At 38.4% G+C, this 576716-nt stretch overlaps 4 protein-coding genes and 1 long non-coding RNA gene across 16 annotated transcripts; 3 read left to right on the forward strand and 2 right to left on the reverse strand.

Moving 5' to 3' along the window:
- The first annotated feature begins 7221 nt into the window (after positions 1 to 7221).
- LOC309825059 lies at positions 7222 to 14417 on the forward strand. The gene is made up of 3 exons (XR_014296992.1): positions 7222 to 7312; positions 10313 to 10355; positions 14204 to 14417. It is a non-coding gene; the product is annotated as an uncharacterized lncRNA (long non-coding RNA).
- On the forward strand, positions 7504 to 9501 carry IFT70B (intraflagellar transport 70B; the record flags this gene model as incomplete). The annotated part of the gene is made up of 1 exon (XM_082658654.1): positions 7504 to 9501. The coding sequence occupies one exon, from the start codon at positions 7504 to 7506 to the stop codon at positions 9499 to 9501; it is 1998 nt and encodes a 665-aa protein (XP_082514780.1).
- A 4073-nt stretch (positions 14418 to 18490) lies between the features above and the next one.
- AGPS (alkylglycerone phosphate synthase) lies at positions 18491 to 156127 on the reverse strand. The gene is made up of 20 exons (XM_082658479.1): positions 155781 to 156127; positions 120103 to 120192; positions 111266 to 111356; positions 109310 to 109430; positions 109140 to 109214; positions 104730 to 104801; positions 103151 to 103230; positions 101878 to 101958; positions 92650 to 92775; positions 90025 to 90133; positions 77369 to 77496; positions 67794 to 67845; positions 63379 to 63455; positions 61174 to 61286; positions 55317 to 55386; positions 54405 to 54466; positions 50553 to 50642; positions 40424 to 40523; positions 38104 to 38161; positions 18491 to 22295 (listed from the first exon to the last, which is right to left on the reverse strand). Exons 1-20 carry the CDS (start codon positions 156110 to 156112, stop codon positions 22174 to 22176), a joined length of 2049 nt encoding a protein of 682 aa, XP_082514605.1. The 5' UTR covers positions 156113 to 156127; the 3' UTR covers positions 18491 to 22173.
- A 25-nt stretch (positions 156128 to 156152) lies between these two features.
- NFE2L2 (NFE2 like bZIP transcription factor 2) lies at positions 156153 to 339986 on the forward strand. Of its 6 annotated transcripts, XM_082658473.1 has the most exons (8): positions 156153 to 156253; positions 203062 to 203124; positions 227613 to 227741; positions 263828 to 263951; positions 335891 to 336157; positions 336755 to 336844; positions 337524 to 337715; positions 338133 to 339986. In XM_082658473.1, exons 4-8 carry the CDS (start codon positions 263865 to 263867, stop codon positions 339363 to 339365), a joined length of 1869 nt encoding a protein of 622 aa, XP_082514599.1. In that variant the 5' UTR covers positions 156153 to 156253; positions 203062 to 203124; positions 227613 to 227741; positions 263828 to 263864; the 3' UTR covers positions 339366 to 339986. The 6 variants fall into 6 exon arrangements, with proteins under 6 accessions (XP_082514599.1, XP_082514603.1, XP_082514604.1 ...); XM_082658477.1 differs by lacking the exons at positions 156153 to 156253; positions 203062 to 203124; positions 227613 to 227741 and adding an exon at positions 277192 to 277247 and having other exon boundaries at positions 263844 to 263951; XM_082658478.1 differs by lacking the exons at positions 156153 to 156253; positions 203062 to 203124; positions 227613 to 227741; positions 263828 to 263951 and adding an exon at positions 304031 to 304160.
- A 2894-nt stretch (positions 339987 to 342880) lies between these two features.
- On the reverse strand, positions 342881 to 354016 carry HNRNPA3 (heterogeneous nuclear ribonucleoprotein A3). Of its 7 annotated transcripts, none has more exons than XR_014297035.1 (13): positions 353898 to 354016; positions 351830 to 351952; positions 351594 to 351740; positions 351293 to 351503; positions 350867 to 350956; positions 350688 to 350783; positions 350513 to 350593; positions 349876 to 350016; positions 348876 to 348998; positions 348718 to 348787; positions 345841 to 345914; positions 344948 to 344991; positions 342881 to 343381 (listed from the first exon to the last, which is right to left on the reverse strand). XR_014297035.1 is itself a non-coding variant. In XM_082659031.1 (11 exons), the coding sequence occupies exons 1-10, from the start codon at positions 353967 to 353969 to the stop codon at positions 348735 to 348737; spliced, it is 1137 nt and encodes a 378-aa protein (XP_082515157.1). In that variant the 5' UTR covers positions 353970 to 354016; the 3' UTR covers positions 347102 to 348625; positions 348718 to 348734. The 7 variants fall into 7 exon arrangements, 3 of the variants coding, with proteins under 3 accessions (XP_082515157.1, XP_082515158.1, XP_082515159.1); XR_014297036.1 differs by having other exon boundaries at positions 342887 to 343381; positions 344187 to 344991; XR_014297034.1 differs by lacking the exon at positions 344948 to 344991.
- Between the last annotated feature and the right edge of the window lie 222700 nt (positions 354017 to 576716).

Raw genomic sequence — 576716 nt, forward strand, 5'->3', positions numbered from 1 at the left:
TATATTATAGAAGAGGCATGTCAAACTGAGGTGGACTGAGAGACTGTTCAATAAATGGACCTGAGAAAAAAGGGTTATCCATTTTGGAAAAAAATCAAATTGCATCTCTTCCTCACATCATATACAGAATGATGTATTAAATGATGTATACTCCAGATGTATTAAAAATTTAAGTGCAGGGGCTTCCCTGGTGGCACAGTGGTTGAGAGTCCACCTGCCGATGCAGGGGACACGGGTTTGTGCCCCAGTCCGGGAGGATCCCACATGCCGCGGAGCGGATGGGCCCGTGGGCCATGGCCGCTGAGCTTGCGTGTCCGGAGGCTGTGCTCCGCAACAGGAGAGGCCACAACAGTGAGAGGCCCGCGTACCGCAAAAAAAAAAAAAAAAAAATTTAAGCGCAGAAACAAAACTTAAAAAAATATGTGAATAGAATTTAGCCATGGAGTAAGGAGAAGTTTTTAAAACAAAAATAAAAAGCATTGACTGCAAAAGGAAAAATTAATAAATTTGACTACATTAAACTTAAGTACTTTATCTTAAAGAAAGTGAAACATTACAAACTGGAAGATGTTTGCAATTCACGTAACTGATAAAGGATTAGTATCATGAGTATATAAAGAGCTCCTAAATATCAATTTTAAAAAACACACACTAACAACCTAGTAGAAAAATGAGCAAAAGACAAGACCAGGCTTTTCACAAGAGAAACTACATATGGCCAATAAACATGAATTCTAACAATATGAAGTATTAGAGATAATATGAATTTATAGAATCTTTTATACACTTCTGGTGGGAATTAAATTAGAGCAACTATTGTGGAAAACTACTAAAGTTTTATCTACTAAAGTTAAACATGCCAATACCCTAATGACACAATAATTATTCCACCTCTAGGTTTATATACAGGAAAACTCCTGACATGTATACCAAGAGGCATGTACAGAAATGTCCATACCAGCACTTTTCAAACAGTAACTATTTAGAAACAACCCAAATGCCCATCAACAGAAGAGTGAGTAAATCATGGAATATTCACACAATGTTATACAGTAGAGCAGTTAAAACCACTGAACCACACTGCCACATGTAACGATATGGATTAATCTCAGAATTACAACAGTAACTGAAAAGAGTATATGCTCTGTGAACTTTTTTCATAAGGCTAAAACAGTTAAAATAAAAATATGTTCAAAAAACGCATACAGGTTCAATGAAATTATGTAAAAAGGGAAGCAAGACAATGACCAATATGGAATTCAGGGTAACGGCTACCCAGGACAAGGGACACAGAAGGATTGTTCAGGAGCCATCTGTATCTCCAGAGTCAGATGCAGGTTATGGTAAAGGTCCTATCTTTTCTGTTGGGGGGCGGTTTCACTGGTAATTATTACATTATTTAAAATAACTAGCTAAAGAAATAGAAGACTAGAAGGGGACCATACATGATCACTAATGGAGAGTGTGTCAACGATCAAGGATTATGATTAGTCAGCTCATGCATCTACAGTTTAAAAGAAAGATGAAAGAAGTAAAGAAAAATGAGGACAAAAGAGAAAACAAATTATGTGTGCAGGATGTTATATATTATAGATGTTATATATTATATATAAACTTCATTTCAAAATAGTAAAGAGGGCTTTGGAAGATATTTGTTATAAAAGGGAGGAGCAAGGTACCTGATAGGGTTGCAAAACACTGCTCTAGCCAAATGAGGGTTCACTTTTATTATAAATTCTGACCCTCCATGTCATGTTGTATCACTCTTAAGGCACTGCGTATATCGCCTGGGTTGTGATTTTTTTTTAATGTATTTGTAGTATCTCCCCTGGACTGTATGTATGTTTCTTGAAGGTTCTGAATTCTCCACAATGTACAGTGCCTTGGGTAGAGTAAGCACTCATTAATTTGTCGAAATAATAAAATACACTATTTAACTTGGTACTTTAATTTCCTGAAGAATCAGGTTTAATGAAGACACTAATTTATGTCAGATAACTGCCCTCCACGTTCCGGAGTTTATCAGGCACTCAGGAATACAACATCTGAAGTATCAGGAGAACGTCTACTCCTGGATGGCAGATGTTTAACTCGGTAATTTTGGTCCATACTTGTTTAAGCCTAAAATACTCTAATTTAAAGATTCCCAAGGAATCTCAATAGCTCCATTTACGTAATAATAATAGATAAAGTATATTAAGTATTTACTATGGGCCAGATGCTTTGTATTATCTTGAACAAAGAAATTATTTTGGTCTCTTTTACCCATAAGGGAACCATGATTCAGTGAGGTTAAGAAACTTTTCCATGTTGTTGGTGATGGCAGAACAGTGATTTGACTTCAGGTGGTTTTATACCAAATTAGCCTCTTTCAAATATGTTATGCCACCTGGGGACATTTTCACGTCTTGATCAATTTTTTGTTTACTTCTTTGTTTTTTGTTTTTATAGGTCCTTTACATATAGAAGGCAAGGTTGCAGGGTTCCATTTACCAAGGCCAGAGAAGGACAAAACCTAAAAGTTAAAGGCTTAATGAGGTCCCCACAGTAAAACTCTGAAATAAGAAGGGAGATAAAATGCCTTGAAATCTTTGGAAGAGTTCTAGGAAGAGATGAGGGAAAGCCATTTAGGAGAAGTGTTGCAGATCCAGGAGAGAGATGGTGGTGGCAGAAACCAGAGCAATGGTAGTAGAAATTGGAGAGAAGTATAGAGAGTTGAGATATTTTCAGAAGCAGAATTGTCAGAACTTGATTCTTTGGACCAGGGGAATGTGGGAGCAGGAGGCTTGAAGAACAGGTTTGGTTTCTGAGTTGGTCTCTTAGTCCACCAGCACAGGCCCTGGGTGTGTGTTCCATAACTCTCCACGGAGAAAGCCTTGAAAACTAGTACACTACTTTTCAGACAATTGGATAGCTGGCTATCAACACCATCATGGATGGCTCTCTGATGGAAAAACATTTTGGAGGCTTTGCAAGCCAGAAAATGTGTTCAGAGGCTGACGACATTCTTCTTTTAGGAATATCATCTTCTGACCACAGATTCAAAGACCTTCCCCGTCCATAGCTGTACTGCAGAAATGAAAACAAGCATAGACAGAATATATCTGACTATGAAAGGTACCAGTCTTGGAAGAAAGAAGTGATATTACAAATCATTTCTTGCCTCTTGGAAATGAGAGCAATGAAAAATGCTCAAATTATCTGATTTAGGTAACAGTGCATTCCACAGCACACTCCAACTGCAAGGAATGAATTTTTCAATGGCAGTACCCAAAATTGTGTGTTCTCTGCTAATTCCTTTTTACAAATCATAATGTTATTGTGTTCTGCCTAATAAATTAGTTTGGATAATAACACCATAAGCCTTGAAATAGAAACCCATTTGATCAAAAGCAAGATAAATCAAGAAGGAAATATATTACCATCTAAAATATTAATAGAGCTGGAACTATCAGAGAAAAAAGATTAAGCTCTCAATGAGGTTAAATTTCTCACCATCTGAGCATAAACGTTCCCAAGTGTTGATTCAGCATACAGTCTTTTCCAAAAGTCTTAAAAGATTGAACAGATGCTCCTAAAGGTCAGTAAACCACATTACACATTTGGCACTAATTTATTCTTTTCTTCCCTGATTATAGGGTGGGGGGGGGGATGAGAGGTGAGAGGTGGTGGAAGAAGGGTCGGTTTTATCATCATCAATGGACACACGGAGACAAAAAATAAAGCTGGACTCCAGAGGAAGCAAGGAAGCTGAGCCTCTCAATCTGCCATCCTGTACAGAATGGCCCGAAATGAATAGAAGACAGAAATAACAACTTGGAAAATGATTCTGCAGAAGGCCTTCCTTTATCATAGAAGATGTTTAACCACAGCTGTGGTTGAAACACTCATAGAAAAACAATGTCAAAAAGATATGGCTATTTTTACAAGATACATAAAACAATCATTTCCAATTAGTTTTAAAAGAGAATGCCAAATAGAATATACATGGGATTTGATCATCTCACACTTTGATAGGCAGAAACACAAGCATGTTAAAAACCAAACATCATGCTTTTAGCCCCTATACATTTTGCCCAAATGGAACTCCCCTACATGGTAAACATGTCTCCCGTTATGCAGCAAAATCCACCTGAGCCCAACACCATTTTTCTAAAGTCTAATTTCTTTCAGTAGGCACTAAATCTTTTTACTGCAACCACCAAATGCTTTCTTATTGCTAGAAATGGTACAATACACTAACTTTTTGATATATACTCTAGCTTTTCAAGATTCTGTTAGAAACAAAATGATCCTTTATGACATTTAAAAATATTCCACCTCATTTATTACTTTCCTGAATTACCATCATTAATTGAAGGACCTTCTTTTACGGCTCCCCCACCCTCCCCCCCAAAGCTAATCTATTCCCCAACTGCCTGCCATAGACTAAATAAAAGTCAGTCTATCACAGCAGCAGGGATGGTCATGCCAATTCCACAGCGTGATTTGTGCGCTCATTTTATTTTGCAAATGACCCTGCCCTCCATCTGTCTAAGCCGAATGTCCTGCTTTTTCCAAGCCAGGCCTCAGGAACAGCAGCACATGAAATAAGGAGGAAGGCACAGAACGTCTCCCTCCTGCCCGCTTCAGCAGCCACACAAAATCAGAGAAATCTGGGGGAGAGCAGAATCCTTCTATATTGCTTATATCCCCAAGAAGCATTTGAAGGTGAATGCTTTCATGATGCAAACACAACTCTGAAAATCAGACTGATAGACTAAACATATAAAAGGCAATTTCCAGTTTTCATGTTCTGTCTTCTTATCTTGATTTAATAACAACTTACCCAAAGTAACATCTCAATATAAAAAAACCTAAAATACGTAAGAATTTTAAAAGATTGAGCCTTTTAGATAATTTTTTCCCCTAGAGCTAAGTGTCAATCAGGCAAGCATAAAGGAGAAGACACCCTATTCCTTGATCATTCAGCAGCACTCGGTGCATCCCTCAAACCATGTACCTCTTTTAGGTTGAAGACCAGAAAGAACTGCAGCCAGAGAATAAGAAGCCTCGGAGTCAGATTACAGCGGTCTTCCTTACCTGTTTTCTCTGGGAATCTTGGGTGGCCCACTCAACCCCTTTGGAATGGGTGCAGTTTGTCCCTTTCTTGGTATTCATGCAGTGGAAGGTTCCTTGTCCAGTCTCAGAATTCAGAAAAACACAGCTTTGGCAACCTTGGCAGCAAGGGAGAAGAATGTATGAGTACATGAAGTCAATCGCTTGACAGTGTAGCATTCAGATGCCCTATTGAAGTCTCTTTTTAGCTCTAACAGGTGACTAGGAATTTCACCACCTCCCACTTATCACTTCCTAACATCTGCTCACAGTTGCAACTCAGGGAAGGAAGTTCAAATTCTGCTACCCTAACCCAGTTGCTTGATTTGTTTTAACGGGAAAATAACAACCAAGAAAGCAAGACACTAGTGTTCCCTCAAAGCCGGGCCCTTATGTGATATATAGATTGAATTAATTCATCAGTCACTATCTCCTAATGAACTTAGCTTTTGGATTTCATGGTTTAGCTGCTTCTTTTCTCCATCTGTGATATGTAGAATACGGGCTGATTATTAAGATTAGAGATAATATGTGTAAATAGTCTAATAGAGTGTCGTGCAATAAATATGGTTGATGTTGGCTCCAAAATACATATACAGAAAAGATTTATAGGTAGCAATACTATTAAGGAGGCAGATAATGGATTTGCATTGAAGTCTTTAATTATATAGCAAAGACATGCTTTTAGTTGAACTATGTTTATCCTGGGTGGTAGCAAGGCCAATGGAAATCACAGAAGACTATGAAAGAAAACCCCCTCACATCAGGCCACCAGCGGAAGAACTGCATATGACAAATATTCATATATTACATATATTTATATATGTAATATTTATATATGTAATAATATTACATATATTTATAATCTTGAAAACTGCACACATACTACTACCTCACTGGGATAAGCCAGTTTTGTCTTTTGCTATCTTGTCTGCTTCTCTAATTCTTGACTGAAAAATTGTATTCATTTCCCCCAAATTCTGTAGTCTCCAGATCAGTCTAAACAATGGGTATTTTTTCTAATTAGTGATCCAATATAATTTTGTAGGATAATTAAGTCCCTAGTTTTTCACTGCCCCATAATGGGCACTATTAAATTCAAAAGAATTTATACAAAAATAGCCCCCAAGGTAGTACCATGGAATCTAGAGCATCTATTCCAAATACATGACAAAGGAACAAAAGAAAATCCAGAATGGTTTCTTGTACAGTCCAGCAAATTTCCACAGAGATCTTCAAACTAAGAATCTGAAGGGAAAAAAAATTAAAGTGTAGGAAAAGTTTCTTTTTATTTTAACTGAAGGGAAAGCCACTGTTTATCAGCATAACGATATCCAAAAACATTATTAAAGCCTGACAAGTACAGGCTGGATGTCTGTCTCTCTCTCTCTCACACACACACACACACACACATCAGAGACTAAGTAGGTTGGAGAGGTAAAAGAGTAACAGTACATAGAAAAAGGAACACTTTGGGTCGTGCTTCCTCCTCCCCTCCACCCTTCTTGGAAAACACGAGGTCATGGATTTCTCCAATGTTTCTACCTCGTAGTGAAACTTGGAGGATCAAGGCAGTATGTAGGGCCAAGTTTAAACGCTAATATGAACTCAGTAATATTTGTAGTTTTGGAAAATGGCGGTACGGTGAGATGCAGAGGCGCTTGGAACTAAAGCCAAACCTCTCCAAATACCAGATAAAATCCAAAGCACTCTTTCCTGCTGTCAATTGGAAACGACAGAATAAGAACTCCTGGTCGCTGTACTATTTTGTTCTTAGAAAGTGTGCCCTTGGAGCGGCTCAAAGAAGCTCTACTCTAATTCTGGGAGAATACGAAGCTGACATTCATTCCTCTTTACCCATTCCCGTCTCTTTCACTAAAATAACGTGGAACGACAATATCTGTATGCATTGCACAGTGCATAAGGCTCAAAAACGGAAGGGACTTCGGACCATAAACCTTCCTCCCCAGCGCCAGGGAACGAGGTGACACAACAATCCTTATTTACCATACGAAGGGAAGGCGACGGCGCGACCTCACCCGAAGGTCCGTGCGGCAGAGACTACGCCTCCCAGCATGCAGCACGGCCACGTCCTGACGCCGGCGCCATCGGACCGGTGCATGCCGGGAAGTAGAGTTTTTCCGTCTCTGAACGGCCCAGAGACGTTTCCTCTCCCCTCTAACGCCGCTCACACTCTGCAGTCTTCAGAGGCCAGGTCAGTAATAGGCACACTCATATTCGTGATTGTTTTAAATCCCAGGTTGGTCGTTCTGCTGCAAAGTAACTTTGGGAGCACGCAAAAAAAAAAAAGAAAAGGCCCACAAAACCCTCAACATTCTTTGCAGACCTACGTTTCCGGTTGGCTTGTTGCCGTGGTAACGAGCACGCACAACCACGGCAGCGGTTATGGCACGGCTGGGCGGTGCGCAGATCCCCGACGGGGAGTTCACCGCGGTCGTGTACCGGCTCATCCGGGATGCCCGCTACGCCGAGGCCGTGCAGCTGCTGGGCGGAGAGCTCCAGCGGAGCCCGAGAAGCCGCGCCGGCCTGTCGCTGCTGGGCTACTGCTACTACCGCCTGCAGGAGTTCGCGCTGGCCGCCGAGTGCTATGAGCAGCTGGGTCAGCTGCACCCGGAGCTGGAGCAGTACCGCCTGTACCAGGCCCAGGCCCTGTACAAGGCCTGCCTTTACCCAGAGGCCACCCGCGTCGCCTTCCTCCTCCTGGACAACCCCGCCTACCACCACGGGGTCCTCCGTCTCCAAGCCGCGATCAAGTACAGCGAGGGCGATCTGCCCGGGGCCAGGAGCCTGGTGGAGCAGCTACTGAGTGAGGAAGGAGGAGAAGACATCGGTGGCGAGAACGAGCTCGATGGCCAGGTCAACCTGGGCTGTTTGCTCTACAAGGAGGGACATTATGAAGCTGCGTGTTCCAAGTTCTCTGCTGCCTTGCAGGCTTCGGGCTACCGGCCTGACCTTTCCTACAACCTGGCTTTGGCCTATTACAGCAGCCGGCACTACGCCCCAGCGCTGAAGCATATCGCCGACATTATTGAGCGTGGCATCCGCCAGCACCCAGAGCTGGGTGTGGGCATGACCACTGAGGGCATTGATGTTCGAAGTGTTGGCAACACCTTAGTCCTTCACCAGACTGCTCTGGTGGAAGCCTTCAACCTCAAGGCCGCCATAGAATACCAACTGAGAAACTATGAGGCGGCCCAGGAAGCCCTCACGGATATGCCTCCAAGGGCAGAGGAAGAGTTAGACCCTGTGACCCTGCACAACCAGGCGCTAATGAACATGGATGCCAGGCCTACAGAAGGGTTTGAGAGGCTACAGTTTTTGCTCCAACAGAATCCCTTTCCCCCAGAGACCTTTGGCAACCTGTTGCTGCTCTACTGTAAATATGAGTATTTTGACCTGGCAGCAGATGTCCTGGCAGAGAATGCCCATTTGACTTACAAGTTCCTCACACCCTATCTCTATGACTTCTTGGATGCCACGATCACTTGCCAGACAGCTCCTGAAGAGGCTTTCATTAAGCTTGATGGGCTAGCAGGGATGCTGACTGAACAGCTCCGGAGACTCACCATACAAGTGCAGGAAGCAAGACACAACAGAGATGATGAAGCTGTCAAAAAGGCAGTGAATGAATATGATGACACCCTTGAGAAGTATATTCCTGTGCTGATGGCCCAGGCCAAAATCTACTGGAACCTTGAAAATTATCCAATGGTGGAAAAGATCTTCCGCAAATCTGTGGAATTCTGTAATGATCATGATGTGTGGAAGCTGAATGTGGCTCATGTTCTGTTCATGCAGGAAAACAAATACACAGAAGCCATAGGTTTTTATGAGCCCATAGTCAAGAAGCATTATGACAACATCCTGAATGTCAGTGCTATTGTGCTGGCTAACCTGTGTGTTTCATATATTATGACAAGTCAAAACGAAGAAGCCGAGGAGTTGATGAGGAAGATTGAAAAGGAGGAAGAGCAGCTCTCCTATGAGGACCCAGATAAGAAAATCTACCATCTCTGCATTGTGAATTTGGTGATAGGGACGCTCTATTGTGCCAAAGGAAATTATGACTTTGGTATTTCTCGGGTTATCAAAAGCTTGGAACCTTATAATAAAAAACTGGGAACTGATACCTGGTATTACGCCAAAAGATGCTTCCTGTCATTACTAGAAAACATGTCAAAACACACCATCATGCTTCGTGACAGTGTTATTCAAGAATGTGTCCAGTTTCTAGAACACTGTGAACTTTATGGCAGGAACATACCTGCTGTTATTGAACAACCCCTGGAAGAAGAAAGAATGCATATTGGAAAGAATACAGTCACTTATGAATCCAGACAACTAAAAGCTTTGATTTATGAGATTATAGGTTGGAATATGTAGTAATGTCTGACAGTGGCCTTATCATAATGGCTTTACATCTGTTTTTCACTCTTTTATCTGTATTTAGCTATTGGCCTCTTTAGATTTATTACATGTTGAACTTCGTACACTTTAAAATTATAAAAATAACTAATATTTTGTTTTTAAAATCTTCACAAAGTGAAATATAAGAACTTTGACACCTAGAAAGACTTATGGAAAATTCAAAACTGCATGGGGACACTATTTCTATTAGAAATTGTTAGCACCTATGTTCCATCTCCTTTGTTATCATTTGTACTTTGTGCATTTTGAAAGTCCCCTGCACAAGGATTATGTTATCCAGGGACTTGGCACTATCAGGCCCAGAACTCAGTAGTTAAGGTATAGGATTTCTAGGCTTTTAATAAGAACCTCAGGGATTGTGTCCTATTCTCACAGCCTACCCTCATTATTATATTAATTTTAATGCATACATATTAGATAGCCCTTAGGGTGTTTTGTTAGGGTTTTTCCATATAAATGTAATGCTTTATGTAACCAAAATACGTTATAAATGTTTGGTGTTTTTTTTTTTTTTCAAACATTCAAGAGTCACTGGGAGATCTTATACCCTTAACAAAATTATGGTGCTGTGGTTTAGAGACAATAAACAATTGTCAAAGCAAGAATTTTACATGGTTTTCTTTGGTTCCGTTTGTTAATAATTTGAATACATGAACAAGATATATTTACTGTTTTTTCATAACTGTGCTCTTATTTAACAATGAGGAATAGCAGAGGTATCGTGAGAACTGTTTTCTTAATTCCTACCTTTGTGTTTGCAATTTAGGATATGTTAATGCTGGAGTTGTTCCTGTGTGGTGGCCTCTCAGGTAAGGAAAAATCTAGACTATTTCCATGATCCCACCAAACTTCTCTCCCACCTCCATCACAGATGAAAAGGTCGATTCTGAAACCTCATCTGGTAGATTCATAACGCTAGGCCATGCCCACAACCCTTCCAATGAAAACCCCACTCATTCTGCTTAGGCATTTTTATTTTCTGAACCATACAAGAGCTTTACTATTTGTTTCCCCACCCCTTTTCTCTCCATAAATCAACCCCAACTCGACCTGACTTAGAGAAAAACAAAGCAGCTTGAATTATATGAAATTGCTGATTTTGGAAGTGTTTGAACTACAAAACTAGCATTTTTTTATGGTTCAATCTAATAGCATTCTACTGAAAGATAGTGAACCCCTGCCATGATGAGATGATGATTTCTTTCCTTCAAGGAGAAATCACTTAGCCACATAGGTACCCAGACAGGGACTCACATAGGTACTCAGCATAAATCCTCTGTAGCATGACCTCCTGGGTGCTCAAATTCTATTAGATCTATCAGAAAATGTGGCTTATTATGAAGTCCAATGGTTTTGAATTTATAGCACTTTTCATCTAATTATGTAAGCTGATACCATTTACCGCTGACGTTTGAGCCCACACTGGGAGGACAATCAGTGTTTAATGACCTCTTCAGTGCATCCCTTAGCACAATTCCATCACTGGGAAATGTTCTTTAACAACTTTTGTACTAAAAGTGTTGCTGCTGCTTTGTGCAGTAGCTCTGTTCACTCTCAATCTTCATCCCCTTAAGATTTGGAAAGTAAATGAACTGAAATCTTATTTTTTAACAGCCATGTTAAAAAAAAGTTTTTTGCACATTTCCTCTTTTTTTCTTTAAAAAAAAAAGCATAAAATGTAAGTAATGTTAACCACCCAAAAGCAAATGTTTTCCAGATTCCCTTTTGCCAATAGCCCAGCCTTTATTCAACCACACTTTATTTACCCAGGTGCTGTGTGTTTGTGGTTTGCATGTATGTGTAATTTAGCTTTTCAGAATATAAAAAGCTTTTCAGAACAGTTTTTAACCCCTTGCTGCTGGGCAGTTGGGATTTCCTGGTTAGTAATGCATCAGGAAATCCTGACTGCTCCTACCACTGAGTAAAGGAATAAAGGTCAATCGTGGTGGCATTTGTCCCCTTCCTTACACTGGCTCTCCAGAGAGGCACCCACCAGGATTTATAGATTGCTGCCTGGCAACAGCAAAGACTCATGAACCAAGCCTACAAAACTGGCCAGCCATCAGAGCCCTGGAGGAGACTGGGGAAGGGTCTAACTCCCCAGGCACTTATTGTTCTTTATTTTTAGGATATACTTCTTTTAAACTCACCTTCAAAGTACTCACCTCTGCTTATTGATACTAATAGGCAAGTGACTTTATGATGACTCCACATTGCCATTTGAATGAAGGCTTTCATCCCTAAAGCTCTGATGAAAAGCTTTGTTCTATGCTCCTAGAACTTCATGTACTCAGTGCTAAAAGCACTTTTCTTGACAAAAAAAGATTTCCCTATATTTCTCAAGCCTTTGCTCCTTCAAGATTTCTTCATAATATCTGCAGAGTGTATTTTAAAAAGATCAAATATTAAATCCATTATTCCATAACCTTAGTCAACCCATCTCCACACAAATGTTCAGAATATACCCATGTGTTTGTTGTACCCAAGTAGTTATTTCCATTTTCTCAAACATAAACAAAAACTTATTCTGTGCAGAACCACCAAGCAGACTCATTTGATCAGTGACATGACATGCCTACAAAAGGATTCATATTTCTCATGGCAGCCCCTCTTTGAATTTGCCCTCAGCTGTGGCACGGATATTGACACTAATGTCATCTGTGAAGGTCAGGTGTAGAGTGGCTAACTCTGACCCATTCATGAGAAGCAGACAACTGGGAACTGGGAAAACTGTGGGGATGGCAGAGATCATCGAGCAATGAGACAGCTGTAATCATAGAAGATGACACTCCCTCCCAAAGGGGTGATAGAGGAACATAGAGGTATGGCCTCTCAGACCTCAGAGGAGCACCTCAGGTGGAATCCAAACAGAATTGTCAGTGATAGGTTTGGCCTGAGGTTAGAACAATTTGTGTGTTTGTTGAGGGCTATGGGGTAGATGCCCAAGTAAATAAGCTTCTAGTGAGATAAGAAAGGGCAAATGAGAAAAAAAATTTTTTTTTTAAAGAAAGGGCAAATGGCTTGGAGGGGAAGTGTTAAGAGAGTAACTTTCTGACCCTTCTGCCCTATAATCCTTGCTTGGGCTCATTTCCACACTGGCATTCGGAGGGTTAGCAGTGCTGGAAGCCTGTTCAGGTAAGCAGAATATGGCTATCTATACTAACTGATTTTAAAAGGATAACATCACCAAAGACAAACCTTTCATTTCTGGTGAACATCAGCATTTTTAAATACAATCTTTGGTCTTATGTTCCTTTGTCTTTTTTTTTTTTTTTAATGACTATTGGTGATCTGGAAACATCTGGGAGGTTGTGCTTTCCTGAGGGTATTCTCTGCCACACTGAGCAGCTTCCTACCAATGGTGTGACTTGCAGCTCACTATCCACCATTCACTAACTGCCTCTTATCCCCTGCTGACCTACCACTGGGACTAATGTGACATTTGGGGGTTTCGTTTCCACTTATTGGGCTATATACCCTTAGTATTAGTTAAACAGCACATTTTGTAATGTGCCAGTAACTCTGGGTTCTTGGTTGTCCAACCACATAATCACCATGACTGTAACCATCAAGCTCTATACTTATACCTTCATTCTAATTATAAAATATATGCAACTTTTTGAGTACCCTAATCCTTCAGCAGCAACCTTAATTCTTAAATTAGCAGTTTTAAGGAACTGTGACTTTCCAAAGAACCTAGATTGGTCTTAGATTATAATAAAACATTTCTTTAATCTTAAATAGTCTTCAGTTTCTAGTCTCTCTACAGGAATATGTATAACTTATAGTAACAGGTTACTCTTACATTTTTAAGTACAGCTCAAAGGAATACAATATTAAAGTTATAAAAATGCAAAGTTATTAAGTCCATCAAACACAGCACTTCCTTTCATGAGTTTCATATTAAATCTATGAAGGCATCAATGCAGGGATTACACATTTACAGAGCACGACAGCATCTGGGACAGAAGGCTTCCTGGTATTTCTATGGCATGTAGTCATGAAGACAGCTGTTTCCCCTCTGTACTTGTGCCCTTCTGTGGAGGGCAATGACTAACAATCTACTTTAAAAAGCAGAAATTCTGTATACATCAGACTTACTACCCAGCACAAGCAGCCTAGAGCAGTGAAGCAGCCAGCACAGAGACTGGATTTTGTCAGACCTGGCTCCATCTCCTGGCAATGCCACTTCCCAGCTACTAGCAGTGTGTGTTATTCAACGTTGCTAAATCTCAGTTATTTCACCGGAAAAAAGGGGACGATACCATACATTTCACAGGGTTGTTGTGATAACAATTAGAACTTCTTGTCGAGGGTTAAGTGCCCAGCAGTGTCTGGCTAATAATGGTTAAATTAAAAAATAAATTATTAATGCTATAATCAATTCTAGGGTAGTGTTTGGCAAAAATACAGAGACTCATCAGAATCACTGAGACTGACTTAGAAGGGAGCTCAGAGTTATTCATTTTACAAAAGATATTAGGCCCAAATAGGAAAAGTGACTAGTAGTTTGGTAGAGAAAAATGGAGCACCTGCAAAATTTCCAGAATAGAACCATTTTCACTGTGTTCTTAGACTCAGAACTCCACCTTCTCCTAAGTTATTTCACAGCTTTACAGTGACAAATTTCAGTCATTTAAAAAAATTATCTTTCCAGATCTAATGTGGACACAATGAAGTACAAAGGACGTGACAGAACTATGCAAGAATGGATTTAGAGGTTGTCCATCAGTCAATACTACGCCCAGTCAACAGATCACATCAGAAAATGCAGCACAAGATGAGTTTACGAGTATATTGAAAAAGAAAGAGACATGCCCCTGAAGGCAAACACAGGCAAAAGTAAATGTGATGGCAGTTAAAGACTTCATTTGTTTTTCTCATAGGGTAGCACAGGAAATCGGAGCAGCAAGCTTTAGCAAAGGATTTCAGTCTGGCAGCTGCGATGTTAAATCCAAGTAGATGTCATTTGTATGTTTAATGTTTGTCTGGCATAAACGCTGATTCATTGAAAAAAGGCCTATTTGTTGACAAAATGTAAAAATATGAGGTGAACACAAGAGCATGTCAAGTGGAAATGTGCGCTAGCTGAACCCTGAATGCTCTTTCCTGGATGTGTTATTAGGCAGGCCCTTGTTGTGTGTTGCAGATGCCTGCCATTACTTGGTTGAGAATCCAGACAGTACATGTCTCAATTCTATTGATGTCCCAAATCTGGATGGGACAAAAAATACTCTGGGTAAGAGTCAAGATTCTAAAATTTTGAAAATCTGGAACTAAATACAGTAAGATACACATTTTAGTAAGAATAAATATAAGTAATGAGGCTTTAAAAAAGTCAGCCTCAGGGATTAATCTCCAAAATATACAAAATAGCTCATGCAGCTCAATATCAAAAAACAAATAACCCAGTCAAAAAATGGGGGGGAAGATCCAAATAGACATTTCTCCAAAGAAGACCTACAGATGGCCAAAAAACACATTAAAGATGCTCAACATCACTAATTATCAGAGAAATGCAAATCAAAACTACAATGAGGTATCACCTCACACTGGTCAGAATGGCTATCATCAAAAAATCTACAAACAATAAACGCTGGACAGGGTGTAGAGAAAAGGGAACCCTCTTGCACTGTTGGTGGGAATGTAAATTGATACAGCCACTATGGAGAACAGCATGGAGGTCCCTTAAAAAACTAAAAACAGAACTACCGTATGACCCAGCAATCCCACTCCTGGGCATATACCCAGAGAAAACCATAATTCAAAAAGATACATGCAACCCAATGTTCATTGAAGGACTATTTACAAGAGCCAGGACATGGAAGCAACCTAAATGTCCATCCACAGAGGAATGGATAAAGAAGATGTGGTACGTACATACAATGGAATATTACTCAGCCATAAAAAGGAACAAAACAGTGCAATTTGCAGAGACGTGGATAGACCCAGAAACTGTCATACAGAGTGAAGAAAGAGAAAAACAAATATCGTATAATATCGCTTATATGTGGAATCTAGAGAAATGGTACAGATGAACTTATTTGCAAAGCAGAAATAGAGACACAGATGTAGAGAACAGATTTATGAATACTGAGGCGAGGGGGGAAGCTGGGGGTGGGATGAATTGGGAGACTGGGATTGACATATATACCTACTATGTATAAAATAGATAACTAATGAGAACCTACTGTTTAGCACAGGGAACTCTACTCAATGCTTTGTGGTGACCTAAATGGGAAGGAAATCTAAAAAACAGGGGATATATGTATATGTATAACTGATTCACCTTGCTGTACAACAGAAACTAATACAACATTGTAAAGCAACTATACTCCAATAAAAATATAAAATAAAAAATCAGCCTCCATGGAGATGTGGACAAAGTGGCACATGCAGAAAAGACAAACTATTAAATTCAAGTTCAGTGTGAGATGACAGTGCAATGTCCACTGTCCACCAAAAATGCAAGAGTGACTAAAGAATATTGGAATAAGGAATAAGGGAATCATTGGTCCTATTCTGGAACATTCAGAACTCGACACCTCACTTTAAGAACATCAAAAGGGCACATATGGAGAGAGATTAGGATGATGAAGGGTCTAGAACTGACAGGAGCAAGAGGTGACTGAAGAAGATCTGGGGGAATGTGAGCTGTCTTTAAATGCCTGCAGAGCTGCCCTTCAACAGAGCAACTGGGCAATTCTTCATGACTACACAAGACAGAAGTTACGTTAATGGATAGAAGGGGGAAACAGATTTCAGTCTTATAAGTAAAAACCTCTTAATACTGGAAGATTTCAGAAACTGGGAAAAGGCTTGCTGGAAAAGCAGTAAATTCCCATGTGGTCACAGCACATGTTCAGAAAAACTGGTGATCTATTTGTGGTCTGAGGGGTAGGATGGTCAGATACCAATTGTGTTTGGGAAAAAGATGAGATGATTTCTAAGGTTCATTCAGTCTGAGCCTTATATGAGCCCAGCAGAAAACTGCTTTCTTTAACTAACTATAACTAACTTATTATATAAGAGCTAAACTCTTAGTATGGCAAGTTATTATTTAAACGTGTCAAGTAAGACTGTGTTCGACAGGTCCAATCTTCAGTTATTTCAGAGCCCAGACAACTACAACCTTCCCTCCAGTGTGGGAGCCACAGGCAGGGACAAAATCAGTATCTGTGCACTTGTCATTCACTACTAGAGAGGCTACTTACGGGAACAGACTGTAAAGATTAGATGGAATCAACATGAAAAAATGCAACAATTTCCGTAACAATGAATGGTTTTGGTATTGTTTTATTTTTTTCCCAGCACATCTTAAAAATCACACATGGGCATTTGCTTATAGAACAGTACATTCTAGGAAAAGCAGTAAAAGGAGATCCAAACATACACTGAAAGCACAGTATATAGACTATGTGTTGAGCCCTTTGGAAAACAGTATGGCTCAGTCTGAACTGACAAAGCTATGCTGGACTCCCTTAAGAATTTTCCTTCCCACTACATATCCACTTTTAAGACTATTAATGTAAAGAGAAGAATTGTTTGTATGCATTAGTTACAGCAGTATAATGGCTTACATACAAGTGCTTACCCACATGTAGTTCCCAAAAGATGACTACAGTACTGGCAGGAATATGCACTGCCTTAGAGGAAGACTCAGGATAAGATATTATTCAAGTCAAGTTGTATCAGAGCCAAAGTATTTCACAGGCTTAGCGAAAAAGGACAAAAATTTAAAAATATAACCTACATATATTTCTCAGAAGATTTATCATTGTTCAGAAACAGAAATATTCATTATTCTGAAGGCACCATCACACACAAAAAGGACTGACCCCCAACATAAGGAATAGGAACCCACCCCCCTCCCCTCCTCCAGGCTCTGCTCCTCAGGGAGCTGTGTGAGCAAACACCCAAAACATGTAGGGGGTGTCTCCAGGACCGAGTATGCCACATCCACCAACCCACACCTTAGGGCTACTAAGTTGGGACACAAGGAATGAAAATGCAAGAAAGAAAGTACATGTAAATCCCACTGACTGAATAGGTGTATGTGAGAGTACAGGTCCACCACACAATTAGTTAAATATGCTAGAATAGGTGATTGAAACCAACACTGTGGAAAGGATCTTTTGTGTTTCCACACACAACTACTTCATTCCTGACGCGTTCTTGAAGAGGAATAGCCTTGAACTGCTACACAAGCTCTGGCCTTAAAGACTTATCCTCTCCCACTCATTTTAAATAATGGCTATTTCATGGAAAAAAAAATCCCAACAAGGCACTGTGAGCTTTTGGGGACATTCTTTAAATAGCTCAAAAAATAATTATTTAGAGAAACTTTATACCAGCACAAGCATTTCATGTCCTTTTTGGATATGTGAACAAGATTGCTTTAGGGGTTAAACAACAAGTTTCATAGGGTGCTTACAAAAAACACTGCCAACAATAAGATGCCTTAAAAACATGTATATATGCTGCTTAGAAATCCACACTAAAATATTTTTTTTCCTTCTCTCTCTCTCTCTCTCTTTCTGATTTGGAAGTTCAGAGTCTTTGAAAAATGCTCTTAATGATATTTAATGTGTTATTTTTGTCCCCTGTGGAAAAAAAAAGTATAAAATAATCTCCTTTGGGAACCAAAAAAGAAACCTTTTCATGTTCACAGAACTAAAGTTACTTAATTCTGTGATGGTTCTTTGGCTTCAGTGGTCCTTACTCACGTTTGTTAAGGAATTCTTGTGGTTAGGAGAGCACAAGAGCGCTCATTCTTTGAGGATCTTCCAAGGTTCAAATGGGAATGCTTCAGGTTCACAGGAGACTAAACACCTCCTAGGAATATAACATTGATTTAAAATAATTAGAGAGTAATAAAACCTAGCCAACAATATATTCATCTATAAATCCAAAAGGATTTAGTTATATTTAGGTTGTACTTGATAATGCTTCATCAATAAAATTATAAAAATTAATTTTGTTTTCAAATCAGAGGAAATATGAAGATGAAAAACTAAAATCGAAAGACAAACCCAGACGCAAACAGAAGAATGAACAGCTTCACACCCCCTCTGAAGAAAAAAATCTCTTAAACCCAGGTCCATTTTATTAATAATATAAGTTTCTATAATCTGTTGACATTACAGGTAGTTTTTACAGTTAAATTTCACACTAAAGACAAACACTGTTTGCTTTAGGGAGCAGAAAGCTGAGTAACTTACATCCTTCATGTTACACATTGTATTCCAATAGTTTAAAACAATCTTTTACACCTTCTGGATTTCCGCATCAATGTACTATATGAAATTAATGAGGATTAAATGTATATATTGACAGGTGGCTCATTTGGGAACGTGAAGCCTTGAGCAAAGGCAAGCTTTCATAAAGCCAAAGGTGATTCTGGATTCTTCAATCCTATCCTGGCACTTGTTATTTTCGGCTTTTCTCCCACCACGAGCTAAACCCTAATTAAAATCGAAATCGCCAAAGATTAAGTGGTAGCAAAAAGCTATTAAAGCTGTCCTTAACTCCTGTCCCAGTGCTTCTTAAAATGTAGATATGCTTTCCACAGAATTCCACCTTGGCTGCTTCAAGCACCAGCATGTGCAGTTTGTGCATCAATGCATAATAAATGTTTGTGTTCTACATTTACATAAAATAGATGTTCGACCAAACTCAGCCCATTTGAACAGCCAAGGTTACAGACTTCAGCTTGGTACCACAGGGCTTGTCTGATCAGCTATAGTTAAGAAGTTGCAGCTATAAAAGAATATGACAATGGAAAACCTCTGAAGCCAACATGCAAAAGTCATTTTCAAAACTGCAAGCTAGGACTCAGCTGTTACTAAGAGAATATTCTGAGAAAGAGGTTTTCTTGCAACCATCTGTATCTGGTTTAATACACACACTGATGGAAGTTCATCCTTCACTGCGTTTTTGTTTTCCAAAATACATCAACACAGCTCAGTATACTAGAATGCTTCCAGCTTCATAAACAGCTTTTAAGTAACAGTACTATAGTATGTAAGCATTTAGGAAGAAAACTCCCAATTCCTCAAGAGGGGAAAGAATGTAATCCTCTTTCTTTGTGGTAAAATGCTGGGCACAATAAACATGTGGCTTCTGCAATTCTTACTAAGCTAAAAAAGCTCACGTTACTTAGCATAACACTAATAAACTCACTTATACACTGTAAAGTGCACCAAACATTAAGGCAGCTGTTTCTCTAGGGGTCAATAAAGCCTGTTCATACTGACTCTAGTATTCAATGCCATTTCTCACTAGCAGCAAGTTCCCATTCCCACTAAAATGTCAACCCAAATGTGACATCATCAAATAAAATATTAGAAATATGACTAATTTAAGAAAGACAAATCGGTGTTATGCAGTTATGCAGCTGAGGCACCTCTCAGAGGTGGATGCGTGGAAGCAGGGAAAGCCTTTCTGATTTACTAAATCAGAGTGAAACAGTACTGATGAGTGTTTATGTGTTTCAAAATGATCCCTGTAGAAATGATCCTAACTACAAAATGTAGTCATCACTACAAAATCAAGGTTGGAGAGTCATGCATGCATGGAAGAAAACAAACGCATAAATCACTAATTTCCATAAGGTTCATGTAGAATAGTGAACAATTTCAGGTGTTACATTTCCTAATTCTGAGGTTATTGAAATCTGAACTCCCTAGGAAAGAACGTTATAACAATCACGTGCAAAGGAATGGATCTGCTTATGAATCTGTAAGTTTTATTTTTAAAAAATTACTCAGAAACATGTATACACTCCAGTGAGATATTAGTATCGTAATAAATTTTACATTTTGATCACCAATTAGAGAAATTACTTTCATGAATAGATGCATTTCATAAAGCTGAGATTTTTATAATTTGAGAAGCAAGTGTAATTTCCTCATCAAGTATCTAACTATTTCAAATATCAAGGGCTTGAAGCAAAGATCTGCTGGAAATTTTATAATTAAAAATAAATCACCAATGAAGAGAGGCAGCATCTAATAAATAAATATTTAGTTTTTGTTGTTAAACTAATATTTCATTTTGATTTGCTTACAGATTTTATTAGTTTGAGGCCAATTTTATTTGTTAAAAATTATCATTTTGAAGTCTTAAAAATATCATTTTGTGAATCAATTTTAGATTTTCTGGTTAAGGCTACTTCAGATATAAAAGGTATCAAACTGCCCAAAAATACTTTGGAGCTGTTGCTACATAGACAGACAGTGTGTCCTTTTAAAGGATAGTCTGCATTCTGACTCATATTAGCTGATCAAATATTAATTCTAAAAAAATTATCAAAAGTTAAGTACTACATTAAGAAAAGAATCTGTCTCAAAATGTGAACCATGAACCTTGACAGACAGTGATTCAAAGTAATCATTTCATTTATTTTAATATCCAGGTTTGAATGTAAAAATGTTCACTAAATGTGGTTAACGTTCTCCCTATTGTTTAAGAAATATGATATTTCAAACTTTTGATTATGGTATGTGTAATACATTATATTTTTTAATTTAGGTTAAACCAGTAATTCAAAAAAGGCATTAAACCATTATTAAAAACTAAATTGAAACTTTACTTTTATATGGAAATTTATCATGTTGTTTGGGTTAATTTTTTTTAAGAAGGTTTTTTGTCATTGAAACTGTTGAGGTTTTCAAATTCAGTAGCTGAATGATGACTGTGTTTCTTTAGCCAAAACAGTTCTTTGAACTGGAGACATTCAGTGTAAGAAGTCTTCCCTCTTCTGCTCCTGTTGTAGCTTCTTCTGCATCTCAGCAACAAGAATGTGAAATGAGAAACATTAGAACTCTAAGTTGAATAAAGACATTCCTTTCATGGTAAACCTGTTCTTCACATACAATGAGTGATAAGTCAGCTTTTCTTATAAAACATATTATGAATGAATTAGGATATAACAATATGTTATCTCAGTGATACAAATACAACTCATACCTCAGTAGAAACAGAAACATGGAGAACAAAAACATGTCCCCTGACAGAATAAAGCATACTAATGATTTAAGGTTTTACAACTGTATACTAATTTCAAAGAAAAATGTAGGCCAAGCACCTTACAGAACTGAAGGCTTCCTAAATAAGAGGTTGCCTATATTCTTTCATGGGTATTCTCCCTTAATGACCTATTCACACTAGAATGCACTCTTAAAAAAACATACATGTATATCACTCCTCAGTGGAATCCTTCCCTAGATAGCTGCTTCCCAGAAACGTTCTTTTAAAAAAGAGGCTAGAGAAACAATAGATGACACCAAAATCTGGCTTTGTTCCTAAGAAGAAGCATCAATACAAAACAGCTGGCAGCATCTTCTTCTGAAATTAACCACTGGCAGCCTTGTGCTGCCTGACTGAAATTTGAAATGACAACCAGTTGGCTGTAAACTGATACACCTACAATGAGAGAGATTTAGGAATACCATCTGTCAATCCATAGATGTAGAAACAAAACAAACTACAGAATGAAACAAACTTATTTTAAACCAACAAACAAAGGTAGCTGAAATAAAGTCCATGATATATCTGATTACTGGTATAACCATAGTTAAAAGACTTAAAAAAAAAGTGACATTTTTCTTAACAATAGTAATGGATTTATAAAAGGTTTCTGTTTCCAAAGATGTTATTGGGGTCCACATATTCCTTGACAGACTTCAGCATCCCAAAGCCGACATCAGAGATACTTTCCTTTAGCCACTGCTTCCGTAACTTGCCCACTGGAAAAACAAAATCAAAAATGCTTCAATATACACTATGATGCTGGGAACCAATCAATCTTATGACCATGAATGAACAAACACTGTGTGATAAATGCTTTTATTCAAAAATGAGAAATGTTTTGCTGTATTTGATTTATTGAGCCCACCAGACTATCAAGCTCATTAAGCTCAGTGTACTCCCAGGGGAGCCTGTGCTCCACAGTGTCTCCTTTCTTTGTAAACTGTAAAATGGAGATGAAGGGAGCCTGCACTGAGATTATGGCCCATTTTACAAATAACAAAATGAGAAAAACATGCATTTCAAAAGAACCCGCCTCCTGTCTTTACCAGAACATGCCAAAGTTTCAGAGAAAATAAAGTTAACTAAAGAAAACATATCCAGATGAATTTGCTGGGTATACTACAGCAAAAATTGACAAGCTAGATATCCATAAAATATTTTGAGAACAAAAGCTTTTTAAAAATTGAGAAAAGCTGAACTTTGGGCTTAAGAAAAAAATCTGGTTATGAGCTTTCCATTTGCATTTTGTTTTCATATGACTTTAAAATAAATTTGCATGTTCAAATAATTGTTATTTTCTTCCTATTATTTTTCCAGAATTAGAGTTATTTTAGGCACTAAATAAATCAAACACCTAAACCATTTTAAATTTAATTATCTGCTTTTATACACTGTATCACGTTCCCCTTCTTTGTTTCTAAGTCTTGCTAATTTATTCTGAGAATAACGAATATAATCGTTAGCAGCATAAATTATATTTTAAAAGGCATTCAACGAAAATGTAACCTTTTCTAAGCAGAACTTTTATAAGAAAGGATATGTACTTAATCTATAAAAGAATTCTGAAATGTCAATTTGCTTTGGCATTAAAAAGCAAAGCAGGATGCTGATTTATCTATGGGAAAATGGATAAATCTTATTTACGGGTAGGATTATTTGTGGTTAGTACTTTTCAAATGTATTGTAATAATTGAATTCAAATGGTCATTTTCCACAAATGTTCATTAATGATCCAAAGTCATCAGCAGCAATTTAATTGGCCAACTAAAATGGGAAGCCTTCTTTCATTAAAGTATTCAGCCTGTCATTCTAAAATGCACTCTCATTTATCAAGCTTCAGTGATCCACCACAGCATCTCCCTTTTGGAAAACTTAAATACCATTTTAAGCTCAACTCAAACCGTCTTTTGTGTCCAGTGCTCCAGGAAACCACCAGTTGTCATTAAAATAATAAATAGCATGACATTCTCAGAAAGCAAAATATTTCTGCTTGGCTTCTAGAAATAAAGAAGCATTGCTGGTATTAAGATGAGGAAAAATGCTCTACAGCAGGAAAAAGAAATCTTAAATTCAAAAGAAAAATTCTGTTTAAAAGAGCTCTAAAACCAGAAGCCAAACAGTACAAACTGCTATTCATGCAATCTCTACCACCTAAAAGATGTTCTACCAGGTCCTCCTACGATCTCCCTAAGGGACAACTCACCGCAATGCCTCAGCCTTAGTTTTCTCATATGCAAAGGGATTAGAAGCTACTGAATCTTTTCACTCCAAATATCCTACGATTTTTGCACTTAGAAAAAGTTACAAATCAGTTATTTCCAGATTTGCTCCAAGGTATTAAAAGAAAAAAAAAAAAACTACTCTGTGAATGGTAGAAGTGGCATTATTTTAAGCTACCAGCACTGAGGCAACTCAAGAGAGTGGGATAAAAAGCAGTCAATGCCAGTCTCCACTGTTATCTGTAACATAGTTTCACTGAATGTGTCCTGTGGTTATGGATGTAATTGTCCTGAAAAGACTGCAAACAACTGCTCCGACAAGATGGAGCACATTAGAACCTCAGCAGGATGCCCAACAGCTAGCTCGTCTGCCTCGTTTTACACCTCTAGTAATAATCCAATTCCACAAGGAGCTGAACCATCCTCTGAGAAGCCACCCAACAGCCACTGCATATTTAATGAAGTCGCTCACCAAGCGCTGTAAAACAGAAGGTGCTTGAAGTGCATCATTAGTTCTGTCAGAAGGATAATTTACACATCTATCTTGTCAAATTTTCTATGGTTTATACTTTTACAATAATCAATCTAACATACATTTGATAAGTGAACTAGAAAGTTAAAAAAATAAAAGGCAGTACAGGCAGCATAGCTGTGGCCCCTCAAAAACATATCTGATAAAATAATTTAACCCCTTGATGGCCTGATGGCAGAGGTCTGTAAGCTTCTTCTGTTAGTGATAACAGAATTTGAACTGAGGTCAGAAATCACAGTTTATGCAATTAAAGGGACTAGAAATCTTTTTGGATTTGCTTAACAATTTAAGTCAACTACATTACAGGATAAATGTACACAGAGAAAAGAGAGTTTAAGTAAAAACGCTTAATAAGCGTTTATAATATGAGATTATTGGAAATAGTCTTCATAAAATTCTAGAGAACCTTCTCTGGCTGCCTCAGATGAATTGATAAATTAAAAAAGCAACAATGAAACATCGAAGGCCCTAATCCCAAAGATGGGATCATACTTCAAAGTAGAAGACTTTTATTCTAGAGTTAAACAACAACAATAATAATGCCATTTGTACAATCTTTATTTGCACTGCTAGGCATTTTAGAAATTAGCTTATTATACTGATCTGGACATGTGTAACACACGTGTGTGCACAACTATATAGTAGCTGCTTACATATCTGTAGACTCATTTTCAGAAAAGGAAGCATGCCATACTAAAGGGGAGAATGGATGAATGAAAACAGCAAATAACAGGTGGCCAAAGACTACTTCAACATTCCTTGTATGTACAGTTATCCATGAAAAGTCATGTGTACCTTCATACCACATGAAGCTTATTCCTCTTTCCAGACCTGGATTACCTGATGTGGAGTATTCATGACTACTGACTCAGCTACACTCCTGTGACTTCTGATCCTCTAGAAGTGTAAACCTAGCTTGAGAGCCAACACTAGAGCTACAAAAAGCCAAATCCACCATTTCTGAAAATAAGAAAGAGATCCCGTATTCCATAATTCTCATTTTTTTCTACATATTCAATGCTCAAAATACTTAAGCCAGGTATTTAAGAGTCTTAGATGTATTTTTAAAGGTACAAAAATCATAGGCCAGCCAAATACAGAAAACTAATGGAGGAAATTCTTTGTCTGCTTAAATTAAAAGTGGAGTTCACTTTTTTATGATTTAATTTCTTATACTGTATATACAGACAGAATAAAATAAGTATTTTGTGTTTTTTCCATAATATACAGTACATTTAAAAATTATACTTTGGGGACTTCCCTGGCGGTCCAGTGGTTAAGACTTCGCCTTCCAACGCAGGGGGTGTGGTTTGATCCCTGATTGGGCAACTAAGATCCCACATGCCTTGCGGCCAAAAAGCCAAAACATAAAACAGAAGCAATAGTGTAACGAATTCAATAAAGACTTAAAAAATGGTCCACATCAAAAAAAAAATCTTAAAAAAAAATTATACTTTGGAACAGAGAAAATAGAAGCTTTTTGAAATCACAGGCTCAACAGTCCCCTTTGGATGCTAACAGCCCCAAGAAATAATATATTTTGTGGGAAGATCAACAGCAAAGAATGAACAGACATGTATATAAGAGGGATGGGTAATGGGAGTCTTGTGTGTGGAAAATGTGAACATGTTGGCCAGCCTAGCCACCAAAAATTATCTGGAACTAATCTTTGTGGTCTAAGGGACTGAAGACTTAGCAGAAACTACCTAATAATCTCATCTTAAAAGGGACACATCTAGGGTCTGCTAGCCAGAGTTCTTTTTAGCTAAATTAAAAACTCTCTGAATTATGAATTTGATTACAAGGCTGAAAAGACTTATTATACACTTATTTAAAAAACAAATCATGGGCTTCCCTGGTGGCACAGTGGTTAAGAATCCGCCTGCCAATGCAGGGGATATGGATTTGAGCCCTGGTCTGGGAAGATCCCACATGCCACGGAGCAGCTAAGCCTGTGCACCACAACTACTAAGGCTGTGCTCTAGAGCCTGTGCTCTGCAACAAGAGAAGCCACTGCAATGAGAAGCCTGCACACTGCAACGAAGAGTAGCCCCCACTCACTGCAACTAGAGAAAGCCCGCACACAACAACGAAGACCCAACTCAGCTACAAATAAAAATAAATAAAATGAATTTATAAAAAAATTAAAAACAAATTATGAAATGGGCTGTACATTTAGAAGATTACTGAAGCTGAAGCTCAGAAGGAGAATTTAGCCAAAGTTAAAAGCACCTAACCGTTATTGAAATAACAGTGTTTTGAAAGTTCTACTTTGGGCATCCTGGATACCTTTTTAACACTATTCTACAGGTCAGATTTAAAAAAGAAAATCTAGATTTAGCTTCTTGTATGAGTGATCTGAGCACTGACTTTGTATTTCAAGATTTAATTAATCCAACTAAACTACTGGTGGATTATCTAAGGAACTAGCGCTAAAGGGACACCAACCTCCTGTCAGATGAGGTTCTGGCCCCGTGCAACTTGATCTGTACTGATGAGAAAAGAGAAGGACAATGGACAATTTCCACTCTTTCTGGTATCTGGTGATCTGACTATGATGATGTTTCTTTGGAAGGGAGTGGCATGGGGTAGAACGTTCAACCTGAAAAGAGGGTTTAGTTGTCCATCTGTTTGTGCTATAAGGCACTTGTGTGGGGGGTAGAGCATTCAACCTGCAAAGAGGATTTAGTTGTCCGTCGGTTTGTGCTCTAAGGCATCTGTGTGTGTGTGTTTGGCTTTGGTGGAGGTACATGCTGAAGCCAACAGGTTTCCAGCTGAGGGATGTGAATACCCAGCTTTTCAAGACACATGAGATGGGACTATGAATACCACGGAGTCTAATTTAACGCTTAGTGGATACTTAAAGTCACGTTTGATTTATTAAGTCATCTGACATATTTTCTACTACTAATGAAACTTCTGACATCAAGATGAAAGATTCATAGATAATTAAAATCTGGTATTATAAGATTTTTCTCTTATTAAATATTTTTATATGTCAGTTTTCTTTATGCTAAGGTTTTATCTGTGCAGTTTATATAGCAGCTCTAAGATCTTACAGATCCTTAAATAGGTCTTTAGAGATGATGAAATAGAAAAAAAAGCCTGAATTATCAAGGTAATAACAGATCACAAGAGCTGGATTCAATCTGTCTTCAGAACACAATCAAGTGCTAATTCTGCTAACATCCCCAAAAGATGGCTTGACACGCTCAAAGTTTAAACCAAGTGGCAATTAATGCCTATACAACAGAGCTGAAAGCAAGTAAATGGCCAAATAACATGAAATAGATAAGGACAGTCAACATGATATGCTCCTTGAAGACTAGGGCCATGTTTTATTCATTTTTGTAGTCCTGTTGCATAATATAGTGTATGCCACACAGTAAGAATTCAAAAAATGTTAGTTAAAAAATAAATGTTGAACCACAGTTATCTGTAAGCCATTTTAGATAAGATGTAGGGATGCAAATATCCAGGGAAAGGCAATTTGGGTTTCCTTAATTTCCTTTGGTTTTATCTGCCTTGCATTCCCTATATTCTGACATTATTTCTTGGATATACTCAGAGCTATTCTGTATTAGCTAAGATAGGAGAAGGTATGTCACAGAACCTACCTCTCTTTTCCTTCAAATCTCTAGGAGCCTTTGGACTATATCAATAGCTCTCAACAGAGGCAATTCTGCACCCTAAGGGACACTAAGCAATGTATAGAGAAGTTTTTGGTTGTCATAACTGGGGCGATGTTACCAGCATCTAGTGGGCAGGGGCCAGGGATGCTGCTAAACATACTACAATGCACAGGACGGCTCCCACACAAAGAATCTAGTCAAAAATGTCAACAGTGACAAGACCAAGAAATCTCGGACTATATGTTTACAAAGGTCTGTCTCCTAGGAGCCCGAACAATTTCCATAAAAGCAACATATCTTCACTGCTACAACCAACTGGATTAGCAGTGAATGGCTTTTACTATAGCAAGGTGACCTTGTTCTAAATTTGAGGCTACTGACCAAACTGAAAGAAATTCTGGAAAAAGTGGTAGACAGAAGTTATACTCTGAGAAAACCTACCATTAATGACAAATGCTAGTTTATTTCAGAACTTAACTCCTAAAGACTTGAATCTAATATCTACTGAAAAAAACTTTTAAGCCGTATTTGTGGGCCATTTTCCCAGCCAATGTGTGAAAATATATATGTAATAAAGCTTCACAGCACTGTCTGGTAGAACTTCCTGTGTCGATAGAAATGTTCTGTATCTGCAGTATTTAACACAGTAGCCCCTAGCCACATGTGGATATCAAGCACTTGAAAGGTGGCTGCTGCAAATGAGGAAATACATTTTTATTTCATTTTAATTAATTTAAATTTAAATAGCCACAAGTACTCTAGTGATTTCTATGTTAGACACCAAAGACAGAACATTAAAAATTAACTTTACCTAAAGTTACTTTTAACAGATCTTACACTTGAAAATATCTATTAGGATTAACTGTCTGCTAATCACCTGAAACTGACTATAAAAAGTTAATTATTCTCTAACAATATAATAATGTAGTAGAGGTATTCTGAGACTAACACCTAGCACTTAGAAGAGTCTTGGTCATAAAATTGCTAGGGAGAAAAAGTTCTCTTTAGAGGTCCAAAGAGAAGTGGTATTATCCAAGCCACCTACTCTCTCCTAGTGGCTGAGAAAATACACCTGAAGCTGGAAGTTACTACAGGTATATATAGCACAAGGTAAGAGATGGCAAACACAACGTTGTCCCTGCCCTTTGTCTGGGACTGGGCATCTGTAATTGCAAGGGTAGGAAGGAGCAGGGAACAATACATTCTTACAACAGATTTTCTGTCAGCTCTCAAATCTGTTCATCCTATGACACAGCTGAAATAGTTAAATGCTCAATTACATCATGGATTAAATTGGCTTTTACAGTCTGGTCTTAGAATCTCACTATTTACAACATTGCTTCAGTGGAAAAATATTATAATCAACTTTAAGTTTTGTGAGAAAAAGCCAATAACAAAGAAGAAACTGAAGGAAAAAAAGTTAAGGGTAAAACAAACTTTCTGCTACCTTATGGTAATCTGATAAAGATTCAATATTGGAAAGGCTATACTCATCTGGTAGCTATCAAAAGACCAAAATCACAACCAGCATATTGACACTGATATAGTCAAGATACAGAACATATCCGTCCCCACAAGGATTCTTGTGTTGCCTATTTATAGTCATCCCCACCCCACACCCAACTCCTGGAAACCACCAATCTGTTCTCTATTTCTCTAATTTTGTCATTTCAAATATGTTGTAGAAATACTATCACACAGAATGCAACCTTTCAGAATTGGCTTTTTTTCACTCAGCATAATTTCCTGGAGATTCATCCAAGTTGCTGCATGCGTTAATGGTTCGTTTCCCCTTACCGCTGAGTCGTATTCCATGGTATAGACGTACCACAGTTTGTTTAGCCATTTAATGGTTGAAGGACATCTGAGCTTACTCCAGTTTGGGACTACTATGAGTAATCTGCTCTGAATATACATATACAGGTTTATGTTTTCAATTCTCTGGTATAAATGCCCAAGAGTATAATTGTTGGGTTGAATGGTAGTTACATGTTTGATTTTATAAGAAACTGCCAACTGTTTTTACAGAATGACTGTACCACATTATGTTCCAACCAGTAATGTATGATTGATCTAATTTCTCTACATCCTTGCCAGCATGACACTGCCACTATTTTTTTATTTTAGCTTTCTGATAGGTGGATAGTGGTTTCTCTTGTGGTTTTAATTTGCATTTCCCTAATGGTTATTGATGTTGAACATCTTTTCATGTAATTATTTGTCATTTGTATATCCTCTTCAGTGAAATGATTCTTCATGTCTTTTGCCCAGTTTCTAATTGAATTGTTTGTATTTTACTATTGAGTTTTGAGAGTTCTTTATATATTATAGATATAGGTCTTTTATTGGATATGTGGTTTGCACATATTTTCTCTTACTCTGTAGCCTAACTTTTCATCCTCTTAACAGTCTTTCACAGAGCAAACATTTTTAATTTTGATGAGATCCAATTTATCAATTTTTCCTGTAATGGATTGTACTCTGGGGGAACAGTCAGAGAACTCTTTGCCCAACTCTAGATCTTGAATATTTTCTCTTGTTTTTTTTCTAAAAGTTTTATTATTTTATGTTTTACATTTAAGCATATTATCTGTGTTGAGTTAATTTTGGCGTAAGGTTCAGATCAAGGTTCTTTTTTTTTTTTTTTTTAACCTATCAATGTCCAATTGTTCCAGCACCATTTGGTGAAAAAGCTATATACCTCCTCCACTGGACTGCTTTATGCCTTTGTCAAAATTGGTTGGACATATTCGTGTGGGTCTATTTCTGAGCTCTCTATTCTGTTCCATTGATCAATATGTCACTCTTCCAATACCACACAGTCTTGATGACTGTATATTATAAGTCTTGAAATCAGGTAAATTGATTCCTATGACTCTGTTCTTTTTTCAGAATTGTTTTAGCCATCTAGTTCCTTTGCCTTACCATATAAATTTGAGAATAATCTTTTCTATATCTACTAAAAATCTTTCTGAAATTTTGAAAGCAATTGTATTAAATAGGTAGATCAATCTAGGGAGAATTGACATCTTTATACCATGTCGTTTTCTACCAATCCATGAACACATCTCTCCATTTATTTAGGTCTTTGATTTTTTTCATCAGCATTCTGTTATTTTCAGAACACAGATCCTGTATATATTTTATTAGATTTATGCATAGGCATGTACATATTTTGTTAATTTAAATGTTTAATTTGGAGCATATGTAAATGGTACTTGCATTTTAAATCTCAGTTTCTATATGCTTGTTGTTAATATATAGAAATGCAATTGATCTTGGTGTGTGCTCTTGTATTCTGCGATCTTGCTGATCTTGTTCTAGTAGATTTTTTGGGGTGGGGGGCAGATTTTCTACACAGACAATCATGTCATCTATAAACAGCAATAGTTTCATTCATCCTTTCCAATCTGTATGTCTTTTATTTCACACTATAGGTTTTTAACAAAGTTGATCTTTTGCTCATTATTTCGAGTAGTCTCTTTTTACTTTTAAAGTTCCTCATACTATTGGATTATGTTAAGACCACAAAAACTGTTAAGAGCAGCTACCCCATAATTATTCTCTGAACAATAGGAAATAATTTTGGTTAGATAAAGACATCAATATTTAAACTAAGACTGGTTATATTTAATCAAGGTTTTTTACTTCCTGACAAGGCCTTAGGTATAATTTTAGCAAATGAACAACTTAAAAACTTAAGTCGTAAATTGAAATTTAAATATATGGCTGACATAAACGCTGCTGTTTAAACTGACCAGCTCGTCAGTTACAAAAACAAGCACTATGAAGATTAAGTTAAGCAGGCTTTATACTTCCTATAGCCTCCAGTTCCAGACTACATCTGTTTTCTTTGATACACAAAACCAGAGTTAAAATAGCTCCATTTATCACAGCATGATTGTAGGCAGACAAACCAGCCTGTCTGTTTCCAGATAGTGAAAGCAACTGTTATTAATCACAATTACAGGCCAAACCCTCTAAGAGAAACTGCATCAATACTCTCCCAACCCCCAGCCCTTCTACTTTTGAACTCAAAAATGGTACTGAGAATGTCATGATACTGCCTGAAGGTCAGCAACTAAAGATGCTCCTATGAGGTTGCCTTGAGTTTTAAGTTCAGGATGCAAATTAAGGAAAATCTTTTCTACACATGTAAAAAGCAATCTTTTGAGAGCTCTATTATTAACTTTAGAAGGATAATTAAACCCATTCTATTTAAAATTTATATGGAAAGATTTCTGCTTTATGAAACTATATTGAATAGCACAGGATATTTGAAATTTACAAATTAGATGATTAACTTTAAGCAGAGAAGCATGTATGAAAATAGACATTTTTTATAGCAAATTTTGTTGCCAATTATGCTGCTCTTTCATACAGATTGTAACAGAACCTCCTATAGGGTGAGACTAACTGCAGGTTATAGATGAAAATATTAAGACAATTGTTGAATTATATCCCTTGAATATATGGGTCTTTTTCAAATAAACTATAACCCTTTCTTCAATGGTTAGAGTAGGGGGTTAAGAATACAAACCAGAGTTTCACTTGGTGCTGTCTACTGCTTTTATTTTTTTAGAAGACTACTGTTTCTTAAGCACCTACTATATGCAGGACACTTCTGATGCTTTATATACATTATCACACTTAAGTGTTACAATAATCTGAGGTAGGTACTATTCCCATTTTGCAGATGAGAAAACTGCAGCTCAGAGAAGTTATTTCCCTAAGGTCACACAGGTAGTTAAGTACAGAGCCAAGAGTCAAATACAGATTTGATTCCAAAGCCTATGTTTTTTCCCCTCTGTTTGTAAGCCTCTCAAATTGCATTTGTTTTAAGATAAAGGCTTAAATGGAATCTTACATATATAATACATCTACGGAAGAACACTAAAATGGCTGGTGTTGGGCAGTTGTAGTGAAAGGCACATTATTTTACCCTACTTTTCCACTGAATAACTGACTCTGCTAATACACATTCTCAGAAATATTATGGAATAAACTGAGCCTTTTCATGATTAAACATGACCCTATATTCAAACAAGGCCTGATTATTAAACGTTTGAAGCTAAATTAGCAAGGAGACTAATGCCATTCTAACATGAAAGATTCAGAGATGTCTGAGAATTTGCAAAATTGCCCCAAATTCTGTGAGCGCTTGGGCACTTAACTACACACGTAACATATTCATTGAGCATCTACTTCTATGTAGAACAGCCAGTCACTGTTCTAGGGACTGGGGAACACAGTGACGGACAAGATACAGTCAGTAACCTCATTGAACTTATTCGAATGAGGAACACATAAACTATACAAGAGAATAGGAAAGACGCCTCTAAGAAGGTGACATTTCTATCAGAGATCTTCATGATGGGAAAGTGAGCCATGCAAATATCTGGCGGCGGGGGTGGGGGGGGGAACAAGAGAAAGAACATCAGGAAGAGACGGAATAAATAGCAAACGCCTTGAAGGGGGAAGAGGGTTGATATGCCTGAGAAATAGCAAGAAGGACACTACTGCTGGAGGGAAAAAGTAGTAAGAGATGAAGACAGAGAGATAGAACACACAATGTATATCCTTGAAGAACCTAATAAGGACTTTGGATTTTATTCTGAATGTGAGGAGAAAATAATGAATTTTAAAAAGATTACTTGGGCAGCAAGAGAGATGACAGCAGGGGAACAGGAGTGAAGGTGGACAGACCAATTAAGAGGCTGCAATTGTCCCAGCAAGAAAAAACAGTGATTTGAACTAGGGTGGTGGTGGTGATCCCTTCTGGTATTTGGGAGTCATCAGCATAAGGATGGTGTTTTAAGTCCTGGGACTGAAGTAATCATTGAGGGAGTGAGGAAACACGGAGGAACGATCTGGCTCTGGGCTGAGCCCTGGAGCACGCCAGTGTTTATAAAGTGGTTTAGAAGACAACCTAGCAAAGGGAAAGCATCTTCATTTTACCAGCACATACGAAATATATTTTGTGTTCAGGCTTACCTAGTTTCTTTTTCAAAGCCATAGAGGAATCCAAGTAGTTCAGAATTTGTTTACACACAGTCATATTTTTGACTGCATGAAAATAAAAAATATGAGAAATGTGATAGAAATAAAAGATTCCTATTTAAATGAGGCAGAACCTCTCAATAAATTAATATGCAATCAAACCTTGCTACATTGAAGTTCAAAATTTCTAAAATTAAATTATTTCATCAACCTTGGAGTCTTCAACAAAAAAAGGCTTATAAGCCTAGAACCTGAAAATGCACATAAATTATACAAGGAGTTTTATTGTAACATGATCTGACCTGCATTTGTTCTATTACCTGATACTGCTGACATGTTAGAAACCTATAATCAGGAAGTATAAAAACAACCAGAAAGTCAAACTGACTTATGTGCAAGAACTGAGAAAACAATGAAATAGCTATGATGAGGAAATTAAAATGTTCATTCATTTCTGTTTTAACATCTAAAGCAGGACAAGCAACTAACTTAGTGTTAAAATTAAAGAAACAGAGGTTTTATATTTTAAAAGAGAAAGACTAATGTTTAGTATTTCTTCTCATATACTTTTAAATGCATGTGCCTCTTTTCAAAGGCTTTCAATTTCAATCTTTTTAGCTTTTGGCCTATTTTCACTATTATGTTCTTAAGTCAGAGGACAAGGACCCTGAAGCAGGATGAACTGAGTTCAAACTCAAATTCTGGCACTAACAACTATTGCTGATACTTTGAAGTTACTGTACACTCAGAGGCTTAATATATCTTCATCTGAAAGACAGGAACAATATCTACTCCACAGCATTTTGATCAGGATTAAAGGAGACTGTCATGCAGAGCACCTAGCAAATATTTACAGCTTTATAAATGTTAATTCCTTTCCCTATTTTATCTTCCTTCTCTTTGATGTTTTAACATCTATAGCATTTACATGTTTATTAAAGTCACCTTTTGAGTGCTTTTCAAAGAAAATGGGAGACTCTTATCTTGGTTAAAATATGATGGTATCATAAACCTACCAGTTTTGATCAGCAGCCTTTTGAAATGCTATAATATTTTACTTTACTGGACTGTAAGATCCTTCAAGGGAAGGACTACCATTCTTTGAAATCCTATTGCCTAGTGGACCAGTAATATTTATAATGTGGAAAACATATTATACAACAATATTAAAAAGCATTAGGGGGCTTCCCTGGTGGCGCAGTGGTTGAGAGTCCACCTGCCGATGCAGGGGATGCGGGTTCGTGCCCCGGTCCGGGAAGATCCCACATGCCGCAGAGCGGCTGTGCCCGTGAGCCGTGGCCGCTGAGCCTGCACATCGCCTGTGCTCCGCAATGGGAGAGGCCACAACAGTGAGAGGCCCGCGTACGGCAAAAAAAAAAAAAAAAGGGGCATTAGGCATACTTGGTATCAAAAATATCCCAGGAGCTATTTATATTTTTTGCTTTGGAATCAAGAATTGAATAATCATGATCTTTTGGTTAATTAAGGTTTATATCTTTTCAACTATTCTTTAAATTAATTTCTATTTGTTTACTGAATAATAAAACAGATTATTAACCACAGCTTTCACAAATAAAGTCTAAGTCTCAAATAAATTTGTACTAGAATTACTTAACTCTTTATTATTTTAAATTTGTGTGTATTTTTTTTTTCCCTGTAATGACAGCTTCACATATACATTATTTCAAGTATGTTTATGTAGGTTATGTTAGAGCCTGCTAAGAAGCTCTCAGTGTCTGGGGTGTACCTGAATAAGTATTGTCAACACTTCTGCCATACTAGACTTTCAGCATCTCATATATAGACACTATTGGTGGGACCTGAATATCCTCATAGATCCTAAAGGAGTAAAATGTCATTAGCAAGAAAAAAAAGCATTGGTTTGGCTTTCCTCCACAATGTAGCAGGTCATTTGGTCATTTCCATAACTTCTGTAGAATTTATCTCACTGTAAAGCTTAAGTAAACGAAGAACATCCTCTCACAATTAAGGAAATTAGTTCATATAACCCAGTTATCTAAATAACAATTAAGCCTCTGTTTCTTTCTATATAGTACAAGATTTGGCTATTCTCACCCTCTTGCAGAATCACATCTCTCTCATATTTACTATCACAAACATAGCTCCTACAGTTCCTGACCTTAAAGGAAAAAGTGCACTTGTTGGCTGCTGACATGTACCAAAAGGCAAAATTGTTGGCTATGGAAAGGAAAATTCTTTTTTTCTTCAAATAATTAATTATAGCTAAATTATTCTGTTTCCTCCCTCCATGAAATCAATTTAGAATGAAGAACATATTACTTAATGATATTATGTAATTTTACAAGTATACTTGTAAATTACATAGCAATATAGTGGCATCCTAAAATAAAATATACAAAAAAGATTTAAAGTAAAGTATATAGCTTTCTGAACATTTTAAAGGAAGGTGCTAAAATTCTAAGCACCTTTATGAAATACCTCATGTTTATAGTTCCAAAATTAGGTTTAGACTTTTAGATTAATCAAAAGTTTTTAATTTCACTTGAGACATTTCTAATATCCAGTTTCTTCCCTTCTTCATTTTTGTCGTTCTAGCATTCATTAGAATCTCCATCAAAAGGTAATAAACAGGAAAAGGAGGAAAAGAACAAATTCATTCACCTTAATGCTTATCAGTCAGCTAAGTTAGAAATTTATTTGTGGAGGTTAAGAAAAAGTAGAGGGAATGCAAAAGATTAAATTGATACAATGATGCTGGGAATTGTCTATTTCATTCATCCACATTAGCAATCTTCTTCAGGCCTGCCTGCAATAATGTCATATGAACACAGATCCTCCACAGCCCACTCTGTTTTCTACCAAAATTCTTTCAATCATCCTACAAACATGTATGGAGGGCTGACTGGGGCCAAGCACTGTTCTAGGTGCTGGTACACAGAAATGAAACAGAAGTCCCTGTCCTTATGGATCCTACTTACCAGTAGGAGGAGATAGCTAATCTCAAGAAGTATAAATATATAGCATGTTAGATAATGCTAAATGCTATGATGGAAAATCAAACAGGGAAACAGGGATATGGAGTATCCAGAGTAGGAGTATAAGCTGAAATTTTTAAATTCAGTGGTCATTTACCTTCATGCACTTCCCTAAAAAAATTTTTTAATTAAAAAAATCTACACATATATTTTCTAGGTACCAATTTATATTGAGGGATATATTAAAAACACTGGTAGATATGTCTAGGTAGATATAACATAGGTAGATATATCATAATTTTTATTACTGATGTGCTCAACTCTCCAATAAAAATACTACAATGATCAAAAAGAAATACTAAAAACAGCATTAAAATCTTGAAAAGAAGATTTTTTCATATCCCGCCTTGATTAATTTGCTGAATTTTGGGTGGGCAGAACAAACAGCTATTCAATATATAGTACAACTGACTTTAGCTACGTTCCAATAGTGGATGAAAAACATTTAGGTAGGGCTTCCCTGGTGGTGCAGTGGTTGGGAGTCTGCCTGCCAGTGCAGGGGACATGGGTTCGGGCCCTGGCCTGGGAGGATCCCACATGCCACGGAGCAGCTGAGCCTGTGCGCCACAACTGCTAAGCCTGCGCTCTGGAGCCCGCGTGCCACAACTACTGAAGCCCACGCCCCTGGGGCCTGTGCTCCCCAATAGGAGAGGCCACTGCAATGGGAGGCCTGCGCACCGCAATGAAGAGTGGCCCCCGCTCGCTGCAACTGGAGAGAGCCTGCACACAGCAACGAAGACCCAGCGCAGCCAAAAATAAAAATAAATAAAATAAATAAATTTATTTAAAAAAACAAAAAACATTTAGGTAGGTTCTTTTTCCCCCTTTAAAAATTTTTGCTCTAATGGTCAAATACCTCCCAGGTTTGCTGGGCTATCTTGGGTGACATGAAGTTCCTGAGAACTCAGAAGGCTGTCTAGGTTCTGTTATCTAGGCAGGCTTGTCAAATCAAGCTTCTGTCAGTTACTACCACAGCACAGGCAACCTCAGTGACAGACATAACAACTTCAAAGAGAGCCCTAGTGCTCTCAAATTACTCATATTATGACTCCCCCTAGCACTGTATCAAACCAAATATTTTAAACAGTAGGAATATTAGAAATTCTATCCCCAAAAAAGAATACCTCCGTGGTGATGCGACAGGCTCCCTCCATTAGCGAGGATTTCTTCTCTAGCAGCTGCCTGTATTTGGAAACAAAACAACAAATAGATTACTTTGAGGTGAAAGAGTAAGCCCCAACTCCCAAAGGAGATACATACTTTCTGGGTTAAATAATAAAGGAGAAGCCTAATTTTCCTTTCTCTTAGGTTAACTGTATTTAAAGAGCAATTAAAATATGCAGCCTAGCTTTATAAGTTTTTTTCTAGTGAATAGTTGCAGTGTCTACAATTGTTACATCAAGATTCTAGAAAAGAAAAAAGAAGGCAAAATGACCAATTCATCAGCACTAAAAAGTTTTGTGAGGAGTCCGGTCCTACTCTGAAGTAAACATCTCACTATACCAACAAACATTAATTGACTGTATATGGTATGTCCAGAAAAGTACTAAGCAATTTACCTGGAATTACTCAGTTATTTTCACTAAAGCCTTATGGAATAATTTCAATTACTCCTATTTCACAGATAAAGAAAATGAGGCTTAGATGGTTAAATTACTCACCTAATATCATACAGTGGGCATAAGACTCAAGATTACTTACAAAGCTATCAGGGATTAACGGTAAAAACCCTTATGGAGAACATTTCTTAGGTCAATGCCTTGGGACAAATTACTTCTCAGGCTTATGGATATCTAAGTGTGAAAAAAAACACCTTGTTTTATCCTCTTAACATGTTAGGCTCCAACTAGGCTCCTTAAAGAGCAATAAGGTTAGAAAGATAAACACTTAAAGCAATATATAGAATGACTGAAGTACAGGGTGAAAGAAGGGTTACAGAAACTGGAATTACATTCAATTCATGAGTATGTAACAGATATGAGGTAAAATCCCTACAGTGCCTTGAACCTCCTAGAATTACTTGGGTGTGTATAAACCATCAGAGTTAGGCCACAGTAGAAGAGACCCTCCCTTCAGGAGGGACAGATGGACCACATCTCATTGCAAAGTAATTTATAAGAACCCTCATCACTGAGGATTTAGGGTTTTTCAAATGAATCATACATATGCTAGCCCTACTCTAAGAGACTATGTCTTCTAACAAATTATTTTATGTAAAGCAGTAACTACTTGAAACCAGCAGCACTTAGAGAATGGCTGTTTGGCTTGGGAAAGAAGGAACACTTTCATTTTTGTAGTACTATGGGGAAGGGGCCTTTGGGTAGCCAGAGGGCAACACCAAAACTGTTGTGGCCTCTCCCATTGCAGAGCACAGGCTCCGGACGCACAGGCTTAGTGGCCATGGCTCATGGGCCCAGCCGCTCCACGGCATGTGGGATCTTCCCGGACCGGGGCACGAACCCGTGTCCCCTGCATCGGCAGGCGGACTCTCAACCACTGTGCCACCAGGGAAGCCCAGGACTCAAACTTTTGAGGATGATGGATATGTTCATTATTTTGATTGGGGTTACAATTTCACAGGTGCATACATAGGTCAAAACCCATGAAACTGTACATATTATGTGCAGTTTACTATATCTCAATTATACTTCAGAAAAGCTGTTTTTTTTTTTTGTTTTTTTTTTTAAAAAAAAGGAGGCATAAGAGGGAGCCAACCATACCCTGTGGTTTGGGTCTAAAAGTGTGCCACTGAAAATCACCTTGTGGTACTACCTTTGGCAGGCAGGCAACAGAATTAACACTAGGACACCTGAGGTTTTATTTTTAACAAACCCCAGTCTCCTCCTGCTTCCTCCACAGTCTAGTCTGTTTCTTCAACCCTAGGCATACTTGTCATCAGAAATATTGACTATCAAACAGAAGGCGTTATAAAAATTAGACGCTTAAGGTCATTTAAGAAATGTAATAGAAACTGCTGGCAAATGAACCTCAAAGGCCTACATAAAACTTAAGCAAACAAAAAAATTATAAACCTAGAATTAGGAAATTACAGCAACATAGGCCAAGAGCTTTAGAGCCGCTGACCTCAAAAGCAGTCACCATATGGAGCTGGCTGGGCTGCTGAAGTGATATCAAGGGTCCATATAGTCTTCTGTTATTTAATTTAATCAGGTATTATGTACTATAAGTAATATCCAAAGAATCACAGGCAACAGAACATTAATTTTAGAATATTAATTGTAATATGTATAGGGAATATGAATTTTAGACTTCTAATTCAGTATTCAATCCAGTGTAAAAATTATGCTTCTCATTTCTATGGGCTATCAACCAGGTAAACCACAAGTTTTTAAAAACAGTCAAACTAAAATTCATAAATTGATAGTAAAGTTTACTTAAATTAATAAAAGAATGTAAGAGCTATATTCATGTATGCAAAATTACCTCAGTTTGTTCAAACACAGTCAGTGGGTCACTGATTCCCCTGTAGTTAAAGGCAAAGTAGAAATAGATACATGCACCTGCATCATAAGTCTGAGTCACCCTAAAAAACAAACAGACAAAATCCCCCACAAGGCTTTAAGTGAAATCAGATTTAACATCTAGAAACTTAAAGACAAGATTGTTTGAATGATTTGCTTAAGCCATAATCTCATTCTCTACCCACCCTCTTACTCCGTGGATGGAAAATAGATTTGCTGGATAAAGGATATCTAAGAACTACTTGTACTATTTTTATAACTTTTTTGGTAAGTCTGGACTATTACCCCAAAATTTTTTTTTAATTTTAAGATAATGTAAATATTTCTCCAACTGGCCTGAAATATACAAAATTCCACTTCCTCAGAAGGGATTTTTTTTTCTTTTTTAACAAAGTATACTGCAGTTATAGACAGCCCCAAAACAGACTACATGGAACTTGGTGATCCATTATAAGTCTTCTAAGCTTCCTCAAAGTTAACAGAAATACATATGAGAACTTGAAACTAGAAAACAAGAAAAATGTTCAAATACCAAAAATGATCAGACTGGGCAAAACACAGCACCTTCACCAAGTTCACATTATTAGTAACAACTTTGAAAACAAATTGAATGACATGGCCTTAAGAGAGTATCTCCAAAGGTTTTACACTCTAGGTCCCATATGTGTGCATGTTGTATATGTATTTGCAAAAGGTATCAAGAATGTTAGATTAATAAATCATATACATGATATATATCTGGGCTTTCAAAATGTAATTAGGTGAAGCATTTAAAAGGGAGCCAAGGTAATCACAGGCAAATCTCTGAATGCAATTTACAAAGGTTCCCACAAAGAAGTTAATTTAACAGAAAGAGCAAATACAGAGGAAATACTTTTTTTTTACTACACAATACAAACAGAATCTAATCCAAAATTTTAATGGCCTTTTAGGCCAAATGTTAGGTGCCTCAGAACAGAAGAAATGAACTGTTTAACAATGCTACTGTCAATTTGCCAGCTATGTTTTTCTTCTAGTGTTAATTCACCCATAAAAAAGATCCCTTGAATGTTTACATTTTAACTACCAGATTTACAAAGTTTAAGAAAAATTGGAAAACCATGTTAACTGCAAGGGCACTATCACTATGAATAACCAAATTTAAATAAATTTAAAGGATACATGAATGAAATGAGTTTACAGCAATTAGTAAAATATACATTACTCATATGAGAATCATTAATATCAATAAATAGAAAATATAACTAAATATTAATAGAACATTGCCACCTTCCAACAAATCCAGGAGCTATATTACACAATTCAGTTATCAGTAGATAAGGAGGCTTCTAAAATTACAACAAAGCTTGAGTGATCAGTATCTCAAACAAAGTAGAAATAACATTTTTTGGAAAACCTTAATCTGGGGCCATTTTAGAAAGTGACAGAACTAATACCTTTTAATAGATCAATTCTATCATTTAAGACACTTAAACACTAACGTCTTCCAAAATCATCTGGACAAGAGAAAGTGTGGCTGCCAAAGTCATTATATTATTCTTTAATTTCTAAAAAATTTTTGTGCTGTATACTTTTTGGAGTACTGTACTTATGTTAGACTCACTGGCTAGGAAGTCCTTCCCACAAAACTTCCTCAGAAAATTTAGGGTTAGAACTCCTATTCCAATATACTAAGTACCTTTTAAAAGACAGAAATGAAATAAATGAACTTAATAAATGCATCCTACAGCTGAATTCTTTTCCTTGGGATCTCTGATTTCAATGAGATCTATAACTATTTTAAATTAATTTCAGAATAGCTTTTTTAAAAAAACTGGTTTAAAAATTACATCTCACACATTCAACATTTATACTCAACACAGAATAATCTCCTTAGCCACTGTTAATCAGCTCAAATCAAACTACAGTTAAGCGTTAATCAAGTATATGCTATAAAAACTATATTTAAAACTCCTATTTAGCAAAATCATTCAATTAACTTAGACTTTGCACATTCTAAACTTTGGTTTTATAAGATGATCACAGAAGCTGAGCATTAGGCTTTTATCAGAAAATCCTTCTTAAAAAAACAGCTATGTAATAAATGACATATCAATTCAGAATATGTATACCAATTCTATCTACCTGCAATACAATACATACTGAAGATCCTTAGGCCTTATAAGTACCTTCTAAAGAACCAAGACTTAAGTATTGTTACAGAAGGTGTCCTAAGGCAGAATATTTTACTTCCCAATAACTTTCAGTAAGTAGTGGTTTATCACAATGGTATTTTCATAATGAAGGGGGAGAAGTCTCAAGGGATGCTGAATAGAGAGGTAGGGCAGAAGAAGGGAGACAGGATAATATCTGTTAAGCTATCACTTGACAAAGCAAAAGAATAAAAAATCCTCAACTACACAGAAATAGATTCTATTACTTTAAATGTTTCAGATTTTACTATTAACAAATGACTTTTGGATTATTGGGCCTGTTTGTTTTCAGTTTATAATAATAAGAGGCTTGACAGACCAGATTGTCAAGAGAAGAACTAAATATCAACTTAGGTGATAATATAAATAAATACACTTTTTTTTCTTGCGGTTTAAGAACTTTAAGATAAAAGGTTCATTTTTAAAGATATGTCCAAATTAAAAAAAAAAAAAAGAACAGGTACATTTTTACTCCTTTAATTTGGAAAGCTTCTCTCCAAGATCAGTCACTAAGCTACCAGTAGCGTTACCATGTTATAAGTTTTTTATTAAACAGAACAAGGCCCCTTTTTCCCCTCCTTCAGATATAATCGAATGCCCAGCCAATAATCTCTAAAATCCACATTTTAAGCCTTTACATTCTACCCCAAATATACTTGTTCTAAAAGATGTTAATACACACACTTGACTTAGTACTTCCTAAAATGTTCTTCAAACCATGTCTCTCCCACAAAGAAGCATAAAAGACTATTTCAAGGATACTCTTCTGATTGATGTGAACAGTTATGGTATAAGAAAGATGCTTTCCTCACATCTCATGTAAGAATTTTGTTGTCATACCCAGCAAAAGCACAATCTAATATTCACAGAAAGATAGACAAGATGAAAAGGCAGAGGGCTATGTACCAGATGAAGGAACAAGATAAAACCCCAGAAAAACAACTGAATGAAGTGGAGATAGGCAACCTTCCAGAAAAAGACTTCAGAATAATAATAGTGAAGATGAACCAGGACCTCGGAAAAAGAATGGAGACAAAGATCAAGAAGATGCAAAAACTGTTTAACACAGACCAAGAAGAATTAAAGAACAAACAAACAGAGATGAGCAATACAATAACTGAAATGAAAACTACACTAGAAGGAATCAATAGCAGAATAACTGAGGCAGAAGAACAGATAAGTGACCTGGAAGACAGAATGGTGGAAATCACTGCTGTGGAACAGACTAAAGAAAAAAGAATGAAAAGATATGAAGACAGCCTAAGAGACCTCTGGGACAACATTAAACACAACAACATTTGCATTATAGGGGTCCCAGAAGGAGAAGAAAGAGAGAAAGGACCAGATAAAATACGTGAAGAGATTATAGTCGAAAACATCCCTAACATGGGAAAGGAAATAGCCACCAAGGTCCAGGAAGCGCAGAGAGTCCCATACAGGATAAAACCAAGGAGAAACATGCCGAGACACATAGTAATCAAATTGGCAAAAATTAAAGACAAAGAAAAGTTATTGAAAGCAGCAAGGGAAAAACGACAAATAACATACAAGGGAACTCCCATAAGGTTAACAAATGATTTCTCAGGAGAAACTCTACAAGCCAGAAGGGAGTAGCATGATATACTTAAAGTGATGAAAGGGAAGAACCTACAACGAATATTACTTTACCGGCAAGGATCTCATTCAGATTTGATGGAGAAATCAAAAGCTTTACAGACAAGCAAAATCTAAGAGAATTCAGCACCATCAAACCAGCTCTACAACAAATGCTAAAGGAACTTCTCTAAGCGGGAAACACAAGAGAAGAAAAGGACCTACAAAAACAAACCCAAAACAATTAAGAATATGGTGACAGGAACATACATATCAATAATTACCTTAAACATAAATGGATTAAATGCTCCAACCAAAAGACAAAGGCTTGCTGAAAGGATACAAAAATAAGGCCCATCTATATGCTGTCTACAAGAGACCCACTTCAGACCTAGAGACACCCACTTCAGACCTAGAGACACATACAGACTGAAAGTGAGGGGATGGAAAAAGATATTCCATGCAAATGGAAATCAAAAGAAAGCTGGAGTAGCAATACTCATATCAAATAAAATAGACTTTAAAATAAGGAATGTTACAAGAGACAAGGAAGGACACTACATAATGATCAACGGATCAATCCAAGAAGAAGATATAACAATTATAAATATATATGCACCCCAACATAGGAGCATCTCAATACATAAGGCAACTGCTAACAGCTCTAAAAGAGGAAATCGACAGTAACACAATAATAGTGGGGGACTTTAACACCTCACTTACACCAATGGACAGATCATCCAAAATGAAAATTAATAAGGAAACACAAGCTTTAAATGACACAATAGACCAGATAGATTTAATTGATATTTATAGGACATTCCATACCAAAACTGCAGATTACACTTTCTTCTCAAATGCGCACAGAACATTCTCCAAGATAGATCACATCTTGTGTCACAAATCAAGCCTCAGTAAATTTAAGAAAATTGAAATCACATCAGGCATGTTTTCTGACAACAACGCTATGAGATTAGAGATCAATTACAGGGAAAAAAACCATAAAAAACACAAAACAAATGGAGGCTAAACTATACATTACTAAATAACCAAGAGATCACTGAAGAAATCAAAGAGGAAAACAAAAAATACCTAGAGACAAATGACAATGAAAACCCGATGATCCAAAACCTATGGTATGCAGCAAAAGCAGTTCTAAGAGGGAAATTTATAGCTACACAAGCCTACCTCAAGAAACAAGAAAAATCTCAAATAAACAATCTAACCTTACACCTAAAGGAACAAGAGAAAGAAGAACAAACAAAACCCAAAGTTAGGAGAAGGAAAGAAATCATAAAGATCAGAGAAGAAATAAATGAAAGAGAAACAAAGAAGACAATAGCAAAGATCAATAAAACTAAAAGCTGGTTCTTTGAGAAGATAAACAAAATTGATAAACCATTAGCCAGACTCATCAAGAAAAAGAGGGAGAGCACTCAAATTAATAAAATTAGAAATGAAAAAGGAGAAGTTACCACAGACACTGCAGAAATACATAGCATCCTAAGAGACTACTACAAGCAACTCTATGCACATAAAATGGACAACCTGGAAGAAATGGACAAATTCTTAGAAAGGTATAACCTTCCAAGACTGAACCAGGAAGAAATAGAAAATATGAACACACCAATCACAAGTAATGAAATTGAAACTGTGATGAAAAATCTTCCAACAAACAAAAGTCCAGGAAAACATGGCTTCACAGGTGAATTCTATCAAACATTCAGAGAAGAGCTAACACCCATCCTTCTCAAACTGTTCCAAAAAATTGCAGAGGAAGGAACACTCCCAAAGTCATTCTATGAGGCCACCGTCACCCATGATACCAAAACCAGACAAAGATACTACAAATAAAGACAATTACAGACCAATATCACTGATGAATATAGATGCAAAAATCCTCAACAAAATACTAGCAAACAGAATCCAACAACACATTAAAGGGATCATACACCATGATCAAGTGGGATTTATCGCAGGGATGCAAGGATTCTTCAATATATGCAAATCAATCAATGTGATAACAAACTGAAGAATAAAAACCATATGATCATCTTAATAGACACAGAAAAAGCTTCTGACAAAATTCAACACCCATTTATGATAAAAACTCTCTAGAAAGTGGGCACAGAGGGAACTTACCTCAACATAATAAAGGCCATATACGACAAACCCACAGCAAACATCATCCTTAATGGTGAAAAACTGAAAGCATTTCCTCTAAGATCAGGAACAAGACAAGGATGTCCACTCTCACCACTATTATTCAACACAGTTTTTGAAGTCCTAGCCACAGCAATCAGAGAAGAAAAAGAAATAAAAGGAATACAAATCGGAAAAGAAGAAGTAAAACTGTCACTGTTTGCAGATGACATGATACTATACATAGAGAATCCTAAAGATGTCATCAGAAAACTACTGGAGCTAATCAATGAATTTGGTTAAGCTGCAGGATACAAAATTAATGCACAGAAATCTCTTGCATTCCTATACATTAATGATGAAAAATCTGAAAGAGCAATTAAGGAAACACTCCCATTTACCACTGCAACAAAAAGAATAAAATACCTAGGAATAAATCTACCTAGGGAGACAAAGACCTGTATGCAGAAAACTATAAGACACTGATGAAAGAAATTAAAGATGATACCAACAGATGGAGAGATATACCATGTTCTTGGACTGGAAGAAGCCATATTGTGAAAATGACTATACTACCCAAAGCAATCTACAGATTCAGTGTAATCCCTATCAAATTACCAATAGCATTTTTTATGGAACTAGAACAAAAAACCTTAAAATTTGTATGGAGACAAAAAAGACCCTGAAGAGCCAAAGCAGTCTTGAGAGAAAAAAACAGAGCTGGAGGAATCAGACTCCCTGACTTCAGACTATACTACAAAGCTACAGTAATCAAGACAATATGGTACTGGCACAAAAACAGAAATATAGATCAATGGAACAGGATAGAAAGCCCAGAGATAAACCCACACACCTATGGTCAACTAATCTATGACAAAGGAGGCAAGGATATACAATGGATAAAAGACAGTCTCTTCAATAAGTGGGGCTGGGAAAACTGGACAGTTACATGTAAAAGAATGAAATTAGAACACTCCCTAACACCATACACAAAAATAAACTCAAAATGGATTAGAGACCTAAATGTAAGACCAGACACTATAAAACTCTTAGAGGAAAACATAGGAAGAAGACTCTTTGACATAAATCACAGCAAGATGTTTTTTGATCCACCTCCTAATGAATAATGGAAGAGTAATGGAAATAAAAACAAAAATAAACAAATGGGACCTAATGAAACGTATAAGCTTTTGCACAGCAAAGGAAACCATAAACAAGACGAAAAGACAACCCTCAGAATGGGAGAAAATATTTGCAAATGAATCAATGGACAAAGGATTAATCTCCAATATATATATAAACAGCTCATGCAGCTCAATATTAAGAAAACAAACAACCCAGTCCAAAAATGAGCAGAAGACCTAAATAGACATTTCTCCAAAGAAGACATACAGATGGCCAAGAGGCACATGAAGAGCTGCTCAACATCACTAATTATTAGAGAAATGCAAATCAAAACTACAATGAGGTATCACCTCACACCAGTTAGAATGGGCATCATTAGAAAATCTACAAACAACAAATGCTGGAGAGGGTGTGGAGTAAAGGGAACCCTCTTGTACTGTTGGTGGGAATGTAAATTGATACAGCCACTATGGAGAACAGTATGGAGGTTCCTTCAAAAACTAAAAATAAAATTACCATATGATCCAGCAATTCCACTACTGGGCATATACCCAGAGAAAACCATAATTCAAAAAGACACATGCACCCCAATGTTCACTGCAGTACTATTTACAATAGCCAGGTCATGGAAGCAACCTAATTGCCCGTCAACAGACGAATGGATAAAGAAGATGTGGTACATATACACAATGGAATATTACTCAGCCATAAGAAGGAACGAAATTGGGTCATTTGTTGAGACGCGAATGGATCTAGAGACTGTCATACAGAGTGAAGTAAGTCAGAAAGAGAAAAACAAATATTGTATGTTAACACATATATGTGGAACCTAGAAAAATGGTACAGATGAACCAGTTTGCAGGGCAGAAATTGAGACACAGATGTAGAGAACAAACGTATGGATACCAAGGGGGGAAAGACTCAGATGTAGAGAACAAACATATGGACACCAAAGGGGGGTGGTGGTGTGATGAACTGGGCGATTGGGATTGACATGCATACACTGATGTGTATAAAATTGATGACTAATAAGAACCTGCTATATAAAAAAATAAATAAAATTTAAAAATGAAAAAAAATAACGTTCAGTATTAAAAGAAAAAAGAAAGCACAATCTAGCAAATTTTAAAAGGTATCTGTCCCTATAGGGCAACAAGTAGAATTAAGAAACATAATATGGGAACAGGAAAGTACAAGATGGGAGAATGTAAAAAAAGGGAAAAAAAAAATCACAGAAGAGATTCCAGTTTAAAGAGTACATAAGTATTTCTAGTCTTGCAAAGCAAATATACAGAAATTATCATGCTCTGTCAACATATGAAGAGGGCCTAACAATTGGATGCCTTCATGAGAATTTGTCATTAAGGAAGAAAAACAAATAACCAAATTTTCCATACTAATACTAGTATGGATTGTCTACCTCAACCTTCATGTAACTACGTCACAATAATACATACGATGCCATTTATATAGCCCTTTATATGCTTTCTCATTTCATTCTTACAACAGTCCCTTCAAGGAGATATATTACCATTACTTTACTAATGATAAACTTAGAGCTCCAAGAGATTAAATTCCTAATAAATAGCAGAACAGTGCTTTCACTCTTTAGACACATGCAATGTTACAAAATAAAGAAATTTTAAAACTAAGCAGGAAGTTGCCATGGTGATGCAGTAGAAGGAAGGCCCAGATCTGCCTTCCTAGGCTGATATCAAGTGGTTCCAGGCTAATCAAAAGAACAATCATTATGAATAGAAATATACAGAAATGTTGTTGTGCTGAAGCACAACTGTTGTTTCAGAGTCCAGCATTTAACAATAAAGATACTACGTTAATTCGAAAATTACCTAACTTTTATTCATGCTTATATTGTAAGTTTTTTGTTTGTTTCTAAATATTGGAGTTATATCCCTGAAAACCACACACACAGAAAAAAAAAAAGAGAAGCAGTTATATAATACAGAATGTTCAATAAATTTTAAAGTGCTAGATTAGTACTGTATCATTTACTTTAAGGTTCCCCTTCTCATGATCTGTCCTAATTTCCCTTTATTCTCTATTCTAATTAATTCGATAACTTTTGTAGAGAAGTCAAATGCTCAATTCAATCTTTATACATTTAATCTTCTGGTGTTCACACAGAAAATTAATATCAAAAGATTGAACACAAAGTGCCCCTTCTTAAGAAAACCTCCTTTGGGGCTTCTGCTATTTAACTAAGAGATGACAAAATCATCAGTTAACTGTGCTCCAATATGGATTATAACTGTCCCATATGGAAGATACTAGCCACATGTGGCATTTTAAATTTAAATTATTTGAAATTAATAAAATTTAAAATTCAGTTCCACAGTCATACTAGCCACATTTCAACAGCCACATGTGGCTGTGGCTATCATTCTGGATAGGGCAGATACAGAACATTTCCATTATCACAGAAAGATCTATTAGAAAGCAACAAGTTAATCTTCATTTGGATTTTCTGGCTCCACTCATTCCTATATTCCATACCCACTGATTTAATCAACAACCGACAAAGTGGTTAAAGTGCCTTTTCTCTGTTAAAGAAAGAGCTGCATTGAATGTGTGTGTAATTTATAGTTTCTTGACCATATATGTAATTTATAGTTTCAGTGAATGAAGGAGTCCTTCTCTTACTCCAGCAGCTCTGACATTTGGCTCTTTACCATCATGCTGTCCAGACAGGGTAGAAGGCTCATGGCTCACTCATGGTAGAAGGCTCACTCTACCCAGACAGGGTAGAAGGCTCACTCTTTACCATCATGCTGTCCAGACAGGAGAAGGCTCACTCCTAGGAAAGGATGTTCTACTCCTATCGGGCTCAGGACTACTGTAAAAATCCTAGTGGCACAATCCTAAAAAGGTGGCAAGTAAAGTTTAGGAAAGCTTGCTAAGTGGAACAGACTGAAGCTTTTCCTCAGCTCACAAATTACACTTCTCTATTAATTAAAAAAAAAACAGTTGTTTTTTTTTTTTTTCAGAATAAAAAGTATAAGAACAGCAACAAAAACTCACCTGCATGTAGCAAGAGGAGCAAACTGAACACCTTTCTCTTTGCATTCCCTTGTTATTCTTTCCTTTACATTTCTACAGAGATCTACAACCCTAGAAAAAAATAATTGAATACAATATTAAGTTTTCACATAATTATAAAAAATCTAATTATTGCTGGTTTATCAGCACATTCAAGTCAGAAATTCTCTTAACTAAAACTTTCATACTCATTCCTTCAAGAATGAACAAGATCATTCAAACTGGCCTTCCATTCATAACTTCAAGGGAGCAAAGTCCTTTCCCTTTTTGTCACAGGAAAGACAGTAGTCAGAGGAGCATACTCAAGTCTCCTGAAGGCAGTTTCCTAAGCTAAGGAAAATCCAAATTCAAAATAAATTTAATTACAAGATTCTAAAAGCTTTTTAAAAAGCTCTAAAGAAAATGTTAATGAAAATTCAATTCTGGGTTATAGGAATACCAATCTATATCCCATCTAAGAAGTTTTCCTTAATTTAAAAATAATTTAATTAATAATCATAGTGCTATACCAAATGTTCAACAGCCTATTTTCAAGCACTAAGCTAAAATCCAGCTCAAAAAAGACTTACTGGACATGAACTATGTGTAAAGTTATGCTAGACAGTTTAATATGTTCAATATGAACAATGAAAACAGACAAGTGAGACATAGTTCTTAAAGGGGAGGGAAGATTGATAATATTTAACAATATTAATCTGTTTTTTAATGTGAGCTGTAACATATTGTTATAACTATATATTCTGTTTCATCTGGAAAATAAAACTCTTAAAAGTATATATCAGCCATTTTATTCTCCAATAAATATCCTGGGTACATACTGACACCGATTCTGTGTTTTAAACCTTAGTCTGTTTAGAATCATGAGAAAGGAAAAGATACCAAAGAAACTTAAAAGGTTGGCCCAATTTGATAAAAACAATAACATTTAAATGGATTATGCTTTACTGAACACATTAAAGTTATCTATATTTCCAATAAGAACAAAGAATAACTGATTAAAATATAAATATGAAAAAGGTTTTAGTGTTTTATTAGCATGTCAATTTTTACTTTTATAGTGTCTGAAAGTTTTATAAAATCTGACTTTACAAAATAGCACTCAAGTTAAGTTCTGCTTTATTCTGTGAGAGCTGCAGGCAGATACAATTTATCAATGTTACCTATGCCTTATTTATAGAATGGTAAGGATCCATGTTTCTTAAAAATCTTTCATAAAGAATTTAGATTATTGAAATTTAATGTCTTTAATTTGAAAATCCAACTTACAAAACAGATATTTTAAATATAAATAAAGGGACTTCCCTGGTGGTGCAGTGGATGGGACTCTGCGCTTCCAGTGCAAGGGGCCTGGGTTTGATCCCTGGTCGGGGAACTGAATCCCACATGCATGCTGCAGCTGGGGGTTTGCATGCTGCAATTAAGGAGCCCACATGCCGCAACTGAGACCCGGCGCAACCAAATAAATAAAATTTTAAATATAAATAAAATCTACTAAACTTTAATATCTACAGGAGTTCATGAATATTACAAATTTATAAAAGTAACAAGTTCTTTATCATGACCCTAGAAAACAGAATTCAAGTGTTACTTGAATGAGGTACTTTCTAGAAATTATTTGTATGGAGTTCTGAAAGTATTTTCTAACAGAACTCATGCAAAGGTCAATACAGTCCATTTGGACCAGTCACTACATAGGAAGTAAACAAAACTGTGTATACCTTTTTTTTTTTTGGCCGCGTGGCATGCAGGATCTTAGTTCCCTGACCAGGGCTCGAACCGAAGCCTCTTGCGCTGGAAGCAAGGAGTCTTAACCACTGGACCACCAGGGAAGTCCCGTACTGTGTATACTTTTAAATTCTTACCTGACCTATTAGCAAATTTAACACTATTGACCATTTCCTCCTTGAAAACAATTTCCCTCAGCTCCTCTCACAGCACTGGTTTTCCTCCAAATCTTCTAGATTTTATTCCCCAATCTCCTCTGCTAGCGCTTATTTGTACAACTTAAATGAATCCTTTGTTTTTAATCCCTTAAAGGTTGGGGTTTCTTGGACTTCTTTCTCAGGTCTTCTTTCTTTTCTCTTCGTCCATTTACCTGTTAAGTGTTTGTATATCTCCTTTGGTTTTAATCACAAATCTCAAGCTGATGTCTCTAAAATCTTCAAATCTCCAACTCGGACCTTTTAGGCAGCTGTTTTTATAAGGCTACATTCTTACACTATTCCGTAGTTCATTCACAGGAGTCTATGCAGAATATTCACTGAGCACCTAATAGGTGCCGTCATTGTGCTAGGGCCACAGAGGAATACATAAAAACTAGTAAGACCAATAATCCTTTAAGAAACTTATGCATGAAAAGGCCAAGCAACCTAATAATGTGTGAGGGTTGAAGACCCTGATCCCATGGGTTGCTGCTAAACAAGGTCTCTACCTAGCTAAAGGTTTGAAAGAGAAAGCAAGTTACTAAATGGTAACAAACTTTATGTCAGGAATACAGCTGCTTTCCCTTAATTTTATTTATTAAAACTTCAGTTGAAGACGTTGTTTTAAATGAAAACCAAGTACGTAACCCTGTATAAAACAGATATAGTCAGTGAGTCAAAAAAGTATTTAAGAATATACAAGGAAACTATAAAGAAAAATGAAAAGATAGTGCATGACTAGCTTCCACAGTTGGAAGAATTTAAAGACAAAATGGCAATCATAGGTAAGGAGTAATCGATGACAAGGAAATTCATACTACTGAAGAAGTAACACTACACTAACCCACTTTCCCCAGTAAGAATAGGTATTAAAGACTAAAATGGTCTCTGAGACATCTATGAACAGCTCCCAAACTATATCTGCTGTTCAAACATGTCAGATGTTGATGAAGTGATAATTCTTTTTATTTATAAGATTTATTCCCCTTATTAAAATTTAGCATCAAAAACTGAATGCTGTGACTAACATATTGATACTATAAATTTGATTGCTATCAAATTGATGGACTATTAGCATCAATACAGCAAAAGTCAAAACCCATAGTAGATGAAGACAGTGTAGAAAAGTAAAAAGTTTTCTGGGGGAGGAAAAAAAGAGGTTAGGGTAGAACAAAAATGTTAAGATAGGTAACATCTAACAGGTATATTCAGGGGGATTTGTTATATCCTATATACTTTATTATAGATTTAAAATAGTAAATTTTATAAAGAAAAAGTAAAATGTAAGGTATACTAGATTAAAAACGTGCTAACAACCTCAAGAATTTTTTATTAGTTAACTCACAAGTCTATCTTTAATATAACCACTTCACATTTCCTAATCATTTTTTATTATTAATTCCCTAACCAACATTTGTATGTATATATGTGTATAATTTAAAAACAGAAGTTATATATAATTTCTTAAATTGGGTTTCTTTCAGAAATCACTTAAATTCAAGTTAAGATCTTGCTTAACAGTGTACATACAAATATCAAAAGCTAAATGAAATACTACAAAAGAAGGTTATATTTTGGGGGGACTTTTTAGAGAACATTTAAGCATATTAACCATTTAAGAATTTAAATCAAAGCTAAGTTAAACCACATAGTGACATTTAGTGTTCAGTAAAATTCTTTAAAATGTAAACTGCGGTAATAACTTCCTTCTATGGGACATGGACAAGTCTGTCTAAAATTTTAAAAATGGCTTGCAAATGTGACATTCTGATGAAGATATTAAGTTAAATAAAAGTGATTACCTTGTTTCAACGTTTCCTTACAAAACTTTAAAAGTTTACATATTCACACACAATAAATTACTTCAGCAATTGTATAGCATATTTTAATAATATCAGGCATTTCATTTTACCTGTCCCAAGGAGCAGAAGTCTCAAAAGATTCCCCTAATACATAGTATTCCAAACCCAAATCCTGTTAAGACATATAAACAAAATTAAGAAATTACAACAGATGCAGAAGAGTCCATAATATTAGTAGTATTTCATGTTCATTATTAGTATTTCATGTTTCTAATTCAACCTCCTGGGCTCTTTACTATCTACCTCAAAAGAGCATGGGAAAGTGGCCCCAAGTGTGAGATATAATCTCCAGAAGGACAGAAACTTTGTCTTGTTTTCCTCTGTGCCCTTGGCACCAGGCAGAGTGTCTGACACACGGCAGGAACTCAAATATTTCTCTAATGAATGGAGTCTCTATCCAGAAACTGTCTAGGTACATGCAGAGAATACTAGCAGGACAGATTTTTAGTGGCCTAAACAGCAAATTAACCAATACCAAAAAGTGATCATCAGGATCAAAGGACCAGGGAGATAGGGAAGTTGGGGGAGGAGGGATTAGCGAAAGGAAAAGAAATCTTTTAAAATCAACTTTTCTTTAAAAATAAATTAGAAAATAGAGTGTCTGTCTTTGTAGTGACTAAATAGATAGACTATCTGGAACCACCTCACCTAGGAAAATATATTTTATAGCGTACAAGATATAATACTTATATGATAAGTAACTTATAATACTAAATTTTTTACCCAGAGTACAATTCTGTTTTAATATCAAAACTGGAAAGAGCAATTCATAAGCCACCACAAAAGTGTAAAGGTATGAAAGAAAATTTTATAAGGTAGAAAAATCCTGGACTCATATGAGTACAATGATATGTTAAATTACTGTAGGTTAAAATTTAAGAAAATAAAGAAAATAATTTTATTCACTTATAGAAAAAGTATTGTTTGCAACATAAACTGATAAAAGAAATGAGATAACTTACTCGAATGTATGCAATGACATAGGTCAGCAAATAACCTCTCTGTCCATTATCTTCTCCAGCTGCTAATCCACTGTAATTAAAGAATACACTGTCAGTATATTTCAAATGAACTATTAAAAATATATAAAACTAACCAAACTGATACAATACCTCAAGATAACTGCTTAACAGATTAACATATGTTACTTTACATCTCATTTTTATTTTAATCTCATTTATCATAAATGTATCAATGAGCTGTCAAGAGAATAGTCTTGGATAACAAAAATATTTTTAATATTCAGTTTGGTAATTAATTTTATATCTACCAAACCAGTAAAACTGACTGATATGAACTCAACTACTTCTACTCATACTGTCAAAAGAACAGAGAATTAGCCACGAGAAACAAGCTTAAATAATCGTCACAAGCATAACAACATACTTAAAATACTCTTATTTTACTCATATTATATTTTTACCTGTATATTCATGTATTATAGTCTTATTCATATATAAAGATTTGCAATGACTGACTAGGATCTTCCAAACACCAAGAAGTTTTCTGAATACTTGAGCACATAGTATTTGGAGTATTAGACAAGGTGTTTACTTTATGGGATTTATGATTTAAAAGACAGACAAAACATACTTACACAGATACATTAAAATTTATGAAGCAACAGACAGGCAAGTACAAGAGCAACAGTATGAACACATCCATTTCAATTGGAAAGTAGCTTTGTACAGAAGCTGTATTTGGTGATCTAGTTAGAATCAACCCCATATAACATATATTTCAGTCCAAGTACTCTGCTTTGTTAAAGTCATTCTAATTTTAAAAGGCTATGAATAATTACTGATTTCCACTACCTTCAGTAGATAGTTTTTAATTTTGCTTTTTTCCATCATCAGGCAGAAATTAAATTTTAAGTAGTCTTAGTCAATTAAATAAAACTTATCCCAAATTCTCAAAGTACCCACTAAAAATCCCTCAATAAAAACAAATAAAAGGAAAAATATCTTTTCTTGTGGCTTTCTTGAGTCATGATTGATGGCTAATCTTTATGTCTCTCTTCTTAATACCCTAACTGCGCCTTCTTGGTCTCAGGATGCTAAGCCCTTAACCATGGTGTTGCTTAAGACTCAGGTTTTGAACCTCCGTGATTTAAGCCTCTTCTCATTTCTCTTATGAATTCAGTTAACACCTTTACAGTTAAATCCTTTCTTTCCCCGATGTTTTGTCTGAATTTGGCAGTAAGTAAGTAATACAATGTAGATGTACCCTTGTTCTACACAAATACTGTAAGGCAATTTTCAGCGAGGACATATGGGCTAAATCAGATTTCCTGACTTTGTATTATAGTTGGATATACACGAATTAGTGTCATCCAGAAGGAGTGGCAAAGACTTGATAGGAGCAGCTCTAGTCTAGAACTACATGGGGAAAGGGTATAATGAAATGAAAGGGGGCATTTGTTACTAGAATGTTAATGAGCAAAGAAAACAACTTAGGTCAAGCTGCTAAGATTGAAAAGTAAGAAGAAACAGAAGACAATTTTGGGTTAGATGTGTATGGATGTTACGTTGAGGTAGGAAGTCAAATAAAGTTCCAAAACAAAAAGTAAACTAGTCAGAAAATTGCTGTGGCAGGTGCTTGGAGGAAAATAGATGAACCCAAACCTCAGGTAGATATGAATCTGAGTCAGACACTAACTCCAAGAGAGAAAAAACCCTACTGATCTAGGAAAGACACAGTTCATGCTAGGCCTACCGGCAGAAGGAAAGGAAAGGAGCATGAAGACTAGGAAAGGGTGCAAGAGACCATTGCTGGGAATCATACTCAGGTGCATTCTGAGTATGTACTTGGTGAGAAATAACAGGTATGAACATTTAGTAGGCCTGTCTCTCCTATATCAGGCCTACTGATATAAGATATAGCATCCTGATATATCAGGATGAGAAAAAGTCCGACTCTGCAGTCCCAGGTCAAGCCATTTTTCTTTAGACCCTTTTCTAATATCTGGCCAAGGGGAAAAAAAAGATCTGTTCCACTTGGAATCTAGTGTGACAAACCACACAGAAATATGCATTTTCTTACTCAAAGCAGGAAGAAACTGGATGTCCATTCTAAATTCATAAACCCTCCAAAAGAATAAAAGTCATTCTGGGTTCGCTTTTCTGAATCACAGGTTTCCCTGCAAATTTAGCTTCTTGGAACCTCTCTTTTTTTAGCTTTCAGAACTATCTAGTCTTCCAGCCAAAATTACTTTAAGATACAATATGTAAACAATAGTAGGGTTTAGAAATTAAATGCTTCTAACTTGCCACTTTTGCAGCCACTCCAAAAAACTATACTTAAATTCAACTGCCTTATGTTAAAGTAGCAACATCCATCCCCTACTTCCTTAAAATATCAATTAACAAGGTTCTTAAACTTAAAGCTGTTACATGAGGAAGGACTGGGACGACTACTGAAAGAGGAATGAGAGATAATCTTGTTATATAAAAGAACCATCTGGTGAACCTAATCACACTCATGTTAAATTACATTAAACAATTTAAGCACTTTAAAATTAATACTTTAAATATAACCCTTTAAAAATAACAATAGCATATTACCTTAAGTTCTATGGTAAATGTCAATGCATCTGTCATGATTGGTGACAGGTAATGTTTACTCCGCTTAGCTCTTAGAGAAGTTAAAGTACATTACTAGCAACCACAGATAAACAACCAAAGTATGATTATTCAACATTTGGCTATTATATTCTATTGGATCATATGTGTTCAAAGGTATTTAACAGTGTTTGCGTGGGTGTGGAAGGCAAAAAGGAAAAATGTTCTCAACTGTTGGGAGTACTTCATTAAAAACAATCAATTTAAAGCCAATGAGGTGGGCTTCCCTGGTGGTGCAGCGGTTAAGAATCCGCCTGCCAATGCAGGGAACACGGGTTCGAGCCCTGGTCCAGGAAGATCCCACATGCCGTGGAGCAACTAAGCCCATGCGCCACAACTACTGAGTCTGTGCTCTAGAGCCCGCGAGCCACAGCTACTGAAGCCCCTGCGCCTAGAGCCCATGCTCCACAACAAGAGAAGCCACCGCAATGAGAAGGCTGCGCACCGCAACAAAGAGTAGCCCCCGCTCGCCGCAACTAGAGAAAGCCCATGCACAGCAACAAAGACCCAACGCAGCCAATAAATAAATAATAAATTCTAAAATAAATAAATAAAGCCAGTGAGGTGGTGGAAACAGGATAAAACAAAAGAACAGAAAATAAAGAATAGATTGACAATGCCCTAATTCAAAATAAAATACATGAGCTAAACTAACTTATGAAAACTTTATTAGAAAGAAACTTAGTGATGCTTTCCTCCAGCTAGTTATGCAGGAGAAATGATTGAGGAATGAGGGTTGGCAGGGTAGCATCTTATGAAAAATATCCTTGAATCTTTCAGTGGTTAGAACAAAGAACTAGTGCCTAGAGAGAACTGGGGGAAAACCGGGACTACTGCTGGAAAACCACGCGAAGATATACTTCCAAGTATCAAAAAATCAAAAGAGCCCTAAGTCACCTGCCTGGTGATAGCCTAGGGTTGCTCAACACAGATTTTTGCATCTAAAAGAAGGGTGCCAGATGAAAGTATATTAAGAAATTAATTATAAACATAACTAAGAAGTAGCAAATAATAATAGCAAAAAAAATGACACTCCAATCAGGGTCTAAGTTTTTAATGCTTTACCCTTGCTGACATACCTCATTTAATATAACCTATTTTTAATGGATGAATTTGATACAAGTTTGTTGTTTAGTTTAAGCAAATTGCTGGAATTAAATCAATAGTTCTGGGGCCTCGTTATCAGTATCCAAAGAGATCTGGATTCACCTTAAGAAAGATTCACTATTATCTCAAGTTGTAAATGGCTGGTGTTACATGAGAAAAACAAAACTGGTATTACATGAAAAGCCAGTTCTTGATAGTTGGTGGCTCAAATTAAATAAAACTGACAACATGGTCCCAATAAATACCTAAAGATTAAAATATACCGTTTCAAGGGTGGCACAGTAATTAGTCATAAATAAAGTAGCATAAAAGATGTCAGGGAAAAATAAAGTATTCAGTTTCATAAATCCTTTCAATAAATATTTAATCAAGCATCTAGTATATAGCAGGCATCAATGGTGAGGCCCCAAAAGAGACAGATCATGCCCTATAAAAAGTATGTGTGCGTTAGGACAAAAAGGTCTTTTGTCATCATCCTATCCCAGTCTAACAGGAAATGCGGCACCTTATTAACTAGTAATGATTTGCTGGCTACTCTGAATTAGAACTATAACTATAGATCCCACAAAGTGCAATCTCTGAGTGTGTGTATGTGTGTGTGTATTGGAGGTGGGGGTGGGGAGTAGTGAGATGAAATTAAGCAAATTTAACCTTACATACAGTGATTAAAATATTATAGCATCCATTTCCCTACAAATGACTCTGGAAATTTTTGAAATCCCAAATAAACATTTAAATATATAATGAAATAACTTTAAAAGCTTCAGTCTCTAATATTTAAGGCTAAGTAGATACAAAAGATTTAATTTAGATGTAAAAGGTTTTCATTTAAAACTCCTTTAGTGTTTGTTTCTCACTAGTATGATGGGTTTAAAAAGTTTTTAAAACAAATTATATATGTACTCCACATAACTTAGAAACTAAAAAATATGTACATGAACATTTCAAAAAATTTCAGAGATAACCTGATTTCCAACCCATCTGCTCATTAAATGAAACCTTACAGCACTCTTAACTAATTTAGCTAAAACATCAATAATTCCCAAAAAGGTACTATGGAGAAGAAAAAGTGAAAGATTACTGAATTTCACCTTTTACTAAAAAAATTATAATTCCACTTGCCAATTTCAGAATAGGGTAAAAATAAAACTGAGAGATTATTTTTCAATGTTCAAAAACAGTACAAAGGTAAAGTAAAAATTAGGCCCAAGATTATCTTTTTCTAAGAATACTGCACTTTAATACTAAGTTCAGAAAATCCTAAAAACAAAGGGCTGAACATTATATATGAGGAAAACACATAAAAGTGGCGCATTCTAAGACATATGGCTCCAAATTAAGCGTTCATTTGTTCTCATAAAGAACAGCAAGAAAGGGGAAAAAAAGAAATAAAAGTAAATATTTACAAAGAACTCAGATTAAGGATAATGTATGTGTATGATATATTTTAAGCTCTGAAATTAAAAAAAAAAAAAAGACTGGTATCCAGAAAACTGTTTATTATGTACTTAAAAAGGAAAGGAAAAACATGTAGTCCTGATAAATGGCGCTTTCACTATAGTTCTCATCGATCAATCTTATAATCCATCAAGTGGACAGACAGAAACCACCCAATCATTATTCAGTTGGTTACAGATGTGAAATGTTTTCAGTTTCTTTATACCAGCACAAAACAGTAAGTGACAGGAAGTGGAGTATAGATAATTTATCAAATACTTTTGATTAAACACAATTTCCTTTTAAAAACATACTTATAGCATGTTTTATACATATACTATTACCACTAAATAGCAACATGACTATGAATTTTTTTCTATTTCACTTAGCACAACAAATAGAAAATAATATAAAATTACCATTAATGAAAAAATACAATAAGAAGATTCACTATGTCACGTATACGATTAGACAAGTAAGAGCAACATACCAGTCTAGCCTTCTACAAACTTTAGAAGTAAACCAACATATTATTTCAAGTTGACTACCATATATTAACATAAATTTAATACTGAAAAGTGTACATTAACAACTGCTTGGAGATATCAGAATTTTAGCTTAACTTTCTCTTGGCATTATGAACTGAAAGCCATACCCAAATTTTGAAGCAATGTCATACACTTGTTTTTCATGTTGAAGAACCTTCTCACGGTCCCCCTCAAACAGTAATGTAGCGACACTTAGCTGATTTGGATCAAATCCTTTAAACTACAAAAGAATATTATTATTACAGATAAGTCTTAGTCTACAAAATAGTAAATCAAAATACATTTTGCTCTTTTTTTCTTCTGATCTGAGCTCAAACATACCAGCTCTTCAAAATCTGAGCTTTGGGACTTTATGTGTCAATCAAAAAGAATGCTTAATGTACCTATTTAGGTCATCACAATAGAACAGCACTCAGGAAAAACACTTCATTTTAAAGTATGCCAAGGTATCAATTATAATGACATATTGGTATGGAAATACAACAAATTAACTTGTAAGAATTATAACTGTACCAAAGAATCAAATAAAACTACCAAAATGATAGAACGTAATAAAGTAGCAGGATGTTGGGGGGGAGTAAAAACCAGCAGCACCCTTACATACATACCACCAATAACTTCTTATTAAGTAATATTTTCAAAGGAGACCTTATGTATAAAACAATATAAAACATCTAAGAATAATCTTAAAAGGAAATACATAACTTCATTAGGAAAACATGTCTAAAAAAAAGATGAGAGAAACGTATGTTCCCAAATGCATAAACTAAGTATTATAAATCGGTCGACTTTTGCCCAAATTAATATGATAGTTTATTCCAATTTTAATAAAAACCTCAATGAGCTTCCTAAAATGATGAGTTTCTAAAAATTTTCCAGGATACTGAACAGGTAGATAATGGTGATAACAAGGAAAATTCTGAAAAAATAAGAGGGAGAACTAGATCTACAGCAATTAAATCCATTTAATTTTTCAAGAACAAAAGCTCTTTTCAAGAACAAAAGCTATTACATAAAAATGTCTTTTTCTTATATAAGTATATGAGAAGATGTCTTAGACATGGCAAATCAATATAAGAAAAGCAAGGGGCTTCCCTGTTGGCGCAGTGGTTGAGAGTCCGCCTGCCGATGCAGGGGACCTGGGTTCGTGCCCCAGTCTGGGAATCTGGGAAGATCCCACATGCTGCGGAGCAGCTGGGCCCGTGAGCCGTGGCCGCTGAGCCTGCGCATCTGGAGCCTGTGCTCCGCAACGGGAGAGGCCACAACAGTGAGAGGCCCACGTACAGCAAAAAGAAACAAAAGACAAAAAACAAAAATGAAAAGCAAGGACAGGTTAGTTAAAGGTGCTGTCACAACTAGTTAGCAATCAGTAGAGCAAGAGGTGAAGATTAACTTAGTTTTTTATCTCACATCATAAAATTGAAATAAAGTCAAACAGTAATAAAGACAAAAAATTTTAAAATTCCTTTTTAACAAATAAGTGAGAGAGAGAAGAAAATGGTCCTAATCATAGTTCTGGAGGAAGATAGGCTTTTCTAAGCTTAAAAGTAATTAAATAATCAAAGGAAAGATATAAAAATCAGAAACTTTTACACCGAAAGAAAAAGAAAGAAAAGAAAGAAACCTTATTAAAAAGGAGTCAACTGACTGGAAAAATTATTTACAACATTTATGAAAAAGGCATCTAATAATTTCATTTTTCAAAAGGCACACAGCAAGGCATTAAACCATTCCCCCCGCACCCCCCAAAAAGAACAAACAGAAGTTGTTTGTTTGACGTTGCTACCCCTAGCAAAATAACCACATTCAACTAATTCACAAAAAATCACATCTAGGAAATACAGGGAAATGGTCAGTCTCATTAGAGTTTCAAGAAATTTCAACTAAAATAAAATACTATTTCCCCCCTGGATTTACTAAATTTAAAACAAAACAAAAAATCCCATATGTAATAGCAAGGATGCAATCCAAAAATGGCACATATGCATTGTCATGTGTCAAAAGTTTTAAAAAAACGAATACTTTTATTCCACTTCTAGATATCTACTATGAAGGAAAAAATTCAAACTATAAAAAATGTTATATGCTAAAACTGTTCAATGAAGTGTTATTTTTAGGAACTTCAAATCCGGGAAAGCTTTTATATTTTCTGAAATTGAATGCATAATTGATTTACTTGATTAAATATTTACTCCAACATAAAAAAAAACAATTATTAAATGTACACAGCAACGTGGAAGAACATAGGTGTGTGTGAGGAAGAGAAGTCAGAAAACAAAATTAATATCCTAAGCATTAAAAAAAATTCTTACCTTTGTAATATAAAACTTTTTTAATCCATCCAAAAATGATGTAAAAATAGAGGAAACCTGAGGTTTGAGAGCATGACCTAAGAAGAAAAAAAGTTCATATTTTAAGTTAATAGCAAACTAATTTATCTATGTTTTTCATAAGAGCAAGAGGCTACTTTAATTTAGTATCCTAAAAGAAACTGAACATTTCCATGACTTTAGTTTTTAAAATCTCCTATGTTACACATATAACACATTGGTATTAAGATCTACATCTTTTAAAAAGTCACAAACAACTTTTTGTTTGCCAAACTCCTTCTTGGGTTTTTTTTTAAACTCAAATTACTATATGTAATTACTACTACACACAGTTTAGGTTATCTTTCAATGGTATAGTTTATACATAGTAAAATCACTTCATTAATTTTTATTTCATTAGGAACACCCAATGGTGGCTAGTTCTACTTTTATTTTTTTTAATTATGCAGAAACCATTCAGAACTATAACCAAATATGGAGTCAATGCCAAGTTTAAGACTGTTTCTTAATTAATTCTTAATTCATCCAGAATTGTTGGCATAAAACTAGTAATTGCTTCCTTAATTATACCCAGAGAGTTAAAATTGCCAAAAAAACATAAATGGTGTCTCAGAGTCTGTTAAATTAACATCGTTGCCTGCGGATTAAGCTTAATTGAGTAAAAGTCTTTTACTGTTTTCTCATTGTTTTCAGAGTAGCAACTTCTTAACTCCCATGACTATAACATTTAAGAGTCAAGCATCTGGCCTAGTACTGTGAGCCCAATTCAGAAAAATTTGGCACACCATTTATATAGAATTTTTATAAAGATTTTTAAAGCCTCTAGTAAATCTAAAATTATCTCCAAATAAAACATTTATTTTTAAAAAAGGCTTTAAGGTTTTGGGATTTTGTTTATTTTTAAAGTGTAGATCCCTTCTTTTAAAATAGGTGCAAACTAGCTTTTTAGAAGGAAAAAAGAGGGGGTTGAGAGAGAGATTTCTGGAGGAAAAATCACTTGCAGTCTTTTTTTCCATTCATCTGTTTTTTAAAGTGAGAATCTGAATCTGTAATATTTATTACATTCTTACAGATTATAATAAGAAACTATATTACATAAAAGACCAAGTAACCAAATAAATCTTAACCAGAAGCTAAGTTAGGTAACCATGCTATAACCAAACAAAGCAAAAAACAAACGAACAAAAAATAAAGAGCAGATGACATAGACATGAACCTAGCAATCTTTTTGAGATCCTGGATCACAAGAGGTTTGTTTGGGATTTTTTTTTTCTTTCATGGTAACCTGTCAGAAATGTTCTCTAGCATAACCAGTGTTTTTAAAAGATACCATTTCTAGCATGTATAAAGTTAAAGGTAACACATCATCAAAATATTCACTCGCTGTCCCAAATGGAATTCAGCCTACTTTAACAGCAACTGGAAACAAATATATAAACATAAATGTGTGAGTGTGTGTATCTGATCCTCATAAAAGACTTCTGGTCCACATATTTTTACACAATGTATGAAGATTCCAAATATTACTACTCCAATATGGAATAATCCTTAAGGGTATATGTTCATCTTATCACACTGAAATTTAAATGCACAACTTCTATTAACACTATTGTGAGTTAGTCACATATATCCCTAATACTGAGTGACGTGATAGCCTGATGGAATATGCTTCAAGCATAATTATTGCAAAAGTGATACTAACTTTTAAGTGGGTCAAGTATTAGTATTAATTAAGAGGATATTATTATCTTTTACTTATTCTTAAATTAATGTTGCCTACCGAACTAATTACATTCTAAACATATTCCAGCTATTGTGTTTTATTTTATATAGAAAACAAAGGAACTAGTTCCTAAATTTACTAGCTAGACAGTTTGATTAGCGAATTTTGTTATTGTTACAGTGTTAATTAAATAATTTTAAAGGATTCCATAAATCCTTATGTTTCAAGGAAGTGCTCCAAAGCACTGGAAAAAGTCGGGCTTTGGGGTCAGACAGATTTGGGTTCAACCCCAGCTCCACATATAACTTGTGGACTTTGGCCAAAGTATTTAGCCTTTGAATTGTTTATAAATTGGAAATACAACCTTGAGGGATGGTTGTGTGCTACTGATAATGTGCTTAGCACTACCCTATATGCTATTCAAGATTTGTTTACCCTCTTTTGCTAATCTGATGATTAAGTCAATTAACATGTAAGTGTCTGTTATGTGACAGGTGCAGGACACATAAAAATGAATAAGAAACATCCCCCAAATTTGACAAACATTAGTTCACAGGGAAAATATGTAGATCGTTTCAATGTACTCAATGATATATATCATTTCAATATACTGAAAATGTATCATTTCAATAAAATATATTGAGTTGTGTCAAGGAGAGGGGTGATAATAAAAATATTAACAACTAATAATAAGGCTTGTGCTTTGTTAACAACCAATACGGTACAAACATTGACCAATCAGTCATACAGTTGGTACAAGGTCCCAGACACCCGTTGCTGTGCTAAGAGTTATTTAGTTGGTTGATCATGAAGTCATGGCAGGATATGTAGGTGGGAAAGGTTCAATGAATACTGAGAAATCAAAAAGGTTACAGACTGCCAAGAAGCATGATCAGATCTGTACTGCTAAAGGATCACTCTGGTGGCCAAGTAAAGGGCAGAAGGAGAGGAGACACACTAAAGACTAGCGAGAGTAGAACCAACATTAGAGCATGTTCCTAGGTACAGTAATGAGAATGTGGAACAGGGATGACAGATAACCAAAAGGATCTTTCTTTGAACCTACATTTAAATTGTTATAGATCCCAGTTATAAATAAAATCTGGCCATATCATAATTAGTTTTACATAGGTGTCTATGTCCAACATAGTTTACTATCATTATAGCATATAAATGGATAACACAGTCTTATTAATCAGACAGATACATGGCTCTCTTCAAACCTAGATCTCTGAATGCAGGCCAAAATACACAGGAGTCTTGATTTTCATTTGATTTAACTATTTCTTCATTTATAGGACACATTTATCTTAAACTTTTATCAGTAGTATAGTATTTTGAAAGTAATTTACTTAAAGAAATAAAAGCTGTGACTTAGAAGAATCTAATTTTAAAACGAACCCTTGATATGTTATCAACCTGAGTTCCTTAGTTCAATTTCTATATAATTATGATAATCATTCTTCCCTAAATTAAAATCTAAGCTACTCATACACCAAAGAAAAGCCTGCCTAACTTGGCCTTTAGTATTTATTATTGAGCAATCATTCTGGGACTATTTTGAGGGTACTTAATATCTATAAACTTAAATTCCAAACTAAATTTCAGCATATGGGAAAATTCAGAAGCAATAAAACTAGAATTGATAAGATGATAAATCGTGTCAGAAAGTTTAATACTTCAAGCAAAATAGGAAGAAAAAGAAACATGGTTAACTATTACTGAATTCTCCACCTGAATATTCCATGGTCAACTTAAACACAACCCATTTGTAATGTCTTTTCCCCAAAATCATCTCTTCTTCTAGACTGGTCCACCAGTCAATCAATCCACCAGTCAATCAATCCACCAGTCAATCAATCAGACATCAGGAGTTGCCCTAAACTCTTCCCTTTATTTAAACTTCCACATCCAGTTGGCAAACTGTTCTTTGGAATATCTATTCTTTACTCTCTATCTCGACTGCTGCTGCCTTGAACAAAGCCCCCAGTATTTGCCTTTTTAACCATTTCAACTCCTCCTTCATGCTTGCACCATCCTAATCCATCCTGCATAATGCTAGCAGAATGAGCTTTCTTTCTATAAAGCTGATTTATTGTATTCCCTCTACAAAATATCCCTCTTCTGACAAGATAAAACCCAAATCTATCCTGCAAAGCCCTAGTCCATCCATCCAGCTTTATCTCTTGTAACCACTTTCACCCTACAGTCTATTTGAGCCACACAGAACTATCTGAAGAAGTTCAAACACACCATTAAGGTTTTACAATTTCATATTTTTTGCTGATAAGCGAACAAAAATTTGGTAGGAAAGAAGAGACTGTCTCAGGCAAACTTCTATTCACCTTTTAAGATTTTGTCTAAGCATCACTCCTTCAAGAAGCCTTTCCCCACGCTCTGCCTCAATCTCAAGCAAAATCAAGTAGGATCAACCCCTCCTTCATCTGCACCAGGGTATCCAGTGCAGTCTTCTTTCACATCACCTCTAACACTCCTGCACTCATTCATTTATACAACTGTCTGTCCTCATTAGACTGAGAACTTCCTGAAGGACAGGAGCTATGACATTTATCTTTCTATCTCTGTACTCAGTACTCTTCCTGGTACATAACTGGTGTTTCATAAGTTTTTGTGGCTTACTGAGCAGATTTTTAAAGTACCATTTCTTACTTACCAAACTGAAATTGCTGGTTGTCCATGAGGCGAATAGATGCAGGAGCACATCTCTGTTTTAAAAAGATTAAAAAAATGTGATACAAATTTAATACAGTAAAGAAGCTAGAGAGGTAGAAAATGAATGTCATCTTTCTGTATTTGAGATTAAGAGCTTAGTTCCTAAGGACACATACAGGAAAAAAAATGTTAACTTTTTATATAGTTTTATGACAACAAATAAAACATCAGTGGCTTCTATAAAGTACTTGGAGAGGAGAAATCTATGTACATAATATATATATACATGCACATGTTGCCAGATCTTTAATTTATCTGCAGCAAGATCTGCTTAATGCCTAGCAAAGACCTGTGGAAATACCTAAAGGAAATGTTAGGCCTCAAAGTAGATTATTTTAAAACAAAGTAGAAAACTTATAAACTAAAATCAATGCCTAGAGCATTATGCCACTGATGAACTATAATGGGTCACTGCGCTCTTATACTCTTTTGAAATGAGGAAGATGGTGGTGGCATTTTTGTGGGCCAAAACACTTTAAAAATTTAACTGAGATGTCTTCATAGATAAGGACTTGTTCTTTCTTTTCATTCCTTCTCATAATCCATTTTAAATAGAAAAACTATCAGACAATGTGCAGAATTCTAAGATCTTTGAAGGTTACTTGTATGAAAACAGCAACAAAACTTGAAGCATAACATTATGTATCTAAAATATCTAAAACTGCCCCATGTTATATTTATCTAGGCACACACCAAAAGCTGCAAGGAAAGAAAAATGAAGAAAGCAAATATTCAAATTAACTTTGTGATGCTACAACACTACCATACAAACGCTAGCAAGGTTTAAGTTAGCTACAGTTTTTCCAAAGAATTTAAGTGAGATTTACCCTAAATGGGATTTTTATATTCTATACAACTTTTTAACATGGTTAAACTTCCACCAAGAAGCGGCTTTCAAACCACAAAATTTTGACTGTCATAAACTTTTTAAACATTTATCTTCTGAATAACATTTATCAATAAAATCTTTATCAACACAATGTTGAGATTTATGAAAATAGAATCACTCAAAAGGACAAAACTTATAAATATATACCTTAACTGTGTGTTATAACATTTTTGCTATTATGTGCTTTTTTTAATTGAACAAATACTTAATTTTATAAAACCACTCATAATACATACTTTATTTTACCCAAGAAAATGACTGGTTAGATTCTTATTTTGAACACTGTATAATTTATTTCCTCATCTTTGATACTAAAGGTGAGATAGTACAATCTATATTTTTAAAAAGTCATTGCCAAATCTGAAGGACAATATTAGGTAATTTATATACTTAACGTAACAATAACCTATTGCCTTACATTTTATAGAATCCTATTGTGTATAAGCTGTTTTCATATGTCTTTATTTAATATAAGAAACAACTTTGTTGGAGTAGCAAAACTGGTATTATCCCCATTTTACAGATGAGGATGTAAGAACCAGAGAGACTAAAAGACATGCCTGAGGTCAGATGACTGTAAAACAGTAAAGACAGAACTAGGACCAAGATATCCTGACAGCTAGATGAACGATATTTCAAATACGCCACACAGCCTCAAAGAAAAAAAAAAATTAAAATCACAAAGGACACACACATACTTACACAAACAGAGCTTTCAAGTCACATTTGAAACAAAAATTACATGAAAACCATCTTACTTGCTATTTTGCAGTGTTAGTAAAAGTACATTTATAAAATAAAATTAAAAATCTACAACCTGAGTACTTTCAAACCTTGGTATAAACGTATCTTTGTAGTTGGGTTAATGCTTCTAAAAATATGACCAGTTTCCAAAATACTAAAGGAAAATCAATTTTCCTGAAACATTTTTATTAAAACAGGCACATCAACTTCAAATAAAACAAATAAAGCCTGAGTAGACCAAGTTTCTTTTCTTCATAAAATAAACAGCATATCACATAACGTAAGTATTTATATGTTTGGGCTTAAGCACACCAGTAAAATATGAGAAAGAATTCAGAGCCATTCTGTCATTATTAGAAAAAAAACTTTTAAATTCCTATCAACAACTCGTAAATTCCATCTCTTACTGCCACTCAGATTCTACTTCACCTGTATCTATAGCAGGTGTTATTAATGAAAACAACCCACATAAGCACACATATAACAGAAAATGGAAAAAAAGCATATTACATTTATAGTAAATTTCTAGTGGAATTCAATCTCTGAAACAACTAAAATACAATATGTAGGCCTTGATAAGATATTAGTTTGAAAGACTATCCACAAAATACATTTTGGGGACAACTGGAATAATTGATTATAGAATGAATACTAGATGGCATTAAGAAATCACTGCTGAACTGACATAGAGAACAAACTAGTGGTTATCAGCTGGAGTGGTGGGGTGGATATAGGGGTGGAGGTACAATCTATTGGGTGTAAGACAGGCTCAAGGATGTATTGTACAACACAGGGAATACAGCCAATATTTTGTAGTAACTATAAATGGAAAGTAGTCTTTAAAAATTGTACAAAAATTTGAAAATTAATTTAAAAAAAGAAAACCAGGGAAAAAGTACTGTTGATTTTCTTAGACATGATAATGGTATTGTGGCTATAAAAAAGAACACCTTAATTTTCAGAAGATATATACTGAAGTATTTGGAAGTCAAATGTCATAATGCAACTTAATTTCAAATGGTCAAGGAAAAATACACAAATATGTAAAACAAACAGCAAAAAGTTAGTAATTTTTGCATATACAAGATGAATATACAGGTGACCACTGTACTATTCTTTCAAAGTTTGTGTATGCTTAAAAGTTTCAAATAAAAGTTGAAAAAATAAGTGAGAAACTTGTTTCAGGGCACTTGCTACATACAGCAACTGATATTCAATTATATTGAATATGATTTTACCTTGACAGCTGAGTTATATAAACTAGTCAGTCATCCACTGTTCCTATTTATACTGAGGCAGAGTTGATGATTACATACTAATATATCGAAAAAAGAATTAAAAGCTATAGAAAGCTTTTTGTACCTAGATAATAAATATTAAATTCACTTTCAACACTGACTTTTAAAAATTATGAAAATCAAACCAACAGCTTTAGTAAGTCTCATGTTTTAATAGTGCCACATTTTTTAAAAAGTCAGTGAATGGAGTTTTTCAGTTATTGTCACAAGTAAATTCTCATAAGCAAAGCACAGCATCAAGATTGCTTTAGATTCTCCAGCAAATAATCTGTAAGTCACTATGCATCATTCTAAAAATACAAAGGAGGAAAAGTTTCTTAGAATTTTAAATCAGAAGTCATGACACCTAATTAAATAGGAGTCCTTACAATCAAAAAACCAAAACAATATTACTATTCTTAAAAAACATTCAAACTAGGTTACTATACTTACAGTTAAGATTAGGTTATATTTGAATGCTACTTTGGTAAGTAAAAAAAATTCAAAATAACTCCTTTAAAAGTTAAAGACATCACAAATTCTGAGAATTTGAGCTCTAAATTCAATCCCGTGCTATACAATTATGCTCTGCTAGAGTATTCCATAGATGAGGAAAGGGGAAAAGGGTCCTTGAGTTAAAGTGACCCCTGGTGGTAGGTGATCAGAAATAACCTGAGAGGGGATATTTTTACCTAGAAATTTTAATGGTGGGTTGATGATACATTCAGGGTATTTAAGGAACACTCAAACAAAAACTGCTTACTTGAAGTGGAGTTAATGAAATAACTGATTTTGTTTTTATTATGATAAATGCACTCTGACTAAAATCGCTTAGGTCACCTGCTTGTACTTTATACTTTAGTAAATAGTCTAAAAAAAATCATATGAGAAACTCATTATGGACTAATAAATAAATATCAATATCTTTGTTTTATCTGAGCAAAGAAGAAATAAATAAACCACAGTGACCTCAAAGCATGGGTATATGACTAACTAAGTCAAATTGCTGCCAATTTCTTCCCTTTAATGATGCTACAACCAGGAATTTACTTGAATACGTAACCTGAAAAATAAAAAACAACCACTCTAATTAGTCTTATAAGAAACACATCAAAAGATTTCTGAAAAATTTGTTTTTATGGAACTAAGTCATATTGCTTTCTTGTCACAGGGAAAACCAGAACTCGCACTTCAGATGAGACTTTGTTCGAGGAGGTATCTTAGTTTACTAGCTACTGGCGAAAGAAATTCAATATTAACATGTTTCATACATCTGCATGATTTCTTCTAACTTCATAAGGATAAACTATAAAATATAAGCACTGAGTGGCAGTCCTCCATCTCTGGTATCTTGGTTAAAAAATGAATAACCTTTGAATTGAAAAGGTTCGTTTTTTCAAGGAGTAAATCAAACTCAGTATAGACTCCGGAATGGCCCTAGTTCCTGAGCCTTAAAACTATTCTGGAGATAGTCAACTAACATACTGTATCAGAAGCTAATGCTTCAATACCAAACCCCTTGTATACAGCTATACAAAAATTTAAGCACAGAAAATTTTATCATGATATGCAGTATCTTTGGTGACAGAAGACAGAAACCATGTCTATTTAACTTACATAATATCAACTGCACTATGTCGGATATAAAGTTAAAAACATACTCTCCCACATAAAAAACACAATAAAATAATTGATATTAATTAATAAATTAATTTTAAAAGTTCAAAAAAAGGATATGTAAAAGAAGAGAATTCTGTTAAATACAAATTTCCAGGTATAAAAGCTTAAAATGTACACAGAATTAGTTCTTCCTCTAATAATAAATTGGAATTGACACCACAGATGAAATCATGCAATATTTAAGGCTACTGGTAAACTGGTTAATCCTATTATAAAGGATATACTGGCTTATAGCCAGGAATCTACACTGTAAACAAGAACTTTTTTAGCAAGAGAATTATCTCTTCGTTTTAAAGAATGAAACAAATACATAATACAGGGTAGATATTTCCCTCCACTTATGTTAAGGGAAGGGGCAAAAGTTAATGCCAAACAGTCTCCTGGTCAAAATGTACATTTTCAGTTTAGTAAAGGTGTAATGACTAGAGCATGTCTCATAACTGTCCTCAAGTCTGATATATTTTGCTGGATCACACAGTAAAGAATCCAATTAACCAAACATTTGGCTAGGTTATTCTCTCTGCTTCAGAGGGAGAAAAACATGACATCAAAAAATGATTTAAAATAACAATTCCATTTTCTATATGTAACAAATTATCTCCAAGAATTATCACTTAATATAAGTAAGTTTTAAATGTTTTACAATATAAGTGCTAAACCTAACTCTTTTCAATTTATTTGAACCCCTACAGGATAAATCAAGTTGAAAACAGAACAATTCAGAATTGAGATATAACAGTCTGAAGTGTCAGACATGAGCTATGTATATCTTCTGAAATTATGGTCTAAACTCACTAGAAAAAAATACCCTATCAGTTTAAAATTGTTTAAAATAAAAGTGATGGTAGGTAGAAAGGGCCATCCCTTGTCAAAAGAAAAAGCTGCCTTTTAATCTGTAATTCTAAAAACCTAGTTCTGATAGTGAGAAATACAGTTTTCAGAGGAATTTGTACTAATCCATGCCACAGACAGACAGTCAATGTTTCCTCATAATGGAACAAATTGGTCCTCTCTCAATACAACAAGGCATAACTCCTAAGTTTTTATTGGCAAATGGTGGGGGAAGATCCCAAACTTTGTAAATTGCCTTTGAACTTGTTTCAACACTCCATGTTCCCTTCAACCCTTGTAAAAACATACTTGCCATTTTAAAACAAACAATAAAAGAGAAAAATAAAATATTATATCTGACACTGATATTCTGATTAAAAAACACAATTTTCCCCCCTCTTGAGAAGCTACAGTAGGAAATCTACTCTCTGAGAAAATCTTAAAAGCCACTTACCCATCTACTGAGTAAAGCTGGAGATTCTACTGGACTGCCACTTATGAGATAGAATCACATTAATCTTCCACTAAATCTTCCTTTCTAGCTCCTCACAAGGCAGTGAAGTACTGAAAGAGGACAATTCCTCACATGGACAAAGATCAGATGAGTGACCTTAGTAGAATCCTTCTGCTGCCAGTATAAAGTTGCTTTATTTATTTCCTTCAGTAAGAATAGAGATAAAAATATACACAGAGCCCACTTAGCTATCTGTGAACCATCATGTCTGCTCCTTTCCAAAAGATACTCATCCAAAAGCAACTTGAGTCTGAAAATAGTGCAAAAATGGAAGTGCTATGAAATGACAGTGAGGAATTACAAGCAGCCAACTCATTACTCAGTCAAGAATTTGGCACAATCGTAAACCATGTACCATCTATTTTAATGGATCTTAATTTTCTTGCAATCAACTGAAATTCCAAATCACAAACTGAACAATGACTAGTGCCAAAACCTGATAATTTTCTCAATTTTTCTGCTTGAGAATACTGTTATAAAGCAGGGCAGCATATACAGTACCATTCTTGACACATGAGATTTGTATACTCTATAAACTAATATATAAATGTCCCTAAACATAATACATTTACCCATTTCCAGGAAAGGGAATGCCTCTCTATATGTGCAGTATAACAAGAGTAAAAAATGCAGGTTCCCCAAATAGTGGAATATTTCCAAATCCCAGTAACTATTCTTAGCAAGTGTTTCATTCATAAGAGCAACATTTGAGAATGAAATATTATCTATCTAGACTTTTCAATCAGTTTCAAGTAAGGCAAGTTTTCCAATTACATAGTATTTTTGTCTCTAAAAATTATCTACTACTAATTACAGAGAACCAAATTATTAAAACTATAGATTAGAAAGGAGCTTTCTTTTTGACCTGGTTTTTAACCACAGGGTGGCACTTTCTATCAATCATCACCTTTATTTATCCCAAGATATATATATTCAATATAGTTTTGTGTAGTGAATTTAGATTATGGTCATATTGTAAATATACAAAGAATTTTTAAAAAAACTTTTACTGATTTATGCAAAGATGAAGAAAAATGTTACCACCTGCCTTTCATTATCACAAGTAGCTCTTATCTGTTACTTTCTATCAGGAGCATATTAAATTGTAACAAAAACTGCAACAAATTGCACCAACTATTTATGTTTAAATTCAATATTTCCAATTTTAGTGAAATTATAAATTAAGGATTTTGACATATTTGTACACCATTTCTCATTAATGAAACCTAAGACAGATTTACATGTGAGCATTTTTAATGCAGAAAAGCAGATCGAGTACTCAGGAAAGCATAAAATATGTCTACTTCTATTCCAAAGATCATATAACAACACTTTTTAACAAGTCAGAGTTGGCCAAGATAGACGGAGTGTGTACTCATTAAGATCTTCTGTTAAAAATACATACAAATCAGACTAGTTTTATAAATTCTACAATTATTTTAAAAATCTAATTTGGCATTCATGTTTATTTTGCCATAAAAAAATGGAGGCAATAATGGTCAACTAAAAACATGCCATTCACAACTTGAACAAGAGGGACAATATAAACTGTATCTTTAATAATAAAGCTTTTCTTGGAGGGATATAGTCAAGCTTGACAAAGATGAAAAGTAAATAAAAATAAAAGTAGTTAACACAAAGAATGAACTACAATACAAATTGAAAACACTAGAATAAAAAATATCTCATTAAGGAAGATTTGAAATTAATCAGAAAATATCTATTTATGGAAAATATTTGCTTTTATTTTGATTTTTAATTGGTGAATTTATGGTTATTTTCTTAAAAAGAACAAAAAAAAACCCTGGTTTCCCATTCTTCTAGGAATGAATTCACAGGCAAAACCATAAGGCTCTTCAAGTACTTCTTTTGTTTCTTAATACCTGAGGTATCTTAAATTCAAAGTTACTTCCTTGGCCTTTAAGTGAAGGAAGGGTTTAGCAACAAGTTATCAGAACACACGTGAACTTTACTGCTTGGTGCTCAAATATTTACATCTAAAACTTATCTCCACTCCTTTACTCAATAATTCTACTTTTAAATATTACTGCCATCTCGTTATTTTAGCAAACATAGCATAATACTAGGTCCTTAGCCGTAACATAATATCCTCAAAGTTCAAGTGAATTAGGAGCTCTTAAGGATTTCAACATCACTTCTGCGTTAACACCACCAAAGTAACCTGTCACAAGTTCAAGAATGTTCATTCCATGACTATACGTGTCTTTTAAAACTCTTCCCTTTACCTAGGAGTAAGACAACCAAGATTAAGGAGCCTATGACTAAATCTTGATGAGGGGAAAAAGCAATCTAATGATAAGTAACTGAAGCTACTTGGAAATTATAAAAATTACCCTTCTCAACTGTTAGATTAGGTGATCATATAGTTGGACTTCTTAAAAGTGAGAAACTGTAAGAAAGAATGAGTGTCTCAGAAGGCAAAACTGAGTGTATGGAATAAAGAGCACTGGAAATGGTAAATATGTGGGTAAATATAACATTTTTTTTTACTCATTTTATATATTTTTAAAACATTAATAGTGGTTTGGTTCTCTTGGAATGGTATGAAGATAAGACTCAGTACCTTACAAAGTTCGCAATGAAACAGAGTACTTGCTAGATACCACTCTTTTTCCTTATCAGATCCTCCCTCCACCCTACTCTGAATACCCAGAAGCTGACCTATATGGGTCACATCAGAAAGCTCCCTTGCACTCAAGATTCAAATTGGGTATAGCTGATGGGAAGTATTAAAGAACTCTGAGTTTGGAGAAAGCAAGAAGAGAGAGGCTGGAGTATATTCCCTTGACTTCCTCCCTGCTGGGAAATGTTGAAATAAGAATTTTTTCACAAACCATTATAGTTTAAACAACGAACCAAATGTCTAAAGAAACGCAAGAACTCCCACACTGATACACACAACTAACGAAGAAATAAAATTACTTGGCATTATTTAGTCTTTTTAAAACCTTTGACAATATATCCCTTTTTTTAAAGAAAGGGAAAGTGGGAATTCTTCTTAGCTTATATCTAAATATCTTGTATTATGTTATACTATATTATATTACTTACTTTAAGATATAGCTAAGGAAATATTAAAAAACAAGTAAGGCCTAGTAGCAGCACATTCTAAAAACTGATAAAGTTTGATTACTTATATTTAATTTCTGTATTTTGGGGCCATTAATATTCAGCCAATTATTTTAATTTCAATAAATATCTTAAGAAAAATGCAATATTACTGCAATTAATCACAAAATATCTTACCCAAAAATAACTTAAGAAAACATTCAATAAAAGGCAGAGACATTTGAAGCCATCAACTCAGGTACATACCTTACCTTGTCTTAAAATTGTACAGCATTCTTTAAACCAAGAAATAGGTGTATAATTACTCAAAGAAATAGCAACTGAACTTAAAGGATGATTTTACAACATTACCTTTTCATATAGAACTGGGTAAAAATCACAAATATAACACAACTAAATATGAAGATTATATGTGACATATCAAAATCAATTATGCAGCAGAATTTTTAAAATATAAATATATATGGGTGCGTTTTTGTTTTTGTTTTTACCTGTTTTGCAATTTCTCTTAAACAGGCTACTCCTCGTTCAAAATTAGGGAAAGCTACTGAGCCATACTTTTGGTATTCAGGGATTGGTCTGATTTTTATTGTAGCTTCTGTTATCACACCAAGAGTTCCTGAAAAAGAAGGGGGAATAATCCAATATATCACATGCCAATTTTCTAAATCATATTTAAATCTACTTTATCTATTTATTCTACTAATTTATTCTATTAATCGTATTTAAATCTATTTAATCTATTCTATGTGGGGAATAATGGCTACTCAAGTCCTTCTAGAAAAACATCTAAGCAAATTTTATAATTTCTAAAAAAAGTTTTTGGAATACATTTTTCTTAGTTATGTATAAATTTTTAAAAACATTTTTAAGGTAAACTTTCTCCAAAGAGGTTAATTTAAATAGTTTTTAAAGTATTACAACTTATTAAAATTTAAATCTGAAAAACAACAGGTTTTTATATCTCATATGCATTCAAACAAAAGTATATTTTGATAGTTGAACCTATTTTTACTATGACAACAATTTATTGGGGCAAAAAGAATCTAATTTTCTATGAGAATTTAAGTTGACAGAAGAAATTTAGAGAGACTATTACACTTTGCCTTTTTTCCTAAGAATTCATACGAAGAAAAGATAAAGGCAATATTAAGATGCCCTTAGAAGAAAAAAAAAAACATATTTCAGAGACAAAATAGTTATAAATAGCTAACAGAAGAGGACCATCAATGAAACAAATGTCCTTTTCTTTCTTACATGGAGGAGTGGAGGACAAATCAGAGAGGAAAAATGCAAGTTAAATATAACTACATGATCTAAATAGCTACACTAAAATATTTGAAGAGACATGGTTAAAACTAATTGCATTCAAGAAGCCAAGCTTTCAAAATCAGTGCTTTCTAATGTACAAATGATATGAATTATTATTAATACTATTAAGTAAATTTTCTTAGAATCATGAAAAAAAGAATGAAAGGGAAATACAAAATTATAGAACTTAATTACAATACTAGAAATAAGTTAAAAGTATCACAAAAATCAATGCTTCCAATAAATTTATAATATACCTAAAATAAAATGTTAATATATAATACTGTAGAAGATTAAAAACTACGAGTCCACAAAGAGTAAACTACATTATATCACAATATGTTTGTCAGATATACAAATGATTTCCTACTTAGATAGCAAATACAACCTATTATGATTTGTAAAATCACAAAAGCTCTGCAAAGTTGGCCTGACTAATATTTGAATAAAAAGATAGATATATCTTGTACATTTTAAAAGACAGTAAGAGTGACTAGACTTTCTCTTTTATTTTAGCATCTTTATTGAGATATAATTCACAGACAATAAAATTCACCTATTTAAAATGTAAAATTCAATGGCTTTAAACTATTTACAGATATATGCAACTATCACTACTATCTAAGTTTACAACATTTTCATCACCCCAAAAAATAAATCCCATATCCATTTTCCCCACACACACCTCAGCCCTAGACAAACACCAGTATACTTTCTCTCCAGAAATTTGCCTATTCCGAGCATTTCATATAAATAGAATCTTACAATATGTGGCCTTTTGTGACTGGCTACTTTCATTTAAATGTTTTCAAGGTTCATCCATGTTGTAGCATGCACTAAGTACTTCATTCCTTTTAATTGCTGGATATTATTCCATTGTATGGTATGGACATTTGGGTTTCTACTTTTTTTTTTTTTTAAACTCAATTACCAGCTTGTTATAAAAGGAAACAACTCAGGAACAATCAAACAGAAGAGATGCACAGAACAAAGTATGGGGGAAAAGGTGCGGAGTTCCCAAGCCCTCTCCAGATACACCACCCTCCCAGCACTTCCATGTGTTTACCAACCCAGTAGTCCTCTGAAACTCATAATTTAGGGATTTTTATGGAGGCTTCATTACACAGGCATGATGACTAAACCACAGATATGGGTGACTAATTCAACTTCCAGCTGCTCCTCTCCTCTCCTCTCCTCTCCTCTCCTCTCCTCTCCCCTCCCCTCCCTAGAGGTCAGGGGGTGAGGCTGAAAGTTCCACAGGTTTCCATATTTTGGCTACTATGAATAATGCTACTACAAATATAGGTGTAAAAGTTTGTATGTAGATATATGTCTTCCTTTCCCTTGGATAGATACACAAACTTTCTTAATTTCAAAAAACCTTTGACCCTATTCCATGTAACACTCTACCTCAGCTACCTTTCCTGAAACTAAGTTCTAGGCAAGGGCAGCTAAGAGGTGAGGAGGGGCTCACTTCTTGCACCCAGCCTAAATTGGTGGGACAGAGACTCTACTCTGAGTGATGCACTAAGCCTATGGTCCCAACCCTTTGCCCTGGCTTGTAAAGGGCTGGTATCTTGCCAGGAGAAGCAAACCAAGACCTACTTTCCTTCCTCCTTCTCCCCAGCACTTAGTTTCTAAAGTACGGGTGTCCTCAGAGAAAAACATGCCACTGTCCCCACACCCACCTCCACAGCCTTAGCTCAGAGATTTTGCCAGAGGAAGAAATAAGCCATAAAACAGCTCCCAATCTTTTTTTCGAAGATTACTTTCAACAGAGCATGAAGAAGTTCAAGAAGTTTCAAGAATACTCTTGAAAACAGTGGAGGATGTGGTAAAAGGTAATTGGGAAGACATAGATAAATTTATTGGAGATATAGGCAAAATTCCAGGCCAGCTGTTTGCCTGGTAGAAACCTGGGGATACTGGAAGTCCTAGGTACAGCGACCAGGCAAGAGAAAAACATAAGAGGCATAAAAACTGGAAAGGAAGAAGTAAAACTGTCTCTATTTGTAGATGACATGATTTTATATATGGCTGGCTATACCATGCCATTTTATATAAGAGATAAACATCTGCAAATTCTGTTATCTGCAGGGGTTTCTGGAAGCAATTCCCTGCAGATACTGAGGAACAACTGTACAGAAAACCCTAAAGAGTCAACCAAAAAACTATTCAAACTAATCAGCAAATTCAGTACAGTTGCAGGATACAAAATTAACATACAAAAATCAGAAGCGTTTCTATACATTAACAGTGAATTTTCTGAAAGAGAGATAAAGAAATTAATCCCATTTACAAGAGCATCAAAAGCAATAAAATACTTAGGAATAAATTTAACCAGGGAGGTAAAAGATCTCTACTCTGAAAACTAAGACACTGATGGGAAAAAAAAAAAAAAATTGGGGCTTCCCTGGTGGAGTAGTGGTTGAGAGTCCGCCTGCTGATGCAGGGGACACGGGTTCGTGCCCCGGTCTGGGAAGATCCCACATGCCGCGGAGCAGCTGGGCCCACGAGCCATGGCTGCTGAGCCTGCGCGTCCGGAGCCTGTGCTCCACAACGGGAGAGGCCACAACAGTGAGAGGCCCGCCTACCGCAAAAAAAAAAAAAAAAAAAATTGAAGAAGACACAAGTAAATGGAAAGGTGTCCTGTGTTCATTCATGGGTTGAAAAAATTAGTATTGTTAAAATGTCAGTACTACCAAAAGACATCTACAGACTCAATGCAATTCCCATCAAGATTCCAATGGCATTTTTTACAGAAAAACAAACAAACAAAAAAACACTCCTAAAACTTATATGGAACCACAAAAGACTCCAAATAGCCAAAGAAATTCTGAGAAAGAAGAACATAGCAGGAGGCATCACACTTACTGATTTCAAGCTATACTCTAAAGCTATAGTAAAGAGTATGGTACTGGAATAAAAACAAACAGATCAATGGAACAGAATTAAGAGCCCAGAAATAAACCCAAGCGTATACAGTCATATAATATTTGACAAAGGAGCTGATAGTACTCAAAGGAGAAAACACAGTCTCTTTAATAAATGGTGCTGGGAAAACTGGACATTGACATGTAAAAGAATGAAACCTGACCCCTATCTTACACCACTCAAAAAAATTAACTCAAATGTTTAAAGGCTTGTATGTAAGATCTGAAACCATGAAGCTCCCAGAAGAAAACATAGGGGAAAAGCTCCCTGAAATATGTATTGGTAATGATTTTTTGGAAATCACACCTAAAGCACAAGCAACAAAATAAAAAACAAATAAGTGGGACTACATCAAACTGAAAAGATTCTTTCTGCACAGCAAAAGAAACCATAAACAAAGTAAAAAGACAACCTACAGAATTGGAAAAAATATATGCAAACTATGTATCTGATAAGAAGTTAATATCTAAAATATATAAAGAACTCATACAACTCAACAGCAAAAAACAAATAATTCAATTAAAAAAACAGGCAAAGGACCTGAATAGACATTTTTCCAAAGAAGAAATACAAATGGCCAACAGGTACATGGAAAGATGTTCAACATCACTAGGGGAAAGCAAATTGAAACCACAAAGAGATATCACCTCACACCTTCCAGAATGGCCATTATCAAAAAGATAAGAAATAACAAACACTGGCATGGATATGGAGAAAAGGGAACCCTTGTGCACTGTTGGTAGGATTATAAATCGGTGCAGCCACTATGGAAAACAGTATGAAGGTTCCTAAAAAAATTAAACATGAACTACCATATGATCCAACTACCATATGATCCAGCAATTCCACTTCTGGGAATATATCTGAAAGAAACAAAAACACTAACTCAGAAAGATATTTGCACCCCCCCATGTTCATAGCAGCATTATTTACAATAGCCAAAGTGTTCATCAATGAATGAATGGATAAAGAAGTTGTGGTATATATATACAATGCAGTATTATTCAGGCATAAAAAAATGAGGAAATCCCACCATTTGTGACAACATGGATAGACCTTGAAGGCATTATGTAAGTTAAATAAGTCAGATAGAGGAAGACAAGTATTATTTCACTTTTATGTGGAAGCTAATAAAAATAAACAAACAATAAAAATACACCAAACTCACAGAAAAAGACATCAGATTTGTGGTTACCAAAGGCAGAGGGTAGGGGGAGGAAGGTGGTCAAAAGGTACAAACTTTCAGTTATAAGATAAATAAGTATCAGGGATATAATGTACAACATGATGACTACTGTTAACGCTGCTGTATGATACACAAGAAAGTTGTTAAGAGAGTAGATCCTCAGAGTTCTCATCACAAGAAGAAATTTTTTTTCATTTTTTTTTATTGTATCTATATGAGATGATGGATGTTAACTAATCTATTGTGGTCATCATTTCACAATATATGTAAATCAAACCATCATGCTGTACACCTTAAACTTATACAGGGATGTATGTCAATTATTGCTCAATAAAACTAGGGTAGCAGGGAACAGTGGGGAGGACCCCTCCTAAGCTCACAAAAAATCTCAAACAATAACCCTAGGAACTATCCTTTCTAAGGGATACATTTTAAACAGGTGAATTTTATGGTATGTAAATTATATCTCAATAAAACAAAGGAAACTTCAGAGTTATCTTCTTAAACAATGAGCTATGAGCCATACATTTTAGAAATAGGGGTATTTTTAGAAACAGGTATCTTAGGCTACAGAAAGTCTAAACGAACTCTAAACCTTTGCCAGAAAGAGGCATAAGGCTGACAGACTATGCTGCCTTCTCAGCCACCAACACAGAATTATCTATTACACCTATTCTTTCTTACCAAGACAAGTAGTATCACTTTAATTTTTAAAGTTGCTAATTCTTCTGCCACTATACTGACGCCATCCCTAAGCTTATTTGTAATTTTTTCTACTCTTTTCAACATTTTTCAAAGTTCCTGGTAGTCTTAGAATTAACACCTCATGCTGAAAGTTGTTTCTACAAACAAACTGAAATTTGTCAGGCATAGCTCCTAAAGGCATGAATCATCTTTTCTATTTATTCTAATCTCTCCGCAGACTACAGAAAACTTTAATAAATACTTGTTCAAACTCAAAAGTCACCAGGTTGAAATTCATTAAGGAAAAGAAAGTTGGGGGTTGGGAGTGGGAGGGAGGTCCAAGAGGAAGGGGATATATGTATACATATAGCTGATTCACTTCATTGTACAGCAGAAACTAATACAACATTGTAAAGCAATTTTTCTCCAATAAAAAAGTAAATAAATAAATAAACTCAAGCAGGAAAACTGTGAAAAGAAGGTTAGTATAAACCTTGCTTTTAGACAGGAAAATTTCTCTATTTAAAATTAAACTCCAGGGACATCCCTGGTGGCTCAGTGGTTAAGAATCTGCCTGCCAAGGCAGCGGACAAGGGTTCGAGCCCTGGTCCGGGAAGATACCACATGTCACGGAGCAACTAAGCCCGCGTGCCCCAAATACTGAGCCTGTGCTTTAGAGCCCACAAGCCACAACTACTGAGCCCATGTGCCACAACTACTGAAGCCTGTGTGCCTAGAACCCATGCTCTACCACAAGAGAAGCCACCGCAAGGAGAAGCCCGCGCACCACAACGAAGAGTAGCCCCCACTCACCGTAACTAGAGAAAGCCCACGCGCAGCAAGGAAGAACCAATGCAGCCAAAAATAAATAAGTAAAGTTTGAAAAAAATTTAAAAAAAAAGAATCTTTAAAAAAAATAAAATAAAAAATAAATAAAATTAAACTCCAAGTTCCTGACTTTTTGTGAAATATTTATTTACATCTCAGAAATAAAGCCATTTGAAAATATTTCTATAAATTACTGCATATAATATAACCTAAATATAATCCAAAGAAAAAATCAGAAACCATTTAAAAGCCAATCAATGAGGGTCTGCTTAAATAGAACAGAGTACATACCAATGGAATATCAGGTAGCTGCCAAAAAGAATGAAGTGGTTCTAAATGTGATGATTTGAAGTGAGCATTATAAAATTAAGTATAAATCAAAGAGTAGTAAACTCCCATTTCTGTTTTTAAAAACACATACATATACGCTTATAAATAGCAATAGTGTTTACTCTGGGCAAGGGAGATGCCTAAAAGACAGGGATAGAAGGCAGATTTTTCCCTATACATCTTTTGTACCTTTTGAATTTTGTACATGTATGTACATATTTTAACTTTGTACATGTAATTACTTACTCAAAAAGTTTATTTAAAAATATATATGTATAGGGCTTCCCTGGTGGCGCAGTGGTTGGGAGTCCGCCTGCCGATGCGGGGGACACGGGTTCGTGCCCCGGTCTGGGAGGATCCCACATGCCGCGGAGCGGCTGGGCCCGTGAGCCATGGCCGCTGAGCCTGCGCGTCCGGAGCCTGTGCTCTGCAGCGGGAGAGGCCACAACAGTGAGAGGCCCGCACACCGCAAAAAAAAAAAAAATATATATATATATATATATGTATAAAACATTGGCAAATTTTCCTTAAAATTCTAAGTCTACACCCAAATTCTAAGGTACTAGTAAGAAGTGACCACGCCTTAAATTTCTGTACACCCATATTGCCTCATACGTATAGCATGCATTCTAAAGTGGTAAAACCCACCATAACACTATAAGTAAGGTTAAAAAATAAAAATTAGTAAAATGAGGCTTTGCATTGTTGCAAGGTTAATGAAATGACCAAGGCTAGTCTGTGCAACTATCCAGCTATGAGTTCTGCAGCAGGGGTTAGGGGTTGGGGGGGGGTCCCCACTGTAAAAGAAAACTCCATCCAAGTCTCAAATGCAGTCTGGCACTAGGCAGTTCTTCCATCCAGACTTATATTCAAATTAATCCAATCATAAATGTTTACATCTAAATTCACTTCATTGAAAGGCTCACTTCTGTTGGGCTTTATTATATTTATTGATTCTTTTGCTCTGAGAATTTTATGTCAGTGGAGTGATATAAAACTACTTAGATTACTTATCACTTGATTATATGCACATTATACCAATATTTTATATCCACTTTATATAATTGTTTGTAAACAACTCCATGGCAATGTGACATCCTAGAGGCTCATATGTCATTCACTTTCTGTTTCAATAAAAATATGTTACTGTAAATTTTAGAATTTTCTGTTTTATAATTTCAAATATAGTGCTCTTAAGAAAACTGAAAGCTTCAACTACTAGCTAATACAAAATGCAAGTATTTGCTTGACGTAAATAAAATCTTTCATAATTTGAAAATATACGTTCAGGTGACCTCAGGACTGAGAAGAAAGGTAATCATTTGATTCTGAATCTTCTCTCTCCCTCTACCCTCCTCCCCCCAAACATGAAAATCAACAAGGAAAACAAATAAAACCACACAGGACATACACTTTAGTATTAAAAGGAGACAAGAAAACACTATGACTTTCTAATTACCCATAAGTAGAGATAAAAAGAAAAAACTCCAACAGACCTTCTACAGCCTTCCAGCTGCTACAAGCTTATAAGGGCAGAAAATGAGTAAGGGGGGGGGGGGGCGTTTAGAAGGCTCCCTAAGAAAGAGTAGAGGGTAGCAGAGGACTTAAAGTAAGCAGAGACAAAATCAACCCCAGAAAGCAAAAGTGCAACAATAAACTCCAAATACTGTATAAGACTTGGTAATCCATAACCCTGGCTATGAGGAGGGGTTTGAAAATGGAAGTAACCAGAAATGACACCCTTGGAGAAGTAAGGGAAGTATCTTCAAAGAAGCAACAAATTAGAGGAGTGTGGTACTCCTTGGAGACAAGGCAGTGGAGGGAAAGAATAAAATTAGGAGGAAAATTAAAGATCTGATAGAAATGAAAGAGAAACAGGACATGTCATGGCTTCTCCCACCAAAAACACCATGATCTATAAAGCAAATAGCACAAAAGAGGGTAGAAGTGACAGAACAGAACACTCTCAAACTAGGAACCCTTTCCAAGTAATAACAGGAACAGAAAAAAGCAGACCAAATCCATACAAAACTACTGCAAAACATCAGAAAATGGAAATAATAGCTTTTCTTCTGATGAAAAGTATCCCCCACAAAACCAACCATGATCCTGAAGAAAACTGTAAACACAGCATTTCAAACTCAATTAAACACTGTCAAACAAGCATTTGGGGATACGAAAAAATAGCTGAATTAGAAACATAAACACTAAAAACATAAATGGACAAAAAACAAGATAAAATGAAATAAACGATGACCAAACTCAGGGAAGAAATAGAACAACAAAACATAAAAAAAATGAAGGCTGGGTTACAAGGTATCCAAAGGAGAAGAGAGAATAGATTCAAATGAAAACTTAATACAGGGCATTGAAGAAAAGCCAGAAAATAACCAAGAAAATTAAAATAAAATACAGAAGTTGAGAAAAAAAGAGAAATCATGGATGAAATGGAAAATACGCAAAGAAAGTCAGACAAATGTATAACTTGTGTCCCTGAAGAAGAAAAATCAAAACAGCAGGGGGAACGGAATCTAAAACCCTAATATTTAACTCTACAATCCAAAGAAAAACTTTACAGAAATAAAAGAAGACCAGCATATACACAGAGAAAGGGTCCACTGACCAGAGCAAAATGACCCACAACAATCAACTCTCAGTTGTAAAAGTAAACTTTAATGATAAAGAAAAAAAATCCTCACTGCCTCCAGGCAAAAAGTCAAGAGAATTGGCATTAGATTTCTTTAAAACAACATATAAAACCAAAGCAACAGTGGAATAGTATTTTCAAAAAACAAGGGAAAAAAGTGTGACCCATGAATATTAAAGCCACTCAAGCTGTCCTGCAGGTATCAAGGTCATAGAAAAGTAGTTTAGAACATTCCAGAACTCATGGGATATACGAATATGTCTTTCCTGAGGAATCTACTAAAGGATGAGCTTTATTTAACCAAAAGATGAAGTAAAACTACACAGAAGGACTGATAGTGAGCTTTTCATCTATTTCATTTTAGAGCAAAGGCTAAAACAAGGGTGGGTAACGAGTTTAAAAAAAAAACCATACTTTTAGCCATTTATCAAATAAAAGAGCAAATCATTATAAGTTACTAGCAAATTCCACATATAGGAAAAGAATATAAAACATTTCAAATGCTTTATTTATTACAGTTTTCATTAATTCATCATGATACTATAACATCTAAAACGGGAGGAACCTGCTTGTCAAAATAATCATTATGAAAAATTCATAACACAAAACAAGATAAAAACATTAAACTTAACTTGGCTAACCACATGTGGAACTTAGCAGGATGGGGGAAAATAGGTTTTTTTATAATGGTGATGCTTTCAAGGTTGTCATCAAATGATTTAACTATAGCAAAAGAAAGTACTTTCTAAAGCTCAAGGAAAAGTTTATGATTCATATTTAAGGCAGGAGGTTATTATTTAGATAGTTCAAAACAGCAGAGAAAATACATATTATAAAAGAATATGATTTCACATAAATTTACTCTCTCAGTCATGCTGTCTCCTGGACTATATTAAGATTACTCTATATCCACATACATACAGAAATGGGGATTAGGGACCATAAATATACTTATAAAGATCACTGATGCCAAAATAATAAACAGCCACAACAGTTTAACATTTGTTGAGTACTTACTACGCGCTTATAAACTGTTTAGCATAATTTCGTTTGACCCTCTCGAAAAGCTTTTGAATATAGATACTTTTATTATCCCCATTTTACAGCTGAGGACATAGGGCATAGAGAACTACCTAATTTACACAGTCACAGAAATATAAGTGGTAAAACCAGGATTGAAATCCAGATCTGAAAGATTTCAAGGTTCATGCTCTTAAATCAGTATGGCATTTTGCATGGATATTTATAATAAAATCTCATTTAAATATAGTAACTTACCCTTGTATATGTTTCTAATAAACTGTATTTCTTTGCTTACTTTATTATGACAATGAGTTTGCCTTCCTTAAATTCGTACAAAAATTTACTATTGAAGGAGGTAGTCCAGTCTTTTGGATAAAGTTCAAACTATTATAAAAGGGATAAAAGACCAAATTATCTCTCCAGCCATCCTGTAACACTTACTACTCCACACCCTGACCTGCTGTCAACTCCACTCTACAATTAAATCTTAAGTTCCAGTCACACTGAAAAACTGGCACCTTCACGAGGCAGACACAGCTCTTTCTCACTTTTAAGCCTGTTCACATGCAGTTAGTTCTCTGTGTAGGGCAACTCCCTCCCCACCTTATTCTCTCAACTCTGCCTAGAATTATTTTCTCATTATCATCCTTGAAGGACCTCTTTAGGCACAATCCCTCTGCGGAAGTCTTCCTAAGCACCCATCAACATGACTTTTGTCTGTATTTCTCCTTCATTTACTTCTATCATAGAATTTATCTTATTCAATTTTAATGGTCAGTTATTACCTGTGTCCTTGGGTGTGCCACCACAGTACCTAGCAACCAGAATTTTTTAAACGCTAACTGATGGGAGAAAAAAAATGTTTGATGTAGCTACTTGAAAAGATAATTTACAGAGTTGACTCCAACTATGTATATACCAATAGTAAAATTAATAATTATCAGTTTTAATACCTATTTGTTATTCAATTTGACATTTGACTGGAAAAAGTTATATTCTTTCAGTTAACTCTTGGATGATGCATTAATACAAGAAGTTCCAAAATAATATTTTTTAGAGAACTATATTATTTTAAAGGAATTTAATATTTTATTTTTCTCATTAAAAGTGTAGTTCTGTTTTTCCACAGAAGAGTACACTGATCAGAAAAGGAATGAGAGTAAATGGTGAAACACCTTGACAGAGGTTTGTCACTAATTATCATGAAAAATATCTAAGCTATACCACTGGTCATCAATTTAAAAGTTGACCTCTAGTACATCACTAAGACACATAATTTATTTTTTCCTTGATGTTACCATCAAAAGTTAGAATTTATGCCCTAACATCCTAGTTTATCATAAATGCACTTTTATCCATGAATATAGCTAGATGTTTTGAAAATCTTTTGACAGATTGCACCACCTTCTGACTTAGTAGTGAGTTCCTCTGGTAACTTGGAAACACTTTCATTTCTCTGAATTTAAGGGATAACTATCCCTCTCTACCATGCTAAGAATTGAAAAATATGCCCACCTTCACCTTATCCATAAAATTCACAGTGCCTACATAATAGTTAGTTTGCAAACTAGAAGGAAGGTTAGTGTTTTTTTCCCCCTCATAGGTACAGAAATTAAATGTTTTGCATAAGATGAAGAACTACATTCTAATCTACCCAGCATTAAGTAACCAAGCAAAGGAGATGACTCAAGTAGTGAAAAAATAAAAGACCAATGTAAGTTTTCAAAGATATGTGAATCAACAGAATTTTAAATTCCACTTCTTCAAAAACCAACTAGCAAATAACAAAAGATATAATTATAGAAAGACAAGGCAATAAGATAATACTTTATTAGTCCTTTCCTCCTGATAATTCAGAGATTAGAAAATACCATACCAATAAATGTAAAAGCAAACCATTTTAAACCCTAACAGCTACTCTTCCTGAAATTGATTAAAAACTCTAAAAGAAAAACAAAATAACACCAAAAGGACTAAGCTGGCTCTAAAAACATAAAAAAGCAAAATTCAAGAGAAAGTTTAATAAGATGTTCTTATAATAAAAACTTTATGAAGTACTAAATTGAAGTCATAAAACTTAAAAAAAAATTAAATATATAAAACATGTCTTTCTTTCAAAAATCTGATATCACAATATCACAGATTTTCACAAAACTGAATCACTAACCTGTATTTTTTCATAATATGTTTGCAGTTATATTTACCTTCAGATCCCATGATGAAGTGATGGATATCAGGGCCTGTTGACATTCGAGGTCCTTGACAGCTTTTTTCTATTATACCTCTAGGTGTTACCATTTTTATATGAACCACCTGTTTAATACAATGCATGATGTAAATTCTAGATATCTGTCAGTGAATGTTGTGTGTGTGGATACACACACCCATATATATTTATATAAAACACTATTTTTAAAATATTGGTTTAAGTGATAAATGGTGATTCCCTTCAGAATTCTAGTATCTTTTAGTAGTTCTTAGACTAAAAATAAATTGTATGTAACTTTAAAACAGGGAAAAATTATTCTAAGATTGTTATTGGCCTAGGTATATTCATCATCTTAAAAACTGAAAAACACATTTCTTTAAACCAAAGCTAGTCTAGGGCTGTCCATGTGGTAAAGAACTAAAGGATGGAAAAAATACGCAATGATCACATTTTAATAGGTTCATTCTTTCATTTATTTAACAATATTTATGAAGCACTATTATTCATGTTAGGCACTATTCTAGATGCTTAGAATTCTAAGAAAAAAATTATTCTTGCCTTATCCCCACCTTCAACTTATCTACTTTGCCCACTCAGTAGAAAAGAGTGAAAAGAACGAAGTATTAATTTTGATCACATCAAAATTGGGATGAAGAGAGAGATGTGGTGACTGAGTTAGAAAGAAGAAGAAAGATATCTGTGAGATATGTCTCACACATGTGAGAAATTAAGTACATTGTAGGGAGAGGGTCAATCAAAAAAATTCCTCAGATCCGACTCAGAAATGGTTAGGTTAAAAACCCAACATATTTTCAGAATAATTTTTTGACAGATAAATAAAAATAGTCTATTGTTGAAGGAAATGAGCAGAGGACATAAATAAAGAATTCGCAAAATAAAAAGATAAAAATTGCTAATGAGGACATTTTAAAAGATTATATTCACTAACAAATAAATATAAAATTTTAGGAAAAAAATATAAATAAAAGGTCCAGTAAAATAAAGATTCTCATAGTGCTAGTAAGAATGTCAACTGGCACAAAATTTTTATAGAGCAATTTGGCTGTAAGGGTCCAAGGACCTAAAAACATGCTTGACCCAACAATCCAAGCTAGGAACTTACCCAAAGAAAATGATCAAAGAAGTATGCTAAAAAATTACTACAGAAGGTATTTTTCCCTTTATCTATTTCTATAATTTTGAAATAAAAATAATTTAAATATTCTTTAATAGGGAATTACTAAATCACAAATTATCAATAAAAGAGAATTATCTGCATTTTTTAAAAATAATGGTGCAAACCTATGCTCATTGACATGTTAATAGATTGATAACAGTTTAAAGAGCAGATTAAACACAGTATGATGCTTTTTTATATTAAAGACTAGATATAAACATGCAAATAAGTACATTAAAATGTATACTTATAATCTGTGGCCCTTAAATAACCCCCAAAAGGATTAAAATAAATTACATGCTTTAGCAGTACTAAATGTGGTAGTCTATCAAATATGCTTAACTCTGATAAAGCTTTTAATAATCCAATAGTAAAAGGATCAAATTCTCTTTTCTGAAACTGAATTTATGTTATCTTAATTGCAAAAAGAAAAATGTGATTTCTAAAATATCTTCAATTAAAAAAAAGATAATGCAAACATTTAAAAAGTGTTCATAATATAGACACTTAAAGTCTTAAATTGTTGGGTGTTAACTATAAAAAAAATATATTTCATCAACAATTTGATATTTCTATCAATGAAGACATTGATGAAAATGTTGAAACGCTAGATTTGAAAAACAAACCTAAATAGCTCTAGGAATAATGTTAGGAATACCACTTTAATAGTCTTATAAACTATTCTTTTAAATTGTTATCAAAATATTGATGATAAAGGGAACTAACATGTATGAAGTACCTATTACATACCAGTGATTCCGCTAAGAGTTTTCATTTTATGTCCTTTATTCCTTATAATAATTCTATGCAACAAATAACATTATTCTATTTTATATAGTAGGAAATTGAAGTTTAGAAAGGTAAACCAATTTGCACAAGGTCACACAATTAATCACTGGAAAAGTTACATATGGAACAAATGATACCTAATTCCTAGCCAGGATGCCTAACTAACTCTCAAGAGCAATGACACCAGATCAGCTAAAACAAAATGATGTGCACATAAAACATTACATTAACTAGAACATTTTTAATTGGGCTCTTTAATTCTATACAGAAAATTTTTTTCAGAAAAATAAATATAAAATCTCATAAGGCAAAACAGTAGTAATGACAAGATCACCTAAGTAAATAGACTAAAATAGTGGTAGAGTTGAAGACCAAGGCTCCAAGGCTTGCAAACTAATATTTAGATACACTTATAAGTCAGATACTGAGACATCTACAAAACTTAAATATCAGTTACTCAAAAAGAAGCACTCTTAAATAATGACCACAGTTGTACCTTTTAACTGTTTGTATTACACATAGTCAACGTTACTATAATCAAAAAGGGTATACTTTTGTGGGGAACTCTCCAACTCAATTTTTAAAGGCTTAACAACTTTATAATAATCTCCATAGACTAATTAATTATTATATAATAAATAGAAAAAAATTTACCAAGTCCTCAATATTGCCATAGATATTCTTCTTCATGCCTGATGCCCGAGTAGATACCCATCCTCCCACAGTGCTGAATTCCAGGGAATCTGGTTCATGACCTGTACAATAACCACTTTCTTTAAGCTGAAAAACAAAAATGTAATATTTTACCAGTGAAAATGGCCCCGTTTAACACAGCACTCAACACATTAACTCTTTCCACATTAAAATTTCCATGTTGTTGCCATTTGGACTCATTAAAACCTATATAGAAAAAGAAATACTTTTATCATGATACATATCATATCATAGTCTAAAAATATTTTTAAGCTTTTGCCTAGTGGAAAAAAATGGGCCAAAAGACAGTTGCATTTTCCACAGGTTCACCAGCCAATCTTACTCCTTACATTCTTTTATTTTAAAGCCAACTACCCTCCCTCCTTTTTTTTTTTTCCACAAAGAGACAATTTACTTATGGAGATCAGATTATGCTTAAATAATTGCCAACTTCATCTAAACACTTTCAGTAAATAAAGCACTTAAATCTCTTATGCTCCTTACCCTAATATAATCTGCAGCAGGCCTGCAGAAAATCTGAGCAAATTGCCTGTACTTAATTCTCTCAAGGAGTCATGTGCTTTAATGTACAGCCATCTGGCTAGGTTTCCTGCATGTAATACCATCATGTATTTGTGACGCAGATCATGCATTCCTGTACATTAAATAGTCACTTGTTTCTCATTTTTCTACATTAGCATGGCTTTGCCATCTGCACAGCACCTGAGGTTGGATGGATGCCCTTTACGGCAACACCACCAAAGCCATTCCACTAAAAACATTTTAAAGACTCAGCCATCTCATGTCAAATGGTACAGACACTACCACCTGCATACCCACTGTCTATTGCACTCAAGCCCATCAATCTGTGTTGACCATTTTGATAGTCATCCAATTAAGCAACTGTTTCTGTTTTTCAAGTAAGCCATGCAGAGATGTAGAATATGTCAGCTATGTTTATATCTGTGTATTTAAGTATGGTATGAAAGCTGTAATCTAGAACCTGAGAACCTATAGGTTGAATACAATTTGTTAGCTTTTGCACACAAGCAATGCAAATTATTGTCTAATTTTGTTGCTAGGAAAACAAGATTTTAAGACATCAATTATTACATAATAGAATTTTTTCACTAAACATTCAATACATTTATTTAATTTTAAGAGGTTAATAACCACTCACAAATAAGTAGCTTAAATACAGAACTGAAAGCTAAAATGAAGATTATCAGACCATGATATTTCTTCCTTAATTCCCAAACAATCTATATTCATATTATTTACTCTCAAAAGACTACTACCTTTTGATTTTTCTGAAAGTAATACACACACACACACACACACACACACACACACAAAGAACTCTTAAAACTCAACAATAAGAAAAAACCCAATTAAAAATTGAACCAAAGACCTTAACAGATACCTCACTGAAAATAGCAAATAATCATATGAAAAGATGTTCCACATCATATGTCATCAGGGAAACACAAATTAAAATAACAATGAGATATTACTACACATCTATATGAATGGCCCAAATCCAGAACACTGACAACACCAAATGCTACAGAGGATGTGGAGCAAGACACTCGCAGTGCTGGTGGGAATGCAAAATGGTAATTTGAAAGACTATCTGGCAATTTCTTACAAAACTAAACATACTCTTACCATACAATTCAGTAATCATACTCCTTGTATTTACTCAAAGGAGCTGAAAACTTATGTCCACATAAAAACCTGCACATAAATGTTTAAAGCAGCTTTATTCATAACTGCCAAAACTCGGAAGCAACCAAGATTTCCTTCAGTTGTTGAATGGATAAATAAACTGTGGTACATCCAGACAATGGAATATTATCCAGTGCTGAAAAGAAATAAGCTATCAAGCCATGAAAAGACATGGAGGAAACTTAAACGCATATTACTAAATGAAAGAAGCCAATCTGAAAAGGCCACATATTCTATGATCCCAACTATATGACATTCTGGAAAAGACAAAACTATGGAAACAATAAAAAGATCAGTGGTTGCCAGGGGTCGGGGAGCTGAGAAGATGAACAGGGAGAGCACAAAGAATGTAGAGCAGTGAAAATACTCTGATAATATAATGAAGGCTACTCAGTGATTATTTATACATCTGTCCAAACCCACAGAATATACACCACCACAATTGAACCCTAAAATAAACTATGGACTTTTTGTAATTATGATGTGCCAATGTAGGTTCACCCTTGGTAAAAGAAATCTCAATGTCATTATATCACTTTATGTGGAATCTAAAAAAGTTGAACTCATAGAAGCATAGATTTGTGGTTATCAGGGGATGAGGGGGTGGGGGAAATGGGGAGATAGTGGTCAAGGGGTACAAACTTCCAGTGATGTTGATAATGGGGGAGGCTATGCATGCGTGGGGGCAGGGGCATGTGGGAAATCTCTGTACCTCCCTCTCAATTTTGTTTTAAACCTAACATTGCTCTAAAAAATAAAGTGTTAAAAAAATATGAAACAAAGATATTTTCAGACAAACAAAAGCAAAAAAAATTCATCAGCAGCAGACTCACGCTAAAGATATTTAAAACAAGTCCTTCAAGCAGAAGGAAAATATCATCAGATTGAATTAAAAGGCACCACAAAGGGTAACTAGATGGGTAAATATAAAAGATGTTTTCTTACTGTTTAAATATCTTTAAAAGATAACTTACTATTTCAACAAAAATTATAACAATATACTATAGGTTTTACAATATATGCAAAAGTAGAATGTATGACAACAGCACAAAGGAGAGACAAGGGGAAAGGGAAGTATAATATTTTATGGTTCTTATGCTAAACTCTAAGTGTTATATACATTATCACCTTAAAGCAGACTATTTTAAGTTAAAGATATACACTATAAAACCTGAAACTCTTAAAAGAACAAAACAAAAACTTATAGCTAATGAAGAAAGAAAAAGATAAAATGGTATCATTAAAAAAAAAATTCAATCCAAAAGAAGGCAGTAAAAGTGGAAAAGGAGAAAACACAGATAGGAAAGATAGAAAACAAATTGCAAGATGACAGACTTAAACTGAACCATATCAATAAATCACATTGAAGGTAAAAGGTCTAACCATCCCAATTAAAAGGTAGAGACTTTCATGTTAGATAAAAAGGAAAGACCCAATTGTATGCTGTCTATAAGAAAAACACTTTAAATATAAAAATATAAATTAGTAAAAAATTTAAAAAGGGAAAAGGGAAAAAGATATACCATGCTAACAACAGTCAAAATAAAACTGGAATGGCTGTTTTAACATCCGATGAAGTAGATTTCAGAGCAAAAAATACTATCAGGAAGAAGGAAAGTCATTTCACAGTAACAAAATTGTTCATTAGTCAAGAAGCAATAACAATCCTCAGTATTTATTCCCCCCAAAACAGAGCTTTAAATATATGAAGTGAAAACTGATAGAACTGCAAGAAAAAATAGATCTATAATAGTTGGAGACTGTAATTCCCTTCTGTCAATAACTGATAGAACAAGTAGACAAATTTTTTTTAAATACAGAAGACGTGAACAACACTATAAATCAATTTGACCTAACAGACATGTATAGACCACTCGAACCAACAGCAGCAGAGGACAAATTCTTTTCAAGTGTACATGGAACATTTACAAGACAGACCATACTGTAGGCCATAAAACAAACATCAATTAATTTGATAGGATTTAAGTCATATAAAGAATGTTTTCTGAACACAATGGAATTAACATAGAAATCAGTAACAGAACGATGTTTAGAAAAATCCCCCAATAAGTGGAAATGAAATAACAACTTGTAAGTACCTATAGGTCAAAGAAAGAATCAAAAGGGAAGTAGAAAATATTTTGAAATTAATGAAATTGAGCAGACATATCAAAATTTGTAGGATACCATAAAAGCAGTAGTTGCAGGAAATTTATAGTACTGAAAACCTATATTAAAAAAGAAGAAAGGCCTCAAATAAATCCCTCATCTTCCACCTTAAGACACAAAAAAAGCACTTGACAAAATCCAAAATCCACTCCTAATAAAAACACTCTACAAACTAAGGTAGAAGGAACTTCCTCAACTTGATTAAGGGCATCTACAAAAAAACTCCCTATACATTAAGTATTAACATCATACCTAATGGTGAAGAACTGAATGCATCTCTCTTAAATCACGAACAAGATAAGGGTGCCTATTTTCACTTCTTTTCAACAGTGCATTAGAGGTTCTAGTCAGTGCAATCAGGTAAGAAAAAGAAATAAAGGCATACTGATTGGAAAGGAAGAAGTAAAATTGTCTTTATTCACAAAGGACATGATCATAAATGTAGTAAATCTAATGGGAGCTAAAACTTTTAAAACTAATTAGTGAATTTAGTAAGATTGCTAGATTTAAGAGCTATACACAAAAATCCATTTTATTTCTATATACTAATGAAGAATACTCAGAAACTGAAAACTTTTTTAAATACCATTTATAAAAATATATAATACTTAAGGACAAATCTACTAAAAATATGAAATATTTGTACACTAAAAACCATGACACAGCTGAGAGAAATTAACAGACCTTAAAAAAACTAAAGTTATACCATGTTCATGGGTCAGAAGATTCAATATTAAGATGTCAGTTCTCCCCAAATTGATGTATAGAGTTGATGCAATCCCAATCAAAACCCCAAAAGGCTACTTTTTTTTTAATAGAAATTGACAAGGTGATTATAAATATCATATAGAAATACAAAGAACCCAGAATCACCAAAACAACTTTGAAAAAGATTTATGATAAAGCCATAAGAATCCAAATAGTGTGGTACTGGCATAAAGATATACAATAGATCAATGGAACAAAATAAGAGTCCAGACTAGATGCACATTATTATATATTACATATTATATAAAAATGACAACAGACAAGTTTTATGATGGTGCAAAGTCAACTCCGTGAAGAAAGGATAGTCTTTTCAACAAATGGTGCTGGAACAACTGATTATCCATATGCAAAAAAAATGAACTTCAACCTATCCCTCACGCCATACATGAACATTAACTCAAAATCTTCAAAACTCATCAGACTTGAAAAGAAACTAAAAACTATGAAACTTAAATGGGAGAAAATCTTTGTAACCTCAGGTGAAGCAAAAGTTTCTAGATATGACAGTAGAAGCATGATATATAAAGTAAAAAATTAAGTACTTCATCAAAATTAAAAACCATCTACTCTTCAAAAGACTCTGTTAAGAGAATGAAAAGACAAGCCACAGACTGGGAGAAAATATTTGTGAAGTATATATCTGGAAAAGAACTTATGTCCAGAATATGTTAAAAAAAATTCTCAAAACCCAATAAAAAGAAAACAATCCAATTTAAAAATTGGGCAAACACTTGAAGAGACACTTCACCAAAGAAAATATATGGTGGCAAATAGTGCTTGAAAAGATCTCCAACATCATTAGTTATTAGAGAAATGCAAATTAAAACCACAGTAAGATACCATAACAAACCTACTAGAACAACTAAACTTTAAAAGACTAACAATAACAAATATTGGCGAGGATGTAGATAAACTCATACAGTGCTAGCGCAAATATCAAATGATGCAATCACTCTGGGAAAACGTTTGGTGGTTTTTCAAAAAGGTAAATATACATCTACCAAATGATTTAGCCATTTCATTTCTAGATACTTACCCAAGAGAAAGGAAGGTATATGTCCAAACAAAGACTTACACATGAATGTTCAAAGCAGCTTTATTTGTAATAGCCCAAAACTGGAAATAATCCAAGCATTCAACAAATGAATGGATAAACAAACAGTGGTATATCTATACAACTGAATACTACTGAGCAACAAAAAGGAATAAAATAATGATACATGCAACAATATGCACGAATCTCAAAATAATTATGCCTAGTGAAAGAAGCCAACCCTCGCCCCACCCTTGTAAAAAAAAGAGTATGTGATTTCATTTTAATAAAACTGTAGGACATTCAAACAAATCTACAGTGACAGAAAACATATCAGTGATTGCCAGGGACATGGAAAAGATGGGATGGAGAGAATTATAAAGAGGCCAGGAGGAAACTTTTGGGATTGGTGCATGTGTTCTATATCTTGATTGTGGTGATGGTTTCATGGTTGTATTCATATACCAAACCTTATCAAGTTGTGCATTTTAAATGACTGCAGTTTACAGTATTGTATGACAATTATATCTCAATGAAACTATTATAAACAAAAGCAGGGACTTCCCTGGTGGTCCAGTGGTTAAGAATCCGCCTTCCAATGCAGGGAACACGGATTTGATCCCTGGTGGGGGAACTAAGATCCCACATGCTGCGGGTCAACTAAACCCCTGCACTGCAACTACTGAGCCCATGCGCTGCAACTACTGAGCCCATGTACCACAACTAGAGAGCCTGCACACCACAATTACTGAGCCCATGCACTCTGAAGCCCATGTACCACAACTAGAGAGCTTGCATGCCGCAACTACTGAGTCCACGCGTTCTAGAGCCTGAGCGTCACAACTGCAGAGAAGCCCATGCACTGTAACAAACAGCCCGCATGCCGCAACTAAGACCCAGTGCAATCACATAAATAAATATTTTTAAAAATAAAAAGACCCTTTAGAAATACTAAAAAGAAAAAAAAAGACTCAGGATTTTGGCTCAAGCTGCCCAAAGAACTGAATTTCCACCAACTGGGAATGAGAAGGCTGCAGAATAAGCAAATTGTGGAGGGAAAATTGAAATTCAATTTTTTTAAATGTTAAGTTTGAAATGTGTATTAGATATACAAGTGGAGACGTCAACTAGGCAAGTGAATATGCAAGTTTAGAGTTCAAGAAAGAAGTCTGAGGTGATACAAATTTAGGAGTCTTTGGCATATAGAAGAAATATTTAAAGTCAGCTGTGTCTGAATGAAGCAGATAGTACTCAATAAAAATTAGTGGAATTAATAAAAGTTCTAAGTACTTTACATTATTAACTTATTTCATCCTAACAAAGACTTTATGAAGTAGGTATTATCTCCATTTTATAGATAAAGAAACTGAGGCACTGATAAATGCATCCCTAGTGGGGGGAAAACATAAGTCACATATCCCCAGACTATTAACTAATGAAATTAAGTAGCCAAAGATTTAATAAACCTAGAAACAAATTCCCAAAATCCAAAGTTAACATTTAATGACCTCCCTTAAATTTCATACATATTAAAAAATGTAATCTACAAGTTAAAAAGATGAAAATTTGTGCTACCCAACTAATATATTTGTGTCATTTTAAAACTTCTAGAATGAAAAAGCAGGAAGTTTTAAGTTGGTTACCTCAGCTGAAGAAGAAACTGAAGAATACAGAAGCATAATGAGGAAGAACTTGAACTGGGATCAACACAGCTATAGAAACTATATTAGAGTCTACTAGAGGCAAAAAGAAATGTTCTATGTTGGCATTTAGGGAAATAAACTAGTAGGTAAAATATCAGAAGTTCCTAGTCTAGGAAAATGTCATTTAAATTTCAAGGAAATATGTTCCTTGAATTTTAATTCTAACCTTTAAAAAAAAAAAAAACTTGGAAAGGTTAAAATACTACATCAAATGCTATAATAAAGGATATAAAATTATAGACATGAAAGGCCATCCTTTGTTATAAAAAAAAAATCACTGTGTTGATAATGCCTCTCAGCATAACAGAAGACTAATACAGGCCTTTTTACAGGTTTTTTTTCATTAAATACTATTATTCAACCCACAAAGTTCATTAATAATTAACAAACCTAATTACCTTGAATTATATAAAACCTTGACTTACTGAAGATCTTTAATGTCTCAATGAATATGTTCAATTTTATTCTAGTTCTCTGTATCTTAGCGCATTAAATAAAAAATAAAAGTTTAATAATGTTTTTCAAAACCTTTCATCCAGAATTGGTCACCAGCATACCAACTTCATTCAACTCTTTACCATGAAATATGGAAAAAGATGATAAAAAAAAGATCAACAAGCATGTCACATTTCTCTCTGTGTTGTTAAAAGGTGGGATGAAGAAGGGGAAAAAAAGGTAGGAAAGAGGGGTCTCTGTAACCCAAATTGAACAAAATAGTCAGTTCATCACCAGCGAACTGGACTTTCTAACTTTTGTTTACAAAAGCTGAGTTACAGTCATCTTGACCATATTTGAAAGGGCTGAAGAAACCAATACATTTTAATAATTACCGCCTAAAATCCATGAAGAGAACCTCAAGTTTCCTAAAATTCGTTAGGATCCCAAAAAAGTGCTATAAGGACTCCAGGAGTTCCACTTATTCATGAGATGAGCAGTTTTCAATAGAATTATGCTTTGAAAATTTCAATGAATAGCAAATACCAACATCTACCCAAATTGATCAAATTTATCATTAATTTCTGAGAATTCTGTGTCCAACTTGTTCTGTTTCGCTCCATTCTTACGACCTTGTTTCAAGTCACTATCAGCTCTTGTCCAAATTATTGCAGCAGCCACTGAATCCACCTTTACGTGCCCATCCATCCTCCACAGAGTAGCTCACGAAAACTAAGTACAAAGGTAAAGTTCAAACATTTGGGGCTTTATGATCTGACCTCTTCATGTTTTCCTGGCTTCACCCTTTACCACTACTATACGTACACTCACCCAAAATACAAACACCAAGAATATGTGTTCTCCCATATACACAGACTAGATCTCAGCCATATTCAACTATCTGCAGATCCTCCAAAGCAACAGCTGCCTGTACATCTTCTGCACATGCTGCTTCCCTTACTGGATTGTTCTCCCCAACCCCATTTCCTTTTCACTCTCACTCATCCTAATTTAATCCTCATTTTAAATGCCGAGTCCTCTGTGATACCATCTTTGTTCAACTCCTTCTCTTCAAACCCCATTTGATGAGCCGAAACACCCCACATTTAGCCAGGCTTCACCTAGAAATTCTCACTGAGTCATATGTCTATTTACCTAACTTTCTGTCATAATATAACGTAAGCTTTCATAGGGTAGGGGATGGGTGTCTTACTCACTACTGTGTTCATAGCATCTAGCTCAATATCTGACCCACATCAGAAACCGAACAAGCTTGTTCAGTGAATATACTGTGAAAGGTACTTTATTCATAGAGGGGATACACAGCAGTTTTGAAAATTTTAAATAACATACCTGTCTTTCCAACTCTTGTCCTGTTATGCCAGCCTCTACATGAGCTGTCAGATTGCTCTCATCAACCCAGAGGATTCGATTCTGTTGCAAAAGAAGAAAGAAGTCTCATCTCCAGGAACAGACATTTTCTCAGGAAATATAACCTCCTAACTGAAAGCAGCAAGTGACAAGACAGAAATTAAGCAAGTAGGGTTACCCACACTAGAAAGCTCCACTTGTTCTTGACTATACAACATGACAGACATAGTAACACAGGCAGTATATTGCACAGGAGTTGGTTTAAAACACAGACATTCAGAAAGTGAGGAAGAGGGTTTCAGATAAAATGAGACTAAAAGAAACCACCAAAAGCTAATGCAGGCCTTGTCTGAATCCCCATTTGAACAATGAAATGAATTATAGAATAAAGACAATTTTGAGACAACTGGAAAATGAATGTGGACTGGATATTAAATGATATAAGGAATTACTTTTAATTTTGCCAGAAGTGATAATAATATAGTGAGAAAATGTGCTTTTTAAAAGAAATACACAGAAATATTTGGTGTAAAGTAGCATACTATCAGGATTTGCTTTAAAAATAGTAGAGGAAAAAAGATAAAGCCAATGTATGTAAATAATTATTTTATCTAGAGACTAGAAATACTATTCTCTCTACTTTGATGCTTGAAAAACTTCAATAAAATAATAATAAATATTAAATTTTTAATTATAATAAAAGATTATATAAACAGGAATATTGTTGACTATACAAAGATTAAGTTCATACCCAAACAAAAACTTTAATATAGCACAATGGCCAACTCTTGGACCATAATGAACCAAAATTTCACAAAATAATCCTAAAGTTTATTAGCACCTTCATTAATTTTAAGTTAATTTAAAAATTAATTAGCTCTCCTATTCTTCCAAAAGCAAAAGTGCAATAGCATTAGTAAAAATTTGGGGAACAACTAAGTTTTGATGATTCAAATTAACATTAACAAATATTATTTGTTTTTTAACAATACATCAGGTCATCTATTGTATCACTATTCCAATCCATGCTTCTCAAATTGTCAATTTCACATGTCAATTTGGTAGAATCCATCAAGATATATGACTTAGAGTAAGAGTGAACTTAGCTTTTAGAGGTCTGAAGACAAAGGTAAAATATAATGATGAAAAAATTTTAAACAAAATGGACAATATACCTTTTTAAAAATAACTAAGACTGAGCCATAAAGACAACTTTTAAACACTATCTTCAAATACATCTTAAATTATCATATACCATTTGTGAAGTGTCCAAAGAAATTATTGTTCTTGTCTCATCTGCAGGACACATGAGGCCATATGAAACACTTGTTCCTCCTGCCAAAATAGGAAACAACAACTATGCTTAAATATTTTACTTTTAGCTACATTTCTAGGGTAAATCCCTAAGACAAAGTATACAGATAGGTCCTCTAGGAAATAAAACCTATTTCTACTTTGCAAAATGTAATTTGCAAATGCTAACACACTATAAGCAAACTCACCTTAATTTTATGGTGCATGCCAAAATGAAGAAATATTATGGAGCTGAAAGTAATGGGATATGGCTCCATCCCCCGGGCACACTCAAGTGAAGCCCCTAGCATTTTGTGGAACTCCAAAAACATGATTAGAAAAGTTCTAAGCTAATGATTACTGTGGAGAGATAGCGTAAAAGAAAAAATACGCATCCTATACAACTAGAGACACCATTATCTCCTTTCTGCCATATTTATGAGATTCACTTATCATTTAAAATATTATCTTATACTCCCATGCAAAAAGGCTTTAATAAATTAGAATATAAAGTTAAAACTGCCCAGATTATATGATATTCAAAAACAAATTTATATGTTCTTTGGGGAAAAAGTGATTTTTAATATAGAATAATTAATATATAGAAGAATTTAAACAATGTACTCCTACTTAACATTTGTTGTCAAAGGAAAAATGCTTTCTTGATAACAATACGGAACAATACGGTGTTCTCAGTTCTTAACCAGATCTGTACCATCATATAGCAGAATAAAGTTTGAATTGGTACTTTCATATCTTTTGGACAGAATATAAGTGGAAGTCACCTTGATGCAAGTACAGGGGGTATTGATCTACACGGTGAAACAATGTTAAGAACATGTCTGTGATTAGTAACCACTATTTCTTGTCAAAGTCATTTGAAATCAGAAAAATATTTCATTAAAAGTGGCAGTGTAATGCCTTTTTTGCATGAATTCAACGATAAGTATCAGCTGAAGAAGGTATCTGGAACTTCTGATTTGCAGAGGTCCCATTTCCATTCCATCAATGCCAATTCAGTCAGTGAAGGCAATTTCCTTTGGCTTGTGTAAGCTGTTAAAATGATGTGGTTGGTGAATGATCAAGAGAGATTAAATTTATCTTAAAATGTAAAATAATGTTAGTTTTCAGTATTAAAAGATATTACTGATTTGGTTATCACTATCCTAGTTGCATATCCCTTCTTCTCAAAGATTTATGTTGGGTATAGTTAGCCTTTGAAAAATAATATTCTCTCTATTAAGATAAAGGTTAGAAAGTAATTACTAAAGCAGGAACATTTTCTTATTTAGGCAGTAAGTCACAGCTTCAATTAGGATCCACATGGGAAAGAAGCCATGAACTAAGGGTAAATCATGTCTCAAACAGTTTAGGTAGATCTACTCAGAACAGAAATAGACCAGCATAACCAATAAACACCATAAACCAATTTTTCAAGATAACCATTTCATAATTATAAGAATGTTTTCAGTGGGATGGCACAAATATTTAAAATAGAACAAATTTACATCACATTAAAATTCAAAACACACAATACCTACCACCAATTGGTATGATACAAAGGTTATATTTGCACGCTAGATTCACAATCTTAACTACATCATCATGACACGCTGTTGAAAAAAGGGAAAATAAATTAATCACAAGGACATGAACAAAATCTGGGTAACCCTGCAAAACAAGGGTCTATAGAGTTCTTTAGTGTCTAAACTTTTCCTTCATTTATTCACTCACTAACACATTAAATCACTATATTTTTAAAAAAACTGTTTTTTATCTTTTTTTTCATTTTTAAATAATTTTACACTTACAAAAAAGTTGCAAAAATGGTACAAAGATTTCCTTCACCCAGTAGCTGCAAATACTAACATCTTATATAACTATAAAAACTATAAAAACCAAGCAATTGACACTGATAAAATACTATTAACTAATCAAGAGACCTTATTCAAAATTTGCCAGCTGTTCCACTAATGTCCTCTTTTCTGGACCAGGATCACACACTGCATTTTAGTTGTCACATCTCCTTAGTCTTCTTTACTCTGAAATAGTTCCTCAGTCTACTTTGACCTTGACACTTTTGAAGAGCACTGGTCAGTTATTTCATATAATGTCCCTCAATTTGGGTTTGCTTATTTCCTTAGGATTAAATTCAGTTTATACATTTTGGCAGGAATTCCACAGAAGTGATGCTGTGCCTTTCTCAGTGCATTGTATCTGGAGGCGCATGATGTAGATAAGTCTCATTGCTGGTAATGTTAACTCTCATCATTTAGTAATACAGTACAGTGGTCCCTCAGTATCCACAGGGGATAGGTTCCAGGACCCCTACAGACACCAAAATCTGGGAAGCTCAGGTCCCTTAAAGAAAATGACATACATACAGAGTGAAGTAAGTCAGAAAGAGAAAAACAAATACCGTATGCTAACACATATATATGGAATCTAAGGGAAAAAAAATGGTCATGAAGAACCTAGGGGCAAGATGGGAATAAAGACACAGACCTACTAGAGAATGGACTTGAGGATATGAGGAGGGGGAAGGGTAAGCTGTGACAAAGTGAGAGAGTGGCATGGACATATATACACTACCAAATGTAAAACAGATAGCTAGTGGGAAGCAGCTGCATAGCACAGGGAGATCAGCTCGGTGCTTTGTGTCCACCTAGAGGGGTGGGATAGGGAGGGTGGGAGGGAGAGAGACGCAAGAAGGAAGAGATATGGGAACATATGTATAACTGATTCACTTTGTTATAAAGCAGAAATTAACATACCATTGTAAGCAATTATACTCCAATAAAGATGTTAAAAAAAAAAAGAAAATGACATAGTATTTGCACATAACCTACAGCACATCCTTCTGTATACTTTAAATCATCTCTAGATTACTTATAATACCTAATACAATGTAAATGCTATGCAAATAGTTGTAAATACAATGTAAATGCTATATAGTTACTGGCATGTTGCCTTTATGTAATTTTTTTCCCAAATACTTTTGAACAGCATTGGTTGAACCTACAGATGCAGAACCCTTGGATCAGAAGGGCCAACTGTTAGGTTTCTCCATATAAAAACACTATAGGGCTTCCCTGGTGGCGCAGTGGTTAAGAATCCACCTGCCAGTGCAGGGGACAGGGGTTTGAGCCCTGGTCCGGGAATATCCCACATGCCGCAGAGCAACTGAGCTTGCCTGCCACAACTACTGAGCCTGCGCTCTAGAAACCACAAGCCACAACTACTGAGCCCGCGTGCCACGACTGCTGAAGCCCACGCGCCTAGAGCCCATGCTCTGCAACAAGAGAAGCCACGACAATGAGAAGCCCGTGCATCACAACAAAGAGTAGCCCCCGCGTGCCGCAACTAGATGAAGCCTGCGCACAGCAACAAAGACCCAAAACGGCCAAAAATAAAAACAAGTAAATAAATAAATTTATTTTAAAAAACTATAATTAATAAATATCTCGTGAGGAAATACTTTGATTACATAAATGTTTCATACTTTTGCCCACTAATTTTTGCATCCATTGATGATTATTTATTGTTCTTTAAACAAAACTTTAAACATTATACATGATATACTGCATACAAACTCCTTTCTACTGTACACACCAAAGGGTACTTTTCAGTGTAAAAGTAAAGTAAGTATTAAAAATCTGAAGGCAGAAGATTTTAAACACCAAGCAAGAGGTGCTAAGACTCAATATGACTAGCAAAAGGGAATTAAGGAGGGGAACAACATGGCAAAGAGAGTGTTTTAGAAAGATCAATCTCCTGATAAATTATGGGATGGCATGGAGGAAAAAGAGATTTGAAGCAAGGAAACCATGCAAAAATTGAGTATCACTTGCTTAGGACCTGAAAGGGAAATAAGGATACAAATGAAAATATATAAATTAATATCCATTTATGAAAGTAAAAATACTGTTCTATAAAAGTTATGATTATCATTTCCCAGGTTTTCTTAAAGCTAGGAATATGTCATTTGCATCATTCCAAATTTAATAAAAATCCATTTTTAGGCTTTCAGATTAAGCCTATAAAGCTTACTATCTGTGGTAAAAATTTTCAATAAATGGAATACTAGTTCATTAATAATAAAATACCCAAAGATGTCTGTTAAAAACCTTTAACAAGGCAAAACTATTTCAAGGATTGTCACCAAATCGGAAGCTTTCCTTTACAATGTTATTTGACACAGCACTCCCTCATCCCACCACCCACCCTATTTATTCTCTATCTTTTTACTGTGCCTTGTTTTTCTTTATAACATTTACCACCCTTTGCTACATTAAATATTTGTTTATTGTTCCATCTCCTCCCGCCCCCACTTAATTGTATAGCACCTAAGAATAGGGATTTGTGTTTTGTTCAGTGTCTTATCTTCAATACCTAGAACAGTACTTAGCACATATTTTCACAGACCTAAAGTTTTGATATTTAGACTGCTGAAAATAATGCAGAAATTGAATAAGTGAAGTACTTCTAAAGGAGACTTTATTTTTATAAGTATACTTACCACAGACAACATACAATGTATAAGTAACTAACTACTTGTCCAAACTAAATGAAAGGTAGAAATAGCTACACTGTGTACAGGTCACAATGGTGACAATTCCTGGTTTAAGTATGACTCCAAATCAGGAAAGTTACATATATTACAAGTTCTTACTCTTAGATAAGCCCTAGACATCATATTAAAGCAACACGTAGAATTCAGACTCCAATTACAGACAGACTTAAAGACATCCACAACGATAGACTTCCTAGGTATGTGTACATATGTATATATACAGATATGGTGTGTAGCTATTTAAACTGTAAGATGAGAAAGCCACCTCCACTCTATGGAATACCACATTGTCTCAAATTGCCATATTGTCTCAAAACTTACCCTCATGCAAAGAAAAACCTGAACTTTATTACCAAAAGGAAATTTACATTAAAGTTAAATAAAGGCCTCAGGGAACTGACAACCTGTTGGGAAACAAACTATTTCCAAGAAGTTCTTATACTGGAAGATTCAACAGAACAAAATTTTAGACTTGATTTGGGCACCAATACACTATTCAGATAGATTGTTTTCTCCCTATATATGTCACCCTCCTTCCTATCCCCAAATTCAAGTAGGATTTTTCCCTCAGATATTCCCTGCAAAGGAAAAGGATCACATCTAAGAACTGAGAGTCCATGAATGAGGCAATTTTTTGAAAAATAAAACACTCTATATAATCCTTTTATGGAATCTGAAGAGAAAAAAGGATTGGAAGATCAATAGAACTTCTTAAAAGGTAATTATAGACGGTAAGGAGCAGTATACCTGTATTCTGCTTTAAAGTTTCTGCTACAAAACGTGGATATAAAAACCATATATATAAATATAGTGCCTAAGCATCAGCAAGAGCAAAACAATAACAGAAAGCTCATCCATCCTCCATCTCAAGCCAAATCCCTAAATGAAATTAATTTCTCAAAATTTAATTATTTATATCAAAGACAATATCCATATTAAACAACTTGTTCATCAAGTTGTTATTCATCTTATTCATCATTTGAATACCATATTTTTTAGCCCACAAGTTAACATCAACAAACTACTATTATTGGTTGCAGTAATCAGTTACGTTAAGAGTTTCTATACATCTAAATATATAATTGACTGATAATAATTTCATTAAGCTTTCAAATTAGCCCAAAATACATTTTTCTACTGACCTCACAAAAGGATATGTACATACTAAATGAAGACTTAATCATCAACAAAATTAATCATTAAAACCAACCATTCAGGATGATCATATTAAGAATGATGTGACCTTTAGAAAACTCTAAAAATATAGTGATCTATATTTTTTATAGTTCATATGTTTAAAAGTACGTCTCTCCAATACTAAATTTACTTAAAATTTAACAATACTTAATTAATAATACAAAGAAAAACAAGAACTTACTTGGCCATAAAACTATATCAGGAATTCGCTGAAACATTCCTTCCCTGAGCAAAAATATCTCATGAAGACAATGACCTATTTTGAGGTTTAAAAAAGAAAATGCAAAAACATCTTAAATTATAGGAAATTTACAAATTAAAAATAAATAGCACTTATATAAAGTTGCTTACCATGAGCTCTAAATACTCGATCATCTGCTTCTTGTGAATATGAAATATTAACTTCTTTAAGGTCATGAAGAAAATCTTCATTTACAATAGAAGGAGGTGTATCACTAGGATTTAAGGATGCCTAGAAAATAAAATTGGTTTTCTCTGACTTATTTTTAGAAAATAAAATTTGAATACCTATGTTACAGAGAGTGACTACAAAATGTAAATTTTTACATCCAAATTAGGACAGAGGCATAGGAAAATAACAAATAATACATATGGAAACCAACTCTGTGACAGTAACCAATTACAAATGCTCTGGTTAATCACATTCTGTAACATAAGTTATAAAAGCCTATGTTTTCTCTTTTGCTTCTATGGCCTTCCTTTTCATTATTTCTAAAGATTACAATTAAGGGGACTGCCCTGGCGGTCCAGTGGTTAAGAATCCCTGCTTCCACCGCAGGCGGCCAGGGTTCCATCCCAGGTCAGGGAACTAAGATCCCACATGCCGTGCGGCATGGTCAAAAAATAAATAAATAAAATAAAATAAAAATAAAGATTACAATTAAGAACAAGGAAGATAGCAAAGTCTCAAATCTTCGATTTTAGACTAGGGACACTGGGGGAAAGATAGTTAACTTTTGCATTAACTACATTTTCACCTGTAGATAAAATTTATCATTTCCTTTTATTATTTTTAAATGATCAGCAAAAAGCCTCCCAATAAGTAATAAACCCATTTTTACAGGAGTGCTTTAAAACTCACAACATAATCATAAACTTGATACTTAATTTCAACTAACAGGTAACTTGAAAAGTAAATCTTCAACTTTAAAGCTATGTGACATTGGGCAAGTCACCCAAGTTCTGCAAGCCTTGCCTTCTTCATCTGTTAAATGAGATTATCACCATCATACAGATACCATCATACAGATTACTATTTTGTCAAGTTATTGAAAACTGAAAGGGCTCAAAACAGAAAAAAGAAGTGCATGTAAAACTGGTGAAATTTCTGAATATGGTATATAGATTGCATCAGTGTCAAAAAAGTAATCACAAATAGTCAAAAAAGGAAATAGAAGAGATCTTTAAAGAAAAGTTAAAAGAATTTGGTTTGAGAGGGATAGAAATTAGCTGTTTAGCCTAATTTAATACTAGAATAAAATGTAACTGTGGATTTATAAATAAACCAAACAAGCACCCACTGAATACCTACAGTCTTTAATAATATATTGGATATAGTGGATAATACAGTGTAAGCCATAGTCCCTCCACTTATGCAAGTTATACTCAGTTAGAAGGACGCAGAATACCATGCCATAGCGAATAATACTAATAAATAATAAAGATTATATAAAGAAATGTTAACTATTTCATTAGTTTAATACGTATATAGTCTAAAGGATTCTAACCACCCCCGTCAGAAAAGTGATACCACATGAGCAAACTAAAATTCTCTATCACTCACATCTTAATCAAACTTTTACTTCACTTTTTTCAATCTTCAAATATTCTAAATGTTTTGTTAATAAATGTAACATTATATTTTTATTTTAAATTATTCTATATTAATTCTAGATTACTGTCAGTTCATTACAAAACCTAAAAATAACAGCAACTTATATTTTTGTAACAAAGTTCTCTCACAGAATTCATTCATTTGAACTTCACTTGTGAAACACAGGACAGACAGTTACAACTCTGAGGCTCAGAGAGGATTACAGATTTGCCAGATAAATCTCAGATAAATGCTGAGATTAGGCTCTATATCTGTGATGCTAAAAAAATTTTTTTTAAAAAATCACCCCTAGAAAGCCTAACAAGGCTAATATGACTAGTAAACTTCTTAACAAAAAAAATAACAAATATATTAAATAACTATAACAAATTACTAAGATAAGTCTAATTAATTTGGGATTAAACACACACACACTCAGTTAAGAATATTATTAATCATTCTTATTTGCTTACTTTAGAGGTAGTTTTATGCTCCAGACTTACTCCAAGGGTATTTTGGATCCACTCTTTAAAAGTTGGCAAAACCATGCCACTAAGAGGATACCTAAGGTACAAAGAATGTAAAACGTTAGAGTAAAGTATCTTCACTTAAGTTCAAATCTTAGATTCTATTTCTAGTAATGGTCAAGTTGTTCCTATCGAACCAACCCTCCCACATATAATGATAAGCTCTGGACAAAAACAAAACAAACAAAACCCAACTATTTGAGGGCAGTATAGATAGCCCCAAACCAGGCAAAAATAGGTGGTAAGGGAGTAAGAAGAAAACAGCCCTATATGAGTTTCCAGTTTTGTTTTATTTTTTAAACAGGCTTTAGCCTGAGGGAAAGCCCCAGCTAGTACCACAGAAAGAAAGAAGAATGCAGAAAACCTACAGTCTTCCTGGCTGAAAGAAAAAGAGGACAGTGTTCACAGTGAACACAGCATCTGGGAAGAGTACAGAAAAACCACACAAATCCAGGAGTCAGTCAGAGGGACCTATGTATAAACTCTGTCCAAATGTCTGGCTGATCTTGAATTACACATGTATGGAGCAGACACACTAAGCAGCCCAGCTAAGCTTAAAAGAATGGAACAGATTATTCAGCTGCTCACCACCAAAGAAGGAAACTTGAGATGAGTCAAGTTAATTGCTTGGTTTAAAAAAAAAAAAAAAGCCTCTTCAGAAGAATGTAACAGAATCCAGAGTTTCTACAACATATCATCAACAATGTCCAAGATACATTTCAAAATTACCAGACATAAACAAACAAGAAAGTGTGATCCATAATCAAGAGAAAAGGCAATCAATAAGAACCCCAAGATGGGGCTTCCCTGGTGGCACAGTGGTTGAGAGTCCGCCTGCTGATGTAGGGGACATGGGTTTGTGCCCCAGTCTGGGAGGATCCCACATGCCGCGGAGCGGCTGGGCCCGTAAGCCATGGCCACTGAGCCTGTGCGTCCAGAGCCTGTGCTCCGCAACGGGAGAGGCCACAACAGTGAGAGGCCCACATACCACAAAAAATAAATAAATAAATAAGGTTAAATAAGTAATAAATAAGTCTGTGCTCTTAAATACTATATGATGCTGCCTCTAGTCTGATTCTTTCCTTACCATCATTCCAAGTGAGATCATTATTCTAAAATTCTTTATTAATGAATATTTATAAAATCACGGTAGCTATATTCGGTAATTTTTTTCACTATGATGTTCTTGCAACTTCTCTACTTCCCTCTCCCTGCCATGATGACAGAACAGCCAAATAAAACTATACTATATTATGGCTGTTTTATCTTTGTTTAATTTTATAAATATTTTATTTACAAAACATTGAAGTATAACATGCATACAAAAAGTAAGTGTATAGCTGAATGAATTTTTACAAAGTAAACCTCCCATGTAATCAGCATGCAGATCCAGAAATAGAACATTACCAGCACCCCAGAAATATCCCCCTCCTTGCCCCTTTCCAGGCATTATCACCTTTCCCCACACCAAAGGAACAACTGTCTTGTTAACTTTATATAAATGAAATCATATAAAATGTACTTTTTGTGTCTGCTTTCTTTTGTTCAATATTATATTTGTGAGAGTCATCTATGTTTGTGTACGTAGTTGCAGTTCATTCATTTCCATGGCTTAATTCCGCTGTGTGAGTATAGCATAATTACTTTATCCATTGTATTGGTGACAGAAAATAGAGTTGTTTACAGTTTTTGGTATGTGTAGGGACGTTCTTGAACTTGTTTTCTGAAGATCACATATCACATGTTTCAGATAGCTATATAACTAGGGTGGAGCTCCTAGGCCACAGTCTATGCATATGTTTAGCTTTAGGAGGTGCTGGCAGATAGCTTTCCAAGATGTTAACCAGCAATGTATAAAGAGTTCTACTTGTTCCACATCCTCTCCATACCTGGTATTGTAGTTATTTTCATTATGAGACATTCTATTGGTAATCTCTTGACAATATTAATTTGAATTTCACTGATTACTCAAGAAATTGGACTTCTATTCATATATCTATTGTCCATTTAGATATCCTGTTTTCAATGCCAGTTCATTTTTACTCATTTATTATTATTATGTTTTTATTGATGTATAAGAATTCTCTATATATTCTGAAATCAAGGATGTATGTATTAAATATTTTCTCTCACTCTGTGATTTGTCTTTTCACTCTCTTAAAGGAGTCTTTTTTTTTTTTTTTTTTGCGGTACACGGGCCTCTCACTGTTGTGGCCTCTCCCGTTGCGGAGCACGGGCTCCAGACGCGCAGGCTCAGCGGCCATGGCTCACTAGGGCCCAGCCGCTCCGCGGCATGTGGGATCTTCCTGGACCGGGGCACGAACCCGCATCCCCTGCATCGGCAGGCTGACTCTCAACCACTGCGCCACCAGGGAAGCCCTTAAAGGAGTCGTTTGATGAAAAGAAGTTCTATATTTTAATGCTGATTCACTTTTTCCTTATATTAATGCTTTTAGTTCTCTGCTTTTTGCCTACCTCAAATTCAGAAAGACATTCTGTATATTCTTCTAGCAATTTTATAGTTTTAGCTTATGTATTTACGTCTATAACCTATCTGGAATTGATCTCTGTATTTGGTATGAAGTAAGGTCAGAAGTAATTTTTTTCCAAGATGGCCATTTAAGTCCTCAAAGCTATTTTTATTTTTGTGTTTAATGGAGAAAAGTGTGTGTTTAAATGAAGAAAAGAAGAGATACTCTAGTAGTCACTATCTATTCCAGATCAAAGAACAATTAAACCAATACCGAAAACAAACCAGAATAGACTATATATTGATCTTAACATCTATGTTGTACAAGTTATTCAAAATGTTCAAGGGACTTCCCTGGCGGCCCAGTGGTTAAGAATCTGCCTGCCAATTCAGGGGACACAGGTTCGAGCCCTGGTCCGGGAAGATCCCACATGTTGCGGAGCAACTAAGCTTGTGCGCCACAATTATTGAGCCTGTGCTCTGGAGCCCATGAGCCACAACTACTGAGCCCACGTGCCACAGGTACTGAAGCCTGCGCACCTAGAACCCGTGCTCCGCAACGAGAAGCCACCACAATGAGAAGCCCGCACACCTCAACAAAGAGTAGCCCCCACTCGCCACAACTACAGAAAGCCCATGAACAGTAACGAAGACCCAACACAGCCAAAATAAAATAAAATAAAATAAAATAAAATGTTCAAAGTGTAATGCTTTTGCTCAAGATTATTTCCCACTCATTTCATCAGAGCTTGAATAACTGCAAAAGCTTTTAGCAACTAGCCTCAGAAGTTTACTTTGACTTCACAAAGATAGCCAAAGGGGGGGGGGCGGGAATCAGTGTGTAATATATAAATTCTGTACTGAAATTAAATATATGTTTATAATACAGAATTCAATATTAAAGGAGCCAGTGGTGTGCCCTATCCAAAGGAATTTTTAATTGGAAGTGACAAAAACCACTCATTTTGTCATGTAATTTTAAGTTACACGGCATTGGCTGAAAGGATGTCACCTCTTATGATGACTTCATATTATGTAACAAAAATATCATCTAAAATTCTCAAATAAATCTTTACATAAAGGTTAGCAAAACAAAAATAATAGTGGAATGAAAAAAATAAACAAGTATGTTTTATTCAACGAGTTCCTCTTTTTTATATTATAAAATCACAAGTGCTAACATTCAAACTGAAATGGAATATTTAAAGTATTATATAATAATACCTTTTTCATAAATTTAAAGAAATTGGAATGAAAGAAAGTATAAGACTCACAGCTAAAACAACTTAAGACATTCAGCATATAAAATTTTCTTCATCTTACCTGACAGTAAAAGTATAAATTCTGGGAAATTGGTTATAACACATATGCTACTACGTGTTATAATGTCCTACAAAAAGGCCAATTTGGAAATATTAGGTTTTAATCCTGGGCCCTTATATTTTAACCATACAATTACTTTGGGTCTCTGTCATATATAGGAGACTCTTAATATTCACGGAAGGATAATATTAGGACCTTTGTGAATCCCTTAATTCACAAGTAACATTACCCATAAAATAAAAAGGCAACCCCCCTTCAAGACACTTGAACCAAGAGATACAAGGTTGGTATTACTGTCATGTGCAAAAAACCTACATCCTACCATTAAGATAACTAGAATATACTTCTACATCTGAATGCACAATATTTCAGACTCTGAAGAAATATCTTATTTGGCAGAAACTTGGATTTAAGACTTTGCTCCATTATCTATAATTCCCGCATAAAACTTAACACAGTTCAAAAAGAGTTCCACGTAAGAATGAAAGCTTTTCAATTGCACTTTTTCTTGCACCTAATGCCCTGGGATTTGAAAAACAGTAAAAGAAGCTTGACTTAATAATCATAAAGCCTAGCATACTGCCAAGGGCCCCCAAAATCTCATAAAATATCATGAGGTAAAGGAGAAAACTCTGAAATCAAAAAAGTAAATGAATGGAAAAGAAACATAAAGTTAAAGGAATTAGAGGTATTTAACATAAGAAACAGCTTTGGAATGACTTGATTCTTACAGCAAAATAATTTGGATTTACATCCAGAACTATAAATAAGCATTTATTTAACACTCATAAGACTGTACTAAGCATTGCAGGACACACAGAATTGGTACTACAATATGACTCCTGTTCTTAAGAAACTTACAACCTCGTTTAGTCAAAGCTACAAAGACATTTAATTTGTATGGTGAACATATGGGCAGGAAACATGCAACTTCTACCAGAAAGCCAAATGCCCATACGAACTGTTGAAACAGGGTGACCACTGAATAGATCTTTACCACAACTGAAGACTGGTTTGAGAACTTTAAGAAATGGTTTTTGTTGTAAAATATAAGGTGAGGTCAATTTACCACCTTTTCTTAAGATCAAAGTAGACTATATTGTAGAAGATACAGAACCAGAGCAAACTTTCAAAACCAATGAAATCACTGTATAATGGAAAGAAAACTCTGTGGACATAAATACCCAAGAAGCAAGTGCACATCAGGATTTAAGGTGACTAAAGACAAGGTGACTCTCACTCTGGGGCAGTGCACAGAGGCAGCAAAATATTAGTAGATGCAACCATCTATTCTCAGTGAGTTCCACAATTGCTAACCAATTTAATAGCTTTTTATAGGAGGTAAAACTTTAAAAATTATGCCACTGAAAATACAAAGTACAACAAACCCAAACAAATTCTCTCTACCTAACCACTAACTTGTGCCTTGAAAACACCAACTAATGTATAATGCTTTTAAAGTCAAAGAATAATGACACTTTTCAAAATTTTTAATTTATAGAAATCTATATAGCATTAGCTCTGAAGTACTGCCTTCTGCTGCTTAAACCTAGGAGGACTCAATTCATCTATATCTAGGAGGAATAAGAATTGCAAGATTATAAACCTAGGGATTTATAAACTGACAAATTACAAGTCTGTTCAGAAAACAGACTGTGCTCAGGGAAAAACTTATGATTTTTCCCTGACATCTGTTAATAGCTTATAACTGCTTCTAATTTAACGGTTGGGTTTGAAATGCCAAAGTTACCCTCCCCAAAATATATACAGACAACCAACCACATTTACTCATAAAAATTTTCTACCTTTTCAATGTTCCGTGGATCAAAAATAGGGGAACCCCCCCATAAATTTTCACTGAGAGTCACTCTTAGTTTCTGGCACCTAAGGATTTCCCTTTCTTTCTTTCCAGCTCTGTTATTATTTCTTTCTTGTAGTATTTTATCCATGTTTTCTACCTGGTTATAGAGGGCAAAGGGTCTATATTTGTTCAGTCCACTACAATGCTGGAATAGAAAGTCTTTACAAAGAATTTCAAAAACTGGCCTTAAAATCTAATATTATTTATACAACATGGTGAATTCATATTGTTTTCTTGTACTCATCCTTTCTAGTCACAAATTCCATTTTCTCTTTTAGGAATATCACAACCTTCTTATGCTTCTGCCCTTCATGTTCCTCTGGAGCAATAGGAACTTTTGTCATAGGTTAACTTTTTACAATATGACTAACTCTACTGTACCGGTGTATAGAGTGTAGAAGGCTCCTGTAAAGTGCTTCCAGAGACTGGAAAGAGAATAAAATCAATACAATGGATGAGTATGGTACCTCATTAGCACAGTATAATAGAACGAGCACAAAAATGAAGCTTAAAACACTTGTTTTTTAATCACAATTTCCCACTGCACAGCTGACCTCAAGTAAGCTACTTAACCTCTCTCATCCTCAATCTCCTGATTATTTCTAACAACATATCACTACCCACTTAGGGTTATTTTAAGATAACTCAGTAGGAGCTCAGTAAGTAATAGCTATTATTATCTTAAATAATATTTCTAAATGTTTTCTGATAAAAAAAAATCAGAGAAATCTACTAATTCAATCATTAGCCCTAGGAAACTAGACTAGATATAGAGAAAGCTATGATCCAATTCAATTCAGTTTATTATCCTGTCTGTGGCAAGATAATGGTGCTTCTGGAAGCACCAAAATGAGAAGTGAATATTATTTAGTTATTTGGTTTCAGTTATTAAATAGTTTATGTATAACATATTTAATCCTAGAACATTTAAATTCCAATTCTGTGTTTGCAGAATTACCCTCTGGATAATGGATAATTCAGTAGGAAGCAAAGGTTACCCTTGCAGGCTCTGCCAGTCAGACGTACCCTTGTTCTCTTCCCCTCTCCCCCACTGGACTTGGACTCGGCAGTCAACAGTGCAAAGAAATGAGGCCTTTAAGAAATCCATTCTGGTTGTAGGGGCAGCAGCAGTAATCTTCCAAAGTCTAAAGTCAATGGAAAAATTCTCGAATTCTACTACAACCTGGATAAAAATCTCTCTCAAGACCACTGAATTCCCTTTGCTCTGAATTTATGCTCTCCAAACAATATATAAATTACAAATTTTATTTTCTACATATCTTAATATCAGGAAGGGCATTAACAAGTGTTCTACATCCTAAAAAAGAAATAATGTAATCATAAGTGAACACACTGGGGTTCTAATTTTCTTTTAGTATCTTATGAGTGTCACACATGTATCAGCCACCTACAATCTGATCCTCTCTGGGAAAATTGGCAAGCCAAGTGCCAGAACACCCAAAATAAGAGCCAGATTCTAAACCCATGGTATAAGGGTTCATACACTAAGGTATAAATAATTGTGACACTTCCTATGACTAATCATTCACTTCACACACATACACTGCTAACATAAACAAATCCATAGCCTACAGTACCCTACAGAAGACAGTAGGTATCTTATGCTTTCAATGGCACAGTGCACAAGTGCCTATTTGCCCCCTCACATAAAACAAAGATGCTATAACTTCAAGGTCCAGAGAGAGAGAAAGAGAGAAACGAAGACAGTATCTAAGAAGAGAGAAAGTTGGTTTTCTAAGTTCAGAAGATTCACTTTTTCCCCCCTGAAGATTCTGTAAAGCCAATCTCTACATGACAAGTTTCTACTGTATTAGACATTATTCTATTTAAAACATAAAACACTCAATGTTTAAAACACTGGTAAATTTAATTTTAATTAGAAATTCCTTCTACCTGAATTACACAATTTCTCAACTAAGCCTCCACCAACATGCTGTCCAGTCACACTAAAGAATGGGAATGAGAATGCAGATAATTATTTTTCCTATTAAAAAGCAAATGTAAATTGTACACCTTCACACCTTCATTAAAATTAGTTACTAATTACCATTCCTGAGGTTTTTTTTCAGGTACGAAGTACGTTTAAGTTAAAAACAAAAATGGAATGGTTATGTTGTAAAGAAAAAGAATTTCTCCAAAGAAAACTTTTCTTGCTGGTATTTCAGTATACTGATATACCATATACTTGTTTTAAAAACAAGTATATTAATGCCCAATAGATATGAAGTCAAAGTGAAATACTGGAACAGATTCATGATATACCTAATCCAATTTTTACCTAGTCTCAATTTTTAATTTATTTTTAGAGCCACATTTAAAAATTTTGTATTTGTACTCACTGTCCTTCCAAGTTATATCAAAATTCAATAGACAAACCCAAAACACCAGCTTCAGCAGGATCAGTGTTACTTAAAATCAATTAAGAACTCATTTTACAATTCTGTCTACATCTGGAACAGTAACAATACAAATATTCTTTAGAATTCGTATCAACATTATTACCAAAAATATTTCAGAATGTGAAAGTTACCACACAAATGACTGCTCTCTTCATCACTTCTTCTCTAATATACCTCAGAAAACTAATTTTAAAAATACTATTTATATTCACAAGGACCTTCCATAATGTTCACCTTCCATAATAACCCAACCAAAATTATACTTCCAGTCTTAAACAAAGAGTTACTTTGAACAAGCCAATGTCATGCGGATTAGATAGTGGGTAACTGCAAACCTTTTTGGATCCTATTCAAACTAACTATAGAATGATATTATTTAGACAGAGAAATGTGAATGTGAATAATCAGATATAAAATTTCTGTTATTTGGGGGAGTATGATAATAGTATTATATGATTGGTTATATTAGGTCCTTATTTTTTAAGGGATACATATATAAATATTTAGAAGTGACATGACAATGTCAGAATTTGATACATAACAGAAAAAGAAAAGCAATTATGGCAAAATGTTAATAACTTTTAAATCAAGGGGGGAGTCATTCTATTATTCTATTTTTTATGTATGTCTATTATTTAACATTATATTTACGTTTAAGATTTTTCAGAGAAAGAGAAATAAAAGGAATAAAACAAAGAAAAAAAGTTACCTTTTCCCAGTCAACTCAACTTGTCCTTTCTTATTGAAGAAGAACCTGGAATCATTATATCCCCATCCATTCCATTTCATAACTTCTTGCCTAATAAGCAGAAAAATACACATAAATGAGATCTATACTAAACATCTCAAAACTGAACACTGTATCATTGACTATTAACTTTCACAATCATTTAACAGAAGACCTTATTCCACTAATATTATGTTGCTTTAAATAAAATGAATATATATTAAAATGTCTATACATTAATATTTCTAAATATAGAATCACTCTGATGAGCAGCACCTGCTTCACAAAGGGCTACAACCACTAAATTTAATGCATTCAAAGGAAAAAGGAAGAAGAAGGAGAAAAATATTCTTAGAGTACAAACATGCTTCATTTTGCATGTTACTGAGTTTATATTATATGACAGCCTAAAATATTTTGCAACTAAAATAAAATTCACTGAACAGTAAAGCAGAAACTAACACACCATTGTAAAGCAATTATACCCCAATAAAGATGTTTAAAAAAAAAAATTATACCCCAATAAAGATGTTTAAAAAATAAATAAATAAATAAATAAATAAAACTGGAAAAAAAATTCACTTAACAGGAAACAAGTTTTTTCATATATTAGAAAAATCGCAATTATTAATCTTCCACTAGAATGAAAAAGACCAATTTACAAAGTAGGTTCACTAGCATTGACACTACCAGTAGCAGGCACTTTCAATAAAGTAGATTAAAAATCTGAACACTGGGTTTACAAACATTCTAAATCCTTTAACTTCCATGTAAATGCCAACAACTACCTTGATCTACGTATTAACATTAACATAACAGTTAATGACCATACCAGTTTTCAATGTTCCAAAACAATGTTATCTTTAATTTCCAAAATGCCAGTATTTCATAGTTTTAAAAATCGTTTTCATCAAAATCAATCACTCACTCATTCAATTTTACATATTACAAAAGAATTAGATTGGTTTGGACGCATGCAGAACACAATAAGCAACCACACCGAACTACTGTGTCAGCATTTAATACATACTTTAGCATGGTGCCCTAGTATACTTGGGCCACTGAAATAAACTGATGGTGAATCTTCTTACTGCAAATTCAATGACTGTAGTTTATGATGAAAATACTTGAAAATACATCATAAAGAAGAACTCTGTAACTATGTGTGCTGATGAATGTTAACTAGACTTATTATGGTGAAAAATTCACAATATACACAAATTAGAATCACTAAGCTGTACACCTAAAACTAGTATAATGTTACACGTCAATTTTACCTCAATTTTTTAACGAAATTTCAAAATAAACAAAGATGTACTATTAAAAAGTGTTCCAGGGATTCCCTGGTGGCAGAGTGGTTAAAAATCCACCTGCCAGGGCTTCCCTGGTGGCGCAGCAGTTGAGAGTCCGCCTGCTGATGCAGGGGACACGGGTTCATGCCCGGGTCCGGGAAGATCCCACATGCCACGGAGCAACTAAGTCCGTGCGCCAAAACTACTGAGCCTGTGCTCTAGAGCCTGTGAGCCACAACTACTGAGCCCACGTGCCACAACTACTGAAGCCCTCATGCCTAGAGCCAGAGTTCAGCAAGAGAAGCCACCACAGTGAGAAGCCCACGCACCGCAATGAAGAGTAGTCCCTGCTCGCCTCAACCAGAGAAAGCCCACGTGCAGCAACGAAGACCCAACACAGCCAAAGAAACAACTGAATAAATAAAAAATAAAAAGTGTTCTAATTCTCCATAATTCTCAAGGAAGAAAATGACTACTGACCAGCAAGCAAATTTTTTATTACAACCATAAATCTTCTTCCAGTTCAAGGGCTTTTCAAACAAGTAGAACACTAACACGATACAAATGAACCAAATACAGTCATTAATTATGTAATGAAATACCCATCTATACATAAAATTAAAAAGAAACTAGGAATGCTCTCTTTAAAATTAGAGTTTGCTAACAATAAAAACTATATTTCCTGTACAAAAACATATTGTTCAAATACATCTTGATCGATCGATTGATCTATTTATTTATTTATTGCCGCATTGGGTCTTTGTTGCTGCGTGTGGGCTTTCTCTAGTTGTGGTGAGCGGGGGCTACTCTTCGTTGCAGTGCACAGGCTTCTCACTGCGGTGGCTTCTCTTTTTGTGCAGCACGGGCTCTAGGGCGTGCAGGCTTCAGTATTTGTGACGCACGGGCAGAGTAGTTGTGGCACACGGGCTTAGTTGCTCTGCCGCATGTAGGATCTTCCCCGACCAGGGATTGAACTCGTAACCCCTGCATTGGCAGGCAGATTCTAAACAACTGAGCCACCAGGGAAGCCCTCAAAAACATCTTAAAGAGTAACAAATCCAGAGATTAGATTTGTAGATGAGCCTGTTATAAGCTATCAGTCAATATTTTCTTCTTATTTCACAATTCTACCTCACTATAGAGGGAGGTTTTGAAAGACAGCTTTTGGAAAAAATCTCTACAGAAAAATCTCATGACTAATGACATGCCACTAATCCACTTGTTTTATTTTTTTTCCCACATCTTTATTGGAGTATAATTGAATTACAATGCTGTGTTACTTGCTGCTGTATAACAAAGTGAATCAGCTATATATATACATATATCCCCATATCTCCTCCCTCTTGTGTCTCTGTACTCCCTACTCCCTATCCCACCCCTTTAGCTGGACACAAAGCACTGAGCTGATCTTCCTTTGCTATGCGGCTGCTTCCCACTAGCTACCTATTTTACATTTGGTAGTGTATATATGTCAATGCTACTATCTCACTTCTTCCCAGCTAACCCTTCCCTCTCCCCGTGTCCTCAAGTCCATTCTCTATGTCTGTGTCTTTAATCCTGTCCTGCCCCTAGGTTCATTAGAACCTTTATTTTTTTTTAGATTCCATATATATGTGTTAGCATATGGTATGTTTTTCTCTTTCTCACTTACTTCACTCAGTATGACAGACTCTAGGCCCATCCACCTCACTACAAATAACTCAGTTTCGTTTCTTTTTATAGCTGAGTAATACTCCATTGTATATATGTGCCACATCTTCTTTATCCATTCATCTGTAGATGGGACACTTAGGTTGCATCCATGTCCTGGCTATTGTAAATGGAGCTGCAATGAACATTGTGGTACATGACTCTTTTTGAATTATGGTTTTCTCAAGGTATATGCCCAGTAATGGGATTGCTGGGTCGTATGGTAGTTCTATTTTTAGTTTTTTAAGGAACCTCCATACTGCTCTCCATAGTGGCTGTATCAATTTACATTCCCACCAACAGTGCAACAGGGTTCCCTTTTCTCAACACCCTCTCCAGCATTCACTGTTTGCAGATTTTTTGATGATGGCCATTCTGACTGGTGTGAGGTGATACATTATTGTACTTTTGATTTACATTTCTCTAATGATTAGTGATGTTGAGCATCCTTTCATGTGTTTGTTGGCCATCTGTATATGTTCTTTGGAAAAATGTCTATTTAGGTCTTCTGCCCATTTTTGGATTGGGTTGTTTGTTTTATTGATATTGAGCTGCATGAGCTGCTTGTATATTTTGGAGATTAATCCTTTGTCAGTTGCTTCATTTGCAAATATTTTCTCCCATTCTGAGGGTTTTCTTTTGGTCTTGTTTATGATTTCCTTTGCTGTGCAAAAGTTTTTAAGCTTCATTAAATCCCATTTGTTTATTTTTGTTTTTATTTCCATTTCTCTAGGAGGTGGGTCAAAAAGGATCTTGCTGTGATTTATGTCATAGAGTGTTCTGCCTATGTTTTCCTCTAAGAGTTTTATAGTCTCTGGCCTTACATTTAGGTCTTTAATCCATTTTGAGATTATTTTTGTGTATGGTGTTAGGCAGTGTTCTAACTTCATTCTTTTACATGCAGCTGTCCAGTTTCCCCAGCACCACTTACGGAAGAGGCTGTCTGTTCTCCATTGTATACTGGAGACACAGTGGTTAAGAATCCGCCTGCCAATGCAGGGGATACGGGTTCGGGCCCTGGTCCAGGAAGATCCCACATGCCGCAGAGCAACTAAGTTCTACACCACAACTACTGACCCCTTGCTCTAGAGCCTGCAAGCCACAACTACTGAGCCCACACATCTCGAGCCCGTGCTCCACAACAAAGAGAAGCCACCACAATGAGAAGCCCGTGTACCACAACAAAGAGTAGCCCCCATTCGCCACAACTAGAAAAAGCCCACGCACAGCAACAAAGACCCAACACAGCCATAAATAAATCAATTAATTTAAAAAAACAAAAAAAAAGTATACACTGTGCCCATTGTATACTCTTACCTCCTTTATCAAAGATAAGGTGACCATATGTGCATGGGTTTATCTCTGGGCTTTCTCTCCTGTTCCATTGATCTATATTTCTGTATTTGTGCCAGTACCATACTGTCTGGATTACTGTAGATTTGTAGTATAGTCTGAAGTCAGGGAGCCTGATTCCTCTAGCTTTGTGTTTCTTTCTTGGGGTCTTTTGTGTTTACATACAAACTGTGAAAGTTTTTGTTCTACTTCTGTGAAAAATGCCACGGGTAGTTTGATAGGGATTGCACTGAATCTGTAGATTGCTTTGGGTAGTACAGTCATTTTCACAATGTTGATTCTTCCAATACAAGAACATGGTATATCTCTCCATCTGTTTATATCGTCATTAATTTCTTTCATTCGTGTCTTATAGTTTTCTGCATACAGGTCTTTTGTCTCCTTAGGTAGGTTTATTCCTAGGTATTTTATTCTTTTTGTTGTAATGGTAAATGGGAGTGTTTCCTTAATTTCTCTTTCAGATTTTTCAATCATTAGTGTATAGGAATGCAAGAGATTTCTGTGCATTAAATTTGTATCCTGCTACTTTACCAAGTTCATGATTAGCTCTAGTAGTTTTCTGGTAGCATCTTTGGGATTCTCTATGTACAGTGTCATGTCATCTGCAAACAGTGACAACTTTACTTCTTCTTTTCCAATTTGGATTCCTTTTATTTCTTTTTCTCCTATGACTGCTGTGGCTAAAACTTCCAAAACTATGTTGAATAATAGTGGTGAGAGTGGGCAACCTTGTCTTGTTCCTGATCTTAGTGGAAATGATTTCAGTTTTTCACCACTGAGAAAGACGTTGGCTGTGGGTTTGTCATATATGGCCTTTATTATGTTGAGGTGAGTTCCCTCTCTGCCTACTTTCTGGAGGGTCTTTATCATAAATGGGTGTTGAATTTTGTCAAAAGCTCTTTCTGCATCTATTGAGATGATCATATGGATTTTCTCCTGTAATTTGTTAATATGGTGTATCACATTGACTGATTTGCATATATTGAAGAATCCCTGCATTCCTGGGATAAATCCCACTTGATCATGATGTATGATCCTTTTAAATGCTGTTGGATTCTGTTTGCTAGTGTTTTGTTGAGGATTTTTGCATCTATGTTCATCAGTGATATTGGCCTGTAGTTTTCTTTCTTTGTGACATCTTTGTCTGGTTTTGGTATCAGGGTGACGGTGGCCTCGTAGAATGAATTTGGGAGTGTTCCTCCCTCTGCTATATTTTGGAAGAGTTTGAGAAGGATGGGTGTCAGCTCTTCTTTAAATATTTGATAGAACTCACCTGTGAAGCCATCTGGTCCTGGGGCTTTTTTTTTTTGGAAGATTTTTTATCACAGTATCTATTTCAGTGCTTCTGATTGGTCTGTTTATATTTTCTATTTTTTCCTGGTTCAGTCTCGGAAGGTTGTGCTTTTCTAAAGATTTGTCCATTTCTTCCACGTTCTCCATTTTATTGGCATATAGGTGCTTGTAGTAATCTCTCATGATCCTTTGTATTTCTGCAGTGTCTGTTGTTACTTCTCCTTTTTCATTTCTAATTCTATTGATTTGAGTCTTCTCCCTTTTTTTCTTGATGAGTCTGGCTAATGGTTTATCAATTTTGTTTATCTTCTCAAAGAACCAGCTTTTAGTTTTATTGATCTTTGCTATCATTGCCTTCATTTCTTTTTCATTTGTTTCTGCTCTGATCTTTATGATTTCTTTACTTCTGCTAACTTTGGGGGTTTTTTGTTCTTCTTTCTCTAATTGCTTTAGGTGTAAGGTTAGGTTGTTTATTTAAGATGTTTCCTGTTTCTTGAGGTAGGACTGTACTGCTATAAACTTCCCTCTTAGAACTGCTTTTGCTGCATCCCATAGTGTACTGTTTAGCCTCCATGTGTTTGTATTTTTTACAGATTTTTTCCTGTAATTGATATCTAGTCTCATAACGTTGCGGTCAGAAAAGATACTTGATACGATTTCAATTTTCTTAAATTTATCAAGGCTTCATTTGTGATCCAAGAAATGATCTATCCTGGAGAACGTTCCATGAGCACTCGAGAAGAAAGTGTATTCTGTTGTTTTTGGATGCAATGTCCTGTAAGTATCAATTAAGTCCATCTTGTTTAATGTGTCATTTAAAGCTTGTGTTTCCTTATTTTCATTTTGGATGATCTGTCCATTGGTGAAAGTGGGGTGTTAAAATCCCCTACTATGATTGTGTTACTGTCGATTTCCCCTTTTATGGCTGGTAGCATTTGCCTTATGTATTGAGGTGCTCCTATGTTGGGTGCATATTTACAATTGTTATATCTTCTTGTATTGATCCCTTCATCATTATGTAGTGTCCTTCTTTGTCTCTTGTTATAGTCTTTATTTTAAAGTCTATTTTGTCTGATATGAGAATTGCTACTCCAGCTTTTGATTTCCATTTGCATGGAATATCTTTTTCCATCCCCTCACTTTCAGTCTGTATGTGTCCCTAGGTCTGAAGTGGGTGTCTTGTAGGCAGCATATATATGGGTCTTGTTTTTGTATCTATTCAACCAGTCCATGTCTTTTGGTTGGAGCGTTTAATCCATTTACATTTAAGGTAATTATCCATATGTATGTTCCTGTTACCATTTTGTTAATTGTTTTGAGTTTGTTATTGAAGGTCTTTTCCTTCTCTTGTGTTTCCCACTTAGAGAAGTTCCTTTAGCATTTGTGTAAAGCTGGTTTGGTGGTGCTGGATTCTCTTAGCTTTTGCTTTTCTGTAAAGGTTTTAATTTCTCCATCGAATCTGAATGAGATCCTTGCTGGGTAGAGTAATCTTGGTTGTAGGTTTTTCCCTTTCATCACTTTAAATATGTCCTGCCACTCCCTTCTGGCTTGCAGAGTTTCTCCTGAAAGATCAGCTGTTAACCTTGGGGACTCCCTTGTATGTTATTTGTTGCTTTTCCCTTGCTGCTTTTAATATTTTTCCTTTGTGTTTTTGTTTTTTGTTTTTTGCGGTACGCGGGCCTCTCACTGTTGTGGCCTCTCCCGTTGTGGAGCACAGCCTCCGGACATGCAAGCTCAGCGGCCATGGCTCATGGGCGCAGCCGCTCCGCTGCATGTGGGATCTTCCCGGACTGGGGCATGAACCCGTGTCCCCTGCATCAGCAGGCGGACTCTCAACCACTGCGCCACCAGGGAAGCCCTCCTTTGTGTTTAATTTTTGATAGTTTGATTAATATGTGTCTTGGCATGTTTCTCCTTGGATTTATCCTGTATGGGACTCTGCACTTCCTGGACTTGATTGACTATTTCCTTTACTATATTAGGGAAGTTTTCAACTATAATCTTTTCAAATATTTTCTCAGTCCCTTTTTTTTCTCTCTTCTTCTTCTGGGACCTCTATAATTCGAATGTTGGTGCATTTAATGTTGTCCCAGAGGTCTCTGAGACTGTCCTCAATTCTTTTCATTCTTTTTTCTTTATTCTGCTTTGTGGTAGTTATTTCCACTATTTTATCTTCCAGGTCACTTCTCCCTTCTTCTGCCTCAGTTATTCTGCTATTGATTCCTTCTAGAGAATTTTTAATTTCATTTATTGTGTTGTTCATCATTGTTTGTTTGCTCTTTAGTTCTTTGAGGTCCTTGTTAAACATTTTTTGTATTTTCTCCATTCTATTTCCAAGATTTTGGATCATCTTTACTATCATTTCTCTGAATTCTTTTTCATGTAGACTGCTTATTTCCTCTTCATTTGTTTGGTCTGGTGGGCTTGCTCCTTCATCTGCTGTGTATTTCTCTGTCTTCTCATTTTGCTTAACTTACTGTGTTTGGGGTCTCCTTTTCGCAGGCTGCAGGTTCGCAGTTCCCGTTGTTTTTGGTGTCTGCCCCCAGTGGGTAAGGTTGGTCCAGTAGGTTGTGTAGGCTTCCTGGTGGAGGGGACTGGTGGCTGTGTTCTGGTGGATGAAGCTGGATCTTGTCCTTCTGGTGGGCAGCACCACATCCGGTGTTGTGTGTTAGGGTGTCTCTAAACTTATTATGATTTTAGGCAGCCTTTCTGCTAATGGGTAGGGTTGTGTTCCTGTCTTGCTAACTGTTTGGCATAGGGTGTCCAGCACTGTAGCTTGCTGGTCTTTGAGTGGAGCTGGGTCTTAGTGTTGAGATGGAGATCTCTGGGAAAGCTTTCACTGTTTGATATTACAGGGGGCCAGGAGGTCTCTGGTGGACCACTGTCCTGAACTTGGCTCTCCCACCGCAGAGGCTCAGGCCTGACACCCGGCCGGAGCACCAAGACCCTGTGAGCCACAAGGCATGAAAAAGCGTATTGCTTTGGAGGCTGGTAGCCAGTTAACTTGTCACCTGATCTTCATATGCAAAAGGCCTTTATTCCACTGGTCTCTTGAGATCTCCTCATGCTCTTTAATCTTCTTTCCTCAACTCCTAAACTTCCCTCCCCGCTCCCTCTGGCTTGTAGTGTACTGTTACCTCAATGCCCCCTTGCTGCAAATGCAAAACAGGCTTCCCAGGGGTAGAATATTTGGGTCGTTGCCAGCCAAGAGATGGCTTCTTATCATGCAGAATGTTTCTCTGTTGTTGTTATTATTGCTGTCCTCTTTTTCATTTAGCAGTTTATTACAAGTTATGATAAAGGATACAGATGAACATCCAATGGTAGAGATGCATAAGGCAAGGCATGGGGGAGGGGCACAGAGCATCCATGCCCTCTCCAGGCCCAAAACTCTGACCAAATCTCCACGTGTTCACTGACCTAGAAGTTCTCCAAACCCCGTCCTTTTGGGTTTTTATAGAGGCCTGCACTTGTTTTCTTAAGTTTATACTTTGTAAAAACAGATTAGGTTATTGTCCACTTTGCTTTTTTCTTGATTATATTCTCTTCAATTTTATGAATATAATTTACTTAATATTTTATTTTTATTATGTTTCCATAATAATTTACATGAGAATATGTACATTTAACATCCTTACTTAATACTTTATAATATGTGCATACATTTTTGTATATACAATGAATTTTATTAGTGAATTTAAACATTTGTCATGAAGTCTGTACTCTATAAAAGAGTAGTTTCATATTATACAAAATAAATGCAAAAACACCAATATAGTCATTTTGCCTTGGTATTACAATCACTAAGCATGGGAAATTATTTCAGTACAGATGCTGAATCTGGCAGGTTTATACAGCTTAACAATGAGAATCATTTTCCTTAAAATTATGCTTAGAATTTTAAAAAATTATTCCCAGATGGCCTCATAGTAAACGTGATTACATGTGTTCACTCTTAACATTTCATGAGAAAAATGAATCAAGGTAATAAGCAGGAAATATCTGCTGCTGTATACTGAAAAATGAAGAGATTTACATACTCAAGACTCTGGAACTTAAATTTTCAGTTGGGTAATATCTTAAAGAACCTCCAAGTTTATAACTGTAGGCTAAGGTACCTTTTTTCTTTCTTTTCATCTCAATCAGAAAATTCTGCCTATGATATAGGCCTTACCATATTTATACCAACTTTTGGAGGCTTCCCAGAAGTTGAAATACGGGCATTTGTAATGCATTTGTGCCTCAAAAAAACAATGTTATGTTGCTTAAGTAGTATGTAATTAAAATCTAGATTACCCCCAAACCAATCTTCTGTTATTTTCAAAGTACCCCACACATTAAATAAAACGTAGGCAAATTTCCTAGGCTTCTGGTTTTAAACTTTTATATACATGTATCCCTTCAAATTACTAATATTTTCTATGACAGTTAAACTTAACTATGTGATTACATTAAACTTTAAAATAACTTCTTATATAGAAGAATGTAATGAGTACACTGAAGGGCATTTTATAGCATTAACATTTTAAAAATTAGAGTAAAACTTTACACGGTCATAGAATTCTAAAACTAAAAAGGTCCTTAGAAACCATCCAGTTCAACTGCTCATTTTTCAGATGAAAAAATGTGTGCCTAGAGAAATACTCATGATTACAGCGCTAAGTTAGTTGTGAGCATCAGAAAGTGAACTCCCAGTCTTGTCATTCTTTCTCTTCAGAAAGGTAATATTCGAAACCCACTAAGTCATGCTCTCAGGTAGTTAAAATGATTTAAAGGAATCTCTTCTTCATCACATTAATATTTTTCTAAGCACTATTACATGTTATTATTATAGTCATTCTTCTGCACTTGACCTAAAGGAAAACATTTAAGAATCAAGGAATCTGGTTGTATTAGGATACCCAATGCTTTGTACTCCCTTTATCTATAGGATAATGAATTCTGCCATTAAGCATAATGATTCCAAAGCACTACAAGCACCGCAATGAAGAATGATCAAAGAATCACCAACTTTCCATAAGATTCAAACAAAAGAATTCAATTCTCAACTATCCACAGAAATCAACTAACCAAACTGATCGATCTCTCACACTTTCCAATTCTTAGCGCTAACTACAAATTTAATGTCTTCAAGATATAAGACTCCCCTGCCCCCCTCCAAGAAACAAGAAAAGCTGGATTGATTTTACTACACACACACACACACAAGTCCATGTTTTACACATTTACACATCTGACCACAGTATTAAATAGTGAAAAAGCACATTGTATTAGCTAGCATAACAAAAGAAAAAGGAGACATTAAAATAGCACCACACGTACACAAGGTGGCAGTATTCTCCCATGCTATACATACTCAGTATTCTGCATTTCCCAGTGCTGATTTTTGCACAATTTTTAACTGAAATTTTAGATTTAACATTATCTTTATCAAAACCAGAGAGTTCCTTTCTTTATTCTTAAAATGGGAAATTTTCATTTTTAAGTCTCTGTACAAACTAGATTAAGTCAGATTACTGTTCTTCTACTAGTGATTTAAAGGAACCTCTTCTTCATCACATCAATATTTTTCTAAGCACTATTACATGTTGCAAGCATCCCGATATAAATGCATAGTTACTATCATTACTATTTCTAATCATGATAGTTTTCAATGGGAAATAAAGAAAAGGAAAATATGCTTTGAGCTACTTTTATTTGGGGTTAGCAATAAAAAAAGTTCAGCTAGCTGAAAACTAAAAAATATATATTTTTCCAATATAATTCCAAAAATCAAAATTCTAATACAAGATACTTCACTGCTCAGTTCAGATAAAAAACCAAACTGTTATCTATATTTTCTAATTTAAACAATGAGAAAAAGATCGTATGATCTCAGAGCTTTTGAAAAATAAAAACTGAAGTATGAAACTTAAGCCCCAATGCTGGATTTCTACTAACAAAGCTCAGTATCAGTTAAATTCAAATTAATTCCATATGTATTATAATCTGTAGAAGTTTAAAAAAAATTTTTTTTTGATCTTTCCAGGAGTTTTTGGTGTTAATTAGAATCCTCATTATCTGGTAATGTGTTTAATTACTTTAAGACCCAAATAATCCAAAGGAAACCACAAAAGTGAAGTAAAAAATAAAAGTGATGAGAAAGATACCAAGATCTGCTAAATAAAATGAATATTTCCCTGAAAAGATATGCTACCAAAAACTACTTATAAATGAAACAATCTTCCTACTAGCTTATTTTATCTAAAAAAATTGAAGCTGAGGGCTTCCCTGGTGGCGCAGTGGTTGAGAGTCTGCCTGCCGATGCAGGGGACACAGGTTCGTGTCCCGGTCCGGGAAGATCCCACATGCTGCAGAGCGGCTGGGCCCGTGAGCCATGGCCGCTGAGCCTGCGTGTCCAGAGCCTGTGCTCCGCAACGGGAGAGGCCACAATAGTGAGAGGCCCGCGTACCACAAAAAAAAAAAAGAAAAAAAAGTTGAAGCTGAGTTCCCATTAGAAATATAAAGGCCTAATAAGGGGAGAAATCTGCAGAATACTGTTTAATCCTAAATTTAATTTAAAATGTGTATGCTTTAAAATACATTTAAAACCATGGTCACATCTAGTCTACAGGTCCTACAAAATTATTTCTAAAAACTAAGTAGCAAAACTCCCATACAACTATTTACAATGCTTATTGTCTCAATCTAACAGTGCAACTAATCCCCTTTCAAATAGTTGTTAATCCAAGTATCTTAGCTATAAGTGTAATAATTTATGTGTATTATAAAAGAAAGACCCTTTACAAAAAAAAGAATAGAAAAACTCAAACAGAAGAGATGGATAGGATAATCACCACTTAATTTACACTGCTACAACAAACCTTGCAGTTCTAAGACTGTTAAAAAATTTGACTTAGAAAAAAGATAAATGTCATCAGGCTCTGAAAGCTTGACACTATCAAACATCTGAATCATAGAATATTTCCTCTTGCCCTGATATAAAACTCACTAACTCTTCTAACTATACTTTATTTCCTACAGAGAAAAACTGGCCAACTGAAATGTCCAGGAGGCTTGACAATTTTATTTTTTCATCATGAGTTTGTCTATTGGCACTCTAACTTTGGTCACTAGTGAAGGTAGTTAACACAAGTCAAACTACTTTACTACGATTGATTCCGGGACCCTAACAAGATCAGGTTTCTGGACAGGTCAACAACATCCGTGCCCAACAAGACAACAGTGTGCTTCTCCTTGCAAAACCTGGACATTATCATACAACTCTGTGAACTTCAACAGGAATTTCAATCTTCCCTCAATATCCCCTAAATTAAAACTCTAGTTGCCATAATAAAAATGTGGCCCTTCCATGTAATAAGTCAATCAATTTTCTAATTTTGTCCAATGTAATAGTGTAAAATGGATAAAATATAAGACTTTAGACGCAGAAAGTTGTTAGCAAGAACATGGAAAAGAGAAACAGAAAAGCATTACTGGTAAACCACTCCACAGAGCAATGGTGTGCTAACTTTTCATAGGTAATGGCATTTCTATGGCCCAACTATACAGCTCCTGGGTATACATTTGGGAGGAATTCACACACAGTTCCATAAGGAAACATGTGTGATATATTCTCTGGAGCATTATTTGTAAGAGTAGCTGGAGGCATCACTAAAGGATTGGATGAGTGGTAAGTAAATTCCCTGACACACTATGCAGCAATCAGAAGCAGAGAGGGAGATAGATATATATACAGAAACATGAAGAGATTTTTTTAAATAGTAGTGAACACAAAAGGAGAAACAATATGATCTACAGCATAATACAATTTAAGCAAATAAAAATATACACACTAAATAATACTGCATATTTTATAAAACACATACACATGTATTTAAGAACATTCATGGGTGCCCATGGGAGGGGGGGAGATGGGATTAGAAACCAGAGATTGAGGAAATAAAAATAAAAAGAGGCCTCACATTTGTTCATAGGCAAACGCCATGAACTAAAGGACTATGATTACCACAACTCTGAACCTGAAGCAAATACGCTGCTCAGCCCTTGAGTCTCAGTGCAGTTTCTCTCTGTTCCAAAAGGACAATTGTTTCTTTCACATACATACAGAAATTCCACAATGGTTCATTATAAAACCCATTGTTGGGTTACTTAGCAATCTCTACAAGTTTTGGGGTTTTTTTAAATGATAGAATTCCATTACAAATGAGTCAGCTTCAAACATACAGCATATCAAATACATATTTAATTTCCTACAGTCAACTCTTTATAGTTTACAAGAATCTGGTACTGTGAAGAAAGTTTTTAAAACCTGAATTCAAGGGTCAAAAGTTGTGTCCCCAAGGTCCAATTCCTATTATACTCACAATGAATTAATGAATGGAAGAAAAAGGAATATACAGGTATGGGGGAAAAAATCTTATAGACAGAGGCACAAAGAGTTGGAAAAGAAGGGAGGACTGGGATAAATAAAGCAAGGCCAGCCTTACCCCTTGGCAGAATAATCTGGCACTCATTACTCACTGCAGGCTTCTCGGGGACGTTCCCTGACCCCCAAATTTGTCTTACACCCTACCAAATTCTACCAATTGGAAATTCATTATTGTTTGAATAATCTCTTTGAAAATGGAAATACAGACTATTAGTCATTCATACTTATAGTCATACATATTCCAAATATTTTGTGCTAGGGTAGGCATGTATGCATGCACACACTCACACAAACTTGGTACCTGCCATTCTGAAGGCCTGGAAAGGCACAATCATTCTATTGTTCACCCTCATGTGTTGGTCTATGTAATGAGGAAAACAGCCCAAATCAGTATCAGGTAGTTATCTTAGCAAAGGACAAAGAACAAGAATGTATACTTCCCTTGACCATGTGTGCTCCCTGACCTATACTTTAAATTTCATAATTTGTTTTCTCCACTGTCCACCTGTAAACTAATCAATGTGGCAATTTAGGTAATCAATTCCAGAATTTCTCTACAACCAACTGTGAAACTGTTACTTAACTTTCATTGCTCCCTCCTGTTTGCTAGTAATTGGAAGAGGAACTTTATCACAAGCTACTGACCAACCTGTAAGCCACCAAAGGCCATTTCTGATACAGCCTTTCATTTTTGTGAAAACTATAAAACTGAACAAGAGAATATGAATGTCTCTAAAAATCTGTATGTCATTTTACCATGAAAACCAAGCCTCTGAGTTCCCTTTCTTAGGGAACAAGTTGTCTTCCAGGGGACAACTCAATACTCTTGACAAGACCCTAAAAAGGCTAAGACTAGAGTCCACGTTTGCTTGATATACATAGCATTCTAGCTGTAACAAATGTTTTTTTTACTTAAAATAATCACAATAATAATAAGCAGCAGCCACTTCTATCTTAAATGACAGGTAGTTGGGATTATTACCTTTGCTTCTGGAAAACTCACAGAAAAAAATGAACCCCACAAAGTTTGGGGGGAGAGAAAAGGAAATATTAAAATCAGGACCCAGTCACAACCACAGAGGTTCTCAAACTTCTTGGGAGTATAAATATCACCTTGGGTGCTCACTTTAATTTATTTTTTTAAATTTATTTTTGGTTGTGTTGGGTCTTCATTGCTGCGGGCGGGCTTTCTCTAGTTGTGGCGAGCAGGGTCTACTCTTTGTCGAGGTGCGCAGGCTTCTCATCGCGGTAGCTCCTCTTGTTGCGGAGCACGGGCTTCAGTAGTTGTGGCACGCAGGCTCAGTAGTTGTGGCTCACGGGCTCTAGAGCACAGGCTCAGTAGTTGTGGTGCAAGGGCTTAGCTGCTCCGGGGCATGGGGGATCTTCCCGGACCAGGGCTCAAACCTGTGTCCCCTGCATTGGCAGGCGGATCCTTAACCAATGCGCCACCAGGGAAGCCCTGGGTGCTCACTTTAAAAGCAGAGTCCTGATGTGGAGAAAAGGGAACCCTCATGCAGTGTTGGTGGAAAACAATGTGGAAGTTCCTCAAAAAATTAAAAATAGAACTACCATATGCTCCAGCTACTCCACTCCTGGGTATTTATCCAAAGAAAATGAAAACACTAATTTGAAAAGAGATATGCACCCTTATGTTGATTGCACCATTATTTACAATAGCCAAGATATGGAAGCAACCTACAAAGACGTGACTGACACATGTATAATCGAATATAACCCAGCCACAAAAAAGAATGAAATCTTGTCATTTGCGACAATATGTACAGACCTAGAGGGTATTATACTAAGTGAAATAAGTAAGAGAGAAAGACAAACACTGTATGATTTCACCTACATGTAGGAATCTAAAAGACAAAACAAATGAACAAAGTCATAGCAACAGTGTCACAGGTACAGAGAACAAACAGGTGGTTGTCAGAGGGGAGGTGGGTGGAGGGATGAGAGAAATAGATGAGGGAGATTAAGAGGTACAAATTTCTAGTTACAAAATAAATGAGTCACAGGTATGAAACGTACAGTGTGGGGAATATAGTCAACAATAATGTAAATGATTTAAAATCAAGCTGCTCTCACCCAAACTCTATCAAAATCAAGAGGGACTGGATATGGAGGAAGGGGAAAAAAATTAAAACTTTAAACTCACTGCACTATAGGAGAGGATTGACCTGAGTAGAGTTTTGTAACAGAACAGGGCAGCAAGAAGACAAAGTGGGGGCACTCACCTTGTGGAAGACAGAGGAAAGGGATAACAGGAAATGGAGATTTGGTTACATGACAGAGGTGGTGGACAGATCTATATCCAAATTTTACAAAGGATTATCCTGGAAGGGGGGAACAAGAGCTACACGGTGACAATATTTTCTGATCCAAATTTTGGAAAGTTGACCTGTTATGGAAATTTCCTAGTTAATACATTTACAAAGCATAAAAATTAAGAGAACGATTTATCAAATAATTTGTCTTTCGGACAATAATATGTTTATTCACATTCCAATATATGTGGTCACCAAGGCCACATACCAAGTAGAGGCAGCAGTGGGCCGTGACTCCTAAGAGCAACTGAGAAGAGTTGCAAAATGAGAAATAATGTAAGGGTGACCAACATGTGCATGATACTGACCAACAGCCTACTATGTAGTATGCGAAACTGCTGATGCTCTTTACTCTTCTGGTTCTTCCTTTCCTCTCTAATGCATAAGGTGATATTTATTAGAAATTTGTTCTTGCTATTAAAATGCCATGGTTTCCACTGACGACTTCCCACTTCTTGTCGTGCTTCCACCTTCAGAAACTATTTCAGCACAGGATTCTTATTACTCCTTTCTACACAGTTTACTGCAACAGTAACAGTATTGCATAATGCTGTAAAATAAAGCTAAGCTTTTTCCAATCATTATCTCATTCACTTCTCACATCAATCCAGTGATATACGTGTTATTATCTCTATTTAAATCATGAGAAAACAGGTTGAGAGTCAGTAACTGGTCCAGGGTCACATAAACAGCATACGATACACCTAGGATTTAAATCTTGGTCTTCTGGCTCCAACACTCCTTAACTATCAAGCTATGATTTCAATTTTGCAATATGTTTAAATTTTTTCAAAATAATATGTTGGGAGAAAAAGGAAACTGCTAAGACTATAATCCTTAAGGTGTATCATCTCATATAGAGGGATGTGTCCAAACGGTATGAGCCAACTGAATAAGTGTGGAGCATACATTATTTACTGATAACAATAAGCGGTTTAAATTGGCATATCTAAGCCAGTCGCCTCAGCTCTCTCTCCTCCTCATCACCTCAGAGGCCCAGGCAGGGTAAAGAACAGTTTCCTAGGCTTCCTATGGTCATTATTTGGTTTCCCATTAGCAACTCAGGCCAAAACATATAATTTCCTTTTATCTGAATTTCTAGAAAGCTGCTTTCTTAAATTATACGATAGAAATCAGCTCAAATACAACAGCAGTATTTCTCCTAGGATTCCAATCACGTCCAATTCTTTATTTTTGTTCAAAATTAAGTCCAAACAAGCAGTTGTCCTTTATTTTTGGCTCTGCAAACAAAGTAAATGAATCATGTGTTCCAATGCTAAGCCCTTTTTAAAAATGTGCCTTAAAAAAATTCTTAAGGATTTAATTGTAAAAAGGTTATCATAGCATTCTTTAAAATGGGGAAAAACTGGGAATATATTCTATGATCATCCAAATCTTCTCATCAATGTTTTCACCCTCAGATATAAGAATTTTTCCATCGTGACATAGAATAATACTCTTCCAATTCTTCGAATCTATGTTTCTTTGAAATGAAGCTGCCCTTCCACTGCTGTACCAGTCACCGTTTCCCTCTCATACATCTGTTATAGCACTTAGCACCTTGCAGTAATAAAATACACATCACTCTTCCTTAGTAGAACTGCAAAACTATGTAGAAGGCAAAAACTATGTTCTAATCCTCCTCAGTGCTTAGCACACAGAAAACACTGAATAAATCACCAACAAACTTGGGTAGGTGAAGTTTCAAAGGGGTGAGGAGATGGCTAAAGAGTATCCAACTGATTTAAATGAAGTAAGGCTCCAGGCCTAGATGTTACATTGTATGATACTTAACAGTATTTTTCTTTTAAGAGTTACTGTTCATAATGTGAGAAATCACAGGGAAGAGGTAACAGACCCAGAGTGCCCTCCCCTCAATTCTCAAAAACAAAAAGAAAAGATCGCCAAAACAATAAACCCTGAAGCCTGGTGTCAAATAAGCAAAGGTTTTTTAGAGAATGGCACAAGAAAAGGTGTGGAAGTTAGAAAATGTGATGTGGGGGCTTCCCTGATGGCGCAGTGGTTGAGAGTCCCCCTGCCGATGCAGGGGACACGGGTTCGTGCCCCAGTCCAGGAAGATCCCACATGCCGCGGAGCAGCTGGGCCCGTGAGCCATGGCCGCTGAGCCTGCGCGTCCAGAGCCTGTGCTCCACAACGGGAGAGGCCACAACAGTGAGAGGCCCGTGTACCGCAAAAAAAAAAAAAAAAGAAAGAAAATGTGATGTGAATAAGAGACCTTGCCTAGAACAGAAGAGACAGGTAAATTAGAAGCTGAGATTTTAAAGGTACAGACTTTAAACAGTGGTTGGGGGTAGGAGGTTATGACTTCACTCCAGCTACACCAGTCTCATTGTTACCCTCCTAATATGACACATGTGCGCCTCCCCTTAGGGTGCCTGCACCCTAAATCAGTTGGATACTCTTTAGCCATCTCCTCACCCCTTTGAAACTTCACCTGACTATTCTTCTGCCTGGAATACTCATTTAATTAGATATGAATACAGCTAAATTCTGTCATCTTCAAATATCTGTTCAAATGCCATGTTCTCCAATAACATCCTGTTTAAAATCTGAACCTACCTCCTTACTCTGCTCCACGTTTTCTTTTTTCCACAGCACTTACCACCTTCTAAGAAACTTAACAATTTAACCGAACATAATAAATAATTACCCATTTCACTCATTAGAACATAAGCTCCATGAGGGCAAAATCTTTGTCCATTTTGTTCACTGATACAACCTAAGCACCTAGAACACAAATGACTGATAAATACCTGTTTAGTGCACAAAGTGAATGTGAGAAAGATTGTGAAGAAAAAATGAATACGACTTGGTTATATCAGTATAGTATAAAGGAAAAAGCTCTAGACTTGAGAGAAAAGGTCTGGACTCAAATCTAAGCTCTACTCTTACTAGGTAACAAGTGACTATTACCTGGCAAGTGTCTATGAACTTCAGTTACTAATCTATAAATGGGTAATTGTGAGGATCACACAAGACAAACATGTAAAAGCAGCAGAGGGATCATAGAATTAATTTGAATAATTCAAAAGAGAGTTCAATGTTAAAAGAATGAAAAGAGGGGCATGGCCAAGATGGCAGAGTAGGAAGACGCTGGGCTCCCCTCCACCCACAGGCACACCAAGATTATAACTATTTACAGAGCGATGATCTATGAGAATCACCTGAAGATGCAGAAAAGGTTTTCCACAACTAAAGATATAAAGAAGGAACCACATGATTGGTAGAAGAGGCAGAGACATGGTACACTCAAAACCCACATCCTCAGATAGGCAACCCACAAACAGAACGATAACGGAATCCATGGAGAAGTTCTCCCCAAGGAGTGAGGGGTTTGAGGCCCACACCGGACTTCCTAGCCTGGGGTCCTGCACTGGGAAGATGAGGCCCCAGAATGGCTGGCATTGAAAGCCAGTGGGGCCTGCGTATAGGAGAGCTGGAGGAAACAGAGACTCAACTCTCAAAGGGTGCGTGCAAAATCTCACACACTCTTAGTCCCAGCACACAGGCAGTAATTTGAAAGGAGCCTGGGTCAGACCTGCTTGCTGATCTTGGCAAGCCTCCCAGGAGAGGCAGGAGGCAACTGGGACTCCCCCTGGGGACAGATACTGGTGCAGACATTTTGGGGAGCTCATTCTACAGTATGAAAACAAAGTACGGGAAAGTGCCATTCTGGAGTCCTCCCTCTAGCATATTAGCACTTGGGGCTTATTCGCCCACCAGTGGGCAGGCACCCAAGACCCCCCCCAGCCCCACAGTCAGCTGCCCAGGGAACCGGCCACTACCACCACCAGACCAGGTCCAGACCCGCCCACAGTGGACAAGCACCAGCCCCAGGATTCCCCAGGCCACAGAGCCAGACACACCAGGAATGAGGCAGATAAAGGAAACAGGGAATATGTTCCAAACAAAGGAGCAAATCAAAACCCCAAAAGAAGAACTAAGCAAAGTGGAAATAAGCAATCTCCCCAGTAGAGTCCAAGGTAATGATCATATATATGCTCAAAGAACTCAGGAGAAGAATGGATGAACACAGTGAAAAGTTTAACAAAGAGATGGAAAACATAAAGAACCGGAGATGAAGAATACAATAACCAAGATCTTAAAATACACTCAAATCCACAGCAGACTACATGATACAGAGGAACAGATCAGCAAACTGGAAAACAGAGCAGTGGAAATCACCTAAGCTTAATAGAAAAAAGAAAAAATAATTTTTTAAAAAATGAGTATAGTTTAAGAGACCTCTAGAACGTCAAGTGTGCTAACATCTCATTATAGGTGTCCCAGAAGAGAGAAAGGGGCAGAGAACATAGTTGAAGACATAATAGCTGAAAACTTCCCTAATCTGGGAAAGGAAACAAACATTCAGGTTCAGGAAGCACAGATAGTCCCAAACAGGATCAACCCAAAGAGGACTACACCAAGACACACTGTAATTAAAATGGCAAAAATTAAAGATAAAGAGAGAATATTAAAAACAGCTAGGGGAAAGCAACAAATTACTGAAAAGGGAACTCCCATAAAGCTATCAGCTGACTTTTCAGCAGAAACTCTGCAGGTCAGAAGGAAGTGGCACAATATATTTAAAGAAATAAAAGGGAAAAACCTAGACCAAGAATACCTCCCTGGGAAGGATTTCATTCAGATTTGAAGGAGAGACTAAAAACTTTACTAACAAGCAAAAGCTAAAGGAGTTCAGCACCATGAAACCCCTTTATAAGAAATGTTAAAGGGACTTCTCTAAGCAGAAAATTAAAGGCCACAACTAGAAATATGAAAAGTACTGGGACGTCCCTGGTGGTGCAGTGGTTAAGACTCTGTGCTTCCACTGCAGGGGGTATGGGTTCAGTCCCTAGTTGGGGAACTAAGATCCTACATGCCACACAGCATAGCCAGAAAAAAAAAATGAAAAAAAGAAGAAAAATAAATACTAAAAGTACAAAAGGAGGGGCTTCCCTAGCGGCACAGTGGTTAAGAATCCAACTGCCAATGCAGGGGACACCGGTTCAAGCCCTGGTCCAAGAAGATACCACATGCTGCGGACCAACTAAGCCTGTGTGCCACAACTACTAAGCCTGCGCACTAGAGCCCACAAGCCACAACTACTGAGCCCGCGTGATGCAACTACTGAAGCCCGCACACCTAGTGCCCATACTCTGCGACAAGAGAAGCCACTGCAATGAGAAGCCTGCACACCACAACAAAGAGTAGCCCCCACCCTCCACAACTAGAGAAAGCCAGAGTGCAACGAAGACCCAACACAGCCAAAAATAAATCAATAAATTTATTAAAAAGAAAAGAACAAAAGGAAAAATCTCATTGGCACAGGCAAAATATACAGTAAAGGTAATGGATCAACTGCTTATAAAGCTAGTAGGAAGGTTAAAAGACAAAAGTAGGAAAAATCATCTGTATCCACAATAAGCGTGCATCCACAAAAGAATGTAAAATATGATGTCACAAATAGTGAACATGGGGGAGGGTGTAAAAACGCAGGATTGTTAAAATGCATTTGAACTTAAGGGATCAACAACTTAAAATAACCAAGTATATATGATTGCTATATATAAACCTCACGGTTACCACAAACCAAAACTCTTTAATAGATACACACACAAAAAAGAGATAGGAATCCAAAATAACACTAAAGATAATCATCAGATCACAAGGGAGAAGAGCAAAAGAAGAAACAAAAAAACAGAAAAAGAACCACCAAAAACACCCCCAAAACAATGAACAAAATGGCAACAAGTACATACCTATCAATAATTACTTTAAATACTCCATTCAAAAGATATAGAATGGCTGAGTAGAAAAAAAGCCAAGACCCATATATATGCTGCCTACAAGAGGCTCACTTCAGATCTAAAGACACACACAGACTGAAAGTGAGGGTATGAAAAAGGCATTCCATGCAAATGAATATGAAAAGAAAGCCAGGGTAGCAATACTTACAACAGACAAAATAGACTTTAAAACAAAAAGAGAGAAAGAAGGATATTACATAATGATAAAGGGATCGATCCAACCAAAAAAATAACAATTGTAAATATATATACACCCAACATAGGAGCACCTAAAGACATAAAACAAATATTAATAGACATAAAAGGAGAAATTGACAGCAACACAGTAACAGTGGGTGACTTTAACACCTCACTTACATCAATGGACAGATCATCCAGACAATCAATAAGGAAACACTGGTCTTAAACAACACATTAGACCAGACTGAATTAATACCTATACAGAACATTCCATCCAAAACAGCAGAATACAGATTCTTTTCAAGTGCACACAGAACATTTTCCAGGATAGATCACATGCCAGGCCACAAAACAGGTCTCAATAAATTTAAGAATATTGAAATCATATGAAACATCTTTTCCAACCACAATGTTATGAGACTAGAAAGCAGCTACAAGAAAGTAACTGCAAAAAACACAAACATGTGGAGTATAAACAACATGCTACCAAACAATCAATGAGTCACTGAAGAACTCAAAGAGAAAATCAAAAAATACCTGGAGATAAGTGAAAATGGAAACACAATGATCCAAAATCTATGGAATGCAGCAAAAGTATTTCTAAGAGGGAAATTTATAGCAATACATGCTTACCTCAGGAAACAGGAAAAATCTCAAATAAACAATCTAACCTTACATCTAAAGGAGCCAGAAAAAGAACAAAACCCAAAGTTAGTAGAACAAAAGAAATAATAAAGATCAGAGTGGAAATAAATGAAATAGAGTAAAAAGCAATAGAAAAGAACAATAAAACTAAGAGCCGGTTCTCTGAAAAGATAAAATTGATAAACCTTTAGCCAGACTCAAGAAAAAAAAAAAGAGAGAGAGGGCCCAATTAAATAAAATCAGAAATGAAAAAGAAGAGGTTACAATCAATACCATAGAAATACAAAGGATAAAAAGAGTTTACTACAAACAACTATACACCAACAAATTGACCAACCTAGAAGAAACAGATAAACTTCTAGAAACACAATCTCCCAGGACTGACTAAGGAAGAAATAGAAAATATGAACAGACTGGTTACTAGTAATGAAATTGAACCAGTAGCTAAAACAAAACAAAACAAAATCTCCCAACAAACAATAAGTCCAAGACCAGACAGCTTCACAGGTGAATTCTACCCAAAATTTAAAGAATAGTAATACCTATCCTTCTGAAGCTATTCCAAAAAATTGAAGAGGAAGGAACACTTCTGAACTCATTCTACAAGGCCAAAATCACCCTGACACCAAAAACACACAAAGACACCACAAACAAACAAACAAAAATTACAGGCCAATATCACTGATGAACATAGATGCAAAAATCCTCAACAAAATATTAGCAAACCAAATATATTAATACATTAAAAGGATCACACAGCATGATCAAGAAGGATTTATCCCAGGGACACAAGGATAGTTGATTTTCCACATACACCACACTAACAAACTGAAGAATAAAAATCACACAATCATCTCAATAGATTCACAAAAAACTACTGATAAAATTCAACATCCATTTATGATGAAAAATTCTCAAAAAGTGGGTATAGAGGGAACATACCTCAACATAATAAACGCCACAAATGACAAACCCACAGCCAACATCATACTCAATGATGAAAAGCTGAAAGCGTTCCTCTAAGATCAGGAACAGGACAAGGATGCCCACTCTCACCACTTTTATTCAACACAGTATTGGAAGTATTAGCCACAGCAATCAGGCAAGAAAAAGAATCCAAATTGGAAAGGAAGAAGTAAAACTGTCACTGTTTACAGATAACACGATACTACATATAGAAAATCCTACAGATGCCACCAAAAAACTACTAGAAATCATCAATAAATTCTGAAAAGTTTCAGGATACAAAATTAATATACAGAAATATGTTGCACTTCTATACACTAATAACGAACTATCAGAGAAATTAAGAAAACAAACCCATTTAAAACTACGTCAAAAAGAATAAATAGGGCTTCCCTTGTGGCGCAGTGGTTGAGAACCTGCCTGCCAATGCAGGGGACACGGGTTCGAGCCCTGGTCTGGGAAGATCCCACATGCTGCAGAGCAACTAGGCCCATGAGCCACAACTACTGAGCCTGCGCATCTAGAGCCTGTGCTCCGCAACAAGAGAGGCCGCGATAGTGAGAGGCCCGTGCACCGCGATGAAGAGTGGCCCCCGCTTGCCACAACTAAAGAAAGCCCTCGCACACAAACGAACACCCAACACAGCCAAAAAAATAAATAAATATAAATTAATTAATTTTTAAAAAGAATAAATACCTAGGAATAAACCTAAAAAAGGGGTAACAGACTTGTACTTTAAAACTATAATACAATGATGAAAGAAACTGAAGATGACTCAAACAAATGGAAAGATACACTGTGCTCATGGATTGAAAGAAGTAATATTGTTAAAACAATCACACTACCCAATGCAATATACAGATTCAATGCAATCCCTATCAAAATACCAATTGCATTTTTCACACTAAAACAAATAATTCTAAAATTTGTATGGAAACACAAAAGACCCCAAATAGCCAAAAGCACCTTTCTCTACTTGAGAAAGAACACAGCCAGAGATATTACACTCCTTGATTTCAAACTGCAGTAATCAAAACAGTATGGTACTGGTACCAAAACATACACATGGATCAACGAAACAGAACAGAGAGCCCAGAGATGAACCCACACTTATATGTTCAATTAATCTATGACAGAGGAGGCGAGAAAAAACAGTCCCTTCAATAAATAGTGCTGGAAAAACTGAATAGCAACTTGCAAAAGAATCTGCCTGGACTATATTCTCACACCACATACAAAAATAAATTCAAAAAGGGTTAAAGACTTAAATTTAAGACCTCAAACTATGAAACTCCTAGAAAAAAACAGGCAGTACACTCTTTGACAACAGTCTTAATACTTTTTTGGATATGTCTCCTCAGGCAAGAGAAACAAGCAAAAATAAACAAATGAGACTACATCAAGCTAAAAAGCTTTTGCACAGTGAAAGAACTATCAACAACTGCCTACTGAACGGGAGAAAATATCTGCAAACAATATATCCAATAAGGGTCAACATCCAAACTACACAAAGAATTCACAATTCAACATCAAAAAGCCCCAAACAACCCAATTTAAAAATTGGCAGAGAACCTGAATAGATATTTTTCCAAAGAAAACATACAGATGTCCAACAGACACATAAAAAGATGCTCATATCACAAATCATGAGGGAAATGCAAATCAAAACTACAATGAGTTATCACATCACAACTGTCAGAATGGTTATTATCAAAAGGACAATGAACAAGCGCTGGTGAGGATGCAGAGAAAAGGGAACCCTTGTGCATTGTTGGTGGGAATGTAAATTGGGCAGCACTATGGAAAGCAGTATGGAGGTTCCTCAAAAAACTAAAAATTGAACCACCATATGATCCAAGATATATGCACCCCTATGTTCATTGCAGCATTATTTACAAAAGCCAAGATATGGAAGCAACCTAAGTGTCTATCAATAGGTGAACAGATAAGGAAAATATATGGCACACACACAATGGAATATTACTTGCCATAAAAAAGAATGAAATCTTGCCATTTGTGACGACATGGATGGACCTAAAGGGTATTATGCTAAGTGAAATAAGTCAGACTGAGAAAGACAAATACTGCATGATTTCACTTATATGTAGAATCTAAAAAACAAACGACAAACATAAAATTTAAAAAATGAGACTCATTAATACAGAGAACAAACTGATAGTGGTTGCCAGAGGGAAGGGGGTTGCGGGGGATGAGTGAAATAGGTGAGGGAGATTAAGAAATACAAACTTCCAGTTATTAAAAAAAATTAAGTTATGGAGATGTAATGTACAATTAAGGATTATAAGTCAGTAATATTGTAATAATTTTGTATGGTAACAGATGATAAGTAGACTTAACATGGTGATCATTTTGCAATGCATAAAAATATCAAATAATTACGTTGTACACCTGAAACTAATATAGCATTGTTAAGTCAATTATCCTTCAATTTTTAAAAGTTGGAAAAAAGAAAAAAAAATGGAAAGAGGTTCAAGAGTAAGGGCTGAAGGATGTGACTATAGAACTGGTGCTAATATTTAGAGAAATAAGAAAACTCAGAACAGTAACTTCATTTGGGAACAAGAAAAGATAGATAATGAGTTAAGTTTCAAACTATAGCTGTGCTAACATAGTGTCACTAGCCATATGTGCCTACTTAAATTTAAATTAATTAAAAGTATACAAAATTTAAAACTCAGCTCCTCAGTCACACTAGCCGCTTAATGGCCCCTTAATTTCAAGTGCTTAATGGCCACATGTGCTTAGTGGCTACCGTATTGGACAGTGAAGACCACAGAGCATTTCCATCATCACAGAAAGCTCTAGTGGACAGTAATTTATAAAATATGAGTTGACAGCAGAATAGAATTCAAGTGGGTGTCATTTTAATATCCCTGATGCTGGATTCCTATTAAGTTCAAACGTCTTTAGAAGAAATGAAAAATCCAACCACATAATCTGTGGTTGCAAACTGTGAATATAAAAATTAAATAATTCGTATTACTTGATTACAAGGTCCTGAAATACATGAACGCTCCCCACTTGGTGCTATGAGGTGGCTGACATGGCAACTATAAATAGAGTTTGGAGAGTCCCAGTAAAGTTACTGACAAGAATCCGGTCAGCATCCTGACCCAAATCTCTGGTTAGTAACTTGAGATATGCTGGCAAGGCCAAATATTATTTACAACACAGTATTTTTCTTAGTGAGTGTTAAGATGATCTCACTCAAGAGGCAAAACTCCCTTGTCAAAAGTAACTGCAGTTACCTAGAATGTTAACAGCCTTCCTTAATGAGTAAGCATATTTTAACTACAGAAAGACCTAGAATTAAATATACGAATGCTTGAGAGAAGAGAATCAAAGTCAGACATTAATGTTTTTCTTTTAAGAAAGCTAAGCGAAGGGACTTCCCTGGTGGCACAGTGCTTAAGAATCTGTCTGCCAACGCCGGAGACACAGGTTCGATTCCTGGTCCAAGAAGATTCCACATGCCGCGGAGCAACTAAGCCCGTGCACCACAACTACTGAGCCTACACTCTAGAGCCTGTAAGCCACAACTACTGAGCCCGCACGCCACAACTACTGAAGCCTGTGCACCCTAGGGCCCGCGTACCACAACTACTGAGCCCACACACCACAACTACTGAAGCCTGCGTGCTCTAGGGCCTGCGTGCCACAACTACTAAGCCCGTGTGCTGCAACTGCTGAAGCCCGCGCACCTAGAGCCCATGCTCCGCGGCAAGAGAAGCCACTGCAATGCAAAGCCCATGCACCACAACAAAGAGCAGACCCCGCTCGCCGCAACTAGGGAAAGCCCACGCACAGCAACGAAGACCCAATGCAGCCAAAAATAAAATTTAAAAAAAAAGTAAGCTGTAAACTTCAGATTTATGCATTTACTTTTATAATAAATTTGTAAGAGTTCAATAAAGGTTAACAAAAATAAGTATATATACAAACATTTATAACTATCCAAATAAGGTTTGTACCACCCCAAATTACCTCAGGACCATCAGTGCTATATGTACTATACTTTGAGACACACTAACATATCAAAAAAAGAAAAGGGGAAGGGAAGACCATGTTCTGGTAACAGCAATAATTCTGGTATGTAGCTAGAGTACACAGTAGGTATCAAGGAAATAAGAGACAGCTTGGAAAGGCTGATTTAGACAGATCCTCCTGGAGGACGCTAACTGCCCTACCAAGGAAACTATAATATATTCAGTAGGCAACGTGGATAATACATGCAAATGATAAAGGTGGAAGACTGTTTATTTACCAAAAAGTTTTCAGCCCTTTCCCTTAATTTCTCCAAAAACATTCCAGCAAAATCTCCATTCTCCAGCCTCCAGTTTCCCACGTGGAGGGACTTCAGAAAGGTAACAGTCCTGGCCTCTCCCCAGCCCTCACACATTCACTCTTTCTCATGGGAAGAGTGACTTACCTGGTTAGTGGCTTCTGAGAGGAGGCACTAAGCACGTGGGGTCAGCTGTTTTTCTCTCTCTCCAATCTATCGGCTATGGAGAGGTTATACTCTAGACTCTCAGTGCCATGTATGAGGTTTCCCAGAGCCAACTCTGCCCTTGCAGAGGAAATCTGTGGTCCAGCACTCCCTGTGACTGAGCATAGCTAATTCAGGGTAAATATTGGGTAGCCCAGATCCAAGCCATATACTCCAACCAGCTTTATTGGTAATAAAGCTGACATTTTTACTCCATCTGTCTATATTCTGACTCTTACTTCTCAACTGATTCTGAACTCAGATGTGGGACAGAGGTATAACTAAATATTACCCCTAAAGCCCAACAAATAAAGAGAGTAAACCCTACTTAGAATACCTTAATTTGGTTTGGATTTGAAATTAACATAATCTGTTGAAGATTAGTTTATTATTAGTATCTTATTTCAGTAATAAGAAAATAAAACCAAAAGGAGTAATACTTGCTTAGCACTTGCTATTTATTTATTATTTCTGGCTGTGTTGGGTCTTCCTTGCTGCACGCAGGCTTTCTCTAGTTGTGGCGAGCCGGGGATACTCTTCATTGCACTGCGCAGGCTTCTCATTGTGGTGGCTTCTCTTGTTGCGGAGCACAGGCTCTAGGCGCACAGGCTTCAGTAGTTGTGGCACACAGGCTCTAGAGCACAGGCTCAGTAGTTGTGGCACACGGGCTTAGTTGCTCCACGGCATGTGGGATCTTCCTGGACCAGGGATCGAAACTGAGTCCCCTGCATTGGCAGGTGAATTCTTAACCACTGCACCACCAGGGAAGCCCCAGCACTTGCTTTTAAACGGTTCCATAAAGTATCTCATCTGACTACAACAGCACTCCATTACTCTGCATCCTAAAAAGAGATCACTTAATTTATTAGTAGATATTTTTATTAAGTGACCAGAAGGTAGATGGCTCTATAGTAGAAACTTCCTGACATAATGAAGTCTATTTACAGAAGATGTGGTCCATCTCTAAATGATACTTCCAATCTAAGAGAAGTATGATACCAAATATGGAGATTAAGTCTTCAGGGTTTCTTATTCATTTACAGTCCAAAGATAGTTAATTTACACCCAGGCAGTAAATCCCCCATTACTTCTTCTCCTCTCCTCCTTTCTCCTCTGATCTGGCGTCTTCCACAGTCCTCCTCCTCCTCTTTCCCTTTTATTCTCGACACCATTTTCTCTCACAAGTCAAATGGCAAAATTCACTCACAAAAGGAAACAGGTTGGTCTATCATTTTAAACAATGCATAATACTTTCTTTTTTTTTTAGACACCTTTATTGGAGTATAATTGTTTTACAATGTTGTGTTAGTTTCTGCTTTATAACAAAGTGAATCAGCCATACATATACATATATCCCCATAACTCCTCCCTCTTGCGTCTCCCTCCCACCCTCCCTATCCCACCCCTCTAGGTGGACATAAAGCACCGAGCTGATCTCCCTGTGCTATGCGGCTGCTCCCCACTAGCTGTCTATTTTACATTTGGTAGTGTATATATGTCCATGCCACTCTCTCACTTCGTCCCAGCTTACCCTTCCCCTGCCCTGTGTCCTCAAGTCCATTCTCTATGTCTGCATCTTTATTCCTGTCCTGCCCCTAGGTTCTTCAGAACCATTTTTTTTTTTTAGATTCCATATATATGTGTTAGCATATGGTATTTGTTTTTCTCTTTCTGACTTACTTCACTCTGTATGACAGACTCTAGGTCCATCCACCTCACTACAAATAACTCAATTTTGTTTCTTTTTATGGCTGAGTAATATTCCATTGTATATATTATGAATTTCATTTTGACAGGATCATATATTTTATAATTTATATAATAAGTACAATATAAACTAATGTTCTCTTAATTATGACACTGTATATGATCATGATCTATTCAATAACAAAAGATTTGCAACTTGGATGACAAAGAAAACAGCTTGATGACAACCAAGTAGGTAATTTCCCCTAGAGAACAACATCAAGTGCAGTAATATCGCATAGGGGAAGAAATGCAGCCTCTGGAGGAAGACAGATCAGAGTTGAAATGCTGTCTCTTTTATTTCGTAACTGCATGACTTTAGACAAGTTAACTACTCTAAGCCTCTACTTCCTCACCCATAACATACATACAGTGTCACCTCCTTTTCAGAGCTACTCTGAAAATTAAATGAGATAATGTACGTAAAGCCTCAGCAGAGTACCTGGTATATTAGGACTTAATCAAATTAAAACTCCTATTACTACTATTACTAGAATTCCTAGCTAGGAACTCAATGCAGGCTAAGTATTTCATTCAGCATAACTACTAAAATAAGCTCTAATTTTGCCAAATGACGTTAAATCATACGTCAGGTCACTTGTGCAAATAACCTTGTTGCAGAAATGCATCAGCTCTTACAGGCTTCAGATGTCCTCCTGGGAAACATTTACAAGAGGTTAACTCAGGTTTTTCCTTCTGGAAAATATCTACCAAGGTTTCTGGTAGGTGTTAAATAATACATTATTTTTTAAAGAATGGTGTGTATAAGTAACAGTATGGGCAAGTAAATTAAGTAATTAATAGCTTTCTTAATCAGATATTCTTTTGATCTGAAACGTAAGAGTTTATAACCTCTGTAAAAACTGCCATAGAACAGTTTTGACTAACGCAAACCACAAAGAAGTTGGAGCCAAAATTACAACTGGAGAAGTGGTTATCAGTATGGAGAGACAGATGTGAACAAGGGCTTTTTTCCTTCTCTTTTTCATAACATTACAGTAACTTAAAACAAAAAAAACTGAAAAAATCCAAAACCAAGGCATAAAAATGTCACATATTTAGTTGACATTTATTATGATTTTTAGGAATCTAAAACTCCATTCAGAAGCAAGAGCAAAAAGAAATTGTTCATGGAGTAACATGCACTTAAAGGAAAACAGAGGTCCAAAAGTAAACCATCATCCTCAAAACTCTACTCTGCAACTTCAAATAATGAGAATATATGTTCCTGGACAGAAGTAATTAGAACCAACTCATAGGAGACCATGTGACAAGTGTAACAGGTTTTAAATATCACCTAATGCACTAACTTCCAAAATGCAAATCCATCCTTTCCTCTCTATTCTCACTGCCATCATCTTGGTTTAATCCTTCATTATTTCTCACCTGTTCTGCTACAACAGCTTCCCCGAACGGATCTTCCTATATCCGTCTTCATCCTTCTCCAATCCATTCCGAACACTGTAGCCAAAGTGACTGCTCTCAAACCCAAACCCAATCTGATCATGTCCCTTCCTGGCTTAATTCCTTCAAGGGCTCTCCATCATCTATCCTCCTACATTGCTTCATTTTTATTCATCATACTTACCATCATCTGACATACTGTGTTACTTGTCTGTTCACTATCTCCACTCCAATTAGAATGTACGTCCATAATGGCAGGGGTTTTTTTGTTGTTGTTTGTTTTGTTTTTTTGCGGTACGCGGGCCTCTCACTGTTGTGGCCTCTCCCGTTGCGGAGCACAGGCTCCGGACGTGCAGGCTCAGTGGCCATGGCTCACGGGCCCAGCCGCTCTGCGGCATGTGGGATCTTCCCGGACCGGGGCACGAACCCGTGTCCCCTGCATCAGCAGGTGGACTCTCAACCACTGCGCCACCAAGGAAGCCCAATAACGGCAGTTTTTGTTCAGTTATGTGTTGCATAGTAAGCAAACATTCACACATAAACGAGTGAAAGAATGAATGGACTGATGAACTACAGGCCAAAGGCCTCCATGACCTGCTTATGCCCTCCTCTTTTCACTTTACTCCCACCTCTACCAATACTGAATTATTTAGTTACCCAAATACAAGATGCACTTTCACGGCCCCCTGCTTTGCCATATGCTACAACTTCTGTCTGGAATACAAACTCCCCTCACCTTCCAATCAACCTACCACACTATCATCCATATTTTTAAACCGTCTTCAGAAAGCTTTCCCTGACCCCCTAGACAAAGTATATCACTCTTTCTTTCCTTTGTGCTGCATCTATACCTGTATCTACATTGACTCTACTCAAAATGTACTGGCATGTGCATCTCCCTTTCTATACTGAATTCTTTGAGGCCAAGGACTATTATCATCTCTTTACCTCCAATACCTAAGAACCTAAGACAGTATGTCATAAAGCAACTACTCTATAAATGTTGAGTAAATTAACATGCATGACTACTCTGTAAGAGGAATAAAAGCATGGAGTTTCAAGAAGTTACTCCTCCAATTCCATGATGATAATCAGTCATGAGATAAAAGAATTACAACCAATGACATCATCCAGGGTAATAAAAGAGAAGGAATTATACGAATAATACACATCACCAAATGCTTCCAAAATAATGACATATAGTCACACTAACACTTTACTAGATATACACACTGGCTCCTTCCTGCTCCATCACTTGCCTTCCCTTTAGGCTCAACTCTGGTGCTGGCAAACTGAGCCCCAGCTAAGCAGTAGATCACTCTGTGAAGAAGCTTCTGATGTTCCATCGAATACAAGTTTTTGTGTTCCCTCATATTTTGATTCAAACTTTAAAACAGTTGTACAGGATTAAATTTTACCACTAGCCACACATAATCCTGAATGAAAGACCAGAGCCACTGATAGCATAGATTACATACAGTTGGGACTTCAGTCCATGGAACAGCCACAGAAGGCCTCCCAGACCAGTCACCTTCAGCCATGAGAAGCCTCATCCATTACCCCAATGTGCCTTCCAAACATTACTATTTTTCTCCAAATGCTACAGACAAAGGCCCCTAAAACCAGCCTTAAGGAACACCTGTCCTACCTACTTAGCTCTGAGAGTGTGAACTTGCATATAAATGTACAATCACACAGATGCACACAAATGAATGGACATAAATGTACATTAAGCCATTAGAAAAATTAAAAGCTTTAAATCCAGTCACAGCTAATATAACTTCAAATGAAGCCAGAGGCCAAGATGTGATTCTTAATTCCTTCCTCCCCCACCACTCTGTAACCAAGTTATGGAAAATTTACCTCCTAATACTTTTTCAAACATTATGCCCTAGTTCAGAATCACAGCATTTCTCACTAGGATAATAGTCTTCTAAATGGTCTCCCTGTCTCTGGACTCAATCAAAACTGCATCTCCCATTTGTTGAGGGGTTATGAAACAGGCATTGCACTAAGCGCTTGATCACTTTATATTTTCCAATTTTCACAGCAACAATGCAAAGCAGGAATTATTGTCCTCATTTTCAAAGATGAGGGGTCTAAAGCTCTGAGAGAGGTTAAGTGACTTGCCCAAAGTCATGCAGCTGGAATTGTGAAGGAGAAATTCAAACTCAGATCTATGTTTCCAGAAACTATATGTTCAGCTGTTTAAACCTTCAACTCAATCCTCAATGTGACCTTTCTAAAAGGTAAATGTAATTATGTTTTACCCCACATAAAATCCTGCAAACAAGACCACATCTCCAACCCTCATCCCAAGTCATTCTCACCTCCTCCTGCAACACTTAACTCTTAGCAATTCAACCTCTCACTGCTTTACCTGTGAACACAGTTTTTCCACCAAGAATGCTTTTCTCTGGACCTCCCTGGTGGTGCAGTGGTTAAGAATCCGCCTGCCAATGCAGGGGACACAGGTTCAATCCCTGGTACAGGAAGATCCCACATATCGCGGAGCAACTAAGCCCGTGCGCCACAACTACTGAGCCCGCGTGCCTAGAGCCCGTGCTCCGCAACAAGGGAAGCCACCGCAATTAGAAGACCGCGCACCGCAACGATGAGTAGCCCTCTCGCCACAACTAGAGAAAAGCCCACACGCAGCAACAAAGACCCAACGCAGCCAAAAAAAAAAAAAGCTCTTCTCCTTTGGCAGCCTCCTTCCAATACAACCTTCAAGATTTACTCAGGCAATCCTTACTCTGGAAAGCCTTTGCCCTAACAAATAAATACCCAAATCTGGGTTAAGTGACTATTTGCTATGGTTATCAGCTAAGTTTCTTATCTCACTGTGTTATAACATTTCTTTACTAGGCTATCAGTTCCTTAGGAGTAAATACTGCATTTTAAAATCTCTCTATTCTTAGTACAGTGAGCATGTATTGAAGGAAGGACTCATGAATGTTGAATTAATGAATGAATTCATTGGAAGCAGTACTGCTCAAGAATTTGGCCCTAAAGTCAACTTGACGCACTTTCGAAATCTAACCTGCCACACGGTGTACCTGCCAATCCTGCAGCAGGCTTCTAAATCTTGTTTATTTTTTCATCTGTAAAATGAGAGATAACTGCACCTATCTCATAGTTTGAAAAGGAGTAAAAAAAATCACAGATTTAGCACAATCTCTGGCACACTGAAAGTACACATTAAACATTAGCAACTTTTTTTTCCACTTTAAAAGTTTATCCATGCTGACAAAACCACAACTCAAAAAATACCTTTTCCTTGTGGCTTCCATCAGAGCTTAACATTTCGCCAAAAAGTCGTAGTCAAGATGTCTTACAAACAACCTCAACCACAGACAAGGATCTTTCACCTTCTGGTTACACCAGAGCTCAGTAGCTACCACCACACCCTAAATCACTAACTAGTGTCTGCTGTTTATTGCTTCTAACCCACCCCTCGATTTCCTCCCTCAAAGTCAAAGACCATATCCCTAAGCAAGCAGAAATCTACCCCACAGAAACCAGTCAGCAGCACCTTCTTCCAGAAACCACTTCTCCCCGCACCGAAGCTTGAGCGAATTAGAAGAGATCCATCATTTGGTACGAACCTAAATTTTTTTAGAGGATCACAATAAAACCCCTTCTATTTATTCCAAGACCTTGGCTTCCAAAGTATTAATTCCATACAGAGAATGAATTTCTCGCATTATGAATCCAAGAAAAAGGGTCCCCTGAAAGCCTTCCCCAATAAGAGTTCTTCAGGTCTACTACTCTCAAACAGTAACCAAAATCCACCATTTCATCCGTCCCCCTTCCTGAGAGTCCAGGGTCTCATCCACGCTCTCTTAAAAACGAGATGGTCCGCACTTTCTGGAACCCGAATGCCTTCCACCCACCCGTGTCACCTCCCTTCCCATCTCGCCGGTGCCCTCCCGCAGCACAGGCCCGGACTGGTCCCTCACCGGCAGCTCGTTCCACAGAGCCGCTACTCACCGCTTCTTGGGGATGGTGCCCGACTCCTGCGCGGCGGGAGTGGCAGTGGGCGCCGCCGTGGCGGCCGCGGCTGCCGCCGCTCTCCGCGCTTTGCACTCATTGGTACTCAAAGCCTCCTGGGGCCGGCCCAGCAGATGGCCCGAAAGAACCCGCAGCCTCCGCCCGGCGCGGTCCCGCTCCCTGTCCGCTGCAGAACCGGAGCCCGCGTCCGCGCCCGTCCCGCCCGCCGCAGCCGCAGCCACCGCCTCCGCCATGGCTTCCGCCTTGTGCCGCCGCCCGGGACCGCTGGGCGCGGGTGAAAGGTCACTCAAAGCTGCGCCCGGCGCGACCATTCGTTGCGGCGCATCCCGGCAGCCACCGCGGCGACTGGGCGGCGGGTGCCATGCGCCTGGAGCTTCATAGTCTCAGCTCCCGCCCACCGCACCCGCCCGCCTCCGCGGTCACGCCCCAGACCTCCGACACCTGTCAAGCAGGTGAGTTCGAGCAGTCCCGGGGTTGGTTCGGCCCGGGATGGGCTAGACCGGGAGTCAAACCGCAAGCGTCCCCGAGGTGTCCTAGTGCCCTGGGTGGCCTCCTCGAGTGTGGCCTGAGCCTCTGGAGTAGCTTGCGGGAGCAAACGCCTCGGAGCAGGAGACAAGGGCGGTGCTGGGGACCTGACGAGCGAACCAACGCCATCCTTTCCTGCTGCTCCACCTCTGCTCTCCCTTCCTGCGGAGTCACTAAACTAACTCAAAACTGATTCGTGCCTATAACCATTAGAGCAAATAGCTATCATTTTCTCGTCGCCTACTTCGTGCCTGGCACAGTGCTTAATGCTAGATCTCAAGTAAGCAATCTCCATTTTACAGATGAAAAAACTGAGACTCCGAGACACTAAGTTGCCCGAGGGCGTGCAGCTAGTAAATGCTAATGCTAAGTTGCAACCTTGGTTCTCTTTCCGTGGTTACTGGGTGCTGTGCCCTTCCTTTCCCTAATGGTGCCAAAGTTTTGTGTTGCTAGAGATAGAATTACCCTACAGCTGCTCTTAAGACTTCTCATTTATCTACAAATTGACTTCATTTCTGGAGAGTGGCACCTGGTGAAATTAGGGGCATATCAGTAGGACAGTGCTCCGCAATCGTTTTCAGCCAGTTGATTAGATACACTTTTATAAGCCGCCTTGCAGACCTCAGCCATCAGAAGTAGAGTTCCTTTTTGCATAATGTGTAAAAGATAAGTCTTGGGAATGGCAAGAGAAAGGATTGCCATAAGCATTCTAAGCCCAGTGAAGTCACCTCCTTTCTGAAGAGCCACCTTCTTGCTAACACAGTCTCTGTGAGAGTTAAGATATTCCAGGAGTTATTTGACTGATAGAAAAGAACTATTTAATAGTTCTGAGACAATTCAGGCAACAGTGAAGAGGACTTGGTTTGTATGCCTGATCTCCAGATCTTAAAAGAGAGTTCAATGTTAAACGTCCAGTCTAACTACAGAATCACTGAGCCCCACTCCTGTTTAGCTGCTGCTTCAAACCATTGGCTATTTCAGATAGACTAGGAGTGAAAAAAGGGGGCAGCACTAGTAAATTGCTGAGTGCTCTAAGGAAAAAAACTCAAGTCTGAGAGTTCAGCAACTCTAGTCTTTGAGCTTCTCACACCCTATCTAGATGTTTCTAGAACAACATTGAAACACCAGCTAGCACATTTGCTTGCAATCATGTAAAATTCATAGATTTCTAGCCAAAATGCTGTATAAGCAACAACTTCCTCAGAATCTTTTTGGAATAAAACAGATCTATTAATTTTTGCTTGACTCCCAGAGAGCTCAGTCTAATACTATTTGCATGCCTCAAATGTAAATGTAGTTAACTGACTTCCACAGTCTTTTCCATATTGAGGTTGAACATGCTTCTTGCCAACTCTCAGGAGACAAAATTTATAAATTTTGCCGATATCAACAGAATAACAGAAAGCCTTTTCTCCTGGGTGATGGAAAACTTGATGTGATCCAAAATTACAGTTTTGGTGTAAACCATTATAGCTGTGGAAAAACTGCTGATTATATATATTTCAAATATGTGTACAGTAATGAAACACATGTAGGCAGTAAAAACACTTGTTGAGAGCCTATTACGTAACTAACTCATGTGCTATGAGATGCAAAAGTATTTAAGCCTATGCTTCATCTACATGGTAGAATTAGCTAGTTAGGAGTTAGCATATATGTGGGAAACAAACTGTGTGATACTATCAGATGGAATAAGTGTGATGTGGGTGACCATGGTGAAGGATTTCCTAACCCCTCTCCTTACAAGAGCAAAGCCCAAGCAGAGTGCCCTGATACTTGTTTCATGCTACCTAAGAGGAACAAATGTTTCACATGAAGCGTGGTCCATTGAGATTCCCACCAAAGGCAAAACCTCAGTGATATCACATTCAGGAGGGCCATCTCTGCAAACTTATTCCTTCTGAGTCCTGGAACACTTGGCCCTTAATAACCTAGATCCCCATGGAGAGGAGACCATAAGTACAGATTCAAAGTGTGAACCCATAACATGTGGAATTTAAATGGAGTGGCCTTTATTTGTATTTACAACATCTCTTCTAATATAAGGCACACAAAAAAAGTGAAATTAACTCCTGAAACATGCACCAAATTTCTTTATTGCACTGACTTTCATTACTTATCTTATTACTTTCATTACTTAAAATTAATGGAGTTGTTTCCAGTTTGGGACTACTGTGGATAAGGTTGCTATAAACATTCTTGAATATGTCTCTAGGTGGACATGTAGATGAATTTCTGTAACATACCCATCTAAGAGTGGAATTTCTAGGTCATCAAGTATGCATGTATTTAATAGATAATGAAATGCCAAACTCTTCCAAAGGGATTGTATAAAATTGATTCCAGCAGCATGGGAGAGTTCCCATATGAGAGTTCTGACATGTTACTGTCAGCCTATTTAGTTTCAGCTATTATACACTATTATCTTGTTATGGTTTTAATTTGTGTTTCCCTAGTTACTAATGAGATCAAGTGCCTTTTTGTGTGTGTTTATTGGCCATTTGGATATCATCGTTTGTGAATGTGTAATAAAGATAGATCTCCTGTATTACCTTCTAGAAGCCTTACAGTTTGTCCTTTCACATTTACACCTACAATTTACCTGGAATTGATTTTTATTTATGGTGTAGAGATCAGGTTTCTTTTTTTTTTTCCGATATGAGTATCCAGTTGTTTCAGCACCACTTGTTGAAAATATGTTGTTCTATAATACATTGCCACCTTTGTCATAAATCAAGTGTCCATATAGCATTAGTCTGTTTCTGGGCTCTGTATTCTATTCCATTGGTCTGTTTATCTACCTCATGCCAGTATCACACTGGCTTAGCTACTGTATATTCTTTTAGATCTTCTACATACAATTATATCATTTGTGAATAGTAACAGTTGATTTCTTCCTTTCCATCCTTATACCTTGTACTTCTTTTTCTTGCTTTAGCCAATTGGCTAGGACCTCCAGTACAGTGTTGAAGAGAAGTAGTAGTAGTGGCACCTTTATGTTGTTCCTGATTTCAAAGGGAAATCTCTCAACACTTCACCATTGTTTGAAGTGGGTTGCTGAGTTTTTGTTTTGTTTTGTTTTTTAACAAACGTTTTCACAGGTTAAGGAATTCCCCTTCTAATCCTAGTTTGCTGAGAGTTTTTATCATGATTGGATATTGAGTTTTATCAGATGTTTTTTCTGCACTGGTTGAGATGATCATAGGATTTTTCTCTTTTATTCTGTTAGTATGGTAAATTACATGGATTGGTTTTCCACTGTTCAACCAACCTTGCAATGCTGGCATAAACCCACCCTGATCATGATATATTGGCCTTTTTATGTATTACTGAATATAGAGTAGTATTAAAATTTTGTTTAATATTTTGTATCTATGATTACAAGTAAGGTTGGTCTATTATTTTCCTTCTTCTAATAGAAACATGTCAGGTTTTGCTGGCCTCATGAAACACGCTAGTGAGTAATTCTTTGTTTTCAAGGCTCAGGAAGAGTTTGTATAAGATTGATCATTATTTCTTCCTTAAGTGTTTGCTGGAATTCACCAAAGAAACAATCTGAACCTAAAGTTTTCTTTATGGGAAGTTTTTCATTAAAAGATTAAGTAGGGCTTCCCTGGTGGCGCAGTGGTTGAGAGTCCGCCTGCCGATGCAGGGGACGCGGGTTCGTGCCCCGGTCCGGGAAGATCCCACATGCTGCGGAGCGGCTGGGCCCATGAGCCATGGCTGCTGAGCCTGCGCATCCGGAGCCTGTGCTCCGCAACGGGAGAGGCCACAACAGTGAGAGGCCCGCGTACCGCAGAAAAAAAAAAAAGATTAAGTAGTTTAATGCTATTCAGATTTTCTGTTTCTGCTTGTTTCAGTTTTTAACAGTGTTTTTCTAGCACATTGTCTACTTCATTTACATTTTCAAATTTATTGACAAAGTTTTTCGTAGTATCTTCTATTATCATTTAATGTCTATAGGATCTTTGGTAATGTCCCATTTTTTTATTCCCAACATTGGTTATTTTGCTATCTCTCTCTTTTTTCTTAAAATCAGTTTGCCAGGCATTTAGCAATTTTATTACTTTTTTAAAGGACCAACCTTTGACTTCGTTGATCCTATTATATGTATGCTTTATTTTTTATTAATTTCTGTTAATATTGCTTATCATTTCCTATCTTCCCCTTTTTTTTTCTAATTTTTTGAAATGAATGCTTAGCTCATTGGTTTCTCAGCCTTTTGTTGTGTTTCTTTTCTGATATATGCATTTAGGACTATAAATTTCTCTATAAGCAATTAACTTCAAGTTTCAATAACATTATTTTCATTATTATTCAGTTCCAAATAGTTTTCTTTTGTATTTGAAAAGAATAATTTGTATTCTCTCTTGTTTAGGGGTGCAGTGTTCCCCAAATACAAATTTGACCTAATGACTGTATTGTTAAGTCTTTTATATCCTAATATTTTATTTAATTATTTTATCAATTATTGAAGTATGTTAAGATCTCCCACTATCATTATGGATTTATATCTTTTTCCTTGTACAGCTAATCTTTGTTTTCTGTACTTTGAAGCTATATATCAGATATGTCAAAATTATTATATTTTCCTGATTAATTGAACATTTTATAATTATCAGATATCCCTCTCTTTTTTCTAATACTGATTTTTGTCTTAAAGTTTATCTACACCAACTTGTATGTGTGTGTGCAGGGCAGTGGTGGTCTTATCCTATGACTTTTAATCTTCTTGTATTCATATATTTTAGATGTGTCTCTTGTAAACAGCATTTAGTTGTTTTCTTTTAGGAAGTATTAGCACAAAATCTTGAATCATTTAGCCTATTTAAATTTAATTCACTTACCAATATATTTGGTGTAATGGCTAAGAGCACTAGCCTCATTGCCAGACAGACTTGGGTTTGAATGTTGGCTCCACCATTGATCAGATGTGTTGTCTTAAGCTTGTCACATTAATATCTTTGGGCTCAGCTCCTTGTCTGTAAAATTAGGATAGTAATAGCTAATTCCCAGGGGTATTAAAGGATTAATGAGCAAAAATATAGTAAATTCTAACTGCTCTTATGGAAGTGGGAATGAGGCTGGTATAAGGATAACAGCCCTCCTGCATAAGATAATGCATGCTAGAGGGAAAGGAAGTAAGGTTGAACAAGAAATGTGAGACCAAATCTGGGGAGCATTGAAAACTTAGCAGAAGAGTAAACACTTGATCTGGTGGAAGTTAAGTTCTTGAGCAGGGAATTATCATGACAATCCTGGAAAGACCACTACTTTGGAATTCATTCTCAAGTGGAAGTCAGCCTATCAGATATACCTGAGAAGCTGTCCACAGTTGTAAAAAGAAGCTCTACCAGCAAATGATGAAGACATAAAGAACTCCTACAGGGACTTCCCTGGTGGCACAGTGGTTAAGAATCCGCCTGCCAATGCAGGGGACAGGATTTCGATCCCTGGTCCAGGAAGATCCCATGTGCCACGGAGCAACTAAGCCCGTGCGCCACAACTACTGAGCCTTTGCTCTAGGGCCCACGGGCCACAACAAGAGAAGCCACGGCAATGAGAAGCCCGCGCACCACAAAGAGTAGCCCCACTCCCCGCAACTAGAGAAAGCCTGCGCGCAGCAACGAAGACCCAATGCAGCCAGGAAAAAAAAAAGAACTCCTACAAAAGAAGTTAGTAATGTTTTTGAATGAACGGAAAGCATTGAACTGTGCTTAGCTGTCTGCTCCAGTAAAGGGCACTGAGTTAGCTCAAGAAATGAAGATGTTTAATGTGAAAGTGGCTACAGGTGGTAACGCATTCTATTGCAATACCATTCTATTTCAGGATGTCACAATCACCCTATGTAGGGTAAGGAGGAACTGCATTAATTAGCCAAATTATTGGGCTGGAGTTGAAAATACTTTATGTTTTTTTGCTGCTCTGCTACTAACTTGCTATGTGATCTAAAACTCTGTTTCTTCATTTCTTTGTACTTTAGGTAAGAATAATTTCTGGCCTGCCTACCTCTCACATTTACTGCAAAATGATAAATGTGCAAGGACTTTGGAAACCAAAGTCAAAAGTTACTTTAAAATAATTATTTTCTTTAGAACATATAAAATCAAGATTTGCTCTTTATCAATTAACACTCTAAACCAGTAAACTTTTAAACTTTTGCTTTTAGGCAAACTTAAACTCTTTCATCTGTAGGACTTCTTTATAATCTTAAAAACTGAGAACCCCTAAAGAGCTTTCATTTATTTTTCCCCCCATGCATCTTTTTTTTTTTAATTGGAGTATAATTGCTTTACAATGTTCTGTTAGTTTCTGCTATAAGTGAAGGGGATCAGCTATATGTATACATATATCCCCTCCCTCTTGGACCTCCCTTCCACCCCCACCCCCATCCCAGCCATGTAGGTCACCACAGAGCACCGAGCTGAGCTCCCTGTGCTATACAACAGGTTCCCACTAGCTATCTGTTTCACACATGGTAGTGTATATATGTCAATCCTAATCTCCCAATTCGTCCCACCCTCCCCTTCCCCGCCACTCCCCCACCCCCGCCGTGTCCACATGTCAGTTCTCTACATCTGTGTCTCTATTCCTGCCCTGAAAATGGGTTCATCTGTACCATTTTTCTAGATTCCACATATATGCATTAATATACGATATTTTTCTCTTTCTGACTTACTTCACTCTGTGTGACAAACTCTAGGTCCAGCCATATCTCTATAAATGACCCAATTTCATTCCTTTTTATGCCTGAGTAATACTCCATTGTATATATGTACCACATCTTCTTTATCCATTCATCTGTCGTTGGACATTTAGGTTGATTCCATGTCCTGGCTATTGTAAATAGTGCTGCAGTGAACATTGGGGTACATGTGTCATTTTGAATTATGGTTTTCTCAGGGTATACGCCCAGTAGTGGGACTGCTGGGTCATACGGTAGTTCTATTTTTAGCTTTTTAAGGAACCTCCATACTGTTCTCCATAGTGGCTGTATCAATTTACATTCCCACCAACAGTGCAAGAGGGTTCCCTTTTCTCCACACCCTCTCCAGCATTTACTGTTTGTAGATTTTTTGATGGTGGCCATTCTGACCAGTGTGAGGTGATACCTCATTGTAGTTTTGATTTGCATTTCTCTAATAACTAGTGATGTTGAGCATATTTTCATGTGCCTCCTGGCCATCTGTATGTCTTCTTTGGAGAAATGTCTATTTAGGTCTTCTGCCTTTTTGATTGGGTTGTTTTTCTTGATATTGAGCTCCATGAGCTGTTTATATATATTGCAGATTAATCCTTTGTCCATTGCTTTGTTTGCAAATATTTCCTCCAATTCTGAGGGTTGTCTTTTTATCTTGTTTATGGTTTCCTTTGCTGTGCAAAAACTTTTAAGTTCATTAGGTCCCATTTGTATATTTTTGTTTTTATTTTCATTACTCTAGGAGGTGGGTCAATAAAGATCTTGCAGGCTTCCCTGGTGGCGCAGTGGTTGGGCGTCCACCTGCCGATGCAGGGGACGCGGGTTCGTGCCCAGGTCCAGGAGTATCCCACGTGCCGCGGAGCGGCTGGGCCCGTGGGCCATGGCTGCTGGGCCTGCGCGTCCGGAGCTTGTGCTCCTCAACGGGAGAGGCCACAGTGGTGAGAGGCCCGCATACCACAAAAATAAATAAATAAAAGATCTTGCTGTGGTTTATCAAAGAGTGTTTTTCCTATGTATTCCTCTAAGAGTTTTATAGTGTCTGGTCTTACATTTAGGTCTTTAATCCATTTTGAGTTTATTTTTGTGTATGGTGTTAAGGAGTGTTCTAATTTCATCCTCTTACATGTAGCTGTTCAGTTTTCCCAGCACCACTTTTTTTTTTTAAACATCTTTATTGGAGTATAATTGCTTTACAATGGTGTGTTAAGTTTCTGCTTTATAACAAAGTGAATCAGCAATACATATACATATATCCCCATATCTCCTCGCTCTTGTGACTCCCTCCCACTCTCCCTATCCCATCCCTCTAGGTGGTCACAAAGTACCAAGCTGATCTCCCTGCCAGGACCACTTATTGAAGAGGCTATTTTTCCTCCATTGTTTATTCTTGCCCCCTTTGTCATAGATTAGGTGACCATAGGTGCATGGGTTTATCTCTGGGCTTTCTATCCTGTACTATTGATCTATATTTCTGTTTTTGTGCCAGTACCATACTCTCTTGATTACTGTAGCTTTGAAGTATAGTCTGAAGTTGGGGAGCCTGATTCCTCCAGCTCTGTTTTTTCTGTCTCAAGATTGTTTTGACTATTCTGGGTCTTTTGTGCTTCCATACAAATTGTAAAATTTCTTGTTCTAATTCTGTGAAGAATGCCATTGCTAATTTGATAGGAATTGCATTGAATCTGTAGATTACTTTGGGTAGTATAGTCATTTTCATAATATTGATTCTTCCAATCCAGGAACATGGTATACTTCTCCACCTGTTTGTGTCATCTTTGATTTCTGTCATCAGTGTTTTATAGTTTTCTGAGTACAGGTCTTTTGTCTCTTTAGGTAGGTTTATTCCTAGGTATTTAATTCTTTTTGTTGTGATGGTAAATGGGATTGTTCCCTTAATTTCTCCTTCTGATCTTTTGTTGTTAGTGTATGGGAATGCAAGAGATTTCTGTGCATTAATTTTGTATCCTGCAACTTTACCAGATTCATTGATTAGCTCTAGTAGTTTTCTGGTGGCATCTTTAGGATTTTTGATGTATAGTGTCATGTCATCTGCAAACAGTGACAGGTTTACTTCTTCTTTTCCAGTTTGGATTCCTTTTATTTCTTTTTCTTCTCTGATTGCCATGGCTAGGACTTCCAAAACTATGTTGAATAATAGTGGCAAGAGTAGACATCTTTGTCTTATTCCTGTTCTTAGAGGAAATGCTTTCAGTTTTTCACCATTGAGAAAGATGTTTGCTGTGGGTTTGTTGTATATGGCCTTTATTATATTGAGGTAGGTTCCCTCTCTGCCCACTTCCTGGAGAGTTTTTATCATAAATGGGTGTTGAATTTTGTCAGAAGCGTTTCCTACATCTGTTAGGATGATCGTATGGTTTTTATTTTTTAATTTGTTAAAATTGTGTATCATATTGATTGATTTGTGTATACAGAAGAATCCTTGCATTCCTGGGATAAATCCCACTTGATCATGGTATATGATCCTTTTAATGTGCTGTTGGATTCTGTTTGCTAGTATTTTGTTATCCTCATCAGTGATATTGGTCTGTGATTTTCTTTTTTTGTGATATCTTTGTCTGATTTTGGTATCAGGGTGATGGTGGCCTCGTAGAATGAGTTTGGGAGTGTTCCTCCCTCTGCAATTTTTTGGAAGGGCTTAAAAAAGATAGGTGTTAGCTCTTCTTTAAATGTTTGATAGAATTCACCTGTGAAACCATCTGGTCCTGGACTTTTGTTTTTTCGAAGATTTTAAATTACAGTTTCAATTTCATTACTTGTGATTGGTCTGTTTATATTTTCTCATTCCTCCTGGTTCAGTTGTGGAAAGTTGTACCTTTCCAAGAATTTGTCCATTTCTTCCGGGTTGTCCATTTTATTGGCATAAAGTTGCTTTTAGTAGTCTCTTATGATCCTTTGTATTTCTGCACTGTCAGTTATAATTTCCCTTTTTTCATTTTTAATTTTATTGATTTGAGTCCTCTCTTTTCCTTGGTGAGTCTGGCTAAAGGTTTATCAATTTTGTTTATCTTCTCAAAGAACCAACTTTTAGTTTTATTGATCTTTGCTATCATTTTCTTTGTTTCTATTTCATTTATTTGTACTCTGATATTTATGATTTCTTTCCTTCTAGTAACTTCGGGTTCTCTTTGTTCTTCTTTCTCTAGTTGCTTTAGCTGTAAGGTTAGATTGTTTATTTGAGATTTTTCTTGCTTCTTGAGGTGAGATTGAATTGCTGTACACTTCCATCTTAGAACTGCTTTTGCTGCATCCCATAGGCTTTGGGTTGTCGTGTTTTCGTTGTCATTTGTTTCTATGTATTTTTTTAATTTCCTCTTTGATTTCTTCAGTGATCTCTTGGTTATTTAACAGTGCACTGTTTAGCCTCCATGTGTTTGTGTTTTTTACAGTTTTTTTTCCTGTAATTGATTTCTAATCTCATAGCATTGTGATAGGAAAAGATGCTTGATATGATTTCAATTTTCTTAAATTTTCCGAGGCTTGATTTGTGACTCAAGATGTTATCTATCCTGGAGAATGTTCCATGTGCACTTGAGAAGAAAGTGTATTCTGCCACTTTTGGGTGGAATGTCCTATAAATATCAATTAAGTCTATCTGGTCTATTGTGTCATTTAAAGCTTGTGTTTCCTTATTTATTTTCTGTCTGGATGATCTGTCCATTGGTGTAAGTGAGGTGTTAAAGTCCCCCACTATTATTGTGTTTTTGTCAATTTCCCTTTTTATGGCTGTTAGCATTTGCCTTATGTATTGAGGTGCTCCTATGTTGGGTGTATAAATATTTATAATTGTTATACCTTCTTCTTGGATTGTTCCCTTGATTATTATATAGGTCCTTCCTTATCTCTTATAACAGTCTTTATTTTAAAGTCTATTTTGTCTGATATGAGTGTTGCTACTCCAGCTTTCTTTTGATTTCCATTTGCGTGGAATAGCTTCTTCCATCCCCTCACTTTCATTCTGTATGTGTCCCTAGGTCTGAAGTGGGTCTCTTGTAGACAACATATATACAGGTCTTGTTTTTGTATGCATTCAGCCAGTCTGTGTCTTTTGGTTGGAGCATTTAATCCATTTACATTCAAGGTAATTATCAATATGCATGTTCCTATTACCATGTTCTTAATTGTTTTGGGTTTGTTTTTGTGGGTCTTTTTCTTCTCTTGTGTTTCCCACCTAGAGAAGTTCCTTTAGCATTTGTTGTAAAGCTCTTTTGTTGGTGCTGAATTCTCTTAGCTCTTGCTTGTCTGTAAAACTTTTGATTTCTCTTTCAAATTTGAATGAGATCCTTGCTGGGTAGAGTAATCTTGGTTGTAAGATTTTCCCTTTCATCTCTTTAAGTTTATCCTACCACTCCCTCCTGGCCTGCAGAGTTTCTGCTGAAAAATCAGCTGATAACCTTATGGGGATTCCCTTGTATGTTATTTGTTGCTTTTCCCTTGCTGCTTTTAATATTTTTTCTTTGAATTTAATTTTTGTTAGTTTGATTAATATGTGTCTTGGTGTGTTTCTCCTAGTGTTTATCCTGTATGGGACTCTCTGCACTTCCTGGACTTGGGTCCTGGACTTGCTATTTCCTTTCCCATGTTAAGGAAGTTTTCGAGTATAATCTCTTCAAATATTTTCTCAGACTCTTTCTTTTTCTCTTCTTCTTCTGGGACCCCTATAATTCAAATGTTGGTGTGTTTGATGTTGTCCCAGAGGTCTCTGAGACTGTCCTCAATTCTTTTCACTCTTTTTTTCTTTATTCTGCTCCTTGGCAGTTATTTCCACCATTTCATCTTCTGGCTCACTTATTCATTCTTCTGCCTCAGTTATTCTGCTAGAGACTCCTTCTAGTGTATTTTTCATTTCAGTTATTGTGTTGTTCACCACTGCTTGTTTGTTCTTTAGTTCTTCTAGGTCTTTGTTAAACATTTCTTGTGTTTTCTCGATCCACACCTCCATCCTATTTCTGAGATTTTGGATCATCTTTACTATCATTACTCTGAATCCTTTTTCAGGTAGGTTGCCTATTTCCTCTTCATTTATTTGGTCTTGTAGGTTTTCACCTTGCTCCTTTGTCTGTAACATATTTTTTTGTCGTCTCATTTTTTTTGATGGGTGGGGCTGTGTTCCTGTCTTACTGGTTGTTTGGCCTGAGGCTTCCAGCACTGGAGTTTGGAGGCAGTTGGGTAGAGCCAGGTCTTGGCGCTGAGATGAGGACCTCTGGGAGACCTCACTCCAATTAATATTCCCTGTGGTCTGAGGTTGCTTCCTTGGTGCTTCCACCACAGGAGCTCAGGCCTGACCCTCAGCCTGTGAACCAAGACCCCACAAGCTGCACAGCATGGCAAAAAAAAAAAAAAAAAAAAAAAAGAGCAGAACAATAACAAAGAATACAAAATAAAATAAAATTAGAAAAATAAAAAATATATTAGTAAAAATATAAATGAAACAACAGCAAGGTAATACAGAACCACAATAGCAAAAATAAATAAATAAATAAAAGGCCTTGTCTGTGGTGGCAGAGCTTAGGTGGGAGCAGGGCTTAGGCAGGGTGGGGTTTAAGCAGGGGCGGGGCCTAGGCTCAGGACCTGTGTAGCTGGAAAAGGCCCTGTGGGGTGTGGGGCTTAAGCTCAGCACAGCCAGAGGGGGCCTCAGAGTGTGGAGGTTTAGGCCTGGAACCCCAGTAGGCTTGTCGAGACCCAAGTGGGCAGGGGAAATGCTGGACACGTTCCCTTCTCATCCTCCAGTCCTCTGCGGGCCTCTCCCCATCCCCACTGATCCCCTCACTGTGGGTGGGCACCTCCCAAGTTTAGGAACCCCTCCCCTCCCCCAGCCGCCCCTCAAAGACACCAGTCCTGCCCCACCTCCACTTCTCCTCCCCCCTTGCTACCTCCCCAGTCACTCGGGGGTTCCTCCCATCCCCTTAGGTGTCCGAGGTTCCCCACCAGTGCCTGGAAGTGCCCTAGTTGTGAGTAGATGTGAACTCCCTGTTCTACTCTGCCATCTTGACTCCACCCTGGAGCTTTTGTTTATGTTTATATCTACCTACCTGCCTATCTATACCATATTAGAAATTAAAATTTAAAAATATTTAAGGTATTCCTTTATCGATTTATTTTAAAATAATAATGAGAAACCTATACATATTTATATAAATAAAATATTTTACTAAAAATGACTATGTTTTCTGGGGCGGGGGCAGAAGAAAACACAAGAAAAATAGCATTCAATTACATTTTTGCGAAGTCTTTAATGTCTTAATAAAAGACAGTTGGATTCTTATATCTGCTTCTGAATTCAATCTGTTGAGATACCACATGCCATGTAACTACTGAAAAACTCTATGTTATACTCATGAGAGAATCAGAATGAAAAAGACAAATAATGTCTTAGTCTTATTATGAAAATAGTTTTGACCTTGCTGACCCCCTGAAAGGGTTTGGAGGACCCAACGAAGTTTTCCATACTACAACTTGAGAACTGCTACTCTAAAGTATTTCTGTAGACGTCTACTAAAACGTTTGCTGGGTAAGCTCTAGACAACTGAATGCTAAAAGTAGTTAATGTTCTTGCCACTACGTAGTATGAAATGCCACTATTGATAAAACAAATTTGTCAAAAACATTTAAGGTGTAATTTCATATTTTGATACATTCTATATGAAATACATATTTTTAAATTTCATACAATCACATTTTAAAAGTGATTCCTGCACTTTTTTAAATTAATTTATTTATTTGTTTTTGGCCTTGCTGGGTCTTTGTTGCTGCATGATGCGGGCTTTCTCTAGTTGTGGCGAGCGGGAGCTATTCTTCGTTGTGGTGCACGGGCTTCTTATTGTGGTGGATTCTCTTATTGCAGAGCATGGGTTCTAGGTGCACAGACTTCAGTAGTTGTGGCACGCAGGCTCAGTAGTTGTGGCTCACGGGCTCCAGAGCACAGGCTCAATAGTTATGGCGCACGGGCTTAGCTGCTCCGCAGCATGTGGGATCTTCCCAGACCAGGGCTCAAACCCCTGTCCCCTGCACTGGCAGGCAGATTCTTAAAAATCAACTTTAAAAATCAAATTTCCAAATCCAATTCATATATGAACAGAAACTTAATTCTTATAACTGGGGTAGCTGAATTTAGTGTGACTTTTGTGCCATAAAATGATTTAAGCTATTTTGTAAAATCAGGCTCACTTCAGTGTTAGTCTTACAATGTTATTTTTATCACTGCATTTAGATTAGTGGTAAATAGTTAGAAGGATGTCCTGGACCAGTTGTTCCCAAGGTCATTTTTTTACTGCTTTGGAGATGGGAGTTTGGAAATTATTCATTCACAAATCCTAGCATTTGGACTTTTCATATGTCTAGGTTCCTTAGCCCCACTCGGCAGTCCCTTTATGTGTGGGGCCAGCAGCAGTGGAGCTCCTAGCAGCAAGTGATATTCTCAGAGGCAAGTCTCTTCTGTGCTAATGCAGGACAACTCCCAGCAGAATTGTTTTCTTCCCATTGATCAGAAGTATGCTTTGTGGGTAAGAAGAGGAAGTATCTTTGAGTGCACTAGGACTCCTCCAGAGCACCAGAGAGAGCCAGGTTTGAGGATATTGTGGCATAAGTCAGGGATCTCCAGGGGCCTATACCAAATGCTAAATCTGGCTAAATCTGCTTCAGGACGGTAGACTCTTTTAGAAATCCCTACTCCATATTCAGAAGAACTTACTAAGGAAGTAATTTACCTGCTTAACCCTACCAAGTGGCCCTAAAGCATTATCTCTACTCTACATTTCCCATTATTTTCTTTGAAATAAGAAACTGACTTCTGAAAGGGGACCCCACTAATTTTGGTTAGAGGGTTATAGTGTAAGAAGCTACTGTGAGTATATTTGGGGTATATACACACCTCTAATGGTCATCCCATCCTTATGCTTTTACAGAAAGTGAAGTTTTCTCTCTAGTCTAACTGAACCATGGCGCTACCTCCCACTACTCCAACAATCACATCTCTTTGAAGCCTGAGGAGGTATATAAGCTACTTTGAATTAGGTGTGGGGTTTTGGTTTGTTGTTTTTTTTTTTTGGCTGCACCATGCGGCATGCAGGATCTTAGTTCCCAGACCAGGGATTGAACCCGGGATCCCCTGCAGTGGAAGCACGGAGTCTTAACCACTGGACCACCAGGGAAGTCCCTGAATTAGGTGTTTAGCATGACCTATTAACCACCCATGTAGTGTTTCCACTGCAGCCCTACATCTACCATTTAGAGTAGCAATATCTGGTTTTGCAATCTACTTGTTTATTTATTTTTTTTGAGTTAAACAGTATTTGTATAGTTAAAACACATGACCACAACAATGCAAAAGGCAGAGGGATAAATGGAATCAAAGTGTTGCAAAATACTGTTTTTACTGGAGAAATGATAAACGTGATACACTTGATTATTTTGTCTTTTGCAATCTGCTTTTTTAAATGTTGACATCTTAAATGACTATTTTTCAATCAAGATATATGGTAACTTCTTCATGCTCTTCTTACTTTTTTTTCCTTATTTTTTTAAACACCCCCTCCCCTTCCTATTTTTTCTTTCTTTTAAACCTATCTCTCTTCTGTTTTTTTCCACTTGGGTCAATATAGTGCAAGACTAGAGAAAGGTGAGAAAAGTAAGTATTCAGGGTCAGTAAAATGAGCAATAAAATCGATCCATGCAAAATCATAGGAAGACACCCAAGGCTAATGCCAAGAGGTCCCCCTAGGAGAAGACAAAGCAGGAAACACACCTCAAAGTAGAGCCCGTGCATAGAGCCACTGATAGCCAGACCACAAAGCAGGAGTGTGAAGATGGTCATTAGGAAGCTGACTAATTCTGCTAAAGGGAGTCCTTTTTTAAATATGCTCTTCAAGGACATTGTCTGACCCTCTGAATATAGACCTCAGAATAGATTCTTGATCCAGCTTACTTTAAGCTTGTATGCAAAATAATGTGTTTGAAGTACTAGATAATTTTTCATTTCTGTTTTGAAGGCATTCAAATATCAGGTACTATCAGCACATTCACTGCTTATTTCTTAAAAAAAAATGCCAAAGCTATTGGATCAAAAGTATTGATAATATTCTGATTTGCTTGTATGTGGTAGGAGGAGGACAGAGTTGAGATTCATATAACTGGAATTTTCATTATAGTCAGTTCTAACACTATTTTTGTGATGAGCCATATGATCCATAAGCAGCTTTTAAACCCATCCATTTAATCACAGTTCAGGTTAGAAGCAGAGGTTGTCTGTGTAGCGTAGGGTCATAGGATGAGCCCCCATAGAGCAGGCAGGAGGCTGGTAGAGGGTTGAATATCAAGAAGCCTCCTACAGGGAAGCAGTGCACCTGCTGGAAAAACATGACACCAGATGCAATAATAATGAAGAGATCTAGGCCCTACTGCAGCCAGGGGTTCTACAAAAGGGAGGGGAAGATATTTGAGTGAATGAGCCACTTTTCATGCTCGTTCTGGGTGTAACTTATAAAGCACTAGGGGTCAAGAAAATCAGCCTTCAGTGGCTATGCACCAACCTGCCCTTTTGTGCCTTAGCTACAAGTACATTTGCAGTCATGGGAAGCACCATCCCAAGTTCTAGCTACAATTTTCTAAGAATCCATCACTGAGAGAGCTTGTTTATTATAACTAATCTACAGATCTTCCAGCTCTCCAGCAGATCTTAAAATGTCAAAGAAAAAATTGCAGAAACTCAGAATTCAGTATATGAATACATAAAATCACCACAAAAATGTGTGAAAATTCAGTTTTACCTTAGAAGAAATCATGCACTAGAGGATGATGACCAGTTATGCAACTTGCCTAGAATAAAAACATATTTCTGCTAAATAACATTTTCCTTAGAACCAATCCATGAGAGCAACAGGTAAACTTCTGCTTCGCAGATTTGAAATAAGATTATTAAAATTACCTTGTCTTCTGGAGGAATATGATGTTTTGGATTTGCATCCGAATAATCCAATGCAGGTGGCAAGCAGGGGAGGCAGTAAGAGGTCTGGAGAACAGATCAAATAAAATTGGCCGTGTTAAAGGCTACACAGGGATTCATATACTCTCTGCTTTTGTATATGTTTCAAATTTTCCACAATAAAAACTTTAAGAATTATATTGAAAATTTTTAACTTTATCTTTTTTATTACTCTTTCAAAAACAATGCCGATTGTAAAACATCTAGACGGGATAGTAAAGTGTAAAGAAGGAGAAAAAAAATTTAGCATGCATGACCTTTCCCAACATTCAAAAATCAAATATGATAATAGTATCGTTCCATAAATGTAAGCTGATCACTGATCCTAGTAGCCTCAACTAGTCCTTAACTTTAATGCTGTGATTTTTCCAGTATTGACTGAAATTGATATTTCCCACATTTCTGAAAGTGAGAGATGATAAAAGCAGCGTAAAATACATTGTGCTACTTAACCACACAGCAGTTGTGATAATTACAAGGTCAGGACTACTGGTGAACCAATGTGAGTGAACAAATATCTTAGAGTAACGTGTTTATCCTCCACGATTTGATGGAACTCTGTCAGGGAACCAAGACATCATCAGGTCAATTACTGTCCGCAATAGCTTTGCAAAGTACCTTGAAAAAAGCACTGGTGAGCAGTTAACTGCCACCTGCAGAAACAGCAAGAGAGGTTATTTCTTCAACCTAACATAAAACCAGTATTTCATATTCCAATACAGTTATATACTGGTTATCTCTTGCTGGCTAACAAACCATGCCAAAATTTAACAGCTTAAAACAATAAATGTTTATCATCTCACACCTTTTCTGAGGGTTAAGAATCCAGGAGTGGCTTACATAGGTGGCTCTAGCTTAGGATCTTGTAACAAGTTTCGATCAAGTTGTTGGCCAGAGCTGCAGTCATCGTAAGGTTTAACTAGAGCTTCAGAGCCACTTCCAAGTTTACTCACAAGATTAGCCAGCCTCAGTTCCTCACCACAAGGATCTCTCCATAGGCTGCCTGAGTCCTCATGACATGGCAGCTGGTTTCCCAGAGAGTAAGTTATCAGAGAAAGTAAGAAAGAGAAAGAGAAAGAAAAGAGCACCAAGTGAGAGTGCCCAAGATAGAAGCCACAGTCTTTTATAATCTAGTCCTAGAAGTAACACACCATTATTTCTGCCTTATTCTGTTGATCATACAGACCAACCCTAGTACATTGTGGGAGGGGAAACACAAGGATGTGAGTACCAGGAGGCAGGAGTCACTGGGGACCATTTTGGAGGTTGGCTACTACATGGAAGACAGAAGAAGAGAAATAACCCTTAAATATTAGAGATAACATATATAAAAATGGATTTGCAGGGGTTGTCTTTAAGTGAAGTATAGTTGGGCCCCAATCCATCTGGGATGGTTATATTACTTAAGTAAAGAGGGAGCCAAACAATAACTTCCAGTTATTTAAAACTTTCAAAATACCTTAAGGCTGTAAATCTCCATGTACAAAAGCAGAGTACCCTATCAAACAATCTAGAGGAGTGCTAATTTTATCTGCCTTCAGAGCTGAAGAGAATAGCAGTGGCAACTTCTGCTGAAGTCTGTTTTATCCCCACTATTCCCAAATGCGGATATGCATATGCCTCTGCCACAGTTCAGTCCCTAGTTTCTGGTTGCCTTCCTGACAGACTTCAGTCTGACTTGGCATAAGTGTTCTAGCCTGGCTGCTTGTTGATTCTTAGTCTTAACCATCCCAACCAAAGAATCATGTTAGAAGAGAAAGAAAATGCAGCATATGGTTTTTGCCTTTGACTTAAAATCTCAACAAAAGAAGAAAATAATCACTATACCCACAACTAGAGTCCTTGAAAGAAGCATGAGAAACTTTATAAACTGATAGTCCCTAGCTATCCTTAGGCCTCAGTTTATATATACCAAATTAAAAGTTATACTTCAGTCTCTTTCTCTGTATTCCTCTCTAAATCCACACCTATGTATTGAGTTCTAGCACCAGTAGTTTTAAAAAATAGTAATTTCAGGGTTTCCTACTGTACTTTCAGAATGCAAATCATCATTGCAAATAACTTGACCCAATAACTTAATAATTGATATGGGTAAACAATTGAAGTAGTAAATTCCACAGTCCATCCAGAGAATCATATTTTTTCAACTGTGATATTGACCAGATTATAATAAGGCATGTGATCTACTGGCAAGCAGATATCTGCTCATCAAAAATAGAGACTAACAACATACTCCAAAGTAGCTCTATACTTGGTAAACTGTGGAAACTAAAGAGTGTTATACAGATATAGTAGAAGGGAAAGGGAAAGATGAGTGACATCTTTTCACTTTCATAATAGCTATCATGGAAGAAATAGGCTTTATAATAATTTTACTCTTTGGTAAAAATGAGATTTAATCATTTTTACAATTAGTTGAATAATAAATTAACTCTCTTCAATGAAAAGAGTTTGATGCAATGACCATGCATTCTGAGTCTAATAGTCACTATTAATCATTATCTCCTTCCAACCCAATAGTACTCTCAATACCCTGCAATTCTGAGGTGCAGATTGCTTTTTGAGCCCTCTCTTGATGTTATCAAAACATGTCGAATTATATTGTTGTCAGGTATTTTCTCCTTGTCAAGATAATTCATTGCTACCTCTTGAAAGGAGATTTTTTTTGGTTCCACTCTAAAGCATAAAGCATCTATACTACATCCCCTCCCCCACCAAAATTAAAATAAAATATTTTATTCTTTAACAGAGAATAAAATAGTTTAGGATGAAGAGGCTCTCCTCTCTGGTTCATTCTCTATGAGTTATTATATTTATACAGCCAAATTATGTGGGTTTTCTTTTTAGGTTCGCTTTAACAGACACTTTCTCCTCAGGAAAAACAGTGTTGTTGATCACAGCAGCAGGTCTAATTCCTTTCTCATATGTTTATTTTTGAAGAACTCCCACAGACTGGCTTGGCCTCAGACACAGATAGACGTTTCTTCTGTAGGCTTTGCCTGTGTGTGTGAAGTAAGGGGCAACAAGGGTAGTGTAGGAAATAAATCTTGTTTTATGCAAACATATAATAGAACCCTCAAATACTCTAGATAATTTCTCACCAAAGAATAGATGATTAATGTCAGATTCTTTTCCTAAGAGCAAGTTTTGATAGTCCAGGAATAGAGATACCACAAGAAAACAGGCACCTGAAACAGGGTTAGGAGAGATCAGGCAGAACAAAGCTACAGCCAAGATTAGTCATCTGTCCTCTCCAAGTTCTGCCTCTGGCCAGACCTCCCCAATGACTTCCAAATATTTGGAATTTTAAAAATTTTCCTTCGAAATTAAAATGAATATATGCAAATATTCCTTCACCCTATGACTTCAAAACTACTGTCTACTCAGTAAAACTCTTTTCCTTATTTTTTCATTAAAAAAAACAAATTTCACAATTACTCTCATGTTTCAGGGAATTGTCCCTGATATCCAGACAAGACTCCTTGAGGCTAAATTGCATAAGAGTAACATGACAGATGGTCTTCATTTTATAGGGAAAGATGAGAGAAAGATAAATAAGAAATGAGATGCAATCTAAAATGGATATAAAGTTTAACAGAAAAGCATTCTTCAGTTATACATATTAAAGAAAGAGGAAAATCTTACACATACTCCCAAACAGGAAAGGAAAGTGCTTACAATTGACCATGTAAAGATAATTGTTTTCCTTTTTTTTAATGGTTTCTGGGTTGTGGTTGTTTTATCCCCATATTTTATAAGATAATTTATTTGGTAAAATAGTTGGTCTTGGTGAAGTAAAGTAGAAAGCCAAACATTGGGTCAGGGATGGAAATGGCTGGTAAATATTTTTAGTTATTGAATATATTTAGTATGAGGACCTGAATGGGATATACCTCACTGTACTAGAGAGAGAGAGAAAAACCTCCTGCTCTTATAGAAATAACTCAAAATCATGAGTCAGAAGACCTGGATTGAAGTTCTGGTTGTGCTGCTTAAAAAGTATATGACCTTAGGCAAACTTTTGTTCTATTTCTTCATTTCCTTAACTTTGTTCACCTAGTTTACCTTTTGAGTAGAGGTCTTAATTCCTATTAACCTTTGGAGAGGTCTCATTCCTGGTTCACCTATTGAGATATTGTTAGGGTCAAATGAAATAATGCATATAAACGTACTTTTCAAAGTTGAGTCCTATAAAAATATCAGTATTCCTAAATACATGTTGTCATTTGTCTTTTTTTTTTTTTTTTTTTTGGCCACACTGTGTGGCTTGTGGGATCTTAGTTCCCTGACCAGGGATTGAACCCAGGCCCTGGCAGTGGAAGCACTGAGTCCTAACCACTGGACTGCCAGGGAATTCCCTGTCATTCTATTTTACACCTTGGAAGAGAAATAAAACCTCTTAAAAGATAGCAAAAGTCTAAATAGAATACTTAATGCTAAAAAGAAGGGAGAGGACAACTCCAATTTACTTTAGTTTTCATATACACATAAAAATACTAAAACAAATCAATAAAGTAATATTATTAATTCTTTAGGAAAGTACCAATCCCCAGCTCAGATAGCAATTAATATGGTTTCTTAAAGAGTAATGATGCTAAATAAGTTTATTTTATAACATAATAACAGACCATCCACATAAGGAAAAAATAACAGGTAAGTCTGCTTCCAGCCACAGTTCAAATGCTCACAAATAGTTAATATGATTGGACAAAAACTAATAAAGCTTTCACTCTATTTCACATTCTATTTCTTACTCTATGACTAATAATCGCTTATCAGTGTAGGCAAAACTTTTGGCTTTAGCCTTGAGCTGGAGTGTTGGGGTATCTAGGGTGATAAACGTGAAATTAAATATTTTTTAAAATTGAAGTTTCAGTACAATTGTAAAGTATGTACACAAACACATACAAACACACACACACCGAAAAAACAAATGTAATGTAATAGGAAGAACTGTTTACATTAAGGATCAGGATTCTTACGTTCTACCCTAGGACTCATTAAGTGACCACACGTTAGTCTGGTAGCTGTACATCTGGTTCTGATGTTCTACCAGGAGTTGCTCTAACCCCAAAATTCAATTGGGCACTTTCCAGAGACCTATGGAATATTCTGCAATTTTCCCTTGGGGAGAAGAGAAAAGAAGAATATGGATTGCAGAAATCTGCCACTTTGGAAATTTAGCTAGTTTGAGAGTCCCCAGTGTAAATTCTGTAAGATGCTAGTTCTTCTGGGGGCCGGGCATGTTTCTGCGGTTCTGCTGTCATAAATTTGGAAAACACTTCCCACTATAACTCTGCCCCCTTGAAGTCACATTACCTATTAGCTTATTAAATGTTCTGAAAATTCTTTGTAACAGTGTGCTTTACAGAGAAAGCCACAGAATGCTTTTCCCCTAACACCTATTTATATCCCTTTGGGATGCGTTGGCTTCAATTACAAGGTCCTACAGAGCAAGTGCTCTAGATATGAATAACCAAAGCCAGCACCCAAAGCACTATGATCATTGATGAATCATTTTGTGAATGGTGGGCCAAAGTTGTCGGTCCAAAATTTAAATTATTAACATCCTGGATGACGGTCATGGGAGCATATTTTTAACATTTGAAGATGATACTAAGACTAAATCTATGTAATGAAAACTTTTTTTCATAGCTATAAGGTTAAGTTCAGCCAGTTGTACAGAATTGAGCCTTTTAGACAAACCTAGAAAGCTTATTGCACACACAAACACATGTACACATATAAATTCAATGTTTTTATACATTAAAGCCATAATCAAGATGGGTGACCAAGGTCTGTGAGTTTGCTAATTTCCTGGGTGAAAGAAAAAGAATTCAAGCGATATTGAAACATTCAACAAATGGTGGTGTAGAAGAAGCAAAGAGTCTAGTATTTCTTAGTTACAATGAAGGAAGAGGTGCAGATTTAGAAAAATGTTGTTAAAAGAAAAGGAAGGGATTTAACAATATCTAAGCACACAGTAAGTATCGTGATACTTCCAAATGTATTCCTGTGTTCTTATTTGAGAGGATAATGTTTGCTGTGATAGGACAGTTGTATATGGTGTGGGATGAGATTAGCAGCTCTGTCTTTGATATTCCACTTGAATTAGCAACAGTATTATAGACAGAATGGGGTTCAGATAAAGTGTCATGTTTGTATAAAATGGAGAGATTATCTCCTACCCTAAATTCCATGAATAATCCTCATTATCCTCTTTCAGCTTTTTTTGTCCAGAAAAAGAAGAGAATCATCTTTGTGCATTTGTCCATTTGTTTAGAAAGTGACCTTCTAGGACTGCATCTTTGGCATGTTCTGGGTGGGTGTAAGCATCCTGGGGGTGTTCAGCAAATAATGATAAAGAAGCTTAAATGAAGAGCACAAAGTCAGAAAGTTAATAAGGTCCAATTCAGGATACTTAATGCCTGAGATTCCTGCAAAACCAGCTCTCACATCACTTTTAAACTGGGTTTTAAAGCATATTGATTTTGTTTCCTTAGGGTAATTTACTCAAGTAGCTCTGTTAAGTGTTGACTTGCAGTGGCAGCAAGTTTCATTGTGCTGAATTATTGTGGAAGGACCAAATATTTTGAAGGCATGTACAGTCAAAGACAAGTTTTGCTCTATTACCTTTCTCTTGGCTGGGGAGAAAGAGGACTTGCTACAGCATAGCAGGATTAGTGGATCACAAAATGAATTACTACTCACTCATGCGAAATCACGAACTTCTCGTTACTGTTTTCATGGTCTGTCAGGCATAACATTTTTACCAAGCCTGGCCTGAAATGTATTTAGTCATTATTATCTACAAGGCTCCTCAAGTCAATGATGTCAGCTCACTTGTTAGATACATTCTTTAAATTTCCAATCGAAGTGTCTGTATAGTCTATAACTTACATAATAATTAGTTTTACAGTCTTCCCAATATATTCTAGAGTTCTAACTTCCAAGAGCTTGTATTGGTGGCACCTCTAGTAACAAATTTCTTCAAATTTGCTGGTGTTGCCACAGTTCTCCCAGTCTCTAAAGAAACCCGAAAGCTCTCCCTGACTTGTCTCCTGACCTTCCACTTCTATTTCAACCATCACCAAGTTACACCCGAAAAGGAATCACCTTTTCCTCACTATTCCCACTACCATAGCCTATGCCAGGCCAAATCTCCTCACTCCTGGCCAATCTAACCTTCTCCAGGTTCCCACTTTTGAATTACTCTTATATACATTCCTGCCAGAATAATCTTAGTAAAGTACCATTTATAAAACCCTGTAGTAAATCTGACTACTCCAGACCTTGGTAACCTCAGACTACCCATAGTACTTATAGTCAGGCCCATAAGTCTTAATGCTTAAGTATTCCCAGGCGGTTTCATTTGAATTCGTTTTGTCTTCCTTGAGGAGAGTGTCTTGTGTTTCTTTTCAGCTACTATAACCCTAACATAAGACTTATTCAAGATCAATCCTCAGGGTCAAATCCTACCCAATTATTAATACTTTATTTTTTAAATTATTTTATTTTATTTATTTATTTTTGGCTGCATTGGGTCTTGGTTGCTGTGTGCAGGCTTTCTCTAGTTGCAGTCAGCAGGGACTACTCTTCCTTGCAATGCACAGGCTTCTCATTGCAGTGGCTTCTCTTGTTGTGGAGCACGGGCTCTAGGCATAAGGGCTTCAGTAGTTGTGGCACACGGTCTCAGTAGTTGTGGCTCACGGGCTCTAGAGCGCAGGCTCAGTAGTTGTGGTGCATGGGCTTAGTTGCTCCGTGGCATGTGGGATCTTCCCAGACCAGGGCTCGAACCCATGTCCCCTGCATTGGCAGGTGGATTCTTAACCACTGCATCACCAGGGAAGTCCCCAATTATTAATACTTTAAATGTGCCATAGAATATTCTGTGCTGTGCTTGGAAGAGGTAGGTTATCATACCTTACTGTATTAATTCACTCATCAGACATTTTCAAGCAAACTCTGTATGCCAATCACAGTGCAATGGATACAAGAGATGTAAGACTTGTCTTGAAGGAGCTTGTGGGAGAATCAGACAAGTACAGTGTGGTGAGGATTAGAATCAAAGTATGTGTGGGTGCTTATGGGGACTCAGAGGAAACACAACTAAATCAGACTGGGAGTAGTAAGGAAGGGAACGTTATTGTCCAAAGTGTGTTTCTCAGAGCACTAGTCCTGAAAAATTCTCCATGAAAAAATAATACAAGTCTATGATCAAGTAAATGTGGGAAACCCTGGACACTGTGACTTCGTTTCCCAAAGCGTCAATCACAAAGCCCATTAGCACACTAATGTAAAGAAACCTATGGGAAACCCCAGTTGTGGGATAGAGATTTCCCAGTTATCAAGAGAAAAGTGGTGGTTGAAACCTTCTGAATAAGGTCACTGAAGGACTGACAGAGAAGAACAGTGGGCTGGGGCCAAGGTCAAGGAGAATACCAACATTTAAGCATGGAGTAGCCCACAGGGAGATTAAGATGAACTGGCCAGGGATGTGGAAACATCCCAAAACAAAGTGGAATACCAGGAGCAGAGGGAGAGGAGAGAATTCAAGGAAGGGTTGGCCAGAAACGTCAAAGCCCCACATGAAGACGTTAGAGTGTGCCCTAGACTTAGCAATCAAGTGGTTATTAGGGACATTGGCAAGAGTGTTATCAAGGGAACATTGGAAGGAAGGGGGATTGCAGTGGACTGAGGCTGTGAGGAAGTAGAGACAGTAAGTATAGACTAGGCTTTTGAGAAATTTGGCTGTGAAGGGTTGGGATTAATACAAGAAGAGAGTGAGAGTGTTGAAGGAGTGTTATTTTACACTGAGAAGATATGAACTTCTTTGTATGCTAAGGGAAAAGAGCCAAGTAGGAAAGGTTAAGATATGGGGAATTGGGGTGAGAGGTGCTTGATAGAGGCTAGATAAGGCTAGATAGCCTAAGGCTAGATAGCTGAGAAACAGGGAGGAGGGGACGAATCACAGGTGAGGTGAAATTAGCCACTGACAGGAAGAGGGTGACCTTTTCTGCCAGGCAAAAAAAGAAAAGACAAAACAGGCTGAGAGAGAGAGAAAGTTGTAAGCGGTGAGAGAGAAAGTTATTAATAACATTAATATTCATTGAGGACCTACTCTGTGCCAGGCATAAGTGGCTTACATATAAGTTGTCTCATTTAATCCTTACAGTAACCCTTTAGCATCACACTAATATTATCCCAATTTTGCAGAGGAAGAAATTGCAGTATGGAGTGAGTAAGTACCTTGTCACATGGTGGATCCAGGATGCAGAGTCAGGGAAAAAAAAAAAAAAGCTCTCTTGCCTAATGAATACTTTCTAGGGAGGAAGTTCTTCTTTAAGTGTCCTCAACTGTTCGGGATTAAGTGGACGGTATGGCTGTTTCCTGAGAGTGAGCCAGGGTGGTGGCAAGGTAAGGGAGCTGAGGAATGGGGCACTCTTGACTGGAATAGCTGTGGAGAAGAATGGGAGAGAGCCAACCAGGGGCACGTGAGTGAACGTAGCTGAAGCTGAGGAGCGTGCTCTATTAGAGACTTCAGTTCCTGTGGTTTGTGACCTCCACCTGCTATGCCGGAGCCTGGATGAGAAGACAGGGAAAAGATAGGCTGAGATTTGGAGGCTCTTTGAGAAGAGACACACACATCCTCAGAAGTGACCACCCATAGACTGAAGGTGCTTTCCCTCCTATAGATACAAGCAAAGGGCTGCCAGGGTACAGAGGGATTCGCTCCGATTGAGGGAACTGGAGAAATCTGAGGGTGTAGGGGAAATTTAAACTAGGTCTTGCCATATAAAACTGAGCAAATTTCAAGCCTGATTTCCTGAGAAATGAACTGACGTAGCACAAAAAGAAGAGCAAGCTTGGGGGAAAACTGTAAGTTCAGCTTTCAGATGTGTTGATTTTGAAATGCCTACAGTTTCACCACATGGAAATGTTTGGACTTGGAAGTTATCACCTAAAGATAATAGTTCAAGATTTCACACACCAAGTTGCTGGCTCACAGAGAGAGTGAAAAAGTATCACAAAGGGCAGAAAGATAATGTGGCCACCTGACTATGATCAGAGTAATATAACGGTATTGCCAAGCACCGGAGCAGAGTTCTCCGGCAATGAGACCAAGATGGAAGAGGAGAAAAAAATCTTGGTAACTTGTGGGGCATGGAGTGGGTAGAGTCACTGATATGGCCCTTTAAAGTGAATGAGAGATTGCATAAGGGGTATATGAAAGATTTAATATTATGCAGAGGGAAGTGGCACCTGGAGCAATTGCAAAAGCTTCTTTCACAAGCTTGCCTGAATCCAGCCGTACAGGAAATTATAGCAAAAATATTCTGGGTTCGATAGCTAGGTCAGGATGATTGGGTAAGGCCCCAAGGCACCAATACTGTCTTCTAACTTTTTTCATGATGTCCTCTGCTATCGTCATTGAACTTCACGTACAATGCTCTCCCAGTCTCACTCACGTCGTCTCATATATCCCTCTTGACCCTAAAATCTATTTTAAATGTAAAGAAACCCAAAAGTAACAAATTTGTAAAAGAAAATTATTTTACTGTTTTGTAATAAGTTCCAAACCCTGTGTATGTTTCTGTCTGGTTAAATCCTGAGCTGGAATCTTAAAATTCAAAAGCACAGCAGCAACAAAAGAACTCTTTAGGAATAGCCCCTGGAAGTCAGATTAGGCAAAAGCCCCCTCAATCACATCTGCCAAGTACGTAACAAATTGCTGGTTAGACACCACTTACTTTATCTACATTTGCACTTATCCCTGAGCACAAACTTTTTTTATTGGACACTACTTGCTATAACTTAAAATTAGCTACCGTAATCCACTTTCAACTCCATCTAAGAGAACACAGCCACCAGAACTCTTAAATTCTAGTCTCAAACTCATTGTTAGCTACCTATGCTATCATAAACAGGTCAATCTCTCGGAGCCTTATTTCTTCATCTAAAAAATAGAAGTAATATACCTGCTCCCCTTCTTCACATGGTGGCACTGAATCAAACCAGATTGATACTAGATGGGAACATTATTTTATAAGGTGACTATCATGATACAAAAATAAGGTATCATTATAGTTATAATAATTTTATTAGTCATAGTAATAATTGTTATTATTAATAACAGTAGGAAATATGAGGAATTTATTTTCACACAGTCTCATGGCATAATTCCCAAGGGTTATGTACTAGGATCTTAGCGAGCATTAAAAGGCCCATCCATGTGGTACATCATTAAGTTCAGTAAAGGGCAGGGAGAGAGACAAGGAGAAAAAAAGTGTAGTAAAAAGAAAAAGGGAGGGGGGTAGGGAAAGGATGAGGAGGAAGAAGAGAGAGAAGAAGGGTGACAGAGCAGATGGAGAGAAAGGGGCAAAGGGAATCCAGAGAAATAGGGAGGATGAGAAGGAAGGCCTTCCTTTGGCCTCCTGAAACCCCCTTTATCAGTTACTAAGAGGTGGTTTTCAGAAGGGATTTTTCCATAAGAGGTCATTGAAATCATGACCTACTAATCCATTGTGTTTTGGATAGGTTCTGGTCTTCCACCTGGCCCCTGGAGAAAGAGATACCAAAGAGGGCAGTTTTGATGGCAAAAAATAAAAAAATATTTAAATGAGCAAGGAAATAATCGGGCTCAGGGTGAGCCACTCTTTTCAATGAGACCCAACTTGGGGGAAAATATTTATGGTTGCATTTTTTCAAACTAAATGAAATATCTTTCTTTCATTAAGTCGCTTAGGGAAAATGTGTATTTTACAATATATATTCCCTATTTATTAAATTTTAAAATGTCAGTTAGCAAATTGGCACAGCTTCTTGGGACTTTAACTGCTAATGAAAAGTAGCAAAGCAGATCCCATTGTCGGATTTCTTCTTTTGCTTAGCAGCGTGGGAGAACTGGTATGGTGAGGCTGGCTGGGGTTCAGAAAAGGAAAAGGGGGGAAGGAGACAAATGCATCAAATAGGTATTGAAAGATTTAATTTTTCCATATTTCCTCTGTTTGGAAGAAACTCAGAGTTTAACTTTTGTGAGATTTCATCAACTTTTTTTTTTTTTTGGTTGGTGGTTGGTGGATCCAGAAAAACACCTTAAAACATATATACCCAGACTGACTCACAGAGGAATAAGACCCATTCCTTCTCTCTCTCTCTCTCTCTCTCTCTCTCTCTCTCTCTCTCTCTCTCTCTCTCTCTCTCACACACACACACACACACACACACATACACTCACATCATTAATATTCAATAGTTTCTGAACCTTGTTTTTAATTTATTTTTGTTTCTCATGTACAGAAACCTAGGATTATACTCCTCCTCTTTATGTGTTATGAAAGAAGGTTTAGGTGCAATATTAAGAAATTTAAATTAATAACCTTTTACCTGCCAAGTGAAGTAAAAAGTCTACCCCTAGGATGAATAGTTTACGCTTTCTTGTTGGCTTGAATTATGTGGGTGAGGGAGTTTTTTTCCTTAAAAAAAAAAACTATCCATATATTATATATATATGAAAATCAATAGATTGGTGAGAATGAAGCAAGGCTACCCTTTACAGAGAACTAAGACACCTGCCAAAAATTAAAAAGGGAACTGAGCTGTTTCAGCTGAAAGACCAACAGTCATTTCAGATAACAGTCTTTCCTTTCAGCTGAAAATGTGGAAAATGGAGTGGCACAAGTGAGTGTCCTCCTTGATTGCCCCAAGTATCTGCAGGATAATTAATGTGCCCCTCACCTTGATTCACAGGAGCCCACTGCTCCATTCTATTTAAATGAAGGCAGGATCCTTTCAACCATTAGAAACAGGGGGAGAAGAACGTTTTATATATATATATATAATCTTTTCTTTTTTAAATTTTTATTGGAGAATAGTTTCAGGTGTACAGCAAAGTGAATCAGTTTTATATATATACGTATATACATATACTCCTTTTTTAGGTTCTTTTCCCATATAGACCATTACAGAGTACTGAGTAGAGTTCCCTATGCTATACAGCAGGTTCTTGTTAGTTATCTATTTTATATATAGTAGTATATATATGTCAATCCCAGTCTCCCAATTTACCCTCCCCCGTCTTATGCGCTGGCAACCGTAAGTTTGTTTTCTACATCTGTGACTCTACTTCTGTTTTGTAAATAAGTTCATTTTTTAAAAGGGTATAAAATGTTCTTTCCTGATTATAAAGTAATTCATGAGAAAAAATTTAATTAAAAAATTAAATTAATGTTCATCGTAGAAAAATTGGAATGTACCAAAAATGATAAGGAAAAAAATTTAAAATAGTTTCTAATTCCACACCAAGAAAGATGTGCTGAGAGTATTTTCTTGTATTTCTTCCTAGTATTTTTTTCCTTTAATGCTAGACTGTCTTTGCTTAATACAAGAAAAATACAAGAAAAATACTGATGCTTTCAGCACAGGTGGACAAGAAATGACTAAAAAACACAAAAATAAAAGAGAAACAATAATTGCATGCAGTTGAACTGTGGGAAGCTGTACCAGCCTCCAGAGCTAAGTATTCCAAGAAAGAAGGCAGTTGTGAGAAATCAGCAGAGTGCAGTGGAAAGAATGCACAGAAGATTCTGTCCTAGTACTATCTGACTGTTACCTCACTCCATGACCTAGGGAAAATCATTTTCCTTCTCTAGCCTTCATTTTCTTCATCTTTAAAATAGGGGCCTGCAGCTCAGCAGTTCTGCAAACTTTATAAGGTATTTTGCCCTGTGCTGCAAGCCAGAGATGGCAGGCAAGAAGGTTCTAATGTAATCTACTGGGTTTTGCAACTTTGAAATGAAATTCAGGTAAAATTTTGTTATGTCCCTGAGATGCCTCCTGAAATTTAAAGGAAGATAATTTTCTAATTCTTTGTTTAGTGGAATGGACCAGATGCTACTCAAAGTTCCTCAGGCTCCAAAATTCTGTAATATAGTGTCACCAAAAGTCAAGTGCATCTTTAAGATACAACCGTGAACCCAATACTGACCATTCTCACACCGAGAATAATCAGTAAATTTATTGAGAGTCTAGAAGAACCCTACTTTCAAAGCAAACAGAAACCAGAGGTGAATATTCTGTCAATTCAATTGTCATTATATAGTCCCTAAATATTACCAAAGGCCAGGCTTTCACAAAATAGGGTAGTAAAAATCTACCCTTACTCCAAACCTTTTTCCTCTGATCCTTCTCTCCTCAACCAGTTCCACCTTAATCTAGGAATTCGGCAACTTTGAATTTTCTCTTCCATTTCCTATGAAAACTTATTGGAAAGTGGTAAATATGAGTCATTTACAGCTTAGTGTGTTTCTCCCAAGGATATTTGTACTAAATTTTTGTATGTAATTGCTTAATAAAAGGTTTTTTTCCCTGTTGAAGGAATTTCATATATCAATGAGTAGGTGGAGAAGGTATATGTAGAGGTAAGACAAAAGGACTTTCTTCAGTTCCCTAAATTCATACCAGATATGGGGAGCCTTTGTCCAAGAGTCTTTCAAATTCAGGAACAATATGTCTTTAATATGGTCAGTCCCCAAAATTCACTAATAAGGACTTTTTCTTCCCCCACCCCCCACTTGGAGCTACATTTAAACATAGTTTCAACTTTTTAACAACTTACAGAAAGACCACCCCAATTACGACAAGCCTTAAAAGAAATGTAATATCAAAGAATCATTTCAAGAAATAGAAGGAAGATTGCTTGGGTTTTTTCTGCTTTTTGTAGTGAGGCTGAAAGAATTTAGGGAGGTGTCTCAATTTAAATGAATTAGAAATTGAATTAGTAATTGATATATTTATAAATAAATGACTCTTCTAAATCAGTGCTTTCCAACAGAACTTCTACGATGATGGAAATGCTCTATAATCGCACTGTCCAATAGGTAGCCACTAGCTCCATGTGGTTATTGAGTGCTTGAAATATGGCACCTGAGATTAAGAAACTGAATTTTTAATTTTTATTAATTTAAATTTAAATAGCCTAATGTGGCTAATGGATATCATTTTAGGCAGAACAGCTCTAGATGATTCTTTATGGAAGCTGGTTGGGTGCCAGATACCCCATTCTGAACCTGACAAGGGAACTTCATCCAAGTAAGGTGAATATGTCTTTAGAATTTCAGGTCTACTGTAATTATATTAGTTGCCCAGGCAAAGACAGTTGTTATTGAAAAACCAGAAAATCTACAGAACTGCCATGGAAACCCTACTGGAGAAACATAGGACAAGCTAGCATATTGCAATTTAACTGAGCCTGTCCCTCAGAGTGATCCAAATAATGCCAACTCAATGCTTTTTTTTTCCTTAAATTTGTGTCTACTGGAAGTTTTTCATGTTTCTATGTTAAGCCTTGTTACAGGATACCTTGAAAAGATCTCCTATGACCAAAGATTCCTTCAAATCACAATTTTTTTAACTAATGGAATTAGGAGACTATGACTATTGTCTGTTGTTCATAAGCAAGACCTTTGAGGCCCTTAGAAGAAGTAGCTTGAATATCTGTTATAAGGAAGGAGACTTATACAGTGTCTAAAGGCCCTTTGTTGAAATTTTGTCTATTGATAATTATGTTTTTATCTAAAGGTTCTTTGTCAAAAATTCCTCTTTGAGAATATGCTTGCTCCATCCTCTGATATGAGTTTCTATTTAAAAAAGAAAAGATAAAGGAAAAGCTTGCACATCAGTGTTTCAAATAATTTAAGATTATGATAAGATGTTACCACTGGTCTTTAATTTCTATCCTGATTAAAACATTAAGGGATTCCAACCATTGCCCCTACCCCTTTTGGAACGGTTAAGCTTGCCAGGGTCTCAGTTACCTGTGACTTGTAGCCCAAAGCCCAGTGAGCTCCACAAGCTTCAGAGATCACTGTTTACAAGAGCAGATACGCATGGAGATCCCAGCTAGCCTCTCCATACCTACCCTCATTGCCACATGCAGAGAATAGAATTCATTAGAAGTTATAAAATTTTATTTATTTCTAGGGTTTTAAAAATAACTTTTTCCTTAGCTATGAAAAATTAAGGGGCCTGTAAAGGAGGCCTGAGGCTTAGCCACCCTGGGTAAGGACCCTAGGAGGCTGGAGTTGAAGAATCTTAGATGAAACCAAGTCCTTGGCAAGGCTGCTGGGCTTCCTATGTTGTGAAGAAAGTTGCTGGGAAACTGAGGACTTTAGTGAATGGAGAATACTTGTTTCAGACAATAATAGCTGCTGGTATGAATAAAAACATGACAGGAATCACTTCCTAGTCAGGAGCCCAGAGAGAAGAATACACATTTGGATCCTGTCTCAGTTTAAGATTGAAACAGAGTAGAGAAGCCTCCCTAACTGCCTTCAGTAATTGACTTGCTTTCTTTTCTTTCTCCACCCGAATCTAAATAAGATTTTGGGCTTTACTTTCCATAGACTTTACTTTCCTTAGACCAAAAATTACACTTGGAGCCCATGTTAAATAATCCCCCTACTTTAAAACAGAAAACAGAGACAGAGACTTGTCAAGGGTCAACTAGTTAATACTAGAACTCTTGGCCCAGAACTTACTTCGTATGCCACAAAGTTCCTGTTCCTGTTTCTACAGCAGTAACCAAGCCCCTATCCGTTCCCTATTTCCTTCTCCTTTCCAACGAAATGATAGAAGTTGGAGACTCTAAATTGTGCTGAGAATATAGAGCCCTCCAGATCTTGGAACAGCCTGTCTTACCCTTCGTTATGATTCAATTCAACAAATATTTACTGAGTGATTGCAAGGCCCAAACCCTAGTACTAGGTGTTGTTCCAGCAGATAAGAGCCTCAAATGAAGGAGTGACTTTATCTCCACCCAAAACAGGAAGGCCTGGGGGACTTGTTTCAAAGCATATTTCTGACTCAGTACAATTAACACATATTTACTCATCTTCCTTTTCTTACTAGCTGATTACAGGTTTCCTCTTTCCCCTTACAGTTTCCTAGCATCCTTGACTGTTATCCCTGTTTAAGGTTGAGCACAAGGTTCTAGGAAGGGAGTGAGAAAGCCGAGGGTGTGACCCCACAAGCCAAATCATGTACAGTTTCTGTAAATGGGGATAAGGAAAAGAATGATTCTTGAAGTTCTGGTCTGACTTTGGGCCTGGCTTGGGAGTGTGGGGATTATGGCGAGAAGGAAAAGAGAGTATAACTAAAAACGGTGCAGGATTGTTAAGATAACGTCTAGTTCCTGCTTACAGAAATAATCTGATCCCTCTCACTCCTATGGAACACACACACATGCGCATGCAGGCACACATTTGATCTTGTCAACCCATGCTCTCTCTTCAGATTGTGCGCTCCTTCTCCCAACCTTTCTTCTGGACTCTCTCCAGCCCCACTGTCTCTACCCTAATGCAAGTCACCCTCATTTCTTTGCCCAAACTCTAGGAAGGCCTATAACCTGCTGACTGGCCTTTCCACACCTATATTTGTCTCACTTTGATCCTTTCTCCATTCCACCCTCAAATGACCCTTCAAAAATATGTTGCTTCCCACCCACACACCTATGGTCAACTAATCTATGACAAAGGAGACAAGGATATACAATGGAGAAAAGACAGTCTCTTCAATAAGTGGTCTGGGAAAACTGGACAGCTACATGTAAAAGAATGAAATTAGAACACTACCTAACACGATACACAAAAATAAACTCAAAATGGATTAGAGACCTAAATGTAAGACTGGACACTATAAAACTCTTAGAGGAAAACATAGGAAGAACACCTTCTGACGTAAATCACAGAAAGCTCTTTTTTGATACACCTCCTAGAGTAATGGAATTAAAAATAAACAAATGGGACCTAATGAAACTTAAAAGTTTTTGCAAAGCAAAGGAAAGTACAAACAAGATGAAAAGACAACCCTCAGAATAGGAGAAAATACTTGCAAACGAATCAATGGACAAAGGATTAATCTCTAAAATATATAAACAGCTTATGCAGCTCAATTAAAAAAACAAACAACCCAATCAAAAAATGGGCAGAGGGCTTCCCTGGTGGCGCACTGGTTGAGAGTCCGCCTGCCGATGCAGGGGACACGGTTCATGCCCCGGTCTGGGAAGATCCCACATGCTGCAGAGCAGCTGGGCCCGTGAGCCATGGCCGCTGAGCCTGCGCATCCGGAGCCTGAGCTCCGCAACGGAAGAGGCCACAACAGTGAGAGGCCCGTGTACCGCAAAAAAAATGGGCAGAAGGCCTAAACAGACATTTCTCCAAAGAAGACATACAAATGGCCAAGAGGTACATGAAAAACTGCTTAATATCACTAATCATTAGAGAAATGCAAATCAAAACTACAATGAGTTATCACCTCACACCAGTTAGAATGGACATCATCAGAAAATCTACAAACAACAAATGCTGGAGAGGGTGTGGAGAAAAGGGAACCCTCCTGCACTGTTGGTGGGAATGTAAATTGATACAGCCACTATGGAGAACAATATGGAGGTTCCTTAGAAAACTAAAAATAGAATTACCATACGACCCAGCAATCCCACTACTGGGCATATACCCAGAGAAAACCATAATTCAAAAAGACACATGCACCCCAATGTTCATTGCGGCACTATTTACAATAGCCAGGTCATGGAAGCAACCTAAATGCCCATCGACAGATGAATGGATAAAGAAGATGTGGTACATATATACAATGCAATATTACTCAGCCATAAAAAGGAATGAAATTGGGTTATTTGCAGCGATGTGGATGGACCTATAGACTGTCATACAGAGTGATGTAAGTCAGAAAGAGAAAAACATACTGTATGCTAACACATATATATGGAATCTAAAAACAAATGGTTCTGATGAACCTAAGGGCAGGGCAGGAATAAAGACACAGACGTAGAGAATGGACTTGAGGACATGGGGAGTGAGAAGGGTAAGCTGGGACGAAGTGAGAGAATAGCATTGACATATCTACACTACCAAATGTAAAATAGATAACTAGTGGGAAGCAGCTACATAGCACAGGGGGATCAGCTCGGTGCTTTGTGACCATCTAGAGGGGTGGGATAGGGAGGGTGGGAGGGAGATGCAAGAGGGAAGGGATATGGGGATATATGTATACATATAGCCGATTCACTTTGTTACACAGCAGAAACTAACACAACATTGTAAAGCAATTATACTCCAATAAAGGTGTTAAAACAACAACAACAAAAAAAAAATATGTTGCTTCCCTGTGTGCAAGGGTACAGACTCAAATCACCAATGAGGCCTACAAGGCCGTGCACAAAGAGGCTTTCACTCATCCATCCCTAGCCTTCTCACTCTTTGTGGGGCACCCACACTGGTGCTACCACCAGCCTTGTTTCCTCTGCCTTCAACCCTAACCCCAGCCCCTGCACCCCTACTTTTCCTTCAGAACTCAGCTCAAATATCACTTCTTTATGGCCAACTTACCTAATACGCCAGACTAAGCCAGGGCCCCCATCAGAAGTTCCCCTAGCATCTCACACTTCTCTTTCACAATGCTTATTTTAGTTGCAATTGTATAATTAGTTGTTGTTTAAAGACTCTCTCCCAAGTCAGAATATAAACTTAGTGAAGTCAGAGACCGTGGCTGTCTTGTTCACTGTTTTATCCCCAGCATCTATCACCGTGTCCAGCACAAGTGGAGGGGGCCAGGGGCTGGGGGGGTGTTAAATATTTGTTATGTGGCAACACTTGCGTTCTAGAGATGCACACAGCCCCTTCCCCTGACACACTGGTTCTGCAGTGTAGAGAAGCTATCCTGTTCTTATTGTATCCTCTGTTCTATTATTCTTTTAACTTTGATTTGGCTTGATTATTTTTGTCCTCTGTGCTTTTACGTTTTATTTCCAAAAGGTGAAAAGGAACTCTCAGGTAGAATTGCAACTAGCAGTTGCAGCCACACCAATGTTTTCAGAACACATGCTATCCTTTCCCGTTTCCTTTATATACTGAAACCACCAACAGTTTTGGGTGACAAGTCTACTGATTCTCAGTCAGTTGAAGTAAGATCCCTTAAGGGCCCAATCACATGCCACTTTCCCTCTGACAGCCTGCCTGTTCTTGTCAGAGTTTCTCTCCTCTTGCCAAAGCATTTTGCTTTTACCCATTTGGCAGTTATGTTCTGGCTTTTTATCATAGTTGTTTGATACCCATCTACCTAACCTACTGAACTCCCTGAGGACAGGGACTGAACTGATATATTATCTGAATCATCTTTATATCTCAGCATCTAACACAGTGTTAAGCATTCATTAAACTAAATTGATTTTTTCCATAGGTATAGTACAAGAGTGACGAGGGAAAAGTCCTTTAGTCTTATCAGTTCCATTTATCAATTTCATCATGTATTGTCTCCTACTTCCATGAAGAAGTACAGATAATAGAAACATCCTGTTCTCTTTTTCATTCCTATGAAAGTTTTCCAAAATTCCTGAAGAAGAAGAAAGGAGAAGCTTATAAAAATATATAAGAACCAAGTAATGCCAATAAATACACATAAGGATATAGTGCATGTTTAAAGTTGCACAACTCTTTCTCAATCAGATGATAAGAATTTTAAAACGCCAGGGACATGAAACTGATATCAAAAAAAAAAAAATAGTGTGCTGATAAATCGAACATGCTGTATTGTTGATTCTGTTGGGGGAGGAAAAAATTTCCCTCTACCATTTCTAGGTTCTTCTGGCTGGTCTAAGAAGTAAATTGAAATGAGACAGATTAACAGGGGAAAATCAAATGTAATTACATATGTACGGGGGCCCCGTGAGAAAAATGAGACCCCAGGGCAAGATAGACAATTGAGGCTTATATGCCATCTGAGAGAAAGAGGAGAGGGTGGGTAGGGGGTTGGGACTTCAAAGGGGAGGAAGACAATTCACAGGGAGATAGAACAACAAACGTTTGGTAAACAGTTGTTTGTTATACCATGTAGAGACAATGAGACACAGAGACTTTGATTTCTAAGCCCTGCCAAGGATTTTTCCCTACCACACCTAGCCCATATTCTTTGTAAACATCTCTGGTGATAGTACTTTTCCTGGACCAAGGCTTTATCTAAATTCTTTTAGGCAGTTAAGGGAGAGGTAAAAAGAAAGACATCCTGAGTCTTCTGTTTCTTAAAAATAATCAGCCCCAAATAATCCTCAAGTTAAAGAGACATATTTTGGGGTGGCAGTGTTTGTTCCCCTACAGTCCTGCCTTTGAAACTTCCCCGAGAAGTTCCATAGTCTAGAAGTTGAGTTGGTAGACTGTTCCATCGCACTGAACCAGTGTCTTAGTCTTAACAGTAAGGCAGTTCAGTTAAACTCATTTCAGAAGGCAGTGATGCAGGTGGGCTTCTCAAAGTTAAGCCTATGGTGTAAATAATCAGGTGTTTAATAAGAGGCATTTCTATGGAGACAAAATAAAAACGATGATTAATGATTGGAGCAGACCATAATCCCAGTTTCTGAGTTCTAAAGGCAACCAGTCCAGAAGATTTTTAGATGTCCAGCTCAAAGTAATTTTAGAAGGAATGAGGGCAGGCAATGACAATCTGGTAGATTTTTCTAGTTTTCAGTTTGAATATCTCTGGTGATCTTTTTGAGTGGCCCATACAGTAACAGGCATGAAGATTGTCTATACTTGAGCTATTGTGATTTCTCTGAAGTTTATATCAAGTTGTCCAATTTTAGCTTGCATGACTTCAGAAAAAGGGCAAATTTAGTCCTTTATGATTCCAAGTCAGAGTGTGAGAGAAAATTTAAGAAATATTAGTTCTGAGAGTTGTAGCTAGATAGTGGAGGAAGCTAGAAGAATTCAGGATCCAGTCCAGTTTAGAGGTAGGAGAAAAGAAAAAGTCTTAAAAGACAATAAACAGCACTAGATTAGATAACTTCATCCACCAGAGGGCAGACAGCAGAAGCAAGAAGAACTACAAACCTGCAGCCTGTGGAACAAAAACAACATTCACAGAAAGACAGACAAGATGAAAAGGCAGAGGGCTATGTACCAGATGAAGGAACAAGATAAAACCCCAGAAAAACAAATAAATGAAGTGGAGATAGGCAACCTTCCAGAAAAAGAATTCAGAATAATGATAGTGAAGATGATCAAGGACCTCAGAAAAACAATGGAGGCAAAGATCGAGAAGATGCAAGAAATGTTTAACAAAGACCTAGAAGAATTAAAGAACAAACAAACAGAGATGAACAATACAATAACTGAAATGAAAACTACATTAGAAGGAATCAATAGCAGAATAACTGAGGCAGAAGAACGGATAAGTGACCTGGAAGACAGAATGGTGGAATTCACTGCTATGGAACAGAATAAAGAAAAGAGAATGAAAAGAAATGAAGACAGCCTAAGAGACCTCTGGGACAACATTAAATGCAACAACGTTTGCATTATAGGGGTCCCAGAAGGAGAAGAGCGCAAGAAAGGGCAAGAGAAAATATTTGAAGATATTATAGTCAAAAACTTCCCTAACATGAGAAAGGGAATAGCCACCCAAGTCCAGGAAGTGCAGCGAGTCCCATACAGGATAAACCTAAGGAGAAACACACCGAGACACATAATAATCAAATTGACAAAAATTAAAGACAAAGAAAAATTATTGAAAGCAGCAATGGAAAAATGACAAATAACATACAAGGGAACTCCCATAAGGTTAACAGCTGATTTCTCAGGAGAAACTCTACAAGCCAGAAGGGAGTCGCATGATATACTTAAGGTGATGAAAGGGAAGAACCTACAACCAAGATTACTCTACCCTGCAAGGATCTCATTCAGATTCGATGGAGAAAGCAAAAGCTTTACAGACAAGCAAAAGCTAAGAGAATTCAGCACCACCAAACCAGCTCTACAACAAATGCTAAAGGAACTTCTCTAAGTGGGAAACACAAGAGAAGAAAAGGACCTACAGAAACTAACTCAAAACAATTTAAAAAATGGTCATAGGAACATACATATCGATAATTACCTTAAACATGAATGGATTAAATGCTCCAACCAAAAGACACAGGCTTGCTGAATGGATACAAAAACAAGACCCATATATATGCTGTCTACAAGAGACCCACTTCAGCTAGGGACACATACAGACTGAAAGTGAGGGAATGGAAAAGGATATTCCATGCAAATGGAAATCAAAAGAAAGCTGAAGTAGCAATACTCATATCAGATAAAATAGACTTTAAAATAAAGAATGTTACAAGAGACAAGGAGGGACACTACATAATGATCAAGGGATAAATCCAAGAAGAAGATATAACAATTATAAATATATATGCACCCAACATAGGAGCACATCAATACATAAGGCAACTGCTAACAGCTAGGAAAGAGGAAATCGACAGTAACACAATAACAGTGAAGGACTTTGACACCTCACTTACACCAATGGACAAATCATCCAAAATGAAAATAAATAAGGAAACACAAGCTTTAAATGACACATTAAACAACATAGATTTAATTGATATTTATAGGATATTCCATCCAAAAACAGCAGATTACACTTTCTTCTCAAGTGTGCATGGAACATTCTCCAGGATAGATCACATCTTGGGTCACAAATCAAGCCTCAGTAAATTTAAGAATATTGAAATAATATCAAGCATCTTTTCTGACCACAATACTATGAGATTAGAAATGAACTACAGGGGAAAAAACGTTAAAAACACAAACACCTGAAGGCCAAACAATACGTTACTAAATAACCAAGAGATCACTGAAGAAATCAAAAAGGAAATCAAAGAATACCTATAGACAAATGACAATAAAAACACGATGATCCAAAACCTGTAGGATGCAGCAAAAGCAGTTCTAAGAGGGAAGTTTATAGCCATACAAGCCTACCTCAAGAAACAAGAAAAATCTCAAATAAACAATCTAACCTTACACCTAAAGGAACGAGAGAAATAGAACAAACTAAACCCAAAGTTAGCAGAAGGAAAGACATCATAAAGATCAGAACAGAAATAAATGAAATAGAAACAAAGAAAACAATAGCAAAGATCAATAAAACTAAAAGCTGTTTCTTTGAGAAGATAAACAAAACTGCGAAACCATTAGCCAGACTCATCAAGAAAAAGGGAGAGGACTCAAATCAATAAAATTAGAAATGAAAAAGGAGAAGTTACAACAGAAACTGCAGAAATTCAAAGCATCCTAAGAGACTACTACAAGCAACTCTATGCCAACAAAATGAACAACCTGGAAGAAATGGACAAATTCTTAGAAAGGTATAACCTTCCAAGACTGAACAAGGAAGAAATAGAAAATATGAACAGACCAATAACAAGTAATGAAATTGAAACTGTGATGAAAAATCTTCCAACAAACAATAGTCCAGGACCAGATGGCTTCACAGGTGAATTCTAACAAACATTTAGAGAAGAACTAACACCCATCCTTCTCAAACTCTTCCAAAAAACTGCAGAGGAAGGAACACTCCAAAACTCATTCTATGAGGCCACCATCACCCTGACACCAAAACCACCCTGATACCTGATACTAAAAAAAAAGAACATTACAGACCAATATCACTGATGAATATAGATGCAAAAATCCTCAACAAAATACTAGCAAACAGAATCCAACAACATATTAAAAGGATCATACACCATGATCAAGTGGGATTTATCCCAGAGTTGCAAGGATTCTTCAATATACGCAAATCAATGTGATACACCATATTAACAAATTGAAGAAGAGAAACAATATGATCATCTCAATAGATGCAGAAAGAGCTTTTAACAAAATTCAACACCGATTTATGATAAAAACTCTCCAGAAAGTGGGCATAGAGAGAACCTACCTCAACATAATAGAGGCCATATACGACAAACCCACAGCAAACATCATTCTCAATGGTGAAAAACTGAAAGCATTTCCTCTAAGATCAGGAACAAGACAAGGATGTCCACTCTCACCACTATTATTCAACATAGTTTTGGAAGTCCTAGCCACAGCAATCAGAGAAGAAAGAGAAATAAAAGGAATACAAATTGGAAAAGAAGTAGTAAAACTGTCACTGTTTGCATATGACATGATACTATACATAGAGAATCCTAAAAATGCCACCAGAAAACTACTAGAGCTAATCAATGAATCTGGTAAAGTTGCAGGATACAAAATTAATGCACAGAAATCTGTTGCATTCCTATACAGTAATAATGAAAAATCTGAAAGAGAAATTAAGGAAACACTCCCATTTACCATTGCAACAAAAAGAATAAAATACCTAGAAATAAACCTACCTAGGGAGACAAAAGACCTGTATGCAGAAAACTATAAGACACTGATGAAAGAAATTAAAGATGATGCCAACAGATGGAGAGATATACCGTGTTCTTGGATTGGAAGAATCAATATTGTGAAAATGACTGTACTACCCAAAGCAATCTACATATTCAATGCAATCCCTATCAATTTACCAATGGCATTTTTTACGGAACTAGAACAAAAATTCTTAAAATTTGTATGGAGACACAAAAGACCCCGAATAGCTAAAGCAGTCTTGAGGGAAAAAAACAGAGCTGGAGGAATCAGACTCCCTGACTTCAGACTATACTACAAAGCTACAGTAATTGAGACAGTATGGTACTGGCACAAAAACAGAAACATAGATCAATGGAACAAGATACAAAGCCCAGAGGTAAACCCATGCACCTATGGTCAACAATCTATGATAAAGCAGGCAAGGATTTACAAAGGAGAAAAGACATTATCTTCAATAAGTGGGAAAACTGCACAGCTACATGTAAAAGAATGAAATTAGAACACTCCCTAACACCATACACAAAAATAAACTCAAAATGGATTCAATACCTAAGTGTAAGACTGGACACTATAAAACTCTTAGAGGAAAACATAGGAAGAACACTCTTTGACATAAATCACAGCAAGATCTTTTTCATCCACCTCCTAATGAATAATGGAAGAGTAATGGAAATAAAAACAAAAATAAACAAATGGGACCTAATGAAACGTAAAAGCTTTTGCACAGCAACGGAAACCAAAAAGAAAACGAAAAGACAGTCCTCAGAATGGGAGAAAATATTTGCACACAACTCAACGGACAAAGGATTAATCTCCAAAATAGATAAATAGCTCATGCAGCTCAATGTTAAAGAAACAAACAACAGAATACAAAAATGGGCGGAAGACCTAAATAGACATTTCTCCAAGGAAGACATACAGATGGCCAAGAAGCACATGAAAAGCTGCTCAACATCTCTAATTATTAGAGAAATGCAAATCAAAACTACAATGAGGTATCACCTCACACCAGTTAGAATGGGCATCATCAGAAAATCTACAAACAACAAATGCTGGAGAGGGTGTGGAGAAAAGGGAACCCTCTTGCACTGTTGGTGGGAATGTAAATTGATAGAGCCACTGTGGAGAACAGTATGGAGGTTCCTCAAGAAACTAGAAATAGAATTACCATATGATCCAGCAGTCCCACTACTGGGCATATACCCAGAGAAAACCATAATTCAAAAAGACACATGCACCGCAATGTTCATTGCGGCACTATTTACAATAGCCAGGTCATGGAAGCAGCCTAAATGCCCATCGACAGATGAATGGATAAAGAAGATGTGGAACATATATACAATGGAATATTACTCAGCCATAAAAAGTAATGAAATTGAGTCATTTGTTGAGACGTAGATGGATCTAGAGACTATCATACAGAGTGAAGTAAGTCAGAAAGAGAAAAACAAATATCGTATATTAACGCATGTATGTGGAACCTAGAAAAATGGTACAGATGTACCGGTTTGCAGGGCAGAAGTTGAGGGACAGGTGTAGAGAACAAACTTATGGACACCAAGGGGGGAAAGCCGCGGGGGCGGGGGGTCGGTATGGTGGTGTGCTGAATTGGGCGATTGGGATTGACATGTATACACTGATGTGTATAAAATTGATGACTAATAAGAATCTGCTGTATAAAAAAATTAATTAAATTAAAAAAAAAAAGAAACAGCACTAGAATCTAATATCCACAAAGGTGTATTATTGAAACATAGTTTTTCTCTTTAAGATTACCCCTATTTTTATAAAGAAAGTCAAATGAAGACTAATTTGTTTGCAAAGTAAATCTAGATTCAATAAACTTGGCCTGATAATCACATAAGTGTAGCAAGAATAGCAATTGCTCTTATAGGCTCTTTTCAATCTGCTTTGTTGGAACTTTTTGTAAGGAATCTCAGACTGAATATCTAAAGTCGTCTTAAACCAAGAACATATCCTCAGATTTGCCTGCAATACCTACAGATTTGGGTGAAATTCTTTCTTCTTGAAGTCCCCCAAATATCCTGAGGTTCCTGTACCTGCCAGGAAGTGACCTTCATTACCTCATTAAGGCTGTTGAGAACCCTGTAAGCAACATAGCAGGTAGTTTTCTTAAGGCACTTTATTGACTCCATAAAGTCAATTCTCATTTCCTTAAAGCCATCTGATCAAATCTGAGTCTATGCATGACTCTCTCAAATATGCATTACAGTCAAAGCCTTGGTAATATAACCAGTTTCCAATTGTATTCTGTTACAAGGAGAAGAGATTTCTATTGAACTTGTGCAAATAGCTAAGTTGCCATGAAAATAAGAATACTTACTGAAAGTTTCTGAATTCTGGAGGAATCAGGCTGGGAGAAAAAGTAAAAGTTTCATCTTTATTCACAAAGGCATATCTTACCAAATTGTTGATAGCTTAAGAGAAAAGAGACAAAGATTTCCTTAAATCTGAAAAGTCAAACATTTTTTTAAAAATTAGTAATCTTTTGAACAAAAAGGTCATAAAGAATTATAATCATCTTCATCAGTTCATTCATTCCCATGTGATTAATTATTGTGGCTCTTCATCTATGTTAGAAGTTTATAAAGCCAAAAGTTTCTCCATTAGGGTTCTGTAAATTCTTGTATTCTAGAGTACTTGTTAGATTCCTTTCCATAATTTTTTCTGAAGATGAAACACATTTGCAGGCAGATTTTGTAAAAACATCTGAGTAAGACAATAACTGTCTATAAATAATAAAAGACTTAAAATTCCCCTTATTAGAGTTCATTTGATAAGGAAGTATAGTTATTTTTGTGATGTACGACATTTTAAGATGACAACTGACATTATGATGACATTATACAAAACATATCAGATTTTTAGGTATTTCACATAATTTCTGGAACATTTATAATATATGCCTATTCACACACAACATAAAGAAGGCCTAGTATTACTTCTTATTTGACGATGCTCCTCATGTAATTTAATATATCAAATAAGCCAAATTAGTTTAATATCTCTCTTTTATAAAGAGAGAGAGCAAATCCAGCAAATCCCAGGGACCCTCTGGGAAATTTTAAAGTTAGTTCAAGGTAAAAAGAGAGAGAGAGCTCATCTAGTATTTGGTTGAAGTTTGTCAAAAATATTAAAAGGCTTTAAAACATTTGATCAAATAGGAAAACAGATCACTATGAAACAATACTTAGATATCCATTTAACCATGGCGACAATTAAAGACATTGTAAGTAAATACAAAGAGTTAAATAATTGTAAATAAAATTCAACTCTTGTAATATTAATATTAGGAAGATTCAATTTTAAGCAAACAAAGACCTGATGGACACAGTGTGAAGCACAGTTGGTAAGACCTAAAATCTTTGCTTTCTAGGCAAAAAATTTTCATAACATCTTATCAGGAGCAGACCAATAGTTCAAAAATTTTTTGTTTTTTTGGCAGAAAAAAACTAGGTTTTAGTTTTACATAAATACACTATTGATGTTAAAGCTTATTTCTAAAATCCTTATAATAAATCAATTCAATCTTGTCCAGCTTGATCATACACAAAATTTCTTTTCCAAGATTTCTTTTTTCATAAACCTTTTACAACTTTCTATGTCCAGAGTTTGTCCTTTATTTTCCTCTTTCTCATTCTGGAATACCAGCTATATTTTAGGACAAAATCACTTTGTTTTCCCTCAGTAAAAATGCATCTCCATACCTCATAATTTTCATACCCAAAAATTCATTTTGTTTTCCTTGCATACATAATTGTTTCCCTTATTATTTTTAGTAATATTAATTACATATATTAATTCGAATTCTTAACCCTTAGAAACCTTAATTTTTAATGAAAGTAAGCAATTATGAACTGTCTTTTACATTAGCATTTTTGTGAATTGGCAGACTAATATTTTTTAATAATTTCCATAATATGTTTCTTGTACCATTTTTCGAAGCACAGGACATGTGTACTAACAAACACAAATTTATCTTTTAATTTCTTTGTAATAGGAAGCCAAAAGTAGATAAACCTATGTTCAATAATTAATGTACCATACTTTGTCTTATTTGGAAATGATCTAGCTATTTAATAAATTTACATCATATAATTTAACTTAGCAAAACTGTAAAGTTTCAAGTTACCAAAAGATTTTGGAAGCTGGTTTTATTTTTTTTAATTAATTCATTTATTTATTTATTTTTGGCTGGGTTGGGTTTTCATTGCTGCATGTAGGCTTTCTCTAGTTGTGGTGAGTGGGGGCTACTCTTCGTTGCAGTGCATGGGCTTCTCATTGCTGGGGCTTCTCTTGTTGCAGAGCATGGGCTCTAGGTGCACAGGCTTCAGTAGTTGTGATGTGCAGGCTTCAGTAGTTGTGGCTCTCAGGCTCTAGAGTGCAGGCTCAGTAGTTGTGGTACACAGGCTTAGTTGCTCTGCAGCATGTGGGATCTTCTCGGAACAAGGCTTGAATCTATGTCCCCTTGGTTGGCAGGCAGATTCTTAACTGTGCCACCAGGGAAGCCCTGAAAGCTATTTTTAAGTACACCTACAATAAAACAGAATTATTATACCTAAAAACTCTTATCTTATATCTATGTAATGTATTAGTTTTCAACAACTGTGATATGAAAATTTTGTTATACCACATTTTTTTTTTTGCTAGCGAATTTTGTAACAAAAGTAAATTTGATGCCAAAAACTTAACCTCTGTGCACTAGGGCCAAATCGAATCTCACAGACAGAGTTTTGGGTGAAGTAGAAAAGAATAACTTTATTTCGTTGCCAGGCAAAGAGGGACACAGGAGACTCCCGCCCTGAAACACTGTGTGTCCCAACCCAGGCGGAATTGGTGAGTTTTTATAGCAATGGTTCAAGGGTGGGTTTGCTGATAAGATTGGGGTGTGTGCAGGGCCTGCACTCCTTTAATCTCATCTCAGGTAGTCTCCTAATCTTGATGAGCTTCTCTGGTTCCTTTAATCTTGCCTCAGGTGGTTTCTTGTCTGCTCCTCCCTTGTCTCTCCATCCCCTCCCTTCCCCAACTGCAACCAGCTGGAATCTGCCCTTTGGAATTCAGGGAAGGTCATGGAGGCTGGAGTCTGTTCCCTACAAACAAGAAATGGTACAGAAAGGTTTCTGTGCCCAGGAGCCCCACAGGGTCCTGCTGGGTTTCAAAATGAGCTTATTTGATTAGTAAACCCAGGTAGAATAAAAGTTTTGTATTTAACGCTGATAACTCTAAGGCATGTCTATTTTTATTAAACCAACAAATTTAAATTAACTTTAATACTCAGTATTTTCCCAGATCATGGAAACTTGAAAAACATTTGGGTTAGTTTTCATCATATTTCTGAGAACTTTAGGAATACTTAATTTATAAGTATTTAATTCTAAACCAGTTAAATAGAGATGTTTTAAAATTAATTTTGGCAATACTGTTACCTGAAAACTGGGTTTGCCTCTTGGTGGGTGTCAAGTCAAAAAACACAACCAAGTCAAAGATCAGGAGAAGGAAGAATTTATTATTTGCAACAAGTAAAGAGAACACCGGGGGTCTTTCCCAAAGCAGTATCTCCCCAGACAGCAAAACTGGGGAAGTTTTAAGTGAAGGGTACATGCATATTCTTGAAGGGGCTAGAACAGAGGATGATTCAGCATAGAATTGGGGCAAAGGTTGACAGAGTCCCAGTTTTAGTTGACTGAAGTCACGAGGGCCAAAAAAGTTCAACATCGTCATTTCATCCTCCACCGGGGTTGGGGCCTTAGTTCTTGCAGAACTCAAAGATATATATCAGATTGTTACATATATCCCTTGAGAAGGAACTAGGACTCTGTTTTATCACTGTACTATTGTTTCTTGACTGCTTTTCCTTTGTTCCTGCATTCCTTCACTTCCTTTAAGATCATTAATTACTGAGACCTATTCAAAGGCAAGCATGGTGGCCAGACTTAGATCACAAAATGGCTTAGGTCAAAATGGCTTCCTTTTTTTTTCCTTTTAATTGAAGTATAGTTGATGCTGTACAGCAAAGTGATTCAGTTATACACATATATTCATTCTTTTTTTATATTCTTTTTCATTATGGTTTATCACAGGATATTGAACCTAGATCCCTGTGCTATACAGTAGGACCTTGTTGTTTATTCATTCTATATATAATGATTTGCATCTACAAACCCCATACTCCCACTCCCTCCATCCCCCACCTCCCCTCCCCCTTGGCAACCACAAGTCTGTTCCCTATGTCTGTGAGTCTGTCTCTGTTTCATAGATAAGTTCATTTGTGTCATATTTTAGATTCCACATGTAAGTGATATCATGTTGTATTTGTCCTTTTCTTTCTGACTTACTTCACTTAGTATGATAACCTCTAGTTCCATCCATTTTGTTGTAAATGGCATTATTTCATTCTTTTTTATGGCTGAGTAGTATTCCATTGTATATATGTACCACATCTTCATTATCCATTCATCTGTTGATGGACATTTAGGTTGTTTTCATGTCTTGGCTATTGTGAATAGTGCTGCTGTGGACATAGGGGTGCAGGTATCTTTTTAAATTATAGTTTTGTCTGGATATATGTCCAGGAGTGGGATCGCTAGATCGTATGGCAACTCTATTTTTGGTTTTTGAGGAACCTGCGTACTGTGTTCCATGTTGACTGCACCAACTTACATTCCCACTAACAGTGTAGGAGGGTTGCCTTTTCTCCACACCCTCTCTAGCATTTGTTATTTTGTAGACTTTAATGATGGACATTCTGACTGGCGTGAGGTGGTACCTCATTTCAGTTTTGATTTACATTTATCTAATAATTAGTGATGTTGAGCATCTTTTCATGTGCCTGTTTGCCATCTTATGTCTTCTTTGGAGAAATGTCTACTTAGTTCTGCCCATTTTTCAATTGGGTTGTTTGGTTTTTTGTTGTTGAGTTGTATGAGCTGTTTGTATATTTTGGAAATTAAGCCCTTGTAGGTCACATCATTTGCAAATTTCTCCCATTCCATAGGTTGTCTTTTCATTTGTTTATGGCTTCCTTTGCTGTGCAAAAGCTTGTAAGCTTGATTAGGTCCTATTTGTTTATTTTTGCTTTTATTTCTATTGCCTTGGGAGACTGACCTAAGAAAGCATTGGTACAAAACATTAGAGAACATTTTTCCTATGTTCTCTTCTAGGAGTTTTATAATGTCATGTCTTATGTTTAAGTCTTTAAGCCACAAAATGGCTTCTCTTATGTCAAGAAAGCCATGCCTGGTTCTCTTTCTCCACGGATCCCATACCCTGTCTGCTTACAATACCATCTGAAGGTAGAAAAATATCACACATCTACAACATATGTATACAGATACACACAAACATATGGGCAGATGCAGAGAACTTATAGCTCTCATTTTTAAAAAACATTTTTAAAAACTCACTAGTTTATAAAAGAATAGTTGGATTCAAATTTTGTTTTGGCAGTTGGAAAAAGTTGTGTTCATCTGTTCAGATGACTAAAGCCTTTTTACTAATATTTATAGATAAGATTTTTAAGATTTCTCATTTGCCCCATTTCCAAATATTTCCACCCTTCTTTTTGTTTTGTTTTGTTGGATGAGAAACACCTCCCTAAAGTTTGCATTTCAAAGAATGGCTCTTAGGTCCTAGAGAAGATAGGGGTAGAAAATCTACATCACAAAGGCACAGTTCAATGTCCCAGTAACTACAAGCATTTTGAGATGAATAGGCGAGGTTTTGGGGATTGGCAAAAGGACAGGTGAACTTTGAACCACTTTCTAGAGCCACACCTCTGGTCCTGTAGAGATTTCCAAGGCAAAGACAGTTGTTTCCGGTTTTCCAAAGAACTGGGTTGCAGCCTGAATGATAAAGAGACTGACCCACCCTTCCGACTACATTTTTTCCAATTTGCTTCTTTTCTCTGGGTACATAGTTTCATTTTGGCTTAGGGGAGAAAGCCTAAAAAAAATTCCTGTCAGGCTCTGAGTGTCAGCTATTGTCATTCACCCTAAAGAGTTTCCCCACATCTAGACTTGATTGCATTCCTGTGGCGTCAATTAACATGTTTCTCTATTCCCTTTAATCATCTACAAACTTCCAGTTAGATCTAGAGGTTTGATCTTATTAAACTTTAACTTTTGTTTTTAAACAAAAACATTTCATAAGTGGTAATAAGCTCTTCCATCAGGAGATAGTGATATCTAGTGTTTTTCTTTTTATGTTAACAGCCCTCAATGATAATTGCCTAGTTCCATTATTTCCATTAAGAGTTTGCCAAATGGTAATATTCTATCTTTTCTTCTTCATTTATTAGCTATACTATTTCTATAATATCTATTTGTATAATTTCCCTGACCTCAACCATTTAACTACCAAGAGGTATAGCTCATAAGAGAAAGGCAGGCTAAATGCTTGATTCTTTCCCTATACTTACCAGTTTTCAGAGTAATGAGTTGGTTTACTAGCAACCTCCAAAGGTGACCAATGAAATTCTTTTTAAAATACCATTATGATCTCATGGATTTTAACATACTTGATATGTTTAATCAATTGCAGTTATTTTTATTGATGCTCAAATTGTGGGAACCTTCTCAAGTTAGCTCCTGAGTCCTTTTACATGTAGTAGTCGTATCAAAGAAGAAGCTATCAAGCTTCTTCACTGTTTGTATGACAATATTTCCAGGCTCGTCTTATACATCTCTTGCTCCAGATCTCAAAGTAGCCGTTTCTCTAAGCCCTAGAGGCCACAGTCTAGGCCGTGGTAGTATTTATTTCTTTAAGGTTGTTCACTGTTTCTGAGCCTTTTCAGTGAACAGAACTAGGAAAATAGAAGTTTAAGGGTAAAAATGCATTATGAGTTCATACTCATATTTTCAATAGAAACTTGACTACAAAGTTTTGCTTCTTTGGTTTTGTAGTTGGATTTCTTTTTGCTAAAAATCTTGGTCCCTTCTTTTAGACTACTTTAATACTTTCAGAATTTTTACTGACAATTTGGTGATCAAAGATGACATAAGATTTTTTTGTAAGTTTTTTTTTTTGGTCCTGAGGGTGTATCCCACTAGGAATCAAATTACATAAATTACTGTGTTTTAATATCACTGATGCTCAAAATATTAAACAACCAGTTGGAACTAATCAACCCCTACTATGCCAAGATCTAACCTTTTAGTTGTTGAACTGTGGAGAGCTGGAGGAAGGGTAGTATCTCAGGTCAGCCCCAGCTTACCAACCCATTTAGTATTGTTCCAATATTTTAAAAACTGGGAATGCCATACTCTGCATCCCAACTTGTTATAAGTCTTGCTGTCATTGAGTTCCCTTCTAGCTCCAACAGGAACCTATACAGTCACTCAGATGAGGTACCCTTTTCCTGCTTCCGTACCCTACTAGCCTTTATTTATACACTTATCTAAAAATTTTACAATGATACAAATGATTATTTTACATGATTCTTGAAGTTCTGGCCAACAAAATAAGCAAATACAGAAATATGTGTTATGACTATTAGGAACTTAAATTAACAGTATTTGGAACCAATATCATTAGAAACCTAAAACAAAACAAACAAGAAAATCTTAAGTAGAAAAAGCAAATTATGAGCACAAATTTGTAGGCCAAGCAGGCCTAAAAATCTCTTAGTGGTGCCAGCTACAGTGTTAGCAGGCCTGGATCAATTAGTAATTAAAATTGAAGTTAAATATAATTAAAAATTACACAATTTGCAGCTGTTTTTATCTAATATCACTAAAATTATTTAAGAATTACTTGAGTGGGGGCTTCCCTGATGGCTCAGTGGTTGAGAGTCCGCCTGCTGATGCAGGGCACACGGGTTCGTGCCCCGGTCCAGGGGGATCCCACATGCCACGGAGCGGCTGGGCCAGTGAGCCATGGCCGCTGGGCCTGCGTGTCTGGAGCCTGTGCTCCGCAGTGGGAGGGGCCACGGCAGTGGGAGGCCCATGTGCCGCAAAAAAAAAAAAAAAAAAAAAAAAAAAATTACTTGAGTGATTGTCTGTGATACTGCCTTCCCTAAAAGCTCTCTTTCCTAAGAAGTGGTATCCCTCTCCCTCTCTACCATCCACATGGTTGTAGGCAGAACTTTTCTTGCTTACATGACCCCACTCCCCTGATAACACTTATTGGGTCCAGGGATAGGCACCTGGCCTAAGACAGTACAGTCAGAGGCTTTCCTCTGAATTTTTCAAGTTGGAATCAAGAAAGAGAGGCAGCCACGTGGTTATTAAAGAACACTGACCCAAAGAACTGTTGTTATCCTTGTTTTCCACTTTGTGGGGACATCCTGTCTGCAGTGAGAGCAGATGTAGGCAACATGCAGAGAGGAGCTGAGCCAACTGTCAAAAGGAATTTTGATGGCAGTGGAGTTCCTGCAGTCATTCCTGAGGCCCAACTGCAGCCCTGCCCATCTCTTAGGTTGGTTTTTCTTAATGCTTCCTTGGAATCCATAAGCCAATAATTTCTAATTTTGCTAAAGCTAATTCAAATTTGATTTCTGTCTCTTGCTATCAAAAGAATTCCCACTTCATTGACAAAGGGAAATACACAGAATAAATTTTCTATAAGTAATAGATTTATATTTGAGTAATGTCTGTTTTATTATACAATACATAAATCCCCTCAGTTCCCCCAATATTAACAATAAAAAATCCAGAATGTTAAAGGATTTTTGATTATGTGATTTTTTTTTTAAAACATAGGTTTCATAGTCTAGGATGTAGTAGGAGAGGCAGGATGTAAGTCTAGAAAAGTAAATTGAGATTAGAACATATAGAGCCTTAAGGTTATGTTAAGGAGTTTGGACTTTATCCTGTAGGTGGCAAGGATCCAGTTGGAAATATCTTTAGGATATTTGGATAGGTCATTGTGGTGGCAATATGGACCTTCAGTTAAAGTGGGAAAAAGTTGCAGACAGGTCCTCATTTTGGAAACTTAATCATTTGAAACCTATTCCAGGTATCAGAGGCCAAGTTGATGAGAGGCTCACCTAGGAAAGTTCTCCTGAAAATGGTTGAGAGAGGGAAGAATTCAAGAGATATTTCAAAGGTAGACTTGACACTATTTAATGACCACTTGGACACACGGAATGAAAGTGAGGAAATATAGAAGGACTGTGAATAGATGGTGATACCATCAACACAGGAGAAGGAGGAGGAACAGATTTGAGAAGAAGACACTAATCTAACTGAGCATCACCACTGACCTTTATGGTCCATTTTAGCAGGTATGGTGCTGTGCCTCCATGTAGTACTCACAGTCTCTGTCATTTCAAAGACAGCCATAATATGATTCTATCTTGGAAGGTTGTTTGAACTTTATTGGAACGCCTCCGCAATGTAGGAGACCAAGGAAATCATTAAGTTCTGGAAAGTTAGCATTCCTACTTGGAAGACATTAGTTGTGGTTTTGTCATGCTGGTGTGTATTAGTCTAATATAATATGTTTTATATATTAGATATGTAATATATATAATGATATATTTTATTTATTTATGGGTTTGATTTAATGAATATTGTAAAAGAATGATTATAGCCAACCTAAAATTTTATATATCAAAAAGAATATCATCTCATTATAGAGGAATTAAAATTTTATAGTGAAATAAAATTAGAAATAATATGATAAAGTGATATAAGCCTCAGATTTTCTTTTTATTTATTTATTTATTTTTTCATTCTTTAAGGGAAGTAATTTCATTTTAACAACCTTTAAGTGTAGCAGCTTTTCAAAAGTAGCAACCTCCCCTTATAAGCCTCAGATTTTAAAAGTAAATATTCCTATGTTCAAAGCAACTAACCAGTAAGCCCTTTTTCACTATACTTTCCCTGGGGAGCTAAATTGCTTTTGTCCACCTGATTTCTAAAGCAAAATTATCAAATACCATCAATGTAACTTGTTCTGTGTTAAAAGCAGAATTAGACACAGTCCCGACTTACTGCCATTCCAATATTTTCTGAAAAATGAAAAATTCCAATTTGCGGATGGTGATTTTGTCAAAAGTAAAAACTCAGCAGCTTATAGACTGGTGAAATAACTGACATCTTTAATATTTTGACAGCTCTAATGAACTACAGGAAACTTTGTCCAAATTCCATTCAATTTGATTTGGTTTTCTCTCATCAACACTGATTAAGGGAAATAGAAAGCAAAGTACAAATGTCATTTTACACTTTCTAATAGCCACGCTGAGGTAAAACAACATGTAAAATTAATTTTAATAATATGTTTTATTTAACCAAAAATTTCCAGAATGTTATCACTTTAACATACAGTCAGTATTTTAAAATTTCTAATGAAATATGTTACATTATTTTTTTGTACTAAGTCTTCAAAGTCTGGTGTATATTTTATACAGCACATCTCAATTCAGATTAGCCAAATTTCAAGTGCTCAAACGCCTCATGTGGACAGTGCAACCTTAAATAAAAGTCACAGCTGGAGACAGCAACATCTTTCAGAGATTTATGCTGCCTTCCCCTTAAATTACACGATGAGTACAACACTCTGAGCACGATGTTTACCACTTGTAGCTCGAAGGCCATTCCAAGTCTGAGGGGAAAATGTATGATGCAGATTATAAATATACATTCAAATATTTAATGTTTTTTATTCTAGTGTCTATACCTGCAACTCTCTTTTCCACGTTTCGAAGAATAGAAAATTGTGCTACTTTTCTGTCATCATGAGTTATGGATTAGATAGCAAGGAAGGGTGGAGTTACCATTAAATAGCATTTATTCCCAGTTACAGAAGTAATATGCTATTCTGGTGAGGGCACTATCTTACGAGGCAGACTTGAGTTTTCATTCTGGCTATGCCACTAACAGTACGACATGCAACAGGTCAAGTCAATTCTTTGAACATTTTCTCATCTCTAAAATGAGGATGGACTATATTAGTAGCTTTACTCATACTCTGAGTAGCCTACGGGTTTATAAGGGAAGAGTGAGAAGGAAATAAGTAGGATTTTTGTCACACACACACACATTCCACCAGAATCAGCCACTGCAGGATCAAGTTTATTTGTTTTATAAATTAATCTTCAGTGTAAACCCCAAAACTAATTAAAATTTTAAATACTGTTACCAGGAAATGTAATCATCTCCACTTTTCAACAATATACAATATGATATTCTCATCTTCTGGCCCATACCTAAAGGTCCTTTCACATACCTTTTTCTCAAACTTCCTTGTCACTAATCTTACCCCTTCCAAGTTGCTCATCAAGTTACCAAATCATTAGCCACTATTGATTCCAGGAAGATTGAACAATGAGATATATTTGTTCAAAATCTGCCCATTGTAAGGACTGTCTTTTTCCCTCGTCCATCTGGTCTCTAAGTGAGCTATAAATCCTAAAGCAATCCACTCCAAGCCAGTAAAACACATCTGTAACCGAGGTTTTAATTTTTTCCTCCTAAGTTAAGCCCCCATGAGGCAATATATGTAAGTTGGAGAGGAACAGCAAGGCTCACAGGAATAGGCAACAGGAGAATACGAGCACCTTGTTCATTAAACTTACTTGCTTTCAGGACCTGTCCAGGCCTGGTTCTATATTTACCTTTTCAACTTGAGGTAGGAGTCTCAGATAACACCTGGATCACGATGAGCAAGTGGGATTGCAGTTGTTTGGTGTTCCAGGGTTAGATGCTCCGCTTGGACCCAGTAGTAAACCGCTAAAATTCAAAGAGGTCCACCAAAATAGTGTCTCTTCTTCATGGGAAAGGGCTCAAGTACAATGTTTAACCCTTACTTTAGAATCACGACCAAACATATTCTCTACACCACTGAACCCTTGAACATTTTTCAAAGTTTCAAAGGTATATATACTTTCTACTCTTTTGTCCCGATCTATGTAGTGTTAACAGTCTAATGAGCCAATGTGATGTCCTATAATGAGGAAAATAGCAAGTTTTCTGCTTGATTGTGGCCCAGAGCCTGAAAGGTGATATACTCCTGTGGCAAGAAGGTGAAATTGTGTGTGCTATTGTTCATACCAGATGAAAGCAAACTATTTCTGCTTCGTCATTAACAATTATCCTAATAAATGGCCACATGTCCCTTTGCATGATGAAAGGAAGATTCAAGTAGGCACTGCCTCGAGAGTACTCAGATTTCCTTAAACTGTGTCTAAGAACTGATTTGTATCTGGAGACTAGATAATGTTTCTTTTTTCTAGCCCTGAAGGTTTTTTGTTTGTTTGATTCTTTGATAAATAAAGCAAGTAGGACCTTAGTGGGCTGCACTGCTATTTCAGTCCTAGGGACTCCATGACCAGCTAGTCACCTCGAAGAACCTACGGGTCAGACCATTTGGGTTTTCAGACTGACCCTACTACCTTTCAAGTTAGCCACATATGAATGTTACATGCTGCTACTCGGATCATGCCTCTCTGGGATCCTCTTGTAACTCTGTAAGCCAAAGTCAACTCCAGCTTCTCTCATCATCATCCCTGGTCTAAAGAGAACATTCTCCAAAGCACTTTAAAATGTGCTGCACTTCTCTTTGTAGATTTGTTTCTCAAAACCTTTGTGAAGAGTATCTTCTGGACCCCTTGGAAAGATACAGTTGAGGTGAATGGTTGGGTCAGAAATGATAAATCCACTCCTACATTCCTATCTCCTGAAATTTTTTAATTTTTTCTTTTACATTTTACCAAAGAGATTTGCATCTCAACTTCATTTTGCATGAGTCACCATTGTGTCCAGATTTAAATCAACTGTGAGCAGAACAAACAGAATTATGCCCAGTTTCTCAAGCTAACAGTTAATCCAGAATCTCTTGTGAAATCTGTAAAATCAGCCCACTCTAAAAGTGTGTCCTTCTCTTTTTCATTCAACATTTGTAAAGTCTATTCTAACCGACATTCCATGATTAATCAGCAAATTTCTTCAATTCCTTTGGTGCTTAAGCCATCTATTCCTGAATTTCACTTTGTAATTCGTCCCTTGAAGCATATTACAATTTGACTCTGATTAAAGATCTGAAGATAGTGCAGGGTGAGAAAAGGGCATAAGAGAACTGGCCTGCTCTTATAAGGTAACTCCCTTCGGTATCTTCAGACAAAGGAGAAACACTCTTGTAAGCAAAAGGAGATACTGCTTCAGCTGGCAAAGGAGGCTTAGTGGAGTTTGGGGGTGGGAGTCCTCTAACTTCTCCAAATTCTCTCCTATATAGCATTTCAATCTTAAAGCTGTAACTCTTTTTTTTTTTAATTGATGCGATAGGATTTGCATTTTATTTATTTTTATTGAAGTATAGTTGACTTACAATATTATGTTAATTTTAGGTGTACAACATAGTGATTCAAAATTTTTATAGATTATGCTCCATTTAAAGTTGTTATAAAATATTGGTGAGATTTCCAGTGCTGCACAATATATTCTTGTAGCTTATTTATTTCATACATAGTACCTCTTAATCCCCTTCCTCTATCTTGCCCCTCCTCCCTTACCTTCGCCATTAGTTTATTCTCTATGTGAGTCTGTTTCTGTTTTATTCATTCATTTATTTTTTAGATTCCACATATAAGTGATAATATACAGTATTTTTCTTTCTCTGTCTGACTTATTTCACTAAGCATAATACCTTCCAGGTCCATCTATGTGGTTGCAAATTGCTAAATTTCATTCTTTTTTATCACTGAGTAATATTCTATTGTGTGTGTGTGTGTGTGTGTATATATATATAAATATATATATACCATATTTTCTTTATCCATTCATCTATTGATGGACACTTAGGTTGCTTCCATATCTTGGCTATAGTAAATAATGCTGCTATGAACACTGGGTGCATGTCTTTTTGAATTAGTGTTTTCACTTTCTTCAGATATATACCAGGAGTAGAATTGCTAGAGCATATGGTAGTTCTGCTTTTAGTTTTGAGAAATCTCCATATTGTTTTCTATAGTGGCTGAACCAATTTACTTTCCTACCAACAATGTACTAGGCTTCCCTTTTCTCTACATCCTCGCCAGCATTTCTGACAGGTGTGAGGTGATATCTCATGGTTTTGATTTACATTTCTCTGATGATTAGCAATGTTGAGCAGCCTTTCATGTGCCTGTTGGCCATGTGTGTGTTTTCTTTGGACAAATGTCTATTCAGTTCTTCTGCCCATTTTTTGATCAAGTTGTTAGTTTTTTTGATATTGAGTTGCATGAACGCTTTATATATTTTGGATATTAACCTCTTATTTGTCTTATCATTTGCAAATATTTTCTTTCATTCAGTATGTTGTTTTTTCATTTTGTCAGTGGTTTCCTTTGCTGTGCAAAAGCCTTTAAGTTTAGCTAAGTCCCATTTCTTTATTTTTTCTTTTGTTTCCTTTGCCTTTGGAGACTGATCCAAAAAAATATTGCTATGATTTGTGTCAGAGAATGTTTTGCCTACATTTTCTTCTGGGAGTTTGTTCGTTTGTTTGTTTTTTGCGGTACGCGGGCCTCTCACTCTTGTGGCCTCTCCCGTTGTGGAGCACAGGCCCCAGATGTGCAGGCTCAGCAGCCATGGCTCACAGGCCCAGCTGCTCCGCGGCATGTGGGATCTTCCCGGACCGGGACACAAACCCGCATCCCCTGCATCGGCAGGCAGACTCTCAACCACTGCGCCACCTTCTGGGAGTTTTATACTTTTTTATAAGCCCCTTTTATAAGTTTTATAAGTTTTTAAGTTTTATAAGTTTTTAAGTTTTATAAGTTTTTATAAGTTTTATAAGTTTTATACTTTTTTATAAGCCCCTTCTGGGAGTTTTATACTTTCTACTCTTATATTTAGGTCTTTAATCCATTTTGAGTTTATTTTTGTATATGATGTGAGAAAGTCTTCTAATTTTATCATTTTACATGTTGCTGCCCAGTTTTTCCCAGCACCACTTATTGAAGAGACTATCTTTTCCCATCATATATTCTTTCCTTTGTCACAGATTATTGACCATAAGGGCATGCGTTTATTTCTGGTCTCTGTTCCATTGATCTATGTGTCTGTTTTTGTGCCAGTGCCATACTGTTTTGATTACTGTAGCTTTGTAGCATAGTCTAAAGTCAGGGAGCATGATACCTCCAGCTTTATTCTTTTTCCTCAAGATTGTTTTGGCTATTAGGGTATTTTGTGGTTCCATATAAATTTTAGGACTATTTCTTCTAGTTCTGTGAAAAATGTCATGGGTATTTTAATAGGGATTGCATTAAATCTGTAGATTGCTTTGGGTAGTATGAACATTTTAACAATATTAATTCTTCCAATTCACAAACATGGGATATCGTTCCATTTCTTGGTATCATCTTCAATTTCCTTCATCAGTGTTTAATAGTTTTCAGCTTATAGGTCTTTCATTTCCTTGGTTAAGTTTATTCTTAGGTATTTTATTCTTTCTGGTGTGATTTTGAATGGGATTGCTTTTTCTTTCTGATAGTTCATTATCAGTGTATAGAAGAGCCATAGATTTCTGTATATTAATCTTGTATCCTGCAAATTTACTGAATTCATTTATTAGTTCCAATAGTTTTTTGGTGGAGATGTTAAGGTTTTCTATATATAGTATCATGTCATCTGCAAATAGTGAGTTTTACTTCTCTCCTTCCAATTTGGGTGTCTTTTATTTCTTTTTCTTGTCTGATTCCTGTGGTTAGTCCTTCTAATACTATGTTAAATGGAAGTGGTGAGAGTAGGCATTCTTGTCTTGTTCCTGATTTTAGAGGAAAAGCTTTCAGCTTTTCACCATTGAGTATGATATTTACTATGGGTTTGTCTTATATGGTCTTAATTATGTTGAGATACGTTCCCTCTGTACCAACTTTGATGAGAGTTTTTATAATAAATGGATGCTGAATTTTGTCAAATGCTTTTTCTGTGTATATTGAAATGATCATGTAATTTGTATCCTTCCTTTTGTTAATGTGGTGTATCACACTGATTTGCAGATACTGAAGCATCCTTGCATCCCTGGAATAAGTCCTGCTTGATCATAGTATACGGTCCTCTTTATATATTGTTGAATTTGGGGTTTTTTTGTTTTTTTTAATTTTTAAATTTAATTTTACTTATTTTTTTATACAGCTGGTTCTTATTAGTCATCAATTTTATACACATCAGTGTATACATGTCAATCCCAATCACCAATTCATCACACCACCATCCCCACCCCCCACCCCCGCGGCTTCCCCCCCTTGGTGTCCATATGTTTGTTCTCTACATCTGTCCCTCAACTTCTGCCCTGCAAACTGGTTCATCTGTACCATTTTTCTAGGTTCCACATATATGCGTTAATATACGATATTTGTTTTTCTCTTTCTGACTTACTTCACTTTGTATGACAGTCTCTAGATCCATCCGCATCTCAACAAATGACCCAATTTCGTTCCTTTTTATGGCTGAGTAATATTCCATTGTATATATGTACCACTTCTTCTTTATCCATTCATCTGTCGATGGGCATTTAGGTTGCTTCCATGACCTGGCTATTGTAAATAGTGCTGCAATGAACATTGGGTTGCATGAGTCTTTTTGAATTACAGTTTTCTCTGGGTAGATGCCCAGTAGTGGGATTGCTGGATCATATGGTAATTCTCTTTTTAGTTTTTTAAGGAACCTCCATACTGTTCTCCATAGTGGCTGTATCAATTTACATTCCAACCAACAGTGCAAGAGGGTTCCCTTTTCTCCACACCCTCTCCAGCATTTGTTGTTTATAGATTATTATAGATTTTCTGATGATGCCCATTCTAACTGGTGTGAGGTGATACCTCATTGTAGTTTTGATTTGCATTTCTCTAGTAATTAGTGATGTTGAGCAGCTTTTCATGTGCTTCCTGGCCATCTGTATGTCTTTTTTGGAGAAATGTCTATTTAGGTCTTCTGCCCATTTTTTGATTGGGTTTTTGTTTTTTTAATATTGAGCTGCATGAGCTGTTTATATTTTTTTCCTTTTTATATATTGTTGAATTTGGTTTGCTAAGATTTGTTGAGGATTTTGCATCTATATTCATCGAAGATATTGGCCTATAATTTTCTTTTTTTGCTGTGTTTTTGTCTGGTTTTGGTATGAGGGTAATGGTGGCCTTGTAGAATGAATTTAGGAGTGTTCCCGCCTCTTCAATTTTTTGGAACAGTTTGAGAAGGATAGGAATTGGGTCTTCTTTATATATTTGGTAGAATTCTCCTGTGAAGCCATCCGGTCTTGGACTTTTGTTTGATGGAATTTTTTGGTTACTGATTCAATTTCACTACTAGTGATTGGCCTGTTCAGATTATCTATTTCTTCCTGATTCTGTCTTTGAAGATTATATTTTTCTAGAAATCTATCCATTTCTTCTAGGTTGTCCAATCTGTTGGCATATAGCTGTTCATAATATTCTCTTATGATTTTTTGTGTCTCTGTGATATCAGTTGTAATTTCTCCTCTTTCCTTTCTTATTTAGTTTGTGTCCTGTCTCTTTTTTCCATGGTGATCCTAGTAAAGGCTTATCAACTTTATCTTTTCAAAAAAAAAAAGCTCTTGGTTTCTTTGATTTTTTAAAAAAATAAATTTATTTATTTATTTATGGCTGTGTTGGGTCTTCGTTTCTGTGCACGGGCTTTCTCTAGTTGCGGCGAGCAGGGTCTGCTCTTCGTTGTGGTGTGCAGGCTTCTCATTGCAGTGGCCCCTCTTGTTGTGGAGCACAGGCTCTAGGCATGCGAGCTTCAGTAGTTGTGGCACGTGGGCTCAGTAGTTGTGGCTCGTGGGCTATAGGGTGCAGGCTCAGTAGTTGTGGCACACAGACTTAGTAGCTCTGCGGCGTGTGGGATCTTCCCCAGACCAGAGATCGAACCTGTATCCCCTGATTGGCAGGCAGATTCTTAACCACTGCGCCACCAGGGAAGTCCTCTTTGATCTTTTGTATTTTTTTTTGTTTCAATTTTATCTATTTCCTCTCTGATCTTTATTATTTCTGTCCTGTTGACTGTGGGCTTTGTTTGTTCTTCTTTTTCTAATTCCTTTAGATGTTAGGTTAGATTGTTTATTTGAGAATTTTCCTGTTTCTTGAGGTAGACCTGTATTGCAATAAATTTCCCAGTTGGAACTACTTTTGCTTCATCTCATAGATTTTTGGAAAGTTGTGTTTTTATTTTCATATGTCTCGAGGTATTTTCTGATTTCCTCTTTGATGTTTTCATTGACCCATTGGCTTTTTACTGGCATGTTATTTATTCTCCAAGTGTTTGTGTTTTTCCCATTTTCCTTCCTATAAATGATTTCTAGTTTCATACCATTGTGGTTGGGAAAAATGCTTGATATAATTTCTATTCTTTTAAATGTGTTGAGACTTGTTTTATAGGCTATTCTGCAGCTCTGTCTTGTTTTGTAAATCTATCCTAGAGAACGTTCCATGTGTACTTGAAAATAATGTGTATTCTGCTGTTTTTGGATGGAATGTCTTCAATTTATCTATTACGTTCAACTGGTCTAATGTGTCATGTAAGACCACTATTTCCTTGTTGATTTTCTGTCTGGATGATTTGTAATTGATGTAAAGGGGGTGTCAGTTTCTCCCTTTATGTCTATTTATATTTACTTTATATATTTAGGTGCTTCTATAATAGGTATGTATATGTTAACAAATGTTATATCTTCTTCTGTTGATCCTTTTATCATTACTTAATGCCTTACTTTGTCTTTTGTTATTGTCTTTTGTTGTAAAGTCTATTTTGTCTTATATGACTATTGCTACCCCAGCTTTCTTGTCATTTCCATTTGCATGAAATATCTTTTTCCAACCCCTCACTTTCTGTCTGTGTGTGTCTTTAGCTCTAAAGTGAGTCTCTTTTAAGCAGCATATATATGGGTCTTCTTTTTTTTTTTAATCCAGTCTGCCATCCTATGGCTTTGGATTGAAGCATTTAATCCACTGGCATACATTTAAAGTGATTATTGTTGTATATGTACTTATTGCCATTTTGTCATTTGTTTCCTGGTTGGTTTTGTAGTTCTTCTGTGTTCTCCTCTTCTCCTTTTAGTTTCTTCCCTTTTGGTTTGATAATTTTCTTTAGTGGTATGCTTATGTTTCTTTCTCTCTAGTTTTTGTGAATCTATTGTAGGTTTTTGATTTGTAGTTACCATGGGGTTCATATATGTTGACCTAAAACTACATCTGCTTGTTATAAATGGATAGTCATTTATGTTCAAACACATTCAAAAGATCTATATCTTTTACTCCTCTCCCCCAACATTTTGTGTTTTTGATGTCATATTTTACATCTTCATTCTTATCCCTTAACTGTTTAATGTAGTTTTAGTTGATTTTACAATTTTTGTCTTTTAATCATTTAACTAGCTTATTTAAGTGGTTGATCAACAGACTTTACTATATATTTGCTTTTACTAGTGGGATTTTTCCTTTCCTAAAAATTCCTACTTTGTGTAGCCTTTTCTTTTCCACTTAGAAAAAAAACCTTTAACATTTCTTTTAGGGTTGGTTTAGTATTGATTAACTCTTTACTTTTTTGCTTGTCTGAGAAGTTCTTTATATCTCCTTTAATTCTGAAAGATAACCTTGCAGGATAGAGTATCCTAGGTTGCAGGATATTTTTCCTTTCAACACTTTACATATATCATACCATTCCCTTCTGGCCTGCAAAGTTTCTGCAGAAAAATCAGCTGACAGACTTATGGGGGTTCCCCTGTATGTGACTCTTTTTTTTTTTTTTTTCCTTGCTGCTTTTAAAATTCTCTCTTTAACTTTTGCCATTTTAATTATGTCTTGGTGTGGTCTCTTTGGGTGCATCTGTTTTGGACTCTCTGTGCTTCCTGTATGTGGATATCTGTTTCTGTCTTCAAGTTCAGGAAGTTTTCAGCCATAACTTCAACAAATACATTTTTAATCCTTTTTCTTTCTGTCTTCTCTTTCTGGGACCTCTATAATCCGAATATTAGTATAGTTGCTGTTGTCCTAGAGGTCCCTTAAACTATTCTCATTCTTAAATTTATTTTCCTTTTTGCTGTTCTGATTGGGTGATTTTCATTATTCTATCTTCCAGACCACTTATGTGTTCTTCTGTATCACCTAGTCTGTTGTTAATTCCTCCTAGTGTGTTTTTCATTTCAGTTATTGTATTCTTTAGCTCTGACTGGTTCTTTCTATTATTTTCTAGTTCCTTGTTAAAATGCTCACTGTGTTCATCTATTCTTCTCCCTAATTCAGTTAGCATTCTTATTACTAATGCTCTGAACTCTTTATCTGATAATTATTTATCTCAGGTTCATTTTTGTTTTTTCAGGGTTCTTTTCCTTGTTCTTTCACTTGAAACAAATTCCTCTCTCTTCTCATTTTGCTGAACTTTCTCTGTCTCTATGAAAGTAGGTGAAACAGTTACCTATTGTGGTCTTGAAGGGGTGTCCTTGTGTGAGAGCTTTCCTATGCAGTCTATGTGTGCCCAGTGGCTTTGGTGGGAGAGCTAAATCTGATGTGAGCATAGGCCACATCTTCCCCCAGGGTGTGCTGGCAGTTATCACCTTGGTGGCAGGTGGGGCTGGAGATGGAAGGGCTAGAGTCAGTGCCAGGTGTGAGCTTCTCCTATGCTCAGTGACCATAACTGCCCCATGGGGGCAGGGACAGGTCCCAAGGTGCTAGAGCAGAAGCCCTGAGATTGAGGTCTGAGCTGGTTCTGTTCCCTCTAAATGTGAGTTCTCACCTCTCCCAACATGGTCACCTTTGCCCCAGTGGGGAGCAGTGCTGAAGCAAGAGGGGCTGGAACTGGTGCCCTGTGTGGGCTGGGGTGCTCACTGGTGTGAGCCCAGTACACCAGTCAGAGTTCCAGACTGCTCCCAAAATGCTGCCTCTGTGAGTGCCAGCAATGGCTTTCCCCACCCTGTTCAGATGCAGTACCAGGTCCAAGTTGACTGTGTCCCCATGAAGTGCACACTCTCCTTGGCAATGGCAAACTTCACCCTAGTGTGGAGCTGCCCCAGAACAAGAGAGGACAGTGTGGGTGTTCAGTGTGGGCCAGAATGTGAACTGGGGTGGTCTTGACACACAAATCAAGAGTTTCAGACAGCTCCCAATCTGCTGCCTTTTTGAATGCCAGTAATGGCAGCCACCATCTCATTCAGATGCAGTGTCAGGTCTGAGCTGGCTCCGTACCCCACAACTGCACACTCTCCTTGGCAGCTACAACCTTTGTCCTAGTGGGGAGCTGCACTGGAGCTAGAGGACCCAGAGCAGGTGCTTTGCATGGGCTGGGGCACATTCTGGGGCAGTCACAGGAATCCAGCCAGAATACCGGGAAGTTTCAATCTGTTTCCTCCACCTTGTTTCTGGGAGTAAGCAAGTTTGTGCAGCTCTTTACTAGTGGAGTCTAGGTTTCTTACAGCCCTCCTGTTAGTCCCCCTGGTTTCCAAACCAGCTAAGGGGATTCATCTTCCCAGTGTCAGACCCCAGAGGTAGGGTACTCAATATGTAGTTCAAACTACTCACTCTTCTAGGAGGATCTCTGAGCCCATGATATCCCTCTCCTCTTCTGTGTCCCCTCCTAGGGATGCAGATCCCAACCTGATCTCTTCTCTTCCCTTCTTACCTGACTCCGTGTGGACCTTTCTTTATAACCTTGGTGATATTAAGAGTCTTTTCTGCCAGTCTCCAGTTTGTTGTCAGTGAGAATTACTCCACATGTAGATGTATTTTTGATGTGTTCGTAGCAAGGAGGTGAGTTCCGCATCCCCCTACTCCACCACCTTGATCTCCTCCAAAGCTGTAACTCTGTCTGGATTAGCACCTTAACATATGTTCATATAAGACCCCAGTTAAAGAGGTGAATTCAACTGATTTGCAAGTCAGCAATCAACAAGAACAAATGCTGGTTTTATAGCTATCTCAATCCTAGGGCTATAAGAATTTCTTTTAATAATTCACAGTTTGGGTTTCAGTTCATATTTTAAAATGAGAATCTAGAGATTTCCACTTGTTGATCGTATCAACTGAAGCAGCTAACTTCAGCACACAGCTCTTGAATTCCTCATACCCCTCATATTGTTCTATGGCAACAACAGTTAGGACAAGACCTAACCTAATATGGACAAGACCTCCATGGTCTTGTCTTCAATGCCCACCTTAGTCCTAATATTCACAGGCATTCATTTCTTTTTTAAAAATATTTATTTATTTGGCTATGCCGGACCTTAGTTATGGCACGCGGGATCCTCGTTGCGGCATGCAAGGTCTTCATTGTGGCATGCAGGATCTTTTTAGTTGTGGCATGTGGGATCTTTAGTTGCGGCATGCAGGATCTTTTAGTTGCAGCATGCAGGCTCTTAGTTGCAGCCTGCGAGATCTAGTTCCCTGACCAGGGATTGAACCTGGGCCCCCTGAATGGGGAGCATGGAATCTTAACCACTAGACCACCAGGGAAGTCCCCACAGACACTAATTTCTTTAGCTGTTTCACTGTAACAGGCCATGGGCTTCCAGCATCCCATCTATCTTCAAACATAATGAGTCTGCATAACTAGAGTCTCCTCATTTCCCTAAGAGTCTGTTGTCTGTAATCAGCTCCTCATACAAGTCTCTGTACACTTCAGGGGTCATAACTGCAAGCTACCAACTCTAGGTAGCTTAAACAGAATGGAATTTGTTGGAAGGATGCCAAATAGCTCACAAAATCTATGGGAAAGTTAAAAACCAAACTCAAGAAACAGAAGCCAAAAGAGGCTGGAAACAGATAACTCAGCCAAGGACCTCTGTTGGAACAGTCTGGTTAGAATGCTGGCAGAACTTGGCCAAGACCTGTTAAAGGAAGAGTCTAGGCAGAATGCTTCCAGTGACACTGCTACCACCAGGCATTCTCCTCCTGGGTTATTGACATCACCACTCTCTCTGTAAATAACTTGCCAGTCCCTGTACCTTTGCATCACTCCTGGATTCAATGTCAGAATCTCACTGGGTAAACCTCAGTTATATGCTGATGCCTTTCCTATTTAGAAGAAGGAAGATCTTCCCTTCTTCAGTTTCCATACTGGGAAAAGCATTCATATGCTAGGTAACCAAAACACACACACACACACACACACACACACACACACATCCAGGCCATCATACTTGGATTTATTTCTGGACTTCCTATTCTATTTTATTGGCTGTTTATTTTGTTGCCACTACGATATTGTTTCAATTTCAGCCATTTTATAATTTCTTTTAAAATCTGATCATTCAAATCCCCTTCCCTCTCATAAGTTTAAAAATTTTTTTCTTTGCTCTTCTTAGCTTCATTTTTCTCAATGAATTTCAGAACTCTTTTATCAAGATTCCAAGAATATCTAATTAGAATTTTGATTGGAATTTTATTATATTTATGAATACTTTGAGGGAATAATTTATAATTTTTCCAGTGTTGAACCTTCTTATCCAAGAACATGGTATAGCTCTCTATTTAAGCCTTCTTTTAAACTCTTGGTTAGTTATATAGTTGTCTTCATGTAGATTTGGCACATTTCTTAAACTTATGTGTTTGTTGTTAGAGTAAATGGAATTTGCTCCATTTTGTTTTCCGTTAAAAGAGTGTCAAGGCCCTCTTTTTGGCCCAAGCAAAATCTTAACATCTCATAACCTTACTAAGCAAATAGTTCTAAGATTACTAAGCTATATTAATCATAATTGAGCTAAATTCTTCCTAGGTTTATCCAGTTTCCATTATAGAATTAAATCTTATACTTTGTAGTATAAATTTGAGTTTGAAAGTTAAAAGTAAGGAATGTCCATTTATTCACATAATTTTGGTGTTCTATTGTCAAAATATTCAGAAGATTGTCAAAGGAAATGGAAAAACCAATTGCTCTCTTTGGTAAACATGGTGTGAATCACTCATAAAAGAGGGACATCCTAACATGTTCTTTCCACTATGGATGCCAAATCTGATAAAACAGAATGAACGACCAGATTGGACAGATAGCAAAATTCTGAGTAAAAGAAATTACATTAACTGTGTGCCTGGTGCAGGATTTCTTATCCAGTCCCTGCTCAATCTAATACAACCCAGGCCTTAGCCATGACTTAAGGAGTCACTGGAGAGAGTTAAGAAAACATTTGGAAGACCTTTGAAGCCTTCTGAGGACTGGTCAGAGATGACCTTCAGCATCACCCAGTCACTGAGGAACTCCTGCTGCCAATTCATTCTTGGTAACTGAGACATTAGGAACTCTACTCAGTACTCTGTAATGACGGATATGGGAAAAGAATCTAAAAAAGTGTGGATATAGGTATATGTATAACTGAATCACTTTGCTGTACTGCAGAAATTAACACAACATTGTAAATCAACTATACTCCAATAAAATTTTTTTTAAAAAACATATACTTCAAAAAAAAAAGAAAAAGGAATGTCTTTCAGGGGAGTAGGTTCAGAAAAAAAAATCAGAATTGGATAAATTGGAAGACAGTGGCCACTGTACTAGTACTACAGTACCCCCTAGTGGACACAAAGAAACATGGTCTTGTTTATGCCAAGAATGACCCCAGTCTCTTCCACAGGCATTTAAAATCTGGAGGGGCCTTAGTGATCAAGTAGGTCAACATCCCTAGCTCCAGAAAAGGAAACTGAGGAACAAAAAAGAAATGATTGGCCCAAGTTTACATAGCCAACCCAAGGCTAAAGTCCAAGATTCTTAACTCTCACTTTTCTTCCTTTCCCCTCCCCTTTCTTTCTTCCTTCTTTTTTCAACATGTACCATGCACCTATTATGAAGCAGAGTGCTAAGAATGCAAATATAAAAAATATTTAGTCTTTGCCTTCAAGTCTAGTTTTCTTTCAAGCCTACTTCTTTTAACACGTTTCAGAGAATGAATTTGCAGAGAATGACCAAACAACCATGTAGGCGAAGGTTCTCAATCATCCACAAATTGACTCACAATGTGATTAACTATTGAGACTAGACTGGAAAACACATTTGCAAATGTGGAATGTGCCCGTGACCAGGTTCAGACCATTTCATGAAGAGAGAAGACTTTACAGATTTATAACTGAATTCTATTGCAAAAAATGGCAATAGAATATTGAAGGTTTTATGTGTGCCCAGCACCTAATCCCAAACATTATCATTTGAGTGCACTCCACTGAGCAAATACTTATTGAGGACCTATGTGCAAGGCATGTACTAAACACCAGGTTTAGTATGGTAAAGAAAACAGATATGGTCCTATGGTTTCTGCTGTCATAAAGCTTACAGTCTCCTATGTGTGTGTGTGTGTGTGTGTGTGTGTGTGTGTGTGTGTGTGTGTGTGTGTAATTCTCTAAATCCCAGGAAAACTGTTTTCCCCATTTCACTTTGGGAAGTCTTATTTTGATATTATGGAAATCAGGTAGTATGCAAACATTTTCTAAAATTACTCTGCCTCCACCATAAGGGAAATAAATAATAAAGATTTAGGAACAGATAGGACTGGAATTGAATCCCAGTCCCACCATTTACAAGCTATTTGACAAACTGATTCACTTCTCTAAGCCCCAGTTGCTTCTATAAAATGAAAATAATATTTATCCTTTGGGAGAGATGATGTTTTATCATTATCCTTATTAATTCCTAAACAAAGACATTACTTCTTGAGTCAAAAGCATGAATTATATATTCTTTTTCCTAAAGTTCAGATAAATTATCAAAAGAGAAGCATTAATATTGTTCTCTCAGTTTCACAAAGAATGTCATTTTCCAGGATTAATACAGGAAAATATTCATGACCATTGACATTTTAATTAAAAAAAAAAGATAAAATCCTCTAACAATGGCTGCTATTACAAAAGCATTTCTTAATTTTTAAAAATTTATTTATTTTGTTTTATTTATTTTTGGCTGCATTGGGTCTTTATTGCTGTGCACAGGTTTTCCCTAGCTGTGGCAGGCACACGGGCCTCTCATTGCGGTGGCTTCTCTTGTTGCGGAACACGGGCCCTAGGCGCACAGGCTTCAGTAGTTGGGGCTCTCGAGCTCTAGAGCATAGGCTCAGTAGTTGTGGCGCACTGGCTTAGTTGCTCCGTGGCATGTGGGATCCTCTGGGACCTGGGCTCGAACCCATGTTCCCTGCCTTGGCAGGCAGATTCTTAACCACTGTGCCACCAGGAAAGCCCCTGCAAAAGCATTTCTAAAAGCTATTTTCTTCCATGGGTGAACATGGCCTTGCTCCACAGAAACAAAGCCTGTTATCTCAGTTATGATGAATAAACCTGGTATGACCATTGTTTAAAGGATTTTTTAGTATATTGTATCTTAACTTACCACTCCACCTATTTAATGGTTTGTCAAAGGCAAGAATCATGTTTTACTTTCACTATCCTCCCTGCCCAATGGTACCTTGCATAGATTTAGAGCATGCTAAATGTGTGCTAAGTAAAAAGACTATATCTTATTATTTGCTATTTGATAAGTAAGCTGAGAGAGAAAATCTGGCCTACGTTATAGGTACACTTACTTTGTCATACCTGCAAGTAGCAATTATCAAACAAATTCCATTCCTATAACATTCCTTCTAGAGGAATGGAGGACTGGTATGTTTGCACATGGCATACATGCAGCAGGCCAACTTCCTTTCCCTGTTGTAATATTTCCTAAAGCTTGCTCCACACAGCACCGGTCCTATGAAAAGCCCAGGGTTTCAAGATCCAATAAGTTTGGGAAACTTTGCCCAGCACTTTCCTCTCTTGCAAGTTCACAGTGCACATTGGTAAACTAAAGACTGTTAGAAGTCCTGGCTGTAATAAGGAAAACTGTTTAAAATGGTTTTACCTAGCATTCCCTAAATTTATTTGACCAGTGTTTCACCTATAAACATTCTGCAGAACTAAGAGCTTCTGTGGAACACACTGACTTCAGGAAACTGCCCCTGAGTCTTCAAAGGACCTCTTTATCTTGTTAACACACACACACACACACACACACACACACACACACACACACACACACACACACACACACACACACGCGCCTGCCATTTCATCTACAAATCTTGCAGGACTGAGAATATGAGCATTTCCAGCAACATCTTAACTATGGAGAAATTACACCACTTTGGAGGTCCCAGATAGTTAACACAATTTAACTTTATTTATGTAAGAAGAGTTCAATTTGAATACAGGAAATGGCTCCGCAGGAATGCCTGTCATAAACACCGGTAACAGATATCCAAATTCTGTTTTGTATCTGGGAGAGACGGAGAGAGAGGGGGAAAAACACAAAATTATCACCAGCAAATCTCCCTGATGTTTCTTACAGTTTTCTACAAATCAGTATACAGTGTCCATTTTCCCATAACTCCGTCCTGGGACTTCCAGTTTATTTTTCCAGTTTATGAGTGTTTCTCATTCTCTTCTCTAGATGGCAGCACAGATGAAAAAATGCCAGAAAACCTCAGAGCAGACTGGCCTCAACCACAGCAAACAGCTCTCAACAGCCTGCCCCCAGCTCACCCTTCCTTTTCATAAAAAAATAAACACAGAACCTGAGGTATGATGGTTGACATTTAATTTTTTCAAATAGATTTAATCAGGTATATGAGGATGGAAAGAATTAATGACAAAGTGATATCAGTGAGTGAGGAAACTGACTACTTAGCAGCGTCTCTCCCATGCTAGTTGTGTTTTCTGTATCTTAAAGTTAATATCATCAATGTGCAGGTCATGCATCCTGCCATATAAGGATATAAGCATCATTACACTGGGCATGTGAAACAGCCAAACTCCAAGCCACTTGGTTTGCTATAAGTATTGGATTCATTTAAGATACATAATGCTAATTTACTGATTCTTTTGTCAACCAATGCTTTGAATGTGCTGTAAAGTGATTGCCATGTCACCAGATGCTGCACAAGCTTAGAGCTTAGGAAGTTAGCATGAAGGGAACAGTACATTAAAAGGTGAAAGTTACAGTTACTTCAATAAGGCAAGAAAAAAAGGAGTGGAATGGACTTAGAAGATCTTTATATCAAAGCCCCACTGGGATTTTCTTAAAACCACCCTTTTCCTGGGGTCATTGAATCTCTTTATTAAACAATAAAATGGGGTCTACCAGCAAGATGTTCACTAAAAAATCTGCTGACAGAGAGAATGTAAGGAAGATGAAGACCTCAACTTGTGGCATTTCAAGGGTTCAGGAGTACTCCAAAGAACACTAAATTGTTCATGTGTAGTGAACTGGACAGACACTAAAATGCAACCTGTGCCTTTTAAACAAACAAAAAAACTCACCATGGAGAGTGAAAATAAATATAGTGTGTAAATAAACCAACCTGAGGCCAAGAGTGCATTGTGGTTCATATTTAAGAAAAAATCGATTTGCAGTGATCAGACTCCTTTATAAATTTTTTCTTTCTCCTTTTCTTTTTCCCAAATATTGACATATTTTATTATTCAATATCAACAATTACATTGTTTTTTTGGAATTATTGATATTTATTTAATTTATTTTTTTATACAGCAGGTTCTTATTAGTTATCCATTTTATATATATTACTGTATTTATGTCTTTTCTAGGTTCCACATATATGCGTTAATATACAATATTTGTTTTTCTCTTTCTGACTTACTTCAATCTGTATGATAGTCTCTAGATCCATCCACATCTCTACAAATGACCCAGTATTGTTCCTTTTTATGGCTGAGTAATATTCCATTGTATATATGTACCGCTTCTTCTTTATCCATTCATCTGTCAATGGGCATTTAGGTTGCTTCCATGACCTGGCTATTGTAAATAGTGCTGCAATGAATATTGGGGTGAATGTGTCTTTTTGAATTATGGTTTTCTCAGGGTATATGCCCAGTAGTGGGATTGCTGGGCCATATGGTAATTCTATTTTTAGTTTTTTAAGGAACCTCCATACTGTTCTCCATAGTGGCTGCATCAATTTACTTTCCCACCAGCAGTGCAAGAGGGTTCCCTTTTCTCCACACCCTCTCCAGCATTTGTTGTTTGCAGATTTTCTGATGATGCCTATTCTAACTGGTGTGAGGTAATACCTCATTGTACTTTTTTTTTTTTTTTTTGTGGTACACGGGCCTCTCACTGTTGTGGCCTCTCTTGTTGCAGAGCACAGTCTCCGGACGCACAGGCTCACTGGCCATGGCTCACGGGCCCAGCCACTCAGTGGCATGTGGGATCTTCCCGGACTGGGGCATGAACCCGTGTCCCCTGCATCAGCGGCAGACTCTCAACCACCGCGCCACCAGGGAAGCCCCCTCATTGTACTTTTGATTTGCATTTCTCTAATAATTAGTGATGTTGAGCAGCTTTTCATGTGCTTCCTGGCCATCTGTATGTCTTCTTTGGAGAAATGTCTATTTAGGTCTTCTGCCCATTTTTTGATTGGGTTGTTTATTTTTTTAATATTGAGCTGCATGAGCTGTTTATATACTTTGGAGATTAATCCTTTGTTCATTCATTTGCAAATATTTTCTCCCATTCTGCGGGTTGTCTTTTCATCTTGTTTGAACTTTCCTTTGCTTTGCAAAAACTTTTAAGTTTCATTAGGTCCCATTTGTTTATTTTTGTTTTTATTTCCATTACGCTAGGAGGTGGATCAAAAAAGACCTTGCTGTGATTTATGTCAAAGATTGTTCTTCCTATGTTTTCCTCTAAGAGTTTTATAGTGTCCGGTCTTTAATCCATTTTGAGTTTATTTTTGTGTACGGTGTTAGGGAGTGTTCTAATTTCATTCTTTTACATGTAGCTGTCCAGTTTTCCCTGCACCATTTATTGAAAAGGCTGTCTTTCCTCTACTGTATATTCTTGCCACCTTTGTCATATATTAGGTGACCATAGGTGCATGGGTTTATCTCTGGGCTTTCTGTTCTGTACTATTGATCTATATTTCTGTTTTTGTGCCAGTACCATACTATCTTGATTACTGTAGTTTTGTAATATAGTCTGGAGTCTGGGAGCCTGATTCCTCCACCTCCGTTTTTCTTTCTCAAGGTTGCTTTGGCCATTCGGGGTCTTTTGTGTTTCCATAAAATTGTAAAATTTTTTGTTCTAATTCCGTGAAGAATGCCATTGGTAATTTGATAGGGATTGCATTGTATCTGTAGAATGCTTTGGGTAATATAGTCATTTTCACAATATGGATTCTTCCAATCCAGGAACATGGTATATTTCTCCATCTGTTTGTGTCATCTTTGATTTCTTTCATCAGTGTTTTATAGTTTATTGAGTACAGGTCTTTTGCTTTCTTAAGTAGGTTTATTCCTAGGTATTTTATTCTTTTTGTTGCAGTGGTAAATGGGATTGTTTCCTTAATTTCTCTTTTCAATCTTTCGTTGTTAGTGCATAGGAATGCAAGAGATTTCTGTGCATTAATTTTGTGTCCTGCAACTTTAGCAAATTCATTGATTAGCTCTAGTAGTTTTCTGGTGACATCTTTAGGATTTTTGATGTATAGTGTCATGTCATCTGCAAAGAGTGACAGTGTTACTTCTTCTTTTCCAATTTGTATTCCTTTTATTTCTTTTTCTTCTCTGATTGCCGTGACTAGGACTTCCAAAACTATGCTGAATAATAGTGGTGAGAGTGGACATCCTTGTCTTGTTCCTGATCTTAGAGGAAATGCTTTCAGTTTTTCACCATTGAAAATGATGTTTGCTGTGGGTCTATCGTATATGGCCTCTATTATGTTGAGGTAGGTTCCCTCTATGCCCACTTTCTGGAGAGTTTTTATCATAAATGGGTGTTGAATTTTGTCAAAAGCTCTTCCTGCATCTATTGAGATGATCATATGGTTTCTGTTCTTCAATTTGTTAATATGGTGTATCACATTGATTGATTTGCGTATATTGAAGAATCCTTGCATCCCTGGGATAAATCCCACTTGATCATTGTGTATGATCCTTTCAGTGTGTTGTTGGATTCTGTTTGCTAGTATTTTGTTGAGGATTTTTGCATCTATATTCATCAGTGATATTGGTCTGTAATTTTCTGTTTTGTGTAGTATCAGGTATTAGGGTGGTTTTGGTATCAGGGTGATGGTGGCCTCATAGAATGAGTTTGGGAGTGTTCCTTCCTCTGCAGTTTTTTGGAAGAGTTTGAGAAGGATGGGTGTTAGCTCTTCTCTAAATGTTTGATAGAATTCACCTGTGTAGCCATATCTGGTCCTGGACTATTGTTTGTTGGAAGATTTTTAATCAGAGTTTCAATTTCATTACTTGTGATTGGTGTGCTCATATTTTCTATTTCTTCCTGGTTCAGTCTTGGAAGGTTACACCTTTCTAAGAATTTGTCCATTTCTTCCAGGTTGTCCATTTTATTGGCATAGAGTTGTTTGTAGTAGTCTCTTAGGATGCTTTGTATTTCTGCAGTGTCTGTGGTAACTTCTCCTTTTTCATTTCTAATTTTATTGATTTGAGTCCTCTCCCTCTTTTTCTTGATGAGTCTGGCTAATTGTTGATCAATATTGTTTATCTTCTCAAAGAACCAGCTTTTAGTTTAATTGATCTTTGCTATTGTCTTCTTTGTTTCTATTTCATTTATTTCTGCTCTTATCTTTATGATTTCTTTCCTTCTACTAACGTTGGGTTTTGTTTGTTCTTCTTTCTCTAGTTCCTTTAGGTGTAAAGGAATTTGTTGTTTATTTGTTGCTATTTGTTGCTTATTTGAGATTTTTCTTGTTTCTTGAAGTAGGCTTGTATTGCTATAAACTTCCCTCTTAGAACTGCTTTTGCTGCATCCTACAGGTTTTGGATCGTCGTGTTTTCATTGTAATTTGTCTCTAGGTATTTTTTGTTTTCCTCTTTGATTTCTTCAGTGATCTCTTGGCTACTTAGTAACATCTTGTTTAGCCTCCATGTGTTTGTGTTTTTTACATTTTTTCCTTGTAATTGATTTCTAATCTCATAGTATTGTGGTCAGAAAAGATGCTTGATACGATTTCAATTTTCTTAAATTTACTGAGGCTTTATCTGTGACCCAAGATGTGATCTATCCTGGAGAATGTTCCATGTGCACTTGAGAAGAAAGTGTAATCTGCTGTTTTTGGATGGAATGTCCTATAAATATCAATTAAATCTATCTGGTCTATTGTGTCATTTAAAGCTTGTGTTTCCTTATTAATTTTCTTTTGGATGATCTGTCCATTGGTGTAAGTGAGGTGTTAAAGTCCCCCACTATTATTGTGTTACTTTCGATTTCCTCTTTTATAGCTATTAGCAGTTGCCTTATGTATTGAGGTGCTCCTATGTTGGGTGCATATATATTTATAATTGTTATATCTTCTTATTGGATTGATCCCTTGATCATTATGTAATGTCCTTCCTTGTCCCTTGTAGCATTCTTTATTTTAAAGTCTATTTTATCTGATATGAATATTGCTACTTCAGCTTTCTTTTGAATTCCATTTGCATGGAATATCTTTTTCCATCCCCTCACTTTCAGTCTGTATGTGTCCCTAGGTCTGAAGTGGGTCTCTTGTAGACAGCATATATATGGGTCTTGTTTCTGTATCCATTCAGCAAGCCTGTGTCTTTTGGTTGGAGCATTTAATCCATTCACATTTAAGGTAATTATCGATATGTATGTTCCTATTACCATTTTCTTAATTGTTATGGGTTTGTTTTTGTAGGTCCTTTTCTTCTCTTGTGTTTCCCACTTAGAGAAGTTCCTTTAGCATTTGTTGTAGAGCTGGTTTGGTGGTGCTGAATTCTCTTAGTTTTTTCTTGTCTGTAAAGGTTTTAATTTCTCCATCAAATCTGAATGAGATCCTTGCTGGGTAGAGTAATATTGGTTGTAGGTTTTTCCCTTTCATCACTTTACATATGTCATGCCACTCCCTTCTTTAACCTTATGGGAGTTCCTTTGTATGTTATTTGTTGTTTTTCCCTTGTTGCTTTCAATAATTTTTCTTTGTCTTTAATTTTTGTCTGTTTGATTACTATGTGTCTCGCCATGTTTCTCCTTGGGTTTATGCTGCCTGGGACTCTCTGCGCTTCCTGGACTTGGGTGGCTATTTCCTTTCCCATGTTAGGGAAGTTTTTGACTATAATGTCTTCAAATATTTTCTCAGGTCCTTTCTCTCTCTCTCTTCTCCTTCTGGGACCCCTATAATGCAAATGTTGTCCCAGAGGTCTCTTAGGCTGTCTTCATTGCTTTACATTCTTTTTTCTCTATTGTGTTCTGCAGCTGTGAATTCCACCATTCTGTCTTCAAGGTCACTTATCTGTTCTTCTGCCTCAGTTATTCTGCTATTGATTCCTTCTAGTGTAGTTTTCATTTCAGTTATTGTATTGTTCATCTCTGTTTGTTTGTTCTTTAATTCTTCTAGGTGTTTGTTCTTTAATTCTTCTAGGTCTTTGTTAAACATTTCTTGCAGCTTCTCGATCTTTGCCTCCATTCTTTTTCCGAAGTCCTTGATCATCTTCACTATCTTCACTATCATTATTATCTATCATCTATCATCTATCTATCATCTGTCATTATCACTATCATCATCTTCACTATCATTATTCTGAATTCTCTTTCTGGAAGGTTTCTTTTTTTTTTCTTTTTTTTTTTTGCGGTATGCAGGCCTCTCACTGCTGCAGCCCCTCCCATTGCAGAGCACAGGCTCTGGACGCGCAGGCTCAGCGGCCATGGCTCACTGGCCCAGACGCTCCGCGGCATGTGGGATCTTCCCGGACCAGGGCACAAACCCGTGTCCCCTGCATTGGCAGGCGGACTCTCAACCACTGCGCCACCAGGGAAGCCCTCTGGAAGGTTTCTTATCTCCACTTCATTTAGTTGTTTTTCTGGGGTTTTATCTTGTTCCTTCATCTGGTACATAGCGCTCTGCCTTTTCATCTTGTCTATCTTTCTGTGAATGTGATTTTTCTTCCACAGACTGCAGGACTGTAGTTCTTCCTGCTTCTGCTCTCTGCCCTCTGGTGGGTGAGGCTATCTAAGAGGCTTGTGCAAGTTTCCTGATGGGAGGGACTGGTGGTGGGTAGAGCTGGCTGTTGCTCTGGTGTACAGAGCTCAGTAAAACTTTAATCCACTTGTCTGCTGATGGGTGGGGCTGGGTTCCCTCCCTGTTGGTTGTTTGGCCTGAGGCAACCCAACACTGGAGCCTGCAGGCTCTTTGATGGGGCTAATGGCAGACTCTGGGAGGGCTCACGCCAAGGAGTACTTCCCAGAACTTCTGCTGCCAGTGTCCTTGTCCTCATGGTGAGCCACAGCCACCCCCCTCCTCTGCAGAAGACCCTCCAACACTAGCAGGTAGGTCTGGTTCAGTCTCCTTTGGGGTCACTGCTCCTTCCCCTGGGTCCCGATGCACACACTACTTTGTGTGTGCCCTCCAAGAGTGAAGTCTCTGTGTGTGTGTGTGTGTGTGTGTGTGTGTGTGTGTGTGTGTGTCCCCCGCCTCCGTCCTGTCGAAGTCCTGCAATTAAATCCCGTTAGGTTTCACAGTCTGATTCTCTAGGAATCCCTCCTCCCATTGCTGGACCCTCAGGTTGGGAAGCTTGACGTGGGGCTCAGAACCTTCACTCCAGTGGGTGGACTTCTCTGGTATAAGTGTTCTCCAGTTTGTGAGTCACCCACCCAGCAATTATGAGATTTGATTTTATTGTGATTGCGCCCCTCCTACCTTCTCATTGTGGCTTCTCCTTTGTGTTTGGATGTGGGGTATCTTTTTTGGTGAGTTCCAGTGTCTTCCTGTCGATTATTGTTCAGCAGTTGTGATTCTGGTGTTCTCGCAAGAGGGAGTGAGTGCACATCCTTCTACTCCACCAACTTGAACAAATCTTTTTTTTTTTTTTTTTCTTTAATGAAAGCAACCATTCTAGGAAATTACTCTAAACACCATATCTTTCCTTGAAGGAGTACTCTTTGATACTCCTTGGGTTGAAATTAGTTAGTGCTATGATGAGTCAGGCTATCTGCTTTTCCCAAAACATCTCCAGGTGCTCTAAGGTTACTGAATGCTTTTCCTTGGGCTCTAAGTTTAGAAACAAAACCAAGCCCTAAAATGAACAGGCATAGAGGCACTGAGACAGTGCAGAATATGAGGGAGTGAAGAAAGCTGGGATGTTGAGTATCACCCAGCCACCGGCTTACATAGGTCACAAGGGTCATACCATCCCAAACCATCCAGAACTGCCAACCAGCAGCCCTCAACTCTAGCCTTTTCCTGGAGTCAAGACCCAACTCATTCCTTCCAGAAACCCATGAATCTTGGAGGTGTGACACACCCAGAACAAAGCTGAATCCCGAGAGGTCTGACCTATTAATTCTCCTGCATCAATGCAGCTGCCAAACCACCATCCCTCAGACCCCTGATATCCCTGATGTGTGCCCAAGAGAGAGCCCCTTTCAATGAGTTATCCTCTTAGGAACGCTCATCCTTATACCTGACTCTGTTCCACTCCTCCCTTTTCTCCTTCATTTTTCCTCTGTGACTCCTGGAATCCGATTGCATCATCAACAAAGCCCCAGATACCCCCATCCTCTGCCCTTAGAAAGCTGGCTTTACCCCAGGCACAGTACTTCCTCTGCAGCTCTCACAAGTGGAGGCTGCCGGGTTAGGTCCTTTCTGTCATACACACCCATTTCCATGGGTCTCAGTTCTCTGTCCTCTGAGACCCAGGCAACATAGCCATTATGCCACACTCTCTACTCCAGCTGTCATCTTCTGACTGGCTGGTCATACCCTTTATTTATTGAAGTCATTGGCAATTGGCCCACAGTATTCCTTTGCATTCCAAATTCTGCCAATAATCTGGCCCATTTGGTATGTCCATGAGGCTTTTTTTTTTTTTTTTTGTGGTACGCGGGCCCCTCACTGCCACGGCCTCTCCCGCTGCAGAGCACAGGCTCCGGACGCGTAGGCCCACTGGCCACGGCTCACGGGCCCAGCCTCTCCGCGGCATGCGGGATCCTCCCGGACCGGGGCACAAACCCGCGTCCCCTGCATCGGCAGGCGGACTCCCAACCACTGCGCCACCAGGGAAGCCCCATGAGGCATTCTTGACCTCTCAGTTCCTTGATTCCATCTCCAATTACGTTTTCCATTCTGTTTCAATCACTCAATCCCATGGTCATTCCCAGACTTTGTCATCGAGAAACCACAGCACCGGGAATTCCCTGGTGGTCCAGTGGTTACGACTTGGTGCTTTCACTGCCATGGCCGGGGTTCGATCCCTGGTCAGGGAACTAAGATCCCTGCAAGCCGTCCAGCGCAGCAAAAGAAAAAGAAAGAAACCACAACACCTCTGAACCTATGACTTTCTATTCCTCCAATTCTTCTCACTTGGTTATTGTCACTCTATCAGTTTTCCAAAAGTAGAATCCTTCTGGTTTTTTTCTATCTCCTTATTTATCATCCACTAGCTGTCTACTTTTCCTTCTCTACCCAGGAAGGACCATGCTTCATACCATTAGCCTTTGACCAGTGTCCTCAACTCTGTTGCTCCATTACTCTTCTGTTTCATCTGCCTGACAAGACTTAGAACATATACCTTGAATCCAGTTGTCTGCTTTGACCATTCCTTTGGGCTGCTGGACACTGCTGGAGAAAGCCACATACTCACATAGATGCCCTAAATTCATATTCGGCAACATCAGGTGGGACTTTGGTGTGGCCTGTGATCCTATCACATTCCCCTGACCTGCTTACTCTTTCTTTCTGAGTCCCCAGAGGGGCTATGTCAAGAATTCTCCTCTCTCCAAACCTCCATGCCTGCCCTCTCTACATTCTCTGTTTGTGATTTTATTTCCCACTTCTCAAGGTGAGGGGAAATAAAAGTTATCAGATGTGAGCAGCCTCAGTTTTCCATGGCAACCTATAAACTTACTTGCATCTTTACCCATCCTGCTTCTTATTATAAAAAAGGTTCTCCTCCCCATCTAAGGCCGATCTCTTGACCTGTGCCCTGGATCCCATCTTCTCCTGACTTCTCATTGACCTCACTCTCAGTTATTCCTTCTCACTCTTATCTTTATAGTCAACCTCTTCCTCCATATTGGCTCCTTCCTTCTCAGGTTAAAAAAAGCCGCATTCCCCTCCATCCACAGCCCTCTCTTCTCCTTGCCAGCTAAACTTCTTGTGGAAGTTGTCTCTACTCACTTTATAAAAATCACTTTCTCCAAGATAAGCAGTGATCTCCATGCATCTATATTGGCTCCTTCCTTCTCAGGTTAAAAAAAGCCGCATTCCCCTCCATCCACAGCCCTCTCTTCCCCTTGCCAGCTAAACTTCTTGTAGAAGTTGTCTCTACTCACTTTATAAAAATCACTTTCTCCAAGATAAGCAGTGATCTCCATGCATCTAAATTCAAGGGACACTTTTCATTTCTCTCTTTATTTGACCTTAAGCGGCCTCTGGCATGTCCTCCTTCTGGATACTTTCTCTTTCCTGGGCATCTATGGCACTATCTACATGCTCCTAGATATGATTATCTACACCAGACCTTTCTCTTGAGCTTCAGACCCAGATAGCTACCTTTTAGTCAGCCCCACCTATAAGTTCCATGGGCATCTTAAACTTAACTAATTTCTTCTTCAAACCCGTATCGCCTCCTAAATTTCCCCTGAGTGGAAAGCACTACCTCGGACTCATTTATGCAGCCAGGAATTTGTGTATCATCCTGACTACTTTCTTTCTATCATCTCTTATGTCCAACTGTGTCACCATGAACTCTTGATTCTATTTCCCTTATGCTTTCGCTTATCTCCTTCCTCTCTGCCACCATCATGCCTCACCTAACCCTGTTGTCTCTGTTTTTATTCTTCCTCTCAAACCATTCCCCACACAGTAGCCATGTGATTGTAACAAGCAAGGAATTTCACAGATACAAGAATCTCCAAACACTCAGGTATGCAAAAATGCAACATTTTTTCCTAGAGTCAATTTAATGTCTGAATCTGAACCTCCAGCCTTCTTCCTGGCAACTTAATCTAGATTCTCTCAAGTAAATTCACTGATTTGGCAGAAACTGAGATTATATAAGTATTTCAGTTTAGAATTCAATTTCAGACCTTCTTTCCCCTCTTCCTGCCTCTTACTCTTGGGTCTCCTTGGGTTGACTACCCAAGGGAAGTGGAGAAGGGGATGGTGGTTCATGTCTGATTGGCTGCATATGGCGATGGAGTGGGAACTACCCATTTAGTCTCATCTGGGGTGGTCCTCATGCTGGCGCCAGCTGCTAACGCTGCTGTTTTCTAGCCTCTCCACATGAGCAGGGCCCCCTGTGCCCTCTAGGTTTTGGACCCTGCTGGCTCTGATGGGTGGTGATGGGTTGGCTGGGTACACATGCAGGTCCCATGTAGCTTCACCTCTCAAAGGGTCAGCCACTTTCCGGCAACCCCAGCAGGCAATCCAGGAACGTTTCTTCCTTTTGTCCAACACATCCCCTTTCCAAGCCAGGTCATTTCTTCTCCCCTCCCAGCACAGAGGGAAAAAAATAAATTCACATTTATGCATTTGTGTGAATTGTTTAATCTCATTAGTTTAATCTCTGAATTAAAGTGCAGAACCTTTTGTATTTGAATTTTGTAGTGTGGAGTCTGGTCTCTCTCAGCAGCAGACTGCCTCCTCAAATGTGCTTTTCACTCTACTAACAAAAGAGTCTGGTGAGTGTGTGTTGGTGAGGTGACAGGTGCAGGCTGGTAACTCAGAGCCCAAGGAGAGACATGAGCAGAGAGAGTACATACCATTAATACTTCACATATCATCCTGTCACATATTCTTTCAAAATCATAAATCTTATCAGGTCATTCACCTGCTAAAAGACCATCTGTAGTTTCCCATTGCTTTTAGAATAAAGTGTAAACTTTTAAACTTGACTTAAAGTTAAGCTCTGTCCCCAGTTTACCTCTCCCACCTTATTTCCCACAATTTCCCCTCTTCTTTCAGTTCCTTGGGCTCACCATCCCCTCTTTTGCCTCTGGACTTTCTCACATTCCTAGAAGATTTTCTCCATCTTTTCCCTACACCTGGCTAATTCCTCCACATTCCTGTGGTCTCCAGTTAAATGCCACCTCCCTAGGGAAATCCTATTTGACCTCCCTCCTACCCCTGACTTTGATGTGTCCCTTCCAGGCACTCCCATAACCTTCTCATGTCATAGCACTTATCGCATTTTAGTTTGTTTTATTTGTCTGCTCTCCCACTAGACTATAAATGCTTTCAAGGCAAGACTGTGTCTGTCTGGATCACTGTTCACCCTCCAGCACCTAGCATATGGTAGGAGCTCAGTAAATAATTGTTAAATAAGAAATAAGTGAATGAATGAAGAATAGTTGAACACAAGCCAGATAAAGGCAAGTCAGCTCCACAAAGAAGAGGTAAGCAATGTAGATTTGACTGAAATTTTTATGAAGAGACAGAGGAGAGGGTTTGAATGGAAGCATTTCTATTCTCCCCTCAGTGTCCTTCTTTGGCTTCCAAATTTTGGGTCTCACTCTCCTTTGACTCTTCCTTCCTCCCCAGCCACAACTCACCCTTCCCTTCCCTAAGAAACTATCCCTCTGAGAAGACTATTCGGTATGAATTGGAGAGAGATGAGGCTAGTATCAAGTGAATGCCATTTAGGAGACAATTGAAAAAGACCAGGCAGAGATGGTGAAGGCCTGAACTAAGAAAATGACAAAATAAAGAGGAGAGGGTGAGTTTAGGAAATGTTTTGGAGGGAAGATAAACAGGATGTGGTTACTGATTAGATTGGGGTAGAAGAGAAAAGAAAGAAGAATATAAGGTACATCCCAGGTATTGGTGTATGTGAAAGAAAGAGAAAGTGAGAGGAAGGAAGGGAAGAAGGGAGGTAGGGAAGGGAAGGAAAGAAATGATTGGAAGACAGTGAGTGAAAGTGTAGAATTGAGAATGCCATAGGATTAGATTTATTACCAAGAGAAGTAAGAGAGGGAATTAAGCAAGGAAGGACAACTATAAGAATCATTACCTCTTGAGAGTATAACTGAAGTAACAGACCAAAATTGCTGTTGGCACTAGTCCACATAATTGCATGATTTTCTTTAATAACTTGGGTTATTAATGGTAAGAGCTGAGAAAATTGGTGGTAGATTGATCCAAGACTTGGAATTTGCTGGGAAGATCTGATGGGGCAGAAGGACCAAGGGGCAAGGGGATTGATGATGCCATGAAAAAACGTTCAAAGTGACGGGCAACGGCACCTAGGCTCAATAGTGATAGAAGTGAGCCAGGAAGGCGCTGATAGACTGTGGGGGGCGGGGAGGAGTAGAAGAGGGCCCAAGGAATTGGATGTTTTGATGTAATGAAGAGTAAGTAAGAAAACCAGCATGCTAAGAAACAAAAGATATAGAACAGAGAAGGGACCATGTATGTTTGCAGGGAGTAGGAATCCACAGACTCCAGGACCCAAGAAGAAAACAAACGTAGAAAGGAAAGGGTTCCCTTCTTCCTCTGAAATGAGAGGGAAGGAGAAAAGGAAATATCTTGTTTAAATATTACTTAGCAGAGAAAAATCAGAAAGAGGAAGCTGACATTGTAGAATCTTGATCTCTTCTGTCAAGCAAGATGGGAGTGATATTGCAGGAGGTGGGACTGCAGGAAAGATCAAGAAAATGTGGTGGGGAAACACCTGTCCTGATTGAAAAAATCAGACAATTGCCTGTTGGTAGTGAGGGCTCAGCTGGAACAGTCAGCTGACACTGGCTTGGACCAGATTTCTGAATTGTCCGCAGCAACATCTTCTGCTTTACAGCAGAAACAGAAAGCACGTGGTGGATTTCATTTGGCATGGAGAGTACGAAGAGAGGAGTGGATGAAGGACCAAGGGGATAAGGGCACTTATCAGGATTATTGCTGAAATCATCAGCACTGGTAACAAGCTGAGAGGAAGACAAGCAGGGCTGATGGGTCCTTGGTGCTATGAGAACAGCGGTGGTGAGGTAGCAGGGCTCTCACTACAAGGACAAACAGAGAGTTCAGTGGCCCTGATAAAAATAACACCAGAATCTTCCAGACATTTTCCCCATAAAATAAAAAGGTGAATGCCCCTTTAAATCATTAACTAAACCAGCATTCAAATCTGGGCAGACTCTCCCAGGTTGGGCTGTTCTGCTTTGCCAGGAATCAATAAGCTTCTGTGAACCCTCCAGGGCAAGTGAGGCATGATCCATCTTCCCTGTCTGAACAAGCTTGATCTGGCCTCCCTCCTCCTGCTAAAGCAGGCCTGAGGTATGTGCCAGGATTCTGTGTTTTAGGCTAATTATCACATTCCAGAATGGTCTGGACTCCTGCTGATACAGCTTTTCAGCTTTTAGAGGGCCCTGCTCTAACCCTCCCTGGCTGTACCCCTCTCAGAACCCACATTGATTCCCTCTAGACCACACTCTGGGCACCTTGGACCATTTCAGAATTCCTTGCCCAAATGCCCCAAGCTCACTTTCAAGGCCTGCCTACACTTCCTTCCCGGTCCCATCCTCTCAAGGACAGACCATGCCACTAGTACACTCCTCAGCCTGAAGGTCACCAGGGGATGTGCACAGTGCGGATGTTTGGGCCGGGGCATATACACTTCTGCAGGAGGGGCCCTTCTCCATTAGAGCCAGGGGTGGGAAGAGAAGAGGGGCAGCTTCAGCCTGGGGCCCAGCTCACCCCGTGCCTCCATGTCCTATTGCAGGACTCCAAGGAGTTCAAGAATTATACATTCAGACTTGGTCTTCAGATCATTAGGAAGATAGAGTTATCAAATTAGGAAAATAGAACATATTTTATTTATAATTTTACATAGTTAGACATGGGATGCAGACCTCCATTTGTACTTTCCCTTGGTTTCACAAATGTCAGGGGTAGTCCTGGCTCCAACAATGTATCATTTGCCCATTGTGAAGAACAGCTCTTCAAAATTACTATTCTAAGTTTATTTGACATCTAGTTAGGTCCAAATCATATCCCAGGATGGTGAAAAATAAAAATCCATTTAAAATCCTGTCAGGATTTCTAAAAAGTTTTGGTAGCCTCAGCGCTTTCTCTAATTTTTCTTTTTTTAAAATTAATTAACATTTATTTATTTTTGGCTGCATTGGGTCTTCATTGCTGCACCTGGGCTTTCTCTAGTTGAGGTGAGCAGGGGCTACTGTTCGTTGCGGTGCGTGGGCTTCTCATTGCGGTGGCTTCTCTTGTTGCAGAGCACAGGCTCTAGGCACGCAGGCTTCAGTAGTTGTGGTACATGGGCTCAGTAGTTGTGGCTCGTGGGCTTAGTTGCTCTGTGCCATGTGGGATCTTCCCGGACCAGGGTTTGAACCCATGTCCCCTGCATTGGCAGGAGGATTCTTAACCACTGCGCCACCAGGGAAGTCCCTTAGCTTAATGTTTTCAAGGTTCATTCATATTTCAGTATGTATCAGCACTTCCTTTTTATTGCTGAATAATATTCCATTGTATGAATATAACATATTTTATTTATCCATTTATCTGTTGATGGAACTTGAGCTGTTTCTACTTTTTAGATGTTATGAATAATGCTATTATGAACATTTGTGTACAAGTTTTTGTGTGGACATTTGATTTCATTTACCTTGGGTTATATACCTAAAAAGGGAATTGTTGGATCACAGGGTAACTCTATGTTTAGCCTTTTGAGAAAGCCAGACTGTTTTCCTAATTGGCTACATTTTACATTTCCACTAGCAATGCATGAAGGTTCGAATTTCTCCAGTCCCTCACCAACACTTGTTATTATCTGTCTTTTTTATTATAGTCATCCTAGTGGGTGTGAGGGAAATCACTGTGATTGTGATTGCCATTTTCCTGAAGGCTAATGATATTGTGCATCTTTTCATGTGCTTATTGGCTATTTGTATATCTTCTTTGGAGAAATGTATATTCAGATCTTTTGCCCGTTCTTAAATTGGGTTGTCTTTTTATTGTTGCGTTTAAATTTTTTTATGTATTCTAGATACAAATCTCATATCAGATATATGATTTGCAAATCTTTTCTTGCCTTCTATAGGTTTCTTGCTGGTGTCCTTTGAAACACAAAAGTTTTCAATTTTGATGAAGTCAAATTTATCTGTTTTCTTTTTTTGCTTGTACTTTTGGTGTTATATCTAATGAGCCGTTGACTAAAGTTACAGATTTATGCCTGGGTTTCCTTCTAAACTTTTATAGGTTTAGCTTTTACATTTCAGTCTTTGCTTTTGGGAGGTTAATTTTTGTATTTGGTGTGAGGTAAAGGTCTAATTATATCCTTTTGCATGTGATATCTGGTTGTCCCAAACCTTTTGTTGAAAAGACTATTCTTTCCTCATTGGATTATCTTGGAACCCTTGTCAAAAAACCAACTGACCATGAAAAATAAAAATTAAAAAAAAACAACTGACCATAAGTGTGTGTAAGAGTTTTTAAAATACGTTTTTTCCTAATATCTATAATTTCTTTTCTAAAAGGATAAGTAATAGGTCACATCTCTGGTTACTATGACACTTTTAAATCAAAAAGTTCAGAATAGAAGCATTTTAACAATTGTTTTGTTCCCCTAGAGCCATTTAGAAAATTCTACTTGCAGCTAAAACATTCTTTCCCATTAGAGGTATTTCACCCAGATAGAAAACAGAAAACTAGATAAACTGGGAAACTGAGGTCACACAAAGGATTTCCTTAACCTCTTGGGTACGTGTTCTAATTTCCCCCTTTTTGCCCTCTTTTTTTTTCTTTTATCCAGAAGAGTAATATTAACTTTTTAATAAAATTCATAGCGATCAATCAGTTATCTAGTGTTCAGGCCCAGAATATATTTCTTGGCTAAAAGATCTCTACCCCACTTCCACATGTGGAAAGAAATAAAACATGGGACTCTAATCTCATAAAAGAGTAACAAGGGTTGTTTCCTCAAATGAGACAAGGATTTAGGATGAGAACATGTTTTGAATTGAGATGGTTTTCATAAATCTGATTAGCTCTGATTGTAGGCTTATTTTATTGTTCACTGTATTTTGTTCCCATTTATAGTAATCGATAATAGATTTAATTGTGCTCTATCATTTATATCATTAATATTTCCCCTAGGTTTGAGTGCTGTGAAGTTCTCCTTTAAACTTGTATGGGGATTAAACTTGGCAGTGATTTAAAGTAATTAATTCATATGTCAGTTGTTAGCAAGGTCCAGTAATTAAAGTCTACTTTAGAGTAAGTTATTAACTCTCCAATAAAAAAAAAAGCACTTTATCAACTTATCAGTTTTAGCTATTTATTCTGGTTGACAGATGAGATAGGGAAGTTATTGACTGCACATAATCACCTCTGTACTTTCACCAGTAAGCACTGGGGTCAAATGGAAGTCTAGGTTGTTCAAGGTCATAATTTAAATATAGAATAAACCAGTTCAGATTGCTGGGGTGGGGGAAGGTGCCCTTGGATCTTGTCACCTTTGCAATACTGTCTCCTGAAATTTTGCAAAGTCTGTTTTTACTCTGTTCACAATTTTCAAATTTCTAAAGTAAAAACCTAGACCGAGTATTTCATATTGAGGTCAGATATTAAATTGCTTTACTTTTATTTGCAATATTATTAACTATAGTCACCATGCTGTACATTACATACTCATGACTAATTTATTTTATAAGTGGAGGTTTGTACCTTTTGACTCCCTTTGTATAATACTTTTAAAAACTAATATAATATAAAAAAACTAATATATGTCAGTTATATCTCAACTTTTTAAAAAGGTAAAATTAAAAAATATTTTTAAACCTTTAGATGCTCTCCTTGTGAACAGGCTAGGGGGAAGAATTCTAGATAAGTGTAATACCTGGGACACAACAGGTGCAGGCCTTTTATTTGCAGGCCTAAACTAGCCACATTTTTCCATCTCATGATAGCAAGGTTCCTTTTTTTTTTTTTTTAACATCTTTATTGGAGTATAATTGCTTTACAATGGTGTGTTAGCTTCTGCTTTATAACAAAGTGAATCAGTTATACATATACATATGTTCCCATATCTCTTCCCTCTTGCGTCTCCCTCCCTCCCACCCTCCCTATCCCACCCCTCCAGGCGGTCACAAAGCACCAAGCTGATCTCCCTGTGCTATGCGGCTGCTTCCCACTAGCTATCTATTTTACGTTTGGTAGTGTATATATGTCCATGCCTCTCTCTCACTTTGTCACAGCTTACCCTTCCCCCTCCCCATATCCTCAAGTCCATTCTCTAGTAGGTCTGTGTCTTTATTCCTGTCTTACCGCTAGGTTCTTCATGACATTTTTTTTTCTTAAATTCCATATATATGTGTTAGCATGCGGTATTTGTCTTTCTCTTTCTGACTTACTTCACTCTGTATGACAGACTCTAGGTCTATCCACCTCATTACAAATAGCTCAATTTTGTTTCTTTTTATGGCTGAGTAATATTCCATTGTATATGTGTGCCACATCTTCTTTAGAGGGTGTGGAGAAAAGGGAACACTCTTGCACTGCTGGTGGGAATGTGAATTGGTACAGCCACTATGGAGAACAGTATGGAGGTTCCTTAAAAAACTACAAATAGAGCTACCATATGACCCAGCAATCCCACTACTGGGCATATACCCTGAGAAAACCATAATTCAAAAAGAGTCATGTACCAAAATGTTCATTGCAGCACTATTTACAATAGCCCGGAGATGGAAGCAAGGTTCCTTTTATTCTGCTTTGCTTCTTGGCCTGACATTTGGTTACATTTATTCAGCTTGAGGGCAACCATAATGGGCCCTTTGCTTTCCCCTGGTGGGCTTGTGATGAACTACTACCAAGGTCAGTTCAGGTCTAACTCTGTATGTGGTCAGTCATGACTACAATAGTGGTTCCCAAGCCCAGCTGATCATCAGACTATCTGGGGTGGTATTTAAAGAGCTTTTTAGGCCTCATCCCAAATGTACTGAATCTGGATCTCTAGGGTAGAGCTGATGAATCTGTATGTTTCAAATCTTCCCAAGGTGATTCTGATATTCAGCCAAGTTTGGGACGTGGTCCAGGACCCTCTCCAGGTAATTAGAGATCCCATGAGTGTGGCCTTAGGGCATTGCCTCTGAGAAACTGCCATCTACTTACCAGAAGATTCTAAAAAGACCAGAGGTTCCTGTTTGCAGTCTGCCCTTAATGACTATCCACTACCTTGGCGAAGAATTCAGTGTTCTTTCTCTGTCACTCTCACTCCCTCAGGCTGTCCTTGTGACTTATTTACTCTTTCAAGCTGCCCAGCAGTGGTGCTGGTGAGAATAAGATAGGCTTTGGTCTTAGAGACTTGACATGGCCTCTTGGCTCAGCCTCCTCTATGGGTGCCATTTGCCTCATCTGTACAGTGGAGATAATATTGTCCTCCCAAGGATGTTATGAAGACCAGAAGAATGTATTAATATTACACCCTGCACTAGGCATTATAACTTGTTTGGTTTTACTTATCCACCTCTATGAATATGTTGGGTAAATGAAGCTTGGTCATCAGTTTTCCCTGATTGTAGCCCCTGGATTTCTCTATGCAGTGTTTCTCAAAGTAAGGAACATAGATCACCTGCATCTGAATAGGAGGGAGAGAGGAGAGAAATCTGCTCTTATGTAACTGTAACTTTCTGCACTTTTGAATTTTTTATTGCAGTATAACATACACATAGCAAAGTGTATTTATTATAAGTGAACAGCTCAGTGAATTTTCATAAACTGAAGACACTCATGAAACCAACACCCAGATCAAGAAATAAAACATGACCAGAACCCCAGAAGCCCTCTGCACTCGAACTTTGAGAACCAGTGTCATAGGAAGAGCCCAGCTGGGGAACTCCCCTTTGCCGCAGTCCTGCTCCTTTCTCACGAGCCAAATCTGCGTGCCGTGTGAGCCCTCCCCAATCTGAGAGCCTGTGGCCTCACATGCACCCTTAATAGTGATGAGACTTCCTTTGTCAGAAGGGTCACAAAGGATGTTTCCATCATTTATATTCTTGCTTACACCCTAAACTGCTTACAGTAAATGAATTCAGGTCCTAGCCAACAAGGAGTGGAGATCACTCATTGTCTGAAAGCATCAGCTTATTACAACACTCCAGCATTTTCTCACGGAAGGGTGAATGAGGTAGATTCTAGTGTAATTACCTTTGTGTAATTGAAAACTAAATCACTGTTGACTGCATAGTTTAAATATCCATTTAAATACTTTCATTTCATTGCACTTATTTTTGCAGGACATGCTACTACCAAATAGGCTATTAATTTTTCTAGTGGATTAAAATCTGCATGGGAACATTAAAAACTAACCCAGCTCAAATAGATGCCCTCTTCTTGCAGAAATCATTAGAGAGAGCTTGTCTTTTTCTTTAATCCAGCTATTCAAAATAATCTATTAGACTAAGACCTGTAATAATACAGGTCTTGCCCAAAAGAGATCAGGTTTTTCTATGCAATATAATTTAGGCAAGATTTTAAATAATAGAACAAGAGCCCGTGGTGCTTTTGCCTGTATCTCCTCAAATTTTAACATGCACACCAGTTACCTGGGGGTCTTGTTAAAATGCAGATTCTGATTTCGCGTGTCTTGAGGCCTGAGATTCTGCGTTTCTAACAGGTTCCCAGCTGGGGCTGATGCTGCTGGTCTGAGGGCCATACCTTGAGCAGCAAGAGTATTCAGAATAAGCCCTGACTAGAAGCCTGGGTACATATCTGAGCTTCAGCTTCCTCGTATATATAGACAATTTCTAAGTCCCTTCTAACTGTACAATTCCACAATTCAATAATCTCTCTTCACTTATTAGCTCATTTTTCTTTAGGCTGCTGATTCTCATTGTTTATGCTGTTTAAGCTGTTGTATTAGGTATTGTGTATTGGAGGGCCAGGTAAAAACTCTTACTTATGGCTGAAAAGTTTTATTTTTCAATCTTCTACAAGTCTACCTCAATCCATGGAAAATTTTGGCTAATAATAACATGATACTGGCCTCGGACCATAAGCTAAACTTGAGTCAGCAGTGCAGGGCTTTGGATAGATAAGCCAGTGTGAACCTGGGAGTATAACCAAAAGAAAGGGACAGCTAGGGCTTCCCTGGTGGCACAGTGGTTAAAAGTCCACCTGCCAATGCAGGCGACACAGGTTTGAGCCCTGGTCCAGGAGGACCCCACATGCCACGGAGCAACTAAGTCCATGTGCCACAACTACTGAGCTACTGAGCCTGTGCTTTAGCGCCCACAAGCCACAACTACTGAGCCCCTGTGCCACAACTACTGAAGCCCACGTGCCTAGAGCCCTTGCTCCTCAACAAGAGAAGCCACCACAATGAGAAGCCTGTGCACCGCAACAAAGATTATCCCCTGCTCACCGCAACCAGAGAAAAGCCCGCGCACCGCAACGAAGACCCAACGCAGCCAAAGATAAAATAAATAAAATAAAATAAGTTAAATTAAAAGAAAAAAAAGAAAGCTATGGAGACCACTGCCAATACCACAGCCAGTTCTTACCAATGGAGGTGGTGACAACATGGAGGCAGAGAAAGTCTAGCCACTGAAAATTATTTCTAATACAGCATACACATCAGCAACTAACAGGGAAAACTAACAGGCAGGGAAAATAGCACCCATCTTCCTTTTACATTCCACATCTCACTTCATTATATCTGACTGGCAAAATCTAGTTTATATAGTCATAGTTTTTTAGCTATAAGTCAATATTTATTGAAGTATAACATACACACAGAAAAATGCACAAATCACAATTAGTCAGCTTGATGAACTTTCCTAAAGTGAACATACCCATGTAACCAGCACCCAGATGAGGAGATGGAAATTCCTAGCACCCAGAAGCACCCCTTATGCTCTTTTCTAAGCATTATCCTCCCTGAAGTTAACTGCAATCTTGGCTTCTAACATCATAGAGCAGTTTTGCCTATTTTTGAACCTTATACAAAGTGGAATAATATGATATGTACTCTTTTATAACTGACTTTTTTCACTCAGCATTATTTTTGTGAGATTTATCCATGTTGCGTGTAGCAATTGTACCTTCATTTTCATTGCTGTATTGTGCTCCATTGGATGAATATAACAACATTTATGTATTCTACTGCAGATGGACATTTGGATTGTTTCCAGTTTGGTTATTACAAATAGTGCTGCTATGAAAATAACATATGTATACATTTCAGTTAGATATATAAGAATGGAATTTCTGGGTTATAGGAGATACATACACTTAGCTCAAGTATATATTGCCAAACCGTTTTCCAAAGTAATGGATGTGCCACATCCTTACCAAAATTTATATTTTCCATCTTTTACATTTTAGCCATTCTGTTGAAAGGCTAATGTGATGTATGGAAATCATATTGTGGTTTTAGTTTTTATTTACCTGATGTCTAACAAGTGAAGCACCTTTTCTTGTATTTATTGGCCATTTGGATATCCTCTTCCATGAAGTGCCTGTCCAAGTCTTTTGCCCAATTTTCTGTTGGCTTGTCTGACCTTTTCTTGTTCTTTTTGGTTCTTTATTCTGAATATGAGTCTTTTGTTGGGTATATGCATCGGAAGCACCTTTTGCCTCTCTGCAGCTTGTTTTTTCACTCCTTTAGTAGTGTCTTTTGATGAAGATGTTCATAATTTTGATGTAGTTCAGTTCATCAGAGGTTCTCCTTTATGGTCTATTTTGTGAGTATCCAGTTTAAGACTGCTGACTCCACGGTCGTAAAGGTATTCTCCTATGTTTTCTTGTGAAAGCTTGTTTTACTGTTGACATTTAGATTTATAATTCATCTGATACTGATTTCTGTATATGATGAAAAGTAGGAAATATAGTTTTGAGCCTTCCAACTCCTATAATGCTGTGCAATGGGGTATCTATAGAAGTTGGTGAAAATGAAGCTGAGTGCCAAGAGGCTATATCTAACACAGTTAACCTAGGCGAGTTTTTATACCGTAAAACATGGAGCTACAAACCATGAATTTTACTGAACCTCTTTTCAATATGACTTTCTGTGATAGCGATTTTCCAGATCCCACACCTCTCTAATGGCAACAGTCCACTTCAAGCACTTGCTTCGCCTCTTCTTCCTTACCCTACCTCTTGGAATGTCATCATTTTTGCAAGAGCACTGTGTTCTTTTTCAAAACTTATAGCAAGAATTGATCTGCTTTCAAATAAATGAAAAGAAGCCCAAGGTTAGACTTGGTGAGTAAATGTGAATGTTAGAATACTTTTAAAGATTTGTAGTTTTATTATCCAATCTAAGGAACTGGGGTCAGGTATGGAATATTGTTCTAAAAGGCTTGAGGATGTGGAAACAACCTCAGCGTCCATCAGTGGATGAATAGATAAAGAAGTTGTGAGATATATTATATATATGTGTGTGTTTGTGTGTGTGTGTGTGTGTGTGTGTGTGTGTGTGTATATATATATATATATATGTATACAGCAGAATATTATTCAGCCATAAGAAAGAGGAAGTCCTGCCATGTACAATAATATGGACCTTGAAGGCTTTGTGGTAAGTAAAATATGTCAGAGAGAGACAAAACTGTATGATCTCACTTGTATGTGGAATCTTAAAAAAAAAAACCAAAAAACTCTTAGAAAAAGAGATCAGACTTGTGGTTACCAGAATGGGTTGAGCCGGGGGAGGAGAAATTTAAGGAAGGTGATCAAAAGGTACAAACTTTCAGTTATAAGATAAATAAGTATGAGGGATGTAATGTACAATATGATGACTATAGTTAACCCTGCTGTATAATATATAGGAAAATAGTTAAGAGTTTGTGTCACAAGGAAAATAAGTTTTTTTCTGCTTTTTCCCTTGATTGTATCTACATGAGATGATGCATGCTGACTAAACGTGTTGTGGTAATCATTTCACAATATATGTAAGTCAAACCATCATGCAGTACACCTTAAACTTGTACAGATATATGTCATTATATCTCAATAAAACTGGAAAAAGTAAATAAAAGGCTTGAGGAAAAAGCGAGTTCTCCTAGGTGGGTTAAACAAGCTCCATCACCCTATCTCTCCCCACTTAGAGGCACAACCACTTCAGGCAATTTTTTTCATATAGAACAACTGATGCCTCAATCTGATGTAAGGTATTATACAAAGGAGGTTTTGAAACAAACTCCCTACAACCAGATTTCTCTGTATAGGATCCTCCTTTAGAAATTACGGGGTGGCCCCTGGAACAAAAACATGCATCTAGAGCAAAATTCTTCTCAACTGCCTTGTGCCTGAATCCCTGCTCTTTCCTTTGACATTTCGATGTATCCTTTGGTTCCCTAATAATAATAGCTGAAGTGGGTTGTGAAATATGACTTTTTTATTATTCAGCTCAATTTTTATTTCATGTCCCTATATGTCTGGGTCCTTAGGAAAATAACACTGGTCATTTCAGGTCATACTGAAATGGTCATTTCCAAGCCATGCTATACAATTTCAGGCTCTTACATAGTGCCAAGGCTTCTGGAACAGGGTGAGTGTCTTAGCTGGTCCTTAATTAGTTCACAGTGATAAGGCCAAGACTGATATACATTGTAGGGGTCCCCTGGCCCCTTTATGTCTAGGAGTCTTCTGTTGTTTCTGGGTTCCTTAGAGATCTGACCATCTGCATAGATGCACCTGGCAGCAATTGCCCCTCGGTTCTCCCAGTTCTTATTTGCCAGGCACTCTTCTAATTATTCTATATGTATTGTCCTACTTAATTTCCATAATAACCCTGTATGGTAATTGCTGTTATTATCTATATTTTATAAATGAGGACATTGAGGTTAGATAACATGCCTAAAGCCCTCGCTTCTCGTTAGTGGTGAAGCTTTTGCTGTGGATTGATTCCCTTTACTCTTTCGTGTGAATGCTCATTAATAATCCATTTGCCCACCCTTGCTTTGCCTCTCAGATCTTAGACAAACCTCTTATTATCATCTCCACTTGCCTCCAGAATTTTTCTTTGCAAAGATCCATCACACCAAGGTTTGCCAGTCATCTTAGTTAATCTTCTTATTCAATTTATGAAGCGAGTATTTGTAGGCACCAGCTATGTGTCCAACACAAGTTCTGATGACTGAATGGGATAGGGAGGAAAGAAATACAAGAGTCCCTTTCATAGGAAACACAAACGGAATTTAACTTAATTAGAAAGAAACCTAAGTGCTTCAATCACTAACCATTGATTTGACACTTGGAACTCAGATATATGAACAGCTATTGTTGTTTTTGATGGCCCTTTCATCTGGGTCATTTCCCAGAAGTAGCATATGTTTCCTCTTATGCTCATCTGAGAACTACTGATCCTTCCGAGGGGCCCACCTCCACCCACAGTCCCCCTCAGGGTTCAGTGGGTCTCAAGTGTCAATTTCCCAGCGTTCACTCACGCTTCCACAGGGATTAGGATAAGGATGGAAACTTTGGGAAACTGAAAGTGCCATTTTAGACTCAACATAGTTTATTTTTTAAAAGATTTTTCTGATGTGGACCACTTTTTTTTTTGTTTTGCGGTACGCGGGCCTCTCACTGTTGTGGTCTCTCCCGTTGCGGAGCACAGGCTCCCGACGCGCAGGGTCAGCGGCCATGGCTCACGGGCCTAGCCGCTCCGCGGCATGTGGGATCTTCCCGGACCGGGGCACGAACCCGTGTCCCCTGCATCGGCAGGCGGACTCTCAACCACTGCGGATGTGGACCATTTTTAAAGTCTTTATTGAGTTTTTTACAACATTGCTTCTGTTTCATGTTTTGGCCTTTTGGACATGAGGCATGTGGGATCTTACCTCCCTGGAAGGTGAAGTCCCAACCACTGGACCGCCAGGGAAGTCCCGTAGACTCAATATAGTCTTGACAGATTTTATGGATGAACCTGGTACCTAGTCACTAAATATAAGGTTTTTATGGAAAAATATCTACATGTTCCCCAAAAGACAATTTTGTAAACTAATCTGACTGCAGTCCTTGATTATGAACCATGTTACATTCTTTGCATTTCTTGGGTACCTTAACTTGTAAACCTGACCGTTTTAAGTGGAATGTCTGGTGTTTTCTCTATTCTTTACTCTTCCAGAATGAGGTAGATGTCTCTGTCCTGATACCAGTTCTCAACTTGAGCAAATTAGTGCCTCTAGCCACTTCAGAGAAAACAGATCTCTGGTAGGGATCATTTAAGACATTACAGCAGTGTTTTACAAAGTTCTAATTACCCTGTTTATCTGGAATCTCCTGAAAATTAATCCCTAATTAGCTGAATGTAAGATGACCTACTGTGGGAACTAGTTTTACTGGAACATTTCATCCTAGATTTCTGTGACCACGAGTTTAGTCCTAGAGAAAAGTAAATCGGCACCACTTTCTCCATTTCGTTACGTAGTAATCACGAAATGTAGGAGCCTGATCAAACAGTCCATGGTCCTGATGGAAGGCAGAATGTCGTGGCTTTGTAAGAAGAAACATAAAATCCCTAACCCTAGAGAGTGATCAGTTTATCTTGTCGCTTCCTCCTTAGATTAAGAGCAATTTCGGTAGGATGAGATCCCTGGGCACAGCACCTGCAGGAAGGAGAGAGGACTGAAATGGAAGATAACTCCAAGCTTTGTCTTGAGGAATTTTTAAACCTCCATCCATCTCAATTTTGTTATTTGTGAAATGGGATCTTAATAACTATTTAATAGGAGAATTATAAGATTGCACCGGATGTGTGAAAGTGCTTTATGTTTAAAGCAGTATATGCCACTACAGATTTTGAAAATTCATTTTTATATTGCCTTTGCTTTTTTTTTTTTTCCTTTGCTTTTTAACCTAGTAAGTGCCGTGACCAGCCATAATGACCACATTACACATTTTAAAACCATTGCTAGACTTTGGTGCTGGTGGTGTGATAGTAGCGATAGCAAGACAAACAGAAAGCGGAGTGTGGGTAGGTGGTGGGTGTAGGTGTGTGCATGCCCATGTGCTGGGTTTTCTTTATGTTCCGAAAAGTTCTGTGAAAGTCATCCAGTGTGCAAATGGGAAGGAACACAAATCAGGTAGGGAATCTACCCAGGTGTCAGAGAGTCCACATTGATCTAACTGACAAAATAACTGTCCATCCCAAGTTCATGTCATTACTTTTAAAAAAATAATAACCATTTTTACTGCTAATAGTTTCAAAGACTTGTGTAGATGTTTTTTACTTTGTTATATTGGTTAAGATTTTTAAAGTTAGCTCTTAAGGTAATAGCTTATCTTAAGATGGCTTTGTTTAAGAGATGAGGTAAATTCCATCCTGGAAGCAAGAATGACCTAGAACAGATGCTTTTTTCCAATTCCACTCCAATGGATCCCTTAGGCTGAATTCCACCTCAAAAAAAAAGCACGGATATGTATGGACTCAGTAAGGGTGGAGGAAGGAAAGCTGATAGTGACTCACTCCAGTTTATAGGAGGAGAGGATTATGTTTCCACCTCCATAAGCCTGATGGTAGGAACTCCCACGTAGAAAGATGAGGCAGATCTTGACATGAAAGCAGTTTGAAGTAGTGGCCCACCCTACAAAACAAGCTAAATTCATTGTTAACTTCTAGACTACACAGTTAAAATGGAAGAACAGCAGGTGCCCCCATACACTCAAAAGCCTGAAAAAATGTATGTATCTTCTGGTGAGGAATTTCAATTTTAGAACTCTATCCTTAGGGAGTAATCAAGCATAAATGCAAAGACTGAGCTACTGGGTAGATCATCCAAGCTCTGTTCATCATACAGAAATAGTAAAAGCAACCTAAGCAGCCAACAATAAAAGTTTAGTTAAATAAATACATCCATATAATGTGTACTATTTATATTTAAAGTATTGTAATAGATAAATATTTATTCATATGATAAGATTTTAAAATTTATTAAGGACAAACACAGGTGGCCAATCAACCAATTGATTCCAATTTTGTGAAATAAATAAATGTGTGAATGTAAGTGTGGTTTTAAAAGCCCTTAAAGGGCTCCTAACTCAAAATGGTAGAATGAGCCCATGCATTTAATCTCCTCTTGCTCTCCAAATCCCACTAAAATGATTTTAGGTCAGACCCACTCACAAACGACACAGTTTATAAAAGTGCAAAAAGGAACACCCCCTGATTTCACCCCCAACCCAACTCTGGGTCTTGCCTACATCTCTTCAAGTGGAAAGAAAGCTAAGGAATGAGACACGAGAATAGAAAGAGAAGATTTTTACTTTTTATTTTATACTTTCTGTACTAGTTGAATTTTTTAATTAGTATGTACGTATATTTGTAACTTTAAAAGTTATTGAAGGGTAGATACAAATGTATTAATACAGCAGCACCACACCATTTTGCATTCAGCTTCATGAGGATTCACCTAAATTTGGTAAAGGTAGAAGGCAAAAGAGAAAGAATAAAGGAAAGAGGGAAAGGGAAGAAAGAGAGGAGGAGGAGGAGAACAAGAGAGAATGTTTTAAATGGTGTGATGACTTCTGCCTGACTTGCCTTTCAGTTAGCTTGAACTTAACCCGAAGTTAATCCGAAAAAGGTGATGTAAATTTGATCCATTTCTGGTCCCGTGCACTGTTCATATTTGTAGTATCTGGTCATGATGAACGTGATTCTAGTATTAACAGATTCTTTTATTTTTATTTGTTTATTTAGACTTAAATAACATGGCTTATTAACACAACTACTTCATAAGGGCTCAACTGAGGAAGCAACATTCTCTGACACTGAGCGATGTAAGGTATTTTCAAGGGTAATTCTCATTCCCCCCTTGATTTAGAAGTTAATTCCCAAAACTATGGAAAGCCAGTGCAGAAATTAGTAATCAGTGGTGGTATTAAGATGTTTTTTATTCTCTTCCCCTCTCTCCTTAGTCATGTTTTCTATTTGAAGTACGAGGAAGTGTTCCTTTTGTAATAAGACAACTATATTTTAAAAAAATGTTTTTAACAGAATGTGTAGCTCTCATTCCACCTTCACCTGGCTGGTGCACCCAGTAACTCCTAGTCTTTCACAGAGGCAAGCAGATTTCATGACTCTATTCTTAGAAGCATCTCATTCCCTCCTGCTGCCCCACATGGAGCACTTTTTAGTGATAAGATACCATAGCGTCATAATTTTTTACCTTACAAAACGCTCAGTCCCAGTCTGTGTCAGATGCTGTTCATAACTAGCCCTTCAACTTTTTTTCTTTTTCTTTGTGTAAAGTGCTTCATTAAATTTTAAGAAACTCAAATTTACATTCATCAGTAAAAAAAAAAAATTTTTTTAGAATTTGAAATACACTTAGAAAATGCCATTTGCAGAAGAAACATTAAATAGTCTACCCCTTTATTACATAAGTTGAAAAGCCATCCAAGAAACTTCAGATAGCGTAAAAAGGAACTCACGTAGTGATGATTAATCTGTGTTTCTGCCTGCAAAATTGAGCAATCAGGGTTAGGCTGTCCCCGAAGAACAATTTTGAAATCCTGAAAGGATAATCAAGCATTTATCTCAGAGGCCTATGGAATAACCAAATCCTTTGGATACTTAAAAGGTAGAGAATAAGAAGCAGCTGAGGGCTGCCTGCTCTTGAGGCAGGGCTAGCACTGTGGAAATGTGTCCAAAACTGGTAGCCTGACCAAGTTGCAGTTAATGGTTCTGATCTGTAGAAAGTGAGACTTCAAGACCACGGGTTCTCTGTGGAGGATAGGTACTTGAATAGATACCTAATTACAGGTTAGGAATACAGTTTTAATAACTTATTATATGATGCAGAATAATTTATTTAATCTCCTGGACTCCTTTATTTTTATAGATTTAAAATGGGAATCATACTATTTGTTTAATCCACAAATTAAATGAGAGGCGCCTTTTGGGTATACAGTGCTGGCTCCTAACGTATAAGAATAAATTTTCAGGGCTTCCCTGGTGGCGCAGTGGTTGAGAATCTGCCTGCCAATGCAGGGGACACGGGTTCGAGCCCTGGTCCGGGAAGGTCCCACATGCCGTGGAGCAACTAGGCCCGTGAGCCACAACTACTGAGCCTGCGCGTCTGGAGCCTGTGCTCCGCAACAAGAGAGGCCACGACAGTGAGAGGCCTGCACACTGCGATGAAGAGTGGCCCCCTCTTGCCACAACTAGAGAAAGCCCTCGCACAGAAACGAAGACCCAACACAGACAAAAATAAATAAATAAATAAATAAATAAAATTTTAAAAAGAATAAATTTTCAAACACTTATTAAGAAAAAAAGATAAAACACACCCTATCTACAGCAGAATTTTTGGGAAGTGTGGGAAGTGGCAGACAAGCAGTTCCTGATGAGGCCAATGGGAAGCCTGGAGACATCTTTATGTTCCCCTTTAGCATTTTGCAGCTTGTTTACTTGTTAAATACCTTGGCAACAAGAATTGCATTTTTCTCTAGAAACAATAAATGCTGGAGAGGGTGTGGAGAAAAGGGAACACTCTTGCACTGCTGGTGGGAACGTGAATTGGTACAGCCACTATGGAGAACAGTATGGAGGTTCCTTAAAAAACTACAAATAGAACTACCATATGACCCAGCAATCCCACTACTGGGCATATATCCTGAAAAAACCATAATTCAAAAAGAGTCATGTACCAAAATGTTCATTGCAGCTCTATTTACAATAGCCCGGAGATGGAAACAACCTAAGTGTCCATCATCGGATGAATGGATAAAGAAGATGTGGCACATATATACAATGGAATATTACTCAGCCATAAAAAGAAACGAAATTGAGCTATTTGTAATGAGGTGGATGGACCTAGAGTCTGTCATACAGAGTGAAGTAAGTCAGAAAGAGAAAGACAAATACCGTATGCTAACACATATATATGGAATGTAAGAAAAAAAAATGTCATGAAGAATCTAGGGGTAAGACAGGCATAAAGACACAGACCTACTAGAGAATGGACTTGAGGATATGGGGAGGGGGAAGGGTAAGCTGTGACAAAGCGAGAGAGTGGCATGGACATATATACACTACCAAACGTAAAATAGATAGCTAGTGAGAAGCAGCCGCATAGCACAGGGAGATCAGCTCGGTGGTTTGTGACCACCTAGAGGGGTGGGATAGGGAGGGTGGGAGGGAGGGAGACGCAAGAGGGAAGAGATATGGGAACATATGTATATGTATAACTGATTCACTTTGTTATAAAGCAGAAACTAACACACCATTGTAAAGCAATTATACTCCAATAAAGATGTTAAAAAAATTGCATTTTTCTTGCATGGAATCCATGTCTAAGAAAACACACACCTGGAAGCTGTCAACAACAATATGCTTGCCAAGTTAGATGAGCCCACTGACGGGGTTGGCATGGATCAGCCTTAATCCTTTCTCAGGGCACTGAAGCAAGAGGCACTGGAGAGTATCTGTCAGGAGTTTTCAGGTGAATCCCATTCCGCCTCCGTGCACCAGAGGCCTGCACCATAGCCTCCTCCTCTGTCATCTGACCAGCAGGATTGCTGCTGTGCTTTACGGATGGTGAAGACATATTTTCGGCTCTTCCTTCTTTTTAATTCCTCCTTCTTTCCTTACTTCTGAGATGGGGACTGAATGGAGAGTACCAAATTGACCTGGAGAGCATGAACTAGATGTGCTTAGATTATGGAGCCTGGCCTCAGTGGGGAAGAAATGTACCCTAACCTACCACTCCAACCATGATATCCAATTTTAAGATTTAAGCATCTAAAACAAGAACAGTTATGAAAATACCAACCTTTTTGTGAGAGCAAGATCAAACAACGTAATGAATATAAAAGCACTTTGTCAGCTGTAAACTATTAAAAAAAAAATAAATCACATTAACAATTATTGTAGCAATTCTTTTCAAAGGGAAACAGCCAAGACCTCGAGTGAATGGAAGTCACTGCATCTTCCCACCTGGCCCAACACTCACTGCCTTCTGTAAGACCCAAATCTCCCTCTCCCTCTTCCTCACCCCAGATTTCCTTACACCCTTCAGCACCAGTGGAAACTTCTCAACTAGCTGTTGATCTCAATATCGGATTATAGAAATTCACAGTAAGGCATAAATGAGGATTAATTCTTCTGGAATACATTTACATGTTAAAAGAATTTGTTAATCAAAAGAATTTTATCTAGATGGAATGACCTGTAGAGAAAAAAGGGAAACTGATTTTTTTTGTAGTTTAGGTTTATTTTTTCAACTTTTAAAGTAATACATGTGATAGTTGGCAGAAATGTATTCATATTTTCACCAAAAAATATGTACACAAATATTCATGGCAACACTATTTGTAATAGCCCCAAACCAGAAACAATCTGAATGCCCATAGATAAATTTTAATCTGTTCACATAATGGAGCACTACACAGCAGAGAGAATGAAGGAACTAAAACTTTATGCAACAACATGGATGAATCTCATGAACATAGTGGTGAGTAAAGGAAGCCAGGCACAAATGAGTATACACCATGTGATTCCATTTATATAAAGTTAAACATGGAATTCCCTGGCAGTCCAGTGGTTAGGACTCTGCATTCTCACTGCCGGATATAAAGTTAAACGGGGAATTCCCTGGTGGTCCAGTGGTTAGGATTCTGCATTCTCACTGCCGGGGCCCCAGGTTCGATTCCTGTTTGGGGAAATGAATCTCTGATGTTAGAAGTCAGGTCTGTTTTGGTGGGGAAGTAGTGATGACTAGGAGGGAGGCACAAGGGCAACTTCTGGAGTGGTAATAATGTTCTGTTCCTTGATCTGAAAACTGGTTACATACGTGTATTAATTTTGTGAAAATTTGTTGAGCTATAAACTTATGTATGCATGCATACATACTTCGTTAAAACATGCATGTTTTAATTTGATATGCATGTATAATGTACTTAAATTAAAAGTTGGCAACACAGGGACTTCCCTGGTGGTCCAGTGGTTAAGAATCCGCCTTCCAATGCAGGTGACAGGGGTTCAATCTCTGGTCAGGGAACTAAGTTCCCACATGCCGCGGGGTAACTAAGCCTGCTTGCTGCAACTACAGAGCCCATGTGCTTTGTAGCCCGCCCGCCACAACTAGAGAGAAGTCTACATGCCGCAACGAAGACCGACACAGCCAAAAATAATTAATAAATAAATAAATATTTTTTAAAAATTGGCAACACGTGTTTATTGTAGAAAATCTAGGAAATATATAGTGTTAAGGATAGCTTTTGAAAAGCTAGGTAAAAGCTAAAATCATGACTCATGTAAATATCAAATTAACACATATTAAAGATTTTATTTAACTCAATTACTGAGGAAACCAGTAAGATGTTATAGGCAGTTCAAATGATTTGATATACAGAGATTTATATTATCTACCAGGCAAAATTCATTTGCATTACATTAATAGAAATCGTTTACATAGCTATGGACAGAAAACATTTGCACTACTATCAATTTTCTAAATGTTAACCCTCTTTCTCTACTGAGTTGTAAAGTAGTCTAGTCAAAGACAATGAAAGCAGAAATAACCAGAATGGATGAGCTAAATTTCATCCACTAAATTTCAAGGACTTTCTTAACACTAGAGTAAAATCAAAACAACCTGTAATCCTTGCATTCAGGGATAACCTACATGTGCCATATTTTTTAATATCGTGCGAGAACTTAAATCTGTAGCAAAACTTAACTGCTTCCATATTGACTATAGATTTTTCCCTTTGTTCCAGAAAGCATTTGTTCACATTCCTGATTATATCCTTAGCATACTTTCTTAGAAGGAGAAATACTAGATCAAAAGGTTCGACCATTTTAAGACTCTTGATATATATTACCAAATATTATAGGAATACTTTGAAGCACATAGCTGGGCTGGAGGAAGAGAGAAAGAAAAAACTTTTCTAGGTCAAATGCCTGTAAGACTTCATGAGTAAAATGTATGTTTACAGCCTTGCAACTTCCCACTATTTCCTTTGCTTTTGGACTTCACCAGGATTGAGCAAAAACTCAGTCATCGACTGAGGAAAAAGCGTGGGTTGACACAGCAAACCACAAAAAATCTCCAGTTCAAACACAAATCCAAGATTACAAGAGATCTCCCTACACTGATGGCTTCATCTGTATTAGGTTATAAATCCCTTGAGGGATTTTCCAGAACTCAAACCCCACTTCCTCCATATGACTTCCTGTGTTCACATGTATTTTCTGATCTATTTTGCCAGTCAGGATTTAAAATATTCTCTAAACTACGTGTATTTAACCATGAGACCTAAATTATTCAATTATTCAATAGTGTTTATCAATTGTCTTCTAAGTGATGTGCTAGTCCTGGGGTAAGTGGTAAGCAAAACAGACTTATTTCTTCCCTGTGAGTCTCAAAAGTACGTTTAGCATATAATAAATAAAATATAACCATATACATGGAATGAACATCATGCATTTTAATGTCAGGTTATTTTTTATTTTTATTTTATTTTATTTTTTTTTTTTTGCGGTACGCGGGCCTCTCCCGTTGCGGAGCACAGGCTCCGGACGCGCAGGCTCAGCGGCCATGGCTCACGGGCCCAACCGCTCCGCGGCATGTGGGATCTTCCCGGACCGGGGCACGAACCCGTGTCCCCTGCATCGGCAGGCGGACTCTCAACCACTGCGCCACCAGGGAAGCCCCAGGTTATTTACTGTTTTTTTTTATTTGCTGACTATTCTCAGGAGATAGGTCTTTTCTTTCCAACTAGATAAGATGCTCCTTGAAGTCAGGTGCTATGTCTTCACTTCTCTAGAATCTTCCTAAGTATTGTGCACTTAATAGGCACCCAGTAGAGAGCAACCAAATGAAAACATTAGTGATTCATGTCTGTATGGACCAAGCAATTTATTCCTTCCAGCTCCTCAATTATTCTTATAATCTCTATGGGAGTAAGTAACAAATGATCGGGAAACAAAAAGTAACTTATTATGTTAGTGATCGTTTTATATTTTATCTTCACCAATAGGTGGCATCATCCATTTTGAAATTATATTTTATAATGTTATAGCCCAAAATTTTTAAGTATGGAGTTCATTCAATAAATGTTTATTGGGCATCTTCTATGTGGAAGCTGCCCAGCTGGCCACCACTAACAGAGTGAAAAATAAAACTACTACAGATATGCTTTAACCTACTTCCTTTTCTAGTATACCCTAAAGGACATTCCACTTTCAGATTTCATCCTTGTTCTATAAAATAACACCTAAACCTGGATAACTCAAAAACTACTCAAAAACGACAGTTTTACGTGTGTGTGTGTGTGTGAGTGTGTGTGTGTGTTTTCAACTCAACCTAGTATCATATTTTTAAAAGATGAGAGGGATGCTAAGTTAAATAAAACGTAAACTAGAAAAATATGGATTGAGTAGGGTGGGGTCAATCTGCAGAATTTAATCCAAGTTGGCTTTTAATTAACACTATTTACCATTTCTCAGTGAAAGGAACTTTCTTTCCTTTTGGAAGATAAGAAAAGTGCGATCCAGGCATAGCAGAACTACTTCTACAGCTTCCAAGGCTGCACAGTCCCATCTGGAGATAATAAAAGGTCCCATTCCTCTGTGTTTATTTCAAAAGGTTCATTCTCTGGAATGACCTGAGGTTGCAAACTGTAGAGCATTTGCCAGCTAAAAAGGTCTGCTGCCTGAATATTACTCAGGAAGTGTCTAGTCCTTAGGAGAGCTCCTCCAAGCTCTCCTTAGAGTAGAAAGAAGCCCCTTCTGCTCTTCCCAATAATATTACCTTCTCCACAGGCTGGGGGAAGAGAAGGAGAAAAAACAGAGAAAGGGGGAGGTGGAGCGGTGGGGAAATGAAACTGCAGTATTTGCATTAAACACCATGTAACAGCCACTAATTTATCCACCTACTGATGAGAGAAAAGGGACATTTGACCAAATATGTGCTTCTTTTTACTGAGCAACTTTAAAGGGCAATGAGTGGCATTAGGTACTTTGGGAGATGCAAAGATGGAGCATACAAGGATTTTTGCCATCCAGGAGCTCCCAATCTAGTAACCACAGTAGTGTCTTGTGTAGTAGTGGTTAGAAGTATGGGCTCTAGGCTCTATTCATTTGAACCCGGACTCCACCACTTACACATTCCTGGATAAGTTATTTAACCTTTTCATGCTTCAGTTTCCTAACTTGCAAAATGGGGATAGAGTCATTAGGAAGATAAAATGAAATAATGCATTACATTTTTAATAAAGAATGTTTATTATTATTAATACCAATAACTTTAATACACAAAGTAAATGTTCAGTGTCATAAAAGAGATATATAAAGACCTATGAAAACTCAGGAGCTAGAGCAGGAACTTCTTAGGATGGCAGGGCAGAGCAAAGCATTCATTGTTAGTGTTTAAAAAAAAGAGACAACAGACCCCAAATGGAGTCACTTGTGTTAAGCCATGTGACCAATCAAGACTTAATACCTAACTTAATTGAGGTTTCAACCTCCCCCAGGAATATAATCTTAACTGGTCAGTCTGGAATTTCCTGGTCAGCACTAATGAGGTAATCCACTTGTTAGACCCCTTCCATCCTCCAGAGAAAGATGAGGTAATCTGCTCTTTCCTTGTCCTGCCCCCTTCTGCTTATAAAAGCCTTCCATTTGGTACATCTCCTTTCTGTCCGCTACATGGGATGCTACCCAATTCATGAATCACTGAACAAAGCCAATAAAATCTATAAAATTTACTCAGTTGAATATTTTTTTTAACAGATTTGGTGGCAGCAGTGGGATCTGAAGTGAACTTCTGATGGCTTCAAGACAACAAGAAACACAGGCATGGTATTCCACAAACCCACTGAGTTCTCTGTCTTCCTGCCATTTCCGAAGGCCATGGGTAAGTTCCTCTTGGTTCTGAGTTTCACTCTCTTTGGATTGAGCTCCTGATTTAATTGGCTTTCCAGCCCAGGGCAGGTCAGTTTAAGCTAGCAGACAGTTCCACCCAGAACTAACCCCTAGCCCTTGGTTCAGTTTTCAGTTCCCCATTTGATTGGAAATCTTAGCCCTTTGTTCTGTGACCAGATTCCACACTGGTAACTGTTGGCAATTTAGTCTGCAGTTTCCCATTTGTTTGGAATCAGCTTGCAGTCCCCATTCTTTGGGGTCTCTTGTTTCAATTCTCTCCCCAACCCCCGTTCCACATTGGGAATGGCTGGCAGTGTGCACAGTGCCTTCTGTTGGCCAGTCTGCAGTAACATTTCTTTGGTTACTGCGTGGTATATTAAGGTTCACATGTTTGTTTTGTTTTGTATGAAAGGCTATTATTGACAAGGATCTTGGAAGCCTAAAAGCCACAAAAATTGGTGGGCATGGATTGAACACTTAAAAGCTATTAGAGTACTTGCCACCAAACTCTAACACTCCTGTGTTAGGATAAGTTGGCCATAGAATGGGTAGGTGGACACTAGGTCACCAGCCAACCTCAAGAAAATTTGCAGGCAATGAAGTACACTGTAAAACACCACACAATTCCCAACCAAGCAGCACATTCCCTTTTTAGTATTAGTTTGGCTCCAAAAGCTTAGCTAAATAAATACATAAATAAATAATTAAAAAATAATAAAATTTAAAATTAATTAATAACTCTTAAATTCTAAAATTCTAAAGAGTTAAGCACACCACCTTCCAGCACACCTGCTTATTTTATGTCTAAGTAAATTGACCTGGAAGCTGTAGATTTTTACAAAAATGGCAAAATCTTACTAAAAACAAGCTAGGATTACAGTGGCCATTATGGGGAATGTTCCAGTTAGACAAGATCTAATGAAGTGAACTTGAAAGCAAGCATTCCCAAATTAAACAGAATGAGATACATATCTTAATGGGTATGCAGAAGGCTCCAAAAGCCTTCATGATTCCAAAATAACTTCATTGAAAGATTCATTGCAAAGGCTAATAAAAAATTCAAGACACAAGAGGTACCTAAGATAAAAGACTGTAAGACTGGCATGGCTCCTACTGTTCCTCTCTATCCTCATTTACCTGAGTATTCACGTTCTACTAATTCTCTGTCTGAACTGCTTTTCCATTCTGAAGAGGCTATTAAGCAGTTTAAAATAAAACCACCCAAGGTTGCAGGCAATTCTCCTCAGGTATCTTTCACTCCTTGGTCAAAGACTGAACTAAGGGCCACACTTAAAGAATTTGCTAAACCCAGAGAGGATTAAAAAACAAGCACTTCAAAAGTTTTTTGAAGAATTTAGAGTCATTATCGGGCCTATGACCCTGGTCTGTCAGATCTTTATCAGCTCGTGCACATGCTGGTAGAATCTGGTGAAGCACAAAAATGAAGGAAGCAAAATGCAAAACGCTGAGGATGATAATTTGAGATCCTCAATCTTCAGCATGGTCCCCTATGGACCATAAAATGCTCTCAAATTAGAAACTGATCTTTTAAGAGTCGTTCCTAGAGTCTTCCTTGGTCTGTTATTCAGACATGCAAACAAAAGAAAGATGAATCTGTGACAGACTTTAAAGCTCATCTGGAAGTGCTCTTCCTACAGCTTTCTGGGTTTCATACAATAGGTGAGGTCACCCAACCTGCTCTAGCTACCCTGTTTGTAGATGGATTATGTCCTGAGGTTAGTGGATTAATAGAAAGACAAAAAAATGGGATGGGAGGCTGGCTACCTGTTTGACTGAACTTGTGACCATAGCTGAACACTTTGAAAGGACTTTGGAACAAGATTGTAAACAAAAATCCACCAAAGCTATTGACTTTAAAGTTATAACGGCTCCAAGGCCAGCTTGGATGCTTGGGTCCACTACATCACAGTCTCCTAGGAGGGGGTCTATCGTTAAATGCTGACTCAGGGGTTGATGTCTCAGTTGTATAGTCACTTGGAACTCTGGAAAAGATAATGTCCTCAAACAGCCTATGAATAATTTTCAACAGACTTGTAGGTATGAGCGCCCTCATATCGACCCTCAAAGGAGGGCCCCTGTATGGGCCCCTCCCAGAGTTGATGAGACTCTGAGGGATTTTCTGGTAAACTGTTACGTTATTCCCTTAAATAGCCAAGGGAAACTAGAATGAAAATCAGTGGAAAACCTTGCCAAATTCTGGTAAATACTGGAGCTACACTCTCTACTTTAAACCCCACTCAGAGCCTGCAGATGTGGTCCTGGAAAAACTGGCAGAAGCCAAGCCTGCTAAGGGTGAGAATACTTACCAGAGCGCGCTCTCCCAGATCTTTGTCTACAGCACCCAATAGAGAGAGAAAAATAAAATATCTTTTGCACCTTCTTTGGGGACAACAAAGGAGTTGTTTAGCACTTCCAGAAATATCTACTCTTTGTCCTGGCTGAAAATGGACAAGATATTTAGAAGGATTTTTAAGCAGCTTTGTGGTCAGAAATTGGCCAGTCTAAAAGCTGATATTCAGACCCTGATAGGAATTTTTTTAGGCCTCCTCCACTAAGCTAAAATAAAACTACGTACACAAAGAAAAAGAAAAACCTTCTAAAGATGGGTGGAACAACCTATGATGTCATTTAACTTGCAACCCAATTCCTTGAAGAATTAAAAACAACTGTTCTTTTCTTATGAACCTTTACAAAACCAGAAATGCTCCAAGAACGCTTATCTAAGTCATCTCTTTAAAATATAAACTTCAGGGAGGTAATTCTCATTAGAACAAAAAAAGTGGAAGGGGAGGTCATTTTAAACTTAAGCAAATGAAAAATCTCTTATATTCTTCTCCACAAATATTAGTAAAAAGCTCTAGCCATCTGAGCAGGTAACCTTAACTTATTTCATCTACCAGAAAACATTGATCCAACTTCTTTTATAACTAGTAAGTTTTGTATTATTATACCTGATCCATGGCAGTAATTTTAAAACAGAAGCTATAATATCTCTGTTTTCATCTGTCTATATGTTTGCGTGTGTGTGTGTGTGTGTGTGTGTAATAGATGTGTAGTATTTTCTACCTTTGGATGGTAGTACCAAAATTAATTTGTAAAAGAACTCTACTTGTTTTTTCAAGTTCACATGATTTGAAATAATTTTTGGTAAATAAAAGCTAGTTTAAGGTTGTTGGATTAATTAAAAGAGGTATGTCTTCAGAATTATCAGCATTAAAATAATGGAGGCATACTTATTCTACTTAGGTTTCTTGGTCAAACAAGTTCATGTAATCTTTGTTACACAATTTGTCAGCAAGAAAAATAGCTTGGGATGACAGCTGACTTTGTCTAATGTCTCATGAAATTTCTGCAGGTAGTCTAAACATAATTATCCCAAGTAAGTGAATTTAATAGATATAAACAGGATAGAAGTTTTTAGGTGAACTTTTAAAATAGTTTCCCCAAATCTTTTTGGTAAACTGAAACCTTAAAGTTTTGCTAAGTTAAATTAAATGATGGATAGTTATTATATATCTAGATCATTTCCAAGTGAGATAAAATGCTAAAACATTAGTTGCTGAGCACAGGCTTTTCTACATTTGCTTCCTTTCCCAGAGGACTAAAGATACTTGGATTTATTAGTAAACATGTTTCATGCCACACTGAAAACTTTACTATGAGAAAGCATATGTTTCTAGAAATTATAAAAAGTATTTATAAATTTGTCATTAGAATGCTAATATAACAGACAGTTCACAATTGTTTACACATATATATACATATATTTATATATGTTTACATATATATATAATTAAAGCTACTAGAAATAATAAGGGAAACATCTCCATCTGCAAGGAAAGTAGGATGTATGTTTTCAGTAAAAGAAGGTATAAGGAATAGAGATGCATTTTTGTTGAGGAAAAAGAAAGTAATTTTGTCCTAAAGTGAGACTGGTTATTTCAGAACGAGAAAGAGGAAAAACAAGACAAACTTGTAAAGGTTTGTGGAAAAGGAATCTTGGCGATAGAATTTTACATGTAGTCAAGCTGGCTAAGATTAAAATGAATTTATTTAAGTGAATGAGTTTTAATATCAAAAGTAAGCTGGTACAATATTAAAATTTGGTTTTCTCACTGTTGAAAGGACAGGATTTTTTTGGATTTTGGTCTGCTCTTAATATGACGTTGTAAACAAAGGTTTTTTTTACCTTTTAAGTGATCTGTCTAGAGAGCAAAGATTCTGTGTCTTATCAAAATAATTTCCTGTGTTTGTTGTTTTTATCAGGTCTTTGATTACTTGAATAAACCTAGTCTTCTTGCTATTAAAAGAGCTAAGTTTTGCTCAGAACTATGTAACCTTCTGTATTTGCATTCAAAGTCTTTGTCACTGTGGTTAAATGGCTAAGTATTGTTTCACAGTGACCTATGATCCTATATGACCAATTGTTTTAAAATCTTTTGATATTTGTTTACAGACTTCCCAAAATCAAATTCTAAATAAATTCTTTTTGATTTATAACTAACTTTAGGATTTCCCAGAGGGTCCCTGGAAAATCACAAAAGATTTGTTCTTTCTCCTTATAGAAAGGGAGAGGTTAAACTAATTAGGCTTATTTGATATGTTAAATTACATGAGAAGCGTTGTCAAATAAGAAGTAATATTAAGCCTTCTTTATGTTGTATTTGTATAGGTATATGTTATAAGTGTTCCAGAAATTGAGAGAAATTCTTGGAAATCTGATATGTTCTGGTCTAATGTAACCAGTCACAATTATTATCTTAAAATGTGTATGTCACAGAAATAACCAAATTTCCTTGTCAATTAAGTTGTAAAAAACTCTCATCAGATCTTTTTTTTTCTTTTCTTCTTTTTTCTTTTTTAGATCTTTAACCATGTCCATTTTTTATGTCTTTTATCATTTACAGAGTAATTGTTTTACTCTGATGCTTTTGCAAAAGTGTTCTTGCAAAAGTGCTTCACCTTTAAGGAGATTCATGGAAAGGACTTTGAAGTACAGGTTTCTAGTAACTATAAGATCATAAAACTGAACTGGGTAAGAACTTCCAGAACTAATGGAAAAACTGGATTCAAGCAAAATAAGTGTTAATTACATGGGACTGAACGAACTGAGGAGGATGACTATAATTTTTTATGACTTTTTGTTTGAAACATTGCTGGTTCCTTAATGGTTTTTTTCCCCAGATTTAAGGAAACCTTTTCTCTTAATTTATACATGACATGTAGCAATTTGGTAAAGTATACCTTTGCAAACACAGATGAAACATTTACTTTTTCTCCCTACCTCATCCCTCTATAATTAGAAAATTCTTGAGTATTCTTCCACAGCAATAGAGTTAGCTATTTGCGTAAGTTCAGTATGAATCAGTTCTCCTTGTAACAGGACACAATTGGAAACATGGGCTATATTACCAAGGCTTTGACTGGATGTCATATTTGAGAGAGATATACATGGACTCAGATATGACCAAAGTTTATATGGTCAGTCACTGTAAGTTTAATGCAGACAAATTGGTTTAACTTTATCTTTTTTTTAATGGGGGAAACTGTAGAGAGAAAAATTATGTTTGCACCTTTGTAGCTATTATATTCTAGTTCTGTTAATTGTCTTTAAGGTTTTGCTATATACCTATAAACTGGTCTGGATTCCAAAGTCTTATAGTTTCCTCAAATATCTTGCTACATTTCCAATTTTCTCCCCCTTTTCTGATTTGGAATCACTAAGAACATAGAATGCCCTTGAACTATATCAGATCCTCCTAACTACCTAGATGGCAGCGAAACTTCAGGGATTTGAACCTTAGGTATACATCTCACAGCTGTATTCAAGTCAAATGGACTAGGAAGAGAGGTAGCCGACTTAGAGGTAGACTGCTTCCTCTCAAGGCGCTGGATCAAGACTTCGTGAAACCCTTTCTCCTCCTTCTTCTCTTTACTCTGGCATTGACCTAAAAAGATAACACTATTGTCCACATCTCCCAAGCCATTGCTAAGGAGGGTATCTAGAGTCTGGAAAAACTTTTTATTTCAGGCTAGGAGATTTACTTCCTGAATGCACTGAAAGCCTAACTGACCCCTGGCTTGAATGGGCAAATTCAACAATTTCTGCAAATGAAGCCATTAACAGTGCCACTTCAGTGGAAGCGGTTTGTGCCCCAACAAGATTTATCTTTGTATGTGGTGGTTATCATTCCCCTTTGGCCTATGGATGCCTAAATGGCTAGTGTATAACTGGGAACACACCTCTTAAGTTATCTAACCATGTCCCTAAATAGTCCACAATCAAACTGAGAAACCTCACTGGCCAACACCCCTGAATTTTGCATCATCGGGTTAGAAAGGACCTACCAGGCATTTTTCATGATTCAGAATTCTCTTCCTTTGGCAGGTCCCCACTTCCCTGGTTAGGAGTAAATGGGAATGAGGCTATGATCAGGAACGTCTCCTTAACTCTTGAAAGTATCGTGGAATCTACTGCTAAGAAAATAGCTGCCCAACAACAGTCCTTGGACTTTCTGGCCAAAGTTGGTTCTTGATAATAAGATAGCCCTTGATTATCTTTTAGCTGCACAAGGAGATACCTGTTCTGTAGCTAATACCACCTGCTGCACCTGAATTAACACTTCTGCAGAACTTGAAACTCAGTTACATACGATCACTAATCAAGCCACTGGCTTAAAAGGGTGACTCCTTCGTCTAGTTCTTTCTTTGACTTATTTGATTTTCATTGGTTCGAGTCTTGGGGACCGTGGCTCTGAGGTACACTCCAGACATTGGGAATTATCCTACTAATGATAGTCATGGTAGTCTCCCTGGCATGTTGTATTCTCTCAAAAGCCTTAAATGCATGTTTGCAGCCATTAACCACTAAGCAAATGACCTCCCTAAGACTGGAATGCCAGAAAATGAATGAAGACAATGACCAACTAAAAAATTGTGAGCCTGAAGTCATGACCTGTGAATACCACACAGAGGATCACTAAAAGCTGTGAGAACTACAGAGCAGTAGCCGAGAATAGCACTAACACCTTAAATTTTTCTTGTCATACCTCTCAGTTAAGCTGCCCAAAGGATGGGAATTGTTAAAAAAGAGACAACAGGCCCCAAATGGAGTCACCTGTGCTAAGGCAATGTCAAAAAACCAAGACTTAGTACCTAACCTAATTGCAGTTACAACCTCCCCCAGGAATGTGATCTTAACCAGTCAGTCTGGAATTTCCTGGTCAGCACTAGTGAGGTAATCCACCTGATAGACCCCTTCCATCCGCCAAAGAAATGTGAGGTAGTTTGCTCTTTCCTTGTCCTGCCCACTTCTGCCTATAAAAGTCTTCCATTTTGTACAGCTCCTTGGAGCTCCTTTCTATCTGCTAGATGGGACACTGCCCAACTCATGAATCATTGAATAAAGACAATAAGATCTTTGGAATTTACTCAGTTGAATTTTGTTTTTTAATAATGGCTTTATGAAGGTGGTATTGTAACTGAGCTTTGAAGAATAAGTAGGATTTGGAAATGCAGAGATGGGGGAATGGAGAGTGCCCCAGGAAGATGAACTATGAACAAAGGTGATGGGAAAGGAGGTCAGAAGGTGTGGAGTGTTTGTTTGTAACAGAAATAGTAGTTCAGTTTAGCTGGTATGAAGGACATGTGAAGAGAAAATGATGGTGAAAATTTAGCTGTAACAATAGGTTGGACTTATGTACAGGGCATACACAGGCATACTTGAAGATATTGCATACTTGGTTTCAGAACACCACAGTAAAGCGAATATCGAAATAAAGCAAATCACATGTATATTTGGTTTCCCAGTGCATATAAAAGTTATGTATATGCTATGCTGTAGTCTGTTAAGTGTGCAATAGCATTATTTCTAAAAAAGGGAAAAAACAACAATGTACATACCTTAATTAAAAAATAATGCTGTTGGAAAAATGGCTCTGATAGACTTCCTTGATGCAGGATTGCCACAAACCTTCAATTTGTAAAAAAAAAAAAAGGCAATATCTGCAAAGCGTGATAAAGCAAAGAGCAATAAAACAAGGTATAACTGTATCAGGCAATGGAGTTCAGCCTTTATAATTTGGGCAATAGGGAGCCATTGAAGGTTTTTGAGCAGGAAAGTGGTGTGCTCACGACCATGCTTTCTGAACTCAGCAACCAGGTGTGACATGTATTAGAAGAGAGATGAATGTGATTGTAACAGCTGCCGTTTCCTGAGTGCTAATGTATTAGTCCACTTGTATGGTGAGAGTAACAAGGTAAAGGTGGTGGTGAGAACTGAGAAAGAACAGATATGAGATATTGGGGTAGTTAGAGTTTACTGAATTTGATGGGTGTTGCATATGGAAGGCAAGGAGGGGCTCTCTGGCTTGGGTGAGTAGGCAGATAAAAGTAAGGGCCTAGCAAGTTTGGGGGGAGAATCTCAGTGTGTTCATTTGTTGACGCAGGGAATTTAATGTAGTGAGACAATCGGGCAGTGATGTCCAGGAGGCAGCTAGAAATGTAGGCCTTGGGAGAAAAGCTCAGGACTGGAAAGATTTTCAGATGACCTGCAAAGTTATACCAGTAGATGGAGAAACAGAAGACTGGATTAAATTACCAAGGGAGAGTAGAAAGAGTGGCAAAAGATGACCAAGGGTGAGTCCTTGGGGTACACTCATATTGGGGAAAGGGTGACAATGACTCTGCATCATAACCAATTCATCAGATTTCACTATCACCTGATAGCCTGTGGACAGGAGCAGAGAAATTAGATAGTGTGTCCTATCCAGAGTAGGGATCAGCAGTATTGGCTGCCTAGGGAGGGCAGGGGTGATGGAACCAGGGGTGCTGGTCAAAGCCTTGCTAGAATGTCTCCCTATGGATCTCAGGCTTAGAAAGGGCTGTCCAGTCTTGGTTTTATAGGGGTTCCATAACAAAGTACCACAAACTGGGTGGTTTAAAACAAAAGAAATTTATACTTCTCCAGTTCTGGAGGTTAGAAGTCCAAAATCAGGGTGTTTGCAAGGTTGGTTCCTTCTGAGGACTGTGTAGAAGAATCTGTTTCATGCCTCTTGCCAAGCTTCTGGTGATGACTGGCATTCCTAGGTGTTCCCTGGCTTGTAGATACATCTCTCCAGTCTCTGTCTCCATTGTCACATAGCATTCTCCATGTATCTCTGTGCCTTCACAGGGCCTTCTTCTTATAAGGACACCAGTCGTGTTGGATTGATGACCTTATCTTAACTGATTACATCTGCAATGACCCTATTTATGGATAAGGACACATTCTGAGGTACTAAGGGTTAGGACTTCCACATTCCTTTTGGGGAGGATACAATTCAACCAATAAAAGTCCTGATAGCAAGAAAGAAAGTAGTGTAGGTAGGGGGAGGAGGAGAGAAATGGGGGCTGGTCAGTGTGGTAGAGATGCAGGTGGAATTTTTGAACACTAGAGAACAGTGGAAGTGCTTTTCGCCGCAAATGAGTCTGAGTTTGAGGTGACTGTATTGGTTTATACACATTTAATTACACCTCTAGGTTTAGAATATTTTTTTCCATCAGGAATTGACTTGGATATGTGAGTTGGGTGCTTTCCTAAAGCTCCAGCATAGATGGACCCAGCCCTCTGCAGAGACTTGGGGTGATAATCTGTTTGCAAGTGGGAGGCTAAGGGATTTGCCCTAAGCCATGTTTTATGGCAAGCCCATCATATTTATATGGTTTGTTGTTATTTGGGGTGACCTGGGGTTAGGGGAGCTGTTGGAAGTAAGAGGGGCCAGACTCCCAACCAACCTTTGGACGTTCACTGATCTCTAGTTTATCCTTTCATCCTGCTGACCTTTCCAGATGTATTGTAACTGTAGTAACCCTAATGTGTTAGTTGAAAATGGAACCAAGACGACATGATTTCCATGCTCTCAGACTCACTTTCTGGCTCATGCTCATCAGCAGAGAGGGCAGTGTGTGAGTTAACTTTTCTAGTATGGTAGTATAACTTATCTAGTATAGTTCAAGCATTTGGGGGCAGCCTTTAGCAGCAGTGGTCTTACATAATGATGACACAGGCTTTTGCTGCCCTTGGAACAGTGAATAAGAAACTGCACACAACATAACACGACCTGTGTTACAACACAGATTTTGCAACTCACACAAACAGCAAGGTACACATTAAGTACAGTAGAATGGTTGCTTGTAGGCCAAAGGAGGAGGGTGGGGGGGACCCAAATAAAGTGAGATGACTGATTGATAAAACAAGAGGGGGGCATTGCAGAGACTGATAAGGAGAGGGTACTACAGACTAAGGAGTGTGACTAATACAACCTCCTGCGTCAGAAGTTTTAAAAAACAAACAAAAAACAGCCAGAATATCTGGGTCAGAACTGCAAATCCACTGTTCACTAGCTTTTTAGAAGTTAGCTAATCTTTCTACAGCTCATCATCTGTATAATGAGATAGTATTAGTACCTACCTCATGAGATTGTTGTGACAATGAAATGAATCTGAACGTATAAAGTGCTTAGAAGAGCACCTGGCACCTAGTGAACACTCAACCGGAGGGTTGAGTGAATTAAGTAAAATAATCCATATAAAATGCTTAGCACAGCACCTGGCCCATAGTGTTCAATCCACGTTAGTTAACTGCTGTTGTCATAGGCATCATCGTTATCACCACCATCATTTCTTTACATGGCCAACACCATGCCTTAAATGAGAGAGAGAGAGAGAGAGCTGGAGACTGTTTTGCACCATTGAAAGACAATGCTTTCTACTATGCTAATTGCTAATTCCACCTTCATCATTCCTTTTGTGTAATCTTGGGCAAGTCGCTTCACTTCTTGCAGTATTGGTTTCCCCAAGTAAGCCTCCTACACCTGTCGTCAGCATTAAATCTCACTCTTGGCACATCACTCCCTTAGAAGCTGTAGTGCTGGAACCCCGCACTTAGTTGTATTAGTTGCTGTGACAGGACCCAAAGCAAAGGCAGGGGCCTGATCCTCAGGGAAGTCACAATGGTCCTTGTGAAATTGCCTGACCCCTTAGGCATGTCACGCCCTCTAACACAAGCCCTATCAGTGTAGCCTACTTGAACCCCAGATATGGGGTCATTGGGAACTATTGGTGCCTCATGGAAGCAGAGGCCCACCCAAGATGGGATAATCTGGGTTACCCACCGTTGTCTCATGGATTCTACTCATCTTGTTCTGACCTTTTCTGTTTGGAGTCGGAGTTACCAAGGACTTGCTTTGTCAGTTGTTGTACTGTTTCACAGCTCTTCTCTCATTTAGTCCTCATAACAGCCCTGTGAGGAAAGAACTGTTACTCTCATCACTTTGTGAATGAGGAAACTGAGGCACAGGGATGCAGAGTCATTTGCCCCAGGTTATACAACTAGTAAGTGGCTGAACCAGTGGCTGAACGCTTGCAGCCTGGCAGCAGAACCTTTGCTACTATACCACCCCTTGGAAGTTCCCAGGGAGTTTGGCAGTTTGGATCCAAAAGGAAATTGGACGTAATCTTGATGCGACAATTTCACCTTAATGAATTTACCTGATAGGTCTGTTTGACTGGCTGTTTGAATGCTTATAATGGCAAAAACAAACAAACAGGAAAACAGCTAAACATCCATTTATAGAAGACTGTTTAAGTAATTTACGCTACATAGTTGCAGTGGGATGATGCAGACTCATGAAAAAGAATAATGTAGATTTATATGCATTAATATGAAACTATCCCCAAGATGTAGTCCTAAGTGAAAAAAAAAAAGCTTGCACAAGTATGTACATTAAAAAAAGATTGCAGAGACTTCCCTGGTGGTCCAGTGGTTAAGAATCTGCCTTCCAATGCAGGGGATGTGGGTTCAATCCCTGGTCGGAACTAAGATCCCACATGCTGTGGGGCAACTAAGCCCGTGCACTCTAGAGCCCTGCGCCACAACTAGAGAGCCACCGTGCTGCAACCAAGATCCCACATGGTGCAACGAAGACCCAATGCAGCCAAATAAATATTTTTAAAAATTGCAGGGCTTCCCTGGTGGCGCAGTGGTTGAGAGTCCGCCTGCCGATGCAGGGGACACGGGTTCGTGCCCCGGTCCAGGAGGATCCCACATACCGCGGAGCGGCTGGGTCCGTGAGCCATGGTCGCTGGGCCTGCGTGTCCGGAGCCTGTGCTCCGCAACGGGAGAGGCCACAACAGTGAGAGGCCCGCGTACCACACACACACAAAAAAAAGAATTGCAAAAGGAATGTATATAACACGCTATCATTAATACTTTTTTTAATAATTTTATTTATTTATTTTTATCTGCGTTGGGTCTTCGTTGCGGCACGTGGGCTTTCTCTAGTTGTGGCGAGTGGGGGCTACTCTTCGTTGCAGTGCACGGGCTTCTCATTGCAGTGGCTTCTCTTGTTGCGAAGCATGGGCTCTAGGTGCATGGGCTTCAGTAGTTGTGGCATGTGGGCTTCAGTAGTTGTGGCTCACTGGCTCTAGAGCGTAGGTGCAGTAGTTGTGGCGCACGGACTTAGTTGCTCCGCGGCATGTGGGATCTTTCCAGCCCAGGGCTCGAACCTGTGTACCCTGTATTGGCAGGCAGATTCTTAACCATTGTGCCACCAGGGAGGCCCTCTATCATTAATACTTTTAAAAAAGAGGTGGACACACACACATACTTACTTGTAGTTTTAGCTAAAAAAAAAATGCCCCTAGGGCTTCCCTGGTGGCGCAGTGGTTGAGAGTCCGCCTGCTGATGCGGGGAACACGGGTTCGTGCCCCAGTCTGGGAAGATCCCACATGCCGCGGAGCGGCTGGGTCCGTGAGCCACGGCCGCTGAGCCTGGCGTCCGGAGGCATATGTAAGAAACTGGAACTAGTGCTTATCTCTGTGGGCAGAATTGGAGGATTAGAGATCTTCTGGGGGAGGCAAAATTACTTCTCATCCTTTTGTACGATTATGTATTTTAAATCATAAATATTTATTTCCTTTTCAAAAATTATTTTAAAAGAGAACGGGCAAGAAAAGAAGAAAGACTCGTGGGAGGTATGGAGGTTTCAGCCCCTTCTCCGATGTTCCTGTTCACTCCTGGGTTTCTGGGGAAAAATGGTTTAGCATTGCATGCTAGCATCGTTTGAGTGCTTACTTTGTGGCCACTTTTGCACTAAGGGCTTGGTATGCCTTATCTCACTTAAACCTCACAACTATCTACAAGGCCATTTTATTTCACCTCTTTCTTATAGAGATTGCTCGCAAGCAGACCTGAGTTGGGAGTGCAACCTGAGCGGATTCTCCAGAGGTAATAAACATCTAGAATAGGCCTCCCTGCCACTAGCCCATGCCCATTCCATTCAGTTGTTAAGGATGCTGAAGGTCTCTTAGAACAGTGGTTCTCAAAATGTGGTCTCCAAATGGCAGCATAATTATCATCTGGGAACTTGTTAGAAATGCAAATTCTCAGGCTACACCCCAGGCCTACTGAATCACAAATTCTGTGGGCGTGACCCAGTGGATATGGTTTAACAAGCCCTCCAGCTGATTCTGATATATGTTTCATATTTAGAACCACAGTCCTAGGCCAATGGACTCACCTGGGAAACATTAAAAATACCAATGCCTGAGTTTTACCTCACCCCAGAGATTCTGATCTAATTGGTTTGGGATGTAGCCTGGGCATGAGTTTTTCAGTGCTCCCCAGGTGATTGAAACCACTGTGACCTAGACCTTTGGAAGCAGTCCCCTGCATCTGGGAATGGCTAATGGCACAGTTAGAGCATAAAATCAAGCTGCGGAGACTAATAAATATGTAGGAGCATCACAACTTCCCAATATTAAGTCCTGCCCCCTTCCCCAAACCCTGCACCTAACGCAGGAGGCAGAGCCATGGGTGGGCAATGCTCTTTGGCTGAGCAGGTATGAACTTATTACTTTGAGCCCTTTAGTAGTGTTACTTACTTTTTTTTTTTTTTGCGGTACGCGGGCCTCTCACTGTTGTGGCCTCTCCCGTTTTGGAGCACAGGCTCAGCGGCCATGGCTCACGGGCCTAGCTGCTCTGCAGCATGTGGGATCTTCCCGGACCAGGGCATGAACCTGTGTCCCCTGCATCGGCAGGCGGACTCTCAACCACTGCGCCACCAGGGAAGCCCGAGTGTTACTTACTTGAAGCCTACAAATTCAGTCTTTAGTGAACACTGAGAAGAGGCAGGAGAGAAAATATCAAATTATCCACAAAATAATTTAATGGGGGAAATGAGATCTGTAAATGGCACAGTAAAAACCTAATTTTACCAGCTCACCATTTCTTGTACTTAAATATTTTGTACTGAAGATCACATCATATCACATCTCCAACAAAAGAGGGGTTCAATCAGCGTTTTGTCTAGTCAGTGAATCCACTAATCAATAAATGAATGAATGGATGTCACTGAAGGAGAAGCTGATTCTGTCTTTGGCATCCACGGCCCAACTTACTACCAATGCCGTTCTTGGAGTGGAGTGTGGGGAATAAAAATCCATTGACAATAAGTGTGCTAAAATCAGGTGCTAGAGCTGAATGTCACCCTAAGGGGACTATAAACCCCGATGGGAGTGGGAAGGGTGAAGCAGGTGGCAATCAAATATTTCCAGGTTTCCTCCCGGGAATATAGTAGGATGGCACTTCCCCACCCCCTTGGAGTTCTCTGTGGCCGTGTGACTTGCTTGGGTCACTGAAATAAGCAGAAGTGTTGTGTTTTGCTTCTACACAAAAGCTTTAAGAGCCAGTGTGTGATTTGTCCTACCTCTCCGTAGGGTGACCAACCTTCCTGGTTGCCTGAGATTAAGGAATTTTCCAAGGTGTGGGATTTAAAGCGCTAAAATTGGGCCACCTCCAGGGATTAATGTTTCAAGTAGTGATCATTCCATAAGCTTGGGTCCAGGAATGAGGGCAATTCATCAGACAAGACTCAGAGCATTGAAATAACTTGCCGGGGGACACACTGCTAAGATTGGAGATGGGTTCCAGGCCATGTCTGTCTGACTTCAGAGACCACGGTCATGCAACACTCCACCTGGGTGTAGGTAGTCTTTATTACAGGTATCTTTTTAAATTTTGTTTTCAACTGTTGAGACTCTGGTCCACAAAGGCAGGTGAGAACACCAACTTTCCCAAATTCATTGAATGACACTCATTCCACAAACTGGTGTCCTGGGCTACACAAAGATGAAGAAATGCTATCTATGATTTCTTCCCTCAAGAACTATATAATGTAGAAGGGAGATAGACATGTACATAGCTCTCTGTATCACAAGACAAGCTGATAGACATTATTAAAACATTTTGTGTACCTTTCTGTATTTAGAAAATTTACCACAACAAGCGCATATTAGTTTTTTTTAAAGCGTTTATTTTAGAAAGCAACAATGAAAAACAGCTAAAGTATTTTTACCCTTCAGGTTACCAATTCTCAGCACATCAGTAATAATAACAATAATAATAATACCTAGAGAAAGTATATTAATGCTTTCTTTTTCTGAAGGTCAGTACCATTTATTCAAAGATGATGGTACAGTTGCACTTACCTGGCTTCAGCAGGATAGCAGCATTGAGATTTCATTCTATTATGCTGACAAATTTCCCATTGTATTCATGGTTCCTCATTCACCCTGTGTGACCAATGGCCCAAGTATGCATGCCCACTGGGCAGGATTCTCTGCTATGGATCAAAGACAGCTAACTGGTCCAAAGGAGGGTAGTCTTTGTTAAGGAATGAAGGAACCAACCCTCCCTAAAGATCATTCCCACTGGTCAAAGGTATTAGAATAAAACCTTATCCAGAGAGGGTGTGGTGACCGGACCTGAGGCAGAGGAAATTTGAAGCCCAGGACCTTCCAGGATAACTGGGCTCTCTTGCCAGTCCTGGACAAAGAGAGTGTGGTTTCTGGAGAAAGCATGACTGTCCTGCTGTCTGCAGTTGGACAGCCTCCCGGGCTGCAGGGAAATTTTGGTCTCTGAGTACAGTCAATAGTACCACCTGCTTTGGTGACTTGAGCAGGAGTTAAGCAGCAAATGTGTGTATGTTGGAACTGTTTGGGGAATGGAGATGACAATAAGCAAACAAACAAAACCTACTGCTTTGAGATGTTTTGTAACAGCTGTGCTCCCTACAGAATGGGTTTCCTCATTGCCTGGATCCAAGAGCATCTTCTGGGTCCTCCCTGTTCGAATGCTGAGTGTCCATGGAGAATATGAGCCGAGGAGGGAGGGGGTGCTGTCTCCCAGCTAAGACCGGGCAGCAGTCATGCAGGTAAAATCTCAGCAGCTGTGGTGAGGTGGTGCAGAGGGCCTGGGGTCTGTCAACTCCAGGTGAGAGATTTCCCCCAGGTCTATTGGTGAATGTGCTCCCTCTGAGCAAGCCATAGACAGGGATGTCATTGTAACTTGTGCCTATGACATCTTTGCCCAAGAACAGCACAGATTGAATTTTATGTTCTTTTTTTTTTTTTTTTTTTTGCGGTACGCGGGCCTCTCACTGTTGTGGCCTCTTCCGTTGCGGAGCACAGTCTCCGGACGTGCAGGCTCAGCGGCCATGGCTCACAGGCCCAGCCGCTCCGCGGCACGTGGGATCTTCCTGGACCGGGGCACGAACCCATGTCCCCTGCATCGGCAGGTGGACTCTCAACCACTGCGCCACCAGGGAAGCCCTGAATTTTATGTTCTTTATAATATGGAAGGAAAGATATAGACTTGCCACTTCTTCATGCCTTGAGACATCTCATAATATATGTTATACGTGATATGTGTATATATATATAATAATCATTATATTATTATTCTATTATTCTAGTACTATGCCAGTCAGGAGAGGCTAGATAGGCTGCATTAACACATAACCCCCAAATATTATTGACTTAACATGATAAAAGTTTACATCTTACACCACAATTCAGTGTAGGTAGGGGGCTCTCCTGGGTGACTCCTTCAAGTGGTGACTTTGGGATTCAGGCTCCTTTCATCTTAAAATGCCATCAGCTTGGGAATTCCCTGGTGGTCCCGTGGTTGAGACTCCGTGCTCCCAATGCAGGGAGCATGGGTTTGATCCCTTGTTGGAGAACTAAGATCCCGCATGCTGCATGGTGCGGCCTAAAAAACAAACAAAACGAACAAACAAAAAATGCTTCAACATTTGGCCTCAACAGTTGCCACCAAGGGAGAAAGGAGTACGTTAAAGTCTGTGGCTACGTCCACTACTTCTGCCACATCCCACTGGCAGAACCCAATCACAGGGTCCCATCCTAACTGCAAGGAAGCCAGGAAATGTCTTTTGTGTGCCAGGAAGAGAAAACGAAATTGATGGGTGTCTCGCCAATCTTTCCTGCAAGTTTCTCCAAGGTGAGTTATTATGTAGTATTTTTCTTCTAATTATGCTTTGCATTTGATACCATTTAGGCTGCCTCCTTGCTTTGCACTGTATTCTGTGACATCCACGTGCAACATCCCATTCCTCACAACAGCGCTGTAAGTTGTCAGGACGGATTTAATAGGGGAAATGATTGAGGACCTCGAGACCCAGAGTAGTCACATGACTTGTCCAAAGTCACACAGTACTGTGACAGAGCTCTCTCTTAGGTTGGCAGTCTCTCCACTACACCACCCTGTCTACCCCAGAAGCTCAGACTAGATTAGGCACAGATCCAAGTGTGCAAGAAATATATTTTTATTCTACTATAAATCAACCTAATTTATCTTTTAAGCCCCTGCTCTCTCTTGGAAGGTGTCAGCAATGAGTCCCGTCATTTTATATCTCTCTGCCTTCGAGGGCGTGTCTGGGTTTGGGGTGGGACATGGCGGGGGTGCAGGGGTTAGTGCCAAGGTACTGGGGGATCCATGTGCTCCTTAAGTCAGCTCTTTGAGAAGGCACCAACCCAGATGACTACAGTTCCTTCTAGTCTCCCCACTGATAGTGATGCATGTGTGCCTCCTTCCTGCCCACACGGCCCATGTGTGTCCAGCAGCTCCCTGCTACTTTGGGGCCACTCCAGGGTCCGGGAAGCTTCGTAGGCCCACACCCCACAGCCATTCTTCTCTCCAGGCTTGTGCCTTTCCGAGGAAGGAGGGGAGGGGAGGAGGGAAGGACGCACTCAGGCCTTTGCTCTCTCATTTTTCATCCATCTCTCCTCCCACCCCAGTGAGAGGAAGTGTTTCCTCATCTTCCAGGGAAAACCCACTCTCCCCAAACCTTTTCCCTCCGAATAACTTTGGCTATACACCAAATCCTCTCCAGTCCTCTGAGGGCATTTATAACACAAAACGCAACTCAGAGAAGTTTCTCGTCCTTGTTTTGCTTTTTATCCTGTCACGTCATTCCCCTACCTTGAGGCAATGAAACAAGGGCCTGCTGTCCAAGGCATGGAGGTGGGGACAGGGAATACCAAGAAACAAACCATTTCTCAATCACATGTGTATCACATGTAACTTCAGCAGGTCCTGGTGGAGTGAAGTCTCTGTGTCATTTTCCTGCAACTAACAGTGAGGGGAAGAGGCATTGATGGAAGTTATTATATTTGGGAACTAGCAGGTTAGACCCCTTTCTGCCTGATTGGTCTTTAAATGTACACTTCCCCCTCCTCCACCTTGTCCCCTATGGCTCCACCCGCAAAGGATTGATCTGACAATCTGGGTGATCAAGTTTTCACTTAAGAACTGAGGACCTGGTCTTCTCAGAGGAAAACCCACAGCTGGGAAAACCTGTCTATAGATGATTCCCTAGTCTTCTAAATGTGGAAAAGGGGATTTGTTTCTCTGTGTGTTTAAATGTTTATCACTTCCCCTACCTCGGTTATGAGCATGCACCGTAGAGGTAATCTGTTCCCAGGAGGACATGTCATTGTACATGTCATCCATAGTGATGATGGGAAAAGGAAGCATTAAGACGACTTAAGTGGAAAGATCACTTGTAAGAGCTGCAGAAGTCAGACCAACTGACAGGCAAAGAAATGCTGCCTTAAAGCAGAGCATCATGTAAAAAAAAAAATCTGACTTGTACCAAATCCTATTTGCAAAGTGGATTTTAGAATCATTTCAAAACACACTAGGCTTTCAAAAGATGTTTGTTTTAGAGTGCAACTGGCCTCTGGTCAAAAACTGAAGTTTCGGTAATGCACAGTAACAATTGTTGTATAATTACTGGCCACAAAATACCAGGTGCCCAACCAAGCCTTTTCTACCCATTTAAGAGAGCCACGCCAAGCAAAAATGCCCTGCCTAGCCATACCCAGAAGTTCCAAAGCTCAACCTTTGTCACCAGGAAGGACAAAGGAATTAATTCACAGAGCAAAGCCATTATAAGGCACAACCAGGTGTTCTGTTGTAAACACCTTTTGTTAATACATGTTGAGAGTTGAACTTTCTCACATTTAAAGGAGGCCTGTTGAGAGAGAATTTAAACCAAGCCAGGCCCAAGGTGGTTTTCTTTTTTAGATGTGTGACATCATAACTATGGGGTCTACAGAGTAGGGAAGCGCTGGCTTTGGAATCCAAAGTCTCCCCCAGCTATCCTTTGACCTAAGGATTGTAGTGTTCCCTGTTCTTGTGTGAACAGATTGCTTTAGCATCAAGGGAATGAACTCGAAGAGAACAGACAAAACGCAGGAATGTTACAGGGAAGAAACATATTAAGAGACCTAAAGATGCACTTCCTCATTATGTGTAAAGGAAGCTATTTCCTAGATTCCTGGAGCTATAAAAAGCCAAGTGAATTTGCTTAAGTTAATAAATGTTATTGAATTATGATGATAATACCACAGCAAAATGTTTTGTTTCCTCTTTATTGCTTCCTGTTAGTTACCGAGAGAAGAAATCCAGTGTAACTTTTTTGCACTCTGATAATGATAAGGCTCTCTCCTTTGTTTTGCATGTGCTTCCCAATGTGTGTGTTTGTGTGCCTATATAATTAAATTGATAAGATGGATGCGTGTGTGTGGTAGCTAGAAACACAGATGTAAGGCTAAAGGTGGGGCCCAGTTTTGTTACAGCAAAACCCCATCATAAAAGCCCTTTGCCAGGTATTGGAACTGATTGTTCTGGACTGAGAGGAAAGGCAAAATCTTCAGTTCTCAGAATGACCTGAAAAATCTGTGGTATGAACCTTATTCTTCTTTCCTAACCCTGGGATTAGAATGAAGGTCCACATTCAGCTAAGATGACTAATCTGCTTTGGTTTGTCAGTGTCACATGTCTCAGAAACAGTCTGGGTCCCCCGGGGTTCAGCTGATGGACCCCGCGTTCTTCTTCACCAATAGCGGCAGAGGCCGAGGCGGCGGCAGCGGTAGAGTGGACATCACTGAGCAGGGGGTGTGAGCCAGGGGCTATCTGAGCACCTCCCTGTCTTCTCTCTGCGTCCCCTCCAGGTTGGTGCCGATCTGCATTTCACACATGAGGAAACCAAGGAAAAGAGATAAGTTATTAACCTGAGCCATGTGGAATTCCTGTTTTTGCAGGTCAGAAAAGTCTAATATCAGCAAGTTCGTATGATTCAACCTAATATTTGCCCAGTTAGTAGGTTGTGATTCCAGAGTTTGAACTCTTACCTACCCCCAAAATGGTAGCTGCATATCTGTATTTCAGATGGCAGGCTAGGGCTCTGAGCAAATGCATTCAAAAATAAATAAACAGGGCTTCCCTGGTGGCGCAGTGGTTGAGAGTCTGCCTTCCGATGCAGGGGACACAGGTTCGTGCCCCGGTCCGGGAAGATCCCACATGCCGCGGAGCGGCTGGGCCCGTGAGCCATGGCCGCTGAGCCTGCGCGTCCGGAGCCTGTGTTCCGCAACGGGAGAGGCCACAACAGTGAGAGGCCCAAGTACCGCAAAAAATAAATAAATAAATAAACAGTGCTATCAGTAGATGACTTCCTTTCTTCTCCAGTCTGAGGTTTCAACTACTGGCTTTATTCACGTCATAGTGTGAAAGTTGGCTGGAGCCAGACAAGACTGCCCTGCCTGTGGCTATTGTTTTTGCTGTGAAGCTGAAACCAGCCCATCAAACCAGCTCTGTCAGGCTGGCTGCCTCCCAACCTGCCTGCCTAAATGTATCTTCCTCTCAGGATGGCACAGAGGCATACACCCCATCTCCCCAGCTGAACTCCCACCGCTGGAACCACTCACCTGTGACCACATGCCTTCCTCCTAGAACCATTGTTAAACTCCTCTCAACTTCCCCTGTTAACACACTGATGATTAGTTTATCATCAGATTATGTGAGCTCGGGGCTTGGATCAAGTGAATTTGGTTTGGAGCTGGCGGGTAAGGTCAGGAGCGTGAGGGTGAATCATAGACTATTAGATGCAGCAGGAACGTTAGAAGCTGTGTTGGCCGATCCCAGCATTTTACAGCCGTAGAAACTGATATACAGGTGCCAAAGCTTTGGTGTCTTGATTGTGGAATGACCACATTTTACCTGGGACCGAAGGGTTTCCTGGAGTGTGAGACTTGCAGTGCTCAAACTGGGAAAGTCCTGGACAAACCAGGACGAGTTGACCACTCTCCTTGCTTGGGAGCCCCAAACTCTTCTGATTCTCTGGGCAAGTCAGATTTGCGCAAGCCCTGACAGCAAAGGCCCCACGGCTGCTTGGTACAGCTCGAAAACCCCAGGTGGAGAAATGACAGCAACACAAACTTACACGGCACAGTTTAACCCCGGCTCGCTCCCCTGAACGGTCAGTATCCAGGCATGAACTTGGATGCCACGTGGAAGCAGCCATGTGAGGTAAGGTTGTGTCTGCCTCATGGCTGACTGAACTCTTAGCCTCTTGGGCCAACTGCATTTGGGAAAGCCAGGTGGATTGAGTCAGTCTCAGAAAATAAGGCTGTGGTCTGCTTTATTGACTTCCTAGAGAGGGCCACTGGGTCTGCCTCAGCCATGCAGTTCACAGAGCCTGCTAGGAGAGGGCCGCTCTGTCTTGTCTGTGCTCCATGTGGCTGCGTGGAGGGTGGAATGGAGAAGTGGTCAGGCAGGGAGAAGGGTCAGCAGGGTGCCCCGTGCTACCATCGCTTCCTCTTTCAGAAGTTTTGTCATTCAGAGGTTTTGAATCCTGCAGTAGGCAGTTATTCTTGGCTAACTTTGGACTTTTTCCTTAAATGTCAGGCATCTAATTTTTAAATATTTCTTGGTTTTACTTCTCCTCCTGGCCTATTTTGCCCCCAGCCCTTGGTTACTTGGTAGCTGTTTCCTTCACCAGGCCTCCTGCTTTCTGTTCTGCTGGGATGCAGCCTCTAGCTCATGCCCTGCACCTGGGGATGAGTGTGTGGGGATGAGACGAGAAGGAGAGGGGGGAGCAAGAAAGGAATAATGCAAGGATCCCAGTCAGGCAAAATTGTCAGATGGTAAACGTTCACTTCAACATTCTCTTTCCTGTGGGCATTCCCTTAAGCTATGCCTGGACACCCCTGCCCCCGTCCCTATTCCTACACACACCTGCTGAGATCTACTTTTTTCATGCCCCACACTTGTTCTCCACCACCACTGAAATGTCTCTCTTAGTGCCGAAATAACACTTACAAATTTACTGATCAGAAAAACTCGTCACTGTTAATGGGAGTTAAAGTCAGAGGCCAAGGCCTCAAAAGTGAATCCTAACTATGACCTGTGTAATTAATACCCCTCTCAGGTTGTCTTAACACTTTAGTGAACCTGATGCCAGTGGAGGGATTTTGAAATTGGGGGAGGGGATGGGAAGCATAGTGAAGGATTATTTGTGATAAGGGTTGCCAGATTTAGCAGAGAAAAATTGGGCACCCAGTTGAGTCTGAATTTCACATAAAAAAATATGTTTTTTATAATTTAGTATAAGGATGTCCCTTGCAATATTCATGATATACTAAAAATTATTCATTGTTTATCTGAAATTCAAATTTAACTGGGCATCTTGTATTTTATCTGGCAACCCTCTGACCCACAATGTCTCCCGAATATGCAGCCTTTGCAGCAGGAGGTCGGGATTGCTGCAGAATTTGGAACAGTTTCCAGATGTCTGGCAGAAGGGAAGCAAGTCCATCAGAGAGGGCATCATGTGGTACAGTCAGGTGAAATCTCTGCCCCCAGTGCCAGGCCTGTTGATGTGCAGGGGCATGTGAGGTAGGCCTGAACGGAATACCCCTGGAGCCTGGCCAAGGTGCTGGTAGAAAGGGCATGTTCTGCTGGGTCCTTCCCAGAAGATACAGTGTCTGGTTCCGGTGCTGACAACTGACCCATCTAATATCCATCACACTAGAACATTATTTTTAGATCTGGGGAAGGAGTGGCAAGGTTTTAAAAATAAGGTACTAGATATAGAGGGAAACTACATTCAAGAAGCTCAATCCTGACTGGGAAATGCAATCCCTGCCTGCTAACATTAGACCTAGAAAAGGTTAGTACCAGCAACTTTCTGTGTTAAAATGCCTAAGACTGAGACCCAACACTTTTCTTTTACTTTTTTAATAAACAAAGGTAATGCTACTAGCTTCAAGAGAATTGCTTTAGCCACCTATAATAATCTTTTTGTTTTCAATTAATGAAGAGAGTGAAATTAATCTTTTGTTTTTGTTTTGTTATCTGTTTTTGGCTTCTGTATGGGATATACCCTGTCTGCTCTTCCAGATCTACCCTCTATCCTTCTTCTCTACCATGCTCTGTACTCTGGGAAGCTGACACTTAGGACTCCCTTCGTTTCTGTCTTCTATTATGACCAGCCAATGGGAGACATCAGCAAGAGATTGGAGGTTGGAAGACAGTTAGGTCAGAAGGATAACTTTGCTGTAGTTGGCGTTTATTAAAATGCTCATGGTTTCAACAACTTGATAAAAAGCACTCAAAATAGGAACAGATGAATACTTCTTTAATGTGATAAAATACATCTGTATCATCCCCCCAAACCAGCATGCTGCTTGACAGGGAAATGCTAGAGGCAGGAATAAAACAGGAGTGCTTTGCTATCACCATTATTAGTTACAATTTTACTGAAGATACTAGCAATCGTAATCAGACATGATAAAGACTTCAAGTATAAAAATGGGAAAGGAAGAAAAAATAGTCACTATGTACAGATGATAAGATTTTATCTCTATAAGCCCAAGAAAAATCACTATAAACAATAAGAAAGTGTTTGCAGGGCAGAAATAGATACACAAATGTAGAGAACAAACGTATGGACACCAAGGGGGGAAAGCGGCGGGGGGTGGGTGGTGGTGGGATGAATTGGGAGATTGGGATTGACATGTATACACTAATATGTATAAAATAGATAACTAATAAGAACCTGCTGTATAAAAAAAAATAAAATTCAAAAAACCACAAAAAAACAAAACAAAACCAAAAAAACAATAAGAGGGGAACTTCCCTGTCAGTGCAATGGTTAAGACTTCACCTTCCAATGCAGGGGTTGTGGGTTTGATCTCTGGTCAGGGAGCTAAGATCCCACATGCCTCACAGCCCAAAAAACCAGAACATAAAACAAGAAATTCAATAAAGACTTAAAAAAAAAAAAAGAATTCAGTAAATTAGAAGGATGCAAAATTAGTTGATCTCATATATACACAAACAATAACCTATTAGAAGATAGAAGGATGAAAGATCTTATTTAAAGTAGCAACGGGAAAGAGAAAATACCTAGGAATAAATTTAACAACTATGCACAAGACCTATATGTAGAAAAGTTAAAAGGAAAAAAAGAAGACCCAAAATAGATTTTAACAGGTAGAAGACATAACTGGATAGGAAAATTAAAAATTGTTAAAATGTCACTTATCTCAAAGTTAATTTAAAATTTTAACACAATTCCAATAAAAATACTGATTTTTTTCCTTTTGAAGTTGACAAGCTAATCCTCCAATTTATATTGGAGACAAGGGTAGAATAGCCAGGAAAATTCTGAAAAGAAGAGAAATACGTACATCTGTGTGTGAGAAAAGGTAGTATGGTTAGCCTTGCCAGATATTAAAACACACTACAGAGCTTCAGTAATTAAAACAATGTGGGACTAGTCCATAAATAAACATACAGATGAATGGAACCAATGAGAATGTTCTGATACAGACCCAAGTAGATAAAGGAATTAATATATGATAAAGGTGACATTGCGGGGCTTCCCTGGTGGTGCAGTTGTTAAGAATCCACCTGCCATTGCAGGGGACATGGGTTCAAGCCCTGGTCCGGGAAGATCCCACATACCATGGAGCAACTAAGCCCTTGCACCACTACTGAGCCTGCACTCTAGAGCCCGCGAGACACAGCTACTGAGCCCATGTGCCTAGAGCCTGTACTCTTCAACAAGAAAAGCCACCACTATGAGAAACCTGCACACCGCAACGAAGAGTAGCCCCCACTCACCACAGCTAGAGAAAGCCAGCGTGCAGCAATGAAACCCAATGCAGCCAAAAATAAAATTAAAAAAAAAAAAGGTGACATTGCAAATCATCAGAGAAAAGAGTAACTTTTCAATAAATGGTGTTGGTATAACTGGATAGCCATCTGGAATAAAACTGGATCCATACTTCACACTGTGTAATAAATTACAAAGAAATCGTATATTTCAATGTAAAAAAATACTAAAATTACTAGAAGAAAATTATGGAAGAATTTCTTTATAACCTTGGAAGGTCTTTATAAATGTGACTCAAAATCCAGAAGCCATTTGAAAATTGATAAATTCAGTTATGTAAAAATGAAAAAATATCTGTGTGGCGATATATATATATATATACATGGTGATATATATATCTATATAGATCTGATATAGATCTATATAGATCTATAGATATAATTAAACTGAAAAGATAAATGACAAACCAGGAAAAAGTATTTTCAACTTATATTACAAAGTACAAATATCCCTTATATATCGATACAAAGCACTATTATAAATAAATAAGACCAAAACAAATTTTTTTTGACAACTCGATAGAAAAATGGGTAATGGAAATGAATAAACAACTAAAGAGTTCTGGTGTGGGGTGGGGGGAGTTTTGCCATGCCAACAAGCTGGCTATCCTACAATTCAACTCAGTTCTGACACTATCTACCCAGAGATACCATTAGATCACACAGGTTAAGGGTTCAGTCCAAGAATGCCCACCCTCCACTTCAAAGATCAGTAGCAAGTCCAGGTTGTCACTTGTACTTCTAAAGAAGGGCTATAGATTGGAGTTTCCAATGACACCCCTCTTTGGTTTTGATTCATTTGCTAGAGCGGCTTACAGAATTCAGAGAAATGTTTTACTTACTGGATTACCGGTTTATTATAAAAGTATATAACTCAGGAACGACCAGATGGAAGAGATGCATAGGGCAAGGTATGCGGAAAGGTTAAGGAGCTTCCAAACCCTCTCTGGGCTCGCTACTCTCCCTAAATCTCCATGTGTCACCACCCCAAAAAAGATCTCTGAACCTCTTCCTTTGGGTTTGTAAGAAGGCTTTGTTACACAGGCATAATTGATTAAATTATTGGCCTTTGGTGATTGAACTTAATCTCCAGCCCATCTCCCCTCTCTGGAGGTGGAGAGGTGGTGGTGGGACTGAAAGTTCCACCCCTCTAATCACATCGTTGGCTCCCCTGTCAACCAGCCCTCAACCTGAGGTGCTTTCCAAAAGTTAACATGAGACACCTTTACTGCTCTCATCACTTAGGAAATTCCAAGGGTTTTTGGAGCTCTGTGCCAGAAAACCAAATATATATTTCTTATTATAAATCTCAATATCATAACAACTCATGGAAAATTCCATAAATATATGAAAAGATATTCACATAAGAAATGCAAATTAAAGCTATGCTGATATATCATTTTTCACATATCAGATTTTCAAAAATCTAAAAGTTTGATTATCTTTGTATGATTGTAAATTGGAATAAGTCCATAGAGGTTAATTTGGCAAGATCAATCAATCTTATGAATGCACATACCCTTTGACCCAACAATCCCTTCTAATTGAATATATCCTATGAATAGATTTGACACATAAAATGACCTAGATACAGGTTATTCATTAAAGCATTACTTGTAATAGCAAGGTTGGAAACAATCCAATGACCATCAATACAAAACCTGTGAAATAAATCATGATGCACTTATATATACTAATGGAATATTATACAGCCATAAAAAAGACAGAAATTAAAAAAGGAAGATAGTGAGGATGTGCTATATATTGTACCAACATGGGAAAATCTCTAAGGTAGATTTAATGAAAAATGCAAGATGCATAGCAGTATGCACTATCTATCTGCTACATTTTGTGTGATAAAAAGAAAAATATATATGTATAAGTATTTGCTTGTGTATACATAAACTATTCTGAAATAATATCCAAGAAACCAGTAACAGTGGATTGGGAAGAGAAAAAAGGAGGAGATCTAATGAATGTGAGATAGGGAAGGAAGAGAGATTTTACCTTTTATAGTTTTTAAATATTTGAGTTATGAGCATATGTTACTTATTCAAATATTAATATATAAATAGTGCTTGTTAAAAAAAATCAAACAATTAGAAATACATAAGGTAGGAAGTAAACATTCCCCTACTCCTAAATTTACCACTCAGAGAAAACCAGTGCCAACAATTTAGTCATTGAGAAGCAAGTAGGAAACTTTTTAAAAAGTATGTAGTAGGCAGTGAAAGCATTATTTTCTGAGTCCCTGAAATCATGCAGTTGTGACAGTGCCAAATCCACTTAGACCAAAGATAAGCAGCTGAGATCAATATTGATCTCCTTCTGCAGGCTCACAGTGAGCCACTGGGCTTAAATAGCACATTCAATCCCATATGTAGAATTGGGACTGTAAAATATTTCTGAGTTAGGTAGCAATGTAAAAGTGAATGGTAGGGATCATTAGCTCTAATGGACTAAGTATTATGTGGTTTTGAAATCAAGACATTAACATTTCAGCAAATGAAAATGTTTATGCAGTCTTCAAATTCTTGGCAGTAGTACCAGAGAATTCAGCCAGCAGTGGCTCCTAAATTACAAACATAAAGAGTTGCAGAGAACATTAAGAATTATTCCTTATTTTCCACTGCCATTATTAAAAATTATTTAAAATATTTTCTATTCGGAATCTGACATTCCCTCATCACAATAAAGCAAACCTCATGTTACAGTCTCCCTCAAGATCATGTTCCTTTGACTCAGAAAATTCCTTAATGAGTAGAAAATGAATAAGTATCTATTAGCAAAAAATGTACAAAATGACATACACAGCCTCCCTATTACAATATAAATACCAAGGTCTTAGCCAAACCAGCAGTTGATATTTTTAATGCATGTGCCCTAATACAACACAACAAAAGTGTTTATACAATGCAGTCTCTTTCCTGTCATCTTCTTATAAAAGCAGGGTGTTGATGTTGGAAGAAAATTTAGAAATCAACAAGTCTATTCATGCAATCATTTATTCATTTAACAAATATTTATCAAGAGTCTCCCATATCAAGTTAAATAAAAAGCAATAGGGATAAAACAAAATAACAAAGTCTCTGGCCCTGAGGAGCTTATGTCTAAGCCAATCCCTTTATTTTCATTTTGAAGAATCTCTAGGTCTTCCAAGTTCAGACCAGTTGTTCTTTTCATTATGCCAAATATCAAGCGTTTATGAGAAGAAGTAAACAGTTTATATTTATGAATTGGCAGTAGTCTATTATTACCTTAATGCTTTTCACATCCTAATTTTTTGGTTTGGGGTTATCATTTCAGAGGATCTAACTGCTTCATCTTCACAAGTAACTTTATATACGTTATGCCAGTTAACCTCACAACAACCTTCATTTCACAAATGAGGAAATGGATTCAGTGAATAAATCAACTTTCCCAGGATCACACAGCTAGGAAGTAAGCAAACTCAGATCTATCTGTCTCTAGTGCTTATATTCTCTGTGTCATAGTACCCAGCAGGATTTGTCAAAATATAGGCTAGAGAAAGTGTAATTTGTACTAATGCTTTCAGAACATATGATTGTTAAAGAAGATGTGGCATATATATATATATATATATATATATACACACAATGGAATACTACTCAGCCACAATAAAGAATGAAATTTTGCCATTTGCAGCAACATGGATGGAGTTGGAGGGTATTATGCTAAGTGAAATAAGTCAGAGCAAGACAAATACTGTATGATATCACTTATATGTAGAATCTGAAAAATACAACAAACTAGTGAATATAGCAAAATAAAAGGAAGCAGACTCATAGGTATAGAGAACAAACTAGTGGTTGCCAGTGGGGAGAGGGAAGAGGGAGGGGCTAGATAGGGATAGGGGATTGGGTACGAACTATTATGTATAAAATAAGCTACAAGGTATATTGTACAGCATGAGGAACATAGCCAATATTTTATAACTATAATAACTATATTTATGGAGTATAACCTTTAAAAATTGTGAATCACTATATTGTACACCTGTAACTTATATAATATTGTACATCAACTATCTTCAATTAAAAAAAAAAAAGAGTAGAGCTTCCCTGGTGGCGCAGTGGTTAAGAATCCGCCTGCCAGTGCAGGGGACATGGGTTCAAGCCCTGGTCCAGGAAGATCCCACATGCTGCGGAGCAACTAAGGCCGTGCACCACAACTACTGAGCCTGCCCTCTAGAGCCCAAGAGCCACAACTACTGAGCCCACGTGCTACAACTACTGAAGCCTGTATGCCTAGAGCCCATGCTCCGCAAAAAAAGAAGCCACCGCGATAAGCCCGCGCACCGCAACGAAGACTAGCCCCCACTCGCTGCAACTAGAGAAAGCCTGCGGACAGCAACAAAGACCCAATACAGCCAAAAATAAATAAATAAATAAAAATAAATTTATTTTTTAAAAAAAGAGTGCATGATTGTTATTTGATTGTTAAATCCTCTGCTGCTTCACAGAGAATTTCTTAGAGAAAAGCACTCTATAATGGTAAACACAATGTACTTCTGGGTACCTTAACGCCAGTTCATGAAGACCATGAAATTACACTGGGTCATTGTTAGTTTCGATCATTACAGTACTCTGCATTAAAATGATCAATGTTTAAATAAAGTTACTTTTTTCCCCATTATATTCCTTTACCTTTTTATCCTTGAACTTTCCTATAGCCTTACCTTTCATTTTTTTGAACTTTTTGCTCTACATCTTTTAAATACCCATATCAAATCTACTATATTTTTAATGATCCTACAATATTTTTATATTATTATTACGTTTATTAAGTGGTATCTGATTTTTCTTCTGTTAGCCACGTTGATATCAATCTCTTCCTCATAACTACACTTCTCAACTTAAGCCTTCTGAGAAGTAAGACATTCACTCTATAGTGAGTGACTAATGCAGCAGTCCCCAACCTTTTTGGCACCAAGGACTGGTTTCGTGGAAGAAAATTTCTCCACGGACCAGGGTGGGGGGATGGTTTCAGGATGATTCAAGCTCATAACATTTATTGTGCGCTTCATTTCTATTATTATTACATTGTAATATATAATGAAATAATTACACAACTCACCATAATGCTGACAGGAGGAGGAGCTCAGGCAGTAATGCGAGCGATGGGAAGCAGCTGTAAATACAGATGAAACTTTGCTCGCTTGCCTGGTGCTCACCTCCTGCTGTGCAGCCCGGCTCCTAACAGGCCATGGACCGGTATCAGCCCACGACCTGGGGGTTGGGGACCCCTGGACTAATGCATAACTCACTCAAAACAAAATAGAGACTATTGCAATCATGAAGGTGATCTGTAGTAAAAGAGAGAATTTTGATACAGTCCCATGATCGAATCTGACACTGATTGGCAGTTGGCTTTGAAGACCTTGGGCCATGGTATCAAACCATAAAATCTGAATCATATTCCTTAGAGCGATGTTCTTCATATCCACCTATGAGCCACTAGCAATCAAATACAGGTTTCTAGGGGCCCTTATAATTTCCTTTTTATGTATTTACAGATTTAGATCAATAATAGAGGGTTGGTAAGCAGAAATCAAGAAAGGAAAACAAATACATGGAAATCTTAAATTGAATTTCAATGTGAAAATTATGGCTTTATTATATCCCAGTAGCATAAAATTATGGTTCACCCTTCAAAGTATGTCATACACTTAAATGGGGTCCATGGCAAAAATTATAGTATAGCTCACAGTCCCTACACTGTTTAATTATTCACAAAGAATTGGGTGGTATCTTGGGACTAGCTTGGCTCAGTGAAAAGAACAAAGGTTTTGGAATGAGTTAAACCTAGGATTTCAAGGAATTCTCTGGCAGTCCAGTGGTCAGAACTCCATGCTTCCTATGCTGGGGACATGCGTTCGAACTCTGGTAGGGGAGCTAAGTTCCCACATGCCACGAGGAGCGGTCACAAAATAAATAAGTAAAAATAACCTAGGATTTCACCTGAACTCTGCTGTGGAAACTTAGCCAAGTTACTGAATCATGGAACTGTGTGGCTCGGCCAAGTTACTGTACCAGATTGAGTTCTGTAAAGTGGTTGTTGTAAAGATTAGTAATAACACATATAAGGTGTCTGGAAGTAGAGCCTCATAGTATGTTCTCAGTCAGTGCAAGTCTCGCATGGGGCACCTCACAGTACACACAATGATTTTTTTATTGAATTGATTATAAGGAGATTAAATATTGGTATTATATGTCCTTCTTCCTTGAGTGGACAATTGAAATTGAAAGGACATATTTCTTGCTGCTGACTATACAGTCTTACTTCCCCAAGAGACTAGAATAGGCAAACTTTAGTAAAAAATGTCTTTGTAATGTTCCTTTAAGGAGAAGTCTATAGTGTGCAGAAAAACTTCCTCTATTTTAAAAGTCAGTATTGTCACAAAATATCTATTTATTTGGTGTTTAGGACCCCTAAATAATGAAACTGCAGTGCCTTTTCAGGATGGTTAATAGACGATTTTAACCAATTTGGTTAAAATCGTTCATGGTAACAAGTAGGGTTTCAAAAGGAGAGGAGTCAAGGAGGAAAAAGAAACTGATAATACTTGTTGCTTCTCAGTGCAGTTCAGGAACCACGAGTGGGTCCATCAATGCATGGTGAGTGGAAGAAATTCTCAGGCACCAGGTGAAAGTAAAATCTTAGTATTCTGTAGCTTATTTTTTAATAACTCAAATTTGCATTAAGATGCATATTCTATATTTTCTGGATTTTTTAATGTCATTTAAATCAATAGTTAATGATATTTTCTTACCATAACTCTTTGATTTATCTGACAGCAAAGTTACTAACAATGAAGCATACTGTAGGGGTGTATCCCTTCCTCTCAGTCAACATATAAAAAACATTATATTACACATTAAAATTGCTGTGCCATGTAAAGATAGTCAGCATCTTTAGTCATTAGGAGATGTGAATTAAATGAAAAATAAAACCACAGTGATTATATATATATATATATATATATATATATATATATATATATATATATATATATTAGAATGACTATACCAAGTAGTCTTGGAAAGGATGTGGAGGAACTGAAACTCTAATAGTTTGCTGGTGGGACTGTAAAATGGTATAAAATGCTGGTGGGACTGAAAAAGGCCTGGCAGATTCTTATAAAGTTAATCATACTCCTACCATATGACCCAGCTATTCTACTCCTAGATATTTACCCAGAAGAAATGAAATGTATATCCATACAAAGACTTATACCTGAAGGCTTAGTAACTTAAAAAATGGAAACAACCCAATATCTATCAACATGTGAATGGATAAACAAATTGTGGTATATCCCCACGATGAATACTACCCTACAATAAAAAGGAATTAGCTATTGTTACATGCAACAACATATATGAATCTCAGTTATGCAGAGCGAAAGAAGCCAGATTAAAAAAAGAGTACATATCGTCTCAGTCCATTTATAATATTCTAGAACATGCAAACTAATTAATAGTTACAGAAAGTAGATCAGAGGTTGCCTGGGGATGGGTTGGCGGACAAGGAGAAACAGGAGTTAAATGAGGCACAAGCAAATTTGGGGGGATGATAGATGGGTTCATTATCTTGATTGTGTTGATGGCTTCACACATATATATCAAAACTTATCAAATTGTATATTTAAATATATGCCATATTTTACATGTCAATTATTCCTCAATAAAGCTGTTTTACAAAAATCATTGTGTCAATTTTCTTTAAAACTGAAGAGACAACTGTGACCGTCTGCTGTTAAGTTCGGCAGATTGACTGTCGGCCCTGTGGCATTCACCACTTCTTGGCTATGGTCAATTGTAATGTTTTATTACAGGACTATAAGGACTTTGAGAGCAGGATCCAAGTTTAACTCATCTTGGTCTTCCCTCTAACGCCCAGCATGGTACACTTCATCAACTGTTATTTATTTATTTATTTTGCAGTACGCGGGCCTCTCACTGTTGTGGCCTCTCCCGTTGCAGAGCGCAGGCTCCGGACGCGCAGGCTCAGCGGCCATGGCTCACCGACCCAGCCGCTCCACGGCATGTGGGATCTTCCCGAACCGGGGCACGAACCCGTGTCCCCTGCATCGGCAGGCGGACTCTCAACCACTGTGCCACCAGGGAAGCCCCAACTGTTATGTTTTAAATGAGTGAATTACTTGGATAATTTTTGGCAAAACATTTCAGAAAACATTTCTTCCCAAATTCCCTAATTAACCCTTGCCATTTTTTTTAAACATCCATGGGAGACAGCAAATCTTCATGCTTAAGAACTTTAAATCCAGAGTGACCTGCTCAGCTACTTGCTAACTGCTTGAGCATAGATAAAATTAGCTAGCCTCTCTAAGCCTCATTTTCCTCATTTCTAAAGGGGGTAATAATATACCTATGTCATTGGTCTCCTGAGAGAATTAAATGGATAATCCATATAAAGTGCATGGCCCATAGTCAAAACTCAAAAAGGCAAGTGAATTTGTACATTTACCATCACAGACTTTTGAAAGTTTATGAACTCCAAAGACTGAAATAATCTATTTTTCACCAGGAGAAAGAAAATGTGATGAACTGGTACCTGAATCTTATGAGGAGAGATGGCTCTAAACTGACGTTAAAGTTACCTGCATGTTAGGCTTTTTAGAAGCATACAACCAGAGAAATTTAATGTGTTGGAAGAAGTACAAGGGTTACAATAGCTTATAGTCTTGTTCTTAGACCTTTTCATTAAAACAGAAATATTAGAACCTTGTCATTAGGTGGAGAGGCTGAAGTTGCAAATAGCCCATTTAGTTTCTCCTTACACTTCACTTTGAGGTTCTTAAATGTAGAAATCCTGTTCTCATACTTGTTTGCAAGCTTTCTCTCTAGTGAAAAAGACTTTATCATCCCATCTATGGGGAATTAATTGAACAAAATGTGGAAAAATGTAATCTTCAGGGAGCTCTGCTGTGAGTACTCTCAGTAAATACAGCACAGCCAAGGGACTCTGCAGAGACCTGACCTAGAGTAGACAGAGCCTGGGCTTTAGATCCAGCCGGTTTCAGATAAAATAATTTTCTTGAGCTATGAGCAACTCATTTCATTGTTTTGCAGTCTTTTTATTTGTTTGTTTGCGGTATGCAGGCCTCTCACTGCCGTGGCCTCTCCCGTTGTGGAGCACAGCCTCCGGACGCGCAGGCTCAGCGGCCATGGCTCACGGGCCCAGCCGCTCCGCGGCATGTGGGATCTTCCCGGACTGGGGTACGAACCCGTGTCCCCTGCATCGGCAGGCGGACTCTCAACCACTGCCCCACCAGGGAAGCCCTGTTTTGCAGTCTTTTGATTTATAATATTGGGCCTAGTCACATTGCCATGATTTGTAGGGGATGTTTATAAAATATATGAAATAACTATTATCATTAATAAACTGGGTTATTAAATCTCTTCCAAAAATAAGGTGCTGACATGTAAATAAAATTTATACCTGATGCTTTAGGTCTGGCCCAGTGCTAGACATGCCTTCAAAAGTCCAAATCAATTTGTTGTGCTGGAAGAACATACTACCAGGGGTCAGGAAATGTTATTCTACACCTGGCTCTGCCAAAAGCTCGTTCTGTGATCATTTTTAACCACTTCACCCCTCAATTTCCTCAAATGTAAAAGTAGAGAGTTGGACTAGATCAGGAAGGGGAAACACCTGATACTATAATCACTCCTATCTGTCTGTGCCCATGGCAGACACTGTTAATCAATCACTGAAACTCTTCTACCAAACTAGGAAGCTGCTTCTGATTTCTTCTCAGCAAATCATTGTAGGCAGTTACTACCAATCAACCGGTGTTAGCAACCAAAGTAAAACTTACTTGCCATCTTTGGGCCAGAAGATCTCTAAAGGTTCTTTTAATTCCAGTATTACTCAAAGGTCAAAATGAGAGTCTGTGCCAGAAAGAAATATGTTGGCAAATCTTACTTCCCTTTTTCACATTCTAGCCTCTGAATGTTAAAGACTTTGCAAACACTGTCCATGAGGATGCTCTGCTATCCCGACATTGCATTTTGCTTTTGTTTGTCCAAAATGAAAACAGTTTAGTGGATTTCCCCCCTAATTCTGAAAATGCATACTGTAAAAATTTGAACAATGCAGAAAAGTACAAAGATGAAAGTGAAAAGTGTCTGATATTCAACATCCATTATTCATATTTGGTAACCGGTCTTAGAGACACAGCTCTAGGTGTAAGTGTTTTTCTGTACTCTGTTTAATGTCCCCATACAGCAACATTCTGTATGAGCAACTTTGCATATCACTAGGAAGCTGTGGTTCTTAGTCTCTATGTACTCATAAAATTCCATCTTTATCTGGGGGTTCCTATTCTGCTGAGTGAAACTTTGCAAATATAGCAGCAGATTGAAAGAGCAAAGGGTCTTTAGACCCTTACCATCAACTACTCTTAAAGATGTGGTCAAGTTCTCCAGGTTCCACTATAGTAAATGCAGAATGGAAAGATTGGTAAAGCTTGTGGTTAAAATTCAATATGAAAATGAGATGGACCCAGTGTCTTGGGAGAAAAGCAGGTGTTCCTCCCTTACCCCTACACCCCACTGCCACTTTTTTTTTTTTTTTTGCTTATTACTATAAAAGTAATATATGTTTATTTAGGAAAATATAGGCAGGCAAAAATGAGAAAAATAAAAATCATCAGTAATCTAACTAATCGGAATAATTGTGGTTAACGTTTTGGAGCGTATAGGTTCAGGCTTTTTTTTTCCTATGCATATATTTTTACGTAGGTATCAACATACATAATTAAAAAGCACTCTTTTAAACTTCTGGGTTTTTCTCTTTACTCACTGCATTGCAGTTCCTGTAGAGCAAGGTTTCTACTATGAGCAGGAAACTATACGAGTTAAAACTGGCTTTTGTGATATACAACTGTTCATTTCATTTCAGAGCAAAATGCATTGAAATGTTAATTTCTGTGAATTTGAGGTGATTTGGGTAACGTACCTTCAACGTTATTTTCATTAAGACCTAAGATTCTATTTAATTGCAATTAAGATGACTTCCCTGATTTAGAATTAAATTTGGATGGAAGTAGGCAATTCAAATATGGCAAAACCTTAAGATGTTATTTAAAAATCAACATAATTTTATATTTCCTTGCCTGATTTTTTTGAACACATGAATTAAAATATATTCCAATTGGAAAAGGAATAAAAGTGAATAATAGTCTAACAGAAATTAAATTTAATCTTTCTTTTTGAAGACACATATGACAAATTTTGAGAAAATATCAAAAGAATATTTCATGTTTCTTTAAATTAGTGGGCTAGATGAATACTTCTTTCTCCAGTCATATTTCAAAGTCAACAAACCTAAGCTAGAGGTATTTAATATATATTTTAAATGTTTCATTGATTCCTTTCTAAACCAGCATCTTTGAGGTCTTGGAACAGATGACAGTAAAATGAAATTCTTCTGATACTTCTGTTTTTAAATACATCTCTTCAGTGTAGTTGTTCTCAGTTGCTAACAATAATTTCCTGTCAAATGTAAAATGCTGCATGTAAAGTATTTTTTAAATTTAACATGGTTATGGATAAGCAATCAATGTGCATTTTCATTTGTAAAAAGGAAGAGGAAGTAATTACCAAGCAAAGCAATCTTAGAGCAAGATGAGCCTTAGAAGTTTACTTAGTGCATCCCGTTCTTTTTAGAGCTAAGAACACTGATGTCAGAGGGGGTGATTCTTTTCAAAGTAACACAGAGGAACTGGAATTGGATGTTGACCCCCAAGTCCATGCAACCTCTTTCACTGCTTATGCCACTACTCCCAGAAAGTGAAAATCATATTCATCCCCATTCAACATCTAGAATGCCAAGTATAGCATAAAGTATTTACCAACCTAGCTGTTGTGGCCAACAGATGCCAAAGAACTTAACATCTAATTGGAAAAGTAACAAATAGAATAGACAGGCAATGGTAAGTGATACAGGGCACCAAAAATAGTAGAAGATCGTTTCCAGTTGGGAAGGATAGGGACATCTTTATATAGAGAATGGTTTATTTGAATCAGGTCTTTAAGTGGGCATGAGATTGCAAGAGAAAGAGTGAAAGGAGGACTTTTGGGTGGGAAACCTATGTGAACAAACATATAGAGGTAGGAAATCATAGATATAGTTGGAAAAAAATGAAAAGACTAATTTGACCAGGGCATATGATTTGCATAGAGGATGTGGTGATAAAATTAAGAAAGGTAGTTGGAGCTCAGTGGTTCTTGTGCATTACAACTTTTTAAGGATTGTAGACAGGTAATTTTTATAATATGAAGGAAAATTTTGTTTGTGTATTTCTACGGTGTTTTTTTTTTTATATATTATGGCACCCAGGTAGCAAGATGTAACTTTATGAACCTACTAAAATTGGTCCACATGAACTTTTGAACTGAAGATTTTTAAAGTTTCTGATGATTCTTGATGTCAAATTTGTGGTATTCCTGACATTTGTAAATAACTTTCTAAAACCTACAGAAGTAGTGAATTACGGTCCTCGTTTCACTCAAAGCTGTTAAACATTTGGAGTTCAACAGTAAAGTTTTTGTGGAAGAAAAGTGATAATTAAATGGCCAAGAAAATAAGTAATTAAAATAGGATTTTAATTAAAAAAAAAGCTTAGGTGGAGACTTGGCATAGTGTCACTTCCAGCAAGTTTCAGGGCCAGCCTTGCTGCAATGTGGGGGGACTACACAAGCACATCAATATCAGGAGGGGGGTTCACTGGGCGCCATCTGTGGAAACTAGCTACCCGATACGCTTAAATTGTAAGCTGGACAAATTTAGAATTTCAATGATAATTCCAAGGGAGTTTGGATATTTTCTGGCTCAAACATAGAGTACAATTAAAAGGAAGTGAAAAGAAGAGGGAAGAAGCCTCAAGATGATGAAGGAGTTTGAAATAGTAGGTAGTTTCTTGGGCCTTGCAAATTTGGCAGATTAGATCACGGAGAAGCAGCTGAAATAAATGGGTCACTGCATCACTATCCAAACTTTGTATACTTGGAAGGATTACCTGATGATGCTTGTTTTTCATGAGAACTCTGGGGCAAAGTACTACAATTCTGCCCTATCTCAAGCATACATGGAAGGTTCTCTTTCTAAAGATGGCAAAGAACTCAGACAGCAATGGAAATGTACAAGGGTTAGTAGAATGTAAAACTAGTTGAGAGAAAAAATAAAATAGCAAGGAGAGCCTGACAGTAAAAGAACTCCCATGGCACCAGGATAAGAGAGAAAAGCCAGCATTCTCCTGGAACTTCTCAATCCATAGTGTCTGTGCCCTCATAGCACAATATATAAGTTTAGAGGGCAAGGCCTAGGTTCTCACATGAATATGATCTTACTTCAGAATTCTGCAAAGACCAGGAACCTCCTTGACGTGGGTGGTCTGAGACTGGGGTTCACTGTTCTTATCCTGAACCACCATACAATGCCGAACAGCTTTTCCTTAGCTGTCTCCTTTATTTTTCTTAAACATGTTCAGACTCTTATCATATTGTCCTCTTCCCCTTGAAAATACATACTCTGCAGGTGCCTGAAATAATATACTCCCAGTAATTGCAGTTTTGCAAAAGTAGAGTTTATTTCATTCAGTCTAAACTCCATGGAAATTTGTTGCCTAACAAGGAAATACCAAACACTTTATAAACTCCTGGAGGGCAGCAACCATGTCGTATATGACTTTGTTATCTCCTGCCTCCTGGGCTCACAGTCTACCTTCTCGGATGTACTAATTTTAATAAGTAACTTGAATTGTTAACAATATACTCTTGTGCCCTTCTTTGACGCACAAATGTCATTTCATTTTGTCTTCGCATGTTTCATGTCAAGTTCATTGTAAATCATTTCTCCTGAGCTTGTTGTTAGCCTGCAGATCATTTTGTAGGCTTTCCACATAACAGCTGAAAGAGTTTAATTCAAGTTGAAGAAACTTACTTCATTTACAAGCGATTAATTTGGGCTTCACTTACCTTAAGGAATATTCGAACATGTAAATTTACAGATAAATCCTGGGAGTGTCAAATTACGCAACCAAGAGAAAGTAAGTTCTGTGCAGCTTTGGGGGTATTGGTCGGCTGTAGTCAGGCTTTTTTTTTGGGGGGGGGGCGTCAGGTTTTTGAATGAAATAGTAAAACCGGTTCCAGGAACTGTCTACTTCACCTGGTTTTGCATAATTCCAAGAAGTTAGAAACTGAAAACCAGGCTTGTTAAAGAGTTAGAAAGATTGCTATTGCATAAGAGAAAAAAGCAAAACCAAACCATCTATTCTCTTTTAAATCATAAGATTTCACAATATTCCTGTTTTCAAGTACTTGAAGTTTTCTCTGGGCAATGATTAATTTTTAAATAATTGTTTTTAATGTGGAACGTAATGCATACTCATCGTAGAATTAAAACATACTTAAAGTAACAAAGAGAAAAATAAAAATCATTCATGATCCTACAACCATTAATATTTTGAGGAACAACTTTTAATTTTTTTTCTAGGTACATGTTTTCACAGGACGGTGCCACACTGCAGTTTTATAATTTGGTCTTTTGGATTTTTATTTAAAAAATTATATTGTGAGTACGTGAAAAGAAAACTTCTGAGGATTATGACATGTAGTAGCATCGCACGGTGTTAGAGGACGCCATCTGTGGTGTGGCGTGTACGGTCCGGCGGGAAAAGAACGCTCCGGGTGGGCAACATCGACCACTCTCCGAGCAAAAGAGACTTCATTTGCCTTCAGCGACTAGAGCCTGACGAGAGCGCAAGGCGTGGGAGTAAGTGGAGGGCGTTCAGGGTGACTGCGAGCACGAACTCCCCGCGCGGTCCTCATTTACCCCGGGCAAGTCCAACGGGCCCAAGCCCCGGAGGGGAGCCGGGGGAGAGAGTGCGGCGCGCGGTGCGCTCGGCCTGGGTCCCAGCCTCCGGCCCCCGCCCCCGGGGCTGGCGCCACTCTCGGGCGGTGGGGTGAGATAAAGCGGGGCAAGGTTCTGCAAGTCCAAATCAGGGAAGCGCAGCTCCGATACCAGCGCCTTTACGGGGTCTCCAGGCGTGTTTGTTCCAACTGTTTAAACTTTCAAAGCACCCGCACCCCAGCGACCTTCGGCAAACAACTCTTAATCCCGCGGGCGGAGAGCGTTGGCTGTATTTGCGGGAAGGGTAAATTGAGAGCGGAGAACCGGGGGCCTAAGGCAGCCCTCCTCCCGGCATCCCGCCCGCGGCCGCCCACTGCTACCCCCTCCCGCGGCCCTTTCCCGCCCCAGGACCGCCAGCTTCTTGCGTCAGCCGGAGCGGGGGTGGGGGATTTTCGGAAGCTAAGACCTCGCGGCCGGCGGGGGAAGGAAGGGCTTGGGCTCTTGCCCCGCCCTCGGGGGTCGGGAGGCGGAGCCGGGCAGGAGCCCGGCCGGCGAGTCGGGCCGAGTCGCGGAGAAGCTAGTTCCTAGGATCCTAGAGAAGCAGCCGCCGCCGCCGCCGCCAGTACCGCCCTGTCCGCACCGCGCCTCGGCAGCCGGGACAGGGCCGCCGTCGGGGAGCCTCAGAGCACCGTCCCTAGCTCAGCATGATGGACTTGGAGCTGCCGCCGCCGGGACTACCGTCCCAGCAGGTGGTGCCAGGACGGGGGCGGGGGCGCGAGGGAGCCGCGGCCCGGGAGGGACAGCCGCAGCTGGCCTCTCTTCCCGTCTGTGGCCTGAGCCGGGACTGCTGCGGCCGCGCGCACACCAGAGCCGCTGCGCTTGCGCTGGGGCCGGGGGAGGGGAGCTGGGACCAGAGGGCTTGCGAGGGGTGTGGGGACGCGGCCGGGTGGTGGGACTGACAGCGCGCCCGCAGCCCCCGAGAGAGACTGTGTTGGTGCTGGGGGGCTACGCCCTCGCGCGTGGGGCGAAGGGCGTCTCTAACCACGCCCCGGGCCGTTGGAGCCCCGGCCGGGCCCCCTCCCGAATTTGAGCGGCCCGGAGGCAGCGGGGCAGGAGGGGGCGGACGCTGGCGGTCTGAGCCGGCGCGGCCCGGCCCTTCCGGGGCTGTGCGGCTCCCCAGCCTCGGAACCGGCAAAAATGTGCCTAGTCACGGGGCCGCTCTCGGGGGAACTGAGGTCTCCTTTGGGCTGGGAGCCGGAGTCCCCCCTCTGCCGCTGCCCCTCGGCCCATGACCTCCGAGGGCGCGAGCTGCGGCGCCCTCACTCCGCTGGGCCGTCTGAGGGTGCTTCTGTGCAAAGTAATCGATCGGTCCATCCATGGGATCTCCCTTAGGCAGCTTGGCGAGAATGCCCAGTCCCCAGGGTGGGGGCGGGAGGAGGTCATAAAGTACCCAGCGCGCTAGGCTGCCCCGACGTACAGCGACCGAACCCCGCCCCACGCGCCCCCTCGCGGCCCCTGGAGCCGAGGGAAAGGTTCGGGCTCGAAGACCGGGAGTTGTCCCCGTGCAACACGCCGGGAAGTGGCGCCGGGGCAGTGGACTCTGGGGTCAGAGGCGGCTGCGCCCCCGGCCTCTCGATCCCGGCGTGGTGCCTCCCGGGGGGCGAGCTTGGCCTCGGCCGCCGTGACAGTGGTCGGTTGGCTGTCACGGCGGCCCTCAGTTGGCCCTTTCGTGCTTTATAGCGTGCAAACCTTGCCGCGCCGGGGCCAAGGGAAAAGTTGGAGCTGTTGATCTGTTGCGCAATTGTTATTTTCCCCCGGGCGGCTTTGTTTTTGGATTTAGCGTTTCGGAATTGTAATTCCAAAATGTGTAAGGCAGGATATTCTGTTCTGTGCTGTCAAGGGTAAGAGTTTCGAGTGTAGATTAGAATTTCTTTTGTTTTTAGACTGTTACTAAATTTTGTTCTTTTCATAGATTGATTCTCCCTTGGGTGCTTTATTTTGTTTTCCTTTTCTGTTTGAGAATTTGCCTCGATTTCTTATTTTGTTGCTTCATTTGCGAGGGCAGAGGGTGGGACAGCTGTGTTTCATAAGGCTTTGCTAACAAGTTCTGTAAATTATCACAAATGTGAAAACAAGTTTCTGTATATACTTTGTAGGGACTTTTAAAGGAGTAGATATTTTTATTTCCAATTTTTTTGTGTGTGTGAATGGGTTCTTTGGAAAAATATTTGGTTCAAGGAAATGTGTAACTTAATAGGAACGGTAAATACATTTATGCTCTGAAACGTCACGTTTTAGACTAATCCTGAAGATCTAAAGTAAGGTTTTGAGTTATTGACAATGTACTAATTGTGCTTTTTTTTTTTCTTTAAATCTGTGTCTTGAACTTTCCCCTAGTAATGATTAGGATTGGATTCCCCCTCCCCACTACTACGAAGAAGTAAATTGTGCTTTCCGATTTAGCTGCTGTTCAAGACTAATCCCTATAGCCATTTCTTTAATACTCTGTGTGACCCAAAGACATTTAATGCTAATAGACTTTAGCTTTTCTAGATTCAGGAATGTAGCCTAGAGTGTTATTAAAATTTTTTTTTCTTTCTTTACTATATGATTTAAGATTCCATCTATACTGCTTTCTCTTTTAAATGTGAATTTTCCAATTATGTTTGTTAAGGTAACTGCTTTTCCACCTTTTGTAATCAGACATCAGTTTGCATATTTGAAGACTATAAAAAAATGGAATAAAATTTGTAATCAATTTCATGCCTATAACTATGATTCATATTAAATCTTTGTAGTCCAGAAAGATTTGAAGAGTTAAAAGTGGATTCTAACCTTTTGTCAAAGAAAAACCAGGTGTGAAGTGGTACTGGGATACAGTTTTTCACCCTCTGTGCGGAGGAGGTGTTGATGAACAGCAGTAAAGAGAGTTTTATATTCTTTATTTCCAATAGCTGGAAGGAACCATCCATTACTCTTTTCAAGGGTGTCTTGGAGAAAGTATTTTTGTATATGAGGGATGAAGTTGATCTTGGACTAGACCAATGAGATAACTTTTAAAGAAAAATAGCACAGGTTTCTCATCTCCTGAATGAATGTTGAGCAAAGAACAACTTGACTTTTTAGATATTTGAATAAAATCTCTTGAGAGATTGTGAAAGATTGTAGGAGGGTAAATACATAACTCACATAAGTCTTTCTGCATTAAAAATAACTTGGGCCATTTGGGACTCTTTCTTTCTTGTTAACTTGGGTTTTTATAAACAATGCTGGGGGGAAAAAAACTCAAAACCCGACTTTCTTTAGGATAACCAGGAAGAATTGAAAGCCAGATACATTAGTTTCCTTTCTTTATTATTATTCAGGATGAATTATACTTACAGAGCTGCATGAAGAAAAGAACCCTCTGTGGACTATAAGCACATTTTTTTTCTGGGAATTTTCTCTCTATTGGCTGAACGCATTTAAAGGGGGTTTTGCATAAATAATGCTTCCTCTTTGATTTTTCCTTGATCTGCGGTTAACTCGTCAGTGTAAACTCTTGGGGTCAGGAAGAGTTCGGCACTAACGTGGTCATAGATGAGTTATTGAGTATTTCCTTGTGTGCCAGGCAGCATGATAATTGCTTCACGTGCATAATTTCACAGTAACCCCATGGGAAATACTATTATCTCCAGTTTCTAGGCGAGGAAAGAGGCATACAGCTGCCCAGAGTTCTGGTTAAAGTAACCCAACTACTGAGTGACAAAGGTGGGATTCAAACCTAGGTAGTCTGACTCCAAACCTATGTAGAATGACTCCACTTCCAAACTGGACCAAGACTAGTTAAACTTTAAACAGGAGGAAACTCTTACACTTTAAAAAGTGGATAAATTGAGAAAAACTCAGAGAAGGACAGGCAGGGATTTAAAAGGTTAATCTCTGCACCTTTTCTAGTTACCAAGAAGTATCATAACTTTATATTTTGTGTTTGTGAGACGGGAGGTGGACCTTGAATACAGTGAAGGTAAATACAACCTATCAATTGGACTTACCACATGGAGTTCTTTTAAGCAAGTTGCAGAGGCCTAGCGGGGTTTAATTTAGAGAGACAGGACTATTTCTTAATATAATAATAGTTTTTAAAATTCTTGGTATTTCATCAGTGTCCAAGATTCTGCCTCATATTTTTCAGGGGCTCTTTTCCTTTTTCTTAATTAAAATTCTTAGTTCCTGGAGTCTTTGTTTAACTTTATTTGCCTTGTTAGTTGGTACATTCTCCTGGTCCGTTGGTTCTTTTTTTTTTAAACATCTCTATTGGAGTATAATTGCTTTACAATGTTGTGTTAGTTTCTGCTGTATAACAAAGTGAGTCAGCTATACGTATACATATATCCCCATATCCCCTCCCTCTTGCATCTCCTTTCCACCCTCCCTGTCCCATCTCTCTAGGTGGACATAAAGCACTGAGCTGTTCTCCCTGTGTTATGCAGCTGCTTCCCACTAGCTATCTATTTTACATTTGGTAGTGTAGATATATCAGTGCTACTCTCTCCCTTCGTCCCAGCTTACCATTCCCTCTTCCCGTGTCCTCAAGTCTATTCTCTACATCTCCATCTTTCTTCCTGTCCTGCCCCTAGGTTCATCAGAACCATTTTTTAAAAAAATTTTTAGAGTCTATATATATGTGTTAGCATACAGTATTTGTTTTTCTCTTTCTGACTTTCTTCACTCTGTAACACAGACTCTAGGTCCATACACCTCACTACAAATAACTCAATTTCGTTTCTCTTCATGGCTGAGTAATATTCCATTGTATATATGTGCCACATCTTCTTTATCCATTCATCTGTCAGTGGACACTTAGATTGCTTCCATGTCCTGGCTGTTGTAAATAGTGCTGTAATGAACATTGTGGTACATGACTCTTTTTGAATTATGGTTTTTTCAGGGTATATACCCAGTAGTGGGATTGCTAGGTCATATAGTAGTTCTATTTTTAGCTTTTTAAGGAACCTCCATCCTGTTCTCCATAGTGGCTGTATCAATTTACATTCCCGCCAGCAGTGCAAGAGGGTTCCCTTTTCTCCACACCCTCTCCAGCATTTATTGTTTGTAGATTTTTTGATGATGGCCATTCTGACTGGTGTGAGGTGATACCTCATTGTAGTTTTGATTCTCATTACTTTAATGATTAGTGATGCTGAGCATCTTTTCATGTGTTTGTTGGCAGTCTGTATATCTTCTTTGGAGAAATGTCTATTTACGTCTTCTGCCCATTTTTGGATTAGGTTGTTTTTTAGATATTGAGCTGCATGAGCTGCTTGTATATTTTGGAGATTAATCCTTTGTCAGTTGCTTCGTTTGCAAATATTTTCTCCTGTTCTGAGCATTGTCTTTTTGTCTCTTTTATGGTTTCCTTTGCTGTGCAAAAGCTTTTAAGTTTCATTAGGTCCCATTTGTTTATTTTTGTTTTTATTTCCATTTCTCTAGGAGATGAGTCACAAAGGATCTTGTTGTGATTTATGTCATAGTGTGTTCTTCCTATGTTTTCCTCTGAGAGTTTTATAGTGTCTGGCCTTACATTTAGGTCTTTAATCCATTGTGAGTTTATTTTTGTTTATGGTGTTAGGGAGTGTTCTAATTTCATTCTTCTACATGTAGCTGTCCAGTTTTCCCAGCACCACTTATTGAAAAGACTGTCTTTCCTCCATTGTATGTTCTTCCCTCCTTTATCAAAGATAAGGTGACCATAGGTGCGTGGGTTTATCTCTAGGCTCTCTATCCTGTACCATTGATCTATATTTCTGTTTTTCTGCCAGTACCATACTGTCTTGATTACTGTAGCTTTGTAGTATAGGCTGAAGTCAGGGAGCCTGATTCCTCCAGCTCCATTTTTCTCAAGATTGCTTTGGCTATTCGGGGTCTTTTGTGTTTCCATACAAATTGTGCAGTTTTTTGTTGTAGTTCTGTGAAAAATGCCATCGGTAATTTGATAGGGATTGCATTGAATCTGTAGATTGCTTTGGGTAGTAGAGTCATTTTCACAATGTTGATTCTTCCAATCCAAGAACATGGGATATGTCTCCATCTGTTCGTATCATCTCTAATTTCTTTCATCAGTGTCTTATAGTTTTCTGCATATAGGTCTTTTGTCTCCTTAGGTAGGTTTATTCCTAGGTATTTTATTCTTTTGTTGCAATGGTAAATGGGAGTGTTTCCTTAATTTCTCTTTCCGATTTTTCATCATTAGTGTATAGGAATGCAAGAGATTTCTGTGCATTAATTTTGTATCCTGCTCCTCTACCAAATTCATTCATTAGCTCTAGTAGTTTTCTGGTAGCCTCTTTAGGATTCTTTATGTATAGTATCATGTCATCTGCAAACGGTGACATTGGCTCTTTTTATTTTGAAATAGTGTTCAAAAATAAGTTTGGTAGTGAAGATGTTTATGTATATGGTAAAGAGTGGGACAGACAGGGTGGTTGAAGGAAAGTGGGAAAAATGGGGAGAATTTGAGTTGAAAACAGCTAGTAGAAACCTGTTAGCTCGAATTAAACACTAATCTGCTGTTTTGGCATTTCTGATTTGAAGCAAGCACAAGGGCTCAGGTCTGTCTAATTGGAGTTTTCTTGGGGTTTTGAGTGTGGTACATTTCAAAATTAAATACTTTATTTCTTAGTCCTTATTATTAAACAAATTGTTTTCAGAATTATTGTCTTATTTGTCTGAGTTAAGGATGCTGCAGGATTTTTTAGGTTTCAGTGGATGATTTGCCTAAAAGTTGGTCTGACTAATCCCAGGCTATTTAACAGTGGTCAAGTCACTTCTGAAAGTTTCCTGGAATCTCTTGTTGCACACCCGGGTATGCAACAGATTTACTAAATGCAGTATTTACTAAATGCAGTATTCAACAGATTTACTAAATGCAATATTCAACCTGCTTCCTTCACCAATGGCTGTATGTTTATTCTAAGTTTACTGTAAAATGGAGAACAGGGCTTCCCTGGTGGCGCAGTGGTTGAGAGTCCCCCTGCCGATGCAGGGGACACAGGTTCGTGCCCCGGTCCGGGAAGATCCCCTATGCCGCGGAGCAGCTGGGCCCGTGAGCCATGGCCGCTGAGCCTGCGCGTCCGGAGCCTGCGCTCCGCAACCGGAGAGGCCACAACAGTGAGAGGCCCGCGTCCTGCAAAAAAAAAAAAGAAAATGGAGAACAGAGTTTATATTTTGATAATAAGATTTCTAGGAGTTTTAAAAATGTAATTACCACCTGCTTTTAAATATGCTTCAACAAACATTTATTAAAGAGGCTCTAAGATACAGGCCAAAACTTCTTTCATTGATAATGGTATGTTTTCTGGAAATGAAAGCAAAACATATATTCAAATGTATAACGTTCCCAAAAAGTGTTAGAAAAAATACAAATGGGGTTCTTATAGTAACTTTCCCCGCCAAGACAAAACAAGATTGCTAAACAAAATCCTATCTTGCCTAAAGTAGGAATTTTCTCTGGGTCAGCCCCTCCCACAGTAAACACTTTTTAACTATTAGTACGAAGAATTTTAGGAACACTGAGGATAGGAAGCACTTTAACATATCGTTTTTATGGTATATGTCCTGTAACACCTGTGTATCACAGAGCCTTATATATGAAAATCTTCCTCTGTGTGTGAGCATGTAAGTTTATTTGGCCCAAACTCTGGTAGAGGTGAAGACAAACCCGGGACGTAAGAAGTATTTAGAGCACCAAATTCATCTTTCAAAGACCCTGTTGATAATTGAGAGTCACTGTAATCCATCAACAGCCTGTATTCTGGTTTTTTAGTTGTTTATTTTTTTGGCCATGCCGCAAGCCTTGCTGGGATCTTCCCTGACCAGGGATTGAACCCAGGCCACGGCAGTGAAAGCCCAGAATCCTAACCACTAGACCATCAGGGAACTCCCAACAGCCTGTATCCTGAAGGATTAAAAAAATTCCCTGGCAATGCTAAATTAGTCATTCCATTTCTCACAAACTTGGAAATTGAAACTTTGGGGCCTTTGATATCGGCAGCGTACTGATGAGATCCAAACTCTCCATTGCTTTTCTTCAAATCAGAGAAGAATGGTTGGGTAAGAAAAGAAAACTATCAGATCATTTGGCTTTGAAGCCTTCTTCTGAACTTAGAGTTTTTATTTTGTGCATTAGGCAATTCTCTAATTGCTTTTTAAAATCTCTGATACTTGTCTTATGTATGTATCTATGTTTTTTTCCTCTACAGCTAGATTGTAAGTTCCTTGGGAGCTGGGCATAGAATTTATATTTCTCTCCTCTTTTAAACAGCTTTATGAGATGTAATCCGCATACTATACAGTCCACTCATTTAAAATGGACAGTTCAGTGACTGAGTGTATTCAGAGTAGTACAGCCATCATCACAATCAATTTTAGAACATTTTCATCACCCCAAAATAAACCCATATCCATTAGCAGTCATCACACCCCATTTCCCCCAAACTCCCTTAGCTCCTGGTAAGCACTCATTATTCTCTCTTTCTATGGATTTGTCTCCTGGATATTTCATATAAATGGAATCATAGCATGTGTGGTTCTCTGTGACTGGCTTCTTTCACTTAACGTGTTTACACAGTTCGACCATACTGTAGCATGTATCAGGACTTTGTACTTCTTATTGCCAAATACTATTCCATTATATGGATACACTACATTTTATTTACCCACTTATCAGTTCATGGACGTTTGGGTGGTTCTACTTTATGTATATATTTTTGTTCCTTGTGGTAATGGTTCTTAAAATTCACTGTATATTAGAGTCACCATCATTTAAAATACTGATGCCCAGGCCTTACCACCTCATTACATTAAAATCCCTGGGGGTGGGACCCAGGCATCAATATCTTTTCAAGCTTTGGAAGGAATTCCTTTGTGCAATTAGGTTTGAGAACCAGTACCCTAGAGAAGCTGGCACAGTGCTTGGTACCCATGAAAGGTATTTATATTTATAGAGTGATTTAGAAAATCTGGTTAGGATGTTGCTTAATTCATGAAAGGAAGTGTTCTTATATTTGATCACTGACCTTCACAGCCTTAAGATTAATACCTAAATCTGGGAGATGTGTTTAAGATGCCTGGTGAATGTTTGAACTTCAGTAAATATAATTTGAGCTCTTTAATCCCTCATGGAGATTTGGGTGATAATTTTGTCATCAAAAGGTTTTCCCCAAGTGGGTTAGTAGAAGTGTGTTTGGTCAGGAGTGTGGCGAGTGATAACCTGCAGCGTAGATTATTTGGCAATCACGTAGAAAAGGCAGTGAGGACCAATGCAGGGCACTGGGGAGGCTGGAGAGCTTGGAGGCCAGGACCCAACACTGCCTCCTAGAGGAAGCTCTGAGCTCTGCATTCCTGGGCCTCTATCTTCCTCCATTGAAAAACAAAAAACTTAACACCTACAAGGCCACTTTTAGCAACTCAGCTTTTTGATTCTCTGTATATGCTTGGCAAAGTCAACTTTATATTCTGACCACAGTGGTTATCGTTTGTACTTAACCTGGATGGTTTCTGGTTTACACTTTGGAAACTGGGGCTAACTTCTGAATTGTGTGTGTGTGTGTGTGTGTGTGTGTGTGTGTGTGTGTGTGTGTGTGTGTGTGTGTGTGTGTGTGTGTGTGTGTGTGTGTGTGTGTGTGTGTGTGTGTGTGTGTGTTGCACTACACTCGAGGGTGTGGTTCAGTGCCTTCTGAAGCTGCCTCAGCCCTGCCTTGCAGACAGGGTGGGAACAGGGCCAGCAGGGCGTGGGCGCCCCGAGCCAGCTGTGACCTCTCTCCAGTGTTGCCAGCCCCATCTTTGTGTGGCCCAGGTCCAGTCTTCCCCCGGCCATCACGTGATGGGGGGGTACATCTAGTCTGCCCTCAGGAAGCTGCCTGCTTTTCTAATTCTAGTCATCAGTAGTTTGAAATTCTTTTAACCTGTCCCTCCTATTATTGTTTTAAGATTAAAAAAACAGTCCTGTTCTTTCGCTTGTTTTGTACTGAATGATGTACCTATGTGTTTAAAGTACCTGTTAACGGTATTTGCAGTGCATGCTTGTATTTCAGTGAATCATTCTTCGCATTAAATGCCCTTTCCCTTTTCTGGATGTAGCCGATGTAGCCCACCCCCAATTCTGTTTGGGAGTCAGGGACAGTATTAACTGTGTATGTAAGGGGCCTGCTGATAAACGGTATAGAAATTGGCTTTACTCCAGACTGGACGTTCTTGTGTGTGCTCTGCTTCAGCACAGAATTGTATGGATTACACGGATGCAGAACCCAGCCTATCCCCCGGCAATTCTAAGGGATTAGAATACAGGGAGCAATGATTGATCAGGTTCTAAGGCCTTCTGTGAACAGAATCGGAACAGGGGTGTGACCCAAGGTGGACGTGCACTGCTTCTCCAGGTGCCTGAGGGTTGGCTTATTAAGAACCTGTGCTTTTTGCTGGTGGGTTTTACAGTCCTGGAGCCAGGGAGTCTTGCTGCTGTGGCTAGAGGGTGTTGAAGAACCATGAATTTTTTTGACCTAGCCAAAAAAATAAAATCAAATTCTTTTAATCATTACAATCCTGGTAATGAAAACCACCAAAAATAAAAACTATCATTTTTTTTCTTGTAATAGAAAAAATTGCCAGTTTTTGAAGAAGTTATTTTGTTCTTGGTACTTCTCAATGAAACATGTTTAAAATGTACATTGAGAAACCAACCCCAGAGGACAGGGGTGGGGCCGGTGTGCTTAGTGCTACCCCCAGCTTGTATGTTCTTTCTCTGCTGGTTCCCAAGCTGAGACGAGGCCAAGAATGAGAACCAGATTGTGGGTTCAGGTTCTTTCTTCTCCAGAGACAGAGGTTCACCCTCTGCTAGACACTTCTTTACCAGGCTGCACGTTTGGGAGAATCCTTGGGGCAGTGGACTGAGAGTGGGGAGATTCCAGGTAACCTTCCACTTGGAAAAAGGATTCTAGAAGTAAAGGGGGAGAGGTTGGGAGGAAAAGGAAAACTAGTTTAAAGGATTCATTTTAATGAACCCAGGAGGAATGTAGCTTTTTGGTCTCTTCTGTACCACTTCGATTTGCTCCTTGACATGCAACTTGTACTTAGGTCCTTCATGTGAGAAAAGGGAAAGCATTTTGGGGAGTATTTACTTGTGCTGTGTTTACACTCATTATCTTTAGTTCTTTTAACAACCCTGTTAAGGTACGTTTTGTCATTATTGAGAAAACTCTTTGGAGAGGTTAAGAAGCAGTCCAGAGTTCGGTTTAGGAACTGGAAAGCACATGAGGTATTTTAAGCAGAAGGATTTCATATAGGAAATTAATTATATAGGTGATGGGAGAGCCGAGAAACCAGACAGACAACCCAGAGATTAGCAGCCTCTGGAAACCACTTGCCAGCCCTAGAGCTGGAGGGGCAGAGAGAGGAGGTGGAATTCCAGGGCCTCACCGGCCCTCCCGCAGCTGGACCGAGTGAGGAGCTGGGGCCACTGAGAGAGGGGCTCTGCCTCCTACCATCCAGCGTCCCCCGCTCCTCTCGCAGACCCCTGCTGGAATGTAGCTGGAAGCCATATAGCAAGGGAGCCTGGGGATGGATGGGGAAGGGATCTGGGGGCCGTGGGCAAATGACCAAAGCAGTCACATAGCTGGTAAGAGCTAGAGCTGGCACTGGAGCATTCTCTGCCATCAGAGTCCTTGCACTTTTCTCCAAACCATCTTCTTTTCAGGAATCTTTGACCAGACATGATGCTTTGCCTTTGGGGCACTTGGCACACCTGCTTGGGGGCAAGTTGCGTGGGAATCCTATTAGACCGCAGTGCCTACTTGATTCTGACTTGCATGGCACATTTTATGCTATATATTTCTTCTGGTTAGCGGAGTGCACATATGTGACCACAGAGTGATTCAATAATAATGAAATGTTAGGAATTCCTCTCAAGAGTGCGCGGATGGAGATTCCATTAGGGGAGTTCCCAGATTCGATAAGCATCCCCACTATTGGTAGGTTCTGTGCCCCCTTCCCCCATGAGGTGCCCCTGGGATGCCAGGGCAGGATTGATTATATACGGAAGTTTTTGGTGTTGCTGAAGGACTTGGGCCTCTGGGTCTTGAACTTGGGGGGAGGTTCAGAAAGGAGGAAAAGCATCTTAAGAAGAGCTGGGGGAACATCTCTTCTATTGATCCTGAAAAATAAAGCCTTTTCTCCCCAGAGAGATGTGGGTAAAAACGACCCCCCTTTCCTCTGTCCCTGTGGGACTCTTGGAAACCTGCGGCTCCGGAGCGCATGGCATTGCCCTGTGCTACAGGTTTCCAGAGTTCACTTGATAACAGCACCGTTGTGCCATCAGGTTTCAGTGACCGGTGTGTGTGCTGGCGGAGCTAATAATGGAGGCGGAGGGAACAATTACTCTTTCATTTTTGTTCACATTACCGACTCTCTTGCATTACCAACTCGCTTGCAACGTTATAAAGAGAACCAACCTTTGGATGTTACAAGACATCAGGATACAGGCAACTGGCAATTTCAGGGGGAAGAAAAAGGGGAAAAACTAACATTTACTGAACAGCTGCTAGTACTGTACTAGGTCCTGGACATGTTCCCTCTTACTTGATCTTGACAATAAAGCTATGGTGATGGCGGCTGTTACCCCCTTTTTACAGACTAGGAAACCTATTCAAAGAGGTAAAGTAACTTGTCCATGGCCATGCCACTCTCGATGGCAGAACAGGGATTTAGAAAGTCCGTCATCACTGCTCTCCCTTCCTTTCTTGCTTTCCTTCCTTGTCTGATGACTATGGGTGTTTGGTTAGATGCTAAAGAATGAGGGGCTCCTTTACAGAGATTCATTAAGACAGTGTCTCTACCTCAAGGAGCTCCCTCAGTGTTCCTCAAAGAGGGTACCGCTGGCAAAGGGGCTGGACTTCTCTTTGGAATGGGGGGTTGTCCCACATTACAGGGTATTTAGCTTCACTGTGACGACCAGAAAGGGCCGCCCTCCCCTGTCCCGACACCGTTCCAATTGCTTCTAGGTGGTGGTCCCAGCCCCAGTGGAACCACTGTGATGCAGTGACTTCCAGAGACAGTTTGAAGCCGGGATATTAACTGTTTGTTCTCAGGAAACCTCAGGATATTCCTTGTTCTTTGCAGGGTAGCCCACCATCTCCTCCGATGGCAGCCTGTTCATACCTCTTATTCTAAACCAGAAGGGGGTAGTGGGAGAGAGAACACAGAACGTGATGAAAACTCTAGAAACCAGAGGGACCAAGTACACTTCATTTACTCAGGTAGAGTGTCTCCTTCAGATCCTTTAACACAGAGCAGTTTTATTTGACCTGGTGATTGTTACCGCTGCTATTTACCATTTTTCCAGCCTATAGCTGCAGGGAACTAGTCCTAAAAAGATAAGCTAAACATTTTTTTAAATTTCAGGGTGAAGTTAAAAGTCATATGCCACACCTCTCTGGGTCTTGACTGCCTTTTCTACCGGGTACTTTTTGAAGAAGTTTGGGTACTGAGGACAGATAGTAAGGGAAGCTATAGAGTAGCTGAAGAGGTTGAGCTATTCTGGTGATAGATTGATGCTTTAGAAACAAAGTCTAGAATAGGGAGGAAAGTGAGGTTGCCCACTTTCTTGTCCTTTTCCTGACAATCAGCCTGAGGGAAATAGCTCGTGTCCTCTATGAAAATACAGTTAATCCGCATTTATATTGACTAATTGTTATATTATCCAGATTACAAAATTCCTTAATGGGTATTTGAAAATACTATCACATTTGTTGTCTCAAAAGATCAGTTTTATTGTTAACCTGAAGTAATGTGCATTTATGATTCTTAAGGTATAATATTTTGTTTTTAGTAGAGTACCCAAAGAAAAATTTGAATGAAGTTAAATAATTTTTCTATGACTAGTAGTTGGGCTATAACTGATACTAAACATGATACCTTTATTAAGTAATTAGAATTCTTTAACCCCCCAGACACCTTAGGTACACAGTGAAAATGCTGAGTTCTAAGCCTAAATGTAACTTATTCATTCCACAAGTATTATTAGGTATTAACACGCCCTAGGGAACTTTCAGGGCATGAAGTTGTTTTAGTCTTCTAAGATAGATAGTGTAGCAAATATATTATCCTCCTTGAAGGACATTTGCTTCTCAAATTACCCCTTCTCCTAATTAATCAGTCCCTTTGTTCTTTGTACACCTGGATTATAGGGCATGTTTCATATCATAATGAGTATAAATTACATCTCCATCTCCCCTGCTTAAGGTATGACTTCCTCTAGGATAGGGACTATGTTTTTGTCATTTTTGTAATTCTGGTGGCTCGCACCATGCCTGGTGCTTATTTAATAGTACTTGCTCAGCAGATGTGAGAGCGAATCCATTACTGCCCTCTTGGAACTTGGTATATATACAAGTGATATTCATTGGTGATACATGACAGCGCAGAGGAGAAAATGTCACTTCCAGCTGGGGTGCTCAGGGAGGACGTCCTGGAGGAGGTAGCAGTCTATCTAGATTTTTTAAGCTGGTAGGATTCCTCTTGGCTCAGCTTCACTTGGAAGCTGGAGGAAGGGTGCAGGCGTGATCTGGCCTGTGGAGGCATATAGGGTCACTCGGGGTGAAAAGGTTAATGTGGGGCTGGCTGAACAGGGCCTTCGGTGCCCATGCGTGGCGTTTCACGTTTATCTAAGGCATTTGGAAATCATGGGAGGTTTTGGAAAGGGCAAGACACATGAGCTGGATGTGGACAGGAAGTTATTATGGCCCATGCATCAGAAGATGGGCAGGTGTCGGCAGAGATGCTGAGGGGCTCTGGCTGTGGTGCAGGTGTGGCTTCGTCGCCTTGGCATCACCAGTGCAGTATTGAAGATCTGTAACTGTCACTCTGATCTGTACCACCTTTGTTAGCCATTTAAGAAGAAATTTTTTTAAGCTCCCTTTTTCAAGGAGGGAGTAGATTTTTCTCCTATTGGCCCCATTGTGAAACCATCTGTGCTCAAGCTTGCAGGTCCTGCTGTTCCTGGGTTTTAACAGAAACTCATCGCCAGGGTATTCACTCCATTGGTGAAAGGAGAGGAAGAACGAGCCAGAAGTTGCCGGTTTGCTTTTAGGATGAATTGTTTTCTTCTCTGTGGTGGCACAGGGAGAGTTTCTCTCTTCCTGACCTCCGCTAAGATCCCTTTGCTCTCACCGTCTTCCTTCAGCTGGGACCATCTCATCCTTGGCTTCCGGCCTCAGTGATTAGCAAAATTCACCCCAGAGAGAAAAAACAGACAATATCCTCTCTTTTCTGTCCCAGAAAAGAGGCTTTGCTTGTGCGCCCTGAGCTAACAGATGTGGGCATCTAGCAGTGTTGGGGAAGGCAGCCGCAGTCTCTCAGGCTCTTCCACATGCCGGCCAGGTGCCAGGTGCTTTCACACACTGATTTTTGTCCTGTGTACTCCTTACTCCGCCCTGTGAGGTAAGGAGCCTTATCCCTGACTTATACAGAGAGAATCGAGGCCCAGGGAGCTTGAATGAGTGATAATACAGTGGGATGTGCCTTGGCTTTATCATCATTAGGTGTGGGTGATAGGTATGTCACAGCATTCTTAGGATTAAGTAAGAACTGGGCACAAGACCTAGCATACAACAGCTGGTGGCTGTGATGATTATTATCATAATTATACATTTTCTTTGTCAGGAATGTTTGAATGTGTGGCATCTGAGATTTCCTTGGCCCACTTGAAAAAAAAAATCCCTCCTTGAATTCTGGTAATCCACGCCCCTTTTCACTCTTCGCTATAAGCTGCATATTCTCCTGTGGCTTGTCCTGGTCTCATGTGAGGACCTGATTGTTGTGGAGACAGAAAACCGATCAATGGCAAGGCCTTATGTGTGCCCTGTCTCCTCTGTGGGATCCTCCAGCTTGTCTGCTGGATCCCCTGCTTATGTGGATTGAAGAGCCATCTCTTTGAACCCCATGCCAGACACACTCCTTCACTGGTAGCAGAGTTTCTTACTCTGGGGTTCTGGGCCTAGAGATGGGGCAGTGTCCACAGGCAGGTTGTATGAACAGAAAGAGCTGGTGGTGGGGGGGTGGGGGGAAATGTGTTAGTGGAAGGCTAAACCCAGCCTTCCTGAGCTGACCCCTGTGGCCTTGCCCTCTTCCCAGCCCCAGCCCATCTTTTAGTCTTTAAAGACTGAAATATTTCTTCTGTAATAACTACCTCTAAGTAACTCTTTAGAAAGGCAGAGTGGTGAAGGGAAAGACCTTCTATAAGACCCATGGGGGAGATGACACAGCTGAAAACTTTTTACACCCACTGCCCTTCGGTGTTGCCATGTGATGTCTGATGTAAATACATCAGGAGCTCACCTTCTATTTTTTGTATAGTGGTTAGACCCAGAAGCCTCAGAATTAGATGCTTCTCATGTTCCTTTGACATCTGCAACAGGTGTTGAACTTATTAATAGCGTTAATACCTCACCCCTGGCTTGTCTTCTGTATTTTTAAGTGGCATTCACATACCTTTTTCCCACATGAAAAACAGTTCTGTGAGGACAGGTATGATGTCTCGGTTTTTCCTTACAGCCCAGAGCTCTCTGTACAGCTAGTCAGCAGCAGAGCCCTGGCAGGACTGCACTGTGCAACCTCCCTAAAGAGGCCTCGGGTATTCTGAGTAAGAGCCTCTGTTATGTGAGTTCTTCTGTAATATAAACGGTGTGGATCTTAATACCACCTTCCTTGCCAATTGGTGTGAGTACAAGTGAGCTTATGGGTACAAGTGCTTGGAAGAGTCTTGAGCACATAGAAAGCGCACAGTAAATGCACTTACTGTTATTATTGTTAGATTGTGTCATACTTACCTTTACCTGGATTTAGCATGTTGGCACTGTGATCTTTTGTTTTCAAATCTTAATGTAAAGGCTCACCAGGTAGCCATTGTCCTTACATATTTATTTAGTGGGTTAATTGAAAAGATTTACCTTAAGGAAAGTAAAAGATTCCTGTACTGATTTTTTAAAAAATAAGTTTATTTATTTATTTTTGGCTGCGTTGGGTCCTTGCTGCCGCGTGCGAGCCCTCTCCAGTTGCATAGAGCTGGGGCCCCTTCTGGCCGTGGTGCCCGGGCCTCTCATTGCGGTGGTTTCCCCTGTTGCGGAGCACGGGCTCCAGGTGTGCGGGCTTCAGTAGTTGTGGCGCATGGGCTTAGTTCCTCCGCCGCGTGCAGGATCTTCCAGGACCAGGGCTCAAACGCATGTCCCCTGCGTTGGCAGGCGGATTCTTAACCACCACGCCACCAGGGAAGCCCCTTCTATACTGATTTTAAGAGAATGAAATGTGGTATATATACTTATCAATTACTTTTTAAGAGGTCCAAATTGCTGCCTGGCAGTTGGTGACAACAGTGGATACTGTGCATGTTCAAATGTATACATTTGAAGAAGTTGAAATGTCATTTCCAGACTCAGGGTTAATTCATAACCTTAGTTGGAACAGATAGTATTTTCCTAGCACCTAAGCCCCTTATTTCTACCCATTCTTCATATGCCCTTTGCAATAATCTGGTAATTGTGTGGCCTCTGGACAAGACATTGCTCATTAACATCAGGGTGATCCCCTGTGGTCCTTATGAGCCCTCTTAGTAACTTAAGACTCACACTGTCACTTTCAGGTCATTGAAGTAGCTTTTTGCAAATAATTGCTAACAGTATAAATACTGCCTAGTGTCCTTTGGAAGGGTTAATGTTACGGTGTTGCGAAACAGAGGAGTTTGGTTCATTAGAATTCCCCCCTAAGGAGTGTGGAGGACTCACTCTGTAGGTCCCCAGAGCTGCACTGTCACTTGCCATTGGTCACTTTTGACCACTTGAAATGGGGCTGGTGTAACTGAGGATCCGCATTTTTAATCTTAATGAATTATTTAAAATTTAAGACAGAAGCAGGATAAGATATTTTTCTGTTGAATATAACTTTATTCTGGGGGGACAGCATTTCATGTGATGCCTTCAGGTGAGATTTGTTATGTATGTTGAGTGTTTTGTCACTTCTAATAGCTCGTTAATAATTGAAACATTTGGGTTACATGATAGAATAATTTTTTGACATGGGTGAAATAAATATATTGTTTAAATTAAATTCACTTTTTTTTAGTAAGGCTACTAAAATTGTTTAAATTACACATGTGGCTTGCATTAGATTTCTACTGGAAAGTACTGCTTTAGAGCATCTGTTATAGGTAGATGAAATTAGCTTGTTTTAAAGTTCAAAATTAGTTTTCAGACTTGTATTTTTGACTTTTTTATAATCAGAGGTGTTTAGAGGAAGGAATCTTAGGAGTCACTTAACCCAACCCTGTCCTTCAGCAGATGGAGAAACTGAGGTTAAAAGTTACTGTAACATGGCATGCCCTAATTCTAGACGGGTACTGAACTTAATGTTCTTTATAGCCTATTGCTTTGGGTCCTCGGTTTACTCGGCATTGGAAACATGGTGGGTGTCAGGGCTGCAAAGAGCTTCCACGAGATCCAGACCAAAGAAAAGGCCTTTAAAAAGAAATTATTTTAGGCACGGAGAGAAAGGAATTTTTGTGCTGTGCCTACCAGTAGACAGGGTGATTGATTCCATGTTTGACATGTATTTTTGTTGGGCAGTATAATGATACTTTCATGGGGAATAGTAATAAGGTACAAATAATACCCACACTTTGTGTGATCATTTACTTTAGAAAACTCCATACATCTGGCTTTCATATTTTAATTTAGAGAGTTCTTTTCCCAAAGCCAGAGATTTTAAACCAGACCCATAGCTTTTGTCCTTGAGAAAAAGACTGAGAGCTTGACTTCATGTGTTTATTGTTTAGGTACGTTGCCTGAGATCATTCGGTAAAAGTTTAGGCCTGTTTTATGGTATTGTTTTCTTATTAACAAAACTGACTTAAAGGAAGAAGCCACCAACAACTGCAATGGGCACCCTTAGAGCAAACCAGAATTTTATTTCTATTTTGAGGCATAGAGGAGGAAAGGGAGGCATTGCGAGTTATTAAATGGTGATTTGATTTATGGGTCTGTCCGTCAGGTTTAGAGAGGGCTGCTTCTGCTACAGATGCAGCTGACAAGCTGGGCAACCTTTGATATTTAACCTTTCTGAACCTGTTTCTTCATCCCACTGATCTTCACACAGAGTAGCATGAGGATTAAATGATACAGTCATGCAAGTGAAAGTATTTTGTGCTCCGAAAGCACTGCAAATGGAAGGACTGGTGTCTTGAGGGCTTCCTTTCTCCAAGCAGTTGTAGAACTATTTCTGAGGTCACACTTGGTCTTGGTGAGGCCTTGGATGAGTCAGTCACGTTTGGAATGTGCATTTAGTGGGTCCAAGGCTTTGACCCCATGATTTGGGAGTTCTCAGGGGTCCACTTTAATTTTTTAAATTTTTTTTAGACTTTTGCTCTTGGTAGTGGAGACGATCTGCCTGAAGTAAGGGTTAGAACTGGGAGGCTCTTAGCCCTATTGTATTGAGCATGGACACAGACCACCCAGGATTTAGAGATTAGGAGTAGGGAAAGGAAAGTTCTCTGCAGAAACTTCAGTCAGGTAACAGAGTTTTATAGGCCATTAATTTGGCTGCAGGGTCGAATGCCATACAACAGTTTTGTAAACGTCTGTTTTCAAAATAATTCCTAGTATTTCATGAATTTAAGGAATAGAAATTGCAATAGGGGGACTTCCCTGGTGGTCCAGTAGTTAAGACTCTGCACTCCCAGTGTAGGGGGCCTGGGTTCGACCCCTGGTCGGGGAACTAGATCCTGCATGCATGCTGCAACTAAGAGTCCACATGCCATAACTAGGGGTTCACATACTGCAACGAAGATCCCGTGTGTCACAATGAAGATCCTGAGTGCCGCAACTAAGACCCGGCGCAGCCAAATAAATGAATGAATGAATGCATGCGTGCATGCAATAGGAAAGTCTAGTTTGAAATCTAATTTGTGTTAGTTGACCAGATGCCCCCTCCTGGGTTCTGCTCAGTCAAATGAGACCTAGGGCCATTTAACCATTTAGCATCTCTGGGCCCTGGGATTCTCATTTGTAAACCTGGGGTTTGGTCTGTGATCTGCAAGATCACTGTCAGCTCCCCTTAGTCAATTGTGTGTTCAATGTAATTTAATGGCCAACAGACATATGTTTCTGAGAGACACATCCCTAGACAAGGATGCCTTTTCCTGGTCTTTAGAGAGCTGGTGGATGGGTCAGCCTGGCTGAACCTGCTTTTTCTTTTATAGATTATACTCCATTTAAAGTTATAAAATATTGGTTATATTCCTTGTGCTGTACATTGCATCTTTGTGTCTTATTTATTTTATACCTAGTAGTTTGTTACTTCTTAATTCTCTTCTCCCCCAGGCCTCTCTTCACTGGTAACCACTAGTTTGTTCTCTGTATCTGTGAGTCTTTTTCTGTTTTGCTATAGTCATTTGTTTTATTTTTTAGATTCCATATATAAAATGAAAACATAACAGTATTTGTCTTTCTCTATTGGACTTATTTCAGCAAGCATTAACACCTCCAGGTCCATCTATGCTGTTGCAAATGGCAAAATTGCATTCTTTGTGGCTAATATTCCATTGCATATATATACACCACATCTTCTTTAAACATTCATCTCTTGATGGACACTTTGGTTGCTTCCATATCTTGGCTGTTGTAAACAATGCTGCAGTGAACATCAGGGTGCATATATCTTTTCAAATTATTTCAATTATTTCAAATTCAAATTATTTTGTTTTCTTCAGACATATGCCCAGGTGTGGATTTGCTAGATCATATGGTAGTTCCATTTTTAATTGGACTTGGTTTTTCTTTGGAGTTTACCTTGCCTGTTAGAAGGGCTGAGGTTGCTGATTTTGCCTGTTTCACCTGTTGAGACTTTGCCTAGCCTCTGTCTATCTGTGTGCACCGTGGCCTTTACATTTCTTGCCCCTGCAGATGTTTTACCAGCTCCAAAGGCACCAACCAAGGTTACCTTGGCTGGACATAGACTGGTGATTAAACAAATGCTGTTTGCCGGACAACTGATTGTATGTATGTACAGTATATTCTCTTCTTTAGTCTTAATTTTGTTATCTTTAAAAATAGTGGGAGGGCTGATTTTGAAATGATTCTGGAATTACTATAGGACACCTTGTATCAACAATTACAATGTATTTATTGAGTGGGTACCACGTGCCAATATGCCGCAAGGTGTGAAGGACACATGAGTGGGGAACAGAGTGGGGAAATGAGCATTTCTCATTGCTGGTGGGGTGTAAAAGGTACAGCCTCTGTGGAGAGCTGTTTGGCAATGTGTATCATAAATAAAAATGCATATACTCTTGACCAGCAATTCCACTTCTAAGTATCTATCCCACAGATAATCCTCACACATTCGTGAAATGATTTATGTACAAAGGTAGCCATTATAGCATCATTTGTAATAGCAAAAGATTAGGAATAACTTAAAAGCCCAATGAGGGGCTGATTAAGTAATTATTAAATAATATAGTACATCCTCATAATGAAATACTACTCAGCCATTAAAAATAATGGAACAACTCTAGGCCCTGATATAGAACCATCTCTAAAATAAATAGGGAGAAATAAGTGTGGAACATTATGATTATATGCTACTTGTGTGTGTGCCTACGGGTGTGTATTTAATAGAATATCTTCCTAAGAACACAGAAAACTGATGCCAATGGTTGCCTTGGGGAAGGATAACTGGGAGATTACTTTTGCAACTTTTAAATTTTATACTATGTACATCTACCATCTATTAAGAAAAGACATTGTTGGGCTTCCCTGGTGGTGCAATGGCTGAGAATTTGCCTGCCAGTGCAGGGGGACATGGGTTCGAGCCCTGGTTCGGGAAGATCCCACATGCTGCAGAGCAGCTAAGCCTGTGTGCCACAACTACTGAGCCTGCGCTGTAGAGCCCACGAGCCACAACTACTGAAGCCCACGCACCTAGAGCCCGTGCTCCGCAACAAGAGAAGCCACCGCAAGGAGAAGCCTGCGCACCGCTACCAGGAGTAGCCCCTGCTCGCTGCAACTAGAGAAAAGCCCGTGCACAGCAACAAAGACCCAATGCAGCCAGAAACAATAAATAAATAAAATAATAATAAATAAATTAAAAAAAAAAAAGACATTGTCATGCCTTGAAGGAGTTTGCAGTTTAGTCAGACCAGATAACATAAGATATACAAAGTACGGGGTAAATATTGGCTTTATGGGAAGATTTAAATGCTAAGCTCTGTGTGTGCCGTTGACTGTATTTGCCCTGAGTCATCAGGAAGGGTGGGTCTGAGCTTCAGCAGAGCCAGCTTCCAAGCCTTAGCGTCCCACCTGGGGCTAAAGCAGTTTGCAGCCTTTGTCCTGCAGTGGTGGGAAGAGCCCACAGGCTCAGAATCAGTTCTTGGTTGGGGTCCTGGCTCTGCCACTTGCCAAGCATGCAATTTGGGGCAGGGATGCTCGAGGCCCAAAGCCTAATTGTGCTCATTCGTAGATGAAGATAAGCCACCTCCCCCTTGCTCTGCAGTGAACACCCCTGCAAACCATGAAGTGCTCGGCAAATGCCAGCTCAAATAGAAGCTGCGAGGCACCTGCAGACTGGCAAGCTGGGGCCAGAGGTGCAAATTGAAACAGTGAAGCAAAAATGTATCTTTTTCCCCCTCTGCCAAATAACTTGGCAGGATTTGTAAAATTAGAAAAGTAGACCATAGTAGTTTTGGAATCCTTGACCTCTGACCTTGGGGCAAGTCATTTCATCCTCTAGACCTGTTTCCCTATTTGAAAAATGGAAGGGGCTGTGCGTCCTCTGGGCCCCTCCAGTCGCAGCGTTCTGTGACAGTGTGGCATTAGCAGTAATTCCCATCTCAGCTGAGATGAGTCATACTGACCGAAAAGTCCACATGTGAGAAGGAAGTCTCTGAGAATTTTCCTCGTGCTGGAGGATCTGAGCCTCTGGGGGGAAACGGGGAGGGGTGGGGGGATTGCTGCCACCAGAGGGGAGACCAAGAAAGCAGAGTGAGTGGAGATGGGTTGTTTGTGTTCTCCACTCCAAAACCTCCTTTGCTTTCAGATAGTCATGTGGACTAGATGTTTGGAAAAACCCGGCTTACCCCTTGTTTAAGCGGGTGGGATGTTCATGCAGTTGTGACTGGCGTACTTAAGTCAGTTGTCACTCCTGTGAGGTCTTTCTGTGCAGTTTAGTGACACTTCCTCTGTGCTGCCTTGGCTCCTACATGTTTCTCCTTGAGTCTCTAAACTGAGATCAGAGACTGTCCTCTGTTTATCTCTGTGTCCCCAGCACCTAGCGCAGTTCCTGGCACCTGAATGGCGAGCTATATGCATGTAGTAGATGGGTTGCTGGATTAATGATCCATTTAGGGTAGTATGGACACTAAATCTTGTTAATCTTGACCACCACCTTTATTATAACTATCACCATTCTGAAGTGATCTTTTAGCTATTAGTATGAAATATTTCATACTCAAAAATTTCACACTAAAAAAGAAATTAAAGACCCCCCCCCTTTGGAAAGTATTTTAACAGGATGCACAAAAAAGAAAAAAGTCTAAATGTTTTAGAGTCTTTCTATATTACAATATATAATACATTTGTATCTAAAATTCATCACTGCCACCACCAGCACAGGCACACAGGTCTTTGGCTACCGGCAAGAAACAGCAGGCCTGGGTGACTGTCCCAATTCTTAGCTTTTAAAGCTTAATTGTAGGCAGTTAAATCTGAAAAGGAGCTTTAAGGTAGAAATAAATAATTTCTGTTTACAAATGCAGGATCCACAGAGGGTGAAGGATCACTGAGGAAGTTCAGAAGTGGCAGTAAAGAGCCCCAGTAGTTCCAGTGTGCTAGGGTACTGCCCTCCCTCATGGGGGCTGCCCTTTAGGAGGAGGGGCAGGAGGGTGAGCAAACAGGGCTGTTTGAGCTCAAGGTAGACATCTGACGACCTGGTTAGTCCACGCTAGGTTAGTTTCAGTGTATGTTAGGTAAAGTGAGTTAGGGAGTTAGAGCCAGTGCACCTGAAGGTTATATTGGTAAGATGGGTGTGTGTGTTTTCCTGTAGACTCATTCTAATAGTGATGGAAGACCAAGTCACAAAGTTCCTTTCATGTGCAGAGGACAGCATCCAGGACTGAATACATTCATGGCTTCTTCAAAATGGGGAAGAGATGAGAAAAAACATGTCCTGAAGTTTGCTTATCTAACCAAGCCATTCTCTTGACATAGTGACTGACCCTTGCATAAGCCCTTTGATTGAGGCCCAGCAGCAGCATCCTGCTTAAATACAGACAACCAGAAATTAACTCTGCTGGCACCCAGATATGAAACTTCCCATGGGAAAGTTGGATCCATCCACTTTTCGTAGCAGTGGCCTCACCTGCTATTTTGGAAATTAACTGTCCTTTATGATTTATTTTTGGCCAAACACATGTGCCTCTTGAGAAAATAGTCCAAGTTCCTAGTCTATTCACTTTCCAGTTTTGCTGTTATCTTTGCATCATGCTTTACAGTGTACAGACAAGCGTAATGGGTGAGAGTTCCAGTAAACTGGCTGGATCACATTTCTTAGATTGAGTCATTGCTGAGAAACTTGTTTGTGAACAGGAAGCAGCCCATGAAAATGTCTGTACACAGTAACAAGCTGGACTGTGAGGAAACTGGACCATTTTTTAGCTGAAAGACAAAAGGGTAGAAGGATGCATCTGTGATCTAGGGAATAGCAAATTTGTGATCTAGAGTTTGGTTTTTTTTAATTTATTTTTTTGGCTGCGTTGGGTCTTCGTTACTGTGCTCGGGCTTTCGAGCAGGGGCGAGTGGGGGCTACTCTTCGTTGTGGTGCGCGGGCTTCTCATTGCCGTGGCTTCTCTTGTTGCAGAGCACAGGCTCTAGGTGTGTGGGCTCAGTAGTTGTGGCTCGCGGGCTCTAGAGCACAGGCTCAGTAGTTGTGGCGCACGGGCTTAGTTGCTCCACAGCATGTGGGATCTTCCCGGACCGGGGCTCAAACCTGTGTCCCCTGCATTGGCAGGCAGATTCTTGACCACTGCGCCACTAGGGAAGTCCCTAGAGTTTTAACTTGTTGAATAATTCATGTCTTGATGTGTGTTTGAGATTTTTTATGCTGTTAAAAATTGCTAGTTATTTTAATGAGAACCTACTGTATAGCACAGGGAACTCTACTCAGTGCTCTGTGGTGACCTAAATGGGAAGGAAATCCAAAAAGAAGGGGATATATGTATACTTATAGCTGATTGACTTTGCTGTACAGCAGAAACTAACACAACATTGTAAAGCAACTATACTCCAATAAAAATAAATTAAAAAAGCAAAACAAAAAGAATTGCTAGTTATTGAAGATTGAGGAAATAATCCCTGGTAAGTTTTCTCGAGAAGGAAAACTTGGATTAGTGGTAACTTTTACCTGTTAGGAGTCTCTGCTGACATAGAAACTGGTTGCTAGGCCAGTTATTTTTAAAAATGGAGCTGTAGTTAACACAGATTAACCCAGTGACATTTACACTTGGCCTAGGTGGCTGTAAGTCCCCTTCCATCTCTAACATTCTGTGATTCTATATAAATATGTTTTTTTGTGATCTTTGTTTTTTATCACCTGCTCCATAATTATTACAGCAATATATTCAGAAGTTAGCAAATCAGTCCAGTAGACTCAAAAAAAGTACCTGAATGTGGGCAGACTGTAGAGAATAACCTGTCATCTCATCTGCCTTCTCTAGAAGTCTGAGAAAACAGTTGGCCTTGTCTTGTGTATCTTCTTGTAATGAAGCAGGAGAGAAGTAAATAGGCAGATAAATATTTATGAAATAGAATAGTCATCAGTGAGATGTATTTTAAAAACACACCTGCTTGGTGTCATTTTACTTTAGGAGTAAGGATTGTGACTGCAGAGTAGAGCCTTGGGAATCAAGGAGATCTTTGTTGTTGTTCAATCAATTCTTCAGAATTCGAGCATGCCCTCAGTTGTTTTTGTACTTTCCTATAGCTCTTAATTTGGTTTATACTTCAACGGACAGTAGGATGAGATTCATGTTCCATCCGGTTTTGCCCAAAAACATTTGAGCAGCTTCTATGGAAAAAAATATTAAACCAGATTTAGCTTTTAGGTGAATAATATAACCACCTGGGCATAATATAAAGACTGAAATGTATGAAAGAAAAGCAATTTAGACTCTGAATGCCAGTAGTTAATATTTGGATGGAGAGATCGATTTCAGGAGAATAAACTTTAAAAGAAGATTTATTATTTTCTTAATGGAAATACATGATTTTAAGAAGGAATCTGTATAAAGCAATTATACCCCAATAAAGATGTAAAAAAAATTAAAAATTTAAAAAAAGGAATCACTTGAGACATTGTCTTAACACTTATACTGTAAAATTGGAAGTGAGGATCAGTTTTCATTGTCTGTTTACAAAGTTAGTTATCTGTGCAATTTTTTAAAAAGTTTATTGGTGAAATTTGTTTTTAGAAGAAACCTCCCACGACCTTCCCGTCATCCTCTGGACAAAACAGAGGATGGGAGAGGGCAGGTGGGGAAAGGGGTTGGGAGGTGCAAGCTTCATTTATACATTTGAATGTATATAATAAAAACCATTTTATTTTTCATTTCAAATACTTTTCTAAAGCCTTAGTTTACTGAATTGCTTTAATTTAGGAAGAGATGATATCTTTGCTTTATCTTTTCTGATTTGGGGGGATCATCTGAGCATGATAAATGCTTGTTTGTTCAAAGCACTAAAATTGGCTTGCAAAAGACATTATTATGGGATTCTGTGTTCAAGGGCTTTCTTCTGTTTATCCTGGAACAAAGACATTTGTTTTAAAGTGGTACGAGTTAATAGTCCAACTTCAGATTTCCCATAAAATGCGTAACAGATTACCCAGATGGCAAATGATGATATATATAGAGAGAGACATTTTCAATATGACTGTTTCCATTGGGCCAGATGGTGATTTAACGTGAATTGTCAAACATTTACGTTCTTATTAAATTGCCTTATTTTGTCGAAGCCAAGCTAGCAACATAACGTGGAATACACTCAGGAATTGCAAAAGGACAACAACAAAAATTCAGACACCAAGTATGTCAGACGGCATTTGCTCCATATGGCACGTGAAGGCTCACAGCCAGTGCCTGTGTTGCCCTTGGGAAGCTTAAGGAAATACCTGTTGAAATGCCATACATTTCCTCTCCCTCCCCAGACCCTTTTTATCTGCCCTCTTGCAGGGCAGCCATGCTTCCCCAGTGCCTCAGGTTGAAGTGTGGGAGAGCAGTTTAATTCTTCCACTGGCATTGTCCTTCCATACTGTCCGTTTTGTTATGGGCACCACCCCAGCTATCTCCTCTTAGATGGTTCGGGAATTTTGCAGAGAGATGGGTCATTTGTGGAGTAAGTCATGTGCCCAGTCACAGGGCTCCTTCAAGACAGCTCACTGCCTGAGGTCAGCACAGAACACAGTCCTGGGCCTGCAGGGCTCCCCACCAGTGAGTCGTGGGTCAACAAACTTCTGCTGTTCTCATTTTCAACATAAAGCTTTGAATATTTCATGCAATATCAAATCGCTGCAGGTTTTTTCTTCCAAAACTTATGTGAAAATCTGAGTAACACAGTATATGATACATCAAGGCCATGACAAGCAACCCCTTGTTACTGAATTCTGAATTTGATCAGAACATCTGTGTTAAAGGAATTCAAAGTGGTTAAAACTCAGCTTTTTTTTTTTTTTTAAGCAGATGTGTTCTTTCAGAGACCTCGCATGGCAAGATTAAACATTATATAAAAATAAACTTAAAAATGAAAACCTCTGAGAACACTTTGAAACCTGTCTTGGTCTATTATCTCATTGAAGGCTGCCCAGCCTTCATTAAGAACAATTAGATGTTGTCACTTGAAATATCTTTTGGTGGCATTCCTGGTGGAGACGGTCAGCTCTGGCTGTAGGAGCCCCTCCACCTCCCAGTGTCCAGCATTGTTTCAGATCAGATAACAAGAACAGGTGCTCAGGAGCTGATCCAAATGACATTTTGTGTTTTATTTTTCCTGTTTGTTGATGAGGATCCATCAATGTGTCCTTGTCTAATTATGTTATGGGAAATTTTAAAACACTGAATTGGTTTGGGGCTGTGCATTGAAGGGTAGTCATGTCAGGAATCGAGAGGGTGTTGTGTGTGTACATAAAAGTTTACATAAAAGTGTATGTTATTTACTTTTATTTACAACACACGATTCACATGCCTAGTGGTCAATTTCATACCTTCCCTGAGGAGGAACCAAGTAGCTTTATGGCTGAGTGTTGTTTCAAGGCTCCCACTACAGTTCCATCTGTAACTTCATTATTATCCTTTGGCCTGGAGCTTGGTCTCACTTACAGCAAGTAGTAGGGCCCATCCTACTTCTTGTTGGGATGCATAACAACATTTACATATACTTTACATTTATAGAGAAATTTCTTCTACATTTCATTTGATCGACCAACATCCATATGGTAGGGGTAGGATGGAACAATTATACTAAATTTATAGCTAAAACACCTAAACCCACTCAAGACATCTGATGGGGAGGAAAGGGGGGAAAAGGAAAGAACAGAGTTGTATCAACTCTTGGTGTGATTGCCACTGACAATTTTAGAGTAAATTACATTAGAAATTTTCCTCCCACCCATAGTTCTGGGTTCTGGGAATACTTTGGACTAGTCATATTTATGAGGTGTTTCCAACGTAAATTCTTCAGTGCTCTTTCAGTTCTTCCATGGAAAAGTCAAAACTGAGTACTGGTTTTTATCCTGGGATCTCTGAACAAGGAGAAGCCCCAGGCCTAGGGCAGTCTGGGGAAGTGAGGGCAGATGTGGCAGAGTGACCCCCAGGTGCAGGGACAAGTATTTGGGTTTCTCTATTGTTGACCTTCTGAAGAGCTCAGTGCACTTTCCGTGTCAGTTTTTGAGAGAGGTGGCTACAGGTACTGCTTATTTTATAGAGAAACTAGAGTTCAATTGAGATAGCATGAGTATGCATTTCCTTAATTTTTAGTGCTAGCATTTAGTAGTGAACACCCTGAACGAGACTTAGCACCTTGGTCGTTAGCTCCAGTTTGGAGAATGGCCCAGACAGGATACTCAGCTGTAGCTAGATTCCCTCAGAAGATATGGCCCAACCTAATTAGAATTTTAAAGTAGGTTTCTCTATATCTTGGGCCTTTCTCTTTTCACATGACCCTTGTGTAAACATGTCTATTAAAGTGGAAACAAATTATTTTTAAAATGGAAATTCTCATGTTTTATTTTAGTGGGGAGCCCCCTGAGAAGATAGCCACGTATGACTGAATGCTCTACGATTCCTATTTTGTTGCTTGTGGCGAGGAAAATAATCCAGGTGACATTTGCTCAATCCAGTCTTTTGAAGTGGTGATGGCCACTTCTTCCCACCACCAATACGTCAAGGCAAAGTCTACATATACAACAATGGATTTTATTTCCTGCCCCACTTAGGAACCACTGTCCAGTGATCAGACTTCGTATTTTTAGTGTGGGCTAGTGGTTAAAAATCAGGAGTCCAGGATTGGCTCATATTGTACTCATGCCTGGGTATATATCCCTGTCCTGGCACTTTATCGTAGTACGTCTTCTTTCTAAGCTTCAATATACTTCTCTGTAAAACAGGGATACATGTCCTCTTTATGTGGTTTTGAGGGTTGGTTTGTGTATATCTGAAGTACTTAGAACAATGCTTGGCATATATAGAAAGCCCTTAATAGATGTTGGCTTACAAACAGGTATACCCTAGCCAGTTCTGAAGAGCTACAGATACTGCTTTAATTATACCTACTGTGTGTGCTTTGTACTAAAAGTTATACTGTTCAGAGCTAGAGTAATGAACCTCATGAGCAGGGTTTCATAGCATTTAAGATTCTAACACCAACTTTCAATCAAGGCTAGAGGTGGCCTCTACTATCCAGTTAGCTGGGCTGCCTCTAGGCTGGGTGGTCTGTGCTTGTACTTTGTTGGGTGAAATAGCCTGACTGCTCAGTGAAGCAACAGCCATGTTGTTTTTTGTCCTTTGGAGGCTGAAAGTAGTAGAGCCGTAAATGCACTGGGCAGCCCAGTGCTGCCAACTGCTGTCTGAACCGCAATACAAAGTTTGATGTCTGTACACACTGTGTCTGCTGGCCTTCAGATCCCAATTCCCTTTCTCTGTCAGTTTTTCCAGTCTCCATCTCATTATTTTCAACACAGATGATTTGTTAAATGGAAACTGATTTACATTTCCTACCTGTTCAGACTTTTACAAAAACTAAAGTTGTAAATCAGAAAAATTGCTTTTGACACATGTGTGGTTAGGAAAATATGGACATGGTAATCTAAGACTAGCCGTGTAATATAAATCAAAATAACCATTCCCTCATTGTACAATTCTCCCCATATCTTAGAACATATTACCTTCCATCTTTCCCTAGAGTCACCTTTTTTTGGTTTGTGTTATTAAGAGGGTTATTTACGATTTCTCAGGAGTGAGCCTAGTGGGCACTACCCCTTTCCCAGTTCTTTTGGCAATCTCTTGCTTCACCCACACAAGATTACCATTTGCTAGGACTTGAATTTACTAATTTGTTCATACCTCAGGAGCTAAAACTCAAGTCAAGAGGAAACTGTTTTGGGGCTTCCCTGGTGGCACAGTGGTTGAGAATCCGCCTGCCAATGCAGGGGACACAGGTTTGATCCCTGGTCCGGGAAGATCCCACATGCTGCAGAGCAACTAAGCCCATGAGCCACAACTACTGAGCCTGTGTGCCGCATCTACTGAAGCCCACGCGCCTAGAGCCTGTGCTCGGCAATGAGAAGCCACCGCAACGAGAAGCCCGCGCACCGCAACGAAGAGTAGCCCCCGCTCACTGCAACTAGAGAAAGCCCGCACGCAGCAACGAAGACCCAACTCAGCCAAAAATAAATAAATAAAATAAATTTATTAAAAAAAAAAAGGAAACTTTTAATAAGTAACCACAGACACAGAAGTAGCGAGAAATGATGGGGAAAAGATAATCCACTATAGCAAAGACCAAAAGAAAGGTGATATTTCACAACTGCTAGGTTGACAGTTTAACTTGGGTTTTTTTTTTCCCCTGTAAACTGGTATTTGCTAAGCAAGTTTAGGGAAAAATTCCACATGCTCAATCATGTTTTCCAAACTCCACTTCTTATAATAAACCATTGGCTTGGAGTGCTTGCTCTAATTTCTCTATTCCATTAAACAAGTGTGGGAGTTCTTTCAATTCAAGAATGTTAATGTGCAACATTTGTTACTTTGTTGTTAGTGACCTCTACCATCACCCAAATTGTTAATAATCCAAGTAATGAGTGATTACATTGGATAGCTGTTTGTAGGTGATTTAAAAAAAAAAAAAAGATACATACGTTGAATAGAATTAACTGTGCCCTTCCAGAACTTTGGATCTGCGTTCCCATTCAGATTTTATTTGTAATCTCCCTACCCCCCACCATCAGCAATGACATAATGTAAATTATGTGGTATCTGCCATTTTAAAACTATTTTAACCATGGTCTCTCTCCTTCCTTTTTTGTTTTAAACATAGGACATGGATTTGATTGACATACTTTGGAGGCAAGATATAGATCTCGGGGTAAGTCGAGAAGTATTTGACTTCAGTCAACGACGGAAGGAGCATGAGCGGGAAAAACAGAAAAAACTTGAAAAGGAAAGACAAGAACAACTGCAAAAGGAGCAAGAGAAAGCCTTTTTCGCTCAGTTACAACTAGATGAAGAGACAGGTGAATTCCTCCCGGTTCAGCCAGCACAACACATCCCGTCGGAAACCAGTGGATCTGCCAACTACTCCCAGGTACAGGGTACTCAGTTCTTGGGAAGGTAAAACATCTGGATTTGAGTTCCAGCTTTGCCTTTTACTTCATGAACTTATTAAGTCAACTTCCCAACCTCAGCCTACTGATGAGTTCAGTGCCTGACTGACTTACCTCAGTGTAAGGATTAGGAGGACATAAATTACATGGAAGAGCTTTGTAAGCTATAAAAACATTATGTAATTGTAAGGATCAAACAGCTGCAACAGTAGTGACAGTAGTAGGACTGTTGTAGTAGGGATTATTCATGTACTGTGACAGGTACTGTTCTACTAAAGTACTTGAAATATTGATTGATTTAATCAACACAACAATTATGAGTTAATTACCATTATCCTACTTTATCTACAGATGAGCAGTTGAAGCCCAAAGAGGTTAAATAACTTGCCCAGAAACTGGGCAATAAATAGGGGGGTGGGGGCCAAGATTTGAAACTAGATAGTCTGGTTTGATTCTGTGCTCTTTACTATACTAAACTGACTTCTGAAACAAGAGGAATGTTTGACTAACTAGACTGTAAACATTTTATGAACACGGAACAATTTTTTTCTTCCTCTGTGTCTTTCCCTTTTATGCAGGTAGCCCACATTCCCAAACCAGATGATTTGTACTTCGATGACTGCATGCAGCTTTTGACAGAGACATTCCCATTTGTAGATGACAATGAGGTATTAACATTTAGTTAACAGCAAATCTCCACAACTATACATAACATATCGTATATTGGTCCCTTTGATGTATCTCCATTTTTTTAAAAAAAATGAAAAACTATTTCAGGAGCAAATTTTATCAAGGAAACCTTAGCCTATAGGTAACTTTATGATTTGAAAAAAAAAAAAAAAGACACAACTCCTTCCCCCACATAATACAAAACCAAAAACGTTTACTCCTGCATAGCCAGAGGGATGGGTGAGCATAACCGTGGAAACAAGTTAACTCTCTTGTTATAGGTACTTAGAAATTTTGGTGAGTAAAAAGCAAGCTGGGTAGTAAACCAAGACTTCTTCGGTTAACAATTTTAATAAGTTTATTGTCTGAAGCACTATACTAGGTATTACATACATATATACAAATTAAATACTAAAGATTATTCTTACCCATTTTGACGTTTACCTTCAAATGCATAGGATAAAGCAATCAAGCTAGTAAATGAGTAAATGTGGAGTCAGCTGGGCAGGACAAAAACATTTGTTTCATTATATAGAAATAGGAGTCGTAAGTCCCCATTATAAGTAGAGAAATACAGAACTGCAGCCAATTCCAGTCTAAGATGTTGTGATGGCCTTGGAGCATACCCATCCACTGCTGGTGGCAGATTCATGTAGATAAATGCCTTCTCAATTTTAGGTTTCTTCAGCTACGTTTCAGTCACTTGTTCCTGATATTCCCAGCCACATCGACAGCCCAGTCTTTATTGCTCCTAATCAGGCTCAGTCACCTGAAACTGCTGTCCTTCAGTTAGCCACTGCTGATTTAGACGATATGCAGCAGGATATTGAGCAAGTTTGGGAGGAGCTATTATCCATTCCAGAATTACAGGTAACTAAGATCTAATATAATAAATACCAAAGATGCTATTTTATATTCAGTCCCTTTAAATTAGTCATTCCAGTTATTTATTATTTATATGCCACCTACTTATAGGAAGGATTGGAGGGTGCTTTTAAATTAGTCATGAGAGCTGCCCATGCTCACTTCAGTGAACTTTTGTTAGTTAAATGGACTGGATGTCTTGAGGGACAGATCAGGTTATAAACCTGAAGTCTGATCTGGGAACTCTGAAAATAATACATATGCTTAGGCATAAGTATCTGTTGGAAATGGGAATTACCTCTGAATTCTAGAAGAGCCTGGTGTGAATGGGGGTGGGGAGAGATTACCATCAGATATGGATTATCAGCTATTAAAAATAGCTTAACCTTGACTTAACATAGTATAAACTTCTTTTCCATGCAGTGTCTTAATATTCAAAGTGACAAACTGGCTGAGACTAGCATGGTTCCAAGTCCAGAAACCAAACTGGCGGAAATTAACAACAATTATCATTTCTATTCATCAATCCCCTCATTGGAAAAAGAAGTAGGTAACTGCAGTCCACATTTTCTCAGTGCTTTTGAGGATTCCTTCAGCAGCATCCTCTCCACAGAAGAATCCAGCCAGTTGACAGTGAACTCATTAACTTCAAATGCCACAGTAAATACAGATTTTGGTGATGAATTTTATTCCGCTTTCATAGCAGAGCCCAGTACCAGCAACAGCATGCCCTCCTCTGCTACTTTAAGCCAGTCACTCTCTGAACTTCTAAACGGGCCCATTGATATCTCTGATCTATCACTTTGTAAAGCCTTCAACCAAAACCACCCTGAAAGTGCAACAGCAGAATTCAATGATTCTGACTCTGGCATATCACTGAACACAAGTCCCAGCATGGCATCACCTGAACACTCAGTGGAATCTACCATCTGTGGAGACACACTGCTTGGCTTCAGTGATTCTGAAATGGAAGAAATAGATAGTTCTCCTGGAAGTGTCAAACAGAAGGGTCCTAAAACACAGCCAGTAAGGCCTTCTGGGGATACAGTCCAACCCTTGTCATCATCTCGGAGGAACAGTGCTCCAGTGTGTGATGCCCAGTGTGAAAATACACCAAAGAAAGAAGTGCCTGTAAGTCCTGGTCATCGAAAAACCCCATTCACAAAAGACAAACATTCAAGCCGCTTGGAGGCTCATCTCACAAGAGATGAGCTACGGGCAAAAGCTCTCCATATCCCATTCCCTGTAGAAAAAATCATTAACCTCCCAGTTGATGACTTCAATGAAATGATGTCCAAGGAGCAATTCAACGAGGCTCAACTTGCATTAATTAGAGACATACGTAGGAGGGGTAAGAATAAAGTGGCTGCTCAGAACTGCAGAAAAAGAAAACTGGAAAATATAGTGGAACTGGAGCAAGATTTAGATCATTTAAAAGATGAAAAAGAAAAATTGCTCAAAGAAAAAGGAGAAAATGACAAAAGCCTCCATCTACTGAAAAAACAACTCAGCACCTTGTATCTTGAAGTCTTCAGCATGCTACGTGATGAAGATGGAAAGCCGTACTCCCCAAGTGAATACTCCTTGCAGCAAACGAGAGATGGCAATGTATTCCTTGTTCCCAAAAGTAAGAAGCCAGATACTAAGAAAAACTAGATTTGAGCAGATCTTACCTTTTCTGAGCTAGTGGGGTTTTTTTGTTGTTGTACTGTTATACTAAAAGCTCCTACTGTGATGTGAAATGCAGAAATATACTTTATAAGTAATTCTATGCAAAATTATAGTCAAAACTAGTGTAGAAAATATAAAACTTTAAGAAGCATTAAAATAAGTTATCAGTATGCTGAATCAGTAGTTTCACTTTAACTGCAAACTTAATTTCTTAAAACACCATTGGGGCTAGTTTCTACATGTAAATACTACAAAAACTCCTTATTTATACTGTTCTTATCTCATTTGTTACTTTCATAGATTTATATGATACATCTGGCTAAAAGCAAATTGTTGCAAAACTAACCACTGTACTTTTTAAAATAAATACTGTATGAACAAAAAAATGGCATTTTTTATATTAAATTGTTTAGCTCTAGCAAAAGACAATTTAGTTGAAAAGCTGGTACTAATAAAGGAATATTATGACCGTTAAATTATTTCTTTGAAGTTCATTCACAATCTTTTATGACAATAATATGGAAAGCACTACACTAAATTGGTACGGGAAATAAATACAGGGAAATGGAATATATCAAAAAGATTTTCTCGGGCTTCCCTGGTGGCGCAGTGGTTGAGAGTCCGCCTGCCGATGCAGGGGACACGGGTTCACGCCCTGGGTCTGGGAAGATCCCGCATGCCGCGGAGCGGCTGGGCCCGTGGGCCACGGCCGCTGAGCCTGCGCGTCCGAAGCCTGTTCTCCGCAACGGGAGAAGCCACGACGGTGAGAGGCCCGCGTACGGCAAAAAAAACCACTTTCTCTTCAGCAGCAAGTATATCTCAACTAAAAAAAAATGCTCTATATACTTTGACATGAAAACACCGGTTCTTTTACTCCTATCAAGATATATGCCATACATTTGAAGGTGTGGGAGAACCATCCTACTAACAGAGTATTACAAACACAGGAAGTTGGAAGGCTCTGAGGCCTGTTTGAGAAAATATATGGCTGAACATGGAGGGGGAGAAAAAGGGTGGGTGAGTAGAAAAGCACATGGCACAGATCCTTGTTAAGCCTTCATAACCTTGCTTTTACCTTGTGGAGAACTACTGGCAGTGTTAAGTAGGGGTACATCTGAGTTAAAGGTTTCCTCTGCCTTGTATGTCGGCAGTAGTCTAAAGGGTAAAGGTAGGAGACCAATGGGGAGGCTCTGAAATAGTCACATGGAGTATGGTGTCTTGGTTTAGAGTGATAGCAGTAGTGAGAAGGCACTGGATTCTGCATGTTTCAACGGAGGAACTAAAAGGATTTTCCAATAGAATGGATGCAGGATGAAGGTAGGCTCAAGGACTTGAACATTGAAAGAACTGAGTTCCCCAGAGATGGTTAAGACTGTGGCTTGAAGATTTAGGTGGGAAAACCAGTTCACTTTGGGACATATCCAGTGATTAAACATGTAAACAGCAGGTACAATAGCAAGGCCCCTCAAAATTTTGAGACTCTGCAGGCTACCCAAGAAACCATTCACAGCACTGATCATTTTCTTCATCTGGTCAGATATTCACGTCTTGCTTGGTTTCATTTTGAAGTGGGTAAATGGAAGTCATCTGAGGGCTCAGCATGTTTAAAATAAGCACTACGTGCAGGTTATTCACCAAAAGTCCTATCAATCCATCAAGCGCAATATAGTGTACAGGTCCACAGGCCCTAGAGCCAGACTGCCTGGGCTGCTACCATTTTCCAAGAATGACCTCCAGTGAGGCAAAGCACCGAGGCTGCTTCATCTGTAAAGCAGGGATAAGTATGCAGTGAATTACTCCACAAGAAGCACTGACCCTAGCTAATAGTAAGCACGCTATAAATGACTTTTTTCTTCAGCCTTTTATTAGCATGCCTTTTAGTTGCAAGTGAAAGAAACTAAAGTCAAACCAGCTTAATAAGAATTTGACTCAGCCGGCTGTAAAGTTCAGGGTTGAAAACGACTTCAAGGACTATCTAGGCATTCAAATGTGGAGATTCTGTGGTCTGTCCTGTGTGGTCAAGAATTCCTTCCCATAGTGGTGTTTTAGAGATCCCTGGAAGACACATCACTTTTCCAACCTCAGAAGACAAAAATCTCATTTCTAATAAAGTGCCCTTAAACAAAATTATGGGTGGGAGTGATGGCAATCTGTTAACAGCAGCCCCCATCTGGAGCACGTAGAGTTAACTTGCACCTACTACTATCTACTCCCCCCCACACACAAGGGCGAAGAACACCTAGGCAGACCAGATTTCTACTATCATGAAACCAGATGCCTTCGCTCACGCATTCGTTAGTCAAACTTCAGAACTTTGCAAGTTGAAGATAACTGACCACCACCTTTCAGTGCCTAAAAATTACTCTGAAGTACTATACGTGCTGCATTACATAGAACTAAAATTTTAAAATCTAACAAATCCTGACCCATGACTAGAAGTAGATTTCACCTCTTGATCATGAAATGTTTATCTGACTCCTCAGATTAAACTTGGCTCTCCAACTGTTAAACCTTACTTGAACAGTTCCTAATTTTAAAATGTGTACCTATGCCTTTTACATTGAGGTACACCCTATTAGAAATCTTAACTGCATGACACTGCATTTGTTATATAAAATTCTTGCCGAGATTTTCTTGAAGTCTGTGGAGTAGATGCTCAAATGTACCTTATAATACTTCCATACCCATTCTTCTAAGTCTCAGAACATATACAAAATATTCTCATTTTTACTTTAAAGATATTTATCAGGCCAATTCCAGCTTTTTAACACTTTGAGAACTGGAAAAAAATTAAAGACAAGAACTTTAATCCTATGTGGAGGAAAAAACCTCCCATTGGCATTAACTTTGTCACCCTTTAAAATTTAGGCATCGCTTCAGCACATGATTATTACCAAGAATACTATCTTTAGGGACCATGGACCAAGAGCCAGCTTAAGCTCTTTAAACGCATTATCCCATTTAACAACCTTCACACTTATGAGCAGATAATATCAGGTTACTGTTGCCAAGCATCTCAAAATACCACTTAACCATCACAACTTCTAAGTTAGTAGTCAGACCCACCACTAACCTTACCTGATACTTAAGAGTACATATTACCGAATCAAACCTGATTTTTGGTTAACTACCTTAAAAGTAACATTTAACGCGTATAAAAAAAACATTCTAAGAGGTCTGCTACCATCACCAAACTGCCAAGGGGAGCATGGCAAAAAAAGGAAACCCCAGACAACCTGATCAAGGTCACAAACCACCGTGTTAGTTCTGAACTTAAAATTTTTCCTGATAGGCAAAATCTGGCATCTCAGAATCAAACAAAATCCTGATTGCACTTTTCTGATACCTACTAAATAAGGATATTGAGTAGAAAACTGAGATTAAATCCAAATAACCTATCAGTTCTTTTGATGCAGTTTACTCAACATTTGTTGGTGGAATAGACTAATACAATGTATTTTTAAAAATGAAAATTCCGTGTATTCTGATTTTCAGATATAGTTGATATGTGATACAATTTTTCATGTTTGTGATAAACCCTTATTAATTGTATTGGCTATACACATGGATGTAGTGAAATTTAACCATTTCTCATTAAGCTGTCCACTTCCTTATACATCACACTATCCACATTTATTACCAGTAAATTTCAGAAGTAAAATAGTACATACAGGTAAATCCGTTATTTCCTAGCTTTCAGTACCATGCCCACTTAACTTCTACCAGGTGAATGCAGTTTAATGCACCCTTACCATTACCTGATTGAAAATATATTAAGCAAAAATGGCATATATTACCTATTACCTTACTCTTCCCCGAACCCTTGGTACTTTTAATTCAGTTCCAAGTTTAATTAACCTAGTGTATTTACAGGACCCCGCTTTTGCAAAACACTAATCCTCCAAAAAAATTTTAATTGCAGTTTGTAATGAGTACACGGGAGATTCCAAATTTATCTTGTTGCCTGAACATTTTGCAGTTTCATTTAATGTATTTTCACTCTGAGAAAATAAAGATAAACGTTATTTTACAACTCAAGCATTAAACTGGAATTATAAGGCACTTACAGCTACACAGAATACAAGCAAAATGTATACAAGCAAAATCCTAAAATCCTCACATGGCTTCAATTCACAAAGCATTTCACATGTTAACAGCTATCAGTGCTATGAACCCAAATAAGTGTGGTATGAAAATTAAAAAAAAAAAATCACATCAAAACCATACCTCACAAATTTGTCAAATTTTTTTGGGGGTGTGCTGCCCAAAATATCTTAGTTCCCCAACTAGGGATTGAACCGGGGCTCCCTGAAGTGGAAGCATAGAATCCTAACCACTGGACTGCCAGGGAATTCCCTCAATTTGTCAAACTGACACATTATCACTTGGGTTAAACTGCATAACGATAGTTTACTACTACTTAATTTTATTAAAGTTTTCCCCGACCCACCTTCACACCACAAAATGCTCAATTGCCTTTCTCAAGATTAAGAAACCAAGTACCTCCAAAAACAAAAAACACACAGTACCTTCCAACATTTTGAACCCTCATTTCACCATTCTCCCAAATTACCGTTCACATGATTGTCCTTACCCACAATTTTTCTCCAAAGAAAGTTCACTGACTCACCAATCACCCAAGTATCTCATGTATTCTGTCCTTTAAGAATTAAATCCTTACATGGCAATAAGCTTTTCCCCCACACCTACTTCTCATGTGATCTGTTTTCCACTGAATAAAATCTACATCCTTTAAATCAACTGATAATGTGAAGGCTCATGCCAAGTTTCCTGTTTTTTACTTACTGGTAAAGTATGCAATGTCCACCTATACAGCATTTAAGTCACATGAACACTGTGAAGTGACAAAACAACACACACATTTCTAAAAATATTTTAATGAAAAACTTCTTTCTGTAAACATTTCATTATACTACAAATGAAACATTTGAATCCATTACAGACCACCTCTTAAGTCTTATAAATCAGAGTAAAACATTGAGATTTAAAAGTAATCTTGGATATTTATATAGGCTAACAATCCTTACATTACCCCTGCACATTAGCATGCTTACTCACTACTTTGTGACATCAATTACTGGAATTCCAAGAGATACTGGCATTTAATTAGAAATGTTTCAAATGGTGACTTACATATTAGAACTCTTAAAACCAAGTGTATTTCAACTGTTCAGTTCCTTAACAAACGGTCTTTGTTACCAGATAGTTTTTGTTCTTTAGGACATGAGTGTAAAATGAGCTTTTTCAGAAGAAATGTAGTGTGGGAAGCTGTAACCTATGAGCTGCTTTGACAAAATGAGTTAAGGTTTGCCTTGACCATTTTTCCCTTGTATAACTTCCTTCGTTTACTGGTGTTATGACTTAAGAGCATCGTATTTTTCAGAAATGACAGTGGAACTACATTTAAGTAAAATCACTTTATTTCATAAAGGAGATGGACTGCAAAAGAACAATGCCTTTAAAAAAGAAAATATTTCCTATCTTAGGAAGTTTGCTTCATTAAAAACCATGTTGTAAAGAAAAATTATCATTAAAAGGCTATTTACCTTATTCAACACTTCATTCTATGGTGGTGTGTAGAAATTCAGTCCTGATTTAGATAGATACAGAAAGAGACCCAACCAGTTATTTTCTGAAAATAAAATCTGTGGCAACCTAACTGCTCCTGTATATAAATAACTTGACTTACTATAATTTAGAAACTAGTTTTATTTTAACCATCTGTCCCCCCCAAAGTGTTATTTTTTAAAAAGTGAATTAACATCAAACCTCAAATTTTAACAAGCCCTTTTGGGGCAGCAATAATAGCCCTTATGAACAACCAGCATCTGATTTGTGTAGTAATTGGGTAATATTTTAACTATTCTTTGGGAAAGGTTGTCTTAAAAAGGAGCTTTAGTGGAATTAGGCCCCCACTGCCTCTGATTAACAGATTAAACACAAAGAAACCTAAAAAAGAACCAAAAGTTTATCCTATTAGTCCAAATAATTCCCTGAAGTCGTATGTGAGAGAACTTATTTATGTATGAGGCCACTTGAACGAAGACCATTTTTATATCTGTATGATCTGACAGTTTTGAAATTTCATTCCAAGATTTTCTTTTCTCTAGAATGAGTAATGAAGCGTAATGCTTCTGTTACATGTCATGCTTATTACAAAAATTCTTTAAAAAAAACCTGGTCACTCTTTCTCTTGTCAAAAATTGACTTTATCCTAAAGACACCAACAATGAATTGTATATATCTGACTCAAGATGAACACTCACGGTTACTGCAGGGAAAATTTTAAAACTGTTTAAAATGTGTTCAATGTGGTTCCAAGATAAACTTTTCAGCTGAACAATTTTGCCAATGTATCTAATAGTTTTAAAATATGTAATATAAATTTATAGGGAAACAAATGGTGTCATCAGGCTTTAGTGTAAGCTACAAACCTTACCCAGCCAGAAACCTTCGTATTTAAGATGGTAGGAAAGACATTCCTCATTTAGGCAAGTAGGGTTCTCATTCAACCTGCAAATCAAAAAAATTACTCTTACCTTGCTTTACAAAAAATTACTCTTTAATTAGTGAAAAAATTCAAATTCAAGCCTTACCTAATGCTTATTGCCCTTCCTTGCAGGTCTAAATGCTAGACCTAGTGACTGTGGCCAACTATCTCTCATTGGTGTTCCAAAAGGCGAAGAGCTCCTTCCTGCTAGACTTTCTTCGATATTTCAGTTGTAATAAGCAGATTTAACTAGCTTTTGGAAAGTTGCTCACTATCACCATAGTATCTTATGCCTTCACTTCTCTGTAGTTGAAGCTCTTGCTGCTGCCTTGTCATTCTTTATTTATGCTGACTTGTCCATACTCAAAAGGCTGCTGAAGTCCTGTCTTAGTGAGTCTCCTTTGATCCACCCTGTGCTTAAAAAGCACATCTTAGGTCCTTTAAAGCTGGTTAAATCGCTCTCCTCATGGCTTAACTTTTCCACACTGTTCACAAGAACTAAGCTAATACAACTTATAAACAGGTCACATACACAGATTTCACCTGCTTATAGGTTGCAAACATCAACTTACTGACAATATTTTCACTATTAAACTAGTTCCAGAACACAGAAAGTTTGTTAACAGTACAAATTAACCTCATATGCCATTAAAGGATACTGTCAAGGTTGTGTCAAACAATTTCACAAACATAGAAACAGGAAATGTTAATCTCCCCCATTCCTTCAACCTTTATTATATGAATAAAAGAACTTGAGACAATTTAGCTTAATTTTAATAAAATGTTTCCCAAGCATTATTTTGACCAGGTACCCAGGTTTAAGTTATGAACATTGACAGTGTCCATTTATATAACCAACACTTGAAGTTGTTAAAGACTTAACCATTTTCTAATAATTAGCCTATTTTCTACACTGCTTATTCACATATGTCCATTAACAAATGGAATGTTGTCTGTTACATTTATTGGTTTGTGAGTGTTTTCTGGAAAACTGCAGTGTCTGTGAAGACCGATTTCCATGCTGGCATTGCATGCATCCAAATATTAATGCACAGAGGCACAGAATTAGAGCAACGAGAGCATATTCAAACACTAGCACGCCCCATCCCCCCTTTTATTGCTTGTTTTGCTTAGTACTTCTTAAAACAAAAATAAGAATCTCAAATTTAACGTTCAACTACCGAAGAAATAATAACAGCAGGGCACATACTTAGGGCTCGAATGAAATTTTAAGCACTAGCTGGCGCAAAACAGTAGACATTGGTTTATATATATATATATATATATATATGACCTTGTTATCGAAGACTCTTCTCAACCAGGGTCTTCCAAACAAATTGTAAACTCATACCAACATGACTTAGGTTCAAGCATACACATGGAAATAACAGTGTGTTCTTTGGGATTTTTAGTGAGTACAAACTCTGACTATCCAAATTTGAATTCAGGTCTTGAGGAAGTGAAAAGCTTGTTTGTACTAAGCAACTGTGCTACACTTCTACTGCAGTAATCACTTGGGATGATTATATCTAGACTATCCTTGGTTTCATCCAGTATAATGCAGAGGGTACAAACAGGAAAGCATGCCAGCCAGTTAAGGGTTCAACAATGCATGATTTTTATTCTCTCGCTCTGAGAGCTTGTATCAAAAAAATATATATTAAACCAAGGAAAATAACTGAAGATTTATGGGCCTCTTGTGCTTTAAAAAGGAAAAAAAAGGGTAGCCACTAATTCGCTCAGATAGAGTACGCTTAGTGGTCCTGTATTTTGAAGATTTTAAGAATGTTTCTTAAGGTAGGAGGAAACGGAAAACATTCACTATCCCTTTCCAGAATTTAAACAGAGGGCAGGAGACATTCTTTACACCCAAATAAAACTATGGCAGCAGTTCACATGTGACCAAGGTGAATGTAGAATGGAGATGTTCTAAACACAGCTAGGACTCTCAGCAAAGCTAATACACTAAAATCATATGATTACATTTTGAAAGAAAATGCACAAAAACCAAATAGGAATTTTGAGATTTTTCATTTGAAGTAAATCTTAATGCTATTAAATTCACAAATATGCTAATTTAAATACCCAATTCTATTATCTAAAACACACATTGCAAACATACAAATATCTATTCTCTCCACATGTCAGAGCCCATTCATTTCATGGTTTGGAAATGGGGAGAATAGATCCCCTTAAACTGCAAGTCAGCAGGTGTTTCTTTACAGTTAACTTTAGCAAAATTCATACAAAATAGTAATTAACAATGATCTTCTTTACTTGTTAACTCACAAGGAAACACCTTCAAAACTGCATTTTGTTAAAGTTTCTGTACTAAAATGTAGAAAAACTGAACTACACAAATATTGAAAAGTTAAAAATTCCTTAATTTTTTATTCCTGGTACCACTACCACAATTTACAGGGCAATATACCTGATGTAATGAAAAGAAAAAGAAAAAGACAAAGCTACAACAGATAAAAGACCTCAGGAATGTACATCTAATTGACACTACATTGCATTAATCAATAGCTGCACTTTTTGCAAACTGTGGCTATGACAGTCCTGAACAAGAAGGGTTTCCTGTTTAAGCTGCAGTAACTTTTCTGACTATGGATCATCGTTCCTTCTGTGGCAGATTTTTACAGTTCCTCTAATGCATTTGGGACGACTGTCTCAAAGTAACCTGCAGCTTTCCTGACAACTCCTCGCTCTCTCTCCTGCTAAGAACTGTAGCCTGTTGAATAATACAGGATAAAAAAATTATTACACTCAGTGAACAGTTCCACATATTCTTTATCATCATGATAAAAATTTAAAGATACCTACCCTTTTCTTCTGAGTTTTTAGAACCTTCTGCTACCATATCCACCACTTCCACCACCAGATCCATAACCACCTGGAAACATACAAAGATTTTAAAGAATCACATGAGTTTTTAATTTAAAAGGCTATGAAAAATTTTGATAGAAAAAAAAATTATTTACCACCATAGGGACTTCCCGAGCTTCTTCCACCAAAACTGCCCCCCTTCATGGGTCCATAATTTGATTGCTGTTGTCCACTGTAATTTCCAAAATCATTATAACTCCCACCACCACCATAGTTACCTGAAATTACAAAGGTTTTATTTGTGGCTGACCTACACAATTATTTTCCTTTTTTAATACATGTACTCGTCATCTTTTGACAATCGTGGCAGCATGTGCTCTGACACTTACACACAATGCTTTGAAAAGAGATTTTACAGAGCTACCAAACTCTTTTCACTACAGAGGCCCACTAGCAGGCCTCAAACATAGGCAGGAGAGGAAAAACAAAGAGTGAAAGCTGGCTCAAAACACTATGTATTTAGACAGCTACCGTATTTTGTTTATATTAGATGTTACACGCTAACACATTCTCTCCTTCATACCACTAAATAGCATCAAAATTGTGTTTGATTCACCGTAATTCTGATACCGTTTAACTTTTAAATCAATGACAAAAAAGCATTTCAAGTTGACTGTTAAGAAAAACCTGTTGTTGATACATCAATACAGTTCAACAAAACTCAGTGCATTCATAACGAAGTTCTTTATAGCATCGTGGAATGATGCAGAGCTGCTTAAGAGTCTGCAACACACCTGACATATTAAGACTCAAAGTATTTTTGTCACCTAGACTCCAGATGACACCCAATTCAACATGTCTGCACATTCAATTTACAGTTCCCATCTGTCCAGCTTAAAAGTACCTAGAGTTAACTAAAATTCAGGCAACGAACATTACCGATAAATGTCCATTTCAATACAAAAATAAGAGTTGAATACACTTTGCCAATTTACTAAATTGCCAGCAAAATAAGAACAGTTTAATTTCTCACCATTTGAGTATTTTCTATTATAAAACATCAAATTTGACCAAATGCTCTTTTAACATGTTTTTAAACACCTGTAAGAAACTATAAAAACCATTGAATATTCAAAACAAGTGAAAGTCTACCACCTCCAAAATTTCCTCCTTCATTGTAACCATCATATCCTCCACCACCGCCACCATATCCACCACCTTGGTTTCCATATCCTGGTCCACCACCACCATAGCCTCCTCTACTACTGTAACCCGGACCACCGCCATAGTTACCACCTAGAACAACAAATTGGGTTGTCAGACAAAAATATAAATGTACAGAGGATCAAGTTATTGAATGCTAGTTTACCATACTTTTAAGCCCCCAGAAAACAGGTCAATAAATTGATTTAACACTCTAAAGCCTGGTAATACCTGGCTAATAGAACAGCAAGAATCTGGGCTAGGAACAATTAAGATGAATGCTTAAATCTTTTGATATTAAAAAATTGCCTCAATTTTAAAAAATCTCCCTAAGGAAAATAGTGAACAGTCTCCTCTGAGACCTATAATTCCACCTCAACTGCTAGTACAATAAATCTTATCAGCCAAAAAGAACTAGGTAATGTTTAATCTTTAGGGCTTTAAGGTCTACTTTTCCATGATATTAGTTTAAAAGCATACTTTAATGGTCAAGCCACACAAGTTTTAAATTAGGAAAATGTAAACAAACACTTTCATTCTTAATAAAGTATAGAAACAAAATCAAAATATCAAACATTAAAAAACGTACCGTCGCCTCCAAATCCATTATATCCACCATCACCTCCTCCATAACTACCTCTGCTGCCACCACCTCCACCACCATACCCTCCTGAAAAAAAGCAAAGTGTGAATTAAATGAATATATTCAACTTACCAATAACACTTAGGTAGACATGTTCTTAGAAATAAGGTAACTGTCCTACCTCTTCCACCAAAGTTTCCACCACGGCCAAAGTTACCTCCACCACCTCCAAAGTTTCCTCCACGACCCATAAAGTTGCCAGATCCACCTCCACGACCTTCAACACAGGCAGGAAAGTTCTTTAAGAACCTTACAAACATTACTCATCTCTATTTTGTATGTATATATGGTACTACTCACCTCTCTGTGATCCAGCAGATTGCATTTCTTGTTTAGAAAGGGCCTTTTTCACTTCACAATTATGACCATTAATAGTGTGGTATTTCTGAACTAAATTTTGTTTAATCAAACAAACAAACAAAAGTTATTTGATGTTTGGAAAAGCACACATAAATGATATCCTTTATCACTATATAACTTATTAAAACATCAAAAAGGTAGTGACTTTGAGTAGTGATAAGGGAGTGTTCTGGGATGTTAGTAACATTTATTTCTTGATCCAGATGCTGGTTACACACGTATAGTCACTTCATGAAAACTAAACCATACACTTTATATGCTATTATTGTGCACAATACAAAAGTTATAAGCGATTTAGCAAGTTTAGTAGAGAGCTAAGAAGCCATTTCTGCTTTCCCATTCAAGTTCTGAGAAACTGCTACTTACCAACAATTTTATCAACTGTATCATGATCATCAAAAGTTACAAAAGCAAATCCTCTCTTTTTTCCACTCTGCCTGTCTTCCATAACTTCTATGGTTTCAATCTTGCCATACTTTTCAAAGTAGTCTCTCAAATTATATTCTTCTGTATCTTCTTTAATACCACCAACAAAAATTTTCTTCACTGTTAGATGGGCACCAGGCTTTACAGAATCCTACAAATAAAAAATATGTAAGTTAAAAAAAAACCCTCAAAAATTCTGCAACAATTTCACACGTCACACAACATGGTATTATTAAAATACCTCTCTAGAAACAGCTCTCTTTGGTTCCACTACACGCCCATCAACCTTGTGTGGTCGAGCACACATTGCTGCATCCACCTCTTCAACACAAGAGTAAGTAACAAAACCAAAGCCCCTGGAACGTTTTGTTTGGGGGTCTCTCATCACCTACAAAACAAAAATTTTAAAGCACTGAAACACACCTAAACAGGTCCTCTGCCCTCTTTCAAGAAACTTTTGTTCCCTTAATAACTTACCACACAATCTGTAAGTGTGCCCCATTTCTCAAAATGTTCTCTTAAGCTATCATCTGTAGTTTCAAAGCTCAGACCACCAATAAACAGTTTTCTCAACTGTTCTGGTTCCTTTGGATCATGACCCTGAGGAAACAAACCAATATATTTTAATTATTTCGTTTAGTAGGTAAATGCAAAGATGCACAAACCTTTTAATCTCCTACAAATAAACTTTTAACATCAAATTCCTGTACCATTAACACTTTCTCCAGTTAAAAACTGGAGTAGGATCACACACATCAACTGATTAAAGGGACCAAGAAAACCTATAACCAGACTTTGAAATGCCAACATCACTTAAAAATTAAATTGAAGCCCAAGATAATTCCAGAATCAAAAGTCCCGAAATTCTGAGCTACAACTACAAGTGTCTGGGGACAGATTATTTTAGAAGTGGCTACTGAGAAACCAGTTTCTAAGAAACCAGAAGTGTTGTAAATGCAGTGTTTCATCTATGCCATTTCTTCTCTCGTCTTCCCTCCTGAGTCTACACCCCCAAAAGCATATAATTATAAACCACAAGACTGTGAACTACAACTTAAAAATGGAGAAATTCACCACCTTCAAGCAAATAAAAAGGTGAAAATAAGTGTTTCTCAATGAAAGGCTAAACCAGCATTTCCCCCCAAAAAAACTATGGAAAAAACCAGCCACGTAAAAATTTTCTATTTGCATTTGTACCACGTGCCAAAAATGTTTTCAAAACCAACATTTTACTGGGTCACAAAAAGGGCAGTTTCGACTTACGTTAGGTATACTGTCTGACAAGGAACACAGTAAAAAAGAAATTGAGATTTAAAAAAAATTAAGATATGGCCTGAACTGTTTTACAACTTAACTAGTTCTTTAACAAATCACATAACTACCACTTAATACATATATACATTAAGACAACTTTCATCCGAAGTCCTTAAATAGAGGCACTCACATTTACATTCTAAGATCTTCCTGTGTCTTCTAAAAGGAGAGACGTTAAGGCATTTAATATGAAGAGACTGTCACATGCCACGAAAAAACGTTAAATGATTAATAGCCTAAAGCGTTTATTCACTTAGTCTCATCTTTTCAAGTCCCGGTTAAATACATCTAATTAACAATACACAAAGTTGAGAGAAAGAAACAATAACCCACATGAAATTATCCCAAACAAATGAAAAATTCGACTCTGGTTGCAGTCCTCTGAAACAAAATTACAAGAAAGTAAAACCTGAGCCGACCCATCAGAATAGGAAAAACGAAGGTGAAAAAATTTCAACTTCCTATTTTACATCCACACTATGAGATGGGGCACTTCACCCACATGGAACGAAGCTACGTAAGGACTTTAGCAAAAACGGCAGATCAAGAAGTACTTTAAAACAGCAAAATTAAAAAAAAAATTATTTTCAACCGAGTGCTGCGAGGAACAGAACGGGACGTAAAATTCTCCTTAGCGATCTTTAAGGCCTGGAAACGCGATGGGAGAACATCACTGAAAACATTAGGCCCCAAGCTTCGAGGCCGTTTGCAGCATTCTCTGCTGGGCCGCCTCCTCCCTCTTCCTTCCAATCCCACGCTCTCTCTCCCGGCGGCGGAGCCAGGCGGCGGCCATTGCGTGCCAATGCGCCATTTCGTAACGCGGCAGCGGATCAATGTCAATGTGGCCGCCGCCCGCCTGCTCGCTCGCCCGGATGTGCCTGCTCGTCCCCTCCCCTCCCCCACCGCCTCCTCCCAACTGCTCCCGCCGAGGCCCGCCATGCCGCCCTCGGCCTCGAATGGGAGGCCGCGCGGTCGGCGGGCCAGCTCCCCTCCTGAGGTCTCCCCAGCCACACCGCGCCTCCGAGGAACCACTTGTGCAGCCCAAGGAGACGGCAAGGCTGGCGAGAAGCCCCAAGGAAGCCTCCGAGGCCCGCTCCCCTCCCCCTCCCGCCGCCCGTCTCAACGCAGAGCGCGGGAGGGCCGACCCAGTCCACCCGGCCTCCCCACTCCCACCGAGCCCGGCCCCCCTTGCCGGCCACTACCCAGCAACCCCCCGCTCTCCCCCTAATACCTCCTCCCCCCGGCGGCGACGGCGACGGCCGGAGTCGGGCTGGGGGCGGCCGGGCGGCGGTTTTACCTCCATTTTGAGACCGGACTCGCCTCTTCCAACTCGAGTTCAATATGGGACCGAGAGGAAGAGGCGGGGCTAGCCGTCACGTGACGCGCTTTTCGCGCGCCGCCGGCCTAATGGGGGAGGGGCGAGTTGGGAAGGGGCGTGGCCAGCTGGGCGCGAAGAGGGACTGGACGAGCGGGTTGGTTGGCAGAGGACGGGGGCGTGGCAGGCCCCGGGAGCGCGCGCGCCTCGCTAACTTCCAGTGCGGCACCGCCCTTGCCGCCGTTCGCGCCCGGGCGGCTGCAAGGACGTCAGCTAGGCTTTCGCCAATGGTCGGTGCCCACGTCGGGAGAATGCCTCGTGACCGCGCGTCACCGGAGAAAAAGGCCTGTTTCCCTTTCTTCTCGCGCTTCTTTCCCCTCCCCCACGTGGGCCTTTCCGTCTCCATTATCGAATTCATTTCATTCAGGCGCCTGGATAAAACCACATTTTCCCTTCTTGTACTTTAGGGTTGTAAGAAAGCCCTCTCGGCCCCTCGGCGTCTCCTCGCACGTTTCCAAATGGCAGGGCCTGGTGTCCGTGACTGGGATGCCCACTCTGAGGGCCCGCACTGAAAATCCCTGACACTGACATATGTGAATCATGGGCATCTTGGAAAGGCCTCAAAACGTGGCTGAAACACTGAAATTTCACCCTTAATGAGCTGAGGCAAGACCGGTCGAGGTCAGTTAATTAGGTACTCACTGATATCTCAAGAAATATGTCGGCACTATTTTCTTACACTTATAGTTACTGTGGAAGGAGCCGAAGGAACTGTTCTCGTGGACTGGATTTAAGGAATGATTTACAAGATTGCTAGAAGTAAGAGCACCAGATATACTCCCTATTTGCGAGTGATTTTTACCTAATTATTTTCACGTGTGAAGTAAAACAAGATCAAAGAGTTGATCTAATTCTTTCTTGGCCTCCCAAGTGACTTTACGTCATTTGACCTTACTGAGCTTTAGTTTTAGAATTTTTTTTTAATGAAAATGGGGATAAGATTTGGTGATCTTCAACACCTATGACAGCTGTAAGGTAATAATCTGTGGATCCGTATTGAAGCAAAGGTGCTGGTAAAAGTGACCACAGTTGACAGGTCTCCCTACCATGCTAAGAAATGCCCTATATTTTAATGTAGCATTCCATACGAGCATCTCATTTAGAATTGATCAGGCCCTCCCTTGGAAAGATTAGAAATCTAATCAGTTATATTCTAAGTTGTTTGAAAAGCAGGTTGTTAACCAGTGGGGAATGGTCAGCTCAGAGTTTGGGGAAGAAAATGAGCACAAAGAATAACAGTTGTTGATGTTTATCTAGCATTGCCCAAGTGGAATAGTGTTTGATTTGGGAGACACGAACAAAAGGTACTCTGTTCTGGGGCAGAAACCAGTCACCAGGCCTTACTGTATCTTGGATGAAAACAACCCTCCAAGCAAAGTAACCCTCCTCTGGTTGCTCTGATTCTATTATCAGAAGCAAATTATTACATATTCTGCTTATCAGGTACTCCTGATAGCCAACAATAGTATTTGAGATATTGGGAAAATTTCTACTCTTAGTGTCTCGTTAATATGTAAAAGCTTTGTGAGTTTGATTACTATGAAATAGTCTTGAATAACTTGGTCACTTCTGAGTATGTACAAAAACGTGACGTTAAAGACCTTAGGGAGATGGTATTCAAACCAAGGTACCTATGAGAAACTGCAAGAAAACTGATCACTTGGCTTCACTTTAGTGCATGTTTGTCTAGTTGTTTTCTAACCAAGTTATTTCTAATCAATAACTTCTGTTATTCTTTCTTTGAATTGTATGAAGTTTTCATATTAATTTGAGAAATGGTGGGGGATGGGATACTAAGTACTTCCATCCAGGAACACAGTATGTCAGTCCATTTGTTCAGGTCTTTTGTCCTACAGTAAAATGTGGATTCCTCCCAGATATGTTGTTCACACAGATTCTGTAGTTTTTAGACATTAGCTATTTTTTATGCTTTTGTCTAAGCCTCCTCTCCAGCTCCGGGGCCACGTAGTATCTCGTACAAATATCCCTGTTGGAGTTCTTGACCCTGTTGGACACAGACTTGAACCTTGGCTGTTTTCTATCCTTGTAACCCTGGCTGTTTTTGAAATGTGAGAGACAGAGAGTATATGGGGTAGGGAGCAGAGGACAAGGGTCCTAGGGTGGGATGGGGTGGCAGACTGATTTTATGAATAATCTATATCAGGGCCTCTCAACTTCTTTCACATCACAACACATAGAGAAAATGCTAATTTTAAAAAAAAATTTATTTTATGTATTTATTTTTGGCTGCGTTGGGTCTATGTTGCTGTGCATGGGCTTTCTCTAGTTGCAGCGAGCGGGGGCTACTCTTCGTTGCGGTGCGCGGGCTTCTCATTGCAGTGGCTTCTCTTGTTGCCAAGCACGGGCTCTAGGTACGCGGGCTTCAGTAGTTGCGGCGCATGAGCTCAGTAGTTGTGGCTCGCAGGCTCTAGAGCACAGGCTCAGTAGCTGTGGCGCACAGGCTTAGTTGCTCCGCGGCATGTGGGATCTTCACAGACCAGGGATTGAACCCGTGTCCCCTACATTAGCAGGTGGATTCTTAACCACTTCACCACCAGGGGAGTCCTAGAAAATGCTAATTTTTGTACAGCACACTAGGTTACATAAAAGAAGAGATTTAGAGGCATCTAAATGATGGTAAAAAAAAATTATCACATTTTCTTTAAATTAAATAATTATGATAAAGTAAAATACAGTGTATTAGGGAAGATATTAAAAATTGAATTTGGATAAAACTTTCAAATAAAAATTTTCCACATGTTTTAATAATTGACTTGAATTTGTTCCTGTGAATATACTTTGATATTAGATTTTATGGTTGAAATGACTTTATTCAGTTTCTGATCTATACTTTTTTTGTTGTTTTGCGGTACGGGGGACTCTCACTGTTGTGGCCTCTCCCGTTGCGGAGCACAGGCTCCGGATGCGCAGGCTCAGTGGCCATGGCTCATGGGCCCAGCCACTCCGTGGCATGTGGAATCTTCCCGGACTGGGGCATGAACCCATGTCCCCTGCATCGGCAGGCGGACTCTTAACCACTGCGCCACCAGGGAAGCCCATGATCTAGACTTTTTTAATGATAAACTCATATTCTGAATAGTAATTATCAGTGAGGGACTCTGATCACCTAAGAGAGTGGGTGATAAAATATTTAAAACCATTTTATACAACCATTCAAAATGTACAATTGGGGGCTTCCCTGGTGGCACAGTGGTTGAGAGTCCGCCTGCCGATGCAGGGGACACGGGTTCGTGCCCCGGTCCGGGAAGATTCCACATGCCGCGGAGCGGCTGGGCCCGTGTGCCATGGCTGCTGAGCCTGTGCGTCTGGAGCCTGTGCTCCACAACGGGAGAGGCCACAACAGTGAGAGGCCCGCGTACCGCAAAAAAAAAAAAAAAAAAAAAAAAGTACAATTGTAATTATATTTAAAGAATAACAATTCTTACAACTCTTCCTTTTAGTTTATTAACAAATATGTTGCAATTTCATAAGATAATGCAAATGAATTTCAATCCCAATAGTACATTTTTAGTACATTTTTATATCAAGATTTCCACATTGAAACTCTAGCTTTCAGAACATGCATGCATTGTCAATAGCTAACCTGGGCCCTATTCAAAGACTGTACTGCTGCAAAGGGATAGAGATGGCCAGTATATGTTTAGACAGATATTAAAGGCATTGCCTGGAGCTGAGCCCACCAGAAAACTACACTCTGCCAAGGCTCCTCTCTCATCCCCTGACAGATTACCCCTGAGGCTGTGTGCTGTGCCCCATGGGTCTCCTGCATTGGCTCCAGGATCTTCGGTCCATGACAGGCAGTGGGATGCTTTGCAGATAGATGCCAGATGTGGCATCTTCTTGGCCGCATGCAGACAGCAGAACTGTAAGTGCTGGTTGCTTCTTTGGCATACACCTCAGACTGCTCTGCACAGGTGCCTGAGGAGACCTAAACAAGGCTGCTCATGGCCAGAGGTAGTAGCCCAAAGGGCTCTGGCTGCCCCCGACTGCTCTCAACTGCCCCGTGCAGGAGGGGTCAATTTCTCACTTACATTCAGGACACCAGCACACCAAAGTCCACCAGTTAGGAAGCTCTGTCTGTATTATGTGCCTCATTTTATGAATGAGGAAGCTGTTTTACAGGTCAAGGCGGTGATTTTTTTCCCCGAAATTAAGAGCAAATATGACAGAGTCAGAACTGAAAGAAAGAAAAGAGAAATTGAATGAAAATATTTTGGACAGGAGGAGGGTAATTCTTAGAAGGGAGGAATTGTAATATACTATAAGCTTTGTTATCTGCCACTATATTCAGAACATGCTAATATCTTTATTTTTCTAAATTCTTGGTTTTTAAATGAGTATATGAAGTAAAACACAAAACAAAACAAACATCTCTCCCCCCAAATCCTAGTACACAGATTTGACTGCAGTCAATGTAACTTGGTACATACACTTTTACGTTCTCTTCTAGGCCTAATCAAAGCCTTAAATATATATAAATGTGTATACATAGCCATATCTGTTTCATTACAGAACATATAAAACTATCTAGATCTGAAATTTCCTTTTTACCACCCACTTACCAAACCAGTCATTTATTGAACTCTTACTATGTGCCAGGAGATTCTGGCTGCTGGAAATTCACCATGGTCACTCACGTTATTGAACACTTACCCTGTACCTTGCACTGTTGTAAGCACCTTATGTTCTTGATCTCACTTAATTCCCATAGCAACCTTAGGAGTAGGTCTTATTATTATTGTCATTTTTTTTAGGTGAGTAAACTAGGGCTTAGGAAGTTGAATAAATTGACCGGGGCCATATAGCCTCTACAACTAAGGAGATGAGGTAGAATGTCATGTCATAGCTGTATTTACATTTTAATATTCTTGGAAGTAACAACATTTTCTTAAAAGATTTTCCGTCATGCATCTGTCATGTTCGCTACCTTTTTTCATCATGTCTCCAGAGACTGGATGGCTCATAGTAAGCAATTCATTTATTTGTTGTTGAATAAATAAGTGAATGAACAATGAATGAAATTTTTGGGTCCCCTTCAGTGCTCTGCAGGACCTACTGTATAATTTGTGGGCCTAGTGCAAAATGAAAATGCAGGGCCCCTTCCTCAAAAATTATTAAAAATTTCAAGACAGTGACACCTGAGCATTAAGCCAAGCCAGGACCCTTATGAATGCAGGGCCCTGTACAACCTTGATGCTGGCCCTGGTGCCTAGTGTAGTGCCCTGTCTAGAGCAGGCTCTCAGTCTCTTTTGGATGATTTATTCATTTTTCATTTTGTGATCTACCTCCACTTCCTCATCAGCCACTCATTTCTTATGTGTTCAGAATCTAGTTTCTGCCCCAGGTTATGGAAATTCTTTCTCCAAAGTCACAAAAGACTATCTAGCTGTCAAATTAATTTCCCTATTCTCAATGTTAATCCTCCTGTTTTAGTCATTTCAGGCTGCTTTAACAAAATATCATTGACTGGGTGAACTAAAAAACAAACATTTATTTGTCACAGTTCGAGAGGCTGGGAAGCCTATCAGGATGCTAGCATGATCAGATTCTGGTGAGAGCCCTCTTGCTGGTTTGCAGATGGCTGTCTTCTCACTGTGTCTTCATATGGCAGAGAGAAGGAGAGAGAGAGAGAACCAGTGAGAGCATGAGCACTAGCTCTTGTGTTTCTTCTTTATAAGGACACTAATCCCATTATGGGGACTTTACCTTCATGACCTAATTACCTGCTAAAGGCCCACCACATTGGGATTAGGATCTCAGCAAATGAATTTTGGGGAGACACAAGCATGCAGTCCATTAACACCTCCCTAACCCAGGGATTGACATTACTGCCTATCCCTCCTTTTGGTGTTCTCCTCTCTTGTCTTTATTAAGAACATTGATTCTCTTTTTCAGTACTGTCCCTGCTTCCTTTTGGAGCCTTCCCTCTTTCATTTCCTCCTCTCCCTCCCATAAGGTTTTGTTAACACTGAGGTATGGAACCTCTGGAGGGACTTTGTGAAGTGTATCCATTGCTCTCCCTGGAGTGGCCACTTTCCCTGGGAAAAATGTGAATGGTATACATGCCTGAGAACCCTCAAGCATGGGATATTGATGTCTGGTTAATGAAATTCATATCCCATCCTACATGAATGGTAGGTGGAACTGCAATACTAGGGCAAGAGGGGCTCAGAACTGGAGAAGCTGAGGGTGAATTGTCAGCTCCAGTCCTGGGAGCAAGTCACAGAGTTTTGAATGGATCTGGGAGGAATCTCAACATGAAATGGGAGTCAAATGTTAGGAAGGAACTAGGCAGATGGAGTGAGAGGAAGGAGAGATGGGAGCCCTAGAAAGAAGATGGACTTAATTTTGGTGGACAGGTTCCCCAGCACAGGATTACTTTCATGCAACTGGGAGTGCCCCAAGTAACAACTTGGATCTGGCATTTCTTACTGTGATATCTTGGTAGCTATCACTGGCCAGCCCTCAGTTTTATCTTTATTTCTCAAGCTTGCCAATACCACCACTACCCGTACCACCCTAATTTTGATTTATTTTAATTTTAACAACACGCAGCAACCTGGCTTCTATGTGGCTGAGAAAGGTCAGTGCACACACAAAATGAAAATAGTATGAAGTGTAAGACTGTAAGAAAAAGAATTTTTTTTGGGGGGGGGGTGGTGTTGCCGTCAGTACAGTTGGTCTCAGCTTTCATCTGATTGAAAGAAATGAGATTAACACCCGAATTGACTGACAGACCTTTAATTTTTCTCAGGGCTACTTTCCCCCAATCTTTTTATTATAGAAAAAAAATACCGAAAAGTTGAAAGAATTGTACAAAAATCACCTTTATACCCACCAACTAGGTTCAACAATTGATAACCATCTGTCATTTATTCTTCATCTATCTGTATAGAAATGCATTGCAAATATCATGACACTTTTCCCCTAATATAACATGCATAACCTAAAAACAGGGACATCCTCTTATATAATCACATTACCATGGGTTTTTTATTTATTAAATGTTTTATAGTTAATTGCAGTCATTATTCCTTTTGATATTTGAATTGCCTCCAATTTGGCGTCTGTGTACTTTTCGTCATGCTCCCATTAGTCTTAAAGAGCTTACTTGAACTCTCTCTCAGGTACACTTGAATTTTATTAATCAAAGCAAACTCTATAGTGGATTTTAGGCAATATGTGGAAAAGATTTGGGGATGAGGAGAGGGAGAAAGTGGCCTCTATATAGGTAGGCCAGTGGGATTGTCCTTGGACTCAGCCAGCCTAGGCTCATCTTGACTGGAAAAGCCTTCTCTTGCTTTCATCAGAGCCCCAGATTCACCAAAAGCTCCACTGTTTTTCAGAATTTATTGGCAGCGGGAGGCCAAAATTACTATATTTGTAAATTAAGAACTGCTTGTTTGTAAATTAAGAACTGCCTGCTTATTTTTGTAGGAAGAATGAGGATGAATATGATTAAAATTGAAGGGAGATACTCATCAGTAGAAATATGGGCTATTAAATTAGAAAAGCATGTTAATGTGTATGGTGAGGAGAGACCTCTGACTGAGACCGGGAGAGAGCAGACCATGGGTCCCTCTGCACACAGAAACTTAGCTGTCCTGTGCCTTATTCCTCATGGCCTTCTGAGCTCACATTGACAAATGAGTCCCATGGCTTTGGGTTATGAGAGAGTTATATTTTAAGAAAATTTCTTGTGACAATAATACCTTGACTCAAAGCAAACATTTTCAAAGGGTGGGAATTTGGGCCACTGAGGCAAGTCAGTGGAGGAATTTGATTTTTGACAGCGGCTCTTTCAACAAGTCACACCATAATAGCTATTCCTATTCTGCTACCTATCTCTGGCCCTGGCTACAGTCTTATCACATTGAACATGTAAAAGGTAGAGAAGAATCAATTACCCTGAGTGGCAGTTATGAAATATCCTTCCTTGTAGAAGCAAGGACAAATACTTTCATGTTGCTGTGAATATAGTAATACTCAAGACATTGTTGATGGAGGATATTCAAATAACTCTCTGTGAAGGCTTAAAGAATGGAAAAGTCATTCAGGATTGCCTGTTTTTTCAATAATCCCCAACCTCTTTACATTCTATTTGCTTAGATCCCCACTTAGATTTTATTTTATTTTTTTAAATTATTAATTAATTTATTTATTTTTGCTGTGTTGGGTCTTCGTTTCTGTGCGAGGACTTTCTCTAGTTGTGGCAAGCGGGGGCCACTCTTCATCGTGGTGCGTGGGCCTCTCACTATCGTGGCCTCTCTTGTTGCGGAGCATAGGCTCCAGACTCACAGGCTCAGTAGTTGTGGCTCACGGGCCTAGTTGCTCCGCGGCATGTGGGATCTTCCCAGACCAGGGCTCGAACCCGTGTCCCCTGCATTAGCAGGCAGGTTCTCAACCACTGTGCCACCATGGAAGCCCCCCACTTAGATTTTAGATATGTTTACTTTATTTGTTGCTTTTAATTTCCTCATATTTCCCTTTCTTCTGGTTCATCTGGTCCTTCTACCATCATTGCCTTAGTTAATGTATTGTCATTTGCTTCCAGCCATGAACTTTTTAAAAATATGCTTTGGTTCTCCTAAATAAGGAGCTTTGGGTTTCTTGATTTAGATAAATCTTTCCAGGATACAAAAATATGAAGGAGATTCTGCTAATCCTACAACTATATAAAATTATATACAATCCTGGGACTTCCCTGGTGGCACAGTGGTTAAGAATCCACCTGCCAATGCAGGGGACATGGGTTTGAGCCCTGGTCCGGGAAGATCCCACATGCCGAGGAGCAACTAAGCCCGTGCACCACAACTACTGGGCCCACGCTCTAGAGCCTACGAGCCACAACTACTGAGCCCATGTGCCACAACTACTGAAGCCCGCACACCTAGAGCCTGTGCTCTGCAGCAAGAGAAGCCACCGCAATGAGAAGCCCCCTCACTGCAACAAAGAGTAGCCCCTTCCCGCCCCAACTAGAGAAAGCCCGCATCTAGCAATGAAGACCCAACGCAGCCAAAAATAAATTAAAAAAAAATTATATACAATCCTAGAAGGAAAATACTTTGTAAATTAATCAGGGAGGTGGGTTTGACAGGCTCAAATGTAATTCAGGTGTTCCCTCTCTCTCCTTTGCTGTATGGAATAGCTGAAGTGGTGCCTTCCCCAGCTCTGGTTCCCTTTCATCTCAGAGCTCTGCTCAAATAAAGTCTCTCTCTGTAAAAGGAATCTTGGTGTGAGTGGCTAAGTCACTTCTCCTACCCCCACGTTATTAAATATACATGGGAGAAATCATGTACTAAGAAAAGTGCTTTTATGTACAGCTATTCAGCTGAGCAAACAAAACAAGCTGGTTACCACTGCAGCATGTCTCAGGCACATTCTTTAACCTCCAAAAGTATACATAAACATTAGAAAGCAAAATAAAAAGGAGTAGTGTAGGAAGAGACATATGAAGCTTTAGGGGTGGGCATGATGCTCTACTCCCTTAATGGACATTTTTTCTGGCATTTTATTTATTTGTTGGTTTATTTATTTTTATTGTGGTAAAATATATATAACATAAAACATACCATTTTAACTGTTTTTAAGGTACAACTCACTGACATTAATTATATTCACAATGTTGTGTAACTATCACTGCTACCTATTACCAAAAAGTTTCTATCACTGCAAGCAGAACTCTGTACCTACTAAGCAATGACTCCCCCTTCCTTCTCCTCCCAGCCCTGGTAACCTCTAATCTATTTTCTGTCTCTATGACTTTATCTGTCATTTTAAAAAGATGAATTTTGGTGGCTATGTAGATGGGAAATGGCTTAAGGAATGCACGAGAACAAGACCTAACTCTTTTCCTTCAGGTAACTTAATGGAATAATATTTTGAAAACCATTATTGTGACTTTCTCTTTTGCTTTTCTCAGAACATAATTTCTGCTCTGCTTGGCAGAGGTGCTGATCTAGCTGGCAGAACTGGGAGATTAGGGTTTGAAATGGAAAGGGCACAAAAAGAAAAAGCTACATGATATTCACCTCTGAAAGCAAAAATAGTGTTATACATGTTGGTGGCCTTGCAAACTGTGTTTTTATCTTAAGAGAGGATTTTTCCAAATTTCTTTAATATTCACTGAATCAGGAGGGACCAGCTCACAAAGTTCTGCGGTATAGAGAGGATACTCTTCTGTTCGTATTAACAAATCCACGAGTCTTTCTGCTCAATAGCAAAAAGAGAGGGAATAGTTAGGTTAAGGTTGCCTGCAAGTAACAAAAATACTCCAGATAATAGTAGATGAGGGAGAAGTTTATTTCTTTATCATGTTCCTGAAGTCTTTTTAGTTCACAAGGTTGTCAGTCCAATACTGGCATGGCATTTCATGAGACTTGAGACTTAGGCTCCTCTGTCTTGCTATCTGCTGTGCTTCATGCCAGAAAGTAAATCTACATTGCAGCCAGCAGACAGGAGGAAAGGGGGAAAGAAGGATACATCACCTTCCTTTAAGGATACTTCCTATAAATTAAACACACAATGTGTGTTCATATCATATGGGCAAGACTTAGTCACATGGCCATAACTAACTGCAAGGGGGCCAGAAAATGGGAGCTCTGTCATTATGGAAGAAGGGACATTCAAATATTTGGGATAATTCACACTTTCTGCCACAGAAAGAGAGGTCGTTTGAAGAATGAAACTTTAAGATGGAGGGGAGTACTGAGTGGAAAGTCATAGTGGGGGGCTCTGGGCAGCCCAAGGGCAACTCCAGGGGAGGTTATTGAGTGTCAGAAGTGGGTTAGTTCTGAGAACATCAAGAGGCTCGGAAATGGGTCTTGCTAGCTGAGAATGTAACAAAGAAGTGTTCTTGATGGGAATTCCCTGGTGGACCAGGACCAGTGGTTGAGACTCTACGCTCTTGCTGCCGAGGGTCCGGGTTCAATCCCTGGTCAGCGAGCTAAGATACCATAAGCCAAGAAGCGCAGCCAAAAAAAAAAAAAGAGGAGTATTCTCAATCTTATAATCTTGGGAAGAAGACTGGTTCTATCCTGTTTTCACCACAAACTACTTGTGAAATGGCTTCTTCCTTCAGAAAATGAGTCCCAAGGAGGGAGTGTGATGGATATCTCTCTTCATCATGCTGCCTGAAGAGCCTGGAGACAGGGATAAGGGGAGTAGGAAAGGCCTTGACCAGAATCTGATACAGGATGTGGACCTGTAGCCTGCTGAGGGATCTGCCTCTTGGGAGTAGCGGCAGGTGAGGGTGTATACTTTGAGATGTGTGCACCTCTGATGCGTTCAGTTTCAGAGGGAATTCTGCTTTGCTCTGGCCTTCAATTTATGACACATGGGTACAGAGGCCACATCATGTAGTGATTTGCAGCAAGGATTTGGGAGCCAGACTGTCCAGATTTGAACCCCAGCACTACCCTTTACTATCCCTTAAGTAACCTGAGAAAAGTTACTTAATCACTCTTAATATGAAAGGAGACAATAGTACTAGTACCTCCCTCATACTACATGACTACAGGATGTAAATAAGACCAGAGATATATTATCAATATAAAGTTCAATATGGTTGGTCCTACCAAATGGAGATTGTTTGCCTGCATCTTACCAAAAAAAACAAACAAAAAAAAAGACTTTGGCATTCTATCTACTTTGTCCCTACAGCTTTGTGTAATGTCTCTCCTTTATGTCAGATTTCTTACTAGTAGTCCTGTTTTGTGGTTTTTTTTACAAGGTTTTAAAATAAGGATTAAATTAATTAAAACATGATATAGAAAAAACTAAAAAAAGTTAGCTATTATATATTATTATTATGAGTCATAGAACAAAATGGAGAAAATAGCTGAAAAATGGAACCCTAAAGAGTCTATTTGGGCATAGAAAATAGGTGTTTATTGATTCTTCATAGATGTCGATGTAGCATGATATAGATGGTGGTAACCTATTTTTAAATGTTAGTAGATGAGGGCTTCCCTGGTGGCGCAGTGGTTGAGAGTCCGCCTGCCGATGCAGGGGGCAGGGGACACGGGTTCGTTCCCCGGTCCGGGAGGATCCCACATGCTGCGGAGCGGCTTGGCCCGTGAGCCATGGCCGCTGAGCCTGCGCGTCCGGAGCCTGTGCTCCGCAACGGGAGAGGCCACTACAGTGAGAGGCCCGCGTACTGCAAACAAAACAAAACAAACAAACAAAAAACCCCCAAAAGTTAGTAGATGAATAAATACGCGTTCAGTGTGTTATCAGTTCATACAATGGAAACAACCTTAAAGCCATAGGAAATGACAGACACAAATGGGTGAAAGCTGAGTCAATGAATTTTTTTTACTGTTGAGCAATATTAAATTCAAACAGTGTTACTCTGCTGTATATATGACAAATCCGTGCTTTTGGTTAGTCCCTTGCAGCAATTATGACAATCACAAAATTGCAAGTAGAAAACAAAGTGCAATTCTGATTGTTCTTGGGAGTAAATGTAACAGGACAAAGCAAGACTACTCGGAAGAAATCTGACATAATAGGAGAGACAATGTAAAGGGTTGTTGCAACAAAGTAGAAGGAACCCTGAATGATCTCTCTCTCTCTCCCTTTCACTCTCTCTCTCTCACTTTCTCTCTCTCTCTCTCTCTTTTCCTTTTTGTAGTATACAAGCGGTCTGCATTTGGTAGGGCCAACCTTGTTAAATCTATGATGATACCACATCTTTGGTCTTGTTTACATCCTGTAGCTTATTCATAGAGCATGCTAACTAACATATGCTGTGTGTTTACTTCAAGCTTACAATACCAACTGTGAATTATGTTCAGTCTAAGTATTACCGTGGTCTTTTAAAATTGTAGTTAGAATATTTTAAACACTATCTATTAGATAAACTAGTAAAGCCAGATTAAATTTTTTCAGTTTATAATTCAGATTTCTTCAATTATTATTATTTTAATTATCTACATACTATAATTATATTCCTACTGTACTTTTTTTCAGCAGGTTAATTATGTCTTGGTGTAATGTCCCTTAAATCAGATAATATCATATGAACCATATGAAAAGAGTAATTATAAATATTCTAATATGTTGTGATTTAGATTTAAAGCAGTTTTAATGAGTTCTGGAAATAAAATTTATATATTGCTTCATTAATATTATTTTAAATTTGGATTTATCTTAAGCATTAACTAGCACTATTAGGGATAAGACAATTTTTTTTTTTAGAATTTTTAAAAAATTATTTTTGGCTGTGTTGGGTCTTCATTGCTGCGTACGGGCTTTTCTCTAGTTGCAGTGAGCAGGGGCTACTCTTCGTTGTGGTGCGTGGGCTTCTCATTGCGGTGGCTTCTCTTGTTGCGGAGCACGGGCTCTAGGCATGCGGGCTTCAGTAGTTGTGGCACGTGGGCTCAGTAGTTGTGGCTCGTGGGCTCTAGAGCACAGGCTCAGTAGTTGTGGCACACGGGCTTAGTTGCTCTGCAGCATGTGAGATCTTCCTGGACCAGGGCTCGCACCCGTGTCCCCTGCATTGGCAGGCGGATTCTTAACCACTGCACCACCAGGGAAGTCCCGGGATAAGACAATTTAAAAAGCAGAAAGTACTGTTATTAAATAATAGAGCAATAAAAATGTTTTGGGGGTGTGGGGAAGAGAAGGTTCAAATACACCTAAGCAGTGACTCAACCAGCCTAATAAAAAATCAATTAGCATTAAGAACCTCAAAATGTACTAACATGTTCAGAACACTTGATTCCATGTATGAGGAAGAATTGTCACAAATTTTGATCCCCCAATTTGAAATAATTTTGAGTTCTTCTCCTTTTGGCTAAAAAATGACCTTGATTTCTCAATTCTGAAATTACACATTCCTTAGTCTAGACCTTATAGTAAGTAACAAAGACAAACTGGGCACATACTGGTGTAACTACTGAAGTTAGAATTGTATTAGATAGTTAACCCGAGTTAAGTTTCTAAAATGTAAAAAAACTGACTCTCCTTCAATGAGTTTTGCTATTTACTGACAGGTAAAACAGTGTTACAAGGTGTAGATGATGGGGTAGGTAATCACATCTTCAGCTGGTGGGTGCTCAGTGCTCCACTGAATCAGACCCCCAGCCTTCCTGGGTCTCCAGTCTGCTCTCAGGAACACTTTGGGTCAATTAATACCAGGCTAGGTACTCAAATCATTGTTCCCAGTAAACTAGCAACATAAAGCCTTGTAAACCAATACCTTGGGTGGCCCATGAAGTCCATTCCAGTGCTGCTTTCTCCTAACTGCCTGTCATAGATCAAGCCAGCACTACAGGCAGTCACTGTGGTTTTAGCTATCTTCAGTGGTTTTAACCTCAGTCCTACCCTTCTTGTGTTCTTTTGGCTGGTCTAATAATTAAATTGACACAAGACATTAACAGGAGGAAAAAATGTTAATTTGTACTGTATGGAGGTCTCATAGAAATAGGATCCTCAAAAAGTTTAAAAGCAAGAAGGTTTTATACTTTTTAGACAAAGAAACAAATTTGTGAGGAGTTGACAAGACAAAGAAACTTAGACTTGGGTGTTTAATTAGTGAAGAATCTGAGTTTGGGCTTGGGGTAGTAAATTAGTAAAGAAGTAACAAGGTTTGTTTATATAGGCTTCTTAGCCCTGAATTCCCTATCTCTGGTGATAAGGATGTCTCTCTACCTCCAGATGCAGGGAGTATACCTTTCACATGGGAGATTTATTTTCTGTTTTCAGAGGGTCAAGGTGTCCTTCTTGTATTGGCTGTCTCTTAAGTAACTTTAATTCAAAATAACCAGTATGCCACCTTGGCATATTTTGGGGCCACCTGCCCCGAGCTCCAACACCACCAGTCTCTGGTATTTGTTATAGCAGCCTGAACTAAGACAGACAAACATAATCTAACAATGTTATTTAAAGATTTCTCTCCCTTGATATTTGATGATTTTAACAAATTTGCATTGGATTGATGTGTAACCATGAGTGTATTACTTACTCTCTAGGGGCCTCAGTTCTTTTGAGTTACTATAATTTACTTTGTAATAATGAAGTTCCATATATATTCAAACCCATCCTAAAAGAATTGCCTGATTGGATTACAGAAAGGATTCTACACCTCAGGTGTTTCAGTTAATTCACTGTTGCTATGATGATATTTTTCTCCTCTAATTCCCTTTATATTATTTATGAAATTTTATTATAATAGAATTTAGAATATTAGATCTGGAAGAAATATTAGAAATTATGTGGTCCAACTCCCTTATTAATTTATACCATATTTTGTTCTTTCGATTATTGATATACTACTGAGGTGGCAAGAAGGAATAGGAAAAATCTGGGACTACGTAAAATGAAGCACTTTTCGGAGAAGGAATGAAACTCAAGTGAGGCCTCATCTTTATTGATGAAACTTTAGGCATTTACACCGTAATTATTAACTGAATATTTATACAGGATAGATTTTTGTTTTAATTTGTATTATTTAAATCATACTATTCACAGATATGAAATAAGAAGATGATCATGTTTATAGTTTCTATTACAGCAAATAAAAGCAACTTTTAGGTGATTCTACTACCTTCATAATGAGCCTCGGATATTCATAGATATTAAATATATCATTGATGTTGAATATTTTTTGTATATAAATCTGGAAATCTTGCTTAAGTCTTACTATAATTTTTTTTTAAAGCTTGACTTTGATTTTTGTTTTAATTTTTATTGGAGTATAGTTGCTTTACAATGGTGTGTTAGTTTCTACTGTACAGCAAAATGAATCAGCTATACATATACATATATCCCCTCTTTTTTGGATTTCCTTCTCATTTAGGTCACCACAGAACACTGAGTAGAGTTCCCTGTGCTATACAGTAGGTTCTCATTAGTTATCTATTTTATACATAGTATCAGTAGTGTTCATATGTCAATCCCAATCTCCCAATTCATCCCACCCAAGTCTTACTATAATTTTTGAACATTCTTTATTCTACTTGATAACAAAAGGCGTATTTCTATAATATATTCCTTAATATTGCAGTGCTCTGATGGACAAGACACCATCTCAGCTAAAAACAATGTGTGTTCTGAAGTCCTCAAGCTAGAGTTCCATGTCAAACGCTTCAGTTTTGTTCATGTTTTAGTGATGGCACACCTTTGAGAACTGAAAAGTCTTTTAGCATAGTGGTGGAAAGGACAGACACCAGGCTATTTTTAGTTGCCAAGAACATCATATTCTAGCCAACACATTTTTTTACGTGGTAATATGAGCCAAGTCTGAGGGTGTCATTAAAGTATCCCTTAATGTGTGGAGCAAAGATTGTTTTTAAATAGTGTTCATAAAGTCAAATTCCTAAATATTAAAAAATTTAAAAATAAATATCTAAAATTTCAAAAAATTTTTTGCTCGTTCCTTTGAGAACCTGTTTCACTAGAGTTAAGTAATTCTCAGGTAAGAAAATTACAGCCATTTCCCCCATTACTGGCTCCCTGTCAGTTTCAACCTTAGATTCTGTACTATTTCCTGTACTGTGAGCTTGAATTTCTAGGCAATAAAGATAAGGGAGGAACAGGGTGGCTTCTCATTTCCACCCATATTTAAAAACTCAGAGGTGGGTGGAAACTTATGTAGATTAAGAGCTTACTAGTTGACAACAGTCCTTGCATACCTTATTTCAATTAATCCTTTTATTGGCCATAAGTAGGTTTATTATCTCCATTTTAGAGACTAGGATGCCATGGGTCAGAGAAGCTAAGTAATTTGCCTAAGATCATATAGCTAATAAGAGTAAGACAGGAGCAGAAAGATCTGACTGGGGACACAGAGAGTGTGTGGTGAAATGTCTCACTCCATAAGCAGCTCACCCCAGTCTTTCTCCTTGGTCCTGCCACATGGACAGTAGCAGTAGTAATAACTTAGGCAGCCCTGGACCTCTGTGCAGGATGAAGACAACTGCCCAGTTTTTTGAAATAAAGGCCACCATGGCTTGCCCAGTATACTTCGAGCAAAATGCCATAAAAAATTTAAGGTATAATATTGAATTCCTTCTTTCATTAGCACTTTTATAGTGAAAATTCTCCATATTAGCTCATTCTCCAGGGCCATGTGGGGCACCTGTACCGCAGCTGCTTTCTCTTCTGGTGACCTCATAGAAGCCTTACAGGCTTATTTTTGTGCTTTCAAACCTTTCTCCATTTGGTTCTCTCAATTAACAGGAAACTCGTTTCTTAAGACTCAGAATTGGCTTTCAGTAAAGATTGTTTTTCTTCCAAAGTGGTGTGAAATTTAGATGCTAATTGTGTTTTGCTCATCTAATTAGATGTGTGAGTTAAAGGGTATAAAATAAGCCACTAGCTACTTTCTCACAAGATACAATAAATCTCTCAAATTGAAAAGAAAAATGGCATAAATTGTAATCAAAATAGTGTACGATATCACTTCATGCCAGAAGAATGAATTACTTCCAAGGGCTCTCCCTGAGAAATTAGGTTGGGAAATTGGCTAAATCCTCAAATTCTCTCTACTTCCTCATCCACAAGAGAAACAAAACAGGTATTTTGCAGTACACAGTTTAAAGTGAAGCTATAATTATCACCTAGTACCTCTCACCATGTAATTTCTAACCATTCCTTACCATATAATTCTTCACACCATTCTGCTTTGATACTTCTCTGCTCAAAAAATTCTCTGCAGTAAAAGCCAATGAATGTCAATAATCAATTCCTTGGCTAGATTACATGATAGGATAACAAAACAAAGCCTTTGTTGCTGCACAACAAAGCCTTTGATCCATCATCAGAAGTATATGCAGCCACTCACCCCAAATGCCAGTATGTCATCTGCAGTCAATAAGCAGTACTGACACCACCCCTAGAAACTTGTTGGAAGGCCTTCAGGCCTAAATAGAGAAGGTCCAATCCGCTGTCTTCAACTACCTACAGCAAGATTTGCAATTCTGGATTTTCTGGGGACAACACCCTTTCTAGACCATGCTCTGGCTTCCTGGGACCTTTTATTATATATACATTATATATAATAATTGCATATATATATAATGTAATACAATATATATATAATGTATTACTTTTTAATTATATATACATTATTATATATACATTATATATAATAATTATAGATACACATTATATATACACATTATATATAAAAATTACATATATATACACATTACGTTTATTATATATACATTATATATAATAATTACATGTATATATATATATATATATAAAAACGTAATACAATATATATACAACGTATTACATGGAAAACAGAGAAGCCAGTTCGCACTGCTCACTCATCCCTATATGGTATAGCTGGCCAGAAGGGGTGCCTCTTTATCTTAGACTATAATGTAATTCTATTTAAGTGAGCAAAGATCCTTGTGCTACGCAAGTAGAATGAAAGCTGGGGCATTCCATTTGATTACTGTAATTAACATATCATGGTGCTTTTGAGAATTCAGTGAAAAACTTCTCAGAGAAAATGGGAGATGGTCTTCTTGTCCTCTGAACCTTATGATAGATTATGTCAGAGACATGTAACTCCTCAGATTCCCCCTGCCCCTGCAGAGCTGGTTGCTTTATCTTAGCCACAAACACAAGTGACTGACTGCTCTGGGGCCTGCATGAGTCTGCTGCCTGGGGCTGGCCAGTCGCTTGTCTGGGATATTGGCTCTTCCGGGCTGCTGCTGTGCCAATCATTTGGAGTTTCTGGCTCCTCCTACCACTTTGAGACTTGGATGAAAACCCACACTAAAGAGCATGGTATCTGGCTTCCCAAATGGCTGTCAAAGAATCTGGATGATGCAATGCAATGGGCTGGATGTTGACGCGCATGGGATGAACTTTGATCGATACAAATAGGAGAGTGTGGCAGATCAGTCAACACCCTCCTTCCTCCCTTTCATTAACTGACTATCCCATGGCATAGTTTTTCCATACAGCCTTCCTATGCATAGCTTTCCATTCTTTCCTGCCTCTCCTCCCTTTTCTCTCACTCTCACTGCCCTGGGTTTACACCTACCAAATAAAGCAAGAGCACTCAATTTCCCTCAGACTCTGTTTTCTAGTAAACTGGGCTAAAACATAGGCCTGCTATATGAATCAGAAAAAATAAAATTCTGAGAATGTGTAAGGTACAAATGCAGGTAGTCTTAGGAATAACTGATATAGACCTATTTTTATACCAACATCTTCAAATTGCATGTATGATAGCTAATTATTTCAATGTGATTTTAGGGACACTATGGCACTTAGATGTAAATTTCATCTCTTTTTTTTTTTTTCCCTCAGACACCCAAGACCCTTCCTTTTTATCCTAATTAACCAAGAATTTATTGAGAATCTAGTGTATGTGAAACACTATGCAAAACTTTGGAAACATTTAAAGTTCTTCAGAAGCCTTATCTGTCCTCTATCCTCATAATATAGTTAGGACAGGGAGATAATATACAAGTACTGACTTGTGTGGTCTAGATTAAAGTGCTGTGCCTCAGAGAAATGGGGAAATAATTGAAGGTTTCAATCTAGGAAGGTTTCATGATGGAGATGAAACTTGAATGACATTTTAAAGAATTGATAATATCTGAATTGTTAGAGGAGAGACAGAGACCAGGAGGTGAGCATTTCAAATCTGAGTTAAGGCATGCAGACTGTGTCTGGCACTTGTGATGCACTCACTACTCCTGCATTCTTCATAACAGAATCCCTGGAGGGTTATGGACCCTCTAAAACTCACCTCTAGAACCCAGGTTAGTCTATGATATACAAAGATTCATAACTTGACAATTTTCTTAAAACAGTAACAACAAGAAAATACAAAATGAAGCAGAATTTAAACTCCAAATCTGGATCTTCAAACAGGCATAAATTCTGAAAAGGGCCCTCTAAATTTTATTAATAAAAATAAACATTTCTGATGGAAAGGTACCTTCTTGATAACCTGGATGCTTAAGGGTGAATAAAGTAATACATATTAAGTAGCACAGTCAGACTTACAGGATAATTTACACACAAGTGAAAACTGAGATAATAATTCACATTAGAGTAATATTGAATTATGGGATATTCTGAGAATAAGCGAATTGCACTTTTGACAAAAGATAGTCTAGGCCGTTATTTAACATTCAAGTATGTGACCTAATAAATTTTTGTTGATCTGGGAGCAAAATTCAAGAATTTAATTTTACTTGAGAACAGTTTATTAGTTGAGAACTCACAATTCAGCATAAAAAACCCTATTTGAATTTAAATCATTGAATTCAATATAATTATGAAACTTAAAGAACATTTTTTTAAAATTTAATTTTATTTATTTTTGGCTGAGTTGGGGCTTCGTAGCTGCGCACAGCCTTTCTCTAGTTGCGGCGAGCGGGGGCTACTCTTTGTTGCAGTGCGCAGGCTTCTCATTGCGGTGGCTTCTCTTGTTGTGGAGCACGGGCCCTAGGCATGCGGGCTTCAGTAGTTGTGGCTCGTGGGCTCAGTAGTTGTGGCTCACGGGCTTCAGTAGTTGTGGCGCACGGGCTCTAAAACACAGGCTCAGTAGTTGTGGCACACGGGCTTAGTTGCTCTGTGGCATGTGGGATCTTCCTGGACCAGGGCTCGAACCCATGTCCCCAGCATTGGCAGGCAGATTCTTAACCACTGCGCCACCAGGGAAACCCTAAAGAACAATTTATGAAGGGAGGGAAAATAGAAAAATTCCTAAAGACTCTATGAAAAACTCTCATCATTAAGGGGATAGATTGTGTTCCCAGACCATCAGCTATCTCCTTCTCTTTTCTTGAGTGTAATTAAAATTTCAAAAATTCAGTATGTGAAGTATACTCTGGTAAACTGATATGATGAAAGAATTTGCTTCAAAATACTCCAGGGAAAAAAAGTTGGGAGAGGAGTGGAGATGAGGATCATGTGATAGGTGGTAGGTCATGAAGGTCCATTATTCCTTCTCTTTCTTTTGTACATATTTGAAATTTTTATAATGTAAAGTTCTTATAAAATCTGATATATCTTCAGTAGATTACAACTGATGAATCAGATCTAAATTTTCTTTGTTTTCTTCAAGGGGTTTATAAATATACATTAATTATTTTGTTTCAGCTAAATATATCCTGTTATTAGGGGTGAGTAGGGCAGAGGAAGGGATAGGTTTGGCAGGAGAGGTGATGGGCTGGAGTTGTTAGATATAAGGAAAACAAGAAGCAGCTTTGAAGACAGTTTACAGGAGTTGATAACTGATTTGAATAGAGGTGGGGGTTGAAGTTTCTACAATTGAGTAGATGATGGCACCACTAACTCCTGAGAATGTAGAGATAAGATAGGGTTTAGGAGAGATGAAGAAAGATGTTAAGAGCATGGTTTGGCTGGGCTGGTTTTGAAACAGCTAAAGGGTATTCTGCCCAAGGAGCATGTTTCAGTTTTTTACGTTGAAATAAAATATCACAATCCTTTTGATAGGAACTACACCTTGATATTTTCAGAGGTATCCTTCCTTTTAATGGGTTTGTCTGCACAGTCGCCTGTGGGCATCCTCAGGCACCTTTGGCTAGCATCATGTTGCTGAGAAAATGTTATGTTTTCAGGATTAAAAAATTAAACATTTAATTTACATTTAATCACACACACAAAAAAAACTACCAAACCTTGATCCTGTTGGTATTTAGTAATAGCTTTACAACCATTTATTATCATTTCCTCCCAACTCAGTCAAATTGCTGTCTCCTTATTGTAGGTTGAGTAATTTGACCAAAGTCTAAGTGCTAACCACAGGCAAAGTCCAAGTTAAAACTGCACCTTTTTACTCCTTATTCCTTTTGCTTGATCTTAAAAAAAAATCTCCACAGTAGTTATAAAATAATAAAAACATATTCATGAAAGAACCAGTAGTGTGTTCCTGTAAGTAGTGTTTCTCGGCTGAGCTCCATGTAACTGAGACTAGAACCATAGCTCCTTCCCTTTCCTATTGCACCTTCACCAAGTTCTTCCAGTAACAGAATATCCTCTCTGCTCATTTCCCTTCAGTCTATTAACCCATATCTTCTAGGCTAAAAAACCAAACTTCAGTAGATTATTTTAACATATGTATATACATATGATAGCTTCTTCACTCCATCCCAGGACAAATTTCTAGAACTAACCAGGCATCTTTTCAGCCTTCCTTGCAGAGAAAGATTTTTGTGAATATTGGACTTATTAGGTAATAACCTTGATGTCTTGGGCTCAGACCAGTCATTAATAGCGTTTCCCCTTCAGAGTTGGTTTGGGCAAAAAACAGAAAGGAAATTAGGAGAAAGGAGCAAGGACCTCAACTTTCCTACATGTAAGAAAACAGATTACAATAAGGTTTTGGTGAAGATGGAAGCTTATAGGTGAGAGTATCAGGAGTAAAGGTGGAATGACAAGCCTGGGTAGATCACTGTGGTGGGATTCCTGCACATCCAGGAGGAGCCCAAAGAACAGGATCTCTGGTAGAAATGGGTGCTGAAACTGAGAAAACGGGGCACCAAAAACAAGTTTTACCTAGAACTTTACCTGGGGTAGTTTCTAAAACATTCATTATCTTTGGCTTAAGTAATACATACTAATTTAAGATCTGCTTTATTCCGCTGACATTTTGAATCACTATAAAATCCAACTGTAAAATATTTAGGAAGCGAAATGCAGAATAAATACTTTTTTTTTTTTTAAAACTTGATGCCTTAACTTTTTTTAAGAGCCAAGATACTGGGATGTTTGAAGACAAACTTTTAAAGGAGAAATGTAAATGATCTGGGGGATAATAGAGCATTTTTGTACATGATCTACTCTAAGGTAGATCAATCTACTCTAAGGTAGATCAATACTTGTTTGATCAATCAAACAAGTATTTATTGAGTTAACAAGGTCAGTGTATGGATCACACTCCACAGTAATTCTTGACTCAATAATAAGTCTGTGCTAAAAATCAATATTTTTTTTGTATATGCTCACAAAGCATCTATTTAACTAATTGTACTGTTGACCTTTGCCCAGGATTGGTATTAAAATCATACATCTTGGGCTTCCCTGGTGGCGCAGTGGTTGAGAGTCCGCCTGTTGATGCAGAGGACGCGGGTTCGTGCCCCGGTCTGGAAGGATCCCACATGCCGCGGAGCGGCTGGGTCCGTGAGCCATGGCCGCTGAGCCCGGGCGTCCGGAGCCTGTGCTCCGCAACGGGAGAGGCCACAACAGTGAGAGGCCCGCGTACTGCCAAAAAAAAAAAAAAAAAAAAAAAATCATACATCTTTAGTATTGATCACCCTTTAATTTTGTTCTCTTTACACTATTCTGCTCTGTCTACTTTTTTTAAATTTTTATTTATTTATTTATTTATTTATGGCTGTGTTGGGTCTTCGTTTCTGTGCGAGGGCTTTCTCTAGTTGCGGCAAGTGCGGGCCACTCTTCATTTCGGTGCGCGGGCCTCTCGTTGCGGAGCACAGGCTCCAGACGCGCAGGCTCAGTAATTGTGGCTCACGGGCCTAGTTGCTCCGCGGCATGTGGGATCTTCCCAGACCAGGGCTCGAACCCGTGTCCCCTGCATTGGCAGGCAGATTCTCAACCACTGCGCCACCAGGGAAGCCCTCTGTCTGCTTTTAATCTGTCTTTTTATTTAAAGGTATGATTTTAAAGCAATTGACATAATTTCTTGTTTTCAAATCTCACTTAGAAATTATCTGATGGGTATATTTTTAAAATTCAAATTTGAGAAAATTATTAAAATTTGGGATATTTATTGAAAAGCTGTTATCATTTTAAAAGTGGAATGATATCTCTTGGAAAGTTAAAACTTTAATTTTGAGCTTGCTGACATATGAACCAGTAAAAATGTTCCTGGAAGTATCTGTGGTGCTAAATTATAATTTTTAAAAAGTTAAAAAACATAATTTTCGTGCAAATATAAAATGAAGATGTGTCCAAGATTTCGTTACCTTGTTAATTAATGAGGGAACCAGTAAGATGTTAAGACCAGTTCAAAGCAGAACTGGAAAACATGTTTTTATCAATAAATATCAGTATTGTGTTGATAAATATATCTACACATACACAGGAATGCTGAAATGAATTTGTGAATAGATACAAAACTGGTTAATATCCTATACGGCAATAAAATACAATGTTTGCTCTTTCCCTGGTCTTTCACATGGAACTTACTCTAAGCTCAATATCTGGGAAACAGACGTCTACTAGCACTCTTCCTTCAGTAACATCTCGCTGATGTGTTCCCCCACACACCATGTAGGATGTGTCAGAATGGGGAGGGACAAATATACATCGTTTGAAGAAAGTCTCTCCCTTACGCTTCCACTGTGTAGGCCCCCAGACTCTAAAATAACTCTATTAGGAGAATGTCTTTCTTTATTCTTGAAAATAATTCAACTCCCTCCTTTCCCACCCTCAGTAAAACTTATTTTTTCCTTGTCCCTTTCCTACTGCATTTTACAAGAATGTAGGCTTGCTTTTTTGGATCAACTAAGGTGTTAAGTGTATTACATTTCTTGGAATACATATTTTTAGTTTATCAGGAGTCTTCATTGTCTTAATGCAAAGAATTTACAAGTACAGGGATTTTAGGCATGATGGCAAGTGGTAAAGGAACTAAGTTTTGACATTTGTGCAACAAATATTTCCTGAATCTCTGGTAAGGGCAAGGTACTATGTATTAGGTGTTGTGAAAGAAATCAAGTTGCATAAAACTTGGTCCTTTCACAATTTGGAAGTGAAATATCAATAAAATATTTACACAGGTACCTATAATGCAAGACCTGTCCTTTTAAATATTATAAATTTTTTAAATAATAGAAATGATGGGTGATCCGTGAAGAAAATTTTGAACAAGAGAAAACTAGAAAAAACATTATCCAGAATTCTACCACCTGAAAATAACCACTATTAATATTTTAGAGGAATTTCTCCAGTTTTTTTTTTTGTTGTTGTTTTGTTTTTTTTAGCAGTACATGGGCCTCTCACTGTTGTGGCCTCTCCCGTTGCGGAGCACAGGCTCCGGACGCGCAGGTTCAGCGGCCATGGCTCACGGGCCCAGCCGCTACGCAGCATGTGGGATCTTCCCAGACTGGGGCACGAATCCGTGTCCCCTGCATCGACAGGCGGACTCTCAACCACTGCGCCACCAGGGAAGCCCCTAGGTTTTTTTTTTTTTCATCGTCCCCTTTTCCTTTTCTTTTTACATACTTGTCACCTTAACAAACATATGATTTTGCATCTTTTTTAAAAATTTAGTTTTATATTTTGAGTCCTTTGCATGGCTTCATAGATTGGTTAGTTTTTTTGTTTGTTCCATAGCCTTTCTCCTGCTCTGAGTGATTATAGTTGGCCAACCGCAATACCCTACTCCTCTGGCAATAAAGATTGGTCTAAGAATGGGCTTGTGACCTGTCTAAGCAGGGGCAACTGTTTTGGGAGATTGACATGAATTCTCAAAGAGGGAGAGTTTTGTGAACTGCCAGGGGCCATATTCCCCACCTGAGAATAAAGCTGATAAGGAAAGGGAGAGGGAGGGAGAAAGGGAGTGGGGGAGAAAGAGAGATTGATTCCGGAAAACACTGTTCGAGCATCTGGATATAGACATGCTGAAGCCAGCTCAGAGCTGGAACTTTATAATAGTTTTGTGAGCAAACATATTTTCTTTATTTGCTTAAAATAGTGGAGTGGGGTTTCTGTCACCTGCAACCAAAAAGTTCTGACCATATGCCTGTGATTGCATAGTCTTAATAATCATCATTTTAAAATATTTGATTTTCTATGCAGAGACCTTATTTACAGCAAAGGTAATAAATGTGGTCAGGACTTCCCTGGTGGTGCAGTGGTTAAGAAGCCACCTGCCAATGCAGGGGACACGGGTTCTAGCCCTGGTCCGGGAAGATCCCATATGCCACAGAGCAACTAAGCCCGTGCACCACAACTACTGAGTCTGAGCTCTAGAGCCCACGTGCCTAGAGCCCGTGCTCCACAACAAGAGAAGCCACCATAATGAGAAGCCAGCACAACGGGACGAAGAGTAGCCCCCGGTTGCCACAGCTAGAGAAAGCCCACGCACAGCAACAAAGACCCGATGCAGCCAAAAATAAATAAATAAATAAATAAATAAATAAATAAATAAAAGATGTGGTCAAAACAAAAAGCATTCCATACCAGAATTTGTGAAATGTTCTCCCATTTACTTTCCATGATGTAGTCTCACTTCCTTCCTCCTTCCTTTCCTTTTATTCTCCTTGCATGTTTAGTCTCTTTAAACATTTATTGATTGATTATTTACCATGTGCTCTTCACAGTGCTAAGTGCTGAAGACACAGCAGCGAGTAGCGCAGACTTGGTCCCTGCCTTCTTAGAAATTATGAGCTCACAAAAATGGATAACTAATAAGAACCTGCTATATTAATAAAAATAAAATAAAATTCAAAAAAAAAAAGAAATTATGAGCTCACAGACTTTTTTCCTGCATTGTATTGGTATAATATTGTACAGTACAGCATTGGTAGTGTAGCATTTTTTTATGTTTTACTTTGAGTCAAATGGAAATGCTTTTTTAAACAGCAACTAATATTAATATGCTAATATTTTTTAAAAATCTCATGATTTTGAGATAATACAATAATGACTATATAGGTTTTAAACAATGTAAATCAAATAATAACTAGAAGCCTTTGAAATTGATGAACACTATAAATATTTATGACACTATATAACCTTTTGACTTGATTGCTTTTGAAATACACATGCTTTAAATTCCCCTCATTTTTTGACTACACATCAAATCATTTTCCTTACATTAATAAGTACAATAGTAATAAAAACTGCACAGAGAGATGCCACAGGTACAGTATGTCTGAGGAGTGGAAATAAGTAAAGTGAATGTTATTTATAGAAGATTTTCCCAAGTTTTTTGCATTTGCCCCTAGAACAACGTTTAGCCCTCTCAAAATGTTTTGACTAAAATAGAATGAAAGGTGTGAACCTCCTCTGATAAAAATGTATGGAATATTTTTAGAATGAAATACAAAAGCAAATGGGTAAGATGATGATAAATGTATTTGAAAGGGGCAAACTTTCGAACCGAAATCGTTACAGAAAAGTTGTTTTCTCAGAAGTAAAGGTAGACCACTTTTCCTTTCGTACAAGAGTGTAGGAGCATTTCGAGCAAGTTTCCTCTTCTTGTCGGGAGTCTGGCCCTCTAAAGGAGTTAAGGGTCACTGCTACTCAGCCTTCCAGAGTCTACATACAAAGCAGAGATAGTGGGGTTGGGGGTGGCTCTCACCTCCTGGAAGCTGTGACTCCCCTCAGTCACGTCAGGAGAGGAACAGAGAGTCTGATGCTTGGGCTAGGCAGGACAACGAAAGAACACAGATCAGGTGTGTGTCCTGTTGCCTCAGGCCGTCCAGAAAAGATGGCCATCAAAGTCACCTTTTAATGGGGCCAATGGGGTCTAGTCCAGACTCTTAAACACGGGTGGCCAGGGATTCTGGGTCTGGCCTGTCTGGACACACATAATTCACCAATTATTTTTAAGTAGTTAGATGAAAGCCCATCACATATTTCAAACCTAACATTAATGCTAATTTTCAACCTTGACTGCACATTGGAATCAGCTGGGGGAGCTTTTAAACGTCCTGATGTCCAAGTTGTACCCCAGACCAATGCAATCAGAATCCTTGGGAGTGGAATCCAGGCTCCCCAAGTGATTCCAATATGTAGCCAAGTTTGTGAGCTACTGCATTAGAACCTAACTGCAGACAGCTGTATTAGAATCCAGTGGTAACACCTAACTTTTATCTTTTAAGGATAGGCTTTGATTACTTCAGTGGATGCTCCTGTGACTAAGGAAATAAAGACTTGCTACAAAGTGGCACTTGCTTGGAGGATCCCAGAGAGATTATCATGGGGGCACCTTATGAAGGTCTTGTACCATTTTTCGTCCTCTTTTCTTGTTATGTTGGTTCTGTACATATTTTCACTTTTCACTCTTCTTGGTAGATGCTTACAGATAGCCACTGGACCATGGGTGTGTGTGTGTGTGTGTTAACAGAGCAAACCTATTTTGAGGGTAGAGCTATTTTTACTTGCCTTGGATTGCTTTGTATCTCCACTAAAACAGGGCAAAATGGGGGATCCTCGACTTGAACTGGGATCTCCAGAGTTTCAATTACAGCTGTTCTCAACATCCCAGGCTTTTCCCCCACCTGTAAGGGAAGAGTGTGCTGAGATCAGTTTGCCAGCTAGGAGCTTTATAACAAAAATGCAGGTTAAGTTACTAAGGGGACTTTATTCTACCCCAGCGCTAGGTGAGAAGTTAGGTAAAGGTGCCCCCATACTTTAAGGCTGTCCTGAGAATGCCATTACCTTTCAACACCCTCAAAAAAAGAGGTAAAGGCAAAATGTTTTTCATCGTAAACTAAAGATATTTCCTTTAAAGACTTTACTTCAGAACTAACAGGCCTTTAATCTAACATCCCCTTGCTCCCAAATCTACTCCCTGCCCAATACGCACATGGATTTTACTGTAAAAATTCACGTATTCAAACTGTAAGAAAATTATGATTATTATTTAGAAAGTCCATGGGGGGTTAGTTAACTATCATTGACTTTCATTCTTTTCATGGAACTTCTATATTTCAGTGTAGAATAGAGGAAACACAGACTTTTAAAGCAGAGGGATCTGGATTTGAGTCTCTGCCACTTGCTCGCTCTGTGACTACTGCCAATTTAACTTTTCACTGCCTTAGTTTCTTTGTAAAGTAGTTACAGTTACTTTAGGGACTGTGTAATTACACGTGAAGTTTTTGGTACAAGATAGGGAATCAGTAATTGGTAGTGTTTAATATTAAAGTTTTGATATGTTTTTAAAAGTCTGAGGGTTTTTCTCTCTTACGTTCTCCAGTAATAATCTATGACCACTGAGTTCCCACACTTGACTGTAAACTCCAGGAAAGCAGGAATTGCCATCATTTACCCCAGTGCCTGGAACAGAGGAGGTGATAAATAAATATTTGCCAAGTGAATGTATGTGTCTGTTGTTGTACATTGTGCTCAAAATCTGCCATGTGAGCAAATATCTTTACTATGATATGAATTTGGAGACACATTCTACTAATGAATTAGGTTGTGAAAACACAATCTTATGTTCCTCATTTGAAAATATTAGCTTGTTCTTCCCAGTTTTGTTATTCTTCTTTGGGTTATGACTATAGCATAGTGATTAAGGGGCAGGCTCTACAACTGAAGAGCTACACTACCTGGTTGTGAATCCAGACTACATTACCTACTAGCTGTGCAGAAATAAATTAACCGTTTTGTTTCTCAATTTTCTCATTTGTAAAATGGGCATGATAATAACCACTGCACAGAGCTCTTGTTGATGGTTAAATGAGCTAATGCATGAAAGTGCTTAGAATAGTGCCTGCCACACGGTATGAGTGTTAGCTCTTTTGCTAGCTCCTTTCCTGGCTCAGCCTATACTGGTTATTGCATCATCCTTCTATTTCCAGGTTTAGGATGAATGGTCTCTGGTTCCTGGAGGAGGCTTTTTCCTGACTTTGCTCTAGTTCACCAGATTTGCCTTCCAGTATTGACATTGTTCTCTCCCCAGCCACCTAACTGGCTTGTCAGCTGCATATCCTGGACTGTATTTCTTGGTTATGAAAGTTCACCCTCTGATCAGTTTCCCTGCGGTGAGCTTCCTATCAGCAAGCATTCTCTTTGTGTCCTCTCCTGCCTTTGCTCCTTGCTGGAGCTCTTCTCTTCTACATTAGTACATTCTGGAGCCTCTCTTATGGTTTCTCTTGAAAGTCTTCCGCTCTTCACAAGCCCCTCTCCCCAAGCTTAATATGCCTGCCTTGATCCAGAGGACACATCTGCCTCCTTCCCCACCTTCCTTCCCTCACTCCCTCTGGGGCAGAGGGCACAGTCATTCCAGCAGGCTTTTGCTCAAAGTCTTAGATAAGTCCCTGCGGGTTGTATGCAAGGTATTTAAATATTGCCAGGAATGAGAGTAGACTACCTAGCTGCCTGCCCCCACAAAAAGCAAACAACTAAAACAATAAAATTAGGGCAAACAGGGGCTCTTGGATAGTAAAACTGATTTGCAGAGCCTCTTCACCTAGCAAGTGCCTAGTGCACAGTAGGAGCTCCTTAAACATGTGTGGAATACTGAGCTGGCTCAGCCTGTCAGCCAGGCTGCAGTCTGGGAAGGACAGCCTTCCAGGGCTCCTGTCTGTACTTTACTTGGGACTCTGTCCACCCCCTTCTATTGTTGGTTTTCTTGATCTGCCTGTGGAGAGAGCTCTAAGTATTTCACTGTGGATTCCCAGCAAGTGTGAGGAAATGTTTATTTCTTGTCCCCGATAGCATCATCTAGCAATATTAAAAAAAAAAAAAAAGTGGCTAGAGAGAGCCATGAAAAGAAGAAGAAAATGGAATGGTTGTCTGCCAACAAGAAAGCAAACACATGAAAGGAGGGGAGAAAACATGGGTATTGCTAAGAAATGGCAAAAGTGGGATTCCTGATCAGTTCCTCCTTGATCCTTTTATCCATAGCTGACTGTCATGCTCCCTGGCAGCATTCTCTAACTGGGCATTTGTCTGTCAAGTGACTATAGCTGACTGTTCTGACTTCCTGGGCTGTCTGAGACAGAAACACTAGACGGAGGGTAATTTGCTTCTGGCCTTCTCCCTGTACTCCCCCAAATCAAAAGGCCCATGTCCTTCAATCTAAGGCTGGGGAGGGTAAAGGATTGAACGTGCTCTGGATTCTGTACAAATTCCTCGTTCAACTAGGCTGACTGGCTCCAAATTTATTGTAACTTTCCAAGAGAAGATAGTGAAGGAGAGGGAGGGGTGGGCGGGAGATGAGAGAGAATTTCAGAGAAAGAGATAAAGAAAAGGAGAGGGAGGGAAAGTGGGTCTTAGATGTCTGTGTGCTCTGATTTTTATAATTTTAAGAATAAATTTTTAAGAATTAACTTGTGTGCCCTCTTTAGAATTCCATATAATGCCAAATCTGAGACAAAATGTAAGTAAAATATATACTGGGAATGTCATAGGATAAAGGTCAAAAGGTTATTTAAATGGAGAGGGGGTGTTGTCTATTGGTGGTTACTAAATTCCTACTGTTTTTTTTCAAAGCGCCATCACTGAATCATAAGACTAGGAAAATAAGATTTCTAAGTATTGATAAGCAGCAATTTAGCAATCTTGGAGATAATCATCAAAAAGTTTCCCTGTTACAAAGTTATCTTACTTTTAGTTTTCAAACTGGGCCCCCTGGGCTATTGATGTGGAGGAGAATGAGTGCTGGGGGTGGTGCAGAGGTCTCCAAGGCGGGGCTGCTCATTGGAGCAGATAGGGAGTGTTTCTTCCCAAGTCTTCCTTCAGTGATGGCCATGGTGGGAGCATTTACCCCATAGAAAGCAGCAAGCCTCCAAATCAGTTTCTCCTGGAATGCTCCTTGTTAAATATTTACTAGCACACCCCTGTAGCAGGTCTGCTTTTACTTGTTGTAAAAGAGTAAATTATAGGAAATGGCTGTGTAAAATAGAGCTTTTGAGAAAGGTCTCACGGCCACAAAGAAGTTTGAAAACCATGCCTCAGTTGGAAATTTTCCTTTTTTCTGAGCAACACACATAGTGAAAATTATAATTGGAAGAACTATGGATTATTCTACTATTTACATCGGTATTTGTTTTAAGTGACTGCATTGATTTTATTATTTACTAAAACTATAGCAGTTGCATTACATACCATTAGCTTTCTAATAAATCTACAACGACAGTTTAAAGTACTTTAAGATGTTTTAAGATACATCAAAAGAAAGAAAAACCTTTGGTTGTGAGCTTGGAGTTTAGTAAATTTAGCTTTTATTGGATTAGTCAGTTAAGTAATTACAGAAATGGATGTGTTCCAGAAAAATGCCACTCTTCTAGGTATTATGTGCCAGGGAGTAGTGTTAATATTTAAATTCTTGTTAACATTTTTGTTCCTTTTGGATTATGGTATTGAAATACCATATTGATTTATTCCACATTACTTTTGGCTCCCTAATTTGTTTTCCCTCTCCTGCTTGCTGAAGTGGCTCCCTAAAATTGCAGTTTGAGAACTAATAAGGTCAATCACATTATCATCAAGTGTTGGCGATTTAAGCATTAGATCACTTTCCCTATGTCTCCACCCCCACTCCTCTTGTTGCTCCTTTCTCAGGCTTTGTTAGGTCAAATGTCAGGTCATTATTTGGACTATTTTTACTTTGGCCTCTTATCCCATGAGACTAGCTGGCTTAAGGGATGAAAGATGCCAAAATGCAAGTTGGGCGTAAGGGGAGGGAGAGAACTCATTTTGAGTTTAAGCCTAAACCCTGTTCTTGGCCTGTTAACTAGAGAGCTCTGCATGGGGATTTTGGGCACGTGGGCCTTTGATTTCTCATTTCTTCTAAATACCTTTCCCAGGACCTGTGGGGAGGAGAAGTGGCTGGACTGATGCAGGAGTTGGGTACTTTTGGGTCCCTCAGTTAATAGCATGAATATCATTCCAGTGAGGGCCTTCATGAGTGGCTGTCTGGTTTTGAACTGCAGTTACCTGCCCCAGCCTGTCCCTCAGCCAGGTTTGATGCAGGGCATCTAAGCTGGAGAAGCCGTGGTTGTTTCAGCCTTGTTTTTTGTCCTGGTACCAAAACCTGCTTAAGCCTCTAACAGTGATGATTCCATTAGGTACACAGATTGTGTCCCACTATCCCAGGACTGAAAAACAAGCATAAGGATTATTTTGAGTGCTTGCTTCGGCAGCACATATACTAAAATTTGACCCATACAGAAAAGATTAGCATAATTGATAGTTGCCAGTGGTGAGGGTGGGGTAGACTGAGCAAAATAAGTGAAGGGTGTCAAAAGGTACAAACTTCTAGTTATAAAGTAAATGTCATGGGGTTGTAATGTACAGCATGGTGACTATAGTTAATAATACTGAACTGCATATTTGAAAGTTGCTAAGAGAGTAGATCTTAAAAGTTCTCATTACAAAATAGAATTCTGAAACTATGTACAGTGATGGATGTTAACTAGACATTGTGGTGATCATTTCCAATATATACATAAATCATTATGTTATATACCTGAAACTAATATGTTGTATGTCAATTATACCTCAATTAAAAAAAATATTTTGAGAGGGGAAAACAAATCAGTCCTTGTATCATGCAAATAAGGCTCTCTCTCTTCACTGAGAATGAGTTCTTTTGTTGGGAGATTTTTCTGAATGTCACACATATCCCTTCTCCTCCCACTACTAATTTGCCAGACTCTTCCGGATGTGTTTGAATTTAAGTAGCAGACCCAGTCTGAGTCCACGGGCCAGAGGCTCATCAGGCTTCTGCAAGGTTAGTGACAAACATGCTCAGGCATGCTTGAAACCCAGCAATGGACAATAGCTTTCTCACTATGTAAATAAAGAAAGGAAGCAGGAAAAGAAGCAGAGGTCAAAGAAAGGAGAATGAAAGGATAGCGTGACACTGCATCACTGTCTGCCTCAGGTCCCCTTTTGATTTGCATTTTGATGTTTCTTTTGGAACAAAAATTGTGGTATACCCACTGGTCTGCCTTTCTTCTCTCTACATCTTGGACCATAAATACTTTGTGGGTCAGGCTTCTTCCTGGCCTAGGTGTAGTGCTCACCAAAAATGCTTAAGAAACATTTTTGAAAATTAAAAAAAATTTTTTTTCTACACAAGGAGCGGTGACCAAAAGTGAACTTAGATGTGAGACTAAAACAATGAAAAAACTTGTTATTTTGCATTGAACTGAGTACATTGTGAAAAGAACAAGGCTCTTTCTTCAGTGTGATATGGTTTTGCCGTGACCACTTTCACCATGTCTGTTTAGTGAGCATCTTGGGAGCTGGATCAGTTGTGGTATGCACCTTTAAAGATGGCAGCACTAACTCCTGTGGCCAGCTTCAGCTCAGACACAGTGGGAAAACAACTGCCCCAAGTCAGAACTAATCACCTTGATTGATTTTTCTTTAGTTCTGGTCTTTGCAAGAAACAATGAATGTATAGCCAAACTCACTATCCCTATATTTTGTATTTCTGGGACTGTTAGTAAGATATCATAGCAGATAATATAAATTTGATTTTTGTGGTTTTTTTTTTTTCTTTAAAAAGTAGCCAGATGAACAAGTACATGGAATTAATACAAACAGTGTCATTTCAAATCTTGTTGAAGGTTATAATGAGGACTGTTATCTCAAATCCTCTTACTAACAGAGGGGAAAGAAAAAGAGCCCCTCCCTAACAGCAAACTAAATTCAGGTGGCCTCAGTTTCTCATCATCCACATTGATCTGTAGTCTAGTGATTTCTGCATTTGTATGAAAATGGCGGTGGTTGGGGCAGAGCAGTCCCATCACCAGCCTCCATTTGCAAAAGGAGTTTTTGCGAGTTGGAAGCACAGCAGCAGTACCTGTCTCCCCTTTTGTAGTGAAACAGTCCATTTTGGGGCTGAACCTCATCCAGCCTTTGTCCATTCCTCTTCTCTTGCAGCTCTAGGGGTAGCCATGTGACCAAGTTCTGGCCAGGGTGATCTAAGTGGAAGGAAGTCTGCGTGTGGGAGCTTCTGCTTCCTGTTGCTTGGAATCCTAGAACCTAAGCACAGGGCCACACCTACCTGAATAGCAAGACAGAAGAGCTTGGGTCCCTAAAACTGTGGATCACTGTGTCAGTTCTGGCCCTCCCACCCAGACTTCTATGTGAAAGAAATTTAATCTGTGGCTTAACACCACACAAGTTTATTTCTTGATCACATCACCTCGTCCAATGATGGTCATCAGGGAGACCCTGCTCATTGTGGGTACTCAGAGGCCCAGGCTGAAGTGTTCCACCTCAAGCAACGCTTCCACCATGGCTGAGACAGGCAAAGAGAGTGTGGTGAATTGTATACTCTTAAAACTTTCACCTGAAAATGACACACATTTCATTTTGGGGGCTAATCCAAGTCACATTACCATGCCTAATCTCAGAGGGTATGGAAGTACAGTCCTACCATGTGCCCCAAAGGGAGGAGGACCAGACTATGTGAACTGTCCTAATGACTACTGCAATTTCTGTTTTGTTTAAGCCACTATTATTTTGGGTTTTCAGTCACTTTCAACTTTACTGAATCCCAACCAATACAGGAATGATCACATCAATGCTGTGATCAGTAGGTTTAAACCAAGTCCCATAAGAGAGGTTGTTGCTGAGCGTCCCCCTTATTCTCTGCAGGATTTGCAGGGGTCATTTTCTCCCCAGGGTTTTCTGGGAGAAACACCTCCTCCTCCCATCTCATTTATAGTCATCCATGAATCATTAAGATCTAGTACATTGGAGACAAATCTCTAAGAATTCCTACTCCTACAGTTTACATTGTCATGCCTAGCTCCTTCTGTTTAGAAAATGTTCCCAATTTTTGTAAAACAGAGCTCTATTCTTGCTCAATTCTGCCTTGTTCCTGTATTCAAACCTTACTCCTGGAGTTGTGTCATCTTTCCCAGTGGCTCTAAATATGTTCTGGGACTTCTCTGGTGGTCCAGTGGTTAGACTCCTCGTTTCCAATGCAGAGGGTGTGGGTATGATCCCTGGTCTGGGAACTAAGATCCCCCATGCCATGTGATGTGGCCAAAAAAAAAAAATGTTCTTACCTCCCTCAATTTGGTAATCATCTTCACTTGACCCTACTACACCTTCCAAATACATGGACAAATGGGTTGTTTATAACTATTGCCTTTATTCTCTCCCTGTTCACCTTTTCTGAATCCCCCATGATGAGGCTTCTGTTTGCTCCACTCCACTGAAACTGTTCTAAAAAGCCATTGATGGCCTTTATCAAGAAGTGTTTGTCTAAAACTCTGGAATTCCCTGGAAACATGCTTTCATATATTTCATATAGTGAGATAATAGTAGTAGATAAAAACAATCGTAAGTGCAGTAAAACACAGTAGAACCGCATTAGCATTGCGTAGTTTAGGAATGCATTTTGATCTGCTGTAGGTAAAATCGTATATCTGACTTTCCCTGCCCCCAAACACAGGAACCGGCTGTGGCAGAAGGCTGACATAAGATATTTATTCTTTAAACCAGCCCTATTCTGTAACACATGCATTAGATCTGTAATCCAGTGCTTATTGGCTATGTGTAGCTGTCACCTAGAAGCAGGCCTACTTCATTAAAAAAAAAAATCAGGTTAGTTGCAGGGATAAAAATTCTATAGACTATTGACAGAGGAAGTCTTTTTGTTTTGGTTACTGGAGAACTAGCCCATACACAGAATGGACCACGCTTGCTCTTTTGCAGTCTCATTCTTTAGCAGGAAAGCAGAGCCGTATCAGATATGAATATGAAGGACAAAAGCAGCCCTGGAAATACAAAGCAATAGTCTATGTTACAGGTTTAACACACTCATTTAATTTCATTGGAAAAAATAATGAAACTGGTAAAAAGTATTTATGGAACCAGAGGAGAGCATATTTTGCTGGTTTTACTTTATGTTTGAAGTTTTGGGTATAGCTCTGCCTATAAATACTGAAATGCCTAACATAAAGAACGCAGCCTGGGGCATACCCCATAAAACTTAAAGTGCAATTAAATGAGCAATTTCCACTGGAAATAAAACGGGCATGTTGAGTGGAATATGAATTAAATTGTGCATAAAACTCAGGCCTGCACTAGGCTTTGGAGAGGACCTGCTGGTTTCAGTAGCAACCTGTGCTACACTGACCTACATCTATAGGTCAAGGCCAGTAAGTAACAAAAGATAACCGCAGTTAGCCTGAAGATCAGGGCATTTCAAATGGTGGTTAATAAAGTTCCCTTGTCATTTTGTCTCCTGGAAAGCCCCAGCAAAATGATGACTGATAACAAAGGATTAAATCCGACCCTCCATTACACTGTAGATACACTGAGTTCCTCCACTGTGTTTGCTATACAGAATTTTTGACATGTCCCTCAAACTTTATTTTCACCTTCTGAGTGTTCCCTCCTGCATCAAAGTCAGCTAGGTGTCCTTAGATAAGCGTTCATGAAGATTTCAGTTAGAAAACCTAAAAGTCATCAACACAAATATCCGTTGATATTATAAACCACAATCTGTCCTGGTTCATTTCTGGGACCTTATTTGGAGACTAAAGGTCAATGATTCATTGCTATCCTAAGGGAAAACTCAGCTCAGGAAGGTATTTAGCCCTGTAGCCCTGTGAGGTGCCACACGTATACGTTTGACTCAGGGAGGGACCGGCTGGTAAGTACAGAAAACATGTTTATCTCATTCACAGTGTAGTTGGTAAAGCAAGCCCGCCCAAGATATAAAGCTTAGCATTTTTTTCTTTGAGAAATCAGGGTGAGGGAAGGAAAGCTTGACATTTTCCTGCCAATGAAAGCCAGAGGATAGCTCAGGGAGACGAGCCCCTCCCTCCCAGTTTTCTCCCAAGCCTCCCACCTCTACTGTGGCAGGAGGAAAAGAGGGGTAGGGGTGGGTAATAGGCCGGTGACTTGAATGAGTATCACCTGCTATTTAAAACGTTGGCAAGTCAAACAAATTATTTCTTTTTGAAATTATGACATTTCACTGTAGTTTTGTCTGTATTCACCTTCTCTTGCCAAAATAAATGGTGTCTGTCATTTTTCTAATTGTAAAAATGTACTACATATATATATGAAACTTTCCCAAATGAAAAATATTTTCCATGTCAGCATATACTTTGAATTTTCCGCGTACGACTTTGTCCCATCCAGACCCACATCTCAGCATATCTTACTTGCATAACGATAATTTCTGTCGTGAACCATGTACTGTTTCCTGCTCTTTTGTCCAGGGGCTGGCTTTCCCAAAAATGAGCAGTTGTGTGCATTTAGATGGCTGACCCGTTCCTCCCCATGGACCTGCAGCCATGGAAGTGTCTGGAAGGGCAGGATGAAAGAACCGAAATCTGGTCTCTTGGAGCCAGGAAGTGTAAAGCTGAAGCTAGTTACAAGAGAGGAAGATGTAGGAGTTAATTAGGAGCTAAACCAGTAAAGTCGCTCTCTGTGTGTGACCTTGTTGTATGGGACATTTGTCTTAGACTAAAGGCATAATAAAAAAGACACTTTATTTAGGTTAACAGAGCATTATATAACTGGAAAATTTTAATTTTATATGTATAGTGAATACTTAGTGGAGGAAAAAAGACATCCCCTCGGTTTATTATTTGAATAAGAAAAAAAAAACACCCCACGAATTCTTTAATGATGCATTTCTTTCTTTTTTGACGACAAAAGCTTGGAGGCATAAAATTGGGTTATTTTAATCGTTTTTACTGTTTGTTCACAGTTAAAGTAATTTCCTGTTTTCCTAGGAAAACTATGGTCCGTTTAAAAACATCTTTGTTAATTAGCAAGCTGTGACGCAAGGTATCACTGCATCTTTAGAGCTCTGGCGCCAGCTAGTGGCCGAATAGGGGAGCGGCGTTGTCACTCTCAAATCGGAGAAAGCGGCAGTCATCTTGTTGCCTCCCTTTAACCATCGTTCCTCCCCATTTTTTCCGGTCAGTATAATGGGGGATCATTGCAGTGTGGCCAGAGAGGGGCAGACGTGATTACAGATGAAAGTAGAGGAAAGTGTGAGCAGGGGCGGAGAGAGGAAAAGCCAGACATATGCAATCGTTCTTCCAAAGGATTTTAGAAGAGATCATTTATTTGAAGTACTCCTGACATGTTGATGGAGCAACTCAATCTTTTGCCAGTGAACGTTTAGCCTTTTGTTTTTCATTTATAGATATATTTGAATATATACTTAGGACATGTAATAACTATGGAACTTCACTACAAACACAGCACTGAGGACAGACACGTTGTAAGTCTAAATTTGTGTTCATTTTTAAGTAGCAAATATTTCTGCTGTGAACAGGCTCTGCTACCTTCTCACTGGTACAACTCTTAAGATGAATGACTCTCAAATGGTTAATAAAGCAGAAACCTCTTAAGATGATATTTGTAGCTGGTACACTATGAAAAAAAATATAAAAATTCCAGGCAAAGGACACTTTATTTGGGTTGTATGAAGTATGTTTAGGCTTGAGCCCAGTCTGTCTTCCAGTTGAAATAGGTTCTGATGATTTACAGGAAAACTGAAAACATACAGTATTTATTTTAAGAACAAAGAATCTTTGGCAGGCCATCTTTCTCATTTAATTAAGCCATAACTGATCTTACTAGGGTTATGGAGGGACTTCAAATGCTAATAAATAAAACCTGAAGCTGAGACATTTCTTTCATTAAATAGCGGGAGCTGTTTATAACTCTATTACTTATTGCTAAAATCAATTACTAGTACTAATATTCGGTGTGGAATTTATTATGAAAAGAAGCTGAAGCTTGTGAAGAACTTTCCTTTTTAGATGTCATTTGTATGTCTATATCTGTATCAGTTATAGAGAATAAGAATAATCTGAACTGGAATTTCTTATAATAATATTTTTGGAAGGCAGATCTAATTTAAGAGGAGGTTTCAGGCAGGAAGAATTGTCAGTCTTACCTGGCAGTCTAATTTATGTTACTCTGCTGTTGGGGAAATGCATTTAAGATCTTCTCTATGTGAGATAGATGGTAGAATAGCTGGTCATGGTTCTGCTCTGTGAGATTTACATAAACTACTATTTTAAGCTTATTTTACACTTTTCCTAAAAGCTGCATATTTCATATTAAAAATTCGCCTAACCTTGTTAGCCAAGTTAAAATGTAGGTATTTTCTCTTTGGTTTTAAGCATCTTGTAACTTTTGGTGAATAATAAGGCCTTGGTTAACAATCTTAAAATTTTCATTTTATCTGGTCTCCTCTGTGTCTCTTTTATCTTTTTCTTGAGATGGAAGCTGAGCTCGTATAATTGAATGAGTTTCAAATCAGTATCTGAAAAGGAGCATTATTATTTTTTTGAAAAAGAAAATTAATATATACAAGGCTCTTTCAATGGCAGTAGATTAATTGAAACTGAAAAGAATGATAGAATTTAACTGCCATAAAATTTTGAGAGTTACAGCAAGATAAAATAATTTATGCTCTTTTAAAACAGCTTTGTAGTATGCAAGTATGTATGTACTTATTTTAAATGCTGAGTTTGTGATTAGGTCTATCTTTAAAACTGTTAATGGTTGCATTAAAATATTTTGATGCCTGCTACAGTCTTTATGTAACTTCCCATATGCTGCCAAATAAATGCTTTGAAATGTCATTCCATCATAATTCAAAATTTACTCATATTTTGATTTATCATTTGAATTTAATTTCTCATTACTTTGTGATATTATAAAATTAGAAATTATATTATATTGAACATATTTGAAGGAAGGAAGGAAAACATACCTGAATATATATATTTTTTTCATCTTTGGAGATTTCTCTGATGACTTTTTAACAGTGCTATTAGCAAATAACCAGTTCACTCAATTTGGATCCTCCTTTCATTTGAAATAGTCTAAAATTTTTACAAAAGGAATAAATGTAGGATATCATTTTTAATCGTGGGTGTCCCTGAATGTGACATGAAAACAAATTTACAAATAAATACACTCATACCTCATTCTGATATTCATATTTGAAGAGACAAGGCATACTAAAATGCATATTTACGAATGGTTAAATGTTGGTTTGGCCTCTAGATAACGTGGTTGCTAAATAGCACCATCTTCCCTCACAGAGTGATACTGGAGCCCTCTACAGACCTCCCCATTAGGAGACGTTGGCACAGTATGAGGGGGGACACATTATGAGGGGGGACACATCTGCCAGCAAAGTACTACAGATGGTTCCCCTCATTAGCCTTCAGAACTCCAAGCAACCATCACGGAGGAGGCTGGGACCTCACTTGGACAAGATGTTAAGCTAGCCTCCTGTTCAATGTCATTATGGTTTTCCAAAATAATCTCCGTAGTGTGCCCTCTTGGGCTTGAGCTGGTCTACATGTCTCACTTGCAGAGATTTGAGATTGCAGCCCTGTGTCCAGTTTGCCAAAGGGCACTATATGATCTTCAGATTTGATAAAGTTCCACAGCAAGTCAGACTTGGAAAATTTCTTAATCTAAATGCGGTGGCAGGACAGCCTTGCCACTCCCCAGAAGCTCATTAGCGTAGCTTTTGGAATTCCAGGCAATGCTCATCTTCATGTACGTGCTTGCTTATTACACTCAATGCATCGACAGTCTCATTTCTCCTCTTCCCCTCGACCCACTGATTTATTGGCATAATGGCCTTTTAATTTTTTTTGTTTACTCTTTGTTTATGAATCAGCCTTAAAGTCAGGGCACCAAGCCCTGGCAACTGGAAGTGTTAGTTAAGTTTAGAAGTAGAAACAGCAGGGGAAGACCATACTGTTTTATACTCTGCAGTTTCTCTGGCTGGATTATTATTATAATAATTATTATAGTTGTTGTTTTACATTTATAACAAAGATGTTTACAAGCTATGTACATTTATAACATAGATGGTTAGAATACAGATAATCTCCATGTGCTAGACTATTACAATTTTAAGTCACAGAGAGTCCAATTTTGTTCTTTAATTATATGAAATTATTAGGATACTGCTAAGAATAATTGATAGGCAAGAATTTGGCAGTAAGTTTTCTTTTCTGTCTTTAATCCGGGGAAGGATTCTGTCTACAATTTTTTTTATTTCTTGAAAAATGAAATCAGCTAAAATCTTTATGTAATCTCTGTGGTTCTTCTCTGGCCTTACAGCTCTCCCCCCAACTTTTTTTCCACCTGAAATAAAGCATAGAAGTTAAAATATACCATCTGACATATATATATATATATATATATATATATATATATATATATATTTTTTTTTTTTTTTTGCGGTACGCGGGCCGCTCACTGTTGTGGCCTCTCCCGTTGCAGAGCACGGGCTCCGGACGCGCAGGCTCAGCGGCCATGGCTCACGGGCCTAGCCGCTCCGTGGCATGTGGGATCTTCCTGGACCGGGGCACGAACCCATGTCCCCTGCATCGGCAGGCGGACTGTCAACCACTGTGCCACCAGGGAAGCCCCATCTGACATATTTTTGAGATTGTGATGATGAGGGGAGGTCCCACCACAATCACTGGGTGTTCTAATATGACCCAGACTTAATTTTCACTTTGTAAGTTAATAAAATACAAAAGCCCAGTGTTCTTTTTTTTTTCCCAAAGGAACATTTATTTATTTTGGCTGCATTGGGTCTTCGTTGCAGTGCACGGGCTTCTTATTGCGGTGGCTTCTCTTGTTGCAGAGCGCGGGCTCTAGGCACGCGGGTTTCAGTAGTTGTGGCACATGAGTTCAGTAGTTGTGGCTCGCAGGCTCTAGAGCACAGGCGCAGTAGTTGTGGCACACGGGCTTAGTTGCTCCGCGGCATGTGATATCTTCCCGGGTCAGGGATCGAACCCTTGTCCCCTGCGTTGGCAGGTAGATTCTTAACCACTGTGCCACCAGGGAGGTCCCAGCCCAGTGGTCTTTAATATTGTTTTCTTATGCTTGATGAGGTCCTTGGGTTAGTAGGTTTTCACTACCGTAAAATAATTCACAATATCTGAATGACTTTTTACTTTCTAAATCAGCCATTGTAATATCTCTGAACATACATTTTATATATTGTAGCCCTTCCTATATTATTCTGCTCTATTGGAGGGGAAGGAACTCAAGAGTGATACCCCCATACCTGAATTGGTGATTTTGCCCATACTGTCAGGAAAATTATCTCTTAATGTGTGGCTCAAACCCATGTCCCCTGCATTGGCAGGCAGATTCTTAACCACTGCGCCACCAGGAAAGCCCCAAGTTTTAAAAAATTAAGAAAGAATTAGTTTTTTTTGTAAAACAGTATAAGACTTAAAATTCTATGATGGGGAGTTCCCTGGTGGTCCAGTGGTTAGGACTTGGCTCTTTAACTGCCGGGGCCTGGGTTCAATCACTGGTCAGGGAACTAAGATCCAGCAAGCTGCCCTGTGTGGCCAAAAAAAAAAAAAAAAAAACTATGATGGGATGACAATTCTGTGGATCCACATCTCTGGTTCTCCCTCATGTTGAAATTAAAATCTGCAATTTCAGAGTGATCAGAAAACTTTAGGGAGGAGTAGTATTTGAGCAGAGCTTTGAAGTTGGAAAGAACTTTATGGGGTTGGTGGTGGGACTATAGTAGTGATGAGAGAGAAAGATACTTTAAGCAGAAAGAAGATCATAAAGGGGCCCCTGTTAGACTGGCACATAGGAACTTTGGGTAACTACAGGGGAGTAGGAGGCTATCTGTGAAGTTTCAGTGTGCAGCTAATTAGTTAGGGCTTTATTCTGGAAGCAGTGGGAGCCAGGGAGGGTTTTAGAGGGAGACATAATAGGAATAAGATTCCAGGGAGATTGATTTGGTGACAGGGTACAGGACCCTTAAAGATTTAATCAAATTGATTTAGCATCAGCATTAGAAAGCAACATAAATGAGTTATAATTTAAAAGTCATTGTTCACGTAATTTTAGAACATGATTTAAAGTGTTTTTATATCATCTTCCTTGATTAATACAGTCAATGCTGAAGTCTGGGAGAACAAATCTGAGTAGAGCTATGTATGGGTATTTTTGTTCCATGAATATTAATAGCAACATTGTGCATTTGAGGAGTGTATTTTATTCCAAATGGTTGTTTTGTTCTTCCATCGATCTGGTAACGTTAGCAGATGTTTATAAAAATAACAGGTTTGTAAGCCCCTCCCTTTACCTCCATGATCTCCTTTTGATTGCATATGTAAATGCAGAGTTCTAGATTAGACTGAAGCTTATAGCTATTTCAGTTTTTCTGTCAGGAGTTGAGAATATTGTTCTATTTGTTTTAAGTAAGGTTTGGATTTTATTTTGTAGGTGTCTTACATTGTGATACCATAGTTGATTCAATTATATGCACTCATAGGAAACACTTTTCGGAGGGGAATAGATTAGAGTGTCATCCAGTTACATGTAAGTATTCAGTACTTTCTTTTTCTAAAAAAAATGTATAGGGGCTTCCCTGGTGGCGCAGTGGTTGAGAGTCCGTCTGCCGATGCAGGGGACGCGGGTTCGTGCCCCGGTCCGGGAAGATCCCACATGCCGCGGAACGGCTGGGCCCGTGAGCCATGGCCGCTGAGCCTGCGCGTCCGGAGCCTGTGCTCCACAACGGAAGAGGGCACGGCAGTGAGAGGCCCGCGTACCACAAAAAAAAAAAAAAAAAAAAAAAAAAATTTATAGTTTATAGACATACTATGTTAATATTAATATTAACAGTGTATTTTATTTTGTCCAGAAAGAAGAAAGTACAATAACATGAAAAAAGCTAAAGGGAGTCCTAATTACAGACAGAGAAGAGATTTAAAAAATTTTAGTAAAATATAATATTTAAAAACTTAAAAACTGATATAAAATACAATTTATATCAATAAATTAAAAGGCCATATACTATACTTTAAAAAGTATCAGAATATGTTTGGGGGTGGGGAGGAAAGCCCAATAAGACCATCATTTTCTTCTAAACCATTTGACAAAGAATGAGAACTTAGAATAATTAGCTGTGCTTAGTGTTCATACTCTTTTAATGCAGTACATGTGTTTATCTGTTGAACCAATAGTACCACGATTCAAGCGACACATCATTTCTGGCTTATGGAGCCGTAATTGTCATCTTTGACTTCCATGTCAATGAGTACTTCCATCTAACTTTATGTAAATATATAGGGCTCTTTAGACCCTGTGTTTGGTGTTATCACAATTTTTGATTGGCTCAGACAGGGCAGGTTGATTATCATTAAAGTGTTATTTATTTCTATTTTATTAAGCCCCTTTTATATTCATGTTACAGGTTAATTTATACTTTTATTTCATGCACTACTTGGCTTTACTGATTAATATGCCCCATGGCATTCAATAAAATCAGGCAGTGGAGGAAATAAGAGTGGTATTAATTTCTAACATTGCTATAAATTTGCCTTAATAAAACTAGCTTAATAGCATTACTGAAGTAACACAATGGATGCTTTCAGATTGCTAACAAAGATGCAACCAAACAATTCTCTTTTCTGAATTTAACATAATCCTACTGCCTTGTCTTTCTAGTGTTGAAATGAAACCTGCCATATATTTTTTCCCTCTTTCAAAGGTAATTTAATAGTTGGCATAATACTACAGCACACAGCTCTCCATTTGACTTATTCTGATGCCTTATTCAGACTTTAGATTATAAACTGTGCAAATTAACACAGGCCCACAGGCCCCTGGGGGAAAAAAAACCTTTATTCTTGTAATAATTTTCATAAAGATTAAACTATATCTCCGGCATCGGTTACTTGTCCTTCTTTAGTGTATTAATGCTCAATGCCAATAATAAATATTCTTACTGTGAAATCTGATAATATGGAGTGGTAGTGAAAATCTATGTGTTGGATTAATTTTTTTGTCAGTTTCCCCACCACTCCCACCCCAACCGCTTAATTAAATAAGGTTGGAGTTAGGATTTATAGGAACTTATAAAGACAAGGACACACTACCACCCACTGATTTTTGGATTGCAAAATTTTGGTGGTAAAGAATGTTATCCATTATTACGTAATCAAATTCATAAGAGAACACTTATTCTCTCCCTGTCGTTTATTAGATTGTAGCCAGACTGGCCAAAAAATTGTTACAAATCAGAAATTTGCCCTCATCTCCATTTTTCTGAAATAATAAGTATACTTTGTTTAACCTGAAGTTCCCCCTTTCTTAGCTTTTCAATAATTTCTCTAAGTTCTAGCATAAATCTAATTGGAAAGAGAATTGATGTAAAACTCATACACACATCTCACAGGGAGATGTGTGTATGAGTTTTAAGTTAGTAAAAATGACTCGAGAGGCAGAGGTTCAAAAACCAACTAAAATCAACATCCCTGGGGGAAATGGTCACCAGTAGCTTAAGGTCTAGATCAAGCATCCAAAAACTACAGCCCATAGGCCAAATGTGGCCTCCCCCTGTCCTATACAGCTTGCAAATTCAGCCATACTCATATATGGCTGAACAAATAACAAATAACATTTAAAAACTCTCCTTTGCATAAAAATATCAGGAACTATGTTCATTCAACAGATATTTATCAGCCTCTGTGCCAGGCACTGATCTTGTCCTGGGGATATAACTGTGAGACAGTTAGGGCTTCTGTCTCCTTACAATATAGGTTTGCTCTTTTATTTACTTTAATATACTGGTGAAATTTCACACATTAGTAGGGAAGATATTTGGGGACAGGAAAAAATTCTTTTTTGGGGAGTCTATTTGTATTTTAAATGAAAAAGGAACTCCTGGATTCCTTAAATCCCCATCACAGCAAACATCTTTGCCCACGAAACAGTTCAAGAAGCAGTGGAAGACTGAGTCATCCTTACACCCATGCTCTGCTCAAGGGCTTATTTCTTGGCTTTTATTAAATCAACTTAATGGAGTGATTTTTTCCCCCCGCTCAACTCAAATGAATCCAGGTCTAGTAGATAGGTGGATTTGGTGTTACCATGTGTTCTTTTGCTCAGTGTTTGGTTAAAATCACATTTTTAGGTAATTCACATTAAAAAAGATGTGCCTTTCATGTTGGTGTATTTTGCAGCCTTCAACTTTATGGAAAAGTAAAAAGTCCATCTTTGCACTTTCTGTTACTCGGTCAACAAAGATCCTCTTTGTTCATAAAAAGGAGACTTTAAGAAGAAGCATTTCTAAATCACTACTCAAAACAGTTTTTAGTAAAAAGTTATTTTCAAGGGAATAATCTACATCCTGGACCCTGAGAGTGCTGATTCAAAAGCAAAACAACAATTTTGGAGACTTGGGAATGTCTCATCTTAGAAAGTTAGTATTAGCAAGCAGAGAACCATTTCTTTCCAGAGACCAACTTATAACCTCAGCCTGGGAAATAAGGGGCTTCCACTGGGTTCACAGTCTTCAAGTAACCATATACTCGCAAACATGCTGACTCAGTGAATTGACTCAATCCATGAAGAGAGTGGCCATACTAGCCTCCGTTAGCTCCAGGAAATCTGTTTGTCCGCTACTTTGGAAAAAAGAGTTTGGAATGTTTGACCCAAACTCCTTAATTTCTATGTGTCTAGATGGATTTTTTGAAGTGGACAGACAGAATCTAGTTTATTATATTTCAGGATGTATTTGACAATGCCTTTGATTGAACAGTAGCTGGTCAACACACAAAGGACTACACACACACACACACACACACACACACACACATGTGCGTGCACACACACACACACCCTCAGTCAATAGGCTAAACTAAAACTAAAGTTTTGCTTTATAATCAAATGGGGAAATTTTATCTAGGTAAGAGTGGGGAAGTCAGGCCTGTTGGCAAAATGAGTTAGGCAGTGAATTGAAACAGAATATAAGGTTATGTACTTTTAGCTAATAGGTAATTAAACTATATTGTTTGTGACACCTCATAACTTTGAATCCAGGTACAATTACATGGCTTGGAATCCTCCCACCCCATACTATCTAATCCAAAGTCATTGCAAATAAAATACAAATTAAATAATGCCCCAAATGCTTCCAACTTAAAATCTTGTTCTATAAGTAAGTCTAAAAACTTTAGGAGTCTGTAAAAATGTATCTTAATAAGTCATTCTTTGCAGAGCTTTCTGGGGTATGATGCTTAACAGAATGGATCACCTGCAAAAATATGGTGGTTTGGGACATGTTGGTATAAAGCAAGTAGAACTTGTTTGATTGGTGAGAACTAGAGAATATTGATGCAACTTTAAATTTCAGATAGTCTCAACTTAAATCTTCAGTTAAATCAAATGATCAGAACTCAGCAAAATATATGCAAATGTGAGATGAAAGGTGCCAAGATTTTTTCCCCTGTATTTATTTTTTAAACAACTCCTTAAAGAGTTACTACTCTTTGAGGATAAGGATATCATATTTTTTGAGGGGAAACATTGTACTCTATAGTGAGACTTGTACTGTCTTTTGTGCCATTATTAATACATTTCCTGTTTAAGGAAATGACTTTTTTTTAACATGATAGTTTAAACTTCAAAATAAGTGCTATTGACTTTTAAAATGTCTTATCTTACCAGTGTCATTCTGGGCATGAAGAATAAAGTGTGGAAAATGGTTGTCACATTAATCCTATTGTCATGAGAGTCTCCTTTTTGAATGAAGTGGTTTATGTTTGGTGTCTTTTTTTTTGTGGGGGGCAATTAAGAGAGGGAAAGTAAGTTTTGTAGCTAAAACAAACAGACCCTTTACTTTTAGATTAATGACATTTAAAAATACAAATATATTTATAATATAAATTAAGATCTTGTCCTCATATTTACAAAGATCATACAAGTGTCCTCATACAATTCTATCTAATCAATTCTATTTTCTTTCACTTCCTTTTTTCTGTTCTTACTGCATTCTTCAAAACCATAATTTTATTTTATTTTATTTTATTTTTAAGAACTATTTTAATTTTATTTTTTTTGGTTGTGTTGGGTTTTCGTTACTGTGCGTGGGCTTTTCTCTGGTTGTGCAGAGCGGGGACTACTCTTCGTTGTGGTGCGCAGGCTTCTCATTGCAATGGCTTCTCTTTTCGCGGAGCACAGGCTCTAGGTGCGCGGGCTTCAGTAGCTGTGGCACGTGGGCTCGGTAGTTGTGGCTGGTGGGCTCCAGAGCACAGGCTCAGTAGTTGTGGCGCACAGGCTTAGTTGCTCTGGGGCATGTGGGATCTTCCCGGACCAGGGCTCAAACCCGTGTCCCCTGCATTGGCAGGTGGATTCTTAACCACTGCACCACCAGGGAAGCCCAAAACCATAATTTAAAATTTAACAAAATTTGAATTGCAATATTAAGCACAGAAAATAGGAATAGCAAAGGTTTTGTGGTATCAGATTTTTCATGTTATCTACTGAAAGCACATTTTACCAGTGAATGACATATATGATTAATGAGTATTTAATATTATTATTTAATAATAATAAAAGATATGGATTCCACTGTGAAAACACTAACATTTGCTGACTGGAATCTACTTATATTTTCACTTAATTTATTCTAGTTCAGATATTTTTCAGTTATAAAATAAGCAAGGTAGTTATACTGTTAAAGTATACAAGTGTATTCTTTAGCTTTTTTCCCCTGTATATTTATATATTTAAAAAATCTCTCTCTTCCTCTCATTGAGGTCTTAATCTTAAAGGTTAGGTGACCCTTAGTTCTGAAAAGTACAGAGCATTATAATGAATAATAAATTATAGTCTGTGGAGTAACTGTCTTAATTGTGCATTAATAGTAATAGCTAATATTTATTGCATACTTATTTGTGCTAGGCAATGTGCTAAGTGCTTTAGGTACATTAGTTCATTTAGTCGCACAAGAAAGCCATGGGTTACTTTTACCCTCATTTAATAGGTGAGAAAACAAACTTGCGGTTGAGTGACTTACTGAGTCTCCCACAGCTGTTAGTGGTAGAGCAAACCAAGAGAAGAATTTCAAGGAGTAAGGAACAGTCAACAGTGTCAAATGATGTAGAGAAAAGTTGTTCACTGGATTTAGTAACTAGAAGGTAGGTCCCTGGTGACTTGCTAGAGCAGTTTTGGGTGAATGGTTCAGGAAGAAGCCAGTGGGATTGAGGAGTGACCAGGGATGAGTGGGAAGGAAATACTGTGAGTGCAGTCTCTGCATTTTTGCCTTTTCTATTCCCTGTGGTGATTTCTTCCTCTGCTTCCAATCTCAGGGAAAGAAAAAAACACTTCTTGGGCAATTACTGGAAAGCAGTACATTGTGTAAGCTTCATAGTGACCCTGTGATATAACTATGGTCTTCATTTTGTAGGTGGAGAATGGAGGATTTGAGTGGTTTATACACCAAACCAAGGCCCACAGTTGGCAAGTAGCAGGGCTCTAGGCCAAATTCACGTCTCATTCCAGAGCTCACATTCCAACCACTGCATTTGTCTAGAATTTAGTTGTCTTCGTGCTTGCTCTTTTCTCCTTTCTTCCCAAATCTGCCTGCAGTCATAGAACTAATAAACTTATTCTCACAGAAGTACAAATAATAGATAAAGCTTAATGTGTTCTCTTTCCTGATGCATTTTTGGAATGATCATTGGATGTGCTCATTTTACACTTTAATTGTGTAATTTTAATTTTACATTTAATATGTTACATTGTAGGAAATATACAAACAGAAAAGTGAACACAGCATGAGTGTACAATTTGAAGTATTGCCAGACCTCCAGAAATTTCCTGGTCTCCTTCCTTATCCCATTCCCCCTCCTCTCAGAGGCAACCACTAGCCCAACTTTTGTGGCATTATTTCCTTGTGTTTCTCTGTAGTTTTCTCATCTTAGTTATACATCCCTAAGCAACATAGTTTAGCTTGGACTGTTTTGGCACTTTAGGTAAATGGAGTTATGTGTATTCTGTCTTGCTTCAGTTGCTCAAAATTATACTTTGAGATTCATCCATGTTGTGTGTGGTATTACTGCATTAATTTTCAATGCTGAATAATATTCATTGTATGAATTTACCATGTTATTTATCCATTTTATTGTTTAGGGACATGTGAGTTCTTTCTAGTTTTGAGCGATTAAGACCAATGCTGTCCTTTTCTTGATTAAATTGAAGGCAAGAAGCTCTAAGAACGCACTTTTAAACATTTTAAAATATTTTAGGAGGTTGGGAGCCCTTTCCAATTCCCTTGAAATGAAACCCCACAGGTGGTTCCTGTGGGGTTCCTGATTTCTTACTCATGCGGCCAAGCTTGAGGACTGAGGGGCATTTCTAAATTAAAATGTTTAAAGAGGTCAGGTGAACTGAAAAAACAAAGAAACAGTTATTACCAGATCTCCCATTTCCCCTAGCTCTTCCACTTCATTGTTGCAATCTTAGCTAAATGCAGTCAGCTTGCATATTTTCCTACATCAGTCCTTTGATCAGCAAAGTAATTTCTTTTCCTTCCTCTGTACAGATCTTTTAATTATAGTAAGCTCATTCTTTGAAGAACAAACATGGTAAAAAATACGAACAACTTGAATAATTTTCAGTAACTATCTAAAATAACTGATTTTGCATGGGATCAAATAACTACTTAATTTTTGCAAAATGAATCATCCAAATATAATACAACCAGTAATAAGATAACAGTGTATCATATATTTAATAACATAGACAAATAACAAAATAACAAAATAGGCAAAGTATAGTGGAGTGGTTCAGCATATAGGCTCTGGAGACAGACTGAGATCAGATTCTAGGTCTCCCTTTTTTACTACCTATAACAACTGGGTGAATTTCTCAACCTTTCAGACTCAGCTTTCCTGAGCTATAAAATAAGGACAGTAGCAGTACTTATTTCATAGGGCTGTTGTGAGCATCCAATAAGAAAATGTATTAATTGCTTACCATAGTGTCTACTTTAGCAAAGTTCAATAAATGTTAGATACTGTTGATACATTTAGCCTACCAGAAGGGCAGAATAACCAGAGGATTTATTAACAGATCTTTACAGATAGTCACCTACTTATGTCATAGCTATTATTCAACATTTAATAGGCTCCTCTACTGTGCTAGAGGCTGTGGGTCACACAAAAGAACGATTTGTGGAGATAAGCATTAGGAAATCAGAGACAAGCGGCAACGCTAAATAAAATACATTTGGAAACATAAAGTAGGAAGTGATGGTGGATCAGTCAGGAGTACAGCTTTCCAGGAGTTGTATTTTGAATCTGATATTAAACTGAGTAGTAGACATAACTTTGCCAAGGAGAAAGTTGAAGTTCTGTCATCCAGAAAATATTTGTGTGCAAAGAACAGAGAGGAGAAACAGTAAGACCTCTTTTCTGAGGTGTTAGGAATAGGTGATGTTGGGCTGAAGAAGGGAGAAATACTTGGTGGAGTATTTTATGAACAGCATCTTTAGGACTCATGTTATATATTAGGTAGTAGGAAAAATAAGTTTCAATTCCATTTGGATTGGCTTAAACTATAAACCCTTAAGGTAAAATGTAACTGTACAGTATCCAATTTGGCAGATTATAGGAAAATGGTAATATTTTGGCAAAATAAACTTCATATTTTCCTTTTCATAATAAGTGTATAAATAATGAAGTACTTGACATTTCAAAGACTTAAGATTCATATTGAAAAACCAGTTGTGAAATTCCTATAAGTCATTTGAGTTTATATTCTTCTTTTCCTTTATCTTTAGAAATGCCTCCTTTCCTACTGCTTCGATTGTAGTTTGAAGAAAAATTTATTTTATAGTTTGGCTGTAGTAATTGTTGTCCAAATTTTATATAACCTCCATATTCTCTTGACGACTCCCCAGATCAATAGAATCCACTAGATGGCGCCCAGATCTGCCGCTGTGTCTTGCCTCCGCCGGCGGCAGATCTGGGAACAGCTGTGGATTGTCTAAGAGTGGCTGGAGAGGTCAATACGATCCATGTGTAGCAGCTTCCTTAAGGTCTGCTCCAAAATGCTGTTAAGCCTGGTGCTCCTTCAAATTGTTACTGTAATGGAATCACCAAATATGGTCAACGATGGTGTGGTTTTGAGTATGAGAAAGCCTGCAATTTTGCCCTCTGAGACTTAGCCACAAGCAGGCAGACAGGCATGAGCTGTAGTCCACAGCCTGCTCACGGGCAAATAGCATGCTGGCGATTTAGAAGCTACTCCTTGATGCCAAAGTATTGATTTAGGCAACAACACTTCCATCTATGGGAAAGGGAAAAAGAGACAAGAAGAAGGTATCTAAATGGGAGAGATTATTTTAATATTAGCTTTCATGCAGGCAGTAATCCTCTCATTTCTGTCAGGCAGTTGAACACTCTGCTTGATATGCAAAATCGAGGATATATTCTGATGTAGATTTCAGAGAGTAGGAAATGAGGTTATTTTGTTTTTCTTTTGAAATAGCACTGGGCAGTTTCATTTATTTCACATACGAAATGCTGAAGGCTTTGTAAAATTATTTTATACTTTATTAATATTCTAAAAGGGACAGATCTCTTCTTTCCAATTCAAAGTAGTGGATAATGACTTTGGCAACATTTCCCTGCCTTTTTCAAGTTTATGGAAGTCCATTTCTCATCATTAGGCTGAAGATGCAGAATAGAAAGGATGAGCCTTATTCTGGAGCTTGTCACATCAGTGTTGCTACTTAGGTGATTAAAAAGAAGCAGCGGGATCTTGGAGAAAACGTCTGACAAAAGGTAATGGAAACCCAGTAACGGATGAAAATCCTTGATAGATTAAGCATAACTGGCCCGGAAAACGCTCTCTACGAAGTACAGGTGTGCCTTTTAGCTCAAGAGCAAACATAAGACTCTATTCTGAGGCTCTTAAAAAACTTGACCTGCTCTGGCCCCACAAACTAAGGTTTATTTGAAGCTCCCTGAAGTTGATTAGACCCAGGAGGAGGTGTTTTTCTGCAGTTTAGTTTAGGAATTCAGTGGCAGCCAAGTGCTTAATGCAGCTGCTAGTTGGCAGGTTCAATGGTATGGAACTTCTTTCATTAAAAATCGGCAGGCTCCTTTTAATTTTGGTCAAAATAGATATTGTTATTTTTCAACTTCCTGTGGAATAAAACAGAATTATTTTCCTGTCTTGTACTTGCCCAGCACTCTTATACCCATTCCCATCTTCTTCTGTCATAACAATGGAAGGGTTCAGTAAGAATTCTTAAAACTCTCCCTAGGATTATAATTTTGCCTTAGGGGTATACAATAGTTCAGTATAATTTTTAGAAAAAACATAATTTCGGGTGTATGGAAATTGTGTAGTAGTCACAGAACCTTCTCTTAAAAATGTATTAGTTAATAATTTTTGTAGGCTAGAAGTAGACAAGGGGCATTATATTCAATTCTAGAAAGTATTTTGCCTGGTTGTTCAGTTTGTTTATTGTATTGAAGGGGGAAAATTGATATACAGTTTAACCCAGAAGTAAAGTACTTTTTCTAAAATAAAACATTTATTTTTATTCATTAAAATATGGTATTTCAATATGCAACTAGGAAAATAATGATTTCTGGTACATTACTCGTGAAAAACCTGAAAGTGACAAAAATGATGGCTGAAAAGCAGATTATGGTTAACCATATAAATCTCTAGAAGTAATATACTTTTCACCTCTGGGTGACACTGTTCAACTGCTTCTTGTTTTTTATGATTGTTTGAAAACCTGATGCTTCCTGTAGATGTATTCTTAAAAGAATCTATTAAAGAGACATTTCCTCTATCTCTAGTTATCTGCTAAATAACTTTTTGGCACATGGATGTAAATTCAGTATGGTTGTGATTTGCCATTTTAATTACCAAATGATGACCAAATAACATTTAAGATTGTTTATATGGGCAGTTGGCCAGGTTAAAAGCCTGACTTCATCTCCCGGGGAAATGAATCTTGTACTTACCTTTTTGGTAGCTGTTTAACTAGAAAAAGCCATTGAAACACAAGGGAGTTTTGGTTTAAATTTGTTGCCATTTGTAGACATGATTTTAATTCTACACATATGTTTCCATAGAAATCAATTTTATAAAAAGGGAATAATAGGTAGACTTTGGAGGGATTAATCTATTAAAATAAAAATTTAAGACTCTAGCATTGTTAATTGAGATATTTTTCACTTAATTTTTAAAGCTTAACTGCTTCAGTAGTTCCATTAAAAAAGCTCTATAGGGCTTCCCTGGTGGCGCAGTGGTTGAGAGTGCGCCTGCCGATGCAGGGGACAGGGTTCGTGCCCCGGTCCGGGAAGATCCCACATGCCGCGGAGCGGCTGGGCCCGTGAGCCATGGCCGCTGACCCTGCGCGTCGGGAGCCTGTGCTCCACAACGGGAGAGGCCACAACAGTGAGAGTCCCGCGTACCGCAAAACAACAACAACAACAAAAACCCTATAGAAATCTTTCTATATTTTTTCAGGAATCTTAATTCTTAAGTGATTATTTTAATAATTAAATATAATAACCATATTTGTAATTTTACTAAATGTATGAGTAAGCTTTTCTTTTTACAAACTAGGCAGAGAGTTAGTATTCTGTACCAAGAAACAAATGCACATGTTTGGTTGGTTTTTAAATCTCCAATTATTTATTTTAAACTTGGGGTTCATCTGAAATGCCAGAAGAAGGGGTTATAATGCCAAAGTTAATTTTGTTTTGTCATATACAAAGTAGTTAATCTAAAAATTATTGATTGATATTCTACCTCTTTTAACTCTTTTAGGACTCAATATTTAAAGCAAAACTAATTTATCTAGGTGTTCTACTGCACAAAATTAATTCTACTGGGACTGGTCCAGGCCAAGCCTCATTATGGAACAGTTCTTCTTGCTGAACTAGCCTAAGCCTGATTCTTACTGGGATACTTTTTCAAAATTATTCACAACACAGAACTTAACCCTTGAGATGCTGTAGAACTGACTTCAGTATTACACTTATTAGGCCACTTGATGATATCAGGGGTACATTAAAATGAAAGTATGTCTTACCCTTGTTGGCGCTGAGACTCTTACATTAGGCAACTGTATTTGTGTATATTGGAGGGATTTTTTAGTTTTGTGATTCATATACCAGGGCTGAGTTAGTCATTAAAAAACTTTTTTTCCCTTGTCTAGTATGTTTCACCATAAACATATTGCTGACCCTTTTTTCCTTTATACATAAATGATGAATTTACCTCTTTGCCTGGGTGGGTGTATAGTTGTTTAGATCAGCCAGCATGTTTGATGGACTTTCTTTGCTCAAATGTCTGGCTGAATCAGTTGGTTATTTTGGTGTTTTGTACATACATAGAGCCCAGGAGTATTGCTGTTAAACATCAGTTTTTGCTACAGCTACAAAAGTAGTTCAGCATCATGTACACTTTCCTTGTGTGTGTGTGTGTTTGTGTAGTTTTCTTTTAATATCTGTGCAAAATATTGGGGAATGGATTTTTTATTTATTTATTTTATTTTTATACATTTTATTTGGAGTATAATTGCTTCACAATACTGTGCTCATTTCTGTTGTTCAACAAAGTGAATCAGCCATATGCATATATATATCCCCATATCCCCTCCCTCTTGAGCCTCCCTCCCACCCTCCCTATCCCACCCCTCTAAGTTGGGAATGGACTTTTTAATGTCAATTTTTATATTCACTTTTTGCCTGTTGTGTAGTGGCTCGTGAGGATTTTCCACTGGAGAATCTCTTGCACTTTAAGGTTCTTTGCTCATTATGGGCGTCTCACCAAATTTTTTCATTAAAGTAGTTTTCCTTATTCAAAGGGCCTCATTTTCTGTTAGAATGTTACTAATATGGCACTGTGTGTGTGTGTGTGTGTGTGTGTGTGTGTGTGTGTGTATATATTTGTGGCTGGTAAAAATATTTATTTGGTGGTAGTGAGGAGGCACTGAGCCCCAATCTACCTGTGAGGTCTTCCACAGAGAATCATATGGTGCAAATTTGAGTATGGGTAGGTGTCTTTATGATGGAAAAGCAATAATTTAGTCTCTAGTTGGCTGCTTGATCTATATGCTAGTAAATCAACACCTTTCCCCCCACACCCAAGAACAGACAGATTTCCATTAAATTAGTAAATTGACTTGTTGCCTCAGTCTCACATAGATGTATACCAAGAGCAGGTGTTGCAGTTATGTTGTGAGATCTAATTCATCAATTTAAACTCATTTTATCTGAAATACAATAAAAATTGCTAAGTTTTCCTAACGTAAAAATAGCCTAAATCAATTATTCTAGGCTATCATTAAACCACACTAAAAAACAGGATTAATAAGTAAGCCTTTAGGTAATTCAGTGGTGCTTAATAAGGATATCCCATTGGTTTACGTAAAATTAAATTGTAAAAATCACCAATAGAGATCCTATTGTTTAAAATAAAGTAAGCTTCTTAAAAAAGCTTTGTAAAAACATAGATTGGCCAGTGAATTCTCCGTAATATAAGAGACTTAATAGAAACCGCTGCCTTGTGAAACTGAATTCTCCATCTGTAATGTGCTTCTGTTATAAATCCATTATAAAAGGTATTTACTTAGGTAAACTGCTAAGGTAAACTGCTTAGATTACCACCCCCATGTTCTTATTAGCCTACTACATTCACTAAGAAAGAATAAAGCTCTATACTTTGTGGACATTTAATAAATGTTAATTTTTTAATTAACAGTTTAAGTATAATCTCCAAATAGATGCAGATCTATTTTCTTTCAAACCCTTTCTCAGTAAGTAACAGATTTATGGTTCTCCAAAGAAAATGTGCTTAGAGCTTGGAAGGGAACATTTTACAATTATTTTTCCCCTGCATTTTCCTTTTGCAGATATCACTAATCCCAATCAACAGTGAAGAGAAAACTGAAAAAAAAAAGAACACCCCCCTGCCCAGTTTTCAATTTATTTTTTATTTCAGTTGGAAAATCCCCACTGAATGAGTTTAAAAAAATTTAAATGTATCCTGGGAACATGCTGTTCAGGATTTTGGAATGGGAACTTCAAACGAAGTTGGTTAAGGAGTCAAATGCGTAAGTGGAAACTCTGAGGAAACTGGCAGTGAGAGACTGGAAATCAGGCAGTCATTTACGTTTCACTCCACCACCCTCGGCAAGAGCGAGTACAAAGCAGGGAGCTGGCACGGCCTTGAGTCAGAAGTCTCAGGAACTGAGCGGAGAGAGATTCCCAGCATCTGTTTCCTCAACTATCACCCAGAGGATACTGGTGGTAAATCACAGGGAATAAAAATAGCCTTAGAAGTCTAGTTCCAAACAAATGCGACATGGTGGATATTTGATAGTGGTGTGGAGTCTCTTCTCTCAAAATTCTTCATTAGCTAATTAACAAATATATTTTTATTTTTATATTAATGAGTTATATTGCTTAAGCCATTCATCAAAATGTTGAGCAAAATCTTGATATTTTTATTGATCTGAATTGAACTATTACTGAAATGACATGGTACTTGATATTAAAATCTGAACCTTGTAGTTGTGTAAAGGTTGGTCTATAACCAATAATCACAGGTGTTAAAGCTTTGCCTCAGACACAAAAAACATGTATTTCTGAAATTTTAAAAAACCCTGCAAGCTTCTTACCATAATGTCAATTGCCGGTAGACTGATAAGATCGCTCTGCATTTTGGCTGCAGGAAATTTTATGGCTAGACTCTTACAATTTAACACAACTTAAGATCCTTTAAGGCTGTATTTCACATATAAGGAAGTATTTCTTAGGTCTGGCTAGACTTGTAGTTTGATATTAAGTTATAGCTTCAGATTTTCAACAAAACAGCAGCTTTAATAGATGAGATTAGCAAATGGTGAAAAGTTCAAAGCATTTAATGGAATTGATCTACTAAATTAGCATTGAAAATTTTTAGTGGCTATCTTAAATATACATTATTATCATGAAAGAATTAGTCCAATTAAGCCTTTACATTTGGAAGATGCCCAGTCTGACCTTGTCCTATTTAATGTGAAAAGTGAGAGGGTCTCTGGGCTTATTTAAATTTGGTGCTAAATCAATAGGTTTGGGGACCCTTTCACCGCTTTTTGGAAAGGAAAAGAAACCCAAAGGCTCTTTATGTTGACAAATGGGTCATTAGAATTGTTATATATTGCAAATAAAAACAATGGCCAAAAAATAGAAAAATATAACCTTCAATAAATAGGTCAGAAGAATCAACAAGGGTTGGGTTGTTTTCTCACTATTTCTCACTACAACCATATATTACTGTGTATACTGAACACATTAGTTTCTTTTTGAAACTGAAATAATTATATCATGTTTAATATCAGGTTTTATTTAGAACATTCTGAATTAATAAATAACCAGCTAATTAAAAAAGAATCGAAATCTATGCAAATATACATAAAGAAATAATTATGGCATTTTCCAGAAATCTGCTTTCTATACATCTACAGTGTATTTTATATTCTATTGATATAGACCTCTATGACACCTTGAACATAAATATCATGAAAATAAAATTGAGTTTTGCATTTTCAGCTTAACTGTGCAAAGCTTCTGATGATGGCTGATTACTCATACTTATCATGAAATTGTGGGGTCCTGGCTCTGGAAGGGGCTTGCTTTCGAGAGGCCAGCTCCTTAATTCACAGGGGCTCATGTGTAGCCTTCATCACCGGAACCAAGGAGCTAGCTTTTTTGTGAAAGCGTTCAGCAAAATATATTTTAGTTTTGTTGTTGTTGCTGTTATTGTTATTATCCATTACAATATTTAATGGTTCATTTCCCTAATCGAGGTCTCAGACCCAGCCATTTTGGGACATTTCTAGTGGAAAAAGATATATCCTTTGTGTAAGATGTCTTTAGAATTTGAGAATTGTAACTAATATACCTCCGGCTTTCTCTTCCAGAAATTGAATAATTCAGTTCTATAATCTGAACAATCCCATTTCATTTATCAACCCCCCAGCATTTCTAACTTCTCCCCTGAATGGTCAGCGAATTATTCATATCCATCTAAAATTACAGAACTCCAGGGGGGAGATTAGTGCTTTAGAGGGGTATACTGAGGAAGATGGGAAGATGATTTCATTTGTTCTTAAGGATTTATTGAAAGACTCCTCTTGCCAGAATCTGCTAGGCGCTGGGAATACAGCAAGGAAAAAACAAACTTGAGGGAGAGAACGACTTGCCAACAAATAATGGCAATACAATGTGCTACTGCTAATGTGAGTGTGTACAACGTGCACTTGTATGTCATAGTCTTAATTCCATATCCATTGTCAGAACAGTATTTTAAGCTGCTATTTCAGTGTCTATTGGTAGTCTGATTTCTATCCAAATACTTTATTTCCCACAATCCAGGTATACTTGCAGCACATTTTTCATACTAAGTTGAGGTCTGAATTTTGCTTCTGGATGTTTGTACAGTTTCATCTTCAATTATTATTTTACCTTCTGAACACCCTTTTTCGCATGCCCGTTGTTCAGTTTGTTGTTACAAAACATCATCTGTGATCTTCTACATTTAAATGTGTTGCTTATTGCTTGATAGCCAAAGCTGTAGTTAGCTAATGGACAGTTGTCTGCTCCTGGTCATATTTTCCCAGCCTGTCTTATAGGACAGGATCAAAAGCCTTCCTAAAGTCAAGCTAGGTTTCATCAATTTATTTCCTGTGACCTTCCAGGCCTGCCACTTTGCCATGTAAGAAGATGGCTGTCTATTACCAAGACAGGACAAGTTCTTTGTGAAGTCATATTGGTTATTCATGATCAGATAATTGCAAAAACCCTCAAGAGTTCTGGTTATTTTGGTCCTTTTTTCAGTCTTTAGGCATCTACTCAGTTCTCTGATTGTTACAACCAAAGTAGAGACAATAATTTTGTCATTCAATGTTGTCAGATGGAAAAAATCAGAGCAAGGGCTATCTGAGAAGTGGACAAGCTTTATTCATCCTGGTCACAATCTGTGACGTGTCCACATTAGCCCCTCATAGTCCAGCACTAATCATGGCATGACGCAAGCTTTTATTTGGTCACCATGGGCAGGTTTTCTACATTTATTGGTATGTAATATATAATTCAGGTTTATTGTAGTAAAATAGGACACAACAGATAACAAATTGATAAACAAAACAAAACAACAAACAAACCACCTGTAACACCCCTATCTAAAGATTAGGATTGTTAACATTTTGGTATACATATTTCTGAGTTGTATGTGTGGGCCTTTGTGTGTAAAATGTGTATATTAAACATGCATACTATTTTGGAGCTTCCTTTTTTTCACTTAGAACTATATAGAGTTCATTATTATAAGGTAATTATATCAAATAACCATAGAAATTCAGCTTTTTAGTACCAAATCTCAATTGTGTGTTTTTTTCATTGTTTAATAATACTTCCCTAATTCCCTGAGTAAAAAGAAACCTCTCCTTCATACATACCTTTCTTGTGGCATTATCTCTTTTTAAATTTAAGTAGATCCCTCTTAGTAACTGTGGTCTCTTAGAGGAGGATCTGTACATGATTTATTCTTATGTTCCTTAAATTTTAGCTGCATAATAAATATTTATTTAATAAATGAATAACTGAAATCTAGCAATGGGAATTGAAATCCTGAAACTTTGTGTTTTGATTCTTAGAGTTCTGCCTCTGCTTTTATTTGGTAATTCAGTTTACTCAGGGACAGAAGGAAAATAAAGCAATTTCTCACTTAGCTGGTATGAAGTATACTGCAGAAGGCAAGACCACATGGCTGAAAACAGTTTCTTAATATTAACCTTTTTGGATGAAGCTCTTTCTGATATACTACAAAGCTTTATTACTTTTTTTAACAAGTGAAACCTTAGAGTAAATGTTTAGAAAATACAAAAAAAGAAAAAACAACCAACCTATAATTCTACTACCCAGAAATAAACCTTATTATTATTTCAAGGTGTGCCCTTCTAACTTTCTTTTCTGTGTATTCTTATGCATGTAAAATATCATTTTCACTTATATTTTTATTAAAATGGGGTCATAATGGTTTACTATTTATAACTTCTTTTCTTCACTAATGTAAACATCTTTACATGACAAGTGTATGCCTAATAACCAATGTTGATGGTTGTATAGTATACTAGTATGGTGATATACCATAATTTATTTACTCTATCTTCTCCTAATTGGGTATTTAAGTTGTTATCTACTTTATACATTATACATTACAAACAACATTGTAACAAATAACCTGGTTCCTACATCTTTGGGCACTTGTCAAGGAAAGGTTTTAAATATCCTCTTTTAAACTACCAAAGGTTAGGTAAGCTTATAGTCCTTTTTCCTTTAATCTCAAAATAAAAATAAAATATAGCTTATTTGAATTACGTCAGTGTATAAGACAGCCTGAGATTTAAAAAATTATTATTGAACCAGGGCATGCTACCCTAATTTATGGTAATAGAATTACTTTCTGTCTCAAATTGATTCTAGAAGACTTGTTTGGCTACATTTGGTCTTTTGTGGCATGCAAAGTGGCCTTCTTTCTCAGTCATATAAGAATCTAAATGTTCACATTTCCTGGAAGAAGTTGATACCTAGCTAAATCTTTGTGTAATTTTATAAAAGTATAGGTTTGTGGGGAGATTGGTTTCTGTGATCAGCTCAGTTCCCCAGTTTTCATTTGTGAGTGGGGACAGCAGGAATCACTCTTCTCATAGGGTGGTGAGAGTAACACTAATGGGAACAGCAAAATCACCATAGCTGGCTATGAAAATGTGGGCAGTATTACAGCACTGCCTTCAGTTAGAAAATGTGATGCAAGTTGCATCCATACTTGTGGGAGTCTTCTGTTATGCTTTTTCTTTTTTAATTTAATTTAATTATTTTTTTATACAGCAGCTTCTTATTAGTTATCTATTTTATACATATTAGTGTATATATGTCAATCCCAATCTCCCAATTCATCACACCACCACCCCACCCACTTTCCTCCCTTGGTGTCCATACATTTGTTCTCTACATCTGTGTCTCTATTTCTGCCTTGCAAACCGGTTCATCTGTACCACTTTTTCTAGATTCCACATACATGCATTAATATACGATATTTGTTTCTCTCTTTCTGACTTACTTCACTCTGTATGACAGCCTCTAGGTCCATCCACGTCTCTACAAATGACCCCATTTCATTCCATTTTATGGCTGAGTAATATTCCATTGTATATATGTACCATGTCTTCTTTATCCATTTGCCTATCGATGGGCATTTAGGTTGCTTCCATGTCCTGGCTATTGTAAATAGTGGTGCAATGAACATTGTGGTACATGTCTCTTTTTGAATTATGGTTTTCTCTGGGTATATGCCCAGTAGTGGGATTGCTGGGTCATATGGTAATTCTATTTTTAGTTTTTTAAGGAACCTCCATACTGTTCTCCATAGTGGCTGTATCGATTCACATTCCCACCAACAGTGCAAGAGGGTTCCCTTTTCTCCACACCCTCTCCAGCATTTGTTGTTTGTAGATTTTCTGATGATGCCCATTCTAAGTGGTGTGAGGTGATACCTCATTGTAGTTTTGATTTGCATTTCTCTAATAATTAGTGATGTTGAGCAACTTTTCATGTGTCTCTTGGCCATCTGTATGTCTTCTTTGGAGAAATGTCTATTTAGGTCTTCTGCCTATTTTTTGATTGGGTTGTTTGTTTTTTAATATTGAGTTGCATGAGCTGTTTATGTATTTTGGAGATTAATCCTTTGTCCGTTGATTCATTTGCAAATATTTTCTCCCATTCTGAGGACTGTCTTTTTTTTTTTTTTTTGCCGTACGCGGGCCTCTCACTGTTGTGGCCTCTCCCGTTACGGAGCACAGGCTCCGGATGCGCAGGGTCAGCGGCCATGGCTCACGGGCCCAGCCGCTCCGCGGCATGTGGGATCCTCCCGGACCGGGGCACGAACCCGTGTTCCCTGCATTGGCAGGCGGACTCTCAACCACTGCGCCACCAGGGAAGCCCCTGAGGACTGTCTTTTCATTGTGTTTATAGTTTCCTTTGATGGGCAAAAGCTTTTAAGTCTCATTAGGTCCCTTTTTTTAAAAACATCTTTATTGGAGTATAACTGCATTACAATAGTGTGTTAGTTTCTGCTTTATAACAAAGTGAATCAGCTATACATATACATATACATATATCGCCATATCTCCTGCCTCTTGAGTCTCCCTCCCACCCTCCCTATCCCACCCCTCTAGGTGGTCACAAAGCACCGAGCTGATCTCCCTGTGCTATGCGGCTGCTTCCCGCTAGCTATCTATTTTATAGTGTATATATGTCCATGCCACTCTCTCACTTCATCCCAGCTTGTGTCCTCAAGTCCATTCTGTGTCTGCGTCTTTATTCCTGTCCTGCTCCTAGGTTCTTCAGAACCTTTTTTTGTTTTAAGATTCCATATATATGTGTTAGCATATGGTATTTGTTTTTCTCTTTCTGACTTACTTCACTCAGTATGACAGTCTCTAGGTCCATCCACCCCACTACATATAACTCAATTTCATTTCTTTTTATGGCTGAGTAATATTCCATTGTATATATGTGCCACATCTTCTTTATCCATTCATCTGTTGATGGACACTTAGGTTGCTTCCATGTCCTGGCTATTGTAAATAGAGTTGGCAGGCAGATTCTTAACCACTGTGCCACCAGGGAAGCCCACATGACTCTTTTTGAATTATGATTTTCTCAGGGTATATGCCCAGTAGTGGGTTTGCTGGGTCATATGGTAGTTCTATTTTTAGTTTTTTAAGGAACCTTCATACTGTTCTCCATAGTGGCTGTATCAGTTTACATTCCCACCGACAGTGCAGGGGGTGCCCTTTTCTCCACACCCTCTCCAGCATTTACTGGTTGTAGATTTTTTGATGATGGCCATTCTGACTGGTTTGAGGTGATACCTCATTGTAGTTTTGATTTGCATTTCTCTAATGATTAGTGATGTTGAGCATCCTTTCATGTGTTTGTTGGCAATCTGTATATCTTCTTTGGAGAAATGTCTATTTAGGTCTTCTGCCCTTTTTTGGATTGGGTTGTTTGTTTTTTTGATATTGAGCTGTGTGAGCTGCTTGTAAATTTTGGAGATTAATCCTTTATCAGTTGCTTCATTTGCAAATATTTTCTCCCATTCTGAGGGCTGTCTTTTCATCTTGTTTATGGTTTCCTTTGCTGTGCAAAAGCCTTTAAATTTCATTAGGTCCCATTGTTTAGTTCTGTTTTTATTTCCATTCCTCTAGGAAGTGGGTCAAAAAGGATCTTGCTGTGATTTATTTCATAGAGTGTTCTGCTTATGTTTTCCTCTAAGAGTTTTATAGTGTCTGGCCTTACATTTAGGTCTCTAATCCATTTTGAGTTTATTTTTGTGTATGGTGTTAGGGAGTGTTCTAATTTCATTCTTTTACATGTAGCTGTCCAGTTTTCCCAGCACCACTTATTGAAGAGGCTGTCTTTTCTCCATTGTATATCCTTGACTCCTTTGTCATAGATTAGTTGACCATAGGTGCATGGGTTTATCTCTGGGCTTTCTATCTTGTTCCATTGATTTATATTTCTGTTTTTGTGCCAGTACCATATTGTCTTGATTACTGTAGCTTTGTAGTAGAGTCTGAAGTCAGGGAGTCTGATTCTTCCACCTCCATTTTTTTCCCTCAAGATTGCTTTGGCTATTCAGGGTCTTTTGTGTCTCCATATGAGTTTTAAGATTTTTTGTTCTAGTTATGTAAAAAATGCCATTGGTAATTTGATAGGGATTGCACTGAATCTGTAGATTGCTTTGGGTAGTATAGTCATTTTCACAGTATTGATTCTTCCAATCCATGAACATTGTATATCTCTCCATCTGTTTGTATCATCTTTGATTTCTTTCATCAGTGTCTTATAGATTTCTGAGTACAGGTCTTTTACCTCCTTAGGTAGGTTTATTCCTAGATATTTTATTCTTTTTGTTGCAATGGTAAGTGGGATTGTTTCCTCAATTTCTCTTTCTGATCTTTCGTTGTTAGTGTAGAGGAATGCAAGAGATTTCTGTGCATTAATTTTGTATCCTGCAACTTTACCAAATTTATTGATTAGCTCTAGTAGTTTTCTGGTGGCATCTTTAGGATTATCTATATATAGTATCATGTCATTTGCAAACAGTGACAGTTTTACTTCTTCTTTTCCAATTTGTATTCCTTTTATTTCTTTTTCTTCTCTGATTGCCATGGCTAGGACTTCCAAAACTATGTTGAATAATAGTGGTGAGAGTGGACATTCTTGTTGCTGATCTTAGAGGAAATGCTTTCAGTTTTTCACCATTGATAATGATGTTTGCTGTGGGTTTGTCATATATGGCCTTTATTATGTTGAGGTAGGTTCCCTCTATGCCCACTTTCTGGAGAGTTTTTATCATAAATGGGTGTTGAATTTTGTCAAAGGCTTTTTCTGCATCTAATGAGATGATCATATGGCTTTTATTCTTCAATTTGTTAATATGGTGTATCACATTGATTGATTGTTATTCTTGATAAAAGCACTTGCTTTTGCCTCAACTGTTGCTTTAATGCTAAGCAATGTTTATAGGTAAGCTCGTGTTTATACCAGATCAAAACATTTACTAAATCAAAACACTTGCAAGAAGGAGGATGGCATAGTACGGTCTCTGGGTGTGGAGTAGGAAGATTAGGAATTCCAGCACATTTTGTGTTGTCATACTGACTAAGTCACATAGCCTTCCTGGCCTTAAAGTCTTAATCAATACTACAAAAAACTAATATTTATCAAGTGTTTACTTAATGATAGGTTCTTTCTTAGTTCCTCCCAAATCCCTAATGAGTATTTATATTATTTTATTTAATCCTCAGGAAATGAATGAGGTAAATGTCATTGTTACCCTATTTTACAGATGAGAATATTGAGCTTTAGGAGATAGTCTACTTGATCAACTTAACATAAAAGAAGGTGATGGAGTCAGGATTTGAATCCTGACCATCAGGTTCCAGAGTGTGAGTTCTTAACCACAACACTGGGTTGCCTGTCTCTTTTTTAAATAGAGGGGTAGAACTTCTCAGTCCCTTCTGTCTGTAACTCATATGAAGCTCTAACTTCAAGTATTTCTGTTAAAAGTGAAAAATGAACTGACTTTTGGATGGATTATATACACCCCCAAGCATCCACATAATCTGCCTTTTTAAACTTTTAATCCAGATGCTTTACCTTCTTTGTCTCCAGCCTCTGTGTTCTGACACTAGTCAGGTCCAGTGGGCTCTTTGGCCTCCACAAAGCAGACAAAGCCTCTGCTTTATAGGTCTCATTGGGAAGACGTTCGTGCAGTAAGTGGTATTGGATTCAAATATATCTACCTTAGAAGGAAGCTACATGAACCTTGCTTGTGACTGTGATCTGATGGCTCCAGGGAGCCAGTGCATAAGAGGATGAATTGTGGTGTCGAAGAAGAAGCACGGGATGGGGGATGGTTGGCTGGGCTGTAATGCCAATGCTATGGCTCACTGGCTCTGTTGCCTGGGCAGGTCTTACCCAGTCTGTGCTCAGTTTCCTCTTAAATAAAACAAGGAGTTTGATATTGGTTGCTGGAACAATGATCTCTGTGGTCATTCCCAAATTTGGGGTGTCTTGGTCTCAGGTAGCCTGGGTCCCTAGGACTGGGAGTTTTGTTTGCTCTGAGTGACTACAGCCACAGTGGCTAAAGGAAAATCTTTGTCCTGAGGCTATGCTTTATATCATTGTGATGCTCAAGGGCAGGGCTAGGGGGTGGGTGGGTATTGACATTAATGCTGAGATTTTTTTTTTAAAGCTTATTTTGATATATTGGTACATTTTATTCTTTATTAAATTCTTAAACTGGTCTTGTGTTTGTACAAGCAACACGCATTCCTGTGAACCTATTTATGTTTTGGAATTTCAGTAGAAAGAAATGCTGTCAGTTAATATTTGAGGTCAATAAGACATTCTGATAAAAAGGAGTTACTTTTGTTCTTGATACGATTCTAGAGTAATTAAGAAACAAATACAGTTATGCTAATATAGTCATCAGGAAACTACCTATAAAGAAAATTCTTTTTTTTTTCTTTTGGCTGTGCCACACATCTCGTGGTATCTTAGTTCCCAGACCAGGGCTTGAATCCAGGTCCCAGCAGTGAAGGCGCTGAGTCCTGACCACTGGACCACCAGGGAATTCCCCAAAATTCTTGATATTTGGTTTCATAAAATATGATTCTTAGCTATTTACCATATTCTTTACGTTTTCACTATTGGAATTAAGATATTTACAAGCCTCAGAAAACAGTAACCTTTCTATAACAAAATGATAAATTGTTTAAAATATTTAAATTTTATTTAAATTTATTTAAATTATTAAAAACCAAACCACACTAGTGTAATATCTAACAATTCTGTTGACATACTCTCTTCTATGAGAAATTTGGAAAACAAATTTCCAAATAAGCAAGTGTTTGGAAAGCAAGTATTTCCTTACTTGCCTGTGTACAAATGGCTAATTAATCATTTGTTTTTGAACTGGTGTGGATCCAGAAACGCTTCTTAAGAGAAAATTCTGGCTCAGCCTGTAGGTTCTCCTTGATCCAACTCTGCATGTAGTGGACTGACCAGAATCTTGTTCAGACTCCTCAGTGTTTCCCAAAGATATCAGTTTTACCATCAGCTCATTTGCTTGCTGATGCCTACAGATTCACTTCAACCACCAGTCAGGAATATTTGTGTTGCAGGTCACTGCCTAGGAGTACCTCTTGTTTAACTCTTATCAATTCTTATCAGTTTAAAGGGTGGGTTGGCAAACCTTTTCTATAAAGGGCCAGATAGAAAATATTTTGGCTTTGCCAGTCATATGCTCTCTGTTCCAGCTGTTTAACTCTGCTGTTGTGTAGTGCAGAAACAGCCATGGATAATATATAAGCAAATGAGTGTGCCTGTGTTCCAATAAAACTTCATTTATGGAGACTGAAATCTGAATTTCATATCATTTTCATGTGTTGCAAAACATTATTCCTCTTTTAAGTTTTTTTTCAACCATTAAAAAATGGAGAAATCTTTCTTACCTCATGGGCCATATGAAAACAGGTGGTGAAGTAGACTTCACCTGCAGGCTGTAGCTTGCTGAACTTTGATTTAGAAAATTGAAATTATGAAGAAATGTTTGAAAGACACAAGTGATCATTTGTGGATGAAAGTGTTCTAGGTTCTAGCCAGTGGCATGTGAGCAGAAGTGATGTATTGTTACTTCCGGGCTTGGCCCATAAAAACCTCTCATACATGATTCTCTGTGCTTTTTCTCTACGTGTTGAATATGGCAGGGCCTGAAGATGGAAGGAGCCTAGTTCTCATTTTGGATTTACATGAGTAACAAATAAACTTCTATTCCCAAATCTCAGTGTTCTGAGATTTTAAGTGTTTCTGTTTCAGCAATTTGTGTTATCTTAACTAATATGTCATTAATTCTAACAGATATTTTTGGTTTGATTCTTATACTAATTTGGACTCCCAAAGACTACGTGCTTGGACGGACTTTTTTTGGGGTCTCCTCCTCTCCTCTTCATTTTCTCCTCACATTTAACTGGGTAATGATAGACTGGGTTACTTTCCATGTTCTAGGTGATGATAGTTTGGGGCCCATTAGCTTTCACTGAGAGCTGTTACAAGAAACAAGACACATGGCTTTACAGAGATGTTGATGAGGGAACTGTCCCTAATTTGAAGCCCACCTGAGAAATTCCTTTGGCACTCAGGGCCAGGAAAAGCTTATCTTTCCCTGAGAAACTTGTATGTTTTCTTATCAACAAAGAGAATATCATTGAATGTGCCTGATTGTATTCCCTTTTCCCTTTTCCCTCTGGTTGCCAAGAAGCTCAGAGCCAAATTTTTGGCTCAACATTAATAACTTTGTGGAACCCTGTGGCCTACATATCTGCATTCTCAGTTTCCTCCTGGTCTTGACCTTCTATTCTGCTCTGTGTTTTCCTTGTTCCTGATTTTTTGGTTATTTATATTTTTCAATTTTATTGCTTGTTTTCTTGTAAGCTTCCTCAGATCCTTTGTGGAACAAGGTGGGGTAAATAAAAAATGGCTTCAGCTTAATAATAGAATACAGCAAAAGCATTCCTTAATCACCAGTTTAGTCATCTGGGAACTAGAACTTCAAATTTACTTTTCAGGCTCCCTGCTGAGTCATTGTGTCTCATAGTTTGGTGAAGGGATGCTTTTGCAATTATGAAAGCTGTAGGCCTTCACATTTTTCCATTCTGCCATAAAGGAAAGAGAATGTCATTTTACCAAAAGTTCTTATTTACCATTTAAAATGTAGAAAGATGACAGATAACTTGACTGACAGATGATAGACTGGGAAAGGATATTTGCAGTGTTTAAAGGAAACAAATAATTAATATAAAGAATTACAATTTGCAGGCCTACTACAAATTAACATGAAAAAGATAAGAAACCCAACAGAGAAATGGTGAAAAGATATGAATAGGTTATTTTTGCAAGGGTATACTGGAAAATATAACAATATAATGTGAACACATGCTGAAACTTAACAGTGATCAGAGAACAGCAAATTTAAACAGGTTATCACTTTGCAAAATTAAAAGGTGGACAGTAACAAGCATGGGCAATGGAAACCCCCATGTACTGTTGATGGTAGTCTGGACTGTGTAGCCATTCCTGGAGAGCAACCTGTCAGTATTTAGTTAAAGTTTGTAAATGTCTTATGACCTCTCCTAGGTATATATTCCAGATAAATTATGCCATAAGTCCAGTAGGGGATACACACAAAAAAGTTCATCACAGTCTTGTTTGTAATAGCGGGATGTTTGAGGCATCCTATGTGTCCATCACAAAGGGAGTGAATGAATAAAATGTGGTAGTTGCAGATTTTGCAGTAGTTAGAAGATGTCTATATAGATTTACAGTAACATCCTATGGTTTAAAAAAATGGTGTTCAGTGAAAACTGTATGAGAGAGTGATATCTTTAGCATAGTACTATTTATACGCATTTAAAATAGCCACAAAGAAAATAACATGACATAATTTAAAGGGATTCAGACAAATCAAGTTAATGTATCAAACCCATTGGAGTGTGTGTGTATAGAGTAGAAAGGAGTAGGAGGGACAGATGATCATCTACCATGAACTCAAGTAACTGTACTGCAGTTAAAAAAAGAAGTATGTGTCTTCCTGGTAGGAAGTGGGCACTGCAGTGCTGCCTTTCTATATCCTAAGATATCCAAGTCTTCTATGAGAATTCACTGATGACAGCAGCACAGATTTTAAGAGTGCATTCAGATTCACCCTGATGCCCCATCCTGCTATTGAAAGGCATCCCCCAAATCTTCTATTTTGGGAGGAAGGGTTTGTATTCTTTCTTTTTCAGAACCATGACCCTGAGAGAGTCTCTCCTAGATCTGGTCAGGATCAAGGACCAGCCCTGGTTCCAAAACATCAGATGTGGGTGAACAAGCAGAGAGGAACTGAGCAGTTGGGGCTGAGTCACCAGACAGTGCCTGAACCAAGGGTAGCTGCAGCTGGGGATGAGATGAAGCAGACAGAGGGGGGAGGGGGGTGAAGGTACAGGCTAGAGTCCAAGCAGCTTGGTCATGATTTGAGGAGAGGGGTGTGAAGGGGTGGAGTAGGCGGAGGGGAGAACAGAGGAAGACTGAAAAACCTGACCGGGCTTCCTGCAATCCTTCCCTCAAGTCACAGATGGGCTTTTTTACTGACCCAGTTTCTCTTCCTGATGAGGCCAGTCACCACAAAGACCTTGTCAGAATTTAATGGTCTCTTTAAGCTGGTGGGCCTCAATCTCATTAGAATCATCTGGGAAGCTTTAAAAAAAAATAGAATGCCTGGTTACACCCACCTAAGACCAATACAATGAGTCTCTAGGGGGTTGAGGTGGTTTAGGGTAGGTGGGCTTGGGCCCAGACATATGTGATTTCTTTAAAAGTTCACCGTGTGATTCTGACGCACAGTGAGGCTTAGAACCACTGCTTTAAGTGCTCTTACTCCAAGAAAACAGGATCATTCACACCTTTTGAAATTATTTTAAATTAGAGAATTTTGCAACCAGACAATACTCTGGAGTAGTGCGTGTGAATTGCTTGGGGACCTTGTTACAAGGCAGATCTTGGTAGAGGTGGCTGGAAGTGGGGCCTAAGCTGTGGTATTTCTCACAAGCACCCATGTGATTTGGGGGCTGCTGGCCCGAGGGGCACCTTGAGCACAGCAAAGCTTTAGATCTAACAGTGGTGGGATGGAGGGAGGGCTGACTCTGTCAGGCCCCAGGCTTAGTGCTTCACAGGCATTGAATGCTCGTAAGCCTGTGAGAGAAGTACTGTCTATATTTCCATTTCACAGATGAGAAAACTGAGGCCTAGGGCAGTTCAGCAACTTGCCCAGGATCCGTAATGCTGGTAAGTAGCAGAGCCAGAATTTGAATGTAGGCTGACCGTTTTCAGAGGTCGTGAGCTTAACTACAGTGTAATACAACTGCAATGGCAGGATGGGGCATCAGGGACTTGCCTTGAAGCTGTGTTTGTATAACAAGTACATTGTATTTACAAGCTTGCATATTTGAGATGGTGCTGGAAGAGGGGGATAAAAATGGAGATTACAGACGGGCTAGAGAAGATATGAACAAACCTGTAAATACATCTGTCTATTCACTCGGTTAGTAGTTGTCTACTACTTAGATAATGTGCTACACATGGGGAAAAAGTATAAGTCACATGAGTTCTTCCTCCCAGGATTTCACTTTCATATATTTGAGTAGTAACTGTGCAATGTATTGTGCTTCAATAGAGTTCCAGTAAGCACAGGATGGAAAACATGTCAGAGAAGGATTCACATGGAAGCAAGCTACATGCATAGAATACAGAACAATGGTGTCAGAGGACAGGGATAAGATTTCAACGGTACTGAAAGGACAGCTCCCAGCAATGGGGGTGCAGTGTGTTTTTGTAGGAGGAGATCCAGAGTTTTACTGGAGACCCACTCTCAGAAAAAGCTCTAAAAGGTATTTCTAAAGGTGTCTAACTGACAAACACATTGAAAAATCTGGTTTCATATCTCTAAGTAATAGTAACAGTTTGCTATGACAGCAGAGAAAGATTATGTTGGTTATGGTTTGGTGTACTAGTAAGGATAGGCTAGTTGTGCTTGCAATAAAAATAATGCCAAATATCAGTGGCTAAAACAAGAGAGGTTTATCTCTTGCTCACCCTTCATGTCCAATGTAGATTGATGTGTCAGTGGGCGGGGCATTCTGCTCCATGTAGTCATCTCCTAGAGAGATGGCGATTTCACCATCTTGAGATGTGACCCGACAGTACAGTACTTCCTGAAGTGGAGAACAGCTGAATATTGGGGAATGTTACTAATGTCTGCTAAAGCCAGTCACTTCAGCTCCACCCATGTGACTTGGAAATAAAAGCGTTGTGCTTTTCATGCATAAAGAAAAAAATAACTTCATTACTATTAGTCATTATTCGTTTTTAATATTTTAATATGTGTAAGATTGTTGCCAACCAGCTTTTTACTTAAAAGAATTAGGAAGATCAGTCTTCATTAATATTAAAACTATTGTTTTTAATAGCTTCACTTTGAAATTAAACTATCAAGGCTATTACTTGATACAGCATGAATATGAATTCCAACCACCAACCAGTATGATGATTGTATGACAAAAACAATTATAACCGAATAAATGTGCCCCTGCTGAGCATCTAGGGATTATAAGAGCAACTTCCATTTTGAACCTACCCCAGTGAGCTGGTTTACTGTGTGGGACAGCAATACAAATGCAGGCATAGCACCACATTTTGAACACAAGATGTATTTGCTATTTTTTTTTAATTGCTCTTGAAAACTCACACACTATTACCCCATTCCTTCTCTGTGCTCAGGAAACATGGGAAAAATTTGAGGAGCAGAAAGGGTAGAATCTATGGGGGAAGAAAAAGGAGATGGATTTGTAGGACTGAAAATATGCTAGAGAAATAGTGGACTGCCCTATTTCTTCCTTCTCTCCTTGGTTGACACTTCAAGTGGTAAAGGAACCATTATTTCCCTGCCCTCTGGAGACTAGTTCTGCCCAATAGACCTTTCTGTGTCTGCTGTTAAATATGATGGCCACTAGACACAGATGGCTATTGAGCACTTGAAATGTGGCTAGTGCAATCGAGGAATGGAATTTTAAATTTTACTGAATATAAAAAACTTAAATAGCCTCGTGAATCTAGGTGATAGGGGAGAGAGAGGTTGTTTTTATTTCTGCTTTCTTGGTGTAGATTTATCTGCATATTATGACTATTTTATCTGTCACACAGGGAGTTAAGGATGAATTTGGCCAGTTTTTGGGTGGGGAGTCAAGGGTGTGTGGACCTAGCAGAGATGTGAGTCTGCTGCAATGGTCCCCTCCCTTAGCCTGTGCAGCCCAGGCTCCCATCATGAACAGTGGGGTCTAGGGGACCAAATGGTGCCCAAAGACTTTGCAGACATAAAAGTTGGGACTATTACATGGATCTCAGACCTGGTCCTTTTTAAGGGAAGGCTGCAGGTTTGTTTATGGGAAAAAAGGAAAGAGGCAAATGAACCTAGTGTGGTAAACATTTAATGTAGCATCACATCTATTTCTTTGTAAATATATTTGGGTATAAAGTCTTTATTGTGCTTGAAATTCTTATTAAAAATGCAGTGAACTTTAGTTTGCACATTTGTAGCCTTTCTTTCCTCAAATCATTCTTATGTAAGAAATGATTTTTTTGATGATAGTTGTTTAATGAAAGACCTGGGCAGTTATTGAAAGGAAGCTAATATCATCAAACATTTATTCAGTGACTCCTGTGTGCTGGTGATGTGCTAATAATGAATGGCACTTCGCAACACTATTTATTTTTTAGAAAAATGACTCCTTAGCTGTAAAGTCCTCATGAGTGTGCTTCCTGGAAGCCAATATACTTTTCTACTCTTGTTTTCTGTTCGTTTTGGAAAGCATTTACTTTTATTACACAAGAGTAAAAATTAGTGCTCGTATTAAACAATTTAATGATCCAAAGTGCTTCAGACCTCACGTAGCCTGACTAGCCTCCCCTAGACCCTTGAGCAGAGGCTAATCAGAGTGCTTTGGTGAGATGCTTGGATTTTATTCTTGGGACTTAACATGAAGGCAAGAGAGTGAAGAGAGGTAGGAAAGCAAGTGTGATTCCAAGATAATTTGATTTAAAAGAAGATAGAAATTCTTGCTTTCTGAATTAAAGCTCTAAGTCACCTTAAATAAACTTAGCGCAAAGGAAGTTCCTTCCAAAACAACCAATGACATCAAATTTTTTTTTCCACCAGAGCATACATATAAACAGGAAAATTATTTTTCATTGGAAGGTTAATTGTTGACACCACCATATTTACACTCAAGTGACTATTTCTAGTTCCACCCCTTGTAACATTCCAGAGCCTACTTTTGTTTTACCCTGACATTGTCCCAGCATAAAATTCTGATATGCTAATTACTTCTCCAGATCATACCCTTGGTTCTGATGCCATAAGACAAGTAGTAAACGTTTAGTTTTTGAGTTCAGAATAATTGGATAATTGGCATCATCCTGTGACAAGTTTCCCCTTTTCCTGAGGCCTTTTGACTGATGTCCCTATTGTTATTGTTGGAGTGGCTCAAGCCCCATAGAGCTATGACGCAAAACTTGATCTTTGGTAGAAATGCCTTACACATTTATTGCCTCCAGGAAACCAAAGGGCAATAAAGCCACGTTCCAGATTGAGATCCTGGCCTTTTGCATCATGACCTAACCTGTTCCAGGTGAAAAATAATTTCATAAGAAAACTTCTACTTGGGTTCTTGCCGTGATTCTTAGTCCTAGCTGTACATTAAAATCTCCTGCAGGACTTAAAAAGACCACCATCCGAGCCCCACCTGAAGCTTGTTAAAAAAACTGATTTTGCGGTCCCATCACATACCTACTGATTTGGATTCTCCATAGGAGGGCTTTGGGTATCTGAATTTTAAACAAGACTCCCAGATGATCAGGGAAATCTGGTCAGCTTGTTTTTGGGTGTTGATCTTGGGAAAGAGCATGTAATATATTTTCAGATGAATTTAGTTGTCCTAAAGACATTTCTAATGTTGGTGTCTTTTTTTGTCTTCTTTTACTTATTCACGTATGAATGCTATCAAAGAGGAGTTATTTAACAGAAGAGAAGGTTTAACATTTTTATCTCTAGTCAAACCAAGTCTGTGATCCTAGGGGGTGATTTTTTTTTTTTTTTTTTTTTTGCGGTACACGGGCCTCTCACAGTTGCGGCCTCTCCCGTTGCGGAGCGCAGGCTCCGGACGCGCAGGCCCAGCGGCCATGGCTCACGGGCCCAGCCCCTCTGCGGCATGTGGGATCTTCCCAGACTGGGGCACGAACCCGTGTCCCCTGCATCGGCAGGTGGACTCTCAACCACTGCGCCACCAGGGAAGACCCTAGGGGGTGATTTTTATGTATTAAAAATAAAATTTGTATTTTCATATAACAGCTTTCAGCAGTGCTAGATAGTGTGCTACAGCTCAGAGCCCAGCAGAGTGGCCCTCACCCTCTGTTTAAGAGGAGCTTGATACTAATGGAGGATTGTCTTGGGTTCTTATACTGTGAGACCAATTAGTCATTCCATCTCCAAATGAAATGGCAAGGGATTCATGATTTCACCCATTTCTTCCATTCAGCAGATATTGTTTGAATGTCTGCGATATGTCAGTCTCTGTGTTATGTACTAGGGATACCAAATAGAAGAAATTGGGGTTCTTCTCCCTAAGGAACTGGTAGACTAGAGCAGGGGTTCTCAAGGTGTGTTCTTGGACCAACAGTATCAGTATTCCTGGGAACTTGTTGAAAGTGCAAATTCTTGTGTGCCACCCTAGACCTACTAAATCAGAAACTGGGGGTGGGAGCCAGCACGCTGGTTTCACAAGCCCTCCAGGTGATTCAGATAAAGTTTGATACCCACTGGTCTCTGGAGGGAGCATCCATTTAGCAGACAATTGAGTACACTGTGACAGGTGCAGTGGATATGGGAACGGGGTAGAGGCATGAGGGAGGCCTCCGGGAGAAGGCAGTGTTTGAACTCTCTCAGGATAGTTGGTGCAGAGAGGAGGAGAGGTGCTCCTGGAGAGGTCAGCAGGGACCACACTTAGGAGCTGGAATTTTGCTCTGAATGCAACGTGGAACATTTCTGAACCTATAGTTAGGTCATTTGCACTCGGTATCATCTTTTGGCCAAACTTTCAGCTGAGCTGTGCTGGGTTTGAGCTCTGTGCTTCAAGTACTCCCTCAGAAATGGTAAGTTAGAGAAATATAGGCATAAAAATTCCTCTTATGTTAAAAAATCTAACATACTAGGAGTTAAACATTTGTTGAATAAACAAATAAATGAAAGAATGGAGAAAGCTAGGACTTGTGAAGGTAAGGAAAGTGTATGATGGCAGCATAGCAGTGCAAGCACTGGTTTCTGAACTAATTGAAAATCCCATGGTATTAAAAAGATTATGTAAGCTTTCAGTGGCTTAATCAAAGAAAATAAGTATCTTCCCCAGGAGCCAGAATACGAAGGCTCAGAATCACCAGGTAGGAGGGCAATGGTAAGAGTAGCAGTGAATCTCTCTGCAGCTCCACCTGTCACATCCGCGGTTTTCCTGAGTTTGCCTCCACATTTGCACAGTACCGTTACTGAGAACTGATGTATTCCAGGTACTGGACATATAATATTTTCAATATAGTCACCAATGCTAAAAAGTAGATGTTGTCACCCCATGTTTTGAAAAGAACTAAGAATCACAGGACGCTAGAGTCTAAGGAAGAAAAGGATTTCCAGAGATGACTGGTACAAACATTGCTGTTCACTCAGGGTGAAACTGAGTTCAGGGTCAAACTGGGGTGTAAGGAGGGTAAGTGACTTCTTCAAAGTCAATATGCTGGTGACTGGAACAGCTGGGATCCAAAACCTGGTCTGTGGAAGGAGAATTTGTCACACTGCTCTCTGCAACCAGAGGGAGACTGAGTGTCCTGCCCCAGGAGATGGCCTGTTAAATGTCCAGACCTCTAGGATGCCTTGTTCATTCTTCACTGACACCACGAGGCACTTTCCTTTCTGGGCAAATTCAATTTTCACAAAAACCTGCCTCATTCTACTACACTACACATATATCTAAATTCATGCAAAAGACACAAATTGTTTGTTCTCAAGTACAATAAACATTTTAATTTAACCTTTTCCTGTGTTGTAGTTAACCCAATGATTTATAGAACTTGTTTTTACTTTCTCCATCCAAACAATAAATGATTGTTTTATATTTATAGCAACATAAGGAGCCATCTTCACAGATCTCAATAGCCAAATTTTTCATGTAATTGCCCCTAGTGTTATATGACTTTTTATCTCTTCAAATGATATGTGGACCAGGTACAAAGTGGGCTGACTTCTCATGACTAAGAATTTTATAAACTGAATTTAATGATTGGGTTTAAGTCACTGCATATGTTGAAAAAACAGAAAGGTATATACGTACGTATGTATGTATGTATATGTGTGTATACCAAAAGTCTATTTTACTGCACATTCTTTTTATTTATTTATTTATTTATTCATTCATTCATTCATTCATTCATTCATGGCTGCGTTGGGTCTTCGTTGCGGTGCGCAGGCTTCTCACTGTGGTGGCCTCTCCCGCTGCAGATCCCGGGGTCTAGGCGGGCAGGATTCAGTAGTTGTGGCACGTGGGACCAGGTGCTCCGCGGCACGAGGGATCGTCCTGGACCAGGGCTCAAACCCGTGCCCCTGCATTGGCAGGCGGACCCCCAACCGCTGTGTCACCAGGGAAGTCCCTACAGCACATTCTTGTACCTAGCACGGATTATGTACCATGTATTATAGGTTTTTGTCAAAACTGAAAGAGGAGGGTAATAAATCACATATTAAAAAACCTTGCCCATTTAATTCTGTGTTTTTCTTCCTATAGTTAGAATAAACAATGAAAGAGACAGATTTTGGTTAAAAAATAAAACCTTCTATAGTTTTATTTCAAAGACTATTGGCAAAATTTTATAGAGACATGTTTCCTAACGTTTCATCTGTGTTCTGGTTTATTTAAAAAACATGGCATGATACAAGATAAACAATAATCACTTTCTATCTTTTCAATTGGATTGTAAGCTTTTTTTTTTTCTCCAAACAATTGTAAATATGTTTGCTTTTCTGTAATCTTCTACTATAGCAAATTGTGGGGAAAATATAAGAGACTCAGAGGAGGAGGAAATCAAGAAAAATAACACCTCTTTCAAATATGGGGGCAGCTGTTTCTTGTATGTATGATGGAGTCTCCTGGGGACCAAGGAAAATTTGAGAAAGTCTGCCCCTGTCTCTAGCAGCTCTTGTCATGATGGATAAACTACAGATTGACTCAGCACAGCTCAAGAGAAGAGTTTCCTCTCCTTTCCTTATCCTCCTTGCCTTCTCTTGGTTAAAATCAGCAGACAGTAACTCAGATTAAAACCCACTATCTAGATATAAACAACAGTACTGATTAAATGGATCACTTTGCCAAGGGAGATGCAGCAGGAGTGCCCATTTTTCATTCAAATGTTCCAGCCTAGTAGAAGTAGCTTCCAGCTCTAAATATATTGAATCACCATTAACCTACTGGAAAAATAGGAACACAAACACATACTTTCTTATTAGATGAACATGGCAGGTTGTCTGATAATGCAAACAATTAAATGCAAGAATTTATTTATAGCTCTCAAAGGGTCTTGACAAAATTTCTTCTGTCAGAGAAACAATTCCTTTCTCTTAGAGCAGCCCAACTAGAATCTTGAGATTCGAATCCTTTGGAGTTTGGAGATGTGTGTCGATTTGTTTGTAATGGATATTGGTTAGGGTGATGCATAAAAAGTAAATGTTCTAGGTCCTTGCAGCCCAAAGAATGACCCAAGAACAGCAGCATCTAACATCACATGGGAGCTTGTTAAATCGCAGAATCTTGAGTTCTGCACCGTCCACCTACTGAACTAGGATCTGAATTTTAAAAGCTCCCCAGGTGATTTGTATGCACACTAAACTTTGATTAAAGTTGTTCTAGCAATGGTTCCCAAACTTTAACCTGGATCAGAATCTTTTGGAGGATTTATTAAAATGCAGATTGCTGGGTTCCATCCCTAGAATTCAGACTCAGTAATTCTGGGGTGCGGTACGAGAATGTATGTTTCTCACATCTTCCTAAGTGATGATGATGCTACTGGTCCAGAGACCACACCAAGAACCCCTGCTCAAGGCAGTGCCGTCTGTTAAAATTATGCTGTGAGCTGCATGTGTAATTTAAAATTTTCTGGTAGCCACATTTTAAAAGTGAAGTGTGAAATTATTTTTAATAACCTTTATTTACTTCAGTATATACAGAATGTTATTTCAACATCAGATTAATATAAAAATTATTTCTGAAACATTTTGCATTCTTTTTTGGTAGTAAATCTTTAAAATCCAGTGTGTATCTTATACTTACAGCATATCTCAATTCAGATTAGCCATATTTCAAATGTTCAATAGCCACATATGGCTGGTTAGGGCTACCTTATCAGACAGTGTACTAGGGCACTGGTTTTCAAATGTTACTTCAAAGACTTACCGTTTGTGAAACTTTTACTGACCTTGGGAGAAATGAGAAACATAAGCTCAATTTACTCAATTTAAATGATTCTCCTTTATTCTGAGATGATCTTTCTTCATTTTTGCTGCTGAAATGGCCTCTTTAATGCCGTGATTGTCAAAGTGTGGTCCCCCAGACCAGCCGCATCAGCATCATGTGGGAACTTGTTAGAAATGCAAATTCTTGGGCCCTAACCCAGACCTACTGAATCAGAAATTGCCAGTGGGGCCCAGCAATCTGTGGCTTAACAAGTCCTCCAGGTGATCCTGATGCATGCTAAATTTTGAGACCCACTGCTTTAATGAAATGATGGTGATAAAATGTGGTAGCTTTTAATTATTTTTTAATAACCATAATTGGCAAAATAAGAAATTGTCGGTTTTATGCTAGTCGTTAATTAAAACATGTATTTTTTTGTTGGTTTATGAAACCTGAAAGTCAGAAAATCAATGTACTGAAGGTTAGTTAAATAATATTTTCTACTTCTGTGGATAAAATACAGTTTAAAAAATAGGGAAAGACCAGGAAAATAAGTGTGTATATAAGTATACAAATGAGTCCTAGAAAGTCAGTGCTTGGTTCTTATTAGTAACACCTTTATGCTATTACTGCTGGAAAATGAATACACTTGCTGAACAACACTTGCTAAGAAAATTCACATTTCCTATGCAAAATAGTGAAAATGAGTCAGAAAAAAAAATCCCATAAATATTGATGATCTCATTCTCTAGCTCTCTGGTAATTAGTCAGTATTTGGCTTTTATTGCTACAAAAGTTCTACAAAAATTATAATGTCTGGTCCTTAAAAAGTAAGGAAACAAAACCTTTTACCAGTTGTACATTTCCTTTTAGAAACATTATATAGCATGAAGTTAGCATATTAAATTTAGTTCCTGCCACCAATTTAGTGGGAGAATATTGAAATGAAGTAAAGTGAAATATGAAATAATATAAGGAATTAAGCATGAATGATTAGACAGGTGGAAGCAAAAGGAAATCTAATAACCTAAGGAAACATGTATGTGTGCCCAGGGACATTAGCTCAGGGACTCAGAATCCCAGACCTGGGTTCAGTTTCTGTCTCCATATGTGATGTTAGCCATTCTTTTCTAAGGCTCAATTTTTCTAAATATACATGAATTGCAATGGCAGAATATGTCAAGACTGTCAATTAGTGAACCAATGTTCTTGAAATGTTTTATTTTTTAAAAAGTATTTATTTATTTGGCTGCATTGGGTCTTTTAAAAAATTTTTATTTATTTTATTTTTGGCTGCGTTGGGTCTTCGTTGCTGTGCGTGGGCTTTCTCTAGTTGTGGTGAGCAGGGGCTACTCTTTGTTGCAGTTCACGGGCTTCTCATGGCAGTGGCTTCTCTTGTTGCAGATCATGGGCCCTAGGTGCATGGGCTTCAGTAGTTGTGGCTCACGGGATCTAGAGCGCAGGCTCAGTAGTTGTGGTGCATGGGCTTAGTTGCTCTGCGGCATGTGGGATCTTCCTGGACCAGGGCTCGAACCCATGTCCCCTGCATTGGCAGGCGGATTCTTAACCACTGTGCCACCAGGGAAGCCCTAGTTGCATCGGGTCTTAGTTGCGGCATGCGGGATCTAGTTCCCTGACCAGAGATTGAACCTGAGCCCCTTGCGTTGGGAGCCCCAATTCTTAGCCACTGGACCACCAGGGAAGTCCCTTAAAATATTTTAGATTCCTGAGGAAAATGGGCCTAAGAACTCCAAAGCATTATTATTTCCCTTTTACAAGAAGCTCCTGTTAGGTCTAATCCAGAGGAAATTCAGGGATATAAAGAGAAAATTGACTAGTTCTATTGTTCTGTGTGAATAAGGTACTTACTTCTACTTAAAGCTAAAATTAGAACTCTCCTTTGTAGTTTGGAGGTCTGTTAGGCCTCTGGATTTGGTGGGTGGCCATTTCAGCAGCAAAAATTTCTAAAGCTGGTGCCAAGTAGATCATTCATGTGGCGACTATGAAATGGTGCTGTCCAGCATGGTAGTCACAAACCTCATGTGGCTGCTGAGCACTTGAAATGAGTCTAGTCCAGCACTTGAAATGAGTCTAGTCCAGATGTGCTGTAAGTGGTAAATACACACTGAATTTTGAAAATTTAATATGAAAAAAGAATATAAAACATCTCATTAATCATTTAAAAATACTGATCAGATGTTGAAATGAGGCTACTACAAAGTTTGATATTACATATTTGGCTTATGCTATATTTCTATCAGACTACATGGCTGTAGAGTAATATTTCTTGAGTATTATGAATGCTGTTAAGAATAAAAGGGATGTGATATAAGTTTTAACATGCTTTCAGTGACTATAAAAACCTTCACTGCTTAATTGAAACCTATTGCTAAATAAACAGGGATTATGCATAAAAATACTTCTTTCAGTTTTATCATAGAGAGAAACCTCAAGTTCTGTGACTCCCTTTTACAAGTGCAAAAGACAAAACTGGAATAATTATTATTGTAATTCAGGAAAAAATGTTTTTGTCTGAAAAATTCAGATAATCAAGGCATATGTCAAATGTTTTTAATCTTATTTTTATTATAAAATATAGCAGGCATACAAAAAAAGTATAAAAATTATGTGTACAGGTTAAAGGAAAATAAAATGGATTCCTCTACTTTTAGCAGCCAGGCTAAGAAAAAAAACATTACCGTATCCCAGAAGTCCCCTGTGTGTTCTTCTCCTTCTCTGGAAGTAGCCAAAGTTCTGAACTTTGTTAATCCTTTACTTACTTTTCTTTATGGTCATCATTGCCTATTTGTATGTTCCTTAAACATTGTATTATTTAGTTTGAACCATTTAAAAACTCTATATAAATGAAACCATACCATACATATTCTTTGATGACTTGTTTCTTTTAATTTAACATTTTATTTTTGAGATCCATTCATGTTGGTTTATAGCTATACTAAATTTTTATTGCTGTATGGTATTTGATTATGAAAATATACCACAGCTTATTGATCTAGTCTGTTGAATGCATTGAGATTGTTTTCCAGTTTTCACTGCAATAAACAATGCTGTAATACACGTCTTTCTACATATCTCCTGGTGTCCATATACAAGATTTCTCTAGGGTATATACTTGGGAGTGGATCACAGAGTATATATGCAAGCTTAATTTTACTAGGTAATGCCAAGCTATTTTCCAAAAGTGTTGTACTAATTTACATTCTCACCAGCAGAGTATGAGCATTTTCATCGCTCCTCAATCTCATGAACAGTTGGTTGTATCACACTTCTTAAGTCTGGCAGTTTTGGAAAGGTCTTCCATGTGTTTAATTTCCCTGATTTGCCATGAGGTTGAACATCTTGTTTTGTGTTTGTGGGCTATTTGTGATTAATTTTTCTATTTGGTTGTTTGTCATTCTTGCTGATTTGTAGAAGTTTAAAAGTACATTTTGCATTCTGTTACATAATGTGTTACAACTATCTTCTCTCAGTTTGGACTTGTCTCCTCACCTTTTATAACACTTTTTGATCAATAGAGGACATTAATTTTAATGTAGTCAACATTTCCCTTTGTAATTTGAACTTTTTATGTCTAGTTTAAGAACTCTTTTCCTACTTTGAGACCATAAAGATGCTCTACTATATTGTCTTCTGAAAGTTTTATTTTCTTGCCTTTCACATTTAAGTCTATAATTTACCTCGGACTGATTTTTGTTTACTGTGTGAGGTAGGAGTCTAATTTAAGTTTTTCATATTGAAAACAAATTGTTCTACCACTACTTACTGAGAAAAATATTCATCATCTACCGCTGATCTGCAGTAGCACCACTGTCATATGTTAAATGGCAATTTATGTGTGGGTTTGCTTCGGAACGCTCTATATTGTTCCATTGATCTAGGGGTCTATACCCCCCTCCCTTCTTAAAAAGTATCATATCGTATAGCTCTTCATTAATTAAAGTCTTCGTTAATATCTGTCAGTAAAGGTATATACTTTCCTCCTTAAAGGTCTTATATATCTTTTGTTAGATTTATTTCTAAGTACATCATATATATATATATATTATATATATATATATATATATATATTTTTTTTTTTTTGGTACGCGGGCCTCTCGCTGTTGTGGCCTCTCCCGTTGCGGAGCACAGGCTCCGGACGCGCAGGCTCAGTGGTCATGGCTCACGGGCCCAGCTGCTCCGCGGCATGTGGGATCTTCCTGGACCGGGGCATGAACCCGTGTTCCCTGCATCGGCAGGCAGACTCTCAACCACTGTGCCACCAGGGAAGCCCAGTACGTCATATTTTTGATGCTATAAGAAATGACATCTAATTTTTTTCTGCTCATTACTGGTATATAGAAATACAATAGACTTTGCATAATTATCTTACATTTAGCATATTTAACAAACTTGTTATTTTAACAATTTATATTTGTAGACAGTCACATCATTTTGGAATAATGATAGGTTTGTTCTCTTTCTGAAATTCTTTGCTTTTCTTTTTTTTTTAAATAGCATTACTCTGAGGTATTTTTAAAAATTAATTAATTAATTATTTTTGGCTGTGTTGGGTCTTTGTTGCTGCGTGCAGGCTTTCTTTAGTTGTGGCGAGCGGGGGCTACTCTTGGTTGTGGTGCGCGGGCTTCTCATTGCGGTGGCTTCTCATTGCGGAGCATGGGCTCTAGGCGAGCGGGCTCAGTAGTTGCGGCTTGTGGGCTCTAGAGCACAGGCTCAGTAGTTGTGGTGCACAGGCTTAGTTGCTCTGCGGCATGTGGGATCTTCCTGGACCAGGGCTCGAACCAGTGTCCACTGCATTGGCAGGCGGATTCTTAACCTCTGCGCCACCAGGGAAGTCCCTCTCTTTCTGAAATTCTATACATTTTATTTCTCTTGCTTTATTGGACTGGGCTGGACCTCCTGTTTAATTTTGCATAGGAGTGGGGATATTAATGTTTACTGCATGTCAGGTCATTGCCAAGTAATTTACTTGTATTTTTTTTTTCAATTATCACCATTTTATAGATGAGGAGTCAAAGGTTTAGAGAGTTACTTGCTCAATGTCACTCAATAGCCACCAATCAAATATCCAGAGAGTGCATTTAGATTTAGGGTAAGATAATGGTGTTTGGTGTCCTGTCATGCCTGCTTTGCTTCCTCATGTACTCAACAGAATAGTTCTGAAGTATTAATAACAACAACTAATGCCTGTTATGTACCAGACACTCTTCTAACTGCTTTACATCCATTACTCACTTAATCCTAAAAACAACCCTGCAAGGTAGGCCCTATTATTATCATCATCCCCATTATGAAAATGAGGAAACTGGAGTTTAGAGAGTTAAAGTAACTTGCCCAGAGTTATACAACTATTGAATAATATGTGGAAAATCTGGTATTTGAAGTCTGCGTGATGTATTTCCATTGTCTGTGTTCTTGCCTACCATGCTATACTGCTTCTCAAAATGCGAACCAAGACTTTTTTGAGAATGTAAAGGAGATTCTGCTTTGTGATGAAATCAGGATTTCTTGCTAACAAGTAGCCCAAACATATTCACCAGAATCAGGGGGTGGTTAAACAAGTGAGGGGATAAGGAAAGAATTGGTATCATGTTTCAAAACTGTTGATCTTAAAATGAATTGTGGAATGAAAAGGCTGTCTGTCATTGCCAAGATTGATAACCCCTGAGAAAACTGTTGTGTGGGGGAACAAAATGTACAGAATGAAGAGATCAGCAGAGAAAAACAGCTCTCCTGAGACCCACTGTCAATTTCTTCTTGTGCTTCCTTTTAGACAGGTGAAAATTATCTGGTGGGACAGAGGAGAGTTACTAGAACTCTTGTGTATGTTACTAATCTTAGAAAGAGCATTCCTAAACTACTCTCTCATTCCTTGTTTGTAAGGGCCCAAAAGATTAAAAATGGTTAAATTATTTTGCAAGCCATTTGTGACATCATTAAATATAATTGGTTCTGTTTGCCTGGTTTACTTACTCATTTACTCTGGGAGAGTGGACAAATGGGAATTTTAGGGTCATAATTTAAATTATTTTGGTGAAAATTGATACCAAAGGAAGAAATATAATAACTTGTTCTAATTAAAAAATTATTTCTCTTAGAATAATAAACCCAAAACTTTAACCAAAGAGCCCTTCTCTAGAGGAAACTAAAAAGGTATTTTTCTTCTTCCAAAGTTAGTGCCTTTGTTTAGCTTTTCAGTGGGGTGATGAATGTATATGGGGATCTCTGCTTGAGCCTGGGCTAGAGTTTAAATATATGTGAACACATTTGGTAGATGCATGGGACAGCCCTAAAGAAGATTTGTAAGGGGGACTGGGGAGCTTCCAAGGAGAGAACTCATTTTAAAGAAAGGAGGAGCCAGGCATGCCTGTCCCAGTAATAGAGTCTCACTACACATCTCTGGCACCTCTGGTGGCAGAAGAGCAGCAGTGTGGTCTGGTAGAGTGCAAGCTTGGTGACATGCCAGCAGTGCCTGGTGAAATGGAAGTGCTCAGCAGATGTTGGAGAGAGCCACCACAGATGTTGTGAGATTATTCAAGAGAACACCTGAATTCCAGAAGTACCTGACTTCAGAGAGCACTTGGACCTCCAGAGGACTTGAGAACACTTTAGAGGGTATTGAGGTCCTGCTGGATGGAGGCTGGGGAGGCCTGGGGAAACTCAGGGTGCATTCATATTTGTACAAGAAGATTTTCAGTACAATTAGAGGCTACTATATATATATATATATATATATATATATAGTTGATATATATATATCTCATGTTGCTGAATATGTAGATATCTTACCATTTAGAGTCTTTAAAGAGCTTTCTAAAATGGTTAAAGCTGGTCAAAAGGTACAAACTTCCAGTTATAAGAAATAACAAATAAGTTCTGGGACTTCCCTGGTGGCACAGTGGTTGAGAATCCGCCTGCCAATGCAGGGGACGTGGGTTCAAGCCCTGGTCCGGGAAGATCCCACATGCCGCAGAGCAACTAAGCCAGTGCACCGCAACTACTGAGCCTGCGCTATAGAGCCCGAGAGCCACAAATAATGAAGCCCGCACGCCTAGAGCCACAGGCTCCGCAACAAGAGAAGCCACGGCAATGAGAAGCAGCGCACTGCGACGAAGAGTAGCCCCTGCTCACCACAACTAGAGAAAAGCCCGTGAGCAGCAACAAAGACCCAACGCAGCCAAAAATAAATAAATTAATTAATTAATTAAAAAAAGAAATAAGTTCTGAAGATATAATGTACAGCATGGTGACAGCATAGTTAACAATATATATTAACAATATGGTTAACAGTATAGTTAATGATACTGTATCATACATTGCAAACTTGCTAAGAGAGTAGATCTTAGAAGTTCTCACCACAAGAAAAAAAAATTGTAAGCATGTGAGATGATAGATGTTAAACTTATTTTGGTAATCATTTTGCAATATATACATATATCAAATCATTATGTTACACATGTAAAACGAATACAGTGTTATACATGAATTATATCTCAAAACTGGGGGAAAAAGTTTCTAAGCATTCATTAATTGACACGTCACTGATTTGAAGTTTAGCATTGTTATACCGTATATATTCTCAAGCTCTGTACTTGAAAATAGAATCAGAAAATATGAGCAAGTTAAAAACTTTATGGTAATGATCTTTTAACATTTGGATTTTATTACTTTTCATATGTTATTCGGTAGAGAAGGCTTTGAGGAAGAATGGCTAGTGGGCAACAAAAAACAAATAAGTTGTTTTAAAATTGCCACTGATTAAATAAATGAATATTTTTCAACACCTGTTTATTCAATAGTGCATTTCACAGAGTGACTGGTTAATAAATATTTGCTAAATAAATTTTTCTGATAAGGCCATGGGGCCTCAGGATGCCTAATCGGTCAGTTTCAGGTCACCTAGCAATGCAAAGGTTTAAATACAAATTAGGAGGACTAAGCTTTCTAGCGTGAGATCAGAAAAAACCATGAACATGTCAAAGACTGCAAAAACATATAATATGAATTTTTTTGTTAACCCCTTTCCATATATTATGCATCCTTTGCTACAATAGAAACCAATGCTCTGTAGATTGTGGTATAAACTTTTCTTAGTGGTTACTTTTTATCAGTATTTCTGATTTCCAGAGCATGTCTGATTTATATTTAATTTTATTTGAGCTTCACATAATTATCCAGGGAAATTCTTGTTAGAGTTGACAGGAAGATTTGGGAGGTCCACAGGTGCCCGTTTCTCCTGGGAAAGTTGGGAGCAGGGAGGAAGGCCACAGTCAATTCCACATGAAGACTGTGGGCGGGACTGGGTTAACTCTGGCCACATCAGGCATTGTAAATTTTCATTTCATTACCATTTGGTTTAACAACTGAAATAATAGAAATAGAAATTCTATTGCAAAATGAAATTTACCTGTTGACTATTTTGACAGAAAGTGGAGACTGCTAATTTAGGAGACTCCATGTTCATTTTTACAAATCGTTATAGTAACGTTATAGTCTGATTAGCATTTATGAAGTAGCTGTAGTGTCGAGATCTATAGAATGATGATTTGAGAACTTGCGTAAGAAAAGGATGGGCCTGAACTCAGTGTCTTTCAGAACTGTCACAGCAGTACTGTGTATTTTCCTTTTTTATAACTTGTGTTTTGCTTGTTTTGGACTAGTAATTGAAATTTTGAAATGTTCTTGTATTGCATTATTATACTGACAGTGCTGATTGAAAGCCATCTTAGAATTTTGAGGAAGATTTGTTAGAGAGATTGCACTGTTTCACTTTTCTACTTTATTCTACACAGAGTCTTTGGGAAAAGCCCAAGAAAATTACCTACCTAGGTTTCTTTAATGTCTAAAATGTCTATAATCCTCTTTATTTGGAAAGTCTATGAAATATGACTACACTGTAAACTATATTTTATCAAGCCTTTATATCCTGAATCGGAAGGCATTTCTGAGTCTTTTTTGATTTTTCTGTTCTTGCACTCCACAGTCTTAAGCACTGGCTCCTTTATTTAAACAAACAAACAAACCCAATTAAACAAAAACATTTTTCCCATAATTATCAAAGTGACACATGCCTATTAACATAACAATGAAATAAATTATCCATAGTGCCATTTCTCAGAGATAACTACTGCTATGACTGTGATTTCTTTCTTTCTAGATGGGGTAGATGTATAATTTTTCATTTTCTTTTGAACATTGGCTTTGCAAGGGGTCCATGAGCAGTCGCTGGCTCCCCACTGGTTCAGTGTTACTACATCAGAAATGGGTGTTACTTTTCATTGGCTTATTTACTCCTAAGACCTACTCAGAGAAGTGGAGTCCAATTATTATTGACTCACCTCCTTTCTTATGCTTAGGGAACTAATAGTAGGAATTGAAACATTCTTTAAGCCAAGTAATGCTGATACATGAAAGTTTTCTCTAATTTATTTGCTGAAAGCAGAGCATTATCAACTAAAACATGTTCATTATGACTAATGGTCTCTTCCTAAGGGAAGATAATCACAACAGTATTCTTAAGAAAATTCTCTATCTAATTGGGGTCAAACTCATGTACAGTTTTGTGTCAGCGTTTTCACTCAACATTGCATTACCAGCATTTTCCATGTCACTAAATATTTTTCAAAAAGATTATTTTTAGTGGCTTCATGAAATTTATTGAATTGGGAATACCATCATTTACTTAACTAACTTTACTATATTTGGATATTTTGGTTGTTTCCATGTTTTAGAAACATTTTTGCTTTTATAACACTGTGGCAAAAATACTTGTATATAAACCTTTGACCTTATTTAAGACTACTTCCTTGAGAATATATGCTTTAAGGATTCAGTAACCTCTTTTTTTTAACATCTTTATTGGAGTATAATTGCTTTACAATGTTGTGTTAGTTTCTGCTTTATAACAAAGTGAATCAGCTATACATATACATATATCCCATGTCTCCTCCTTCTTGCATCTCCCTCCCACCCTCCCTATCCCATCCCTCTAGGTGGTCACAAAGCACCGAGCTGTTCTCCCTGTGCTATGCGGCTGCTTCCCACTAACTATCTATTTTACATTTGGTAGTGTATATATGTCCATGCCACTATCTCACTTCGTCCCAGCTTACCCTTCCCCCTCCCCATGTCCTCAAGTCCATTCTCTACGTCTGCATCTTTATACCTGTCCTGCCCCTAGGTTCTTCAGAACCATTTTTTTTTAAGATTCCATATATATGTGTTAGCATACGGTATTTGTTTTTCTTTTTCTGACTTACTTCACTCAGTATGACAGTCTCTAAGTCCATCCACCTCACTACAAATAACTCAATTTCATTTCTTTTTATGGCTGAGTAATATTCCATTGTATATATGTGCTGCATCTTCTTTATCCATTCATCTGTCAATGGACACTTAGGTTGCTTCCATGTCCTGGCTATTGTAAATAGAGCTGCAATGAACATTGTGGTACATGACTCGTTTTGAATTATGGTTTTCTCAGGGTATATGGAAAGGGCATTGACTTTGACATCAAAAGGATCTGGATTTGAATCCTAGCTCCACCATTACTAAATCCTGTTATCTTAGGCAAGTTACTTGACCTAGTTAGTCTCCATCCTTATACATAAAAATGAGGATAATAGTCTTTGTCCCCCTGGACTATCTATGTGAATGCACCCAAGACAATGCCTGATACATAGTATGTTCTCAGGAAATGTTAGTTTCCTTTCTTCATCAGTAACTTTGATGCATGAAAGGTGTACTTTAAAAAGCAGCAAATGCTATTTTTTATATTTATACAACTATAAAGGAAATTCAGAGAGAATTTAAAACTGAGATGTGATAAGTATGAATATGTGCAGAGAGTTTGTGTAATCCTTGCTCTAACTGTATGCTGGAATACAGAGCCCCATAGGCCTGTGTCTTCTTTTCTTTCTTATAGGACTTTAGGTTGTAGCCACTAACAGAAGGGTTATAAAAGTCAAGTGCATCTTTGGTGCCATATAATATGTTGGTTAAGGTAGTCAACAACTAGGAACCTTAAATGAAATACTATAGCTCCTCTCATGCTTTCAGGGCCGACATCTATTAGGCACAGTAGATACAGTGCCGAGGGCCCACAATACTTCTAGGGGCCCATGAAATTGTTTTAATTTCTTTTAAAATCAGAAGAATAAAATAAGCTTTTAGGTTGAAGAAAATATTTCAGTATATAACATTAGTATATACATCCTTATACCAGTGCAGTTGAAAAGTATAGTTATTATTATTATTATTTTTATTTTTAATGGAGGGGACCACAAAAGTATAAATTAGCCCTAGATGCTTTAATAACGTTGTAGACTTTCTCCCAGAAAGCACATCTCTTGAGCATGTCAGACTGAGTAGTTCTGAGATACACCAAGAAAGGAGACTCATTGGGGTGGTCAGAGACCTATCCACTGCCCGGATCTTTCTGCTTTTATTCCTGGCTCCACGAAAAGGTAGGAGATAAGCCAAGCATGAAAACAAAACAATAAAAACAAATATTTATAACAAGCCTCAGAGCCTCCTAATGTAAGATTAGAATCTTGGGAGCAGAGACTTCCCTCTTATCACAGACTTATGTAAATTTAATATATAAACTCCATGAATATTAATGAATTTGTAAAGGAAGGTTTTGGGGAAAAAACTTCAACCACAATCACACATACGCAAAAAAATTGATAATCTAATTTTGGCTGAACAAAAGAGAAAATATGAACTGCTTGAAATAAGATGTAGAGTAGAGCTGACTTTCTGAGATATGGAAAAGCAGTTATTATGAGAAGAAAGCTGTGTAGCATAATGTCTCTGTATAAAGGACACCATGTAAAGTAGGACATTTGGTCAGTAAATTCAGTGACCTCAGCTCTGCCTCTTAGGAAATCTTGTAGCATTAAAGGTAGAATAATGTGGAGATCAGCCACTGTAATTCTAAATCAGCCATTCCTGAGAGCTTGGCTCTGAGAGTCCACCTTAATCTAAAAGGCAGCCTAGGTAGAGGGGGCTGTAAATTGGTGAGAGAGGAAAGCTCGAAACTGTTTTCTCCCACCCTTGGGTTTGTGAGCTTTACTTTTCAGTTTAGACTGATCATTTTAGGTTAATAATTCACGCTAATAGTTGTGCAGTGGAGGCTAACACAACATTGTAAAGCAACCATACTCCAAAAAAAATTAATTTTAAAAAATTCATGCTAATAATAGCTAGTGAATTAGGAGCACTTACTATGTGCTAGACACTGGGCTAAGCACTTCACATGGTTGACAGTTTACTTCTCACAGCCACCCTGTGGGGTAGGAACTATTATCATTCCCATTTTACAGGTGAAGAAATGGAGCTTAAGGAGGTTGGGTGACTCGTTTGAGGTCTCACAGTTAGCCAGGGGCTGTGACTGGACACTGGAGCTTGCATTCTGACCTTTGCCATTACCCCAGTGGAACACATCTTTGCAGATCATATAACCAAAATGCAAGAGTGTTAGGGAGTGTTATGGGTTGAATTGTGTCCCCTTCTAAATTCATATGTTGAAATCCTTACCCTAGTACCTCAGAATGTGACTTTATTTGGAGAGAGGGTCTTTACAGAGGTAATCAAGTTAAAATGAGATCATTAGGATGCACCCTAATCCAATATGACTGTTGTCCTTACCAAAAGGGAAAATTTGGACACAGAGACATGCATAGAGGCAAGACATTATGAGGAGACATAGGGAGAAGATGGCCATCTGCAAGCCAAGGAGAGAGGCCTGGAACAGATCCTTCCCTCACAGCACTCAGAAGGAAACAACCCTGCCAACACCTTGATTTTGTACTCCTGGTTTTTGGAAAATGATACAATAAATTTCTGTTGTTTAAGCCACTCAGTCTGTGTGTGGTACTTTGTTATGGCAACCCTAGCAAACTAGGACATCTTTTGTGTGGAGTAGTCCTATAACAAGATAAGGTCCTCTATTACTATTTTGGATGGCCTGAGCAGACTCCTTATTCTCCTTGTAGGTAGAGAATTACCACATGTAAGTAATAGATTTTTTTTCGAGAATTTTTGGACGAACTGAAAATAAAAGTAGTCCAAAGATTTGGGGTTAACAGTGTAAGCACCTTGAACTGCTAATTCATGGCAAGTAAGACTTGGTACATAGCAGAATTAAGTTGTCTTCTATGCTTTTCAAATAAATGACTTCTTTAACATCAGATATTATGTTATCCAAATACTTAATGGTGGTAATGGTGATGGTAGTTATGGATGGAATTATCTGTCCTTAAGGACATTTGGACGCCCTTGAAGCAGAAAGAAATTAGACTGAGCTGAAGTGTTTTAATCACAATTAAAGATGTGTCCAACAATACTGGTTCAGATTACATCAGATGCAGAGTTATTCTGGCCCAAATAATTCAGTAGAAAGTTTGGTAGGATAGTAAAAAAAAAAGCTTTTTTCTTCCCCCAGGCAGATGAATTTAAACGATTTCTTTGTAAGACCAAGTATTATAACCACAGTGCTGCTCATATTATTTGCATATAAATAATTTATTTGCATACTAATGAAGGAAGTAATCTGTTCTTCCTAAATTTCTCCCATAACAGTGGACATGATACTCACATTTTGTTAAGGAAGTTAGAGTCATCCCTAACCACCTTCCCATAGGTGACCACCTAGAGAACTCACTTGATTTTTGAATGTTTCCTTAGAAGCTTCTGTTTAATATTTATTTAATTCTGCTAGTCTAGAGAGGCTTCAGCAGTCTTCTCTAGAAAAATCAATTGTTTTTTCTTTGATTGACGTTTATTGTTTAGCAATACTAGAAATGAAATTCACAGGTAAAAACAATTCCTAAAAAAATTATATACTATTACATATGTCTTCTTCAAAGGCAACCAGTGATCAAAAGTTACTTTTTTCTTAGTTGTGATTTGAAAATACAGGTAGGATATATTTAATTTTAATTTTGATAGTCATATTTGACTAGGAAATATACTATAAAAGGACTTTCATTGTACATGCCTTTATGTCTCTCTAGAGCTCTGGATTTCTTCTTCCACTCCAGTTGCTAGATGGCAACTTATGGTTGCGGGATATAATAGATGGGAGGAAGCTAATGGTTAATTTATCTCTCTTTTCCACCCCTTGATGGACAATACCAAGAGAAAGCTTTCTGTATAGCTTATCCCAAGAGACTGTGTCTCTTTGTGAAATGACTAATTTTGTAACACAATACCTTGTATGTGCTTCCCAATCTTACCTGCTTCCGTTCTCTTTTCTATCACTCACACTGCCCTGGAATTATATCTCCCAGTAAAGCTTAGAATTTAAGACTTGCCCCAGGCTCAATTTTCAAGGGAACTTATTCCAGGACACTAAAAGTTCTATAAATGTTTAACAAATTGAAATGAATAAAAAATAAAATCTGAACCAAATGGGGGCTTTTATTTAATCATTCTTATCTTTCTGTACTTCAGAACTTGATGTGCACCTGGTGACTCATTCGTCTTGTGGCTGCCTCTGGATTCGTGAGTTTGGTGCCTAGAAAGAAATAACCAACAAATCAAAGTCTATTTCTTTGATGGTAAGTGGTCTACCAGATGACTCAAAGAGAAGTAACATTTCCAAAAGGCTGATTTAATAAGGGAAGAATACGGTGAATGAATCTGGGTGAGAAGAGAATAGTCCAGACTGTGGGCCTGAAGCCCAGCTTTTTCTCAAAGACATAGCTTACGTCTCCATAAGTCATGACCATTTTCTCCTGTTAGAAAAACTCCTACATAAATTAGGTTTTTATTCTTCCTTGAGAAGAAAACAGAATTATTTCTCTAATAACATTCAAATTTCAAATAATTTGTGATGTGTATATGAGACTTGAAAGATCGAAAATGTGAGGCCGCTCTGTTAAAAGGACAAAAGGAAAGAAGGAAAATTTAATTTTTTTTTTACCAATCTCTTGCCTTTAGTAACTGGGATTGTTAGGAACTTCCATAGTAACTAAAGGAAAATTGTTTAAGACATTCAAGATGCTAAAAAAAAAAAAGAAAGATACACAGCATCTGTCATATATTTTAGTGCATGTTGGTACTCAGAGCCAAGACGTTTGTGCTCTTGGGAAAAAAATGCAGACATTATTATTACTTTTATTGCCATCACCTTATTAATAATAAAGAAGATTGTTACAGAAATGAAAGTAAGGAGGCACCAGCAATGCTGACCTGTGTGAAACCTTTTGTAATTCAACGAAAAACGACAAGATGAGATAGCATTTAGAGTATTATCTATTTTTTGTGTGTATATGAAATTGGGGTCAAGTAATTTTAATTGCAGGTAACTTTTTTAAGGACTATGTAGTCAATCATATCCATAGTAAATGAGGAAAATTATAACTTTATATAATTTGGCAACTGAAAAATATGAAAAGGAAAGCCTTGATAGGGAACTTCAAAAAATCCTGAAAAGTCTGCTTTTATCAAGATACACATAGGGAGATTTATTATAAATCAACTGATCAGACTATGACTTATCTTCAGGGATGTTACTGGAACTGGCTATTTGAATCTTACCATCACTGGAGGTAATGATCTTTTCACTGACCATAAAGATGTTTCAAAACAGTGACATAAGCTGCACCTTGGCAGAGTCCACAGCGGCCACTGCAGCAACAAATGTATTTAAGTGTTTAGTCCAGCAAAGATGTGATGTTCATCTTGCTTTTACTTCTGCTAGAAGGGCAGAAATGAAGAAACATTCATTTTGGCTACATAAAGTCATTACAAATGAGGCAAGAGGGCAGAAGAGAATAAAGAGCAGGCAGCCCATCCTTGTCAGGGGGAAAATTAAGAGAAGTTGTGGTGCTTCATGTCCGCAGAGGTGGAATAAGTAGGATTTGCATGTGCATCCACCACTGTCATTTCTAGACTGGCGGGAACCCTGGACTCACACAGCTGATCTGGGCAGGGATTGTGCTCCCGAGTTGCATCAGTGTGTTGAGTTCTAAGAGCCATATGTGGGACAGAGAACAGACAACATTAACAGATTTCAGGTTCAGGTAGAGGAGAAAGAAGAAGAAATAAAATATAAAGGCAGACAATTCAGTCCAGACTCCTCTTTAGTGAAGAAATCCCTCTCATTGTGTCCTGGAAAAAAGTATGGCCAAGAGTATAGCCCAGTGGGACCCTAATATCAGCCTGTGAATTAGCTGTATCAGAATCTATCAGGGAGCTTTAGAAATACACCTCCCAGAGGTTCTGATCCAGTTGGTCTGAAGTAGGACTTGGGACTCTGTATTTTAATAATTCTCTTCAGGTGTTAAAGCCAGTCATGTTTGGGAACCTTTGATTTGAACTCTACTTATGCTACCAATAGCTCATTACTATTCTGTTCCTGGTTAGCTGACCTGGTTATAAATTGCTATCTTGTGTCAACAAAAATCTGCGTCTTTAAGACTTCCATCCATTTTTTGGTTCTCTCTGGGTCTTTTGAAGTAATTTAAACTTCTTAGATCAAGCTGAAGAATTTGAATTTGTGGTGGAACTAGTCATTGTAGGTTTATGATCTTATCTAGCAGCAAGGTAGTCTGGGAGCAGAGAATGTGAACAATGAAGTGACCTGGATTTGGGGATTGGAATGATGGACGATCAGTGAACTGAAGGATTTTAGGATGCTAGAGAGGGTGACCATCCATTGCTGAGGAGACAGTTGAGGCCTTCAGAGCAGGTGTGCACTGGTGTATAGTGAGCTGCTACCTGAACAAGGGGTCCAAGAGGGCGCTAGGCCCATGGTTAGCTGGCCTTACACTGATTTCCCAGGCCTGGGTGCAGTAGGTTCTCAGTTGGTATTCTTTTGACTGACTGATTATTGCAATAGGCAGATTAAGTAGATATGTGAGAGGAACGTGCCAGAATTGTGCCAGAAAAGGAAAACTGACTAGAGATTTCAGAGGTAAGCAGTTCTTAGTGATGAGAAAATCCAAGTGTGGCTGAAGTGTGTTGGAGTTGAGGATGAGAGTTGTTGAGAAATTTTCTAGTCGTCAGCTTGGATGATTCTGTTACTGAGAATGATGGCTGAAGATTGGGGAGAGAGAGCAACTGTGACTCAGATGCTGAAGTATTTGAGCAAAGTGTTTGGAGGTGATATGGATGTGAAATAGAAATGGAAAAGAGGATGCAGAGAGCATGGAGGGCAAGGTCCTGGCTCTGCCTTGTGGGTGAGTTTGGGCAAGTCACACATCCATTCTGGACCTCCGTATTCTTTTGAGTTAGTAACCTGAGATACAGTGATCATGTATGTAAAAGCTACTTTGAAAAGATAGACAATCTGTAAGGGCTGTCCTAGTTTTGAGATCATGTAACATAACTGTAGTTATTACACCATATCAATGTTATGAGATGCCATAAAATGTATTACAGTAAAGCTACAATTTCACTTGAAAGAAAAATATCTAAAGCCACTACTCTAGCCCAAGCAGCCAAACAACCGTTAAGCTAAGTGACTTTTATCTCTGAAATTAGTAGGTCAAGTTTGAGGAAGATGATTCTAATATTTCTTTTTCTTTCATTTAGCACATGTTGGCACCCTTTGAAAGATCCAGAAATCCACATATTGAACATGAATCTAGGGCTGCGGTTGCTGCAAAGGTATCTTCCACAACTTGATTTTCTATAATATCAATTACTCAGGTAAAAATATGATACCACTATATGGTCCTCTGATTCTGGTATTTGGTTTTCAAATTTGTTAGAATTAGTTATAATTCTGTTAACTCTTAGTTCTGGAGACTAGACATTTTCTTCCAAGGTTTCTTTACATATCTCTTGAATCGTGGCTCCTCTTCTGACTTTGGAATATTCAAAACTCCATCCAATCTAGGGGGAAAATGCAGTTACAAAGATTAGTCTAAGCATTTCTTACATTGGCTCTACTTTATATGGTATTGCTTCTACTGTAGAGTACAATCTCAAAATCTCACACATATCCAAAGTTGGATTCAGATATGATTTCTATTACTTGGTCTCTTGTCCTACATTTCTCATACAGTATTTGCCGGCTAGTCCTTTAGGAGGTTCCAAAGCTTAAAACATACACTTTTGGCAAAGGAAGGAGATATTCCCAGATTCATAGTGTTCCTCCTTGCAGTATACTTGAGAGAAAGCAAAAGTCCATTTCTAAGAGCCCAGTCCTTGGCAGAGGCATTATTTATGGCCTAAGAACATCATAAATGCTGTAGATTCTTTATTTAAACCCTCCCTGAATGGTGTTGGTTCTAAGAAGCTGGAGGCCAGAGGTGAAGAGAGGAAAAACATTCTTCTGAGAAAGATGAGATCAATTTTCCAATGTTTGGAAGGATTTTGTCAATTTATAACTAACTCAAGTCTAATGATAATCACCATACACATCTATTATTCTTAGCAAAATATGATACAGAACTGTTGACTGCAAGTTATTCCAAACTCTTTTGCTAAAGAAATAACAAATATAGAAAGCTCAGGGAAATCCTGTACCTAACAGAAGAACCTATTTGGGAACCAGACATCCCAAGACAGATCTGGGAAAAAAGGTTATCAAATTGTTCTCTGTGCTTTGAATTACAGAGATTGAAAGTGAAACAATGGTAGCTTGCATAAAAGGAGACTAAACAATGGAAAAATAATTTTGGAAGGCACGAATGATAATCTTTTGTGTTACTTTGGCATTTTTCCTGGTCCTACATTGCTGTAATATGGCTGTGCCATTTCCTTGCTCTGTTTTGCTCTCAATTTTACATATTGAATGTTAGGGGTTGAATTGTGTCACCCATAAAACATCTGTTGAAGTCCTAACCCCCTCAGAACATGACCTTATTTGGAAATAGGGCCTTTACAGAGGTAACTGAGTTAAAATGAGGTCATAAGGGTGGGCCCTAATCCAATATGACAAATGTCTTTGTATAAAATAAATTTGGACACAGAGGTACATGTACATGGAGGGAAGATGATGTAAACGCACAAGGGAGAAGACAGCCATGTGAAGATGGAAGCAGAGGTTGGAGTTATGCTGTCACAAGCCAAGGAATACCTGGGGCCACCAGAAGCTAGGAGAGAGCCATGAACAGATTTGCCCTCATAGCTCTTAGAAGGAACCAATCTTGCTGATACTTTGATTTTGGATTTCTAGCCTCCAGAACCATGAGCCAGTAAATCTCCTTTAAGCCACCCAGTTTACGGTACTTTGTTATGGCAGCCCTAGGAAATTAATACACTGTACTTATACCAAACCTAGGAACTTTCAATGTTTCATCCCATCCTTTGCTGCCTATTGGGAAGTAAAATTTCAGACCCTCTAAAATGCCCTTAACTCTATCCTCCACCCAGTTTCTTCTGCACAGTTGTAGATGAATGGCAGGTATATATAGTCTCTGTTGGGTGGATTTTCACTTGTTCAGAAAGATTGAACTGTATAAGTGATGTGAATTGCATGTGAATTGTGATACAGATTACTTCATGTCAGGACCAGTAAAACCCTAGACCTTAAGCGTCTCCCGGATGAAGGAATATTGACAGATCTTAACTATGGGGATGATGTTGTGATAATAACCAATTCAGAGTAGAATATTGCTTTTCTCCAAAGAAGATTCAAACAGGGAGTCAATAACATGAAACTTTACAACATCTAGTCCAAGATGAAATATTAGTTCAGGCATCGTCTAATCAAGATTGTCTTGCTCCCTGTGTTCTTGTGTTGGGAAATAACTTAGTTCAATATCCTTAAGATTTATTCATCTTGTGAATTTGCACTGATCACATTCATTGAAGTGCGGAGTGGAGCCAAGAACTGTATTTCAAAACTGAACTGGTGATAGGCAGACTGTGGTTCAGCCCTTGGAGTAAATCCACCCATATTAAATATTGAAGTGTTTCTTTATGATGCTCTAGAGACATTTTCATCATGCTGTATTCTTTGTGATATGCCAAGCCCAACCACAGCATTTGAATGCTTTTTTAAAATAGGTAGATTCTCTTGGTAAAAGTTACTTGAAAAGCTGGTATGAATGAATGACAGAAAATACCCATGTGGACGTTTAAAAAATATAAATAAAATATACCTAGGGAAAATATAAATATTTTAACTTATACATGTGTATGTATGTTCATACTCATATCCATACATATTTTAAGTCCAGTTTATATATCTGTAGAAAAAGGAATTCATTTGCATGCTCATGAGTCCTTTACTTTATGTCATCATAGTCCTTTGTCAGATATTGTTAACCACCGTTGCTACTACTGGTAGTGCTACTATTACTGTAGTTACCATTTAGTGGGTATTTACTAATTACCAGTGATCTGATAATTGCTTTGTCTACATAGAACCTTTTAACCCCTTTGACAGGAAGTATATATCTTTGTCTCCATTTTTCAGACTAGGAAACTAAGGCTCAGTGATATGAAGTAGCTTGGACAATATTACACAGTGGTGGAGCAGGGATTAGAAATCCAGAGCTTTTTGACCCCAAAGCTTGTGTTCTTATCTGCTTTGCAATTCGGTCTCAAGTGTACTGTTGGGAACACAAAACATCCTATTAGGACAGGTAAAGACCCTACTCTGAGAGCTCAGTTCTAAGTTGGCAGAGATCGGTGCACAGCTGACATACATACAAGGAAACAACAGGAGTGCCTCAGGGACTGAATGATGCAAAAGTAGCACTAGTGGAGAGAGAAGCCATTCCTGGCACTAAACAACCAGCACCAGCGCCTTTTAATAAAAATAATGAGGACTCAGTCCCTTAGTGTATACCTCATGCAGCCATGGATGAAGGCTGTGAACCTTATGTAACGAGGGCCCTGATCCAGGAAATGACCAACCAACACAGCACTGCGGGGGACAGGAGCATGCCGAGCGTGCAGAACAGACAGAAGACTAGCAAATTTGGGTGACTTGAGAAGAGGAAATGGGTGGCATGGGAACAGAGACAGCTCTCTTGACCACCATTGGCTAAGAGGAGGAATTATAAGTTAATATAAGAAACCCATATGGAACTGTTTAAAATCATGGCCATGAATCCTTTAACACTCTTCTCATGGAGAGGTAGGGGTCTGTGTTTCCTCTCCTTGGATCTGAGCAAGCTGGTGACTGCATTGGCCAAAAGAATACGATGGAAGTGATGCTATGTCACTTCTGAGGCTAGGTCACAAAAGACCATGCAACTTCTACCTCATCACTCTTGAGCCCTGAGACTCCAGGTAAAAAGTCTGATTACCCTGAGGCTGCCATACTGGAAAGGTCGCATACAGGTGCTCTGGCCGATAGTCCCAGCTAAGTCCAGTGTTACAGCCATTTTCCTTCCCCTGTAAGGTGTCAGACATGTGATTGAGGCCATCTTCCAGCTGAATATAGCTGAGTGATCACCATCAACATCACGTGGAATAGATGAATCAATAGATGATAAGCTCAGCCCGAATTCCTGATAGATAGAATCATGACTCATAGTAAAATTGTTGTTTTAAACCATTGGGTTTCAGAATAATTTATGTAGCAATAGATAAGTGGAACCCCTAGGTATGGAATTCATAGTTCATTAAGCATTTCTACTCATTAACCTGGTGGAATAATTGCATGTGGAACTTTGGGGTGAGATGTAGAACAACAGGGGTCTCCATCATGAGTTGGATTGTGAGGTCTCAGAATAGGTATCGCAGTGTTATTGAATGACATTGGTTATATAGGAAAGCAGTCTGCCTGGAAAAGGAATAGATCGTGAAAGTGGAGACTCAGGTCCTGGGCCAGATCTTCGTGGTTTGGACTCTAGCTTTAGTTCTCCTACTAATACACTGTCAGAACTTGGGCAAGTCTTGCAAACTTGTTAATACTTGGTAATAATACCTGCTCTACCTACCACCTAGGGGAGGATGTGACCTTAAGAAAAATATGAGCTAGTATTGTGAAAGCAATTTAAAAAGTAGGAAGCACTGCAAAAATGAGTTACTTCTCGGTTGATTCAGAGAGCTTATTTATATTGCTGCTTTGACTTATCACATTGTATTCCCTACTCCTTGCACCTAGAATAGGACAAAGTTTATAGTAGGTGTTTGATAAGTATTTGTTGAAATGGCTTCTTAGAGTTAACACTAGATAAGGGAGAAGGTCTAGTTAGAGACTAGTGGAGACTTTTTATAATGTTTGTAGTATAAAAGATGTTAGACATAATCCATTCCCATCCATCTTAATTTTCTAATGCACTCAATAGAATACCATATATTTGAACTTGACAAATATTAGTAAAAAGCCAGATGAAGCCTGTCATCCAGTGGTTGCAGTGGGTACAATACTTACCAGTTCTGCCTTAAAATAGTAGAAAGCATGATAAGAGAGAAGGATAATGAGAAGAGATAGAGATGTGCATCATTTCAGTGATTAATGAATACAGCATTGTCCAAAGTTTATTGCCTGGAAAATCAAGCTGCTAAAAACACTGGGTGTCCGATACTGACAGAATGCCTTGGATCCTCTAAAGAGCTACAGAGGAAGTTCACAGGCCAGTGTTGCCTTGTATGGTTAAAAGAATCACTGTGAGCCTCTCCTGTGTCAGACCCCATTCCAGCTGCTCAGGAGAGTAGATGTGTAAAAGATGCAGTCCCTTCCCTTGGGGAGTTTACAGTCTAGAAGGAGGGCGCTGCCTTCAAGTTGTTTTTGTACTTCATCTGTGAAACAATGTTTTAGATGCTCTCCTTTCCCTGCCCAGTACTTTCTTCCTTCTAGAATTTGGGGAATCTGCTTATAACAACAGAAAGCTACTGGGAAGTTGTACAGATGGGGAGAGCCCTTCCTTCCCTTTTCTTCATCCTTTTTGGCACTCAGTTCCTCCTCTATCAAGTAAGGATCATAGTTTCTTTACTGTCTTTGGAGTAATTAAAAAAATCCAGAATGCATCTAGAACAATGCTTGCAGTGGCATCTGGGTAAAATATCCTCCCCACAATCTCCCTTTTCCCTTCAAAAGTACTGAAGCGTTCTGTTTGTCCACAATGTTCTGAAATTTGTGCAGCCCTCACGAGGATTAGGGATATATTTCTGTGGTTTGATTCAGTTCCTTATCTCTCTGAAGTAGGGCGGTGGGTGAAAAGAATTACTCGTATTGCAAAATTGAAAGAGTGTCTAAAGACTCTTTATCTCCAAATAGCTCTCTTCTGATGCCCTGAAATTCCATCAGAAATCTATTTCTTGGAGGTATTTGGTTTTTAGACTCCCTATTAAAATGCAAAATTTCTCCAAGCCAGAAGGGGGCAGTGGAGTGTAGTGAAAATGGGAGTAAGTTTTAAGCCATACAGACCTGAGTTTTAAATACCGAGTCTTCCACTTTGTTGCCTTGGGCAAGTTATTTAACCTCCTGAGCTTCAGTTGTGTTTTTTTTATTTTTTCCATCAAATGTCTTGGACGGTTGTCAGAAGGCACATAAATAAGGTATGCAAAATGGTAGACAGTCAATGAATGGTGGTTATTATACATGAGCTATGCTATCACAACAGCTTATCAAAACTACCATAGGGTAGGTATACAGGGAAGGAAGAGCCAACCAGAAGAGTAAAGAGGGCCAAAAAAGGAAGGTGGACAGGCCTTCAAAATATTGCCTGAGTCATAATTTGTCTAGAGCAAGGGATCTGTGAATTTGAATGGGAAAAACTTAAGTATTTTCACTAAATTCTAACTGAAATTTAACATTTCCTTTTATTATGTATATAAGCAGCAAACCCCAATTATATCAGCAGTATCTGTGAATTTTTCACCAAATCATAAATTTTTTAATAACATAGTCGTTGCAGATATTTCAAAATACTTTGTATACTAATCACTACTTTAAACTTATGATAAATATTATTCTTGCTCCTGACACTTGCTATTTAATATATTAATAAAAAAGCACAAATACTACTATGCCACAAAATTGCTTTTAAAAATGTTTTTATAACAGTATTTCTAGATGATTGTCTCCTTTTGCAATCTTACTCATTTCTTATGTGTATTCTGCAAAGGGGTCCATAAAATCCCACTTCCAAAAGAATTGAAATCAGGATCCTGAAGAGACACTTGCACTTCCAAGTTCACTGCAGCACTATTCACAATAGCCAAGATATAGAAACAACCTGAATGTCCACTGATGGATGAATGAATAAAGAAAATGAGATTTATATATACAATGGAATATTATTCAACCTTAAAAAAGAAGGAAATCCTGCCATTTACGATGACATGGATGGTTCTGGAGGGCATTATGCTAAGTAAAATAAGCCAGACACACATGGACAAGTACTATATGATCTGACTTATCTGGGGAATCAGAAATAGTCAGATTCATAGAAGCAGAGAGTAAAATGGTGGTTACCAGGGGCTGGCAGAGGGGGAAATGGGAAGTTATTTTTCCACAGGCATAAAGTTTCAGTTATGCAAGATAAATCAGTTCTAGTGTCTATAGTTAACAGGATTGTATTGTACAGTTAAAAATTTGTTAAAAGGGTAGATCTCCTGGTGGTCCAGTGGCTAAGACTCCACGCTCCCAATGCAGGGGGCCCAGGTTTGATCCCTGGTCGGGGAACAAGATCCCACATGCCGCAACTAAGACCAGGTGCAGTCAAATAAATAAATAAATATTTTTAAAAAGGGTAGATATCCTGTTAAGTGCTACTACAATTTTAAAAAAAAGTGGTGCAGCCACTCTGGAGAAAAAAGGGGTTGCATAGACATTACTGGATGGCTAAAGGCGGCCATGGCACAAAAAAATTAGAGAAATTTTGTCTAAAGCAAAACCAGCTGGCTAATATAGCTAATCAGAGTCACTGAAGAAATTATCTCCTTTTCTGAGGTTTATTGGTAACAATAGAGATTGTTACCACTCTGGCCTTCTATAAATCAAGCAAAGGGAATGGGAGCTATTCTATATATTTCTATCTCTATCTCTCTGTCTCTATCTCTATCTCTCTGTCTCTATTTATCTCTGTCTCTATCTCTCTATATCTATGTAGTTTTTTCTTCTCATTTTCACATCCAGGAGTGATCATTGTGGACAAATATAAGAATTGTGTCAATTAAATGCATTACAAAGAGAAAGTTAAAAAGAATTGTTGCTGTTTGACCTTGAATATCATCTCTCTTTCTTATGAGTGGGAAGTAAATATTAAGTTAGTACTGTGGGGAGATTGGGACAGACCAGTTTATTATTTTTACTGATACAGTTGAGATGCTCAGTCTGTTCATTCCAGTCCCCTCATCTGTAAGATGGTCAAGACATATGGAAAGTGCTTTGGGGACTTTCTGCCTGGTTCCCATAGCTTCTCCCTCGACTTTTCTGGGTCTTTCAGGCTAGTTTTATTTGGGGGTAGCTGAAGGGATACTGAACACTAGAAACAAAGTCTCCTCTCAAATACTGTGATTGGTAAAGCATTATGGCAAGGCTAGGAGACTCAGGTATATGGCTGGGTGCAGAGAGAGGGATAAAGAGAAAAGACCAAGAATTTCCACATGCAGTTGACCTGGAAAGAGCTCCAGACTAGTGGAATTCCTTCCTAGACTAGTGGCTTCAGTCTTTTTTGCTCATGTAGTCTGTAAAATAATTTGGAAAGATCCTTTGTGAGTTGACATCTAAAATTTTTATCATAAATTTAAATAGTTACAAAGTATATTTTAGCTGATATACTGAATATTATATCCATGATTAAAACTGTATTTTCATCAAAACTTTGGAGCTGCAGATTTAGCTCATTAAATTTATGGAGAGTGTCCATCATATAAATTAATTGGCAAAGCTAGTCCTTATTGTCAAATTGGACTTACTTTCTGTCAGAAAAAAACATCTTATTTCATTTTTTAATTCAAATGAATGTGTTAGTATGTGACCCTTTGGAACCTTCTTGCTTCTGGATTCCTACTGTAAGAAACGAAGGAAGGAAAGAAGAGAGTGAGGGAAAGAAGAAGCCAAGAAAGAGGCTTGCCATGAGTGTTTCACCTCCCCTCTGTTTCTTTTTGAAACGCTCCTGCTTTTCTCTCAAAGGACCCTCCCTCAGGAAGAAGCTCTGGAGGTTTTCACACCTCAGGACAATGCACCCGAGTAGGACTGTGGTGGTTGAAGAGTGTGCTTTTCTTTTGCAAAGTAGGAAGAGGATTACTGGAGGAGTGTGCTTTTCTTTTGCAAAGAAGGAAAAGGATTATTGGAGGAAAAAAAGAGTCCTTGAGACATGATTTTAGCAGATTCATTTCAGGAAAGAGGACATGTGGAAGTTGAAGATTTGGCAGTTGATTCCCCAAAGCTCTCCCTTCCCCTGGAAAGCCCTCAGAAAGTCTTCATGCACTAGGGCAGATGTCGCTGAACCCCAGTTTGAAGACCACTGAGCTACTTCAACTCATTTATTGCAATTTGCCCCAGTTCATCTTGATAGTTAGTGGCAGAGACCAGAACAATCTATGGGTCTTGAACTCTGCGCCACTGTATCCATCACTGCCCCAGCGTGGCCACAGGCCATTGGAATTGAGGTGGGTGGATTGAAACACTGTCACCCCAGGAATTAACCAAGTTGAGTAGATTATTATTATTTTTCTTTGTAAACTCCACATGGTTAACCAACCTTTTTTGTTTCACAAAACATAAATGCCCTGGCTTTGTTTTTCTGATTCTTTCTGAAAAACACTGCCTTTGTTCTTACAATCCCGCTGAGAAGGAGGGGAACACGACTTCTCATTTCTATGCAATCCTTGCCACTGAGCAGCAGTGGGGAGCGAAGGCCTCCTTTGCAACACAGGAGTCGTTTATGTTTGGCACGCGCAGAGGCTGAACAAACAGATAGATCTCTTCCTTCGTGTTTCCACACCCCAGTGGAGTGGGAAGCGGGTGTCCCATCAGTACAATAGTTGGACCAATTGCATTTTTCCCCACAGGCACGAATTTGCATGGAAATTGCTGCTCTGTGTTGGCAGGACTCTTCTAAACATTTCACCCAAAGAATTATACCCAACATGGGAGTGTGCCCTCTGAGCTGTATCTCTGTTGGATGAGGAAAGTGAAATTCCTCAATGAGAAAGGACTTGCCTCAAGTTTTCAGATTCAGGAATTACCAGCGTAACACTCCAGCAGATTTTATGGTCTCCTGAGTTGTCTGTGTAAACGTTGTAAATGCTGGGGTGGTGCAGGAGTCATTGGGGGTGGGAGGTGGGTTAAGGATTTTGATCTTGTGTTAATGACTGGAGGATGTGTTAAAGTATTTCCCCAAATTCTCTGATTGTGGCAGGCAAAAATACTGACTGTGCTGCAGTTTGGAGGAGGAGCAAAGTGGGAGCAGGGTAGGAAGGAAAGTCAGGCAAAATAGTGCAGTGACTGCCACGCCTCCCACCTCAGGTACCTCGTCCCTGCCTCGGTGGGGCCTCCCACCAACGACATGGCCCCAGGTCTCTCCTTTCTCCTACCACCTAACCTTTCTTTGAGGAATGTGCCCAACATCCGACATCCGGTAGTTATCCCTCAGTATGGATTGAAGTTTACTGAAGCTTTTCCTGGGACACAGTCTCCTGTACCTTGGAGATGGAATGAAAAGCTTGGCTTGAGGTTTCAGCTGTTTTGAACAGGTGGGGACGTTTTGAGTTTTTATTGTATTTGGTAAATCTCCGTATGTAGGTAATTGCCTACTCTCTCTAGACTCAAGATTGGCCCTGTTTTGACACCTCAGTCTTATGAAATGACCAGAAATTGGGTCTAATCCAGAAAATGAGGGGTGAAAATGTCTCAGTGTTGGTGGAGTGTCGGGTTGCTGAAGTGCTAGATGAATATCTAGAAAATTCCTTCAGAGACCTTCCAGCCATGGCCATGGTTCCTCACAGAGGGTTAGAGCCCCAGGAGGTCCAAGGAGGGCTCCAGGCACCACTGTCAGCTAACTCCAAAGAGAGAGGTCTGAAATGTTAGCAGTTTTATGTTTGTGGAGAGGAGGAGGGGCATTTGGGAGCTGGAGTGGTTTGAACAGGGGAAGCTGACAGGGCTTTTCACTTCAAGAGCTTAAAGAGAAAACACAGCATGTGTATGAGGTAATATTAAATAGGAAAAAAAAAATAAGTTCAATCAAGTATGAACCTTTGAATTATTAATACGCCTGAAGTTCCCTCGGGACAGAGGAGTCTACTAGGTGGCTTTTAATCCAAGGTTTAAAAGTTTTGCTCATTTTGATTTTTCATAAATTGCTTTATTTGATGGGGGGTTGGGTCTTTTTATATAATCATTATAATGGAATTTGGTTAAGTGGACAGCATTAGAGAAGGGAGTGAGGGTTTGGATTGAAGGAATTAGGATGATGTGAGTGGAAGCAAAAGAAGAGACGGTAGAGGAAAAGCCAAGGAGGAGGGGTAGAGGCTGCAGGGAGGGTACAATTTAAAGGAACAATCTAGTGAAAGGAAAGAAGCAGCTAATCTTAACGTTCAGGCATCAGGCAGGGGTTGCAGTCCATAGGTCACATCTGCATGTCCATAGGCAAGGGCACACATAGTTTAAAAATATATTAAAATTGTCAATAACATTTAAAAATTGAGATATTTCACATTAAAATGTGGGTTTATGAGTTCTCTGGGAAAATCAGAGGAGCTGGCACCACTGACCACAATCCTACAATGCAATGAGAGGTGGCTGGCTCCTTCTGCTTAGGCAGGAGTTCTACAGTCTGCATGTGCACTCTTGTTTGTTTGTTTGTTTTTGGCCGCACTGCGCAGCATGTGGAATCTTAGTTCCCGGACCAGGGATCAAACCCACGTCCTCTGCATTGGAAGAATGGAGTCTTAACCACTGGACCACCAGGGAAGTTCCTACGTGTGCACTCTTGATTGCCGCTCTCTTGGTCACCTCACTCATTTACATCATCTGCTCTGCCTGTGTGGCACTTAATTTGTAAGCTCTGGACTCAGCCTGTCTTGGCCTAGGGAAGGGAGGCTGTCTATTGCCTGGCTTCCCAAGGGAACTGCTCATCCCTGCTGATATTCCTGATGACTAAAGGATGATGTCAGGAATATCGTCCTTTAGTCATCACTGTAAAGGACATCGGCCCTGGTTGCTTCCCCTGGCACTCATCATCACCTGCTCTCTTTTCCAAGCATAGCTCTGTAATAGAGACCTTGGGCTAGAGTCTCCAGAAGGCTGAACCTTAAGTGAGGCAGGGCATGGACATGGGTTGTGCTGCCATATAGTATATACACGAGCTTTGGAGTCAGCAGCGAGGGTACTTGGTTGCCTGAATTGACAGCCGTTATTTTAACTCCCCAAGTACCTTCTGCTCAACACCCCGTGCCACCTTCTTTATGTCTTCTTCATACTCTTGAATGGTTGATTCCTTTCTTTTCTTTACCAATTAAAGTATCATAATTCAGGGAAAGCTACGAAAATGCTAATTGGTACAAAAGAATAAGCAAATGGTATGTAACATAATAGTAAATAGTCAATAGTAATGGAATATAGTGTGAATGGTGTTTTCTGGGTTGGTTGGAGAGGACAGGCCCCCATGGGGCAGGAAGGGTGTTCTATTGGGCAGTAAAGGGATCAAGCTGTAGACATTTAGAAAATGTCTTTCAGGAGAGAGGTCCTCGTACAATTGAGTTGGTCAAGGCCTGCTGCTAATGTCTATGGATCTTAGAAAGTAAAGAGTACACATCAGAGTGGGATATCAGGAAAGCTAGGGAAATGTATCATGACATCAGGGAGGGCCCATATGGATGGTGGTCACAAGATCTTTTGAATGTGCTTAAGATCAGAAATTGGAAATGGTGCTTTAGGGAAAGGAGTTTGCCAGCCTTAAACACAAATACTGAATTAATAATTTCTATAATAATTGTATTAATAAAGCTGTGAGAAGAGTCATTGTCCTATACCTTCAGTAGTTCCATAAGTGGTATGAAAAGTAAATACGTAAATTATACAGCATGCCGGGAAAATCATGCACCTAAGAAATGCATCTAAGAATACGCAGATGTGAGTGGGTGAAAACTCAGACCCATATATCTTATTTATTCTCATATCTGTGGTACTGTGAATTCCATGCTTTGACATTGTTATTATCTTAAATGAACATATTCCTATAGCTCTACATTATGAGGTGATTTAGCCCCCTCTTCCAGCAGGGGCTCATAATGGGTTAGTAGGCATGGCAGGCACTCAGATTAGCTTGTCCAGGCTACCCGAATTCCAATCCTGTCTTTGCACCTTCCTAGCTGTTAATCTTGGGCAAATTACCTAAACACTCTAAGCTAATTTCTAAAATGGAGATAAGAATACATAATACATTGGGCTGCTGTATTAAAGGGTAAGTATATCCTTTACATATTTATATGGGGATTAAAGTATAAACAGGTAACCCCCACAGATTAATGTATGAGACCTAGTTGGTCTCAACAAATGGTGGCTTTTATTATGAGGTGATGATTTGTGCTGCTCTTCCTGAAAGCCCTTTTGGAAGGTCTCAGATTCTCTGGGTCAAACTAATTATTAGCCTATCAAGCTGTGTAGCATCTGGATGAGATGAGACTATACCATTTTATTCTCTCTCAACACGTTTGTAAAGCATCCATAAAACCTGTGTTTACTGAAGAACCCCAGTGGGTAAAATTAGTGACGGGAAAGGCTAAAATGGATGGTTAGCACCAGGTCTGAAATATCAAACAAAAAAGAAGAGAAAGGCTCTTTACAGCCTCTGAGCGTGTGCTTGGTGGAGAAGGAAGGCAGGACAGAGTGGAGGTGCCTGGACTTCATGCTGGGCGCCTGCTGCTTGTGCTAGGAGGGCGGCTGGCTTGAATGACTTACTGTGGTTTGACCTTCTGCTACAGCCTAGAAGCTAAATGAGCCTAATTAAGTGAGCAAGCAAGCAGACAAACACTGCAACATGGGGAGCTGTAAGGGAACCCACTGGATTGGGAGCTTTAAAAGAAACTTTAAGGCTGGGGAAAGGAGGTTCTGGGGAGCCGCCCAGTGACCAGGGAAGTGGCCTCGGCCTTGGCCTTGGCCAGCAGTGGCTGTTTGCGTGTTCTCCAGCATGAGCAGTGAGTGGGAACGGGCAGAGGGTGGAAACACAGTCCAGGCTAGAGACACCTGCTGGGGTCAGTGACCCTGCCGGGTGAGAGCAGCTCTAGCCCAGAGTGAGGGATGTGTGGTCTCTGCCGGTGAAGGAGCCTTCCTGGGCTCCTTAACTTTGAACAGAAATTTCTTCTAATGGTAGTTGATTTTCTTCTAATAAAGTTTTTTTTGTGTGTGATTCATATGGCCAATACACTTGCAAGTGAGGGAGTTGGTGTCAACTTATTGGGCTGTCTAAATTTCCTCAGGTTTCTGAACAGGGCTTAGACTATGATAATGCTGACCCGACCCACTAGAAGGTATCCTGAGAACCAAGCACAAGTGTTAGAGTTGACATGTTTCTGAGATTAATGGGTTACCTGGAGCTGTAGCAGCCGGTCATCCCTGTCTTATTTTCCATGCCTCTGCCTCCCTTGCTCCACTGGCTAAATGTAGATGACTCCCACCTGTGTGTTTGGACCAGCACCAGTACCTGGGCCAAACTGACAGAAAAAAAAAAAAAGAGAGAGAGAGAGAGAGAAAGAATATTAACTAAATTATTAAGACCCTCCCTCCCACTTGCCCACTTCTGTGTGGGCTTAGAAGCAATCACACTCTGTGGATTCCAACCTGGGGGTCCAAAGCGTGACTTATGGGCTGCAGCATTCTTCTGTCCCAGGGTTCTCGCTGTGCTCCGCGTTCTTAGTTTTCCCCGGCACATTCACTCTCCACACTTGTCTACCCTGCTTTTGCTCTGAGGGACTGTCTTGTGTGTCCTGAATCAGCTGGGCTCCCCCCGCCCCCTCTGCATCCAGCCAGCGAAGAGCAGAGCAAGACAACGTGTGGTATTTGTTCCTGGGCTCCCTCCCTGCCAGGCCCTGTGTTGGCAGTGGCTGTGTTCCTCCATAAAGGCCACAGCTTCTGTTTGCTGGCTGTCTCCCATAGCCACAGCTGGTGACTCTCTAGGTCAGAGCCCCTGAGGGACAATTCCCCCCAGCTCCTTCCCCTTGACCCTTCAGGCACAGGGGCAGTAACTCCTTCCGCTGCCCTGTTCCAGTTCCAGAGGACATCAAGTCCCTTGTTGGTTTTCTTTAACCCTGCCCCTCCACTGAAAATCATCCCTTCGTGAAACTCTTCCTTTCTCTTTCGTGTATGCATCTGTTTTCTTCCAGGACCACGACTGATCTGTCACTTAAGCCCTCGATGCCTGTGTGGCTACCCTGGTCCCAGGTTTATCCCCCTTGCTCAACTCAGTTAATCCAAGGACGGGGCTTCTATTCTCAGCATCATGGGCTTCCTGCTTGCTTCTCCCTAAACCAAAGCACACTTGACTAACACCTGTCCAGTCCCTCCCCGCTGAGTGCTGGCTTCCTCTGCTGGACTATACAAACAGCTCTTCTAGAGCCATGACCACAGCCTCAGACCCCTAAACACTGAATTGCTTCTGCTTCTCTAGTTGCTCTTTTCCCCCCAGACCTGCTCAGATACCCTCATGCCCTCAATGCCTTCATCATGAGGGCTGAAACCACAGCACTCCTTCCCTTGCTGTAGAGTCCTCCCCACCACCTTCTGCTAGTCTGGCATCTTCCATCCTCCCTTGTCTTAGTGAGTCTGTGTCGTCGATGGCATCCCATCTCTCCCTTGTATCAGCCAGAACTGTAGTGGAGAGCTGTCTTTCTGAGGTTTTCAATCAAATAACTCAGGCAGAGGAGGAGCTTTGGTGCTGCAAAAATTGACCTCTGATACTGCCCTTAAGTTTGGAGTGAAGATTTATGAGGTGGAGCTGAAGAGTTAAACTATTTTTCTCAAAATTCTGAGGCAGGGACTTCCCTGGTGGCACAGTGGTTAAGAATCTGCCTGCTAATGCAGGGGACACGGGTTCGAGCCCTGGTCCGGGAAGATCCCATGTGCCACGGAGCAACTAAGCCATGTGCCACAACTACTGAGCCTACACTCTAGAGCCCGTTAGCCACAACTACTGAGCCCACATGCCACAACTACTGAAGCCAGCGTGCCTAGAGCCCGTGCTCTGCAACAAGAGCAGCCACTGCAGTGAGAAGCCCACACACCGCAATGAAGAGTAGCCCGTGCACAGCAACAAAGAGTAGCCCCCGCTCGCCACAAATAGAGAAAGCCCCCTCACAGCACAGCCAAAAAACAAACAAACAAACAAAAAACTGAAGCATTTGCCAGGGAACACAAACATATCATGTTTTACATCACCCTGATTTGTTATAATACTATATGTTTCTGAAATATTTTCCTAAAATTTGTAAAACTGAATGAAAATGTATAATAAATATAAATATCAATATGTATATATGACAATCTATTATAGTACACTGTATTTATAAAATATATATTTTCTCCTTATCCAAATGTGATTGTGTACTCTTAGTCACTGAAAACTTTCAGGGCAGAAGGTACTGAACCCTCTCAGCTAAGAAGCATTAGCCCACCTCTCTGCCTTGAGTGGAGTATATTCCGCAATGTACATGTTTATTTTCTGCCATTTGATCTAAAGAATACTTTTAACCCCATAAAGTGACATAAAGCCACTAAGAGAGAGTTTTGGACTTGCTGCAAAGAAACACAAGAAAAATAACACCCTGGGTGTTTGTGATTGGAGGAAATTTCAAGGAAGTGGTTGGGGAAAAAAGTCAAGTAGGGATGGGTGGGAGGCTTTGCCATCTTGAGGAACCTCAAAAACTTCCCTGCAGCCTTAGAGGATCATCCAAAACCGGTAGGCATGGTAGCTGGAAGAAACAAGGCAGGAGGCCTATCATGACTTGAAGGGAGTTGAAGAGACCCGAGGAGGGTCTATCTGTCTGTAGATGATGACTTTGGTACTAAGGTGGAGATGTTATTCATCCTGCAAAGACACTGCTCAAAGCACTGGTTCAGCCAGCATGCCCATCTCAAGCCCTGTACTAATCCTCTGTGCCAAAAGGGTTCCAGGAGCCATTTCTTTTCTGCTCTCTGTAACAGTTACCTTGAGTATGTTCTGATAAATGAAACAAAGGGAAGAAATAGAATTTCCATTTAGAGCTAGCTACAGCTATGCAAAAGAACCAAACAATGCTAGCTCTAGCTTTGCAAAAGAGGCCAAAATAAGTAGCTGTCATGCATTCATCAAATTCAGCACTCTCCCTAGTATTAAATCAATCCCATCAAAGTAGTTTTATTGCTGATGGATAAATGGATTGAAGGAGATGTATAGCTTTAAAAGGGCTTGCCATTTGGAGTAGGAAACATGCTGTGAGGCCTATGGCTTGGCGCCATTCTTTCAGAGCCCAACAGTATTTACTGAGTAGCTTCCAGTTCTGTTGCTCCTGGGCTTACTTTGTTGAATTGCACTATTTTAAGAGTATTCTATTTTCCAAGGACTTAAGATCAGACTCAGAACATTTCCATGATTCTGGTGAGTTGTAAAGAGCCGTGGTCATTCTAATGACCTACACTAATGTGTAGGCCAGTACTCACCTTTGCTTAGTCTTTTGGTAACTGTAGTGGAAGGAATAGTATCTGGTCTAACTTTATTATAATAAATTATAGTGTTGTTTCTCTAATTAGCAATTCGACTGTTTAAACATGAGTGACACATTGGAGTCTCTCATCTCAATTATTATTACTGAAATTTAAGTAGGAGTGACTTAAAACAATAGGCTCCTTTTTATGTATAAAGACTAGCAAGGCATAAGTTGTGTCTATTTCCTGGAAGTGATGATGAGTTTACATTGATCTACTTATTTTCTTTCATCCAGTCATCATGCTTGGGTAATAAATGGCAGGGGTTTGTGAATTCACCTGAGGCACATGAGAAGTGGCTTCTTTAGCACAGTGAGTTGAGAACAGTGGCTCACCTAAGTCCAGCTGCAAAGAGCCATGTTCTATTCCCTTGATTGCCTGTGTCTCTAGGAGTACTTGCGTTTTCTAGGGATTGGCAAACTGAGTAGAGGTGAGCAACTGGAAACCAACTATCACTCATCCTTATGGAATGACTTTTTCTTTAGTCCATTGCAAATTTATTACCTTTAAAATGACATTCAATATACTTTTTCAAGAAATTTTAATGTGAGACAGTTTGGGTGAATGAGCAGAGTTTCCCAGTATGTTCCTTCTTAACACAGCCTCCTTTCTTAGGAAGGAGCCAGCAATGATGAACCAGATAAAGTCAGTGTGTTAACACTAGGCAATCCAACATGACCAAATGCAGGATGTTGAATGTTGGCAGAAGCAAAAATGGCTGACTCATAAATCAGCAAGGGTTTTGTAAATGTCTCATGTACTACAAACTACTCTCTTTCTGGAAACCCTGACATATTTATTCTCATTCTCCCTCTGTCTCTATCTCTGTCCATCTCTTTCTCTTACACACACACACACACACACACAAGCAGAGTTTTGAATAATTACTGGCACTTTTAATATTTCATTTTATTATTATGGGATCCTAACCCTTTTATTGACTGTGATAACTGCCTTAGTTCTAATCATTCCAAATTTGAGCTACTTTGTATGAAGATTAGAACATTAATTGTTTTTGAATTAGAACAATAAAAGGAAACAATCTTTATATGGGTGGATTTATGATATAAAACTAATTATCTCATTAACCTTACCTACAGAACCATTAGCATGGTCAAGAAAAATACAGGACACTATCACATTTCAGTATACAACATTTTAAAAAATAATTTGTAGCTAAATAGGAATAAATTTTATTTACACAAATTCCTTTTTAAAAAAGTATCTGATAAGTAGCAAGTAGCTAATTATTACAATCTTTCATTTTTGTGTCTAGAAAGTATCTGTAAATTTAGCAAATTTGGTCCTGGGATTTCCTTTGGCCCTAAGAAAGTCTTTTAGCTTTTACCTCAGTTTTTCCACTTGTAATGTGGGGTATCATTTTTAGAATCACAAATTTAAGATAATGAGAAGTGTTAAGAGATGAGCTTAACCAACCATATGCCTTTATTTTATTTTAATTTATTTTATTTTTAATAATCATGTACCTAACACTCAGATGAAATGACTTGTCCATGGTATCAGAGTTCATTGGAACTTTGGGAGTTCAGAGGGTCTTTCTCTACACCAGCTTGGCCTGAGCTTTCATAAAAACAGGGATTTCTTGGTGACAGCAGGTATTCCTGGCAGGGGCCATGAGATTATTCTCTCAACAGGTCTCATCAGCCTGCCTATGATTTCATCGTCCCTGCAGTGCTTTCTTTTTTTTTTTTATTTATTTTTTTATACAGCAGGTTCTTATTAGTCATCAATTTTATACACATCAGTGTATACATATCAATCCCAATCGCCCAATTCAGCACACCACCATCCCCACCCCCTCCAGCTTTCCCCCCTTGGTGTCCATACGTTTGTTCTCTACATCTGTGTATCAACTTCTGCCCTGCAAACTGGTTCATCTGTACCATTTTTCTAGGTTCCACATATATGCGTTAATATAAGATATATGTTTTTCTCTTTCTGACTTACTTCACTCTGTATGACAGTCTCTAGATCCATCCACGTCTCTACAAATGGCTCAATTTCGTTCCTTTTTATGGCTGAGTAATATTCCATTGTATATATGTACCACATCTTCTTTATCCATTCATCTGTCGATGGGCATTTAGGTTGCTTCCATGACCTGGCTATTGTAAATAGTGCTGCAATGAACATTGGGGTGCATGTGTCTTTTTGAATTATGGTTTTCTCTGGGTATATGCCCAGTAGTGGGATCACTGGGTCATATGGTAATTCTATTTTTAGTTTTTTAAGGAACTTCCATACTGTTCTCCATAGTGGCTGTATCAATTTACATTCCCACCAACAGTTCAAGAGGGTTCCCTTTTCTCAACACCCTCTTCAGCAGTTGTTGTTTGTAGATTTTCTGATGATGCCCATTCTAACTGGTGTGAGGTGATACCTCATTGTAGTTTTGATTTGCATTTCTCTAATGATTAGTGATGTTAAGCAGCTTTTCATATGCCTCTTGGCCATCTATATATCTTCTTTGGGGAAATGTCTATTTAGATTTTCTGCCCATTTTTTGATTGGGTTGTTTGTTTTTTTAATAATGAGCTGCATGAGCTGTTTATATATTTTGGAGATTAATCCTTTGTCTGTTGATATGTTTGCAAATATTTTCTCCCATTCTGAGGGTTGTCTTTTCGTCTTGTTTGTAGTTTTCTTTGCTGTGCAAAAGCTTTTAAATTTCATTAGGTCTCATTTGTTTATTTTTGTTTTTATTTCCATTACTCTAGGAGGTGGATCAGAAAAGATCTTGCTGTGATTTATGTCAAAGAGTGTTCTTCCTACGTTTTCCTCTAAGAGTTTTATAATGTCCAGTCTGACATTTAGGTCTGTAATCCATTTTGAGTTTATTTTTGTGTGTGGTGTTAGGGAGTGTTCTAATTTCATTCTTTTTTTTTTTTTTTTTTTGCGGCACGCAGGCCTCCCACTGCTGTGGCCTCTCCCGTTGAGGAGCACAGGCTCTGGGCACGCAGGCTCAGCGGCCATGGCTCACGGGCCCAGCCACTCCACGGCATGTGGGATCTTCCCAGACTGGGGCACGAACCCACGTCCCCTGCATCGGCAGGTGGACTTGCAACCACTGCGCCACCAGGGAAGCCCCTAATTTCATTCTTTTACAAGTAGCTGTCCAGTTTTCCCAGCACCACTTATTGAAGAGACTGTCTTTTCTCCATTGTATATCCTTGCCTCCTTTGTCATAGATTAGTTGACCATAAGTGTGTGGGTTTATCTCTGGGCTTTCTATCCTGTTGCATTGATCTATATTTCTGGTTTTGTGCCAGTACCATATTGTCTCAATAACTGTAGCTTTGTAGTATAGTCTGAAGTCAGGGAGCCTGATTCCTCCACCACTGTTTTTTTCCCTCAAGACTGGCTATTCAGGGTCTTTTGTGTCTCCATAGAAATTTTAAGATTTTTTGTTCTAGTTCTTTAAAAAATGCCATTGGTAATTTGATAGGGATTGCATTGAATGTGTAGATGGCTTTGGGTAGTATAGTCATTTTCACAATATTGATTCTTCCAATCCAAGAACATGGTATATCTCTCCATCTGTTGGTATCATCTTTAATTTCTTTCATCAGTGTCTTTTAGTGTCTTAGTTTTCTGCACACAGGTCTTTTGTCTCCTTAAGTAGGTTTATTCCTAGGTACTTTATTCTTTTTGTTGCAATGGTAAATGGGAATGTTTTCTTAATTTCTCTTTCAGTTTTTCATCATTAGTGTATAGGAATTCAAGAGATTTCTGTGCATTAATTTTGTATCCTGCAACTTTACCAAATTCATTGATTAGCTTTAGTAGTTTTCTGGTGGCATCTTTAGGATTCTCTATGTATAGTATCATGTCATTTGCAAACAGTGACAGTTTTACTTCTTCTTTTCCAATTTGTATTCCTTTTATTTCTTTTTCTTCTCTGATCGCCATGGCTAGGACTTCCAAAACTATGTTCAATGATAGTGGTGAGTGTGGGCATCTTTGTCTTGTTCCTGATCTTAGAGGAAATGCTTTCAGTTTTTCACCATTGAGAATGATGTTTGCTGTGGGTTTGTCGTATATGACCTTTATTATGTTGAGGTAGGTTCCCTCTGTGCCCACTTTCTAGAGAGTTTTTATCATAAATGGGTGTTGAATTTTGTCAAAAGCTTTTTCTGGATCTGTTGAGATGATCATATGGTTTTTACTCTTCAATTTGTTAATATGGTGTATCACATTAATATATTTGCGTATATTGAAGAATCCATCATCCCCGGGATAAATCCCACTTGATCATGGTGTATGATCCTTTTAATGTGTTGTTGGATTCTGTTTGCTAGTATTTTGTTGAGGATTTTTGCATGTATATTCGTCAGTGATATTGGTCTGTAATTTTCTTTTTTTGTAGTATCTTTGTCTGGTTTTGGTATCAGGGTGATGGTGGCCTTTTAGAATGAGTTTGGGAGTGTTCCTTCCTCTGCAATTTTTTGGAAGAGCTTGAGAAGGATGGGTGTTAGCTCTTCTCTAAATGTTTGATAGAATTCACCTGTGAAGCCATCTGGTCCTGGACTTTTGTTTGTTGGAAGATTTTTAATCAGAGTTTCAATTTCATTACTTGTGATTGGTCTGTTCATATTTTCTGCTTCTTCCTGGTTCAGTCTTGGAAGGTTATACCTTTCTAAGAATTTGTCCATTTCTTCCAGGTTGTCCATTTTATTGGCATAGAGTTGCTTGTAGTAGTCTCTTAGGATGCTATGTATTCCTGCGGTGTCTCTTGCAACTTCTCCTTTTTTATTTCTAATTTTATTGATTTGAGTCCTCTCCCTCTTGATGAGTCTGGCTAATGGTTTCGCAGTTTTGTTTATCTTCTCAAAGAACCAGCTTTTAGTTTTATTGATCTTTGCTATTGTTTTCTTTGTTTCTATTTCATTTATTTCTGCTCTGATCTTTATGATTTCTCTCCTTCTGCTAACTTTGGGTTTTGTTTGTTCTTCTTTCTCTAGTTCCTTTAGGTTTAAGGTTAGATTGTTAATTTGAGATTTTTCTTGTGTCTTGAGGTAGGCTTGTATTGCTATAAACTTTCCTCTTAGAACTGCTTTTGCTGCATATCATAGGTTTTGGATCATCGTGTTTTCATTGTCATTTGTCTCTAGGTATTTTTTTATTTCCTCTTTGATTTCTTCAGTGATCTCTTGGTTATTTAGTAACGTATAGTTTAGCCTCCATTTTTTTGTGTTTTTTATGTTTTCTTCCCTGTAATTGATCTCTAATATCATAGTGTTGTGGTTAGAAAAGGTGCTTGATATGATTTCAATTTTCTTAAATTTATTAAGGCTTGACTTGTGACCCAAGATGTGATCTATCCTGGAGAATTTTCTGTGTGCACTTGAGAAGAAAGTGTAATCTGCTGTTTTTGGATGGAATGTCCTATAAATATCAATTAAATCTAACTGGTCTATTGTGTCATTTAAAGCTTGTGTTTCCCTATTAATTTTCTTTTTGGATGATCTGTCCATTGGTATGAAGTGTTAAATTCCCCCACTATCATTGTGTTACTGTCAATTTCCTCTTTATAGCTGTTAGCAGTTGCCTTATGTATTAAGGTGCTCCTATGTTGGGTGCATATATATTTATAATTGTTATATCTTCTTCTTGGATTTGTGCCTTGATCATTATGTAGTGTCCTTCCTTGTCTCTTGTAACATTCTTTATTTTAAGGTCTATTTTATCTGATATGAGTATTGCTACTCCAGCTTTCTTTTGATTTCCATTTGCATGGAATATCTTTTTCCATCCCCTCACTTTCAGTCTGTATGTGTCCGTAGTTATGAAGTGGGTCTCTTGTAGACAGCATATATATGGGTCCTGTTTTTGTATCCATTCAGTGAGACTGTGTCTTTTGGTTGGAGCATTTAATCCATTCATGTTTAAGGTAACTATCGATATTTATGTTCCTATTACCATTTTCTTAATTGTTATGGATTTGTTTTTGTAAGTCCTTTTCTTCTCTTGTGTTTTCCAGTTAGAGAAGTTCCTTTAGCATTTGTTGTAGAGCTGGTTTGTTGGTGCTGAATTCTCTTAGCTTTTGCTTGTCTGTAAAGCTTTTGATTTCTCTGTCGAATCTGAATGAGATCTTTGCCAGGTAGAGTAATCTTGGTTGTAGGTTCTTCCCTGTCATCACTTTAATTATATCATAACACTGCCTTCTGGCTTGTAGAGTTTCTGCTGAGAAATCAGCTGTTAACCTTATGGGAGTTCCCTTGTATGTTATTTGTCATTTCTCCCTTGTTGCTTTCAATAATTTTTCTTTGTCTTTAATTTTTGTCAGTTTGATTACTATGTGTCTCGGCATGTTTCTCCTTGGGTTTATCCTGCCTGGGACTCTCTGCGCTTCCTAGACTTGGGTGGCTATTTCATTTCCCATGTTAGGGAAGTTTTCGACTGTAATCTCTTCAAATATTTTCTTGGGTCCTTTCTCTCTCTCTTCTCCTTCTGGGACCCCTATAATGCAAATGTTGTTGCGTTTAATGTTGTTCCAGAGGTCTCTTAGGCTGTCTTCATTTCTTTTCATTCTTTTTTCTTTATTCTGTTCCACGGCTGTGAATTCCACCAGTCTGTCTTCCAGGTCACTTATCCTTTCTTCTGCCTCAGTTATTCTGCCTCTGATTGCTTCTAGTGTTTTTTTTTTTTTTTTCTTCTGTATGCGGGCCTCTCACCGTTGTGGCCTCTCCTGCTGTGGAGCACAGGTTCCGGACGTGCAGGCCCAGCGGCCATGGCTCATGGGCCCAGCTGCTCCGCGGCATACAGGATCCTCCTGGACCAGGGCACGAACCCGTGTCCCGTGCATCAGCAGGTGGACTCCCAATCACTGCGCCACCAGGGAAGCCCTCTTCTAGTGTATTTTTCATTTCAGTTATTGTATTGTTCATCTCTGTTTGTTTGTTCTTTAATTCTTCTAGGTGTTTGTTTTTTAATTCTTCTAGGTCTTTGTTTTTTAATTCTTCTAGGTCTTTGTTAAACATTTCTTGCATCTTCTTGATCTTTGCCTCCATTCTTTTTCTGAGATCCTGGATCATCTTCACTATCATTATTCTTTTTTTGGAAGGTTTCCTATATCCACTTCATTTAGTTGTTTTATCTTGTTCCTTCATCTGGTACATAGCTCTCTGCCTTTTCATCCTGTGTATCTTTCTGTGCATGTGGTTTTTGTTCCACAGGTCCTTCAGTGCTTTCTAAATTCAGTGACAGTGGGGAGGTTCTGTCCTGCATTGTTCATGTGCAGCTGGTCCCCTGAATTTCCTTGGTAGTCCTTCTCAACATCTCAGACATCTCAAAGAAACAGAAGCCATTTCTAGCTTATGTTGTGTAAAACAAGATGATTGTTAATAGGACCTTCTGGGAAACTGACAATTTTGGTGTAGAAACCTGGTCCCAACTGTGGTTCTTCTATAACTAGATCTGCTGTTATCTGTAGCCTTGGGCTAATCATGTGGCCTCTGGGCCTCACCTGTAAGGAAATGATACTCCTGTCCACCTGAAGGGTATGGTGGTAATGGAAGGGAAACCCCAACTCCCTTGTTTCCTAGTGGTGTGTGACCTAGGGGTAGTTACTCAACCTCTCAGTGCCTCACTTCCCTCATGTATAAAATTCGGATAATAAAACAGTATCTACGTCATAGGGTTGTTGTGAAGAATGAATTACTATATGTCCGACACTTAGAGCAATGCCTGGAACATAGTAAGCATTCAATATATGTTAGCTATTATTATTATTATATAAAATTGCTTTGAAAGAAACAAGTATATTAAGGTAAAGAATTATTTATTAGTACCTAAATGACACATATAAGAATTGGGTTTAAACACATTTCTTATAATGTGGGAATCCATCGATACTTGTAGCAAGGACTTGTTCTAAATATTACTTCGTCTTCATTTTCCTTTCCTCCCCCCCTTCTATTTATTGTAGTTTTTCCTCTTCTCCTTATCTTCTATTTTTCTTCAATTCTCTGGAAAATGAAAAGTGATCTTGAAGGGGGGAAGATTAAATTCTTTCAACTCCTCAGAAAATAGAGGCTATAAAACTGCAATATAATAATGCTAACAATAAAAGTAATATGTAGTCAAATTTGCAAGCAGCGAAAACAAACTTAGCTCAGCTCAGTTTTTGTAGTGGCTGATGAAAGCCTACAAGTTTTTCAGTGATTTGCAGGATGCAGAATGCAGTTCAGATTGTAAGGCATCCCTGCAGTTTAGTAAAATTGTTGGGAGTGAATGGGGAAGGGCTTTTTCAAATGTTTCTCTCCCGTGTATTTGTAAGTTTGAAATGACACAGAAGGTTTATTAAGTAAATAGATTAAAAGTGTGTTCAACTGTGAATGATATATTGGCTGAGACTAATCGTATGCATACAGACTATCTGGACAGCCATTTTAAGAGTGGGTGTTGTAGAGGCTGACTCTGATAAGGTTGTGGGCTATGTGTAACTGAGACTACTGAGAAGTGACTAGGAGGCATTTGGATAGATATCCTACCAGTTCCTGGCATGTGGCTTCTGTTTAATTTACACAGCTGGTTATTTGAAGGAGGACTCTGCAGGATACTCTGCCGGCTGTCTGTAAATAATGGATGGTCCTACATAGAAAAGAGGACTCCAAGACCACCAGTCAGTGATTGGTGCCCACTGCTACCTCCACTTCTGTCTATCTGTCTACCTATCTATCTATCTACCCATCCATCCATTCGCCAATCCATGATCTCAGAATCAATTGAGTTCAAAGTGACTGTTGTAGGACTTATCAAGAATCCACACTAAGTGTCTTAATTCACATTAAGGACAAACTGTGAAATGTGTTTGGATACAGTTAATCTCAGTGGACTGCTATATTCATAGTTTAGTGGAGAAATCACTCATTTGCAAATTGAGAAAGTCCCCATTAAAGCTGTGTGATTTTATTGATAAGAACAATCCCAGAAATTACACTGTTTGAGCAATAGTATACATGTTTAAATCTCTCAGGAATGTGTTTATGCAGAGAAGAGCAGCAATGGCCTATTGTACCCATAATCTGTGTGTTAAAGAGCCCCGCAGTGCACATTTACACAGCAGACCATGGCCTGACTTCAGTGGCAATGAACTGTGGACTGAATGCTCATTGAGAGCTACCAGGCACTTCCTCTTACTTGGTAGTAATAGCTCCAGTGGAACCCTTACACACTTATGATCCTAGTGTAACAAGCAGGATGGAATGAATGCATTTCTGCCTTTACTTTGACAAAGTTGTTGTTAGCTTTTCCTTTTAAAAAGGCTCATTTCCATGGGCATTAACTAAACACAAGAATTCCCAGAAATCTGAATTGAAAAGGAGAGTTCAAATCTATACTAACAATGCTATTCAGAATTTAGTCATGTTATAATATACCATATATCATATAATTGGCAAATATTGCTTTGGTCTGCAGACATAATTAATATAAGCTAGCCATTAATAGTGTGATATATGATCCAGGAGTCTTTAAAAGCCAGCTAATATTTATCTCTAATGTGCTATAATCTTTACTCACATCACAAAGCATTAACAAAGGGTATATCCTTTAATGCTACACTCCCAAGGGTTTACTTGAACTTTTTTTCTGGTTTAATTAGCTTATTCATTTTAATTAAAGTACAGTGCAACATTTACATGGTGTTTAATCTGAAAGTTAATCCTGTTTTCTTAAAAGATTAAGTACAGTAATAAATATAAAATAATGGTGGCTGTATCTCATAGGATTGGTACTTGGGCTACATGAACAACTTGTGCTGGAAATAGCAGAAACATAGATTTTCTCTAGTATTCTTTTGTTAAGACATTAATGTCACAAGAATAGCTTTCTAACCAATTAAGAGCTTCCATAAAAACCAGATTCCTACCCTGCCCTCCGACTCATGGATTTGCACATCTTTTGAATTTGAGGTGGAACTCCAAGACCTGCTGCAGGGATCCTACAGCCTGTATTCATGTGTTTATGGACCACTCCCCTCCTAGAATTTTCCCCTCCTACACGTAGTTCATCTTGACCAGGGAGTCTGACTTTTTCCTAGAGACAAGCATGCTTGTCATCAGCATTCTTTTTTAGCCTAACTCTTGCTTTTGCCTTTGGCAAATTCACTGTGGGCAACCTGTACAGCAGACACCCCATACCTCAGTTTCTTGACCTCCACATTGATGATGGCTTTCTCTTCCATTCTGACTTAGCCACTCACTTCCATAGTCACTTTGTAGACTTATTGCCAGAGATTGCATTACCCTGAAGTCACTTACTCAAATATGCCACTCTTCAACCCCTACTTCCTTTCCTCCCTGCTTTCACTCAGCAGTACTTCATTAAGACCTCTAGTCCATCAACCTCTCCATTGTCAATCACATTCATGTTATCAAATTTAATTGACACTTTTTAGTTCACATCCTATTTTTTTTTTTTTTTCTTCTGTATGCGGGCCTCTCACTGTTGTGGCCTCTCCCGTTGCAGAGCACAGGCTCCGGACGCACAGGCTCAGTGGCCATGGCTCACAGGCCCAGCCGCTCCGTGGCATGTGGGATCTTCCCAGACTGGGGCACAAACCCATGTCCCTTGCATCGGCAGGCGGACTCTCAACCACTGCACCACCAGGGAAGCCCTCACATCCTATTTTGCTTTACAGCAGCATTTGTCAGAGATGTCAACTCCTGCCATTTTGAAATACCTTTTCTCTTGGCTTCAATGACACTATATTTAACTAGCTTTCTTCTACTACACTGGCCTTTCTATCCAACTCTGTCTTAGGAACTTCTCTTCCATTCAAACTCTACATAGAATATCTCAGAGCTTGGTCCTAGACTTTATTTTTTTCTTAAATCCTAAAGATTCAAAATCCATCTATATGGAAACACAGGTCCACGCAAAGACTTCTACATAAATGTTCGTGGCAGCTTCATTTACAATAGCCCCAAACTGGAACCAACCCCAAAGTCCATCAATAGGTAAATGGATAAACAAAATGTACTATCTATACATGGATGCCTTATGCTAAGTGAAAGGAGACTGACATAAAAAAGTACATACTTTGATTCTTCTTATTTAAAATTTTAGAAAATGTAGGCTAATCTATAGTGACAAAAGCCAATCAACATTACTTGAGGCTGGGAGCAGAGGGAGGGATGGTCTGCAAAAGACCACGAGGAAAGCTTTTGGGGTGATGAAAAGTTCTGTATCTTTATTGTGTGGTGGTTCCATAGGTGTATACATCAGTCAAAGCCTATGAAATTGAACACATTAAATAGATGCAATTTATTGTAAGTTATGCCTCAATAAGGTTGGTTAAAATCTGTATGCTGACAGTGCTTGCATTTGTCTTTAACATAGATCTTTCTTATGAGCTTCAGACTGTGGATCCAACTATTCACCTGACATGACCGTTTTGATGTTTCATAGGAATTTCAAACTTAAGTCTAAAACTGAATCCTAGGTTTATTCTCCACAGTCTTTTTGTCTGACCTACCTCAATAAATTGCTGTCTCAAGGAGACCTCAAAATACAGTGGCTTAAATAAAACAGGAATTTTTTTCTGTTTCACAGGGTAGTCTAGAGATAGGAGAGCCAGTGCTGGTAGTGTGACTCTACGTCCTAACCCCAGGATTCCATTTCTGGGTTCCAAGAATGCTTCAGTCTTCATCATATTCCACCAGCAGGGGCAGGGAAAGGGTCAAAGGAGTGCCTGCACATTTCTTTTTTAGAGAAAAAGTGTCAAATGGCCATTCTTCACAACTAGGGAGGCTGGGAAATATTGTCTTTATGTGATCATGTGTTCAACTAAAACTTTATTTCTATGGTAGAAGTGGAGAATTGAAGATGGAGCTTCCGGCTTTTTGGAGGGTGTATGGGGACTTGGGCAAATATGTTTTTATAGGACCCCTATCTATTTATGCAGTTTGATTACAAATATATTACAAAATCCATGGGCCTATGTGAAGTAAAGTGATTTATTGATGAAGATTTAGAATAATGGTTATAGAAGAGGTCCTATTTGTGTATTGTCTAGTCAGTGCAGAGGCATCTCTTCATGTTCTTTATTATTAATTTCATTGTTCCTGGCTAATTTTGTATCTCCCATGCAATAAAAAACTGGCAGTATTGTTATTACTCACAATGACATGACTCTTCAGAACTTTTGCACTGAAACGGAACACCTAACTGCAGTACCCTAACACCATTTATTTCAATGCTGGTTATGTTATTACTCATGACATGGTGTCATTTACCTTGCACCCTTGCATACTGGCTTTCAATGACTCTCTGATTATACTGTGCTTCTTTGATGACTACAGATGCAAGTCTTACCCAGGGTATGCAGGAAAATGCAAATGATCATTTTCTCATAGTTCTAAATTTCCCAGTCTTAAGTTTATGGCATAACTGTGGAACAACACATCTTCCAACCATGTCTTTTCTTGAGCTCTTCAGGTTGGAATCACTGCATTCGTAGAATGTAATCTCTTAAAATGTTGGCTGCACTTCTGCAGGGTGCAGGGGTGAGGGATCCATGGTTAGAGAGGAGCAGTCCATTTACACAAGGAGTGTCCATCCTTCATCCTTCATCCAGCACAGCTTAAGACTGACCTGAGAGAGCATGGCATTGCCACATCCACGAGGGCAAGAGAAGGCACTGATTGGAAGGGTGTGTTGCTATCAGGGAGCAGTGGTCTTGAAAACCTTCAGAGGGGATAGTCACTCCTGCTAGTGGACTTGACAAGTCTTTCTTTTCCTCTTTGGTTCAGCCCAGTGATGCAGGCTATTCTTCTCTACTTGTAAAAGTAGCCACCAGCCACCTTTTATCCTGCTATTCTTTTTTTCCAGAAGATAGCTATAGAGTGAGATACAATGTCCTCAATCTCCTGACTCCCAGCTGACTTTGAAGATAAGCACCCAGTCCCTTTAATGGTAAAGGTATGGGATAACAAGGGGAAGGTATAAACTTCTAGAAAAAAATGACTAAGTTCTCATGATCATGATTCCTGGGCTAGATATTGTTTCTTTAAAGTGTGTTAACTGGAAGCCCCTTTGGACTCTTACTCTTAGATTTAATTTCTAAATGTGGAGTTTCTCAAGGCATTCTAAACACAGAAGACTTCTTCAGCTTCTTTAGGAAGCGCCGTCTGGGCCTGGCCAACCAGCCGTGGCAGAATCACAGTTGTCATTTTATTTCTAGTTAACAATGTGCAATCTGAGGCCTGCAACGCGAGGTCTTCCCCCCTTCCATTGGATGGTAGCCTCACACAGTTCTGAGTATAAAAGTGTCAGTCTGTAGATGTCAGTGCAACAAGACTAATGAAATCTGTCATCTGTTATGTTTTATAATCATTATCCTGTGGTGCCTCTCAGCAACATAATGGGGGAATGATTGTTTTCTCCATTTTAAAGATAAGCAAAATGAGATGCAGAAAGATTAAATAATTCTCCAAAGTCTGTCTGACTCCAAAGAACTCAAGTGTTTCTATCTCAGTTGTTCTCTCAAAGGGAAGGAATAAAACACAGTTTATGCATCTTACCCTGATGCCACCAGAGAAACAGGTTTAGAGAAATTTTGACTAGCTAGTGCCATATTTCTGTTTCATAGGCTACTTGTTCTTGGAGGTTGTGAGCTGCAAAAGGAAATATACCTCCTTTGGAGATTAAGCTGGACACAGCCTGGCCATCTGCTCTTTTGGCAGGGGCTGACATAGGCTGCCTTTATGGGTAAGGGAGATGGAGCAGGGCATGTCACTGCCAGCAGTGCTGCTGGCCGTGAGGCATGGAGGCAGACGGACTCCTAAGCTGACTGATTGCTGTCAACATCTTAGAGTCTGTGGAGCAGACATAGTGAAAATTGTACATCTTGAAGGAAAGGGATGAGGTGGAGTCTTGACAGCAGTGAAGCCCCAGTGGTAGAAGGAGACCCCGTTTGGGCCAGTATTGCTGTGAGGTATTATCCCAGGTGCTGCGGTTAGAATAATAAACAAGAGAGTATGGTGAGATAGAAAGACATTAAGTTTTAAGGCACATATTTATTTAATTACAATTATGATCAACTCCATAATGAAAAAGTAGAGTGTTCTTTGATAGCGTGTGGTGGGGAGATCTGAGTCTGGGCTTGGAGTGGGTTTCAGGGAAGTTTTTCCTGAGAAAGTGACATCTAGAATAAACCCTCTGGGTTGTTTGTTACAGACCCTGTAGATTGCTCACTAAACACCCACTTCCCTTCCCTTTCCTTCCTTAGAGGATCGCCCTCCTCCATTAATATTTTCATGTATCCACCTTTCTCCATCTAGCCATGTGCTGCAGGGGAGGTGACCCCAAGATACTGGTCTTGATTTATCTGAGTCAATAATGGTGTTCTCAGTGCCTTGCCATTGATTGGTTTAGGCATGTGTTAGGGCATATGTTATGATTTTGGCTATTCAGACAAAAAAGAAGTCTGTTAGAGGGCTTTTGGGAATGGTTTCCTCACTCTTTACAAGGAAGAGGTGACCTTTTTTGCCTCTGAATGTTGTCATGTCTGACGTTGAGTGGAGCTCGCTTGAGGAAAAAGCCCACTCACCAAAAGCAGAGCAGGAAGATGGAAAGAATCTGGGTTTCTGTTGGCTTCCTTAACTGTATAAGTCAACATGGAGCACCCCTGGCTTTGGAGTTTTCAATGTATTCATCATTATGTGAGTCAGTTGAGTTTGAGTTTTTGTTTCTTTGCACCTGAAAAGATAACAGGAGTTATCCAGGTAATGAGCGTGAGTGGGGAAGGCCACACGATCAGAAGAACAATGCATGCATAACCCCAAAGTGGAAATAGAAAGTAGTCCCATATGGTCAGAGAGGAGTGAGGGAGGAGGAAGATGAAGCTGTAGAGTTGGTGGGGGTTTGCTCATGCCACTATCATCCCTGGACATTAGCTAATAATTTATATTTGGACTCCTTACAGACTTAGGCTTATAATTCTTCATTTGTTTTGGATGACTCCAACAGAACACTAGATGATTCTTACTTTTACTTCTGTATAGTGGAGAATGGAAATAATTGTGTACCTTGGTGGTCTACAATATGAATAAAACTCACTAGTAAACACTCAATTCCCTAACTTACTTGGCTTATGTAACAATAGCCTGAAGTGGTTCCTATATTGTTGCTCCTGGGCTCACTATCTAGTGGGAATGCCTGAAGGTTACCCAGTCTCAGTGGTCCTTAACACTTAAGTATTTTGGGCAGTACTTTAGAGGGTAGTTATGCTAGTTGAGTTTATTATTATGAAGCTGGAGATCTTCGAATTCTTTGGTCTAGAGATCTCAGGGAGAACCTGGAAGTTCCATAAAATAATGAGGATGGAAGTGCAATGGCCCTTGCAGAGGAATTCCCATGTTGTCCTAGCAGGTGAGAGAGACCCAGAGAAGTAATAGGTCCAAAATATAGTTCCTGGGGGTGTGGTTTACAAGAAGCTAAAGTAACTTTGACAAGAGACCTGTCTGCTCAGCTCAACCTTGCCCATTGTCTTTGGCTCTTCTGCACTTTAGGGTCTTTGCTCATTTCTCACCAGACTCCTCCTCTGGCTATCTGTGTCTTCCAGCAGGTGAGCCTTCTCTGGATGATAGCCTGCAAGATTTGGACTCTGGATTCCCAATGTAGTATGGTGTCCAGGAGCTCAGGCTTTGGAAGCAGATGCCATTTAGAAGCTGTGTGAACTTGAGTACATTATCTAACTTCTCTAAGCTACCGTTTACTCATTTGTAAGGTGGTAATAATAGTAGTACTTAACTCATAGAAATGTCGGGAAGAGCAAATGAAGTAATCTATGGCAAGTGCTCAGCACAGTACAGATGTTCAATCTATGACAGCTAGTATTTAAAATCATTATTGCTTGTCATCACTGCCATCAGTATTCGTGGGTTGGGTCCTGATCCTCCTAGGAATGCGGTATGGAGGACCCTGTCACCTTTGCCATCGTCATGGTTAATACAGTGCCACAATACAACTATTTATTGAGCTAGGTACCAGGCACTCTACTAGGGTTTGGGGACTGAAGAAAGCAAAAACAAACAAAACGACCCCACAGTTTTCTAAGTTCCAGAAGGAATAGCTTGGCTTTACCATGAGCATTCATTTCTCGCAATATCATCTAATCCAAGAATATCATTGTGATGGTTAGTCTGAATTTTAAAAACTGTGACTGTAAAAATCTTTCAAAAAGTTTCCTTGCAAAAATATTTTTTTGATTTTTCTCTTTGTTGGGTATGTTGAACCACCTAAATCTACAGATTCATTACATGTGTCTCATATTCAAAGAGGTTGATTGTTTTCCTTTTTCTTTTCTTTGGTATATGGACCCTTCTGGGATGTCTCCAGCATAAGCACAGCTCTGAGCAAACCATGCTTTGCAAAGTCAGTTATTTGTTTTACTTCTGCCAGAATATTGAAAGTTTGCCTGGTGAACATTCCCTGAAATCAAAATGACTTATTATCAGGCTTCCTTTGCTTTTGATCCTGCTGCAGGATGGTGTGTTTTCCTAATGATGCAGAATCTCTCGTTAAGTTCAGGAAACAGGATATAAGGATAAGTCAATTGACTCAATTTATGGACATAATAAAACGGTCCCTATTACCTTCAGCAGTCAAGGCAAGACAAGGTGAAACACAGTGCTGTAAAGTTATTATGACAAAATAGTATTTACCTGACCAAATAAAGTGAAAATACTACATTTATTTTTGAAGCGGCATTTCAGACATTATGACCTAAAATTAATAGTGGTAGATGGTCATTTATTCTGTCGCACAGGGATATTGCAGAGTTCACTCAAAGCCAGGAATATCTGCTATTAAATCACGGCAAGCTAAAAAACTTTTTTTGAAGTATTTCCTCATGTCTGCTCTATGTCTACTGTCGGCCCCACCGAGCCAGTGTTAACAGCTAAGGCATTTCTTTTTCCATCTTGTAATATAATTAAAAACAAATTTAGAAGCAGAATAGATGTTTTGTATGTCAGAGCCCTGTTAGTTTGGGGGAAGGCATTGGCAACGCACACAGCTGTTCCTGACAATTATAAACTCAGGAAAGAAAAGGGGGGAAAGAAACCAAATTGACAAAATATGGTTGCTTTTGTCTTCCAGTGGGAAGCAAGTCCTTGGGGTGGCTATAGGAAAAACAGATGTAAATCAATTATTTTTAACCTGTTATATTTTAGAAGAGATGGACATGAAGCTAAGGGGATATAGAAGGTTTCAGGTAGTTAAAGACATCTAAGGAGTACATATGGTATTAGTAGCTTATGGAAATACTTGAGGTTTGGGCTAAATTTCGGTTTATTTTGGCTTTTGGTAATTTCCTAGACTCTGGAGTCTATAGTCTAAAGTGATTTTGTGTTTCTGAGTTAAAATGGGACTATGACTTCAGATTAGGTAAGCAAGACTTTGTAGGCATAGAGCAGACATAAAAAGTCCTAAGTATTGCTTTGAATATTTAGTCATCTGTTTGCATATATTGATTGTGAGTTGCAGAGTGACCAACAATAAGATTCTTTGAGTCTTTGCTAGCTATCGCCTGCATAAGGCCTACTGCTGACAGCTCATTTACTATTGCATCTGGCCATGCTTCCTTCACCCGCCCCCCTTCCAATCCATTTTACCCCACATGGTTTTTTCTTTTTTATAGTTCTATCTACTCCTAACATAATTTACTTTTTATGTTTGATATTAATTTTCTGCCCTCACCATCTCCCATGTAAGGCTGGGATGTTTGATTTGTTCACCAGTTTATCCCAAGCATCCAGAGTAGTGCCTAGCACGTAGTAGGTGCTCAATAAATATTTGTTGAATGAATGCATTATATCCTTCTTTTGCCTAAAATATGATAATCGGTTTCACTGGCCTTGTGATAAAGTGTAATATCTTTGTGTGGCCGACATGATTCAGATCTTGATAACCCATCCAAATATATTTCTTTTCATTTTTCTCCTGAATGGTTCCAGCTCTACCAAACCTGTTGGCCTATTCTGTTTGTGGGTTTTTGCACATGTTGATTCTTTTGCCTGGGATTCTCTTTGCCCTTTTTATTCCTCATTAACTCTGATTAAGTTTTTAGAACTCAGCTTAGATTTTTTTCCCAGGAATCCTTGCCTGGTCTTCTAAGTCTGGATTAGGAGCCCCTCCTGTGTGTCCTAAAGCACATTACACTTCCCTTATCATAGCACAATTATATTGGTAAGGATTGCCCATTTGTCTCTTTCTCCTTTAGGCTATAAGCTCTATGGGGGCAAGAGCCAGGACTGCCTTGTTCATAATTTTCTTTGTGCCAAATACATGGCCTGGCATCTTGTAGGATGTTCATTAAATATGCATTGAATTAATGAATCATGAAAGGAAGGGTATATAACACAGATATCAGCTAGGATCATCCTACCCAATATGATCTGGGGAAGGCTGGCCAAGGCTGCCCTTGTCTAAGGTATTTGGACTATCTCTAGGGCTTATTACTTTCTGCTTCATTTTCCCTTTTGCATTGAATTCTTATTGTCCCTTAATTTAGTATAGTGTAGTATAGTGCATGTGGCCTTGGAGCTCCACCACCTAAGCTCAAATCCCACCCCTGCCATTTACTAGCTTGCTAACTTCTTTCTGCCTCAGTTTCCTTATTTGTAAAATGGAGATGATTTTGATAAAACACCTACCTTGTGGTCCCTCGTAAAAATTCAATTCATTTGTACATGTAAAGTACAAGGAACTTAAGATATAGTAGGTCTCAAAATTTTAGCTCTCCCAGTCAACTAAATAAACAAGTCTGTTGGATTTATCAGGATTTTCATTGAAGGTTTGCAGGTCCCACGGTCATACCACAGCAAATAAATGAAGATATCTGTGTTGGGAAAAGTCTTCTTGACCATCCACCATCAGGATTTCTCTCCAGTGCACTTCCCAGCAAAGGGCTCTAGCCTTCGGCTCCCTCCTGGCCCCTGTCGCTTCCTCTTCTCTGCCTTTGCTTTTCCATGACCTACACCTCTGTGCCTCTCTCCACAGTGACGGCTGGGAATGCCCAATTCTTCCCTCTGTCTCTTTTGCAACACGGTTAAGCTCTACTCCTCCAGGCTGTCTTCCAAACTGGACTCCACACCCATCTTTAATGTGTATAAAGCTCGGGCCAATGACCGGGCTATCTCCAATTTTAGTAGATGCTCATCTTCCATTTAATAGGGCCATTTTCCTTAGGAGGCAGCTGCAGTTTTAAATGGCAAATTTCTTTTCTTCATTACAAGGAGAAGGAAAAAATAATGGTAGGTACCTTAACAGATATGTGCATGCATGCGTGCGTGCGTGTGTGCGTGTGTGTGTGCGTGTGTGTGTGTGATGAATAATCATGATCTTTGGGAAGCAGAAAACACTACGGGCTAGTCAATCCTCAGATTTTGCTTTTGAGACAATGCAGTTCCCTTTTGCATGAATGGCACTGGTGGAGGCCTCTTACCCCAGAGAAGCATCCTTTTGCTTTCCTCCCAAAGAAGTCCTTGCCTAAGTGCTATGTTGTAAGCAGCCACATTAGCGGAGCTGAGCTGCTGCAACATTGTAAATGCCAGCAAATAAAAGTGTCAGCAGCCAGGGCTGTGGGAGGCTGGCAGGGCCTGGAGTTTAGTGCTGCTCTGTCCAGATCAGCATTTCTAGGGGGCTGGTTCATATCCAGCCCACATGAGTAGTGGTTCAAAGTTATTTCCTGCTGATGGTTCTTCCTGACCCCTGGAAAAGGTGTTTGGAGGTCTCTAGCCTCAGCCCACCAGGAAGGAGGAATACCTGCTCAACTTGAACTGCCCTCTCTCTCCAGCAGATGGCCCCATCCTAGTTAATGGATGGCATTTTGAATGGTTGGAGGGAGCTTCCCCACCACTGCCTATACTGATAATAGAATTTTTGTATTACTTCTCATGGGACCCATAATCACATGGAAAAAAAATGTAAGAAGACTTGTGTTCTTTTCACCACTGGATGTATTTATTTACAAAGAGGGACTTTAAATGGCCAGAGGCACATACACTTACTGGTAGTAAAACTCCATCCTGTGATTCACTGAATTCTGGGCTGTGTGCTTCCCTCAGAATTGAGGGTTTGTAATATCACAGCGCTCAGAGGGGAGTTTCGGCCATTTCTGTCTTGTGCCACTGGACAGATGATTCCTACGTTTGGTGAGTTTGGCAAAAGCAAATAGTGTTTTAGGCCGTAAGGTACCTTTTACATTTTAATTTGAGAGACAAATGCAGCTTTGGCCCTTGAAATTGACCATGTGAAAGAAAATACTTGTTTTTGTGTAGTGGATATTCAGTGGTCTGGCTCCCAAAGCCCATACACCCATGGCAAGGTCCTAACTATGCGGCCAGGGAAGTTTCACCAGGATGAGTTCTCAGGAGAGGCAGAAATCAGAGCCCCATATTGCTGAGCGCTCTCTATAATGGGTGTGTTAATGGCTTGGAAATCACAGACGGCCATTTCAAATGATGTTTTCAAAGAGTTTTTAAGACATGAGAAAATGCCTCAGATAATTAGTAAGTGAAGGAAACAAGTAGGATGCAAAATATACACAGTATGATCTAAACTCTGAAACAATAGGTATTAAGAGGGACGTACACCAAAATGCCCATAGTGGGTGGCAAGCTTAGGAGGCTATTTTAGTCTTGTGTCTATTAATAATGTCCAGTGATTTCCAGGTTTCCTAAAGTGAGCAAATATTACTTTTAAAATCTGCATAAAATAAATGTTTATTTTAAAAAATAGAATGGAATAATCTACTTCTGTCAGTGCCAATTAAAAAGAGTTTAAATTTTTACAGTGAGGCGAAACCTATTATTATTCCCTTTTATCATTCTCTGTTGGGAGGTAAAATGACCTCAGACTATGTTAGCCAACTCTTGTGATTTGCTGTGTATATGTTCACTTCAGAAATATTGATGTTTTACATATGACCTGGGTTAGCACATTTGTGACAGATACCAACTTTTTTGGGGCAAATCAGAACCACTTGGTTTTAGCTTTGATGCTAAAGCTTTTATCTTTTTATCTTAGAGCAGTGTGATAAAATTCTATAGGCAAAAATTACAAGGTAGATGTGTATAGGACATATACTTAAATAAAATAATTTGCCAGGGTTATTACTGTTATAATAAAATCTTATTTTAAAAAAGTAATCAAGTAATTAAATATCCTAAGTTGCTTAGCTTTTATTTGTGACATTTGACTATTTTAGAGAAAAAAAGCAAGTTCCTTTACTGAATAACTCCAGTCTCCTTCCTATTTCTCTCACACTAATATATAAGGTTTTAAGGGACAGTTTATAAGATATACCCTTAGGTCATAGCTATTCATCACAATTTCATGCACCTTTCACATCTCCATTTAAGTTTTAAAATAAGAATTCTAGAAGTGCATTTTGGCAACAGATAATTTCATAACATGTTTGTGAAAAAAGTGTTCTGTGCTCAAAAAAATTTTAAAACACTATGTACTATACCACCTCCCAACTCCATTCTCAATTCATATACTTACTTTAAGTGCTCTGAAATATTCTGCAGCAAAGAAATCCTTTAAACTCTGTTTAAACCCGTATTTCCTAAACTTAGCCAACCAGGATATTCAGAAATACTATTTCCAAAACAGTGCAAGAAGCCATACCATCAAAGAAACATTAAATGGCTTTCATTTATTTATTTATTTATGGCTGCGCTGGGTCTTGTTGCTGCATGTGGGCTTTCTCTAGTTGTGTTGAGCGGGAGCTACTCTTCCTTGCAGTGCATGGGCTCCTCATTGCGGTGGCTTCTCTTGTTGCGGAGCATGGGCTCTAGGTGTGCGGGCTTCAGTAGTTGTGGCTTGTGGACTTCAGTAGTTGTGGCGCATGGGCTTAGTTGCTCTGCGGCATGTGGGATCTTCCCGGACCTGGGCTCGAACCTGCGTCCCCTGAATTGGCAGGCAGATTCTTAACCACTGCGCCACCAGGGAAGCCCTAAATGGCTTTCTTTTGCCGTACTGAAAAAGAAGGAAGAGAGTACACAGATAAAATGAGCAGGCTTTTCTATAAAAATAACTCAAAAAGGGGTTTTATGCTTAAGTCATAACCCTCTGCCCCAAGCCTTTTGATTAACTGTAGAATTCCTCGGATTCTTTTTTTTTTTTTTTGCGGTACGCGGGCCTCTCACTGTTGTGGCCTCTCCTGTTGCGGAGCACAGGCTCTGGACGCGCAGGCTCAGCGGCCATGGCTCACGGGCCTAGCCGCTCCGCGGCATGTGGGATCCTCCCGGACCGGGGCACGAACCCATGCCCCCTGCATCGGCAGGCGGACCCTCAGCCACTGTGCCACCAGGGAAGCCCTCCTCCAATTCTTAAGTGACTGTAGCAACCATTGCTTTAATTCAGGTCACAGAAGCACCAGAAGCCAGAGTATAGTTCTTGGCCATCTCTGATCATTTCAATTTATTCTCTAACTTAAGGGTAATGCTTGCAGTAGCCTCAGAGTTGATCTATTTGGTATAGAATGTTAGCACAAACATCCTGCTCTGGAAACACTCTCTTTGTGTTTCTTTCAGCTTGTCTTTTTTGTTTTGTCTCAGATCTCAAAGTGACTATGTGAGCACAAGAGGATCTGCTCTTAACACCATTTGCTTATCATTTATGAGGGTAGGTCCTTGGAGGTCCATTCTAACAGGTACATGCTTGGCCTGTTTAAAGGATGGTTTTTAGACTTCGTTTAGCAGCAAAACTTTGGAGACATTATTTGAAAATGTCCATGAAGTCTTCTGGGCCTACTTTGTGATACTTATATTTTTTTCAAAGACTGTGGCTATATTTGTTTGTGCAGTACCTAATGTACTGGAATCTTCCATTATTATCTCCTGATGCTTGTGAAATCAGTCCCTGCATTTACTGAAGTGTGGGCAAATCCATAAACAAAGAGAAGTGGTTGGGATGTCACAGTTGTTTTACAAAAGGTATCCATGACAAGGCTAATTGATTCAGGGGACTTTGTTTTTAATAAAGGAACAGAGATTAGTTTACTGTCGATCTTAATTATTCCATCCATCAACCATTTGTTGCCCTGGGCAACTGGCATCATCTTTGCTGCTTGTTAATTTTAGCTCATTTTACTTACTGAGGCTTGTTTCCTTTGTTTCATTTTTGTGGATTTGGATGAGGAAAGAAGGAACTGATGTTTCTATGGATGAAATTGTTAACTGTGCTCTGTTGAATTCACCAACAGAAGACATTTATTTCTTTTTTTAAAAATACTGCTTGATTGAAATTCATAAACTATATGTGTTTTGGGGTATATGTATACAGGTGAACCAATAAATGAACATAAATTATATGAACCTGTAAATGAACATAATCTGACCTACTTGCAAATAAGCCAAAATGAGTGAAGAGAAAGTATAATTACTATCCCCAGAGGATGTTTGGTCAAGGTCTCAAAAGAGTCCTGAAGTTCTGGCTCTAGGAATTAAAATATGCTCAGTATTTTTTAGTTATGTTACTTTTTTTTTTTTTTTTTTGCGGTACGCGAGCCTCTCACTGTTGTGGCCTCTCCCGTTGCGGAGCAACAGGCTCCGGACGCGCAGGCTCAGCGGCCATGGCTCACAGGCGCAGCCGCTCCGCAGCATGTGGGATCTTCCCGGACCGGGGCACCAACCGGTGTCCCCTGCATCGGCAGGCGGACTCTCAACCACTGCGCCACCAGGGAAGCCCTAGTTATGTTACTTTTAAATTGGTTTTTCGTTTTGTTTTGCTAACCCCCATGTACCCACCTTTCTGCACATATCCCCAGTGCATTCGTGTGCCTTTATGTATCTTTGCCCTGTCTGCCTCTGCAGAGCACTCTCTTCATGAACCACTTTGAATATATTCAATTTGGACAGAGGAGCCTTCTGATTGGAGCCATAGGTGGCAGGAAGAGAAGCAAAAGACAGGCGAAATGCAATAAGATACTTCCAGAAAAAGAACAACTGCATGGCTAAGAACACTGGGAACATATTTTGAGATTTGGTCCAAAAGTACAACATAATAAAACTGCATTTAGATTTTCACTTGTCTGGGAGGTAAACTCAACCTATTTGGAGACAGCTTAGCTTATGTTGGGGCACAGATCGCAACTGCTTGGTACCTACTATTCCTTCTTATTGTCTTACATTCTCAGCATGTGACTACACTGTGTAAGTCTGATCATACCTATGTAGAGTTTTCTAGGGTAATCAGATAAAACTCATAACAGGCTAATCCATCACATTTGACTAACATTTCTTCTCTTTTTTGTAGCATGGCAGTCACCTAATAGTTCCCAGGTTACATAAATGACTCCTGTCTTTGTCAGATATCCTCTTTGTTGCAAGGAACAGAAATTCACTTAAGGAAGCTCAAGTCAACAAAGTGCTGATTAAAAGGGCATAGGGTCAATCACATGGAACCCAGTTATGGGAAATGTAGCTGGGCTTCCTGGAAACTAGAACACCATCGAGGAGCTACTCTCGATCTCTCTGGTTCTCTCTTTGGGCTTATATATTCTTGCATCTAAATTTTTTCTATAAATATACTCCATTCTCCTCTGTGGCAGATAAGCTTTCTTTGAAAGATTCTTAGGTTTTGCTCCTTCAAAACTTATGCCCACTTGGGGTCTGGCCACTGCTCTACATGATCTCAGTTTCTTACCTATCACCATCTAATGGACTCTCACTGACTTTTTAGTTCTCTTATTTCAAATGAAGGATTATTGTTGATCTCCCCCACCAGACTATAAGCTCCATGAAGGCAGTAGCCGTAACTGTTTTGCTAATCAATATATTCTCATTGCCTAGCACGGTTCATGACATGTAGCAGGTATGCAGTGAATTGGTGAGTAAATGATAACTCCAAAATTTGGATCTCCTGAGGTTTGTTTCTGTTGTCTGATATATTTTCATCTCTTGGTTTTGGTTAAATGGTCTCCTGTTGAGTGCTGAAAATTGTATATGAAAGATTGAAGAAATCGTTTAAGGGTCTAGATGATGTTATCATTCCCCAGAGAGGATATACTTTTGCTTCTGATCCTTGGACAGAGTTATTAGGATAGAGGCTAATTACCTTAATCCAATCTGAAATTGAGCTAATTCAAATTTGTGTTTCAGTCTTTACAGAGATGTCCTTAGGGTGTGGCCCTTCAGTGATTCCAAAGGAAAGTTTGGGGTATTTCCAGGACCCTTATTCTAGGTGAGGCCTGAACTCTGATTTTTTATCTCAATAGTAGAAAACTGAAAGAGAAAGCTCTTCTCAGCTTTTCAGCCTCTTTGCCACAATGCCTCAAGAAGAAAAGCATTGCCAAATGTCAGGTTAATCTCTCTGTGCTTTCCTTTCCTTCTCTCCAGGATCTTGGCTCTCAGGTCTTGCTACCTTAGTAGCTATTTTAGTTTATTTTAATTTGTGGTGGGGGGGCTTCCCTGGTGGTCCAGTGGTTAAGGATCTGCCTTCCAGTGCAGGGTTCGATCCCTGGTCGGGGAACTAAGATCCCACATGCCACGGGGCAACTAAGCCCGTGTGCCACAATGAAAGAAACCGCATGCCGCAACTAAGACCCAGTGTGGCCAAAAATAAAATAAATAAATAAATATTTTAATTTTGGGGGTTTTGTATTTTAACTCATCTGGTTGTTCTTGGCAAGAGGGTTGGTTTGATATAAGTTGAGTCTATTACAGCCAAAAGTGGAAGCCAACTGTTCCAGAGAAAGAATCCAAAGGGCCTATCTTGGATTAGGTGTTTCTAGTCATTTCATCAGCTCCAGCCAAAGGGAATGGGTTACTGTAGTTCTTGAAGAGCTACTCTGCTCCAGGCAGGGCAGGCTAAACTCATGAGAGGTTATACATGGCAGGCATTGTGAAAGGTGTCTGCTTCAAATATCTTCATCATCATCGTTATCATCACTCTTATTAATGCCTTGTTTTTAAGGCATTTATAAAACTCTGATTTATAAAAATTTATGATTTATAAAACTCTGCAACTTGAGTTTTCTCCTCTCATTTCAGTCTTCTAGGGTCTGTAATTGGTATTTACGTTAACGTTTACTCTAATACCCTGCAGTGTTTAATCATCCCTCATTTTTACCATTGTCATCATCAATAGCCTATGCACCTAAAATATAAATGTCCTAGATCTGATAATGACCAGTTTTCCATTGTTCTCAACACGGTCTCTTTCTACTTCTCCACCCACCCCTAGACCTCCTCAAGCCCCAGGGCAGGAATGGCCAGTGTTTGGTCATTACACCACTTCTCTCTCTACCCTCTTCAACTCTCCTATTGTTCTGCTACTCCCAAAGGTGTTGCCCATGTCTGCCTGGCTGAAGCTGGCAGTTCGTCCACACTTGAGCCCACGGGAAGGGGAAATGAGAGAGAGAAGAGTGCAGACTCAGATTTCTTAAGCTTTAACTTATGTTCTCAGTATGCATTCCATTTAATTCTTATTACAACCCTATGAGGTAGGCATTGTCACCTTCACATTTATAGATGATGGAACTGAGGTTAGATAGGGTAATTTCCTCAAAGATACATAGAGCTTATTAGTAAGTGGCAATGCCAATATTTGAATTATGGAGTCTGATCTCAGAAATACTACACTATGCTGCCTCCCTAGATATATATACTACATGTTAAAATGTTTATTTTATGATTGTTCACACAGTAAGAAAAATACATGGGAAAGTTTGGTTTTCTGTAGGAAAAGGGACTGTACGGTAAAAGGTTAAATCAGCACTTCCTTATGTGGATATTTACTAAACTGCTGTACCAAAGTGCAGTGGCTCAGTCAAGACTGATGTTTGTTTCTCTTTCATGTAACAGCCTAGAGGAAGGCAGGGGTCTGGCATCATCCAGGAATTGAGATTCTTTCTCTCCTATTGTTCTGCTACTCCCAAAGGTGTTGCCCATGTCTGCCTGGCTGAAGGTGGCATTATGTCCACACTTGAGCCCACGGGAAGGGGAAATGAGAGAGAGAAGAGCGCAGACTCAGATTTTTTTTAAATGCCATGAGCTGGAAGTTGCACACATCACTTCTGCTCACATCCTATTTATAAGAATTTAGTCACGTGGCCACACCTAGCTGCAAGGGAGGCGAAGGCATGTAATCTTTATCTAGATGGCTCTGTGCTTTGCTAAAGCTTACAAGGGGATTCTATTTTTAAAAGAGAGAAGGAGGAGATGAATACTGGGGGACAGTTAACAGTCTCTGACCAATTTCCAAATTAGCAACACAAATAATAATATATTTATGAGTTTGGAATTTTTAGAGTTAGTTGGCATTGGTTATAAGTGATTCTTTTCCTTATTTCTAATAAAACTATCCTGTCTTGTATATAATCAAGATAACCAGAATAATACTTTAACTCAAAGCAGGTTCTATAGTCTAAATTATATTAAAACCAGAAGAGATTCCATGCCATTGTTTTATAGCAAAAGGGATTATAAATACCATTAAGATAAGCTTCACTTTAAGGAATATTTATGGATACACCTTGTATAGGGCACCTGACTGGATATTTGGAATTAGCTTATAGGAATTAATTATAAACATGCTATTTCTTCTTTATTTGATTTGTAAGATAAGATTGATGTGTATACATGCAGAACAAAAGGGGATTTAATAACAGGGTTCAACCTTACACCAAGTAGGCGGTCTGATTTAAAACAAACACAGCACATCAGCACACAAGCTCATAACTCTAAGCCTCTAGGCTTGATTAGCATCCTTAGGCAAATTAACATTTCTTAAGCCCCCTAGGGGTAGGGACATACCGAATGCAGTTACCTGAGTGCTCACAGCCAGGAAAATGATGACATCTAGGACTGCAGTTTGTATTTCCAAAGAATGTTTGCTTTGGAAATTTCTGTGCACGAATGTTGATGAAAATTCACAGTGGTCCCAAGTGTCATGTAAAACAAAACACCCTTTTGGGTGCAGCAAGCCTCTGAGTTACTGCCATTTGCCACTATTTGGTATGGCTTGGTCTCTGAAGGCAGGGCTTGTTTGTTTTTCTCACATAGTTTCCACAGTCCTGCTTGCCTGAAGCGATCGTTAGTTTTAGTTCATGGACCAGGAACGAGCTTCTCTAGGTATGGGCACTAAAAATCACAGAACATGAGGCTGTAAGCATCTCACACAGCACAGTCCAGCAACTGATGGACAGATGAGGGAATTGAGGTGCTGGGAAGTTGAGGGGCTACATCATGGCTTCCTGGCTAGTACAAGACAGTTGGGTCTAGAACCTATGTCTCTAAGACTCCTAGTCCAGTGCTGTTTCCCAGCCCCACTTGCATTTATTAATTGCAGATATTAGGCAGTTTGGGAATTTAATCAAAGACCTATCTTTCTGTTTAAAACCCATTTAGAGTCTAAAAATCCTTGGATTCTCTAGTGAATTAGGAATTCCCTGGCACAGGTAGTCTGTCCCAAGGGCCCAGAAGGTCTCACCTTGACCAAGGCTCTTATTTAGATTTGGACATTATTTGCAAGTGAGTTATCTATATCCAGTCATTGTAATTGTATGGATGTGTGTTTAGCACATTAATTTGTTAACTCTAAACATTTAAGTGCCCTCAATTTTTATAATTGTCTTGGCATAATATAGTTTGTTTTAATAAAACAGGAGCCTGGACAATTGAAAGTTACAGGAGCCTCATGATCTTTGAGAGATGTTTGGGTTGATGCCATGTGCAGGTACAGAGTTGAGGCGGAATAAACATTTGTTGAACTGAGTTTGAGTCCTGATCAGGGAATTAAATCTCTACTTGGTTGCTTTGCTGTTGCTTTCAGTCCTGGGGAAAATCAGCAAAGTACAATACAGGACCTGGTATGAAGACATGGACTTAGAATACTAACTCCACTTATGAGTTATGTAGCCTTCAACCAGTCATTTATGCTTCCAGAATCTCAGTTTTTTCATTTGTGATGTGGGGTAAGATCACTTGCTTCACAGTAGCGTTGTGAAGCAGGGTTATATTTTCAAGAAAGACGATGTTTGTGCAAATCTTTTAAAATGGGAGGCGCTACTCAAACGTGAAGCATATTGGTTTTTGTTACTACTGTAGTAGCTTTATTATTATATTATTACAATTGTAGTTGATTTCCAGTTCAGTGGCCCATGTTCTAGTAAGTTAGGTTGTTGCAAACTAGATGAGAAAAGGTACCACGCTTGATTATAGGAGAGTGCGTTTGGCCCATACAGTCATACAGTGATCTGAGAACCTGACGTCCAGCAGTGTAACATCAGACCCAGGATACCTTTGTCAACTGATGGGATACCTTCTTTGGATAACCCCTCACCCGCACCCCGCTGCCCACCAAACTGCTGGGGAGGTGACTCATTAGTTCAGAATCACCCCACCCCCACCCTAGGAAATAAGCAGCAATAAGTGATACGTGACCACCAGCACGTTCCTCTGGTCTCTAGAATACTTGTTCTCTGCAAACCACCTTCATCTCCTGAGGTCCACATGGCTGTAGGAAGGTGGCCAAGAAGACAAAACACTGTCCTTGAGCAGCCACAGGGACTTCCCTGTCTTCTGAACATGCATGACAGCGACAGTCTGAAACCCTCATGCTGTCTTGGTTGTCTTGTCTTCTTCTTCTTCTTCTTTTTTTTTTTTGGTAATAAAATCTCACAAACATGAAAATTTGGGAACATTTGTTCTAGACATAAACTCTTCCCTCCAATAGAGACCCAGTTCCTTATTAGAGCTCTACCTTTGTCAAGGTTCTTATGTTACTCTTGCTGATTAAGATGGGGAGACATTCTTAGTAGAGCTCTGGCAAGGAAGGTGCACATGTAAAAGTTCAGAGGTCACTAAGTCCCTGGAAGTCCAAGTCTTTGAGGGATTCATTGTGTGAGACACTGAGGCAGGAGAGGGCAAGGGCCAAATAGGCTGGCCTTGGAGACCAATGAAAGGAGATGGCCATGGTCCCTGTGGACAGTAGGGAGCCACAGAAGTGTGTTAAGCTGGATAAGGCTTGCATTTGATCCCTCTTCTCCTTCTCTGATCCTTTGCTTCGAGGCCCACAGAGCTCCTGGGCCTCTGCACATGGGAACCAGAGAAATGACATCTAAAGGTGTATGTTCCGGAATAATAGCTTAGTGGGGTAGAAGGGCAAGTGATTTCCTTGAAAGGGAGAAGTAATAAATAGGTAGATTACTTTTGGCTTTATAGCAGAGGGAAGATTAAATACTTTGAAGTCAGAAGAAGTCAGTCAGAGACCCTGTTGTCAGGGTCCAGTGTGAGGGGCCATGCCCAGAAGTCTTCCAGGAGCCTGTCCATGGTCACATATGACTCCCACCAACTGGGGCCTGCACTCAGTGAGAACAAGTTCAATTCTGATCAGCCATGACCAGATCCATCTCCAGTCTGCCTGCGCTTTTCTTAGTCTAGAAAGAACTGAGCACTGCAAGCTAGCTTTACGTCATAGCAAAGCTGGCCCGAAGATCAAAGGAACCTGTACCAAGACCGTATGGTTACCACAGGGAGTCACTGCGTGATCCGGGTTTGTCCTGCATCGTAGGTAAACATTCTTGGCCTCTCAAGACAAACACAGCTTTTGGCATTGAAAATGGTTTTCAGGTGTTACATGTGGGCATGTTGGTAGTTCTATAACAAACATGAGCCATAGAGGAGGTCCATCCTGAAAATCATAATGGGGACGGGCTCTGTGTAATTAGAGGTATAAACACAAAAAATGGAGTAATTTGAACTAATCTTTGATGAACTTATTTAATATAATTAGGCTATTTTAGCAAACAATATTGTGATGGAATGAACACCTTAATCTACAAACTGGAAAAGAAGTGGGAAGAGCCAGAGAACTTGGAATGATTTCATAATTTTGCCTGGGTCTGGCCCTGGTTTCTTCTTTTATCCTGAGAACCAGTGGGAAGGAGCTTTCCTTTTGGAAAACGCTAGCTGAGGTGTATATGTGTGTCCTTCTACCTCCCTGACTGATTTTAGCCCAGAACACAGGGACTGCTTTTGTTACATGAAATTAGTAAAAACACAGAAGAACATATTCTGCAGGGGCAGTTTGGGTTGGCTGATAGATTTGTGATGTTGCCTTGAGAACTACTCTTCTTCCTTTTCATTGCTTCAAAGAGTAGCAGTAGGACCCAAAGTGAGAGTAACAGGGAGACAAGGAACTTCTCTCACCTCAGGGGGTGTCCACTGATAGAGAGTGACCTGCCTTTTGGGCAAATCAGCTAATGCTTTGGCATGGTAGGCAGGCATCTGTGAGGGATGCAGAGAAGGGCATTCTGATATAGATGATATTGCTGGAGGATAAGCTTAGAAGAGCTCTAAAGTTCCCTTTAATTGAAGGGCTTAGCACTCTGGAGAAAGGGAGAGGAAGAGAGGGTGGGGAAAGGAGGGGGGAGGGGGAGAGGGGAGGGAAGGAGGGAGGGAAGTAGAGGGACAGGAGGAGGAGGAGAGAGGGGAGGGGAGGGGAGGGGAGGGACACAATTAATTCCTTTCCTAATTGTAAATATGCCAACTGAAGTTTAGAGAGATTATTATTTCAACTACTGAGTGAAGCCTAATTTAATTTCCTTTTGATTTGTTCTCTTTTTTTTGTCCTTTTCTCAATTTGCTGTGGCTACTTCTCCTTTTACTTTTCTTTCTCCTTTTTAAAAGAAACTGGTAAATAGAAGAATTTTAGTACAGTTTAGTACAACGCCATTGGAAAAAAATCAAGAGTTTATTTTATCTGGGGATTTTAGAAACACCGACTCTGATAGAAACCATGAGAATGTGCTGTGGAACAGAACTGTAAAACGCACAGTCAGTTACACAGGTATTTTAAATCTGATGGTTCTGGGGGTGTGATTTGATTAGGTAGTTACCCTTGTAAAGGAGTAACTTAATCTGTGAGACACTCCCCCAGTAGAAAATTCATACTGCCCTGGTTTAAAATAATTTCTTCACAAATTGCACTTTAAAATAATTGGAAATTTTAAAAAACCAAATCTAATTTTTCAATAAAAAAATCAACTTTAAAAATTCCTCCCTGGTGGTCCAGTATTATTAAATATTCTTCTGGATTTTTTTATCTTGCTTTATTGGAAGGAGAAAAACAATTATCTGTAAATGTAATTTTTAATGCATGGTAATAAAAATAAATGGCATAGTTCTGCTGCAGTTCACCTAAATCTTCTTCCCTGGTGGTCTAGTGGTATTAAATAATCAGTACCACATGTATTCATCATTTGCTGACAGCAAAAGAAAAACTTTGGCATTTTATTGTCTAAAGAAACAGGCATGATGCTACTTAGGCTTCTGGGGCGACATTGCTGATGGTCTGTGAAGAAACCTTCATTTTCCTTGCTGGTGGGACTGCGCTTTTTGTTAATTTACATGGCAATTAGTATGGAACCAGAGACAGGCATTCTTTACAAGGTTGATTTGAGTTCCTCTTGCAGGTTGCCCTAAGAGTTTTTTAGCTTTTTTGCTGCATTAATTGGGGCAATGAAAATATATTATATATTGTTAACTCTGTGTTGGGTGGGAAACTATTGCAGTTGGGTAGCACCAAAAAATGAGCACTGAATAAGTCCTCTTTTCTTTGCAATTGTGTTGAAGGTGAATTGTTAGCAATCTCAGGAGAACGTCTCAACACACACGGCAAACTTTAAACTTGAAAATTGATTCACATTTCTGTTATGTGTGTTAAAAAACATGCCTTGTTTCCTCTTGTGAAAAAAGACACACTTATAAAAGCTTAAGTAAGAAAGTTGTCAGTGCCCTTGTTGGGGTATGTGATAAATACAGTGGTTATCTACTGTGCTGGAAAATACATTGGTTGTCTGGAGTACACAGATGTGATCTGTATGTCACATTTTAGGAGGTACAATGAAAGGCAAAGTGATCTCATTTGCATACATATTTATTTATACATATTTATTGCCAAAGCAATAAAGTCACTTCTTCCCTAGAAATACATGCCTTACATAATTGAAGTGATTGGTAAAAAAGTAGAGGCATGATGGTTATGAATGTTGATATGTTTAATGAGGTGACTTTTGTCCCCTGATGCATCAGTAGAGGGAAAATGGAGGCCTCACACCAGTTGTTATTTCTGAGGGGGTGGCACCATTTTATAGCAATAAGCCCTCATACAGTGTTGAGTTCAAATCCTATTACCCTTCCTTATTAGCTGTGTCACATCAAGCAACTTAAACTGCCTGAGTCTTAATTTCTTCACTTGTAAAATGGAGGATAAGAACACGTACCTTATGATGCTAAGGATTGAGTGAGTGATCTCTTGGCACAATGGCTGGCACATACTAAGTGTTCCGTATTTCCTGGCTTAAAAAAAAAAAGAAAAATTATGATGTGAACTACCACTTTCGATGTTTTGGGGGAATTTGTTACTTTAAATTAAAAAAAAATTCTGATCCAAAATTACTCTTGTCTTGGATCATTCCATAAAAATGAGATCTTTTTTTTTAAAGGGAGATAGTAACCTTGTAAATTCATAAACTTATATGAATCAAGAAAATTAAATCAAGAAAGAGCAACACTCTCTGAGCTCATTTTCCTTAGAAGTTCCTCAAACTGCCTTCAGACCTACCTTATTTTGATTACCTTAAGCTATGGAAAGAGCAAAATGTAGACATTTAATGTCATCTCAAATGTCCAGAGCTTACCATGCTCCGAAGTGTCTAGAAATAAGAAGTACTCCTTAGGTTGTTATGAGATGCAACTTTGATTTCACAATTTTGGGAAGGTGTGATAACTCAAGGAATTCAAAGCAGAGCTGCAAAACAGACTTCACCTTTCCGGGGTCTTAACACTCCCCCTCCTTGAATTGGACACATAGCGGGTGGTGTGTCCTTCTTCCTGAGAAGTCCAACTACATGGGCTGGGGACATTTGCCTCCTCAAAGAGTTTCTCCCACGCCAGCAGTATAAAACAATTAATTTTAACTCTGATAGAAATCTTCAGTTTGTAATGGAAAACATGTGTGCTGGGGTTGAGTGCAGTTGCTGCTGCCAAGCTGTGTGTGGCAAGAGTGAATCTCCACTGAGCTCCAGAGCATTCCTGACTTTATGGCAAGTCTCTCCACTGGAGTCCTTATTAATAGGCTTTAGGTAGGTGGCTTTTTAGTGATCGACTGCAGAGCAAAAAGCTTTTTGTAAAAGGTTTGAAAGGCAGCATTCAAGCCCTGGAGGGAACAGGTTTTAATTTTGTGGTGTTTTGATTTTAAATGATATTTGACGGTGTGGCTTTGCCATTAAATTTCTCCAGTTGATGCTAGCAGCATCCCTGGACTTGTGAGGGACACTACCTCACAATGTAGCAATTACTGATTTATGTTTCAGTGATAAGAATGTGTTTTATTGTGGTCATAATATTTGTTCAATTTAACTACTATGTACTGTAAAGTATCATAAAAACTTCTCTTCTGATCAAATGTTATGAGACAAAGGATCATGAGCTGCTCTTGATGCATGTCCTCTCTGTCCGTGCTATCTGTGGGCATGCCACCACAAAGAGAGGACAGACTATGGTCCTGAGGGTGAATTTCTGCATCCTCCTACACATATTTTAAAGTCAGTTCCCAATATAGGTCGTTTAAGCATATCTGATGCTTTCTTATCATTTGTTGGACTCTTTTTCAAGACTATTATCTATCCCTTTATAAAAAAGTTTAGAAAGACTCTTCATTTCTCATGGCTAGATCTCAACTTCTCATCCATCTTTCCCCAGACAGTCTCTTGGGAAGTTGTGAATCTCACTGAGTTTTGCTGTCAACATTTGAACCTGACTTAGGTTCATGTATATTCCATGACCACAGCTAAGGAGAAGGGAAAACCAAAGAGATCTTTCTTATCTTTTATTTTGATCTTTTATTATTAGGTGCCATGGTGAACCTCAACTAAGTAGGCAGGGCTATTACCTCGATGCTAGATCACCACACAAGTTCTAGGGAAAGGACTTCTCATCTGTCCTTAAACCGCCACTGTTGGGAGTGATCTCCCTTGGTTCAGATTCTCCAGCAGTTCTCCATAGCCCTCTGAGTCAAGTCTATGCACCCTTAGTGATCCAGCACCTGATTATGTCTTTAGGCTCATCTCTAGGACTACCCCACTTCACCCTCACTATCTGTTTTACCCACTACTCTAACCTCCAGTCATAGGGAACTACTTGAATTCTCCAACAGATTCACCATGTTATATTCTTCAAACCCAGCATCTTCTGAGAAGCCTTTCCTGCTGCCTCAGTGAGCTTCAGTAGCATCCAGTGTGGACCAACTGGAGCTGGGTAGGTGAGGGAATACATTAGATACTGCAATGGAACCATCTTAAGAGGGTTCTTCTAGGTGCCAGTCCTGTCCATTTCAATGTGAAATAGAACAAGAAATTATTTGTAAGCCTATTTACCTCTCCTGATAGAATGAAAAGAATCACATTTTCTGTATATGCTGTATTCCCTCTTCCATCTAGGACTGAGCTGAGACTGGTTTGTTTCTCAGCAGAACCTACTGAGGAAATCCCAGGATTGAGGGAGAAGAGTAAAACTATTTTATTGTGTAGTTGTTGGGTATTCCTTTGTCCCTTTTCTCCTGCAAAATGTGGTGACTTGTATGCTGGGTAGTGGAAAATTCCTTCATTGTTCAGGCCTAGGTAAAGAGGGAAGCACAGATGCAGACAAGGATGAGACATGTACAATGGCAGGCATTGCTTCTGGGCAATAATTTGTATTTATCTTTTGAGACTATGTAGATATTTACGTTCACAAATGAAGAGTTTACAAAGCTGATCCCTCTATAGATTTTAAATGTAATTTTTGTTAAAATGCCAACAGTTCATTATGTTTTAAAAATTAATTATTGAACCTCTAATAACTTAATTTGTAATCATTAGGCCTAATAGTCATGGAGGGATCATGGAAGGGAGTGGGGAGATAGACTGAGGCAGGGTAGCACTGTGGTAAAGCAGTGGGCTCTGGAGACCTGCTGTGTGGCCTTAAGCAAGTTACTTGGCTTCTCTGTGGCTTAGTTTTCTCATCTATGGAAATGGGAAACGATAAACATATCCATCTCACAGAGTTGTTATGGGGAACTTATGTGTTAATTCATGTAATGTGCTTACATCAGTATCTGACTGTTTAGTTTAGTTTAGTTTAGTTTAGCTAATACTTACTGAGCACTTTCTATGATATTTTGGTCACTTATTTATTTATTTTTTAAAGCATCTGCTTGTCTTTAAATACTTCTAAAGAAGTACCAACCATGTCTGTTCACGTGCCCTTCTCCCCACTAGACTCTGAGTTCCTTTAGCTGTCTTTGTATCTGTAGCACTTACTGTGCAGGAAACATCCATAGTTATTTCTTGAATGAATTAATGAGTAAATGGTAGTGAACTACTGCTTCTTCCTGCTTTCTCCTTCATTATGGAAGAATGAAAAAGGAGTGTGAGTTCTGCCACAGTGTATGATTACTCTCTGGGGGTTGTCCAACCACAGCAATTAACAATTCACAAAGATGATTAATCTTACACGGCTGTGCTAGTAAAATAACTTTGATAGGCTCATTGAACGGGAATTTCCCTAAAGGGTCATAGAAGCCATCTTCCTGCTTTTGGGCAGGTGGTTCTAATATAATGTAGGAATGTTAGCTGTGTACTGTTTTTAATAAATCTCCAAGAGAGAGAATTTCTTCTCTTCCTTGGTGCTAATATATAATAATTTAGTGGCCTATATCTCTTAGATAGGAATGTCAATGGGTAGTTTTAAAGGCATTAAAGATTTAGGTGAATTACAATGAAAATGAATGTCAGACTTTGGAATGAATTCTCATTCAAGTAGCTGTCTTTCCTACTTCAGAAATTCTTTGAAAATAAAGCTTGATAAGTATCAATCCTATGTTGTTTAACTGGAATCCTATGTAAGAGGTCTATTGATATACCGATTGATGTTCCTGATCCGGTCTTTATTGAGTGCCTTCTCTGTGCTAGGCACCAGGCTTTCAGGGCTAGGCTATAGTAGCGTGTACTGTGCATATGGTCCCTGCCCCTTTGGAGCTTGTACTCTAATGATAAAGCTAGACTTTGAACAAGCAATTAAAAAGGCACTATGTATTTTACAGAAGATCTTGGTCAAGGGAATCTTTCTGGGAGAATGACCTTTAAAGAACAGAAAAGGGGAGAAATTCACTCAGACAAGGATGGAGAAGTAGGCAGGGGTCAGATCATGCCAGCTTTTACAGGGCACATGTGGTGGCATTGGATTGCGTCCACTTAGCTAAGCTGAACCGTATGTCCCAGAAATCCCTTGCTTGTATGACTCTGGGTTGGTTAGGCCGCCAAAGACATTTTGCAGGAGATTTAGAAGGCAGAAGTGAAGCACCAGCCATACTTTTCATGCACTGAAGGTTGGTGCAGGGCTTCCTGTGCTGCGGCGGATCGTGCATGCTGTCTTAGATCCACTAGCTCACCTTAATGGTGTGAGGCAGCACCTGGATCTACTGCTCCTCAAGCTCCCGCCAGATCTCCTACTTCAGCTTCTTCATGTCCTGGGCCATGAGGGAACAGCTGCATGGCCAAAGTTGAAATTGGAGGTAGTGAGAGGCAGACGTGGGTTCCAATTTGTCCTTGTGGATTCCAGTTCATCCTCATGAGTTGCAATTTGTTCTTGCTCTCATCCACATCCAGCTGGCCTTCCGATCACCAGCCTTTCTGATCTATGATAACTTCAGGCTCAGAACTAGATACAGAGGCAATGGCCAAGATAGACTACTCCATCAGCTCCCACAATTGTGTAAGGCCTACTCCTTCTACGAAAGCACTTTCTTTATTATAGTGGTTCTTCTTGTCTGGCTGATATACCATGAAAATAATTTTGATGCCCTTGAAACCTCCAAGTGGAGGTGTTTTTGTTTCTTTCTCTTCACTTCTGACCAATAGCTTGTAATGTATCCATATGGCATTTTGTGTTGTTTTTTTCCCCTTCTCCTTCTTGAAATCTCTCCAGGATTATGTTACACAGTCTCATCTCTGTCAATTTCTAATATTTAGGTATAGGGTCTTCTCTGCAAAGGGAGAAGGTGGTCATCATTGACCTTGCTAGGTTGTCTTCCTCATCTTTGTCCTTACCTGGGCCTCTTAATGGAAGACAAAAGGCAATGCAAGATGAACGTCCACAGGGACATCTTTTTGTTTGGGTTTTCATGGATTGTGATCACCAAGAGTTTCCTAACCTGCTTCTAGAGGAAAAATGATTGTTGGCCTGAACTGTCCAACCAACCCTTTATGTCTTGGAGGATAAAGATAATTAAAATGGACAATAGTGATTTTCCATTTCCTCTGGCTGGATATGATATTAATACCCATGACCAAATAGGAATTTATTGATATCAATTTTCATAAGTCACCTACCAAGTTTGGATGCAAACCAGTAACCTCAAACTCCCCATGTACAAAGCTGAACTCTTACTCGTTCCTTTCAAAAATCTGCTTTTTCTCCAGTATTCATTATCTTAGTTAATGACACTGGTATTCATCCTGTTATCCAAACTGGAAACTTGGGACCCATTCTTGCCTCATCATTGGAGACATAGTATCCCATCACTAACCTCTAGATCCATAAACTTCATTTTCTGTTCTTGCCTTACCTTCCTTCCTCTGAATAACAAGTCAGACTGGTCTAAGTGTGCTGGTTTATTTACTCATTCATTTAACCAACCTTTGTTCCTACTGTATGCCAGCCAGTGAACAGAGTACTGGGGATGCAAAGCCCAACAAGTTGGAGTCCTTATGTTACAGTTTATATTTTAGTGAAATTATGGACAAATTATTAGGCAGTTGTAATCCAGAGTGAGAACACGTGTGAAGGAAACCTAACCCAATCTTAAGGAATCCGAAAGGCTTGCAGAGGACTGATATAGTAAGAGTGAGAAGGTGAGGGGATTTGGAGGGGAGGGAAGGAAGAGAGGAATTACTTTTGCTAAGGAGACAGGATTCCTCAGAATCCTCTATTCCATGGGAGCAGGGAAATAGGGGAAGTCTTCAGCTTGTTCTTTCTTTGAGGTTTGTTTGGGATGTGTTTTTTCCAATATTTTGCATCTAACTTTGTTTCTGGATGTGTGTGTGTGTGTGTGTGTGTGTGTGTGTGTGTGTGTGCACTTACCTATCTCCTTACCTCTTTTTACCTATTTCATCCCTAATGTCCTCAGACCACAGAAAAAATTGAATTAGATAGGGTAAGATGCTGGGACTGGATTCAAACATGCTTTAATTCTCTACAAGTGCCTGATTATGATTTAAGGGAGACACTGATTAAAAACACAGGGAGAATGGGTCTACATTTTAAGGCACCAACATGCAGGGGCAAATGTGCTTGAAAATGATAGTTCAAAAAACATTGCTCCTGAGGTATGTATGCAGCTGTGATTGGCAAGAACAGCACAGAGATTTTTGTGTCAGTGTAGGACAAAGCTGAAGTAACCTGATATAGACAATATGAGAAACTTCCCTGAGATTTCCAAGGAACACTCAGGTGATTCAGATGCAAAAGTCCACAGAGCCCAGTTTTAAGAAACAGTGCTCTAAAAGAATCAGCTTAAAATGAGACATTTAATTTCTTTTTTTTCTGTGTCCCCATGGAATTGTTTTCCATTCGTTTTTGGCTCTTCCTGAAGACATTTCCACGTGACGACATAGGGAGAGCACATTTGCAAATCACATTCAGGGTGGTGAGAGATAATGAAATTGAAGTGTCAGCAGTTTGCAAAAGGAAAGCTTTTTTTTTTTTTCCCTCTCAAGCTCTGTTATTACCTTATTCAATTTGCACTTTATTTTGAAGCACATGTATAGAAATAAGCAAATTATTAATTCAAGCTTGTCTTCAATTTTGTGCTTGGCCTGCAAACCTCTAACATCTCTCCCAGTTCCCCAGGTGGACTGCTGAAGGCTTGGTGATAGGTTGAGGTGGTCATATTCATTATTCAATATGAGCTGCAAGCAATTTGATATTTCACGCGAGCATGTGGCAGAGCTGAGAGAGGGGTGGGGGAAAGTGTCATTCAGGGGAATACAGTCTAGGCTGCTACCATTTTCATGTTTAGCTGAAGGCTTAACATTAGCTGTGGTCACAGATTCCAAGGATAAGGATAATTCCATTGAGAATTCTGGTTACAACCAGGTATTTTTGTCTCTGTGACCTGTCCTATTTCTCTGCACAGGAGAGCACATCTTGAGCCAGGCCATATGCTCAACGTCACAGGGCTTTGTGTGTTCCATCTGGAGCACTGGGAATAATGAGATCCTGAGCAGCAAAGGGCAGAGTTCCTGGAAAGCAGCCATACTTGGTGGAGGTGGGGAATGCTCATGGCCCGCGGCTCCTGGGGCTCTGGAAGCATTTCTAGATGGCGTCTGCGTCGTCTGTCAGCGCCTCCATTCCACTGCTGGGCACTCACACCGTTTGAAAGAGCCCTGGACCTTATGCCCAGTTATAAGAGAAATGTGCCCACAATCTTCCTTCCTCACACAGTTAAAAGTGTCTTTTTTTCTGCTCTGTAGTTGTAGGTTGCCACCAGGCTTTAGGATTACAGAATGTTAGAACAAAAAGGTCATTAGAGTTCACTTGTTTTAGTGTCCCCATTTTTACCATTTGGAAACTTGGGGTTAGAGAAGTTAGGTGATTCATCCAGGAACACACAGCTAGTTAGATACAGCCCAGGGACCAGATCCCAGATATCTGGATTCCACAATTGAGTGATCTTTCTACTAAGAAAGCAATACCCAGAACACCTGGAGAGCTCAATTTATGTGTGCCGACAATGAAAGTTTTTTGTAATCTATCATATTCTCCCCAAATATTCAGTCCAAGACATATTCATTTTCAAAACCTTCACCATCAGACCTCAGCAAATGCCTTCTTGACTATCTGAGAGAGCGTGCCTGCAGCTTTTGGAGTTCTGGAAGCTGAATGCCTATGCCACCTCCCCGCCATGCTTTCCCTGTGTTTTGTGGGTGGATGGCTCGGGTCTTCCATGGCTGATCTGTTAACTGAGTAATATCAGGGGTCACTTTGGGATGAGAACAGTCTGTGTGTTTAGAATAAACAATGTAAATTGTTATTGAGTTATCAGGAAAAATTAAAATGAAAGAAGTCCTCACCCCAGCCATTTTAAATGGTTTCCTTAAGCAACAGGCCTGTGGTTGAGGGTCTAGGTTGCTCCTCTGACTTACTTTGCTTGCTGCAGACTAAAACGACTACTTAACTGGCAGGCAAGGACACTCAGGGCACAGACAGTGCAGCTAAATAGTACAGGAAATAATGGTGTTTTAGCTGAACTGCTGGGGCAAATTAACACAACACTCTATTAGGGTAAAAAGTGAGGTTAGAAACAGGAAGGCTTACGAATCTGTATGTCCTGTATGTGCGCTGTAATAGGCTTACGAATCTGTATGTCCTGTATTTTTGAGCTATGAGATAAATCTATAAAATAATGAGATCAACCTCACTAAAAGTGAGGTTAGAAACAGGAAGGCTTACGAATCTACTTTCCTTAGAGCAATGTTAAGGAGCTTCTGAATTCCCATTGTGTATTTGCTTTAGCTCTCAGTTTTCATACACACACACACACACACACACACACACACACACACACTTGCTCACACAGACATCTGCACACATACTCACATTCACTCACACACACAGTTGTGTTTATTGTCAGACTCTAGGTGCTGCTCTAAAGCAGTGGTTTTCCCAGTGTGGTCTGAGGAAACCTGGGGGTGCTGAGATTAAGGGATTCTGTAAAATCAGACTGTTTTCTTTATAGCATTAAAATATTATCTGTCTTTCTCACTCTCATTTTTCATAGTGTACAGTGTTTTACAGAACACACAAAACAGGAGCAGGTGTGAGAATCTGGCAGTTTTAAGTCAGAAATTAAACGGATGTGCAAAGATGTAAAACAATGTCATATTCTAGGTAAATTTTGTTTTGTTCTGCAAAATGTAGTCATTTACATAAAAATATGTTATTTATATTAACGTGTAGTGGGGTTATTATTATTTTAAAATGAATCAACAGACATTTTTACACATTTCTCAGTTTAAATTTCTTATACAGTAAATATCAATAGTTATAACTCATGAAAACAAAAGTTCTTTGTAGTCCTACATAATTTTAAAAGTGTAGAGGAGTCCTGAGGCCAAGCATTTAAGAATTGCTTCTCAAAAGTGATGAGACTTTCTCTCAAACAGACGCTGTAGCATACATCAAGTGAGGGTTTCTCCTTTCAAAACAGTCACTTTGAAATCCTATATTCCTAGTTTAGTGATGTCATTGCTCAGTCCACTTTTAAATCTTCTGTTTTAGAGCTGTCTTGTTGGCCAGTTTTTTATTTCATTTTCAAACTTTGTTTTTGATCCATAATGCTTAATCTCCATTGATAACCTACATTGCTAATCAAACAAGGCTTCAAATGACTTTGGATTCTTTGCAACAATAAAATCCATTACTCAAGGGACCAACATGTGCAACCAGTAACGTTGTATTATATCAGAAGGATATACCTGAGTTCAGAATGCAGCTCCTCGAAAGGAGCTACAAAAATGTTTTGATGCAAGCAGTATCATGGGAATTACATATCTTTCTAGGATTCTGCTTTGAGGGAGATACCTTTTGTTGAGAATGTTTAAGTCCTGCCATATTTTTCAAAACTTGATCTCATTATTTTATAGATTTATCTCATAGCTCAAAAATACAGGACATACACCCACATGGAGTTTTTATTTTCAAGCTGAGTGCATTTTTCTATGCTACAATAAAATCTTATGAGTTGTCATATATCTTTTTGGTTGAGTAATAACTTTATCTTGTTTTCAGTGCTCTGTGATAATCTTCAGAAATAGATAAGTACAAGTGAATGCCTCACCCCACTGATGTCTCATTGACCTTCCATGGGACAGGAAGTCTGTTGGTGCTACTTTTATTTTTATTTTATTTTTTTAGTTGCACCGCATGGCTTATGAGATCTTAGTTCCTCAGACCAGGGATTGAACCCAGTCCCTCGGCAGTGAAAGCGCTGAGTCCTAACCATTGGACTGCCAGGGAATTCCCCTGTTGGTGCTACTTTTAAAAGGATGCATTATGTTTTCTGTGTTCATGGGAGCCTGCCTGGTGATTATATTTTAGAACAATTTGTACACTTCCTGGGAAAGAAAAAAATGGTAGCGTGCTTTGCAAATCTTTTAGGAAAGAGAAATCTCAGCGTTTCTTTTTTTTTCTTTTTGCGGTACGCGGGCCTCTCACTGTTGTGGCATCTCCCGTTGCGGAGCACAGGGTCCGGACGCGCAGGCTCAGCGGCCATGGCTCACGGGCGCAGCCGCTCCGTGGCATGTGGGATCCTCCCAGACCGGGACATGAACCCGCGTCCTCTGCATCAGCAGGCGGACTCTCAACCACTGCGCCACCAGGGAAGCCCAGCATTGTTTGTTAGAATCATCTTTCACTCAGTTGTGTAACATCCTTTGCAGGTGAATTACCCAGGGCAGTTTTGGTGGTGTCCAGGACAAGACTGAAGGGTTAAATGCAATCATTACTCTGAACAATGGAGGATTACCTATTCGGTCTTTTAGAGAGAGACACAGGGTATTGATCCAGTTCTGCTGTGAAGTTCTTTGTTTATCAATGAATTCTAAACAGAAAACATCTTGAAAACACCTTGAAGATGCAGGAGCAGAGGCATTTTCGGAAACATCAGGGATAGGCAGGCTTTTGAGTTTAAAAATGTAGGAGCCTACACGTACATCACCGAATTATCTAATGTTAGTACTATTTTTTAAAAATGGGAAACTACATGGGTTGATAGATTATAAACTGACTCATCCATTTACCTGCTTGTCTTCACTTTCCCACTTCTACCATTGCAATCTCTGGCACATGTGATTTACTTATAATGTGCTCAGTGAACATCACTGAAAACAGAAGAGGAACAGCTTAACACTTCTTCCAGTGTTTATTTTCTTGAAAACATTATATACATTAGAAAATTATTTTGTGTGTCTATATATCATTTTATATTTTGTATTCTTATATAGATTATATTTTATCACTTCTCAGTGAGACACAGAAGCTCAGGTCAAGTACTGTGGTTATAACCAAAAGCTAATGTCAGAGTTGAGATTCAGTCTTTTTGCCTCCAAAGCACAAACTCTTTGCATTACATCAAACTGTTTTTTTCCCCCAATAAAAGAGTCAGTTGAAATGGAAGTTTTTTGTTTTTAAGTGAACTAGTTTAAGCATTATTCTGAAAAATATATCGTGATGAACTGTGATGGTATGTTATGTTTCCCCATAATATACTGCTTAAGGTCATGACTGGATGGGTGATCATTGATTAGAGGATGGGGAACCTAGATATTTCCCTGGGGAAGGATCCACTTATTAATATGCATTTAAGGTTCCTCCATGTCTTTTCATGGCTTAATAGCCCATTTCTTTTTACCACTGAATAATATTCCCTTGTATGGAGGTACCAAGGTTTGTTTGCCCATTCATCTCCTGGAGGACATCTTGATTGCTTCCGTTGTTGGCAGTTACGAATAAAGCTACTCCTAACATTTGCATGCGGGTTTCTGTGTAAACATAAGTTCTCAACTTATTTAGGTAAATATCTAAGAGTGTAACTGCTGGGTCATATAGTAAGATTATATTGAGCTTTATAGGAAACTGCAAAAGATCAGTGTTGTTTTTTTTTTAAATATTTTAACATCTTTATTGGAATGTGATTGCTTTACAATAATGTGCTTGTTTCTGCTGCATAACAAAGTGAATCAGCTATACATATACATATATCCCCATATCTCCTCCCTCCTGCGTCTCCCTCCCACACTCCCTATCACACCCCTCTAGGTGGTCACACAGCACCCAGTTGATCTCCCTGTGCTATGCGGCTGCTTCCCACTAGCTATCTATTTTACATTTGGTAGTGTATATATGTCCATGCCACTGTCTCACTTTGTCCCAGCTTACCCTTCCCCCTCTCCATGTCCTCAAGTCCATTCTCTATGTCTGCATCTTTATATCTGACCTACCCCTAGGTTCTTCAGAACCATTTTCTTTTTTTTTTAGATTCCATATATATGTGTTAGCATACAGTATTTGTTTTTCTCTTTCTGACTTACTTCACTCTGTATGACAGACTCTAGGTCCATCCACCTCACTACAAATAACTCAATTCATTTCTTTTTATGGCCCAGTAATATTCCATTGTATATATGTGCCACATCTTCTTTATCCATTCATCTGTTGATGGACACTTAGGTTGCTTCCATGTCCTGGCTATTGTAAATAGAGCTGCAGTGAACATTGTGGTACATGACTGTTTTTGAATTATGGTTTTCTCAGGGTATATGCCAAGTAGTGGGATTGCTGGGTTGTATGGTATTCTATTTTTAGTTTTTTAAGGAACCTCCCTACTGTTCTCCATAGTGGCTGTATCAATTTACATTCCCACCAACAGTGCAAGAGGGTTCCCTTTTCTCCACACCCTCTCCAGCATTTATTGTGTGTAGATTTTTTGATGATGGCCATTCTGACCGATGTGAGGTGATACCTCATTGTAGTTTTGATTCGCATTTCTCTAGTGATTAGTGATGTTAAGCATCCTTTCATGTGTTTGTTGGCAGTCTGTATATCTTCTTGGGAGAAATGTCTATTTAGGTTTTCTGCCCATTTTTGGATTGCGTTGTTTGTGTTTTTGATATTGAACTGTATGAGCTGCTTGTATATTTTGGAGATTAATCCTTTGTCAGTTGCTTCATTTGCAAATATTTTCTCCCATTCTGAGGGTTGTCTTTTCATCTTGTTTATGGTTTCCTTTGCTGTGCAAAAGCTTTGAAGTTTCATTAGGTCCCATTTGTTTATTTTTGTTTTTATTTCCATTTCTCTAGGAGGTGGGTCAAAAAGGATCTTGCTGTGATTTAAGTCATCGAGCGTTCTGCCTATGTTTTCCTCTAAGAGTTTTTATAGTGTCTGGCCTTACATTTAGGTCTTTAATCCATTTTGAGTTTATTTTTGTGTATGGTGTTAGGGAGTGTTTTAATTTCATTCTTTTACATGTAGCTGTTCAGTTTTCCCAGTACCACTTATTGAAGAGACTGTCTTTTCTCCATTGTATATTCTTGCCTCTTTTATCAAAGGTAAGGTGACCATATGTGTATGAGTTTATCTCTGGGCTTTTTATCCTGTTCCATTGAAGATCAGTGTTTTTTAACTTAGAGTTTCAGAGTAATGGGGGAAAGTTGAGCTGGCTGTGCTTTGCTGCTGCTCCCAAAATTTAGACCAGAGAAGTTCTGATTTTATGAACTTTATTTATTGAGTTTCTGAGTAAGATTGCATTTACAAAAGGATTCTGCTGCTAAAAAAACAGTTTGAAAGCTGTTGAATACCTAATGTGCCATTACAAAGGTCCTTTTTCCCCACCTTCTCCTCTACTTTTGATCTTGACTGGGAGTACAATAGGTGAACTTTATTGCAAGGCAGGTAATTAGTAGGACTTTTGAATGTTACATTGCAGTAGACCCAGCGCTGATCACACTGGTGAGAAGGCAGACAGACCTCTCCTGGAGAAAGATAACATGACAGTCTGAGAACAAGGAAATTGTCCTAACAATAGCATATGAGAGTGCTCTGCAGCAGAACATAACTCCCCAGAGGCTTACAACTATGCAGTTATTTGTCTAGATAAATACACACACCACCCACTTGTGTACACACCACTGATGACTGATATGTACAGCCTTAGTTGACTCTTTTATGTTGCTACAGAGACCGTGTCTTAGTAGTTGGTAGTGTAGCCTTAGGATGGGTTTAAATCCTAGTTTCACCACTAATTTCCCATCTGACCTTGGGAAATGATTGATTCTCTCTAAACCTCAGTTTAGTCGTCCATAAAATGAGGTGATGTTAGTATCTACCTTGTAGGGTTGTTGTGTGGACATAATGAGAAGATATATGTAAAGCCCAATTCCTAGCACATAGTAAGTTCTCAGTGAATGCTAGACATACAGAAAACTACCTTTCTTTTTTAAATTCCCATATTTTGGTTATTTTTCCCCAAATGAGGTTCCAGAGGTAGGATTAAGTAGGGTGGTGTTTAATAGCCTTCATGTTATCCCACTCAAGAATCCCTATCATTTTGGCAACTGGGTTTATTTAACCCCCATCCACCGCTCTCCTTACTTTTCCAGCTCAGTCCCTCCCAGATTTCAGTTCCATTCCTAACTCCAGGCAGATGGTTTAAAGGAGTCCAAGGACATGTGCTCATTGATCTGCTTGGTTGGTTTTTGCATCTGGTCTCATTCTGAGCCTGACAGTTCAGTTCTTCTGTGGCTGAGGCCCTGCCATGTGTACCTCTTTCTGAGTGATATTAGAAGAGTTTTTTTCCCCAGTGTTTTATTTCCTGCATTGTTTCTTGTCTCTGAACTGAAGTTCTCCCCATAGCTGAGTCATCATAAACCTGCACACACACACACACACACACACACACACACACACACACACACACACACACACACACACACACACACCTTTAATGACTCTCATTTGGCTGTAAGCTGATCACCTGCCATGTCCTGCCTAGACTGGAACACCAGTTGGCACTTGTTCTAATAGTTTTTTTTGCCTTTTATCCTGGTTTGGAGATGGCTTCAGCTTCACCTGCGAGGTAGTCATCCCTTGTAGCCCAGCTCCATTTTTTTTTTTTTTTTTTGACTTCTAGACTTTGATGTATCTTGCAATCTATTTGCTGGATGTTGACTCTCACTCTTTCCTAGTTTGACCTACTTGGATCCATTACTAGAACCTGAGCTACTGACCACAGACCCCAGTGTTACCAAAAGACATACCCTATAGATCTTATAAATTGATGAAAGAGGTAAATTGTGATATAAGGAGTGAATTATTCAGGACTTTGGCAGGAAACAGATGGCATATTCAAGATGGGTGATTGAGGAGAGATTAACAAATGGACTATTTACAAATGTGTGGGTAGGGTTTGGGAAAAGCAACTAAGCATAATGTATAACTGCTGGATTAATCCCAGCACAGAGGTATTACACCACTAGGCCTGATGGAGCAGGGGAATAAGTAGTTACTGGAACGCAGAGAGAGACAGAATGTGTGTTATAAGGAGAGAGCTGCTTGACAAGTACTGGGGCCTTCAGCTGAAGCAAGCAGCCAGCACAAAGCCACCATGCCGGGAGGCAGTCAATAAAATAAATATCTTTATCTCATTCTCTTCCTTCCCTTTGCTGATACGCCCAATACCTGAACCCACCTGAATGCCTGAGAGCAAGGGAGCCCACTGATTCAGTTCACACAGGTTACCCAGAGTAGTGAGAAGAGTAGAGAGTGGGACCTGAAGGGGCAAACAGAAGCAAGGGGTCCCCAACTATGCATAATATCTGGACATGGATGGCTCTGTTCTTTGTGAACACTGAGGGTAATTATGTTGCTGTTAGTATTAAGGACATTCTGCACCTTCTTAGTGACCTTATGGCTTATAGTGACTCTCTTTGACAGCTGACTACCATTCAGGCAGAATTATATGATATCGCAGATCCAGGGCTTTGGCAATAATAATAATGTTGTTTTGACCCTAAACTTTGTATGATAGGTCAAAGGCAATAACATCTTGGAAATGATGCTTTGAGGATGGGAAGAGAATCTATTGTTTTATTTATGATTATTAAGTAAATTTCATGGGTTGAGTCACACAGTACTCCAAAGAAGTTTGTTTCATCAACTTCCATAATACATAATTTTATGCTCATGTACATGTGTAAAATCTCTATTCAAGGGTGTGCTACTTAAAAAAGAATCAAATGGGTCCAAAAGAAATCTAGTTTTCAAAACAGGTAAATGAGGGGGTTATTTACACCAATAAATGTTCCTTGCTTCTCAAAGTGATTGAGTATATGTTCCATTAGAGTAGCAGAATCACAGTAATTTTTTTTTTTTTGTGATACGTGGGCCTCTCACTGTTGTGATCTCTCCCGTTGCGGAGCACAGGCTCCGGACGCGCAGGCTCAGCAGCCATGCCTCACGGGCCCAGCCGCTCCGCGGCATGTGGGATCTTCCCGGACCGGGGCACGAACCCGTGTCCCCTGCATCGGCAGGCAGACTCTCAACCACTGCGCCACCAGAGAAGCCCAGAATCACAGTAATTTAACATGAAATATGACTTGATTTACCAGAATGTAATTTTCAAGTCTTTGAGTAAAAGTAGACTGATACTAATAATATGTGTAAGAATGAATACTATTTAGGATTAATAGTAACTTCATAGACTCTGTGGTTGGAAGGGTCCTTGGAGTATATGGTGCATTTACTCAGCTAATGCGTGGACCCCTTCTTCTGTACCCTCCAAAAAAGTCATCCGAGCTATGCTTGACATTATTTCCTCAACAAGTAACATTTGTCATGGTTCAGATAAACATAGTCTTAATTTATCATAGTAATATGGCTAATTCCATTATAATTGTCTATTATTGAAATAGAAATTTACTAGTGTATGAAAATAATCAGGTTTGAACTGCAAGAGTTCTCATTTGCATCAAATACTTTTTAATTGGGGGATGACAGGGTAGGGGACTGGCTGAATTGAGATGAAGCTGATGAAAGAGACCTTGAGAGATGAGGGGCCTAACATCTCACTTTGGATAGGACCTTTGATGCCCATTTTACAGATGCTCGCCCCCCACTGGTAAGTGTGATGCCCAAGGTCATGAAGTTGGTGAGCAGGAACTTGAACTCAGAGCACCCTCCACCGGGTCAGCCTTCCTTAGATGAACTTATAAAGGGCAGGAAGGGTGAAGAAAGAGGCTTCCCCTGGCTGGAAGCCTTTATTTCATAAGGTGAAAATGGAGCTGAATATTGCTCAACATTGGTCTGGTACTGAAACACGTGGACAGGGTTCATTCTCATTTCTAGGGAAGGAAACGAAAGGCCTTTATGCGTACCTATAAATTCTGCCTTTTACAGTAGCCTAATGGAATGAAGAAGTTAATAATAGCCAATTTCATTTTCCTACTGGATACAATTGGCTGGTCAAATGTATCAGTTTGGTAGATTCAGCTGATTGAATTGAAGCTAGCATCCTGTTTAGCAAAATATAAACGTGGTTAATATGACTGATTCTTTTCCTCCATTTTGTACATATTATCAATATAATGGCTTCCGCCTTTGCTGGTAATTACTCCCCTCAAGCTCCCATTCTAACTTGCTGAAGGCAGGCCCAGTTTTGGAGAAGGAGCTTAGGTAGCAGATCATGTGATAATTCCCTGAAGCCAGGCTGTTGATGATCCCTGGCCTGGCTGCCTTAAAATTGCTGGGGTAGATTGCCAGGCTACCCTCTGGAGATTCCAGCCCTGTGGAACAGACCAGTATACGATCTCCCCAGATAATTCTGAGATTCCTCTAGGTTTTGGGGGCTAATGATCAAAGATTATGTTTCCAAGGACTTAAAATTCCAAATATAGTTTTCTCCTCAGCCTTTAAGAATCCTCTGAAAAAATGTAAATGTTCTGGCAAAGTTAATACTTAAGGCCTTTCATCTTGTAGGGGAGAGCTGGTGGGGCTGGTGGGTGGAACAGCAGAGAGACAGTGGGGTAGGAGGAGGTGGAAGATGGTGGAGGGGAGGCCTGAGGAATGAGGACTCGGGAATCAAAAAGTCCGGGGGGGAAGAATCAAAGAGGAACTTGGCCCATTTGACAAACATGCTCAGGGCCAGCTCTGGATGAGTGAACACAGCTTGTAACCTTTGCTATCCTACTTCCTTTGAGATGCAGATGATAATTATAATAAGTGGGGTAGAGGGTTGTTAGCTTTCAAGAATTTGTATGGTATTGTGATTTTTATCCTCTTCTCAACCTAAGAAACAAAATGAAATTGAACAGTTAAGCAAACTAACCAGCAAGTCTGAGTGCTGAATGCAGTCTTTGAGAACTTTTATTAGAATTTATTAGATGTGAAAGTATCCAACTGCATCCTGAGGAGGCCACTTTTGCAATTTGATAGTGGAAAGTTGAAGGTTCCAGTAGTGAGTATTATATTTTTCTTAACTTTGAATAAGGTAAATATACAATAATTGAGTATATTCTACAGTCCTAAAGGACTCTCATGGCATATGTGGTGGGAAAAGTGGAGTGTTGGTGAAATCCTGAAGTTCCTCAGTGTTTGGCCCTGGTGCTGGCCCCAGGCTGAGGCTGTAGAGATGGACCAGACACAGAGCTGCCCCCTCTCAGCTATGAGGCCAGCAGCCTAAATGGCCAACAATGAGCAGTTTAGTTAGTTGAAAAATATTGTCATTTAAAAGAGCTACTGATGGGGAATTCCCTGGCAGTCCAGTGGTTAGGACCACTGCAGGGGACATGGGTTCAATCTCTGGTCAGGGAACTAAGATCCCACATGCCGTGCAGCATGGCTTAAAAAAAAAAAAGAAAAAAGAGCTACTGATGCTCTTGCTCAGGAATTGGAAAGAAAAAAGACCTCATTTTCTCAAATATTTGAACAATTTTTAGGGTATCTGAGATTTCACCCCAAGCTTAAGGCATTCACTTCTCCTTGAATTGTGCCTTGTCCCTTTTTCTTAAGACCATGACACATTAAACTGTGATTTACTCATCTCTGTAATTAGATGTAGTGATTAGAATCCCCTTTATCTTACTCTGCAGTTTCACTCTATGGGGAATTATGAAAGAATAATAGGTAAAAAGTTCAGAATGGGGGAAAGAATAAACAGAATGCTGAATGGTAAAAGGAGACAGAATGCTGAATGGATAATAAAATATTTAGTACTTTTCAATTAACTGTTCTCACGATTAGTACACTAGTATATTATATCATAAAAATCATGTCTATTAATTTTTTGCAGCCATTATCTTGACTGTGATTTACGCCCCTCAAATCATTAACAATGTCATTCCAAAGTGGATAGAGATGAACGTCCTGGAGAGAGTTCAGGGATGTAATAGGATTATCGTTCAGGCACACGGAGAGATTGAAGACCAGTGAATGGAGGGCAGGGGGTTTGAGAGTGTGGTGCTTGGTGAGAGGAGAAAATAGAAGAGGAAGGCACAGAGCCCCAGGGTTTGAGAGACAAGCCAGTCCCTTGGTGCTAGAGTAGGGGCAGAGAGCCTTAGAGAAGGCAGTGCTGCCGTAATCCGTGGAAGACTTGGATTGTGGAAAGACCAGTGACTTGGAGAGCATGGCTTTTCCTCATGGTGGAATTTCGTAGGCACAGGGAGAAGATAAATATGTGTGTGTAAGAGTCCCCGGGATCCTATCGGTTGCAGTGAGCATTCCTGTTCCAGGTTATGCTGAAGGCTTGAGGGCAGCATTTCCATCCAGTCAAAGAAAGGGCTGTGACTCTTCATAAATAGTTCTCTTCTTGGGAAAATGAGATAAGCTGTATCACCAGAATAGTGTTAATCAAGTAGACTAGCGAAACCCCAGCTCTGTAGGGTAGTCCTGCAGCCGTGCATTTTTAATTTACTCATGGAAATCCCTTTCCTTTGTATTATTTACCTGTCTGGGTGTTTATCTTCAAGTACTCAGTTAATCAATATTCAATTCATCAATCTATTATTGGTTCTGCATCATTAGAGCCTTGAAAGTATCTTTTGGCTATACTTAAACATAGGAATTTTATTACGATTAAAAACAGTGCCTGGAAGATATTTATTATTTTTTAGGTTTTTTTGTCGTCTCACTGGTACCTGGGACAACCATAGGGTCTTCGTGAATATAGAATCTATTTTAATTCAGGGTCTGAAATTCTAATTTTCTATCTGGGCTGCTCAGAGTGCACATTGGAGGTGGGCCAGTAAGTCCTCTTTATATTTATGTTGTGCAAGTCAATGGTAGAAGGCAGAGTGAAAATCCTCTAGTTTTTAAATTTTAAATAGGCCTTTTCCAAGTGAGGTTTGGCTGCAAGACCTATCCTTTTAAAACAAGTTAACCTGTACAATTTCATAAGCAGGAAATTTAGACTAACTAATCAATCAGACAGCATTTTTAGCAGCTTAGTATACTAATGAGTTAACACCATTTTTAAGCATAACATTTCTCTCTACTCTAATACCAGCCATGGAAGTCAGCATTACTGCTCATAGCCTGATCTTGAAAGACTAGACTGAAACCTCAAGAAATTAAAAAAAAAAATTTGATAACAATGTTTTATAATCCAGAGTTCAGGTGTTATATTTTTCTAGATTACTGTCTTCCTAATTCCCATTATGAGATTTTATATATACATATAAAATATAATTATATATGTATATAAATATATATAATTTAATATTATATATTTGTATGTAAATAATATAATATATAAACACATTATTTATAATATATTTAAATAATATATATGACATATAATTTACATAATTATAAACTTATATAGAATAATATATAAAATTATATAATTTTAAGTATATAATCATATATTAAAATAACATAATAATATATAAAATAAATTTTAATATATAATTATATATATAAAATTATATGGCTGTCAATGGATAAATGGACAGTGGTCCAACCCACACATGGTCTCACTTTCATGATCACTTCTGATTGCTCCATGTGAATCGAATCATGACCATTGTTTTAGTCTTTAGAGTCTACAGTAAATGGCTTTGATGGTGTTAAGTTCTGGTCATTCATGTAACTCTTGAGTCACAAGTGACAGTGGAATCAAAGTCCCTCTTATGGTCCCCATGCTTCTAATGATTGGAGCTCCTTTTCAAGATGTGGTGAAATCTCCTTAATGGAGAACTCAGCAGCCTGGCACTAGCTGTACAAGTTATAAGAAATCTGTTTACAAGAACGTTTATTACAGGACAGAAACTCTGCAAAGAGCATACATCCTACAACAGGAAAATCATGAAGTTCCACTGAGTCTGGGAAGATGCAGCCCACAAGCCTTCCCTGAAGCCCTGGATGAAGACTGTTTTTCCAGGGCCTCCTGTGGTCACAAACTCTTCCACAAAGTTGGCAGCAGCCACCTCTGCTCTCATTTTCTCAGTGGGCATCCTAGACCAATAGTTCTCAACCTTGGCTCTATATCAGGGTTTTCAAACTACAAATTCTTAAGCCCTACCTGTGGAAATTCTGATCTAGTCCTTGGGGGTGGGACTTAGGCATTAATTTTTTTTTTTTTTGCGGTACGCGGGCCTCTCACTGTTGTGGCCTCTCCCGTTGCGGAGCACAGGCTCCGGACGCACAGGCTCAGCGGCCATGTCTCATGGGCCCAGCAGCTCCGCGGCACGTGGGATCCTCCCGGCCCGGGGCATGACCCACGTTCCCTGCATCAGCAGGCAGACTTTCAACCACTACGCCACCAGGGAAGCCCCAAGCATTAATACTTTTTAAAAGCTTCTCAAGTGGTGACTTCAACTTCCAAGAGCAGAGTTAAGAATTATTACCCTAGGGAGTTTGAAAGAAAGGCTAATATTATCTTATTTGCACACCCAACAGGTGACAAAAATTTGAAGACTCACCAAGGAGTAGTATTTCCTCATAGAGTATCAAATGCCCTCCTTCCAGCAGCCCTACTCATTTACAGATAAGGTGGATAAACCTTCTACCTAACTCTGGTGTCCTTCCTACCTCTTAACAATCAACACTGATGTCCCTTCCCTAAGGAACTGCCCTCTTCTAGTCTATAGGTGTGCAGATCATCCCATTACTCACTGGTTGAACTCTCACTTCCACTGTCAGAAAGCATTCCAGATGACTGAATTCTGGTTGTTAATCCCATCTCAGATAAATGGGATGCTCAGCAGCTCTTAGGCACATTGATCCTGCCTTCCCCAAGGCTGGGAGAGGTCAAGCTCATGATCCATACTCTTAAAAAGCATGGTCATATTTCTTTGAACCATGTCTAGCCTAGGACCAGCTGGTAGACATTATCCTGAGACAAAGAATAACTCACTTGAATAAGATACCAAATGTTTTTTGATATCTCTAGAAAAGGGTTTCTCAAAGGCAACACTATTAACATTTTAGATTGGATAATTTTTTGTTGTGAGGGCTGTCTTACACATTGTGGGACGTTTAGCAGCATCATTGGCCTCTACACACTAGATGCCAGTAGCAACCCTTCCACCCAAGTCAGGATAATCACAGATGTCTCCAGACATTGCCAAATGTCCTCTGGGGGGAAAATCATTCCCAGTTGAGAGCCACTGCTCTAAGGTGGAACTTTGCAAATTAATCATTATGAATCATAGCAGGGGTCAGTGTTCACTCATGTTGCATTCCACTCCCTTGTTACTGCTTTTAGAATGGTGCACCTTTCGCCAGATTTACTGGAGTTCTGCTTAGATGTTGTCCTAGATCTGTTAACCTAGGAAACAGAGGTGGAGATTAGCCCAAGGGAGGTTTGTTGAGGGATGTTCCCTGGGACACCTGTAGGGAATGAGGGAAGAGGATTGGGTAGTAGCAGATGTTGAACTGCTAGACAGTTATCCCAAATTGAGGTGAAGTAACCAGACCTTTGAACCCTCGCCAGTCATTGAATTTGGGCTCCCCCCACCCACCCCCCGCCACCAGGGTTGGTGGCAAGGGATAGGGGTTAACCTCAGTGAGGCAGCTGTCTTTAGTCAAGGGGAATTCCTGCACAGGGACTTGGCTGTGATCTGGTCAGGGGTCAACACTCCAGAGAGCAGAGTCTTTGCCCTGAGAGGTGATCTGGACAGTGCACCACAGGTTAAAAGAAAACAGTTTTAATTCATTTTACTGATGCTTTGAGGCTGAGCATGTGATAACATAGGAAATGTAGTCCATGACTAAATGGACTGTGCTGGAGACCTGTGATGGCTGAAACCTACATAAGGCATGTGTATAAAGGTTTTTCTAATGCAAAATGTGCTCTTCTGGTTTCCTATACTGAATGATCTAGTCTTTACCTTGACCTATCTCAGAGCCAGCAATTACATTAGCTAAAGCACATTTTGAATAGTATTGAAAGAACATGATCCCCACAGAAAGGCAGATAATGCAAAGAGGTGACCTATGATGGATGATCACTGACATTGTTTAGGCAAAATGTCACCTGTCACCATTATGGGTCAAAAGTATGTAATAAGAAGATTGCTTATCACAACAAACTGCTGGGAGCATTGCTGGGCAGGTTCCCACGGCTACAGAGGCCTTGGATGTTGCATATTTCATGTTTAGAAGTGGCACGTTAACAACAGCTAAACATTGCTTTGGAGCATGTAGCTGCATGCTTAGAAAGTGATATTGTCGGAGTGATGGGTTAAATTTTGTGCCGATCATGCATCATTCAATAATGCTAGGGAGGCTCAGAGGCTCACAGTTAGCTCTTGAAATTGGTTTCAGATACACCAGAGGGAAGGAGAAGCAGGAAGAGAAGGGGAAATGGTGAAGAGGATGAGAAAAAAAAGGAGGGAGAAGAGATTAGGGGAGGAGGTAATAAAGATGATACTGGAGTGAGTGCCTAGTTCTAGTAAAAAACACTAGGTTTCACTGGCATAAGTCTTATATATCTAGAATATTTTATATTGTTTCATTTGACACAGGTTTTTATTATGAGTTTGTATTTACTCTTCATTTCTTACTCACTACCAGACAAATACACACACACACCCCTTATTTTTTTCATGACAATAACAACCCTACAAAATAATCTATTCTTTTATTTTGCCCTTCCATTATACTATTCCCAGTAGTGTTTTTATTCTGTGGATGGTTTCTGATTTGTTTGGATCAACCCCATGCTTCGTGGTGGCTACATAATTACTATATGGAAGGGTCTTTGGAGTGGCTATCTGATTGGACGGGGTGGGAAGGGGGGATGGGGACATTGTCTTGAGGCGGCATTTGCATAGCAAGCACACTATTATATGTACTTATTGGAGTCACATGGGAGGAGGCTTATGGAAATTACAGAGGACCCCTCAGCCCCAAGCCACCCTTGGAATGGCTATGCCTGTGATTTGGGAAGAACAAGCGATATTATTTTTACAGAAATTGGGAACTGAACCAAGCTTCTTATTACCAAGGCATCTGCAGGATGTTCTTTATCAGAAGCCACCAGTCCCTTCCCAACCACCTGAAAACACTTACCTGGAGGCTATTTTCATGGCATAACTAGTCGTGGTGATGGAATTACCACTACCACCTCTGCCATCATTACCGTCCTGTTCTGCCCTCCCTAGGGACACAGCCCCATACTAATTGCCATCACCCTTTCCCTGAGAGGTTAGTGCTTTTTGGGGCAGCTTGCCTGGTATGTGACATGAATCTTTCAGCCTGGTGAGGAAGCGGAGAGGAGGGACTGGAGGTGGCAGCTACAGATGGGTAGTCTGTGGGGAGCAGAGTTCAGCAATTTAGAACTCAGGCAGCCTGGCTCTACTGTGTGGGCTTTGGTGAGTACTTTTTCATTTTATCAAACAACACTCTACCTCCTTCTCCACAACCTCCCACAGCCAGCCTTCTGAGCCGTGTGGGAAGACAAAAACAGCTGTGCACGTTAGTGGCTTCAGCTGTTCCCACAGCAGCGCTACACTGCGGTATCCCAGGAGTCATCAAATATTTAGGAGGAGGTTGTAGACCTTTGTATCATGGCCAGAAATGCCATGTGCTCAGGTTTGGATTCCACTGGATTCTTGTTCATGTTAGCAGAAAATTGTGAGAAAAAGGAAATGACTCTTTTACCAAATTGTATGGTGCTATCAGATCAACTGTGTCTTTATGCTCACTATACAATTACAGCTTTTTGGTTTCTTGTTAGGGAATAACTAAACAAGAACAATACTGGAATAAGAGTCTATCTCTCCCAGATGAAAAACACTTAAGAATATTTCTCATTATAATCTATTCATTAAATGCCGTACCCTGGCCCTCTGGGGAGAGTCACGCACTACAACCCATACTGGAGATGAGATTGTGTGTTTAGAGTTGGCCTCGGCTGATGAATGTGGAAAACTACAAGCTGCCTGAAAATTCCCTGGTGACTCTGGATGCTGGAAAACACAGCTGGGGATGCCGAGAAGCATGTAGTATTACAGAAAAGTGTGGTCTAAATTTCCATTAAATATTTTCTTTCAGATGTGTGACTTTTTGCAGGGAGATATATATATTGATAGCTCCTGTAATCAGGGGCTAGAATACCCACTTTGGGTAAAGTTTGTTCTCAATTTAAAGTTGTTTTTTTCCTTAACACAGCTAAAATACCATGCTTAACACAGCTAAAATGATTTTAGAGTTTTGTCTTTTCTGGATGACTTGGAAAGCCAATCTTCATTGTAGCTTAATATTATGTCATTGGTTCAGTGTCAGCCAATGGCGAGATTAAGTGGAATTCCATAATGGCCTTCTTTGGTCCAGTTCTAGTCAACGTTTCCTTAATCACTGGGATGATGGAATAGAAATCTGCTCATTAATTTTGCCAATAAAAACAACTGGGTGGGGTGGCTTGTATCTTGGAAAGCCAGTCTTGAACTGTGTATAAAAAAGAAGAAATGGGTAATTGAAAACTGTAGAAGTTTAGAGGGTAGTTACCAAGTAATATTAGAGAGAACCATCAAACTGCACAGCACCAAAGAGTACCTAATTCTTGGGGCAGAGATATTGCAGAAAATGACCTGGAGGTCACAACAGATCCAACTGTAGCAAATGGAAAACTCAAGATGTATGTCTTGGAATAACCAGGTCAGCATCTGCATTTCCAGTGTTCGACCTTTTGACTGTTGCCTGGTTATGAAACATTTACTCTGCACTGGGGATAGTGAAAACGGATCTCTTTACAATTTCGATGAGGGCTGGTGTTGACTTTAAGAAATCCAGCTTGCAAAGAGCACTGGTGTAATGGTTTCAATGGAAGAAAAGACCTAACTAGGTATATGGATTTAGAGTAGGAAAGCTTCAACACCCTCAATTGAGTCAAAGATTTGGATCCTGTTCAGACTTTGACTCTAATTAGCTGAGTGACCTTGAACAAATCCTCCAACATTTTGGGTTCTCCATTTTTTATCCCAGAAACAAGAAGTTGGGTTAGTACAGTGATTCTCAGTCTGTGGTCCTTAAGAGAGTAATTTAAGTCTGTGAACTATTTTCAGTGCTTTAAAAGACCTAAAGCAATAGTGTATTTCCTATTAAGGAGGCCATGTAGACTTTTATTTAACAAATGCAAATGGTAGATGAAAAATTTTAAAACATGAGTACACATAGGAAAAATAATAAAACTCTTCTTCTTGGTAATCAAAAAAATAGGAAGCATTTCAGCCTCTAAACTAAGGCTTATGAGGACCCTGATTGCCAGCAGAACTGAGAAGCCTGGAAGACACTGCATCTGTACTGCATAAAGAGGGAACTAGGGAAGCATTTTCAACGGGCAGGTGCACTTTGGTTGCAAGATTAGAAAGAAGGAGGTATCACTAATACTAGCTATGTGCCAGCCACTCTTCTAAACGCATTAATTCATTTAATCCTCAAAACCACCTTGTAAGGTAGGTACTGTCAACATCCCACCTTGAAGAAGAGGAATCTGAAGCACAAAGGTAACACTTATTAAACTCATTGTTAGCAACTATTATGAATAACCTGGATTATTCCCAGTGATATGTGTCCACTGATGCCACAGAAATGAGAGAGATACATAAAGAGAGCAAAAATGGGGCTTCTCCTCTTCAGCCTCCTCTCAAGGATGTAATTAAAGGCTCTGAACTAGAGGACCTTTGTTCCAGGTGAGCCTCTGGTATTAAATACCTGTGTGACCTTGGGTGAGTCATCCTACCTTTCTGAATCATAATCTCATCTGTAAATGTGGTGATATCCTTGCCCAGTTACACCACAGGATTACTGGGAAAATATGGAAAAATCTTCAAGTGCTTTGAAGATGGTACAAATATGGGAGAATGAGGGATGACTTGCCTCAGTGGAGCTGCTCCCTAAAGACATAAGTCATTCATTTAACAAACGTTCATGATGTGCTCATTATGTGGGAGCAGAAGGAAATGAAGATCTTAGGGTAATCCTTATCTCCTCTGTTGAGATGAAAAAGTGGCCAGTGATTCTGTTGCTGTTTTTTGCTCAGATATTCTTGCTGTAAATAATATCTTTAGATGATAAAGTGTCCCAAGTTTGCTGTAACCTAGTTTCCTGCCATTAGTTCATGGTCTTCACTGGTGAGTGTCTTCATTTTCTTGCTTCTGCCCCATTACCTCCCAATGGTGTGTGTTGTCATCACCCCTTAGCTCCAGGATCAGTTTGTGGTCTGTGATTGATTCTACTCCATTCTTGTATCTTGTCCCTCCTTTCCGGAAAATTAGATCAAATACTTCAGGTGACCAGTATCAAGACCAGTGAAGAAGTTTTGACGTCCCCTTTGAGAGGTAGGGTGGGCAGGGTCATTTGTACGTGCAGCTTCCTGTTTGTGCATAACCACCAGGCAGGTGCAGAGAGGCACGAGTTCATCTGACTAGTTGGATGCTGTTTCTGGTTGTGTGATAAAAGTGGGATAGGATGTGAAGGCAAGCGGTTTCTCATTCTTACACACTGAGAACATGGTCTCATTTCAAATGAAATGCCCTCAGCTTTTGGCTGTGATAAATTATACCCATGTAATGCCATGATCTCTCAGGTCATAGGTAATATACTAATTAATGCCATCTCAGTATTGGAATCTCTATGTTGAGCTTGGAATCGAGAAGTCCCCTGCTTGAAATATAAAACCTCATTAAGGGCTCTTTTTCTACACTAGACCACGAATAACTGATACATTGCACCAGACCAGCACATTCAAGCTCAGCTGGAGAGGGGGCCGGAGATGCAGGGATGTCAGGGACAAGATGCATGTATTGTACCTGGGCAAAAAGGTTTAATTTTAAAAAGAAGAAGTCAAAATAGAGACCAAAAAGATCCAGGAGTTCAGAACGCAGGTGCCTTTAAAATGAATATGAATGTTAAAAGAAAATAAAAATACACCATTCGGTAGTTTAAAAAGAGTTCCCTATAACTAGGTGGGCTGAGAAAGAGCTGAGAACACACAGCATGAGTATTTCTTGTATTTTAACCTTTATGCTCATGATAGTACATGGTGCTTTTCTTTTAAATTACATTTTGTTACAGAGCTTAAGTAGTGAACATCTCCTTTCTTTGCTATTGCCTGTTAATATCTATGAGAGAAACATTCCATGTTCTCTACATCTTTCAATATTTACAGCATCGTGTATGTGTCCCCTTATGAAATTTTAAAAATTCATAATTATTCCTATAGTTGCCATGTTTGTTAGGAGAAAATATATCTTTATGGGAAGTGTAAGGGTTTGGATCTATTGAGAGACGCACTTTAGAATCATGATTCTGGCACTTGCTAGATGTGGGACCTTGGGTAAGTACTTTACCTTGCCAAGCTCTGTCTCTTCTGATATAAAATGGGTAATAATATGCATCTCCAACATTTGGGAGAAATAAGTAATACAGTAGCTGTAAAAGTACCTGGCACTTGGCCCAGTAGATATTATTTCTCATTACATCTGTTTTTCTTAGCTTCTTGAGTTCTGCAACAAAGTATTGTGTTTCCTGTAATTCATCATAGAATATTTATTGAATACTAAAAATACTATTGAATGAGAGAATCTATTCTATGTTAATACTAAAGACAAAAAATGTAACTTGCTTGCGTTTTTGACTTACCTTTATTCTGGGGCAGTTGATTATTCATCTTTGATAATTTTGTCTTATAGCTTATATTTCTTATATTTCTTATAGCTTATTTTTCTATTGCACAAAAGTAATATCTGGTAGGTACTGCTATCACTGAGGATTAGTTCCAGGTCCAGTTATGAACTTCATTTAAATTTACACTGACTTGTTACTCTGGCTCAAGCCAACTCCAAACCATAGAGAATGAGTAATGCTCTATATGCATCCTTCAGCCTAACTGTTCTTTATAACAATTATATTTTTGATGGGAAAACTGAGCAAAAATATCTGTCCAATGAATGCCTAAGATTACACAGTAAGTTCCTGTGAATGCTCTGTTCCATTTCCCCAGGCTTCCTTGTTCTTAGCAACCATTATCTCTTGCCATTAACAGTCTCTTTAAATGATGTATGGGGACTGGGAGAAAAAAGAGGAACAGGACGTGAAAATACTCTGAAGAATTTTAAAGAAATAATTAGGCAGGGCTAATAGGGAGAGCACTTGCATCAGGCTGTTGAAAGTTCTAAGGAAGAGATGCACACCAATGATCATCATGGACAAGTGATTATCATAAGGCTAAATGGGGGTGTTGGGCAGCTCCAGGAACCCTCTGGGCAGTTACACAGTTGCTTTGACTTCCAGTGCTAACATGGCCAGAGCTCAGAGGGACATGCTTCGCTCCTGGGGACCTGCCTCCTTCTTGACCACGTGTCATTTACCCTGCCCAAGGAGTGGGTTCTGCTTGGATAGGTTTCCCAGTACACAGCACACAGCTTTTCTTTCTTTCTTTCTTTCTATTTAAATATTTATTTCTTTATTTGGCTGTGCCAGGTCTTAGTTGTGGCACGCAGTATCTTCGTTGCAGCGTGCAGGATATATATATATATATATATATATATATATATATATATATATATATATATATATATATTTAAACATCTTTATTGGAGTATAATTGCTTTACAATGGTATGTTAGTTTCTGCTTTATAACGAAGTGAATCAGCTATACATATACATATGTCCCCATATCTCTTCCCTCTTGGGTCTCCCTCCCACCCTCCCTATCACACCGCTCTAGGTGGTCACACAGCACCCAGTTGATCTCCCTGTGCTATGCAGCTGCTTCCCACTAGCTATCTGTTTTACATTTGGTAGTGTATATATGTCCATGCCACTCTCTTCATCACAGCTTACCCTTCCCACTCCCTGTGTCCTCATGTCTATTCTCTACATCTGCGTCTTTATTCCTGTCCTGCCCCTAGGTTCTTCAGAACCATTTGTTTTTTTTTAGATTCCATATATATGTGTTAGCATACAGTATTTGTTTTTCTCTTTCTGACTTACTTCACTCTGTATGACAGACTCTAGGTCCATCCACCTCACTACAAATAACTCAATTTCATTTCTTTTTATGGCCCAGTAATATTCCATTGTATATATGTGCCACGTCTTCTTTACCCATTCATCTGTTGATGGACACTTAGGTTGCTTCCATGTCCTGGCTACTGTAAATAGAGCTGCAATGAACATTGTGGTACATGACTCTTTTTGTATTATGGTTTTCTCAGGGTATATGCCCAGTCGTGGGATTGCTGGGTCATATGGTAGTTCTATTTTTAGATTTTTAAGGAACCTCCATACTGTTCTCCATAGTGGCTGTATCAATTTCCATTCCCACCAACAGTGCAAGAGGGTTCCCTTTTCTCCACACCGTCTCCAACATTTATTGTTTGTAGATGTTTTGATGATGGCCATTCTGACTGGTGTGAAGTGATACCTCATGGCAGTTTTTTTTTTTTGCAGTACGCGGGCCTCTCACTGCTGTGGCCTCTCCCGTTGTGGAGCACAGGCTCCAGACACGCAGGCGCAGCAGGCATGGCTTATGGGCCTGGCCACTCCGCAGCATGTGGGATCTTCCCGGACCGGGGCACGAACCTGTGTCCCCTGCATCGACAGGCGGACTCTCAACCACTGCACCACCAGGGAAGCCCTCATGGCAGTTTTGATTTGCATTTCTCTAATGATTAGTGATGTTGAGCATCCTTTCATGTGTTTGTTGGCAATCTGTATATCTTCTTGGGAGAAATGTCTATTCAGATCTTCTGCCCATTTTTTGATTGGGTTCTGTTTTTTTTTGACATTGAGCTGCATGAGCTGCTTGTAAATTTTGGAGATTAATCTTTTGTCAGTTGCTTCATTTGCAAATATTTTCTCCCATTCTGAGGGTTGTCTTTTCATCTTGTTTATGGTTTCCTTTGCTGTGCAAAAGCTTTGAAGTTTCATTAGGTCCCATTTGTTTATTTTTGTTTTTATTTCCATTTCTCTAGGAGGTGGGTCAAAAAGGATCTTGCTGTGATTAATGTCGTAGAATATTCTCCCTATGTTTTCCTCTAACAGTTTTATAGTGTCTGGCCTTACATTTAGGCCTTCAATCCATTTGAGTTTATTTTGGTGTATGGTGTTAGGTAGTGTTCTAATTTCGTTCTTTTACATGTAGCTGTCCAGTTTTCCCAGCACCACTTATTGAAGGGGCTGTCCTTTCTCCATTGTACATTCTTGCCTCGTTTATCAAACATAAGGTGATCATATGTGTGTGAGTTTATCTCTGGGCTTTCTATCCTGTTCCATTGATCTATATTTCTGTTTTTGTGCCAGTACCATACTGTTTGATTACTGTAGCTTTGTAGTATAGTATGAAGTCCAGGAGCCTGATTCCTCCAGCTCCATTTTTTCTTTCTCAAGATTGCTTTGGCTCTTCGGGGTCTTTGTGTTTACATACAAATTGTGAAATTTTTTGTTCTAGTTCTGTGAAAAATGCCATTGGTAGTTTGATAAGGATTGCATTGAACCTGTAGTTAGCTTTGGGTAGTATAGTCATTTACACAATGTTGATTCTTCCAGTCCAAGAACATGGTATATCTCTCCATCTGTTTGTATCATCTTTAATTTCTCTCATCAGTGTCTTATAGTTTTCTGCATACAGGTCTTTTGTCTCCTTAGGTAGGTTTATTCCTACATATTTTAATCTTTTTGTTGCAATGGTAAATGGGAGTGTTTCCTTAATTTCTCTTTCAGATTTTTTACTATTAGTGTATAGGAATGCAAGAGATTTCTGTGCATTAATTTTATATCCTGCTACTCTACCAAATTCATTGATTAGCTCTAGTAGTTTTCTGGTAACATCTTTAGGATTCTCTATGTATAGTATCATGTCATCTGCAAACAGTGACAGTTTTACTTCTTTTCCGATTTGGATTCCTTTTTTGTTTTTGTTTTTTTACATCTTTATTGGCGTATGGATTCCTTTTATTTCTTTTTCTTCTCTGACTGCTGTGGCTAAAACTTCCAAAACTATGTTGAATAATAGTAGTGAGAGTGGACAACCTTCTCTTCTTTCTGATCTTGGTGGAAATGGTTTCAATTTTTCACCATTGAGAAGGATATTGGCTGTTGGTTTGTCATATATAGCCTTTATTATGTTGACGTAAGTTCCCTCTGTGCCTACTTTCTGGAGGGTTTTTATCATAAATGGGTGTTAAATTCTGTCAAAAGCTTTTTTCCATCTCTTGAGATGATCATATGGTTTTTCTCCTTCAATTTGTTAATATGGTGTATCACATTGATTGATTTGCATATATTGAAGAATTCTTGCATTCCTGGGTTAAACTCCACTTGATCATGTTGTATGATCCTTTTAATGTGTTGTTGGATTCTGTTTGCTAGTGTTTTGTTGAGGATTTTTGCATCCATGTTCATCAGTGATATTGACCTGTAGTTTTCTTTCTTTGTGACATCTTTGTCTGGTTTTGGTATCAGGGTGATGGTGGCCTCGTAGAATGCGTTTGGGAATGTTCCTCCCTCTGCAATATTTTGGAAGAGTTTGAGAAGGATAGGTATTAGCTCTTCTCTAAGTGTGTGATAGAATTCACCTGTGAAGCCATCTGGTCCTGGACTTTTGTTTGTTGGAAGATTTTTAATCAGTGTCTCAATTTCAGTGCTTGTGCTTGGTCTGTTTATATTTTCTATTTCTTCCTGGTTCAGTCTTGGAAGGTTGTGCTTTTCTAAGAATTTGTCCATTTCTTCCAGGTTGTCCATTTTATTGACCTATAGTTGCTTGTAGTAATCTCTCATGATCTTTTGTATTTCTGCAGTGTCAGTTGTTACTTCTCCTTTTTCATTTCTAATTCTATTGATTTGAGTCTTCTCCCTTTTTTTCTTGATGAGTCTGGCTAATAGTTTATCAATTTTGTTTATCTTCTCAAAGAACCAGCTTTTACTTTTATTGATCTTTGCTATTGTTTCCTTCATTTCTTTTTCATTTATTTCTGATCTGATCTTTGTGATTACTTTCCTTCTGCTAACCTTGGGGCTTTTTTGTTCTTCTATCTCTAACTGGTTTAGGTGTAAGGTTAGGTTGTTTTTGAGTTGTTTCTTGTTTCTTAATATAGGATTGTATTTCTATAAACTTCCCTCTTAGAACTGCTTTTGCTGCATCCCATAGGTTTTGGGTTGTCATGTTTTCACTGTCATTTGTTTCTAGGTATTTTTTGATTTCCTCTTTTATTTCTTCAGTGATCTCTTGGTTATTTAGTAGTGTATTGTTTAGCCTCCATGTGTTTGTATTTTTTTACAGATTTTTTCCTGTAATTGATATCTAGTCTCATAGTGTTGTGGTCAGAAAAGATACTTGATACGATTTCAGTTTTCTTAAATTTACCAAAGCTTGATTTTTGATCCAAGATATGATCTATCCTGGAGAATGTTCCATGAGCACTTGAGAAGAAAGTGTATTCTGTGGTTTTTGGATGGAATGTCCTATAAATATCAAATAAGTCTGTCCTGTTTAATGTATCGTTTAAAGCTTGTGTTTCCTTATTTACTTTCATTTTGGATGATCGGTCCATTGGTGAAAGTGGGCTGTTAAAGTCCCCTACTGTGATTGTGTTACTGTTGATTTCCCCTTTTATGGCTGTTAGCATTCGCCTTATGTATTGACGTGCTCCTATGTTGGGTGCATAAATATTTACAATTGTTATATCTTCTTCTTGGATCGATGCCTTGATCATTATGTAGTGTCCTTCTTTGTCTCTTGTTATAGTCTTTATTTTTAAGTCTATTTTGTCTGATATGAGAATTGCTACTCCAGCTTTCTTTTGATTTCCATTTGCATGGAATATCTTTTTCCATACCCTCACTTTCAGTTTGTATGTGTCCCTAGGTCTGAAGTGGGTCTCATGTAGACAGCATATATACTGGTCTTGTTTCTGTATCCATTCAGCCAGTCTATGTCTTTTGGTTGGAGCATTTAATCCATTCACATTTAAGGTAGTTATTGATATGTATGTTCTTAATTGTTTTGGGTTTGTTATGTTAGGTCTTTTCCTTCTCTTGTGTTTCCTGCCCAGAGAAGTTCCTTTAGCATTTGTTGTAAAGCTGGTTTGGTGGTGCTGAATTCTCTTAGCTTTTGCTTGTCTGTAAAGGTTTTAATTTCTCCATTAAATCTGAGTGACATCCTTGCTGGGTAGAGTAATCGTGGTTGTAGGTTTTTCCCTTTCATCACTTTAAATATTCCTGCCACTCCCTTCTGGCTTGCAGAGTTTCTGCTGAAAGATCAGCTGTTAACCTTATGGCGATTTCCTTGTATGTTATTTGTTGTTTTTCCCTTGATGCTTTTTTTGGTGTGTGGTTTATTTATTTATTTATATTTATTTTTGTGCATCCCTTGCTGCTTTTAATATTTTTTCTTTGTATTTAATTTTTGATAGTTTGTTTAACCTGTGTCTTGGTGTGTTTCTCCTTGGATTTACCCTTTATGGGACTGTCTGTGCTTCCTGGACTTGATTGACTATTTCCTTTCCCATATTAGGGAAGTTTTCAAGTATAACCTCTTCAAATGTTTTCTCAGTCCCTTTCTTTTTCTCTTCTTCTTCTGGGACCCCTATAATTTGAATGTTGGTGTGTTTAATGTTGTCCCAGAAGCCTCTGAGACTGTCCTTAATTCTTTTCATTCCTTTTTCTTTGTTCTGCTGTGCAGTAGTTATTTCCACTATTTTATCTTCCAGGTCACTTATCCGTTCTTCTGCCTCAGTTATTCTCCTATTGATTCCTTGTAGAGAATTTTTAATTTCATTTATTGTGTTGTTCATCATTGTTTGTTTGCTCTTTATTTCTTCTAGGTCCTTGTTAAATGTTTCTTGTATTTTCTCCATTCTATTTCCAAGATTTTGGATCATCTTTACTATCATTATTCTGAATTCTTTTTCAGGTAGACTGGCTATTTCCTCTTCATTTGTTTGGTCTGGTGGGTCTTTACTTTGCTCCTTCATCTGCTGTGTGTTTCTCTGTCTTCTCATTTTGTTTAACTTACTGTGTTTGGGGGTCTCCTTTTCGCGGGCTGCAGGGTCGTATCCTGTTGTGTTCGGTTTCTGTCCCCAGTGGCTACAGTTGGTTCAGTGGGTTGTGTAGGCTTCCTGTTGGAGGGGACCAGTGCCTGTGTTCTGGTGGATGAGACTGGATCTGGTCTTTTTGGTGGGCAGGACCGCATCTGGTGGTGTGTTTTGGGGTGTCTGTGACCTTATGATTTTGGGCAGCCTCTCTGCTAATGGGTCGGGTTGTGTTCCTGTCTTGCTAGTTGTTTGGCAGGGGGTGTCCAGCACTGTAGCTTGCTGGTCGTTGAGTGGAGCTGGGTATTGGCGTCGAGATGGAGATCTCTGGGAGAGCTTTCGCTGTTTGATATTACGTGAAGGTGGGAGGTGTCTGGTGGGCCAATGTCCTGAACTTGGCTTTCCCACTTCAGAGGCACAGGCCTGACACCTGACTGGAGCACCAAGACCCTGTCAGCCACACGGCTCACAAGAATAGGAACAAAAAAAGAAAGAACGAAAAATAAAATAAAATAAAGTTATTAAAATAAAAAAATTATTAAAAATATAAAAAAATTAAAAAGTAATAAAAAAAGGAAGAAAGAAGAGAGTAACCAAACCAAAAAAAAAAATCTACCAATGATAACAAGCCCTAAAAACTATACTAAAGAAAACCCCCCAAAAAACCAAAAACGGACAGAAGCCTATGACAGATGGTAAAAAGCAAAGCTATACAGACAAAATCACACATAGAAGCATACACATATACACTCACAAAAACAGAAAAAGGAAAAGAAAATATATCTATATATGAAACAAACCCAGAAGAGAGCATCAAATCAATAAACAAATCTACCAATGATAATAAACTCTAGGTACTAAACTAAGATAAACCTAAAACCAGAAACAAATTAGATGCAGAAAGAAAACCCCAGGTCTCCAGTTGCTCCCAAAGTCCACCACCTCAATTTTGAGATGATTCATTGTCTATTCAGGTATGCCACAGATGCAGGGTACATCAAGTTGATTGTGGAGATTTAATCCGCTGCTTCTGAGGCTGCTGGGAGAGATTTCCCTTTCTCTTCTTTTTTCGCACAGCTTCTGGGGTTTAGCTTTGGATTTGGCCCCGCCTCTGCATGTAGGTCGCTGGAGGGCGTCTGTTCTTCACTCAGACAGGACAGGGTTAAAGTAGTAGCTGATTAGGGGGCTCTGGCTCACTCAGGCCGGGGGGAGGGAAGGGTACGGATGCAGGGTGAGCCTGCGGTGGCAGAGGCCAGTGTGACGTTGCAACAGCCTGAGGTGCACCGTGTATTTTCCAGGGGAAGTTGTCCCTGGATCACGGGACCCTGGCAGTGGCTGGCTGCACAGGCTCCCATGAGGGGAGGTGTGGATAGTGACCTGTGCTTGCACACAGGCTTCTTGGTGGTTGCAGCAGCAGCTTTAGCGTTTCGTGCCCGTCTCTAGTGTCCACGCTGATAGCAGGGGCTCGCGCCTGTCTCTGAAGCTCATTTAGGCGGTCTCTTGCCTCTTAGGCAGGTCCAGAATTTTTCCCGGACTCCCTCCCAGCTAGCTGTGGAGCCAACCCCTGTCCTCTGCCTGGTATCTGACATCCAAAGCCTGAGCCTCAGCTCCCAGCCCCTACCAGCCCCGGTTGGTGAGCAGACAAGCTTCTCAGGCTGGTGAGTGCTGGTCAGCACCGATCCTCTGTGTGGGAATCTCTCCACTTTGCCCTCTGCACCCCTGTTGCTATTCTCTCATCCATGGCTCTGAAGCTTCCCCTCCGCCACCCCGTCTCTGCCAGTGAAGGGGCTTCCTAGTGTGTGGAAACTTTTCCTCCTTCGCAGCTCCCTCCCAGAGGTACAGGTCCTGTCCCTATTCTTTTGTCTCTGTTTTTTCTTTTGCCCTACCCAGGTACGTGGGGAGATTTTTGCCTTTGGGGAAGTCTGAGGTCTTCTGCCAGCATTCAGTAGGTGTTCTGTAGGAGTTGTTCCACATGTAGATGTATTTCTGATGTATTTGTGGGGAGGAAGGTGATCTCCACATCTTACTCCTCCGGCATCTTGAAGATCTCTCTGCATGCAGGATCTTTAGTTGTGACATGTGGGCTCTTAGTTGTGACATGCAGGAACTAGTTCCCTGACCAGGGATAGAACCCAGGTCCCCTGCATTGGTAGCATGGAGTCTTAACCACTGGACAACCAGGGAAGTCCCCCAGCACACAGCTTTTCTGCAAGGCACAGACTTGTTTGGCCTCTTCAGTGTCTGCCATAACTTTGGCTTGGGAACTATTATCACTCCAGAAATACAAATAGAGATTTGGGAGTCTGGCAGGTGGTTAGAGCCAGGAGGAGGGAATAGTATGAACAGAGGCACAAATTGCTGCATGGAGCATGTTTGGGGAACAGCAAACAGCTCATGATGGCTAGAGAAGTGTTTCAGTTAGGGGTCTGTGAACTTCTAAGGGGCCATGAAGGTATTATTAGGGCAGCTGAGTTCTCTTTATGCATTATTATAATTTTAGTTTTATTTCAATAATAACCCTAAAATAATGAACACAAGCACATTTGGGGCTATCAGTGTGGCCATCTTCTATGTAATCTGCACTGAGCAGATTATATCATATTCATGGTGCTGTGAGTTTAATTAGAGCATCATGACTAGACACGCCAAATTGATGTTATTTGAATTTTATTGATTTTGTAAGCTTACTTGTGTTTAATTTATAAATAGTTTTTGATTTGTGGTTGTTTAAGAGCTACATGTGTAAGGAGTTTTTTTTTTTTTTTAACCAAGTTTTTGTTATTACAATTATAATAACAGTGTAATGAAATGTTTAATTCAACACTGGGTATCTGAAAGAATGTATCTCCTTTAAAAGGGGTTCCATATTCTACTCAAATTTGAGAAACAATTGGCTAGACTGGGAATTGGCAAACTTTTTCCATAAAGAGCCAGGTGGTAAGTATTTTAGGATTTGCAGATCAAGAGGTATTATGTTGGTGTTTATATAATAAAAATGAAAGCAAATTTCCACAATTTTTATTGATAAAATAATATAATAATAATATTTGAGTGTATATTTTTGGTAATATAGGCCTACTAATGAGCAAAATGAAATTTCTTTTAGGGGGAGGATAATGTTTCATTTAATTGGAGTTCAAAGTTAGTGTTCCCTATCATTAGATAGATTGCAGACATTCATCTGTGAAACTCATTCTTCGCTTGCTGATTATATAGAAGCAGAAGATTTAACCTGTAGGCCAAGTTTATTGATATTTGAGCAGAGTATAAGGTGTGTGTTGGGAGTGGAGTAATTTATCCAACCTCTCCACACCTCTTTTGTCTTCTGTATGTTCTTCTATAAACTGGGGACATTAAAAGCAGCAATCTCTTTGGGCTGTTGTAAAGATAAGTGTGATAATTCATGAGAAGTACTTCAATCACTGTCTTATCATCATCATCATTAAATTTCAGAGAATATTTTATATTTACTTTGGAAAGTAATATAGGTCACAGGAGGATTTGAACAGTAAATAGCAGCATTGGAGCTACACTCATAGAGTCATCTGGCAACAGCTTGAGGGATGGATCAGAGCAGGGGAGGGCTGAGAGGGCCAGGAGGACAGGAGTCCAGTTAGGAGGTGTTAAAGTAGCTCTCAGTCTTATCATGGCTTGTTGGTACTTTTATCCATATTGGTTATATTGACTCCAAGCAAGTAGGGAAGACCAATTGTGGTAGGCAGAATGGCCCCAAAGACGTCCACACCCTAATCTACAGAACCTGCGAATATATTACCTTATATGGAAAAAAGAGACTTTGCAGATGTGATTAAGGTTAAGGACCATGAGATGGGGAAATTATCCTGAATTATTGGGCCTGATCTAATCACACGAGTCCTTAAAAGTGGAGAACATTTCCCCACTGCAGAGAACCAGAGAGATAGCATTGTGAGAAAGACTCAGCCCAGCATTGCTGGCCTTGAAGATGAAGGAAGGGGGACATGAGCTAAGGAATGTTAGCACCTTCTAGATGCTGGAAAAGACAAGGGAATGGATTCTCTCTTAGATCCCCCAGAAAGGAATACAGTCCGGCCAACACCTTGATCTTAGCCCTGTGAGATTTGTGTTGAATTTCTGAACTACAGAACCGTAAGGTAATAAATTTATATTGCTTAAGCCACCAAGTTTGTGACAATTTGTTATAGGAATAATAGAAAACTAATATACCAATACGGTCTAGTTATACATGATAATAAGAAAGTGGAATGAGAGGCTTCCAAATATGTCTAAATATTGTTATATTCTAAGTGTTTCCTTATTTTGAATTTGAAGAAGATAGTTGTTTTTATTAATAGACAGTTTTTCTTGACCCCCACTGATAAACCAATATTTAAAGAATACTTGTTTGAAAGGCACCAAATTATTGGCATACATGGGGTTTTAGCTTGGAAGTATGGAGAGATTTACCCAAGGTTGGTTCAACAAATTCTACCAATAATTCATGAGTATTTCATTTCAGGGGGCTGAAAATGATTATTTTATAGTCCCTGCTAACAAACTAGTGAGCCATGCATGAATCTGAGTAGCGATAGGAACCAGGCATTTCAAGCTCTGAGTTCCTAAGAGTTCCTAGGAAGTAGGGGTGGTACCATAGCAGTTGAAGATGACCCCAGTTATTGGGGTCATCATTCTTGAAGATGACCCCAGTTCTTGGTCTTGAAGGATGAGCAGGAGTGATCAGAGGAGGAAAGAGCCAAGGCAGAGGTACCCAAGGCACAGTGGGATGAATATGAGGAGTCCTAGGCAGTCCTGGAGAGCTCTGACACTGACCTGGCCAGTCTCCCCCATCCCCCCATAGCTGTCATGGTCCTGTGGAGTTGAGTGGAGTGGAGGAGAGATATCCTGGCAGGTCTTGCTCTCTGAGTACTGCATCATGCCTTGACACACTCCTTGGCCTGTCTCAGACTCTTTTCTCTCCACATTGGTCTATTCAATATTTGGAAAAATTGGAAAAAAATCCTATTATCTATAGAATTCTAACAAGTGTTTTCTTCTGTTCTGTAGAGGGAAGGAATAGTTAATTCATCTACCCATGGGTTTAATTAATAACAGGAAGTTACCTCAGTACTGGGGAGATAGAATAAATTGAAGGATATTTATGAATGTTTTATAAATTGATCATTTCTGATTAATGGAGTTGGACCTAAAAAGGTGGGAAGGTATGATGGCACCTGGGATAGATGAGGAAATGAATGAAGACAGAGATGTAAGGACAGGTCTCCCTGGATGGGGAATGATGAGGGCCTTGATTAACTTTGACATTTTCTTCAGAGAGAGTCATGTCCTGGAGCTTCCTTTCTTGAGGTTGTGGATCCCAGACTTTGAACTGTGGAGAAATTGCTAAACATACTAACTCATTCATTATCACATCTCTTAGCTGAATCTGTATAGTAACTCATAAAGCTGCCTCACAGTTTACATTTATGTGAGACACATACCTTATAAGATACCTTCATGTATTTCCAGGTTTCCATAGAGTCTGAATGAAGAGCACCTGGTTCTTGAGCAAATCCTACTTTAGTGCCAACAAAACCCGGCAAATCAGCAGCAGCAGCAGCAGCAACAATAACAAATACCTAGCATTTCTAAAACAAAGTGCAGTTTACAAATACCTCCATATGCATTACACCATTTTCTCTTGTTCATCTGCCTTCTGTGGCCAGGTGGACTATGTAAGAATGTTATCCGGACACCTGGTCACTACCTGGTGTAGGTCAACCAAAACTGTGATGTTGAGTTAACTACACCTTAAATGAGACCTATTCGTGGGGCTTTCTTCCTTGAGCTCACCTCACATATGATGGGTATGAGAGGAAGTCTGCTGGCCTAAGGCACAAAAAGGGCAAGGATTGAAATATAGAAGCAAGGAAAAGAATTCTGCATGTTTGTGTTGTGCTCCCGAATTTCTCCAGGAACAAGGGGTGATTCAGTTTATAAATAGGGATGAGACCACACGTGCTAATCAGGATCTAAAATAAACCCTGGGACAACTCTGAGAGAAAGGTGCTCTGGCATGTTAGTTGTTAGATGTAAGGAGAGAACACCATTGTCTCCTTATGTGTCAGTAGCAACAAAGTAAAAGTAGTGTGAACATGAACATATCTCATCTGCTGTTTCTGAATTCAGTCTGGTGACTGGGAGAAATGCGGCTGCTAAGTACTGGCTTCTAGAGCACGTGAAGGCAGTTGTTTCCTAAGAATTCCCAGATGATTAAAAAAATTCAAAGATAAAAGATGATAAGATGAACTGAATTAAAGTAATTACCTAAATAAGAAGCCTCGGATGGTTGTCCTGAGTTTTTGCTGTGAAGTACTTGTCTGCAATATTTTAAGGACTTAATAGAATTTTATTTTAAAGCCATGGCATTTGCACAGTTAAGCCAATCAATGTATTTTAATAGCCTTTTAAAGGTGCCTTTTTAATTGTGCTCTGTGGGAGGGAAAGGTACATGAAGACTAGAAAACATCTAAAAATGGCTTAGTCAGAGCTTTCAAAAACATTTGCAAGTGCAAATTTCTGGCTTGGTTTGATTGCTGTGAAAGTGGGGTTAAAGTGTGAGATCTAAAGGGCTATTCCCCAGTGAAAAAACAAAGACTTAACTTGTGTAGATTCACTCAGCTTGGCACCATAGCAAAATATTTGGAATCTGCACCATTTTCCCTTTAGAGCAGCAACAGTGAGAGTTGGGGTTTCTCTTAGAGGAGAATTAGCTCTATGCAGTTTTCCTGCCTTCCTCAGGGCCCAGGAAGGCCAGAGAACACTCGTGTTGCTCTTTCTAGAAATCCTCTGATCTGAATGTTTGCCAGTGATAGCTTCAGTTTTTATAGTTAGAATGTGCCTAACATCTGGATGAGTAGCAAAAAGTACTATTAATGTTCCAACTTGCCTGTTGGCACAGTGCCTACGTTATTGGCAGAACCTTCATAGTCCATCTCCTTTTCTTCATAACTTACTTTTGTGTGATGTTTTATTGTTTAAAAAATGTTTTTATATATATTATTCTATGGGGAGCCCCACAATAGCCATGTGATACAAGGGAGTTATGATAAGTTTCTGTTTCATACAATGTAGAAACTGAAGCTTGGAAATATGGAGAGGTTTACCCAAGGTCGGTTCAACAAATTCAGCCAACATTTCACAAGTACTGTCGAATGCTTTGTGTGTCCCAGGGAGCTTTCAAAATGATTATTTTATAGTCTCTGCTAACAAACTAGTGAGCCACATATCTACCAAATCTTCTCACTTGTTCTCCAGTGCTGTTTCCATGAAATTAGGTTGTCTCTTGCATGTCATGTGGAATTGTTTGAAGAATTTACTTCTTTAAAAATTTTCAATCCAAGTAGTTATTGGTTTGGAGTTGCAACATAAAGACAGAGTGTGGTAGAGATAACTTGGGGGGATGAATTCACCAATAGAAAAGAGTATTTGGTCTTGCTTTTTGTTTTGATTAGTTTCTGAAAGAGGAGTAATTTGGGGGATTTGTTTTTCCAATCATTTCACTGCAGTGTTTCATCACAGCACTGTGTGCTGCTATATTGATCTGCTATTCTCAGTTCCAGCCAGAGGCCATCGGTGTACCCACACAATAGAACAAACTGAACGAGGTAGAGAGAGGGATTGGAGAAGAGGGGAAGTGCCTGGGAACTGGGCCACCATGGCCATATATGGCCAGGAAGGGACTATACCAGAAGATTTTAATGCCTTTACATTTAGCCCTATACTTGACTAGTCCTATTAGCAAGTGAAGTGCTTGATGGGTTGTTGTTTTCCTTAATTTCTTAGAGAAAATGTCTCTTTGAAAACTCTAAACTTTTCTAAGTGAAACTGAGAGAATAGGTTTTCCCCCCTGTATCTCAGTTAGTTTTGGCTGAAGGTCCTCAATGAGAAGTGTATAGGAACCAGAAGGTAGGAGTAGCCGTCAGGGATGGTACGGTATTGAAACCAAGGAGAGGTTCTATTCTAGGGCAAAAGAACATGGTGTAGTCTCACAGAGCTGAATTAGCACACTAGCTCGCTGTGTCATCCTTAGGCAATTAACCTTTAAAGGGACTCTGTCTCCTTATAGTAAAATTGATCTAATAATGCCTATTTTAATTGGCTGTTTTAAGGTTTACATGAAACAACATATGCAAAGGGTTAAGCAGAGTGCGTGGTATACAGCCAGTACTCAATAATGATAGCAACTTCTGCTACTGTTATTGGCACTCTGACTACCACTAGTGCAATCAGGATAGAAAGCAGGAAACCAAGTCTGTCTGCCACATTTTCCATCCCCTTGGATCCTGTTATTAAGGATAGAAATGGCAAGACTTCCATCAATAAAACCACAGTTAGAAACCCATGCCTCAAATATTTTTGCTAAAGAGGTAGGCACTACAAAGATATTACCAATAATATTTTAAAATAGGTTTTGTCTGGAGGCTACACCAGGCACTACAATTTAAGATTCCAGATATGTTCGCAGGTGCAATTCAAGTGTTCAGCCGCTGTGGTGACGACCTTAGTTTTCTGAACTTCAGTTAGCCTTGTGCTAAATGGAAGTAGAACTATGTCTCAATCAAATCAAAGTGGTAGAAATGTTTGAATGAAACAGGCCAGATAATTAGTGACTGATTCTTGTGTCTTGTCCCCCATCTCCATCACAGATACACACACTTCATCTCTCTTGTCCTTTTGGTCATAAATATTTTGATTCAGTGAAGACAGAACCAGGGAGTCCATGCTTTCATTTGTCCATTTATTCAAGGACTTTTTCTGAGCATCTATTATATGTCAAGCATTGACCTATTTAGGGAAATTCTTGGGTTCCCATAGGCATTGTAATGGAGAGCACATGAATCATGGGTTCATATATCTGGCAGCATAAGAACTTTCTAAGTCGAAACAGTGTGACAGGAAGCAAAGAGGCAAAGTCCATCTCTGTACAATGAGAGAGACTGAGCTTGGAATGATGCACTGTGGCCTGGGAACCTCATTATTAGCAAGTCGGAGACATACTGGAGAGTGTTCAGAGCAAAGCAACAAAGATGATAAATGGGCGGAAAAACTGATTTATGAAGACTTACACAACAAAATGTGTATTTTTGGATCAACAAAGACTTCAGAAGAAATGTGATCACTATCAACAACTCTCTGAAGGTTATGAATACCCCAGAGGCACCTCAGAGGTGTTTAGCCTGATATTTGAAATGGTGACAAGGAATTAGAAGATGGTAAATTCAACCTGTGGATCAGAGAATTATGAGGCTAGCAAATCTATCTGTGCCTTATTGATGGAAAGTAGCTTCCAAGGGCAACATACTTAGCCTATTTTACCTCCTATATATATTTCTGCAGTTGTAATTATGTGTAATCATTTGTTGTCTCTTTATGTCCAGGGATTTTATGTGTGTTTCCTATTTATACACACCTTCCCTGAAGATGTCAAGAATGAAATATTTGATTATATTTTTTACCCTCCACTTCAAAGGCTTGAAGATAAAAGCAGTTGAATTATGGACAAATTGTTTTTGTAAACCAAAGTTTGCATGCTTAACCTTTGTTGAAGGTCATTGTCATGATATAGGATTTTATTCCTATGAAAAGCCAGATGGGTGACTCTTTATAAAACTATCCCTCAGTGACTTGATCAACAGTTTTACACAACACACACACACACATACACACACACACACACACACACACACACACATGAGATACAATATAAAGCTTTTAAAGGCTATAAAATCATTTTAGTGGTAGAATCCAATCCCATGCAATTTTATTTATTCTGGGCTCCTGCAAGAGGGGCTATTTTAGCTCTAAGGTAAAAGTGTAATAACCCAGTGGGACTGGGCCTAAGGTTTGGGTGACAGAAAACCCCAGAAGAGCTGGATCCTGTGGACTGACTGGGCTGTTTCCTCTCAGCATTGTTCACTGTAAGTGCTAGGGCAGGTAACTGGCTCCAGTGGAAGACTGCCATTGAACCTATTAAAATACTTGTTGGCTCCACAACCCTGACTTCCATTAATGATCCAGCTGTTCCTAGGCAGTGATTCTCTGTCTGGGTTGGGGCTGGGCTTAGGGCATGGGTTGAGGGCACAACGTAGGCTAAGACTGTGAGCTTGGTCCATCCCCCTGGCCACAGTAATTGGCTTAGGAGTAGGCATGTGACCTGAGCTAGGACTCAAAAGACATTTTCTGAGAATGCTGCCATCAGATCTTCTCTTTATGGTCAGTGTGGCACGCAGATATAAAGTCTGGAACTGCTGGGGTAAATTTTGCTATCATGATGGGGGGCAGCCTGAGAGTGAGGCCTGTACATGGACAAATGCAAAGCCAGACAAAAACTGCAGGGAAGAGGAGCCAGAGCCCTAATGACAAAATCGTATTTGGATCCAGTGCTGCCCAGCTCTGCTGTTTTCAGTTATCAGAGCTAATAAGTGCCCCTTATTTATTAAGCAATTTTGACCAGAACTTTAGTCCCTTATGACATGAAGAATTGCTATTTGCGTGAGTACCAAGAATATCTGAGTTGCAGTCTCAGTTCTAGCTATTCAACCTTGGACAAGTCACTTACGTTCCCTGTGCCTTAGTGTCCTCCTGTGTAAAATAGTGACGACAATGCCCACCTCTCAGAATCAATATGAAAGTTAACGAATGGGCAGCACTTAGTTAATTGTGAAGTGCCAGGTAAAAGTGAGGCATTATCTTATTGAGGAAGGTTTCAGGGAGGAAAATAACATGTAAGCTAGGGATAGGAGAAGAGGTAAGTTGTTGTAGAGATTTAGTGGGAAAAGGATGAACTGAACAGAACAGATCAACCTGGGCAAAAGCATGGAATACAGCTGAGCACAAGTCATTTGTGCGAAAGGAAAGAAACTGCCTTAGTAGTTCCTGATGGGAAGCTTTGGGGAATAAGATATATGATAGTGTTCCTTCGTATTTTGGGTCTGTTCATTTTTCATTTCATTTATTCAGGGAGAAATATACTCTTATAACTCCATTTAAATGTATTCCTCTTGCCTAAATGCTTGTATTCTACTGATGTTACCCAATACATGTAATTTCTCTAGCTTCCCTCTCCAAGATGACTTTCTTTCCCTCCTTGACACTTTTATCCTTATCTCATATACTATATGTTTTATTTTTTAAATTAGAAACATTTTTAAATTAAATTTTATTTTTATTTTTTACTTTTGATTCCTTTCCCCCATTTCTCCCACCTCCACTCCCCATCTCTGGCAACCACCAATCTGTTCTGAGTATCTGTGAGCTCTTTTTTTTTTAGATTCCACATAAAGAAGAGATCATACTGTATTTGTCTTTCTCTGTCTGATTTACTCCACTGAGCATAATGCCCTCAAGGTCTATCCACGTTGTTGCAAATGGCAAAATTTTATTTCTTTTTTATGGCTTAATAATAGCCTATTGTATATATGTACCACAGTTTCTTTATTTATTCATCCATTGATGGACACTTAAGTTGTTTCCCTATTTTGGCTGTTGTAAACAATGCTGTAATGAACATGGGGTGCAGATATCTTTTCAAGTTAGTGTTTTTGTTTTCTTTGGATAAATACCCAAAAGTGGAGTTGCTGGATCATATGGTAGTTCTATTTTTAATTTTTTGAAGAACCCCATATCGTTCTCTATAGTGGCTGCACCAACATGTATTCCCACCAACAGTGCACAAGGGCTTCCTTTTCTCCACATGCTCAACAATACTTCTTACTTGTCTTTTTGATTATAGCATTCTGACAGGCATGAGGTGATATCTCATTGTGGTTTTGATTTGCATTTCCCTGATGATTAATGATGTTGAGCATCTTTTCATGTACCTGTTGGCCATCTGTATGTCTTCTTTGGAAAAATGTCTATTCAGATATTCTGCCCATTTTTTAATCAGATTTTTTTACTGAGTAGTATGAGTTATTTGCATATTTTGGATATTAACCTCTTATCAGATATATGATTTGCAAATATCTTTTCCCATTCAGTAGGTTGTGTCTTTATTTTGTTGATGGTTTCCTTTGCTGTGCAGAAGCTTTTTAGTTTCATGTAGTCTCACTTGTTTATTTTTGCTTTTATTGCTTTTACTTTTGGTGTCAGATTAAAAAAAATACTGTCAAGACCTATGTCAAGGAGCTTACCACATATGTTTTCTTCTAGAAATTTTGTGGTTTCAGGTCTTACATTAAAATCTTCAATCCATTTATTTTTAATACTTGGAATTTTTTTCTTTTCTTCTTTTTTTATTGAAGTATAATTGCTATACGATGTTATGTAAGTAACAGATGTATGATATAGTGATTAACAATTTTAAAGGTTATATTCCATTTTAGTTATTATAAAATATTGGCTATATTTCTCATGTTGTACAATATATCCTTGTAGATTATTTTATACCTAATAATTTGTACCTCTTAATCCCTTACCCCTTTATTGCTCCTCCCCCTTCTCTTTCCCCCCGGTAACCACTCATTAGTTCTCTATATCTGTGAGTCTGCTTCTTTTTTGTTATATTCACTAGTTTGTTATATTTTTTAGATTCCACATATAAGTGATATCATACAGTATTTGTCTTTCTATTTCTGACTTATTTCACTTAGCATAATGCCCTCCAAGTCCATCCATGTTGCTGCAAATGGAAAATTTTCATTTTTTATGGCCGAGTAGTATTCCATTGTATATATATATATATATACCACATCTTCTTTATCCATTCATCTGTTGATGGACACTTAGGTTGCTTCCATATCTTGGCAATTGTAAATAATGCTGCTATGAATATTGGGGTGCATGTATCTTTTCTAATTAGAGGGTTTTTTTTTCCTGATATATACCCAGGAGTGGAATGCTGGGTCATATGGTAGTTCTAGTTTTAGTTATTTGAGAAACTTCCATACTGTTTTCCACAGTGGCTACACCAATTTACATTCCCACCAACAGTATATGAGAGTTCCCTTTTCTCATGTCCTCACCAACATTTGTTATTTGTGTTCTTTTTGATGACAGCCATTCTGACAGGTGTGAGGTGATATCTCATTGTGGTTTTGATTTGCATTTCCCTGATGATTAGTGATGTTGAGCAACTTTTCATATGCCTGTTGGCCATTTGCATTTCTTCTTTGGAAAAATGCCTATTCAGTTCTTCTGCCCATTTTTAAATCAGGTTTTGTTTTTTTTTTTTGATATTGAGTTGTTTGAGCTGTTTATACATGTTGGATGTTATCAACCATATCATTTGCAGATATTTTCTCCCATTCATTAGGGACAGACTTTTCCCTTGGTAAAGCTGATCTTCTTTTGGAGTATAATTAACTTTGACACACTGACATACTCTCAAAGCCTCTAACTCTTTCCTTTCAAAGACAGCTCCCTTTCCAGGAGAGGATAAAGAAGACCAGGAAAGAAAGGAGAAAATGAAAAAAAATTTCATCCTGTCATACATGTATTCCCAATTCCCTAATTAAGGAAAAAGATAAAAATCAAATTCTTAATTTTTCTTAATTTGGATGAGACAGTATATTGGGCAACAGACCTAATATTAATCACTAAGTTTATTTCTCTCACTCCTACCTCCTTTTACATTTAATGATGCTTTATGCTAACTAATGGGTAGAAACACAGTCTAGTGTTTTTAGTGGTGCAATGGCTAGAATACTGCATCAAGCAAATATGCAAATATGTTTATATCTACTTCTGCTAACATTTCTTATACTATGTAAAACCTTGTTAGTTTTACCTACTCGTTTTCCACTTCAACCCAAATGTTCAAAGCAAATCGTTTCTGAATTAAAATAGCTATTGTGGGCAAATGGAACGATAAAATTAAGAAGGTGGTCTTAGTCAAAGGATAGCTGAAAATAATCAAATTGATAAAGCTGCAGACTCTAAGGATTTTGCATATTCATTTATTCCAATTCTTAAAATTTCAACTGGAAATTTCAAAGAACCACAGAGTAAGAGATGGACAAATGCGATTAAGTCACAGTATGTGTTCTTTGCCAAGATCCTTTTCAGCCTGTGCCTTGATGCTTTTCCTGTTTGGATATACCATTAGCAGATAGCTCCTGTGTGGCATTTGGGTTAGATTATTTTTATGTGTGGGTAGCACTCACCTCTACTGCATCCATTCTGTGGCACTTTGACTTGGCCATTCTTCCTGGGGGCCAGGGTTGCTCATGTAGACTCAAGGTTCCCTTTGGTCAAAGAGAGCCCAGTGTCAGGATTTGGTCAGCAATAAACCACCATCGGATAAACAAGGATGATGTGATGATTCTGTTCACTCCTTGGTGCTGCCAAACCTGGGGCAAATCTCATCAGTGCAGGCTTCCTGGAAGGTTTTCAGTGTTTCCTGCTTCTGGCTGGAAACCCAGAGGATGCCAGTAGTGAAAAATAACGGGGTGGAGAAACATGCTCTGTTAATGTGTACTGGTGCTGTTTAAGGGAAGAGATGTCATTTGTGGGTTGATTTTAGTTTTAAATTGACCATTAATCTTGCTTTATGACTTTTAGAAAAAAAGATATATTTTTCAATCATATTTTTATTCATGTGTGCTTCAGTCCATAGTATTAATTTCCAGGTGGAAGCTTTATTTTCAAGGGCATCCTTTCTTTCCTACTTGCCAAACTGTGCTAGTATTAATTCTTAAACTCCAGGAAAAGATGCTTGTAAAAGCAGAAGACTAGACTCAGATGAAAAGTAGGGTCTTTGAAGAGCAACTAGGGTACAGAGTTTAAAATGGTTATTTAGCTTGTGTAATTATTATTTGTATTTCAGCAAAATCAAATGGCAAGCAGCAAAGGCCAAGATGGCCAAAGTGATATATACAAGTTCAAAAAGCAGGAGGCCTCAAGAATTATGGTGTAATGGGTGGGGTTATGGTGGGGTTATGGTGCTTTCATGCAGAGAAATACCAACCAACCGGCTTTTCAGGACTGATGTCTGAAAACATTGTATACCTGCATCTTTGAGCATACTTTGACTTAGAATCTGTACAAAGGCCTAAATCTGCCAAATGACCTATTCATCTATGAATATTGAAATGCTCACTGGTCCATTTTTAATTTTCCTATTCTTATTAATTTTTTCTCTCTAGTTTTACAATATACTTTGACCATCCCGTGGAATTCATTGGGTTATATTTCTGCAATCCTCATTCTTTTCTTGTCTGTCCCCAGTTTTATCAAGATAATAATTGACATATATAGCATTGCATAAGTTTAAGGTGTACAATGTGTTGATTTGATACACTTACCTATTTTGAAATGATTACCACCAGAGTGATAGCTAACACCTCCATCATGTTACATAATGACCATTTCTTTTTTGTGGTGAGAACATCTAAGATCTACTCTCTTAGCAACATTCGAGTATATAATACAGTATTATTAACTATCACAATGCTGTATATTAAATCCCTGGAACTTATTCATCTTATAACTGGCAGTTTGTACCTTTGACCAACATCTCACCATTTTTCTCACCCACCCTGGCCCCTGGTAACCACCCCTCTACTCTGTTTCTGAGTTTGGCTTTTTTAGATTCCACATGTAAGGGATATCATACAGTATTTGTCTTTCTCTTTCTGACTTGTTTCACTTAGCATGATATCCTCAAGTTTCATCCATGTTGTCACAAATGGCAGAATGGAATCCTTATTCTTAAATAATTCTCTGAAAATATCTGATTTTTTTCATAAACAGAGTGAAAAATTTGGCTTGAGAATTCTTGCTTGTGAATTCAGATCTTAATGATATTACATGTAATGTCATGGAAAGATCTTTCTATTCCAGAAATGAATGATCCCATTGAATATTAAGATGTTTCCAATTGGTCAGTAATTCATAAGGGGAGAAGGTCTGGAGACCATGACTTTTATTATGGAAAAGTAGGAAAATCCAACTCTAGATGGAGGTATATGGGAAAGAATTATCACTTTATATTGTGTATCTCTAAAGGGCATAACTAGAGAATAATAGGAAAAAGTTATCAGAAGGAGAATTTCCACACATCACATAGAGATTTCTAACAGTTGAAACTGTTAAAAAAGAATGGGTCACCACCTAGTAATGTGGCCACTGGAGTCTGGAAAAGATGCTCTCAGTCAGGGCTCTTGAAGGGGCGTGTATGGAAGGGGAGTGGATAATCATTAAGGAAATGGGGGGGGGGAGTGAGCTTCAGTATGGGGGGAGGGGCAGGGAGCTGGGCATATAGATGTTTTATCAGTGGAGCTGGTAAGGAAAACTCAGAAAAATGAGGCTGGTGCTAGGAGGGAATGGGAAAAAGGCCAGCCGCTAATTAGTCTGTGAGGACTGAGAAGATAATGGATATGTATGATCTTTCTCAAATCTTGCCTTGTTGCCTAATGAGTATATTTGACTTTTCTAACTCTAAGAATCTGTGAAAGAGCACATATTTGTGGTGCACTTACAAAACCACCCAAGCCCACCAAGACCTCCTTTCGGATGTCACTCTCTCGATATGGTTATTTGGAGCTCTACTGACCTTGTCTCATTATTGGAACTTTTCTAAGTATCTTTAATGTGTGGGAGGGAGGAGAAGGGATAATAACAATACCAAAAACTGAAGCCACAACAGCATGATTTATTATAGGACGTATTTCTCACAAGAGACAAAAACAGCATCAGTGAAGAGCAATCACAGGAGACTCACAGTTGTCACAGAGCCAGTTCAACGATTCGTAGAGGGCTGGCTTCATATAAACAGCTGCCTAATAGCAGTGAAATGATTTTCTTCATAGACTTGGGAGGAGACCGTGTCTCATCTGATGCCGTTGTGCTAAAAGAGTGCTGTTAATGACATCTACACCAAATATCAGTTCAATAAATTGCTTCCCATCATTAATCTGAGTGTCAATGTCTGCATTATTGGTGTTTACACAGCAGAAGGTCTCAGGGAGAGATAATAAGGACCTGTTTTTAGTGACATGTGATGGTGGCCCCATAAAAACAAGCAAATATATAGCTGGTCTCTTGACTCTGGTGAATCAAAATCACTTCACTTATTCATTCTTTCACTCTATTCTTTGAGTGACTTCTGTGTGCCCAGCACAGTGCTAGGTACTTACATAGCAATGAACAAAAATATTCAGGGAGCTTATAGTCAGTGGGGAGACAGAAATCATCACCCACATATATAATGGACTGTGAGGGCCATTAAAGAAAAGTACAGATTTCTTTGACAGAGGGTAACAGGGGAAACAAGTTTAGATGGCACTTGACCATTTTTCCACAAAGCTCAGGGCTTCAGGCTGGAAAAGCTTACAATATTATATGGGTGATGGTGGGTCTGTTTGGGAGTCTAGATATGAATGAACGCTGTGCCTACGTAACCATCAAATCTGTATATGGCTCTCAAGAAAGTGGAAGTTTCCTTATCTCAACTACTAAATAACAGCATTCTGGTGAGATGCTTGTGGATGTCAATGACCATTTGCGTAATTAACAACAGATGCACTGTCAATGAGACTGAGACACAGTATGTCTCTGGGCAGTTGTGTAATATTTAGGCACGCTCCCCCCACCCTTAAGCTTTAGGTGGATTAAAAAACCCTTTGTCCTTGTGATGCTCACTGACTATCAGTGTGCGTTGCTTCAGGGATGAACTGGGGCTGCCTTTGGACAGAGTAGTTTTTCTCTGAATTCTGGTGTTTATGAGGTGCTTCAGCTGATTCAGGTGTTCTAGAGCTTTCTGGACTCACCTTGACAATGACATCAAAGACCGTGAATCTGTTCATCAGGGGATGCAGATGTGAAGAACACTCTGGCTTAGCACTGGCTGCACTTATGCTAGTTTAGGAGGAGCAAATGTCCAAGAAAATGCCACTCACTGGTGGGAACACCCCAGCACCTGGAAAGGTCATAAAAATAGCCTAAGAATATACCTTACCATTTTTGCCTCTATCCCATTGAGTGAGGGAGTAGGTATTATGCTGCATCATCATGTGCCTGGAATGTACCATCATCATTAGCATCATTAGCATCTTCCTCCTCACTGATTACATTATTGTATCAGGCACTGTTGTATGTCAGCACTGTTTTAAATTCTATCTATCATCTATTTGTCTGTCTAGGACTTCATTTAATACTCACAACTGATCTCCAGAATGTAACTCCCAAACACAGGAATTTTCAAATTTATCCTCATTGTAAAAGAGGTTATCTTCCAGTTTCCAAAAGGAAAGAGTACTAATTTTATATACAAGGTGTCCACTCTCCTACCTGCCCACCTGTGTCTTTGAAATTCAGAATTCAGAATTTGGCTGCCATATTTGACTTCAAGGGCAGGAGGAAGCCAGCAGAGTTTGGGGTAATCTGTAAGATTCTTTAAGTTCACAGGTGCTTAGTCACATAATATACAATTGTATATATGTGTCTCCCAACAATGTTCTAGGGTTGACAGTGAGTGTTAGCCTCTAAGGACAAGGATTGTAACCCCTTTTCAGTGCTTTTCCTCCACTCACTAGAAAATGCCTGCTACATAGTAAGGGCTCAGTAAATATTTGTTGAGTAAAAGAAGGTATTTTGTTGGATAAAAGAAGGAAAATCAGGGCTTTCTAATTGGAACTCTTCTAAATCTAATATTCCTGTTTCTAATTTAGCCCTTGGTTTACTTAGAAATGAAAATAGTGGTTGGAAGCCTCATAGAGCTGAGAAGGTAAATGGTTGCTTCTTTAGTTAAGCTCTTAACTAAATATTTTGCACTGATTCATTGAAGGTAAGTGAAACAAGCAAAAGTCACCAAGTGACCTTAATACTTCCGCTATGTGCTCATCTATGTTTTACTGTCATGCATGTCACCTGAAAAGTTATCCGCCCTAAATCTTCCTCTACTTGGTATTCACGCTGGTGGTGGTGAAGATGAGGGACGTCGTCAAGGCATTTGTGAACGTACTTGATGTCTTTCAACTTAGCAGTTGTAGCTTGGAATCCTCAGTGCCAACAAGATGTCATCAGCCCTGGGCATTTTATAAGCCTTTTAAAAGGGTGAGTATCCAGGAATGATACTCGAGTAGTTTGTCGGGGCACTGTGCAGTAACTACTTTGAGGAGCTGCTTCTTGGACTGAAATCAAATTGCAATGGCTCCACACAGCCAACGGAGGTTTTAATATCAGTCCAGTCCATCACCCGTGGAGAACACTATTAATAACCAGGTAAAAGCCTTTGTGTATAAGCCAATTCCATTTACAGTTATACCATGTCAGGCGGATGTCAGCGTCCTATCTTGTCTTAGTCATAATGACGGCTAATATGATCCATACGGGATAATAGATGGGGTGGGAAGGATTATGGAGTTAAAAATCAATCAGGGCTTTCTCATACATTTCTGTGCTTTTGTGGCTTGTTAAATCATCAAAGTCTCAAGATTGATTTTTTTTGCTTTAGTAATCAATCCTTCACAATCTGTTACCTTTCCCCTCCTCCTTCTTCTCCCACCCTTTTTTTTTTTTTTTTTAACATGTAGACAAGAGTTAAATTCTTTCTCTGGATAAATACAGAGATGCACTCTTTGCCCCCAGAGGGAAGATTTACCATGTTTTGAAGACAGAGCTAAAAACTTGTGAATGCTACTATACCAGACAGGCAAGATATGGGGGTTGATAAGTATGAAGTAGTTTGTTCTTTTCAGAAATAAGTCATTTATGCTTGGATATTTGATACTTTATTTTCATCAGTTAAAGCAGAGGCTCAGTTTGTAATCTCCAAAGGAAATCCGGTTTTAACATTTATACAATGAGATGTATCAACATGAAACACTGGTATCCTCAAGCACTGAATGCAGCAACAGATCATGTATTTTTGGCTTTGAGATATATATGGTATATATGTGTGTACATATATAATGTGTGTGCATATTCGTCAGGGTTCTAAGATGCAAGGATGAGAGTGCTAACTTGATATAGAACCACTCAAAGGGGAAACCGTGTGTCTACTTTCCCTGAGAATTTAGATCTCTTTGGCTAAAAAACACTAAAAATCCAGGTAATTATATCAGAACAGATTGACAGTACATATATGAGGCGTGAAAAGGAGAGAGAGTGAGACTTAGAGATAGATAAGAGGTAGGACAAGAACCCTGTGATGGACCCATCTGAGGAACTGTGTCAGCACAACTTGTGCTATGGAGGTGCTGTTACCTGCACAGCAGTTGGTAGGAGGGAGATCTGACATGCAATAATGGCATTCCATAGGTGTGGGGGACATGGGAACCTGGAAGGGGCCATTCATTCATGACATCCAGCGGAGAAATTCAGTCTTTAAAAGGATAGTGGTTTGGATCTGGTACAAGAAAGCATCCTTAGATCCTCAGCTCTTTTGAGATTCACCAAGCTCTGGTCATACTGGGGTCATTCAAGTGTTCTTATAGAGCAGTATTTTGGCAGCACTATGTGCCTCTGCCGGCCCCCTCCACCTTTGGAGGAGCTGCTGGACTTCCACCTCCAGACCCAGCCCCATCAATGTTCTTTAGGGACTCCCAAGGATCCATGGATAGAAAATACAGGTTGTCTTGTGAACTTCAGTGAGAGAACAATTATTTTCATTAAATTCTAACTAAATTTGGTATTTCCTTGAATTGTGAATGTAGACAACAAGCTAGAGCAAAATTAGCACACCTGGGACTTACAGAAATTTTATATATATATATATATATTTCATATCACTATTATTGTTGATGCCATGATCTCAAAATACCATTTACATTCATCACTACTTCAGAATTCTGGTGATTATCAGATACATTGCTATATTTTGTTATTAATCTATTAAATAAAGCAAATATATTACTAATCACAATTTTAGAATATTTTATAACTGTATTTCAATATGATTGGTTTTTCTTATAATTCTAGATATTTTATTTTATTTCATTCACTAATCACAGTCTTTCATTAAACAGGCACTATACAAGTTATCATGAGCAAGTAACTTGGCCCCAAGGAGATAACCTTCACAACTGATGAGTGTGAAAGACCTGGTACTCTAAGCAGTGATCAGGATGCTCTAGGGTTCATTGGCGATACTCTGGGGACAGGCTAGCAAGAACAATCCAGTAGCTTTCTCCACAGTACCTCCCAACACATCCTGCACTTATTATCTTCTGTTTGCCCATCCAGAATCACTCATTTTCCTTCACTCTGTATAGACCTATCATTGGACTTGCTTTCCCTCTGGCCAACCGTGAGTCCTGATAGGAGGTTGGAGAGAGGGAAAAGGGTGGTGTCGGCATGTTTATTCCTGTCGGTGACCTTCCAAAGTGGTAACGTAGCCTAGGGCTGGCTATGCCCCCTGCCCGAAGGTCAGAGCTTCTCTTGAGGCCGCCATCTTTGCACACTTTCTCCTTGTGGGTTCCAGTAGCCTCACTTCCCATTCCTTTTGGGCTTCAGGTTAAAAGTCTTGGGCTACTGTGCTATCCCTTGTGGTTTCCTTATACTCAGTCCACACATTTGTAAATTGTCCTTTTTAAACTTCCCTCAGATAATCTTGATTTTGGCACTGCCTCCTGCTGCCACCCAGCCTGATACATATCCCAATTCCATCACTGTTTCTTCATCTTTTCTACTACCACCTGGTCCTGCACGGTTACCGCACTAGCCTCCTAATTCACTGCCTGATTTCACTTTTGTGTTCTTAACGCCTACTCATTACATAGCAGCCAAAACAATCTTTTTAAAAATGTAAATCACATCATGACAATCTCCTGCTTAAAACCCTTGAAAGGCTGCCCAGCACTTTTGTAAAATCCAAAGTTCTTACCCTGACTTAGGACACCCTTCATGAAAGAATCCCTTCTTTCCACTCTGGCTCATCTATGACTAACTACTCTCTGCCTCAGAACTGTGTTCCAACTACCCTGGCCTTCTCTGATCACTCAAATACTCCAATGATTTTCCTCTCTGAACATCAAATGGCTGCTCCTACCAACCAAATCTCAGAAAGGTCATGCATGACCACCAAGACAATGTGGCCAAGCAGTCATTTTCCATGACATTGACTTATTCTAATTTTCTACATAGCTTCCTGCCTAACTGCTTCTATCTATCTATCTATCTATCTATCTATCTATCTATCTATCTATCCATCCTCCCACTAGAATCTAAGCTCTACTGGAATAGGGAACTTGTCTTTCTTGTTCTGCACTATATCTCCACCACATCATACAGTATCCGACATATAGTTGGCACTCAGTATATACTTATTGAATGAAAGAATGAATCAATGAGCAAACAAGAGGACCCAGTCCTAGAAGGAACAGAGAATGAACCAAGTTTCTAAGACAGAAATTTAAACAGGAAATTTAGAAGGATTGGGATACTATAACTGCAACAGTTTTTAGGACCAGATAGAAACTGGGTTTTTTTTGGCACTGTGATATGTGGTAATGGCCAGATAAGAACTCCAGAGTCGTGCTAGAGTCAGAGTTCTTCATCTTTTTGTGTGTGTGTGTGCCATGGACTCCTTTGGAAGTATGATGTAACCAGTAAATCCTCTCAGAAAAATGATTTTAATGCATAAAATAAAATATCTAGAATTATAAGAAAAACCAATCATATTGAAATATAGTTATAAATTATTCTAAAATTGTGATTAGTAATATATTTGCTTTATTTAATAGATTAATAACAAAATATAGCAATGTATCTGATAATCACCAGAATTCTGAAGTAGTGATGAATGTAAATGGTATTTTGAGATAGTGGCATCAACAATAATAGTGATATGAAATATATATATATATAATTTCTGTAAGTCCCAGGTGTGCTAATTTTGCTCTAGCTTGTTGTCTACATTCACAATTCAAGGAAATACCAAATTTAGTTAGAATTTAATGAAAATAATTGTTCTCTCACTGAAGTTCACAAGACAACCTGTATTTTCTATCCATGGATCCTTGGGAGTCCCTAAAGAACCTTGATGGGGCTGGGCCTGGAGGTGGAAGTCCAGCAGCTCCTCTAAAGGTGGAGGGGGCCGGCAGAGGCACATAGTGCTGCCAAAATACTGCTCTATAAGAACACTTGAATGACCCCAGTATGACCAGAGCTTGGTGAATCTCAAAAGAGCTGAGGATCTAAGGATGCTTTCTTGTACCAGATCCAAACCACTATCCTTTTAAAGACTGAATTTCTCTGCTGGAAGTCATGAAAGAGATTACTTTCTGATGTGATGTTTGGGCTCGTGCTTCCCAATAGTCAAAGAAACAGTTTAAGGAGGAGGCTTCATGCAGTATCTCTGTGTTTCCCCTGGTTTCCATACACATAAAATGAAATCCTGTGGTTCTGTAAGACATTCCACACATATTTGCTATTAAAAAGAATCCCTCTTGAAGAGTGTTTTAGGGTAAGCCATTCAAGCTCTACCATTAAATCTAGAATGCATAAGCACTTACAGATGGGGTTCCTTTGGTTCATTCATCACATTTATGATCCATAGACTCTCCCCAAAGTAGTTTCTTCTTTAACCACATTGGTGTGTGTTGTGTGAAATACATCTGTAATTGATCAGAGTTGGAGATGCTCCCACTCACCCTACTTAGAAGAGGGTTCACTTGACTGTGCCCCTTGTTCCTGGCTACAAGGAAACAGGCCTAGAGTGAGACAAGCTTTCAAAATGCAGACTTGTGGCTTATTACTGGCCTGGATTTCCTGCTCTTCATAAGAGGACTTTAACAGGATACAAACTTCTCTTATATGAAATATCTGGAAATAATGGAAGTCCTTACCTACGTATTTTGTGGAACAGGTCTACAGCTTGGAAAGTCTGTCACAAATTTGGCCCATGATAAGATTGTTTTGGTCTGGTCAAAAGAACAGAGGAATTTAAATCTAGGCACTGAGTAATTCAAGGCGCCATAGAACCCTGATGTGTATTGAACCAAAGAGTCTGGTGTGCAAAACTCAGAAATCCTTCAAGGTTTTCTTCTTGTGTGCCACCTATCAGCTTGTCTTATATAGGAGGGTTTTCCAGGGGTAACTAATCCTAATGCTTTGTGACAGATCTTGGCTTTGTGGCAAGTTTTCAAGTAGATTTGAATGGCTTTGGGCTGTTGAAATAATTCACTACAATGTAGGTTGAAATGTGACATCTTATTTTATTAAGCAAAGAAATTGGAATGGAAATCAAGAGCATGAAACATTCTTTGCTAAAATAAATCAGCAATAATTTCCTATAGGGTTGGAGTAGAATTGAGGTTTAGTCTTATAAGCCCACCCTTATGACATCTGACAATCAAATTAAAACCAGGTGTAACCTGTATCACCACAGCCTGTCCCTTCTAACCACTTCCTGGTTTTTGCAGCTACTATATGTGATTCTGATAAGTAGCACATGCTCTCCTGCTAGGAACTTCTGAAAATATTCAATAGAAATCATGAAAGCATGTAAAAAGGGCAAAAATCCCCACTTTTTGGTTTGAATTTACAGTGTGGAGTGCTGAGAGCTTGTTGCTCATGGGAAAGATGATTCTTCATCCTGTCCGCTCTAGCATAGCTGGTGGTTGTAGGTGGCTGATGGCCTCCCAGGCGGTAGTTCTCAAGAGGGTCAGATTGAAACACATTAGTACTGACTAGAATTCAATCCCCTTGACAGGAAGTCACGGCTGAGCCTGACTCAGGGTTGTGGCCCAGGTCTTCATAGCCAGCACCTCTTCCTCTGTTTCCACTCCTAGGTCAAAGGCTTATTACCCTTTAAGCCTAAACTTTTACAAGTAATTAGCAGTTGAATCTTCTCTGGGCTCAATTCTCTTATCCATTTTGTAACCAAATATCCATTGAAAACAGCAACTAGGCTTATTGATTTAATTTAGACTAATTTAATTTTAATCAATGACTAGCAGTTGCTTTCACTGGAAGTTTAAATTAAGAAAGTCCCCAATGAAATAAGCTAATAGATTTTGGTATTTCATAAATATTTAGCTTGAAAATGCTAAATCTAGTTGTGCCTATAGAGGAAGTAGACTTCTTTAACTTTTGGAAAGCATAAGAATCAAGTAAATAAATGATTTGTCAGAAACAATACAATACTCATAGTGTTGAAAGCTCTGTCTGAAGTCCTTTTCTCCACATTGAGAAGTGATTGGTTTACGAATAATTTCACACAAGCCACTGTATTGAACATTCATTCACCTTGAAAGCCAAGTCAGAGTGAGGGCAACTTTGTCAAGGGAGCAGAACCTGACAGCACAAATTTCACTCCTTTCTGGTTACTTAAAAAAAAACCAAACAAACCACCACCACCAACAAAACAGTCACCCAACCCAGCATGTACAGAGAAGTCCAGGCCTTGATGCTACTTTAAGAAAAAAATTATTCTCTTTCTTGTTATGAAAACTTTGGCTTATCCATTTCCCACTGACATTCAGGACTTAGGAATAATTTGAAGATTGGACTTGTATGTTGAAGGCTTAAATGCTATGGTCAGAAGTGACCAACATTAATTAATGTTTTAAATTCTGTTTGGTTCCCTCCATTTCCATTCTGAGTTCTAATGTCTTTTCATCCTGGCCAGAAGCTGCAGCTATTTTTCTCCATGCTTGACCTAGCCATTTATCCCACTTTATTTTGGCAGCAGAATAGAAAACAACATTTGCGGCATCCCTAAATTAATTATACTTTTCTCAAGCTAAAGAACTGTGACAGAACCACAAAACAGCAACTGAAAAGTAATTCCTTAAAAGAATATGAAAAAAGGAAGTTGTATAAGATAGGGCAATTAATCTTGCAATAAAAATAATTGTTTACAGTTAAAATTAATGTAACATGCATTCCTCAGCAGATAATAAATTATGGACTTTCTCATTAGCATTTGAATTGATTTCCTCTAATTTCTGAGGAACACATGAGCATGTGACTAGATTAAGTTTAATTGGACTACAGCTGGTGCTGATTGTACGCACATGGGGTGGGCACTTTGCTGACTGATTGGCTGTCTCTGCATTTTGTTTCCATTGTCTTTCTCCACTGTTTTATCCTTACGGGTAGAAAGACTGAAAATACTAGGGTCTTAAAATAGAATTAACTGGAGAAAGGACTGTGGTTTTGGATAATGTTAGGCAATGAGTTCCCACCAAGAATGATTATGATATAATATATGATTATCATATAATTGTTATTACCAACTTCTCATTATTACATAATTATTATTTTGTCAGCAGCTAACTTATTGAGCATTTACCGTGTGCTGGTATTGCACTCAGTACTTTACATGTCATTTAATCTTTACAACAGCTTTATTGTAGATGCTATTATTCTTCCCATTTTATGGATGAGCAAATAAAGGCTCAGAGGGGTAAATAACTTGTCCAAGGTAACACAGATGAATATGGTAGAATTGATATTGGAAACCAGTGTTTTTTTTTAAATTCTAGGGATCATGCTCTTAACCATTTTATTATTCTGATTGTTTGAAGTTTCAAGCAGTCTAATTACCCTGTTAATGGGGAATGAAAATAGGTAGTCTAAGTTCCTAAATAAGCATCTGGGCAGGTAGCAGAGCATCTATAGAAGGTGGAAATAGCTAAGAAGGGGTTAACTTAGAGCTGATGAAGGTCTATATGGTCACCATGGAGATAGGCAAGGTTTCTCATAGGCCCATAGTTAGGAAAAAAGCATGAGTCCAATTAATATTGGGATTCCTAAAAAGTGGGAAGCAACCAATTTTTCAAAAAAATTGAGGGGAAGAATTGGTAAAACGTAGGCCCAATTCTACTAGGTTGTATCTCATTAGAGCTGAGAAAATTAAGAAGAAAAGAGTAATAGTAGAGTTTTAGTTCTATAATGGATGTTTTCTCTTAGAATAAATTTCTCACTTAAATGAGTAGAAGAACTGTTTAGAGCAATTTGAAAAATAAGCTCCTCTAGAGAGTGTAATGGGACTTTGGTGGTGTCAAGCTTTGGTGTCTTTCTCATTCAAGAGGGGACTTAGGTCCCATCGCAACAGGAATGGCTCAAGCCTTTTACTTTATTGATATATAGTACAAGTTTGGAAGTAGGGGTTCTTTCAGCAGAAGATAAAATAATTTTAGGTAAACTTAATGGGTTTTTCTTTGGGTTGCCATTAGCACCTGAACTTACTCAGGGTCCTCATTTTACTCTGCCTTGCCTTATAGTCCATTGTTGACATGACTGTTCCCCAAACACTGGGCACTCCTTGAGGTTGGGACCTCAAGGTGTGATAAATAAAAACACCGAAGTGTAGGTATTAGCTACAATTCTAAATAAAAATTTCCTAATTCTGAATAAAGTTAGGTCTTGAAAGGTTTTCCTCCCTAATTTGCCAAATATATTTTATTACACAATGTTGTATTCAGTAGGTTTATTAATAAATTCAAATGTAGGTAATTATATGGAGAAATAGAAGTTGATCATGGTACCCAATATTAGTGGACAAAAAGGAAGACTTTAGAAACATGATATATGAGGTTATACTTTGAATATAAAATTTTGATCAAGATAGAGACCTGCCAGAGTATTAAACAGGGGACCCATATTTTTTAAATACACACACACATACACACACACACACGTGCGAAAACATAATTTAGGTTTCTCCTCTGTTCTTCAATATTAATCATGGGAAAGAAATAAAAATTAGACACTTGGCTGGTGTGCTAATGTTTTAGTTGAGCTGATGTGCCCATTATAAATGCCAAGGAACCAGTCTGCTTGGAACCTACATTGATCCTTTGACTTTTGGCATTTTTCACTAAGTTCCTAGATGGCTCCTCTCTTTTTCGCTCTCCTCTTATTTGGAGCCATTAAAAATCTGTAATCCCTATCCTTTGTTTCAGTTTTATCACAAGTTGAAATACAGCACCACTTAAATTTTCCCAATAAACAAAGTGCCATGTTGTCGCAGCCTAGCCTTTCACCTTTTTATGGCAGGAGTGGAGTGTGATGTCACAGTTGACCCAATACCAGCCTGCCCATAAATGATACAGCCTATTCCCCCTTTGCTTCCTGGCTCGAGCACTGAGAAGGAGCTTAGTATGAAGTTCATACCGTGTTGACAGATTTAAAAGTTGCTACAAACTCTAACAGACAGCAACTGCAGTTTGTAGACATACACAACATATACCGCTCTCTTGTATTCCTAAGTGATGACATTCTTCGTTTAAAGAGTTAACATTTATATAGCTCATTACTGTGGCCTGTCTATGAAATGAAGGTGATGGAGAGAAGGGGTAAGAAAGCTAAACTGATATGAAGACATTTACAAGAAGAATTTTCCAAATGTTAATGAGCAGCTTAAAGGGCTGCACACGTGTTGCAACGTAATTGAGTTTGATGCCTTCTGGGAACTCTGAAGCTTTTCCACTCTTGCCCATTGTATTTTGAGAGGTGGAATGAGCCCCTCAGATTTCTAACACTTTGGTTCGGAAGATCCACATGGTGCTAAATTGTAAATCTGCAGACGGCCAACAAACAGGGCCAAGCTCCTGTGACTCTTGTTTGGTTTGGGCTTTTCAAGCAACTAAATGAATGGCAGTCTTTAAATGTCCCTGGAGAGGTACAACGTGCTATGAGGAGAATTTACTGGAAAGGGGCAAGGAAGGGTTCCTTTCCTGTTACCAGGGCTTTTCCTGGAAAAAAGAGAATAAGCAATTATATGCAAATATGTCCTGAGAATCTTGCCAACCTGTTCCTATCCCTTAGTCCCCATCCCTTCATAGTCTATCTGAGCTCTGTATTGGGAAGGCCTTGGGTTTTTTCCATGTGAAGCAACTACAACTCAGAATGAGCTTATGTTGTAGTTAAATATGTGTATATTTTAAAAGGTTCCCTTTGGTTACCAAAGAGAAGAGAGGTGGAGGGAGGGGCAAATTAGGGGTATGGGTTTAAGAGATGCAAACAACTATGAGTAGAATAGACTGTCAGACTGTCAGGTTCACTGTGGGAGTTCCCAGCACTTAGGACTATGCTGAAGAGTTATAGGCACTCAATAGATAAGAAAGGAAGGGAGGGAATAAGGGAAGAAGTGGGGATGGAGGGAAAAGGGAGGCAAGAAGGGAGAGAAGGAAGGAGGAGGGATAAAGGAATTATTGAACTTTATTGCCTTGAGGAGTGATGTGCTGAATGATGTTTGGGACATCTAATCTTGATGTAGATGTTTAGAATGGCATGTGATTGGTGGAGCCTAGAGGCAGAGTTAAATGATGGAAAGAGCATCAAATTTAAACTGTACATGTTCAGATTTGGATTTAGAGAATTTTTGACTCATGATCCATATATGGTTGTTGTGTAATTTTTTTGCTGTCTTAAAAATCTTATCTGAATTCATGCTTCCTAAAACAACACTATATCTGGTTGGGACTCTGTCTCACCTGGATAAATAATGTGAAGTGACTGAAGATGAAGTACTTAATTGCTTGTTTAATGTTTCCAATATATACACAGTTGGGGCTGTCTTGATGCTACTCAGCCTTAAAATTCACTCTTTCAAACCTTTCTCCTAATAAATGCCAGCTTATTTTGGTAATCAGGGACAGTTATTGTGATAATGGCCAATTGAACACGAGTCATTAGGCTGTCAGGGTTCATGGCTTTATGTGATCAGTCAGAAATTTGAGGAAAATAAATTTGAATTTCACTTTGGCCCCTGGGGCCAGACGAGTGCCTGGTGCCTGATAGATATTTCCTATGTGAATGAATGAGTATAATAGTTGATCAAACCACTTAAACTTGACCTGGGTGTTAGATGGGAATAGCAATGAGTTAAAATCACTTAATGACTCACCATAATTTTCTCAAATTAATGTCTCTGTTTTTATTCCTATTCCTGCCTCCTAAATCTAGGTCCTTATCATTTTATAAATGATATTCTGCAGTAGTTTAGTAGCTGATATTCCTTTCTCCTACCATTTTTTCTCCCAGTCCCCTGAAACCCCTAATAGTTCATGTCCAGAAATAATGAGCTCCTCAAAAATTTTTTCATCATTTGTTTGTTCATTAGTTTATTCTTTCATTTGCTTAGAATAATTCAAGCAAATGAATTATTATTTTGATGCCTCTCTGTGTAAAGTAATCATTCAGGTGTAATGGGAGGTGGACACCCAGTCAGGGAGGAATATATAGTATTGCAGCACACAGTGTTTTGCCTGTCCCTGGATTCTATAAGAAACTTTTATATTAAAAAAACCAGGCTTTCCACTTTGGCTCTGGAAGGTCAGGAGGTGGGTTAGGAATAGCCTACTCACCCCTGATGAAACTTCTTATCCTGGTCCTTGAGCCTCTTTTTGCATCTCCCTGTCTTATTTTCTATTCCTTCCCTTTATGGTGGAACATCTGTCCTCCTTTCAGTGATAGAGTATTCAATGGCTCCACAAAGCAGATCATGTCTTGCTCATGTACCATGCTCATTTCTACATTTCTGCTCTTGTTGAACTGTTGCCTTCTTCCCTCCTTGGACATTTCTCCCTCCTTTCTGCCAACTCATTCTTTAATGTCCAGCTCAATTTCTGTTTTCTCCACTGAACTGTCTTATGCCCCAGCCCATACTTACTCATTCTTTCCTGAATCATAGGACTTAACCTCTTAGTTGTATTTTCTATCATGTAATTATTTCCCATTTAAGTCTCTCCACTCCTCCTTTTGGATGATGAGTCTTTGTATCAATGACTTGATTTTTGTTCTTTTTGTGGATGCCCTACATCCCTGGCCCAGCACTCCATTTCATTTACCAATAACTGACCAACAGGAGAGGGGTCGCCAGGGCATTTGTTTCTTCATTAGGTGAGGGTAGAGTTGTGAACTTTTTGAATATGAGACTATCTGTTATTAATTAACATTTTTTTACAGCACTTAGTAGTAGAATGCAAAGAATGAAAAGATGGCTAAAATTTTTTATATTCTCAAGATATCAAAATGAAGTTTTATCTTACACAGCTGTTTTTGTTACAGGGAATAGTTCCTTTGACTCATGCTGCCCAAATTATTTCATTATTTTTGCTATTGTTAATTTTATTGTTGTTAGCTTTCATAAATCCATCATTTTATGACCCATTGAGAAGAATTTTGTTGCAGAATTTAAAGGGAGCCAAACAGGCATTATGAAATCAGAAGGAATTTGCATATTTTAAAGCTGGCTGTAACTCTCTTGACCAGGAGTCTGGATTAACAACATGTTAAAGGAAAACCTGTAGGGACCACATATTGACTCACTGAGCAGGTCTTCATCAATGAATGGTGTGTGCATGTGTAGAGGTCATGCAGCAGGCTGTGGCATTATTGTCACTCTATCCTTCATGAACTTTGGGATTCCTGTGTAGCATCTCCAGGAAAGCAAAGAGAAATTTTTCTAGAATGCTTCATCTGTCAATGAGAGTGAATGATTTTCTGTTGTTTTATCCCATGTGTGGTCATTATGGAAACATTTCCAGTCAAGCTCTGGCTGGACCTCGCCTCACAGTTTGAAGCTGTGATACTTGCGTCTATATTCTGCAACAGCTTGTAAAATTGTTTTCTGACCACATTAGAGTTTTCTATTGGGATTACTTTATTTCAGGTAATAAATATGGAAGATGCGAAGTATCACGTACTAATTGGCACAAACAGGATTTTGAAAATATTGATTTTTCCTCTTTAAAAATATTGATAGGGCTTCCCTAGTGGCGCAGTGGTTTGAGAGTCCGCCTGCCGTTGCAGGGGACATGGGCTCGTGCCCCGGTCCGGGAAGATCCCACATGCCGCGGAGCGGCTGGACCTGTGAGCCATGGCCGCTGAGCCTGCGTGTCCGGGGCCTGTGCTCCGCAACGGGAGAGGCCACAACAGTGAGAGGCCAGCGTACCGCAAAAAGAAAAAAAAAAAAAATTGATAAATGTTAACTTTAGTCATCATTAAATTTTTTTTTTCTGGTAGTGTTAAGGACTATGGTTGTGTAATAAATAGCCAAAACTATATTTTCAAAAGTTCTAATTTGATTTCCAGGTGACATTTTAATGTTGACAAAATGAGAAATCTATCTTAAATCTCAGAAACTACATAACGTACTAAAATTGCATGGCATCAAAGCCAAGAACATAAAGGAAAAAGCTGATAATTTGCCTACATTAAAAACAAAAGTGTAGTAAAGCAAAAACCTACCCCACAAACAAAGGTAAAGATGAAGACAAACTCAAAAAAGATTTCTACAACATAAGACAAGGGATTTACATCCCTAATATATAAAGAGCTCCTACAAATTGATAAGAATGTGAACATGATAATAGAACAATACAAATGGCAAAAAAAATGTAAAAGAATATTAAAGCCCATGAGTAATCAAAGAACTACAACTTAAAACAGCAATAGATATTTTCTTCTATGAAATGAATGAATATTGAAATTACTTATTGCTGATAGGAAAATAGGGAAGCATATGGTTTTATAAACTTTTTAAAAAAAAATAAATTTATTTATTTATTTATTTTTGGCTGTGTTAGGTCTTCATTGCTGCGCACAGGCTTTCTCTGGTTGTGACGAGCGGGGGCTGCTCTCTGTTGCGGTGTGCGGGCTTCTTATTGCGGTGGCTTCTCTTGTTGCAGAGCACAGGCTCTAGGCGCGCACGCTTCAGTAGTTGTGACACGTGGGCTCAGTAGTTGTGGCTTGTGGGCTCTAGAGCGCAGGCTCAGTAGCTGTGGTGCACAGGCTTAGTTGCTCTGCGGCATGTGGAATCTTCCCAGACCAGGGCTCGAACCCGTGTCCCCTGCATTGGCAGGCAGATTCTTAACCACTGTGCCATGAGGGAAGCCCTATAAACTTTTGATAGTGATAAAAATTCGTCTAACATATTCTCTTGGCAGTTTAGCATAATGTCAGAATTAAAGCTATATAAACTCCTTGGTTCAGGAATTCCACTTCTGGAAATTTGTTTGAAGGGAATACTTGGATAAATACCTAAAAATGTGTAGATGAGGGTATCCATCACAGCATTGTTTATAACAGGAACTGAAATCAATCTGTGACTGCCAATAGTGGTTTGTTCAATAACTAATGGGTCCACCACAGATCACCTACAGGCATTAGAAATGATGATGTAAATATGTATTTATTAACATGAAAAAATATATCCCATGTGTTAAATGGAAAAAAAAGCAGGCTAGAAAACTGTATTTATGCTCCCACTTTTCTAAAAAATAATAAAAAATCTTTATTTATATATATAGAAAAGGTACAGATAGAGAAAAGGTTTAAAGGATATAAACAAAAGATGAGAATGGTCATTAATCTTTGATTATTAGTGAGTTACTAATTTTAAAAAAAGTAATGAATCTTTTTATTTTGGGGAAAATACCAAAATGTGCTTCTGTCCATAATCACAGATATTAATACAATCATTTTTTAAAGATGGCATTCTTACATCTGGTTCTTAAGGTCACTCCAAGATCATGGTCACATCCAGGCTACTGGAGGATGCAGACATCTTTGCACCAAAAAGGATAGTTAATCAGTGAGGCAAGCATGAATTTAAATGTAGAACTTTTTTTTTTTTTTTTTTTAAATGTAGAACTTCTTGATGAATGTTTCTTTGAATTTTCAAACAACACCAGTGTCTGAGAATGAGAATACAACAAGTCACGAAAAACAAGGCAAGGGATGAGGAGTGTGTATGAAAAAGTCAGAAGAGAGCTTCTCCCCTGAAAGCATGTTCTGTGCACTCCTGGAGGCATTTAACACACCCAGCAGTGTCTTACAGGCATTTCCCATCAACTGGCAAACTGCTTCGGACCGAGAAATAGTACTCATTTCTCACATGGTTCATTGAGCGTGTCCTATGTGCCAGGCAGGGAGCTAGGCACCAAGAATACAAAGGTCAGTGCAGACAAACCTGTCCTCCAGGAGCCCAGGGGGAGGGTGGCAGGCAGATTAAATAGGCAATTTCAGTGCAGTTTAATCAGTGCTTCGTGAGGGTTGAGGGTTGAGCTTAGTCTGTCCTAACCTGTTTCCTAGGGACTAGGGGAACCTTCCTGGAGTGTATAGCCAAAGGAAGACCTGTTAACTGGGGATGCAGGAGGAGACTTGTGGAAGAGTGTGTTCCAGGCAGAGGCACCATTTTGTGCAGAGGCCTTGAGGTGAGAACACATCGGTGGGCTGCAACTTCCAGCGTGAAAAGGAGAGCAGACAGCCAGGAGGGCGGGTGAGCAGGGACCAGAGTTTTTCAATCCTGGTTGCTTGCGAACATCAATGAGAGATTAAATAAATAAACAACAAGCAAGCAAATCCAAAACAAAGCTATACCTAGGCCCCACCCTCAGTCTGATTTAATTGGTCTCTGTGTGGTAGGGGGTGGTCTTTGAACCGGCGTCCCCCCCCCCTCCCCACCATAGGACAGTCTCTCTGCCACCAGCCTGTCAGATTCCCCCAAACTACAGCTTTTCCTTTGTCTAACAGGTCCCTGGTTGATTTCCGTATGCAGCCAGGATCAGAACTGAAGCGAGAGTGTGAAGAGCCTGGTACGCCAGGCTGAGATGTTTGAATTTGCCTTAAGGGCAAGGAAGTGCCTTGTTGAATAAATGTATATGCCACCAGCCACCATTAATAATGTTTAAACAGACTTTACCATGTTTGCCAAAGCCCTGGGATTTTTATGGTAACCACCTGGGTATATAAATGTTTTGCATGAAGGGATGAGGTATAAGAAAGCACAAAAATAGATATGCTATAGAATGGGTTATAAATCTAAACTTTAGTACATTCAGAAGATACATTTCTGAATAGGTGCATGTAAATGGAAAATGTGTAAAGCAAATCATAAAACCACCTGGGGAGGTTGCTTTTAAAAGAATCAGTGAAGTAAAACCTACTGAAATGTTAACAATAACTCCTGATTTATTTGTTCTGCATTATTTGGATTTTCATATACAGTATTGAGTTTTTTAAAAGATGGTATACACATGGAACATTTGCATGTTTACATAAACAGCAAAGTATGTTTTATTTCATCAGAGGGGAACACGTCAAGGCATTTGGGAATAAATGTGGATTCATCAGAGTTAAGGTTGAAGTGTTTTAAGGATATGATTTTGAGACAATAATTTAATCTTTGAGAGATTTCATCAGAATAATAACAATAAACCTCGTCAGAAAAATGAGAATAACATACCCACCTTGCAAGTTTGTAGTACAGGGTTATAGATGGTAAAGCAAGTCAGGCATCTAGCATAACGCCTGGCACATACTAGGTGCTCAATAAATGGTAACTCATTAACCTGCTCTCAGAAAGAGTTGTAGATGGCCTTAAGAATGCTTCTTAGAATTTGAATTCCTCTAACCTTTCCTAGATTCTATTTCCAAAACATATTTGGGGCAAAAATTGTTGATTGTTGCTAGATGTTTGTTACTTACTCAATAACGACTTGGTATCTAACCAGAGCCCCAAAGAGTAATTCAGTGTTACCCATACAAGATGAAAATAATTGTTTTTTGATAGGTAAGCTCCCAAACTCAGTAAACTTGTTACATAATTCCAAGCAGTTAATTGGGAATGCGTTTTATAGCTCATGCCTGGGAAGTGACAGAATTCCCATGCTCTGGTTCCGATGAAGCTAGGGAGTGTTTTTGAAGCTGTTCTGTGGTTAGAGTGGATGACTAGCAACACCTGCTTTGAAAATTTTCCGAGCCAAGATGAATTCTGCTGTATGTCATGGAACCCAGGGGACTGAGCAGAGCATTTTTCATGTATTGGAACTGACCCCAAGCTGCCGAAGGAGGACAATGCTGGCAGTCTTTCTGCAGGGACCCTGTCCCCGCCCCCCTCCTCCATGTGGTGGGGTGGTCCCTCTAGCTTTCATATAGATGCTTGCTGGTGCCATTTCCATCCTTTATCTCCCTAATGAAAAATTAGTTCTGGGGCCCCCTTAGAGAGAATAATTTCAAACTTTATGCAAGCCAGCTTAATACCTGCCAATAGTTCTCCATTGTCTATTAGAGTAAAATCTTGAACTTTATGTAGGGCGAGCAGACATCCTGTTTTGCCTGTGACAGTCCCCAGTTTTTACCTATTGTCCCTATGCCTATGCCTATTAATAAAGCACCCTCTTTCACTCTCAAGGATATTCTGGTCTAGACGCATACTGTGTAATCACACAAACTCTCAGGCCCCATGCGAGCGGACCTCTGCCAGCCTCCCCAACTCATCTCCCACATCTGCTTTGCTCACTTGATGCCAGTCATTCTGCCCTTCTCTTCCTCCTTTGAAGACATCAGGCCTGTTACTGCCTCAAGACATTTGTTCTTCATGGATGGCTCAGTCCCCAGATCTTTGCATGGTTTGCTACTTCATGTCATTCAGGGCTCAGATGTCACCTCCTCAAAGATACCTATACTGATCACCCCATCTAAAGTGGTCTGCACACCCAGCACAATATTACTTCACCTGCTTTTATTTCCTCTGTCCAAATCCCAATCTGAAATTGTTCTCTTATTTATTTATGTGTTTATTGTCTATCTCCCTCCTCTAGAATATAAGTTCCATAAGGACAGGACTCTTGTCTGCCATGATTGCTGTTACATCCCCAACTCCTAGAAGAGAGCCTGTCTTATAGAAGGTGGTTGGTAAACATGTGCTGAATCAGGGAATGAATGCGCAACTGCAGGTTTTGTCAAGAAGTGAGGGGGGGAGAATTGGTGAAAATTCACTTTAACAAAACAGCTTTATTGAGACTTAATTCATGTACCATACAATTCACCCATTTAAAGTGTACAGTGGTTTTAGTATATTCACAGACTTGTGCATCCATTGCCACAGTCAACTTTAGAACATTTTCATTACACCAGAAAGTTACCCCACACCCCTTAGCCATCACTCCAAGTCACCTATACCCTCAGCCCTAGGCAAATATCCATCTACTTTCTATCTGTATAGATTTGCCTGTTCTGGACATTTCACATAGATGGAATCATACAGTTTGTGGTCCTCTGTAAATGGCTTCTTTCACTTAGCACGATGTTTTCAAGGTTTGTCCATGGTGTATTATGTCATTTACTTTTACAGATTTAGAAATTCTATCCCTAGATCTTGTTAGACCACCAGAAGGCTACACACTGGGATGGTGGTAGTTAATCTCGGAGGTTTTATTTTATTTTATTTTTTTAAAGTTTTTTTTATGTGGACCATTTTTAAAAGTCTTTATTGAATTTGTTACAATATTGCTTCTGTTTTATGTTTTGGTTTTTTGGCTGCAAGGCGAGGCATGTGGGATCTTAGCTCCCCAACCAGGGATCAAACCCCCACCCCTTGCATTGGAAGGCAGAGTCTTAACAACTGGACAGCCAGGGAAGCCAAGGAAGTCCCTATCTCAGAGGTTTTAAAATCATGGCTGCACATCAGAATTCCTCCTCCCTCTCATTTTTCAGCTTGTGGCATGTTTAGAAAACCCAGAGAATCTGGTTCTACTCTAGAGTATATGAAGTGCAGCCTGAGTTGAGAACCATTGGTTTAGCTAATTACCTTCATTGGGTTGTTAAGTAACATTATGCATTTGACTTTAATATTACAAGTAAAGGTCATATGAAACTTGCTGTTGCAAGATATTGTCCACTAACCAGCTGTTGGTGAATCAGATCTTGGACACCAGTCATTTTATAAGTATAGGTGCTACCTATAGAATAATGCAAAAGCACAGAGTTAGGAGTTGTGCCATGCTTTGATTCAGCCTCAAGACTTTTCCTTTGTGATTGTAGTCAAGCTGTTTAACCTCTTAGCACTTCAGTTTCCTTATCTATAAAACAGGCTCTCTCCTAGGGTGGTTGGAAACATTAAAAGAAATAGTGTATGAAAAGTACATCAAACACTACAAAATGTGTAAAAAGTATAACTTATCCTTACTATTGTTAAAATGTAGAATCATGGACTTTTAGATTTAGAATAGGTTGGAGTGGAAGTGGGGTAAGCTTAAAGTCAAAAGAATTGGTTCTGCTTCTGTTGGTCCATGAAACGAGTAACGCCCTCACTTTGATTTCTCTTTCCTTGTTGGTATATGTTACGGTTGGACCAGGTGATAACTAAAGACCCTTCAAATGAAAAAAATATGCAAATTAGATATTCTCTGACCCATTATAGTGACTCCTTCTCTAATACTTCAAATGACTTCCAGTGGCTTGGGCTGACTCTACGCTGACATTACTTATAACGCACACATACCTACTTCAATTTAGTCATTATTCAGAGCCAACCGTCTTTTGTAAAAGTTTACCTTCCAATACTAACCACCTCCCAGTACATTATTATTATGAAAATTTTCTAAACATATAGAAAAGCAGAGAGTACAGTTGACCCTTGAACAGTGTGGGTTTGAACTGCATAGATCCACTTACATGTGGATTTTTTCCCAATAATAAATACTACAGTACTACAGGATCTGCAGTTGGTTGAACTGTGGATGCAGAACCGCAGATCTGGAGGGCTGACTATAAATTATAGGTGTATTTTCAACTGCCTGCAGGGTCAGCACCCCTAACAACTGCGTTGTTCAAGGGTCAGCTGTATAATGAACAACGATAAACTCATCCTACATAAAATTTACCATATCTTATCTTCTTTGAAATATTTAAAAAAAATTTATTCATAATATTTAACTTTATTCGAGTGCCTACATAAGATAATGACATTTACCTACATAACCACAATTGCATTATCACACCTAATGAAATTAACAATTTAATCATTTAACATCCAGCCTATATTCATATTTCCATTATTTTCTCAAAATGTCTTTTATAGCTACTTTTTTTTTATAGCTACTTTGTTTGAACCAGAATGTATTGCAATGTATGCATTTATAATGTCTCTTAATCAGGAGTCCCCCCTCTCAGCTTGTTTAGTCTCCATGAAATTGATAAGTTGAAAAGACTTGACTAGTTTTTCTGTAGAACACTCTACTTTCTGGATTTGTCAGTTTCCTTGTGGTGTCATTTAACTTTTTCCTTTATCCTTTGTATTTCCTGTATGCTGCGAATTGGATCTAAAGCTTGATTAGATTTAGATTAAACAATTTTGGCAACAATGCTTCATGATACCATGTGTTTTATTTGCATCCTATCAGGAGACAGTGTACTACCAGAGATGCAGAGGGCCCCCACTGCTCACTGTAATTTTCATTCAATAGTGTTGGCTACAACAGCACTGGAGAACTAACAAAGTAGAAAAAACATTTTATTTGACTGATTACTAGTAACATAAATTATATTAATTTATGTGAACTGTTTACTATTCTTTTCTAATTAGAGAATAGCACTGTTATGATTATATATTTCATTAACTCATGTGCCTGAATCATTTTGTGATAAGTTCTATTTACTTAGACTGGAAAACCCTACACATGTAATATTCATAGATTGTTGTTGGGTAACATTGTGGTCTCCTCAGTCCCTCCCCCAAACCTTGAGGAACATTGTAAAACATTTTCACTCCTATGAACACACACACACACTCTCTCTCTCTCTCACACACTTTGTCCTGGCATTATATATACCAGTTATAATAATAAAGACCAACAGAACATTAAAGATGATATATTAAACAAAACCAAAATTTAATTGTTTACAATATCCAAATTTCTCTCTTAGGTCCTCTTTTCTTTGCCACAAATAAAGAGGAATAATGTGAGAGTCTACTTATTTAGGATTTACTAAGAAATTGGTCTATTTGATAAGGAAAATGAATGTAGGTGGGAAATCTTTGCATCTTTTTGTCCCATGCTTATTGTTCAATATAGTTACAGGAAGCCGCTCATCTGTTTTTCTTTTTTTAAGTGTCAAATTTTATTGGTAATATTACAAATCTCTTA

Source organism: Grampus griseus (genome assembly GCF_964374135.1).
Source record: "Grampus griseus genome assembly, chromosome: 7".
In the NCBI taxonomy this organism is placed as follows: domain Eukaryota; kingdom Metazoa; phylum Chordata; class Mammalia; order Artiodactyla; family Delphinidae; genus Grampus; species Grampus griseus.

Coding starts and splice junctions, on each gene's coding strand:
- AGPS (XM_082658479.1), bottom strand. CDS start 156,112: ATGGTCGCGCCGGGCGCAGCTTTGAGTGACCTTTCACCCGCGCCCAGC. Junction 109,431..111,265: donor AGCATAAAACTACCTCTAAA/GTAAGCAAATAA, acceptor TTTATTTTCTAG/GCATCCTTAAATCCTAGTGA. Junction 103,231..104,729: donor TTGTATCATACCAATTGGTG/GTAGGTATTGTG, acceptor CTATTTTGGCAG/GAGGAACAAGTGTTTCATAT.
- NFE2L2 (XM_082658473.1), top strand. CDS start 263,865: ATGGCTTCAAGACAACAAGAAACACAGGCATGGTATTCCACAAACCCA. Junction 263,952..335,890: donor GCCATTTCCGAAGGCCATGG/GTAAGTTCCTCT, acceptor TTTTAAACATAG/GACATGGATTTGATTGACAT. Junction 337,716..338,132: donor TATCCATTCCAGAATTACAG/GTAACTAAGATC, acceptor TTTTCCATGCAG/TGTCTTAATATTCAAAGTGA.
- HNRNPA3 (XM_082659031.1), bottom strand. CDS start 353,969: ATGGAGGTAAAACCGCCGCCCGGCCGCCCCCAGCCCGACTCCGGCCGT. Junction 351,953..353,897: donor GTCGCCGCCGGGGGGAGGAG/GTATTAGGGGGA, acceptor TTGTTTCCTCAG/GGTCATGATCCAAAGGAACC. Junction 351,741..351,829: donor GCACACTTACAGATTGTGTG/GTAAGTTATTAA, acceptor TTTGTTTTGTAG/GTGATGAGAGACCCCCAAAC.